A 573,647-nucleotide genomic window follows, 5' to 3' on the forward strand; every position below is an offset into this window, starting at 1 on the left:
CTCCTGGTTCTGGTTCTGATGGAGGTTTGTTCCTGGTTCTTGCTCTGATGGAGGTTTCCTCCTGGTTCTGGTTCTGATGTAGGTTTCTTCCTGGTTCTGGTTCTGATGTAGGTTTCTTCCTGGTTCTGGTTCTGATGGAGGTTTGTTCCTGGTTCTGGTTCTGATGTAGGTTTCTTCCTGGTTCTGGTTCTGATGTAGGTTTCTTCCTGGTTGTGGTTCTGGTTCTGATGGAGGTTTCTTCCTGGTTCTGGTTCTGATGGAAGTTTCCTCCTGGTTCTGGTTCTGATGGAGGTTTATTCCTGGTTCTGGTTCTGATGGAGGTTTCCTCCTGGTTCTGGCTCTGATGGAGGTTTCTTCCTTGTTCTGGTTCTGATGGAGGTTTCTTCCTGGTTCTGGTTGTGATGGAGGTTTCTTAGTGGTTCTGGTTGTGATGGAGGTTTCGTCCTGGTTCTGGCTCTGATGGAGGTTTCTTCCTGGTTCTGGTTCTGATGGAGGTTTCCTCCTGGTGCTGGTTCTGATGGAGGTTTCTTCCTGGTTCTGGTTCTGATGGAGGTTTCCTCCTGGTTCTGGCTCTGATGGAGGTTTCTTCCGGTTTCTGGCTCTGATGGAGGTTTCCTCCTGGTTCTGGTTCTGATGGAGGTTTCTTCCTGGTTCTGGTTCTGATGGAGGTTTCCTCCTGGTTCTGGCTCTGATGGAGGTTTCCTCCTGGTTCTGGTTCTGATGGAGGTTTGTTCCTTGTTCTGGCTCTGATGGAGGTTTGTTGCTGGTTCTTGCTCTGATGGAGGTTTGTTCCTGGTTCTTGCTCTGATGGAGGTTTGTTCCTGGTTCTGGTTCTGATGTAGGTTTCTTCCTGGTTCTGGTTCTGATGGAGGTTTGTTCCTGGTTCTGGTTCTGATGTAGGTTTCTTCCTGGTTCTGGTTCTGATGTAGGTTTCTTCCTGGTTGTGGTTCTGGTTCTGATGGAGGTTTCTTCCTGGTTCTGGTTCTGATGGAGGTTTCCTCCTGGTTCTGGCTCTGATGGAGGTTTCTTCCTGGTTCTGGTTCTGATGGAGGTTTCCTCCTGGTTCTGGCTCTGATGGAGGTTTCTTTCTGGTTCTGGTTCTGATGGAGGTTTCTTCCTGGTTCTGGTTGTGATGGAGGTTTCTTCCTGGTTCTGGTTCTGATGGAGGTTTCTTCCTGGTTCTGGCTCTGATGGAGGTTTCTTCCTGGTTGGTTCTGGTTCTGATGGAGGTTTCTTCCTGGTTCTGGTTCTGATGGAGGTTTCCTCCTGGTTCTAGCTCTGATGGAGGTTTCCTCCTGGTTCTGGTTCTGATGGAGGTTTGTTCCTTGTTCTGGCTCTGATGGAGGTTTGTTCCTGGTTCTTGCTCTGATGGAGGATTGTTCCTGGTTCTTGCTCTGATGGAGGTTTTTTCCTGGTTCTGGTTCTGATGTAGGTTTCTTCCTGGTTCTGGTTCTGATGGAGGTTTGTTCCTGGTTCTGGTTCTGATGTAGGTTTCTTCCTGGTTCTGGTTCTGATGTAGGTTTCTTCCTGGTTGTGGTTCTGGTTCTGATGGAGGTTTCTTCCTGGTTCTGGTTCTGATGGAGGTTTCCTCCTGGTTCTGGCTCTGATGGAGGTTTCTTCCTGGTTCTGGTTCTGATGGAGGTTTCCTCCTGGTTCTGGCTCTAATGGAGGTTTCCTCCTGGTTCTGGTTCTGATAGAGGTTTCTTCCTGGTTCTGGTTGTGATAGAGGTTTCTTCCTGGTTCTGGTTGGGATGGAGGTTTCGTCCTGGTTCTGGCTCTGATGGAGGTTTCTTCCTGGTTCTGGTTCTGATGGAGGTTTCCTCCTGGTGCTGGTTCTGATTGAGGTTTCTTCCTGGTTCTGGTTCTGATGGAGGTTTCCTCCTGGTTCTGGCTCTGATGGAGGTTTCCTCCTGGTTCTGGTTCTGATGAAGGTTTGTTCCTTGTTTTGGCTCTGATGGAGGTTTGTTCCTGGTTCTTGCTCGGATGGAGGTTTCCTCCTGGTTCTGGTTCTGATGTAGGTTTCTTCCTGGTTCTGGTTCTGATGTAGGTTTCTTCCTGGTTCTGGTTCTGATGGAGGTTTCTTCCTGGTTCTGGTTCTGATGTAGGTTTCTTCCTGGTTGTGGTTCTTATGTAGGTTTCTTCCTGGTTGTGGTTCTGGTTCTGATGGAGGTTTCTTCCTGGTTCTGGTTCTGATGGAGGTTTCCTCCTGGTTCTGGTTCTGATGGGGGTTTCTTCCTGGTTATGGTTCTGATGGAGGTTTCCTCCTGGTTCTGGCTCTGAATGAGGTTTCTTCCTCGTTCTGGTTCTGATGGAGGTTTCTTCCTGGTTCTGGTTGTGATGGAGGTTTCTTCCTGGTTCTGGTTGTGATGGAGGTTTCGTCCTGGTTCTGGCTCTGATGGAGGTTTCTTCCTGGTTCTGGTTCTAATGGAGGTTTCCTCCTGGTGCTGGTTCTGATGGAGGTTTCTTCCTGGTTCTGGTTCTGATGGATGTTTGTTCCTGGTTCTTGCTCTGATGGAGGTTTCTTCCTGGTTCTGGTTCTGATGGAGGTTTCCTCCTGGTTCTGGCTCTGATGGAGGTTTCGTCCTGGTTGGTTCTGGTTCTGATGGAGGTTTCTTCCTGGTTCTGGTTCTGATGGAGGTTTCCTCCTGGTTCTGGCTCTGATGGAGGTTTCCTCCTGGTTCTGGTTCTGATGCAGGTATGTTCCTTGTTCTGGCTCTGATGGAGGTTTGTTCCTGGTTCTTGCTCTGATGGAGGTTTCCTTCTGGTTCTGGTTCTTATGTAGGTTTCTTCCTGGTTCTGGTTCTGATGTAGGTTTCTTCCTGGTTCTGGTTTTGATGGAGGTTTGTTCCTGGTTCTGGTTCTGGTGAAGGTTTCTTCCTGGTTGTGGTTCTGATGTAGGTTTCTTCCTGGTTGTGGTTCTGGTTCTGATGGAGGTTTCTTCCTGGTTCTGGTTCTGATGGAGGTTTCTTCCTGGTTCTGGTTCTGATGGAGGTTTCCTCCTGGTTCTAGCTCTGATGGAGGTTTCCTCCTGGTTCTGGTTCTGATGGAGGTTTGTTCCTTGTTCTGGCTCTGATGGAGGTTTGTTCCTGGTTCTTTCTCTGATGGAGGTTTGTTCCTGGTTCTTGCTCTGATGGAGGTTTCTTCCTGGTTCTGGTTCTGATGGAGGTTTCTTCCTGGTTCTGGTTCTGATGGAGGTTTGTTCCTGGTTCTGGTTCTGATGTAGGTTTGTTCCTGGTTCTGGTTCTGATGTAGGTTTCTTCCTGGTTGTGGTTCTGATTCTGATGGAGGTTTCTTCCTGGTTCTGGTTCTGATGGAGGTTTCCTCCTGGTTCTGGTTCTGATGGAGATTTCTTCCTGGTTCTGGTTCTGATGGAGGTTTCCTCCTGGTTCTGGCTCTAATGGAGGTTTCTTCCTGGTTCTGGTTCTGATAGAGGTTTCTTCCTGGTTCTGGTTGTGATAGAGGTTTCTTCCTGGTTCTGGTTCTGATGTAGGTTTCTTCCTGGTTGTGGTTCTGGTTCTGATGGAGGTTTCTTCCTGGTTCTGGTTCTGATGGAGGTTTCCTCCTGGTTCTGGTTCTGATGTAGGTTTCCTCCTGGTTCTGGTTCTGATGGAGGTTTCTTCCTGGTTCTGGTTCTGATGGAGGTTTCCTCCTGGTTCTGGCTCTGATGGAAGTTTCCTCCTGGTTCTGGTTCTGATGGAGGTATGTTCCTTGTTCTGGCTCTGATGGAGGTTTGTTCCTGGTTCTTGCTCTGATGGAGGTTTCCTTCTGGTTCTGGTTCTTATGTAGGTTTCTTCCTGGTTCTGGTTCTGATGTAGGTTTCTTCCTGGTTCTGGTTCTGATGGAGGTTTCCTCCTGGTTCTGGTTCTGATGGAGGTTTCTTCCTGGTTCTGGTTCTGATGGAGGTTTCCTCCTGGTTCTGGCTCTGATGGAGGTTTCCTCCTGGTTCTGGTTCTGATGGAGGTTTGTTCCTTGTTCTGGCTCTGATGGAGGTTTGTTGCTGGTTCTTGCTCTGATGGAGGTTTGTTCCTGGTTCTTGCTCTGATGGAGGTTTGTTCCTGGTTCTGGTTCTGATGTAGGTTTCTTCCTGGTTCTGGTTCTGATGGAGGTTTGTTCCTGGTTCTGGTTCTGATGTAGGTTTCTTCCTGGTTCTGGTTCTGATGTAGGTTTCTTCCTGGTTGTGGTTCTGGTTCTGATGGAGGTTTCTTCCTGGTTCTGGTTCTGATGGAGGTTTCCTCCTGGTTCTGGCTCTGATGGAGGTTTCTTCCTGGTTCTGGTTCTGATGGAGGTTTCCTCCTGGTTCTGGCTCTGATGGAGGTTTCTTTCTGGTTCTGGTTCTGATGGAGGTTTCTTCCTGGTTCTGTTTGTGATGGAGGTTTCTTCCTGGTTCTGGTTCTGATGGAGGTTTCTTCCTGGTTCTGGCTCTGATGGAGGTTTCTTCCTGGTTGGTTCTGGTTCTGATGGAGGTTTCTTCCTGGTTCTGGTTCTGATGGAGGTTTCCTCCTGGTTCTAGCTCTGATGGAGGTTTCCTCCTGGTTCTGGTTCTGATGGAGGTTTGTTCCTTGTTCTGGCTCTGATGGAGGTTTGTTCCTGGTTCTTGCTCTGATGGAGGATTGTTCCTGGTTCTTGCTCTGATGGAGGTTTTTTCCTGGTTCTGGTTCTGATGTAGGTTTCTTCCTGGTTCTGGTTCTGATGGAGGTTTGTTCCTGGTTCTGGTTCTGATGTAGGTTTCTTCCTGGTTCTGGTTCTGATGTAGGTTTCTTCCTGGTTGTGGTTCTGGTTCTGATGGAGGTTTCTTCCTGGTTCTGGTTCTGATGGAGGTTTCCTCCTGGTTCTGGCTCTGATGGAGGTTTCTTCCTGGTTCTGGTTCTGATGGAGGTTTCCTCCTGGTTCTGGCTCTAATGGAGGTTTCCTCCTGGTTCTGGTTCTGATAGAGGTTTCTTCCTGGTTCTGGTTGTGATAGAGGTTTCTTCCTGGTTCTGGTTGGGATGGAGGTTTCGTCCTGGTTCTGGCTCTGATGGAGGTTTCTTCCTGGTTCTGGTTCTGATGGAGGTTTCCTCCTGGTGCTGGTTCTGATTGAGGTTTCTTCCTGGTTCTGGTTCTGATGGAGGTTTCCTCCTGGTTCTGGCTCTGATGGAGGTTTCCTCCTGGTTCTGGTTCTGATGAAGGTTTGTTCCTTGTTTTGGCTCTGATGGAGGTTTGTTCCTGGTTCTTGCTCGGATGGAGGTTTCCTCCTGGTTCTGGTTCTGATGTAGGTTTCTTCCTGGTTCTGGTTCTGATGTAGGTTTCTTCCTGGTTCTGGTTCTGATGGAGGTTTCTTCCTGGTTCTGGTTCTGATGTAGGTTTCTTCCTGGTTGTGGTTCTTATGTAGGTTTCTTCCTGGTTGTGGTTCTGGTTCTGATGGAGGTTTCTTCCTGGTTCTGGTTCTGATGGAGGTTTCCTCCTGGTTCTGGTTCTGATGGGGGTTTCTTCCTGGTTATGGTTCTGATGGAGGTTTCCTCCTGGTTCTGGCTCTGATGGAGGTTTCTTCCTCGTTCTGGTTCTGATGGAGGTTTCTTCCTGGTTCTGGTTGTGATGGAGGTTTCTTCCTGGTTCTGGTTGTGATGGAGGTTTCGTCCTGGTTCTGGCTCTGATGGAGGTTTCTTCCTGGTTCTGGTTCTAATGGAGGTTTCCTCCTGGTGCTGGTTCTGATGGAGGTTTCTTCCTGGTTCTGGTTCTGATGGATGTTTGTTCCTGGTTCTTGCTCTGATGGAGGTTTCTTCCTGGTTCTGGTTCTGATGGAGGTTTCCTCCTGGTTCTGGCTCTGATGGAGGTTTCGTCCTGGTTGGTTCTGGTTCTGATGGAGGTTTCTTCCTGGTTCTGGTTCTGATGGAGGTTTCCTCCTGGTTCTGGCTCTGATGGAGGTTTCCTCCTGGTTCTGGTTCTGATGCAGGTATGTTCCTTGTTCTGGCTCTGATGGAGGTTTGTTCCTGGTTCTTGCTCTGATGGAGGTTTCCTTCTGGTTCTGGTTCTTATGTAGGTTTCTTCCTGGTTCTGGTTCTGATGTAGGTTTCTTCCTGGTTCTGGTTTTGATGGAGGTTTGTTCCTGGTTCTGGTTCTGGTGAAGGTTTCTTCCTGGTTGTGGTTCTGATGTAGGTTTCTTCCTGGTTGTGGTTCTGGTTCTGATGGAGGTTTCTTCCTGGTTCTGGTTCTGATGGAGGTTTCTTCCTGGTTCTGGTTCTGATGGAGGTTTCCTCCTGGTTCTAGCTCTGATGGAGGTTTCCTCCTGGTTCTGGTTCTGATGGAGGTTTGTTCCTTGTTCTGGCTCTGATGGAGGTTTGTTCCTGGTTCTTTCTCTGATGGAGGTTTGTTCCTGGTTCTTGCTCTGATGGAGGTTTCTTCCTGGTTCTGGTTCTGATGGAGGTTTCTTCCTGGTTCTGGTTCTGATGGAGGTTTGTTCCTGGTTCTGGTTCTGATGTAGGTTTGTTCCTGGTTCTGGTTCTGATGTAGGTTTCTTCCTGGTTGTGGTTCTGATTCTGATGGAGGTTTCTTCCTGGTTCTGGTTCTGATGGAGGTTTCCTCCTGGTTCTGGTTCTGATGGAGATTTCTTCCTGGTTCTGGTTCTGATGGAGGTTTCCTCCTGGTTCTGGCTCTAATGGAGGTTTCTTCCTGGTTCTGGTTCTGATAGAGGTTTCTTCCTGGTTCTGGTTGTGATAGAGGTTTCTTCCTGGTTCTGGTTCTGATGTAGGTTTCTTCCTGGTTGTGGTTCTGGTTCTGATGGAGGTTTCTTCCTGGTTCTGGTTCTGATGGAGGTTTCCTCCTGGTTCTGGTTCTGATGTAGGTTTCCTCCTGGTTCTGGTTCTGATGGAGGTTTCTTCCTGGTTCTGGTTCTGATGGAGGTTTCCTCCTGGTTCTGGCTCTGATGGAAGTTTCCTCCTGGTTCTGGTTCTGATGGAGGTATGTTCCTTGTTCTGGCTCTGATGGAGGTTTGTTCCTGGTTCTTGCTCTGATGGAGGTTTCCTTCTGGTTCTGGTTCTTATGTAGGTTTCTTCCTGGTTCTGGTTCTGATGTAGGTTTCTTCCTGGTTCTGGTTCTGATGGAGGTTTGTTCCTGGTTCTGGTTCTGATGTAGGTTTCTTCCTGGTTCTGGTTCTGATGGAAGTTTCCTCCTGGTTCTGGTTCTGATGGAGGTTTCTTCCTGGTTCTGGTTCTGATGGAGGTTTCCTCCTGGTTCTGGTTCTGATGGAGGTTTCTTCCTGGTTCTGGTTCTGATGGAGGTTTCCTCCTGGTTCTGGCTCTAATGGAGGTTTCTTCCTGGTTCTGGTTCTGATAGAGGTTTCTTCCTGGTTCTGGTTGTGATAGAGGTTCCTTCCTGGTTCTGGTTGTGATGGAGGTTTCGTCCTGGTTCTGGCTCTGATGGAGGTTTCTTCCTGGTTCTGGTTCTGATGGAGGTTTCCTCCTGGTTCTGGCTCTGATGGAGGTTTCTTCCTGGTTCTGGTTCTGATGGAGGTTTCCTCCAGGTTCTGGTTCTGATGGAGGTTTCCTCCTGGTGCTGTTTCTGATGGAGGTTTCTTCCTGGTTCTGGTTCTGATGGAGGTTTCCTCCAGGTTCTGGCTCTGATGGAAGTTTCCTCCTGGTTCTGGTTCTGATGGAGGTATGTTCCTTGTTCTGGCTCTGATGGAGGTTTGTTCCTGGTTCTTGCTCTGATGGAGGTTTCCTTCTGGTTCTGGTTCTTATGTAGGTTTCTTCCTGGTTCTGGTTCTGATGGAAGTTTGTTCCTGGTTCTGGTTCTGATGTAGGTTTCTTCCTGGTTCTGGTTCTGATGTAGGTTTCTTCCTGGTTGTGGTTCTGGTTCTGATGGAGGTTTCTTCCTGGTTCTGGTTCTGATGGAAGTTTCCTCCTGGTTCTGGTTCTGATGGAGGTTTCTTCCTGGTTCTTGCTCTGATGGAGGTTTCCTCCTGGTTCTGGTTCTGATGTAGGTTTCTTCCTGGTTCTGGTTCTGATGTAGGTTTCTTCCTGGTTCTGGTTCTGATGTAGGTTTCTTCCTGGTTCTGGTTCTGATGTAGGTTTCTTCCTGGTTCTGGTTCTGATGGAGGTTTGTTCCTGGTTCTGGTTCTGATGTAGGTTTCTTCCTGGTTCTGGTTCTGATGTAGGTTTCTTCCTGGTTGTGGTTCCGGTTCTGATGGAGGTTTCTTCCTGGTTCTGGTTCTGATGGGGGTTTCTTCCTGGTTATGGTTCTGATGGAGGTTTCCTCCTGGTTCTGGCTCTGATGGAGGTTTCTTCCTCGTTCTGGTTCTAATGGAGGTTTCCTCCTGGTGCTGGTTCTGATGGAGGTTTCTTCCTGGTTCTGGTTCTGATGGATGTTTGTTCCTGGTTCTTGCTCTGATGGAGGTTTGTTCCTGTTTCTGGCTCTGATGGAGGTTTCCTCCTGGTTCTGGTTCTGATGGAGGTTTCTTCCTGGTTCTGGTTCTGATGGAGGTTTCCTCCTGGTTCTGGCTCTGATGGAGGTTTCGTCCTGGTTGGTTCTGGTTCTGATGGAGGTTTTTTCCTGGTTCTGGTTCTGATGGAGGTTTCCTCCTGGTTCTGGCTCTGATGGAGGTTTCCTCCTGGTTCTGGTTCTGATGGAGGTATGTTCCTTGTTCTGGCTCTGATGGAGGTTTGTTCCTGGTTCTTGCTCTGATGGAGGTTTCCTTCTGGTTCTGGTTCTTATGTAGGTTTCTTCCTGGTTCTGGTTCTGATGTAGGTTTCTTCCTGGTTCTGGTTTTGATGGAGGTTTGTTCCTGGTTCTGGTTCTGATGAAGGTTTCTTCCTGGTTGCGGTTCTGATGTAGGTTTCTTCCTGGTTGTGGTTCTGGTTCTGATGGAGGTTTCTTCCTGGTTCTGGTTCTGATGGAGGTTTCCTCCTGGTTCTGGTTCTGATGGAGGTTTCTTCCTGGTTCTGGTTCTGATGGAGGTTTCCTCCTGGTTCTGGCTCTGATGGAGTTTTCTTCCTGGTTCTGGTTCTGCTGGAGGTTTCTTCCTGGTTCTGGTTGTGATGGAGGTTTCGTCCTTGTTCTGGCTCTGATGGAGGTTTCTTCCTGGTTCTGGTTGTGATGGAGGTTTCTTCCTGGTTCTGGTTGTGATGGAGGTTTCGTCCTGGTTCTGGCTCTGATGGAGGTTTCTTCCTGGTTCTGGTTCTGATGGAGGTTTCCTCCTGGTGCTGGTTCTGATAGAGGTTTCCTCCTGGTTCTGGCTCTGATGGAGGTTTCCTCCTGGTTCTGGTTCTGATGGAGGTTTCCTCCTGGTTCTGGCTCTGATGGAGGTTTCTTCCTGGTTCTGGTTCTGATGGAGGTTTCTTCCTGGTTCTGGTTCTGATGGAGGTTTCCTCCTGGTTTTGGCTCTGATGGAGGTTTCTTCCTGGTTCTGGTGGAGGTTTCTTCCTGGTTCTGGTTGTGATGGAGGTTTCGTCCTGGTACTGGCTCTGATGGAGGTTTCTTCCTGGTTCTGGTTCTGATGGAGGTTTCCTCCTGGTGCTGGTTCTGATGGAGGATTCTTCTTGGTTCTGGTTCTGATGGAGGTTTCCTCCTGGTTCTGGCTCTGATGGAGGTTTCCTCCTGGTTCTGGTTCTGATGAAGGTTTGTTCCTTGTTCTGGCTCTGATGGAGGTTTGTTCCTGGTTCTTGCTCTGATGGAGGTTTCCTCCTGGTTCTGGTTCTGATGTAGGTTTCTTCCTGGTTCTGGTTCTGATATAGGTTTCTTCCTGGTTCTGGTTCTGGTTCTGATGGAGGTTTCTTCCTGGTTCTGGTTCTGATGGAAGTTTCCTCCTGGTTCTGGTTCTGATGGAGGTTTCTTCCTGGTTCTGGTTCTGATGGAGGTTTCCTCCTGGTTCTGGCTCTGATGGAGGTTTCATCCTTGTTCTGGTTCTGATGGAGGTTTCTTCCTGGTTCTGGTTGTGATGGAGGTTTCTTCCTGGTTGTGGTTCTGGTTGTGATGGAGGTTTCGTCCTGGTTCTGGCTCTGATGGAGGTTTCTTCATGGTTCTGGTTCTGATGGAGGTTTCTTCCTGGTTCTGGTTCTGATGGAGGTTTCCTCCTGGTTCTGGCTCTGATGGAGGTTTCTTTCTGGTTCTGGTTCTTATGGAGGTTTCGTCCTGGTTCTGGTTGTGATGGAGGTTTCTTCCTGGTTCTGGCTCTGATGGAGGTTTCTTCCTGGTTGGTTCTGGTTCTGATGGAGGTTTCTTCCTGGTTCTGGTTCTGATGGAGGTTTCCTCCTGGTTCCAGCTCTGATGGAGGTTTGTTCCTTGTTCTGGTTCTGATGGAGGTTTCTTCCTTGTTCTGGCTCTGATGGAGGTTTGTTCCTGGTTCTTGCTCTGATGGAGGTTTGTTCCTGGTTCTTGCTCTGATGGAGGTTTCTTCCTGGTTCTGGTTCTGATGTAGGTTTCTTCCTGGTTCTGGTTCTGATGGAGGTTTGTTCCTGGTTGTGGTTCTGATGTAGGTTTCTTCCTGGTTCTGGTTCTGATGTAGGTTTCTTCCTGGTTGTGGTTCTGGTTCTGATGGAGGTTTCTTCCTGGTTCTGGTTCTGATGGAGGTTTCCTCCTGGTTCTGGTTCTGATGGAGGTTTCTTCCTGGTTCTGGTTCTGATGGAGGTTTCCTCCTGGTTCTGGCTCTAATGGAGGTTTCTTCCTGGTTCTGGTTCTGATAGAGGTTTCTTCCTGGTTCTGGTTCTGATGGAGGTTTCCTCCTGGTTCTGGCTCTAATGGAGGTTTCTTCCTGGTTCTGGTTCTGATAGAGGTTTCTTCCTGGTTCTGGTTCTGATGTAGGTTTCTTCCTGGTTGTGGTTCTGGTTCTGATGGAGGTTTCTTCCTGGTTCTGGTTCTGATGGAGGTTTCCTCCTGGTTCTGGTTCTGATGGAGGTTTCTTCCTGGTTCTGGTTCTGATGGAGGTTTCCTCCTGGTTCTGGCTCTAATGGAGGTTTCTTCCTGGTTCTGGTTCTGATAGAGGTTTCTTCCTGGTTCTGGTTGTGATAGAGGTTTCTTCCTGTTTCTGGTTCTGATGGAGGTTTCCTCCTGGTTCTGGCTCCGATGGAGGTTTCCTCCTGGTTCTGGTTCTGATGGAGGATTCCTCCTGGTGCTGGTTCTGATGGAGGTTTCCTCCTGGTTCTGGCTCTGATGGAGGTTTCGTCCTGGTTGGTTCTGGTTCTGATGGAGGTTTCTTCCTGGTTCTGGTTCTGATGGAGGTTTCCTCCTGGTTCTGGCTCTGATGGAGGTTTCCTCCTGGTTCTGGTTCTGATGGAGGTTTGTTCCTTGTTCTGGCTCTGATGGAGGTTTGTTCCTGGTTCTTGCTCTGATGGAGGTTTCCTTCTGGTTCTTGTTCTTATGTAGGTTTCTTCCTGGTTCTGGTTCTGATGTAGGTTTCTTCCTGGTTCTGGTTCTGATGGAGGTTTGTTCCTGGTTCTGGTTCTGATGTAGGTTTCTTCCTGGTTGTGGTTCTGATGTAGGTTTCTTCCTGGTTGTGGTTCTGGTTCTGATGGAGGTTTCTTCCTGGTTCTGGTTCTGATGGAGGTTTCCTCCTGGTTCTGGCTCTGATGGAGGTTTCTTCCTGGTTCTGGTTCTGATGGAGGTTTCCTCCTGGTTCTGGTTCTGATGGAGGTTTTTTCCTGGTTCTGGTTCTGATGGAGGTTTCTTCCTGGTTCTGGTTCTGATGGAGGTTTCCTCCTGGTGCTGGTTCTGATGGAGGTTTCCTCCTGGTTCTGGCTCTAATGGAGGTTTCTTCCTGGTTCTGGTAAGATGGAGGTTTCCTCCTGGTTCTGGCTCTGATGGAGGTTTGTTCCTGGTTCTTGCTCTGATGGAGGTTTGTTCCTGGTTCTTGCTCTGATGGAGGTTTGTTCCTGGTTCTGGTTCTGATGTAGGTTTCTTCCTGGTTCTGGTTCTGATGGAGGTTTGTTCCTGGTTCTGGTTCTGATGTAGGTTTCTTCCTGGTTCTGGTTCTGATGTAGGTTTCTTCCTGGTTGTGGTTCTGGTTCTGATGGAGGTTTCTTCCTGGTTCTGGTTCTGATGGAGATTTCCTCCTGGTTCTGGTTCTGATGGAGGTTTCTTCCTGGTTCTGGTTCTGATGGAGGTTTCCTCCTGGTTCTGGCTCTGATGGAGGTTTCTTTCTGGTTCTGGTTCTGATGGAGGTTTCTTCCTGGTTCTGGTTGTGATGGAGGTTTCTTCCTGGTTCTGGCTCTGATGGAGGTTTCTTCCTGGTTGGTTCTGGTTCTGATGGAGGTTTCTTCCTGGTTCTGGTTCTGATGGAGGTTTCCTCCTGGTTCTAGCTCTGATGGAGGTTTCCTCCTGGTTCTGGTTCTGATGGAGGTTTGTTCCTTGTTCTGGCTCTGATGGAGGTTTGTTCCTGGTTCTTGCTCTGATGGAGGTTTGTTCCTGGTTCTTGCTCTGATGGAGGTTTCTTCCTGGTTCTGGTTCTGATGTAGGTTTCTTCCTGGTTCTGGTTCTGATGGAGGTTTGTTCCTGGTTGTGGTTCTGATGTAGGTTTCTTCCTGGTTCTGGTTCTGATGTAGGTTTCTTCCTGGTTGTGGTTCTGGTTCTGATGGAGGTTTCTTCCTGGTTCTGGTTCTGATGGAGGTTTCCTCCTGGTTCTGGTTCTGATGGAGGTTTCTTCCTGGTTCTGGTTCTGATGGAGGTTTCCTCCTGGTTCTGGCTCTAATGGAGGTTTCTTCCTGGTTCTGGTTCTGATAGAGGTTTCTTCCTGGTTCTGGTTGTGATAGAGGTTTCTTCCTGGTTCTGGTTCTGATGGAGGTTTCCTCCTGGTTCTGGCTCCGATGGAGGTTTCCTCCTGGTTCTGGTTCTGATGGAGGATTCCTCCTGGTGCTGGTTCTGATGGAGGTTTCTTCCTGGTTCTGGTTCTGATGGAGGTTTCCTCCTGGTTCTGGCTCTGATGGAGGTTTCCTCCTGGTTCTGGTTCTGATGAAGGTTTGTTCCTTGTTCTGGCTCTGATAGAGATTTGTTCCTGGTTCTTGCTCTGATGGAGGTTTCCTCCTGGTTCTGGTTCTGATGTAGGTTTCTTCCTGGTTCTGGTTCTGATGTAGGTTTCTTCCTGGTTCTGGTTCTGATGGAGGTTTGTTCCTTGTTCTGGTTCTGATGTAGGTTTCTTCCTGGTTGTGGTTCTGATGTAAGTTTCTTCCTGGTTGTGTTTCTGGTTCTGATGGAGGTTTCTTCCTGGTTCTGGTTCTGATGGAGGTTTCCTCCTGGTTCTGGTTCTGATGGATGTTTCTTCCTGGTTCTGGTTCTGATGGAGGTTTCCTCCTGGTTCTGGCTCTGATGGAGGTTTCTTCCTGGTTCTGGTTCTGATGGATGTTTCTTCCTGGTTCTGGTTGTGATGGAGGTTTCTTCCTGGTTCTGGTTCTAATGGAGGTTTCCTCCTGGTGCTGGTTCTGATGGAGGTTTCTTCCTGGTTCTGGTTCTGATGGAGGTTTGTTCCTGGTTCTTGCTCTGATGGAGGTTTTTTCCTGTTTCTGGCTCTGATGGAGGTTTCCTCCTGGTTCTGGTTCTGATGGAGGTTTCTTCCTGGTTCTGGTTCTGATGGAGGTTTGTTCCTGGTTCTGGCTCTGATGGAGGTTTCGTCCTGGTTGGTTCTGGTTCTGATGGAGGTTTCTTCCTGGTTCTGGTTCTGATGGAGGTTTCCTCCTGGTTCTGGCTATGATGGAGGTTTCCTCCTGGTTCTGGTTCTGATGGAGGTTTGTTCCTTGTTCTGGCTCTGATGGAGGTTTGTTCCTGGTTCTTGCTCTGATGGAGGTTTCCTTCTGGTTCTGGTTCTTATGTAGGTTTCTTCCTGGTTCTGGTTCTGATGTAGGTTTCTTCCTGGTTCTGGTTCTGATGGAGGTTTGTTCCTGGTTCTGGTTCTGATGTAGGTTTCTTCCTGGTTGTGGTTCTGATGTAGGTTTCTTCCTGGTTGTGGTTCTGGCTCTGATGGAAGTTTCCTCCTGGTTCTGGTTCTGATGGAGGTATGTTCCTTGTTCTGGCTCTGATGGAGGTTTGTTCCTGGTTCTTGCTCTGATGGAGGTTTCCTTCTGGTTCTGGTTCTTATGTAGGTTTCTTCCTGGTTCTGGTTCTGATGGAAGTTTGTTCCTGGTTCTGGTTCTGATGTAGGTTTCTTCCTGGTTCTGGTTCTGATGTAGGTTTCTTCCTGGTTGTGGTTCTGGTTCTGATGGAGGTTTCTTCCTGGTTCTGGTTCTGATGGAAGTTTCCTCCTGGTTCTGGTTCTGATGGAGGTTTCTTCCTGGTTCTTGCTCTGATGGAGGTTTCCTCCTGGTTCTGGTTCTGATGTAGGTTTCTTCCTGGTTCTGGTTCTGATGTAGGTTTCTTCCTGGTTCTGGTTCTGATGTAGGTTTCTTCCTGGTTCTGGTTCTGATGTAGGTTTCTTCCTGGTTCTGGTTCTGATGGAGGTTTGTTCCTGGTTCTGGTTCTGATGTAGGTTTCTTCCTGGTTCTGGTTCTGATGTAGGTTTCTTCCTGGTTGTGGTTCCGGTTCTGATGGAGGTTTCTTCCTGGTTCTGGTTCTGATGGGGGTTTCTTCCTGGTTATGGTTCTGATGGAGGTTTCCTCCTGGTTCTGGCTCTGATGGAGGTTTCTTCCTCGTTCTGGTTCTAATGGAGGTTTCCTCCTGGTGCTGGTTCTGATGGAGGTTTCTTCCTGGTTCTGGTTCTGATGGATGTTTGTTCCTGGTTCTTGCTCTGATGGAGGTTTGTTCCTGTTTCTGGCTCTGATGGAGGTTTCCTCCTGGTTCTGGTTCTGATGGAGGTTTCTTCCTGGTTCTGGTTCTGATGGAGGTTTCCTCCTGGTTCTGGCTCTGATGGAGGTTTCGTCCTGGTTGGTTCTGGTTCTGATGGAGGTTTTTTCCTGGTTCTGGTTCTGATGGAGGTTTCCTCCTGGTTCTGGCTCTGATGGAGGTTTCCTCCTGGTTCTGGTTCTGATGGAGGTATGTTCCTTGTTCTGGCTCTGATGGAGGTTTGTTCCTGGTTCTTGCTCTGATGGAGGTTTCCTTCTGGTTCTGGTTCTTATGTAGGTTTCTTCCTGGTTCTGGTTCTGATGTAGGTTTCTTCCTGGTTCTGGTTTTGATGGAGGTTTGTTCCTGGTTCTGGTTCTGATGAAGGTTTCTTCCTGGTTGCGGTTCTGATGTAGGTTTCTTCCTGGTTGTGGTTCTGGTTCTGATGGAGGTTTCTTCCTGGTTCTGGTTCTGATGGAGGTTTCCTCCTGGTTCTGGTTCTGATGGAGGTTTCTTCCTGGTTCTGGTTCTGATGGAGGTTTCCTCCTGGTTCTGGCTCTGATGGAGTTTTCTTCCTGGTTCTGGTTCTGCTGGAGGTTTCTTCCTGGTTCTGGTTGTGATGGAGGTTTCGTCCTTGTTCTGGCTCTGATGGAGGTTTCTTCCTGGTTCTGGTTGTGATGGAGGTTTCTTCCTGGTTCTGGTTGTGATGGAGGTTTCGTCCTGGTTCTGGCTCTGATGGAGGTTTCTTCCTGGTTCTGGTTCTGATGGAGGTTTCCTCCTGGTGCTGGTTCTGATAGAGGTTTCCTCCTGGTTCTGGCTCTGATGGAGGTTTCCTCCTGGTTCTGGTTCTGATGGAGGTTTCCTCCTGGTTCTGGCTCTGATGGAGGTTTCTTCCTGGTTCTGGTTCTGATGGAGGTTTCTTCCTGGTTCTGGTTCTGATGGAGGTTTCCTCCTGGTTTTGGCTCTGATGGAGGTTTCTTCCTGGTTCTGGTGGAGGTTTCTTCCTGGTTCTGGTTGTGATGGAGGTTTCTTCCTGGTTCTGGTTGTGATGGAGGTTTCGTCCTGGTACTGGCTCTGATGGAGGTTTCTTCCTGGTTCTGGTTCTGATGGAGGTTTCCTCCTGGTGCTGGTTCTGATGGAGGATTCTTCTTGGTTCTGGTTCTGATGGAGGTTTCCTCCTGGTTCTGGCTCTGATGGAGGTTTCCTCCTGGTTCTGGTTCTGATGAAGGTTTGTTCCTTGTTCTGGCTCTGATGGAGGTTTGTTCCTGGTTCTTGCTCTGATGGAGGTTTCCTCCTGGTTCTGGTTCTGATGTAGGTTTCTTCCTGGTTCTGGTTCTGATATAGGTTTCTTCCTGGTTCTGGTTCTGGTTCTGATGGAGGTTTCTTCCTGGTTCTGGTTCTGATGGAAGTTTCCTCCTGGTTCTGGTTCTGATGGAGGTTTCTTCCTGGTTCTGGTTCTGATGGAGGTTTCCTCCTGGTTCTGGCTCTGATGGAGGTTTCATCCTTGTTCTGGTTCTGATGGAGGTTTCTTCCTGGTTCTGGTTGTGATGGAGGTTTCTTCCTGGTTGTGGTTCTGGTTGTGATGGAGGTTTCGTCCTGGTTCTGGCTCTGATGGAGGTTTCTTCATGGTTCTGGTTCTGATGGAGGTTTCTTCCTGGTTCTGGTTCTGATGGAGGTTTCCTCCTGGTTCTGGCTCTGATGGAGGTTTCTTTCTGGTTCTGGTTCTTATGGAGGTTTCGTCCTGGTTCTGGTTGTGATGGAGGTTTCTTCCTGGTTCTGGCTCTGATGGAGGTTTCTTCCTGGTTGGTTCTGGTTCTGATGGAGGTTTCTTCCTGGTTCTGGTTCTGATGGAGGTTTCCTCCTGGTTCCAGCTCTGATGGAGGTTTGTTCCTTGTTCTGGTTCTGATGGAGGTTTCTTCCTTGTTCTGGCTCTGATGGAGGTTTGTTCCTGGTTCTTGCTCTGATGGAGGTTTGTTCCTGGTTCTTGCTCTGATGGAGGTTTCTTCCTGGTTCTGGTTCTGATGTAGGTTTCTTCCTGGTTCTGGTTCTGATGGAGGTTTGTTCCTGGTTGTGGTTCTGATGTAGGTTTCTTCCTGGTTCTGGTTCTGATGTAGGTTTCTTCCTGGTTGTGGTTCTGGTTCTGATGGAGGTTTCTTCCTGGTTCTGGTTCTGATGGAGGTTTCCTCCTGGTTCTGGTTCTGATGGAGGTTTCTTCCTGGTTCTGGTTCTGATGGAGGTTTCCTCCTGGTTCTGGCTCTAATGGAGGTTTCTTCCTGGTTCTGGTTCTGATAGAGGTTTCTTCCTGGTTCTGGTTCTGATGGAGGTTTCCTCCTGGTTCTGGCTCTAATGGAGGTTTCTTCCTGGTTCTGGTTCTGATAGAGGTTTCTTCCTGGTTCTGGTTCTGATGTAGGTTTCTTCCTGGTTGTGGTTCTGGTTCTGATGGAGGTTTCTTCCTGGTTCTGGTTCTGATGGAGGTTTCCTCCTGGTTCTGGTTCTGATGGAGGTTTCTTCCTGGTTCTGGTTCTGATGGAGGTTTCCTCCTGGTTCTGGCTCTAATGGAGGTTTCTTCCTGGTTCTGGTTCTGATAGAGGTTTCTTCCTGGTTCTGGTTGTGATAGAGGTTTCTTCCTGTTTCTGGTTCTGATGGAGGTTTCCTCCTGGTTCTGGCTCCGATGGAGGTTTCCTCCTGGTTCTGGTTCTGATGGAGGATTCCTCCTGGTGCTGGTTCTGATGGAGGTTTCCTCCTGGTTCTGGCTCTGATGGAGGTTTCGTCCTGGTTGGTTCTGGTTCTGATGGAGGTTTCTTCCTGGTTCTGGTTCTGATGGAGGTTTCCTCCTGGTTCTGGCTCTGATGGAGGTTTCCTCCTGGTTCTGGTTCTGATGGAGGTTTGTTCCTTGTTCTGGCTCTGATGGAGGTTTGTTCCTGGTTCTTGCTCTGATGGAGGTTTCCTTCTGGTTCTTGTTCTTATGTAGGTTTCTTCCTGGTTCTGGTTCTGATGTAGGTTTCTTCCTGGTTCTGGTTCTGATGGAGGTTTGTTCCTGGTTCTGGTTCTGATGTAGGTTTCTTCCTGGTTGTGGTTCTGATGTAGGTTTCTTCCTGGTTGTGGTTCTGGTTCTGATGGAGGTTTCTTCCTGGTTCTGGTTCTGATGGAGGTTTCCTCCTGGTTCTGGCTCTGATGGAGGTTTCTTCCTGGTTCTGGTTCTGATGGAGGTTTCCTCCTGGTTCTGGTTCTGATGGAGGTTTTTTCCTGGTTCTGGTTCTGATGGAGGTTTCTTCCTGGTTCTGGTTCTGATGGAGGTTTCCTCCTGGTTCTGGTTCTGATGTAGGTTTCTTCCTGGTTCTGGTTCTGATGTAGGTTTCTTCCTGGTTCTGGTTCTGATGTAGGTTTCTTCCTGGTTCTGGTTCTGATGGAGGTTTGTTCCTGGTTCTGGTTCTGATGTAGGTTTCTTCCTGGTTCTGGTTCTGATGTAGGTTTCTTCCTGGTTGTGGTTCCGGTTCTGATGGAGGTTTCTTCCTGGTTCTGGTTCTGATGGGGGTTTCTTCCTGGTTATGGTTCTGATGGAGGTTTCCTCCTGGTTCTGGCTCTGATGGAGGTTTCTTCCTCGTTCTGGTTCTAATGGAGGTTTCCTCCTGGTGCTGGTTCTGATGGAGGTTTCTTCCTGGTTCTGGTTCTGATGGATGTTTGTTCCTGGTTCTTGCTCTGATGGAGGTTTGTTCCTGTTTCTGGCTCTGATGGAGGTTTCCTCCTGGTTCTGGTTCTGATGGAGGTTTCTTCCTGGTTCTGGTTCTGATGGAGGTTTCCTCCTGGTTCTGGCTCTGATGGAGGTTTCGTCCTGGTTGGTTCTGGTTCTGATGGAGGTTTTTTCCTGGTTCTGGTTCTGATGGAGGTTTCCTCCTGGTTCTGGCTCTGATGGAGGTTTCCTCCTGGTTCTGGTTCTGATGGAGGTATGTTCCTTGTTCTGGCTCTGATGGAGGTTTGTTCCTGGTTCTTGCTCTGATGGAGGTTTCCTTCTGGTTCTGGTTCTTATGTAGGTTTCTTCCTGGTTCTGGTTCTGATGTAGGTTTCTTCCTGGTTCTGGTTTTGATGGAGGTTTGTTCCTGGTTCTGGTTCTGATGAAGGTTTCTTCCTGGTTGCGGTTCTGATGTAGGTTTCTTCCTGGTTGTGGTTCTGGTTCTGATGGAGGTTTCTTCCTGGTTCTGGTTCTGATGGAGGTTTCCTCCTGGTTCTGGTTCTGATGGAGGTTTCTTCCTGGTTCTGGTTCTGATGGAGGTTTCCTCCTGGTTCTGGCTCTGATGGAGTTTTCTTCCTGGTTCTGGTTCTGCTGGAGGTTTCTTCCTGGTTCTGGTTGTGATGGAGGTTTCGTCCTTGTTCTGGCTCTGATGGAGGTTTCTTCCTGGTTCTGGTTGTGATGGAGGTTTCTTCCTGGTTCTGGTTGTGATGGAGGTTTCGTCCTGGTTCTGGCTCTGATGGAGGTTTCTTCCTGGTTCTGGTTCTGATGGAGGTTTCCTCCTGGTGCTGGTTCTGATAGAGGTTTCCTCCTGGTTCTGGCTCTGATGGAGGTTTCCTCCTGGTTCTGGTTCTGATGGAGGTTTCCTCCTGGTTCTGGCTCTGATGGAGGTTTCTTCCTGGTTCTGGTTCTGATGGAGGTTTCTTCCTGGTTCTGGTTCTGATGGAGGTTTCCTCCTGGTTTTGGCTCTGATGGAGGTTTCTTCCTGGTTCTGGTGGAGGTTTCTTCCTGGTTCTGGTTGTGATGGAGGTTTCTTCCTGGTTCTGGTTGTGATGGAGGTTTCGTCCTGGTACTGGCTCTGATGGAGGTTTCTTCCTGGTTCTGGTTCTGATGGAGGTTTCCTCCTGGTGCTGGTTCTGATGGAGGATTCTTCTTGGTTCTGGTTCTGATGGAGGTTTCCTCCTGGTTCTGGCTCTGATGGAGGTTTCCTCCTGGTTCTGGTTCTGATGAAGGTTTGTTCCTTGTTCTGGCTCTGATGGAGGTTTGTTCCTGGTTCTTGCTCTGATGGAGGTTTCCTCCTGGTTCTGGTTCTGATGTAGGTTTCTTCCTGGTTCTGGTTCTGATATAGGTTTCTTCCTGGTTCTGGTTCTGGTTCTGATGGAGGTTTCTTCCTGGTTCTGGTTCTGATGGAAGTTTCCTCCTGGTTCTGGTTCTGATGGAGGTTTCTTCCTGGTTCTGGTTCTGATGGAGGTTTCCTCCTGGTTCTGGCTCTGATGGAGGTTTCATCCTTGTTCTGGTTCTGATGGAGGTTTCTTCCTGGTTCTGGTTGTGATGGAGGTTTCTTCCTGGTTGTGGTTCTGGTTGTGATGGAGGTTTCGTCCTGGTTCTGGCTCTGATGGAGGTTTCTTCATGGTTCTGGTTCTGATGGAGGTTTCTTCCTGGTTCTGGTTCTGATGGAGGTTTCCTCCTGGTTCTGGCTCTGATGGAGGTTTCTTTCTGGTTCTGGTTCTTATGGAGGTTTCGTCCTGGTTCTGGTTGTGATGGAGGTTTCTTCCTGGTTCTGGCTCTGATGGAGGTTTCTTCCTGGTTGGTTCTGGTTCTGATGGAGGTTTCTTCCTGGTTCTGGTTCTGATGGAGGTTTCCTCCTGGTTCCAGCTCTGATGGAGGTTTGTTCCTTGTTCTGGTTCTGATGGAGGTTTCTTCCTTGTTCTGGCTCTGATGGAGGTTTGTTCCTGGTTCTTGCTCTGATGGAGGTTTGTTCCTGGTTCTTGCTCTGATGGAGGTTTCTTCCTGGTTCTGGTTCTGATGTAGGTTTCTTCCTGGTTCTGGTTCTGATGGAGGTTTGTTCCTGGTTGTGGTTCTGATGTAGGTTTCTTCCTGGTTCTGGTTCTGATGTAGGTTTCTTCCTGGTTGTGGTTCTGGTTCTGATGGAGGTTTCTTCCTGGTTCTGGTTCTGATGGAGGTTTCCTCCTGGTTCTGGTTCTGATGGAGGTTTCTTCCTGGTTCTGGTTCTGATGGAGGTTTCCTCCTGGTTCTGGCTCTAATGGAGGTTTCTTCCTGGTTCTGGTTCTGATAGAGGTTTCTTCCTGGTTCTGGTTCTGATGGAGGTTTCCTCCTGGTTCTGGCTCTAATGGAGGTTTCTTCCTGGTTCTGGTTCTGATAGAGGTTTCTTCCTGGTTCTGGTTCTGATGTAGGTTTCTTCCTGGTTGTGGTTCTGGTTCTGATGGAGGTTTCTTCCTGGTTCTGGTTCTGATGGAGGTTTCCTCCTGGTTCTGGTTCTGATGGAGGTTTCTTCCTGGTTCTGGTTCTGATGGAGGTTTCCTCCTGGTTCTGGCTCTAATGGAGGTTTCTTCCTGGTTCTGGTTCTGATAGAGGTTTCTTCCTGGTTCTGGTTGTGATAGAGGTTTCTTCCTGTTTCTGGTTCTGATGGAGGTTTCCTCCTGGTTCTGGCTCCGATGGAGGTTTCCTCCTGGTTCTGGTTCTGATGGAGGATTCCTCCTGGTGCTGGTTCTGATGGAGGTTTCCTCCTGGTTCTGGCTCTGATGGAGGTTTCGTCCTGGTTGGTTCTGGTTCTGATGGAGGTTTCTTCCTGGTTCTGGTTCTGATGGAGGTTTCCTCCTGGTTCTGGCTCTGATGGAGGTTTCCTCCTGGTTCTGGTTCTGATGGAGGTTTGTTCCTTGTTCTGGCTCTGATGGAGGTTTGTTCCTGGTTCTTGCTCTGATGGAGGTTTCCTTCTGGTTCTTGTTCTTATGTAGGTTTCTTCCTGGTTCTGGTTCTGATGTAGGTTTCTTCCTGGTTCTGGTTCTGATGGAGGTTTGTTCCTGGTTCTGGTTCTGATGTAGGTTTCTTCCTGGTTGTTGGTCTGATGTAGGTTTCTTCCTGGTTGTGGTTCTGGTTCTGATGGAGGTTTCTTCCTGGTTCTGGTTCTGATGGAGGTTTCCTCCTGGTTCTGGCTCTGATGGAGGTTTCTTCCTGGTTCTGGTTCTGATGGAGGTTTCCTCCTGGTTCTGGTTCTGATGGAGGTTTTTTCCTGGTTCTGGTTCTGATGGAGGTTTCTTCCTGGTTCTGGTTCTGATGGAGGTTTCCTCCTGGTGCTGGTTCTGATGGAGGTTTCCTCCTGGTTCTGGCTCTAATGGAGGTTTCTTCCTGGTTCTGGTAAGATGGAGGTTTCCTCCTGGTTCTGGCTCTGATGGAGGTTTGTTCTTGGTTCTTGCTCTGATGGAGGTTTGTTCCTGGTTCTTGCTCTGATGGAGGTTTGTTCCTGGTTCTGGTTCTGATGTAGGTTTCTTCCTGGTTCTGGTTCTGATGGAGGTTTGTTCCTGGTTCTGGTTCTGATGTAGGTTTCTTCCTGGTTCTGGTTCTGATGTAGGTTTCTTCCTGGTTGTGGTTCTGGTTCTGATGGAGGTTTCTTCCTGGTTCTGGTTCTGATGGAGATTTCCTCCTGGTTCTGGTTCTGATGGAGGTTTCTTCCTGGTTCTGGTTCTGATGGAGGTTTCCTCCTGGTTCTGGCTCTGATGGAGGTTTCTTTCTGGTTCTGGTTCTGATGGAGGTTTCTTCCTGGTTCTGGTTGTGATGGAGGTTTCTTCCTGGTTCTGGCTCTGATGGAGGTTTCTTCCTGGTTGGTTCTGGTTCTGATGGAGGTTTCTTCCTGGTTCTGGTTCTGATGGAGGTTTCCTCCTGGTTCTAGCTCTGATGGAGGTTTCCTCCTGGTTCTGGTTCTGATGGAGGTTTGTTCCTTGTTCTGGCTCTGATGGAGGTTTGTTCCTGGTTCTTGCTCTGATGGAGGTTTGTTCCTGGTTCTTGCTCTGATGGAGGTTTCTTCCTGGTTCTGGTTCTGATGTAGGTTTCTTCCTGGTTCTGGTTCTGATGGAGGTTTGTTCCTGGTTGTGGTTCTGATGTAGGTTTCTTCCTGGTTCTGGTTCTGATGTAGGTTTCTTCCTGGTTGTGGTTCTGGTTCTGATGGAGGTTTCTTCCTGGTTCTGGTTCTGATGGAGGTTTCCTCCTGGTTCTGGTTCTGATGGAGGTTTCTTCCTGGTTCTGGTTCTGATGGAGGTTTCCTCCTGGTTCTGGCTCTAATGGAGGTTTCTTCCTGGTTCTGGTTCTGATAGAGGTTTCTTCCTGGTTCTGGTTGTGATAGAGGTTTCTTCCTGGTTCTGGTTCTGATGGAGGTTTCCTCCTGGTTCTGGCTCCGATGGAGGTTTCCTCCTGGTTCTGGTTCTGATGGAGGATTCCTCCTGGTGCTGGTTCTGATGGAGGTTTCTTCCTGGTTCTGGTTCTGATGGAGGTTTCCTCCTGGTTCTGGCTCTGATGGAGGTTTCCTCCTGGTTCTGGTTCTGATGAAGGTTTGTTCCTTGTTCTGGCTCTGATAGAGATTTGTTCCTGGTTCTTGCTCTGATGGAGGTTTCCTCCTGGTTCTGGTTCTGATGTAGGTTTCTTCCTGGTTCTGGTTCTGATGTAGGTTTCTTCCTGGTTCTGGTTCTGATGGAGGTTTGTTCCTTGTTCTGGTTCTGATGTAGGTTTCTTCCTGGTTGTGGTTCTGATGTAAGTTTCTTCCTGGTTGTGTTTCTGGTTCTGATGGAGGTTTCTTCCTGGTTCTGGTTCTGATGGAGGTTTCCTCCTGGTTCTGGTTCTGATGGATGTTTCTTCCTGGTTCTGGTTCTGATGGAGGTTTCCTCCTGGTTCTGGCTCTGATGGAGGTTTCTTCCTGGTTCTGGTTCTGATGGATGTTTCTTCCTGGTTCTGGTTGTGATGGAGGTTTCTTCCTGGTTCTGGTTCTAATGGAGGTTTCCTCCTGGTGCTGGTTCTGATGGAGGTTTCTTCCTGGTTCTGGTTCTGATGGAGGTTTGTTCCTGGTTCTTGCTCTGATGGAGGTTTTTTCCTGTTTCTGGCTCTGATGGAGGTTTCCTCCTGGTTCTGGTTCTGATGGAGGTTTCTTCCTGGTTCTGGTTCTGATGGAGGTTTGTTCCTGGTTCTGGCTCTGATGGAGGTTTCGTCCTGGTTGGTTCTGGTTCTGATGGAGGTTTCTTCCTGGTTCTGGTTCTGATGGAGGTTTCCTCCTGGTTCTGGCTATGATGGAGGTTTCCTCCTGGTTCTGGTTCTGATGGAGGTTTGTTCCTTGTTCTGGCTCTGATGGAGGTTTGTTCCTGGTTCTTGCTCTGATGGAGGTTTCCTTCTGGTTCTGGTTCTTATGTAGGTTTCTTCCTGGTTCTGGTTCTGATGTAGGTTTCTTCCTGGTTCTGGTTCTGATGGAGGTTTGTTCCTGGTTCTGGTTCTGATGTAGGTTTCTTCCTGGTTGTGGTTCTGATGTAGGTTTCTTCCTGGTTGTGGTTCTGGTTCTGATGGAGGTTTCTTCCTGGTTCTGGTTCTGATGGAGGTTTCCTCCTGGTTCTGGTTCTGATGGAGGTTTCTTCCTGGTTCTGGTTCTGATGGAGGTTTCTTCCTGGTTCTGGTTCTGATGGAGGTTTCCTCCTGGTGCTGGTTCTGATGGAGGTTTCTTCCTGGTTCTGGTTCTGATGGAGGTTTCCTCCTGATTCTGGTTGTGATGGAGGTTTCTTCCTGGTTCTGGTTGTGATGGAGGTTTCGTCCTGGTTCTGGCTCTGATGGAGGTTTCTTCCTGGTTCTGGTTCTGATGGAGGTTTCCTCCTGGTGCTGGTTCTAATGGAGGTTTCTTCCTGGTTCTGGTTCTGATGGAGGTTTCCTCCTGGTTCTGGCTCTGAAGGAGGTTTCTTCCTGTTTCTGGCTCTGATGTAGGTTTCCTCCTGGTTCTGGTTCTGATGGAGGTTTCTTCCTGGTTCTGGTTCTGATGGAGGTTTCCTCCTGGTTCTGGCTCTGATGGAGGTTTCCTCCTGGTTCTGGTTCTGATGGAGGTTTGTTCCTTGTTCTGGCTCTGATGGAGGTTTGTTCCTGGTTCTTGCTCTGATGGAGGTTTGTTCCTGGTTCTTGCTCTGATGGAGGTTTCTTCCTGGTTCTGGTTCTGATGTAGGTTTCTTCCTGGTTCTGGTTCTGATGGAGGTTTCTTCCTGGTTCTGGTTCTGATGTAGGTTTCTTCCTGGTTCTGGTTCTGATGTAGGTTTCTTCCTGGTTGTGGTTCTGGTTCTGATGGAGGTTTCCTCCTGGTTCTGGTTCTGATGGAGGTTTCTTCCTGGTTCTGGTTCTGATGGAGGTTTCCTCCTGGTTCTGGCTCTGATGGAGGTTTCTTTCTGGTTCTGGTTCTGATGGAGGTTTCTTCCTGGTTCTGGTTGTGATGGAGGTTTCTTCCTGGTTCTGGTTTTGATGGAGGTTTCTTCCTGGTTCTGGCTCTGATGGAGGTTTCTTCCTGGTTGGTTCTGGTTCTGATGGAGGTTTCTTCCTGGTTCTGGTTCTGATGGAGGTTTCCTCCTGGTTCTAGCTCTGATGGAGGTTTCCTCCTGGTTCTGGTTCTGATGGAGGTTTGTTCCTTGTTCTGGCTCTGATGGAGGTTTGTTCCTGGTTCTTGCTCTGATGGAGGTTTCTTCCTGGTTCTGGTTCTGATTTAGGTTTCTTCCTGGTTCTTTTTCTGATGGAGGTTTGTTCCTGGTTCTGGTTCTGATGTAGGTTTCTTCCTGGTTCTGGTTCTGATGTAGGTTTCTTCCTGGTTGTGGTTCTGGTTCTGATGGAGGTTTCTTCCTGGTTCTGGTTCTGATGGAGGTTTCCTCCTGGTTCTGGTTCTGATGGAGTTTTCTTCCTGGTTCTGGTTCTGATGGAGGTTTCCTCCTGGTTCTGGCTCTAATGGAGGTTTCTTCCTGGTTCTGGTTCTGATAGAGGTTTCTTCCTGGTTCTGGTTGTGATAGAGGTTTCTTCCTGGTTCTGGTTCTGATGGAGGTTTCCTCCTGGTTCTGGTTCTGATGGAGGTTTCGTCCTGGTTGGTTCTGGTTCTGATGGAGGTTTCTTCCTGGTTCTGGCTCTGATGGGGGTTTCTTCCTGGTTGGTTCTGGTTCTGTTGGAGGTTTCGTCCTGGTTGGTTCTGGTTCTGATGGAGGTTTCCTCCTGGTTCTGGTTCTGATGGAGGTTTGTTCCTGGTTCTGGCTCTGATGGAGGTTTCTTCATGGTTCTTGCTCTGATGGAGGTTTCCTCCTGGTTCTGGTTCTGGTGTAGGTTTCTTCCTGGTTTTGGTTCTGATGGAGGTTTCCTCCTGGTTCTGGTTTTGATGGAGGTTTGTTCCTGGTTCTGGCTCTGATGGAAGTTCCGTCCTGGTTCTGGTTCTGATGTAGGTTTGTTCCTGGTTCTGGTTCTGATGTAGGTTTCCTCCTGGTCCTGATTCTGATGGAGGTTTCTTCCTGGTTCTGATTCTGATGTAGGTTTCCTCCTGGTTCTGGCTCTGATGGGGGTTTCTTCCTGGTTGGTTCTGGTTCTGATGGAGGTTTCGTCCTGGTTGGTTCTGGTTCTGATCGAGGTTTCTTCCTGGTTCTGGTTCTGATGGAGGTTTCCTCCTGGTTCTGGCTCTGATGGAGGTTTCCTCCTGGTTCTGGTTCTGATGAAGGTTTGTTCCTTGTTCTGGCTCTGATGGAGGTTTGTTCCTGGTTTCTGCTCTGATGGAGGTTTCCTCCTGGTTCTGGTTCTGATGTAGGTTTCTTCCTGGTTCTGGTTCTGATGTAGGTTTCTTCCTGGTTCTGGTTCTGATGGAGGTTTGTTCCTGGTTCTGGTTCTGATGTAGGTTTGTTCCTGGTTCTGATGTAGTTTTCTTCCTGGTTGTGGTTGTGGTTCTGATGGAGGTTTCTTCCTGGTTCTGGTTCTGATGGAGGTTTCCTCCTGGTTCTGGTTCTGATGGAGTTTTCTTCCTGGTTCTGGTTCTGATGGAGGTTTCCTCCTGGTTCTGGTTCTGATGGAGGTTTCTTCCTGGTTCTGGTTCTGATGGAGGTTTCTTCCTGGTTCTGGTTCTGTTGGAGGTTTCCTCCTGGTGCTGGTTCTGATGGAGGTTTCCTCCTGGTTCTGGCTCTAATGGAGGTTTCTTCCTGGTTCTGGTAAGATGGAGGTTTCCTCCTGGTTCTAGTTGTGATGGAGGTTTCTTCCTGGTTCTGGTTGTGATGGAGGTTTCGTCCTGGTTCTGGCTCTGATGGAGGTTTCTTCCTGGTTCTGGTTCTGATGGAGGTTTCCTCCTGGTGCTGGTTCTGATGGAGGTTTCTTCCTGGTTCTGGTTCTGATGGAGGTTTCCTCCTGGTTCTGGCTCTGATGGAGGTTTCTTCCTGTTTCTGGCTCTGATGGAGGTTTCCTCCTGGTTCTGGTTCTGATGGAGGTTTCTTCCTGGTTCTGGTTCTGATGGAGGTTTCCTCCTGGTTCTGGCTCTGATGGAGGTTTCCTCCTGGTTCTGGTTCTGATGGAGGTTTGTTCCTTGTTCTGGCTCTGATGGAGGTTTGTTCCTGGTTCTTGCTCTGATGGAGGTTTGTTCCTGGTTCTTGCTCTGATGGAGGTTTGTTCCTGGTTCTGGTTCTGATGTAGGTTTGTTCCTGGTTCTGGTTCTGATGGAGGTTTGTTCCTGGTTCTGGTTCTGATGTAGGTTTCTTCCTGGTTCTGGTTCTGATGTAGGTTTCTTCCTGGTTGTGGTTCTGGTTCTGATGGAGGTTTCTTCCTGGTTCTGGTTCTGATGGAGGTTTCCTCCTGGTTCTGGTTCTGATGGAGGTTTCTTCCTGGTTCTGGTTCTGATGGAGGTTTCCTCCTGGTTCTGGCTCTGATGGAGGTTTCTTTCTGGTTCTGGTTCTGATGGAGGTTTCTTCCTGGTTCTGGTTGTGATGGAGGTTTCTTCCTGGTTCTGGTTGTGATGGAGGTTTCTTCCTGGTTCTGGCTCTGATGGAGGTTTCTTCCTGGTTGGTTCTGGTTCTGATGGAGGTTTCTTCCTGGTTCTGGTTCTGATGGAGGTTTCCTCCTGGTTCTAGCTCTGATGGAGGTTTCCTCCTGGTTCTGGTTCTGATGGAGGTTTGTTCCTTGTTCTGGCTCTGATGGAGGTTTGTTCCTGGTTCTTGCTCTGATGGAGGTTTCTTCCTGGTTCTGGTTCTGATGTAGGTTTCTTCCTGGTTCTGGTTCTGATGGAGGTTTGTTCCTGGTTCTGGTTCTGATGTAGGTTTCTTCCTGGTTCTGATGTAGGTTTCTTCCTGGTTGTGGTTCTGGTTCTGATGGAGGTTTCTTCCTGGTTCTGGTTCTGATGGAGGTTTCCTCATGGTTCTGGTTCTGATGGAGGTTTCTTCCTGGTTCTGGTTCTGATGGAGGTTTCCTCCTGGTTCTGGCTCTGATGGAGGTTTCTTTCTGGTTCTGGTTCTGATGGAGGTTTCTTCCTGGTTCTGGTTGTGATGGAGGTTTCTTCCTGGTTCTGGTTCTGATGGAGGTTTCTTCCTGGTTCTGGCTCTGATGGATGTTTCTTCCTGGTTGGTTCTGGTTCTGATGGAGGTTTCTTCCTGGTTCTGGTTCTGATGGAGGTTTCCTCCTGGTTCTAGCTCTGATGGAGGTTTCCTCCTGGTTCTGGTTCTGATGGAGGTTTGTTCCTTGTTCTGGCTCTGATGGAGGTTTGTTCCTGGTTCTTGCTCTGATGGAGGTTTGTTCCTGGTTCTGGTTCTGATGTAGGTTTCTTCCTGGTTCTGGTTCTGATGGAGGTTTGTTCCTGGTTCTGGTTCTGATGTAGGTTTCTTCCTGGTTCTGGTTCTGATGTAGGTTTCTTCCTGGTTGTGGTTCTGGTTCTGATGGCGGTTTCTTCCTGGTTCTGGTTCTGAGGGAGGTTTCCTCCTGGTTCTGGTTCTGATGGAGATTTCTTCCTGGTTCTGGTTCTGATGGAGGTTTCTTCCTGGTTCTGGCTCTAATGGAGGTTTCTTCCTGGTTCTGGTTCTGATAGAGGTTTCTTCCTGGTTCTGGTTGTGATCGAGGTTTCTTCCTGGTTCTGCTTGTGATGGAGGTTTCGTCCTCGTTCTAGCTCTGATGGAGGTTTCTTCCTGGTTCTGGTTTTGATGGAGGTTTCCTCCTGGTGCTGGTTCTGATGGAGGTTTGTTCCTGGTTCTGGTTCTGATGTAGGTTTCTTCCTGGTTCTGGTTCTGATGGAGGTTTGTTCCTGGTTCTGGTTCTGATGTAGGTTTCTTCCTGGTTCTGGTTCTGATGTAGGTTTCTTCCTGGTTGTGGTTCTGGTTCTGATGGTGGTTTCTTCATGGTTTTGGTTCTGATGGAGGTTTCCTCCTGGTTCTGGTTCTGATGGAGGTTTCTTCCTGGTTCTGGTTCTGATGGAGGTTTCCTCCTGGTTCTGGCTCTAATGGAGGTTTCTTCCTGGTTCTGGTTCTGATAGAGGTTTCTTCCTGGTTCTGGTTGTGATCGAGGTTTCTTCCTCGTTCTAGCTCTGATGGAGGTTTCTTCCTGGTTCTGGTTTTGATGGAGGTTTCGTCCTCGTTCTAGCTCTGATGGAGGTTTCTTCCTGGTTCTGGTTTTGATGGAGGTTTCCTCCTGGTGCTGGTTCTGATGGAGGTTTCTTCCTGGTTCTGGTTCTGATGGAGGTTTCCTCCTGGTTCTGGCTCTGATGGAGGTTTCCTCCTGGTTCTGGTTCTGATGAAGGTTTGTTCCTTGTTCTGGCTCTGATGGAGGTTTGTTCCTGGTTCTTGCTCTGATGGAGGTTTCCTCCTGGTTCTGGTTCTGATGTAGGTTTCTTCCTGGTTCTGGTTCTGATGTAGGTTTGTTCCTTGTTCTGGTTCTGATGTAGGTTTCTTCCTGGTTGTGGTTCTGATGTAAGTTTCTTCCTGGTTGTGTTTCTGGTTCTGATGGAGGTTTCTTCCTGGTTCTGGTTCTGATGGAGGTTTCCTCCTGGTTCTGGTTCTGATGGATGTTTCTTCCTGGTTCTGGTTCTGATGGAGGTTTCCTCCTGGTTCTGGTTCTGATGGAGGTTTCTTCCTGGTTCTGGTTGTGATGGAGGTTTCTTCCTGGTTCTGGTTCTAATGGAGGTTTCCTCCTGGTGCTGGTTCTGATGGAGGTTTCTTCCTGGTTCTGGTTCTGATGGAGGTTTGTTCCTGGTTCTTGCTCTGATGGAGGTTTGTTCCTGTTTCTGGCTCTGATGGAGGTTTCCTCCTGGTTCTGGTTCTGATGGAGGTTTCTTCCTGGTTCTGGTTCTGATGGAGGTTTCCTCCTGGTTCTGGCTCTGATGGAGGTTTCGTCCTGGTTGGTTCTGGTTCTGATGGAGGTTTCTTCCTGGTTCTGGTTCTGATGGAGGTTTCCTCCTGGTTCTGGCTATGATGGAGGTTTCCTCCTGGTTCTGGTTCTGATGGAGGTTTGTTCCTTGTTCTGGCTCTGATGGAGGTTTGTTCCTGGTTCTTGCTCTGATGGAGGTTTCCTTCTGGTTCTGGTTCTTATGTAGGTTTCTTCCTGGTTCTGGTTCTGATGTAGGTTTCTTCCTGGTTCTGGTTCTGAACGAGGTTTGTTCCTGGTTCTGGTTCTGATGTAGGTTTCTTCCTGGTTGTGGTTCTGATGTAGGTTTCTTCCTGGTTGTGGTTCTGGTTCTGATGGAGGTTTCTTCCTGGTTCTGGTTCTGATGGAGGTTTCCTCCTGGTTCTGGTTCTGATGGAGGTTTCTTCCTGGTTCTGGTTCTGATGGAGGTTTCTTCCTGGTTCTGGTTCTGATGGAGGTTTCCTCCTGGTGCTGGTTCTGATGGAGGTTTCTTCCTGGTTTTGGTTCTGATGGAGGTTTCCTCCTGGTTCTGGTTGTGATGGAGGTTTCTTCCTGGTTCTGGTTGTGATGGAGGTTTCGTCCTGGATCTGGCTCTGATGGAGGTTTCTTCCTGGTTCTGGTTCTGATGGAGGTTTCCTCCTGGTGCTGGTTCTGATGGAGGTTTCTTCCTGGTTCTGGTTCTGATGGAGGTTTCCTCCTGGTTCTGGCTCTGATGGAGGTTTCTTCCTGTTTCTGGCTCTGATGTAGGTTTCCTCCTGGTTCTGGTTCTGATGGTGGTTTCTTCCTAGTTCTGGTTCTGATGGAGGTTTCCTCCTGGTTCTGGCTCTGATGGAGGTTTCCTCCTGGTTCTGGTTCTGATGGAGGTTTGTTCCTTGTTCTGGCTCTGATGGAGGTTTGTTCCTGGTTCTTGCTCTGATGGAGGTTTGTTCCTGGTTCTGGTTCTGATGTAGGTTTCTTCCTGGTTCTGGATCTGATGGAGGTTTCTTCCTGGTTGTGGTTCTGGTTCTGATGGAGGTTTCTTCCTGGTTCTGGTTCTGATGGAGGTTTCCTCCTGGTTCTGGTTCTGATGGAGGTTTCTTCCTGGTTCTGGTTCTGATGGAGGTTTCCTCCTGGTTCTGGCTCTGATGGAGGTTTCTTTCTGGTTCTGGTTCTGATGGAGGTTTCTTCCTGGTTCTGGTTTTGATGGAGGTTTCTTCCTGGTTCTGGCTCTGATGGAGGTTTCTTCCTGGTTGGTTCTGGTTCTGATGGAGGTTTCTTCTTGTTCTGGTTCTGATGGAGGTTTCCTCCTGGTTCTAGCTCTGATGGAGGTTTCCTCCTGGTTCTGGTTCTGATGGAGGTTTGTTCCTTGTTCTGGCTCTGATGGAGGTTTGTTCCTGGTTCTTGCTCTGATGGAGGTTTCTTCCTGGTTCTGGTTCTGATGGAGGTTTCTTCCTGGTTCTGGTTCTGATGGAGGTTTGTTCCTGGTTCTGGTTCTGATGTAGGTTTCTTCCTGGTTCTGGTTCTGATGTAGGTTTCTTCCTGGTTGTGGTTCTGGTTCTGATGGAGGTTTCTTCCTGGTTCTGGTTCTGATGGAGGTTTCCTCTTGGTTCTGGTTCTGATGGAGGTTTCTTCCTGGTTCTGGTTCTGATGGAGGTTTCCTCCTGGTTCTGGCTCTAATGGAGGTTTCTTCCTGGTTCTGGTTCTGATAGAGGTTTCTTCCTGGTTCTGGTTGTGATAGAGGTTTCTTCCTGGTTCTGGCTCTGATGGAGGTTTGTTCCTGGTTCTTGCTCTGATGGAGGTTTCCTTCTGGTTCTGGTTCTTATGTAGGTTTCTTCCTGGTTCTGGTTCTGATGTAGGTTTCTTCCTGGTTCTGGTTCTGATGGAGGTTTGTTCCTGGTTCTGGTTCTGATGTAGGTTTCTTCCTGGTTGTGGTTCTGATGTAGGTTTCTTCCTGGTTGTGGTTCTGGTTCTGATGGAGGTTTCTTCCTGGTTCTGGTTCTGATGGAGGTTTCCTCCTGGTTCTGGTTCTGATGGAGGTTTCTTCCTGGTTCTGGTTCTGATGGAGGTTTCTTCCTGGTTCTGGTTCTGATGGAGGTTTCCTCCTGGTGCTGGTTCTGATGGAGGTTTCTTCCTGGTTTTGGTTCTGATGGAGATTTACTCCTGGTTCTGGTTGTGATGGAGGTTTCTTCCTGGTTCTGGTTGTGATGGAGGTTTCGTCCTGGTTCTGGCTCTGATGGAGGTTTCTTCCTGGTTCTGGTTCTGATGGAGGTTTCCTCCTGGTGCTGGTTCTGATGGAGGTTTCTTCCTGGTTTTGGTTCTGATGGAGGTTTCCTCCTGGTGCTGGTTCTGATGGAGGTTTCTTCCTGGTTCTGGTTCTGATGGAGGTTTCCTCCTGGTGCTGGTTCTGATGGAGGTTTCTTCCTGGTTCTGGTTCTGATGTAGGTTTCCTCCTGTTTCTGGTTCTGATGGAGGTTTCTTCCTGGTTCTGGTTCTGATGGAGGTTTCCTCCTGGTTCTGGCTCTGATGGAGGTTTCCTCCTGGTTCTGGTTCTGATGGAGGTTTGTTCCTTGTTCTGGCTCTGATGGAGGTTTGTTCCTGGTTCTTGCTCTGATGGAGGTTTCTTCCTGGTTCTGGTTCTGATGTAGGTTTCTTCCTGGTTCTGGTTCTGATGGAGGTTTCTTCCTGGTTCTGGTTCTGATGGAGGTTTCTTCCTGGTTCTGGTTCTGATGTAGGTTTCTTCCTGGTTGTGGTTCTGGTTCTGATGGAGGTTTCTTCCTGGTTCTGGTTCTGATGGAGGTTTCCTCCTGGTTCTGGTTCTGATGGAGGTTTCTTCCTGGTTCTGGTTCTGATGGAGGTTTCCTCCTGGTTCTGGCTCTGATGGAGGTTTCTTTCTGGTTCTGGTTCTGATGGAGGTTTCTTCCTGGTTCTGGTTGTGATGGAGGTTTCTTCCTGGTTCTGGTTTTGATGGAGGTTTCTTCCTGGTTCTGGCTCTGATGGAGGTTTCTTCCTGGTTGGTTCTGGTTCTGATGGAGGTTTCTTCCTGGTTCTGGTTCTGATGGAGGTTTCCTCCTGGTTCTAGCTCTGATGGAGGTTTCCTCCTGGTTCTGGTTCTGATGGAGGTTTGTTCCTTGTTCTGGCTCTGATGGAGGTTTGTTCCTGGTTCTTGCTCTGATGGAGGTTTCTTCCTGGTTCTGGTTCTGATGGAGGTTTCTTCCTGGTTCTGGTTCTGATGGAGGTTTGTTCCTGGTTCTGGTTCTGATGTAGGTTTCTTCCTGGTTCTGGTTCTGATGTAGGTTTCTTCCTGGTTGTGGTTCTGGTTCTGATGGAGGTTTCTTCCTGGTTCTGGTTCTGATGGAGGTTTCCTCCTGGTTCTGGTTCTGATGGAGGTTTCTTCCTGGTTCTGGTTCTGATGGAGGTTTCCTCCTGGTTCTGGCTCTAATGGAGGTTTCTTCCTGGTTCTGGTTCTGATAGAGGTTTCTTCCTGGTTCTGGTTGTGATAGAGGTTTCTTCCTGGGTCTGGTTCTGATGGAGGTTTCCTCCTGGTTCTGGTTCTGATGGAGGTTTCGTCCTGGTTGGTTCTGGTTCTGATGGAGGTTTCTTCCTGGTTCTGGCTCTGATGGGGGTTTCTTCCTGGTTGGTTCTGGTTCTGTTGGAGGTTTCGTCCTGGTTGGTTCTGGTTCTGATGGAGGTTTCTTCATGGTTCTTGCTCTGATGGAGGTTTCCTCCTGGTTCTGGTTCTGATGTAGGTTTCTTCCTGGTTTTGGTTCTGATGGAGGTTTCCTCCTGGTTCTGGTTTTGATGGAGGTTTGTTCTTGGTTCTGGCTCTGATGGAGGTTCCCTCCTGGTTCTGGTTCTGATGGAGGTTTGTTCCTGGTTCTGGTTCTGATGTAGGTTTCCTCCTGGTCCTGATTCTGATGGAGGTTTCTTCCTGGTTCTGATTCTGATGTAGGTTTCCTCCTGGTTCTGGCTCTGATGGGGGTTTCTTACTGGTTGGTTCTGGTTCTGATGGAGGTTTCGTCTTGGTTGGTTCTGGTTCTGATGGAGGTTTGTTCCTGGTTCTGGTTCTGATGGAGGTTTCCTCCTGGTTCTGGCTCTGATGGAGGTTTCCTCCTGGTTCTGGTTCTGATGAAGGTTTGTTCCTTGTTCTGGCTCTGATGGAGGTTTGTTCCTGGTTTCTGCTCTGATGGAGGTTTCCTCCTGGTTCTGGTTCTGATGTAGGTTTCTTCCTGGTTCTGGTTCTGATGTAGGTTTCTTCCTGGTTCTGGTTCTGATGGAGGTTTGTTCCTGGTTCTGGTTCTGATGGAGGTTTGTTCCTGGTTGTGGTTGTGGTTCTGATGGAGGTTTCCTCCTGGTTTTGGCTCTGATGGAGGTTTCTTCCTGGTTCTGGTGGAGGTTTCTTCCTAGTTCTGGTTGTGATGGAGGTTTCTTCCTGGTTCTGGTTGTGATGGAGGTTTCGTCCTGGTTCTGGCTCTGATGGAGGTTTCTTCCTGGTTCTGGTTCTGATGGAGGTTTCCTCCTGGTGCTGGTTCTGATGGAGGTTTCTTCTTGGTTGTGGTCCTGATGGAGGTTTCCTCCTGGTTCTGGCTCTGATGGAGGTTTCCTCCTGGTTCTGATTCTGATGAAGGTTTGTTCCTTGTTTTGGCTCTGATGGAGGTTTGTTCCTGGTTCTTGCTCTGATGGAGGTTTCCTCCTGGTTCTGGTTCTGATGTAGGTTTCTTCCTGGTTCTGGTTCTGATGTAGGTTTCTTCCTGGTTCTGGCTCTGATGGAGGTTTGTTCCTGGTTCTGGTTCTGATGTAGGTTTCTTCCTGGTTCTGGTTCTGATGTAGGTTTCTTCCTGGTTGTGGTTCTGGTTCTGATGGAGGTTTCTTCCTGGTTCTGGTTCTGATGGAAGTTTCCTCCTGGTTCTGGTTCTGATGGAGGTTTATTCCTGGTTCTGGTTCTGATGGAGGTTTCCTCCTGGTTCTGGCTCTGATGGAGGTTTCTTCCTTGTTCTGGTTCTGATGGAGGTTTCTTCCTGGTTCTGGTTGTGATGGAGGTTTCTTAGTGGTTCTGGTTGTGATGGAGGTTTCGTCCTGGTTCTGGCTCTGATGGAGGTTTCCTCCTGGTTCTGGTTCTGATGGAGGTTTCCTCCTGGTTCTGGTTCTGATGGAGGTTTCTTCCTGGTTCTGGTTCTGATGGAGGTTTCCTCCTGGTTCTGGCTCTGATGGAGGTTTCCTCCTGGTTCTGGTTCTGATGGAGGTTTGTTCCTTGTTCTGGCTCTGATGGAGGTTTGTTGCTGGTTCTTGCTCTGATGGAGGTTTGTTCCTGGTTCTTGCTCTGATGGAGGTTTGTTCCTGGTTCTGGTTCTGATGTAGGTTTCTTCCTGGTTCTGGTTCTGATGGAGGTTTGTTCCTGGTTCTGGTTCTGATGTAGGTTTCTTCCTGGTTCTGGTTCTGATGTAGGTTTCTTCCTGGTTGTGGTTGTGGTTCTGGTTCTGATGGAGGTTTCTTCCTGGTTCTGGTTCTGATGGAAGTTTCCTCCTGGTTATGGTTCTGATGGAGGTTTCTTTCTGGTTCTGGTTCTGATGGAGGTTTCCTCCTGGTTCTGGCTCTGATGGAGGTTTCTTCCTTGTTTAGGTTCTGATGGAGGTTTCTTCCTGGTTCTGGTTGTGATGGAGGTTTCTTCCTGGTTCTGGTTGTGATGGAGGTTTCATCCTGGTTCTGGCTCTGATGGAGGTTTCTTCCTGGTTCTGGTTCTGATGGAGGTTTCCTCCTGGTTCTGGTTCTGATGGAGGTTTCTTCCTGGTTCTGGTTCTGATGGAGGTTTCCTCCTGGTTCTGGTTCTGATGGAGGTTTCTTCCTGGTTCTGGTTCTGATGGAGGTTTCTTCCTGGTTCTGGTTCTGATGGAGGTTTCCTCCTGGTGCTGGTTCTGATGGAGGTTTCTTCCTGGTTCTGGTTCTGATGGAGGTTTCCTCCTGGTGCTGGTTCTGATGGAGGTTTCTTCCTGGTTCTGGTTCTGATGGAGGTTTCCTCCTGGTGCTGGTTCTGATGGAGGTTTCTTCCTGGTTCTGGTTCTGATGTAGGTTTCCTCCTGTTTCTGGTTCTGATGGAGGTTTCTTCCTGGTTCTGGTTCTGATGGAGGTTTCCTCCTGGTTCTGGCTCTGATGGAGGTTTCCTCCTGGTTCTGGTTCTGATGGAGGTTTGTTCCTTGTTCTGGCTCTGATGGAGGTTTGTTCCTGGTTCTTGCTCTGATGGAGGTTTCTTCCTGGTTCTGGTTCTGATGTAGGTTTCTTCCTGGTTCTGGTTCTGATGTAGGTTTCTTCCTGGTTCTGGTTCTGATGTAGGTTTCTTCCTGGTTCTGGTTCTGATGTAGGTTTCTTCCTGGTTGTGGTTCTGGTTCTGATGGAGGTTTCTTCCTGGTTCTGGTTCTGATGGAGGTTTCCTCCTGGTTCTGGTTCTGATGGAGGTTTCTTCCTGGTTCTGGTTCAGATGGAGGTTTCCTCCTGGTTCTGGCTCTGATGGAGGTTTCTTTCTGGTTCTGGTTCTGATGGAGGTTTCTTCCTGGTTCTGGTTGTGATGGAGGTTTCTTCCTGGTTCTGGTTTTGATGGAGGTTTCTTCCTGGTTCTGGCTCTGATGGAGGTTTCTTCCTGGTTGGTTCTGGTTCTGATGGAGGTTTCTTCCTGGTTCTGGTTCTGATGGAGGTTTCCTCCTGGTTCTAGCTCTGATGGAGGTTTCCTCCTGGTTCTGGTTCTGATGGAGGTTTGTTCCTTGTTCTGGCTCTGATGGAGGTTTGTTCCTGGTTCTTGCTCTGATGGAGGTTTCTTCCTGGTTCTGGTTCTGATGGAGGTTTCTTCCTGGTTCTGGTTCTGATGGAGGTTTGTTCCTGGTTCTGGTTCTGATGTAGGTTTCTTCCTGGTTGTGGTTCTGGTTCTGATGGAGGTTTCTTCCTGGTTCTGGTTCTGATGGAGGTTTCCTCCTGGTTCTGGTTCTGATGGAGGTTTCTTCCTGGTTCTGGTTCTGATGGAGGTTTCCTCCTGGTTCTGGCTCTAATGGAGGTTTCTTCCTGGTTCTGGTTCTGATAGAGGTTTCTTCCTGGTTCTGGTTGTGATAGAGGTTTCTTCCTGGTTCTGGTTCTGATGGAGGTTTCCTCCTGGTTCTGGTTCTGATGGAGGTTTCGTCCTGGTTGGTTCTGGTTCTGATGGAGGTTTCTTCCTGGTTCTGGCTCTGATGGGGGTTTCTTCCTGGTTGGTTCTGGTTCTGTTGGAGGTTTCGTCCTGGTTGGTTCTGGTGGAGGTTTGTTCCTGGTTCTGGCTCTGATGGAGGTTTCTTCATGGTTCTTGCTCTGATGGAGGTTTCCTCCTGGTTCTGGTTCTGATGTAGGTTTCTTCCTGGTTTTGGTTCTGATGGAGGTTTCCTCCTGGTTCTGGTTTTGATGGAGGTTTGTTCTTGGTTCTGGCTCTGATGGAGGTTCCCTCCTGGTTCTGGTTCTGATGGAGGTTTGTTCCTGGTTCTGGTTCTGATGTAGGTTTCCTCCTGGTCCTGATTCTGATGGAGGTTTCTTCCTGGTTCTGATTCTGATGTAGGTTTCCTCCTGGTTCTGGCTCTGATGGGGGTTTCTTACTGGTTGGTTCTGGTTCTGATGGAGGTTTCGTCTTGGTTGGTTCTGGTTCTGATGGAGGTTTGTTCCTGGTTCTGGTTCTGATGGAGGTTTCCTCCTGGTTCTGGCTCTGATGGAGGTTTCCTCCTGGTTCTGGTTCTGATGAAGGTTTGTTCCTTGTTCTGGCTCTGATGGAGGTTTGTTCCTGGTTTCTGCTCTGATGGAGGTTTCCTCCTGGTTCTGGTTCTGATGTAGGTTTCTTCCTGGTTCTGGTTCTGATGTAGGTTTCTTCCTGGTTCTGGTTCTGATGGAGGTTTGTTCCTAGTTCTGGTTCTGATGGAGGTTTGTTCCTGGTTGTGGTTGTGGTTCTGATGGAGGTTTCCTCCTGGTTCTGGTTCTGATGGAGGTTTCCTCCTGGTTTTGGCTCTGATGGAGGTTTCTTCCTGGTTCTGGTGGAGGTTTCTTCCTGGTTCTGGTTGTGATGGAGGTTTCTTCCTGGTTCTGGTTGTGATGGAGGTTTCGTCCTGGTTCTGGCTCTGATGGAGGTTTCTTCCTGGTTCTGGTTCTGATGGAGGTTTCCTCCTGGTGCTGGTTCTGATGGAGGTTTCTTCTTGGTTGTGGTCCTGATGGAGGTTTCCTCCTGGTTCTGGCTCTGATGGAGGTTTCCTCCTGGTTCTGATTCTGATGAAGGTTTGTTCCTTGTTCTGGCTCTGATGGAGGTTTGTTCCTGGTTCTTGCTCTGATGGAGGTTTCCTCCTGGTTCTGGTTGTGATGTAGGTTTCTTCCTGGTTCTGGTTCTGATGTAGGTTTCTTCCTGGTTCTGGTTCTGATGGAGGTTTGTTCCTGGTTCTGGTTCTGATGTAGGTTTCTTCCTGGTTCTGGTTCTGATGTAGGTTTCTTCCTGGTTGTGGTTCTGGTTCTGATGGAGGTTTCTTCCTGGTTCTGGTTCTGATGGAAGTTTCCTCCTGGTTCTGGTTCTGATGGAGGTTTATTCCTGGTTCTGGTTCTGATGGAGGTTTCCTCCTGGTTCTGGCTCTGATGGAGGTTTCTTCCTTGTTCTGGTTCTGATGGAGGTTTCTTCCTGGTTCTGGTTGTGATGGAGGTTTCTTAGTGGTTCTGGTTGTGATGGAGGTTTCGTCCTGGTTCTGGCTCTGATGGAGGTTTCTTCCTGGTTCTGGTTCTGATGGAGGTTTCCTCCTGGTGCTGGTTCTGATGGAGGTTTCTTCCTGGTTCTGGTTCTGATGGAGGTTTCCTCCTGGTTCTGGCTCTGATGGAGGTTTCTTCCGGTTTCTGGCTCTGATGGAGGTTTCCTCCTGGTTCTGGTTCTGATGGAGGTTTCTTCCTGGTTCTGGTTCTGATGGAGGTTTCCTCCTGGTTCTGGCTCTGATGGAGGTTTCCTCCTGGTTCTGGTTCTGATGGAGGTTTGTTCCTTGTTCTGGCTCTGATGGAGGTTTGTTGCTGGTTCTTGCTCTGATGGAGGTTTGTTCCTGGTTCTTGCTCTGATGGAGGTTTGTTCCTGGTTCTGGTTCTGATGTAGGTTTCTTCCTGGTTCTGGTTCTGATGGAGGTTTGTTCCTGGTTCTGGTTCTGATGTAGGTTTCTTCCTGGTTCTGGTTCTGATGTACGTTTCTTCCTGGTTGTGGTTCTGGTTCTGATGGAGGTTTCTTCCTGGTTCTGGTTCTGATGGAAGTTTCCTCCTGGTTATGGTTCTGATGGAGGTTTCTTTCTGGTTCTGGTTCTGATGGAGGTTTCCTCCTGGTTCTGGCTCTGATGGAGGTTTCTTCCTTGTTTAGGTTCTGATGGAGGTTTCTTCCTGGTTCTGGTTGTGATGGAGGTTTCTTCCTGGTTCTGGTTGTGATGGAGGTTTCATCCTGGTTCTGGCTCTGATGGAGGTTTCTTCCTGGTTCTGGTTCTGATGGAGGTTTCCTCCTGGTTCTGGTTCTGATGGAGGTTTCTTCCTGGTTCTGGTTCTGATGGAGGTTTCCTCCTGGTTCTGGTTCTGATGGAGGTTTCTTCCTGGTTCTGGTTCTGATGGAGGTTTCTTCCTGGTTCTGGTTCTGATGGAGGTTTCCTCCTGGTGCTGGTTCTGATGGAGGTTTCTTCCTGGTTTTGGTTCTGATGGAGGTTTACTCCTGGTTCTGGTTGTGATGGAGGTTTCTTCCTGGTTCTGGTTGTGATGGAGGTTTCGTCCTGGTTCTGGCTCTGATGGAGGTTTCTTCCTGGTTCTGGTTCTGATGGAGGTTTCCTCCTGGTGCTGGTTCTGATGGAGGTTTCTTCCTGGTTCTGGTTCTGATGGAGGTTTCCTCCTGGTGCTGGTTCTGATGGAGGTTTCTTCCTGGTTCTGGTTCTGATGGAGGTTTCCTCCTGGTGCTGGTTCTGATGGAGGTTTCTTCCTGGTTCTGGTTCTGATGTAGGTTTCCTCCTGTTTCTGGTTCTGATGGAGGTTTCTTCCTGGTTCTGGTTCTGATGGAGGTTTCCTCCTGGTTCTGGCTCTGATGGAGGTTTCCTCCTGGTTCTGGTTCTGATGGAGGTTTGTTCCTTGTTCTGGCTCTGATGGAGGTTTGTTCCTGGTTCTTGCTCTGATGGAGGTTTCTTCCTGGTTCTGGTTCTGATGTAGGTTTCTTCCTGGTTCTGGTTCTGATGGAGGTTTCTTCCTGGTTCTGGTTCTGATGTAGGTTTCTTCCTGGTTGTGGTTCTGATGTAGGTTTCTTCCTGGTTGTGGTTCTGGTTCTGATGGAGGTTTCTTCCTGGTTCTGGTTCTGATGGAGGTTTCCTCCTGGTTCTGGTTCTGATGGAGGTTTCTTCCTGGTTCTGGTTCAGATGGAGGTTTCCTCCTGGTTCTGGCTCTGATGGAGGTTTCTTTCTGGTTCTGGTTCTGATGGAGGTTTCTTCCTGGTTCTGGTTGTGATGGAGGTTTCTTCCTGGTTCTGGTTTTGATGGAGGTTTCTTCCTGGTTCTGGCTCTGATGGAGGTTTCTTCCTGGTTGGTTCTGGTTCTGATGGAGGTTTCTTCCTGGTTCTGGTTCTGATGGAGGTTTCCTCCTGGTTCTAGCTCTGATGGAGGTTTCCTCCTGGTTCTGGTTCTGATGGAGGTTTGTTCCTTGTTCTGGCTCTGATGGAGGTTTGTTCCTTGTTCTGGCTCTGATGGAGGTTTGTTCCTGGTTCTTGCTCTGATGGAGGTTTCTTCCTGGTTCTGGTTCTGATGGAGGTTTCTTCCTGGTTCTGGTTCTGATGGAGGTTTGTTCCTGGTTCTGGTTCTGATGTAGGTTTCTTCCTGGTTGTGGTTCTGGTTCTGATGGAGGTTTCTTCCTGGTTCTGGTTCTGATGGAGGTTTCCTCCTGGTTCTGGTTCTGATGGAGGTTTCTTCCTGGTTCTGGTTCTGATAGAGGTTTCTTCCTGGTTCTGGTTGTGATGGAGGTTTCTTCCTGGTTCTGGTTTTGATGGAGGTTTCTTCCTGGTTCTGGCTCTGATGGAGGTTTCTTCCTGGTTGGTTCTGGTTCTGATGGAGGTTTCTTCCTGGTTCTGGTTCTGATGGAGGTTTCCTCCTGGTTCTAGCTCTGATGGAGGTTTCCTCCTGGTTCTGGTTCTGATGGAGGTTTGTTCCTTGTTCTGGCTCTGATGGAGGTTTGTTCCTTGTTCTGGCTCTGATGGAGGTTTGTTCCTGGTTCTTGCTCTGATGGAGGTTTCTTCCTGGTTCTGGTTCTGATGGAGGTTTCTTCCTGGTTCTGGTTCTGATGGAGGTTTGTTCCTGGTTCTGGTTCTGATGTAGGTTTCTTCCTGGTTGTGGTTCTGGTTCTGATGGAGGTTTCTTCCTGGTTCTGGTTCTGATGGAGGTTTCCTCCTGGTTCTGGTTCTGATGGAGGTTTCTTCCTGGTTCTGGTTCTGATGGAGGTTTCCTCCTGGTTCTGGCTCTAATGGAGGTTTCTTCCTGGTTCTGGTTCTGATAGAGGTTTCTTCCTGGTTCTGGTTGTGATAGAGGTTTCTTCCTGGTTCTGGTTCTGATGGAGGTTTCCTCCTGGTTCTGGTTCTGATGGAGGTTTCGTCCTGGTTGGTTCTGGTTCTGATGGAGGTTTCTTCCTGGTTCTGGCTCTGATGGGGGTTTCTTCCTGGTTGGTTCTGGTTCTGTTGGAGGTTTCGTCCTGGTTGGTTCTGGTGGAGGTTTGTTCCTGGTTCTGGCTCTGATGGAGGTTTCTTCATGGTTCTTGCTCTGATGGAGGTTTCCTCCTGGTTCTGGTTCTGATGTAGGTTTCTTCCTGGTTTTGGTTCTGATGGAGGTTTCCTCCTGGTTCTGGTTTTGATGGAGGTTTGTTCTTGGTTCTGGCTCTGATGGAGGTTCCCTCCTGGTTCTGGTTCTGATGGAGGTTTGTTCCTGGTTCTGGATCTGATGTAGGTTTCCTCCTGGTCCTGATTCTGATGGAGGTTTCTTCCTGGTTCTGATTCTGATGTAGGTTTCCTCCTGGTTCTGGCTCTGATGGGGGTTTCTTACTGGTTGGTTCTGGTTCTGATGGAGGTTTCGTCTTGGTTGGTTCTGGTTCTGATGGAGGTTTGTTCCTGGTTCTGGTTCTGATGGAGGTTTCCTCCTGGTTCTGGCTCTGATGGAGGTTTCCTCCTGGTTCTGGTTCTGATGAAGGTTTGTTCCTTGTTCTGGCTCTGATGGAGGTTTGTTCCTGGTTTCTGCTCTGATGGAGGTTTCCTCCTGGTTCTGGTTCTGATGTAGGTTTCTTCCTGGTTCTGGTTCTGATGTAGGTTTCTTCCTGGTTCTGGTTCTGATGGAGGTTTGTTCCTGGTTCTGGTTCTGATGGAGGTTTGTTCCTGGTTGTGGTTGTGGTTCTGATGGAGGTTTCCTCCTGGTTCTGGTTCTGATGGAGGTTTCCTCCTGGTTTTGGCTCTGATGGAGGTTTCTTCCTGGTTCTGGTGGAGGTTTCTTCCTGGTTCTGGTTGTGATGGAGGTTTCGTCCTGGTTCTGGCTCTGATGGAGGTTTCTTCCTGGTTCTGGTTCTGATGGAGGTTTCCTCCTGGTGCTGGTTCTGATGGAGGTTTCTTCTTGGTTGTGGTCCTGATGGAGGTTTCCTCCTGGTTCTGGCTCTGATGGAGGTTTCCTCCTGGTTCTGATTCTGATGAAGGTTTGTTCCTTGTTCTGGCTCTGATGGAGGTTTGTTCCTGGTTCTTGCTCTGATGGAGGTTTCCTCCTGGTTCTGGTTCTGATGTAGGTTTCTTCCTGGTTCTGGTTCTGATGTAGGTTTCTTCCTGGTTCTGGTTCTGATGGAGGTTTGTTCCTGGTTCTGGTTCTGATGTAGGTTTCTTCCTGGTTCTGGTTCTGATGTAGGTTTCTTCCTGGTTGTGGTTCTGGTTCTGATGGAGGTTTCTTCTGGTTCTGGTTCTGATGGAAGTTTCCTCCTGGTTCTGGTTCTGATGGAGGTTTATCCTGGTTCTGGTTCTGATGGAGGTTTCCTCCTGGTTCTGGCTCTGATGGAGGTTTCTTCCTTGTTCTGGTTCTGATGGAGGTTTCTTCCTGGTTCTGGTTGTGATGGAGGTTTCTTAGTGGTTCTGGTTGTGATGGAGGTTTCGTCCTGGTTCTGGCTCTGATGGAGGTTTCTTCCTGGTTCTGGTTCTGATGGAGGTTTCCTCCTGGTGCTGGTTCTGATGGAGGTTTCTTCCTGGTTCTGGTTCTGATGGAGTTTCCTCCTGGTTCTGGCTCTGATGGAGGTTTCTTCCGGTTTCTGGCTCTGATGGAGGTTTCCTCCTGGTTCTGGTTCTGATGGAGGTTTCTTCCTGGTTCTGGTTCTGATGTAGGTTTCTTCCTGTTCTGGTTCTGATGGAGGTTTGTTGCTGGTTCTTGCTCTGATGGAGGTTTGTTCCTGGTTCTTGCTCTGATGGAGGTTTGTTCCTGGTTCTGGTACTGATGTAGGTTTCTTCCTGGTTCTGGTTCTGATGGAGGTTTGTTCCTGGTTCTGTTCTGATGTAGGTTTCTTCCTGGTTCTGGTTCTGATGTAGGTTTCTTCCTGGTTGTGGTTCTGGTTCTGATGGAGGTTTCTTCCTGGTTCTGGTTCTGATGGAAGTTTCCTCCTGGTTATGGTTCTGATGGAGGTTTCTTTCTGGTTCTGGTTCTGATGGAGGTTTCCTCCTGGTTCTGGCTCTGATGGAGGTTTCTTCCTTGTTTAGGTTCTGATGGAGGTTTTCTTCCTGGTTCTGGTTGTGATGGAGGTTTCTTCCTGGTTCTGGTTGTGATGGAGGTTTCATCCTGGTTCTGGCTCTGATGGAGGTTTCTTCCTGGTTCTGGTTCTGATGGAGGTTTCCTCCTGGTTCTGGTTCTGATGGAGTTTCTTCCTGGTTCTGGTTCTGATGGAGGTTTCCTCCTGGTTCTGGTTCTGATGGAGGTTTCTTCCCTGGTTCTGGTTCTGATGGAGGTTTCTTCCTGGTTCTGGTTCTGATGGAGGTTTCCTCCTGGTGCTGGTTCTGATGGAGGTTTCTTCCTGGTTTTGGTTCTGATGGAGGTTTACTCCTGGTTCTGGTTGTGATGGAGGTTTCTTCCTGGTTCTGGTTGTGATGGAGGTTTCGTCCTGGTTCTGGCTCTGATGGAGGTTTCTTCCTGGTTCTGGTTCTGATGGAGGTTTCCTCCTGGTGCTGGTTCTGATGGAGGTTTCTTCCTGGTTCTGGTTCTGATGGAGGTTTCCTCCTGGTGCTGGTTCTGATGGAGGTTTCTTCCTGGTTCTGGTTCTGATGGAGGTTTCCTCCTGGTGCTGGTTCTGATGGAGGTTTCTTCCTGGTTCTGGTTCTGATGTAGGTTTCCTCCTGTTTCTGGTTCTGATGGAGGTTTCTTCCTGGTTCTGGTTCTGATGGAGGTTTCCTCCTGGTTCTGGCTCTGATGGAGGTTTCCTCTGGGTTCTGGTTCTGATGGAGGTTTGTTCCTTGTTCTGGCTCTGATGGAGGTTTGTTCCTGGTTCTTGCTCTGATGGAGGTTTCTTCCTGGTTCTGGTTCTGATGGAGGTTTCTTCCTGGTTCTGGTTCTGATGGAGGTTTGTTCCTGGTTCTGGTTCTGATGTAGGTTTCTTCCTGGTTGTGGTTCTGGTTCTGATGGAGGTTTCTTCCTGGTTCTGGTTCTGATGGAGGTTTCCTCCTGGTTCTGGTTCTGATGGAGGTTTCTTCCTGGTTCTGGTTCTGATGGAGGTTTCCTCCTGGTTCTGGCTCTAATGGAGGTTTCTTCCTGGTTCTGGTTCTGATAGAGGTTTCTTCCTGGTTCTGGTTGTGATAGAGGTTTCTTCTGGTTCTGGTTCTGATGGAGGTTTCCTCCTGGTTCTGGTTCTGATGGAGGTTTCGTCCTGGTTGGTTCTGGTTCTGATGGAGGTTTCTTCCTGGTTCTGGCTCTGATGGGGGTTTCTTCCTGGTTGGTTCTGGTTCTGTTGGAGGTTTCGTCCTGGTTGGTTCTGGTGGAGGTTTGTTCCTGGTTCTGGCTCTGATGGAGGTTTCTTCATGGTTCTTGCTCTGATGGAGGTTTCCTCCTGGTTCTGGTTCTGATGTAGGTTTCTTCCTGGTTTTGGTTCTGATGGAGGTTTCCTCCTGGTTCTGGTTTTGATGGAGGTTTGTTCTTGGTTCTGGCTCTGATGGAGGTTCCCTCCTGGTTGTGGTTCTGATGGAGGTTCCCTCCTGGTTGTGGTTCTGATGTAGGTTTCCTCCTGGTCCTGATTCTGATGGAGGTTTCTTCCTGGTTCTGATTCTGATGTAGGTTTCCTCCTGGTTCTGGCTCTGATGGGGGTTTCGTCTTGGTTGGTTCTGGTTCTGATGGAGGTTTCGTCTTGGTTGGTTCTGGTTCTGATGGAGGTTTGTTCCTGGTTCTGGTTCTGATGGAGGTTTCCTCCTGGTTCTGGCTCTGATGGAGGTTTCCTCCTGGTTCTGGTTCTGATGAAGGTTTGTTCCTTGTTCTGGCTCTGATGGAGGTTTGTTCCTGGTTTCTGCTCTGATGGAGGTTTCCTCCTGGTTCTGGTTCTGATGTAGGTTTCTTCCTGGTTCTGGTTCTGATGTAGGTTTCTTCCTGGTTCTGGTTCTGATGGAGGTTTGTTCCTGGTTCTGGTTCTGATGTAGGTTTCTTCCTGGTTCTGGTTCTGATGGAGGTTTGTTCCTTGTTCTGGCTCTGATGGAGGTTTGTTCCTGGTTTCTGCTCTGATGGAGGTTTCCTCCTGGTTCTGGTTCTGATGTAGGTTTCTTCCTGGTTCTGGTTCTGATGTAGGTTTCCTCCTGGTTCTGGTTCTGATGGAGGTTTCCTCCTGGTTTTGGCTCTGATGGAGGTTTCTTCCTGGTTCTGGTGGAGGTTTCTTCCTGGTTCTGGTTGTGATGGAGGTTTCTTCCTGGTTCTGGTTGTGATGGAGGTTTCGTCCTGGTTCTGGCTCTGATGGAGGTTTCTTCCTGGTTCTGGTTCTGATGGAGGTTTCCTCCTGGTGCTGGTTCTGATGGAGGTTTCTTCTTGGTTGTGGTCCTGATGGAGGTTTCCTCCTGGTTCTGGCTCTGATGGAGGTTTCCTCCTGGTTCTGATTCTGATGAAGGTTTGTTCCTTGTTCTGGCTCTGATGGAGGTTTGTTCCTGGTTCTTGCTCTGATGGAGGTTTCCTCCTGGTTCTGGTTCTGATGTAGGTTTCTTCCTGGTTCTGGTTCTGATGTAGGTTTCTTCCTGGTTCTGGTTCTGATGGAGGTTTGTTCCTGGTTCTGGTTCTGATGTAGGTTTCTTCCTGGTTCTGGTTCTGATGTAGGTTTCTTCCTGGTTGTGGTTCTGGTTCTGATGGAGGTTTCTTCCTGGTTCTGGTTCTGATGGAAGTTTCCTCCTGGTTCTGGTTCTGATGGAGGTTTATTCCTGGTTCTGGTTCTGATGGAGGTTTCCTCCTGGTTCTGGCTCTGATGGAGGTTTCTTCCTTGTTCTGGTTCTGATGGAGGTTTCTTCCTGGTTCTGGTTGTGATGGAGGTTTCTTAGTGGTTCTGGTTGTGATGGAGGTTTCGTCCTGGTTCTGGCTCTGATGGAGGTTTCTTCCTGGTTCTGGTTCTGATGGAGGTTTCCTCCTGGTGCTGGTTCTGATGGAGGTTTCTTCCTGGTTCTGGTTCTGATGGAGGTTTCCTCCTGGTTCTGGCTCTGATGGAGGTTTCTTCCGGTTTCTGGCTCTGATGGAGGTTTCCTCCTGGTTCTGGTTCTGATGGAGGTTTCTTCCTGGTTCTGGTTCTGATGGAGGTTTCCTCCTGGTTCTGGCTCTGATGGAGGTTTCCTCCTGGTTCTGGTTCTGATGGAGGTTTGTTCCTTGTTCTGGCTCTGATGGAGGTTTGTTGCTGGTTCTTTCTCTGATGGAGGTTTGTTCCTGGTTCTTGCTCTGATGGAGGTTTGTTCCTGGTTCTGGTTCTGATGTAGGTTTCTTCCTGGTTCTGGTTCTGATGGAGGTTTGTTCCTGGTTCTGGTTCTGATGTAGGTTTCTTCCTGGTTCTGGTTCTGATGTAGGTTTCTTCCTGGTTCTGGTTCTGGTACTGATGGAGGTTTCTTCCTGGTTCTGGTTCTGATGGAGGTTTCCTCCTGGTTCTGGCTCTGATGGAGGTTTCTTCCTGGTTCTGGTTCTGATGGAGGTTTCCTCCTGGTTCTGGCTCTGATGGAGGTTTCTTTCTGGTTCTGGTTCTGATGGAGGTTTCTTCCTGGTTCTGGTTGTGATGGAGGTTTCTTCCTGGTTCTGGTTGTGATGGAGGTTTCGTCCTGGTTCTGGCTCTGATGGAGGTTTCTTCCTGGTTCTGGTTCTGATGGAGGTTTCCTCCTGGTGCTGGTTCTGATGGAGGTTTCTTCTTGGTTGTGGTCCTGATGGAGGTTTCCTCCTGGTTCTGGCTCTGATGGAGGTTTCCTCCTGGTTCTGATTCTGATGAAGGTTTGTTCCTTGTTCTGGCTCTGATGGAGGTTTGTTCCTGGTTCTTGCTCTGATGGAGGTTTCCTCCTGGTTCTGGTTCTGATGTAGGTTTCTTCCTGGTTCTGGTTCTGATGTAGGTTTCTTCCTGGTTCTGGTTCTGATGGAGGTTTGTTCCTGGTTCTGGTTCTGATGTAGGTTTCTTCCTGGTTCTGGTTCTGATGTAGGTTTCTTCCTGGTTGTGGTTCTGGTTCTGATGGAGGTTTCTTCCTGGTTCTGGTTCTGATGGAAGTTTCCTCCTGGTTCTGGTTCTGATGGAGGTTTATTCCTGGTTCTGGTTCTGATGGAGGTTTCCTCCTGGTTCTGGCTCTGATGGAGGTTTCTTCCTTGTTCTGGTTCTGATGGAGGTTTCTTCCTGGTTCTGGTTGTGATGGAGGTTTCTTAGTGGTTCTGGTTGTGATGGAGGTTTCGTCCTGGTTCTGGCTCTGATGGAGGTTTCTTCCTGGTTCTGGTTCTGATGGAGGTTTCCTCCTGGTGCTGGTTCTGATGGAGGTTTCTTCCTGGTTCTGGTTCTGATGGAGGTTTCCTCCTGGTTCTGGCTCTGATGGAGGTTTCTTCCGGTTTCTGGCTCTGATGGAGGTTTCCTCCTGGTTCTGGTTCTGATGGAGGTTTCTTCCTGGTTCTGGTTCTGATGGAGGTTTCCTCCTGGTTCTGGCTCTGATGGAGGTTTCCTCCTGGTTCTGGTTCTGATGGAGGTTTGTTCCTTGTTCTGGCTCTGATGGAGGTTTGTTGCTGGTTCTTTCTCTGATGGAGGTTTGTTCCTGGTTCTTGCTCTGATGGAGGTTTGTTCCTGGTTCTGGTTCTGATGTAGGTTTCTTCCTGGTTCTGGTTCTGATGGAGGTTTGTTCCTGGTTCTGGTTCTGATGTAGGTTTCTTCCTGGTTCTGGTTCTGATGTAGGTTTCTTCCTGGTTCTGGTTCTGGTACTGATGGAGGTTTCTTCCTGGTTCTGGTTCTGATGGAGGTTTCCTCCTGGTTCTGGCTCTGATGGAGGTTTCTTCCTGGTTCTGGTTCTGATGGAGGTTTCCTCCTGGTTCTGGCTCTGATGGAGGTTTCTTTCTGGTTCTGGTTCTGATGGAGGTTTCTTCCTGGTTCTGGTTGTGATGGAGGTTTCTTCCTGGTTCTGGTTCTGATGGAGGTTTCTTCCTGGTTCTGGCTCTGATGGAGGTTTCTTCCTGGTTGGTTCTGGTTCTGATGGAGGTTTCTTCCTGGTTCTGGTTCTGATGGAGGTTTCCTCCTGGTTCTAGCTCTGATGGAGGTTTCCTCCTGGTTCTGGTTCTGATGGAGGTTTGTTCCTTGTTCTGGCTCTGATGGAGGTTTGTTCCTGGTTCTTGCTCTGATGGAGGATTGTTCCTGGTTCTTGCTCTGATGGAGGTTTTTTCCTGGTTCTGGTTCTGATGTAGGTTTCTTCCTGGTTCTGGTTCTGATGGAGGTTTGTTCCTGGTTCTGGTTCTGATGTAGGTTTCTTCCTGGTTCTGGTTCTGATGTAGGTTTCTTCCTGGTTGTGGTTCTGGTTCTGATGGAGGTTTCTTCCTGGTTCTGGTTCTGATGGAGGTTTCCTCCTGGTTCTGGTTCTGATGGAGGTTTCTTCCTGGTTCTGGTTCTGATGGAGGTTTCCTCCTGGTTCTGGCTCTAATGGAGGTTTCCTCCTGGTTCTGGTTCTGATAGAGGTTTCTTCCTGGTTCTGGTTGTGATAGAGGTTTCTTCCTGGTTCTGGTTGGGATGGAGGTTTCGTCCTGGTTCTGGCTCTGATGGAGGTTTCTTCCTGGTTCTGGTTCTGATGGAGGTTTCCTCCTGGTGCTGGTTCTGATTGAGGTTTCTTCCTGGTTCTGGTTCTGATGGAGGTTTCCTCCTGGTTCTGGCTCTGATGGAGGTTTCCTCCTGGTTCTGGTTCTGATGAAGGTTTGTTCCTTGTTTTGGCTCTGATGGAGGTTTGTTCCTGGTTCTTGCTCTGATGGAGGTTTCCTCCTGGTTCTGGTTCTGATGTAGGTTTCTTCCTGGTTCTGGTTCTGATGTAGGTTTCTTCCTGGTTCTGGTTCTGATGGAGGTTTGTTCCTGGTTCTGGTTCTGATGTAGGTTTCTTCCTGGTTCTGGTTCTGATGTAGGTTTCTTCCTGGTTGTGGTTCTGGTTCTGATGGAGGTTTCTTCCTGGTTCTGGTTCTGATGGAGGTTTCCTCCTGGTTCTGGTTCTGATGGGGGTTTCTTCCTGGTTATGGTTCTGATGGAGGTTTCCTCCTGGTTCTGGCTCTGATGGAGGTTTCTTCCTTGTTCTGGTTCTGATGGAGGTTTCTTCCTGGTTCTGGTTGTGATGGAGGTTTCTTCCTGGTTCTGGTTGTGATGGAGGTTTCGTCCTGGTTCTGGCTCTGATGGAGGTTTCTTCCTGGTTCTGGTTCTAATGGAGGTTTCCTCCTGGTGCTGGTTCTGATGGAGGTTTCTTCCTGGTTCTGGTTCTGATGGATGTTTGTTCCTGGTTCTTGCTCTGATGGAGGTTTGTTCCTGTTTCTGGCTCTGATGGAGGTTTCCTCCTGGTTCTGGTTCTGATGGAGGTTTCTTCCTGGTTCTGGTTCTGATGGAGGTTTCCTCCTGGTTCTGGCTCTGATGGAGGTTTCGTCCTGGTTGGTTCTGGTTCTGATGGAGGTTTCTTCCTGGTTCTGGTTCTGATGGAGGTTTCCTCCTGGTTCTGGCTCTGATGGAGGTTTCCTCCTGGTTCTGGTTCTGATGGAGGTATGTTCCTTGTTCTGGCTCTGATGGAGGTTTGTTCCTGGTTCTTGCTCTGATGGAGGTTTCCTTCTGGTTCTGGTTCTTATGTAGGTTTCTTCCTGGTTCTGGTTCTGATGTAGGTTTCTTCCTGGTTCTGGTTTTGATGGAGGTTTGTTCCTGGTTCTGGTTCTGGTGAAGGTTTCTTCCTGGTTGTGGTTCTGATGTAGGTTTCTTCCTGGTTGTGGTTCTGGTTCTGATGGAGGTTTCTTCCTGGTTCTGGTTCTGATGGAGGTTTCTTCCTGGTTCTGGTTCTGATGGAGGTTTCCTCCTGGTTCTAGCTCTGATGGAGGTTTCCTCCTGGTTCTGGTTCTGATGGAGGTTTGTTCCTTGTTCTGGCTCTGATGGAGGTTTGTTCCTGGTTCTTTCTCTGATGGAGGTTTGTTCCTGGTTCTTGCTCTGATGGAGGTTTCTTCCTGGTTCTGGTTCTGATGGAGGTTTCTTCCTGGTTCTGGTTCTGATGGAGGTTTGTTCCTGGTTCTGGTTCTGATGTAGGTTTGTTCCTGGTTCTGGTTCTGATGTAGGTTTCTTCCTGGTTGTGGTTCTGATTCTGATGGAGGTTTCTTCCTGGTTCTGGTTCTGATGGAGGTTTCCTCCTGGTTCTGGTTCTGATGGAGATTTCTTCCTGGTTCTGGTTCTGATGGAGGTTTCCTCCTGGTTCTGGCTCTAATGGAGGTTTCTTCCTGGTTCTGGTTCTGATAGAGGTTTCTTCCTGGTTCTGGTTGTGATAGAGGTTTCTTCCTGGTTCTGGTTCTGATGTAGGTTTCTTCCTGGTTGTGGTTCTGGTTCTGATGGAGGTTTCTTCCTGGTTCTGGTTCTGATGGAGGTTTCCTCCTGGTTCTGGTTCTGATGTAGGTTTCCTCCTGGTTCTGGTTCTGATGGAGGTTTCTTCCTGGTTCTGGTTCTGATGGAGGTTTCCTCCTGGTTCTGGCTCTGATGGAAGTTTCCTCCTGGTTCTGGTTCTGATGGAGGTATGTTCCTTGTTCTGGCTCTGATGGAGGTTTGTTCCTGGTTCTTGCTCTGATGGAGGTTTCCTTCTGGTTCTGGTTCTTATGTAGGTTTCTTCCTGGTTCTGGTTCTGATGTAGGTTTCTTCCTGGTTCTGGTTCTGATGGAGGTTTGTTCCTGGTTCTGGTTCTGATGTAGGTTTCTTCCTGGTTCTGGTTCTGATGGAAGTTTCCTCCTGGTTCTGGTTCTGATGGAGGTTTCTTCCTGGTTCTGGTTCTGATGGAGGTTTGTTCCTGGTTCTGGTTCTGATGTAGGTTTCTTCCTGGTTGTGGTTCTGATGGAGGTTTCCTCCTGGTTCTGGTTCTTATGGAGGTTTCTTCCTGGTTCTGGTTCTGATGTAGGTTTCTTCCTGGTTCTGGTTCTGATGGAGGTTTTTTCCTGGTTCTGGTTCTGATGGAGGTTTGTTCCTTGTTCTGGCTCTGATGGAGGTTTGTTCCTGGTTCTTGCTCTGATGGAGGTTTGTTCCTGGTTCTTGCTCTGATGTAGGTTTCTTCCTGGTTCTGGTTCTGATGGAGGTTTGTTCCTGGTTCTGGTTCTGATGGAGGTTTCCTCCTGGTTCTGGCTCTGATGGAGGTTTCTTCCTGTTTCTGGCTCTGATGGAGGTTTCCTCCTGGTTCTGGTTCTTATGGAGGTTTCTTCCTGGTTCTGGTTCTGATGTAGGTTTCTTCCTGGTTCTGGTTCTGATGGAGGTTTTTTCCTGGTTCTGGTTCTGATGGAGGTTTGTTCCTTGTTCTGGCTCTGATGGAGGTTTGTTCCTGGTTCTTGCTCTGATGGAGGTTTGTTCCTGGTTCTTGCTCTGATGTAGGTTTCTTCCTGGTTCTGGTTCTGATGGAGGTTTCCTCCTGGTTCTGGTTCTGATGGAGGTTTCCTCCTGGTTCTGGCTCTGATGGAGGTTTCTTTCTGGTTCTGATGGCGGTTTCTTCCTGGTTCTGGTTGTGATGGAGCTTTCTTCCTGGTTCTGGTTGTGATGGAGGTTCCTTCCTGGTTCTGGCTCTGATGGAGGTTTCTTCCTGGTTGGTTCTGGTTCTGATGGAGGTTTCTTCCTGGTTCTGGTTCTGATGGAGGTTTCCTCCTGGTTCTAGCTCTGATGGAGGTTTCCTCCTGGTTCTGGTTCTGATGGAGGTTTGTTCCTTGTTCTGGCTCTGATGGAGGTTTCTTCCTGGTTCTGGTTCTGATGTAGGTTTCTTCCTGGTTGTGGTTCTGGTTCTGATGGAGGTTTCTTCCTGGTACTGGTTCTGATGGAGGTTTCCTCCTGGTTCTGGTTCTGATGGAGGTTTCTTCCATGTTCTGGTTCTGATGGAGGTTTCCTCCTGGTTCTGGCTTTAATGGAGGTTTCTTCCTGGTTCTGGTTCTGATGGAGGTTTCTTCCTGGTTCTGGTTGTGATAGAGGTTTCTTCCTGGTTCTGGTTGTGATGGAGGTTTCGTCCTGGTTCTGGCTCTGATTGAGGTTTCTTCCTGGTTCTGGTTCTGATGGAGGTTTCCTCCTGGTTCTGGCTCTGATGGAGGTTTCCTCCTGGTTCTGGTTCTGATGTAGGTTTCTTCCTGGTTCTGGTTCTGATGGAGGTTTGTTCCTGGTTCTGGTTCTGATGTAGGTTTCTTTCTGGTTCTGGTTCTGATGTAGGTTTCTTCCTGGTTGTGGTTCTGGTTCTGATGGAGGTTTCTTCCTGGTTCTGGTTCTGATGGAGGTTTCCTCCTGGTTCTGGTTCTGATGGAGGTTTCCTCCTGGTTCTGGTTCTGATGGAGGTTTCTTCCTGGTTCTGGTTCTGATGTAGGTTTCTTCCTGGTTCTGGTTCTGATGGAGGTTTGTTCCTGGTTCTGGTTCTGATGTAGGTTTCTTTCTGGTTCTGGTTCTGATGGAGGTTTCTTCCTGGTTGTGGTTCTGGTTCTGATGGAGGTTTCTTCCTGGTTCTGGTTCTGATGGAGGTTTCCTCCTGGTTCTGGTTGTGATGGAGGTTTCGTCCTGGTTCTGGCTCTGATGGAGGTTTCTTCCTGTTTCTGGCTCTGATGGAGGTTTCCTCCTGGTTCTGGTTCTGATGGAGGTTTCTTCCTGGTTCTGGTTCTGATGGAGGTTTCCTCCTGGTTCTGGCTCTGATGGAGGTTTTCTGCTGGTTCTGGTTCTGATGGAGGTTTCTTCCTGGTTCTGGTTCTGATGGAGGTTTCTTTCTGTTCAAAGGGAGTTTTTTCTCCCCACAGTCGCCTCGAGCAGCTCAGGACGGGAGATTGGAACAGAGAGAAGTTTCAGTGCAGTCTGCTGGTTTCCTGAGCTGGGAAAACTTTTAAAAAATTGGTTTTGAATGAATTGGACTCATTTGGAATATAATGAATTGTATTTAATGGGATTATCATTGTATTACAATGAATTGGATGGTATCTTTGAAGTGCCTTGAAATGACACTTGTTGTAATTCGGTGCTCTATAAATAAAACTGAATTGAACGTTGCCTGGAATACTGTAAACATTTCAAACTGAAGGACCAAAGTTGGTCCAGTGGAGCTGAAAATACCTTCAAATGTGTAACCTGTGAAATATCTGTAAAATATGGACACAACAAAATCTCTTGCAAATCTTTTAAACTCAATATTTAGTTGGAACAAGTATTAAGACACCATAAATGCTGTATTTAATTATGAAATCTTGTTACTTTATCTTTTGTTACATTTTAATTTGATGCCAGGAATGTGTTTGAAATATCTTGGTAGTATTTGGGGATATTTTGTTGAAGTTCCTTCAACTTTTCATTCAACAACTTCTAAAGAAATCAAGGTTTGTAGTTTTGAAAGTGAAATGTTTTCTCTTTCTTGCTTGATAAACGGTTTAATAGCTCAGAGCACAGTCTGTGGTTTTGCTCTTTGTATGATATCTTTCCTGTTATTCTGATAATGAATCGGTTTTCTCTGAATCTGACACTTCTTTAGCCGGTCACTCCCCTCATCACTTGCTTAGTCCTCGGCTCTCCTGTGTCTGTCATCGCTTGAGGCGCATTGTAAACTGACCTGAGGCTTTTTCTCACATATTACTGCAGCTTTGTTGTTTAAGCTGCAGCATGATTATTTTCATATCACCCGCGGCTCAAATGGCTGCTGATATTGGGAAAGGAATCATTTGTGCTGATGAATAATCCCAAAACTCAGCTCTTCTCCTCATCTCCGTGAAGAGTTTGAATGTTTCTCATCTCATTTGACTTTAATGTGTTTGTTTGCTCAGTCTCAGTGCTGTCATCAGCATTATTTCAAACTACTGCAGGCAAAAAAACCTTCAGCAACTCATTACATCACGTGTTCAGCAGCAAACCGCAGACCGACCCAGAAACGAGCATGTAGCAAAATCAGATTCAAATTCAAATTCAAAAATACTTTATTTATCCCAGAGGGAAATTAAATGTTGATGTAACTCAATTAAATCAAGGAGTTATTATAGATGCTGATGGCTGTGGGCAGGAATGATTTCCTGTAGCGGTCCGTTTTGCATCCAAACTGAAGAAGCCTTTGACTGAAGAGACTCTGTTTTCCGATAACAGTCTCATGGAGAGGATGTTCAGGATTGTCCATAATTCTCTTGATTTTATGCAAAATCCTTCTTTGCATTATTGTCTCCAGAGGTTCCACAGTCGTCCCCTGAACAGAACCAGCCTTCTTTATCAGGTTGTTGAGTCTTTTTAGGTCCCTGGTTCTGATACTGCTGCCCCAACAGATGACGCAAGAGGAAATGACGCTCTCAACAACAGACTTGTAGAATATCTGCAACATCTTGTTGCAAACCTTGAAGGACCATAGCTTCCTCAAGAAGTACAGTCTGCTCTGTCCTTTCTTGTAGATGGCTTCACTGTTGTGTCTCCAGTCCAGTCTGTTGTCCACATGAACACCAAGGTATTTATATTCCTCAACCACCTCCACTTCTTGTCCCATGATGGAAACAGGGTTTGATCTGACCCTGTTTCTCCTGAAATCTACAATCATCTCCTTTGTTTTGTTAACATTCAAGATGAGATGATTGTTCCCACACCATGCCACAAAGCGGTCCACCAGCTCTCTGTACTCAGCTTCTTGTCCATCTCTGATACACCCGACAACTGCAGAGTCATCTGAATATTTCTGTAGATGACAGGAGTCTGACTTGTACTGGAATTCTGAAGTGTACAGAGTGAAAAGGAATGGTGAGAGTACAGTCCCCTGTGGTGCTCCTGTGCTGCTGATCACCTGGTTAGAGACACAATTCTTCAGTCTGACAAACTGTGGTCTGTTTGTCAGGTAGTCATTAATCCAGGTGATTGTTGAGGCCTCCACCTGAGTCTTCTGGCGTTTCAGACGAAGCAGATCAGGCTGAATTGTGTTAAATGCACTGGAGAAATCAAAGAACATGATCCTCACAGTGCTGCCTGCTTTGTCCAGATGACAGTGGGTTTGTTGAAGCAGGTGTATGATAGCGTCTTCAACTCCAACTCCATGGCGATAAGCAAACTGCAGGGGGTCCTGATATGTGCTGGTTTGCTTACACAGGTGGGTCAACAGGAGTCTCTCCAGGACCTTCATGATGTGGGATGTCAGGGCAACAGGTCTGTAGTCATTGATGACTGAAGGATGAGTTTTCTTTGGTACCGGAACCAGACAGGATGTCTTCCACAACAGTGGTACCTTCTCTTGGGTCAAGCTAAGGTTGAAAAGGTGTTGCAGAATCCCACAGAGCTGCTCTGCACAGGCCTTCAGGACTCGGGGGCTGACACCATCTGGACCTGCAGCCTTGTTCCGGTTCAGTCTCTCCAACTGCCTCTTCACCTGACTTCTAGAAACAGAAAAGTGGGAGGGGGAGGCAAAGGGGACAGCAGCATCTCCTGATTGGGTTGAAGACAAACTAGTGGAAGCAGAAGAATCCATGACTGAGGTGGAGGTGGAGATGTTACAGGAAAGCTGTGGGTCAGAGGAGGGTGGGATGTCTCTTTGGCTGGGAACAGGATGGGAGGATGGTGAGCTTGTTCCTGAACTGAATCTGTTGAAGAATGTGTTCAGCTCATTTGCTCTGTCCAGACTTCCATCCATCCGATCCTCGCTCTGCTTGAGGCCTGTGATCTTCTTCATTCCTGACCACACATCTCTGATATTGTTCCTCTGCAGTTTACTCTCAAGCTTCTTTCTATACACCTCCTGGCTCTCTCTGATCTTGACTTTGAGCTGCTTCTGTATACTCCTCAGTAACTCCCTGTCTCGCTCCCTAAAGGCTCTTTTTTTCTTGTTCAATAGTTCCTTTAGCTCACTGGTGATCCAGGGTTTGTTATTAGGGAAGCATCTCACTGTTCTGGTGGGGATGGTGTTGTCCACACAGAAGTTTATATAGTCAGTCACACACACAGTCATGGCATTAATGTCCTCTCCATGTGGCTTACAAAGAGAAATCCAATCGGTTGCATCAAAACAACCCTGTAAGGCTTCTTCAGCTTCCTGTGACCACTTTCTAACAGTCTTTTTTGTGACAGGTAGTCTCTGGACAAGGGGTTTATATGCTGAACAGAGAAAAACAAGGTTGTGATCTGATTTACCCAGGGGAGGTCTTGATTTGGAAATGTATGAATCCTTGACATTTGTGTAAAACAAATCCAATGTCTTGTTTTCTCTGGTAGAGCAGCTGACAAACTGTTGAAAAGTTGGCAGTGTAGCAGAGAATGAGGCATGATTAAAATCACCAGATATTGCCACAAAAGAATTGGGGTGTTGTGTCTATATCTTAGCAACAACGGAACTGATGACATCACATGCAGTGTCGGCAACAGCTGAGGGTGGAATGTAAACAGCCACCAAAACAACACTGGTGAACTCTCTTGGCAAATAATATGGACGAAAACTTACTGCCAATAGTTCAATGTCAGGACTGCAGATACGACTCTTCACAGTAACATGTCCTGGGTGACACCATCTGTTGTTGACAAGCACTGCCAATCCACCCCCTTTCCTTTTCCTGCTACTCTTTAAATCTCGATCTGCTCGTACAGTCAGGAAGCCCGGCAGAGAGACGCTGGAGTCGGGGATATGATCCTGCAGCCATGTCTCAGTAAAACACATTATGCTACATTCCCGATATTCTTGCTGAGTCCTTGTCAAGGCTAGAAGTTCATCCAACTTGTTAGCTGTGGTATATTGAGCTTATGGGCTCTCCGTAGTTTTTCCTGTGTGTTCTAGGTGATATGCGAATGCCCAGACAGATGCACCGGAAACGCCAGCCACAGCTGGCATGTTGTAATGTTTGTTGGAGTACTTCAGTAAATGTGGTTAAATGCGTGCAAGCGTATTCGTCTTTAATACACCACATAATTGGCGACAAGATAAAAGTGACTGTAGTGAGCAGTGAAGATGGCCAACTATGTCAAACCGGACGAGTTCAATCCAGAAAATGAACAATGGACAGCTTACGTTGAGCGGATGGAACGTTTTTTCGAAGCACACGATGTCGAGGATGAAAAACAGGTAGCTACTCTGCTAAGCTCTGTTGGTGCTTCTACATACGGACTTCTACGGAATTTAGTTCAACCTCTCAAACCTAAGGATAAGACTTTTGATGAAATCGTGGAAGTTCTGTCAGATTACTATGAACCAAAACCGCTGGTCATAGCCGAGCGATTCAGATTCCGACGATGTGTTCAGAAGGATGATGCAACGGTAGCTCAGTTTTCTGCTGATCTGAAACAGCTAGCTGCAAGACGTGATTTCGGGGACAGGCTGGACGAGGCTCTGCGAGACGGGTTTGTAAGTGGGATTCTTGATGAAGCGTGCCAACGCAAGTTGCTTTCCACAGATGAGCTAACGTTTGTCAGAGCCAAGGAGATCGCTCTCAATATGGAAGCAGCCCACCGAGACACACGGCAGTTAAGACAAAGCGAAACACCGTCTACCTCTTCTGTGCACAAGGTAAATGAAAGACAAGAGCCTTCTCCATCAGCGCAGGCAGCGTGTTATAGATGTAAAGGGATGAATCATAGCCCAAGTGAATGCTACTTTAAAACTACCAAATGCCACAAATGTGATAAAGTTGGTCATATACAGAGAGCATGCAGAGGTAGCCAGCCTGGCGCGAGAGACAAAGGAAGGCAAAATAGGAACCAGCAAAGAGTGACACGTTATGTGATGGCAGAAGAGGAGGAGGACATGTACTGTGTAAATGAAACAGACAAACGTGCATTCAAAGCGAACTTCACCGTAAACCGGAGAAATGTTCGAATGGAAATAGACACGGGAGCTGCAGTCAGCATAATATCTGAGGAGATGTACAAAGAGTCATTCGCGGATGTGCCACTAGGCCACAGCAACGTCAGGCTGAAGACCTACACAGGCCAGGTCATTCCAGTAAGAGGGCAGTTTGTGGCTAAAGTTACCTATGGAGATCAGACTGCTGATTTACCATTGATTGTGGTGAAAGGCAATGGACCTGCACTTTGTGGGAGGAGCTGGCTTAAAAGCATCAAGTTGGACTGGAAAACAATTAAAATGGTCAGTGAAAATGCAAAACAGCCCTCAGCACCCAAGTCAATATCCGAGGCGTTAGAAAAATACAGTGAAGTTTTCAAAGAGGAATTGGGAACATTAAAGGAAATTAAAGCCACGATTTCTGTCAAGCCTGACGCCACGCCCAAGTTCCACAAAAGCCGCCCTTTGCCATTCGCGATGAAGGAACGAGTGGAAGACGAACTACAGCGACTGGAAAATGAAAACGTCATCAGTCCTGTGAAGCACAGTGAATGGGCTGCTCCTGTCGTTCCTGTGGTCAAAAGAGATGGCAAGATTCGCCTGTGCGGCGATTACAAGGTAACAGTGAACCAGGCAACTAACACAGACATATACCCACTGCCACGCATTGAAGAAGTCCTGGCAACGCTGAGCGGTGGCAAGTTGTTTTCAAAAATCGACCTAGCCTCAGCATACCAACAAGTGCTCCTTGACGAAGATTAAAAAAAATACACAACCATCAACACTCACAAGGGCTTGTTTGTGTATAATCGTCTTTGTTTTGGTATTAACTCTGCTGTTAGCATTTTCCAGAGAGTGATGGAGAGTCTGATGAAGGACCTGAACGTGGTTGTTTACCTTGACGATCTGCTCATAACGGGAAGAGATGAGGCAGAACATCTGAAGAACCTCGACAGAGTCCTGCAACGCTTGCAAGAGAACGGCCTGTGAGTGAAAAAGTCAAAGTGTGAGTTTGGAAAGACCCAAATCGAGTACCTAGGCTATGCCCTGGACGAAAAGGGGGCGTACCCATCCAAAGACAAGGTGAGAGCAATACATGATGCACCCACACCTGCTAATGTGAAAGAGCTGCGGGCTTTCCTTGGCTTAGTTAACTACTATGGCCGTTTCGTGCCACAGCAAAGTACTGTGCTAGCGCCGCTCTACAGTTTGCTGAAAGAGCAAGTTACATGGCAATAGAAGGAAGCTGAACAAGATGCATTCAACAAATGTAAAGAACTCTTGACAAGTGACAAAGTGCTAGTGCACTATGATCAGAACCTGCCGTTGACCCTTGCATGTGATGCTTCAACTTATGGCATTGGAGCTGTAATCCAGCACACAACACCAGATGGGAAAGAGCATCCAATTGCTTATGCTTCACGTACCCTCTCTCCAGCGGAGAAGAAGTATTCGCAGATTGAGAAAGAGGCCCTAAGCCTTGTGTATGGTGTTAAGAAGTTTCACCAATACCTCTGGGGACGTCAATTCAACCTGGTCACAGACCATAGGCCATTATTGACTTTGTTCGGAGAACATAAAGGGCTTCCCACAATGGCAGCAGCCCGGATTCAGAGGTGGGCCATCATACTGTTGGCATACAGCTACCACATTGTTTACCGCCAGTCAGAGAAGCATGGCAATGCTGACGGGTTGTCTCGTGTGCCGCTATCAGAGACCAAAGATGCGGGAACAGAGACAATATCAGCCTATGTCGATGCACTGATATGTGAGCACCTAGAGGGCGTGCCACTGACTGCAAAGCAGATTGCCAAGGTAACGAGAACTGACACAGAGCTTTCAAAGCTGCACAGATTCATCATGGAAGGGTGGCCTAAAGAAATTCCTGAAGAGCTGAAAGGATACCACAAAAGGCGTGATGAGCTCTCTGTGGAGCAGGGGTGTGTGCTGTGGGGCACGAGAGTGATTGCACCAGTGAAGCTCAGAGCTGCCGTGCTTAAAGAAATCCACAGTGGGCACCCTGGCATTGTGAAAATGAAGACAATTGCACGGCAATACGTCTGGTGGCCACATATCGACATGGATATTGAAAAAGTGTGCAAAGGATGTGAAACGTGTCAGTTAGAGCAGAGCATGCCGCGTCACGTGCCACTGCATCCTTGGGAATTTCCAGGAGATGTGTGGAAGAGACTTCATATTGACTTTGCAGGGCCATTCATGGGCCACATGTTCATGATTGTAGTTGACGCATTCTCAAAATGGCTGGAGGTTTACAAAATGGCACAAATAACATCCTCTGCAACCATCACCAGACTAAAGAGACTTTTTGCATCATTTGGAGTCCCTGAACAGATTGTCACAGACAATGCAACAACCTTTATGTCTGATGAGTTCCAACAGTTCGCGAGGAGAAATGGAATTTTACACACGACCGGTGCCCCGAGGCACCCAGCCACAAACGGCCTAGCCGAGAGATACGTCTCAACGTTCAAGGCTGGCATGAAAAAGCTTGCGAGAGAAGATTTGAGCATTGAAGACAAAGTCTCTCACTTCCTGCTGCGGTATCGCACAACTCCCAACAGCACAACAGGCGAGTCTCCTGCTGAGGTGTTTTTGAAAAGACATGTCAGAACCAGATTGGACTTTCTGAAACCAAACATCCAGGAAACAGTAAGGAGGAAGCAGTATCTGCAGAAGGAAGGACATGACAGAAAAGCGTTGGACAAACAGTTGGACATTGATGAGCAAGTCTACCTGCGAAACACTGCTGGCGACACACCAAGGTGGGTCCCAGGAGTCATCACCCAGCAGTCAGGGCCTGTGTCCTACAAGGTCCGCGGAGCAGCGACGGATCAAGAATACCGGCGCCACGGAGACCAGCTGAGACCTCGCTATTCTGCGGGGCTTCCAGATCTGCAGCCCGAGGGAGGAGCTGAGGAGGACGGGCCGATGGAGAGCAGTTTCGGAGCATCCCCAGCACCTGAACTGTCAGACCCAGCTGAGCCGCCTGATCCTGCTGCGGTGACCCTAAGGCGCTCCAAGCGTACCCCAAAAGCGCCTCAGCGTTACCAGGACGGAGGGTGGTGATAAGAGACTGAGTACTGATGCTTAGTTAAAGTTACAGTTTAAGCATTTGGTTTATTCAGTTAACTTTATTATGCAATATGGGTAATGTTGACATTTCTAATAGTAATGATATATTTAATATGATTGGGGATGTCTAAGTCTTTCTAAAGTTACCTTTAAAGTAAGGGGGAGGTGATGTGGTATATTGAGCTTATGGGCTCTCCGTAGTTTTTCCTGCGTGTTCTAGATGATATGCGCATGCCCAGACAGATGCACCGGAAACGCCAGCCACAGCTGGCATGTTGTAATGTTTGTTGGAGTACTTCAGTAAATGTGGTTAAATGCGTGCAAGCGTATTCGTCTTTAATACACCACATTAGCTAACGATCTTACATTGCCCATGATGACGGATGGCAGAGATGGTTTGAACTTCTTCTTTCTTTCTCTCCTCTTTGCTCCTGCTCTGCATCCACGACGCCTCCTTTTCAATTACAGTGGGATTTCTGGCTTAAGTTGTCGAATTATTTCTGCTTTTCCAATGTTAATCAGCTGCTCCCTGTTGTAAACCACCCTGTTGGTATGGTTATGCATCATAACAAAAGAGCAAAATATACAAAAGTATTGTGAAAAATCAATCCAGCTGCACAGCATCCAAGGCAGGAAGGAACAGTTGTCCAAAAAATGCAATTTCTTCCAAGAAAAAACAGGAATGAAATTTAGAAAAAAGAAAAAATCTCAATGTGAGGTACTGATGCTTCCTTCAAGGGTTTCAGGAGACCAAAACAGAGATTAAGGAGCCTGAACACCAAAGTTACATTACCCAGGGGGCCAGGAACATGGCTTAAAACGAATGTGAATATGAGCCAAGTCAGCTTTGCAAGGTATAAACAACCCAAACCAATGACTTTATTGTCTTTAATGCTACGGCTGCAGATAGCACGTTTCACGTACTCTAAGCCAGATGTATTAGGGGATGATCTGAGGCAGTTTTCAGCTCTCCGTCAGAACTGTAGATCGGCATGAACAAAGAGGATGACTCAGCAGACAAAAGAGCAGAATGAAAGCACCAACAACAAGCTGCAGCTCTGGCCTCTGTTGGGATGCGTTTGAGGGATTTATCCATATTTCTGAAACCATGAAACGTCTGTGTGAGTTCATGTTGTCAGAGTCTGAGGACGCCATTTTAAATAAAACCTTTCAAACACACATAACAGCAAAGTGTAGATGAAGGGAAATAAAGCAAGTTTAGATGATCTGTCACAGATTAGAGTTACTTCAACTGGAAACTCTCTTTCTGTGTGTGTTTAACCAGTTAAACCTCAGGCTGTTGGCAGCCTCTTCCTGTTTGTTTGTATATTTAGATATTGAAATATGTGTCTTATGTATGTGCAGGAAGTCTAACTATGCTAATTCACTTCCACTCCTTCTCTCTCATCCAATGCATTCACACTCACACACATCCCTCTGACACACCGACAGCCCGCCCTGCTCCTCTGTTGTGGCCTACTTCCTCTCTGATCATGTGACCAGCTGGCAGCAGCGTGATTGAGTGGGAGGGCTGCAGGTCCGGCCATGCTGGAGGGCACTGCAGGTCCCAGAATGCAAAGGGGCACCTCTCTGTTCCTTACCCCTTGAGAGTCTCTCAGTCAGTAATTAGCCAACGCCGCCTCTAGTGTGTGTGTGTTGGCAGTGCATTACTCATCTTGTGGGGACCTAAGTCTCTCCACCCAGCCCCAGTGCAGGGACGGGTCTTCCTTATGGGAACAGAAAACAGACTCCCATCAGGTAAATGATTCAAATCTGAGGTGAAGAAGCTTTTTCAGTGTTAGGAGAAGTTGAGGATTGGATTTCTCAAAGCAGATGAACCTTTGTCCTTTCATTTTATGGCATTTTGCAAACACTCTCATCCAAATTAAACGGAGGGGAAAGTGCACTTTGACGGTACTCACAACTTGTAAGCAGTTTAGTTCCTTTATGCAGGCTATCATCACGACAGCTGAGGCTATGCTGAGGCTATGCTGAGGCTATGCTGAGGCTATGCTGAGGCTATGCTGAGGCTATGCTTTCTTACTCACTGTGAAAACAGTCATCAATACGTGGTGGATTTGGGTTTTGATCACTTCCAGTTTCCTTTTGAAAAGTGTTGGTCTGGTGCATCTCTGTCAGCTTGTTTCCAGTCTTTGGCTGTGCTCAGATGGACACCTCACTCACTCATTCACCCACTTCATAGAGGATAAGAGCACTTCAGACCTGATCTGGATGTAACACAGTAAATATGCACCATCTGTTCAGAATGACCAATGTTACGAACACGAATGCCAGGATATGTCTCTCCACAACGTGGAGGTAAAAGTTTTGATGTGTGGACACACAACTCTCCAACATGTTTGCTGTTCTGCAGCCACCTAAACAAACTCGAAGCTCAAGTTGTAACTGTGCTATTACAGTTAAACACATTGGAATTGTAGAGTTTTCTTCAGGTTGCAGTCGCAACTCACATAAAAAAAAAAGCCTCTGTGTCTGTTTACAGCTTAGGATTTACAAATGAGAGTTCCAGCAGCACTGCAGAGCGGCTGGCTCACTTCACAGTAGAAGGCTGTGAACACCACTTTTGTTTGGTTTTCTGTCACTGCTGTGCTTTGGAAGCCAACCTCGGCTTACAGCGCCTGGGGTTCATCTACTGTTCATCTACACCGTCTCTGTGCTCTTTTCAAACAAGCTTTCTTCCCACGTTTGTAGTGTGTCCTAGTTTTGATTTTCCCTCGTGTTTTATTGTTTCATTGTGTTTTCATCTTACCTGTGCCTGCTCTCTTCTCATTGTGGATTCTTTGCTCTTTTCAGATCTTTCCTTTGTTCTGATGGCCTTGCCCGCTCTCTGCCCTGCGTTTGGGCCCTCTTCATCGCTGAATTGTAGAGGAGCACAATAAATGTGTATGACCCAACTGTGATATCACTAGCTAGGCATAACAAATTAAAACATTACTTTTATGTTACTGGACAAGTTTACCCTGTTAAAAACAACCTCTTAACAGACAAACATATATAATATATATCATAATATATTTATGAATGGTCAGGCTGACCAAACCCTGGATTTGTCCCAGATCAGGGGCCTCATTTATAAAAATATTTTCAGATTTGCACTCTAAGACATGCCGAGCATGAAAAACCTGCATGAGTGAGTTCTAAGTGCTTAATTGGTCACTTTAAAAAATCAGAATGAACCATTAAATTATGTGCAGAGCTAAAAAAAAAAAAGATAAAAATGTTGAAACATTTTGCACATGCGTTGAAATGAGGAAAGTAATTGCACCCAAAGCAACAGATTATCTATCTGCATGTCCGGCAGCTGCTGTTGGAAACCTCTGACCTCAGCTGGACCCAGCGGACGCTCCCTCCATCACTGTGAGGAGCTGGATGAACGGGAATCTGAAATGGGAATCATTAGACAATCTGCCACATGCTCAGCCATTTATTTCTGCTTAGAGGTGATCGTGTATTTAAATGCAAACGTTTTAAACACGTGTGACCGAGGTGTTAAAGCGGGGGGGTTTCTGCTGCTCGTCTTTGCTAACGTCGTGCCAACAGGAAGCACCTCTCCATATTAAGCATGCCCTTGATCCTGTCGTCCTGAATCACATTGGAAACACACACACGTCCACTGCAAACATAAGACCGCCTGCAAACTGACTCAGGAACAAACATTCACCCAGCTTTGGTTATATATTTATATATTTCACATTCACCCAAAGGTTGTATAATCTTCACCTTCATCAGTTCCCACTTCTTACGCCAATGGGCCCTGAGCGCTGGTTCTCTCTTTAGGACGGATCTGATAATCAGCAAAAAAACAGCCTTCATTATTCCCAGTACAAAAAGAGCCTGCTTCTCTTCTTCTTCACATGCTGCATTTAGGCAGAGCCCCTGAACAGAGCAAGTGATTGATGTCCCTCTCTGCCCCTCTTCAGCACCTTCTCCACAGCCGTCTTTCATGTCCGTGTACATCCGCGACACATGAAACGAGCAGGCGAATAATAAAGGAAAAGAGGTAATACTCAGCAAAGAGACCAGCTTCCCACAGTGACACCAACTTGCCCATTAAGTGTTCACTTGAAATCTTCCTTCCCACATGTCTCTCATCCTCCTGTTGCAGAATCAATAGTGTGTGAACGGTCACGCATGAATGCACACTGAAGAACATGAAGACACAGAATATATGTACTTATTTTTAGAGAATTAATGCATGAGAAACCCTTGACTTCTGGTCTGTGGTGTGTGTCACTGCTTTGTCTGAAGGGGACACGGGGCCTCTTTAATTCCACCTGCTGGCTTGTTTCTCTGGTCCTCTCTGCAGGACAGCTGGAGGTCTTTCTTAGAAAGCTGCAACACATGAGACAGACAGACGTCCTGGCCTCTGACTGGCTGTCTGCATGAAGGGGAGCTCGTCCCTGAACACACTGATCGTCTTTTAGTCTCCGTCATTGACTGCAGTGGAGAGATGTCAAGTACATACAGTGATTACATTCCCTTTCTCCTCTACTCACTGCTGCACACTGCTGAGTGGCTTCTGTGCTGCAGTAAATTGGGGTTATTATGCTGTGGTGGAAGTTTGTCTTACCTTCCTATTACATCTGATGAGAAATGAAATGGAGAGCTTTCTTTACCACGTGTTTATTTTCTTCTGCAGGAGAGGTCAATCTTACACCACTCAGCGGTTATGGTGGAGAAAGACTCAGGACAAAAGGAATCAAAACCATTTATACCTGAGGAAGGGGCGGGTTGGGGGGCTGGGCTGTGTCTCTCTGCTCTGAAACACAATTACTGTGTCTCGGCACATGATGATGTGGATCGGAAATCCTGTTGTGGGGCTTTCTAAAACAGTTCTAAGAGACAGAATTTACCACAACAAAACTCAACCTAAAATGAAATAATAAATTAGATAATGAAGATCATGTAGTCTGTTGAATCACTCAGTGGGGTCACATGGCACTGAAAGGATCGGATTATTGGCTAAATTACAATCAGACTGAGTTATTAAGTGCATGTAGACACCTTAATCTGACTAAGAATTGGATCGGATCGGATTCAGACTCCGAGATAACTGGGTTGAAAGTCACTCTAAACCTGCTCGTAGACGCTGAAGCACGTGGTGAATCAGACTTTGCGTTCTGCGCATGCTCCAGATGTTTTCCCGGGGTCGTGACCCGGAAGTCAAAGGAGACGATATTCCTGTTGTTGTCGCCATCAGAAAGAAACAAACCTATCATACCGGGGTATGACACGCTTTGTGCCTCTGATCCGAGTCATTCACCGCCATATATCCAAGGAGAATTACCCTCGCTCAGCTCAGTCTGATTGTAATTTGGCCAATAATCTGATCCTTTCAGAGCCATGTGGGATGGACAAAAAGATTATTTTATAATTTACTGCTAAGGTGAAACGTACAAAGAACTACTCTGAAATCTGGGTTAGGGTTAGTGTTAATGGTTAGGGTTAATGGTTAGGCTTAGGGTTAATGGTTAGGGTTAATGGTTAGGCTTAGGGTTAATTATTAGGGTTAATGGTTAGGCTTAGGGTTAATGGTTAGGGTTAATGGTTAGGGTTAATGGTTAGGCTTAGGGTTAATTATTAGGGTTAATGGTTAGGCTTAGGGTTAATGGTTAGGGTTAATGGTTAGGGTTAATGGTTAGGGTTAATGGGTAATGGTTAGGGTTAATGGGTAATGGTTAGGGTTAATGGTTAGGCTTAGGGTTAATTATTAGGGTTAATGGTTAGGCTTAGGGTTAATGGTTAGGGTTAATCGGTAATGGTTAGGGTTAATGGTTAGGCTTAGGGTTAATTATTAGGGTTAATGGTTAGGCTTAGGGTTAATGGTTAGGGTTAATGGTTAGGGTTAATCGGTAATGGTTAGGGTTAATGGGTAATGGTTAGGGTTAATGGTTAGGTTTAGGGTTAATTATTAGGGTTAATGGTTAGGCTTAGGGTTAATTATTAGGGTTAATGGTTAGGCTTAGGGTTAATCGTTAGGGTTAATGGGTAATGGTTAGGGTTGATGGTTAGGCTTAGGGTTAATGGTTAGGGTTAATCGTTAGGGTTAATCGGTGATGGTTAGGGTTAATGGTTAGGGTTAATCACTAGGGTTAATGGGTAATGGTTAGGGTTAATGGTTAGGGTCAATGGTTAGGGTTAATGGTTAGGGTTAGGGTTAAACTGTTTCTTTTTATATTTGATTTAATGTAAACTTTTGGTGAGACTTTTAGGACCATCTGTGTGTGTTTACATGCAGAAGGGATGGTCGCAGCAGTGCCTGTAAGCTTCTTCTTTACACCTTAATGACACATGGGGAGTTGTAGAAGATGGCTCAGTTCAACCATTTATTGGACTTAAGGAAACCACGGTCCACACATCTATCCAAATCGCTCTTCCTCATCATTTATTGATACATAATGAGCCATTGGTCACTGAGGATAGTTTTGTCTTGTAGAACAATGACCCACAAAAGTGGTTTTATGAAGGTTATATTAAAATATTTTATTCTGTGGCATTAAACAGGCAACAGATGGAGACCTATGGCCACTTGTCTGCTTCCAACAAGGACAAATCCTAATTTTCTGCTGTGTTTTTGTCCTTGGACTGGCCCCATATTCTCATCTGAATTTGTGCAGATTTGTGTGTGCGTGAGGTCACACCTGCATGATGCTGCAGGTGGGCTTTTTTTTAATTAGTATTAATGAATCCCATTCATTATCTCTCTTCTCCTTTCAGTTCAGCTCAGAGAGACAGTCAGACAGTAAACAGCATGAAGCAAAGCACATGACCCTAATGAAACGTAACAACCTCGTATTATGGGGGGGATTTCTGACATGTGGACAGCATTTAAGGCTCATGTGGGGTTCAGCTTTCTTTGATATCACATCAGCAGCTCACATGATCTCCTGACAGACTGTGAAACAGCTGCATTTGTTAAATTTAAATTTACATATAGAAGGTGTCTATCAGAGGATGCTGTAACCAGATTTAAAGAATTAATTCCATCATCCTTTTCTTCACTGCCATGTGCAGATATGACAGAGGACGACTACCTAAACTTTACTCCAGCAGCACTTGACTCTCTTGTTGACAGCACTATAGTTTCAATGCGTACAGCACTGGACAATGTTGCCACTCTGAAAAGGAAGGTAATCAGTCAGAAGAGGCTGGCTCCTTGGTATAATTCACAGCTGTGTGCTTTAAAGCAGACTGCAAGAAAGCTGGAGAGACAGTGGCGTTCCTCTAATTTAGAAGAGTCTCAGTTAGTCTGGAAAGATAGTTTAACAATGTATAAGAAAGCCCTTCGTAAAGCTAGAATTGCTTATTATTCATCATTGATAGAAGAGAATAAGAATAATCCCAGGTTTCTTTTCAGCACTGTAGCCAGTCTGACTAAGAGTCCGAGCTCTGCTGAGCCAGTTATTCCTTTAACTCTCAGCAGTGATGATTTCATGAGCTTCTTTATTAATAAAATTGTTTCTATCAGAGAGAAGATTGATGGAGTCCTTCCCACTATTATCAGTGATGTATCATCAAGTACAGCAGCTTTAGAAGTATCTTTAGAACCTGATTTGTATTTAGACGGCTTCTGTCCAGTTGATCTCTCTGAACTAACAACAGCAATAGTCTGCCAGAGATTTCTTCCTGTTAAAAGGGAGTCGTTTCTCTCCACAGTCGCCTCAGGCACGCTCAGGCCGGGAGATTGGACCGAAAAACAAAAAGTTTTCAGTGCAATCTGTTGGTTTTCTTAGCTAGGAAATTGTTTTTGAATTGGCTCTATATGAACGAATTGGATTATTTTATGAATTATGATTATTATTAATTAATTGAATTCCAATTGGCTTGAATTGGACTTACTATCTAAGTGCCTTGAGATGACATTTGTTGTATTTGGCGCTATATAAATAAAAATGAATTGAAAAAAAAAAAAAATAAATGAATTTGTCCAGAGGACAAAGCACTGCAGTTTCACCATGAAGGCTCGCACAGTCGGGATGTTTTCCTCTCTCTGTCGTCTGCAGAGATGCAGATTGGATGGATGTCTGCATGCACGTTCCTACACTGCGAAATCCAGTTTAAATGACTGATCATTTGGTCACAAACACTTATAAGGATGAAGGAAGGGATGGCAGGAAGTGCTAATCCACAGGCCTTCATGCAAGAGGTAACAGGTCCTGCATCCCAGTCAGCTGTTAGCCCAACAGACTCTGTCCTGAGGTTTTAACTGCATTAATCAGTGCTTTGTATTGGATCAACATCTAACCAGAAAGGGTACGCTTGTCGTGACAAAGCTGCGTAGAACTATCTCCAGTTTATCAAAACCTTTTAATATCCAACTGTTTCAGAAGCATCAATGAAGTCAATGAAACTGGAGAAACTGCAATTAATTTGTGAAAATCTCCGTCTGAGTCTGTAATCTGTGCCAGACACAAACAACAGAGTTTTAACTTCTGACAGGTGATACACTCTTCTTCTGGTGGTGAGAAGAAAACACTGTGTGCCCTCAGTGTTGTCTGATACTATTACAGCAGGCAGTATCCAAACCAGCCTTGTTGTTAACAGCTAATTACCATCAGAATCTCGCTGCTTCACAAAGAAAACATCTTGGCTACTTTATTTTTAGTATTCACTGCTTCATTCTCATCACTCACACGGTATTATTTCCAGCCTGCTGCTGTCTGACAGCAGGCTACTGGCCATCTGACGGAGGAGACTGTGGAAGCTAAAGTGTTTCCCACAGGAGCTGACAGAGACACCACCAGAGGAATAATTAATGCTGCACTGTCTTCATGTTTCTAACTAACATTAGCAGCTCGTTCCATGATATATCCGGCAGATTCATGCAATCCCACTATAATACTCTGTTAGAGATACATTTTAGTCTTTCTTTACTTTCAGCTATCTGCTATTTTTAGCATATTTTGTATGAATTTTTCCATTTACCTTTTAATATTTAAGTGTCAAGGAAATAGAAAGCCCCGGACCACCAATCCCACACCTTGGCAGCCCCTGTGCTGTAGTTACAAAATGTGAGCCTGTGTTGTGACAAAGCTGACCTCCTTTTCTATATCTCTGGGGAGAGTGCTGGCAGGAGGCGAGAAGAGAGGATGTGGCTGATGGGAAAGGAACCTGCTGACAACTAACGGGGGGAATTGGGTTGTGAATGGAGGTGAGATAACTCATATATAAGTAAGAAGCTCTGGAAGTGATGAGGAGAGTGAGACTTTCAGAAAGAAAAGGCAGGATGGGTTAAAGGGGGGTGGATAGATTGAGGTGAGTAGGACAGGTTACAGCCAATGGGAGGAGGAGCTCCATCACTTTCTCCTGTTTCAGCCTCCAGCATGAACTGATTTACCGCCCTGCACTCAGTGAAAAAGCCCTCCACAGACGTGTGCCTCCATCTCCGTTTCACTGGGTTAATACCTGAGGAAACACGGAGCTCCTTTCCACCTGCTGCATGTAGACTTTATGAGCCACATCTCTCACACTGAAACTGTAGATGGGAAAAAGTGTTATTATGACCATTCTGCAGAAAGAATCAGGCTGTTTTTCACTGTAACCCTTCATATGTACTGTAAAACAGCTGAGGATGTTTCATTTCTGAATGTGGCCCAAAGAACACGACTCAGAAAGCCAGTATGTTTCCATGGTGATTTCCATGGCAGCTAGGTTGAGGATTCCTGTCATATCCCCATGAATAAGTTCTTATTTCCAATACACCATCATGTTATACAGCTGTGATACAGCAGACACACAACCTGTGAAGTTATGGCCAGAAACTACTTTATAATATTTCATGGTCCTCCACCTAATGAAATATTGACTTGTACAACCCATTCTCACAGTACAACGTGAACCAGGCATGAAAAGTCACTGCTGCTGAAGGAGATTCATTATTTGGTTTTGACATACAGTATGATTTTCATTTAGAGGTTTCTTTGATTCCTCTATAACATTTGAGTCTTTTGCAGAGGATGGAACATGGAGTAGATGTTGTGAAAGGGTCTGATTTAATGCATTTTTCCTAATCCCAACCAATTCTGAATGCTTAAACTTGACCTGGTGGTTGAAGATATGACCCAATCTGAGTGGAAGTGGAAGTAAACAGGTACTAAATACAAAAGAAAAGACTGAAGTTAAAGTGTAGAACGTATGGGGGAAGGGAGGAAACAAACTGATTGGCTCGTGCATAACTCCCCCGCTGAACCCGAACCAACCCGCAGAATAAAAATGGTTCCTAACGATGACACTTTCAAAGAAGCAGATGTTTCTGTGTTGACAAAAAGAAAAGAGAGAAATGTTCTGCTGCAGAGCTGAATCATCAGTGAGGAACATAAAGGAGGACCCTGACTGACTGTTTTCCAGAACCATGGGACTCAGGACCACTTTGAACCGGATCACTCAGCAGCATCTCACACAGCCTGTTTGCTTTCTTTCTTTTGCCCGTCCTGACTTTGTCTTTGACTTTGGGGGCTTTTTTTCTGTATCTTACATTCATTGGATTTCCCAGCAAAGTGTTTTTTAGCTCTTGCTATTAGTTTACAGCTGTGTTGCCCCTCTGTTTCATCTGTTGATTCTAACCTCAGATCGCCATCACGTCGGCCCGTCTCGCTCACTCCTTTAGCCTGTTTGGGTTATTGTTCCCATTCCTGACTTTTAGTACCTTCTGGGAATTTTATTGAAGTCCTTATCCTCCTTACAATGCTGGTACTTTTTGCACCCAGATGGCCATTTAAACTCCTGGAGTTCATTTTACGATGTGCAAAGCTGCTGGAATTCCCATGCATAGTTAAGTCCTTGTGTTTGGCCCCTACAACAACAACAGAGCAGCCCCCCCCAGAGTGTTTACTCAAACCTGTTTCTGCTCGCTCTGTCCGCCCCTTCACTCCTTCCTTCCTTCACTGGCTCTCCTTACCCTAACCTTCTTCCTTTTCTCCCTCAGCTGACCGTCTCCACGACCTCTCTTTCACCTTAAATCCACACAAACTGAATTTCCCTTCTCCCTGTTCTCCTTCCCTTCCTCCTCTCTGCAAAGCCCTTCCTCCTCTTGTCCCCCTACTCCTCAGACATGTTTTATTTACTTTAATCTAATTGGATGTTATTCAATTTGGAGAGCCGTGACTTGTGATGGTTCAGCAGGGACTGTAGCTGTGTGCGTGTTTGTGGAAGGGCCCACGTGCGTGCACCTGGAGATGTGTTCTGTGCACATGCACAGATACCCCTCAGCACAGATGCCCCTCAGCAGAGCAGAGATGTTTGATTTCTTTTCGAAGAAAATAAAGTAGCTTAAACTAATGCCGAGATGATCATCATTTATTTACATGGTTGAGGAAGAGTTGGGAGACGGAGAGGTGCAATGAAAGGACGATGAGGGGTAATAATCAGGTGGATAGCTGGGAAGAAATGAAGGGTGCAAGATGAGAAATAAATGGGAAGAAGAGGGAAAGGGTGAGTTTAGATGACCTTGGGGAGGCCGTATAGACAGGGCTGTCGTGATTTATATAACTTGATGCATTATTGACGAGGAAATTATAAGCTGCGGGCAATAGTCCCTATATCCAATAACCTCCAGACTAATTTAACATGCTGTTGTAAAGACAGAACAGCTTTGCCCATTCTACTGCAGCCCAAAGGACCCAAACAAGGTGCAGACGGATCTGAAACTCCAGCATCAAGTGCACAACTGTGATGCACGGCTGTCTGATGCACGGCTGTCTGATGCACGGCTGTCTGATGCACGGCTGTCTGATGCACGGTTGTCTGTGATGCACGACTGTCTGTGATGCACGGCTGTCTGTGATGCACGACTGTCTGATGCACGGCTGTCTGTGATGCACGACTGTCTGTGATGCACGACTGTCTGTGATGCACGGCTGTCTGATGCGCGGCTGTCTGTGATGCACGACTGTCTGATGCACGGCTGTCTGTGATGCACGGCTGTCTGATGCGCGGCTGTCTGTGATGCACGGCTGTCTGTGATGCACGGCTGTCTGTGATGCACGACTGTCTGATGCACGGCTGTCTGTGATGCACGACTGTCTGTGATGCACGACTGTCTGTGATGCACGACTGTCTGTGATGCACGACTGTCTGTGATGCACGACTGTCTGTGATGCACGACTGTCTGATGCACGACTGTCTGATGCACGACTGTCTGTGATGCACGACTGTCTGATGCACGACTGTCTGATGCACGGCTGTCTGATGCACGGCTGTCTGATGCACGGCTGTCTGTGATGCACGGCTGTCTGATGCACGGCATCAATTTATCATCATAGCATCAGTATATTTCCAATAACCTCCAGACTAATTTAACATGCTGTTCTAAAGACAGAACAGCTTTGCCCATTCTACTGCAGCCCAAAGGACCCAAACAAGGTGCAGATGGATCTGAAACTCCAGCATCAAGTGCACAACTGTGATGCACGGCTGTCTGATGCACGGCTGTCTGTGATGCACGGCTGTCTGTGATGCACGGCTGTCTGTGATGCACGGCTGTCTGATGCACGACTGTCTGATGCACGGCTGTCTGTGATGCACGGCTGACTGTGATGCACGGCTGTCTGTGATGCACGGCTGTCTGTGATGCACGGCTGTCTGTGATGCACGGCTGTCTGTGATGCACGGCTGTCTGATGCACGGCTGTCTGATGCACGGCTGTCTGTGATGCACGGCTGTCTGTGATGCACGGCTGTCTGATGCACGGCTGTCTGATGCACGGCTGTCTGTGATGCACGGCTGTCTGATGCACGGCTGTCTCTGATGCACGGCTGTCTGATGCAAGGCTGTCTGATGCACGGCTGTCTGTGATGCACGGCTGTCTGTGATGCACGGCTGTCTGTGATGCACGACTGTCTGTGATGCACGGCTGTCTGTGATGCACGACTGTCTGTGATGCACGGCTGTCTGTGATGCACGGCTGTCTGTGATGCACGGCTGTCTGTGATGCACGGCTGTCTGATGCACGGCTGTCTGTGATGCACGGCTGTCTGTGATGCACGACTGTCTGTGATGCACGGCTGTCTGTGATGCACGGCTGTCTGATGCACGGCTGTCTGATGCACGGCTGTCTGTGATGCACGGCTGTCTGATGCACGGCTGTCTGTGATGCACGGCTGTCTGATGCACGGCTGTCTGTGATGCACGGCTGTCTGATGCACGGCTGTCTGTGATGCACGACTGTCTGATGCACGACTGTCTGATGCACGGCTGTCTGATGCACGGCTGTCTGTGATGCACGGCTGTCTGATGCACGGCTGTCTGATGCACGGCTGTCTGTGATGCACGGCTGTCTGTGATGCACGACTGTCTGATGCACGACTGTCTGATGCACGACTGTCTGATGCACGGCTGTCTGATGCACGGCTGTCTGATGCACGGCTGTCTGATGCACGGCTGTCTGTGATGCACAGCTGTCTATGATGCACGGCTGTCTGATGCACGGCTGTCTGATGCACGGCTGTCTGTGATGCACGGCTGTCTGATGCACGGCTGTCTGTGATGCACGGCTGTCTGATGCACGGCTGTCTGTGATGCACGGCTGTCTGTGATGCACGACTGTCTGTGATGCACGGCTGTCTGTGATGCACGGCTGTCTGATGCACGGCTGTCTGTGATGCACGGCTGTCTGATGCACGGCTGTCTGTGATGCACGGCTGTCTGTGATATACGACTGTCTGTGATGCACGGCTGTCTGATGCACGGCTGTCTGATGCACGGCTGTCTGTGATGCACGGCTGTCTGATACACGGCTGTCTGATGCACGGCTGTCTGTGATGCACGGCTGTCTGTGATGCACGGCTGTCTGTGATGCACGGCTGTCTGATGCACGGCTGTCTGTGATGCACGGCTGTCTGATGCACGGCTGTCTGTGATGCACGACTGTCTGATGCACGGCTGTCTGATGCACGGCTGTCTGATGCACGGCTGTCTGATGCACGGCTGTCTGATGCACGGCTGTCTGTGATGCACGGCTGGCTGTGATGCACAGCTGTCTGATGCACGGCTGTCTGATGCACGGCTGTCTGATGCACGGCTGTCTGATGCACGGCTGTCTGTGATGCACGGCTGTCTGTGATGCACGGCTGTCTGTGATGCACGGCTGTCTGATGCACGGCTGTCTGATGCACGGCTGTCTGATGCACGACTGTCTGTGATGCACGGCTGTCTGATGCACGGCTGTCTGTGATGCACGGCTGTCTGATGCACGGCTGTCTGATGCACGGCTGTCTGATGCACGACTGTCTGTGATGCACGGCTGTCTGATGCACGGCTGTCTGTGATGCACAGCTGTCTGATGCACGGCTGTCTGTGATGCACGACTCTCTGTGATGCACGACTGTCTGATGCACGGCTGTCTGTGATGCACGGCTGTCTGTGATGCACGGCTGTCTGTGATGCACGGCTGTCTGATGCACGGCTGTCTGTGATGCACGGCTGTCTGTGATGCACGGCTGTCTGATGCACAGCTGTCTGATGCACGGCTGTCTGATGCACGGCTGTCTGTGATCCACGACTGTCTGTGATGCACGGCTGTCTGATGCACGGCTGTCTGATGCACGGCTGTCTGATGCACGGCTGTCTGATGCACGGCTGTCTGTGATGCACGGCTGGCTGTGATGCACAGCTGTCTGATGCACGGCTGTCTGATGCACGGCTGTCTGATGCACGACTGTCTTATGCACGGCTGTCTGATGCACGGCTGTCTGATGCACGGCTGTCTGTGATGCACGGCTTTCTGTGATGCACGGCTGTCTGTGATGCACGACTGTCTGTGATGCACGACTGTCTGTGATGCACGACTGTCTGTGATGCACGACTGTCTTATGCACGACTGTCTTATGCACGGCTGTCTGATGCACGGCTGTCTGTGATGCACGACTGTCTGTGATGCACGACTGTCTGTGATGCACGACTGTCTGTGATGCACGACTGTCTGTGATGCACGACTGTCTTATGCACGACTGTCTTATGCACGGCTGTCTGATGCACGGCTGTCTGATGCACGGCTGTCTGTGATGCACGACTGTCTGTGATGCACAGCTGTCTGATGCACGGCTGTCTGTGATGCACGACTGTCTGTGATGCACGACTGTCTGTGATGCACGGTTGTCTGTGATGCACGACTGTCTGTGATGCACGACTGTCTGTGATGCACAGCTGTCTGATGCACGGCTGTCTGTGATGCACGACTGTCTGTGATGCACGGCTGTTTGTGATGCACGGCTGTCTGTGATGCACGGCTGTCTGATGAACGGCTGTCTGTGATCCACGACTGTCTGTGATGCACGGCTTTCTGATGCAAGGCTGTCTGATGCACGACTGTCAGTGATGCACGGCTGTCTGTGATGCACGGCTGTCTGATGCACGGCTGTCTGATGCACGGCTGTCTGTGATGCACGGCTGTCTGATGCACGGCTGTCTGATGCACGACTCTCTGTGATGCACGGCTGTCTGATGCAAGGCTGTCTGATGCACGACTGTCAGTGATGCACGGCTGTCTGTGATGCACGGCTGTCTGATGCACGGCTGTCTGATGCACGGCTGTCTGTGATGCACGGCTGTCTGATGCACGGCTGTCTGTGATGCACGACTGTCTGATGCACGGCTGTCTGTGATGCACGGCTGTCTGTGATGCAAGGCATCAGTTTATCATCATAGCATCAGTATATTTCCAATAACCTCCAGACTACTTTAACATGCTGTTCTAAAGACAGAACAGCTTTGCCCATTCTACTGCAGCCCAAAGGACCCAAACAAGGTGCAGATGGATCTTAAACTCCAGCATCAAGTGCACAACTGTGATGCACGGCTGTCTGTGATGCACGGCTTTCTGTGATGCACGGCTGTCTGTGATGCACGGGTGTCTGTGATGCACGGCTGTCTGTGATGCACGACTGTCTGTGATGCACGGCTGTCTGTGATGCACGGCTGTCTGATGCACGGCTGTCTGATGCACGGCTGTCTGTGATGCACGACTGTCTGTGATGCACGGCTGTCTGTGATACACGACTGTCTGTGATGCACGACTGTCTGATGCACGGCTGTCTGATGCACGGCTGTCTGTGATGCACGGCTGTCTGTGATGCAAGGCATCAGTTTATCATCATAGCATCAGTATATTTCCAATAACCTCCAGACTACTTTAACATGCTGTTCTAAAGACAGAACAGCTTTGCCCATTCTACTGCAGCCCAAAGGACCCAAACAAGGTGCAGATGGATCTTAAACTCCAGCATCAAGTGCACAACTGTGATGCACGGCTGTCTGATGCACGGCTGTCTGTGATGCACGGCTGTCTGATGCACGGCTGTCTGTGATGCACGGCTTTCTGTGATGCACGGCTGTCTGATGCACGGCTGTCTGTGATGCACGGCTGTCTGATGCACGGCTGTCTGTGATGCACAGCTGTCTGATGCACGGCTGTCTGTGATGCACGACTCTCTGTGATGCACGACTGTCTGATGCACGGCTGTCTGTGATGCACGGCTGTCTGTGATGCACGGCTGTCTGTGATGCACGGCTGTCTGATGCACAGCTGTCTGTGATCCACGACTGTCTGTGATGCACGGCTGTCTGATGCACGGCTGTCTGTGATGCACGGCTGTCTGTGATGCACGGCTGTCTGATGCACAGCTGTCTGTGATCCACGACTGTCTGTGATGCACGGCTGTCTGATGCACGGCTGTCTGATGCACGGCTGTCTGATGCACGGCTGTCTGATGCACGGCTGTCTGTGATGCACGGCTGGCTGTGATGCACAGCTGTCTGATGCACGGCTGTCTGATGCACGGCTGTCTGATGCACGACTGTCTTATGCACGGCTGTCTGATGCACGGCTGTCTGATGCACGGCTTTCTGTGATGCACGACTGTCTGTGATGCACGACTGTCTGTGATGCACGACTGTCTGTGATGCACGACTGTCTGTGATGCACGACTGTCTGTGATGCACGACTGTCTTATGCACGACTGTCTTATGCACGGCTGTCTGATGCACGGCTGTCTGATGCACGGCTGTCTGTGATGCACGACTGTCTGTGATGCACGGCTGTCTGATGCACGGCTGTCTGTGATGCACGACTGTCTGTGATGCACGACTGTCTGTGATGCACGGTTGTCTGTGATGCACGACTGTCTGTGATGCACGACTGTCTGTGATGCACAGCTGTCTGATGCACGGCTGTCTGTGATGCACGACTGTCTGTGATGCACGGCTGTTTGTGATGCACGGCTGTCTGTGATGCACGGCTGTCTGATGAACGGCTGTCTGTGATGCACGGCTGTCTGATGCAAGGCTGTCTGATGCACGACTGTCAGTGATGCACGGCTGTCTGTGATGCACGACTGTCTGATGCACGGCTGTCTGATGCACGGCTGTCTGTGATGCACGGCTGTCTGATGCACGGCTGTCTGATGCACGACTCTCTGTGATGCACGGCTGTCTGATGCAAGGCTGTCTGATGCACGACTGTCAGTGATGCACGGCTGTCTGTGATGCACGGCTGTCTGATGCACGGCTGTCTGATGCACGGCTGTCTGATGCACGGCTGTCTGATGCACGGCTGTCTGTGATGCACGGCTGTCTGATGTACGGCTGTCTGTGATGCACGACTGTCTGATGCACGGCTGTCTGTGATTTACGGCTGTCTGTGATGCAAGGCATCAGTTTATCATCATAGCATCAGTATATTTCCAATAACCTCCAGACTACTTTAACATGCTGTTCTAAAGACAGAACAGCTTTGCCCATTCTACTGCAGCCCAAAGGACCCAAACAAGGTGCAGATGGATCTTAAACTCCAGCATCAAGTGCACAACTGTGATGCACGGCTGTCTGATGCACGGCTGTCTGTGATGCACGGCTTTCTGTGAAGCACGGCTGTCTGTGATGCACGGGTGTCTGTGATGCACGGCTGTCTGTGATGCACGACTGTCTGTGATGCACGGCTGTCTGTGATGCACGGCTGTCTGATGCACGGCTGTCTGATGAACGGCTGTCTGATGCACGGCTGTCTGTGATGCACGACTGTCTGTGATGCACGGCTGTTTGATGCACGGCTGTCTGATGCACGGCTGTCTGATGCACGGCTGTCTGATGCACGGCTGTCTGTGATGCACGGCTGTCTGTGATGCACGACTGTCTGTGATGCACGGCTGTCTCTGATGCACGGCTGTCTGTGATGCACGGCTGTCTGATGCACGGCTGTCTGTGATGCACGACTGTCTGTGATGCACGGCTGTCTGTGATACACGACTGTCTGTGATGCACGACTGTCTGATGCACGGCTGTCTGATGCACGGCTGTCTGTGATGCACGGCTGTCTGTGATGCACGGCTGTCTGATGCACGGCTGTCTGTGATGCACGGTTGTCTGTGATGCACGGCTGTCTGTGATGCACGGCTGTCTGTGATGCACGGCTGTTTGATGCACGGCTGTCTGATGCACGGCTGTCTGATGCACGGCTGTCTGATGCACGGCTGTCTGATGCACGGCTGTCTGTGATGCACGGCTGTCTGTGATGCACGACTGTCTGTGATGCACGGCTGTCTGTGATGCACGGCTGTCTGTGATGCACGGCTGTCTGATGCACGGCTGTCTGTGATGCACGGCTGTCTGATGCACGGCTGTCTGATGCACGGCTGTCTGTGATGCACGGCTGTCTGTGATGCACAGCTGTCTGATGCACGGCTGTCTGATGCACGGCTGTCTGTGATGCACGGCTGTCTGTGATGCACGACTCTCTGTGATGCACGACTGTCTGATGCACGGCTGTCTGTGATGCACGGCTGTCTGTGATGCACGGCTGTCTGTGATGCACGGCTGTCTGATGCACAGCTGTCTGTGATCCACGACTGTCTGTGATGCACGGCTGTCTGATGCACGGCTGTCTGATGCACGGCTGTCTGATGCACGGCTGTCTGTGATGCACGGCTGGCTGTGATGCACAGCTGTCTGATGCACGGCTGTCTGATGCACGGCTGTCTGATGCACGACTGTCTTATGCACGGCTGTCTGATGCACGGCTGTCTGATGCACGGCTTTCTGTGATGCACGACTGTCTGTGATGCACGACTGTCTGTGATGCACGACTGTCTGTGATGCACGACTGTCTGTGATGCACGACTGTCTTATGCACGACTGTCTTATGCACGGCTGTCTGATGCACGGCTGTCTGATGCACGGCTGTCTGTGATGCACGACTGTCTGTGATGCACAGCTGTCTGATGCACGGCTGTCTGTGATGCACGACTGTCTGTGATGCACGACTGTCTGTGATGCACGGTTGTCTGTGATGCACGACTGTCTGTGATGCACGACTGTCTGTGATGCACAGCTGTCTGATGCACGGCTGTCTGTGATGCACGACTGTCTGTGATGCACGGCTGTTTGTGATGCACGGCTGTCTGTGATGCACGGCTGTCTGATGAACGGCTGTCTGTGATCCACGACTGTCTGTGATGCACGGCTGTCTGATGCACGACTGTCTGTGATGCACGGCTGTCTGATGCACGGCTGTCTTTGATGCACGGCTGTCTGTGATGCACGACTGTCTGATGCACGACTGTCTGATGCACGGCTGTCTGTTATGCACGGCTGTCTGATGCACGGCTGTCTGATGCACGGCTGTCTGTGATGCACGGCTGTCTGATGCACGACTCTCTGTGATGCACGGCTGTCTGATGCAAGGCTGTCTGATGCACGACTGTCAGTGATGCACGGCTGTCTGATGCACGGCTGTCTGATGCACGGCTGTCTGATGCACGGCTGTCTGATGCACGGCTGTCTGTGATGCACGGCTGTCTGATGTACGGCTGTCTGTGATGCACGGCTGTCTGATGCACGGCTGTCTGTGATGTACGGCTGTCTGTGATGCACGACTGTCTGATGCACGGCTGTCTGTGATTTACGGCTGTCTGTGATGCAAGGCATCAGTTTATCATCATAGCATCAGTATATTTCCAATAACCTCCAGACTACTTTAACATGCTGTTCTAAAGACAGAACAGCTTTGCCCATTCTACTGCAGCCCAAAGGACACAAACAAGGTGCAGATGGATCTTAAACTCCAGCATCAAGTGCACAACTGTGATGCACGGCTGTCTGATGCACGGCTGTCTGTGATGCACGGCTGTCTGTGATGCACGGCTTTCTGTGAAGCACGGCTGTCTGTGATGCACGGGTGTCTGTGATGCACGGCTGTCTGTGATGCACGACTGTCTGTGATGCACGGCTGTCTGTGATGCACGGCTGTCTGATGAACGGCTGTCTGATGCACGGCTGTCTGTGATGCACGACTGTCTGTGATGCACGGCTGTTTGATGCACGGCTGTCTGATGCACGGCTGTCTGATGCACGGCTGTCTGATGCACGGCTGTCTGTGATGCACGGCTGTCTGTGATGCACGACTGTCTGTGATGCACGGCTGTCTCTGATGCACGGCTGTCTGTGATGCACGGCTGTCTGATGCACGGCTGTCTGTGATGCACGACTGTCTGTGATGCACGGCTGTCTGTGATACACGACTGTCTGTGATGCACGACTGTCTGATGCACGGCTGTCTGATGCACGGCTGTCTGTGATGCACGGCTGTCTGATGCACGGCTGTCTGATGCACGGCTGTCTGTGATGCACGGCTGTCTGTGATGCACGGCTGTCTGATGCACGGCTGTCTGTGATGCACGGCTGTCTGTGATGCACGGCTGTCTGTGATGCACGGCTGTCTGTGATGCACGGCTGTTTGATGCACGGCTGTCTGATGCACGGCTGTCTGATGCACGGCTGTCTGATGCACGGCTGTCTGTGATGCACGGCTGTCTGTGATGCACGACTGTCTGTGATGCACGGCTGTCTGTGATGCACGGCTGTCTGTGATGCACGGCTGTCTGATGCACGGCTGTCTGTGATGCACGGCTGTCTGATGCACGGCTGTCTGATGCACGGCTGTCTGTGATGCACGGCTGTCTGTGATGCACAGCTGTCTGATGCACGGCTGTCTGATGCACGGCTGTCTGTGATGCACGGCTGTCTGTGATGCACGGCTGTCTGTGATGCACAGCTGTCTGATGCACGGCTGTCTGATGCACGGCTGTCTGTGATGCATGACTGTCTGATGCACGGCTGTCTGATGCACGGCTGTCTTTGATGCACGGCTGTCTGTGATGCACGACTGTCTGTGATGCACGGCTGTCTGATGCACGGCTGTCTTTGATGCACGGCTGTCTGTGATGCACGACTGTCTGTGATGCACGGCTGTCTGATGCACGGCTGTCTTTGATGCACGGCTGTCTGTGATGCACGACTGTCTGATGCACGACTGTCTGATGCACGGCTGTCTGTTATGCACGGCTGTCTGATGCACGGCTGTCTGATGCACGGCTGTCTGTGATGCACGGCTGTCTGATGCACGGCTGTCTGATGCACGACTGTCTGATGCACGGCTGTCTGTGATGCACGGCTGTCTGATGCACGGCTGTCTGTGATGCACGGCTGTCTGATGCACGGCTGTCTGATGCACGGCTGTCTCTGATGCACGGCTGTCTGTGATGCACGGCTGTCTGTGATGCACGGCTGTCTGTGATGCACGACTGTCTGATGCACGGCTGTCTGATGCACGGCTGTCTGTGATGCACGGCTGTCTGATGCACGGCTGTCTGATGCACGGCTGTCTGATGCACGGCTGTCTGTGATGCACGGCTGTCTGATGCACGACTGTCTGATGCACGGCTGTCTGTGATGCACGACTGTCTGTGATGCACGGCTGTCTGATGCACGGCTGTCTGATGCACGGCTGTCTGATGCACGGCTGTCTGTGATGCACGGCTGTCTGTGATGCACGGCTGTCTGTGATGCACGGCTGTCTGATGCACGGCTGTCTGATGCACGGCTGTCTGATGCACGGCTGTCTGTGAAGCACGACTGTCTGTGATGCACGGCTGTCTGATGCACGGCTGTCTGTGATGCACGGCTGTCTGTGATGCACGGCTGTCTGTGATGCACGGCTGTCTGTGATGCATGGCTGTCTGATGCACGGCTGTCTGTGATGCACGGCTGTCTGTGATGCACGGCTGTCTGATGCACGGCTGTCTGTGATGCACGGCTGTCTGTGATGCACGGCTGTCTGTGATGCACGACTGTCTGATGCACGGCTGTCTGTGATGCACGGCTGTCTGTGATGCACGGCTGTCTGATGCACGGCTGTCTGATGCACGGCTGTCTGATGCACGACTGTCTGTGATGCACGGCTGTCTGTGATGCACGGCTGTCTGATGCACGGCTGTCTGTGATGCACGGCTGTCTGTGATGCACGGCTGTCTGTGATGCACGGCTGTCTGTGATGCACGGCTGTCTGATGCACGGCTGTCTGATGCACGGCTGTCTGTGATGCACGGCTGTCTGATGCACGGCTGTCTGTGATGCACGACTGTCTGATGCACGGCTGTCTGATGCACGGCTGTCTGTGATGCACGGCTGTCTGATGCACGGCTGTCTGATGCACGGCTGTCTGTGATGCACGGCTGTCTGTGATGCACGGCTGTCTGTGATGCACGGCTGTCTGATGCACGGCTGTCTGTGATGCACGGCTGTCTGTGATGCACGGCTGTCTGTGATGCACGACTATCTGATGCACGGCTGTCTGATGCACGGCTGTCTGTGATGCACGGCTGTCTGTGATGCACGGCTGTCTGATGCACGGCTGTCTGTGATGCACGGCTGTCTGATGCACGGCTGTCTGTGATGCACGGCTGTCTGATGCACGGCTGTCTGATGCACGACTGTCTGTGATGCACGGCTGTCTGATGCACGGCTGTCTGTGATGCACGGCTGTCTGTGATGCACGGCTGTCTGTGATGCACGGCTGTCTGTGATGCACGGCTGTCTGTGATGCACGGCTGTCTGATGCACGGCTGTCTGTGATGCACGGCTGTCTGATGCACGGCTGTCTGTGATGCACGGCTGTCTGTGATGCACGGCTGTCTGTGATGCACGGCTGTCTGATGCATGGCTGTCTGTGATGCACGGCTGTCTGATGCATGGCTGTCTGTGATGCACGGCTGTCTGTGATGCACAGCTGTCTGATGCACGGCTGTCTGATGCAAGGCTGTCTAAAGCACGGCTGTCTGTGATGCACGGCTGTCTGTGATGCACGGCTGTCTGTGATGCACGGCTGTCTGTGATGCACGGCTGTCTGTGATGCACGGCTGTCTGATGCATGGCTGTCTGTGATGCACGACTGTCTGATGCACGGCTGTCTGATGCACGGCTGTCTGTGATGCACAGCTGTCTGATGCACGGCTGTCTGATGCAAGGCTGTCTAAAGCACGGCTGTCTGTGATGCACGGCTGTCTGTGATGCACGGCTGTCTGTGATGCACGACTGTCTGATGCACGGCTGTCTGATGCACGGCTGTCTGTGATGCACGGCTGTCTGATGCACGGCTGTCTGTGATGCACGGCTGTCTGTGATGCACGGCTGTCTGTGATGCACGGCTGTCTGATGCACGGCTGTCTGTGATGCACGACTGTCTGATGCACGGCTGTCTGATGCACAGCTGTCTGATGCACGACTGTCTGATGCACGGCTGTCTGTGATGCACGGCTGTCTGTGAAGCACGGCTGTCTGATTTCCATTGCTATGCTGATGATACTCAGCTGTACTTATCTATAAAACCAGATGAACCCAATAGGTTGGTCAGACTACAAGCATGTCTTAAAGACATAAAGACCTGGATGACTCAGAACTGTCTGCTGCTCAATTCAGACAAAACTGAAGTCGTTATCTTTGGACCTGAGCGTTTCAGGGAGAAATTGTCTAGCTATATAGTTATTCTAGATGGTATTTCCTTGGCTTCTAGTTCTACAGTGAGGAACCTTGGAGTTATTTTTGACCAGAACTTATCAGTTGACTCGCATATAAAACAGGTTTCTAGGACTGCCTTCTTTCACCTTCGTAATATTGTTAAAATCAGGAACATCTTGTCTCAGAGTGATGCAGAAAAACTAATTCATGCATTTGTTACTTCAAGATTGGACTACTGTAATTCTTTATTATTGGGCTGTCCCACATATTCTCTGAAAAGCCTTCAGTTGATCCAAAATGCTGCAGCCAGAGTTCTGATGAGAACTAACAGGAGAGATCATATTTCTCCAGTTTTAGCTTCTCTTCATTGGCTCCCTGTTAAATTCAGAATAGAATTTAAGATTCTTCTCCTTACATATAAAGCTCTTAATGACCGAGCTCCATCATATCTTAAAGATCTCATTGTAAGATATTTTCCTAACAGAGCACTTCGTTCCCAAACTGCAGGTTTACTTGAGGTTCCCAGAGTTTCTAAAAGTAGAATGGGAGGCAGAGCCTTCAGTTATCAGGCCCCTCTATTGTGGAATAAGCTGCCAGTAAATGTCCGGGAAGCAGACACCCTTTCCACTTTTAAGACCAGGCTTAAAACTTTCCTTTTTGATAAAGCTTATAGTTAGGGATGGCTCAGGTGATCCTGAAACATCCCATAGTTAAGCTGCTATAGGCCTAGACTGCTGGGGGGCCTCATCTGACACACCTTTCCTCACTTTACTCTCTTTATGTATATGTGATATTATTATGGTCATTAACTCGTGTTTCCCTGTTCCAACAGATATCCTTTGAATGGTGTTACAGTGCCGCCGCCGCGGTGGCCCCCCCCCCCCCTTTTCTGTCTTCTCAAACCCCAGCTGGTCGAGGCGGATGGCCACCCTTCCTGAGTCTGGTTCTGCCAGAGGTTTCTTCCTGTTAAAAGGGAGTCGTTTCTCTCCACAGTCGCCTCAGGCACACCGCTCAGGCCGGGAGATTGGACCGAAAAAAAAAAGTTTTCAGTGCAATCTGTTGGTTTTCTTAGCTAGGAAATTGTTTTTGAATTGGCTCTATATGAACGAATTGGATTATTTTATGAATTATGATTATTATTAATTAATTGAATTCCAATTGGCTTGAATTGGACTTACTATCTAAGTGCCTTAGATGACATTTGTTGTTTTTGGCGCTATATAAATATAAAATGAATTGAATTGAATTGAATTGATGCACGGCTGTCTGTGATGCACGACTGTCTGTGATGCACGGCTGTCTGTGATGCACGGCTGTGTGATGCAAGGCTGTCTGTGATGCACGGCCGTCTGTGATGCACGGCTGTCTGATGCACGGCTGTCTGATGCACGGCTGTCTGATGCACGACTGTCTGTGATGCACGGCTGTCTGATGCACGGCTGTCTGTGATGCACGACTGTTTGATGCACGGCTGTCTGATGCACGACTGTCTGATGCACGGCTGTCTGATGCACGGCTGTCTGATGCACGGCTGTCTGTGATGCACGACTGTCTGATGCACGGCTGTCTGATGCACGGCTGTCTGTGATGCACGACTGTCTGTGATGCACGACTGTCTGATGCACGGCTGTCTGATGCACGACTGTCTGATGCACGGCTGTCTGATGCACGGCTGTCTGTGATGCACGGCTGTCTGTGATGCACGACTGTCTGTGATGCACGGCTGTCTGTGATGCACTGCTGTCTGATGCACGGTTGTCTGTGATGCACGGCTGTCTGATGCACGGCTGTCTGATGCACGGCTGTCTGTGATGCACGGCTGTCTGATGCACGGCTGTCTGATGCACGGCTGTCTGATGCACGGCTGTCTGATGCACGGCTGTCTGATGCACGGCTGTCTGTGATGCACGGCTGTCTGATGCACGGCTGTCTGATGCACGGCTGTCTGATGCACGGCTGCCTGATGCACGGCTGTCTGATGCACGGCTGTCTGATGCACGGCTGCCTGATGCACGGCTGTCTGATGCACGGCTATCTGTGATGCACGGCTGCCTGATGCACGGCTGTCTGATGCACGGCTATCTGTGATGCACGACTGTCTGATGCACGGCTGTCTGTGATGCACGGCTGTCTGATGCACGGCTGTCTGATGCACGGCTGTCTGATGCACGTCTGTCTGATTCACGGCTGTCTGATGCACGGCTGTCTGTGATGCACGACTGTCTGATGCACGGCTGTCTGATGCACGACTGTCTGTGATGCACGGCTGTCTGATGCACGGCTGTCTGTGATGCACGGCTGTCTGTGATGCACGGCTGTCTGTGATGCACGACTGTCTGTGATGCACGACTGTCTGTGATGCACGGCTGTCTGATGCACGGCTGTCTGTGATGCACGGCTGTCTGTGATGCACGGCTGTCTGATGCACGGCTGTCTGATGCACGGCTGTCTGTGATGCACGGCTGTGTGATGCAAGGCTGTCTGTGATGCACGGCCGTCTGTGATGCACGGCTGTCTGATGCACGGCTGTCTGTGATGCACGGCTGTCTGATGCAAGGCTGTCTGATGCACGACTGTCAGTGATGCACGGCTGTCTGTGATGCACGGCTGTCTGATGCACGGCTGTCTGATGCACGGCTGTCTGTGATGCACGGCTGTCTGATGCACGGCTGTCTGATGCACGACTGTCTGTGATGCACGGCTGTCTGATGCAAGGCTGTCTGATGCACGACTGTCAGTGATGCACGGCTGTCTGATGCACGGCTGTCTGTGATGCACGGCTGTCTGTGATGCACGGCTGTCTGTGATGCACGGCTGTCTGATGCACGGCTGTCTGTGATGCACGACTGTCTGATGCACGGCTGTCTGATGCAAGGCTGTCTGATGCACGACTGTCAGTGATGCACGGCTGTCTGATGCACGGCTGTCTGATGCACGGCTGTCTGATGCACGGCTGTCTGATGCACGGCTGTCTGTGATGCACGGCTGTCTGATGCACGGCTGTCTGTGATGCACGGCTGTCTGTGATGCACGGCTGTCTGATGCACGGCTGTCTGTGATGCACGGCTGTCTGTGATGCACGGCTGTCTGTGATGCACGGCTGTCTGATGCAAGGCTGTCTGATGCACGACTGTCTGTGATGCACGGCTGTCTGATGCACGACTGTCAGTGATGCACGGCTGTCTGATGCACGGCTGTCTGAAGCACGGCTGTCTGATGCACGGCTGTCTGATGCACGGCTGTCTGATGCACGGCTGTCTGATGCACGGCTGTCTGTGATGCACGGCTGTCTGTGATGCACGGCTGTCTGTGATGCACGACTGTCTGTGATGCACGACTGTCTGTGATGCACGGCTGTCTGATGCACGGCTGTCTGTGATGCACGGCTGTCTGTGATGCACGGCTGTGTGATGCAAGGCTGTCTGTGATGCACGGCCGTCTGTGATGCACGGCTGTCTGATGCACGGCTGTCTGTGATCCACGACTGTCTGTGATGCACGGCTGTCTGATGCAAGGCTGTCTGATGCACGACTGTCAGTGATGCACGGCTGTCTGTGATGCACGGCTGTCTGATGCACGGCTGTCTGATGCAAGGCTGTCTGTGATGCACGGCTGTCTGATGCACGGCTGTCTGATGCACGACTGTCTGTGATGCACGGCTGTCTGATGCACGACTGTCAGTGATGCACGGCTGTCTGTGATGCAAGGCTGTCTGATGCACGACTGTCAGTGATGCACGGCTGTCTGATGCACGGCTGTCTGATGCACGGCTGTCTGTGATGCACGGCTGTCTGATGCACGGCTGTCTGTGATGCACGACTGTCTGATGCACGGCTGTCTGATGCAAGGCTGTCTGATGCACGACTGTCAGTGATGCACGGCTGTCTGATGCACGGCTGTCTGATGCACGGCTGTCTGTGATGCACGGCTGTCTGATGCACGGCTGTCTGTGATGCACGGCTGTCTGTGATGCACGGCTGTCTGATGCACGGCTGTCTGTGATGCACGGCTGTCTGATGCACGGCTGTCTGATGCACGGCTGTCTGTGATGCACGGCTGTCTGATGCAAGGCTGTCTGATGCACGGCTGTCTGTGATGCACGGCTGTCTGATGCACGGCTGTCTGATGCACGGCTGTCTGTGATGCACGGCTGTCTGATGCACGGCTGTCTGTGATGCACGGCTGTCTGATGCACGGCTGTCTGATGCACGACTGTCAGTGATGCACGGCTGTCTGATGCACGGCTGTCTGATGCACGGCTGTCTGTGATGCACGGCTGTCTGATGCACGGCTGTCTGATGCACGGCTGTCTGTGATGCACGGCTGTCTGATGCACGGCTGTCTGTGATGCACGGCTGTCTGATGCACGGCTGTCTGATGCACGGCTGTCTGTGATGCACGGCTGTCTGATGCACGGCTGTCTGTGATGCACGGCTGTCTGTGATGCAAGGCATCAGTTTATCATCATAGCATCAGTATATTTCCAATAACCTCCAGACTACTTTAACATGCTGTTCTAAAGACAGAACAGCTTTGCCCATTCTACTGCAGCCCAAAGGACCCAAACAAGGTGCAGATGGATCTGAAACTCCAGCATCAAGTGCACAACTGTGATGCACGGCTGTCTGATGCACAGCTGTCTGTGATGCACGGCTTTCTGTGATGCACGGCTGTCTGTGATGCACGGGTGTCTGTGATGCACGGCTGTCTGTGATGCACGACTGTCTGTGATGCACGGCTTTCTGTGATGCACGGCTGTCTGTGATGCACGGCTGTCTGTGATGCACAGCTGTCTGATGCACGGCTGTCTGTGATGCACGGCTGTCTGTGATGCACGGCTGTCTGTGATGCACGGCTGTCTGTGATGCACGGCTGTTTGATGCACGGCTGTCTGATGCACGGCTGTCTGATGCACGGGTGTCTGTGATGCACGGGTGTCTGTGATGCACGGCTGTCTGTGATGCACGACTGTCTGTGATGCACGGCTGTCTGTGATGCACGGCTGTCTGATGCACGGCTGTCTGATGCACGGCTGTCTGTGATGCACGGGTGTCTGTGATGCACGGCTGTCTGTGATGCACGACTGTCTGTGATGCACGGCTGTCTGTGATGCACGACTGTCTGTGATGCACGGCTGTCTGTGATGCACGGCTGTCTGATGCACGGCTGTCTGATGCACGGCTGTCTGTGATGCACGGCTGTCTGTGATGCACGGCTGTCTGTGATGCACGACTGTCTGATGCACGGCTGTCTGATGCACGGCTGTCTGTGATGCACGGCTGTCTGTGATGCACGGCTGTCTGTGATGCACGGCTGTTTGATGCACGGCTGTCTGATGCACGGCTGTCTGATGCACGGCTGTCTGTGATGCACGGCTGTCTGTGATGCACGGCTGTCTGTGATGCACGGCTGTCTGTGATGCACGGCTGTCTGTGATGCACGGCTGTTTGATGCACGGCTGTCTGATGCACGGCTGTCTGATGCACGGCTGTCTGTGATGCACGGCTGTCTGTGATGCACGACTGTCTGTGATGCACGACTGTCTGTGATGCACGGCTGTCTGTGATGCACGGCTGTCTGATGCACGGCTGTCTGTGATGCACGGCTGTCTGTGATGCACGACTGTCTGTGATGCATGGCTGTCTGATGCACGGCTGTCTGATGCACGGCTGTCTGATGCACGGCTGTCTGTGATGCACGGCTGTCTGATGCACGGCTGTCTGATGCACGGCTGTCTGATGCACGGCTGTCTGATGCACGGCTGTCTGTGATGCACGGCTGTCTGTGATGCACGGGTGTCTGTGATGCACGACTGTCTGTGATGCACGACTGTCTGTGATGCACGACTGTCTGTGATGCACGGCTGTCTGTGATGCACGGCTGTCTGATGCACGGCTGTCTGATGCACGGCTGTCTGTGATGCACGACTGTCTGTGATGCACGGCTGTCTGTGATATACGGCTGTCTGTGATGCACGGCTGTTTGATGCACGGCTGTCTGATGCACAGCTGTCTGATGCACGGCTGTCTGATGCACGGCTGTCTGTGATGCACGACTGTCTGTGATGCACGGCTGTCTGTGATGCACGGCTGTCTGTGATGCACGGCTGTCTGTGATGCACGGCTGTCTGATGCACGGCTGTCTGTGATGCACGGCTGTCTGATGCACGGCTGTCTGATGCACGGCTGTCTGTGATGTACGGCTGTCTGTGATGCACGGCTGTCTGTGATCCACGACTGTCTGTGATGCACGGCTGTCTGTGATGCACGGCTGTCTGATGCACAGCTGTCTGTGATGCACGGCTGTCTGTGATGCACGGCTGTCTGTGATGCACGGCTGTCTGTGATGCACGGCTCTCTGTGATGCACGACTGTCTGATGCACGGCTGTCTGATGCACGGCTGTCTGTGATGCACGGCTGTCTGATGCACGACTGTCTGATGCACGGCTGTCTGTGATGCACGGCTGTCTGTGATGCACGGCTGTCTGTGAAGCACGACTGTCTGTGATGCACGGCTGTCTGTGATGCACGGCTGTCTGATGCACGGCTGTCTGTGATGCACGGCTGTCTGTGATGCACGGCTTTCTGTGATGCACGGCTGTCTGTGATGCACGGCTGTCTGTGATGCACGGCTGTCTGATGCACGGCTGTCTGTGATGCACGACTGTCTGTGATGCACGGCTGTCTGATGCACGGCTGTCTGTGATGCACGGCTGTCTGATGCACGGCTGTCTGTGATGCACGACTGTCTGTGATGCACGGCTGTCTGATGCACGGCTTTCTGTGATGCACGGCTGTCTGTGATGCAGGGCTGTCTGATGCACGGCTGTCTGTGATGCACGGCTGTCTGATGCACGGCTGTCTGTGATGCACGACTGTCTGTGATGCACGGCTGTCTGATGCACGGCTGTCTGTGATGCACGGCTGTCTGATGCACGGCTGTCTGTGATGCACGGCTGTCTCTGATGCACGACTGTCTGTGATGCACGGCTGTCTGATGCACGGCTGTCTGTGATGCACGGATGTCTGATGCACGGCTGTCTGTGATGCACGGCTGTCTGTGATGCACGGCTGTCTGATGCACGGCTGTCTGATGCACGGCTGTCTGTGATGCACGGCTGTCTGTGATGCACGGCTGTCTGTGATGCACGGCTGTCTGTGATGCACGGCTGTCTGATGCACGGCTGTCTGTGATGCACGGCTGTCTGATGCACGGCTGTCTGTGATGCACGGCTGTCTGTGATGCACGGCTGTCTGTGATGCACGGCTGTCTGATGCACGGCTGTCTGATGCACGGCTGTCTGATGCACGACTGTCTGTGATGCACGGCTGTCTGATGCACGGCTGTCTGTGATGCACGGCTGTCTGATGCACGACTGTCTGATGCACGACTGTCTGTGATGCACGGCTGTCTGATGCACGGCTGTCTGTGATGCACGGCTGTCTGTGATGCACGGCTGTCTGATGCACAGCTGTCTGTGATCCACGACTGTCTGTGATGCACGACTGTCTGATGCACGGCTGTCTGTGATGCACGGCTGTCTGATGCACGGCTGTCTGATGCACGGCTGTCTGTGATGCACGGCTGTCTGTGATGCACGGCTGTCTGTGATGCACGACTGTCTGATGCACGGCTGTCTGATGCACGGCTGTCTGTGATGCACGGCTGTCTGTGATGCACGGCTGTCTGTGATGCACGGCTGTTTGATGCACGGCTGTCTGATGCACGGCTGTCTGATGCACGGCTGTCTGTGATGCACGGCTGTCTGTGATGCACGGCTGTCTGTGATGCACGGCTGTCTGTGATGCACGGCTGTCTGTGATGCACGGCTGTTTGATGCACGGCTGTCTGATGCACGGCTGTCTGATGCACGGCTGTCTGTGATGCACGGCTGTCTGTGATGCACGACTGTCTGTGATGCACGACTGTCTGTGATGCACGGCTGTCTGTGATGCACGGCTGTCTGATGCACGGCTGTCTGTGATGCACGGCTGTCTGTGATGCACGACTGTCTGTGATGCATGGCTGTCTGATGCACGGCTGTCTGATGCACGGCTGTCTGATGCACGGCTGTCTGTGATGCACGGCTGTCTGATGCACGGCTGTCTGATGCACGGCTGTCTGATGCACGGCTGTCTGATGCACGGCTGTCTGTGATGCACGGCTGTCTGTGATGCACGGGTGTCTGTGATGCACGACTGTCTGTGATGCACGACTGTCTGTGATGCACGACTGTCTGTGATGCACGGCTGTCTGTGATGCACGGCTGTCTGATGCACGGCTGTCTGATGCACGGCTGTCTGTGATGCACGACTGTCTGTGATGCACGGCTGTCTGTGATATACGGCTGTCTGTGATGCACGGCTGTTTGATGCACGGCTGTCTGATGCACAGCTGTCTGATGCACGGCTGTCTGATGCACGGCTGTCTGTGATGCACGACTGTCTGTGATGCACGGCTGTCTGTGATGCACGGCTGTCTGTGATGCACGGCTGTCTGTGATGCACGGCTGTCTGATGCACGGCTGTCTGTGATGCACGGCTGTCTGATGCACGGCTGTCTGATGCACGGCTGTCTGTGATGTACGGCTGTCTGTGATGCACGGCTGTCTGTGATCCACGACTGTCTGTGATGCACGGCTGTCTGTGATGCACGGCTGTCTGATGCACGGCTGTCTGTGATGCACGGCTGTCTGTGATGCACGGCTCTCTGTGATGCACGACTGTCTGATGCACGGCTGTCTGATGCACGGCTGTCTGTGATGCACGGCTGTCTGATGCACGACTGTCTGATGCACGGCTGTCTGTGATGCACGGCTGTCTGTGATGCACGGCTGTCTGTGAAGCACGACTGTCTGTGATGCACGGCTGTCTGTGATGCACGGCTGTCTGATGCACGGCTGTCTGTGATGCACGGCTGTCTGTGATGCACGGCTTTCTGTGATGCACGGCTGTCTGTGATGCACGGCTGTCTGTGATGCACGGCTGTCTGATGCACGGCTGTCTGTGATGCACGACTGTCTGTGATGCACGGCTGTCTGATGCACGGCTGTCTGTGATGCACGGCTGTCTGATGCACGGCTGTCTGTGATGCACGACTGTCTGTGATGCACGGCTGTCTGATGCACGGCTTTCTGTGATGCACGGCTGTCTGTGATGCAGGGCTGTCTGATGCACGGCTGTCTGTGATGCACGGCTGTCTGATGCACGGCTGTCTGTGATGCACGACTGTCTGTGATGCACGGCTGTCTGATGCACGGCTGTCTGTGATGCACGGCTGTCTGATGCACGGCTGTCTGTGATGCACGGCTGTCTCTGATGCACGACTGTCTGTGATGCACGGCTGTCTGATGCACGGCTGTCTGTGATGCACGGATGTCTGATGCACGGCTGTCTGTGATGCACGGCTGTCTGTGATGCACGGCTGTCTGATGCACGGCTGTCTGATGCACGGCTGTCTGTGATGCACGGCTGTCTGTGATGCACGGCTGTCTGTGATGCACGGCTGTCTGTGATGCACGGCTGTCTGATGCACGGCTGTCTGTGATGCACGGCTGTCTGATGCACGGCTGTCTGTGATGCACGGCTGTCTGTGATGCACGGCTGTCTGTGATGCACGGCTGTCTGATGCACGGCTGTCTGATGCACGGCTGTCTGATGCACGACTGTCTGTGATGCACGGCTGTCTGATGCACGGCTGTCTGTGATGCACGGCTGTCTGATGCACGACTGTCTGATGCACGACTGTCTGTGATGCACGGCTGTCTGATGCACGGCTGTCTGTGATGCACGGCTGTCTGTGATGCACGGCTGTCTGATGCACAGCTGTCTGTGATCCACGACTGTCTGTGATGCACGACTGTCTGATGCACGGCTGTCTGTGATGCACGGCTGTCTGTGATGCACGGCTGTCTGTGATGCACGGCTGTCTGATGCACGGCTGTCTGTGATGTACGGCTGTCTGTGATGCACGGCTGTCTGTGATGCACGGCTGTCTGTGATGCACGGCTGTCTGATGCACGGCTGTCTGATGCACGGCTGTCTGTGATGCACGGCTGTCTGTGATGCACGGCTGTCTGTGATGCACGGCTGTCTGTGATGCACGGCTGTCTGTGATGCACGGCTGTCTGTGATGCACGGCTGTCTGATGCACGGCTGTCTGTGATGCACGGCTGTCTGTGATGCACGACTGTCTGTGATGCACGGCTGTCTGATGCACGGCTGTCTGTGATGCACGGCTGTCTGTGATGCACGGCTGTCTGTGATGCACGGCTGTCTGTGATGCACGACTGTCTGATGCAAGGCTGTCTGTGATGCACGGCTGTCTGTGATGCACGGCTGTCTGATGCACGGCTGTCTGTGATGCACGGCTGTCTGATGCACGGCTGTCTGTGATGCACGGCTGTCTGATGCACGGCTGTCTGATGCACGGCTGTCTGTGATGCACGGCTGTCTGATGCACGGCTGTCTGTGATGCACGGCTGTCTGTGATGCACGGCTGTCTGTGATGCACGGCTGTCTGTGATGCACGGTTGTCTGTGATGCACGGCTGTCTGATGCACGGCTGTCTGTGATCCACGACAGTCTGATGCAGGGCTGTCTGATGCACAACTGTCTGGTGCACGGCTGTCTGTGATGCACGGCTGTCTGTGATGCACAGCTGTCTGATGCACGGCTGTCTGCGATGCACGGCTGTCTGTGATGCACGGCTCTCTGTGATGCACGGCTGTCTGTGATGCACGGCTGTCTGTGATGCACGGCTGCCTGATGCACGGCTGTCTGATGCACGGCTGTCTGTGATGCACGGCTGTCTGTGATGCACGGCTGTCTGATGCACGGCTGTCTGTGATGCACGACTGTCTGTGATGCACGGCTGTCTGATGCACGGCTGTCTGTGATGCACGGCTGTCTCTGATGCACGACTGTCTGTGATGCACGGCTGTCTGATGCACGGCTGTCTGTGATGCACGGATGTCTGATGCACGGCTGTCTGTGATGCACGGCTGTCTGTGATGCACGGCTGTCTGATGCACGGCTGTCTGATGCACGGCTGTCTGTGATGCACGGCTGTCTGTGATGCACGGCTGTCTGTGATGCACGGCTGTCTGTGATGCACGGCTGTCTGATGCACGGCTGTCTGTGATGCACGGCTGTCTGATGCACGGCTGTCTGTGATGCACGGCTGTCTGTGATGCACGGCTGTCTGATGCACGGCTGTCTGATGCACGGCTGTCTGATGCACGACTGTCTGTGATGCACGGCTGTCTGATGCACGGCTGTCTGATGCACGACTGTCTGATGCACGACTGTCTGTGATGCACGGCTGTCTGATGCACGACTGTCTGATGCACGACTGTCTGTGATGCACGGCTGTCTGATGCACGGCTGTCTGTGATGCACGGCTGTCTGATGCACGGCTGTCTGTGATGCACGGCTGTCTGTGATGCACGGCTGTCTGATGCACAGCTGTCTGTGATCCACGACTGTCTGTGATGCACGACTGTCTGATGCACGGCTGTCTGATGCACGACTGTCTGATGCACGGCTGTCTGATGCACGGCTGTCTGATGCACGGCTGTCTGTGATGCACGGCTGTCTGATGCACGGCTGTCTGTGATGTACGGCTGTCTGTGATGCACGGCTGTCTGTGATGCACGACTGTCTGATGCACGACTGTCTGAAGCACGGCTGTCTGTGATGCACGGCTGTCTGTGATGCACGGCTGTCTGTGATGCACGGCTGTCTGATGCACGGCTGTCTGATGCACGGCTGTCTGTGATGCACGGCTGTCTGTGATGCACGGCTGTCTGATGCACGGCTGTCTGTGATGCACGGCTGTCTGTGATGCACGGCTGTCTGTGATGCACGGCTGTCTGTGATGCACGGCTGTCTGATGCACGGCTGTCTGTGATGCACGGCTGTCTGTGATGCACGACTGTCTGTGATGCACGGCTGTCTGATGCACGGCTGTCTGTGATGCACGGCTGTCTGTGATGCACGGCTGTCTGTGATGCACGGCTGTCTGTGATGCACGACTGTCTGATGCAAGGCTGTCTGTGATGCACGGCTGTCTGTGATGCACGGCTGTCTGATGCACGGCTGTCTGTGATGCATGGCTGTCTGATGCACGGCTGTCTGTGATGCACGGCTGTCTGATGCACGGCTGTCTGATGCACGGCTGTCTGTGATGCACGGCTGTCTGTGATGCACGGCTGTCTGATGCACGGCTGTCTGTGATGCACGGCTGTCTGTGATGCACGGCTGTCTGTGATGCACGGTTGTCTGTGATGCACGGCTGTCTGTGATGCACGACTGTCTGTGATGCACGGCTGTCTGATGCACGGCTGTCTGTGATCCACGGCTGTCTGTGATGCACGGCTGTCTGTGATGCACGGCTGTCTGTGATGCACGGCTGTCTGATGCACAACTGTCTGGTGCACGGCTGTCTGTGATGCACGGCTGTCTGTGATGCACAGCTGTCTGATGCACGGCTGTCTGCGATGCACGGCTGTCTGTGATGCACGGCTGTCTGTGATGCACGGCTGTCTGTGATGCACGGCTGCCTGATGCACGGCTGTCTGATGCACGGCTGTCTGTGATGCACGGCTGTCTGTGATGCACGGCTGTCTGATGCACGGCTGTCTGATGCACGGCTGTCTGTGATGCACGGCTCTCTGTGATGCACGGCTGTCTGTGATGCACGGCTGTCTGTGATGCACGGCTGTCTGATGCACGGCTGTCTGATGCACGGCTGTCTGTGATGCACGGCTGTCTGTGAAGCACTTCTGTCTGATGCACGACTGTCTGATGCACGGCTGTCTGATGCACGGCTGTCTGTGATGCACGGCTGTCTGTGAAGCACTTCTGTCTGATGCACGGCTGTCTGTGATGCACGGCTGTCTGATGCACGGCTGTCTGATGCACGGCTGTCTGATGCACGGCTGTCTGTGATGCACGGCTGTCTGATGCAAGGCTGTCTTATGCACGACTGTCTTATGCACGGCTGTCTGATGCACGACTGTCTGATGCACGGCTGTCTGATGCACGGCTGTCTGATGCACGACTGTCTTATGCACGGCTGTCTGATGCACGGCTGTCTGATGCACGGCTGTCTGATGCACGGCTGTCTGATGCACGGCTGTCTGATGCACGGCTGTCTGATGCATGACTGTCTTATGCACGACTGTCTTATGCACGGCTGTCTGATGCAAGGCTGTCTGATGCACGGCTGTCTGATGCACGACTGTCTTATGCACGACTGTCTTATGCACGGCTGTCTGATGCACGGCTGTCTTATGCACGACTGTCTTATGCACGGCTGTCTGATGCACGGCTGTCTGTGATGCACGGCTGTCTGTGATGCACGGCTGTCTGTGATGCACGGCTGTCTGTGATGCTAGGCTGTCTGTGATGCACGGCTGTCTGTGATGCACGGCTGTCTGATGCACGGCTGTCTGATGCACGGCTGTCTGATGCACGGCTGTCTGTGATGCACGGCTGTCTGATGCACGGCTGTCTGATGCACGGCTTTCTGATGTACGGCTGTCTGTGATGCACGGCTGTCTGTGATGCACGGCTGTCTGATGCACGGCTGTCTGATGCACGGCTGTCTGTGATGCACGGCTGTCTGATGCACGGCTGTCTGTGATGCACGGCTGTCTGATGCACGGCTGTCTGATGCACGGCTGTCTGTGATGCACGGCTGTCTGATGCACGGCTGTCTGATGCACGGCTGTCTGTGATGCACGGCTGTCTGTGATGCACGGCTGTCTGATGCACGGCTGTCTGATGCACGGCTGTCTGATGCACGGCTGTCTCTGATGCACGGCTGTCTGTGATGCACGGCTGTTTGATGCACGGCTGTCTGTGATGCACGGCTGTCTGATGCACGGCTGTCTGTGATGCACGGCTGTCTGATGCACGGCTGTCTGTGATGCACGGCTGTCTGATGCACGGCTGTCTGTGATGCACGGCTGTCTGATGCACGGCTGTCTGATGCACGGCTGTCTGATGCACGGCTGTCTGTGATGCACGGCTGTCTGATGCACGGCTGTCTGATGCACGGCTGTCTGATGCACGGCTGTCTGATGCACGGCTGTCTGATGCACGGCTGTCTGATGCACGGCTGTCTGTGATGCACGACTGTCTGTGATGCACGGCTGTCTGATGCACGGCTGTCTGTGATGCACGGCTGTCTGTGATGCACGGCTGTCTGATGCACGGCTGTCTGATGCACGGCTGTCTGATGCACGGCTGTCTGATGCACGGCTGTCTGATGCACGGCTGTCTGATGCACGGCTGTCTGATGCACGGCTGTCTGATGCACGGCTGTCTCTGATGCACGACTGTCTGTGATGCACGGCTGTCTGATGCACGGCTGTCTGATGCACGACTGTCTGATGCACGACTGTCTGTGATGCACGACTGTCTGATGCACGACTGTCTGTGATGCACGGCTGTCTGATGCACGACTGTCTGATGCACGGCTGTCTGATGCAAGACTGTCTGATGCACGGCTGTCTGATGCACGGCTGTCTGATGCACGGCTGTCTGTGATGCACGGTTGTCTGTGATGCACGGCTGTCTGATGCACGGCTGTCTGATGCACGGCTGTCTGATGCACGGCTGTCTGATGCACGGCTGTCTCTGATGCACGACTGTCTGTGATGCACGGCTGTCTGATGCACGGCTGTCTGATGCACGGCTGTCTGATGCACGGCTGTCTGTGATGCACGGCTGTCTCTGATGCACGACTGTCTCTGATGCACGGCTGTCTGATGCACGGCTGTTTGATGCACGGCTGTCTGTGATGCACGGCTGTCTGTGATGCACGGCTGTCTGATGCACGGCTGTCTGATGCACGGCTGTCTCTGATGCACGGCTGTCTGATGCACGGCTGTCTGATGCACGGCTGTCTGTGATGCACGGCTGTCTGATGCACGGCTGTCTGATGCACGGCTGTCTCTGATGCACGACTGTCTCTGATGCACGGCTGTCTGATGCACGGCTGTCTGATGCACGGCTGTCTGTGATGCACGGCTGTCTGATGCACGACTGTCTGATGCACGACTGTCTGATGCACGACTGTCTGATGCACGGCTGTCTGATGCACGACTGTCTGATGCACGACTGTCTGATGCACGACTGTCTGATGCACGGCTGTCTGATGCACGGCTGTCTGATGCACGACTGTCTGATGCATGACTGTCTGTGATGCACGGCTGTCTGATGCACGACTGTCTGATGCACGACTGTCTGATGCACGACTGTCTGATGCATGGCTGTCTGTGATGCACGGCTGTCTGTGATGCACGGCTGTCTGATGCAAGACTGTCTGATGCACGGCTGTCTGATGCACGGCTGTCTGTGATGCACGGCTGTCTGATGCACGGCTGTCTGATGCACGGCTGTCTGATGCACGGCTGTCTGATGCACGGCTGTCTGTGATGCACGGCTGTCTGATGCACGGCTGTCTGTGATGCACGACTGTCTGATGCACGGCTGTCTGATGCACGGCTGTCTGATGCACGACTGTCTGTGATGCACGGCTGTCTGATGCACGACTGTTTGTGATGCACGGCTGTCTGTGATGCACGGCTGTCTGATGCACGGCTGTCTGATGCACGACTGTCTGATGCACGGCTGTCTGAAGCACGACTGTTTGTGATGCACGACTGTCTGATGCACGACTGTCTGTGATGCACGGCTGTCTGATGCACGACTGTTTGTGATGCACGACTGTCTGATGCACGGCTGTCTGTGATGCACGACTGTCTGATGCACGGCTGTCTGTGATGCACGGCTGTCTGATGCACGGCTGTCTGATGCACGACTGTCTGTGATGCATGACTGTCTGATGCACGGCTGTCTGATGCACGGCTGTCTTATGCACGACTGTCTGTGATGCACGGCTGTCTGATGCACGGCTGTCTGTGATGCACGACTGTCTGTGATGCACGGCTGTCTGATGCACGGCTGTCTGTGATGCACGGCTGTCTGATGCACGGCTGTCTGATGCACGGCTGTCTGATGCACGGCTGTCTGATGCACGGCTGTCTGATGCACGACTGTCTGATGCACGACTGTCTGTGATGCACAGCTGTCTGATGCACGGCTGTCTGTGATGCACGGCTGTCTGATGCACGGCTGTCTGATGCACGGCTGTCTGTGATGCACGGCTGTCTGTGATGCACGGCTGTCTGATGCACGGCTGTCTCTGATGCACGGCTGTCTGTGATGCACGGCTGTTTGATGCACGGCTGTCTGTGATGCACGGCTGTCTGTGATGCACGGCTTGTCTGATGCACGGCTGTCTGATGCACGGCTGTCTGATGCACGGCTGTCTGATGCACGGCTGTCTGATGCACGGCTGTCTGTGATGCACGGCTGTCTGATGCACGGCTGTCTCTGATGCACGGCTGTCTGATGCACGGCTGTTTGATGCACGGCTGTCTGTGATGCACGGCTGTCTGTGATGCACGGCTGTCTGATGCACGGCTGTCTGATGCACGGCTGTCTGATGCACGGCTGTCTCTGATGCACGACTGTCTGTGATGCACGGCTGTCTGATGCACGGCTGTCTGATGCACGGCTGTCTGATGCACGGCTGTCTGATGCACGGCTGTCTGTGATGCACGGCTGTCTGTGATGCACGGCTGTCTGATGCACGGCTGTCTGTGATGCACGGCTGTCTGATGCACGGCTGTCTGTGATGCACGGCTGTCTGATGCACGGCTGTCTGTGATGCACGGCTGTCTGATGCACGGCTGTCTGATGCACGACTGTCTGATGCACGGCTGTCTGTGATGCACGGCTGTCTGTGATGCACGGCTGTCTGATGCACGGCTGTCTGTGATGCACGGCTGTCTGTGATGCACGGCTGTCTGTGATGCACGGCTGTCTGATGCACGGCTGTCTGATGCACGGCTGTCTGATGCACGGCTGTCTCTGATGCACGGCTGTCTGTGATGCACGGCTGTTTGATGCACGGCTGTCTGTGATGCACGGTTGTCTGATGCACGGCTGTCTGATGCACGGCTGTCTGTGATGCACGGCTGTCTGATGCACGGCTGTCTGATGCACGGCTGTCTGATGCACGGCTGTCTCTGATGCACGACTGTCTGTGATGCACGGCTGTCTGATGCACGGCTGTCTGATGCACGGCTGTCTGATGCACGGCTGTCTGATGCACGGCTGTCTGATGCACGGCTGTCTGATGCACGGCTGTCTGTGATGCACGACTGTCTGTGATGCACGGCTGTCTGATGCACGGCTGTCTGTGATGCACGGCTGTCTGTGATGCACGGCTGTCTGATGCACGGCTGTCTGATGCACGGCTGTCTGATGCACGGCTGTCTGATGCACGGCTGTCTGATGCACGGCTGTCTGATGCACGGCTGTCTGATGCACGGCTGTCTGATGCACGACTGTCTGATGCACGACTGTCTGTGATGCACGACTGTCTGATGCACGACTGTCTGTGATGCACGGCTGTCTGTGATGCACGGTTGTCTGTGATGCACGGCTGTCTGATGCACGGCTGTCTGATGCACGGCTGTCTGATGCACGGCTGTCTGATGCACGGCTGTCTCTGATGCACGACTGTCTGTGATGCACGGCTGTCTGATGCACGGCTGTCTGATGCACGGCTGTCTGATGCACGGCTGTCTGTGATGCACGGCTGTCTCTGATGCACGACTGTCTCTGATGCACGGCTGTCTGATGCACGGCTGTTTGATGCACGGCTGTCTGTGATGCACGGCTGTCTGTGATGCACGGCTGTCTGATGCACGGCTGTCTGATGCACGGCTGTCTGTGATGCACGGCTGTCTGATGCACGGCTGTCTGATGCACGGCTGTCTCTGATGCACGACTGTCTCTGATGCACGGCTGTCTGATGCACGGCTGTCTCTGATGCACGACTGTCTCTGATGCACGGCTGTCTGTGATGCACGGCTGTCTGATGCACGGCTGTCTGATGCACGGCTGTCTCTGATGCACGACTGTCTCTGATGCACGGCTGTCTGTGATGCACGGCTGTCTGATGCACGACTGTCTGATGCACGACTGTCTGATGCACGACTGTCTGATGCACGGCTGTCTGATGCACGACTGTCTGATGCACGACTGTCTGATGCACGACTGTCTGATGCACGGCTGTCTGATGCAAGACTGTCTGATGCACGACTGTCTGATGCATGACTGTCTGTGATGCACGGCTGTCTGATGCAAGACTGTCTGATGCACGGCTGTCTGATGCACGGCTGTCTGTGATGCACGGCTGTCTGATGCACGGCTGTCTGATGCACGGCTGTCTGATGCACGGCTGTCTGATGCACGGCTGTCTGTGATGCACGGCTGTCTGTGATGCACGACTGTCTGATGCACGGCTGTCTGTGATGCACGACTGTCTGATGCACGGCTGTCTGATGCACGGCTGTCTGATGCACGACTGTCTGTGATGCACGGCTGTCTGATGCACGACTGTTTGTGATGCACGGCTGTCTGTGATGCACGGCTGTCTGATGCACGGCTGTCTGATGCACGACTGTCTGATGCACGACTGTCTGATGCACGGCTGTCTGTGATGCACGGCTGTCTGATGCACGACTGTTTGTGATGCACGACTGTCTGATGCACGGCTGTCTGTGATGCACGGCTGTCTGATGCACGACTGTTTGTGATGCACGACTGTCTGATGCACGGCTGTCTGATGCACGGCTGTCTGTGATGCACGGCTGTCTGATGCACGGCTGTCTGATGCACGACTGTCTGTGATGCATGACTGTCTGATGCACGGCTGTCTGATGCACGGCTGTCTTATGCACGACTGTCTGTGATGCACGGCTGTTTGATGCACGGCTGTCTGTGATGCACGACTGTCTGTGATGCACGGCTGTCTGATGCACGGCTGTCTGTTATGCACGGCTGTCTGATGCACGGCTGTCTGATGCACGGCTGTCTGATGCACGGCTGTCTGATGCACGGCTGTCTGTGATGCACGGCTGTCTGTGATGCACGGCTGTCTGATGCACGGCTGTCTGATGCACGGCTGTCTGTGATGCACGGCTGTCTGTGATGCACGGCTGTCTGATGCACGGCTGTCTGATGCACGACTGTCTGATGCACGACTGTCTGTGATGCACAGCTGTCTGATGCACGGCTGTCTGTGATGCACGGCTGTCTGATGCACGGCTGTCTGATGCACGGCTGTCTGTGATGCACGGCTGTCTGATGCACGGCTGTCTGATGCACGGCTGTCTGTGATGCACGGCTGTCTGTGATGCACGGCTGTCTGATGCACGGCTGTCTCTGATGCACGGCTGTCTGTGATGCACGGCTGTTTGATGCACGGCTGTCTGTGATGCACGGCTGTCTGTGATGCACGGCTTGTCTGATGCACGGCTGTCTGATGCACGGCTGTCTGATGCACGGCTGTCTGATGCACGGCTGTCTGATGCACGGCTGTCTGTGATGCACGGCTGTCTGATGCACGGCTGTCTCTGATGCACGGCTGTCTGATGCACGGCTGTTTGATGCACGGCTGTCTGTGATGCACGGCTGTCTGTGATGCACGGCTGTCTGATGCACGGCTGTCTGATGCACGGCTGTCTGATGCACGGCTGTCTCTGATGCACGACTGTCTGTGATGCACGGCTGTCTGATGCACGGCTGTCTGATGCACGGCTGTCTGATGCACGGCTGTCTGTGATGCACGGCTGTCTGTGATGCACGGCTGTCTGATGCACGGCTGTCTGTGATGCACGGCTGTCTGTGATGCACGGCTGTCTGATGCACGGCTGTCTGTGATGCACGGCTGTCTGTGATGCACGGCTGTCTGATGCACGGCTGTCTGTGATGCACGGCTGTCTGATGCACGGCTGTCTGTGATGCACGGCTGTCTGATGCACGGCTGTCTGATGCACGACTGTCTGATGCACGGCTGTCTGTGATGCACGGCTGTCTGTGATGCACGGCTGTCTGATGCACGGCTGTCTGATGCACGGCTGTCTGTGATGCACGGCTGTCTGTGATGCACGGCTGTCTGATGCACGGCTGTCTGTGATGCACGGCTGTCTGATGCACGACTGTCTGATGCACGACTGTCTGATGCACGGCTGTCTGATGCACGGCTGTCTGTGATGCACGGCTGTCTGTGATGCACGGCTGTCTGTGATGCACGGCTGTCTGTGATGCACGGCTGTCTGATGCACGGCTGTCTGTGATGCACGGCTGTCTGATGCACGACTGTCTGATGCACGACTGTCTGATGCACGGCTGTCTGATGCACGGCTGTCTGTGATGCACGGCTGTCTGATGCACGGCTGTCTTTGATGCACGGCTGTCTGATGCACGACTGTCTGATGCACGACTGTCTGATGCACGGCTGTCTGTGATGCACGGCTGTCTGTGATGCACGGCTGTCTGTGATGCACGGCTGTCTGTGATGCACGGCTTTCTGTGATGCACGGCTGTCTGTGATGCACGGCTGTCTGATGCACGGCTGTCTGTGATGCACGGCTGTCTGTGATGCACGGCTGTCTGATGCACGGCTGTCTGTGATGCACGGCTGTCTGATGCACGGCTGTCTGTGATGCACGGCTGTCTGATGCTTTTTCTGCACCAAGCGATCATCCGGTCTGGTTTGTAGGTTAGGGGCCCCGCAACGCTTTAGACCGAAAATGTGTGGAGAGCGGTGAGGAATGAAAGAGCCACCGGGACAGCACTCTGCACATCCGTGGCACTGCATGCAGGGACAGTCTGACCAGGCCTCGGTCGGACATCAAAGACCCCTCCCACCCACCCACCCCCTTCAGTCACGGAAGATTTTACTCTGATCCCCCAAAGGTAAGAGGTTCAACGGCACCAAAAGCAGCCACATTCCACAGCAGCTTCATCAACCGCGCTAAAAAATATCAGTGATGATTGTACTAACCCTGTTCGGATTCACTGATATTTTTACCGCGGATGATGAAGCGAGGCGATGGAAGTACGCTGTAAAGTTTAACAGCACCCCAAACTGCAGCTTCCTAAATAACTAGTCATTTGAATCGATCTTTTCAACTATTTCAGGTTCAAAAGTTCAAAGTTCAGTTTTATTGTCATTGCACAAATAGTATAAAAAATATACATTAGACAACGAAATTAAATTATCAGGAAAAGAATAAAGTGTTAGAACCCTCACAAGGTTTAACTGTGGAACATTGGCTTGGATGCTGGAATTATGAGGCTGTAGTCCATCACCGAGACCATTTAAAAAAAAAATATATATTTTTTTTTTTTCTGTCCTGATCATCTTCTTTCTGAGGTAAGACCAGTCTAACAGTTTGTGTGTAATTTCATTGCATTTCAAACTTTCCACATCATGTTACACTATTTTGAGTCCAGGTGTGGGATGGTCAGATATTAAGAACAACGGGGAAAAACTAGGATTCTTTTATCTTAGTCGACCCTCAACACGTAAATTAACTGATTTATTGTTGGCCTCTCCAGATAGCGAATTGATATTCTTTATTGGAAAGTCTCCCTATACCCAACTTCTGAAATTAATCTATCATCCCTTTGATTGCTGTTTTAGACTGCAATTGATAAACGTGCTAATTTGTATCCAGTCTAGTTTTTAAATTTGTTGAAAGGCATAGTTTTTCTTTGGTTATAAAATAATGGCAATGGTAATAAAAAGTAGAATAAGATTGAAACACTGGATATTGCTGCCATCATCTACAGTGGATGGATTTTTTATGCTGGTTGGATATACAATTTAGGATACATTTTCTGTGTCATGAAATGTTCGCACGAGTAGTAATTAAACCTTTACTTAATGACACCCGGTTACGCCAATCGGAGGTCACTAAAATTAATGTTGCATCGGTGTGTGATTTTGCCAAAACAATGTGGGACTCCGTAGTTTTCTCTGGACCCCTGCCAAATCTGACCAGTGATGACATGTTTAGCCGGATGTCGTCCTACAATCGCTGGTTGTCTAGATGGTGTCCAGCAAACAACGTGGGCTACAGAGATAATTGGCAATCTTTCTGGAGAAAACCTGGTCTGATGAGGAGAGACGGCATCCATCCCACTTTGGAAGGAGCAGCTCTCATTTCTAGAAATATGGATGAATTTATTTGCCACCCTAAAACATGACAACCCAGGGCTCAGACCAGGATGCAGAGTTGTAGTCTTACACACTTCTCTGCAGCTTCCCACCTGCTGCTACCCACCCAATCGATTAACACAAAAGGAGCAAATCCTCTTGTGCAAAAAGAAATTATTAAAACAAAAACTTTAACTGAACAAAAACATCAAACTATTAAATGTGGTTTGCTGAATATCAGATCTCTCCTTTCCAAGTCTCTGTTAGTGAATGAGTTGATGTGTGATCATCATATTGATATATTTTGTCTTACAGAAACCTGGCTGCAGCAGGAGGATCATGTTAGCATCATGTTAGCATCATGTTAGCATTAATGAAGCAACTCCCTGTGACTGTTTAAATGTTCACGTTCCTGGAACCACAGGCAGAGGAGGAGGAGTGGCAGCTATTTTCAGATCAGGGTTACTCATCAGTCCCAGACCCAAGATTAGTTTGAGCTCTTTTGAATCTCTGATTCTCAGTTTTTCCCACGCAAAGTGGAAATCCCAGAAACCTCTTGTGTTTGTTGTTGTGTATCGTCCACCTGGCCCTTATTCTGAGTTTCTGTCTGAATTCTCAGAGTTTTTATCCCAGTTAGTGCTGAGTACAGATAAAGTCATTGTAGTGGGTGACTTTAATATTCATGTAGATGTTGAAAATGACAGCCTGAATATGAACTTTAATTCTATATTGGACTCTATTGGATTTTCTCAGAGTGTTCACGGACCGACTCACTGCCTTAATCACACCCTTGATCTTGTGCTGACTTATGGCATTGAGAGTGAACAGTTAACAGTGTTCCCTCATAACCCTGTCTTATCTGACCATTTTCTGATAACCTTTGAGTTTACATTACTTGACTATACAGTTTCTGAGAAGAAATTTACGTATAGAAGGTGTCTATCAGAGGATGCTGTAACCAGATTTAAAGAGTTAATTCCATCATCCTTTTCTTCACTGCCATGTGCAGATATGACAGAGGACGACTACCTAAACTTTACTCCAGCAGCACTTGACTCTCTTGTTGACAGCACTATAGTTTCAATGCGTACAGCACTGGACAATGTTGCCCCTCTGAAAAGGAAGGTAATCAGTCAGAAGAGGCTGGCTCCTTGGTATAATTCACAGCTGCATGCTTTAAAGCAGACTGCAAGAAAGCTGGAGAGACAGTGGCGTTCCTCTAATTTAGAAGAGTCTCAGTTAGTCTGGAAAGATAGTTTAACAATGTATAAGAAAGCCCTTCGTAAAGCTAGAACTGCTTATTATTCATCATTGATAGATGAGAATAAGAATAATCCCAGGTTTCTTTTCAGCACTGTAGCCAGTCTGACTAAGAGTCTGAGCTCTGCTGAGCCAGGTATTCCTTTAACTCTCTGTCAAGACCAGAGAATGGAGGACGCAGATGCAGGAGGTTTAAATCCAAGACTTTTATTTAGAGGCGACAGATCGACCAGTTCCTCGTGAGAGAACCTAAAAAGGGCTATGAAATATTACTCTAAGATTATACTTTCCAAAAGTGGAGAAGTATATCTATATAAAAATGATCAAAACTCAAAATCGCTCCACTAGCGGAGGAGAAAACAAAAGACCATGAAACTTTACTATTAAACTAAATATCACTCCTACTGAGGAGGAAAAGAAAAACCTCTCCTAAAAATCGGAGGAAATATGCTGTAAACTTTTTAACAAACAAAAGGGCCACTCCACCCAGGAGGGAAAACAAAAGGCTATAAGCAAATTTAACTATGTACTTCTTACGGGATCTATATTATCAAACTTACTCTGGGAAAAAACAAAATCACTCTCACGAGGATAATTACCACTGGGAACCAGGAAACACGGGAATACGGGAACTCGGAAACGGGCTTTGGCAAAACGCTAGGATGATGCTCTATACGGGGACAGATACAACACACTGGCACAAGACAGGGGGAGACGCAGACTCTTAAGCACACAGGGGTAATGGGGAACAGGTGGAATCTTTCACACGACAATCAGACTGGAACACGAGAGGAAGGGCAAGTGACCTGGAACGAGAGGGGAGTTAGTCTTTCAAAATAAAACAGGAAATGACGAGACAAGACAAAAACCCAACTTAACCTCACCACGGTGTGACACTCTCAGCAGTGATGATTTCATGAGCTTCTTTATTAATAAAATTGTTTCTATCAGAGAGAAGATTGATGGAGTCCTTCCCACTATTATCAGTGATGTATCATCAAGTACAGCAGCTTTAGAAGTATCTTTAGAACCTGATTTGTATTCAGACGGCTTCTGCCCAGTTGATCTCTCTGAACTAACAACAGCAATAGTCTCTTCTAAACCATCAACTTGTGTTTTAGACCCAATCCCAACCAGACTGTTCAAGGAGGTTTTCCCATTAATTGACACTTCCATATTGGATTTGATCAATCTGTCTTTGTTGACAGGATATGTACCTCAGACTTTTAAGGTTGCTGTAATTAAACCTTTACTTAAAAAACCTACTCTTGATTCAGAAGTGTTGGCTCATTATAGACCTATATCCAATCTCCCTTTTATGTCTAAAGTTCTTGAAAAAATAGTTGCAGCTCAGCTTTGTGATCATTTACACAGAAATAATCTGTTTGAAGAGTTTCAGTCAGGATTCAGAGTGCATCATAGCACAGAAACTGCACTGCTGAAAGTTACCAATGATCTCCTCTTAGCCTCTGATAGCGGACTTGTGTCTGTGCTTGTCCTGTTGGATCTCAGTGCTGCATTTGATACGGTCGATCACAGTATCTTATTACACAGACTTGAACATGTTATTGGGATTAAAGGAACTGCATTAGGCTGGTTTAAGTCACATTTATCTGATAGATTTCAGTTTGTTCTTGTAAATGAAGAATCTTCCTCACACACCAGAGTAAGTCATGGACTTCCCCAGGGTTCTGTGCTTGGACCGATTCTTTTCACTTTATACATGCTTCCATTAGGTAACATTATTAGACAGCATGGCATAAATTTCCATTGCTATGCTGATGATACTCAGCTGTACTTATCTATAAAACCAGATGAACCCAATAGGTTGGTCAGACTACAAGCATGTGTTAAAGACATAAAGACCTGGATGACTCAGAACTTTCTGCTGCTAAATTCAGACAAAACTGAAGTCGTTATCTTTGGACCTGAGCGTTTCAGGGAGAAATTGTCTAGCTATATAGTTACTCTAGATGGTATTTCCTTGGCTTCTAGTTCTACAGTGAGGAACCTTGGAGTTATTTTTGACCAGAACTTATCATTTGACTCGCATATAAAACAGGTTTCTAGGACTGCCTTCTTTCACCTTCGTAATATTGTTAAAATCAGGAACATCCTGTCTCAGAGTGATGCAGAAAAACTAATTCATGCATTTGTTACTTCAAGATTGGACTACTGTAATTCTTTATTATTGGGCTGTCCCACATATTCTCTGAAAAGCCTTCAGTTGATCCAAAATGCTGCAGCCAGAGTTCTGATGAGAACTTAAGCCCCATACACACACGTCGCTGCTATTTACTCGCTCAGCGAGTGAAGTCAATAGAATGTCTATGTGTTCACGCTAGGCGAGGAGAGTACAAGCGAGTACAAGCGATGCGATGTGGGCGGATTCCGAGATGAACATATTTCAACTTCGAGCGACGCGAGTAAGCGAGTAAAAGCGAGTAGCCAATTAAAATGCAGAATACAGATTATTGACAAGTGACGTTCCCCCAGTGTTCTCCAAACAGTGGCCACCCAACTTCTACACACCAAGTCAGCAAAAGCACCCAAACGAGTGAGCGAGTAGCGAGTAAATAGCAGCGACGTGTGTGTATGGGGCTTAACAGCAGAGATCATATTTCTCCAGTTTTAGCTTCTCTTCATTGGCTCCCTGTTAAATTCAGAATAGAATTTAAGATTCTTCTCCTTACATATAAAGCTCTTAATGACCGAGCTCCATCATATCTTAAAGATCTCATTGTAAGATATTTTCCTAACAGAGCACTTCGTTCCCAAACTGCAGGTTTACTTGAGGTTCCCAGAGTTTCTAAAAGTAGAATGGGAGGCAGAGCCTTCAGTTATCAGGCCCCTCTATTGTGGAATAAGCTGCCAGTAAATGTCCGGGAAGCAGACACCCTTTCCACTTTTAAGACCAGGCTTAAAACTTTCCTTTTTTATAAAGCTTATAGTTAGGTCTGTTGAATCTGATAGTGTATCTGCTAGTGTGTCTTGTCCTGCCTCCACCTCTGGCACCCTCTATACTTTCATTACCCCCTACCCGAACCAGGGTTTGCATCCCCACCCCGCTGTGACTGGTGTGCAGTTGGTGAGAGGCTGAGGTAGCTTGTGGCTGTAAAAAGATGGTTGTTGTGGTGTGAGGAGCAGATCTATATAGGGAGTATAGGGAATTACTCACTGAGTCTGGTCCTTTATTTTATTATTTATTTTTTCGTTAGCACAAGTTTCTTGTGTTTACCTTGAATAGGGATGGCTCAGGTGATCCTGAAACATCCCATAGTTAAGCTGCTATAGGCCTAGACTGCTGGGGGGCCTCATCTGTCACACCTTTCCTCACTTTACTCTCTTTATGTATATGTGATATTATTGTGGTCATTAACTCGTGTTTCCCTGTTCCAACAGATATCCTTTGAATGGTGTTAGAGTGTCGCCGCCGCCGCCGCCGCCGCCGCCGCCGCCGCCGCCGCCGCCCCCTCCCCCCTCCCCCCTTTCTGTCTTCTCAAACCCCAGCTGGTCGAGGCGGATGGCCACCCTTCCTGAGTCTGGTTCTGCCAGAGGTTTCTTCCTGTTAAAAGGAGTCGTTTCTCTCCACAGTCGCCTCAGGCACGCTCAGGCCGGGAGATTGGACCGAAAAACAAAAAGTTTTCAGTGCAATCTGTTGGTTTTCTTAGCTAGGAAATTGTTTTTGAATTGGCTCTATATGAACGAATTGGATTATTTTATGAATTATGATTATTATTAATTAATTGAATTCCAATTGGCTTGAATTGGACTTTTTCTAAGTGCCTTGAGATGACATTTGTTGTATTTGGCGCTATATAAATAAAAATGAATTGAATTGAATTGAATTGAATTGATTCAAAGATGTGAGAAATTAATCATTAGATGCAGAATATTTAATATTGTGTGGTTAATTTAGCCCTCCTGCCCTCTTTTAGTTAAATGAAATAACGTTTCGCTTTTTAAATATCACCTTTACTGCAGTTGCATGATACACCTAGGCTACGTATATATTTCTGGTTTTCATTGTTTGCAAAATATTGATTTTACAGAGTCTTCAGTGGTCAGTGGTCAGTGAGGGAAGACAGATTTTCACTCCATTGGGGGGAAAGGTTTATGGTTGATACTTTCTGGGGAGATTAACTCTAGGGGGTTATAAAAAGACACCTTGAAATCTATCTTATCTTAGATATAGAACAGAGCAGCCTTATTTGTTCTTTGAAGATATAGCCCCCACCCCGATTGGAGTATAAACGAAATGTGTGTATTCATCCTGGTCTCTCTCTGTCTTGACTTCTTGCAGACAAGGGACTATTCAAATGCTATATTCTGCCTTTGAATAAATATAAGGAAAGACAAAATTAAGGCTGAATGAACTCAGGCCTTGTTTGCTGGTTAACATCTTAAGTACAGTTAGGTTATCTCCTAATACTACACTCAGACATTAAGTCGGATTCAGGTCCATTATTTTGGAATGTTGCAATATTAACATTATTTTATCAGGAATATATGTGAATTGGTTTATTGAAGCTTTTGAAGAGTAGAGTCTATTGTTATCCACTTTCACCTTTGACTTGGGACTATTCAAATGCTATATTCTGCCTTTGAATAAATATAAGGAAAGACAAAATCTGGATTTTGTCTTGTTATTATCTGAGTAGTCTTCTTGCTCACTTGATAAAAAAATCCACTACAGTAGCTATTCCAGACTAGAACCGATTGTGTGCCTGTATTCTGTTTAAGATAAATACGTAGTTGTCTTAAATAAACCTAGGTGGGGAAATGGGGTTAAAGAATCTGGCTAGCGCCTTCAGCTTAAGTTGATTTAAGATCTACAAATTGCTAGCACATAAGATCAAGAAAGTTGTTCATGTTCAAAATATTTTACAAATCAAGCTTAAGAATAATATTAGTGTTGGTTTTAAGGATACATTAATGTACAGGTGCTGGTCAACGAATTAGAATAATTTGAAATAGTGCAATCAATAAATTCTTTGAATGCATTTTTCGTGCAGAAAGCAAATCAGGTGTTCACCGCACCTGTCCTACTCGTTAGACTAATCACAGAACTCGTTACCTGTAAAAAATTTGCTCAGCTTATCTTTCCAAAAGGCCCATTTAGGCCATTTAACTGTGACACTGTTGTTTTATTGAATTAGAATAATGGAGAAACCGTTTCATTGAATTAGAATAATTTTTATTATAATTAGAATCATCACTTTCTCAGTATTTTGTGGCTGCCCCCTTGGCTTGTATGACTGCCTGAAGTCTCCGCGGCATCGATTTGACCAGCTTGTTGCAAGTTTCCGCACTCACAGCTTCCCAGGCAGTGGCGATGTTCTGCTTCAGTTGGTCCAGCGTAGTAAGCTTTCTGTCGCGAATTTTCCGCTTGACGATGGCCCAAAGGTTTTCAATGACATTGAGGTCAGGCGAGTTGGCCGGCCATGCCAAAACTTCAAGCTGTTTTTTAGTGAACCAATCTTTGGTCGACTTTGCCGCATGAGCCGGTGCAAGATGCTGTTGAAATATGAAGTCTTCTTCGCCGAACTGTTCCTCAACAGTCGGAATCAGGAACGTTTCCAGAACATCTTGGTATCAAGATGCGACAGAAAGCTTACTACGCTGGACCAACTGAAGCAGAACATCGCCACTGCCTGGGAAGCTGTGAGTGCGGAAACTTGCAACAAGCTGGTCAAATCGATGCCGCGGAGACTTCAGGCAGTCATACAAGCCAAGGGGGCAGCCACAAAATACTGAGAAAGTGATGATTCTAATTATAATAAAAATTATTCTAATTCAATGAAACGGTTTCTCCATTATTCTAATTCAATAAAACAACAGTGTCACAGTTAAATGGCCTAAATGGGCCTTTTGGAAAGATCAGCTGAGCAAATTTTTTACAGGTAACGAGTTCTGTGATTAGTCTAACGAGTAGGACAGGTGCGGTGAACACCTGATTTGCTTTCTGCACGAAAAATGCATTCAAAGAATTTATTGATTGCACTATTTCAAATTATTCTAATTCGTTGACCAGCACCTGTAAAATCTAAGAGCATAAAAGAGTTTGGTGGGCATAAAGTGTACATTTATAAGGTCTTTATGCAAAACTAAAGCATGGAGTTTTAATTTCAGCTTAATCAATTCTTTCGTGGGGCTTAAACTATCAGAAAAACAACACAAAACGGAGCTGAAGCAGTAACCAATGTTTTAAACAATTCAAGAAAGATTAGACTTTGATCATTTTTTATTATATTTAATTCTGAGTCTCCGGGAGATAAGTATATTTTCTTTGCATGCTCACTTGTTCCAGTATTTACTCATCAAATCGAACAACTCTCTATGTTTGAATCTTATCACAAAGCTGCCTCAGTTGAGGTTATCGTGTTTTGATTTCAAATGAAGGATGGATTAAGCAGAGTCTGAAGTCTTTAAGGCTGAATGAACTCAGGCCTTGTTTGCTGGTTAACATCTTAAGTACAGTTAGGTTATCTCCTAATACTACAATCAGACGTTAAGTCGGATTCAGGTCCATTATTTTGGAATGTTGCAATATTAACATTATTTTATCAGGAATATATGTGAACTGGTTTATTGAAGCTTTTGAAGAGCAGAGTCTAATGTTATCCACTTTCACCTTTGACTTATCGCGCTAAACATGTTTGTGCAGTGCAGCGTTATACTTGTAAAAATACTTTACACTGGTGCCGCTTAGGTGTAATTCACCATAAAGTTGGGTTATTTTCTACAGTTCCTGGTTGGACAATTGCATTGCACGCCTAAAAGGTTTTGTAGAAAGATAACTCTTGACTACTTTTCTGTGTGTGTGCGCGCTGGAGTCTTTTGCTGCCATGAAGATTTAGTTCATATTTGAGTTAACATTGTAACAGTAAATACAGGATATGACTTGTACATCTAACTATCTGTTACAGATATCTGATATAAATGTTTAACTGGAAATTCACAAGATCTCAGAATAAAAGGTAGAATCAGACATTGGTAGTTCTCAGGGTGACAGCTGAGAACCTGACCCTGCTAGAAGAGTGACTTACCGTTATCTCCAGATCATTTATTCTAAGCCTGTAGTTGCCAGATCACTTGGCTGTACCCTGTTCTCATGAGAACATACTTAGTGCCTCTGTGACTAAACTGTTCATTCATGCAGGTGATGGTGATCATTTCCTCTGTGTGGAAAATAAAATTCTGAAGTTTATTAAATGTTGACTTTAATTTTAATCACAAGGGAACATCTATCTCTTTACACCTCTGATCAGTTCTGATCACTTCGTGGGTAACTTGGTGCTCAGGTGCTTTAGGAACATTCTGCACTCTGTTTGAAAACTTTATTTTGACTGTAGTTTATTTCTCTGCATGTCGTTAGGAGGGTTTTTTCTTTCACATCTGCTTTTTTCAAAATTTAAATTTTTTTTTAAAATTTAAATCATTCTTAATATCAACTCTAAACATCCCTAGGAGATCTACTTCTGGGTTGTTGCACAACAGTCGTCGTAACTCACAAAAATTCCTACCGCAGCTGTTGAACTACAATGGATGAATAAGGTTTTTTTTTTTTTTTTTTTGTAAGCTTTATTCACCCCGGGTTAGTTAATAGGTGTGCAGACTCCTATTTAGAAGTAGCCTGCCTGAAGAAGGCTGACAAATCTGTCTGGTTTAGTATTTGAAGTTTCCCTGAGATTTAACAATTAGAAAACTGTCAACACTCCTGAAAACTTAGTTGTTTGTCTCTGGCTGTGTGTGTGTGTGTGATTACCTTTATTAATAATAAATTGCAATGAATACAGCAGATCATATTGAATATAGCTAATTAAATGTTGAGTAAATGTTCTTTACACTGCTCAACTGAAGATAAATAAATATTTTAGCAGCAAAGTAACATAAAGTATGAGGGGTAACATAAGCCAGTTTATAGAGTTATTCTTGTCTGGTGCGGATGCAGATATACTGTTGGTGTGAGATTACATTAACAGCTCTTGTGCTTATGAATCTGTTCCAGGGGTTTTCTTGAATAATCTTTTTTTCTTTTTTTTTTCAGGTTCCCGTGGACCCCTGCTGTGGAAACTCACACCTTGATTTGCCTCAATACAATTTGAAACGTCTGACAGTCTCGTGTAAACTTTAACATATTAGCATTTAAACTATCTACAGCCTGTCTACATACTTTTTGGAACAGTCAAGAATGCGATATTTTAAATCTTGACAGTTTACCTTCTTAAACTAAACCATTCCTATTAACCATTAAACCTTTTTATTTATAAAACACAGAGAAGCAGCATTTAGCTGTTATGCTGCAAACAAGTGGAACAAACTGCCAGTGGAGATTAAACTTTCACCAAATGGAGACATTTTTAAATCCAGGTTAAAAACATTTCTTTTCTCATGTGTCTATGTGTGGAATCTGCACGATATATTTTAATTTATCTGGACAGTTGCTTGTTTTTAAATTAATTTAAATTATTTTATTTGTGTCTCTTTATGTTCTTTTATATATTTTTATGCCTACCACCACTGCTGTTTGCACTACAACATACACAATATTGTATTTTTATCTTGGGTTTCTAGGTTAGTATAGGTCTTAGATTAGCATAGGCTATTATGTGTATTATATATTCAGTATAGCACTAGTAATTAACGTAAAATGTATATTTTATAGTATCTATATTACCTATTTATTGTTAGTGTACTTATGTCATGAATTTCAGTGCCCGACTCTGTTGTTCTGTGTATCTGACAACAAAAGACTTGACTTGATTTGCTTATTTTATGTGAAGTACTTTGAATTGTTTTGTACACGAAATGTGTTATACAAATAAATTTGATTTGATTGTCAATACTGTTACTACTTAAAACATATTGAACCCCTCCCTAACCCCCACCACAAGCCACTTGTTATCACTAACCCTTTGATGTGACCGGACATACGGAGGTCAAAAAGGTCACCTTTCAAATGACGTTTTATTACCCCCCTCATAAATCACACTTTATTACCCCCCATAAATCTTTTTGTGAGTAAAAGTGTTCCTTATATTCTCTACCATGAACCAAGAAAGATATCATGAGAATAACCAGGACCTGCCCTGCCCAAAGGCAGCCGGGCAGGATCCATACTGAGGAAGCTGATGAGTAACAGAGGACAGGAGCTGGTGAGTGAAGCCAAACTCAAGCTAACAGAAAACCTGAAATCTTAATGATGAAGTAAGAAACACAGAAGGTAAAACTTACAGAGCACGACAGCTGAAGTGCACTTTGGTGGCCAGAAAAAAAAAGAAGAAAATCCTAATGTATCCTGAATTATTTGTCTCCCTTTAGCATTAAGCTTTGAGCTCAGGTGAAATCCTTTGAGTTTAATCCTTCAGACGTCCTCAGAGCAGCAGCATTAGCATATCATGAGAAGTCATTTAATTGTGCTTTAATCAGAGCTCATCTGGGTCTGTTACCAACACAGTGTGTGTCTATAGGTGGATGCTCTGATTTATTCTAAGATGGCCCACCGGTCGCTCTGTTTGGATGTTCTTCTGGACTTTTTAAAGCAGCCCTTCAGTCTCTGGTGCTAATGAGACAGTTTCACCTCCCTCCACTCACTCAGGTATTCCATTTCATTTTCTCCTTTTTCCTTTTGCTGCTTGTTTCTTGCTTTGGCTTCGTACTCACCCTTCTGTCACTTCAGGTGTGGCTCTTTACTTTCTCTTATGTGCACACAGTTACAGAAAAACACAGAATAATCCCGAACTGAATGCATATTTCTCTGCTTTGTGGACTCCACCTGTGTAGAATCAGGCTGGACCAGACAGGATAAGAAGTGTTGGGGTTTCTGGAGAGATGATGGACTGGCAGCTGCCAGCTTAAACCTACCAAGGTGTGAGATTTATTCCTGCAGGGTGTGTGCGTGTGCGTGTGCGTGTGGTGTGTGTGTGTGTGTGTGTGTGTGTGTGTGTGTGTGTGTGTGTGTGTGTGTGCGTGTGTGTGTGTGTGTGTGTGCGTGCGTGCGTGCGTGCGTGCGTGCGTGCGTGCGTGTGTGTGTGTGTGTGTGTGTGTGCGTGCGTGCGTGCGTGCGTGCGTGCGTGCGTGTGTGTGTGTGTGCGTGCGTGCGTGCGTGTGTGTGTGTGTGTGTGTGTGTGTGTGCGTGTGTGAGTGTGTGTGTGTGTGTGTGTGTGTGTGTGTGTGTGTGTCTGCTCAGGTGCAGCTGAATTGGGATTTCTGGAGGGTGACTGATATTTTTGCACTGCAGGTTCCAAGAACTGGTACATTTGTGAATTACATTCAATCATTTCATGCCGAAAGTGACTTCTGTGTATCACCTTTTTATCATTCTTTTATTTCTTTGGTGGGAGAGACTTCTGAAAAGTCATTTAGGATAAAGTGACACTCCAAAACCTCTTCTGAAAGCCATTAAAAATAGAATAGTCCCAGGGTTTAGCGGCTCCTCTTTAATGCTTGGGGGGACTTTGGGTTAAAATTAGTTTTTAATTTACCAAAACATTGCTAAATAATTAAATGAGTGAATTAAATCTGCACAGAGCAGAATGAATGGCTCTTTAGATCAGAAGTAGCAGGATGATGATTTGAAATGGTGTTTCTTCCTGCACACGCATGCATGAGTGTTTTTAGTGTGCATCCATTTGTTCAGAGGAGACGATGAATCAGCCAGTGATCTGAATGGAAGTGGAGTTATACAGTACTTTCAGGTAGTCGCAGGGAAAACTGAATTGTTAGCAGTTCGAACAACTCTCCCTTTCCTGTCACTTTCTCTGAAGTGGGTAGTAAGTCCTAATTACAGCCACAAGCTGTTAAAGTTCCCGTGGCTGATGCCATTACAGGCTGTCAGACACAAATTACTTTAGATGTGCGGCTCCCAGCTGACAAAGGCGTGCGCAGGTAAAGCGTCATTGGCTTTCTCACGGCTACACTGCGTCCTACATGCGTATAAAATGGTGTTTTTATTCTGCGACTACAGCTCCTACATTGATGAAAAATGTTCACATCAGGTGTACTAAATAATTCAAACTTTTGTTATGTTTCTATCATTCAGTTTGCAAAGGAATGAAGGAGTGAATAATGGGAAAATGTGGGGAAAAATGAGGAAAGTGCAGCCAAAGTTTCTGGATTTAATGCACAGTGTACCATATTCTATTCTATCTGGATGCAAACACACTGACAAAATGTTTTGTTTATAATAAAGTAGCTTAATCCAACTCGTATACAGAAATAACAAGTAATTTCCCTTAGTGATAAACTGCAGCCATGCTCTTTATTGTCAGACATATAAAGATCTGGGACATGAACACGTGTCTGTTTTGTTTGTTTTGCATAAGAAATGTAGAACATTTCAGTTTGGCCAATCAGGATCACAACTTTGAGTTCTTATAACTTCTGTAGCAGCATAGAAACACACGGATGTGTATTTCTGGAATATGTAGTACTTCTGGAGAAACAGTATCTGAGCCCAGTCTCTCCACCAAACATGGAAAAGGTAACTTTGTCCACATTTCCAAAACATTTTGAGCTGTTTTAAATGTGCAGGACGGGTGCTGAACCTGAGGTGTATACCACTGAATCATGGCTCCCTGTTTCCCCTTCGTTCACCTCATCAGCATTTGACCAAATAAACAGCAGAAAGTGGACTCTGCAGGGAGCTGAGTAACAACACCTTAGGGTAAATCTTATGTTGGGCAGGAGACCCATAACAAGGCACCGGTCCATCATGGGGAGTGTGAGACTGCAGACTGACACAGGGAGGACACTGCAGGTCTGCTGAGAGGCGACACTTTCAAGGTTAAAGTCTGAAGAAGTTCATTATCCTGTTCAGTGTTTCAGAGTGACACGGACGAGCAGCTGGCCATCATCTCCCTGTGCCTGCACACACTGCTTCCATCATCTCCCTGTGCCTGCACACACTGCTTCCATCATCTCCCTGTGCCTGCACACACTCCTTCCATCATCTCCCTGTGCCTGCACACACTCCTTCCATCATCTCCCTGTGCCTGCACACACTCCTTCCATCATCTCCCTGTGCCTGCACACACTCCTTCCATCATCTCCCTGTGCCTGCACACACTGCTTCCATCATCTCCCTGTGCCTGCACACACTCCTTCCATCATCTCCCTGTGCCTGCACACACTCCTTCCATCATCTCCCTGTGCCTGCACACACTGCTTCCATCATCTCCCTGTGCCTGCACACACTCCTTCCATCATCTCCCTGTGCCTGCACACACTCCTTCCATCATCTCCCTGTGCCTGCACACACTCCTTCCATCATCTCCCTGTGCCTGCACACACTCCTTCCATCATCTCCCTGTGCCTGCACACACTCCTTCCATCATCTCCCTGTGCCTGCACACACTCCTTCCTCCAAAGGTCTGCGTGTTCCATCCAGCCTCCTTCCATTATTCATGCTGCTGAAGTAGCCTCCTTGGGAAGGGACCTGCATAACGTGTTCATATGTGTGTCTGAGCAACAGCTAGAAGTGTTCATGAGCATTCAGCATGTTGTTCGGCTGACTAACCTTTGATCTGTGGTGTTCTGGGTTGTGGGTTTATGCCAGGTCCACTTCCAGGACTCACTTCTGCACACAGACACCTGCAGGAAGCAGAGGAAGACACCGCATTGTTGTCTGATTTTGCATAACCTCTGGCTCACACTTCTGAAATGTGAATTACCTGCGAAGGGATTTTAGATTTAATTCTCCATGATGCCTACAGCGGGAAACTCTGGCTGACAGGATCCTGATTCTTCCCCATGGAAGGTCATCACTGCTCCAGGATTGGAAATTACCCGGACGTGGCTGTGGAGTGGAATGGATGAGGACAATATTTAAATGCTAATGAATGTTAGGTTGGATCTGGAGAGATGAAGCAGAGTTGTGATCTGACACTGCAGTCTGCTTTCTCAGGCTTCCACCTCAGGAGGGAAGAGGAAAAAAAATCAAGGTGCTGCTGCTCTGCCTGCTCCAGCTACTCAGAGTCGGTAGGATTGATGTAAAAAGTACTTGAAGTCACCCAGACATATGTACAGTGGAGCACTGCAGTCACAATTTATTTCACATGACCTTTATTCTAAGTTTATTTAATCACCAGACTCAAGTGAAATCACACACTCCGGTGGACTTGGAGATGTTCTTTTAGTACAACATGGAAGGAGGCCATTAAAACGGCTCATTTTCATCACGTTTCCTGTTTGTGGAGGAAATAAATTGTCGTATTTCAACTTGAACTTTGAAATGCAAATGTTCTTGTTCAGGTCACTCTGACCTCTGCAGAGACACTTTCAGTCCACATATTAATTCGGGAGCATTTGGCCTTCTGATCTGCCCCTGCAAACCGTTCCTTTCAGCTTTACTGAGGAGGATTTGATGCTGTTTGATGACTTACGTCCTGGTGGCACGTTCATGCTCAGCCCGCTGTAGACCTTTAAACTGCATGTCATCCTAAATCATTTCTGGGTGCTCTCCACTGCCAACAGTCGAATTAGATACCAGACAGAGTGTTAAGTCCATCTCAAAGGCTGTGCTTTAGTCTCAGTTATGATTAAAGTCCGGGATGAGTTTAAGTCTATATCTATTAGTGAGCAACACATGGTTTGGCAGAGCAAACATTAGAAAAAAGGTGAGAGACGCTTTCAAAGACAGACGTGCCTCCCTGTATTGATCTGTTGTAAGGTCGGAGTTGGCACACCCCTGTGGCTCTGTTGGATGGTTTGGACCTCCTCCTGCGACTCCTCTTTTTAGAGTTTTAGATTTGTGAAGCCTGAGATTTTGCCTATTGTCGGCTCGCTTGGTGGGATCCAGTTGTGAGAGTAAAATCCATGTAATACCCAGGGTGAAGTGTTTTATCCAGTCAGCAGGGAGCTGCAGCACAATGAATCAGGAAGCTGAAAACAAGTCAACTTCTCTGACTCACTGAGAGGTCTGCGTTGAAGGAAAAAGCTGACATTTTGTTATTGTGTGACGGAGTGATGTTTATTCCTGGAAATGAATTGCAGAATGACAAACCAAATGCAGTAAATTGGATTTCTCAGTACCTGAGAAAATTGAGCCCAACTCACCGTGAGACTGAGATGATCCGCTTGCCAGATATTCACCTCACAGCTGTGTCCTTTCTGAGGTAAAGAAAGAAAAAAAAGAACAAGAAACTGGACTGCATCCAGGAGAGGGTTGAGTTTTATAGTTTTCAATGATGACACAATTCTCCAGTTCATATTTCATGATGTACTGATTCAACAGATGTAAAAAGTCTTCCCATGAAACCCACCGATGTGTGAAAAATCAACTGTGAAGGAGTCACTGAATGGTTTGATGAGACTGAACAATATACCAGCGTATACTCACAGATTTAAGTCAAGCTTCATCATAGCACCAAGAGGGGAAGCAGATGAACAGAACACTCATCCTCCATTCAGTAAAAATAATCTGCATCAAGGAGCTCTGAAGCTGCTGTGATGGTGTGTGTGACAGAACATAATCATCTCAAACAACACACCAAAACACTGAAATGTTAAGTTTCTACAATGTATGGCCCATAAAGGCATGTAGGCCAGAACTTTGTTTAAGAAAACAGCTAATCATTTAATGAGCCACAGTGCCAGGTGAATGCAGATCAGGCAGCATTAAAATAATGCCATGACAATCAATTCAAACAGAAACGGCCCACACATACAACCAAAGAGATGAAAAAGACCCAGTTAAGCAGAAAAATGAATCCCAATCACCTCATCCTCCCCTCTCTAACATATAGAGAAATAAATCTTAATTAGTGATAAAGATGTTATTTTTCTTTTCAATTGTCTAAACTGTACTAACATGCACACCTACTGTCTCATTGGAATGAAAAGAAATGCACTAATGAAAGAATGGAAGATGATTGATTGTTTCCTTGGCTCATCTTGTTCTGCCTTCTGTCTGAAACTGATACACCTGTGTCCAGGCAGTATGGATACCTGCTTATTTTCTGTTTTTCCCTCAGCTTCAAGCCCTAATGGCGTCGGAAATGCTCCCCTTCCAGGCCTTTGCTGAAATGAACATATAGAAAGACTCTTTATCTCCCCTGAGTGTGATTTAATGTAGCCCTTAGTTTACACTTTTCCCTTGGTTTCACCGGATTATTCATATAGTTCAAGACTCAGTGCAAAACAGACAAATGTTTTTGAAAATTCACATAGTCAGAATGACATAGCGTTTTATTTTGACACAGAAAAATAATGACATTGTTAAGTTATAAGTGCTTTTGGATCCATATTTATGGATTTATTATGGAATTAGTGCAATCAGAAAATAATCTCTTTTTCTCTCAGGATGTCTCAGAAGAAGTTCAAATCTTATTTGAGCAACATAAATTACAGTCAGGCTATTTCCAAACTCTGACATGATCACATCGCTTCACCTTCACGTGCCCTTCCTCTGCAGGACTTCAGAACCACGGACAGCGCCACGGATCTGAACCCCAGAGCCACTTTGTTACGATATCTTTTAGAATTAAAATGTCAAATTCAGCCACTCTGTCGGCCAGATTAGTCCAGTGTTCACATCAGTCTCAAGTCAATCTGTTCTTAATCATCGTTAGACTCGTTAGAGATGCCCAAAGTGTTGGGTTGAGCCTAAGCTCCCGTTCCGGTGGCTCACCACAGTCTGTGGGGAACACGATGTGTTAACCCCTCAGAATCAGATTGGGTGATTGAACAAGGTGCTGTAACCATTTCCAGTTATAACAGAGTCAGACACAGTTTCAGCCTCAGGGCTCAGACAGCAACCTGCTGCCGTCCCAGAGAGGAGAATATGATGTAATTAGCACGCGGCTGTGAGTAGGGTGGTAGTGGGGTTTAAAGAGAGAAACTGAGCCTGGTCAGTAGGGGAGGGGAGGGGGGGAGGGGGGGGGGGGTGCTGATAAGTGTGGAGAATGTGTCTTCAATCCTGCATCCTTCAAGAAGATGAGGAAGAAGATGAGATTTGGGGTGGGCGGCGGGAGGTGGGAGGTGAGAGGAGGATGGGGGCAGCAGTGCATCATTTAAGTACTGCGGCTGATGTAATTTCCTAAGCACCATAATTGGACATCAATGACTCTTACAGCTGTGAAGAAGGGCTAAATGAAAACACACGCGCCCCCAGAGGAGAGGGTGCTGCTTCACTGGCCCCTGAAAGCTTAACGGCTCGGACCTCACAGCCCACACACACCTGAGAGGAGCTCCCACTGAGGGCCACGCTCACCTGCTGCCGCGGCCCCCACCTGGCCCCTCCCTCACCAGACAGCACCGATACATTAAATGAGTTCAGTCTGTACCCGGGAGCAGCGGGAGATCCCTTCCCATCCTTCCGCTGCCTGACCGCTCAGCGCGCTCAGCTCTCGCCGGGCATCAGCCCTCTTCCCCCTCGCCGGGCATCCAGTCCTCTTCCCCCTCGCCGGGCATCAGCCCTCTTCCCCCGCGTTGCTTCAGCAGAGCAGGCTGAATTAAAGCTGCGGAAGAAGCGGCGGCAGCAGCTCATCTCAGACCCAGACCCGTGGGCGGCTGCGGGCGGCGTTCGTCTGGGCGACCTGATAGGACGAGGATTTGGCACCAGCTGCCTCATCCCAACAACACCCTGAATTCTCCCGACATGGCGCTGAGGAGTGAGGTGTAGAAAAGCCACAGTAAGTCATTCACGTGGGTCTGGTCTGTGGCTTGAACGGACAACATCCCCACCTCCACCATCTTCCTCCCAGCTGATATTTCTAAGTGAGTAAAAAGTGTGGGGCACATGACACACTGGTGAAGGTCCAGCACTGAGCCTGAATGAGTCCAGCTGTCGGACGGACTCCGGAACACAGGACAGCCCCCACAGCCTCTCTGCCGCCGGGAACCAGCCGCCTCTCACACCGGGGGACCAGCCGACTCTCACACCGGGGGACCAGCCGCTTCACGGGCAGGTAAGCTGAACGAGTCACCTCTGGCTGCGCGTGGTAAAGGTGACAAAGGTGATTGCCACGCGCTCCTGCTGGTGGCCGCAGAGCCTCCCGAGCGGCTGCACCTGTTGTGATCTGCGTAAATGCAGGGAGCGTGCGTGTGCGTGTGCACGTGTTCATATAGACCACCTCAGTATGGTCCACGAGCTGTGCCGTTTCAATGGCTGATCAAAGCTAATGTATGGCTGCCTGTTTGACTATTTCCACCGTTTCTCAGAATCTTTCTCCTCCCAACTGATGCGGGTGCGCTCATTAGCGCGCGCTGCGTGGCTTTGATCGATGTGATTAGGTGATTATAGGTCCATCACACGCCATAAATGTAATTACGGTGTGATTGTGTGAGCACGCGGCGGGTGTAAAGCACTCCATCATGCACTGTATCTGCTCATTCAGCCTGTAGCAGCTCACATGTTGGTTCTGATAAATGGGGACCGGCTGCACTCTAAAACACAAGTGTATTCATTCTCAGTGCCATGATGCTCTGAAAGTCCTCAGTCATATAGCATGATGGCCACATCTGTTTCCCGCTTTGCACACTCTCATCATCTGAAACCTGGAGGGGATACACGTCCACCTGTGTGGGTGGAGGAGTGAAGGGTGGAGGCGTGTGTGTGAGAGAGAGAGAGAGAGAGAGAGAGAGAGAGAGAGAGTGGGGTGTTAAGTTGTTATTGATCTGTTATTTATATGTTATTTATATGTTATTGATATGTTATTCATATGTTATTGATCTGTTATTGATCTGTTATTCTGAGTTGTTGTTATTGTGCCGTGTTATTTTCCACATGTAACCGCGCCTTGGAGCGTCAGGCTGAGTTCCAGCTGCGCTCCGTCCGCTGCAGATGCGAGCAGTGTGGCAGACCTTCACACCATCACGGGTGTCCCTACAGGTGGGATTCTGTCCGTGTCTGTCAGACCACCCTTCTAAAGTCTGCATATGTGCACGTCTCCCCTGGCGGAGCTGGTGATGAAGCACGGCCGCGGTTGGTGGGGTCAGAATGAGCCATAACTTCGGCAGAGGCGGCTGGAGGCGGCACGGTGGACCGCCATGCAGCGCCTCTCTTCAGGAAGTGTTTTCAGCAAATGGGATTGATGGGTTGGAGAAAGACAGCTGAGATCATGGCTCTATTGTCTTTGCCCAAGGTGACTTCCGAAGGACGCTGACAATGTGCTATTGTGCATTGGCAGGACAACAAGAGCACAGTAACTAATCTCATTTTGGGTCTCAATTTGTTGTTGGTTTAAAGTCTGTAAATCTAATAAAAAGCCATTTTATTGTTGGTTCCTTATTGATGTAGCACAGGCCCTCCTTTGATCCTTGAAAATGTCCCCTCTCTATGAGAAGCTAGGCCTGGCCAGTTTGACTTTACTCTTCTCCAACAGTGCTGATGCCTCGGTGTGTTTGGCTTTAATTCTGAAACTGGAGAAGACATACAGAACAACCCAATGTTTTAGTGGCTTTGAGTAAAAGGATAATCAGTTTTTATTAATTAATCATTTTTATCTGTTATCTTGGGCCCTCTAAAGATCTCAAGCGCATCAAAGAGGCGCTGGAGGAAGTTAAATCACAGTCGTGCTGGTTTTGATGGTTAATTGGTGGCTGAGGGGGAACAGCATGTTTTTCCTTCTGAAGGTTTGATGCGGAGGGCTGCTTGTTTGGGTTTTTTTTTGGGGGGGGGGGTACTGTTACCCTATCCCTGCCATTGGGCTGATGCATTTTCCTCCATGGGGTCAAAGTGTGAAAGGTGAGGAAAAAAAATCTCTTTTTTACATCAGTTTTTGGTTAAATCTCAGTTGCTCCTTTCCCTTCATCTCAATCTTGGTTCAGATCGCTTTCTGCAGACTTGTTTCCGGGCTCCCTGCAGGTGACCCCCAGTTCAAACACTGACAGTCAGCCCACTTTCATCTCCTCCCACCATCCCACCCCACACCTGTCTGCTTTCACCCAGCGGAGCTTATCAGATGGAGGTGTTCTATGAAAGCCTGTCCCTGTCAGCGCTCATGTCCATCTCTGGGCCATCAGTCGCTGATGTTAGGAAAGAAATACAAGAAGATGTAGACACACACAATCCAAAAATATAATGGAGGATAATAGATTGTGACAGAAAAAAAGAAAGACTTATTTTGGTGTGCATGTGTGTCTGTTGGAATTGGCCATGGCTGAGTGGGTGTTTCTCTAAGGGAACAATTGTGAGCAGATGGACTGTTGAAATACATTATCATATTAATTTCATATCATATGTCTTATTAATTTGTCCCCTGATTAGATCATTTCTGCTTTCTGTTTCATTTCAGCAGTTGAAGATGTGGGAATTTCAGCTGGCTGTGGCCAATCAGCCATGATATCTCCATTAGTTTCTACTGACTTCCTTTCATTTTCCCAATGAGATTTAGACACATTCTCATAGACGAACAAGCTGTGGTATCCACACATCCATGTCAGAATTACAGGCTGTGCATGTTAGAAGCAAAGGATGATTCACTGGAAGGTGAAGCAAAAAGTTATCATGGAGACGGGCATAACACTGTGGATAATATTACACATCTTAAGCAGCACGATTGTGAAAGCTACCAATGACTTCACTGTGAAAGAAGTGGGAGAGGAGCACAAATGTTTTAGAAATCTAGTTTGGTTCACTAAAATGACCTTTTTACATAATGCACTGTGAAAAAAGAAAAATCAAACTGACAATGTATGTCATGGGGCTGCACATTAGTGTGGTGGTTATCAAAGTAAAAAGGTTGCCAGTTTCAATCTCAGCTGGAGCCTTTTTGTGAGGAATTTGTTCTTCTTGTGCATCCGTGGCTTCTCCGTGGGGACTCAAGCTTCTTCTCATAGTCTTACATGTTCCATGTTGACTGCAGGAGTAAGTATGTGCGGCCCTTTGTCTCATTAATCTGTGTTGGCCCTGTGATGGACTTGAAAGTTGTCCAGGGTGTATCCTGCCTCCTTCTGAAACATTAAAATCTACATCAAATTTTTTTCTTTTTATAACCCAAAATTGTTTGTACACAAAACTGAAGTTTTGAATCTGAATGCAAACGTAAAAGCAGTTCAACTACCATCAAGCTAACGCAAAGTCTTGTTCAAGTCATACGTGTATACGTGGTTCACAATTCCTTAAAACTAACGGTGGGATTGATCACACCTAAAACCTGCTTTCATTTAGGCCATTGACCTGAATTTGTCCTGAGGCCATTCTCCTGGCCTTGGGTGTGGGTGTGGTACTGGCGTTTAGCCATCTGGAGTCTCCCTCTTCATGTATGTATGCTGTGTGGGTGTGGTCTTCTCCGCTCTATGGCAGGTTCCTCTCAGATGTTCATCGTCACCTCATCACAGGATCTGCTTATCTACCCTGATTGGATTTCCACTCATGATCATTTAGTTCCACTCTGTGGTAAATGTTGGCCGAATACTTTGTCCCCAGTTCTTTGATTCTGTCCAAGGAAAAATCTTCAGCTTACCTCAGCTGGTCCCATTGGAGAAGCTATTCTCAGAAACCTCTGCACCTTACCACACCAAACCCACGGAAGCCCTGAAGGACTCACCTGTTGGCCTGGCTCCTTTATTTACCCTGGTGACCACTTGGTTCCCTGGACTGCACGTCAGACGGTTCGGCTTACCAAATTCCTTTGAGGTCCTTCAGTTTCCAGAAAGACTCCACGAGTGCCTGGTGGCTCTTCTTCCTGGAATCCTTGTCTCAATGTTTTCGCTGGAGTAACTTACCTGCCTGATGACTTGCAAGGACTCTCAATCTTTCAGACATTAACTGTAAATGTTGTAAATAAATCCTTTTGAACCGTTTTCTGGTGGCTCGTCTGCCTTTCTAGGTCCAAACTTGTGATGGGATGATCTGGCCTTCAACCTGGACCTGGCAGACCAGTATTCAAAAACCAAGCCTGGATATCTTCACCATGCGGTGGCTAGCCGAGGTAATCTTCTTAGTCAGCCTTCACAACTTTTACAATCACTTGGAGAAAATCAACACAGAATGAGAAAACGGATGGCAGAAATTGCCATCTACCCCTGCTACGCCAGTACCTAAACCCTTCTTCTTCTACTCCCAAAGTTAGTCTTGAAGATCACATGCCTAATCCCAAAACATTTTCTGGGCGAGTTGCGTAAATGTAGAGGTTTTTTTTTTCTCTTCCCCCAACAGTCTAGTTCCACAAGCCAGACAAGCTCCAAGGTCTGGTGAAAGTCTCTACTGTGGAAATTCTTTTCATATCTGCGTCAATGGTCCTGTGCAACCAAAAGACGGGGCCCATCTGTAAACCTTGGGGCACTGATGGGGTGGAGTTTCTCAGACTCATGTAAGCCACCTAATGTCACCAAGGACTCATTATCAAACCTTCGGCACTAATTGACTCAGGGACTGAGGTAAATTTTCTGGATATCAAGGCAGCTATGGACGCTGGAGTACCTCTTCAGGAGTTGAATCCCCCCACTAATGCTAATGCCTTGGATGGTTGCCTTTTGGCCAGAGTCACTTATTCTGTTGTCCCTCTGAAAATAACCACTTCAGGAAATCATTCTGAGACTATGGGCTTCTATTTGGTCCCTTCACCTGAGTCACTCCTCATCCTACGTCACCCTTGGCTCAGAACACACAATCCCCATATTAATTGGGAAATTGGCCAAAGCTGTGGATGGAATCCAGACTGTCATAAAATCTATCGAAGATCTGCTGTTCTACCATCTGACTATGTCCCAGTAGTCGATCAGGAGGAGAAACCAGACCTCACATCTGCTCCCTCTGTGCATCAAATACAGCTGAAGTTTTCAGTAAGACCAAAGCTCTTTCTCTGCCACCTCGTAGGACTTACGGTTGCACAATCAAGCTTTCCATATTACCTTTCTCAACCTGAACGACTTACCATGGGAAAATACAATAATGAATCCTTAGCTTTTGGTATAATTCGGCCACCTTCACCCCCTTAGTTGCAGGGTTTTTCTTTGGCTCCAGGACAGATGCGTCAGTTCCCCCTTGCATTGACTACAGAGGTTTAAATCTGATCTCTATTCAAATTAAAACCAGCTTCTTCTCATTGTGTCTACCTTTGGCTCCCTTCAACGTTCCACCATCTTCACCAAATTAGATTCCCGCAGTCTTTCAAAGAAAGGCCTCTACCCAGCCGCCCGGTGGGGCTCCTCCAGGTGCTCCCGATATCCAGTAGGCCTTGGTCATACATTGCACTGGATTTCATCACAGGTCTGCCTAACTTAACCCCTTAACGCCTATTGTCACATATATGCTACAAACCGTTTGACTCAATCAACCAGCTGAGATAGCATCTTTATTCCCCCAATGTCGGTTAGTCCATATTCACTACGGACCTAGGAACCTTGGGCCGGGGACAAGCAGCATGAATTCGTTGTTCATTATCTTCTGAATGTCCGTCGCAGTGGTCGGGGTCTCTAGTACCTGGCTGACAGGGAACGATGTAGTCCTGAGGAGAGGTCGTGGGTGTCCCGCCTCCTCCTCTTGCACTCCAACCTGGTAAATGAAATTCACCATGTCCATCCAGACAAGCCTGGTGGATCGCCTGGAGGCTCCTGGTGAAGGGGGGTACTGTCCTGAGGACATTCCTCTGTGTAGTTCTGGCTTTTGGCCAGTACAGAGGCCAGTTTGCCTCCTCATGCATGTGTGCTGTGTGAATCCAAGTATGATGGGGTCTTCTCTGCCCTCCTGCAGGTTCCTCTCAGCTGTTGCTTATCATCTTATCAGTTGCTTGGGACAGATTCATCATCACCTCATCACAGGATCTGCTTCTCTACCCTGATCGGATCAGATCGTTTGGTTTGCCTCTGTGGTAAACGTTGGCTGAACACCTAGTCCCTGGTTCTTTGACTCTATGCCCCTACCTAATCTTGTGTTCTCCGTGTTCCTCTCAGGAAAAATCTTCAGCTTACCTGAGCTGGTCTTGAGAAGCTATTCTCAGAAACCACTGCACCTTCCTGCACCAAACCCACAGAAGTCCTGAAGGACTCACCTGTTGGCCGGGCTCCTCCATTTACCCTGGTGACCAGGACTTCCCTGGACTGCACGTCAGACGGTTTGGCTTACACCATCTCTTCGAGGTCCTTCAGTTTCCAGAAAGACTCCATCAGTGCCTGGTGGCTCTGCTTCCTGGAATCCACATCTTAACATTTCCCCGAGAAGAACTTAGCTGCCTGTCCACTCACAGGCTCTCTGAGCCTTTCAGACATTGTTGTAGATGTTGTAAATTAATCAAAATAAATGAGTTTTCCAGTGACTCATCTGCCTGTCTGGGTCCAAACCCTTTGACCTTGAGTTTTTTTGATAAAAATGATGGAAGAATGACACACAAAGTGTGATAGAGAGTTATAAAAGCAGCACATGAAGTCATTTTGTGGTGCAAAGCAGTAATTGCCTGAAGTTGCCGATGTTAGCTATCCCAATCCACTCCTCATGCCAGACAAAGCAAAGTATTTCCTCTCAGAATAGTCAAATGGTGTGTATTGGACTTGCACTGCATGCTTGTTTTGATCACTTCAGTGAAATCATTTTCCTGGTTCTGGCTGATCACAGCAGGACTGCAGCACAGTGGTGCATTTTAATGTTTGTAAATGCTGCTTTCCATCTGTAAGATCCCTGCCTCTCAGTTCTAAGAAAACATTGACAGAAATAGGGAAAGTAAATTTGAAAAAGAGGATCCAGGAAGAACAATAATGAAATAAAGGTCAGCACATTTTTTGTGTTTCATTAGACAAATCATAATCATGCAATTTACCCCCCCTCCCCCCTGGTTTCTCACACCTCATCCTGCAGCGGCCTCATTTTGCCCACAGAATAAGAACACGAGTACAGGCTATTGTGCACGTTTGTATGATTGCATCTTGCTGGCTCAGTCTCATGTCTGCAGGATAGATACATGTTGCCGTGGTGATGTGAGTAGCTTTAATGTGCAGGTGAGATAAGAGTAGCACCAGGAACAGATGGACTGAGAAGTAAATCTTCTCAGAGCTCACAAACGTTGCACATGAACATCATTACACAGACATATATCTGTCTCACTCAGTTTTCCCCTGACAGATCATCAGAGCTGTTGTTTTTCACAGCCTCTGCATCCCTTTTCTTACTCTGCTCCGGTTCTATCTCCACTTCTATCCCTGTTGCTCTTGTCTGGCAGCTGCCGGCTCGCACTATACTCTTGGGATTTCTGTCCCTCCCACGCTCCCCATCTTCTTTTCTAACCCTCACCTCAGCTCAGCTCAGCTCAACGTGTTCCAGAGGCAGGAACATAACATGGAGCCTATCACCAAAATGTCAGATTTTACACACAATGAGAGCTCACAGTGGGACAACTCTTCTTCAAAGCAGAGGTGGCTCTGATCATGCAGCAGGGGCCATGGCGGATTGGTACCCTGTCAGGGCCTGGGCTCTCTTGTTGAGGTGTTTGGTGGCTGATGGTCTTCTGGGACAAGGAGTCAGCAAATCTGACAGACTAGGTTAGAGGAAACAGCAGCCGACATGGCTTTCTCCTCTGTGGACCAAACAAAGAGCAGGAGAAAGGCCCTGAGAGACGGGGTGCTGGCTGTACTCGGATGCTCTTATTCACAACAATAATAATGTTTTTTTGTGATCCATTGAATTTTAATGTGATTACATAATTTGTCGCTTTGATTGTGAAAAGAGGAGAACATCTTGCTCCGCTTGGAGTACTGATAATCACTTTATTTCGATCTATAACTTACACAATTTTGCATAGTTAAACTCTATAGCTTACCGTTCTGTTCTAACACACTCCTACAGATCTTTATTCTCACTTTTTAACGGTGTGTCTGGTTCTCTAGCGTAGCATGGCTACCGGTTCTCTTCCTCCTTCTCCTGCTTTCACCTGCTCCGTGTGTCAGATGTTTAGTTACTCCTCTGCCTCCTTTAGCGATAATGGTACATGTAACAAATGTAGTCTTTTTGTAGTTTTGGAGGCGAGGTTATCTGAATTGGAAGCTCGGCTCTGCACTGTTGAAAATCAACCGATAGCGAGCCAGGTCCCTTTTGCCAGTGTGGAGACACCTAGCGTAGCTAGCTCAATTAGCCTCCCCCTAGCAGAACCTGAGCAGCCAGGATTACAACGTGGCTGGGTGACTGTCAGGAAGAGGCATAGCTCTAAAGTCAAGCCCGTTGTTCACCATCGACCTGTCCACGCTTCTAACAGATTTTCCCCACTCAGCGACACACCCGCTGAGGACAAAACCCTGGTAATTGGCAGCTCCATAGTCAGAAACGTGGCATTAGAGACACCAGCGGCCATAGTCAAATGCATTCCAGGGGCCAGAGCGGGCGACATAGAATCCTATTTAAAACTGCTGGCTAAGGATAAACGTAAATATGGTAAAATAGTTATTCACGTCGGCGTTAATGACACCCGGTTACGCCAATCGGAGGTCACTAAAATTAATGTTGCATCGGTGTGTAATTTTGCCAAAACAATGTGGGACTCCGTAGTTTTCTCTGGACCCCTGCCAAATCTGACCAGTGATGACATGTTTAGCCGCATGTCGTCCTACAATCGCTGGTTGTCTAGATGGTGTCCAGCAAACAACGTGGGCTACAGAGATAATTGGCAATCTTTCTGGAGAAAACCTGGTCTGATGAGGAGAGACGGCATCCATCCCACTTTGGAAGGAGCAGCTCTCATTTCTAGAAATATGGATGAATTTATTTGCCACCCTAAAACATGACAACCCAGGGCTCAGACCAGGATGCAGAGTTGTAGTCTTACACACTTCTCTGCAGCTTCCCACCTGCTGCTACCCACCCAATCGATTAACACAAAAGGAGCAAATCCTCTTGTGCAAAAAGAAATTATTAAAACAAAAACTTTAACTGAACAAAAACATCAAACTATTAAATGTGGTTTGCTGAATATCAGATCTCTCCTTTCGAAGTCTCTGTTAGTGAATGAGTTGATTTGTGATCATCATATTGATATATTTTGTCTTACAGAAACCTGGCTGCAGCAGGAGGATCATGTTAGCATCATGTTAGCATCATGTTAGCATTAATGAATCAACTCCCTCTGACTGTTTAAATGTTCACATTCCTGGAACCACAGGCAGAGGAGGAGGAGTGGCAGCTATTTTCAGATCAGGGTTACTCATCAGTCCCAGACCCAAGATTAGTTTGAGCTCTTTTGAATCTCTGATTCTCAGTTTTTCCCACGCAAAGTGGAAATCCCAGAAACCTCTTGTGTTTGTTGTTGTGTATCGTCCACCTGGCCCTTATTCTGAGTTTCTGTCTGAATTCTCAGAGTTTTTATCCCAGTTAGTGCTGAGTACAGATAAAGTCATTGTAGTGGGTGACTTTAATATTCATGTAGATGTTGAAAATGACAGCCTGAATATGAACTTTAATTCTATATTAGACTCTATTGGATTTTCTCAGAGTGTTCACAGACCGACTCACTGCCTTAATCACACCCTTGATCTTGTGCTGACTTATGGCATTGAGAGTGAACAGTTAACAGTGTTCCCTCATAACCCTGTCTTATCTGACCATTTTCTGATAACCTTTGAGTTTACATTACTTGACTATACAGTTTCTGAGAAGAAGTTTACGTATAGAAGGTGTCTATCAGAGGATGCTGTAACCAGATTTAAAGAGTTAATTCCATCATCCTTTTCTTCACTGCCATGTGCAGATATGACAGAGGACGACTACCTAAACTTTACTCCAGCAGCACTTGACTCTCTTGTTGACAGCACTATAGTTTCAATGCGTACAGCACTGGACAATGTTGCCCCTCTGAAAAGGAAGGTAATCAGCCAGAAGAGGCTGGCTCCTTGGTATAATTCACAGCTGCGTGCTTTAAAGCAGACTGCAAGAAAGCTGGAGAGACAGTGGCGTTCCTCTAATTTAGAAGAGTCTCAGTTAGTCTGGAAAGATAGTTTAACAATGTATAAGAAAGCCCTTCGTAAAGCTAGAACTGCTTATTATTCATCATTGATAGAAGAGAATAAGAATAATCCCAGGTTTCTTTTCAGCACTGTAGCCAGTCTGACTAAGAGTCCGAGCTCTGCTGAGCCAGGTATTCCTTTAACTCTCAGCAGTGATGATTTCATGAGCTTCTTTATTAATAAAATTGTTTCTATCAGAGAGAAGATTGATGGAGTCCTTCCCACTATTATCAGTGATATATCATCAAGTACAGCAGCTTTAGAAGTATCTTTAGAACCTGATTTGTATTTAGACGGCTTCTGCCCAGTTGATCTCTCTGAACTAACAACAGCAATAGTCTCTTCTAAACCATCAACTTGTGTTTTAGACCCAATCCCAACCAGACTGTTCAAGGAGGTTTTCCCATTAATTGACACTTCCATATTGGATTTGATCAATCTGTCTTTGTTGACAGGATATGTACCTCAGACTTTTAAGGTTGCTGTAATTAACCTTTACTTAAAAAACCTACTCTTGATTCAGAAGTGTTGGCTCATTATAGACCTATATCCAATCTCCCTTTTATGTCTAAAGTTCTTGAAAAAATAGTTGCAGCTCAGCTTTGTGATCACTTACACAGAAATAATCTGTTTGAAGAGTTTCAGTCAGGATTCAGAGTGCATCATAGCACAGAAACTGCACTGCTGAAAGTTACCAATGATCTCCTCTTAGCCTCTGATAGCGGACTTGTGTCTGTGCTTGTCCTGTTGGATCTCAGTGCTGCATTTGATACGGTCGATCACAGTATCTTATTACACAGACTTGAACATGTTATTGGGATTAAAGGAACTGCATTAGGCTGGTTTAAGTCATATTTATCTGATAGATTTCAGTTTGTTCTTGTAAATGAAGAATCTTCCTCACACACCAGAGTAAGTCATGGAGTTCCCCAGGGTTCTGTGCTTGGACCGATTCTTTTCACTTTATACATGCTTCCATTAGGTAACATTATTAGACAGCATGGCATAAATTTCCATTGCTATGCTGATGATACTCAGCTGTACTTATCTATAAAACCAGATGAACCCAATAGGTTGGTCAGACTACAAGCATGTCTTAAAGACATAAAGACCTGGATGACTCAGAACTGTCTGCTTCTAAATTCAGACAAAACTGAAGTCGTTATCTTTGGACCTGAGCGCTTCAGGGAGAAATTGTCTAGCTATATAGTTACTCTAGATGGTATTTCCTTGGCTTCTAGTTCTACAGTGAGGAACCTTGGAGTTATTTTTGACCAGAACTTATCATTTGACTCGCATATAAAACAGGTTTCTAGGACTGCCTTCTTTCACCTTCGTAATATTGTTAAAATCAGGAACATCTTGTCTCAGAGTGATGCAGAAAAACTAATTCATGCATTTGTTACTTCAAGATTGGACTACTGTAATTCTTTTATTATTGGGCTGTCCCACATATTCTCTGAAAAGCCTTCAGTTGATCCAAAATGCTGCAGCCAGAGTTTTGATGAGAACTAACAGGAGAGATCATATTTCTCCAGTTTTAGCTTCTCTTCATTGGCTCCCTGTTAAATTCAGAATAGAATTTAAGATTCTTCTCCTTACATATAAAGCTCTTAATGACCGAGCTCCATCATATCTTAAAGATCTCATTGTAAGATATTTTCCTAACAGAGCACTTCGTTCCCAAACTGCAGGTTTACTTGAGGTTCCCAGAGTTTCTAAAAGTAGAATGGGAGGCAGAGCCTTCAGTTATCAGGCCCCTCTCTTGTGGAATAAGCTGCCAGTAAATGTCCGGGAAGCAGACACCCTTTCCACTTTTAAGACCAGGCTTAAAACTTTCCTTTTTTATAAAGCTTATAGTTAGGTCTGTTGAATCTGATAGTGTATCTGCTAGTGTGTCTTGTCCTGCCTCCACCTCTGGCACCCTCTATACTTTCATTACCCCCTACCCGAACCAGGGTTTGCATCCCCACCCCGCTGTGACTGGTGTGCAGTTGGTGAGAGGCTGAGGTAGCTTGTGGCTGTAAAAAGATGGTTGTTGTGGTGTGAGGAGCAGATCTATATAGGGAGTATAGGGAATTACTCACTGAGTCTGGTCCTTTATTTTATTATTCATTTTTTCGTTAGCACAAGTTTCTTGTGTTTACCTTGAACAGGGATGGCTCAGGTAATCCTGAAACATCCCATAGTTAAGCTGCTATAGGCCTAGACTGCTGGGGGGCCTCATCTGTCACACCTTTCCTCACTTTACTCTCTTTATGTATATGTGATATTATTGTGGTCATTAACTCGTGTTTCCCTGTTCCAACAGATATCCTTTGAATGGTGTTACAGTGCCGCCACCGCCGCTGCGGCCCTCCCCCCCTTTCTGTCTTCTCAAACCCCAGCTGGTCGAGGCGGATGGCCACCCTTCCTGAGTCTGGTTCTGCCAGAGGTTTCTTCCTGTTAAAAGGGAGTCGTTTCTCTCCACAGTCGCCTCAGGCACGCTCAGGCCGGGAGATTGGACCGAAAAACAAAAAGTTTTCAGTGCAATCTGTTGGTTTTCTTAGCTAGGAAATTGTTTTTGAATTGGCTCTATATGAACGAATTGGATTATTTTATGAATTATGATTATTATTAATTAATTGAATTCCAATTGGCTTGAATTGGACTTACTATCTAAGTGCCTTAGATGACATTTGTTGTATTTGGCGCTATATAAATAAAAATGAATTGAATTGAATTGAATTGAATATTAGCAGTGAGGATGGAACAATTCTCCCTCCACAGGAGCTCATGCCTGCGCTGACAGCCAGGGTTTGAATGCATCCTCTGAGCCTTCCTCCTGTCTGTTTGTTCCTGTCTGTGACTCACACACACACACTTACACACACACGTGCAATCTTTACAGACAGTGTGCATTTCCTCCGCAGGGAGAAGATGCCATTCCACCATGTGCGGGCGGGCCTGCTCTATCCAGACAACTACCTGAGCAGCTCCCTGACGGAGGGCAGCGAAGCCTTCCAGCTCACCAGCCTGTCCACAGAAGAGCTGAGAGGTGAGTGTGCTGACAGACACAGAGAGGCAGAGGTGTGTGTGTCTGGGGAGGCTGCAAAAGTATGAGCTACAAACGATTAATGCTCCACCGCTGGAACAATGCAGTGACAAGGTCCAGCTCTCCAGAGGCAAAGTCTTTCCATTTAATCATTTTGTCAGACCTTAAACCTAAAGCCTGAGACAACACCCATGTATTACTATTGGTATCTTAATTCAAGTTTTCATTTCACATTTTTATCTTGCAGGAAAATTGATCTTACCAGACCTCCCAAATATTGAGTTTTGAGGTTTCAAATATTCAGGGAAAGTGAAACTGCACATCAACAATATGAATGAAACTGGAGCAATGTGCTCCATACATGAAGAACCATAAATGGTTTTATCTCATAATTATCACTTTTCAGTCGTGATAATTAGTTTTTCTGTCATACTGACACAAAACTCAACAAGCCAATCCCTGAGTTACTGAGGAATGCAGCAACATGTGTAAAAATAGGTCAAACAGTGCAACAAGCACACAGCGGCTCACAGGCGAGCTGCGCACAAACCTCTGGGTTTGTCAGATTTGTTGGGAACAGAAGCTGAACAACAAAATGACATGAATCCGCTTAGATTCCAGCACCTGCAGCAGCTGATTGTAAGCGCAGCTTTCCACCTTATGAGCACTAAGCACGGTGCGTCATCAGAGGGGCTCACGTCAGCATTTTCTCCATAAAGTTACAGCTAATGTAACAAAGAAACCAAAAGCAACAAACTGCAGCTTTAACTGTCACAGAAAGGTTTGCTTCCATTACTGTTGATTCATGCTGAAATGCCTCGTGCACGCACTCTACTTCTGACCAAGGTTACTTTTAGTGGGAAAGAAACAGCCAATCCTGTCCCAGAGTGAGGGGCGAGCATTAAGTGTGTCTCTGACTCAGGCTGTTGGTTCTTTTACGAAACACATGTGGCCTATTGTAGTTTGCTCGATTGTGCTTTGCTATGAAGCACTTGGTAGAATAAATCTTTTAATCTGATGTCTCTTGTGCACAACTGGACTGGAACCAGTTCAGCTCTGTGTGCTGGAAGCGGAGCTTCTTCTCCCATCATCAGTCTCTGTCTGGCTTTGGTTCATCAAGGACAGTGAGAAGGTGGAAGTCATCTGGACATATCAGGAGCTGTTATATAGAAACTGAATTCAGACTCTCCTGACATTTTCAGTAAGTATCTATAGTTGCTGTCAGCCACAGTTTGACGTGCACAAAATATCCGCTGGTGTTTGAAAAACTTCTAATCCTAGTTCAGAGGGATGTTCAAGGTTCCTTTAGGTCCTAAAGTTTAGGATAATCAGTCAGAACAGATTCAAAGCTCGTTAATCATCCCTGTGTTGAATCGCCTCGATCCGTTGCATCGATCCCAGTGAAAACATGTCGGGCCTAAGATCATAATGCAGAATGCAGGGCTGCAGTTCTATGATGCACACACTCATTCCACAGCAAAGCCCCACAGAGCAGCTCACTGGTACCATGGTGAAAATGGAGGCTTCTCTTAACTGTGGAGCTGCATACAAATGCGTCTCACTCTGTTTCAGGAGGCTGCAGCAGTCCCAACAGCTTCTCACTTTATGGAGTGAGAGAGAAAAAGGGACTCAGCGGAAGCCTGGAGCTCCAGTTCTGAGCCGGGGGGGGGGGTTTACTGGCTTAGAAAGGGGCTGCACTGAATTTCAGCTTTTACACAACACACAGTGGAACCAGTCCCAGGACCAGTCCCAGCTCCCACCATGCTGGAGGCAGGGCACTGACAGGACCAGTCCCAGCTCCCACCAGGCTGGAGGCAGGGCACTGACAGGACCAGTCCCAGCTCCCACCAGGCTGGAGGCAGGGCAATGACAGGACCAGTCCCAGCTCCCACCAGGCTGGAGGCAGGGCACTGACAGGACCAGTCCCAGCTCCCATCAGGCTGGAGACAGGGCACTGAATGGACCAAGCCCAACTCCAGGCTGGAGGCAGGGCACTGACAGGACCAGTCCCAGCTCCCATCGGGCTGGAGGCAGGGCACTGACAGGACCATTCCCAGCTGCAGGCTGGAGGCAGGGCACTGACAGATCCAGTACCATTTCCCATCAGGCTGGAGGCAGGGCACTGACAGGACCAGTCCAAGCTCCAGGCTGGAGGCAGGGCACTGACAGGACTAGTTCCAGCTCCCATCAGGCTGGAGGCAGGGCACTGACAGGACCAGTCCCATTTCCCATCAGGCTGGAGGCAGGGCACTGACAGGACCAGTCCAAGCTCCTATCAGGCTGGAGGCAGGGCACTGACAGGACCAGTCCCAGCTCCAGGCTGGAGGCAGGGCACTGACATGACCAGTCCCAGCTCCCATCAGGCTGGAGGAAGGGCACTTACAGGACCAGTCCCAGCTCCCATCAGGCTGGAGGCAGGGCAATGACAGGACCAGTCACAGCTCCCATCAGGCTGGAGGCAGGGTAATCACAGGACCAGTCCAAGCTCCAGGCTGGAGTCAGGGCACTGACAGGACCAGTCCCAGCTCCCATCAGGCTGGAGGCAGGGCAATGACAGGACCAGTCCCAGCTCCCATCAGGCTGGAGGCAGGGCACTGACAGGACCAGTCACAGCTCCAGGCTGGAGGCAGAGCATTGACAGGACCAGTCACAGCTCCCATCAGGCTGGAGGCAGGGTAATGACAGGACCAGTCCAAGCTCCAGGCTGGAGGCAGGGCACTGACAGGACCAGTCCCAGCTCCCATCAGGCTGGAGGCAAGGCACTGACAGGACCAGTTCCAGCTCCAAGCTGGAGGCAGGGTAATGACAGGACCAGTCCAAGCTCCAGGCTGGAGGCAGAGCACTGACAGGACCAGTCCCAGCTCCAATCAGGCTGGAGGGATGGCACTGACAGGTCCAGTCCCAGCTCCCACCAGGCTGGAGACAGGGCACTGACAGGACCAGTCCCAGCTCCCATCGGGCTGGAGGCAGGGCACTGACAAGACCAGTCCCAGGTCCAGGCTGGAGGCAGGGCACTGACAGGACCAGTCCCAGCTCCCATCAGGCTGGAGGCAGGGCACTGACCGGACCAGTCCCAGCTCCAAGCTGGAGGCAGGGCACTGACCGGACCAGTCCCAGCTCCCATCAGGCTAGAGGCAGGGCAATGACAGGACCAGTCACAGCTCCCATCAGGCTGGAAGCAGGACAATGACAGGACCAGTCCCAGCTCCAGGCTGGAGGCAGGGCACTGACAGGTCCAGTCCCAGCTCCCATCAGGCTGGTGGCAGAGCAATGACAGGACCAGTCCAAGCTCCAGGCTGGAGGCAGGGCACTGACAGGACCAGTCCCAGCTCCAGGCTGGAGGTACGGCACTGACAGGACCAGTCCCAGCTCCCATCAGGCTGGAGGCAGGGCAATGACAGGACCAGTCACAGCTCCCATCAGGCTGGATGCAGGGTAATGACAGGACCAGTCCAAGCTCCAGGCTGGAGGCAGGGCACTGACAGGACCAGTCCCAGCTCCCATCAGGCTGGAGGGATGGCACTGACAGGTCCAGTCCCAGCTCCCACCAGGCTGGAGGCAGGGCACTGACAAGACCAGTCCCAGCTCCCATCGGGCTGGAGGCAGGGCACTGACAAGACCAGTCCCAGGTCCAGGCTGGAGGCAGGGCACTGACAGGACCAGTCCCAGCTCCCATCAGGCTGGAGGCAGGACACTGACAGGACCAGTCCCAGCTCCAAGCTGGAGGCAGGGCACTGACCGGACCAGTCCCAGCTCCCATCAGGCTAGAGGCAGGGCAATGACAGGACCAGTCACAGCTCCCATCAGGCTGGAAGCAGGACAATGACAGGACCAGTCCCAGCTCCAGGCTGGAGGCAGGGCACTGACAGGTCCAGTCCCAGCTCCCATCAGGCTGGTGGCAGAGCAATGACAGGACCAGTCCAAGCTCCAGGCTGGAGGCAGGGCACTGACAGGACCAGTCCCAGCTCCCATCAGGCTGGAGGCAGGGCACTGACAGGACCAGTCCCAGCTCCAGGCTGGAGGTACGGCACTGACAGGACCAGTCCCAGCTCCCATCAGGCTGGAGGCAGGGCAATGACAGGACCAGTCACAGCTCCCATCAGGCTGGATGCAGGGTAATGACAGGACCAGTCCAAGCTCCAGGCTGGAGGCAGGGCACTGACAGGACCAGTCCCAGCTCCCATCAGGCTGGAGGCAAGGCACTGACAGGACCAGTTCCAGCTCCAGGCTGGAGGCAGGGTAATGACAGGACCAGTCCAAGCTCCAGGCTGGAGGCAGGGCACTGACAGGACCAGTCCCAGCTCCCATCAGGCTGGAGGGATGGCACTGACAGGTCCAGTCCCAGCTCCCACCAGGCTGGAGGCAGGGCACTGACAAGACCAGTCCCAGCTCCCATCGGGCTGGAGGCAGGGCACTGACAAGACCAGTCCCAGGTCCAGGCTGGAGGCAGGGCACTGACAGGACCAGTCCCAGCTCCCATCAGGCTGGAGAAAGGGCACTGACAGGACCAGTCCCAGCTCCAAGCTGGAGGCAGGGCACTGACCGGACCAGTCCCAGCTCCCATCAGGCTGGAGGCAGGGCAATGACAGGACCAGTCACAGCTCCCATCAGGCTGGAAGCAGGACAATGACAGGACCAGTCCCAGCTCCAGGCTGGAGGCAGGGCACTGACAGGACCAGTCCCAGCTACCATAAGGCTGAAGGCAGGGCACTAACAGGACCAGTCCCAGCTCCAGGCTGGAGGCAGGGCACTGACAGGACCAGTTCCAGCTCCAGGCTGGAGGCAGGGCACTGACAGGACCAGTCCCAAGTCCCATCAGACTTGAGGCAGGGCACTGACAGGACCAGTCCCATCTCCCACCAGGCTGGAGGCAGGGCACTGACAGGACCAGTCCCAGCTCCCATCACGCTTGAGGCAGGGCACTGACAGGACCAGTCCAAGCTCCCATCAGGCTGGAGGCAGGGCACTGACAGGTCCAGTCCCAGATCCCACCAGGCTGGAGGCAGGGCACTGACAGGTCCAGTCCCAGCTCCCACCAGGCTGGAGGCAGGGCACTGACAGGACCAGTCCCAGCTCCCATCGGGCTGGAGTCAGGGCACTGACAAGACCAGTCCCAGGTCCAGGCTGGAGGCAGGGCACTGACAGGACCAGTCCCAGCTCCCATCAGGCTGGAGGCAGGGCACTGACAGGACCAGTCCCAGCTCCCATCAGGCTGGAGGCAGGGCACTGACAGGACCAGTCCAAAGCTCCCATCAGGCTGGATGCAGGGCACTGACAGGACCAGTCCCAGCTCCAGGCTGGAGGCAGGGAACTGACAGGACCAGTCCCAGCTCCCATCAGGCTGGAGGCAGGGCACTGAAAGGACCAGTCCCAGCTCCAATCAGGCTGGAGGCAGAGCACTGACAGGACCAGTCCCAGCTCCCATCGGGCTGGAGGCAGGGCACTGACAAGACCAGTCCCAGCTCCCATCGGGCTGGAGGCAGGGCACTGACAAGACCAGTCCCAGCTCCCATCGGGCTGGAGGCAGGGCACTAACAGGACCATTCCCAGCTGCAGGCTGGAGGCAGGGCACTGACAGGACCAGTCCAAGCTCCAGGCTGGAGGCAGGGCACTGACAGGACTAGTTCCAGCTCCCATCAGGCTGGAGGCAGGGCACTGACAGGACCAGTCCCATTTCCCATCAGGCTGGAGGCAGGGCACTGACAGGACCAGTCCCAGCTCCTATCAGGCTGGAGGCAGGGCACTGACAGGACCAGTTCCAGCTCCAGGCTGGAGGCAGGGCACTGACAGGACCAGTCCCAGCTCCCATCAGGCTGGAGGCAGGGCACTGACAGGACCAGTCCAAGCTCCAGGCTGGAGAAAGGGCACTGACAGGACCAGTCCCAGCTCCCATCAGGCTGGAGGCAGGGCACTGACAGGACCAGTCCCAGCTCCCATCAGGCTGGAGGCAAGGCACTGACAGGACCAGTTCCATCTCCGGGCTGGAGGCAGGGCACTGACAGGACCAGTCCCAGCTCCCATCAGGTTTGAGGCAGGGCACTGACAGGACCAGTCCAAGCTCCCATCAGGCTGGAGGCAGGGCACTGACAGGTCCAGTCCCAGCTCCCACCAGGCTGGAGGCAGGGCACTGACAAGACCAGTCCCAGCTCCCATCAGGCTGGAGGGATGGCACTGACAGGTCCAGTCCCAGCTCCCACCAAGCTGGAGGCAGGGCACTGACAGGACCAGTCCCAGCTCCCATCGGGCTGGAGGCAGGGCACTGAAAAGACCAGTCCCAGGTCCAGGCTGGAGGCAGGGCACTGACAAGACCAGTCCCAGCTCCCATCAGGCTTGAGGCAGGGCACTGACAGGACCAGTCCCAGCTTCCACCAGGCTGGAGGCAGGGCACTGACAGGTCCAGTCCCAGCTCCCACCAGAATGGAGGCAGGGCACTGACAGGACCAGTCCCAGCTCCCATCGGGCTGGAGTCAGGGCACTGACAAGACCAGTCCCAGGTCCAGGCTGGAGGCAGGGCACTGACAGGACCAGTCCCAACTCCCATCAGGCTGGAGGCAGGGCACTGACAGGACCAGTCCCAGCTCCCATCAGGCTGGAGGCAGGGCACTGACAGGACCAGTCCCAGCTCCCATCAGGCTTGAGGCAGGGCACTGACAGGACCAGTCCCAGCTCCCATCAGGCTGGAGGCAGGGCAATGACAGGACCAGTCACAGCTCCCATCAGGCTGGAGGCAGGGTAATGACAGGACCAGTCCAAGCTCCAGGCTGGAGGCAGGGCACTGACAGGACCAGTCCCAGCTCCCATCAGGCTGGAGGCAGGGAACTGACAGGACCAGTCCCAGCTCCCATCAGGCTGGTGGCAGAGAACTGACAGGACCAGTCCAAGCTCCAGGCTGGAGGTAGGGCACTGACAGGACCAGTCCCAGCTCCCATCAGGCTGGAGGCAGAGCACTGACAGGACCAGTCCCAGCTCCCATCAGGCTGGAGGCAGGGCTCTGACAGGACCAGTCCCAGCTCCCATCAGGCTGGAGGCAGGGCACTGACAGGACCAGTCCCAGCTCAAGGCTGGAGGCAGGGCACTGACAGGACCAGTCCCAGCTCCCATCAGGCTGGAGGCAGGGCAATGACAGGACCAGTCACAGCTCCCATCAGGCTGGAGGCAGGGTAATGACAGGACCAGTCCAAGCTCCAGGCTGGAGGCAGGGCACTGACAGGACCAGTCCCAGCTCCCATCAGGCTGGAGGCAAGGCACTGACAGGACCAGTTCCAGCTCCAGGCTGGAGGCAGGGTAATGACAGGACCAGTCCAAGCTCCAGGCTGGAGGCAGGGCACTGACAGGACCAGTCCAAGCTCCCATCAGGCTGGAGGGATGGCACTGACAGGTCCAGTCCCAGCTCCCACCAGGCTGGAGGCAGGGCACTGACAAGACCAGTCCCAGCTCCCATCGGGCTGGAGGCAGGGCACTGACAAGACCAGTCCCAGGTCCAGGCTGGAGGCAGGGCACTGACAGGACCAGTCCCAGCTCCCATCAGGCTGGAGGCAGGGCACTGACAGGACCAGTCCCAGCTCCAAGCTGGAGGCAGGGCACTGACCGGACCAGTCCCAGCTCCCATCAGGCTGGAGGCAGGGCAATGACAGGACCAGTCACAGCTCCCATCAGGCTGGAAGCAGGACAATGACAGGACCAGTCCCAGCTCCATGCTGGAGGCAGGGCACTGACAGGACCAGTCCCAGCTCCCATAAGGCTGAAGGCAGGGCACTAACAGGACCAGTCCCAGCTCCAGGCTGGAGGCAGGGCACTGACAGGACCAGTTCCAGCTCCAGGCTGGAGGCAGGGCACTGACAGGATCAGTCCCAGCTCCCATCAGACTTGAGGCAGGGCACTGACAGGTCCAGTCCCAGCTCCCACCAGGCTGGAGGCAGGGCACTGACAGGTCCAGTCCCAGCTCCCACCAGGCTGGAGGCAGGGCACTGACAGGACCAGTCCCAGCTCCCATCGGGCTGGAGTCAGGGCACTGACAAGACCAGTCCCAGGTCCAGGCTGGAGGCAGGGCACTGACAGGACCAGTCCCAGCTCCCATCAGGCTGGAGGCAGGGCACTGACAGGACCAGTCCCAGCTCCCATCAGGCTGGAGGCAGGGCACTGACAGGACCAGTCCAAGCTCCCATCAGGCTGGATGCAGGGCACTGACAGGACCAGTCCCAGCTCCAGGCTGGAGGCAGGGAACTGACAGGACCAGTCCCAGCTCCCATCAGGCTGGAGGCAGGGCAATGAAAGGACCAGTCCCAGCTCCCATCAGGCTGGAGGCAGAGCACTGACAGGACCAGTCCCAGCTCCCATCGGGCTGGAGGCAGGGCACTGACAAGACCAGTCCCAGCTCCCATCGGGCTGGAGGCAGGGCACTGACAAGACCAGTCCCAGCTCCCATCGGGCTGGAGGTAGGGCACTGACAGGACCATTCCCAGCTGCAGGCTGGAGGCAGGGCACTGACAGATCCAGTACCATTTCTCATCAGGCTGGAGGCAGGGCACTGACAGGACCAGTCCAAGCTCCAGGCTGGAGGCAGGGCACTGACAGGACTAGTTCCAGCTCCCATCAGGCTGGAGGCAGGGCACTGACAGGACCAGTCCCATTTCCCATCAGGCTGGAGGCAGGGCACTGACAGGACCAGTCCCAGCTCCTATCAGGCTGGAGGCAGGGCACTGACAGGACCAGTTCCAGCTCCAGGCTGGAGGCAGGGCACTGACAGGACCAGTCCCAGCTCCCATCAGGCTCGAGGCAGGGCACTGACAGGACCAGTCCAAGCTCCAGGCTGGAGGCAGGGCACTGACAGGACCAGTCCCAGCTCCCATCAGGCTGGAGGCAAGGCACTGACAGGACCAGTCCCAGGTCCAGGCTGGAGGCAGGGCACTGACAGGACCAGTCCCAGCTCCCATCAGGCTTGAGGCAGGGCACTGACAGGACCAGTCCCAGCTCCCATCAGGCTGGAGGCAGGGCAATGACAGGACCAGTCACAGCTCCCATCAGGCTGGAGGCAGGGTAATGACAGGACCAGTCCAAGCTCCAGGCTGAAGGCAGGGCACTGACAGGACCAGTCCCAGCTCCCATCAGGCTGGAGGCAGGGAACTGACAGGACCAGTCCCAGCTCCCATCAGGCTGGAGGCAGAGCACTGACAGGACCAGTCACAGCTCCCATCAGGCTGGAGGCAGGGCACTGACAGGACCAGTCCCAGCTCCCATCAGGCTGGAGGCAGGGCACTGACAGGACCAGTCCCAGCTCAAGGCTGGAGGCAGGGCACTGACAGGACCAGTCCCAGCTCCCATCAGGCTGGAGGCAGGGCAATGACAGGACCAGTCCCAACTCCCATCAGGCTGGAGGCAGGGCACTGACAGGACCAGTCCCAGCTCCAGGCTGGAGGTACGGCACTGACAGGACCAGTCCCAGCTCCCATCAGGCTGGAGGCAGGGCAATGACAGGACCAGTCACAGCTCCCATCAGGCTGGATGCAGGGTAATGACAGGACCAGTCCAAGCTCCAGGCTGGAGGCAGGGCACTGACAGGACCAGTCCCAGCTCCCATCAGGCTGGAGGCAAGGCACTGACAGGACCAGTTCCAGCTCCAGGCTGGAGGCAGGGTAATGACAGGACCAGTCCAAGCTCCAGGCTGGAGGCAGGGCACTGACAGGACCAGTCCCAGCTCCCATAAGGCTGGAGGGATGGCACTGACAGGTCCAGTCCCAGCTCCCACCAGGCTGGAGGCAGGGCACTGACAAGACAAGTCCCAGCTCCCATCGGGCTGGAGGCAGGGCACTGACAAGACCAGTCCCAGGTCCAGGCTGGAGGCAGGGCACTGACAGGACCAGTCCCAGCTCCCATCAGGCTGGAGGCAGGGCACTGACAGGACCAGTCACTGCTCCCATCAGGCTGGAGGCAGGGCACTGACAGGACCAGTCCCAGCTCCCATCAGGCTGGAGGCAGGGCACTGACAGGACCAGTCCCTGCTCCCATCAGGCTGGAGGCAGGGCAATGACAGGACCAATCCCTGCTCCCATCAGGCTGGAGGCAGGGCACTGACAGGACCAGTCCCAGCTCCAGGCTGGAGGCAGGGCACTGACAGGACCGGTCCCAGCTCCCACCAGGCTGGAGGCAGGGCACTGACAGGACCAGTCCCAGCTCCCATCAGGCTGGAGGCAGGACACTGACATTACCAGTCCAATCTCCAGGCTGGAGGCAGGGCACTGACAGGACCAGTCCGAGCTCCCATCAGGCTGGAGGCAGGGCACTGACAGGACCAGTCCCAGCTCCCATCAGGCTGGAGGCAGGGCACTGACAGGACCAGTCACTGCTCCCATCAGGCTGGAGGCAGGGCACTGACAGGACCAGTCCCAGCTCCCATCAGGCTGGAGGCAGGGCACTGACAGGACCAGTCCCTGCTCCCATCAGGCTGGAGGCAGGGCAATGACAGGACCAATCCCTGCTCCCATCAGGCTGGAGGCAGGGCACTGACAGGACCAGTCCCAGCTCCAGGCTGGAGGCAGGGCACTGACAGGACCGGTCCCAGCTCCCACCAGGCTGGAGGCAGGGCACTGACAGGACCAGTCCCAGCTCCCATCAGGCTGGAGGCAGGACACTGACATTACCAGTCCAATCTCCAGGCTGGAGGCAGGGCACTGACAGGACCAGTCCGAGCTCCCATCAGGCTTGAGGCAGGGCACTGACAGGTCCAGTCCCAGATCCCATCGGGCTGGAGGCAGGGCACTGACAAGACCAGTCCCAGCTCCAGGCTGGAGGCAGGGCACTGACAAGACCAGTCCCAGCTCCCATCAGGCTGAAGGCAGAGCACTGACAGGACCAGTCACAGCTCCCATCAGGCTTGAGGCAGGGCACTGACAGGTCCAGTCCCAGATCCCATCGGGCTGGAGGCAGGGCACTGACAAGACCAGTCCCAGCTCCAGGCTGGAGGCAGGGCACTGACAGGACCAGTCCCAGCTCCCATCAGGCTGAAGGCAGAGCACTGACAGGACCAGTCCCAGCTCCCATCAGGCTGGAGGCAGGGCAATGACAGGACCAGTCCCAGCTCCCATCAGGCTGGAGGCAGGGCACTGACAGGACCAGTCCAAGCTCCAGGCTGGAGGCAGGGCACTGACAGGACCATTCCCAGCTCCCATCAGGCTGGAGGCAGGGCACTGACAGGTTAAGTTGTTGTTAAGTTAATTTAAGTTGACATTTATTGATACCCGAAGGTAGATTGGTCCTCCGCTTTTAACCCATCCAGGTTGGCCCTGTTGACACACACACACACACACACACACACACACACACACACACAGAGAGACAGATGGCAACCTGGAGCAGTGGGTAGCCATGAAAGCGCCCGGGGAGCATGGGGGTACGGTGCCTTGCTCAAGGGCACCTCAGCTGTGACAAGGAGGTGGACTGACACCCCTCCAGCTATCAGTTCCACCAAGTGAGAGTGGGAATCGAACCGCCAACCTTCTGGTTATTGGACAACCGACTCTAACCACTGAGCCACAGCCGCCCCGGTCCAGTCACAGCTCCAGGCTTGAGGCAGGGCCCTGACAGGACCAGTCCCAGCTCCCATCAGGCTGGAGGCAGGGCACTGACAGGTCCAGTCCCAGCTCCTACCAGGCTTTAGTCAGGGCACTGACAGGACCAGTCCCAGCTCCCATCAGGCTGGAGGCATGGCACTGACAGGTCCAGTCCCAGCTCCCACCAGGCTGGAGGCAGAGCACTGACAGGACCAGTCCAAGCTCCAGGCTGGAGGCAGGGCACTGACAGGACCAGTTCCAGCTCCCATCAGGCTGGAGGCAAGGCACTGACAGGACGAGTTCCAGCTCCAGGCTGGAGGCAGGGCACTGACAAGACCAGTCCCAGCTCCATGCTGGAGGCAGGGCACTGACAGGACCAGTCCCAGCTCCCATCAGGCTGGAGGCAGGGCACTGACAGGACCAGTCCCAGCTCCAGGCTGGAGGCAGGGCACTGACAGGACAGGTCCCAGCTCCAGGCTGGAGGCAGGGCACTGACAGGACCAGTCCCAGCTCCCATCAGGCTGGAGGCAGGGCAATGACAGGACCAGTCCCAGCTCCCATCAGGCTGGAGGCAGGGCACTGACAGGACCAGTCCCAGCTCAAGGCTGGAGTTAGGGCACTGACAGGACCAGTCCCAGCTCCCATCAGGCTGGAGGCAGGGCAATGACAGGACCAGTCACTGCTCCCATCAGGCTTGAGGCAGGGTAATGACAGGACCAGTCCAAGCTCCAGGCTGGAGGCAGGGCAGTGACAGGACCAGTCCCAGCTCCCATCAGGCTGGAGGCAGGGCAATGACAGGTCCAGTCCCAGCTCCCATCAGGCTGGAGGCAGAGCACTGACAGGACCAGTCCCAGCTCCCATCAGGCTGGAGGCAGGGCACTGACAGGACCAGTCCCAGCTCCAGGCTGGAGGCAGGGCACTGACAGGACCAGTCCCAGCTCCCATCAGGCTGGAGGCAGGGCAATGACAGGACCAGTCACAGCTCCTATCAGGCTGGAGGCAGGGCACTGACAGGACCAGTCCCAGCTCCAGGCTGGAGGCAGGGCACTGACAGGACCAGTCCCAGCTCCCATCAGTCTGGAGGAAGGGCAATGACAGGACCAGTCACAGCTCCCATCAGGCTGGAGGCAGGGCAATGACAGGACCAGTCCCAGCTCCAAGCTGGAGGCAGGGCACTGACAGGTCCAGTCCCAGCTCCCATCAGGCTGGTGGCAGAGCACTGACAGGACCAGTCCAAGCTCCAGGCTGGAGGTAGGGCACTGACAGGACCAGTCCCAGCTCCCATCAGGCTGGAGGCAGAGCACTGACAGGACCAGTCCCAGCTCCCATCAGGCTGGAGGCAGGGCACTGACAGGTTGAGTCCCAGCTCCCATCAGGCTGGAGGCAGGGCACTGACAGGACCAGTCCCAGCTCAAGGCTGGAGGCAGGGCACTGACAGGACCAGTCCCAGCTCCCATCAGGCTGGAGGCAGGGCAATGACAGGACCAGTCCCAGCTCCCATCAGGCTGGAGGAAGGGCAATGACAGGACCAGTCACAGCTCCCATCAGGCTTGAGGCAGGGCAATGACAGGACCAGTCCCAGCTCCAGGCTGGAGGCAGGGCACTGACAGGTCCAGTCCCAGCTCCCATCAGGCTGGTGGCAGAGCACTGACAGAACCAGTCCAAGCTCCAAGCTGGAGGTAGGGCACTGACAGGACCAGTCCCAGCTCCCATCAGGCTGGAGGCAGAGCACTGACAGGACCAGTCCCAGCTCCCATCAGGCTGGAGGCAGGGCACTGACAGGATGAGTCCCAGCTCCCATCAGGCTGGAGGCAGGGCACTGACAGGACCAGTCCCAGCTCAACGCTGGAGGCAGGGCACTGACAGGACCAGTCCCAGCTCCCATCAGGCTGGAGGCAGGGCAATGACAGGACAAGTCACAGCTCCCATCAGGCTGGAGGCAGGGTAATGACAGGACCAGTCCAAGCTCCAGGCTGGAGGCAGGGCACTGACAGGACCAGTCCCAGCTCCCATCAGGCTGGAGGCAGGGCAATGACAGGACCAGTCACAGCTCCCATCAGGCTGGAGGCAGGGTAATGACAGGACCAGTCCAAGCTTCAGGCTGGAGGCAGGGCACTGACAGGACCAGTCCCAGCTCCAGGCTGGAGGCAGGGCACTGACAGGACCAGTCACAGCTCCCATCAGGCTGGAGGCAGGGCAATGACAGGACCAGTGCCAGCTCCAGGCTGGAGGCAGGGCACTGACAGGTCCAGTCCCAGCTCCCATCAGGCTGGTGGCAGAGCACTGACAGGACCAGTCCAATCTCCAGGCTGGAGGTAGGGCACTGACAGGACCAGTCCCAGCTCCCATCAGGCTGGAGGCAGGTCACTGACAGGACCAGTCCCAGATCAAGGCTGGAGGCAGGGCACTGACAGGACCAGTCCCAGCTCCCATCAGGCTGGAGGCAGGGCACTGACAGGACCAGTCACAGCTCCCATCAGGCTGGAGGCAGGGTAATGACAGGACCAGTCCAAGCTCCAGGCTGGAGGCAGGGCACTGACAGGTCCAGTCCCAGCTCCCATCGGGCTGGAGGCAGGGCACTGACAGGTCCAGTCCCAGCTCCCATCGGGCTGGAGGCAGGGCACTGACAGGACCAGTCCCAGCTCCAGGCTGGAGGCAGGGCACTGACAGGACCAGTACCAGCTCCCATCAGGCAGGAGTCAGAGCACTGACAGGACCAGTCCCAGCTCCCATCAGGCTGGAGGCAGGGCACTGACAGGACCAGTCCCAGCTCCCATCAGGCTGGAGGCAGGGCACTGACAGGACCAGTCACTGCTCCCATCAGGCTGGAGGCAGGGCACTGACAGGACCAGTCCCAGCTCCCATCAGGCTGGAGGCAGGGCACTGACAGGACCAGTCCCTGCTCCCATCAGGCTGGAGGCAGGGCACTGACAGGACCAATCCCAGCTCCCATCAGGCTGGAGGCAGGGCACTGACAGGACCAGTCCCAGCTCCAGGCTGGAGGCAGGGCACTGACAGGACCAGTCCCAGCTCCCACCAGGCTGGAGGCAGGGCACTGACAGGACCAGTCCCAGCTCCCATCAGGCTGGAGGCAGGACACTGACATTACCAGTCCAATCTCCAGGCTGGAGGCAGGGCACTGACAAGACCAGTCCCAGCTCCAGGCTGGAGGCAGGGCACTGACAGGACCAGTCCCAGCTCCCATCAGGCTGGTGGCAGAGCACTGACAGGACCAGTCCAATCTCCAGGCTGGAGGTAGGGCACTGACAGGACCAGTCCCAGCTCCCATCAGGCTGGAGGCAGGTCACTGACAGGACCAGTCCCAGATCAAGGCTGGAGGCAGGGCACTGACAGGACCAGTCCCAGCTCCCATCAGGCTGGAGGCAGGGCACTGACAGGACCAGTCACAGCTCCCATCAGGCTGGAGGCAGGGTAATGACAGGACCAGTCCAAGCTCCAGGCTGGAGGCAGGGCACTGACAGGTCCAGTCCCAGCTCCCATCGGGCTGGAGGCAGGGCACTGACAGGTCCAGTCCCAGCTCCCATCGGGCTGGAGGCAGGGCACTGACAGGACCAGTCCCAGCTCCAGGCTGGAGGCAGGGCACTGACAGGACCAGTACCAGCTCCCATCAGGCAGGAGTCAGAGCACTGACAGGACCAGTCCCAGCTCCCATCAGGCTGGAGGCAGGGCACTGACAGGACCAGTCCCAGCTCCCATCAGGCTGGAGGCAGGGCACTGACAGGACCAGTCACTGCTCCCATCAGGCTGGAGGCAGGGCACTGACAGGACCAGTCCCAGCTCCCATCAGGCTGGAGGCAGGGCACTGACAGGACCAGTCCCTGCTCCCATCAGGCTGGAGGCAGGGCACTGACAGGACCAATCCCAGCTCCCATCAGGCTGGAGGCAGGGCACTGACAGGACCAGTCCCAGCTCCAGGCTGGAGGCAGGGCACTGACAGGACCAGTCCCAGCTCCCACCAGGCTGGAGGCAGGGCACTGACAGGACCAGTCCCAGCTCCCATCAGGCTGGAGGCAGGACACTGACATTACCAGTCCAATCTCCAGGCTGGAGGCAGGGCACTGACAAGACCAGTCCCAGCTCCAGGCTGGAGGCAGGGCACTGACAGGACCAGTCCCAGCTCCCATCAGGCTGAAGGCAGAGCACTGACAGGACCAGTCACAGCTCCCATCAGGCTTGAGGCAGGGCACTGACAGGTCCAGTCCCAGATCCCATCGGGCTGGAGGCAGGGCACTGACAAGACCTGTCCCAGCTCCAGGCTGGAGGCAGGGCACTGACAGGACCAGTCCCAGCTCCCATCAGGCTGAAGGCAGAGCACTGACAGGACCAGTCCCAGCTCCCATCAGGCTGGAGGCAGGGCAATGACAGGACCAGTCCCAGCTCCCATCAGGCTGGAGGCAGGGCACTGACAGGACCATTCCCAGCTCCCATCAGGCTGGAGGCAGGGCAATGACAGGACCAGTCCCAGCTCCCATCAGGCTGGAGGCAGGGCACTGACAGATTAAGTTGTTGTTAAGTTAAGTTGACTTTTATTGATACCCGAAGGTATATTGGTCCTCCGCTTTTAACCCATCCAGGTTGGCCCTGTTGACACACACACACACACACACACACACACACACACACACACACACACACACACACACACACACACACACACACACACACACACACACACACACACACACACACACACACACACACACACACACACACACACACACACACACACACACACAGAGACAGATGGCAACCTGGAGCAGTGGGCAGCCATGAAAGCGCCCGGGGAGCATGGGGGTACGGTGCCTTGCTCAAGGGCACCTCAGCTGTGACAAGGAGGTGGACTGACACCCCTCCAGCTATCATTTCCACCAAGTGAGAGTGGGAATCGAACCGCCAACCTTCTGGTTATTGGACAACCGACTCTAACCACTGAGCCACAGCCGCCCCGGTCCAGTCACAGCTCCAGGCTGGAGGCAGGGCATTGACAGGACCAGTCTCAGCTCCCATCAGGCTGGAGTCAGGGCACTGACAGGACCAGACCCAGCTTGCACAGATCTTCGGAATAGATCAATAAATTACACAGAGTCACAGAGTTTGTAAAAAAAAAAAAAAAAGTTGAATCACGACTCTCCTGTCTCTGACATCTTTATCAAGTCAATAAATTTGACCAAGTCTCTTCAGATTCAAGCGATGCCTGCCCTGCAACATCACTGCCGAATGATTGACAGGTAATTTACTGCAGACTGACAAGGTCATTTCTTCTAACGTCCCTCAGTTTGAGTGTTTCTGCTGCAGAGACACACGCATGTCTGTGTTTTAAATGACATTTCAGTTAGAAGGAAGGCTTTTTACAGCTGGGAGCAGAGAGCTGGAGGAACTCTTGGCACTGATAATGGTGATTGTGCTCTGTGGAGACATCCAGGGTTTGGGTTTCAATTCAATTCAATTCAATTCAATTCATTTTTATTTATATAGCGCCAAATACAACAAATGTCATCTCAAGGCACTTAGATAGTAAGTCCAATTCAAGCCAATTGGAATTCAATTAATTAATAATAATCATAATTCATAAAATAATCCAATTCGTTCATATAGAGCCAATTCAAAAACAATTTCCTAGCTAAGAAAACCAACAGATTGCACTGAAAACTTTTTGTTTTTCGGTCCAATCTCCCGGCCTGAGCGTGCCTGAGGCGACTGTGGAGAGAAACGACTCCCTTTTAACAGGAAGAAACCTCTGGCAGAACCAGACTCAGGAAGGGTGGCCATCCGCCTCGACCAGCTGGGGTTTGAGAAGACAGAAAGGGGGGGGGAGGGGGAGGGGGGCAGGGGGCCACCGCGACGGCGGCACTCTAACACCATTCAAAGGATATCTGTTGGAACAGGGAAACACGAGTTAATGACCATAATAATATCACATATACATAAAGAGAGTAAAGTGAGGAAAGGTGTGTCAGATGAGGCCCCCCAGCAGTCTAGGCCTATAGCAGCTTAACTATGGGATGTTTCAGGATCACCTGAGCCATCCCTAACTATAAGCTTTATCAAAAAGGAAAGTTTTAAGCCTGGTCTTAAAAGTGGAAAGGGTGTCTGCTTCCCGGACATTTACTGGCAGCTTATTCCACAATAGAGGGGCCTGATAACTGAAGGCTCTGCCTCCCATTCTACTTTTAGAAACTCTGGGAACCTCAAGTAAACCTGCAGTTTGGGAACGAAGTGCTCTGTTAGGAAAATATCTTACAATGAGATCTTTAAGATATGATGGAGCTCGGTCATTAAGAGCTTTATATGTGAGGAGAAGAATCTTAAATTCTATTCTGAATTTAACAGGGAGCCAATGAAGAGAAGCTAAAACTGGAGAAATATGATCTCTCCTGTTAGTTCAATTCAATTCAATTCATTTTTATTTATATAGCGCCAAATACAACAAATGTCATCTCAAGGCACTTAGATAGTAAGTCCAATTCAAGCCAATTGGAATTCAATTAATTAATAATAATCATAGTTAATCATAGATAGTTCTCATCAAAACTCTGGCTGCAGCATTTTGGATCAACTGAAGGCTTTTCAGAGAATATGTGGGACAGCCCAATAATAAAGAATTACAGTAGTCCAATCTTGAAGTAACAAATGCATGAATTAGTTTTTCTGCATCACTCTGAGACAAGATGTTCCTGATTTTAACAATATTCCGAAGGTGAAAGAAGGCAGTCCTAGAAACCTGTTTTATATGCGAGTCAAATGATAAGTTCTGGTCAAAAATAACTCCAAGGTTCCTCACTGTAGAACTAGAAGCCAAGGAAATACCATCTAGAGTAACTATATAGCTAGACAATTTCTCCCTGAAACGCTCAGGTCCAAAGATAACGACTTCAGTTTTGTCTGAATTTAGCAGCAGACAGTTCTGAGTCATCCAGGTCTTTATGTCTTTAAGACATGCTTGTAGTCTGACCAACCTATTGGGTTCATCTGGTTTTATAGATAAGTACAGCTGAGTATCATCAGCATAGCAATGGAAATTTATGCCATGCTGTCTAATAATGTTACCTAATGGAAGCATGTATAAAGTGAAAAGAATCGGTCCAAGCACAGAACCCTGGGGAACTCCATGACTTACTCTGGTGTGTGAGGAAGATTCTTCATTTACAAGAACAAACTGAAATCTATCAGATAAATGTGATTTAAACCAGCCTAATGCAGTTCCTTTAATCCCAATAACATGTTCAAGTCTGTGTAATAAGATACTGTGATCGACCGTATCAAATGCAGCACTGAGATCCAACAGGACAAGCACAGACACAAGTCCGCTATCAGAGGCTAAGAGGAGATCATTGGTAACTTTCAGCAGTGCAGTTTCTGTGCTATGATGCACTCTGAATCCTGACTGAAACTCTTCAAACAGATTATTTCTGTGTAAATGATCACAAAGCTGAGTTGCAACTATTTTTTCAAGAACTTTAGACATAAAAGGGAGATTGGATATAGGTCTATAATGAGCCAACACTTCTGAATCAAGAGTAGGTTTTTTAAGTAAAGGTTTAATTACAGCAACCTTAAAAGTCTGAGGTACATATCCTGTCAACAAAGACAGATTGATCAAATCCAATATGGAAGTGTCAATTAATGGGAAAACCTCCTTGAACAGTCTGGTTGGGATTGGGTCTAAAACACAAGTTGATGGTTTAGAAGAGACTATTGCTGTTGTTAGTTCAGAGAGATCAACTGGGCAGAAGCCGTCTAAATACAAATCAGGTTCTAAAGATACTTCTAAAGCTGCTGTACTTGATGATACATCACTGATAATAGTGGGAAGGACTCCATCAATCTTCTCTCTGATAGAAACAATTTTATTAATAAAGAAGCTCATGAAATCATCACTGCTGAGAGTTAAAGGAATAACTGGCTCAGCAGAGCTCGGACTCTTAGTCAGACTGGCTACAGTGCTGAAAAGAAACCTGGGATTATTCTTATTCTCTTCTATCAATGATGAATAATAAGCAGTTCTAGCTTTACGAAGGGCTTTCTTATACATTGTTAAACTATCTTTCCAGACTAACTGAGACTCTTCTAAATTAGAGGAACGCCACTGTCTCTCCAGCTTTCTTGCAGTCTGCTTTAAAGCACGCAGCTGTGAATTATACCAAGGAGCCAACCTCTTCTGACTGATTACCTTCCTTTTCAGAGGGGCAACATTGTCCAGTGCTGTACGCATTGAAACTATAGTGCTGTCAACAAGAGAGTCAAGTGCTGCTGGAGTAAAGTTTAGGTAGTCGTCCTCTGTCATATCTGCACATGGCAGTGAAGAAAAGGATGATGGAATTAATTCTTTAAATCTGGTTACAGCATCCTCTGATAAACACCTTCTATACGTAAATTTCTTCTCAGAAACTGTATAGTCAAGTAATGTAAACTCAAAGGTTATCAGAAAATGGTCAGATAAGACAGGGTTATGAGGGAACACTGTTAACTGTTCACTCTCAATGCCATAAGTCAGCACAAGATCAAGGGTGTGATTAAGGCAGTGAGTCGGTCCGTGAACACTCTGAGAAAATCCAATAGAGTCCAATATAGAATTAAAGTTCATATTCAGGCTGTCATTTTCAACATCTACATGAATATTAAAGTCACCCACTACAATGACTTTATCTGTACTCAGCACTAACTGGGATAAAAACTCTGAGAATTCAGACAGAAACTCAGAATAAGGGCCAGGTGGACGATACACAACAACAAACACAAGAGGTTTCTGGGATTTCCACTTTGCGTGGGAAAAACTGAGAATCAGAGATTCAAAAGAGCTCAAACTAATCTTGGGTCTGGGACTGATGAGTAACCCTGATCTGAAAATAGCTGCCACTCCTCCTCCTCTGCCTGTGGTTCCAGGAACGTGAACATTTAAACAGTCACAGGGAGTTGCTTCATTAATGCTAACATGATGCTAACATGATGCTAACATGATCCTCCTGCTGCAGCCAGGTTTCTGTAAGACAAAATATATCAATATGATGATCACACATCAACTCATTCACAAACAGAGACTTGGAAAGGAGAGATCTGATATTCAGCAAACCACATTTAATAGTTTGTTTTTGTTCAGTTAAAGTTTTTGTTTTAATAATTTCTCTTTGCACAAGAGGATTTGCTCCTTTTGTGTTAATCGATTGGGTGGGTGGCAGCAGGTGGGAAGCTGCAGAGAAGTGTGTAAGACTACAACTCTGCATCCTGGTCTGAGCCCTGGGTTGTCATGTTTTAGGGTGGCAAATAAATTCATCCATATTTCTAGAAATGAGAGCTGCTCCTTCCAAAGTGGGATGGATGCCGTCTCTCCTCATCAGACCAGGTTTTCTCCAGAAAGATTGCCAATTATCTCTGTAGCCCACGTTGTTTGCTGGACACCATCTAGACAACCAGCGATTGTAGGACGACATGCGGTTAAACATGTCATCGCTGGTCAGATTTGGCAGGGGTCCAGAGAAAACTACGGAGTCCGACATTGTTTTGGCAAAATTACACACCGATGCAACATTAATTTTAGTGACCTCCGATTGGCGTAACCGGGTGTCATTAACGCCGACGTGAATAACTATTTTACCATATTTACGTTTATCCTTAGCCAGTGGTTTTAAATAGGATTCTATGTCGCCCGCTCTGGCCCCTGGAATGCATTTGACTATGGCCGCTGGTGTCTCTAATGCCACGTTTCTGACTATAGAGCTGCCAATTACCAGGGTTTTGTCCTCAGCGGGTGTGTCGCTGAGTGGGGAAAATCTGTTTGAAGCGTGGACAGGTCGATGGTGAACAACGGGCTTGACTTTAGAGCTATGCCTCTTCCTGACAGTCACCCAGCCACGATGTAATCCTGGCTGCTCAGGTTCTGCTAGGGGGAGGCTAATGGAGCTAGCTACGCTAGGTGGCTCCACACTGGCAAAAGGGGCCTGGCTCGCTATCGGTTGATTTTCAACAGTGCAGAGCCGAGCTTCCAATTCAGATAACCTCGCCTCCAAAACTACAAAAAGACTACATTTGTTACATGTACCATTATCGCTAAAGGAGGCAGAGGAGTAACTAAACATCTGACACACGGAGCAGGTGAAAGCAGGAGAAGGAGGAAGAGAACCGGTAGCCATGCTACGCTAGAGAACCAGACACACCGCTAAAGAGTGAGAATAAAGATTAAAGATCTGTAGGAGTGTGTTAGAACAGAACGGTAAGCTATAGAGTTTAACTATGCAAAATTGTGTAAGTTATAGATCGAAATAAAGTGATTATCAGTACTCCAAGCGGAGCAAGAAATTCCACAGTGCACAAGCAAGGTAACAGGAAGTGATGCAACACGTCTTACCGCAAAGCGTCACAGCGTCAGCAAAGTGTCACAGCGTCAGTCAGGGTTTGTGAAATACAAGTTTCCATAGATGCAGGAGAGACTAAAGAAGGGAAGGAAAGGAGGTGGAGAGGGAGGGTTATTTTCAGAGAGAAAGGCTGCAGCAGCTCCAGTTAACGGGGAATCACCTTTCAGATCTGTTAATCATTACTTCTGTCTTTACTCTCACACACTGATACCATCTGATGACTCACGCTTATATTTTTGGATTAAGCTTTCGGAAGCTATACAAGAACAATGGAAAATCCTGTCTTTCAGAAACGTGTGCTCTTGCAGCTGAACTGCATGTTAGCAGTTTCTAATCAAATACCAGTATTTACTGATATGGGGTCTTTGTTGTCGGGGGAACATTGTTATGAGTGACTCGTATCATTTGACCCGGTGCTGCTGTTGTTGAGGGTCAGCACCAGCTGGACACTCGGTTACAGGATTGTTTTTGGACAATCCAAGCATTCTTCTTTTTTTAATGATTTGATGATGATGATGAAAACTCAGACACATGAAACATGCTTGGACTCAGCTGGACTCAAACTGGCCGTGGTGTTCTGCACATTCTCCACAGTTCCTGTCAACTCAACAACATAGAACAACACAAGGGACCATGTGCATCTTATTTTAGAAACATTGAACTGTAAGTGTATATTATTTCAGCCAAATTCCCAGTTTGGACTGCGGGATGAGGTCACTTAAGGCATTTCCAAACTGTAGCTCTGCTCCAATAAATCCAGATTTTAGAACCAAAAAATCACCAATCAATAACTTTCACTGCAGCGAATTCAAGTTTAATGATCTTCCACAGAGAAAATGAGAAGAATATCTTGAATGTTTTCTCATAAAGGGTATCATATTGTGGCATCAGACATACTTTGGTCGATAAATCAATTTCCCCTCTGTGCACGTATACTGGGAGAAAGGAGAGGAGTCCAATGAACTGGCCCAGGCTTGACTATCTGTGCATGGAAACACCATTCAGCAGTGACATTCATTATCTACCTTCGTAGACACTGCGTGCACCACATTGTCTGAATCAGACCTTCTGTGTTAGACAAAATACACAAATCAGCTGAATCTGGGGTTTCAAAAAAAAAAAAAATTCAAAAATACTTTATTTATCCCAGAGGGAAATTAAATGTTGATGTAGCAAAATTAAATCAAGGAGTTATTATAGATGCTGATGGCTGTGGGCAGGAAAGATTTCCTGTAGCGGTCCGTTTTGCATCCAAACTGAAGAAGCCTTTGACTGAAGAGACTCTGTTTTCCGATAACAGTCTCATGGAGAGGACGTTCAGGGTTGTCCATAATTCTCTTGATTTTATGCAAAATCCTTCTTTGCATTATTGTCTCCAGAGGTTCCACAGTCGTCCCCAGAACAGAACCAGCCTTCCTTATCAGGTTGTTGAGTCTTTTTAGGTCCCTGGTTCTGATGCTGCTGCCCCAACAGATGACGCAAGAGGAAATGACACTCAACAACAGACTTGTAGAAGATCTGCAACATCTTGTTGCAAACCTTGAAGGACCTTAGCTTCCTCAAGAAGTACAGTCTGCTCTGTCCTTTCTTGTAGATTGCTTCACTGTTGTGTCTCCAGTCCAGTCTGTTGTCCACATGAACACCAAGGTATTTATATTCCTCAACCACCTCCACTTCTTCTCCCATGATGGAAACAGGGTTTGATCTGACCCTGTTTCTCCTGAAATCTACAATCATCTCCTTTGTTTTGTTAACATTCAAGATGAGATGATTGTTCCCACACCATGCCACAAAGCGGTCCACCAGCTCTCTGTACTCAGCTTCTTGTCCATCTCTGATACACCCGACAACTGCAGAGTCATCTGAATATTTCTGTAGATGACAGGAGTCTGACTTGTACTGGAAGTCTGAAGTGTACAGAGTGAAAAGGAATGGTGAAAGTACAGTCCCCTGTGGTGCTCCTGTGCTGCTGATCACCTGGTTAGACACACAATTCTTCAGTCTGACAAACTGTGGTCTGTTTGTCAGGTAGTCATTAATCCAGGTGATTGTTGAGGCCTCCACCTGAGTCTTCTGGAGTTTCAGACGAAGCAGATCAGGCTGAATTGTGTTAAATGCACTGGAGAAATCAAAGAACATGATCCTCACAGTGCTGCCTGCTTTGTCCAGATGACAGTGGGTTTGTTGAAGCAGGTGTATGATAGCGTCTTCAACTCCAACTCCATGGCGATAAGCAAACTGCAGGGGGTCCTGATATGTGCTGGTTTGCTTACACAGGTGGGTCAACAGGAGTCTCTCCAGGACCTTCATGATGTGGGATGTCAGGGCAACAGGTCTGTAGTCATTGATGACTGAAGGGTGAGTTTTCTTTGGTACCGGAACCAGACAGGATGTCTTCCACAACAGTGGTACCTTCTCTTGGGTCAAGCTAAGGTTGAAAAGGTGTTGCAGAATCCCACAGAGCTGCTCTGCACAGGCCTTCAGGACTCGGGGGCTGACACCATCTGGACCTGCAGCCTTGTTCCGGTTCAGTCTCTCCAACTGCCTCTTCACCTGACTTCTAGAAACAGAAAAGTGGGAGGGGGAGGCAAAGGGGACAGCAGCATCTCCTGATTGGGTTGAAGACAAACTAGTGGAAGCGGAAGAATCCATGACTGAGGTGGAGGTGGAGATGTTACAGGAAAGCTGTGGGTCAGAGGAGGGTGGGATGTCTCTTTGGCTGGGAACAGGAGGGGAGGATGGTGAGCTTGTTCCTGAACTGAACCTGTTGAAGAATGTGTTCAGCTCATTTGCTCTGTCCAGACTTCCATCCATCCGATCCTCCCTCTGCTTGAGGCCTGTGATCTTCTTCATTCCTGACCACACATCTCTGATATTGTTCCTCTGCAGTTTACTCTCAAGCTTCTTTCTATACACCTCCTTGCTCTCTCTGATCTTGACTTTGAGCTGCTTCTGTATACTCCTCAGTAACTCCCTGTCTCGCTCCCTAAAGGCTCTTTTTTTCTTGTTCAATAGTTCCTTTAGCTCACTGGTGATCCAGGGTTTGTTATTAGGGAAGCATCTCACTGTTCTGGTGGGGATGGTGTTATCCACACAGAAGTTTATATAGTCAGTCACACACTCAGTCATGGCATTAATGTCCTCTCCATGTGGCTTACAAAGAGAAATCCAATCGGTTGTATCAAAACAACCCTGTAAGGCTTCTTCAGCTTCCTGTGACCACTTTCTAACAGTCTTTTTTGTGACAGGTAGTCTCTGGACAAGGGGTTTATATGCTGAACAGAGAAAAACAAGGTTGTGATCTGATTTACCCAGGGGAGGTCTTGATTTGGAAATGTATGAATCCTTGACATTTGTGTAAAACAAATCCAATGTCTTGTTTTCTCTGGTAGAGCAGCTGACAAACTGTTGAAAAGTTGGCAGTGTAGCAGAGAGTGAGGCATGATTAAAATCACCAGATATTGCCACAAAAGAATTGGGGTGTTGTGTCTGTATCTTAGCAACAACGGAACTGATGACATCACATGCAGTGTCGGCAACAGCTGAGGGTGGAATGTAAACAGCCACCAAAATAACACTGGTGAACTCTCTTGGCAAATAATATGGACGAAAACTTACTGCCAATAGTTCAATGTCAGGACTGCAGACACGACTCTTCACAGTAACATGTCCTGGGTGACACCATCTGTTGTTGACAAGCACTGCCAATCCACCCCCTTTCCTTTTCCTGCTACTCTTTAAATCTCGATCTGCTCGTACAGTCAGGAAGCCCGGCAGAGAGACGCTGGAGTCGGGGATATGATCCTGTAGCCATGTCTCAGTAAAACACATAATTCTACATTCCCGATATTCTTGCTGAGTCCTTGTCAAGGCTAGAAGTTCATCCAACTTGTTAGCTAATGATCTTACATTGCCCATGATGACGGATGGCAGAGATGGTTTGAACTTCTTCTTTCTCTCTCTCCTCTTTGCTCCTGCTCTGCATCCACGACGCCTCCTTTTCAATTCCAGTGTGTCAGGATCTGGGATTTAAGTTGTGTCTTGTACTTGGTTTTGTGTCTTTATTCAGTATTCAGTTATGTTTTATATTTGTGTATTCCCTTAGTGTGCTCTCTCTCGGCCCCTGTGTTCTGCCATCTCTCTCTCTCCTCAGTCTCTCTCCTGCTCTCATTCACTCACCTGCAACCCGTTTCCAATCAACCACCAGTTCCTACTCCAGTAATGACCTCCCCAGTATATATGTCTGTCTAGTTCAACCACTCCTTGCCGGATCCTCGTCATTACTTTCCCTACCTTGGTCTTCGATACTTTTGTCTTGAGTCTTGTTATGTCCCCTGGTCTAGTCTTGTTTCCCCGGTCCCTGGTTTTTCCTAGTCTGTCCTTTTGCTAATGTTTTGTTGTTTTCTAGTTTTATGTCCAGTTTAATTTTTTGATATTCCAGCTTTGCTGCGCTTTTTGTTTATATCATTTTGTCAATAAACCCGTTTACTTTATTTTTGCCTCCCGTCGTGTCTGCACCTGGGTCCTCCCTAAAAACAACATGACAGAAGGCCCAGCAGCAGGGTGAGTTGGCTCCAAGGGAATTATATGGGGGACATTGAAATCCTGCCCTCTCCACTGCTGCTGGAGGAATTGGGGCTTCCTGCTGACCTGGACGCTATGCGTCAAAGGGAGTTCACTCCATCCTCCTCACCCAGCCGACGCAGACGCCGCTGTCGCCGCTGTCGCCGCTGTCGCCGCTGTCGCCGCTGTCGCCGCTGTCGCCGCCAACGTAACCACAAGGTGACACCTCTGGCGAGTTGGACCGACGCCTTCTCAGCCTTCACGGTGGGTCGTTCTGCTGACGCCACCGCCTCAGCCTTCCCGGTGGGTCGTTCTGCCACCGCCTCAGCCTTCCCGGTGGGTCGTCCTGCCACCGCCTCAGCCGTCCCGGTGGGTCGTTCTGCCAACGCCACCGCCTCAGCCTTCACGGTGGGTCGTTCTGCCGACGCCACCGCCTCAGCCTTCACGGTGGGCCGTTCTGCCGACGCCACCGCCTCAGCCTTCCCGGGGGGTCCTAGAGCTTACTTTGAGGTACTGTTTAAGCAGTTCAGAAATGACACTTCTCCTCTGCAAACTTTCTTCGAACAATGGGACTCTTTGGTCCAGAGGAGACGAGCCCGTTGACACCAGACCTCCAAGCCAGCTAGCGCTTCGGTGGCCGAGCCAGCTGGCATCCCTGTTGCCGAGCCAGCTAGCATCCTTGTTGCCGAACCAGCTAGCATCTCTGTTGCCGAGCCAGCTAGCATCCCTGTTGCCGAACCAGCTAGCATCCCTGTTGCCGAACCAGCTAGCATTCCTGTTGCCAAACCAGCTAGCATTCTTGTTGCCGAACCAGCTAGCATCTCTGTTGCCGAGCCAGCTAGCATCCCTGTTGCCGAGCCAGCTAGCACCCCTGCAGCCGAGCCAGCTAGCACCCCTGTTGCCGAGCCAGCTAGCACCCCTGTGGCCGAGCCAGCTAGCACCCCTGCGGCCGAGCCAGTTAGCACCCCTGCGGCCGAGCCAGTTAGCACCCCTGCGGCCGAGCCAGCTAGCACCCCTGCGGCCGAGCCAGTTAGCACCCCTGCGGCCGAGCCAGTTAGCATCCCTGTGGCCGAGCCAGCTAGCTTCCCCGCGGCTGAGTCAGCTAGCATCCCCGCGGCCGAGCCAGCTAGCACCCCTGTGGCCGAGACAGCTAGCTTCCCCGCGACCGAGCCAGTTAGCGTTCCCTCGCCCAAGAGTTAGCTTCCAGAGAAGCTCCCAGAGAGCAAAAGTTAGCTCCCAGAGACCCAGAGCTAGTCCCCAGAGACCCAGAGCCTGATAGCCTGCCTGAGTCTGATAGCCTGCCTGAGCCTGATAGCCTGCCTGAGTCTGATAGCCTGCCCGAGTCTGATAGCCTGCCCGAGTCTCTTAGCCTGCCCGAGTCTCTTAGCCTGCCTGAGTCTCTTAGCCTGCCCGAGTCTGATAGCCTGTCCGAGTCTCTTAGCCTGTCTGAGTCTCTTAGCCTGTCCGAGTCTCTTAGCCTGTCTGAGTCTCTTAGCCTGTCCGAGTCTCTTAGCCTGTCCGAGTCTCTTAGCCTGTCTGAGTCTCTTAGCCTGTCCGAGTCTCTTAGCCTGTCCGAGTCTCTTAGCCTGTCCGAGTCTCTTATCTTGTCCGAGTCTGTTAGCCTATCCAAGTCTCATGGCCTTCCTGAGTTTCCCGGTGACAACCTGGTTGCCCCAGCTCTCCCGGCACCTGCTCAGGTATCACTCACGCACATTGTCACACTCATATCTCCCAGTTTCTGTTCTGCAATACAGACACCTGCCACATAACACCCTGTTCCTGAGGTGGCCCAGCTAGGCTCACCCCTTCTCTGGTCTTCTGGCCGCCCGCCTGAGCATCTCCGCCTGCGGCTCCTACACCGCTGGTCTTCTGGCCGCCCGCCTGACCGTCTCCGCCTGCGGCTCCTACACCGCTGGTCGTCGGGCTGCCCGTCTGACCGTCTCCGCCTGCGGCCTCTACACCGCTGGTCTTCTGGCCGTCCGCCTGAGCATCTCCGCCTGCGGCTCCTACACCGCTGGTCTTCTGGCCGACCGCCTGACCGTCTCCGCCTGCGGCTCCTACACCGCTGGTCGTCGGGCTGCCCGTCTGACCGTCTCCGCCTGCGGCCTCTACACCGCTGGTCTTCTGGCCGTCCGCCTGAGCATCTCCGCCTGCAGCTCCTACACCGCTGGTCTTCTGGCCGACCGCCTGACCGTCTCCGCCTGCGGCTTCTGCACCGCTGGTCTTCTGGCCGTCCGCCTGACCGTCTCTGCCTGCGGCTTCTACGTCTCCTTGGTCCCTTGGTCCCTTCGGCTCCTGGCTTCTACGTCTCCTTGGTCCCTTCGTCTCCTGGCTTCTCTGATTCTTGGCCCCGTCAACCACGGACTCAAAAGCGTCTCTGTGCTTGGCCCACAGATTTTTTTTCCTGCCCTCCTTCCGAGGCCCCCTCCGCCCACCCTGGTTGGGTTTTTTGTTTTGGACTGGTGGGCGTCTGGTATCCGCCCTTGAGGGGGGGGTTCTGTCAGGATCTGGAATTTAAGTTGTGTCTTGAACTTGGTTTGGTGTCTTTACTCTGTACTTTGTGTTTTCGGTATTTAGATTTAGTCTTTGTTTCATTATAGTTCTGTTTATTCAGTATTCAGTTATGTTTTATTTTCTCCTTGTGTATTCCCTTAGTGTGCTCTCTCTCGCCCCTGTGTTCTGCCATCTCTCTCTCTCTCTCTCCTCAGTCTCTCTCCTGCTCTCATTCACTCACCTGCAACCCGTTTCCAATCAACCACCAGTTCCTACTCCAGTAATCACCTCCCCAGTATATATGTCTGTCTAGTTCAACCACTCCTTGCCGGATCCTCTTCATTACCTTCCCTACCTTGGTCTTCGATACTTTTGTCTTGAGTCTTGTTATGTCCCCTGGTCTAGTCTTGTTTCCCCGGTCCCTGGTTGTTCCTAGTCTGTCCTTTTGCTAATGTTTTGTTGTTTTCTAATTTTATGTCCAGTTTAGTTTTTTGATATTCCAGCTTTGCTGCGCTTTTTGTTATATTCATTTGTCAATAAACCCGTTAACTTTATTTTGCCTCCCCGTCGTGTCTGCACCTGGGTCCTCCCTTAAAAACAACATGACACAGTGGGATTTCTGTCTTCAGTTGTCGAATTATTTCTGCTTTTCCAATGTTAATCAGCTGCTCCCTGTTGTAAACCACCTTGTTGCTATGGTTATGCATCATAACAAAAGAGTAAAATATACAAAAGTATTGGGAAAAATTAATCCAGCTGCACAGCATCCAAGGCAGGAAGGAACAGTTGTCCAAAAAATGCAATTTCTTCCAAGAAATAACAGGAATGAAATTTAGAAAAAAGAAAAATCTCAATGTGAGGTACAGAGCTACTCCAACGTGCTGCCACCCTCAGCAGCGCATTCTAGAATGTTTCATGATACTTTTTGCTTTAATTTGACAAAATGTTTGCTCATGCAAGGCTTCAGTTCCTGAGAGGAATGTGCAAACCTGTTAAAGTCAGAAAGTTGTCTTCTCTGAGGCTCCAAAGATCAGCGGTTCCCATCCTTCAGGGGTTCCTGCAGCACTTTACCCGGATCTTCTCAGTCAGGCCAACAGATACGTGCAGTCTACTCATGCTTGTGGCTTTGTTTTAGCTTTGTTTTGGTGGCTACCAGCTCCAACCCCCATGAGAACCTGTCCTCCTCTGATGTTTTCCACCTTGGCTCATTTGCCTGGTTCCTTATGGGAGCTTTATCACTGAAAAGCTGCTGCATCTCAGAACAGCTCCTGAGAGCAGAGAGACTGAACCTGAACCCTGAAGAATCCAAATGGGCTGAAACTCCGCTGATATTGATCTGAGTGAGAAAATGTAACGCATATATGACACACAAGCACTAATTAGCTGTGATAGAAAAAACCTTTTAGGGTGAGAGAAAGCAGTGATGAAGGGACATAAGGTGTCAGAAAGGCTGGAGAAGTGATACCAGACATCCGAGGCTTGGCTGGGAGAGCGGCCACATCCCAGCAGGGAAATCCCCGCTCTGCCCACATATCCAAGCATCCTTGGACCTCACATTTCGCCCAGTATGTTCATGCCACTGTACAGGCAAACGTGCTGCATACTCTATGCAGAGAGTATATATCTGATAGAAAGGGCTGTGCAGATGGACGTATAACGAGTCGATGTAGAAAAAAGGGATATATAGGTGTGAAATGTTTATGTCATGCAGCAACATATCGATGAGATGAAAAATATATCAGGAGGGAAATTGAATTAAATTAAATTAAATAACTTTAGAAGAAAAGTTTGGACTGCAGTTGGACGGTAAAAAAAAAGAAAGTATTCTTTGGAATAACAAAGATTTGGAGAATTACTCACCAAATCTCCTAAGAAAACATTTCATGAAATTAGCTCATTAACACACACACACACACACACACACAGGAAAGATTACTCAGTCGGTTATTTCCTGGTTCTTAACGAGGGGAGAAAACCAAAGAATATTTCAATCTGCGGTGGAGAGTCATCTCCTGGTGAGACGCATAGAAAACAAGGAGAGGAGACTAAGAGGTGACAGAGTTCACAGACACTTTCCCAACTTCCCCAAACTCCTTGCAGCCCTCACATCGACACCAACAGGACCATCAAACTCTTTATTTCTGGAGCTGTTCGAACTCTGAAATACCAACGCTGTCTCCCTTCAGAATGTGTCAGAACTATGGTCCACAGCAAAGACACAGTCTTTAACAGTCTTATTTTCCCATCACTGGCAGTGAAAACAGACAGTAACACACAGGGAAATATCATGTGCTTGTTGTGCAGAGATCCGTGAGGCGTTCCGTGTTCTGGACCGGGATGGGAACGGTTTCATCTCCAAACAGGAGCTGGGCATGGCCATGCGCTCCCTGGGTTACATGCCCAGCGAAGTGGAGTTGGCCATCATCATGCAGAGACTGGACATGGACGGTGAGAATCTGCAGAAGGACACACACTGGGTGCATGCACACAGCAGGCACGCAGCAGGCACGCAGCAGGCACGCAGCAGGCACAGAGCATGCACGCAGCATGCACGCAGCATACGCGCAGCATGCACAGAGCAGGCACGCAGCATGCACACAGCATGCACAGAGCAGGCACGCAGCATGCACACAGCATGCACGCAGCATGCACGCAGCATGCACAGAGCATGCACGCAGCATGCACGCAGCATACACAGAGCATGCACGCAGCATGCACGCAGCATGCACGCAGCATACACGCAGCATGCACAGAGCAGGCACGCAGCAGGCACGCAGCAGGCACGCAGCAGGCACACAGCATGCAAATCAAAGCAAACCTGTGTAACATGTGAATCTGACAGATCTCAGACCGTTGGTGTGAATGATTCAGTATGTGGAGTTTTATTGTGATGGAAATGAAAAACAGTTAAAAACAGTTGTACACTAAACCGAATGCCTCGCTGGTTCGCCTCAGGCTAATATAGGAGTTTTAGTTAAAAATGATAGCCTTAAACAGTTTCTGAACAGCCTTAATGGGAGCAGGTGGTGGGCTGTCAGAAAAGAAGTCCCTGCAGTCGGTGAGGAGCAGGCCGATCGGCTCGTTACTTAAACTCTGGCTCTGCCTGTGATTCTAAGCAGATTGCAGTTACTCCTATGCAGCCCTTGCATCAGAAACAATCTCCTGAGGTGTTTCAGCTGGTTCCTTATCAGCCTGGTCCTGGTTCTTGATTCCACAGCTTGCAGTAAGAATCAAAGGTCAAAGCTAAAAGCTTTTTGCTTTTTGCTTCCATGGGCAGCCAACCACCTGAAAGCATGGCTGCCATTTGTTCTGAGGTGCATCTCTCTCAGAATCCTCCATAACTCTGGTTTCCATAATGACAACATGCACAGTCTTTCAGAGTATTTTATAACATTAAGCACGTGCTCAAACATGAATTAACCACTGATGTCTGTGATTATCCATCTTTTAAGCCTTTAATATTCTTTATTAGGATTTAGTTATGTTAATTCAGAGCTATAGTTTTGAGGAAGTAATCAGGTTGAGAAGGAATTGATGTTCTTTGATGCTATAATAGATAATACACACAGACAGGTCTTCCTCATTTCTAAGATGGTCATTGTCACAGTTGAGGGGGGATTTAATTTCACGTCATATGAATATTAGTTTTCTGTCCTTTAATGACACTGAGACTGAATTTTAGCCTGTCCAAAGACAGATTTGATATTTTTGCTCTGAACCACACAGCAATGAATAAGAAACTATTCTTATTTTTCTAAAGTGTTTTTTAAAAACTTAAATACCAAACCAGAAGTTTCCTGACACATGAAATGTACAGTTATAGCTCCTTATCATCACACACTCTGACCTGAACATTAGATGATAGCCTGCCCGATCTTGCAGTGAAATCAGCAGTGTATGGAGCTGCAGTTTGTGCTGTTTTCCAGGTGCTATCCTGATGATGTCCAGGCTGTGTAAAGGTGTCACTAACTCTGTGCTGAACCAGAATACAGAGTGATGCAAACTCCTACCAGTTGTGTCCTTTGAATTCTAATTGGCCAAATGTTTCCTGACTTGTTGCAGCAACATTTCCACCACATGAGCATGAGAGATGCACACACCTTATTTCAGAAAGTGGATTAATGCTCAGGATGTGTGTCATGGATGAGAGTAAATCTATTGATCTGTCTTCTTTTCAGTAAACACAGATGATTTAGCTCTTTTCTGCCAGGCTTCCTGTCTGATTGTCTTCTCCTGCCTGTTCTGCCTCTCTGTGAAATGTTCTGTGTCCCTGCAGGGGACGGCCAGGTGGACTTTGAGGAATTCATGACGATACTGGGGCCTAAGCTGCTGTCGTCCGACAACAGAGAAGGATTCCTGGGTACCACCATCGACAACATCTTCTGGCAGGTGAGAGACGCAGCTTCCTCCTCCCAGCAGGCAAACAGTCTGTTTCTCATCACTTTGACTTCCCGTCATTTATCAACTCCATCTTTTTCAATTCAATTCATTTTTATTTATATAGCGCCAAATACAACAAATGTCATCTAAGGCACTTAGATAGTAAGTCCAATTCAAGCCAATTGGAATTCAATTAATTAATAATAATCATAATTCATAAAATAATCCAATTCGTTCATATAGAGCCAATTCAAAAACAATTTCCTAGCTAAGAAAACCAACAGATTGCACTGAAAACTTTTTGTTTTTCGGTCCAATCTCCCGGCCTGAGCGTGCCTGAGGCGACTGTGGAGAGAAACGACTCCCTTTTAACAGGAAGAAACCTCTGGCAGAACCAGACTCAGGAAGGGTGGCCATCCGCCTCGACCAGCTGGGGTTTGAGAAGACAGAAAGGGGGGAGGGGGAGGGGTGGTGTGGGGGGGGGGGGCCGCCGCGGCGGCGACACTGTAACACCATTCAAAGGATATCTGTTGGAACAGGGAAACACGAGTTAATGACCACAATAATATCACATATACATAAAGAGAGTAAAGTGAGGAAAGGTGTGACAGATGAGGCCCCCCAGCAGTCTAGGCCTATAGCAGCTTAACTATGGGATGTTTCAGGATCACCTGAGCCATCCCTAACTATAAGCTTTATCAAAAAGGAAAGTTTTAAGCCTGGTCTTAAAAGTGGAAAGGGTGTCTGCTTCCCGGACATTTACTGGCAGCTTATTCCACAATAGAGGGGCCTGATAACTGAAGGCTCTGCCTCCCATTCTACTTTTAGAAACTCTGGGAACCTCAAGTAAACCTGCAGTTTGGGAACGAAGTGCTCTGTTAGGAAAATATCTTATAATGAGATCTTTAAGATATGATGGAGCTCGGTCATTAAGAGCTTTATATGTAAGGAGAAGAATCTTAAATTCTATTCTGAATTTAACAGGGAGCCAATGAAGAGAAGCTAAAACTGGAGAGATATGATCTCTCCTGTTAGTTCTCGTCAAAACTCTGGCTGCAGCATTTTGGATCAACTGAAGGCTTTTCAGAGAATATGTGGGACAGCCCAATAATAAAGAATTACAGTAGTCCAATCTTGAAGTAACAAATGCATGAATTAGTTTTTCTGCATCACTCTGAGACAAGATGTTCCTGATTTTAACAATATTACGAAGGTGAAAGAAGGCAGTCCTAGAAACCTGTTTTATATGCGAGTCAAATGATAAGTTCTGGTCAAAAATAACTCCAAGGTTCCTCACTGTAGAACTAGAAGCCAAGGAAATACCATCTAGAGTAACTATATAGCTAGACAATTTCTCCCTGAAACGCTCAGGTCCAAAGATAACGACTTCAGTTTTGTCTGAATTTAGAAGCAGACAGTTCTGAGTCATCCAGGTCTTTATGTCTTTAAGACATGCTTGTAGTCTGACCAACCTATTGGGTTCATCTGGTTTTATAGATAAGTACAGCTGAGTATCATCAGCATAGCAATGGAAATTTATGCCATGCTGTCTAATAATGTTACCTAATGGAAGCATGTATAAAGTGAAAAGAATCGGTCCAAGCACAGAACCCTGAGGAACTCCATGGCTTACTCTGGTGTGTGAGGAAGATTCTTCATTTACAAGAACAAACTGAAATCTATCAGATAAATATGATTTAAACCAGCCTAATGCAGTTCCTTTAATCCCAATAACATGTTCAAGTCTGTGTAATAAGATACTGTGATCGACCGTATCAAATGCAGCACTGAGATCCAACAGGACAAGCACAGACACAAGTCCGCTATCAGAGGCTAAGAGGAGATCATTGGTAACTTTCAGCAGTGCAGTTTCTGTGCTATGATGCACTCTGAATCCTGACTGAAACTCTTCAAACAGATTATTTCTGTGTAAGTGATCACAAAGCTGAGCTGCAACTATTTTTTCAAGAACTTTAGACATAAAAGGGAGATTGGATATAGGTCTATAATGAGCCAACACTTCTGAATCAAGAGTAGGTTTTTTAAGTAAAGGTTTAATTACAGCAACCTTAAAAGTCTGAGGTACATATCCTGTCAACAAAGACAGATTGATCAAATCCAATATGGAAGTGTCAATTAATGGGAAAACCTCCTTGAACAGTCTGGTTGGGATTGGGTCTAAAACACAAGTTGATGGTTTAGAAGAGACTATTGCTGTTGTTAGTTCAGAGAGATCAACTGGACAGAAGCCGTCTAAATACAAATCAGGTTCTAAAGATACTTCTAAAGCTGCTGTACTTGATGATACATCACTGATAATAGTGGGAAGGACTCCATCAATCTTCTCTCTGATAGAAACAATTTTATTGATGAAGAAGCTCATGAAATCATCACTGCTGAAAGTTAAAGGACTAACTGGCTCAGCAGAGCTCGGACTCTTAGTCAGACTGGCTACAGTGCTGAAAAGAAACCTGGGATTATTCTTATTCTCTTCTATCAATGATGAATAATAAGCAGTTCTAGCTTTACGAAGGGCTTTCTTATACATTGTTAAACTATCTTTCCAGACTAACTGAGACTCTTCTAAATTAGAGGAACGCCACTGTCTCTCCAGCTTTCTTGCAGTCTGCTTTAAAGCACGCAGCTGTGAATTATACCAAGGAGCCAGCCTCTTCTGACTGATTACCTTCCTTTTCAGAGGGGCAACATTGTCCAGTGCTGTACGCATTGAAACTATAGTGCTGTCAACAAGAGAGTCAAGTGCTGCTGGAGTAAAGTTTAGGTAGTCGTCCTCTGTCACATCTGCACATGGCAGTGAAGAAAAGGATGATGGAATTAATTCTTTAAATCTGGTTACAGCATCCTCTGATAGACACCTTTTCTCGCCTCATCCAGCTCACCTCTCGCTGTGTATTTCAGCATTCAGAGCAAGTTTCTGCAGGAACTCTGCACAGGCTACACTACTCTCCCGGCTGTTAACCTGCTCCTTTCTTCTTCTTCTTTTTGAGTTAGGGTCTTGAAGGAAAAGAGACCGTTATGCTTGGGTTTGTTTGGGCATAATGTGACCTCGGTAAAGATTTCAGGGATACACCACGATGTGAGGAATATCTGAGGCTGTGGCTCATCTACAGGCTTAAAAAATGCTGTTCTCTGAGTCATTATTTGCCTCTTAGGTTAGGCATGCAACATTATAGAAAAGTGTAGAAGTATGAGGTGTTTGTGTTTGCATGCAAAGACAGCTGGTTGAGCGGGGCGACAGCACTCAGAAAGCTGTTCTCTGCTTCCTCGGATCAAACGAGAGGAGAAAAATTTACAGGGTGACTCACTGAAACCAGGACGAAGTTTCAAACACATACTGGAACACATTTACATAGACGCTCCTCATCCCAGATTTCATTGTGCTTATCTCTTTAGAGAAAAAAATAATTGAAGAAACAATTAACTATGCCATTCACGGATCAGAAAACCAACTCAAATGCTGATTCTGACCTCAGAATATATTCTATAAATGGGATCCACAGCTTCTGGGATGGAAAGGAGGACCAAGATGGACTGCAGGGTGCCACCGACCCAGAGAGGCGAGCCTGACAGTATGGTGATGGGGGGGTGCCCCACATAAAGATACAGGAATATAAAGAAAAAACACAAAGGAGAAGAGAAAATGAAAGAAGTGTCTGTGACTCATGAAGGTGGAAGACAGCGTGCATCTCAGGGGGAATTTAAAACATTCAACTCCCACAAAGAGAAAGACCGACAGAAAAATGGACCGATGGATGGAGTGGGAAAGGATGGAAGGATGGATGGATGGAGCAGGAAAGGATGGATGGAGCGGGAAAGGATGGATGGAGCAGGAAAGGATGGAAGGAGCAGGAAAGGATGGATGAGCGGGAAAGGATGGAAGGAGTGGGAAAGGATGGAAGGAGCGGGAAAGGATGGATGGAGCAGGAAAGGATGGAAGGAGTGGGAAAGGATGGAAGGAGCGGGAAAGGATGGATGGAGCGGGAAAGGATGGAAGGAGCGGGGAAGGATGGATGGATGGAGCGGGAAAGGATGGAAGGAGCGGGAAAGGATGGATGGAGCAGGAAAGGATGGATCGATGGAAGGATGGAGCGGGAAAGGATGGATGGAGAAGGAAAAGGATGGATGGATGGATGGATGGAGCGGGAAAGGATGGATGGATGGATGGATGGATGGATGGAGCGGGAAAGGATGGATGGATGTATGGAGCAGGAAAGGATGGATGGAGCGGGAAAGGATGGATGGAGCGGGAAAGGATGGAAGGAGCGGGAAAGGATGGATGGAGCGGGAAAGGATGGATGGATGTATGGAGCAGGAAAGGATGTATGGAGCAGGAAAGGATGGATGGAGCGGGAAAGGATGGAAGGAGCGGGAAAGGATGGATGGATGGATGGATGGAGCAGGAAAGGATGGATGGAGCAGGAGAGGAATGATGGATGGATAGATGGAGCAGGAAAGGATGGATGGAGCGGGAAAGGATGGATGGAGCGGGAAAGGATGGATGGAGCGGAAAAGGATGGAAGGAGAGGGAAAGGATGGATGGAGCGGGAAAGGATGGATGGATGGATGGATGGAGCTGGAAATGATGGATGGAGCAGGAAAGGATGGATGGAGCGGGAAAGGATGGATGGAGCGTGAAATGATGGATGAAGCAGGAAAGGATGGATGGATGGATGGAAGGATGGAGCGAGAAAGGATGGATGGATGGATGGATGGAGCTGGAAATGATGGATGGAGCAGGAAAGGATGGATGGAGCGGGAAAGGATGGATGGAGCGTGAAATGATGGATGAAGCAGGAAAGGATGGATGGATGGATGGAAGGATGGAGCGGGAAAGGATGGATGGATGGATGGATGGAGCTGGAAAGGATGGATGGAGCGGGAAAGGATGGAAGGAGCGGAAAAGGATGGATGGAGCGGGAAAGGATGGATGGAGCGGGAAATGATGGATGAAGCAGGAAAGGATGGATGGATGGATGGATGGATGGATGGATGGAAGGATGGAGCGGGAAAGGATGGATGGAGCGGGAAAGGATGGAAGGAGCAGGAAAAGATGGATGGAGCGGGATAGGATGGATGGATGGATGGATGGATGGAGCGGGAAAGGATGGATGGAGCGGGAAAGGATAGAAGGAGCGGGTAAGGATGGAAGGAGCGGGAAAGGATGGATGGAGCAGGAAAGGATGGAAGGAGCGGGAAAGGATGGATGGAGAAGGAAAGGATGGATGGAGCAGGAAAGGATGGAAGGAGCGGGAAAGGATGGAAGGAGCGGGAAAGGATGGAAGGAGCGGGAAAGGATGGATGGAGTGGGAAAGGATGGAAGCAGCGGGAAAGGATGGATGGAGCGGGAAAGGATGGAAGGAGCGGGAAAGGATGGATGGATGGATGGATGGATGGATGGAAGGATGGAGCGGGAAAGGATGGAAGGAGCAGGAAAGGATGGATGGATGGATGGAAGGATGGAGCGGGAAAGGATGGATGGAGAAGGAAAAGGATGGATGGATGGAAGGAGCGGGAAAGGATGGATGGAGCGGGAAAGGATGGATGGAGCAGGAAAGGATGGAAGGAGCGGGAAAGGATGGATGAAGCAGGAAAGGATGGATGGATGGATGGATGGAGTAGGAAAGGATGGATGGAGCAGGAGAGGAATGATGGATGGATGGATGGAGCGGGAAAGGATGGATGGATGGATGGAAGGATGGAGCGGGAAATGATGGATGGAGCAGGAAAGGATGAATGGAGCGGCAAAGGATGGATGGAGCGGGAAAGGATGGATGAAGCAGGAAAGGATGGATGGAGCGAGAAAGGATGGATGGAGCAGGAAAGGATGGAAGGAGCGGGAAATGATGGAAGGAGCGGGAAAGGATGGATGGAGCGGAAAAGGATGGAAGGAGCGGGAAAGGATGGATGGAGCGGGAAAGGATGGAAGGAGCGGGAAAGGATGGATGGATGGATGGATGGAGCTGGAAATGATGGATGGAGCAGGAAAGGATGGATGGAGCGGGAAAGGATGGATGGATGGAAGGATGGAGCGGGAAAGGATGGATGGATGGATGGATGGATGGATGGATGGAGCGGGAAAGGATGGATGTATGGATGGAGCAGGAAAGGATGGATGGATGGATGGATGGATGGATGGATGGATGGAGCGGGAAAGGATGGATGTATGGATGGAGCAGGAAAGGATGGATGGAGCGGGAAAGGATGGAAAGAGCGGAAAAGGATGGAAGGAGCAGGAAAAGGATGGATGGAGCAGGAAAGGATCGATGGAGAAGGAAAGGATGGAAGGAGCAGGAAAGGATGGATGGAGCGGGAAATGATGGATGGAGCAGGAAAGGATGGATGGAGCAGGAAAGGATGGATGGAGCGGGAAAGGATGGAAGGAGCAGGAATGGATGGAGTGATGGATGGCGCGGGAAAGGAAGGAAGGAAAAGGAAAGGATGGAAGGAGCGGGAAAGGATTGATGGATGGATGGATGGATGGATGGAGAAGGAAAGGATGGATGGAGAAGGAAAGGATGGAAGGAGTAGAAAAGGATCGATGTAGCGGAAAAGGATGGATGGATGGAGCAGGAAAGGATGGAAGGAGCGGGAAAGGATGGATGGAGCAGGAAAGGATGGATGGAGCGGGAAAGGATGGAAGGAGCGGGAAAGGATGGATGGATGGATGGAGCGGGAAAGGATGGATGGAGAAGGAAAGGATGGAAGGAGCGGGAAAGGATGGAAGGAGAAGGAAAGGATGGAAGGAGCAGGAAAGGATGGATGGATGGATGGAGCGGGAAAGGATGGATGGAGCAGGAAAGGATGGATGGATGGATGGATGGATGGATGGATAGATGGATGGATGGATGGAGCAGGAAAGGATGAATGGAGCGGGAAAGGATGGATGGATGGATGGAGCAGGAAAGGATGGATGGATGGATGGAGCGGGAAAGGATGGATGGAGCAGGAAAGGATGGATGGATGGATGGATGGATGGATGGATAGATGGATGGATGGATGGAGCAGGAAAGGATGGATGGAGCGGGAAAGGATGGATGGATGGATGGAGCAGGAAAGGATGGATGGATGGATGGATGGATGGATGGATAGATGGATGGATGGATGGAGCAGGAAAGGATGAATGGAGCGGGAAAGGATGGATGGAGAAGGAAAGGATGGAAGGAGCGGTAAAGGATGGATGGATGGATGGAGCAGGAAAGGATGGATGGAGCGGGAAAGGATGGAAGGAGCGGGAAAGGATGGATGGAGCGTGAAAGGATGGAAGGAGAAGTAAAGGATGGAAGGAGCGGGAAAGGATGGATGGAGCGGGAAAGGATGGATGGAGAAGGAAAGGATGGAAGGAGCGGGAAAGGATGGAAGGAGAAGGAAAGGATGGAAGGAGCGGGAAAGGATGGATCGATGGATGGAGCAGGAAAGGATGGATGGATGGATGAATGGAGCGGGAAAGGATGGAAGGAGCGGGAAAGGATGGATGGATGGATGGATGGACCAGGAAAGGATGGATGGAACAGGAAAGGATGGATGGAGAAGGAAAGGATGGATGGATGGAGCAGGAAAGGATGGATGGAGAAGGAAAGGATGGATGGAGAATGAAAGGATTGATGGATGGATGGATGGATGGATGGATGGATGGATGGATGGATGGAGCAGGAAAGGATGGATTGAGAAGGAAAGGATGGATGGAGAAGGAAAGGATGGATGGATGGAGCAGGAAAGGATGGATGGATGGATGGATGGATGGATGGATGGATGGATGGATGGATGGATGGATGGATGGAGCAGGAAAGGATGGAATGAGCAGGAAAGGATTGATGGAGCGGGAAAGGATGGATGGATGGATGGATGGAGCAGGAAAGGATGGATGGATGGATTGATGGAGCTGGAAAGGATGGATGGAGTGGGAAAGGATGGATTGAGCGGGAAAGGATGGATGGATTGATGGATGGATGGATGGAGCAGGAAAGGATGGATGGATGGATGGAGAAGGATAGGATGAATGGAGCAGGAAAGGATGGATGGAGCAGGAAAGGATGGAAGGAGCAGGAAAGTATGGATGGAGCGGGAAAGGATGGATGGATGGATGGATGGATGGATGGATGGAGCGGGAAAGGATGGATGGAGCAGGAAAGGATGGATGGAGCGGGAAAGGATGGAAGGAGCGGGAAAGGATGGATGGATGGATGGATGGACGGATGAATGGAGCGGGAAAGGATGGAAGGAGCGGGAAAGGATGGATTGAGCAGGAAAGGATGGATGGATGGATGGAGCGGGAAAGGATGGATGGAGCAGGAAAGGATGGATGGAGCGGGAAAGGATGGATGGATGGATGGATGGATGGATGGATGGATGGATGGAAGGATGGAGCGGGAAAGGATGGATGGATGGATGGATGGATGGATGGAGCGGGAAAGGATGGATGGATGGATGGAGCAGGAAAGGATGGATGGAGCGGGAAAGGATGGATGGAGCAGGAAAGGATGGAAGGAGCGGGAAAGGATGGATGTATGGATGGAGCAGGAAAGGATGGATGGATGGATGGATGGATGGATGGATGGAGCGGGAAAGGATGGATGTATGGATGGAGCAGGAAAGGATGGATGGAGCGGGAAAGGATGGAAAGAGCGGAAAAGGATGGAAGGAGCGGGAAATGATGGATGGAGAAGGAAAGGATGGATGGAGCAGGAAAGGATGGATGGAGCAGGAAAGGATGGAAGGAGCGGGAAAGGATGGAAGGAGCGGGAAAGGATGGAAGGAGCGGGAAAGGATGGATGGAGCGGGAAAGGATGGAAGCAGCGGGAAAGGATGGATGGAGCGGGAAAGGATGGAAGGAGCGGGAAAGGATGGATGGATGAAGCGGGAAAGGATGGAAGGAGCAGGAAAGGATGGATGGATGGATGGATGGATGGATGGAAGGATGGAGCGGGAAAGGATGGATGGAGAAGGAAAAGGATGGATGGATGGATGGAGCGGGAAAGGATGGAAGGAGCGGGAAAGGATGGATGGAGCGGGAAAGGATGGATGGAGCAGGAAAGGATGGAAGGAGCGGGAAAGGATGGATGAAGCAGGAAAGGATGGATGGATGGATGGATGGAGTAGGAAAGGATGGATGGAGCAGGAGAGGAATGATGGATGGATGGATGGAGCGGGAAAGGATGGATGGATGGATGGAAGGATGGAGCGGGAAATGATGGATGGAGCAGGAAAGGATGGATGGAGCGGGAAAGGATGGATGGAGCGGGAAAGGATGGATGAAGCAGGAAAGGATGGATGGAGCGAGAAAGGATGGATGGAGCAGGAAAGGATGGAAGGAGCGGGAAATGATGGAAGGAGCGGGAAAGGATGGATGGAGCGGAAAAGGATGGAAGGAGCGGGAAAGGATGGATGGAGCGGGAAAGGATGGAAGGAGCGGGAAAGGATGGATGGATGGATGGATGGAGCTGGAAATGATGGATGGAGCAGGAAAGGATGGATGGAGCGGGAAAGGATGGATGGATGGAAGGATGGAGCGGGAAAGGATGGATGGATGGATGGATGGATGGATGGAGCGGGAAAGGATGGATGGAGCGGGAAAGGATGGATGGAGCAGGAAAGGATGGAAGGATGGATGGATGGATGGATGGATGGAGCGGGAAAGGATGGATGTATGGATGGAGCAGGAAAGGATGGATGGATGGATGGATGGATGGATGGATGGATGGAGCGGGAAAGGATGGATGTATGGATGGAGCAGGAAAGGATGGATGGAGCGGGAAAGGATGGAAAGAGCGGAAAAGGATGGATGGAGCAGGAAAGGATCGATGGAGAAGGAAAGGATGGAAGGAGCAGGAAAGGATGGATGGAGCGGGAAATGATGGATGGAGCAGGAAAGGATGGATGGAGCGGGAAAGGATGGAAGGAGCAGGAATGGATGGAGTGATGGATGGCGCGGGAAAGGAAGGAAGGAGAAGGAAAGGATGGAAGGAGCGGGAAAGGATTGATGGATGGATGGATGGATGGATGGATGGAGAAGGAAAGGATGGATGGAGAAGGAAAGGATGGAAGGAGTAGAAAAGGATCGATGTAGCGGAAAAGGATGGATGGATGGAGCAGGAAAGGATGGAAGGAGCGGGAAAGGATGGATGGAGCAGGAAAGGATGGATGGAGCGGGAAAGGATGGAAGGAGCGGGAAAGGATGGATGGATGGATGGAGCGGGAAAGGATGGATGGAGAAGGAAAGGATGGAAGGAGCGGGAAAGGATGGAAGGAGAAGGAAAGGATGGAAGGAGCAGGAAAGGATGGATGGATGGATGGATGGAGCGGGAAAGGATGGATGGAGCAGGAAAGGATGGATGGATGGATGGATGGATGGATGGATAGATGGATGGATGGATGGAGCAGGAAAGGATGGATGGAGCAGGAAAGGATGGATGGAGCGGGAAAGGATGGATGGATGGATGGAGCAGGAAAGGATGGATGGATGGATGGATGGATGGATGGATAGATGGATGGATGGATGGAGCAGGAAAGGATGAATGGAGCGGGAAAGGATGGATGGAGCGGGAAAGGATGGATGGAGAAGGAAAGGATGGAAGGAGCGGTAAAGGATGGATGGATGGATGGAGCAGGAAAGGATGGATGGAGCGGGAAAGGATGGAAGGAGCGGGAAAGGATGGATGGAGCGTGAAAGGATGGAAGGAGAAGTAAAGGATGGAAGGAGCGGGAAAGGATGGATGGAGAAGGAAAGGATGGAAGGAGCGGGAAAGGATGGAAGGAGAAGGAAAGGATGGAAGGAGCGGGAAAGGATGGATCGATGGATGGAGCAGGAAAGGATGGATGGATGGATGAATGGAGCGGGAAAGGATGGAAGGAGCGGGAAAGGATGGATGGATGGATGGACCAGGAAAGGATGGATGGAGCAGGAAAGGATGGATGGAGAAGGAAAGGATGGATGGATGGAGCAGGAAAGGATGGATGGAGAAGGAAAGGATGGATGGAGAATGAAAGGATTGATGGATGGATGGATGGATGGATGGATGGATGGATGGATGGATGGATGGAGCAGGAAAGGATGGATTGAGAAGGAAAGGATGGATGGAGAAGGAAAGGATGGATGGATGGATGGATGGATGGATGGATGGATGGATGGATGGATGGAGCAGGAAAGGATGGAATGAGCAGGAAAGGATTGATGGAGCGGGAAAGGATGGATGGATGGATGGATGGAGCAGGAAAGGATGGATGGATGGATTGATGGAGCTGGAAAGGATGGATGGAGTGGGAAAGGATGGATTGAGCGGGAAAGGATGGATGGATTGATGGATGGATGGATGGAGCAGGAAAGGATGGATGGATGGATGGAGAAGGAAAGGATGAATGGAGCAGGAAAGGATGGATGGAGCAGGAAAGGATGGAAGGAGCAGGAAAGTATGGATGGAGCGGGAAAGGATGGATGGATGGATGGATGGATGGATGGATGGATGGAGCGGGAAAGGATGGATGGAGCAGGAAAGGATGGATGGAGCGGGAAAGGATGGAAGGAGCGGGAAAGGATGGATGGAGCAGGAAAGGATGGATGGATGGATGGAGCGGGAAAGGATGGATGGAGCAGGAAAGGATGGATGGAGCGGGAAAGGATGGATGGATGGATGGATGGATGGATGGATGGATGGAAGGATGGAGCGGGAAAGGATGGATGGATGGATGGATGGATGGATGGATGGATGGATAGATGGATGGATGGATGGAGCAGGAAAGGATGAATGGAGCGGGAAAGGATGGATGGAGCGGGAAAGGATGGATGGAGAAGGAAAGGATGGAAGGAGCGGTAAAGGATGGATGGATGGATGGAGCAGGAAAGGATGGATGGAGCGGGAAAGGATGGATGGAGCAGGAAAGGATGGAAGGAGCGGGAAAGGATGGATGTATGGATGGAGCAGGAAAGGATGGATGGATGGATGGATGGATGGATGGATGGATGGAGCGGGAAAGGATGGATGTATGGATGGAGCAGGAAAGGATGGATGGAGCGGGAAAGGATGGAAAGAGCGGAAAAGGATGGAAGGAGCAGGAAAAGGATGGATGGAGCAGGAAAGGATCGATGGAGAAGGAAAGGATGGAAGGAGCAGGAAAGGATGGATGGAGCGGGAAATGATGGATGGAGCAGGAAAGGATGGATGGAGCAGGAAAGGATGGATGGAGCGGGAAAGGATGGAAGGAGCAGGAAAGGATGGAGTGATGGAAGGAGCGGGAAAGGATGGATGGATGGATGGAGCGGGAAAGGATGGATGGAGAAGGAAAGGATGGAAGGAGCGGGAAAGGATGGAAGGAGAAGGAAAGGATGGAAGGAGCAGGAAAGGATGGATGGATGGATGGAGCGGGAAAGGATGGATGGAGCAGGAAAGGATGGATGTATGGATGGATGGATGGATGGATAGATGGATGGATGGATGGAGCAGGAAAGGATGGATGGAGCAGGAAAGGATGGATGGATGGATGGAGCAGGAAAGGATGGATGGATGGATGGATGGATGGATGGATGGATGGATGGATAGATGGATGGATGGATGGAGCAGGAAAGGATGAATGGAGCGGGAAAGGATGGATGGAGCGGGAAAGGATGGATGGAGAAGGAAAGGATGGAAGGAGCGGTAAAGGATGGATGGATGGATGGAGCAGGAAAGGATGGATGGAGCGGGAAAGGATGGATGGAGCGTGAAAGGATGGAAGGAGCGGGAAAGGATGGATGGAGCGGGAAAGGATGGAAGGAGAAGTAAAGGATGGAAGGAGCGGGAAAGGATGGATGGAGCGGGAAAGGATGGATGGAGAAGGAAAGGATGGAAGGAGCGGGAAAGGATGGAAGGAGAAGGAAAGGATGGAAGGAGCGGGAAAGGATTGATCGATGGATGGAGCAGGAAAGGATGGATGGATGGATGAATGGAGCGGGAAAGGATGGAAGGAGCGGGAAAGGATGGATGGATGGATGGATGGACCAGGAAAGGATGGATGGAGCAGGAAAGGATGGATGGAGAAGGAAAGGATGGAAGGAGCGGAAAAGGATGGATGGAGCGGGAAAGGATGGATGGAGCGGGAAATGATGGATGAAGCAGGAAAGGATGGATGGATGGATGGATGGATGGATGGATGGAAGGATGGAGCGGGAAAGGATGGATGGAGCGGGAAAGGATGGAAGGAGCGGGAAAGGATGGATGGATGGATGGATGGATGGAGCGGGAAAGGATGGATGGAGCGGGAAAGGATGGAAGGAGCAGGAAAAGATGGATGGAGCGGGATAGGATGGATGGATGGATGGATGGATGGAGCGGGAAAGGATGGATGGAGCGGGAAAGGATGGAAGGAGCGGGTAAGGATGGAAGGAGCGGGAAAGGATGGATGGAGCAGGAAAGGATGGAAGGAGCGGGAAAGGATGGATGGAGAAGGAAAGGATGGATGGAGCAGGAAAGGATGGAAGGAGCGGGAAAGGATGGAAGGAGCGGGAAAGGATGGAAGGAGCGGGAAAGGATGGATGGAGCGGGAAAGGATGGAAGCAGCGGGAAAGGATGGATGGAGCGGGAAAGGATGGAAGGAGCGGGAAAGGATGGATGGATGGATGGATGGATGGATGGAAGGATGGAGCGGGAAAGGATGGAAGGAGCAGGAAAGGATGGATGGATGGATGGATGGATGGATGGAAGGATGGAGCGGGAAAGGATGGATGGAGAAGGAAAAGGATGGATGGATGGAAGGAGCGGGAAAGGATGGATGGAGCGGGAAAGGATGGATGGAGCAGGAAAGGATGGAAGGAGCGGGAAAGGATGGATGAAGCAGGAAAGGATGGATGGATGGATGGATGGAGTAGGAAAGGATGGATGGAGCAGGAGAGGAATGATGGATGGATGGATGGAGCGGGAAAGGATGGATGGATGGATGGAAGGATGGAGCGGGAAATGATGGATGGAGCAGGAAAGGATGAATGGAGCGGCAAAGGATGGATGGAGCGGGAAAGGATGGATGAAGCAGGAAAGGATGGATGGAGCGAGAAAGGATGGATGGAGCAGGAAAGGATGGAAGGAGCGGGAAATGATGGAAGGAGCGGGAAAGGATGGATGGAGCGGAAAAGGATGGAAGGAGCGGGAAAGGATGGATGGAGCGGGAAAGGATGGAAGGAGCGGGAAAGGATGGATGGATGGATGGATGGAGCTGGAAATGATGGATGGAGCAGGAAAGGATGGATGGAGCGGGAAAGGATGGATGGATGGAAGGATGGAGCGGGAAAGGATGGATGGATGGATGGATGGATGGATGGATGGAGCGGGAAAGGATGGATGTATGGATGGAGCAGGAAAGGATGGATGGATGGATGGATGGATGGATGGATGGATGGATGGAGCGGGAAAGGATGGATGTATGGATGGAGCAGGAAAGGATGGATGGAGCGGGAAAGGATGGAAAGAGCGGAAAAGGATGGAAGGAGCAGGAAAAGGATGGATGGAGCAGGAAAGGATCGATGGAGAAGGAAAGGATGGAAGGAGCAGGAAAGGATGGATGGAGCGGGAAATGATGGATGGAGCAGGAAAGGATGGATGGAGCAGGAAAGGATGGATGGAGCGGGAAAGGATGGAAGGAGCAGGAATGGATGGAGTGATGGATGGCGCGGGAAAGGAAGGAAGGAGAAGGAAAGGATGGAAGGAGCGGGAAAGGATTGATGGATGGATGGATGGATGGATGGATGGAGAAGGAAAGGATGGATGGAGAAGGAAAGGATGGAAGGAGTAGAAAAGGATCGATGTAGCGGAAAAGGATGGATGGATGGACCAGGAAAGGATGGAAGGAGCGGGAAAGGATGGATGGAGCAGGAAAGGATGGATGGAGCGGGAAAGGATGGAAGGAGCGGGAAAGGATGGATGGATGGATGGAGCGGGAAAGGATGGATGGAGAAGGAAAGGATGGAAGGAGCGGGAAAGGATGGAAGGAGAAGGAAAGGATGGAAGGAGCAGGAAAGGATGGATGGATGGATGGAGCGGGAAAGGATGGATGGAGCAGGAAAGGATGGATGGATGGATGGATGGATGGATGGATAGATGGATGGATGGATGGAGCAGGAAAGGATGGATGGAGCGGGAAAGGATGGATGGATGGATGGAGCAGGAAAGGATGGATGGATGGATGGAGCGGGAAAGGATGGATGGAGCAGGAAAGGATGGATGGATGGATGGATGGATGGATGGATAGATGGATGGATGGATGGAGCAGGAAAGGATGGATGGAGCGGGAAAGGATGGATGGATGGATGGAGCAGGAAAGGATGGATGGATGGATGGATGGATGGATGGATAGATGGATGGATGGATGGAGCAGGAAAGGATGAATGGAGCGGGAAAGGATGGATGGAGCGGGAAAGGATGGATGGAGAAGGAAAGGATGGAAGGAGCGGTAAAGGATGGATGGATGGATGGAGCAGGAAAGGATGGATGGAGCGGGAAAGGATGGAAGGAGCGGGAAAGGATGGATGGAGCGTGAAAGGATGGAAGGAGAAGTAAAGGATGGAAGGAGCGGGAAAGGATGGATGGAGCGGGAAAGGATGGATGGAGAAGGAAAGGATGGAAGGAGCGGGAAAGGATGGAAGGAGAAGGAAAGGATGGAAGGAGCGGGAAAGGATGGATCGATGGATGGAGCAGGAAAGGATGGATGGATGGATGAATGGAGCGGGAAAGGATGGAAGGAGCGGGAAAGGATGGATGGATGGATGGATGGACCAGGAAAGGATGGATGGAACAGGAAAGGATGGATGGAGAAGGAAAGGATGGATGGATGGAGCAGGAAAGGATGGATGGAGAAGGAAAGGATGGATGGAGAATGAAAGGATTGATGGATGGATGGATGGATGGATGGATGGATGGATGGATGGATGGAGCAGGAAAGGATGGATTGAGAAGGAAAGGATGGATGGAGAAGGAAAGGATGGATGGATGGAGCAGGAAAGGATGGATGGATGGATGGATGGATGGATGGATGGATGGATGGATGGATGGATGGATGGAGCAGGAAAGGATGGAATGAGCAGGAAAGGATTGATGGAGCGGGAAAGGATGGATGGATGGATGGATGGAGCAGGAAAGGATGGATGGATGGATTGATGGAGCTGGAAAGGATGGATGGAGTGGGAAAGGATGGATTGAGCGGGAAAGGATGGATGGATTGATGGATGGATGGATGGAGCAGGAAAGGATGGATGGATGGATGGAGAAGGAAAGGATGAATGGAGCAGGAAAGGATGGATGGAGCAGGAAAGGATGGAAGGAGCAGGAAAGTATGGATGGAGCGGGAAAGGATGGATGGATGGATGGATGGATGGATGGATGGAGCGGGAAAGGATGGATGGAGCAGGAAAGGATGGATGGAGCGGGAAAGGATGGAAGGAGCGGGAAAGGATGGATGGATGGATGGATGGATGGATGAATGGAGCGGGAAAGGATGGAAGGAGCGGGAAAGGATGGATTGAGCAGGAAAGGATGGATGGATGGATGGAGCGGGAAAGGATGGATGGAGCAGGAAAGGATGGATGGAGCGGGAAAGGATGGATGGATGGATGGATGGATGGATGGATGGATGGATGGAAGGATGGAGCGGGAAAGGATGGATGGATGGATGGATGGATGGATGGAGCGGGAAAGGATGGATGGATGGATGGAGCAGGAAAGGATGGATGGAGCGGGAAAGGATGGATGGAGCAGGAAAGGATGGAAGGAGCGGGAAAGGATGGATGTATGGATGGAGCAGGAAAGGATGGATGGATGGATGGATGGATGGATGGAGCGGGAAAGGATGGATGTATGGATGGAGCAGGAAAGGATGGATGGAGCGGGAAAGGATGGAAAGAGCGGAAAAGGATGGAAGGAGCGGGAAAGGATGGATGGAGAAGGAAAGGATGGATGGAGCAGGAAAGGATGGATGGAGCAGGAAAGGATGGAAGGAGCGGGAAAGGATGGAAGTAGCGGGAAAGGATGGAAGGAGCGGGAAAGGATGGATGGAGCGGGAAAGGATGGAAGCAGCGGGAAAGGATGGATGGAGCGGGAAAGGATGGAAGGAGCGGGAAAGGATGGATGGATGAAGCGGGAAAGGATGGAAGGAGCAGGAAAGGATGGATGGATGGATGGATGGATGGATGGAAGGATGGAGCGGGAAAGGATGGATGGAGAAGGAAAAGGATGGATGGATGGATGGAGCGGGAAAGGATGGAAGGAGCGGGAAAGGATGGATGGAGCGGGAAAGGATGGATGGAGCAGGAAAGGATGGAAGGAGCGGGAAAGGATGGATGAAGCAGGAAAGGATGGATGGATGGATGGATGGAGTAGGAAAGGATGGATGGAGCAGGAGAGGAATGATGGATGGATGGATGGAGCGGGAAAGGATGGATGGATGGATGGAAGGATGGAGCGGGAAATGATGGATGGAGCAGGAAAGGATGGATGGAGCGGGAAAGGATGGATGGAGCGGGAAAGGATGGATGAAGCAGGAAAGGATGGATGGAGCGAGAAAGGATGGATGGAGCAGGAAAGGATGGATGGATGGATGGATGGATGGATGGATGGATGGATGGATGGATGGAGCAGGAAAGGATGGAATGAGCAGGAAAGGATTGATGGAGCGGGAAAGGATGGATGGATGGATGGATGGAGCAGGAAAGGATGGATGGATGGATTGATGGAGCTGGAAAGGATGGATGGAGTGGGAAAGGATGGATTGAGCGGGAAAGGATGGATGGATTGATGGATGGATGGATGGAGCAGGAAAGGATGGATGGATGGATGGAGAAGGAAAGGATGGAAGGAGCAGGAAAGGATGGAAGGAGCAGGAAAGTATGGATGGAGCGGGAAAGGATGGATGGATGGATGGATGGATGGATGGATGGATGGAGCGGGAAAGGATGGATGGAGCAGGAAAGGATGGATGGAGCGGGAAAGGATGGAAGGAGCGGGAAAGGATGGATGGATGGATGGATGGATGGATGAATGGAGCGGGAAAGGATGGAAGGAGCGGGAAAGGATGGATTGAGCAGGAAAGGATGGATGGATGGATGGAGCGGGAAAGGATGGATGGAGCAGGAAAGGATGGATGGAGCGGGAAAGGATGGATGGATGGATGGATGGATGGATGGAAGGATGGAGCGGGAAAGGATGGATGGATGGATGGATGGATGGATGGAGCGGGAAAGGATGGATGGATGGATGGAGCAGGAAAGGATGGATGGAGCGGGAAAGGATGGATGGAGCAGGAAAGGATGGAAGGAGCGGGAAAGGATGGATGTATGGATGGAGCAGGAAAGGATGGATGGATGGATGGATGGATGGATGGATGGAGCGGGAAAGGATGGATGTATGGATGGAGCAGGAAAGGATGGATGGAGCGGGAAAGGATGGAAAGAGCGGAAAAGGATGGAAGGAGCGGGAAAGGATGGATGGAGAAGGAAAGGATGGATGGAGCAGGAAAGGATGGATGGAGCAGGAAAGGATGGAAGGAGCGGGAAAGGATGGAAGGAGCGGGAAAGGATGGAAGGAGCGGGAAAGGATGGATGGAGCGGGAAAGGATGGAAGCAGCGGGAAAGGATGGATGGAGCGGGAAAGGATGGAAGGAGCGGGAAAGGATGGATGGATGAAGCGGGAAAGGATGGAAGGAGCAGGAAAGGATGGATGGATGGATGGATGGATGGATGGAAGGATGGAGCGGGAAAGGATGGATGGAGAAGGAAAAGGATGGATGGATGGATGGAGCGGGAAAGGATGGAAGGAGCGGGAAAGGATGGATGGAGCGGGAAAGGATGGATGGAGCAGGAAAGGATGGAAGGAGCGGGAAAGGATGGATGAAGCAGGAAAGGATGGATGGATGGATGGATGGAGTAGGAAAGGATGGATGGAGCAGGAGAGGAATGATGGATGGATGGATGGAGCGGGAAAGGATGGATGGATGGATGGAAGGATGGAGCGGGAAATGATGGATGGAGCAGGAAAGGATGGATGGAGCGGGAAAGGATGGATGGAGCGGGAAAGGATGGATGAAGCAGGAAAGGATGGATGGAGCGAGAAAGGATGGATGGAGCAGGAAAGGATGGAAGGAGCGGGAAATGATGGAAGGAGCGGGAAAGGATGGATGGAGCGGAAAAGGATGGAAGGAGCGGGAAAGGATGGATGGAGCGGGAAAGGATGGAAGGAGCGGGAAAGGATGGATGGATGGATGGATGGAGCTGGAAATGATGGATGGAGCAGGAAAGGATGGATGGAGCGGGAAAGGATGGATGGATGGAAGGATGGAGCGGGAAAGGATGGATGGATGGATGGATGGATGGATGGAGCGGGAAAGGATGGATGGAGCGGGAAAGGATGGATGGAGCAGGAAAGGATGGAAGGATGGATGGATGGATGGATGGATGGAGCGGGAAAGGATGGATGTATGGATGGAGCAGGAAAGGATGGATGGATGGATGGATGGATGGATGGATGGATGGAGCGGGAAAGGATGGATGTATGGATGGAGCAGGAAAGGATGGATGGAGCGGGAAAGGATGGAAAGAGCGGAAAAGGATGGATGGAGCAGGAAAGGATCGATGGAGAAGGAAAGGATGGAAGGAGCAGGAAAGGATGGATGGAGCGGGAAATGATGGATGGAGCAGGAAAGGATGGATGGAGCGGGAAAGGATGGAAGGAGCAGGAATGGATGGAGTGATGGATGGCGCGGGAAAGGAAGGAAGGAGAAGGAAAGGATGGAAGGAGCGGGAAAGGATTGATGGATGGATGGATGGATGGATGGATGGAGAAGGAAAGGATGGATGGAGAAGGAAAGGATGGATGGAGAAGGAAAGGATGGAAGGAGTAGAAAAGGATCGATGTAGCGGAAAAGGATGGATGGATGGAGCAGGAAAGGATGGAAGGAGAAGGAAAGGATGGAAGGAGTAGAAAAGGATCGATGTAGCGGAAAAGGATGGATGGATGGAGCAGGAAAGGATGGAAGGAGCGGGAAAGGATGGATGGATGGATGGATGGATGGATGGATGGAGAAGGAAAGGATGGATGGAGAAGGAAAGGATGGAAGGAGTAGAAAAGGATCGATGTAGCGGAAAAGGATGGATGGATGGAGCAGGAAAGGATGGAAGGAGCGGGAAAGGATGGATGGAGCAGGAAAGGATGGATGGAGCGGGAAAGGATGGAAGGAGCGGGAAAGGATGGATGGATGGATGGAGCGGGAAAGGATGGATGGAGAAGGAAAGGATGGAAGGAGCGGGAAAGGATGGAAGGAGAAGGAAAGGATGGAAGGAGCAGGAAAGGATGGATGGATGGATGGATGGAGCGGGAAAGGATGGATGGAGCAGGAAAGGATGGATGGATGGATGGATGGATGGATGGATAGATGGATGGATGGATGGAGCAGGAAAGGATGGATGGAGCAGGAAAGGATGGATGGAGCGGGAAAGGATGGATGGATGGATGGAGCAGGAAAGGATGGATGGATGGATGGATGGATGGATGGATAGATGGATGGATGGATGGAGCAGGAAAGGATGAATGGAGCGGGAAAGGATGGATGGAGCGGGAAAGGATGGATGGATGGATGGATGGATGGATGAATGGAGCGGGAAAGGATGGAAGGAGCGGGAAAGGATGGATTGAGCAGGAAAGGATGGATGGATGGATGGAGCGGGAAAGGATGGATGGAGCAGGAAAGGATGGATGGAGCGGGAAAGGATGGATGGATGGATGGATGGATGGATGGATGGAAGGATGGAGCGGGAAAGGATGGATGGATGGATGGATGGATGGATGGAGCGGGAAAGGATGGATGGATGGATGGAGCAGGAAAGGATGGATGGAGCGGGAAAGGATGGATGGAGCAGGAAAGGATGGAAGGAGCGGGAAAGGATGGATGTATGGATGGAGCAGGAAAGGATGGATGGATGGATGGATGGATGGATGGATGGAGCGGGAAAGGATGGATGTATGGATGGAGCAGGAAAGGATGGATGGAGCGGGAAAGGATGGAAAGAGCGGAAAAGGATGGAAGGAGCGGGAAAGGATGGATGGAGAAGGAAAGGATGGATGGAGCAGGAAAGGATGGATGGAGCAGGAAAGGATGGAAGGAGCGGGAAAGGATGGAAGGAGCGGGAAAGGATGGAAGGAGCGGGAAAGGATGGATGGAGCGGGAAAGGATGGAAGCAGCGGGAAAGGATGGATGGAGCGGGAAAGGATGGAAGCAGCGGGAAAGGATGGATGGATGAAGCGGGAAAGGATGGAAGGAGCAGGAAAGGATGGATGGATGGATGGATGGATGGATGGAAGGATGGAGCGGGAAAGGATGGATGGAGAAGGAAAAGGATGGATGGATGGATGGAGCGGGAAAGGATGGAAGGAGCGGGAAAGGATGGATGGAGCGGGAAAGGATGGATGGAGCAGGAAAGGATGGAAGGAGCGGGAAAGGATGGATGAAGCAGGAAAGGATGGATGGATGGATGGATGGAGTAGGAAAGGATGGATGGAGCAGGAGAGGAATGATGGATGGATGGATGGAGCGGGAAAGGATGGATGGATGGATGGAAGGATGGAGCGGGAAATGATGGATGGAGCAGGAAAGGATGGATGGAGCGGGAAAGGATGGATGGAGCGGGAAAGGATGGATGAAGCAGGAAAGGATGGATGGAGCGAGAAAGGATGGATGGAGCAGGAAAGGATGGAAGGAGCGGGAAATGATGGAAGGAGCGGGAAAGGATGGATGGAGCGGAAAAGGATGGAAGGAGCGGGAAAGGATGGATGGAGCGGGAAAGGATGGAAGGAGCGGGAAAGGATGGATGGATGGATGGATGGAGCTGGAAATGATGGATGGAGCAGGAAAGGATGGATGGAGCGGGAAAGGATGGATGGATGGAAGGATGGAGCGGGAAAGGATGGATGGATGGATGGATGGATGGATGGAGCGGGAAAGGATGGATGGAGCGGGAAAGGATGGATGGAGCAGGAAAGGATGGAAGGATGGATGGATGGATGGATGGATGGAGCGGGAAAGGATGGATGTATGGATGGAGCAGGAAAGGATGGATGGATGGATGGATGGATGGATGGAGCGGGAAAGGATGGATGTATGGATGGAGCAGGAAAGGATGGATGGAGCGGGAAAGGATGGAAAGAGCGGAAAAGGATGGATGGAGCAGGAAAGGATCGATGGAGAAGGAAAGGATGGAAGGAGCAGGAAAGGATGGATGGAGCGGGAAATGATGGATGGAGCAGGAAAGGATGGATGGAGCGGGAAAGGATGGAAGGAGCAGGAATGGATGGAGTGATGGATGGCGCGGGAAAGGAAGGAAGGAGAAGGAAAGGATGGAAGGAGCGGGAAAGGATTGATGGATGGATGGATGGATGGATGGATGGAGAAGGAAAGGATGGATGGAGAAGGAAAGGATGGAAGGAGTAGAAAAGGATCGATGTAGCGGAAAAGGATGGATGGATGGAGCAGGAAAGGATGGAAGGAGCGGGAAAGGATGGATGGAGCAGGAAAGGATGGATGGAGCGGGAAAGGATGGAAGGAGCGGGAAAGGATGGATGGATGGATGGAGCGGGAAAGGATGGATGGAGAAGGAAAGGATGGAAGGAGCGGGAAAGGATGGAAGGAGAAGGAAAGGATGGAAGGAGCAGGAAAGGATGGATGGATGGATGGATGGAGCGGGAAAGGATGGATGGAGCAGGAAAGGATGGATGGATGGATGGATGGATGGATGGATAGATGGATGGATGGATGGAGCAGGAAAGGATGGATGGAGCAGGAAAGGATGGATGGAGCGGGAAAGGATGGATGGATGGATGGAGCAGGAAAGGATGGATGGATGGATGGATAGATGGATGGATGGATGGAGCAGGAAAGGATGGATGGAGCAGGAAAGGATGGATGGAGCGGGAAAGGATGGATGGATGGATGGAGCAGGAAAGGATGGATGGATGGATGGATGGATGGATGGATAGATGGATGGATGGATGGAGCAGGAAAGGATGAATGGAGCGGGAAAGGATGGATGGAGCGGGAAAGGATGGATGGATGGATGGATGGATGGATGAATGGAGCGGGAAAGGATGGAAGGAGCGGGAAAGGATGGATTGAGCAGGAAAGGATGGATGGATGGATGGAGCGGGAAAGGATGGATGGAGCAGGAAAGGATGGATGGAGCGGGAAAGGATGGATGGATGGATGGATGGATGGATGGATGGAAGGATGGAGCGGGAAAGGATGGATGGATGGATGGATGGATGGATGGAGCGGGAAAGGATGGATGGATGGATGGAGCAGGAAAGGATGGATGGAGCGGGAAAGGATGGATGGAGCAGGAAAGGATGGAAGGAGCGGGAAAGGATGGATGTATGGATGGAGCAGGAAAGGATGGATGGATGGATGGATGGATGGATGGATGGAGCGGGAAAGGATGGATGTATGGATGGAGCAGGAAAGGATGGATGGAGCGGGAAAGGATGGAAAGAGCGGAAAAGGATGGAAGGAGCGGGAAAGGATGGATGGAGAAGGAAAGGATGGATGGAGCAGGAAAGGATGGATGGAGCAGGAAAGGATGGAAGGAGCGGGAAAGGATGGAAGGAGCGGGAAAGGATGGAAGGAGCGGGAAAGGATGGATGGAGCGGGAAAGGATGGAAGCAGCGGGAAAGGATGGATGGAGCGGGAAAGGATGGAAGCAGCGGGAAAGGATGGATGGATGAAGCGGGAAAGGATGGAAGGAGCAGGAAAGGATGGATGGATGGATGGATGGATGGATGGAAGGATGGAGCGGGAAAGGATGGATGGAGAAGGAAAAGGATGGATGGATGGATGGAGCGGGAAAGGATGGAAGGAGCGGGAAAGGATGGATGGAGCGGGAAAGGATGGATGGAGCAGGAAAGGATGGAAGGAGCGGGAAAGGATGGATGAAGCAGGAAAGGATGGATGGATGGATGGATGGAGTAGGAAAGGATGGATGGAGCAGGAGAGGAATGATGGATGGATGGATGGAGCGGGAAAGGATGGATGGATGGATGGAAGGATGGAGCGGGAAATGATGGATGGAGCAGGAAAGGATGGATGGAGCGGGAAAGGATGGATGGAGCGGGAAAGGATGGATGAAGCAGGAAAGGATGGATGGAGCGAGAAAGGATGGATGGAGCAGGAAAGGATGGAAGGAGCGGGAAATGATGGAAGGAGCGGGAAAGGATGGATGGAGCGGAAAAGGATGGAAGGAGCGGGAAAGGATGGATGGAGCGGGAAAGGATGGAAGGAGCGGGAAAGGATGGATGGATGGATGGATGGAGCTGGAAATGATGGATGGAGCAGGAAAGGATGGATGGAGCGGGAAAGGATGGATGGATGGAAGGATGGAGCGGGAAAGGATGGATGGATGGATGGATGGATGGATGGAGCGGGAAAGGATGGATGGAGCGGGAAAGGATGGATGGAGCAGGAAAGGATGGAAGGATGGATGGATGGATGGATGGATGGAGCGGGAAAGGATGGATGTATGGATGGAGCAGGAAAGGATGGATGGATGGATGGATGGATGGATGGATGGATGGAGCGGGAAAGGATGGATGTATGGATGGAGCAGGAAAGGATGGATGGAGCGGGAAAGGATGGAAAGAGCGGAAAAGGATGGATGGAGCAGGAAAGGATCGATGGAGAAGGAAAGGATGGAAGGAGCAGGAAAGGATGGATGGAGCGGGAAATGATGGATGGAGCAGGAAAGGATGGATGGAGCGGGAAAGGATGGAAGGAGCAGGAATGGATGGAGTGATGGATGGCGCGGGAAAGGAAGGAAGGAGAAGGAAAGGATGGAAGGAGCGGGAAAGGATTGATGGATGGATGGATGGATGGATGGATGGAGAAGGAAAGGATGGATGGAGAAGGAAAGGATGGAAGGAGTAGAAAAGGATCGATGTAGCGGAAAAGGATGGATGGATGGAGCAGGAAAGGATGGAAGGAGCGGGAAAGGATGGATGGAGCAGGAAAGGATGGATGGAGCGGGAAAGGATGGAAGGAGCGGGAAAGGATGGATGGATGGATGGAGCGGGAAAGGATGGATGGAGAAGGAAAGGATGGAAGGAGCGGGAAAGGATGGAAGGAGAAGGAAAGGATGGAAGGAGCAGGAAAGGATGGATGGATGGATGGATGGAGCGGGAAAGGATGGATGGAGCAGGAAAGGATGGATGGATGGATGGATGGATGGATGGATAGATGGATGGATGGATGGAGCAGGAAAGGATGGATGGAGCAGGAAAGGATGGATGGAGCGGGAAAGGATGGATGGATGGATGGAGCAGGAAAGGATGGATGGATGGATGGATGGATGGATGGATAGATGGATGGATGGATGGAGCAGGAAAGGATGAATGGAGCGGGAAAGGATGGATGGAGCGGGAAAGGATGGATGGATGGATGGATGGATGGATGAATGGAGCGGGAAAGGATGGAAGGAGCGGGAAAGGATGGATTGAGCAGGAAAGGATGGATGGATGGATGGAGCGGGAAAGGATGGATGGAGCAGGAAAGGATGGATGGAGCGGGAAAGGATGGATGGATGGATGGATGGATGGATGGATGGAAGGATGGAGCGGGAAAGGATGGATGGATGGATGGATGGATGGATGGATGGATGGAGCGGGAAAGGATGGATGGAGCAGGAAAGGATGGATGGAGCGGGAAAGGATGGAAGGAGCGGGAAAGGATGGATTGAGCAGGAAAGGATGGATGGATGGATGGAGCGGGAAAGGATGGATGGAGCAGGAAAGGATGGATGGAGCGGGAAAGGATGGATGGATGGATGGATGGATGGAAGGATGGAGCGGGAAAGGATGGATGGATGGATGGATGGATGGATGGATGGATGGATAGATGGATGGATGGATGGAGCAGGAAAGGATGAATGGAGCGGGAAAGGATGGATGGAGCGGGAAAGGATGGATGGAGAAGGAAAGGATGGAAGGAGCGGTAAAGGATGGATGGATGGATGGAGCAGGAAAGGATGGATGGAGCGGGAAAGGATGGATGGAGCAGGAAAGGATGGAAGGAGCGGGAAAGGATGGATGTATGGATGGAGCAGGAAAGGATGGATGGATGGATGGATGGATGGATGGATGGAGCGGGAAAGGATGGATGTATGGATGGAGCAGGAAAGGATGGATGGAGCGGGAAAGGATGGAAAGAGCGGAAAAGGATGGAAGGAGCAGGAAAAGGATGGATGGAGCAGGAAAGGATCGATGGAGAAGGAAAGGATGGAAGGAGCAGGAAAGGATGGATGGAGCGGGAAATGATGGATGGAGCAGGAAAGGATGGATGGAGCAGGAAAGGATGGATGGAGCGGGAAAGGATGGAAGGAGCAGGAAAGGATGGAGTGATGGAAGGAGCGGGAAAGGATGGATGGATGGATGGAGCGGGAAAGGATGGATGGAGAAGGAAAGGATGGAAGGAGCGGGAAAGGATGGAAGGAGAAGGAAAGGATGGAAGGAGCAGGAAAGGATGGATGGATGGATGGAGCGGGAAAGGATGGATGGAGCAGGAAAGGATGGATGTATGGATGGATGGATGGATGGATGGATAGATGGATGGATGGATGGAGCAGGAAAGGATGGATGGAGCAGGAAAGGATGGATGGATGGATGGAGCAGGAAAGGATGGATGGATGGATGGATGGATGGATGGATGGATGGATGGATAGATGGATGGATGGATGGAGCAGGAAAGGATGAATGGAGCGGGAAAGGATGGATGGAGCGGGAAAGGATGGATGGAGAAGGAAAGGATGGAAGGAGCGGTAAAGGATGGATGGATGGATGGAGCAGGAAAGGATGGATGGAGCGGGAAAGGATGGATGGAGCGTGAAAGGATGGAAGGAGCGGGAAAGGATGGATGGAGCGGGAAAGGATGGAAGGAGAAGTAAAGGATGGAAGGAGCGGGAAAGGATGGATGGAGCGGGAAAGGATGGATGGAGAAGGAAAGGATGGAAGGAGCGGGAAAGGATGGAAGGAGAAGGAAAGGATGGAAGGAGCGGGAAAGGATTGATCGATGGATGGAGCAGGAAAGGATGGATGGATGGATGAATGGAGCGGGAAAGGATGGAAGGAGCGGGAAAGGATGGATGGATGGATGGATGGACCAGGAAAGGATGGATGGAGCAGGAAAGGATGGATGGAGAAGGAAAGGATGGATGGATGGAGCAGGAAAGGATGGATGGAGAAGGAAAGGATGGATGGAGAATGAAAGGATTGATGGATGGATGGATGGATGGATGGATGGATGGATGGATGGAGGGAGCAGGAAAGGATGGATTGAGAAGGAAAGGATGGAAGGAGCGGAAAAGGATGGAAGGAGCAGGAAAGGATGGATGGATGGATGGATGAGCAGGAAAGGATGGATGGAGCAGGAAAGGATGGATGGAGAAGGAAAGGATGGATGGATGGAGCAGGAAAGGATGGATGGAGAAGGAAAGGATGGATGGATGGATGGATGGATGGATGGATGGATGGATGGATGGAGCAGGAAAGGATGGAATGAGCAGGAAAGGATTGATGGAGCGGGAAAGGATGGATGGATGGATGGATGGAGCAGGAAAGGATGGATGGAGAATGAAAGGATGGATGGATGGATGGATGGATGGATGGATGGATGGATGGAGCAGGAAAGGATGGAATGAGCAGGAAAGGATTGATGGAGCGGGAAAGGATGGATGGATGGATGGATGGAGCAGGAAAGGATGGATGGATGGATGGATGGAGCTGGAAAGGATGGATGGAGTGGGAAAGGATGGATTCAGCGGGAAAGGATGGATGGATTGATGGATGGATGGATGGAGCAGGAAAGGATGAATGGATGGATGGAGAAGGAAAGGATGAATGGAGCAGGAAAGGATGGATGGAGCAGGAAAGGATGGAAGGAGCAGGAAAGTATGGATGGAGCAGGAAAGGATGGATGGATGGATGGATGGATGGATGAATGGAGCGGGAAAGGATGGATGGAGCGGAAAAGGATCGATGGAGCGGAAAAGGATGGATGGAGCGGGAAAGGATGGAAGGAGCGGGACATTATGGATGGAGCGGGAAAGGATGGATGGAGCAGGAAAGGATGGATGGAGCGGGAAAGGATGGAAGGAGCAGGAAAGGATGGATGGATGGATGAATGGAGCGGGAAAGGATGGAAGGAGCGGGAAAGGATGGATTGAGCAGGAAAGGATGGATGGATGGATGGAGCGGGAAAGGATGGATGGAGCAGGAAAGGATGGAAGGAGAAGGAAAGGATGGATGGAGCGGGAAAGGATGGATGGAGCAGGAAAGGATGGATGGAGCGGGAAAGGATGGAAGGAGCGGGAAAGGATGGATGGATGGATGGATGGATGGATGAATGGAGCGGGAAAGGATGGAAGGAGCGGGAAAGGATGGATTGAGCAGGAAAGGATGGATGGATGGATGGAGCGGGAAAGGATGGATGGAGCAGGAAAGGATGGATGGAGCAGGAAAGGATGGATGGAGCAGGAAAGGATGGATGGATGGATGGATGGATGGATGGATGGATGGATGGAAGGATGGAGCGGGAAAGGATGGATGGATGGATGGATGGATGGATGGATGGAGCGGGAAAGGATGGATGGATGGATGGAGCAGGAAAGGATGGATGGAGCGGGAAAGGATGGATGGAGCAGGAAAGGATGGAAGGAGCGGGAAAGGATGGATGTATGGATGGAGCAGGAAAGGATGGATGGATGGATGGATGGATGGATGGATGGAGCGGGAAAGGATGGATGTATGGATGGAGCAGGAAAGGATGGATGGAGCGGGAAAGGATGGAAAGAGCGGAAAAGGATGGAAGGAGCAGGAAAAGGATGGATGGAGCAGGAAAGGATCGATGGAGAAGGAAAGGATGGATGGAGCAGGAAAGGATGGATGGAGCGGGAAAGGATGGAAAGAGCGGAAAAGGATGGAAGGAGCAGGAAAAGGATGGATGGAGCAGGAAAGGATGGAAGGAGCAGGAAAGGATGGATGGAGCGGGAAATGATGGATGGAGCAGGAAAGGATGGATGGAGCAGGAAAGGATGGATGGAGCGGGAAAGGATGGAAGGAGCAGGAAAGGATGGAGTGATGGAAGGAGCGGGAAAGGATTGATGGATGGATGGATGGATGGATGGATGGAGAAGGAAAGGATGGATGGAGAAGGAAAGGATGGAAGGAGTAGAAAAGGATCGATGTAGCGGAAAAGGATGGATGGATGGAGCAGGAAAGGATGGAAGGAGCGGGAAAGGATGGATGGAGCAGGAAAGGATGGATGGAGCGGGAAAGGATGGAAGGAGCGGGAAAGGATGGATGGATGGATGGAGCGGGAAAGGATGGATGGAGAAGGAAAGGATGGAAGGAGCGGGAAAGGATGGAAGGAGAAGGAAAGGATGGAAGGAGCAGGAAAGGATGGATGGATGGATGGAGTGGGAAAGGATGGATGGAGCAGGAAAGGATGGATGTATGGATGGATGGATGGATGGATAGATGGATGGATGGATGGAGCAGGAAAGGATGGATGGAGCAGGAAAGGATGGATGGAGCGGGAAAGGATGGATGGATGGATGGAGCAGGAAAGGATGGATGGATGGATGGATGGATGGATGGATGGATGGATGGATGGATAGATGGATGGATGGAAGGAGCAGGAAAGGATGAATGGAGCGGGAAAGGATGGATGGAGCGGGAAAGGATGGATGGAGAAGGAAAGGATGGAAGGAGCGGTAAAGGATGGATGGATGGATGGAGCAGGAAAGGATGGATGGAGCGGGAAAGGATGGATGGAGCGTGAAAGGATGGAAGGAGCGGGAAAGGATGGATGGAGCGGGAAAGGATGGAAGGAGAAGTAAAGGATGGAAGGAGCGGGAAAGGATGGATGGAGCGGGAAAGGATGGATGGAGAAGGAAAGGATGGAAGGAGCGGGAAAGGATGGAAGGAGAAGGAAAGGATGGAAGGAGCGGGAAAGGATTGATCGATGGATGGAGCAGGAAAGGATGGATGGATGGATGAATGGAGCGGGAAAGGATGGAAGGAGCGGGAAAGGATGGATGGATGGATGGATGGACCAGGAAAGGATGGATGGAGCAGGAAAGGATGGATGGAGAAGGAAAGGATGGATGGATGGAGAAGGAAAGGATGGATGGAGAAGGAAAGGATGGATGGAGAATGAAAGGATTGATGGATGGATGGATGGATGGATGGATGGATGGATGGAGGGAGCAGGAAAGGATGGATTGAGAAGGAAAGGATGGAAGGAGCGGAAAAGGATGGAAGGAGCAGGAAAGGATGGATGGATGGATGGATGAGCAGGAAAGGATGGATGGAGCAGGAAAGGATGGATGGAGCGGGAAAGGATGGATGGAGAAGGAAAGGATGGATGGATGGAGCAGGAAAGGATGGATGGAGAAGGAAAGGATGGATGGATGGATGGATGGATGGATGGATGGATGGATGGATGGATGGATGGATGGATGGATGGATGGATGGATGAGCAGGAAAGGATGGAATGAGCAGGAAAGGATTGATGGAGCGGGAAAGGATGGATGGATGGATGGATGGAGCAGGAAAGGATGGATGGAGAATGAAAGGATGGATGGATGGATGGATGGATGGATGGAGCAGGAAAGGATGGAATGAGCAGGAAAGGATTGATGGAGCGGGAAAGGATGGATGGATGGATGGATGGAGCAGGAAAGGATGGATGGATGGATGGATGGAGCTGGAAAGGATGGATGGAGTGGGAAAGGATGGATTCAGCGGGAAAGGATGGATGGATTGATGGATGGATGGATGGAGCAGGAAAGGATGGATGGATGGAGGGAGAAGGAAAGGATGAATGGAGCAGGAAAGGATGGATGGAGCAGGAAAGGATGGAAGGAGCAGGAAAGTATGGATGGAGCGGGAAAGGATGGATGGATGGATGGATGGATGGATGAATGGAGCGGGAAAGGATGGATGGAGCGGAAAAGGATCGATGGAGCGGAAAAGGATGGATGGAGCGGGAAAGGATGGATGGAGCAGGAAAGGATGGATGGAGAAGGAAAGGATGGATGGATGGAGCAGGAAAGGATGGATGGAGAAGGAAAGGATGGATGGATGGAAGGATGGATGGATGGATGGATGGATGGATGGATGGAGCAGGAAAGGATGGAATGAGCAGGAAAGGATTGATGGAGCGGGAAAGGATGGATGGATGGATGGATGGAGCAGGAAAGGATGGATGGAGCAGGAAAGGATGGATGGAGAAGGAAAGGATGGATGGATGGAGCAGGAAAGGATGGATGGAGAAGGAAAGGATGGATGGATGGATGGATGGATTGATGGATGGATGGATGGATGGATGGATGGAGCAGGAAAGGATGGAATGAGCAGGAAAGGATTGATGGAGCGGGAAAGGATGGATGGATGGATGGATGGAGCAGGAAAGGATGGATGGAGAATGAAAGGATGGATGGATGGATGGATGGATGGATGGATGGATGGAGCAGGAAAGGATGGAATGAGCAGGAAAGGATTGATGGAGCGGGAAAGGATGGATGGATGGATGGAGCAGGAAAGGATGGATGGATGGATGGATGGAGCTGGAAAGGATGGATGGAGTGGGAAAGGATGGATTCAGCGGGAAAGGATGGATGGATTGATGGATGGATGGATGGAGCAGGAAAGGATGAATGGATGGATGGAGAAGGAAAGGATGAATGGAGCAGGAAAGGATGGATGGAGCAGGAAAGGATGGAAGGAGCAGGAAAGTATGGATGGAGCAGGAAAGGATGGATGGATGGATGGATGGATGGATGAATGGAGCGGGAAAGGATGGATGGAGCGGAAAAGGATGGATGGAGCGGGAAAGGATGGAAGGAGCAGGAAAGGATGGATGGAGCGGGAAAGGATGGAAGGAGCAGGAAAGGATGGATGGATGGATGAATGGAGCGGGAAAGGATGGAAGGAGCGGGAAAGGATGGATTGAGCAGGAAAGGATGGATGGATGGATGGAGCGGGAAAGGATGGATGGAGCAGGAAAGGATGGAAGGAGAAGGAAAGGATGGATGGAGCGGGAAAGGATGGATGGAGCAGGAAAGGATGGATGGAGCGGGAAAGGATGGAAGGAGCGGGAAAGGATGGATGGATGGATTGATGGATGGATGAATGGAGCGGGAAAGGATGGAAGGAGCGGGAAAGGATGGATTGAGCAGGAAAGGATGGATGGAGCAGGAAAGGATGGAGTGATGGAAGGAGCGGGAAAGGATTGATGGATGGATGGATGGATGGATGGATGGAGAAGGAAAGGATCGATGGAGAAGGAAAGGATGGAAGGAGCAGGAAAGGATGGATGGAGCGGGAAAGGATGGAAAGAGCGGAAAAGGATGGAAGGAGCAGGAAAAGGATGGATGGAGCAGGAAAGGATCGATGGAGAAGGAAAGGATGGAAGGAGCAGGAAAGGATGGATGGAGCGGGAAATGATGGATGGAGCAGGAAAGGATGGATGGAGCAGGAAAGGATGGATGGAGCGGGAAAGGATGGAAGGAGCAGGAAAGGATGGAGTGATGGAAGGAGCGGGAAAGGATTGATGGATGGATGGATGGATGGATGGATGGAGAAGGAAAGGATGGATGGAGAAGGAAAGGATGGAAGGAGTAGAAAAGGATCGATGTAGCGGAAAAGGATGGATGGATGGAGCAGGAAAGGATGGAAGGAGCGGGAAAGGATGGATGGAGCAGGAAAGGATGGATGGAGCGGGAAAGGATGGAAGGAGCGGGAAAGGATGGATGGATGGATGGAGCGGGAAAGGATGGATGGAGAAGGAAAGGATGGAAGGAGCGGGAAAGGATGGAAGGAGAAGGAAAGGATGGAAGGAGCAGGAAAGGATGGATGGATGGATGGAGCGGGAAAGGATGGATGGAGCAGGAAAGGATGGATGTATGGATGGATGGATGGATGGATAGATGGATGGATGGATGGAGCAGGAAAGGATGGATGGAGCAGGAAAGGATGGATGGAGCGGGGAAGGATGGATGGATGGATGGAGCAGGAAAGGATGGATGGATGGATGGATGGATGGATGGATGGATGGATGGATGGATAGATGGATGGATGGATGGAGCAGGAAAGGATGAATGGAGCGGGAAAGGATGGATGGAGCGGGAAAGGATGGATGGAGAAGGAAAGGATGGAAGGAGCGGTAAAGGATGGATGGATGGATGGAGCAGGAAAGGATGGATGGAGCGGGAAAGGATGGATGGAGCGTGAAAGGATGGAAGGAGCGGGAAAGGATGGATGGAGCGGGAAAGGATGGAAGGAGAAGTAAAGGATGGAAGGAGCGGGAAAGGATGGATGGAGCGGGAAAGGATGGATGGAGAAGGAAAGGATGGAAGGAGCGGGAAAGGATGGAAGGAGAAGGAAAGGATGGAAGGAGCGGGAAAGGATTGATCGATGGATGGAGCAGGAAAGGATGGATGGATGGATGAATGGAGCGGGAAAGGATGGAAGGAGCGGGAAAGGATGGATGGATGGATGGATGGACCAGGAAAGGATGGATGGAGCAGGAAAGGATGGATGGAGAAGGAAAGGATGGATGGATGGAGCAGGAAAGGATGGATGGAGAAGGAAAGGATGGATGGAGAATGAAAGGATTGATGGATGGATGGATGGATGGATGGATGGATGGATGGAGGGAGCAGGAAAGGATGGATTGAGAAGGAAAGGATGGAAGGAGCGGAAAAGGATGGAAGGAGCAGGAAAGGATGGATGGATGGATGGATGAGCAGGAAAGGATGGATGGAGCAGGAAAGGATGGATGGAGCGGGAAAGGATGGATGGAGAAGGAAAGGATGGATGGATGGAGCAGGAAAGGATGGATGGAGAAGGAAAGGATGGATGGATGGATGGATGGATGGATGGATGGATGGATGGATGGATGGATGGATGGATGGATGAGCAGGAAAGGATGGAATGAACAGGAAAGGATTGATGGAGCGGGAAAGGATGGATGAATGGATGGATGGAGCAGGAAAGGATGGATGGAGAATGAAAGGATGGATGGATGGATGGATGGATGGATGGAGCAGGAAAGGATGGAATGAGCAGGAAAGGATTGATGGAGCGGGAAAGGATGGATGGATGGATGGATGGAGCAGGAAAGGATGGATGGATGGATGGATGGAGCTGGAAAGGATGGATGGAGTGGGAAAGGATGGATTCAGCGGGAAAGGATGGAATGAGCAGGAAAGGATGGATGGAGCAGGAAAGGATTGATGGATGGATGGATGGAGCAGGAAAGGATGGATGGATGGATGGAGAAGGAAAGGATGAATGGAGCAGGAAAGGATGGATGGAGCAGGAAAGGATGGAAGGAGCAGGAAAGTATGGATGGAGCGGGAAAGGATGGATGGAGCGGAAAAGGATCGATGGAGCGGAAAAGGATGGATGGAGCGGGAAAGGATGGAAGGAGCGGGACATTATGGATGGAGCGGGAAAGGATGGATGGAGCAGGAAAGGATGGATGGAGCGGGAAAGGATGGAAGGAGCAGGAAAGGATGGATGGATGGATGAATGGAGCGGGAAAGGATGGAAGGAGCGGGAAAGGATGGATTGAGCAGGAAAGGATGGATGGATGGATGGAGCGGGAAAGGATGGATGGAGCAGGAAAGGATGGAAGGAGAAGGAAAGGATGGATGGAGCGGGAAAGGATGGATGGAGCAGGAAAGGATGGAAGGAGAAGGAAAGGATGGATGGAGCGGGAAAGGATGGATGGAGCAGGAAAGGATGGAAGGAGAAGGAAAGGATGGATGGAGCGGGAAAGGATGGATGGAGCAGGAAAGGATGGAAGGAGAAGCAAAGGATGGATGGAGCGGGAACGGATGGATGGAGCAGGAAAGGATGGAAGGAGAAGGAAAGGATGGATGGAGCGGGAACGGATGGATGGAGCAGGAAAGGATGGAAGGAGAAGGAAAGGATGGATGGAGCGGGAAAGGATGGATGGAGCGGGAAAGGATGGATGGAGCGGGAAAGGATGGATGGAGCAGGAAAGGATGGATGGAGCGAGAAATGAAAGCAGAAAACAAAAGGAAGGGAGAGGAGGGGAATGAAATTGCTTTAGGAGGTGTGTCTCAGAGGAGTGTGAGCGCGGCGGTTTGTGAGTCTGTTTCTATTATGTATATTATATATATATATATATATATATATATATATATATATATATTATTTATATATTGTATTTCACAGACTTCAGAGGCAGGAGAGTCGTTGTGTTAAAAAGGAGAAGATGTTAGAGGGCTATGACTTCTCCACCGATGGGAGCCTTAATGATTCACCTCAGCACATTGAGATAATATCCATGCATATGGAGAATTATTAGTTTTATTTAGAAACAGGAGTCAAATGATTTGAACTGTGAGCTTTATGTAAAGTGTTACTGGACACTTAAATGAACCAATCGAGTCTTTTTAACGTTACTGAACAACAACAACACAAAGCATTCATAAATGCTCCCTTTATGTTTGGTTGCAGAGCCTTCAACAGCTGATGCCAACCTCTGCATCTTTTTTACGTGGGAAGCTTCCTGTAGTTTCTGCCACCTTTATAGTCCACATTTCCCTCTCTGCCTTCTGTTGTGCAGCTGAATGTGTGATTCAGGCCGTTGTTCTGCAGTGAAACCATCATTCATTGATTCATGCTCATCACAAAGACTCTCCAGAATATGTTTGTATCTTCCTTTTGATGAAAATCCTTTATTTTGCTGCTGTTCGATAAATCTGGACTTTTCATTCAAATATTCTGATGATACAAAACGTTTCTATGCTTACAGTTCATTTTTCTCCATTCTCATTAGTTTTTGTTAGCCTGGCTGACGCGTCCACAATCTCGATGAGATGGTGGTCTGGGAACTAGGTGTGCATTTTCTCGTATTTGAGGCGTGGTTTACGAATGCCTAGAGCCGATTATTGGGTGCTACGAATGTCTATCAAATGACGTCAGGTTCTTCCCATGCTGCTTTGCGCGCGATTCATAGCCAATTGTATCACTTATACCAGATGACGACAGAAATTCGACGAGGAAGAAGAAAAAAATGGAAAATAAAAGTAAACTTGCGCTCTAAGCTACTTAAATTGACAACAAAGTAGGCCTATATGCTATATTCTACATGAATTTTTATGTTGTAGAGTTGTGAATTTATTTTAATAATGGAGAAATTGAGCAGCCTTGCTTTGTTGTCTACAGTAGTAGATCAACCCTCATCTTACTTTGAAGCTCCCAGCTCCCAGAAGTGACGTCAACGTAGCTTTAGCAGCAGAAAAGCTATCAGGCTTGTGTTGATGATAATAATAAACTCCTGGACTATGTACAAACTTCCAAATGCATCGTTTTGTGAGTACAGACCATATTTGTACAACTGTAGAAGTTTGGTGTCATGACGTGATTTTAGTGTGGTAATTTTGGAGATACTGCCAGGGTCCGTTAGCGCTTGTACTAAGCTATTCGGGATAACTCGGTAACTCAGCTGATGTTCAGCCAATATCGGAAAAACTTCGGGTGGGCTACTTGGCTGGATGTCACGGTTCAAATGACCCTAGGGTGAATCTACTCCGAAAAACTTTCTAAGGCTGCATTGAACGGTAACGTTGTGTCCGCTGTCATGTTGGATTAACGCTCTACAAGCTTCGGTGTAGCGCATAGACGTCGTCATCGTCTTGCTGCCCCCCCCCCCCCGTTCTGTGATTGGTTCCCAAACTCTAACAAAAATAAGGGTGGTGGTTTCCAGGCTGACTTTGCAGTGAGAATGAAATCGAGCGCAAAGCAGCATGGGAATTCCCAGGCTAAGTTTTTGTGTGCATGTTAAATAAAACATGTACATTTGAGATGCCTTATATTCAACTCTCAGACTCAGATGCATGCCTGGAGCCCTTCTGCACACAACACGATTTACAAGGATTCAGCTTCCAAACCTTCACCTCTGCTAAAAGTGTGATGTTGAATGCAGATATCTGTGTGTTGGACACTGACAGTGGAAACAATTCAAACAGTTCATCCACCGTGTGTACTCTCTTACACACACCACTTGTGTTTTTTCCTTCCTAAATTCTCTGAGAGGTATTTGCCTTTATTGACGGGACTGTTACAGACAGAAGAGGTCTGAACCTTTGAATAGATTCAGGATTTCAGCTTCTTTAAGGGATGCAAACTCTATCAGAGAACAATGGAGGAGCCCCAAGAAGTTACTCACTGCACCTGTCAACAAACCATTCACCATGTGTTCTGCTGGGAAATCACAGGTCCTGGCAGCTGCAGGGCCAGAGGGGAGCAGCCACCCCGCGCAGGAAACTGCAAGAAATGCTCAGAAGCAGCTTAAAAAGCCATTTTCCATCCAGATACAAACCCAAGCATTAGAGCAAGCCACCCCAGCAACCACAGCCTGGACGTCTCAGGGCAGAACACCACAGGTTAGGCTAACCCTGACCCTGAGTACCTGAGATGGATGTTTGCATGAAGAAACATTTGTAAACACTGTATCTGTTGAAGGACCCGGAAGCAGATGACAAGAGAAGGTAGGAGGATGAGGGGCAAACTCTCAAAGAACCAAAGTAGGCCTAAAGGAAACTTCTCAGAGAGAACCTTCTCAGAGAGAAACTTCTCAGAGAGAAACTTCTCAGAGAGAAACTTCTCAGAGGGAAACTTCTCAGAGGGAAACTTCTCAGAGGAAATTTCTCAGAGGGAAACTTCTCAGATGGAAACTTCTCAGAGGGAAACTTCTCAGAGGGAAACTTCTCAGAGAGAACCTTCTCAGAGAGAACCTTCTCAGAGAGAAACTTCTCAGAGGGAAACTTCTCAGAGGGAAACTTCTCAGATGGAAACTTCTCAGAGGGAAACTTCTCAGAGGGAAACTTCTCAGAGGGAAACTTCTCAGAGGGAAACTTCTCATAGGAAACTTCTCAGATGGAAACTTCTCAGAGGAAACTTCTCAGATGGAAACTTCTCAGAGGGAAACTTCTCAGATGGAAACTTCTCAGAGGGAAACTTCTCAGAGAGAAACTTCTCAGAGAGAAACTTCTCAGAGAGAAACTTCTCAGAGGGAAACTTCTCAGATGGAAACTTCTCAGAGGAAACTTCTCAGAGAGAAACTTCTCAGAGGGAAACTTCTCAGAGGAAACTTCTCAGATGGAAACTTCTCAGAGGGAAACTTCTCAGAGAGAAACTTCTCAGAGGGAAACTTCTCAGATGGAAACTTCTCAGAGGAAACTTCTCAGATGGAAACTTCTCAGAGGGAAACTTCTCAGATGGAAACTTCTCAGAGGGAAACTTCACAGATGGAAACTTCTCAGATGGAAACTTCTCAGAGAGAAACTTCTCAGATGGAAACTTCTCAGAGAGAAACTTCTCAGAGGAAACTTCTCAGAGGGAAACTTCTCAGATGGAAACTTCTCAGATGGAAACTTCTCAGATGGAAACTTCTCAGAGGGAAACTTCTCAGATGGAAACTTCTCAGAGAGAAACTTCTCAGAGGAAACTTCTCAGAGGGAAACTTCTCAGATGGAAACTTCTCAGAGAGAAACTTCTCAGAGGGAAACTTCTCAGTGGGAAACTTCTCAGAGGAAACTTCTCAGATGGACACTTCTCAGAGGGAAACTTCTCAGAAGGAAACTTCTCAGATGGAAACTTCTCAGATGGAAACTTCTCAGAGGGAAACTTCTCAGAGGGAAACTTCTCAAAGAGAAACTTCTCAGATGGAAACTTCTCAGAGGGAAACTTCTCAGAGAGAAACTTCTCAGAGGGAAACTTCTCAGAGGGAAACTTCTCAGAGGGAAACTTCTCAGAGAGAAATTTCTCAGATGGAAACTTCTCAGAGGGAAACTTCTCAGATGGAAACTTCTCAGAGAGAAACTTCTCAGAGGAAACTTCTCAGAGGGAAACTTCTCAGAGGGAAACTTCTCAGAGGGAAACTTCTCAGATGGAAACTTCTCAGAGAGAAACTTCTCAGAGGAAACTTCTCAGAGGGAAACTTCTCAGAGGGAAACTTCTCAGATGGAAACTTCTCAGAGGGAAACTTCTCAGAGAGAAACTTCTCAGAGAGAAACTTCTCAGAGGGAAACTTCTCAGAGTGAAACTTCTCAGAGGGAAACTTCTCAGAGAGAAACTTCTCAGAGGGAAACTTCTCAGAGGGAAACTTCTCAGAGGGAAACTTCTGATGGAAACTTCTCAGAGAGAAACTTTTAAGAGAGAAACTTCAAAGAGAGAAACTTCTCAGAGAAAAACTTCTCAGAGGGAAACTTCTCAGAGAGAAACTTCTCAGAGGGAAACTTCTCAGAGGGAAACTTCTCAGAGAGAAACTTCTCAGAGGAAACTTCTCAGAGGGAAACTGCTCAGATGGAAACTTCTCAGAGAGAAACTTCTCAGAGGAAACTTCTCAGATGGAAACTTCTCAGAGGAAACTTCTCAGATTGAAACTTCTCAGAGGGAAATTCCTCAGAGAGAAACTTCTCAGATGGAAACTTCTCAGAGGGAAACTTCTCAGAGAGAAACTTCTCAGATGGCAACTTCTCAGAGGGAAACTTCTCAGAGGGAAACTTCTCAGAGGGAAACTTCTCAGAGGGAAATTTCTCAGAGGGAAACTTCTCAGAGAGAAACTTCTCAGTGGGAAACTTCTCAGATGGAAACTTCTCAGAGGGAAACTTCTCAGAGAGAAACTTTTCAGATGGAAACTTCTCAGAGAGAAACTTCTCAGAGGAAACTTCTCAGAGGAAGCTTCTCAGAGAGAAACTTCTCAGATGGAAACTTTTCAGAAGGAAACTTCTCAGAGAGAAACTTCTCAGATGGAAACTTTTCGGATGGAAACTTCTCAGAGAGAAACTTCTCAGGGAGAAACTTTTCAGAGGGAAACTTCTCAGAGGAAACTTCTCAGAGAGAAACTTCTCAGAGGGAAACTTCTCAGAGGAAACTTCTCAGAGAGAAACTTCTCAGATGGAAACTTTTCAGAAGGAAACTTCTCAGAGAGAAATTTCTCAGATGGAAACTTCTCAGAGAGAAACTTCTCAGAGGAAACATCTCAGAGAGAAACTTCTCAGAGGGAAACTTCTCAGATGGAAACCTCTCAGAGAGAAACTTCTCAGAGAGAAACTTCTCAGAGGAAACTTCTAAGATGGAAACTTCTAAGATGGAAACTTCTCAGAGAGAAACTTCTCAGATGGAAACTTCTCAGAGGGAAACTTCTCAGATGGAAACTTCTCAGAGAGAAACTTCTCAGAGGGAAACTTCTCAGAGAGAAACTTCTCAGATGGAAACTTCTCAGATGGAAACTTCTCAGAGGGAAACTTCTCAGAGGGAAACTTCTCAGAGGGAAACTTCTCAGATGGAAACTTCTCAGAGAGAAACTTCTCAGATGGAAACTTCTCAGATGGAAACTTCTCAGAGAGAAACTTCTCAGAGGGAAACTTCTCAGATGGAAACTTCTCAGAGAGAAACCTCTCAGAGGGAAACTTCTCAGAGAGAAACTTCTCAGAGGAAACTTCTCAGAGAGAAACTTCTCAGAGGGAAACTTCTCAGAGAGAAACTTCTCAGAGGAAACTTCTCAGAGAGAAACTTCTCAGAGGAAACTTCTCAGATGGAAACTTCTCAGAGGGAAACTTCTCAGATGGAAACTTCTCAGAGGGAAACTTCTCAGAGAGAAACTTCTCAGATGGAAACTTCTCAGAGGGAAACCTTTCAGATGGAAACTTCTCAGAGAGAAACTTCTCGGAGGGAAACTTCTCAGAGGGAAACTTCTCAGATGGAAACCTTTCAGATGGAAACTTCTCAGAGGGAAACTTCTCAAAGGGAAACTTCTCAGAGGAAACTTCTCAGAGAGAAACTTCTCAGAGGGAAACTTCTCAGAGGGAAACTTCTCAGAGGAAACTTCTCAGAGAGAAACTTCTCAGATGGAAACTTCTCAGAGGGAAACTTCTCAGATGGAAACTTCTCAGAGAGAAACTTCTCAGAGGGAAACTTCTCAGAGAGAAACTTCTCAGATGGAAACTTCTCAGAGGAAACTTCTCAGATGGAAACTTCTCAGAGAGAAACTTCTCAGATGGAAACTTCTCAGATGGAAACTTCTCAGAGAGAAACTTCTCAGAGGGAAACTTCTCAGATGGAAACTTCTCAGAGAGAAACCTCTCAGAGGGAAACTTCTCAGAGAGAAACTTCTCAGAGGAAACTTCTCAGAGAGAAACTTCTCAGAGGGAAACTTCTCAGAGAGAAACTTCTCAGAGGAAACTTCTCAGAGAGAAACTTCTCAGAGGAAACTTCTCAGATGGAAACTTCTCAGAGGGAAACTTCTCAGATGGAAACTTCTCAGAGGGAAACTTCTCAGAGAGAAACTTCTCAGATGGAAACTTCTCAGAGGGAAACCTTTCAGATGGAAACTTCTCAGAGAGAAACTTCTCGGAGGGAAACTTCTCAGAGGGAAACTTCTCAGATGGAAACCTTTCAGATGGAAACTTCTCAGAGGGAAACTTCTCAAAGGGAAACTTCTCAGAGGAAACTTCTCAGAGAGAAACTTCTCAGAGGGAAACTTCTCAGAGGGAAACTTCTCAGAGGAAACTTCTCAGAGAGAAACTTCTCAGAGAGAAACTTCTCATAGGAAACTTCTAAGAGGGAAACTTCTCAGAGGGAAACTTCTCAGAGGGAAACTTCTCAGAGGGAAACTTCTCAGAGGAAACTTCTCAGAGAGAAACTTCTCAGAGAGAAACTTCTCATAGGAAACTTCTAAGAGGGAAACTTCTCAGAGGGAAACTTCTCAGAGGGAAACTTCTCAGAGGGAAACTTCTCAGAGGGAAACTTCTCAGAGGGAAATTTCTCAGAGGGAACCTTCTCAGATGGAAACTTCTCAGAGGGAAACTTCTCAGATGGAAACTTCTCAGATGGAAACTTCTCAGAGAGAAACTTCTCAGAGAGAAACTTCTCAGAGAGAAACTTCTCAGAGGAAACTTCTCAGAGAGAAACTTCTCAGAGAGAAACTTCTCATAGGAAACTTCTAAGAGGGAAACTTCTCAGAGGGAAACTTCTCAGAGGGAAACTTCTGAGATGGAAACTTCTCAGAGAGAAACTTCTCAGAGGAAACTTCTCAGATGGAAACTTCTCAGAGGGAAACTTCTCAGAGGGAAACTTCTCAGAGGGAAACTTCTCAGATGGAAACTTCTCAGAGAGAAACTTCTAAGAGGGAAACTTCTCAGAGGGAAACTTCTCAGATGGAAACTTCTCAGAGGGAAACTTCTGAGGGAAACTTCTCAGAGGGAAACTTCTCAGATGGAAACTTCTCAGAGAGAAACTTCTCAGAGGGAAACTTCTCAGATGGAAACTTCTCAGAGAGAAACTTCTCAGAGGGAAACTTCTCAGATGGAAACTTCTCAGAGGGAAACTTCTCAGATGGAAACTTCTCAGAGAGAAACCTCTCAGAGGGAAACTTCTCAGAGAGAAACTTCTCAGAGGAAACTTCTCAGAGAGAAACTTCTCAGAGGGAAACTTCTCAGAGGGAAACTTCTCAGAGAGAAACTTCTCAGAGGAAACTTATCAGATGGAAACTTCTCAAAGGGAAACTTCTCAGATGGAAACTTCTCAGAGGGAAACCTTTCAGATGGAAACTTCTCAGAGAGAAACTTCTCGGAGGGAAACTTCTCAGAGGAAACTTCTCAGAGAGAAACTTCTCAGATGGAAACCTTTCAGATGGAAACTTCTCAGAGAGAAACTTCTCAGATGGAAACTTTTCGGATGGAAACTTCTCAGATGGAAACTTCTCAGAGGGAAACTTCTCAGAGGGAAACTTCTCAGAGAGAAACTTCTCAGAGGGAAATTTCTCAGAGGGAAACTTCTCAGATGGAAACTTCTCAGAGGGAAACTTCTCAGAGGGAAACTTCTCAGATGGAAACTTCTCAGAGGGAAACGTCTCAGATGGAAACTTCTCAGAGAGAAACTTCTCAGAGAGAACCTTCTCAGAGGGAAACTTCTCAGATGGAAACTTCTCAGAGAGAAACTTCTCAGAGAGAAACTTCTCAGAGGAAACTTCTAAGAGGGAAACTTCTCAGAGGGAAACTTCTCAGAGGGAAACTTCTGAGATGGAAACTTCTCAGAGAGAAACTTCTCAGAGGAAACTTCTCAGATGGAAACTTCTCAGAGGGAAACTTCTCAGAGGGAAACTTCTCAGAGGGAAACTTCTCAGATGGAAACTTCTCAGAGAGAAACTTCTCAGAGGGAAACTTCTCAGAGAGAAACTTCTCAGATGGAAACTTCTCAGATGGAAACTTCTCAGAGGGAAACTTCTCAGAGGGAAACTTCTCAGATGGAAACTTCTCAGATGGAAACTTCTCAGAGGGAAACTTCTCAGAGGGAAACTTCTCAGAGAGAAACTTCTCAGATGGAAACTTCTCAGATGGAAACTTCTCAGATGGAAACTTCTCAGAGGGAAACTTCTCAGATGGAAACTTCTCAGAGGGAAACTTCTCAGCGGGAAACTTCTCAGAGGGAAACTTCTCAGATGGAAACTTCTCAGAGGGAAACTTCTCAGAGGGAAACTTCTCAGAGAGAAACTTCTCAGAGGAAACTTCTCAGAGGGAAACATCTCAGAGGAACCTTCTCAGATGGAAACTTCTCAGAGGGAAATTTCTCAGAGGGAAACTTCTCAGAGAGAAACTTCTCAGATGGAAACTTCTCAGAGGGAAATTTCTCAGAGGGAAACTTCTCAGAGAGAAACTTCTCAGATGGAAACTTTTCAGAGGGAAACTTCTCAGATGGAAACTTCTCAGAGAGAAACTTCTCAGATGGAAACTTCTCAGAGGGAAACTTCTCAGAGGGATACTTCTCAGAGGGAAACTTCTGAGGGAAACTTCTCAGAGGGAAACTTCTCAGATGGAAACTTCTCAGAGGAAACTTCTCAGAGGGAAACTTCTCAGAGGGAAACTTCTGAGGGAAACTTCTCAGAGGGAAACTTCTCAGATGGAAACTTCTCAGAGAGAAACTTCACAGAGGGAAACTTCTCAGATGGAAACTTCTCAGAGAAAAACTTCTCAGGGGGAAACTTCTCAGAGGGAAACTTCTGATGGAAACTTCTCAGAGAGAAACTTTTAAGAGAGAAACTTCAAAGAGAGAAACTTCTCAGAGAAAAACTTCTCAGAGAGAAACTTCTCAGATGGAAACTTCTCAGAGAGAAACTTCTCAGATGGAAACTTCTCAGAGAGAAACTTCTCAGAGAGAAACTTCTCAGATGGAAACTTCTCAGAGAGAAACTTCTCAGATGGAAACTTCTCAGAGGGAAACTTCTCAGAGGGAAACTTCTCAGAGGGAAACTTCTCAGAGAGAAACTTCTCAGAGGGAAACTTCTCAGAGGGAAACTTCTCAGAGAGAAACTTCTCAGATGGAAACTTCTCAGAGAGAAACTTCTCAGAGGGAAACTTCTCAGAGGGAAACTTCTCAGAGGGAAACTTCTCAGAGGGAAACTTCTCAGAGGGAAACTTCTCAGAGGAAACTTCTCAGAAGGAAACTTCTCAGAGGGAAACTTCTCAGAGGAAACTTCTCAGAGGGAAACTTCTCAGAGGAAACTTCTCAGATGGAAACTTCTCAGAGGAAACTTCTCAGAGAGAAACTTCTCAGAGAGAAACTTCTCAGATGGAAACTTCTCAGAGGGAAACTTCTCAGAGGGAAACTTCTCAGATGGAAACTTCTCAGAGGGAAATTTCTCAGAGGGAAACTTCTCAGAGAGAAACTTCTCAGATGGAAACTTTTCAGAGGGAAACTTCTCAGATGGAAACTTCTCAGAGAGAAACTTCTCAGATGGAAACTTCTCAGAGGGAAACTTCTCAGAGGGATACTTCTCAGAGGGAAACTTCTGAGGGAAACTTCTCAGAGGGAAACTTCTCAGATGGAAACTTCTCAGAGGAAACTTCTCAGAGGGAAACTTCTCAGAGGGAAACTTCTGAGGGAAACTTCTCAGAGGGAAACTTCTCAGATGGAAACTTCTCAGAGAGAAACTTCACAGAGGGAAACTTCTCAGATGGAAACTTCTCAGAGAAAAACTTCTCAGGGGGAAACTTCTCAGAGGGAAACTTCTGATGGAAACTTCTCAGAGAGAAACTTTTAAGAGAGAAACTTCAAAGAGAGAAACTTCTCAGAGAAAAACTTCTCAGAGAGAAACTTCTCAGATGGAAACTTCTCAGAGAGAAACTTCTCAGATGGAAACTTCTCAGAGAGAAACTTCTCAGAGAGAAACTTCTCAGATGGAAACTTCTCAGAGAGAAACTTCTCAGATGGAAACTTCTCAGAGAGAAACTTCTCAGAGGGAAACTTCTCAGAGGGAAACTTCTCAGAGAGAAACTTCTCAGATGGAAACTTCTCAGAGAGAAACTTCTCAGAGGGAAACTTCTCAGAGGGAAACTTCTCAGAGGGAAACTTCTCAGAGGGAAACTTCTCAGAGGGAAACTTCTCAGAGGAAACTTCTCAGAAGGAAACTTCTCAGAGGGAAACTTCTCAGAGGAAACTTCTCAGAGGGAAACTTCTCAGAGGAAACTTCTCAGATGGAAACTTCTCAGAGGAAACTTCTCAGATTGAAACTTCTCAGAGGGAAATTCCTCAGAGAGAAACTTCTCAGATGGAAACTTCTCAGAGGGAAACTTCTCAGAGAGAAACTTCTCAGATGGCAACTTCTCAGAGGGAAACTTCTCAGAGGGAAACTTCTCAGAGGGAAACTTCTCAGAGGGAAATTTCTCAGAGGGAAACTTCTCAGTGGGAAACTTCTCAGAGAGAAACTTCTCAGATGGAAACTTCTCAGATGGAAACTTCTCAGAGGGAAACTTCTCAGAGGGAAACTTCTCAGAAGGGAAACTTCTCAGAGGGAAACTTCTCAGATGGAAACTTCTCAGAGGAAACTTCTCAGAGGGAAACTTCTCAGAGGGAAACTTCTCAGATGGAAACTTCTCAGAGGGAAACTTCTCAGATGGAAACTTCTCAGAGGGAAACTTCTGAGGGAAACTTCTCAGAGGGAAACTTCTCAGATGGAAACTTCTCAGAGAGAAACTTCTCAGAGGGAAACTTCTCAGATGGAAACTTCTCAGAGAGAAACTTCTCAGAGGGAAACTTCTCAGATGGAAACTTCTCAGAGGGAAACTTCTCAGATGGAAACTTCTCAGAGAGAAACCTCTCAGAGGGAAACTTCTCCGAGAGAAACTTCTCAGAGGAAACTTCTCAGAGAGAAACTTCTCAGAGGGAAACTTCTCAGAGGGAAACTTCTCAGAGAGAAACTTCTCAGAGGAAACTTCTCAGATGGAAACTTCTCAAAGGGAAACTTCTCAGATGGAAACTTCTCAGAGGGAAACCTTTCAGATGGAAACTTCTCAGAGGGAAACTTCTCGGAGGGAAACTTCTCAGAGGAAACTTCTCAGAGAGAAACTTCTCAGATGGAAACCTTTCAGATGGAAACTTCTCAGAGAGAAACTTCTCAGATGGAAACTTTTCGGATGGAAACTTCTCAGAGAGAAACTTTTCAGAGGGAAACTTCTCAGAGGGAAACTTCTCAGAGAGAAACTTCTCAGAGGGAAATTTCTCAGAGGGAAACTTCTCAGATGGAAACTTCTCAGAGGGAAACTTCTCAGAGAGGAACTTCTCAGAGGAAACTTCTAAGAGGGAAACTTCTCAGAGGGAAACTTCTCAGAGGGAAACTTCTGAGATGGAAACTTCTCAGAGAGAAACTTCTCAGAGGAAACTTCTCAGATGGAAACTTCTCAGAGGGAAACTTCTCAGAGGGAAACTTCTCAGATGGAAACTTCTCAGAGGGAAACTTCTCAGAGAGAAACTTCTCAGATGGCAACTTCTCAGAGGGAAACTTCTCAGAGGGAAATTTCTCAGAGGGAAACTTCTCAGAGAGAAACTTCTCAGAGGGAAACTTCTCAGAGAGAAACTTCTCAGTGGGAAACTTCTCAGATGGAAACTTCTCAGAGAGAAACTTCTCAGAGGGAAACTTCTCAGAGGGAAATTTCTCAGATGGAAACTTCTCAGAGGGAAACTTCTCAGAGAGAAACTTTTCAGATGGAAACTTCTCAGAGAGAAACTTCTCAGAGGAAACTTCTCAGAGGAAGCTTCTCAGAGAGAAACTTCTCAGATGGAAACTTTTCAGAAGGAAACTTCTCAGAGGAAACTTCTCAGAGAGAAACTTCTCAGAGGGAAACTTCTCAGAGGAAACTTCTCAGAGAGAAACTTCTCAGATGGAAACTTTTCAGAAGGAAACTTCTCAGAGAGAAATTTCTCAGATGGAAACTTTTCGGATGGAAACTTCTCAGAGAGAAACTTCTCAGAGAGAAACCTCTCAGAGGAAACTTCTAAGACGGAAACTTCTAAGATGGAAACTTCTCAGAGGAAACTTCTCAGAGAGAAACTTCTCAGATGGAAACTTCTCAGAGGGAAACTTCTCAGAGGGAAACTTCTCAGAGAGAAACTTCTCAGAGGGAAACTTCTCAGAGAGAAACTTCTCAGATGGAAACTTCTCAGATGGAAACTTCTCAGATGGAAACTTCTCAGAGGGAAACTTCTCAGATGGAAACTTCTCAGATGGAAACTTCTCAGAGGGAAACTTCTCAGAGGGAAACTTCTCAGAGGGAAACTTCTCAGATGGAAACTTCTCAGAGAGAAACTTCTCAGAGGGAAACTTCTCAGATGGAAACTTCTCAGAGAGAAACTTCTCAGAGGGAAACTTCTCATATGGAAACTTCTCAGAGAGAAACCTCTCAGAGGGAAACTTCTCAGAGAGAAACTTCTCAGAGGAAACTTCTCAGAGAGAAACTTCTCAGAGGGAAACTTCTCAGAGGGAAACTTCTCAGAGAGAAACTTCTCAGATGGAAACTTCTCAGAGAGAAACTTCTCAGATGGAAACTTCTCAGAGAGAAACTTCTCGGAGGGAAACTTCTCAGATGGAAACCTTTCAGATGGAAACTTCTCAGAGAGAAACTTCTCAAAGGGAAACTTCTCAGAGGAAACTTCTCAGAGAGAAACTTCTCAGAGAGAAACTTCTCAGAGGGAAACTTCTCAGAGGGAAACTTCTCAGAGAGAAACTTCTCAGAGGGAAATTTCTCAGAGGGAAACTTCTCAGATGGAAACTTCTCAGATGGAAACTTCTCAGAGGGAAACGTCTCAGATGGAAACTTCTCAGAGAGAAACTTCTCAGAGAGAAACTTCTCAGAGAGAAACTTCTCAGAGGAAACTTCTAAGAGGGAAACTTCTCAGAGGGAAACTTCTCAGAGGGAAACTTCTGAGATGGAAACTTCTCAGAGAGAAACTTCTCAGAGGAAACTTCTCAGATGGAAACTTCTCAGAGGGAAACTTCTCAGAGGGAAACTTCTCAGAGGGAAACTTCTCAGATGGAAACTTCTCAGAGAGAAACTTCTCAGAGGGAAACTTCTCAGAGGGAAACTTCTCAGATGGAAACTTCTCAGATGGAAACTTCAAAGAGGGAAACTTCTCAGATGGAAACTTCTCAGATGGAAACTTCTCAGATGGAAACTTCTCAGAGGGAAACTTCTCAGATGGAAACTTCTCAGAGGGAAACTTCTCAGATGGAAACTTCTCAGAGGGAAACTTCTCAGCGGGAAACTTCTCAGAGGGAAACTTCTCAGAGGGAAACTTCTCAGAGGGAAACTTCTCAGATGGAAACTTCTCAGAGGGAAACTTCTCAAGGGAAACTTCTCAGAGAGAAACTTCTCAGAGGAAACTTCTCAGAGGGAAACTTCTCAGAGGAAACTTCTCAGATGGAAACTTCTCAGAAGGAAACCTTTCAGATGGAAACTTCTCAGAGAGAAACTTCTCGGAGGGAAACATCTCAGAGGAAACTTCTCAGAGAGAAACTTCTCAGATGGAAACCTTTCAGATGGAAACTTCTCAGAGAGAAACTTCTCAGAGGAAACTTCTCAGATGGAAACTTCTCAAAGGGAAACTTCTCAGATGGAAACTTCTCAGAAGGAAACCTTTCAGATGGAAACTTCTCAGAGAGAAACTTCTCGGAGGGAAACTTCTCAGAGGAAACTTCTCAGAGAGAAACTTCTCAGATGGAAACCTTTCAGATGGAAACTTCTCAGAGAGAAACGTCTCAGATGGAAACTTTTCGGATGGAAACTTCTCAGAGAGAAACTTCTCAGAGGGAAACTTCTCAGAGGGAAACTTCTCAGAGAGAAACTTCTCAGAGGGAAATTTCTCAGAGGGAAACTTCTCAGATGGAAACTTCTCAGAGGGAAACTTCTCAGAGGGAAACTTCTCAGATGGAAACTTCTCAGAGGGAAACGTCTCAGATGGAAACTTCTCAGAGAGAAACTTCTCAGAGAGAAACTTCTCAGAGAGAAACTTCTCAGAGGAAACTTCTAAGAGGGAAACTTCTCAGAGGGAAACTTCTCAGAGGGAAACTTCTGAGATGGAAACTTCTCAGAGAGAAACTTCTCAGAGGAAACTTCTCAGATGGAAACTTCTCAGAGGGAAACTTCTCAGAGGGAAACTTCTCAGATGGAAACTTCTCAGAGAGAAACTTCTCAGGGGGAAACTTCTCAGAGGGAAACTTCTGATGGAAACTTCTCAGAGAGAAACTTTTAAGAGAGAAACTTCAAAGAGAGAAACTTCTCAGAGAAAAACTTCTCAGAGGGAAACTTCTCAGAGGGAAACTTCTCAGAGAGAAACTTCTCAGATGGAAACTTCTCAGAGAGAAACTTCTCAGAGGGAAACTTCTCAGAGGGAAACTTCTCAGAGGGAAACTTCTCAGAGGGAAACTTCTCAGAGGGAAACTTCTCAGAGGAAACTTCTCAGAAGGAAACTTCTCAGAGGGAAACTTCTCAGAGGAAACTTCTCAGAGGGAAACTTCTCAGATGGAAACTTCTCAGAGGAAACTTCTCAGATTGAAACTTCTCAGAGGGAAATTCCTCAGAGAGAAACTTCTCAGATGGAAACTTCTCAGAGGGAAACTTCTCAGAGAGAAACTTCTCAGATGGCAACTTCTCAGAGGGAAACTTCTCAGAGGGAAACTTCTCAGAGGGAAACTTCTCAGAGGGAAACTTCTCAGAGGGAAATTTCTCAGAGGGAAACTTCTCAGAGAGAAACTTCTCAGAGGGAAACTTCTCAGAGAGAAACTTCTCAGTGGGAAACTTCTCAGAGAGAAACTTCTCAGATGGAAACTTCTCAGATGGAAACTTCTCAGAGGGAAACTTCTCAGAGGGAAACTTCTCAGAAGGGAAACTTCTCAGAGGGAAACTTCTCAGATGGAAACTTCTCAGAGGAAACTTCTCAGAGGGAAACTTCTCAGAGGGAAACTTCTCAGATGAAAACTTCTCAGAGGGAAACTTCTGAGGGAAACTTCTCAGAGGGAAACTTCTCAGATGGAAACTTCTCAGAGAGAAACTTCTCAGATGGAAACTTCTCAGAGAGAAACTTCTCAGAGGGAAACTTCTCAGATGGAAACTTCTCAGAGAGAAACCTCTCAGAGGGAAACTTCTCAGAGAGAAACTTCTCAGAGGAAACTTCTCAGAGAGAAACTTCTCAGAGGGAAACTTCTCAGACGGAAACTTCTCAGAGAGAAACTTCTCAGAGGAAACTTCTCAGATGGAAACTTCTCAAAGGGAAACTTCTCAGATGAAACTTCTCAGAGGGAAACCTTTCAGATGGAAACTTCTCAGAGAGAAACTTCTCGGAGGGAAACTTCTCAGAGGAAACTTCTCAGAGAGAAACTTCTCAGATGGAAACCTTTCAGATGGAAACTTCTCAGAGAGAAACTTCTCAGATGGAAACTTTTCGGATGGAAACTTCTCAGAGAGAAACTTTTCAGAGGGAAACTTCTCAGAGGGAAACTTCTCAGAGAGAAACTTCTCAGAGGGAAATTTCTCAGAGGGAAACTTCTCAGATGGAAACTTCTCAGAGGGAAACTTCTCAGAGGGAAACTTCTCAGATGGAAACTTCTCAGAGGGAAACGTCTCAGATGGAAACTTTTCGGATGGAAACTTCTCAGAGAGAAACTTCTCAGAGAGAAACTTTTCAGAGGGAAACTTCTCAGAGGAAACTTCTCAGAGAGAAACTTCTCAGAGGGAAACTTCTCAGAGGAAACTTCTCAGAGAGAAACTTCTCAGATGGAAACTTTTCAGAAGGAAACTTCTCAGAGAGAAATTTCTCAGATGGAAACTTTTCGGATGGAAACTTCTCAGAGAGAAACTTCTCAGAGAGAAACCTCTCAGAGGAAACTTCTAAGACGGAAACTTCTAAGATGGAAACTTCTCAGAGGAAACTTCTCAGAGAGAAACTTCTCAGATGGAAACTTCTCAGAGGGAAACTTCTCAGAGGGAAACTTCTCAGAGAGAAACTTCTCAGAGGTAAACTTCTCAGAGAGAAACTTCTCAGATGGAAACTTCTCAGATGGAAACTTCTCAGATGGAAACTTCTCAGAGGGAAACTTCTCAGATGGAAACTTCTCAGATGGAAACTTCTCAGAGGGAAACTTCTCAGAGGGAAACTTCTCAGAGGGAAACTTCTCAGATGGAAACTTCTCAGAGAGAAACTTCTCAGAGGGAAACTTCTCAGATGGAAACTTCTCAGAGAGAAACTTCTCAGAGGGAAACTTCTCAGATGGAAACTTCTCAGAGAGAAACCTCTCAGAGGGAAACTTCTCAGAGAGAAACTTCTCAGAGGAAACTTCTCAGAGAGAAACTTCTCAGAGGGAAACTTCTCAGAGGGAAACTTCTCAGAGAGAAACTTCTCAGAGGAAACTTCTCAGAGAGAAACTTCTCAGAGGGAAACTTCTCAGAGAGAAACTTCTCAGATGGAAACTTCTCAGAGAGAAACTTCTCAGATGGAAACTTCTCAGAGAGAAACTTCTCGGAGGGAAACTTCTCAGATGGAAACCTTTCAGATGGAAACTTCTCAGAGAGAAATTTCTCAAAGGGAAACTTCTCAGAGGAAACTTCTCAGAGAGAAACTTCTCAGAGAGAAACTTCTCAGAGGGAAACTTCTCAGAGGGAAACTTCTCAGAGAGAAACTTCTCAGAGGGAAATTTCTCAGAGGGAAACTTCTCAGATGGAAACTTCTCAGATGGAAACTTCTCAGAGGGAAACGTCTCAGATGGAAACTTCTCAGAGAGAAACTTCTCAGAGAGAAACTTCTCAGAGAGAAACTTCTCAGAGGAAACTTCTAAGAGGGAAACTTCTCAGAGGGAAACTTCTCAGAGGGAAACTTCTGAGATGGAAACTTCTCAGAGAGAAACTTCTCAGAGGAAACTTCTCAGATGGAAACTTCTCAGAGGGAAACTTCTCAGAGGGAAACTTCTCAGAGGGAAACTTCTCAGATGGAAACTTCTCAGAGAGAAACTTCTCAGAGGGAAACTTCTCAGAGGGAAACTTCTCAGATGGAAACTTCTCAGATGGAAACTTCAAAGAGGGAAACTTCTCAGATGGAAACTTCTCAGATGGAAACTTCTCAGATGGAAACTTCTCAGAGGGAAACTTCTCAGATGGAAACTTCTCAGAGGGAAACTTCTCAGATGGAAACTTCTCAGAGGGAAACTTCTCAGCGGGAAACTTCTCAGAGGGAAACTTCTCAGAGGGAAACTTCTCAGAGGGAAACTTCTCAGATGGAAACTTCTCAGAGGGAAACTTCTCAAGGGAAATTTCTCAGAGGGAAACTTCTCAGAGGAAACTTCTCAGATGGAAACTTCTCAGAAGGAAACCTTTCAGATGGAAACTTCTCAGAGAGAAACTTCTCAGAGGAAACTTCTCAGATGGAAACTTCTCAAAGGGAAACTTCTCAGATGGAAACTTCTCAGAAGGAAACTTCTCAGAGAGAAACTTCTCAGATGGAAACTTTTCGGATGGAAACTTCTCAGAGAGAAACTTCTCAGAGGGAAACTTCTCAGAGGGAAACTTCTCAGAGAGAAACTTCTCAGAGGGAAATTTCTCAGAGGGAAACTTCTCAGATGGAAACTTCTCAAAGGGAAACTTCTCAGATGGAAACTTCTCAGAAGGAAACTTCTCAGAGGGAAACTTCTCAGATGGAAACTTCTCAGAGGGAAACGTCTCAGATGGAAACTTCTCAGAGAGAAACTTCTCAGAGAGAAACTTCTCAGAGAGAAACTTCTCAGAGAGAAACTTCTCAGAGGAAACTTCTAAGAGGGAAACTTCTCAGAGGGAAACTTCTCAGAGGGAAACTTCTGAGATGGAAACTTCTCAGAGAGAAACTTCTCAGAGGAAACTTCTCAGATGGAAACTTCTCAGAGGGAAACTTCTCAGAGGGAAACTTCTCAGATGGAAACTTCTCAGAGAGAAACTTCTCAGGGGGAAACTTCTCAGAGGGAAACTTCTGATGGAAACTTCTCAGAGAGAAACTTTTAAGAGAGAAACTTCAAAGAGAGAAACTTCTCAGAGAAAAACTTCTCAGAGGGAAACTTCTCAGAGGGAAACTTCTCAGAGAGAAACTTCTCAGATGGAAACTTCTCAGAGAGAAACTTCTCAGAGGGAAACTTCTCAGAGGGAAACTTCTCAGAGGGAAACTTCTCAGAGGGAAACTTCTCAGAGGGAAACTTCTCAGAGGAAACTTCTCAGAAGGAAACTTCTCAGAGGGAAACTTCTCAGAGGAAACTTCTCAGAGGGAAACTTCTCAGATGGAAACTTCTCAGAGAGAAACTTCTCAGAGGAAACTTCTCAGATGGAAACTTCTCAGAGGAAACTTCTCAGATTGAAACTTCTCAGAGGGAAATTCCTCAGAGAGAAACTTCTCAGATGGAAACTTCTCAGAGGGAAACTTCTCAGAGAGAAACTTCTCAGATGGCAACTTCTCAGAGGGAAACTTCTCAGAGGGAAACTTCTCAGAGGGAAACTTCTCAGAGGGAAATTTCTCAGAGGGAAACTTCTCAGAGAGAAACTTCTCAGAGGGAAACTTCTCAGAGAGAAACTTCTCAGTGGGAAACTTCTCAGAGAGAAACTTCTCAGATGGAAACTTCTCAGATGGAAACTTCTCAGAGGGAAACTTCTCAGAGGGAAACTTCTCAGAAGGGAAACTTCTCAGAGGGAAACTTCTCAGATGGAAACTTCTCAGAGGAAACTTCTCAGATGGAAACTTCTCAGAGGGAAACGTCTCAGATGGAAACTTCTCAGAGAGAAACTTCTCAGAGAGAAACTTCTCAGAGAGAAACTTCTCAGAGAGAAACTTCTCAGAGGAAACTTCTAAGAGGGAAACTTCTCAGAGGGAAACTTCTCAGAGGGAAACTTCTGAGATGGAAACTTCTCAGAGAGAAACTTCTCAGAGGAAACTTCTCAGATGGAAACTTCTCAGAGGGAAACTTCTCAGAGGGAAACTTCTCAGATGGAAACTTCTCAGAGAGAAACTTCTCAGGGGGAAACTTCTCAGAGGGAAACTTCTGATGGAAACTTCTCAGAGAGAAACTTTTAAGAGAGAAACTTCAAAGAGAGAAACTTCTCAGAGAAAAACTTCTCAGAGGGAAACTTCTCAGAGGGAAACTTCTCAGAGAGAAACTTCTCAGATGGAAACTTCTCAGAGAGAAACTTCTCAGAGGGAAACTTCTCAGAGGGAAACTTCTCAGAGGGAAACTTCTCAGAGGGAAACTTCTCAGAGGGAAACTTCTCAGAGGAAACTTCTCAGAAGGAAACTTCTCAGAGGGAAACTTCTCAGAGGAAACTTCTCAGAGGGAAACTTCTCAGATGGAAACTTCTCAGAGAGAAACTTCTCAGAGGAAACTTCTCAGATGGAAACTTCTCAGAGGAAACTTCTCAGATTGAAACTTCTCAGAGGGAAATTCCTCAGAGAGAAACTTCTCAGATGGAAACTTCTCAGAGGGAAACTTCTCAGAGAGAAACTTCTCAGATGGCAACTTCTCAGAGGGAAACTTCTCAGAGGGAAACTTCTCAGAGGGAAACTTCTCAGAGGGAAATTTCTCAGAGGGAAACTTCTCAGAGAGAAACTTCTCAGAGGGAAACTTCTCAGAGAGAAACTTCTCAGTGGGAAACTTCTCAGAGAGAAACTTCTCAGATGGAAACTTCTCAGATGGAAACTTCTCAGAGGGAAACTTCTCAGAGGGAAACTTCTCAGAAGGGAAACTTCTCAGAGGGAAACTTCTCAGATGGAAACTTCTCAGAGGAAACTTCTCAGAGGGAAACTTCTCAGAGGGAAACTTCTCAGATGAAAACTTCTCAGAGGGAAACTTCTGAGGGAAACTTCTCAGAGGGAAACTTCTCAGATGGAAACTTCTCAGAGAGAAACTTCTCAGATGGAAACTTCTCAGAGAGAAACTTCTCAGAGGGAAACTTCTCAGATGGAAACTTCTCAGAGAGAAACCTCTCAGAGGGAAACTTCTCAGAGAGAAACTTCTCAGAGGAAACTTCTCAGAGAGAAACTTCTCAGAGGGAAACTTCTCAGACGGAAACTTCTCAGAGAGAAACTTCTCAGAGGAAACTTCTCAGATGGAAACTTCTCAAAGGGAAACTTCTCAGATGAAACTTCTCAGAGGGAAACCTTTCAGATGGAAACTTCTCAGAGAGAAACTTCTCGGAGGGAAACTTCTCAGAGGAAACTTCTCAGAGAGAAACTTCTCAGATGGAAACCTTTCAGATGGAAACTTCTCAGAGAGAAACTTCTCAGATGGAAACTTTTCGGATGGAAACTTCTCAGAGAGAAACTTTTCAGAGGGAAACTTCTCAGAGGGAAACTTCTCAGAGAGAAACTTCTCAGAGGGAAATTTCTCAGAGGGAAACTTCTCAGATGGAAACTTCTCAGAGGGAAACTTCTCAGAGGGAAACTTCTCAGATGGAAACTTCTCAGAGGGAAACGTCTCAGATGGAAACTTTTCGGATGGAAACTTCTCAGAGAGAAACTTCTCAGAGAGAAACTTTTCAGAGGGAAACTTCTCAGAGGAAACTTCTCAGAGAGAAACTTCTCAGAGGGAAACTTCTCAGAGGAAACTTCTCAGAGAGAAACTTCTCAGATGGAAACTTTTCAGAAGGAAACTTCTCAGAGAGAAATTTCTCAGATGGAAACTTTTCGGATGGAAACTTCTCAGAGAGAAACTTCTCAGAGAGAAACCTCTCAGAGGAAACTTCTAAGACGGAAACTTCTAAGATGGAAACTTCTCAGAGGAAACTTCTCAGAGAGAAACTTCTCAGATGGAAACTTCTCAGAGGGAAACTTCTCAGAGGGAAACTTCTCAGAGAGAAACTTCTCAGAGGTAAACTTCTCAGAGAGAAACTTCTCAGATGGAAACTTCTCAGATGGAAACTTCTCAGATGGAAACTTCTCAGAGGGAAACTTCTCAGATGGAAACTTCTCAGATGGAAACTTCTCAGAGGGAAACTTCTCAGAGGGAAACTTCTCAGAGGGAAACTTCTCAGATGGAAACTTCTCAGAGAGAAACTTCTCAGAGGGAAACTTCTCAGATGGAAACTTCTCAGAGAGAAACTTCTCAGAGGGAAACTTCTCAGATGGAAACTTCTCAGAGAGAAACCTCTCAGAGGGAAACTTCTCAGAGAGAAACTTCTCAGAGGAAACTTCTCAGAGAGAAACTTCTCAGAGGGAAACTTCTCAGAGGGAAACTTCTCAGAGAGAAACTTCTCAGAGGAAACTTCTCAGAGAGAAACTTCTCAGAGGGAAACTTCTCAGAGAGAAACTTCTCAGATGGAAACTTCTCAGAGAGAAACTTCTCAGATGGAAACTTCTCAGAGAGAAACTTCTCGGAGGGAAACTTCTCAGATGGAAACCTTTCAGATGGAAACTTCTCAGAGAGAAATTTCTCAAAGGGAAACTTCTCAGAGGAAACTTCTCAGAGAGAAACTTCTCAGAGAGAAACTTCTCAGAGGGAAACTTCTCAGAGGGAAACTTCTCAGAGAGAAACTTCTCAGAGGGAAATTTCTCAGAGGGAAACTTCTCAGATGGAAACTTCTCAGATGGAAACTTCTCAGAGGGAAACGTCTCAGATGGAAACTTCTCAGAGAGAAACTTCTCAGAGAGAAACTTCTCAGAGAGAAACTTCTCAGAGGAAACTTCTAAGAGGGAAACTTCTCAGAGGGAAACTTCTCAGAGGGAAACTTCTGAGATGGAAACTTCTCAGAGAGAAACTTCTCAGAGGAAACTTCTCAGATGGAAACTTCTCAGAGGGAAACTTCTCAGAGGGAAACTTCTCAGAGGGAAACTTCTCAGATGGAAACTTCTCAGAGAGAAACTTCTCAGAGGGAAACTTCTCAGAGGGAAACTTCTCAGATGGAAACTTCTCAGATGGAAACTTCAAAGAGGGAAACTTCTCAGATGGAAACTTCTCAGATGGAAACTTCTCAGATGGAAACTTCTCAGAGGGAAACTTCTCAGATGGAAACTTCTCAGAGGGAAACTTCTCAGATGGAAACTTCTCAGAGGGAAACTTCTCAGCGGGAAACTTCTCAGAGGGAAACTTCTCAGAGGGAAACTTCTCAGAGGGAAACTTCTCAGATGGAAACTTCTCAGAGGGAAACTTCTCAAGGGAAATTTCTCAGAGGGAAACTTCTCAGAGGAAACTTCTCAGATGGAAACTTCTCAGAAGGAAACCTTTCAGATGGAAACTTCTCAGAGAGAAACTTCTCGGAGGGAAACTTCTCAGAGGAAACTTCTCAGAGAGAAACTTCTCAGATGGAAACCTTTCAGATGGAAACTTCTCAGAGAGAAACTTCTCAGAGGAAACTTCTCAGATGGAAACTTCTCAAAGGGAAACTTCTCAGATGGAAACTTCTCAGAAGGAAACTTCTCAGAGAGAAACTTCTCAGATGGAAACTTTTCGGATGGAAACTTCTCAGAGAGAAACTTCTCAGAGGGAAACTTCTCAGAGGGAAACTTCTCAGAGAGAAACTTCTCAGAGGGAAATTTCTCAGAGGGAAACTTCTCAGATGGAAACTTCTCAAAGGGAAACTTCTCAGATGGAAACTTCTCAGAAGGAAACTTCTCAGAGGGAAACTTCTCAGATGGAAACTTCTCAGAGGGAAACGTCTCAGATGGAAACTTCTCAGAGAGAAACTTCTCAGAGAGAAACTTCTCAGAGAGAAACTTCTCAGAGAGAAACTTCTCAGAGGAAACTTCTAAGAGGGAAACTTCTCAGAGGGAAACTTCTCAGAGGGAAACTTCTGAGATGGAAACTTCTCAGAGAGAAACTTCTCAGAGGAAACTTCTCAGATGGAAACTTCTCAGAGGGAAACTTCTCAGAGGGAAACTTCTCAGATGGAAACTTCTCAGAGAGAAACTTCTCAGGGGGAAACTTCTCAGAGGGAAACTTCTGATGGAAACTTCTCAGAGAGAAACTTTTAAGAGAGAAACTTCAAAGAGAGAAACTTCTCAGAGAAAAACTTCTCAGAGGGAAACTTCTCAGAGGGAAACTTCTCAGAGAGAAACTTCTCAGATGGAAACTTCTCAGAGAGAAACTTCTCAGAGGGAAACTTCTCAGAGGGAAACTTCTCAGAGGGAAACTTCTCAGAGGGAAACTTCTCAGAGGGAAACTTCTCAGAGGAAACTTCTCAGAAGGAAACTTCTCAGAGGGAAACTTCTCAGAGGAAACTTCTCAGAGGGAAACTTCTCAGATGGAAACTTCTCAGAGAGAAACTTCTCAGAGGAAACTTCTCAGATGGAAACTTCTCAGAGGAAACTTCTCAGATTGAAACTTCTCAGAGGGAAATTCCTCAGAGAGAAACTTCTCAGATGGAAACTTCTCAGAGGGAAACTTCTCAGAGAGAAACTTCTCAGATGGCAACTTCTCAGAGGGAAACTTCTCAGAGGGAAACTTCTCAGAGGGAAACTTCTCAGAGGGAAATTTCTCAGAGGGAAACTTCTCAGAGAGAAACTTCTCAGAGGGAAACTTCTCAGAGAGAAACTTCTCAGTGGGAAACTTCTCAGAGAGAAACTTTTCAGATGGAAACTTCTCAGAGGGAAACTTCTCAGAGGGAAACTTCTCAGAAGGGAAACTTCTCAGAGGGAAACTTCTCAGATGGAAACTTCTCAGAGGAAACTTCTCAGAGGGAAACTTCTCAGAGGGAAACTTCTCAGATGGAAACTTCTCAGAGGGAAACTTCTGAGGGAAACTTCTCAGAGGGAAACTTCTCAGATGGAAACTTCTCAGAGAGAAACTTCTCAGAGGGAAACTTCTCAGATGGAAACTTCTCAGAGAGAAACTTCTCAGAGGGAAACTTCTCAGATGGAAACTTCTCAGAGGGAAACTTCTCAGATGGAAACTTCTCAGAGAGAAACTTCTCAGAGGAAACTTCTCAGAGAGAAACTTCTCAGAGGGAAACTTCTCAGAGGGAAACTTCTCAGAGAGAAACTTCTCAGAGGAAACTTCTCAGATGGAAACTTCTCAAAGGGAAACTTCTCAGATGGAAACTTCTCAGAGGGAAACCTTTCAGATGGAAACTTCTCAGAGAGAAACTTCTCGGAGGGAAACTTCTCAGAGGAAACTTCTCAGAGAGAAACTTCTCAGATGGAAACCTTTCAGATGGAAACTTCTCAGAGAGAAACTTCTCAGATGGAAACTTTTCGGATGGAAACTTCTCAGAGAGAAACTTTTCAGAGGGAAACTTCTCAGAGGGAAACTTCTCAGAGAGAAACTTCTCAGAGGGAAATTTCTCAGAGGGAAACTTCTCAGATGGAAACTTCTCAGAGGGAAACTTCTCAGAGGGAAACTTCTCAGATGGAAACTTCTCAGAGGGAAACGTCTCAGATGGAAACTTCTCAGAGAGAAACTTCTCAGAGAGAAACTTCTCAGAGAGAAACTTCTCAGAGAGAAACTTCTCAGAGAGAAACTTCTCAGAGGAAACTTCTAAGAGGGAAACTTCTCAGAGGGAAACTTCTCAGAGGGAAACTTCTGAGATGGAAACTTCTCAGAGAGAAACTTCTCAGAGGAAACTTCTCAGATGGAAACTTCTCAGAGGGAAACTTCTCAGAGGGAAACTTCTCAGATGGAAACTTCTCAGAGGGAAACTTCTCAGATGGCAACTTCTCAGAGGGAAACTTCTCAGAGGGAAATTTCTCAGAGGGAAACTTCTCAGAGAGAAACTTCTCAGAGGGAAACTTCTCAGAGAGAAACTTCTCAGTGGGAAACTTCTCAGAGAGAAACTTCTCAGAGGAAACTTCTCAGATGGAAACTTCTCAAAGGGAAACTTCTCAGATGGAAACTTCTCAGAGGGAAACCTTTCAGATGGAAACTTCTCAGAGAGAAACTTCTCGGAGGGAAACTTCTCAGAGGAAACTTCTCAGAGAGAAACTTCTCAGATGGAAACTTTTCGGATGGAAACTTCTCAGAGAGAAACTTTTCAGAGGGAAACTTCTCAGAGGGAAACTTCTCAGAGAGAAACTTCTCAGAGGGAAATTTCTCAGAGGGAAACTTCTCAGATGGAAACTTCTCAGAGGGAAACTTCTCAGAGGGAAACTTCTCAGATGGAAACTTCTCAGAGGGAAACGTCTCAGATGGAAACTTCTCAGAGAGAAACTTCTCAGAGAGAAACTTCTCAGAGAGAAACTTATCAGAGAGAAACTTCTCAGAGAGAAACTTCTCAGAGGAAACTTCTAAGAGGGAAACTTCTCAGAGGGAAACTTCTCAGAGGGAAACTTCTGAGATGGAAACTTCTCAGAGAGGAACTTCTCAGAGGAAACTTCTCAGATGGAAACTTCTCAGAGGGAAACTTCTCAGAGGGAAACTTCTCAGATGGAAACTTCTCAGAGGGAAACTTCTCAGAGAGAAACTTCTCAGAAGGCAACTTCTCAGAGGGAAACTTCTCAGAGGGAAATTTCTCAGAGGGAAACTTCTCAGAGAGAAACTTCTCAGAGGGAAACTTCTCAGAGAGAAACTTCTCAGTGGGAAACTTCTCAGATGGAAACTTCTCAGAGAGAAACTTCTCAGAGGGAAACTTCTCAGAGGGAAATTTCTCAGATGGAAACTTCTCAGAGGGAAACTTCTCAGAGGGAAATTTCTCAGATGGAAACTTCTCAGAGAGAAACTTCTCAGAGGAAACTTCTCAGAGGAAGCTTCTCAGAGAGAAACTTCTCAGATGGAAACTTTTCAGAAGGAAACTTCTCAGAGAGAAACTTCTCAGATGGAAACTTTTCGGATGGAAACTTCTCAGAGAGAAACTTCTCAGAGAGAAACTTTTCAGAGGGAAACTTCTCAGAGGAAACTTCTCAGAGAGAAACTTCTCAGAGGGAAACTTCTCAGAGGAAACTTCTCAGAGAGAAACTTCTCAGATGGAAACTTTTCAGAAGGAAACTTCTCAGAGAGAAATTTCTCAGATGGAAACTTTTCGGATGGAAACTTCTCAGAGAGAAACTTCTCAGAGAGAAACCTCTCAGAGGAAACTTCTAAGACGGAAACTTCTAAGATGGAAACTTCTCAGAGGAAACTTCTCAGAGAGAAACTTCTCAGATGGAAACTTCTCAGATGGAAACTTCTCAGAGGGAAACTTCTCAGAGGGAAACTTCTCAGATGGAAACTTCTCAGAGAGAAACTTCTCAGAGGGAAACTTCTCATAGAGAAACTTCTCAGATGGAAACTTCTCAGATGGAAACTTCTCAGAGGGAAACTTCTCAGATGGAAACTTCTCAGATGGAAACTTCTCAGAGGGAAACTTCTCAGAGGGAAACTTCTCAGAGGGAAACTTCTCAGAGGGAAACTTCTCAGATGGAAACTTCTCAGAGAGAAACTTCTCAGAGGGAAACTTCTCAGATGGAAACTTCTCAGAGAGAAACTTCTCAGAGGGAAACTTCTCAGATGGAAACTTCTCGGAGAGAAACCTCTCAGAGGGAAACTTCTCAGAGAGAAACTTCTCAGAGGAAACTTCTCAGAGAGAAACTTCTCAGAGGGAAACTTCTCAGAGGGAAACTTCTCAGAGAGAAACTTCTCAGAGGAAACTTCTCAGAGAGAAACTTCTCAGAGGGAAACTTCTCAGAGAGAAACTTCTCAGATGGAAACTTCTCAGAGAGAAACTTCTCAGATGGAAACTTCTCAGAGAGAAACTTCTCGGAGGGAAACTTCTCAGATGGAAACCTTTCAGATGGAAACTTCTCAGAGAGAAACTTCTCAAAGGGAAACTTCTCAGAGGAAACTTCTCAGAGAGAAACTTCTCAGAGAGAAACTTCTCAGAGGGAAACTTCTCAGAGGGAAACTTCTCAGAGAGAAACTTCTCAGAGAGAAACTTCTCAGAGGGAAATTTCTCAGAGGGAAACTTCTCAGATGGAAACTTCTCAGATGGAAACTTCTCAGAGGGAAACGTCTCAGATGGAAACTTCTCAGAGAGAAACTTCTCAGAGAGAAACTTCTCAGAGAGAAACTTCTCAGAGGAAACTTCTAAGAGGGAAACTTCTCAGAGGGAAACTTCTCAGAGGGAAACTTCTGAGATGGAAACTTCTCAGAGAGAAACTTCTCAGAGGAAACTTCTCAGATGGAAACTTCTCAGAGGGAAACTTCTCAGAGGGAAACTTCTCAGAGGGAAACTTCTCAGATGGAAACTTCTCAGAGAGAAACTTCTCAGAGGGAAACTTCTCAGAGGGAAACTTCTCAGATGGAAACTTCTCAGATGGAAACTTCAAAGAGGGAAACTTCTCAGATGGAAACTTCTCAGATGGAAACTTCTCAGATGGAAACTTCTCAGATGGAAACTTCTCAGATGGAAACTTCTCAGAGGGAAACTTCTCAGATGGAAACTTCTCAGAGGGAAACTTCTCAGATGGAAACTTCTCAGAGGGAAATTTCTCAGAGGGAAACTTCTCAGATGGATACTTCTCAGAGGGAAACTTCTCAGAGGGAAACTTCTCAGAGAGAAACTTCTCAGAGGAAACTTCTCAGAGGGAAACATCTCAGAGGAAACTTCTCAGATGGAAACTTCTCAGAGGGAAATTTCTCAGAGGGAAACTTCTCAGAGAGAAACTTCTCAGAGAGAAACTTCTCAGATGGAAACTTTTCAGAGGGAAACTTCTCAGATGGAAACTTCTCAGAGAGAAACTTCTCAGATGGAAACTTCTCAGAGGGAAACTTCTCAGATGGAAACTTCTCAGAGAGAAACTTCTCAGAGGGAAACTTCTCAGATGGAAACTTCTCAGAGAGAAACCTCTCAGAGGGAAACTTCTCAGAGAGAAACTTCTCAGAGGAAACTTCTCAGAGAGAAACTTCTCAGAGGGAAACTTCTCAGAGGGAAACTTCTCAGAGAGAAACTTCTCAGAGGAAACTTCTCAGATGGAAACTTCTCAAAGGGAAACCTTTCAGATGGAAACTTCTCAGAGAGAAACTTCTCGGAGGGAAACTTCTCAGAGGAAACTTCTCAGTGAGAAACTTCTCAGATGGAAACCTTTCAGATGGAAACTTCTCAGAGAGAAACTTCTCAGATGGAAACTTTTCGGATGGAAACTTCTCAGAGAGAAACTTCTCAGAGGGAAACTTCTCAGATGGAAACCTTTCAGATGGAAACTTCTCAGAGAGAAACTTCTCAGATGGAAACTTTTCGGATGGAAACTTCTCAGAGAGAAACTTCTCAGAGGGAAACTTCTCAGAGGGAAACTTCTCAGAGAGAAACTTCTCAGAGGGAAATTTCTCAGAGGGAAACTTCTCAGAGGGAAACTTCTCAGATGGAAACTTCTCAGAGGGAAACGTCTCAGATGGAAACTTCTCAGAGAGAAACTTCTCAGAGGGAAACTTCTCAGAGGGAAACTTCTGAGATGGAAACTTCTCAGAGAGAAACTTCTCAGAGGAAACTTCTCAGATGGAAACTTCTCAGAGGAAACTTCTCAGATGGAAACTTCTCAGAGGGAAACTTCTCAGAGGGAAACTTCTCAGATGGAAACTTCTCAGAGAGAAACTTCTCAGAGGGAAACTTCTCAGAGAGAAACTTCTAAGAGGGAAATTTCTCAGAGGGAAACTTCTCAGAGAGAAACTTCTCAGAGAGAAACTTCTCAGATGGAAACTTTTCAGAGGGAAACTTCTCAGATGGAAACTTCTCAGAGAGAAACTTCTCAGATGGAAACTTCTCAGATGGAAACTTCTCAGAGGGAAACTTCTCAGAGGGAAACTTCTCAGAAGGGAAACTTCTCAGAGGGAAACTTCTCAGATGGAAACTTCTCAGAGGAAACTTCTCAGAGGGAAACTTCTCAGAGGAAACTTCTCAGATGGAAACTTCTCAGAGGGAAACTTCTGAGGGAAACTTCTCAGAGGGAAACTTCTCAGATGGAAACTTCTCAGAGAGAAACTTCTCAGAGGGAAACTTCTCAGATGGAAACTTCTCAGAGAGAAACTTCTCAGAGGGAAACTTCTCAGATGGAAACTTCTCAGAGAGAAACCTCTCAGAGGGAAACTTCTCAGAGAGAAACTTCTCAGAGGAAACTTCTCAGAGAGAAACTTCTCAGAGGGAAACTTCTCAGAGGGAAACTTCTCAGAGAGAAACTTCTCAGAGGAAACTTCTCAGATGGAAACTTCTCAAAGGGAAACTTCTTAGATGGAAACTTCTCAGAGGGAAACCTTTCAGATGGAAACTTCTCAGAGAGAAACTTCTCGGAGGGAAACTTCTCAGAGGAAACTTCTCAGTGAGAAACTTCTCAGATGGAAACCTTTCAGATGGAAACTTCTCAGAGAGAAACTTCTCAGATGGAAACTTTTCGGATGGAAACTTCTCAGAGAGAAACTTCTCAGAGGGAAACTTCTCAGAGGGAAACTTCTCAGAGAGAAACTTCTCAGAGGGAAATTTCTCAGAGGGAAACTTCTCAGAGGGAAACTTCTCAGATGGAAACTTCTCAGAGGGAAACGTCTCAGATGGAAACTTCTCAGAGAGAAACTTCTCAGAGGGAAACTTCTCAGAGGGAAACTTCTGAGATGGAAACTTCTCAGAGAGAAACTTCTCAGAGGAAACTTCTCAGATGGAAACTTCTCAGAGGGAAACTTCTCAGAGGGAAACTTCTCAGATGGAAACTTCTCAGAGAGAAACTTCTCAGAGGGAAACTTCTCAGAGAGAAACTTCTCAGATGGAAACTTCTCAGATGGAAACTTCTCAGAGGGAAACTTCTCAGAGGGAAACTTCTCAGATGGAAACTTCTCAGATGGAAACTTCTCAGAGGGAAACTTCTCAGAGGGAAACTTCTCAGAGAGAAACTTCTCAAATGGAAACTTCTCAGATGGAAACTTCTCAGATGGAAATTTCTCAGAGGGTAACTTCTCAGATGGAAACTTCTCAGAGGGAAACTTCTCAGATGGAAACTTCTCAGAGGGAAACTTCTCAGTGGGAAACTTCTCAGAGAGAAACTTCTCAGATGGAAACTTCTCAGAGGGAAACTTCTCAGAGGGAAACTTCTCAGAGAGAAACTTCTCAGAGGAAACTTCTCAGAGGAAACTTCTAAGAGGAAACTTCTCAGATGGAAACTTCTCAGAGGGAAATTTCTCAGAGAGAAACTTCTCAGAGAGAAACTTCTCAGATGGAAACTTTTCAGAGGGAAACTTTTCAGATGGAAACTTCTCAGAGAGAAACTTCTCAGATGGAAACTTCTCATATGAAAACTTCTCAGAGAGAACCATCTCAGAGGGAAACTTCTCAGATGGAAACTTCTCAGATTGAAACTTCTCAGATGGAAATTTCTCAGAGGGAAACTTATCAGAGAGAAACTTCTCAGAGAGAAACTTCTCAGATGGAAACTTCTCAGAGGGAAACTTCTCAGATGGAAATTTCTAAGAGGGAAACTTCTCAGAGAGAAACTTCTCAGAAGGAAACTTCTCAGAGGGAAACTTCTCAGATGGAAACTTCTCAGATGGAAACTTCTCAGAGGAAAACGTCTCAGATGGAAACTTCTCAGAGGGAAACTTCTCAGAGGGAAACTTCTCAGATGGATATTTCTCAGATGGAAACTTCTCAGAGGGAAACATCTCAGAGGGAAACTTCTCAGAGGGAAACTTCTCAGATGGAAACTTCTCAGTGGGAAACTTCTCAGAGGGAAACTTCTCAGAGAGAAACTTCTCAGATGGAAACTTCTCAGATGGAAACTTCTCAGAGAGAAACTTCTCAGAGGGATATTTCTCAGATGGAAACTTCTCAGAGGAAACTTCTCAGAGGGAAACTTCTCAGATGGAAATTTCTCAGAGGAAAAATCTCAGATGGAAACTTCTCAGAGGGAAATTTCTCAGATTGAAACTTCTCAGAGAGAAACTTCTCAGATGGAAACTTCTCAGAGGGAAACTTCTCAGATGGAAACTTCTCAGATGGAAACTTCTCAGAGGGAAACTTTTCAGAAGGAAACTTGTCAGAGAGAAACTTCTCAGAGAGAAACTTCTCAGATGGAAACTTTTCAGATGGAAACTTCTCAGAGAGAAACTTCTCAGATGGAAACTTCTCAGATGGAAACTTCTCAGAGAGAAACTTCTCAGAGGGAAACTTCTCAGATGGAAACTTCTCAGATGGAAACTTCTCAGAGGGAAACTTCTCAGAGGGAAATTTCTCAGGGGGAAACTTCTCAGATGGAAACTTCTCAGAGGGAAACTTCTCAGATGGAAACTTCTCAGATGGAAACTTCTCAGAGAGAACCTTCTCAGAGGGAAACTTCTCAGATGGAAACTTCTCAGAGGGAAACTTCTCAGAGAGAAACTTCTCAGATTGAAACTTCTCAGATGGAAACTTCTCAGATGGAAACTTCTTAGATGGAAACTTCTCAGAGAGAACCATCTCAGAGGGAAACTTCTCAGATGGAAACATCTCAGATGGAAACTTCTCAGATGGAAACTTCTCAGATGGAAACTTCTAAGATGGAAACTTCTCAGAGAGAAACTTCTCAGATGGAAACTTCTCAGATGGAAACTTCTCAGAGAGAACCTTCTCATAGGGAAACTTCTCAGATGGAAACTTCTCAGAGGGAAACTTCTCAGAGAGAAACTTCTCAGATTGAAACTTCTCAGATGGAAACTTCTCAGATGGAAACTTCTTAGATGGAAACTTCTCAGAGAGAACCATCTCAGAGGGAAACTTCTCAGATGGAAACATCTCAGATGGAAACTTCTCAGATGGAAACTTCTCAGATGGAAACTTCTCAGAGGGAAACTTCTCAGAGAGAATCTTCTCAGAGAGAAACTTCTCAGATGGAAACTTCTCAGAGGGAAACTTCTCAGATGGAAATTTCTAAGAAGGAAACTTCTCAGAGAGAAACTTCTCAGAAGGAAACTTCTCAGATGGAAACTTCTCAGATGGAAACTTCTCAGAGGGAAACTTCTCAGAGGGAAACTTCTCAGATGGAAACTTCTCAGAGAGAAACTTCTCAGAGGAAACTTCTCAGAGAGAAACATCTCAGAGGAAACTTCTCAGATGGAAACTTCTCAGAGGGAAACTTCTTAGAAGGAAAATTCTCAGATGGAAACTTCTCAGATGGAAACTTCTCAGAGGGAAACTTCTCAGAGAGAAACTTCTCAGATGGAAACTCCTCAGATGGAAACTTCTCAGAGAGAAACTTCTCAGATTGAAACTTCTAAGATGGAAACTTCTCAGATGGAAACTTCTTAGATGGAAACTTCTCAGAGAGAACCATCTCAGAGGGAAACTTCTCAGATGGAAACTTCTCAGATGGAAACTTCTCAGATGGAAACTTCTCAGAGGGAAACTTCTCAGAGAGAATCTTCTCAGAGAGAAACTTCTCAGATGGAAACTTCTCAGATGGATATTTCTAAGAAGGAAACTTCTCAGAGGGAAACTTCTCAGAGGGAAACTTCTCAGATGGAAACTTCTCAGATGGAAACTTCTCAGAGAGAAACTTCTCAGATGGAAACTTCTCAGAGGAAACTTCTCAGAGGGAAACTTCTCAGAGGGAAACTTCTCAGAGAGAAACTTCTCAGATGGAAACTTCTCAGAGAGAACCATCTCAGAGGGAAACTTCTCACATGGAAACTTCTCAGATTGAAACTTCTCAGAGAGAAACTTCTCAGAGAGAAACTTCTCAGATGGAAACTTCTCAGAGGAAAACGTCTCAGATGGAAACTTCTCAGAGGAAAACGTCTCAGATGGAAACTTCTCAGAGGGAAACTTCTCAGAGAGAAACTTCTCAGAGGGAAACTTCTCAGAGGGAAACTTCTCAGAGAGAAACTTCTCAGATGGAAACTTCTCAGAGGGAAACTTCTCAGAGGGAAACTTCTCAGAGGGAAACTTCTCAGAAGGAAACTTCTCAGAGGGAAACTTCTCAGATGGAAACTTCTCAGAGAGAAACTTCTCAGAGGAAACTTCTCAGAGGGAAACTTCTCAGATGGAAACTTCTCAGAGGAAACTTCTCAGAGAGAAACTTCTCAGAGGAAACTTCCCAGATGGAAACTTCTCAGAGGGAAACTTCCCAGATGGAAACTTCTCAGAGGGAAACTTCTCAGATGGAAACTTCTCAGATGGAAACTTCTCAGATGGAAACTTACAGATGGAAACTTCTCAGAGGGAAACTTCTCAGATGGAAACTTTTCAGAGGGAAACTTCTCAGAGGGAAACTTCTCAGAGGGAAACTTCTCAGAGGGAAACTTCTCAGAGGGAAACTTCTCAGATGGAAACTTCTCAGAGGGAAACTTCTCAGAGGGAAACTTCTCAGAGAGAAACTTCTCAGATGGAAACTTCTCAGATGGAAACTTCTCAGAGGGATATTTCTCAGATGGAAACTTCTCAGAGGAAACTTCTCAGAGGGAAACTTCTCAGATGGAAATTTCTCAGAGGAAAAATCTCAGATGGAAACTTCTCAGAGGGAAATTTCTCAGATTGAAACTTCTCAGAGAGAAACTTCTCAGATGGAAACTTCTCAGAGGGAAACTTCTCAGATGGAAACTTCTCAGATGGAAACTTCTCAGATGGAAACTTCTCAGAGAGAAACTTCTCAGATGGAAACTTCTCAGATGGAAACTTCTCAGAGGGAAACTTCTCAGAGGGAAACTTCTCAGAGGGAAACTTCTCAGAAGGAAACTTCTCAGAGGGAAACTTCTCAGATGGAAACTTCTCAGAGAGAAACTTCTCAGAGGAAACTTCTCAGAGGGAAACTTCTCAGATGGAAACTTCTCAGAGGAAACTTCTCAGAGAGAAACTTCTCAGAGAGAAACCTCTCAGAGGGAAACTTCTCAGAGAGAAACTTCTCAGAGGAAACTTCTCAGAGAGAAACTTCTCAGAGGTTAACTTCTCAGAGGGAAACTTCTCAGAGAGAAACTTCTCAGAGGAAACTTCTCAGAGAGAAACTTCTCAGAGGGAAACTTCTCAGAGAGAAACTTCTCAGATGGAAACTTCTCAGAGGGAAACTTCTCAGAGAGAAACTTCTCAGATGGAAACTTCTCAGTGGGAAACTTCTCAGAGGGAAACTTCTCAGAGAGAAACTTCTCAGATGGAAACTTCTCAGATGGAAACTTCTCAGAGAGAAACTTCTCAGAGGGATATTTCTCAGATGGAAACTTCTCAGAGGAAACTTCTCAGAGGGAAACTTCTCAGATGGAAATTTCTCAGAGGAAAAATCTCAGATGGAAACTTCTCAGAGGGAAATTTCTCAGATTGAAACTTCTCAGAGAGAAACTTCTCAGATGGAAACTTCTCAGAGGGAAACTTCTCAGATGGAAACTTCTCAGATGGAAACTTCTCAGAGGGAAACTTTTCAGAAGGAAACTTGTCAGAGAGAAACTTCTCAGAGAGAAACTTCTCAGATGGAAACTTTTCAGATGGAAACTTCTCAGAGAGAAACTTCTCAGATGGAAACTTCTCAGATGGAAACTTCTCAGAGAGAAACTTCTCAGAGGGAAACTTCTCAGATGGAAACTTCTCAGATGGAAACTTCTCAGAGGGAAACTTCTCAGAGGGAAATTTCTCAGGGGGAAACTTCTCAGATGGAAACTTCTCAGAGGGAAACTTCTCAGATGGAAACTTCTCAGATGGAAACTTCTCAGAGAGAACCTTCTCAGAGGGAAACTTCTCAGATGGAAACTTCTCAGAGGGAAACTTCTCAGAGAGAAACTTCTCAGATTGAAACTTCTCAGATGGAAACTTCTCAGATGGAAACTTCTTAGATGGAAACTTCTCAGAGAGAACCATCTCAGAGGGAAACTTCTCAGATGGAAACATCTCAGATGGAAACTTCTCAGATGGAAACTTCTCAGATGGAAACTTCTAAGATGGAAACTTCTCAGAGAGAAACTTCTCAGATGGAAACTTCTCAGATGGAAACTTCTCAGAGAGAACCTTCTCATAGGGAAACTTCTCAGATGGAAACTTCTCAGAGGGAAACTTCTCAGAGAGAAACTTCTCAGATTGAAACTTCTCAGATGGAAACTTCTCAGATGGAAACTTCTTAGATGGAAACTTCTCAGAGAGAACCATCTCAGAGGGAAACTTCTCAGATGGAAACATCTCAGATGGAAACTTCTCAGATGGAAACTTCTCAGATGGAAACTTCTCAGAGGGAAACTTCTCAGAGAGAATCTTCTCAGAGAGAAACTTCTCAGATGGAAACTTCTCAGAGGGAAACTTCTCAGATGGAAATTTCTAAGAAGGAAACTTCTCAGAGAGAAACTTCTCAGAAGGAAACTTCTCAGATGGAAACTTCTCAGATGGAAACTTCTCAGAGGGAAACTTCTCAGAGGGAAACTTCTCAGATGGAAACTTCTCAGAGAGAAACTTCTCAGAGGAAACTTCTCAGAGAGAAACATCTCAGAGGAAACTTCTCAGATGGAAACTTCTCAGAGGGAAACTTCTTAGAAGGAAAATTCTCAGATGGAAACTTCTCAGATGGAAACTTCTCAGAGGGAAACTTCTCAGAGAGAAACTTCTCAGATGGAAACTCCTCAGATGGAAACTTCTCAGAGAGAAACTTCTCAGATTGAAACTTCTAAGATGGAAACTTCTCAGATGGAAACTTCTTAGATGGAAACTTCTCAGAGAGAACCATCTCAGAGGGAAACTTCTCAGATGGAAACTTCTCAGATGGAAACTTCTCAGATGGAAACTTCTCAGAGGGAAACTTCTCAGAGAGAATCTTCTCAGAGAGAAACTTCTCAGATGGAAACTTCTCAGATGGATATTTCTAAGAAGGAAACTTCTCAGAGGGAAACTTCTCAGAGGGAAACTTCTCAGATGGAAACTTCTCAGATGGAAACTTCTCAGAGAGAAACTTCTCAGATGGAAACTTCTCAGAGGAAACTTCTCAGAGGGAAACTTCTCAGAGGGAAACTTCTCAGAGAGAAACTTCTCAGATGGAAACTTCTCAGAGAGAACCATCTCAGAGGGAAACTTCTCACATGGAAACTTCTCAGATTGAAACTTCTCAGAGAGAAACTTCTCAGAGAGAAACTTCTCAGATGGAAACTTCTCAGAGGAAAACGTCTCAGATGGAAACTTCTCAGAGGAAAACGTCTCAGATGGAAACTTCTCAGAGGGAAACTTCTCAGAGAGAAACTTCTCAGAGGGAAACTTCTCAGAGGGAAACTTCTCAGAGAGAAACTTCTCAGATGGAAACTTCTCAGAGGGAAACTTCTCAGAGGGAAACTTCTCAGAGGGAAACTTCTCAGAAGGAAACTTCTCAGAGGGAAACTTCTCAGATGGAAACTTCTCAGAGAGAAACTTCTCAGAGGAAACTTCTCAGAGGGAAACTTCTCAGATGGAAACTTCTCAGAGGAAACTTCTCAGAGAGAAACTTCTCAGAGGAAACTTCCCAGATGGAAACTTCTCAGAGGGAAACTTCCCAGATGGAAACTTCTCAGAGGGAAACTTCTCAGATGGAAACTTCTCAGATGGAAACTTCTCAGATGGAAACTTACAGATGGAAACTTCTCAGAGGGAAACTTCTCAGATGGAAACTTTTCAGAGGGAAACTTCTCAGAGGGAAACTTCTCAGAGGGAAACTTCTCAGAGGGAAACTTCTCAGAGGGAAACTTCTCAGATGGAAACTTCTCAGAGGGAAACTTCTCAGAGGGAAACTTCTCAGAGAGAAACTTCTCAGATGGAAACTTCTCAGATGGAAACTTCTCAGAGGGATATTTCTCAGATGGAAACTTCTCAGAGGAAACTTCTCAGAGGGAAACTTCTCAGATGGAAATTTCTCAGAGGAAAAATCTCAGATGGAAACTTCTCAGAGGGAAATTTCTCAGATTGAAACTTCTCAGAGAGAAACTTCTCAGATGGAAACTTCTCAGAGGGAAACTTCTCAGATGGAAACTTCTCAGATGGAAACTTCTCAGATGGAAACTTCTCAGAGAGAAACTTCTCAGATGGAAACTTCTCAGATGGAAACTTCTCAGAGGGAAACTTCTCAGAGGGAAACTTCTCAGAGGGAAACTTCTCAGAAGGAAACTTCTCAGAGGGAAACTTCTCAGATGGAAACTTCTCAGAGAGAAACTTCTCAGAGGAAACTTCTCAGAGGGAAACTTCTCAGATGGAAACTTCTCAGAGGAAACTTCTCAGAGAGAAACTTCTCAGAGAGAAACCTCTCAGAGGGAAACTTCTCAGAGAGAAACTTCTCAGAGGAAACTTCTCAGAGAGAAACTTCTCAGAGGTTAACTTCTCAGAGGGAAACTTCTCAGAGAGAAACTTCTCAGAGGAAACTTCTCAGAGAGAAACTTCTCAGAGGGAAACTTCTCAGAGAGAAACTTCTCAGATGGAAACTTCTCAGAGGGAAACTTCTCAGAGAGAAACTTCTCAGATGGAAACTTCTCAGAGGGAAACCTTTCAGATGGAAACTTCTCAGAGAGAAACTTCTCGGAGGGAAACTTCTCAGATGGAAACCTTTCAGATGGAAACTTCTCAGAGAGAAACTTCTCAAAGGGAAACTTCTCAGAGGAAACTTCTCAGAGAGAAACTTCTCAGAGAGAAACTTCTCAGAGGGAAACTTCTCAGAGGGAAACTTCTCAGAGAGAAACTTCTCAGAGGGAAATTTCTCAGAGGGAAACTTCTCAGATGGAAACTTCTCAGATGGAAACTTCTCAGAGGGAAACGTCTCAGATGGAAACTTCTCAGAGAGAAACTTCTCAGAGAGAAACTTCTCAGAGGAAACTTCTAAGAGGGAAACTTCTCAGAGGGAAACTTCTCAGAGGGAAACTTCTGAGATGGAAACTTCTCAGAGAGAAACTTCTCAGAGGAAACTTCTCAGATGGAAACTTCTCAGAGGGAAACTTCTCAGAGGGAAACTTCTCAGAGGGAAACTTCTCAGATGGAAACTTCTCAGAGAGAAACTTCTCAGAGGGAAACTTCTCAGAGGGAAACTTCTCAGATGGAAACTTCTCAGATGGAAACTTCAAAGAGGGAAACTTCTCAGATGGAAACTTCTCAGATGGAAACTTCTCAGATGGAAACTTCTCAGAGTGAAACTTCTCAGATGGAAACTTCTCAGAGGGAAACTTCTCAGATGGAAACTTCTCAGAGGGAAACTTCTCAGCGGGAAACTTCTCAGAGGGAAACTTCTCAGAGGGAAACTTCTCAGATGGAAACTTCTCAGAGGGAAACTTCTCAGAGGGAAACTTCTCAGAGAGAAACTTCTCAGAGGAAACTTCTCAGATGGAAACTTCTCAGAGGGAAATTTCTCAGAGGGAAACTTCTCAGAGAGAAACTTCTCAGAGAGAAACTTCTCAGATGGAAACTTTTCAGAGGGAAACTTCTCAGATGGAAACTTCTCAGAGAGAAACTTCTCAGATGGAAACTTCTCAGATGGAAACTTCTCAGAGGGAAACTTCTCAGAGGGAAACTTCTCAGAAGGGAAACTTCTCAGAGGGAAACTTCTCAGATGGAAACTTCTCAGAGGAAACTTCTCAGAGGGAAACTTCTCAGAGGAAACTTCTCAGATGGAAACTTCTCAGAGAGAAACTTCTCAGAGGGAAACTTCTCAGATGGAAACTTCTCAGAGAGAAACCTCTCAGAGGGAAACTTCTCAGAGAGAAACTTCTCAGAGGAAACTTCTCAGAGAGAAACTTCTCAGAGGGAAACTTCTCAGAGGGAAACTTCTCAGAGAGAAACTTCTCAGAGGAAACTTCTCAGATGGAAACTTCTCAAAGGGAAACTTCTTAGATGGAAACTTCTCAGAGGGAAACCTTTCAGATGGAAACTTCTCAGAGAGAAACTTCTCGGAAGGAAACTTCTCAGAGGAAACTTCTCAGTGAGAAACTTCTCAGATGGAAACCTTTCAGATGGAAACTTCTCAGAGAGAAACTTCTCAGATGGAAACTTTTCGGATGGAAACTTCTCAGAGAGAAACTTCTCAGAGGGAAACTTCTGAGATGGAAACTTCTCAGAGAGAAACTTCTCAGAGGAAACTTCTCAGATGGAAACTTCTCAGAGGGAAACTTCTCAGAGGGAAACTTCTCAGATGGAAACTTCTCAGAGAGAAACTTCTCAGAGGGAAACTTCTCAGAGAGAAACTTCTCAGATGGAAACTTCTCAGATGGAAACTTCTCAGAGGGAAACTTCTCAGAGGGAAACTTCTCAGATGGAAACTTCTCAGATGGAAACTTCTCAGAGGGAAACTTCTCAGAGGGAAACTTCTCAGAGGGAAACTTCTCAGAGAGAAACTTCTCAGAGGGAAACTTCTCAGAGGGAAACTTCTCAGAGAGAAACTTCTCAGAGGAAACTTCTCAGATGGAAACTTCTCAAAGGGAAACTTCTTAGATGGAAACTTCTCAGAGGGAAACCTTTCAGATGGAAACTTGTCAGAGAGAAACTTCTCGGAGGGAAACTTCTCAGAGGAAACTTCTCAGTGAGAAACTTCTCAGATGGAAACCTTTCAGATGGAAACTTCTCAGAGAGAAACTTCTCAGATGGAAACTTTTCGGATGGAAACTTCTCAGAGAGAAACTTCTCAGAGGGAAACTTCTGAGATGGAAACTTCTCAGAGAGAAACTTCTCAGAGGAAACTTCTCAGATGGAAACTTCTCAGAGGGAAACTTCTCAGAGGGAAACTTCTCAGATGGAAACTTCTCAGAGAGAAACTTCTCAGAGGGAAACTTCTCAGAGAGAAACTTCTCAGATGGAAACTTCTCAGATGGAAACTTCTCAGATGGAAACTTCTCAGAGGGAAACTTCTCAGAGGGAAACTTCTCAGATGGAAACTTCTCAGATGGAAACTTCTCAGAGGGAAACTTCTCAGAGGGAAACTTCTCAGAGAGAAACTTCTCAGAGGGAAATTTCTCAGAGGGAAACTTCTCAGATGGAAACTTCTCAGATGGAAACTTCTCAGAGGGAAACGTCTCAGATGGAAACTTCTCAGAGAGAAACTTCTCAGAGAGAAACTTCTCAGAGAGAAACTTCTCAGAGGAAACTTCTAAGAGGGAAACTTCTCAGATGGAAAATTCTCAGATGGAAACATCTCAGAGGGAAACTTCTCAGAGGGAAACTTCTCAGATGGAAACTTCTCAGATGGAAACTTCTCAGAGGGAAACTTCTCAGAGGGAAACTTCTCAGAGAGAAACTTCTCAGATGGAAACTTCTCAGATGGAAACTTCTCAGAGGGAAACTTCTCAGAGGGAAACTTCTCAGAAGGGAAACTTCTCAGAGGGAAACTTCTCAGATGGAAACTTTTCAGAGGAAACTTCTCAGAGGGAAACTTCTCAGAGGAAACTTCTCAGATGGAAACTTCTCAGAGGGAAACTTCTGAGGGAAACTTCTCAGAGGGAAACTTCTCAGATGGAAACTTCTCAGAGAGAAACTTCTCAGAGGGAAACTTCTCAGATGGAAACTTCTCAGAGAGAAACTTCTCAGAGGGAAACTTCTCAGATGGAAACTTCTCAGAGAGAAACCTCTCAGAGGGAAACTTCTCAGAGAGAAACTTCTCAGAGGAAACTTCTCAGAGAGAAACTTCTCAGAGGGAAACTTCTCAGAGGGAAACTTCTCAGAGAGAAACTTCTCAGAGGAAACTTCTCAGATGGAAACTTCTCAAAGGGAAACTTCTTAGATGGAAACTTCTCAGAGGGAAACCTTTCAGATGGAAACTTGTCAGAGAGAAACTTCTCGGAGGGAAACTTCTCAGAGGAAACTTCTCAGTGAGAAACTTCTCAGATGGAAACCTTTCAGATGGAAACTTCTCAGAGAGAAACTTCTCAGATGGAAACTTTTCGGATGGAAACTTCTCAGAGAGAAACTTCTCAGAGGGAAACTTCTGAGATGGAAACTTCTCAGAGAGAAACTTCTCAGAGGAAACTTCTCAGATGGAAACTTCTCAGAGGGAAACTTCTCAGAGGGAAACTTCTCAGAGAGAAACTTCTCAGAGGGAAATTTCTCAGAGGGAAACTTCTCAGATGGAAACTTCTCAGATGGAAACTTCTCAGAGAGAAACTTCTCAGAGAGAAACTTCTCAGAGAGAAACTTCTCAGAGGAAACTTCTAAGAGGGAAACTTCTCAGAGGGAAACTTCTCAGAGGGAAACTTCTGAGATGGAAACTTCTCAGAGAGAAACTTCTCAGAGGAAACTTCTCAGATGGAAACTTCTCAGAGGGAAACTTCTCAGAGGGAAACTTCTCAGAGGGAAACTTCTCAGATGGAAACTTCTCAGAGAGAAACTTCTCAGAGGGAAACTTCTCAGAGGGAAACTTCTGAGGGAAACTTCTCAGAGGGATATTTCTCAGATGGAAACTTCTCAGAGGAAACTTCTCAGAGGGAAACTTCTCAGATGGAAATTTCTCAGAGGAAAAATCTCAGATGGAAACTTCTCAGAGGGAAATTTCTCAGATTGAAACTTCTCAGAGAGAAACTTCTCAGATGGAAACTTCTCAGAGGGAAACTTCTCAGATGGAAACTTTTCAGATGGAAACTTCTCAGATGGAAACTTCTCAGGGGGAAACTTCTCAGATGGAAACTTCTCAGATGGAAACTTCTCAGAGGAAACTTCTCAGAGGGAAACTTCTCAGATGGAAATTTCTCAGAGGAAAAATCTCAGATGGAAACTTCTCAGAGGGAAATTTCTCAGATTGAAACTTCTCAGAGAGAAACTTCTCAGATGGAAACTTCTCAGAGGGAAACCTTTCAGATGGAAACTTGTCAGAGAGAAACTTCTCGGAGGGAAACTTCTCAGAGGAAACTTCTCAGTGAGAAACTTCTCAGATGGAAACCTTTCAGATGGAAACTTCTCAGAGAGAAACTTCTCAGATGGAAACTTTTCGGATGGAAACTTCTCAGAGAGAAACTTCTCAGAGGGAAACTTCTGAGATGGAAACTTCTCAGAGAGAAACTTCTCAGAGGAAACTTCTCAGATGGAAACTTCTCAGAGGGAAACTTCTCAGAGGGAAACTTCTCAGAGAGAAACTTCTCAGAGGGAAATTTCTCAGAGGGAAACTTCTCAGATGGAAACTTCTCAGATGGAAACTTCTCAGAGAGAAACTTCTCAGAGAGAAACTTCTCAGAGAGAAACTTCTCAGAGGAAACTTCTAAGAGGGAAACTTCTCAGAGGGAAACTTCTCAGAGGGAAACTTCTGAGATGGAAACTTCTCAGAGAGAAACTTCTCAGAGGAAACTTCTCAGATGGAAACTTCTCAGAGGGAAACTTCTCAGAGGGAAACTTCTCAGAGGGAAACTTCTCAGATGGAAACTTCTCAGAGAGAAACTTCTCAGAGGGAAACTTCTCAGAGGGAAACTTCTGAGGGAAACTTCTCAGAGGGATATTTCTCAGATGGAAACTTCTCAGAGGAAACTTCTCAGAGGGAAACTTCTCAGATGGAAATTTCTCAGAGGAAAAATCTCAGATGGAAACTTCTCAGAGGGAAATTTCTCAGATTGAAACTTCTCAGAGAGAAACTTCTCAGATGGAAACTTCTCAGAGGGAAACTTCTCAGATGGAAACTTTTCAGATGGAAACTTCTCAGATGGAAACTTCTCAGGGGGAAACTTCTCAGATGGAAACTTCTCAGATGGAAACTTCTCAGAGGAAACTTCTCAGAGGGAAACTTCTCAGATGGAAATTTCTCAGAGGAAAAATCTCAGATGGAAACTTCTCAGAGGGAAATTTCTCAGATTGAAACTTCTCAGAGAGAAACTTCTCAGATGGAAACTTCTCAGAGGGAAACCTTTCAGATGGAAACTTGTCAGAGAGAAACTTCTCGGAGGGAAACTTCTCAGAGGAAACTTCTCAGTGAGAAACTTCTCAGATGGAAACCTTTCAGATGGAAACTTCTCAGAGAGAAACTTCTCAGATGGAAACTTTTCGGATGGAAACTTCTCAGAGAGAAACTTCTCAGAGGGAAACTTCTGAGATGGAAACTTCTCAGAGAGAAACTTCTCAGAGGAAACTTCTCAGATGGAAACTTCTCAGAGGGAAACTTCTCAGAGGGAAACTTCTCAGAGAGAAACTTCTCAGAGGGAAATTTCTCAGAGGGAAACTTCTCAGATGGAAACTTCTCAGATGGAAACTTCTCAGAGAGAAACTTCTCAGAGAGAAACTTCTCAGAGAGAAACTTCTCAGAGGAAACTTCTAAGAGGGAAACTTCTCAGAGGGAAACTTCTCAGAGGGAAACTTCTGAGATGGAAACTTCTCAGAGAGAAACTTCTCAGAGGAAACTTCTCAGATGGAAACTTCTCAGAGGGAAACTTCTCAGAGGGAAACTTCTCAGAGGGAAACTTCTCAGATGGAAACTTCTCAGAGAGAAACTTCTCAGAGGGAAACTTCTCAGAGGGAAACTTCTGAGGGAAACTTCTCAGAGGGATATTTCTCAGATGGAAACTTCTCAGAGGAAACTTCTCAGAGGGAAACTTCTCAGATGGAAATTTCTCAGAGGAAAAATCTCAGATGGAAACTTCTCAGAGGGAAATTTCTCAGATTGAAACTTCTCAGAGAGAAACTTCTCAGATGGAAACTTCTCAGAGGGAAACTTCTCAGATGGAAACTTTTCAGATGGAAACTTCTCAGATGGAAACTTCTCAGGGGGAAACTTCTCAGATGGAAACTTCTCAGATGGAAACTTCTCAGAGGAAACTTCTCAGAGGGAAACTTCTCAGATGGAAATTTCTCAGAGGAAAAATCTCAGATGGAAACTTCTCAGAGGGAAATTTCTCAGATTGAAACTTCTCAGAGAGAAACTTCTCAGATGGAAACTTCTCAGATGGAAACTTCTCAGATGGAAACTTCTCAGATGGAAACTTCTCAGAGGGAAACTTTTCAGAAGGAAACTTCTCAGAGAGAAACTTCTCAGAGAGAAACTTCTCAGATGGAAACTTTTCAGATGGAAACTTCTCAGAGAGAAACTTCTCAGATGGAAACTTCTCAGATGGAAACTTCTCAGAGAGAAACTTCTCAGAGGGAAACTTCTCAGATGGAAACTTCTCAGATGGAAACTTCTCAGAGGGAAACTTCTCAGAGGGAAATTTCTCAGGGGGAAACTTCTCAGATGGAAACTTCTCAGATGGAAACTTCTCAGATGGAAACTTCTCAGAGAGAACCTTCTCAGAGGGAAACTTCTCAGATGGAAACTTCTCAGAGGGAAACTTCTCAGAGAGAAACTTCTCAGATTGAAACTTCTCAGATGGAAACTTCTCAGATGGAAACTTCTTAGATGGAAACTTCTCAGAGAGAACCATCTCAGAGGGAAACTTCTCAGATGGAAACATCTCAGATGGAAACTTCTCAGATGGAAACTTCTCAGATGGAAACTTCTAAGATGGAAACTTCTCAGAGAGAAACTTCTCAGATGGAAACTTCTCAGATGGAAACTTCTCAGAGAGAACCTTCTCATAGGGAAACTTCTCAGATGGAAACTTCTCAGAGGGAAACTTCTCAGAGAGAAACTTCTCAGATTGAAACTTCTCAGATGGAAACTTCTCAGATGGAAACTTCTTAGATGGAAACTTCTCAGAGAGAACCATCTCAGAGGGAAACTTCTCAGATGGAAACATCTCAGATGGAAACTTCTCAGATGGAAACTTCTCAGATGGAAACTTCTCAGAGGGAAACTTCTCAGAGAGAATCTTCTCAGAGAGAAACTTCTCAGATGGAAACTTCTCAGAGGGAAACTTCTCAGATGGAAATTTCTAAGAAGGAAACTTCTCAGAGAGAAACTTCTCAGAAGGAAACTTCTCAGATGGAAACTTCTCAGATGGAAACTTCTCAGAGGGAAACTTCTCAGAGGGAAACTTCTCAGATGGAAACTTCTCAGAGAGAAACTTCTCAGAGGAAACTTCTCAGAGAGAAACATCTCAGAGGAAACTTCTCAGATGGAAACTTCTCAGAGGGAAACTTCTTAGAAGGAAAATTCTCAGATGGAAACTTCTCAGATGGAAACTTCTCAGAGGGAAACTTCTCAGAGAGAAACTTCTCAGATGGAAACTCCTCAGATGGAAACTTCTCAGAGAGAAACTTCTCAGATTGAAACTTCTAAGATGGAAACTTCTCAGATGGAAACTTCTTAGATGGAAACTTCTCAGAGAGAACCATCTCAGAGGGAAACTTCTCAGATGGAAACTTCTCAGATGGAAACTTCTCAGATGGAAACTTCTCAGAGGGAAACTTCTCAGAGAGAATCTTCTCAGAGAGAAACTTCTCAGATGGAAACTTCTCAGATGGATATTTCTAAGAAGGAAACTTCTCAGAGGGAAACTTCTCAGAGGGAAACTTCTCAGATGGAAACTTCTCAGATGGAAACTTCTCAGAGAGAAACTTCTCAGATGGAAACTTCTCAGAGGAAACTTCTCAGAGGGAAACTTCTCAGAGGGAAACTTCTCAGAGAGAAACTTCTCAGATGGAAACTTCTCAGAGAGAACCATCTCAGAGGGAAACTTCTCACATGGAAACTTCTCAGATTGAAACTTCTCAGAGAGAAACTTCTCAGATGGAAACTTCTCAGAGGAAAACGTCTCAGATGGAAACTTCTCAGAGGAAAACGTCTCAGATGGAAACTTCTCAGAGGGAAACTTCTCAGAGAGAAACTTCTCAGAGGGAAACTTCTCAGAGGGAAACTTCTCAGAGAGAAACTTCTCAGATGGAAACTTCTCAGAGGGAAACTTCTCAGAGGGAAACTTCTCAGAGGGAAACTTCTCAGAAGGAAACTTCTCAGAGGGAAACTTCTCAGATGGAAACTTCTCAGAGAGAAACTTCTCAGAGGAAACTTCTCAGAGGGAAACTTCTCAGATGGAAACTTCTCAGAGGAAACTTCTCAGAGAGAAACTTCTCAGAGGAAACTTCCCAGATGGAAACTTCTCAGAGGGAAACTTCCCAGATGGAAACTTCTCAGAGGGAAACTTCTCAGATGGAAACTTCTCAGATGGAAACTTCTCAGATGGAAACTTACAGATGGAAACTTCTCAGAGGGAAACTTCTCAGATGGAAACTTTTCAGAGGGAAACTTCTCAGAGGGAAACTTCTCAGAGGGAAACTTCTCAGAGGGAAACTTCTCAGATGGAAACTTCTCAGAGGGAAACTTCTCAGAGGGAAACTTCTCAGAGAGAAACTTCTCAGATGGAAACTTCTCAGATGGAAACTTCTCAGATGGAAACTTCTCAGATGGAAACTTCTAAGATGGAAACTTCTCAGAGAGAAACTTCTCAGATGGAAACTTCTCAGATGGAAACTTCTCAGAGAGAACCTTCTCATAGGGAAACTTCTCAGATGGAAACTTCTCAGAGGGAAACTTCTCAGAGAGAAACTTCTCAGATTGAAACTTCTCAGATGGAAACTTCTCAGATGGAAACTTCTTAGATGGAAACTTCTCAGAGAGAACCATCTCAGAGGGAAACTTCTCAGATGGAAACATCTCAGATGGAAACTTCTCAGATGGAAACTTCTCAGATGGAAACTTCTCAGAGGGAAACTTCTCAGAGAGAATCTTCTCAGAGAGAAACTTCTCAGATGGAAACTTCTCAGAGGGAAACTTCTCAGATGGAAATTTCTAAGAAGGAAACTTCTCAGAGAGAAACTTCTCAGAAGGAAACTTCTCAGATGGAAACTTCTCAGATGGAAACTTCTCAGAGGGAAACTTCTCAGAGGGAAACTTCTCAGATGGAAACTTCTCAGAGAGAAACTTCTCAGAGGAAACTTCTCAGAGAGAAACATCTCAGAGGAAACTTCTCAGATGGAAACTTCTCAGAGGGAAACTTCTTAGAAGGAAAATTCTCAGATGGAAACTTCTCAGATGGAAACTTCTCAGAGGGAAACTTCTCAGAGAGAAACTTCTCAGATGGAAACTCCTCAGATGGAAACTTCTCAGAGAGAAACTTCTCAGATTGAAACTTCTAAGATGGAAACTTCTCAGATGGAAACTTCTTAGATGGAAACTTCTCAGAGAGAACCATCTCAGAGGGAAACTTCTCAGATGGAAACTTCTCAGATGGAAACTTCTCAGATGGAAACTTCTCAGAGGGAAACTTCTCAGAGAGAATCTTCTCAGAGAGAAACTTCTCAGATGGAAACTTCTCAGATGGATATTTCTAAGAAGGAAACTTCTCAGATGGAAACTTCTCAGAGAGAAACTTCTCAGATGGAAACTTCTCAGAGGAAACTTCTCAGAGGGAAACTTCTCAGAGGGAAACTTCTCAGAGAGAAACTTCTCAGATGGAAACTTCTCAGAGAGAACCATCTCAGAGGGAAACTTCTCAGAGGAAAACGTCTCAGATGGAAACTTCTCAGAGGAAAACGTCTCAGATGGAAACTTCTCAGAGGGAAACTTCTCAGAGAGAAACTTCTCAGAGGGAAACTTCTCAGAGGGAAACTTCTCAGAGAGAAACTTCTCAGATGGAAACTTCTCAGAGGGAAACTTCTCAGAGGGAAACTTCTCAGAGGGAAACTTCTCAGAAGGAAACTTCTCAGAGGGAAACTTCTCAGATGGAAACTTCTCAGAGAGAAACTTCTCAGAGGAAACTTCTCAGAGGGAAACTTCTCAGATGGAAACTTCTCAGAGGAAACTTCTCAGAGAGAAACTTCTCAGAGGAAACTTCCCAGATGGAAACTTCTCAGAGGGAAACTTCCCAGATGGAAACTTCTCAGAGGGAAACTTCTCAGATGGAAACTTCTCAGATGGAAACTTCTCAGATGGAAACTTACAGATGGAAACTTCTCAGAGGGAAACTTCTCAGATGGAAACTTTTCAGAGGGAAACTTCTCAGAGGGAAACTTCTCAGAGGGAAACTTCTCAGAGGGAAACTTCTCAGATGGAAACTTCTCAGAGGGAAACTTCTCAGAGGGAAACTTCTCAGAGAGAAACTTCTCAGATGGAAACTTCTCAGATGGAAACTTCTCAGAGGGATATTTCTCAGATGGAAACTTCTCAGAGGAAACTTCTCAGAGGGAAACTTCTCAGATGGAAATTTCTCAGAGGAAAAATCTCAGATGGAAACTTCTCAGAGGGAAATTTCTCAGATTGAAACTTCTCAGAGAGAAACTTCTCAGATGGAAACTTCTCAGAGGGAAACTTCTCAGATGGAAACTTCTCAGATGGAAACTTCTCAGATGGAAACTTCTCAGAGAGAAACTTCTCAGATGGAAACTTCTCAGATGGAAACTTCTCAGAGGGAAACTTCTCAGATGGAAACTTCTCAGATGGAAACTTCTCAGAGGGAAACTTCTCAGAGGGAAACTTCTCAGAGGGAAACTTCTCAGATGGAAACTTCTCAGAGAGAAACTTCTCAGAGGGAAACTTCTCAGATGGAAACTTCTCAGAGAGAAACTTCTCAGAGAGAAACTTCTCAGAGGAAACTTCTCAGAGAGAAACTTCTCAGAGAGAAACCTCTCAGAGGGAAACTTCTCAGAGAGAAACTTCTCAGAGGAAACTTCTCAGAGAGAAACTTCTCAGAGGTTAACTTCTCAGAGGGAAACTTCTCAGAGAGAAACTTCTCAGAGGAAACTTCTCAGAGAGAAACTTCTCAGAGGGAAACTTCTCAGAGAGAAACTTCTCAGATGGAAACTTCTCAGAAGGAAACTTCTCAGAGGAAACTTCTCAGAGAGAAACTTCTCAGATGGAAACTTCTCAGAGGGAAACCTTTCAGATGGAAACTTCTCAGAGAGAAACTTCTCGGAGGGAAACTTCTCAGATGGAAACCTTTCAGATGGAAACTTCTCAGAGAGAAACTTCTCAAAGGGAAACTTCTCAGAGGAAACTTCTCAGAGAGAAACTTCTCAGAGAGAAACTTCTCAGAGGGAAACTTCTCAGAGGGAAACTTCTCAGAGAGAAACTTCTCAGAGGGAAATTTCTCAGAGGGAAACTTCTCAGATGGAAACTTCTCAGATGGAAACTTCTCAGAGGGAAACGTCTCAGATGGAAACTTCTCAGAGAGAAACTTCTCAGAGAGAAACTTCTCAGAGGAAACTTCTAAGAGGGAAACTTCTCAGAGGGAAACTTCTCAGAGAGAAACTTCTCAGAGGAAACTTCTCAGATGGAAACTTCTCAGAGGGAAACTTCTCAGAGGGAAACTTCTCAGAGGGAAACTTCTCAGATGGAAACTTCTCAGAGAGAAACTTCTCAGAGGGAAACTTCTCAGAGGGAAACTTCTCAGATGGAAACTTCTCAGATGGAAACTTCAAAGAGGGAAACTTCTCAGATGGAAACTTCTCAGATGGAAACTTCTCAGATGGAAACTTCTCAGAGGGAAACTTCTCAGATGGAAACTTCTCAGAGGGAAACTTCTCAGATGGAAACTTCTCAGAGGGAAACTTCTCAGCGGGAAACTTCTCAGAGGGAAACTTCTCAGAGGGAAACTTCTCAGATGGAAACTTCTCAGAGGGAAACTTCTCAGAGGGAAACTTCTCAGAGAGAAACTTCTCAGAGGAAACTTCTCAGATGGAAACTTCTCAGAGGGAAATTTCTCAGAGGGAAACTTCTCAGAGAGAAACTTCTCAGAGAGAAACTTCTCAGATGGAAACTTTTCAGAGGGAAACTTCTCAGATGGAAACTTCTCAGAGAGAAACTTCTCAGATGGAAACTTCTCAGATGGAAACTTCTCAGAGGGAAACTTCTCAGAGGGAAACTTCTCAGAAGGGAAACTTCTCAGAGGGAAACTTCTCAGATGGAAACTTCTCAGAGGAAACTTCTCAGAGGGAAACTTCTCAGAGGAAACTTCTCAGATGGAAACTTCTCAGAGAGAAACTTCTCAGAGGGAAACTTCTCAGATGGAAACTTCTCAGAGAGAAACCTCTCAGAGGGAAACTTCTCAGAGAGAAACTTCTCAGAGGAAACTTCTCAGAGAGAAACTTCTCAGAGGGAAACTTCTCAGAGGGAAACTTCTCAGAGAGAAACTTCTCAGAGGAAACTTCTCAGATGGAAACTTCTCAAAGGGAAACTTCTTAGATGGAAACTTCTCAGAGGGAAACCTTTCAGATGGAAACTTCTCAGAGAGAAACTTCTCGGAGGGAAACTTCTCAGAGGAAACTTCTCAGTGAGAAACTTCTCAGATGGAAACCTTTCAGATGGAAACTTCTCAGAGAGAAACTTCTCAGATGGAAACTTTTCGGATGGAAACTTCTCAGAGAGAAACTTCTCAGAGGGAAACTTCTGAGATGGAAACTTCTCAGAGAGAAACTTCTCAGAGGAAACTTCTCAGATGGAAACTTCTCAGAGGGAAACTTCTCAGAGGGAAACTTCTCAGATGGAAACTTCTCAGAGAGAAACTTCTCAGAGGGAAACTTCTCAGAGAGAAACTTCTCAGATGGAAACTTCTCAGATGGAAACTTCTCAGAGGGAAACTTCTCAGAGGGAAACTTCTCAGATGGAAACTTCTCAGATGGAAACTTCTCAGAGGGAAACTTCTCAGAGGGAAACTTCTCAGAGAGAAACTTCTCAGAGGGAAACTTCTCAGAGAGAAACTTCTCAGAGGAAACTTCTCAGATGGAAACTTCTCAAAGGGAAACTTCTTAGATGGAAACTTCTCAGAGGGAAACCTTTCAGATGGAAACTTGTCAGAGAGAAACTTCTCGGAGGGAAACTTCTCAGAGGAAACTTCTCAGTGAGAAACTTCTCAGATGGAAACCTTTCAGATGGAAACTTCTCAGAGAGAAACTTCTCAGATGGAAACTTTTCGGATGGAAACTTCTCAGAGAGAAACTTCTCAGAGGAAACTTCTCAGATGGAAACTTCTCAGAGGGAAACTTCTCAGAGGGAAACTTCTCAGATGGAAACTTCTCAGAGAGAAACTTCTCAGAGGGAAACTTCTCAGAGAGAAACTTCTCAGATGGAAACTTCTCAGATGGAAACTTCTCAGAGGGAAATTTCTCAGAGGGAAACTTCTCAGATGGAAACTTCTCAGATGGAAACTTCTCAGAGGGAAACGTCTCAGATGGAAACTTCTCAGAGAGAAACTTCTCAGAGAGAAACTTCTCAGAGAGAAACTTCTCAGAGGAAACTTCTAAGAGGGAAACTTCTCAGATGGAAAATTCTCAGATGGAAACATCTCAGAGGGAAACTTCTCAGAGGGAAACTTCTCAGATGGAAACTTCTCAGATGGAAACTTCTCAGAGGGAAACTTCTCAGAGGGAAACTTCTCAGAGAGAAACTTCTCAGATGGAAACTTCTCAGATGGAAACTTCTCAGAGGGAAACTTCTCAGAGGGAAACTTCTCAGAAGGGAAACTTCTCAGAGGGAAACTTCTCAGATGGAAACTTTTCAGAGGAAACTTCTCAGAGGGAAACTTCTCAGAGGAAACTTCTCAGATGGAAACTTCTCAGAGGGAAACTTCTGAGGGAAACTTCTCAGAGGGAAACTTCTCAGATGGAAACTTCTCAGAGAGAAACTTCTCAGAGGGAAACTTCTCAGATGGAAACTTCTCAGAGAGAAACTTCTCAGAGGGAAACTTCTCAGATGGAAACTTCTCAGAGAGAAACCTCTCAGAGGGAAACTTCTCAGAGAGAAACTTCTCAGAGGAAACTTCTCAGAGAGAAACCTCTCAGAGGGAAACTTCTCAGAGGGAAACTTCTCAGAGAGAAACTTCTCAGAGGAAACTTCTCAGATGGAAACTTCTCAAAGGGAAACTTCTTAGATGGAAACTTCTCAGAGGGAAACCTTTCAGATGGAAACTTGTCAGAGAGAAACTTCTCGGAGGGAAACTTCTCAGAGGAAACTTCTCAGTGAGAAACTTCTCAGATGGAAACCTTTCAGATGGAAACTTCTCAGAGAGAAACTTCTCAGATGGAAACTTTTCGGATGGAAACTTCTCAGAGAGAAACTTCTCAGAGGGAAACTTCTGAGATGGAAACTTCTCAGAGAGAAACTTCTCAGAGGAAACTTCTCAGATGGAAACTTCTCAGAGGGAAACTTCTCAGAGGGAAACTTCTCAGAGAGAAACTTCTCAGAGGGAAATTTCTCAGAGGGAAACTTCTCAGATGGAAACTTCTCAGATGGAAACTTCTCAGAGGGAAACGTCTCAGATGGAAACTTCTCAGAGAGAAACTTCTCAGAGAGAAACTTCTCAGAGAGAAACTTCTCAGAGGAAACTTCTAAGAGGGAAACTTCTCAGAGGGAAACTTCTCAGAGGGAAACTTCTGAGATGGAAACTTCTCAGAGAGAAACTTCTCAGAGGAAACTTCTCAGATGGAAACTTCTCAGAGGGAAACTTCTCAGAGGGAAACTTCTCAGAGGGAAACTTCTCAGATGGAAACTTCTCAGAGAGAAACTTCTCAGAGGGAAACTTCTCAGAGGGAAACTTCTCAGATGGAAACTTCTCAGATGGAAACTTCAAAGAGGGAAACTTCTCAGAGGGAAACTTCTCAGAGGGAAATTTCTCAGAGGGAAACTTCTCAGATGGAAACTTCTCAGATGGAAACTTCTCAGAGGGAAACGTCTCAGATGGAAACTTCTCAGAGAGAAACTTCTCAGAGAGAAACTTCTCAGAGAGAAACTTCTCAGAGGAAACTTCTAAGAGGGAAACTTCTCAGATGGAAAATTCTCAGATGGAAACATCTCAGAGGGAAACTTCTCAGAGGGAAACTTCTCAGATGGAAACTTCTCAGATGGAAACTTCTCAGAGGGAAACTTCTCAGAGGGAAACTTCTCAGAGAGAAACTTCTCAGATGGAAACTTCTCAGATGGAAACTTCTCAGAGGGAAACTTCTCAGAGGGAAACTTCTCAGAAGGGAAACTTCTCAGAGGGAAACTTCTCAGATGGAAACTTTTCAGAGGAAACTTCTCAGAGGGAAACTTCTCAGAGGAAACTTCTCAGATGGAAACTTCTCAGAGGGAAACTTCTGAGGGAAACTTCTCAGAGGGAAACTTCTCAGATGGAAACTTCTCAGAGAGAAACTTCTCAGAGGGAAACTTCTCAGATGGAAACTTCTCAGAGAGAAACTTCTCAGAGGGAAACTTCTCAGATGGAAACTTCTCAGAGAGAAACCTCTCAGAGGGAAACTTCTCAGAGAGAAACTTCTCAGAGGAAACTTCTCAGAGAGAAACTTCTCAGAGGGAAACTTCTCAGAGGGAAACTTCTCAGAGAGAAACTTCTCAGAGGAAACTTCTCAGATGGAAACTTCTCAAAGGGAAACTTCTTAGATGGAAACTTCTCAGAGGGAAACCTTTCAGATGGAAACTTGTCAGAGAGAAACTTCTCGGAGGGAAACTTCTCAGAGGAAACTTCTCAGTGAGAAACTTCTCAGATGGAAACCTTTCAGATGGAAACTTCTCAGAGAGAAACTTCTCAGATGGAAACTTTTCGGATGGAAACTTCTCAGAGAGAAACTTCTCAGAGGGAAACTTCTGAGATGGAAACTTCTCAGAGAGAAACTTCTCAGAGGAAACTTCTCAGATGGAAACTTCTCAGAAGGAAACTTCTCAGAGGGAAACTTCTCAGAGAGAAACTTCTCAGAGGGAAATTTCTCAGAGGGAAACTTCTCAGATGGAAACTTCTCAGATGGAAACTTCTCAGAGGGAAACGTCTCAGATGGAAACTTCTCAGAGAGAAACTTCTCAGAGAGAAACTTCTCAGAGAGAAACTTCTCAGAGGAAACTTCTAAGAGGGAAACTTCTCAGAGGGAAACTTCTCAGAGGGAAACTTCTGAGATGGAAACTTCTCAGAGAGAAACTTCTCAGAGGAAACTTCTCAGATGGAAACTTCTCAGAGGGAAACTTCTCAGAGGGAAACTTCTCAGAGGGAAACTTCTCAGATGGAAACTTCTCAGAGAGAAACTTCTCAGAGGGAAACTTCTCAGAGGGAAACTTCTCAGATGGAAACTTCTCAGATGGAAACTTCAAAGAGGGAAACTTCTCAGAGGGAAACTTCTCAGAGGAAACTTCTCAGATGGAAACTTCTCAGAGGAAACTTCTCAGATGGAAACTTCTCAGAGGGAAACTTCTGAGGGAAACTTCTCAGAGGGAAACTTCTCAGATGGAAACTTCTCAGAGAGAAACTTCTCAGAGGGAAACTTCTCAGATGGAAACTTCTCAGAGAGAAACTTCTCAGAGGGAAACTTCTCAGATGGAAACTTCTCAGAGAGAAACCTCTCAGAGGGAAACTTCTCAGAGAGAAACTTCTCAGAGGAAACTTCTCAGAGAGAAACTTCTCAGAGGGAAACTTCTCAGAGGGAAACTTCTCAGAGAGAAACTTCTCAGAGGAAACTTCTCAGATGGAAACTTCTCAAAGGGAAACTTCTTAGATGGAAACTTCTCAGAGGGAAACCTTTCAGATGGAAACTTCTCAGAGAGAAACTTCTCGGAGGGAAACTTCTCAGAGGAAACTTCTCAGTGAGAAACTTCTCAGATGGAAACCTTTCAGATGGAAACTTCTCAGAGAGAAACTTCTCAGATGGAAACTTTTCGGATGGAAACTTCTCAGAGAGAAACTTCTCAGAGGGAAACTTCTGAGATGGAAACTTCTCAGAGAGAAACTTCTCAGAGGAAACTTCTCAGAGGGAAACTTCTCAGATGGAAACTTCTCAGAGAGAAACTTCTCAGAGGGAAACTTCTCAGAGAGAAACTTCTCAGAGGAAACTTCTCAGAGGAAACTTCTCAGAGGAAACTTCTCAGATGGAAACTTCTCAGAGGGAAATTTCTCAGAGAGAAACTTCTCAGAGAGAAACTTCTCAGATGGAAACTTTTCAGAGGGAAACTTTTCAGATGGAAACTTCTCAGAGAGAAACTTCTCAGATGGAAACTTCTCATATGAAAACTTCTCAGAGAGAACCATCTCAGAGGGAAACTTCTCAGATGGAAACCTCTCAGATTGAAACTTCTCAGATAGAAATTTCTCAGAGGGAAACTTATCAGAGAGAAACTTCTCAGAGAGAAACTTCTCAGAGGGAAACTTCTCAGATGGAAACTTATCAGAGGGAAACTTCTCAGAGGGAAACTTCTCAGATGGAAACTTCTCAGATGGAAACTTCTCAGAGGAAAACGTCTCAGAGGGAAACTTCTCAGAGAGAAACTTCTCAGATGGAAACTTCTCAGAGGGAAACTTCTCAGATGGAAACTTCTCAGAGGGAAACTTCTCAGAGGGAAACTTCTCAGATGGATACTTCTCAGATGGAAACTTCTCAGAGGGAAACATCTCAGAGGGAAACTTCTCAGAGGGAAACTTCTCAGATGGAAACTTCTCAGTGGGAAACTTCTCAGAGGGAAACTTCTCAGAGAGAAACTTCTCAGATGGAAACTTCTCAGATGGAAACTTCTCAGAGAGAAACTTCTCAGAGGGATATTTCTCAGATGGAAACTTCTCAGAGGAAACTTCTCAGAGGGAAACTTCTCAGATGGAAATTTCTCAAAGGAAAAATCTCAGATGGAAACTTCTCAGAGGGAAATTTCTCAGATTGAAACTTCTCAGAGAGAAACTTCTCAGATGGAAACTTCTCAGAGGGAAACTTCTCAGATGGAAACTTCTCAGATGGAAACTTCTCAGAGGGAAACTTTTCAGAAGGAAACTTCTCAGAGAGAAACTTCTCAGAGAGAAACTTCTCAGATGGAAACTTTTCAGATGGAAACTTCTCAGAGAGAAACTTCTCAGATGGAAACTTCTCAGAGAGAAACTTCTCAGATGGAAACTTCTCAGAGGGAAACTTCTCAGAGGGAAATTTCTCAGGGGGAAACTTCTCAGATGGAAACTTCTCAGAGGGAAACTTCTCAGATGGAAACTTCTCAGAGGGAAACTTCTCAGAGGAAACTTCTCAGAGGGAAACCTCTGAGGGAAACTTCTCAGAGGGAAACTTCTCAGAGGGAAACTTCTCAGAGGGAAACTTCTTAGAGGAAACTTCTCAGAGGGAAACTTCTCAGAGGAAACTTCTCAGATGAAACTTCTCAGAGGGAAACTTCTCAGATGGAAACTTCTCAGAGAGAAACTTCTCAGATGGAAACTTCTCAGAGGGAAACTTTTCAGAGGTAAACTTCTCAGAGGGATACTTCTCAGATGGAAACTTCTCAGAGAGAAACTTCTCAGATGGAAACTTCTCAGAGAGAAACTTTTCAGAGGGAAACTTCTCAGAGAGAAACTTCTCAGAGGGAAACTTCTCAGATGGAAACTTCTCAGATGGAAACTTCTCAGAGGGAAACATCTCAGAGGAAACTTCTCAGAGGGAAACTTCTCAGATGGAAACTTCTCAGATGGAAACTTCTCAGAGAGAAACTTCTCAGAGAGAAACTTCTCAGATGGAAACTTCTCAGAGAAAAACTTCTAAGAGGGAAACTTCTCAGAGGGAAACTTCTCAGAGGAAACTTCTCAGAGGGAAACTTCTCAGATGGAAACTTCTCAGAGGAAACTTCTCAGATGGAATCTTCTCAGAGGAAACTTCTCAGATGGAAACGTCTCAGAGGGAAAATTCTCAGAGAGAAACTTCTCAGAGAGAAACTTCTCAGATGGAAACTTCTCAGATGGAAACTTCTCAGAGAGAAACTTCTCAGATGGAAACTTCTCAGAGAGAAACTTCTCAGAGAGAAACTTCTCAGAGGGAAACGCCTCAGAGGGAAACTTCTCAGAGGAAACTTCTCAGAGGGAAACGTCTCAGATGGAAACTTCTCAGAGGAAACTTCTCAGAGGGAAACTTCTCAGAGGGAAACTTCTCATAGGGAAACTTCTCAGAGGGAAACTTTTCAGATTGAAACTTCTCAGAGAGAAACTTCTCAGATGGAAACATCTCAGAGGAAACTTCTCAGAGGGAAACTTCTCAGATGGAAATTTCTCAGGTGGAAACTTCTTAGAGAGAAACTTCTCAGAGAGAAACTTCTCAGATAGAAACTTCTCAGAGAGAAACTTCTCAGAGGGAAACTTCTCAAATGGAAACTTCTCAGAGGAAACTTTTCAGAGGGAAACTTCTCAGATGGAATCTTCTCAGAGGAAACTTCTCAGATGGAATCTTCTCAGAGGAAACTTCTCAGATGGAAACTTCTCAGAGGGAAACTTCTCAGATGGAAACATCTCAGAGAGAAACTTCTCAGATGGAAACTTCTCAGAGAGAAACTTTCGAGAGAGAAACTTCTCAGAGGGAAACTTCTCAGAGAGAAACTTCTCAGATGGAAACTTCTCAGAGGGAAACTTCTCAGATGGAAACTTCTCAGAGGGAAACTTCTCAGATGGAAACATCTCAGAGAGAAACTTCTCAGATGGAAACTTCTCAGAGAGAAACTTTCGAGAGAGAAACTTCTCAGAGGGAAACTTCTCAGAGAGAAACTTCTCAGATGGAAACTTCTCAGAGGGAAACTTCTCAGATGGAAACTTCTCAGAGGGAAACTTCTCAGATGGAAACTTCTCAGAGGGAAACTTCTCAGATGGAAACTTCTCAGAGAGAAACTTCTCAGATGGAAACTTCTCAGAGAGTAACTTCTCAGTTGGAAACTTCTCAGAGAGTAACTTCTCAGTTGGAAACTTTTCAGAGGGAAACTTCTCAGATGGAAACTTTTCAGAGGGAAACTTCTCAGAGGGAAACTTCTCAGAGGGAAACTTCTCAGAGGGAAACTTCTCAGATGGAAACTTCTCAGAGAGAAACTTCTCAGATGGAAACTTCTCAGAGAGAAACTTCTCAGATGGAAACTTCTCAGAGGGAAACTTCTCAGAGAGAAACTTCTCAGAGGGAAACTTCTCAGATGGAAACTTCTCAGATGGAAACTTCTCAGAGGGAAACATCTCAGAGGAAACTTCTCAGAGGGAAACTTCTCAGATGGAAACTTCACAGATGGAAACTTCTCAGAGAGAAACTTCTCAGAGAGAAACTTCTCAGATGGAAACTTCTCAGAGGGAAACTTCTCAGAGGGAAACTTCTCAGAGGGAAACTTCTCAGAGGAAACTTCTCAGATGGAAACTTCTCAGATGGAAACTTTTCAGAGGGAAACTTCTCAGATGGAAACTTCTCAGATGGAAACTTCTCAGAGGGAAACTTTTCAGAGGGAAACTTCTCAGAGGAAACTTCTCAGAGGGAAACCTCTCAGAGAGAAACTTCTCAGAGGGAAACTTCTCAGAGGGAAACTTCTCAGAGGGAAACTTCTTAGAGGAAACTTCTCAGAGGGAAACTTCTTAGAGGAAACTTCTCAGAGGGAAACTTCTCAGAGGAAACTTCTCAGAGGAAACTTCTCAGAGGGAAACTTCTCAGATGGAAACTTTTAAGAGAGAAACTTCTCAGATGGAAACTTCTCAGAGGGAAACTTTTCAGAGGTAAACTTCTCAGAGGAAACTTCTCAGAGGAAACTTCTCAGAGGGAAACTTCTCAGATGGAAACTTTTCAGAGAGAAACTTCTCAGATTGAAACTTCTCAGAGGGAAACTTTTCAGAGGTAAACTTCTCAGAGGGATACTTCTCAGAGGGAAACTTTTCAGAGGGAAACTTCTCAGATGGAAACCTCTCAGAGAGAAACTTCTCAGATGGAAACTTCTCAGAGAGAAACTTTTCAGAGGGAAACTTCTCAGAGAGAAACTTCTCAGAGGGAAACTTCTCAGATGGAAACTTCTCAGATGGAATCTTCTCAGAGGAAACTTCTCAGATGGAAACGTCTCAGAGGGAAAATTCTCAGAGAGAAACTTCTCAGAGAGAAACTTCTCAGATGGAAACTTCTCAGAGGGAAACTTTTCAGAGGGAAACTTCTCAGAGGAATCTTCTCAGAGGGAAACCTCTCAGAGAGAAACTTCTCAGAGGGAAACTTCTCAGAGGGAAACTTCTCAGAGGGAAACTTCTTAGAGGAAACTTCTCAGAGGGAAACTTCTTAGAGGAAACTTCTCAGAGGGAAACTTCTCAGAGGAAACTTCTCAGAGGAAACTTCTCAGAGGGAAACTTCTCAGATGGAAACTTTTAAGAGAGAAACTTCTCAGATGGAAACTTCTCAGAGGGAAACTTTTCAGAGGTAAACTTCTCAGAGGAAACTTCTCAGAGGAAACTTCTCAGAGGGAAACTTCTCAGATGGAAACTTTTCAGAGAGAAACTTCTCAGATTGAAACTTCTCAGAGGGAAACTTCTCAGAGGTAAACTTCTCAGAGGGATACTTCTCAGAGGGAAACTTCTCAGAGGGAAACTTCTCAGATGGAAACCTCTCAGAGAGAAACTTCTCAGATGGAAACTTCTCAGAGAGAAACTTTTCAGAGGGAAACTTCTCAGAGAGAAACTTCTCAGAGGGAAACTTCTCAGATGGAAACGTCTCAGAGGGAAAATTCTCAGAGAGAAACTTCTCAGAGAGAAACTTCTCAGATGGAAACTTCTCAGATGGAAACTTCTCAGAGAGAAACTTCTCAGAGAGAAACTTCTCAGAGGGAAACGTCTCAGAGGGAAACTTCTCAGAGGAAACTTCTCAGAGGGAAACTTCTCATAGGGAAACTTCTCAGAGGGAAACTTCTCAGATGGAAACTTCTCAGAGCGAAACTTCTCAGATTGAAACTTCTCAGAGAGAAACTTTTCAGATGGAATCTTCTCAGAGAGAAACTTCTCAGAGGAAACTTTTCAGAGGGAAACTTCTCAGATGGAAACTTCTCAGAGGGAAACTTCTCAGAGGGAAACTTCTCAGAGGGAAACTTCTCAGAGGGAAACTTCTCAGATGGAAACGTCTCAGAGGGAAAATTCTCAGAGAGAAACTTCTCAGAGAGAAACTTCTCAGATGGAAACTTCTCAGATGGAAACTTCTCAGAGAGAAACTTCTCAGATGGAAACTTCTCAGAGAGAAACTTCTCAGAGAGAAACTTCTCAGAGGGAAACTTCTCAGAGGGAAACTTCTCAGAGGAACCTTCTCAGAGGGAAACGTCTCAGATGGAAACTTCTCAGAGGAAACTTCTCAGAGGGAACCTTCTCAGAGAGAAACTTCTCAGAGGGAAACTTCTCAGATGGAAACTTCTCAGAGGAAACTTCTCAGATGGAATCTTCTCAGAGGAAACTTCTCAGATGGAAACGTCTCAGAGGGAAAATTCTCAGAGAGAAACTTCTCAGAGAGAAACTTCTCAGATGGAAACTTCTCAGATGGAATCTTCTCAGAGGAAACTTCTCAGATGGAATCTTCTCAGAGGAAACTTCTCAGAGAGAAACTTCTCAGAGGGAAACTTCTCAGATGGAAACTTCTCAGATGGAAACTTCTCAGAGGGAAACTTCTCAGATGGAAACTTCACAGATGGAAACTTCTCAGAGAGAAACTTCTCAGAGAGAAACTTCTCAGATGGAAACTTCTCAGAGGGAAACTTCTCAGAGAGATAATTCTCAGAGGGAAACTTCTCAGATGGAAACTTTTCAGAGGGAAACTTTTCAGATGGAAACTTCTCAGATGGAAACTTCTCAGAGGGAAACTTTTCAGAGGGAAACTTCTCAGAGGAAACTTCTCAGAGGGAAACCTCTCAGAGGGAAACTTCTCAGAGGGAAACTTCTCAGAGGGAAAATTCTTAGAGGAAACTTCTCAGAGGGAAACTTCTCAGAGGGAAACTTTTCAGATGGAAACTTCTCAGAGAGAAACTTCTCAGATGGAAACTTCTCAGAGGGAAACTTTTCAGAGGTAAACTTCTCAGAGGGATACTTCTCAGATGGAAACTTCTCAGAGAGAAACTTCTCAGATGGAAACTTCTCAGAGAGAAACTTTTCAGAGGGAAACGTCTCATAGAGAAACTTCTCAGAGGGAAACTTCTCAGATGGAAACTTCTCAGATGGAAACTTCTCAGAGGGAAACATCTCAGAGGAAACTTCTCAGAGGGAAACTTCTCAGATGGAAACTTCTCAGATGGAAACTTCTCAGAGAGAAACTTCTCAGAGAGAAACTTCTCAGATGGAAACTTCTCAGAGAAAAACTTCTAAGAGGGAAACTTCTCAGAGGGAAACTTCTCAGAGGAAACTTCTCAGATGGAATCTTCTCAGAGGAAACTTCTCAGATGGAAACGTCTCAGAGGGAAAATTCTCAGAGAGAAACTTCTCAGAGAGAAACTTCTCAGATGGAAACTTCTCAGATGGAAACTTCTCAGAGAGAAACTTCTCAGATGGAAACTTCTCAGAGAGAAACTTCTCAGAGAGAAACTCCTCAGAGGGAAACGTCTCAGAGGGAAACTTCTCAGAGGAAACTTCTCAGAGAGAAACGTCTCAGATGGAAACCTCTCAGAGAGAAACTTCTCAGAGGAAAACTTCTCAGAGGAAACTTCTCAGAGGGAAACCTCTCAGAGAGAAACTTCTCAGAGGGAAACTTCTCAGAGGGAAACTTCTCAGAGGGAAACTTCTCAGAGGGAAACTTCTTAGAGGAAACTTCTCAGAGGGAAACTTCTCAGAGGAAACTTCTCAGAGGAAACTTCTCAGAGGGAAACTTCTCAGATGGAAACTTCTCAGAGAGAAACTTCTCAGATGGAAACTTCTCAGAGGGAAACTTTTCAGAGGTAAACTTCTCAGAGGGAAACTTCTCAGATGGAAACTTCTCAGAGAGAAACTTCTCAGATGGAAACTTCTCAGAGAGAAACTTCTCAGAGGGAAACTTCTCAGAGGGAAACTTCTCAGATGGAAACTTCTCAGAGAGAAACTTCTCAGATGGAAACTTCTCAGAGAGAAACTTCTCAGAGGGAAACTTCTCAGAGAGAAACTTCTCAGATGGAAACTTCTCAGAGGGAAACATCTCAGAGGAACCTTCTCAGAGGGAAACTTCTCAGATGGAAACTTCTCAGATGGAAACTTCTCAGAGAGAAACTTCTCAGAGAGAAACTTCTCAGATGGAAACTTCTCAGAGGGAAACTTCTCAGAGAGAAACTTCTAAGAGGGAAACTTCTCAGAGGGAAACTTCTCAGAGGAAACTTCTCAGAGGGAAACTTCTCAGATGGAATCTTCTCAGAGGAAACTTCTCAGATGGAAACGTCTCAGATGGAAACTTCTCAGAGAGAAACTTCTCAGAGAGAAACTTCTCAGAGGGAAACGTCTCAGAGAGAAACTTCTCAGAGAGAAACTTCTCAGATGGAAACGTCTCAGATGGAAACTTCTCAGAGAGAAACTTCTCAGAGAGAAACTTCTCAGAGGGAAACGTCTCAGAGGGAAACTTCTCAGAGGAAACTTCTCAGAGGGAAACGTCTCAGATGGAAACTTCTCAGAGGAAACTTCTCAGAGGGAAACTTCTCAGAGGGAAACTTCTCAGAGGGAAACTTCTCATAGGGAAACTTCTCAGAGGGAAACTTTTCAGATGGAAACTTCTCAGAGCGAAACTTCTCAGATTGAAACTTCTCAGAGAGAAACTTCTCAGATGGAATCTTCTCAGAGAGAAACTTCTCAGAGGAAACTTTTCAGAGGGAAACTTCTCAGATGGAAACTTCTCAGAGGGAAACTTCTCAGAGGGAAACTTCTCAGAGGAAACTTCTCAGAGAGAAACTTCTCAGATGGAAACTTCTCAGAGAGAAACTTCTCAGAGGGAAACTTCTCAGAGAGAAACTTCTCAGAGAGAAACTTCTCAGATAGAAACTTCTCAGAGGGAAACTTCTCAGAGAGAAACTTCTAAGAGGGAAACTTCTCAGAGGGAAACTTCTCAGAGAGAAACTTCTCAGAGGAAACTTCTCAGATGGAAACTTCTCAGATGGAAACTTCTCAGAGAGAAACTTCTCAGATGGAAACTTCTCAGAGAGAAACTTCTCAGAGAGAAACTTCTCAGAGGGAAACTTCTCAGAGGGAAACTTCTCAGAGGAACCTTCTCAGAGGGAAACGTCTCAGATGGAAACTTCTCAGAGGAAACTTCTCAGAGGGAACCTTCTCAGAGGGAAACTTCTCAGAGGGAAACTTCTCAGATGGAAACTTCTCAGAGAGAAACTTCTCAGATGGAAACTTCTCAGAGAGAAACTTCTCAGAGGGAAACTTCTCAGAGAGAAACTTCTCAGAGGAAACCTTTCAGAGGGAAACTTCTCAGATGGAAACTTCTCAGAGGGAAACTTCTCAGATGGAAACTTCTCAGAGAGAAACTTCTCAGAGGAAACTTTTCAGAGGGAAACTTCTCAGATGGAAACTTCTCAGAGAGAAACTTCTCAGAGGAAACTTCTCAGATGGAAACTTCTCAGATGGAAACTTCTCAGAGAGAAACTTCTCAGAGAGAAACTTCTCAGAGAGAAACTTCTCAGATGGAAACTTCTCAGAGGGAAACTTCTCAGAGAGAAACTTCTCAGATGGAAACTTCTCAGAGGGAAACTTCTCAGAGGAAACTTCTCAGAGGGAAACTTCTCAGAGAGAAACTTCTCAGAGAGAAACTTCTCAGATGGAAACTTCTCAGATGGAAACTTCTCAGATGGAAACTTCTCAGAGGGAAACTTCTCAGAGGGAAACTTCTCAGAGAGAAACTTCTCAGAGGGAAACTTCTCAGAGGGAAACTTCTCAGAGGGAAACTTCTCAGAGAGAAACTTCTCAGAGGGAAACTTCTGAGGGAAACTTCTCAGAGGGAAACTTCTCAGAGGGAAACTTCTCAGAGGGAAACTTCTCAGATGGAAACTTCTCAGAGAGAAACTTCTCAGAGGAAACTTCTCAGAGGGAAACTTCTCAGAGAGAAATTTCTCAGATGGAAACTTCTCAGAGGGAAAATTCTCAGAGAGAAACTTGTCAGAGGGAAAATTCTCAGAGAGAAACTTGTCAGAGAGAAACTTTTCAGAGAGAAACTTCTCAGATGGAAACTTCTCAGAGGGAAACTTCTCAGAGGGAAACTTCTCAGAGGGAAACTTCTCAGAGAGAAACTTCTCAGAGGGAAACTTCTGAGGGATACTTCTCAGAGGGAAACTTCTCAGAGCGAAACTTCTCAGAGAGAAACTTCTCAGAGGGAAACGTCTCAGAGAGAAACTTCTCAGATGGAAACTTCTCAGATGGAAACTTCTCAGAGAGAAACTTCTCAGATGGAAACTTCTCAGAGAGAAACTTCTCAGAGGAAACTTCTCAGATGGAAACTTCTCAGAGAGAAACTTCTCAGATGGAAACTTCTCAGAGAGAAACTTCTCAGAGAGAAACTTCTCAGAGGGAAACTTCTCAGATTGAAAATTCTCAGATGGAAACTTCTCAGAGGAAACGTCTCAGATGGAAACTCCTCAGAGAGAAACTTCTCAGATGGAAACTTCTCAGATGGAAACTTCTCAGAGAGAAACTTCTCAGAGGGAAACTTCTCAGAGGGAAACTTCTCAGAGGGAAACTTCTCAGACGAAACTTCTCAGAGGGAAACTTCTCAGATGGAAACTTCTCAGAGAGAAACTTCTCAGATGGAAACTTCTCAGAGAGAAACTTCTCAGAGGAAACTTTTCAGAGGGAAACTTCTCAGATGGAAACTTCTCAGAGAGAAACTTCTCAGATGGAAACTTCTCAGAGAGAAACTTCTCAGAGGAAACTTCTCAGAGCGAAACTTCTCAGATGGAAACTTCTCAGAGGGAAACATCTCAGAGGAAACATCTCAGAGGGAAACTTCTCAGATGGAAACTTCTCAGATGGAAACTTCTCAGAGGAAACTTCTCAGATGGAAACTTCTCAGAGGAAACTTCTCAGAGGGAAACTTCTCAGAGGGAAACTTCTCAGAGAGAAACTTCTCAGATGGAAACTTCTCAGAGAGAAACTTCTCAGAGGAAACTTCTCAGATGGAAACTTCTCAGAGAGAAACTTCTCAGATGGAAACTTCTCAGAGAGAAACTTCTCAGAGAGAAACTTCTCAGATGGAAACTTCTCAGAGAAAAACTTCTCAGAGGAAACTTCTCAGAGGGAAACTTCTCAGAGAGAAATTTCTCAGATGGAAACTTCTCAGAGGGAAACTTCTCAGATGGAAACTTCTCAGAGGGAAACTTCTCAGAGGGAAACTTCTCAGAGGGAAACTTCTCAGATGGAAACTTCTCAGATGGAAACTTCTCAGAGGGAAACTTCTCAGATGGAAACTTCTCAGATGGTAACTTCTCAGAGAGAAACTTCTCAGATGGAAACTTCTCAGATTGTAACTTCTCAGAGAGAAACTTCTCAGATGGAAACTTCTCAGAGAGAAACTACTCAGAGAGAAACTTCTCAGATGGAAACTTCTCAGAGAGAAACTTCTCAGATGGAAACTTCTCAGATGGAAACTTCTCAGAGGGAAACTTCTCAGAGAGAAACTTCTCAGATGGAAACTTCTCAGAGAGAAACTTCTCAGAGAGAAACTTCTCAGATGGAAACTTCTCAGATGGAAACTTCTCAGAGAGAAACTTCTCAGATGGAAACTTCTCAGAGGAAACTTCTCAGAGGGAAACCTCTCAGAGAGAAACTTCTCAGAGGGAAACTTCTCAGAGGGAAACTTCTCAGAGGGAAACTTCTCAGAGGGAAACTTCTCAGAGGGAAACTTCTTAGAGGAAACTTCTCAGAGGGAAACTTCTCAGAGGAAACTTCTCAGAGGAAACTTCTCAGAGGGAAACTTCTCAGATGGAAACTTCTCAGAGAGAAACTTCTCAGATGGAAACTTCTCAGAGGGAAACTTTTCAGAGGTAAACTTCTCAGAGGGAAACTTCTCAGAGGGAAACTTCTCAGAGGAAACTTCTCAGAGAGAAACTTCTCAGATGGAAACTTCTCAGAGAGAAACTTCTCAGATGGAAACTTCTCAGAGAGAAACTTCTCAGAGGGAAACTTCTCAGAGGGAAACTTCTCAGATGGAAACTTCTCAGAGAGAAACTTCTCAGATGGAAACTTCTCAGAGAGAAACTTCTCAGAGGGAAACTTCTCAGAGAGAAACTTCTCAGATGGAAACTTCTCAGAGGGAAACATCTCAGAGGAACCTTCTCAGAGGGAAACTTCTCAGATGGAAACTTCTCAGATGGAAACTTCTCAGAGAGAAACTTCTCAGAGAGAAACTTCTCAGATGGAAACTTCTCAGAGGGAAACTTCTCAGAGAGAAACTTCTAAGAGGGAAACTTCTCAGAGGGAAACTTCTCAGAGGAAACTTCTCAGAGGGAAACTTCTCAGATGGAATCTTCTCAGAGGAAACTTCTCAGATGGAAACGTCTCAGATGGAAACTTCTCAGAGAGAAACTTCTCAGAGAGAAACTTCTCAGAGGGAAACGTCTCAGAGAGAAACTTCTCAGAGAGAAACTTCTCAGATGGAAACGTCTCAGATGGAAACTTCTCAGAGAGAAACTTCTCAGAGAGAAACTTCTCAGAGAGAAACTTCTCAGAGGGAAACGTCTCAGAGGGAAACTTCTCAGAGGAAACTTCTCAGAGGGAAACGTCTCAGATGGAAACTTCTCAGAGGAAACTTCTCAGAGGGAAACTTCTCAGAGGGAAACTTCTCATAGGGAAACTTCTCAGAGGGAAACTTTTCAGATGGAAACTTCTCAGAGCGAAACTTCTCAGATTGAAACTTCTCAGAGAGAAACTTCTCAGATGGAATCTTCTCAGAGAGAAACTTCTCAGAGGAAACTTTTCAGAGGGAAACTTCTCAGATGGAAACTTCTCAGAGGGAAACTTCTCAGAGGGAAACTTCTCAGAGAGAAACTTCTCAGAGGGAAACTTCTCAGAGAGAAACTTCTCAGAGAGAAACTTCTCAGATAGAAACTTCTCAGAGGGAAACTTCTCAGAGAGAAACTTCTAAGAGGGACACTTCTCAGAGGGAAACTTCTCAGAGAGAAACTTCTCAGAGGAAACTTCTCAGATGGAAACTTCTCAGATGGAAACTTCTCAGAGAGAAACTTCTCAGATGGAAACTTCTCAGAGAGAAACTTCTCAGAGAGAAACTTCTCAGAGGGAAACTTCTCAGAGGGAAACTTCTCAGAGGAACCTTCTCAGAGGGAAACGTCTCAGATGGAAACTTCTCAGAGGAAACTTCTCAGAGGGAACCTTCTCAGAGGGAAACTTCTCAGAGGGAAACTTCTCAGATGGAAACTTCTCAGAGAGAAACTTCTCAGATGGAAACTTCTCAGAGAGAAACTTCTCAGAGGGAAACTTCTCAGAGAGAAACTTCTCAGAGGAAACCTTTCAGAGGGAAACTTCTCAGATGGAAACTTCTCAGAGGGAAACTTCTCAGATGGAAACTTCTCAGAGAGAAACTTCTCAGAGGAAACTTTTCAGAGGGAAACTTCTCAGATGGAAACTTCTCAGAGAGAAACTTCTCAGAGGAAACTTCTCAGATGGAAACTTCTCAGATGGAAACTTCTCAGAGAGAAACTTCTCAGAGAGAAACTTCTCAGAGAGAAACTTCTCAGATGGAAACTTCTCAGAGGGAAACTTCTCAGAGAGAAACTTCTCAGATGGAAACTTCTCAGAGGGAAACTTCTCAGAGGAAACTTCTCAGAGGGAAACTTCTCAGAGAGAAACTTCTCAGAGAGAAACTTCTCAGATGGAAACTTCTCAGATGGAAACTTCTCAGATGGAAACTTCTCAGAGGGAAACTTCTCAGAGGGAAACTTCTCAGAGAGAAACTTCTCAGAGGGAAACTTCTCAGAGGGAAACTTCTCAGAGGGAAACTTCTCAGAGAGAAACTTCTCAGAGGGAAACTTCTGAGGGAAACTTCTCAGAGGGAAACTTCTCAGAGGGAAACTTCTCAGAGGGAAACTTCTCAGATGGAAACTTCTCAGAGAGAAACTTCTCAGAGGAAACTTCTCAGAGGGAAACTTCTCAGAGAGAAATTTCTCAGATGGAAACTTCTCAGAGGGAAAATTCTCAGAGAGAAACTTGTCAGAGGGAAAATTCTCAGAGAGAAACTTGTCAGAGAGAAACTTTTCAGAGAGAAACTTCTCAGATGGAAACTTCTCAGAGGGAAACTTCTCAGAGGGAAACTTCTCAGAGGGAAACTTCTCAGAGAGAAACTTCTCAGAGGGAAACTTCTGAGGGATACTTCTCAGAGGGAAACTTCTCAGAGCGAAACTTCTCAGAGAGAAACTTCTCAGATGGAAACTTCTCAGATGGAAACTTCTCAGAGAGAAACTTCTCAGATGGAAACTTCTCAGAGAGAAACTTCTCAGAGGAAACTTCTCAGATGGAAACTTCTCAGAGAGAAACTTCTCAGATGGAAACTTCTCAGAGAGAAACTTCTCAGAGAGAAACTTCTCAGAGGGAAACTTCTCAGATTGAAAATTCTCAGATGGAAACTTCTCAGAGGAAACGTCTCAGATGGAAACTCCTCAGAGAGAAACTTCTCAGATGGAAACTTCTCAGATGGAAACTTCTCAGAGAGAAACTTCTCAGAGGGAAACTTCTCAGAGGGAAACTTCTCAGAGGGAAACTTCTCAGACGAAACTTCTCAGAGGGAAACTTCTCAGATGGAAACTTCTCAGAGAGAAACTTCTCAGATGGAAACTTCTCAGAGAGAAACTTCTCAGAGGAAACTTTTCAGAGGGAAACTTCTCAGATGGAAACTTCTCAGAGAGAAACTTCTCAGATGGAAACTTCTCAGAGAGAAACTTCTCAGAGGAAACTTCTCAGAGCGAAACTTCTCAGATGGAAACTTCTCAGAGGGAAACATCTCAGAGGAAACATCTCAGAGGGAAACTTCTCAGATGGAAACTTCTCAGATGGAAACTTCTCAGAGGAAACTTCTCAGATGGAAACTTCTCAGAGGAAACTTCTCAGAGGGAAACTTCTCAGAGGGAAACTTCTCAGAGAGAAACTTCTCAGATGGAAACTTCTCAGAGAGAAACTTCTCAGATGGAAACTTCTCAGAGGAAACTTCTCAGATGGAACCTTCTCAGAGAGAAACTTCTCAGATGGAAACTTCTCAGAGAGAAACTTCTCAGAGAGAAACTTCTCAGATGGAAACTTCTCAGAGAAAAACTTCTCAGAGGAAACTTCTCAGAGGGAAACTTCTCAGAGAGAAATTTCTCAGATGGAAACTTCTCAGAGGGAAACTTCTCAGATGGAAACTTCTCAGAGGGAAACTTCTCAGAGGGAAACTTCTCAGAGGGAAACTTCTCAGATGGAAACTTCTCAGATGGAAACTTCTCAGAGGGAAACATCAGAGGGAAACTTCTCAGAGAGAAACTTCTCAGATGGAAACTTCTCAGATGGTAACTTCTCAGAGAGAAACTTCTCAGATGGAAACTTCTCAGAGAGAAACTACTCAGAGAGAAACTTCTCAGATGGAAACTTCTCAGAGAGAAACTTCTCAGATGGAAACTTCTCAGATGGAAACTTCTCAGAGGGAAACTTCTCAGAGAGAAACTTCTCAGATGGAAACTTCTCAGAGAGAAACTTCTCAGAGAGAAACTTCTCAGATGGAAACTTCTCAGATGGAAACTTCTCAGAGAGAAACTTCTCAGATGGAAACTTCTCAGAGGGAAACTTCTCATATGGAAACTTCTCAGAGGGAAACTTCTCAGAGGGAAACATCTCAGAGGAAACTTCTCAGAGGGAAACTTCTCATATGGAAACTTCTCAGAGGGAAACTTCTCAGAGGGAAACTTCTCAGAGGAAACTTCTCAGAGGGAAACTTCTCAGATGGAAAATTCTCAGATGGAAACTTCTCAGAGGAAACTTCTCAGATGGAAACTTCTCAGAGGGAAACTTCTCATATGGAAACTTCTCAGAGGGAAACTTCTCAGAGGGAAACTTCTCAGAGGAAACTTCTCAGAGGGAAACTTCTCAGATGGAAACTTCTCAGAGAGAAACTTCTCAGATGGAATCTTCTCAGAGAGAAACTTCTCAGAGGAAACTTTTCAGAGGGAAACTTCTCAGATGGAAACTTCTCAGAGAGAAACTACTCAGATGGAAACTTCTCAGAGAGAAACTTCTCAGAGGAAACTTCTCAGAGCGAAACTTCTCAGATGGAAACTTCTCAGATGGAAACTTCTCAGATGGAAACTTCTCAGAGGGAAACTTCTCAGAGGGAAACTTCTCAGAGAGAAACTTCTCAGAGGAAACTTCTCAGAGCGAAACTTCTCAGATGGAAACTTCTCAGATGGAAACTTCTCAGAGGGAAACTTCTCAGAGGGAAACTTCTCAGAGAGAAACTTCTCAGAGAGAAACTTCTCAGAGGGTTACTTCTCAGATGGAAACTTCTCAGATGGAAACTTCTCAGAGGGAAACATCTCAGAGGAAACATCTCAGAGGGAAACTTCTCAGATGGAAACTTCTCAGATGGAAACTTCTCAGAGGAAACTTCTCAGATGGAAACTTCTCAGAGGAAACTTCTCAGAGGGAAACTTCTCAGAGGGAAACTTCTCAGAGAGAAACTTCTCAGATGGAAACTTCTCAGAGAGAAACTTCTCAGAGGAAACTTCTCAGATGGAAACTTCTCAGAGAGAAACTTCTCAGATGGAAACTTCTCAGAGAGAAACTTCTCAGAGAGAAACTTCTCAGATGGAAACTTCTCAGAGAAAAACTTCTCAGAGGAAACTTCTCAGAGGGAAACTTCTCAGAGAGAAATTTCTCAGATGGAAACTTCTCAGAGGGAAACTTCTCAGATGGAAACTTCTCAGAGGGAAACTTCTCAGAGGGAAACTTCTCAGAGGGAAACTTCTCAGATGGAAACTTCTCAGATGGAAACTTCTCAGAGGGAAACATCAGAGGGAAACTTCTCAGAGAGAAACTTCTCAGATGGAAACTTCTCAGATGGTAACTTCTCAGAGAGAAACTTCTCAGATGGAAACTTCTCAGAGAGAAACTACTCAGAGAGAAACTTCTCAGATGGAAACTTCTCAGAGAGAAACTTCTCAGATGGAAACTTCTCAGATGGAAACTTCTCAGAGGGAAACTTCTCAGAGAGAAACTTCTCAGATGGAAACTTCTCAGAGAGAAACTTCTCAGAGGAAACTTCTCAGAGGGAAACTTCTCAGAGGGAAACTTCTCAGAGGAAACTTCTCAGAGGGAAACTTCTCAGATGGAAAATTCTCAGATGGAAACTTCTCAGAGGAAACTTCTCAGATGGAAACTTCTCAGAGGGAAACTTCTCATATGGAAACTTCTCAGAGGGAAACTTCTCAGAGGGAAACTTCTCAGAGGAAACTTCTCAGAGGGAAACTTCTCAGATGGAAACTTCTCAGAGAGAAACTTCTCAGATGGAATCTTCTCAGAGAGAAACTTCTCAGAGGAAACTTTTCAGAGGGAAACTTCTCAGATGGAAACTTCTCAGAGAGAAACTACTCAGATGGAAACTTCTCAGAGAGAAACTTCTCAGAGGAAACTTCTCAGAGCGAAACTTCTCAGATGGAAACTTCTCAGATGGAAACTTCTCAGATGGAAACTTCTCAGAGGGAAACTTCTCAGAGGGAAACTTCTCAGAGAGAAACTTCTCAGATGGAAACTTCTCAGAGGGAAACTTCTCAGATGGAAACTTCTCAGAGGGAAACTTCTCAGATGGAAACTTCTCAGATGGAAACTTCTCAGAGGGAAACTTCTCAGAGGGAAACTTCTCAGAGGGAAACTTCTCAGATGGAAACTTCTCAGATGGAAACTTCTCAGAGAGAAACTTCTCAGAGAGAAACTTCTCAGAGGGAAACTTCTCAGAGGGAAACTTCTCAGATGGAAACTTCTCAGATGGAAACTTCTCAGAGGGAAACATCTCAGAGGAAACTTCTCAGAGGGAAACTTCTCAGATGGAAACTTCTCAGATGGAAACTTCTCAGAGGGAAACTTCTCAGATGGATACGTCTCAGAGGGAAAATTCTCAGAGAGAAACTTGTCAGAGAGAAACTTCTCAGAGAGAAACTTCTCAGATGGAAACTTCTCAGAGGGAAACTTCTCAGAGGGAAACTTCTCAGAGGGAAACTTCTCAGAGAGAAACTTCTCAGAGGGAAACTTCTCAGAGGGAAACTTCTCAGAGGAAACTTCTCAGATGGAAACTTCTCAGATGGAAACTTCTCAGAGGGAAACATCAGAGGGAAACTTCTCAGAGAGAAACTTCTCAGATGGAAACTTCTCAGATGGTAACTTCTCAGAGAGAAACTTCTCAGATGGAAACTTCTCAGAGAGAAACTACTCAGAGAGAAACTTCTCAGATGGAAACTTCTCAGAGAGAAACTTCTCAGATGGAAACTTCTCAGATGGAAACTTCTCAGAGGGAAACTTCTCAGAGAGAAACTTCTCAGATGGAAACTTCTCAGAGAGAAACTTCTCAGAGAGAAACTTCTCAGATGGAAACTTCTCAGATGGAAACTTCTCAGAGAGAAACTTCTCAGATGGAAACTTCTCAGAGGGAAACTTCTCAGAGGGAAACTTCTCAGAGGGAAACTTCTCAGAGGGAAACTTCTCAGAGGGAAACTTCTCAGAGGAAACTTCTCAGAGGGAAACTTCTCATATGGAAACTTCTCAGAGGGAAACTTCTCAGAGGGAAACTTCTCAGAGGAAACTTCTCAGAGGGAAACTTCTCAGATGGAAAATTCTCAGATGGAAACTTCTCAGAGGAAACTTCTCAGATGGAAACTTCTCAGAGGGAAACTTCTCATATGGAAACTTCTCAGAGGGAAACTTCTCAGAGGGAAACTTCTCAGAGGAAACTTCTCAGAGGGAAACTTCTCAGATGGAAACTTCTCAGAGAGAAACTTCTCAGATGGAATCTTCTCAGAGAGAAACTTCTCAGAGGAAACTTTTCAGAGGGAAACTTCTCTGATGGAAACTTCTCAGAGAGAAACTACTCAGATGGAAACTTCTCAGAGAGAAACTTCTCAGAGGAAACTTCTCAGAGCGAAACTTCTCAGATGGAAACTTCTCAGATGGAAACTTCTCAGATGGAAACTTCTCAGAGGGAAACTTCTCAGAGGGAAACTTCTCAGAGAGAAACTTCTCAGATGGAAACTTCTCAGAGGGAAACTTCTCAGATGGAAACTTCTCAGAGGGAAACTTCTCAGATGGAAACTTCTCAGATGGAAACTTCTCAGAGGGAAACATCTCAGAGGAAACTTCTCAGAGGGAAACTTCTCAGATGGAAACTTCTCAGATGGAAACTTCTCAGAGAGAAACTTCTCAGAGAGAAACTTCTCAGAGGGAAACTTCTCAGAGGGAAACTTCTCAGATGGAAACTTCTCAGATGGAAACTTCTCAGAGGGAAACATCTCAGAGGAAACTTCTCAGAGGGAAACTTCTCAGATGGAAACTTCTCAGATGGAAACTTCTCAGAGGGAAACTTCTCAGATGGAAAATTCTCAGAGAGAAACTTGTCAGAGAGAAACTTCTCAGAGAGAAACTTCTCAGATGGAAACTTCTCAGAGGGAAACTTCTCAGAGGGAAACTTCTCAGAGGGAAACTTCTCAGAGAGAAACTTCTCAGAGGGAAACTTCTCAGAGGGAAACTTCTCAGAGGAAACTTCTCAGATGGAAACTTCTCAGAGGAAACTTCTCAGAGGGAAACTTCTCAGATGGAAACTTCTCAGAGGAAACTTCTCAGATGGAAACGTCTCAGAGGGAAAATTCTCAGAGAGAAACTTCTCAGAGAGAAACTTCTCAGAGAGAAATTTCTCAGATGGAAACTTCTCAGAGGAAACTTCTCAGAGGGAAACTTCTCAGAGGGAAACTTCTCAGAGGGAAACTTCTCAGAGGGAAACTTCTCAGAGAGAAACTTCTCAGATGGAAACTTCTCAGAGGGAAACTTCTCAGAGGGAAACTTCTCAGAGGGAAACTTCTCAGAGAGAAACTTCTCAGAGGGAAACTTCTCAGAGGGAAACTTCTCAGAGGAAACTTCTCAGAGGGAAACTTCTCAGAGGAAACTTCTCAGATGGAAACTTCTCAGAGGAAACTTCTCAGAGGGAAACTTCTCAGATGGAAACTTCTCAGAGGAAACTTCTCAGATGGAAACGTCTCAGAGGTAAAATTCTCAGAGAGAAACTTCTCAGAGAGAACCTTCTCAGAGAGAAACTTCTCAGAGAGAAACTTCTCAGATGGAAACTTCTCAGAGGGAAACTTCTCAGATGGATACGTCTCAGAGGGAAAATTCTCAGAGAGAAACTTGTCAGAGAGAAACTTCTCAGAGAGAAACTTCTCAGAGGGAAACTTCTCAGAGGGAAACTTCTCAGATGGAAACTTCTCAGAGAGAAACTTCTCAGATGGAAACTTCTCAGAGGGAAACTTCTCAGAGGGAAACTTCTCAGAGGGAAACTTCTCAGAGGGAAACTTCTCAGAGGGAAACTTCTCAGAGGGAAACCTCTCAGAGGGAAACTTCTCAGAGAGAAACTTCTCAGAGGGAAACTTCTCAGAGGGAAACTTCTCAGATGGAAACTTCTCAGAGAGAAACTTCTCAGATGGAAACTTCTCAGAGGGAAACTTCTCAGAGAGAAACTTCTCAGAGGAAACGTCTCAGATGGAAACTTCTCAGAGAGAAACTTCTCAGAGGAAACTTCTCAGAGGGAAACAAACTTCTCTTGCACTAGGAAACCTCTTCCAACACTTAAACTAAAAGTAAAGCCAAAGAAGATGCAGAATGGGCGGGGTCACACTGAGACCCATAATCCCTGACACAAAGAACATGAAAGCAGCAGAAGTCAGAGATGATTCAGCTTTGTTGGGATGTCCCAGTTTATCTGTGACAACTGTAAGAAATGAACGCGACAGATGGTTTAAATCTGCTGAAACAGTCTGGAATGTTCATCTGAATGAACACTGATATCAGATGCATCTTTTTTAAATGTGTTGCTTCTCTGTTGCACAAGAACGACCATTTGGTGCAACACCACGAGTCCAATTACTCAGTCTGGTGTTTTTGTTCTTAGACTGTATTACGGGTTGTGCTCGGGGCTGATGAAACGCTTTCAGAAGCGCTCTGTCATTGTATCACATTCAACTGGGACTGATTCTGTTCTTCTAACAATTAGCTTTGCTTGCCCACTTTGTCTCCATGTGTCACTGTGCAGATGTCTTTGGGTTAAAGGCAGCAGCATCATTTTGGCTCTTGCCTGAGATATTAAGCAGGTAAAGTAAGAGGACAGAATAAAGGAAGCTGCAGGCGGTCACTGTGGGTAACATTTCAGAGACGGGTCATAAGATAGAGCAGGTGGAGGCTTGTGCTGCAGAGGGATCAGACAGGAGGGGCCGCACCTGCTCCTCTGACTGCTGTGTCCGGGCTCCCTCTGGATGTCACTGTTGACAGGCCCACTCACATGCACTCACATGCACTCACAAGCACTCACATGCACTCAAATGCACTCACATGCACTCATTTCACATCTTTCACTCAGAAAACAGACAAAAATCTGTCATATCTTCGTCTGTCCTGTTCATGACTCTGCGTGTACTTCAGAAAGTGGTGCAGCTGGTTAGTGACAGGAAGCTGCTGCTGGTTAGAGACAGGAAGCTGCTGCTGGTTAGTAACAGGAAGCTGCTGCTGGTTAGTTACAGGTTAGTAACAGGAAGCTGCTGCTGGTTAGTGACAGGTTAGTGACAGGTTAGTGACAGGAAGCTGCTGCTGGTTAGTAAAAGGTTAGTAACAGGTTAGTAACAGGAAGCTGCTGCTGGTTAGTAACAGCTTAGTAACAGGAAGCTGTTGCTGGTTAGTTACAGGTTAGTAAAAGGAAGCTGCTGCTGGTTAGTGACAGGTTAGTAACAGGAAGCTGCTGCTGGTTAGTGACAGGAAGCTGCTGCTGGTTAGTAAAAGGTTAGTAACAGGTTAGTAACAGGAAGCTGCTGCTGGTTAGTAACAGCTTAGTAACAGGAAGCTGCAGCTGGTTAGTGACAGGTTAGTGACAGGAAGCTGCTGCTGGTTAGTGACAGGTTAGTAACAGGTTAGTAAAAGGAAGCTGCTGTTGGTTATTGACAGGTTAGTAATAGGTTAGTAACAGGAAGCTGCTGCTGGTTAGTGACAGGTTAGTGACAGGAAGCTGCTGCTGGTTAGTGACAGGTTAGTGACAGGAAGCTGCAGCTGGTTAGTGACAGGTTAGTGACAGGAAGCTGCTGCTGGTTAGTAACAGGTTACTGACAGGAAGCTGCTGCTCGTTAGTAACAGGTTATTGACAGGAAGCTGCTGCTGGTTAGTGACAGGTTAGTTACAGGAAGCTGCAGCTGGTTAGTGACAGGTTAGTGACAGGAAGCTATTGCTGGTTAGTGACAGGTTAGTGACAGGAAGCTGCTGCTGCTGGTTAGTAACAGGTTAGTGACAGGAAGCTGCTGCTGGTTAGTGACAGGTTAGTAACAGGAAGCTACTGCTGGTTAGTTACAGGTTAGTGACAGGAAGCTGCTGCTGGTTAGTGACAGGTTAGTGACAGGAAGCTGCTGCTGGTTAGTAAAAGGTTAGTGACAGGAAGCTGCTGCTTGTTAGTGACAGGAAGCTGATGCTGGTTAGTAACAGGAAGCTGCTGCTGGTTAGTGACAACAAGCTGTTGGTTAGTAACAGGAAGCTGCTGCTGGTTAGGGACAAGAAGCTGCTGCTGGTTAGTAACAGGAAGCTGCTGCTGGTTAGTGACAGGAAGCTGCTGGTTAGTAACAGGAAGCTGCTGCTGGTTAGTGACAGGAAGCTGCTGGTTAGTAACAGGAAGCTGCTGCTGGTTAGTGACAGGAAGCTGCTGGTTAGTAACAGGAAGCTGCTACTGGTTAGTGAAAGGAAGCTGCTGGTTAGTAACAGGAAGCTCCTGCTGGTTACTAACAGGAAGCTGCTGCTGGTTAGTAACATGAAGCTGCTGCTGGTTAGTGATAGGAAGCTGCTGCTGGTGAGTAACAGGAAGCTGCTGCTGGTTAGTAACAGGTTAGTAACAGGAAGCTGCTGCTGGTTAGTAACCGGTTAGTGACTGGAAGCTGCTGCTGTTTAGTGACAGGTTAGTAACAGGTTAGTAACAGGAAGATGCTGCTGTTAGTAACAGGTTAGTGACAGGAAGCTGTTGCTGGTTAGTGACAGGTTAGTTACAGGAAGCTGCTGCTGGTTAGTGACAGGTTAGTAACAGGAAGCTGCTGCTGGTTAGAGACAAGTTAGTGACAGGAAGCTAGTGTTGGTTAGTGACAAGTTAGTGACAGGAAGCTGCTGTTGGTTAGTGACAGGTTAGTAACAGGAAGCTGCTGCTGGTTAGAGACAGGTTAGTGAGAGGAAGCTGCTGTTGGTTAGTGACAGGTTAGTGACAGGACGCTGCTGCTGGTTAGTTACAGGTTAGTGACTGGAAGCTGCTGCTGGTTAGTGACAGGTTAGTAACAGGTTAGTAACAGGAAGATGCTGCTGGTTAGTAACAGGCTAGTGACAGAAAGCTGCTGCTGGTTAGTGACAGGTTAGTGACAGGAAGCTGCTACTGGTTAGTGACAGGTTAGTGACAGGAAGCTGCTGCTGGTTAGTAACAGGTTAGTAACAGGAAGCTGCTGCTGGTTAGTAACAGGTTAGTGACAGGAAGCTGCTGCTGGTTAGTGACAGGTAAGTAACAGGAAGCTGCTGCTTGTTAGTGACAGGTTAGTAACAGGAAGATGCTAGTGGTTAGTGACAGGAAGCTACTGCTGGTTAGTAAAAGGTTAGTGACAGGTTAGTAACAGGAAGCTGCTGCTGGTTAGTAACAGGTTAGTAACAGGAAGCTGCTGCTGGTTAGTAACAGGTTAGTAACAGGAAGCTGCTACTGGTTAGTGACAGGTTAGTGACAGGAAGCTGCTGCTGGTTAGTAACAGGTTAGTAACAGGAAGCTGCTGCTGGTTAGTTACAGGTTAGTGACTGGAAGCTGCTGCTGGTTAGTGACAGGTTAGTAACAGGTTAGTAACAGGAAGATGCTACTGGTTAGTAACAGGCTAGTGACAGAAAGCTGCTGCTGGTTAGTGACAGGTTAGTGACAGGAAGCTGCTGCTGGTTAGTTTCAGGTTAGTGACAGGAAGCTGCTGCTGGTTAGTGACAGGTTAGTAACAGGAAGCTGCTGCTGGTTAGTAACAGGTTAGTGACCGGAAGCTGCTGCTGGTTAGTGACAGGTTAGTGACAGGAAGCTGCTGCTGGTTAGTTACAGGTTAGTGACAGGAAGCTGCTGCTGGTTAGTAACAGGTTATTGACAGGAAGCTGCTGCTGGTTAGTGACAGGTTAGTTACAGGAAGCTGCAGCTGGTTAGTGACAGGTTAGTGACAGGAAGCTGCTGCTGGTTAGTGACAGGTTAGTGACACGAAGCTGCTGCTGGTTAGTAACAGGTTAGTGACAGGAAGCTGCTGCTGGTTAGTGACAGGTTAGTAACAGGAAGCTGCTGTTGGTTAGTAACAGGTTAGTGACAGGAAGCTGCTGCTGGTTAGTGACAGGTTAGTGACAGGACGCTGCTGCTGGTTAGTAACAGGTTAGTGACAGGAAGCTGCTGCTGGTTAGTAACAGGTTATTGACAGGAAGCTGCTGCTGGTTAGTGACAGGAAGCTGCTGCTGGTTAGTAACAGGAAGCTGCTGCTGGTTAGTGACAGCAAGCTGTTGGTAAGTAACAGGAAGCTGCTGCTGGTTAGTGACAGGAAGCTGCTGGTTTGTAACAGGAAGCTGCTGCTGGTTAGTGACAGGAAGCTGCTGGTTAGTAAAAGAAAGCTGCTGCTGGTTAGTAACAGGAAGCTCCTGCTGGTTACTAACAGGAAACTGCTGCTGGTTAGTAACATGAAGCTGCTGCTGGTTAGTGATAGGAAGCTGCTGCTGGTTAGTAACAGGAAGCTGCTGCTGGTTAGTAACAGGTTAGTAACAGGAAGCTGCTGCTGGTTAGTAACCGGTTAGTGACTGGAAGCTGCTGCTGGTTGTTGACAGGTTAGTAACAGGTTAGTAACAGGAAGATGCTGCTGTTAGTAACAGGTTAATGACAGGAAGCTGTAGCTGGTTAGTGACAGGTTAGGAACAGGAAGCTGCTCCTGGTTAGTGACAGGTTAGTAACAGGAAGCTGCAGCTGGTTAGAGGCAGGTTAGTGACAGGAAGCTGCTGTTGGTTAATGACAGGTTAGTGAAAGGAAGCTGCTGTTGGTTAGTGACAGGTTAGTGACAGGAAGCTGCTGCTGGTTAGTGACAGGTTAGTGACAGGAAGCTGTTGCTGGTTAGTTACAGGTTAGTAAAAGGAAGCTGCTGCTGGTTAGTGACAGGTTAGTAACAGGATGCTGCTGCTGGTTAGTGACAGGAAGCTGCTGCTGGTTAGTAAAAGGTTAGTAACAGGTTAGTAACAGGAAGCTGCTGCTGGTTAGTAACAGCTTAGTAACAGGAAGCTGTTGCTGGTTAGTTACAGGTTAGTAAAAGGAAGCTGCTGCTGGTTTGTGACAGGTTAGTAACAGGAAGCTGCTGCTGGTTAGTGACAGGAAGCTGCTGCTGGTTAGTAAAAGGTTAGTAACAGGTTAGTAACAGGAAGCTGCTGCTGGTTAGTGACAGGTTAGTAACAGGTTAGTAAAAGGAAGCTGCTGTTGGTTATTGACAGGTTAGTAACAGGTTAGTAACAGGAAGCTGCTGCTGGTTAGTGACAGGAAGCTGCTGCTGGTTAGTGACAGGTTAGTGACAGGAAGCTGCAGCTGGTTAGTGACAGGTTAGTGACAGGAAGCTGCTGCTGGTTAGTAACATGAAGCTGCTGCTGGTTAGTGATAGGAAGCTGCTGCTGGTTAGTAACAGGAAGCTGCTGCTGGTTAGTAACAGGTTAGTAACAGGAAGCTGCTGCTGGTTAGTAACCGGTTAGTGACTGGAAGCTGCTGCTGGTTGTTGACAGGTTAGTAACAGGTTAGTAACAGGAAGATGCTGCTGTTAGTAACAGGTTAATGACAGGAAGCTGTAGCTGGTTAGTGACAGGTTAGGAACAGGAAGCTGCTCCTGGTTAGTGACAGGTTAGTAACAGGAAGCTGCAGCTGGTTAGAGGCAGGTTAGTGACAGGAAGCTGCTGTTGGTTAATGACAGGTTAGTGACAGGAAGCTGCTGTTGGTTAGTGACAGGTTAGTGACAGGAAGCTGCTGCTGGTTAGTGACATGTTAGTAACATGTTAGTAAAAGGAAGCTGCTGCTGGTTATTGACAGGTTAGTAACAGGTTAGTAACAGGAAGCTGCTGCTGGTTAGTGACATGTTAGTGACAGGAAGCTGCTGCTGGTTAGTAACAGGTTAATTACAGGAAGCTGCTGCTGGTTAGTGACAGGTTAGTAACAGGAAGCTGTTGCTGGTTAGTAACAGGTTAGCGACCGGAAGCTGCTGCTGGTTAGTAACAGGTTAGTGACAGGAAGCTGCTGCTGGTTAGTAACAAGTTAGTAACAGGAAGCTGCTGCTTGTTATTGACAGGTTAGTAACAGGAAGCTGCTGCTGTTTAGTGACAGGTTAGTGACAGGAAGCTGCTGCTGGTTAGTAACAGGTTAGTGACAGGAAGCTGCTGCTGTTTATTGACAGGTTAGTAACAGGGAGCTGCTGCTGGTTAGTGACAGGTTAGTGACAGGAAGCTGCTGCTTGTTAGTGACAGGTTAATTTCAGGAAGCTGCAGCTGGTTAGTGACAGGTTAGTGACAGGAAGCTGCTGCTGGTTAGTAACAGGTTCGTGACAGGAAGCTGCTGCTGGTTAGTGACAGGTTAGTAACAGGAAGCTGCTTCATGTTAGTAACAGGTTAATGACCGGAAGCTGCTGCTGGTTAGTGACAGGTTAGTGACAGTAAGCTGCTGCTGGTTAGTAACAGGTTAGTGACAGCAAGCTGCTGCTGGTTAGTGACAGGAAGCTGCTGCTGGTTAGGGACAGGAAGCTGCTGCTGGTTAGTAACAGGTTAGTGACAGGAAGCTGCTGCTGGTTAGTAACAGGTTATTGACAGGAAGCTGCTGCTGGTTAGTGACAGGTTAGTTACAGGAAGCTGCTGCTGGTTAGTGACAGGTTAGTTACAGGTTAGTAAAAGGAAGCTGCTGCTGTTTATTGACAGGTTAGTAACAGGGAGCTGCTGCTGGTTAGTGACAGGTTAGTGACAGGAAGCTGCTGCTTGTCAGTGACAGGTTAGTTGCAGGAAGCTGCAGCTGGTTAGTGACAGGTTAGTGACAGGAAGCTGCTGCTGGTTAGTAACAGGTTAGTGACAGGAAGCTGCTGCTGGTTAGTAACAGGTTAGTAACAGGAAGCTGCTGCTGGTTAGTTACAGGTCAGTAACGGGATGCTGCTGCTGGTTAGTGACAGGTTAGTGACAGAAAGCTGCTGCTGGTTAGTAACAGGTTAGTGACAGGAAGCTGCTGCTGGTTAGTGACAGGTTAGTAACAGGTTAGTAACAGGAAGCTGCTGCTGGTTAGTGACAGGTTAGTGACAGGAAGCTGCTGCTGGTTAGTGACAGGTTAGTTACAGGAAGCTGCAGCTGGTTAGTGACATGTTAGTGACAGGAAGCTGCTGCTGATTAGTGACAGGTTAGTAACAGGTTAGTAAAAGGAAGCTGCTGCTGGTTATTGACAGGTTAGTAACATGTTAGTAACAGGAAGCTGCTGCTGCTTAGTGACAGGTTAGTGACAGGAAGCTGCTGCTGGTTAGTGACAGGTTAGTTACAGGAAGCTGCAGCTGGTTAGTGACAGGTTAGTTACAGGAAGCTGCAGCTGGTTAGTGACAGGTTAGTAACCGGAAACTACTGCTGGTTAGTGACAGGTTAGTGACAGGAAGCTGCTGCTGGTTAGTGACAGGTTAGTAACAGGAAGCTGCTGCTGGTTAGTGACAGGTTAGTAACAGGAAGCTGCTGCTGGTTAGTGACAGGTTAGTGACAGGAAGATGCTGCTGGTTAGTATCCGGTTAGTGACAGGAAGCTGCTGCTGGTTAGTGACAGGTTAGTAACAGGAAGCTGCTGCTGGTTAGTAGCTGGTTAGTAACAGGAAGCTGCTGCTGGTTAGTAGCTGGTTAGTAACAGGAAGCTGCAGCTGGTTATTGACAGGTGAGTAACAGGAAGCTGCTGCTGGTTAGTGACAGGTCAGTAACAGGATGCTGCTGCTGGTTAGTGACAGGTTAGTTACAGGTTAGTAAAAGGAAGCTGCTGCTGGTTATTGACAGGTTAGTGACAGGTTAGTAACAGGAAGCTGCTGGTGGTTAGTGACAGGTTAGTGACAGGAAGCTGTTGCTGGTTAGTGACAGGTTAGTTACAGGAAGCTGCAGCTGGTTAGTGACAGGTTAGTGACAGGAAGCTGCTGCTGGTTAGTGACAGGTTAGTAACAGGTTAGTAAAAGGAAGCTGCTGCTGGTTATTGACAGGTTATTAACAGGTTAGTAACAGGAAGCTGCTACTGGTTAGTGACAGGTCAGTTACAGGAAGCTGCTGCTGGTTAGTAACAGGAAGCTGCTGCTGGTTAGTAACCGGTTAGTGACAGGAAGCTGCTGCTGGTTAGTGACAGGTTAGTGACAGGAAGCTGCTGCTGGTTAGTAACAGGTTAGTGACAGGAAGCTGCTGCTGGTTAGTAACAGGTTAGTAACAGGAAGCTGCTGCTGGTTAGTTACAGGTCAGTAACGGGATGCTGCTGCTGGTTAGTGACAGGTTAGTGACAGAAAGCTGCTGCTGGTTAGTAACAGGTTAGTGACAGGAAGCTGCTGCTGGTTAGTGACAGGTTAGTAACAGGTTAGTAACAGGAAGCTGCTGCTGGTTAGTGACAGGTTAGTGACAGGAAGCTGCTGCTGGTTAGTGACAGGTTAGTTACAGGAAGCTGCAGCTGGTTAGTGACATGTTAGTGACAGGAAGCTGCTGCTGGTTAGTGACAGGTTAGTAACAGGTTAGTAAAAGGAAGCTGCTGCTGGTTATTGACAGGTTAGTAACATGTTAGTAACAGGAAGCTGCTGCTGCTTAGTGACAGGTTAGTGACAGGAAGCTGCTGCTGGTTAGTGACAGGTTAGTAACAGGTTAGTAAAAGGAAGCTGCTGCTGTTTATTGACAGGTTAGTAACAGGGAGCTGCTGCTGGTTAGTGACAGGTTAGTAACAGGAAGCTGCTGCTGGTTAGTTACAGGTCAGTAACGGGATGCTGCTGCTGGTTAGTGACAGGTTAGTGACAGAAAGCTGCTGCTGGTTAGTAACAGGTTAGTGACAGGAAGCTGCTGCTGGTTAGTGACAGGTTAGTAACAGGTTAGTAACAGGAAGCTGCTGCTGGTTAGTGACAGGTTAGTGACAGGAAGCTGCTGCTGGTTAGTGACAGGTTAGTTACAGGAAGCTGCAGCTGGTTAGTGACATGTTAGTGACAGGAAGCTGCTGCTGGTTAGTGACAGGTTAGTAACAGGTTAGTAAAAGGAAGCTGCTGCTGGTTATTGACAGGTTAGTAACATGTTAGTAACAGGAAGCTGCTGCTGCTTAGTGACAGGTTAGTGACAGGAAGCTGCTGCTGGTTAGTGACAGGTTAGTTACAGGAAGCTGCAGCTGGTTAGTGACAGGTTAGTTACAGAAAGCTGCAGCTGGTTAGTGACAGGTTAGTAACCGGAAACTACTGCTGGTTAGTGACAGGTTAGTGACAGGAAGCTGCTGCTGGTTAGTGACAGGTTAGTAACAGGAAGCTGCTGCTGGTTAGTGACAGGTTAGTAACAGGAAGCTGCTGCTGGTTAGTGACAGGTTAGTGACAGGAAGATGCTGCTGGTTAGTATCCGGTTAGTGACAGGAAGCTGCTGCTGGTTAGTGACAGGTTAGTAACAGGAAGCTGCTGCTGGTTAGTAGCTGGTTAGTAACAGGAAGCTGCTGCTGGTTAGTAGCTGGTTAGTAACAGGAAGCTGCTGCTGGTTATTGACAGGTGAGTAACAGGAAGCTGCTGCTGGTTAGTGACAGGTCAGTAACAGGATGCTGCTGCTGGTTAGTGACAGGTTAGTTACAGGTTAGTAAAAGGAAGCTGCTGCTGGTTATTGACAGGTTAGTGACAGGTTAGTAACAGGAAGCTGCTGGTGGTTAGTGACAGGTTAGTGACAGGAAGCTGTTGCTGGTTAGTGACAGGTTAGTTACAGGAAGCTGCAGCTGGTTAGTGACAGGTTAGTGACAGGAAGCTGCTGCTGGTTAGTGACAGGTTAGTAACAGGTTAGTAAAAGGAAGCTGCTGCTGGTTATTGACAGGTTATTAACAGGTTAGTAACAGGAAGCTGCTACTGGTTAGTGACAGGTCAGTTACAGGAAGCTGCTGCTGGTTAGTAACAGGAAGCTGCTGCTGGTTAGTAACCGGTTAGTGACTGGAAGCTGCTGCTGGTTAGTGACAGGTTAGTGACAGGTTAGTGACAGGAAGTTGCTGTTGGTTAGTGACAGGTTAGTGACAGGAAGCTTCTGCTGGTTAGTAACAGGTTAGTGACAGGAAGCTGCTGCTGGTTAGTGACAGGTTAGTGACAGTAAGCTGCTGCTGGTTAGTAACAGGTTAGTGACAGGAAGCTGCTGCTGGTTAGTAACAGGTTAGTGACAGGAAGCTGCTGCTGGTTAGTAACAAGTTATTGACAGGAAGCTGCTGCTGGTTAGTGACAGGTTAGTAACAGGTTAGTAAAAGGAAGCTGCTGCTGGTTATTGACAGTTTAGTAACAGGTTAGTAACAGGAAGCTGCTGCTGCTTAGTGACAGGTTAGTGACAGGAAGCTGCTGCTGGTTAGTGACAGGTTAGTTACAGGAAGCTGCAGCTGGTTAGTGACAGGTTAGTGACAGGAAGCTGCTGCTGGTTAGTAACAGGTCAGTGACAGGAAGCTGCTGCTGGTTAGTGACAGGTTAGTAACCGGAAACTACTGCTGGTTAGTGACAGGTTAGTGACAGGAAGCTGCTGCTGGTTAGTGACAGGTTAGTAACAGGAAGCTGCTGCTGGTTAGTGACAGGTTAGTAACAGGAAGCTGCTGCTGGTTAGTGACAGGTTAGTGACAGGAAGATGCTGCTGGTTAGTATCCGGTTAGTGACAGGAAGCTGCTGCTGGTTAGTAACAAGTTAGTAACAGGAAGCTGCTGCTTGTTATTGACAGGTTAGTAACAGGTTAGTAACAGGAAGCTGCTGCTGTTTAGTGAGAGGTTAGTGACAGGAAGCTGCTGCTGGTTAGTAACAGGTTAGTGACAGGAAGCTGCTGCTGGTTAGTGACAGGTTAGTAACAGGGAGCTGCTGCTGGTTAGTGACAGGTTAGTGACAGGAAGCTGCTGCTTGTTAGTGACAGGTTAGTTGCAGGAAGCTGCAGCTGGTTAGTGACAGGTTAGTGACAGGAAGCTGCTGCTGGTTAGTAACAGGTTATTGACCGGAAGCTGCTGCTGGTTAGTGACAGGTTAGTGACAGTAAGCTGCTGCTGGTTAGTAACAGGTTAGTGACAGCAAGCTGCTGCTGGTTAGTGACAGGAAGCTGCTGCTGGTTAGGGACAGGAAGCTGCTGCTGGTTAGTAACAGGAAGCTGCTGCTAGTTAGTGACAGGAAGCTGCTGGTTAGTAACAGGAAGCTGCTGCTAGTTAGTGACAGGAAGCTGCTGGTTAGTAACAGGAAGCTGCTGCTGGTTAGTAACAGGTTAGTAACAGGAAGCTGCTGCTGGTTAGTGACAGGTTAGTAACAGGAAGCTGCTGCTGGTTAGTGACAGGTTAGTAACAGGAAGCTGCTGCTGGTTAGTGACAGGTTAGTGACAGGAAGATGCTGCTGGTTAGTATCCGGTTAGTGACAGGAAGCTGCTGCTGGTTAGTGACAGGTTAGTAACAGCAAGCTGCTGCTGGTTAGTAGCTGGTTAGTAACAGGAAGCTGCTGCTGGTTAATAGCTGGTTAGTAACAGGAAGCTGCTGCTGGTTATTGACAGGTGAGTAACAGGAAGCTGCTGCTGGTTAGTGACACGTCAGTAACAGGATGCTGCTGCTGGTTAGTGACAGGTTAGTTACAGGTTAGTAAAAGGAAGCTGCTGCTGGTTATTGACAGGTTAGTGACAGGTTAGTAACAGGAAGCTGCTGGTGGTTAGTGACAGGTTAGTGACAGGAAGCTGTTGCTGGTTAGTGACAGGTTAGTTACAGGAAGCTGCAGCTGGATAGTGACAGGTTAGTGACAGGAAGCTGCTGCTGGTTAGTGACAGGTTAGTAACAGGTTAGTAAAAGGAAGCTGCTGCTGGTTATTGACAGGTTATTAACAGGTTAGTAACAGGAAGCTGCTACTGGTTAGTGACAGGTCAGTTACAGGAAGCTGCTGCTGGTTAGTAACAGGAAGCTGCTGCTGGTTAGTAACCGGTTAGTGACTGGAAGCTGCTGCTGGTTAGTGACAGGTTAGTGACAGGTTAGTGACAGGAAGTTGCTGTTGGTTAGTGACAGGTTAGTGACAGGAAGCTTCTGCTGGTTAGTAACAGGTTAGTGACAGGAAGCTGCTGCTGGTTAGTGACAGGTTAGTGACAGTAAGCTGCTGCTGGTTAGTAACAGGTTAGTGACAGGAAGCTGCTGCTGGTTAGTAACAGGTTAGTGACAGGAAGCTGCTGCTGGTTAGTAAAAAGTTATTGACAGGAAGCTGCTGCTGGTTAGTGACAGGTTAGTAACAGGTTAGTAAAAGGAAGCTGCTGCTGGTTATTGACAGTTTAGTAACAGGTTAGTAACAGGAAGCTGCTGCTGCTTAGTGACAGGTTAGTGACAGGAAGCTGCTGCTGGTTAGTGACAGGTTAGTTACAGGAAGCTGCAGCTGGTTAGTGACAGGTTAGTGACAGGAAGCTGCTGCTGGTTAGTAACAGGTCAGTGACAGGAAGCTGCTGCTGGTTAGTGACAGGTTAGTAACCGGAAACTACTGCTGGTTAGTGACAGGTTAGTGACAGGAAGCTGCTGCTGGTTAGTGACAGGTTAGTAACAGGAAGCTGCTGCTGGTTAGTGACAGGTTAGTAACAGGAAGCTGCTGCTGGTTAGTGACAGGTTAGTGACAGGAAGATGCTGCTGGTTAGTATCCGGTTAGTGACAGGAAGCTGCTGCTGGTTAGTAACAAGTTAGTAACAGGAAGCTGCTGCTTGTTATTGACAGGTTAGTAACAGGTTAGTAACAGGAAGCTGCTGCTGTTTAGTGACAGGTTAGTGACAGGAAGCTGCTGCTGGTTAGTAACAGGTTAGTGACAGGAAGCTGCTGCTGGTTAGTGACAGGTTAGTAACAGGGAGCTGCTGCTGGTTAGTGACAGGTTAGTGACAGGAAGCTGCTGCTTGTTAGTGACAGGTTAGTTGCAGGAAGCTGCAGCTGGTTAGTGACAGGTTAGTGACAGGAAGCTGCTGCTGGTTAGTAACAGGTTAATGACCGGAAGCTGCTGCTGGTTAGTGACAGGTTAGTGACAGTAAGCTGCTGCTGGTTAGTAACAGGTTAGTGACAGCAAGCTGCTGCTGGTTAGTGACAGGAAGCTGCTGCTGGTTAGGGACAGGAAGCTGCTGCTGGTTAGTAACAGGAAGCTGCTGCTAGTTAGTGACAGGAAGCTGCTGGTTAGTAACAGGAAGCTGCTGCTAGTTAGTGACAGGAAGCTGCTGGTTAGTAACAGGAAGCTGCTGCTGGTTAGTAACAGGTTAGTAACAGGAAGCTGCTGCTGGTTAGTAACAGGTTAGTGACAGGAAGCTGCTGATGGTTAGTAACAGGTTATTGACAGGAAGCTGCTGCTGGTTAGTGACAGGAAGCTGCTGCTGGTTAGTAACAGGAAGCTGCTGCTGGTTAATGACAGCAAGCTGTTGGTAAGTAACAGGAAGCTGCTGCTGGTTAGTAACAGGAAGCTGCTGCTGGTTAGTGACAGGAAGCTGCTGGTTAGTAACAGGAAGCTGCTGCTGGTTAGTGACAGGAAGCTGCTGGTTAGTAAAAGAAAGCTGCTGCTGGTTACTAACAGGAAGCTGCTGCTGGTTAGTAACATGAAGCTGCTGCTGGTTAGTGATAGGAAGCTGCTGCTGGTTAGTAACAGGAAGCTGCTGCTGGTTAGTAACAGGTTAGTAACAGGAAGCTGCTGCTTGTTAGTGACAGGTTAGTAACAGGAAGCTGCTGCTGGTTAGTGACAGGTTAGTGACAGGAAGCTGCTGCTGGTTAGTGACAGGTTAGTAACAGGTTAGTAACAGGAAGATGCTGCTGGTTAGTGACAGGTTAGTAACAGGAAGCTGCTGCTGGTTAGTGACAGGTTAGTGACAGGAAGCTGCTGCTGGTTAGTGACAGGTTAGTTACAGGAAGCTGCAGCTGGTTAGTGACAGGTTAGTGACAGGAAGCTGCTGCTGGTTAGTAACAGGTTAGTGACAAGAAGCTGCTGCTGGTTAGTGACAGGTTAGTAACAGGAAGCTGCTGCTGGTTAGTAACAGGTTAGTGACAGTAAGCTGCCAATGGTTAGTAACAGGTTAGTGACAGGAAGCTGCTGCTGGTTAGTGACAGAAAGCTGCTGCTGGCTAGGGACAGGAAGCTGCTGCTGGTTAGTGACAGGTTAGTGACACGAAGCTGCTTTTTGTTAGTGACAGGTTAGTAACAGTAAGCTGCTGCTGGTTAGTGACAGGTTAGTAACAGGAAGCTGTTGCTGGTTAGTAACAGGTTAGTGACCTGAAGCTGCTGCTGGTTAGTGACATGTTAGTAACATGTTAGTAAAAGGAAGCTGCTGCTGGTTATTGACAGGTTAGTAACAGGTTAGTAACAGGAAGCTGCTGCTGGTTAGTGACATGTTAGTGACAGGAAGCTGCTGCTGGTTAGTAACAGGTTAATTACAGGAAGCTGCTGCTGGTTAGTGACAGGTTAGTAACAGGAAGCTGCTGCTGGTTAGTAACAGGTTAGCGACCGGAAGCTGCTGCTGGTTAGTAACAGGTTAGTGACAGGAAGCTGCTGCTGGTTAGTAACAAGTTAGTAACAGGAAGCTGCTGCTTGTTATTGACAGGTTAGTAACAGGAAGCTGCTGCTGTTTAGTGACAGGTTAGTGACAGGAAGCTGCTGCTGGTTAGTAACAGGTTAGTGACAGGAAGCTGCTGCTGTTTATTGACAGGTTAGTAACAGGGAGCTGCTGCTGGTTAGTGACAGGTTAGTGACAGGAAGCTGCTGCTTGTTAGTGACAGGTTAATTTCAGGAAGCTGCAGCTGGTTAGTGACAGGTTAGTGACAGGAAGCTGCTGCTGGTTAGTAACAGGTTCGTGACAGGAAGCTGCTGCTGGTTAGTGACAGGTTAGTAACAGGAAGCTGCTTCATGTTAGTAACAGGTTAATGACCGGAAGCTGCTGCTGGTTAGTGACAGGTTAGTGACAGTAAGCTGCTGCTGGTTAGTAACAGGTTAGTGACAGCAAGCTGCTGCTGGTTAGTGACAGGAAGCTGCTGCTGGTTAGGGACAGGAAGCTGCTGCTGGTTAGTAACAGGTTAGTGACAGGAAGCTGCTGCTGGTTAGTAACAGGTTATTGACAGGAAGCTGCTGCTGGTTAGTGACAGGTTAGTTACAGGAAGCTGCTGCTGGTTAGTGACAGGTTAATGACAGGAAGCTGCTGCTGGTTAGTGACAGGTTATTGACAGCAAGCTGCTGCTGGTTAGCGACAGGTTAGTAACAGGTTAGTAACAGGAAGATGCTGCTGGTTAGTAATAGGTTAGTGACAGGAAGCTGCTGCTGGTTAGTGACAGGTTAGTAACAGGATGCTGCTGCTGGTTAGTGACATGTTAGTAACAGGAAGCTGCTGCTGGTTAGTGACAGGTTAGTAAGAGGTTAGTAACAGGAAGATGCTGCTGGTTAGTAACAGGTTAGTGAAAGGAAGCTGCTGCTGGTTAGTGACAGGTTAGTAACAGGAAGCAGCTGCTGGTTAGTGAGAGGTTAGTGACAGGAAGCTGCTGCTGGTTAGTGACAGGTTAGTAACAGGAAGATGCTGCTGGTTAGTATCCGGTTAGTGACAGGAAGCTGCTGCTGGTTAGTGACAGGTTAGTAACAGGAAGCTGCTGCTGGTTAGTAGCTGGTTAGTAACAGGAAGCTGCTGCTGGTTATTGACAGGTTAGTAACAGGAAGCTGCTGCTGGTTAGTTACAGGTCAGTAACGGGATGCTGCAGCTGGTTAGTGACAGGTTAGTGACAGGAAGCTGCTGCTGGTTAGTAACAGGTTAGTGACAGGAAGCTGCTGCTGGTTAGTGACAGGTTAGTTACAGGAAGCTGCAGCTGGTTAGTGACATGTTAGTGACAGGAAGCTGCTGCTGGTTAGTGACAGGTTAGTAACAGGTTATTAAAAGGAAGCTGCTGCTGGTTATTGACAGGTTAGTAACATGTTAGTAACAGGAAGCTGCTGCTGGTTAGTGACATGTTAGTGACAGGAAGCTGCTGCTGGTTAGTGACAGGTTAGTTACAGGAAGCTGCAGCTGGTTAGTGACATGTTAGTGACAGGAAGCTGCTGCTGGTTAGTGACAGGTTAGTTACAGGAAGCTGCAGCTGGTTAGTGACAGGTTAGTGACAGGAAGCTACTGCTGGTTAGTGACAGGTTAGTGACAGGAAGCTGCTGCTGGTTAGTGACAGGTTAGTAACAGGAAGCTGCTGCTGGTTAGTGACAGGTTAGTAACAGGAAGCTGCTGCTGGTTAGTGACAGGTTAGTGACAGGAAGATGCTGCTGGTTAGTATCCGGTTAGTGACAGGAAGCTGCTGCTGGTTAGTGACAGGTTAGTAACAGGAAGCTGCTGCTGGTTTGTAGCTGGTTAGTAACAGGAAGCTACTGCTGGTTATTGACAAGTGAGTAAAAGGAAGCTGCTGCTGGTTAGTGACAGGTCAGTAACACGATGCTGCTGCTGGTTAGTGACAGGTTAGTGACAGGAAGCTGCTGCTGGTTAGTAACAGGTTAGTGACATGAATCTGCTGCTGGTTAGTGACAGGTTAGTAACAGGTTAGTAAAAGGAAGCTGCTGCTGGTTATTGACAGGTTAGTAACAGGTTAGTAAATGGAAACTGCTGGTGGTTAGTGACAGGTTAGTGACAGGAAGCTGTTGCTGGTTAGTGACAGGTTAGTTACAGGAAGCTGTAGCTGGTTAATGACAGGTTAGTGACAGGAAGGTGCTGCTGGTTAGTGACAGGTTAGTGACAGGAAGCTGCTGCTGGTTAGTGACAGGTTAGTAACAGGAAGCTGCTGCTGGTTAGTGACAGGTTAGTAACAGGAAGCTGCTGCTGGTTAGTGACAGGTTAGTGACAGGAAGATGCTGCTGGTTAGTATCCGGTTAGTGACAGGAAGCTGCTGCTGGTTAGTGACAGGTTAGTAACAGGAAGCTGCTGCTGGTTTGTAGCTGGTTAGTAACAGGAAGCTACTGCTGGTTATTGACAAGTGAGTAAAAGGAAGCTGCTGCTGGTTAGTGACAGGTCAGTAACACGATGCTGCTGCTGGTTAGTGACAGGTTAGTGACAGGAAGCTGCTGCTGGTTAGTAACAGGTTAGTGACATGAAGCTGCTGCTGGTTAGTGACAGGTTAGTAACAGGTTAGTAAAAGGAAGCTGCTGCTGGTTATTGACAGGTTAGTAACAGGTTAGTAAATGGAAACTGCTGGTGGTTAGTGACAGGTTAGTGACAGGAAGCTGTTGCTGGTTAGTGACAGGTTAGTTACAGGAAGCTGCAGCTGGTTAATGACAGGTTAGTGACAGGAAGGTGCTGCTGGTTAGTGACAGGTTAGTAACAGGTTAGTAAAAGGAAGCTGCAGCTGGTTAATGACAGGTTAGTGACTGGAAGCTGCTGCTGGTTAGTGACTGGTTAGTAACAGGTTAGTAACAGGAAGATGCTGCTGGTTGGTAACAGGCTAGTGACAGAAAGCTGCTGCTGGTTAGTGACAGGTTAGTGACAGGAAGCTGCTGCTGGTTAGTGACAGGTTAGTTAAAGGAAGCTGCTGCTGGTTATTGACAGGTTAGTAACAGGTTAGTGACAGGAAGCTGCTGCTGGTTAGTGACAGGCTAGTGACAGGAAGCTGCTGCTGGTTAGTGACAGGTTAGTTACAGGATGCTGCAGCTGCTTAGTGACAGGTTAGTGACAGGAAGCTGCTGCTGGTTAGTAACAGGTCAGTGACAGGAAGCTGCTGCTGGTTAGTGACAGGTTAGTGACAGGAAGTTGCTGCTGGTTAGTAACAGGTTAGTGACAGGAAGCTGCTGCTGGTTAGTGACAGGTTAGTAACAGGTTGGTAACAGGAAGCTGCTGCTGGTTAGTAAAAGGTTAATGACAGGAAGCTGCTGCTGGTTAGTAACAGGTTAGTGACAGGAAGCTGCTGCTGGTTAGTAACAGGTTAGCGACAGGAAGCTGCTGCTGGTTAGTAACAGGTTAGTAACAGGAAGCTGCTGCTTGTTATTGACAGGTTAGTAACAGGTTAGTAACAGGAAGCTGCTGCTGGTTAGTGACAGGTTAGTGACAGGAAGCTGCTGCTGGTTAGTAACAGGTTAGTCACAGGAAGCTGCTGCTGGTTAGTGACAGGTTAGTAACAGGTTAGTAAAAGGAAGCTGCTGCTGGTTATTGACAGGTTAGTAACAGGAAGCTGCTGCTGCTTAGTGACAGGTTAGTGACTGGAAGCTGCTGCTGGTTAGTGACAGGTTAGTTACAGGAAGCTGCAGCTGGTTAGTGACAGGTTAGTGACAGGAAGCTGCTGCTGGTTAGTAACAGGTTAGTGACAGGAAGCTGCTGCTGGTTAGTGACAGGTTAGTAACAGGAAGCTGCTGCTGGTTAGTAACAGGTTAATGACCGGAAGCTGCTGCTGGTTAGTGACAGGTTAGTGACAGTAAGCTGCTGCTGGTTAGTAACAGGTCAGTGACAGGAAGCTGCTGCTGGTTAGTGACAGGTTAGTAACCGGAAGCTACTGCTGGTTAGTGACAGGTTAGTGACAGGAAGCTGCTGCTGGTTAGTGACAGGTTAGTAACAGGAAGCTGCTGCTGGTTAGTGACAGGTTAGTAACAGGAAGCTGCTGCTGGTTAGTGACAGGTTAGTGACAGGAAGATGCTGCTGGTTAGTATCCGGTTAGTGACAGGAAGCTGCTGCTGGTTAGTGACAGGTTAGTAACAGGAAGCTGCTGCTGGTTAGTAGCTGGTTAGTAACAGGAAGCTGCTGCTGGTTATTGACAGGTGAGTAACAGGAAGCTGCTGCTGGTTAGTGACAGGTCAGTGACAGGATGCTGTTGCTGGTTAGTGACAGGTTAGTGACAGGAAGCTGCTGCTGGTTAGTAACAGGTTAGTGACAGAAAGCTGCTGCTGGTTAGCGACAGGTTAGTAACAGGTTAGTAACAGGAAGATGCTGCTGGTTAGTAACAGGTTAGTAACAGGAAGCTACTGCTGGTTAGTGACAGGTTAGTGACAGGAAGCTGCTGCTGGTTAGTGACAGGTTAATAAAAGGTTAGTAACAGGAAGATGCTGCTGGTTAGTATCCGGTTAGTGATAGGAAGCTGCTGCTGTTTAGTGACAGGTTAGTAACAGGAAGCTGCTGCTGGTTAGTGACAGGTTAGTAACAGGAAGCTGCTGCTTATTATTGATAGGTTAGTAACAGTTTAGTAACAGGAAGCTGCTGCTGGTTAGTGACAGGTTAGTGACAGGAAGCTGCTGCTGGTTAGTGACAGGTTAGTAACAGGTTGGTAACAGGAAGCTGCTGCTGGTTAGTAACAGGTTAATGACAGGAAGCTGCTGCTGGTTAATGACAGGTTAGTAACAGGAAGCTGCTGCTGGTTAGTAACAGGTTAGTGACCGGAAGCTGCTGCTGGTTAGTAACAGGTTAGTGACAGGAAGCTGCTGCTGGTTAGTAACAGGTTAGCGACAGGAAGCTGCTGCTGGTTAGTAACAGGTTAGTAACAGGAAGCTGCTGCTTGTTATTGACAGGTTAGTAACAGGTTAGTAACAGGAAGCTGCTGCTGGTTAGTGACAGGTTACTGACAGGAAGCTGCTGCTGGTTAGTAACAGGTTAGTGACAGGAAGCTGCTGCTGGTTAGTGACAGGTTAGTAACAGGTTAGTAAAAGGAAGCTGCTGCTGGTTATTGACAGGTTAGTAACAGGAAGCTGCTGCTGGTTAGTGACAGGTTAGTGACTGGAAGCTGCTGCTGGTTAGTGACAGGTTAGTTACAGGAAGCTGCAGCTGGTTAGTGACAGGTTAGTGACAGGAAGCTGCTGCTGGTTAGTAACAGGTTAGTGACAGGAAGCTGCTGCTGGTTAGTGACAGGTTAGTAACAGGAAGCTGCTGCTGGTTAGTAACAGGTTAATGACCGGAAGCTGCTGCTGGTTAGTGACAGGTTAGTGACAGTAAGCTGCTGCTGGTTAGTAACAGGTTAGTAACAGGTTAGTAACAGGAAGATGCTGCTGGTTAGGGACAGGATGCTGCTGCTGGTTAGTAAAAGGAAGCTGCTGCTGGTTAGTGACAGGAAGCTGCTGGTTAGTAACAGGAAACTGCTGCTAGTTAGTGACAGGAAGCTGCTGGTTAGTAACAGGAAGCTGCTGCTGGTTAGTAACAGGTTAGTAACAGGAAGCTGCTGCTGGTTAGTAACCGGTTAGTGACTGGAAGCTGCTGGTTAGTGACAGGTTAGTGACAGGAAGCTGCTGCTGGTTAGTGACAGGTTAGTGACAGGAAGCTGCTGTTGGTTAGTGACAGGTTAGTGACAGGAAGCTGCTGCTGGTTAGTGACAGGTTAGTGACAGCAAGCTGCTGCTGGTTAGCGACAGGTTAGTAACAGGTTAGTAACAGGAAGATGCTGTTGTTTAGTAATAGGTTAGTGACAGGAAGCTGCTGCTGGTTAGTGACAGGTTAGTAACAGGAAGCTGCTGCTGGTTAGTGACAAGTTAGTAACAGGAAGCTGCTGCTGGTTAGTGACAGGTTAGTAACAGGAAGCTGCTGCTGGTTATTGACAAGTTAGTAACAGGAAGATGCTGCTGGTTAGTAACAGGTTAGTGACAGGAAGCTGCTGCTGGTTAGTGACAGGTTAGTAACAGGAAGCATCTGCTGGTTAGTGACAGGTTAGTGACAGGAAGTTGCTGCTGGTTAGTGACAGGTTAGTAACAGGTTAGTAACAGGAAGATGCTGCTGGTTAGTAACAGGTTAGTGACAGGAAGCTGCTGCTGGTTAGTGACAGGTTAGTAACAGGAAGCTGCTGCTGGTTAGTGACAGGTTAGTGACAGGAAGCTGCTGCTGGTTACTGACAGGTTAGTGACAGGAAGCTGCTGCTGGTTAGTGACAGGTTAGTAACAGGTTATTAACAGGAAGATGCTGCTGGTTAGTATCCGGTTAGTGACAGGAAGCTGCTGCTGGTTAGTGACAGGTTAGTAACAGGAAGCTGCTGCCTGTTAGTAGCTGGTTAGTAACAGGAAGCTGCTGCTGGTTATTGACAGGTTAGTAACAGGAAGCTGCTGCTGGTTAGTGACAGGTCAGTAACAGGATGCTGCTGCTGGTTAGTGACAGGTTAGTGACAGGAAGCTGCTGCTGGTTAGTAACAGGTTAGTGACAGGAAGTTTCTGCTGGTTAGTGACAGTTTAGTGACAGGAAGCTGCTGCAGGCTAGCGACAGGTTAGTAACAGGAAGATGCTGCTGGTTAGTAACAGGTTAGTGACAGGAAGCTGCTGCTGGTTATTGACATGTTAGTAACAGGTTAGTAACAGGAAGCTGCTGCTGGTTAGTTACAGGTTAGTAACAGGAGGCTGCTGCTGGTTAGTGAAAGGTTAGTGACAGGAAGCTGCTGCTGGTTAGTGACAGGTTAGTAACAGGAAGCTGCTGCTTGTTAGTTACAGGTTAGTAACAGGAAGATGCTGCTGGTTAGTATCCGGTTAGTGACAGGAAGCTGTTGCTGGTTAGTTACAGGTTAGTAACAGGAAGCTGCTGCTGGTTAGTTACAGGTTAGTGACTGGAAGCTGCTGCTGGTTAGTGACAGGTTAGTGACAGGTTAGTAACAGGTTAGTAACAGGAAGATGCTGCTGGTTAGTATCAGGCTAGTGACAGAAAGCTGCTGCTGGTTAGTGACAGGTTAGTGTCAGGAAGCTGCTACTGGTTAGTGACAGGTTAGTAACAGGTTAGTAACAGGAAGATGCTGCTGGTTAGTAACAGGTTAGTGACAGGAAGCTGCTGCTGGTTAGTGACAGGTTAGTGACAGGAAGCTGCTGCTGGTTAGTGACAGGTTAGTGACAGGAAGCTGCTGCTGGTTAGTGACAGGTTAGTAACAAGTTAGTAAAAGGAAGATGATGCTGGTTAGTATCCGGTTAGTGACAGGAAGCTGCAGCTGGTCAGTGACAGGTTAGTAACAGGAAGCTGCTGCTGGTTAGTAGCTGGTTAGTAACAGGAAGCTGCTGCTGGTTATTGACAGGTTAGTAACAGGTTAATGACAGGAAGCTGCTGCTGGTTAGTGACAGGTTAGTAACAGGTTAGTAAAAGGAAGCTGCTGCTGGTTATTGACAGGTTAGTAACAGGTTAGTAACAGGAAGCTGCTGCTGGTTAGTGACAGGTTAGTGACAGGAAGCTGCTGCTTGTTAGTGACAGGTTAGTTACAGGAAGCTGCAGCTGGTTAGTGACAGGTTAGTGACAGGAAGCTGCTGCTGGTTAGTAACAGGTTAGTGACAAGAAGCTGCTGCTGGTTAGTGACAGGTTAGTAACAGGAAGCTGCTGCTGGTTAGTAACAGGTTAATGACAGGAAGCTGCTGCTGTTTAGTGACAGGTTAGTGACAGTAAGCTGCTGCTGGTTAGTAACAGGTTAGTGACAGGAAGCTGCTGCTGGTTAGTGACAGGAAGCTGCTGCTGGTTGGGGACAGGAAGCTGCTGCTGGTTAGTAACAGGAAGCTGCTGCTGGTTAGTGACAGGAAGCTGCTGGTTAGTAACAGGAAGCTGCTGCTAGTTAGTGACAGGAAGCTGCTGGTTAGTAACAGGAAACTGCTGCTGGTTAGTAACAGGAAGCTGCTGCTGGTTAGTAACAGGAAGCTGCTGTTGGTTAGTAACCGGTTAGTGACTGGAAGCTGCTGCTGGTTAATGACAGGTTAGTAACAGCTTAGTAACAGGAAGATGCTGCTGGTTAGTAACAGGCTAGTGACAGAAAGCTGCTGCTGGTTAGTGACAGGTTAGTGACAGGAAGCTGCTGCTGGTTAGTGACAGGTTAGTGACAGGAAACTGCTGCTGGTTAGTGACAGGAAGCTGCTGCTGGTTAGTAACAGGTTAGTGACAGGAAGCTGCTGCTGGTTAGTAACAGGTTATTGACAGGAAGCTGCTGCTGGTTAGTGACAGGTTAGTTACAGGAAGCTGCTGCTGGTTAGTGACAGGTTAGTGACAGCAAGCTGCTGCTGGTTAGCGACAGGTTAGTAACAGGTTAGCAACAGGAAGATGCTGCTGGTTAGTAATAGGTTAGTGACAGGAAGCTGCTGCTGGTTAGTGACAGGTTAGTAACAGGATGCTGCTGCTGGTTAGTGACAGGTTAGTAACAGGAAGCTGCTGCTGGTTAGTGACAGGTTAGTGACAGGAAGCTCCTGCTGGTTAGTGACAGGTTAGTAACAGGTTAGTAACAGGAAGATGCTGCTGGTTAGTAACAGGTTAGTGACAGGAAGCTGCTGCTGGTTAGTGACAGGTTAGTAACAGGAAGCTGCTACTGGTTAGTGACAGGTTAGTGACAGGAATCTGCTGCTGGTTAGTGAGAGGTTAGTAACAGGTTAGTAACCGGAAGCTACTGCTGGTTAGTGACAGGTTAGTGACTGGAAGCTGCTGTTAGTTAGTGACAGGTTAGTAACAGGTTAGTAACCGGAAGCTACTGCTGGTTAGTGACAGGTTAGTGACAGGAAGCTGCTGCTGGTTGGTGACAGGTTAGTAACAGGAAGCTGCTGCTGGTTAGTGACAGGTTAGTAACAGGAAGCTGCTGCTGGTTAGTGACAGGTTAGTGACAGGAAGCTGCTGCTGGTTAGTATCCGGTTAGTGACAGGAAGCTGCTGCTGGTTAGTGACAGGTTAGTATCAGGAAGCTGCTGCTGGTTAGTGACAGGTCAGTAACAGGATGCTGCTGCTGGTTAGTGAAAGGTTAGTGACAGGAAGCTGCTGCTGGTTAGTAACAGGTTAGTGACAGGAAGCTGCTGCTGGTTAGTGACAGGTTAGTAACAGTTTAGTAAAAGGAAGCTGCTGCTGGTTATTGACTGGTTAGTAACAGGTTAGTAACAGGAAGCTGCTGGTGGTTAGTGACAGGTTAGTGACAGGAAGCTGTTGCTGGTTAGTGACAGGTTAGTTACAGGAAGCTGCAGCTGGTTAGTGACAGGTTAGTGACAGGAAGCTGCTGCTGGTTAGTGACAGGTTAGTAACAGGTTAGTAAAAGGAAGCTGCTGCTGGTTATTGACAGGTTATTAACAGGTTAGTAACAGGAAGCTGCTGCTGGTTAGTGACAGGTTAGTGACAGGAAGCTGCTGCTGGTAAGTGAGAGGTTAGTTACAGGAAGCTGCAGCTGGTTAGTGACAGGTTAGTGACAGGAAGCTGCTGCTGGTTATTGACAGGTTAGTAACAGGAAGCTGCTGCTGGTTAGTGACAGGTCAGTTACAGGAAGCTACTGCTGGTTAGTAACCGGTTAGTGACTGGAAGCTGCTGCTGGTTAGTGACTGGTTAGTAACAGGTTAGTAACAGGAAGATGCTGCTGGTTGGTAACAGGCTAGTGACAGAAAGCTGCTGCTGGTTAGTGACAGGTTCGTGACAGGAAGCTGCTGCTGGTTAGTGACAGGTTAGTAAAAGGAAGCTGCTGCTGGTTATTGACAGGTTAGTAACAGGTTAGTGACAGGAAGCTGCTGCTGGTTAGTGACAGGCTTGTGACAGGAAGCTGCTGCTGGTTAGTGACAGGTTAGTTACAGGAAGCTGCAGCTGCTTAGTGACAGGTTAGTGACAGGAAGCTGCTGCTGGTTAGTAACAGGTCAGTGACAGGAAGCTGCTGCTGGTTAGTGACAGGTTAGTAACCGGAAGCTACTGCTGGTTAGTGACAGGTTAGTGACAGGAAGCTGCTGCTGGTTAGTGACAGGTTAGTAACAGGAAGCTGCTGCTGGTTAGTGACAGGTTAGTAACAGGAAGCTGCTGCTGGTTAGTGACAGGTTAGTGACAGGAAGATGCTGCTGGTTAGTGACAGGTTAGTAACAGGAAGCTGCTGCTGGTTAGTAGCTGGTTAGTAACAGGAAGCTGCTGCTGGTTATTGACAGGTGAGTAACAGGAAGCTGCTGCTGGTTAGTGACAGGTCAGTAACAGGATGCTGTTGCTGGTTAGTGACAGGTTAGTGACAGGAAGCTGCTGCTGGTTAGTAACAGGTTAGTGACAGAAAGCTGCTGCTGGTTAGCGACAGGTTAGTAACAGGTTAGTAACAGGAAGATGCTGCTGGTTAGTAACAGGTTAGTAACAGGAAGCTGCTGCTGGTTAGTGACAGGTTAGTGACAGGAAGCTGCTGCTGGTTAGTGACAGGTTAATAAAAGTTTAGTAACAGGAAGATGCTGCTGGTTAGTATCCGGTTAGTGATAGGAAGCTGCTGCTGTTTAGTGACATGTTAGTAACAGGAAGCTGCTGCTGGTTAGTGACAGATTAGTAACAGGAAGCTGCTGCTTGTTATTGATAGGTTAGTAACAGTTTAGTAACAGGAAGCTGCTGCTGGTTAGTGACAGGTTAGTGACAGGAAGTTGCTGCTGGTTAGTAACAGGTTAGTGACAGGAAGCTGCTGCTGGTTAGTGACAGGTTAGTAACAGGTTGGTAACAGGAAGCTGCTGCTGGTTAGTAACAGGTTAATGACAGGAAGCTGCTGCTGGTTAATGACAGGTTAGTAACAGGAAGCTGCTGCTGGTTAGTAACAGGTTAGTGACCGGAAGCTTCTGCTGGTTAGTAACTGGTTAGTGACAGGAAGCTGCTGCTGGTTAGTAACAGGTTAGCGACAGGAAGCTGCTGCTGGTTAGTAACAGGTTAGTAACAGGAAGCTGCTGCTTGTTATTGACACGTTAGTAACAGGTTAGTAACAGGAAGCTGCTGCTGGTTATTGACAGGTTAGTAACAGGAAGCTGCTGCTGGTTAGTGACAGGTTAGTGACTGGAAGCTGCTGCTGGTTAGTGACAGGTTAGTTACAGGAAGCTGCAGCTGGTTAGTGACAGGTTAGTGACAGGAAGCTGCTGCTGATAGTGACAGATTAGTAACAGGAAGCTGCTGCTGGTTAGTAACAGGTTAGTGACAGGAAGCTGCTGCTGGTTAGGGACAGGATGCTGCTGCTGGTTAGTAACAGGAAGCTGCTGCTGGTTAGTGACAGGAAGCTGCTGGTTAGTAACAGGAAACTGCTGCTAGTTATTGACAGGAAGCTGCTGGTTAGTAACAGGAAGCTGCTGCTGGTTAGTAACAGGTTAGTAACAGGAAGCTGCTGCTGGTTAGTGACAGGTTAGTGACAGGAAGCTGCTGCTGGTTAGTGACAGGTTAGTGACAGCAAGCTGCTGCTGGTTAGCGACAGGTTAGTAACAGGTTAGTAACAGGAAGATGCTGTTGTTTAGTAATAGGTTAGTGACAGGAAGCTGCTGCTGGTTAGTGACACGTTAGTAACAGGAAACTGCTGCTAGTTAGTGACAGGAAGCTGCTGGTTAGTAACAGGAAGCTGCTGCTGGTTAGTAACAGGTTAGTAACAGGAAGCTGCTGTTGGTTAGTGACAGGTTAGTGACAGGAAGCTGCTGCTGGTTAGTGACAGGTTAGTGACAGCAAGCTGCTGCTGGTTAGCGACAGGTTAGTAACAGGTTAGTAACAGGAAGATGCTGTTGTTTAGTAATAGGTTAGTGACAGGAAGCTGCTGCTGGTTAGTGACACGTTAGTAACAGGAAGCTGCTGCTGGTTAGTGACAGGTTAGTAACAGGAAGCTGCTGCTGGTTAGTGACAGGTTAGTAACAGGAAGCTGCTGCTGGTTATTGACAGGTTAGTAACAGGAAGATTCTGCTGGTTAGTAACAGGTTAGTGACAGGAAGCTGCTGCTGGTTAGTGACAGGTTAGTAACAGGAAGCATCTGCTGGTTAGTGACAGGTTAGTGACAGGAAGTTGCTGCTGGTTAGTGACAGGTTAGTAACAGGTTAGTAACAGGAAGATGCTGCTGGTTAGTATCCGGTTAGTGACAGGAAGCTGCTGCTGGTTAGTGACAGGTTAGTAACAGGAAGCTGCTGCTGGTTAGTAGCTGGTTAGTAACAGGAAGGTGCTGCTGGTTAGTAACAGGTTAATGACAGGAAGCTGCTGCTGGTTAGTGACAGGTTAGTGACAGTAAGCTGCTGCTGGTTAGTAACAGGTTAGTGACAGGAAGCTGCTGCTGGTTAGTGACAGGAAGCTGCTGCTGGTTGGGGACAGGAAGCTGCTGCTGGTTAGTGACAGGAAGCTGCTGCTGGTTAGTGACAGGAAGCTGCTGCTTGTTAGTGACAGGTTAGTTACAGGAAGCTGCAGCTGGTTAGTGACAGGTTAGTGACAGGAAGCTGCTGCTGGTTAGTAACAGGTTAGTGACAAGAAGCTGCTGCTGGTTAGTGACAGGTTAGTAACAGGAAGCTGCTGCTGGTTAGTAACAGGTTAATGACAGGAAGCTGCTGCTGGTTAGTGACAGGTTAGTGACAGTAAGCTGCTGCTGGTTAGTAACAGGTTAGTGACAGGAAGCTGCTGCTGGTTAGTGACAGGAAGCTGCTGCTGGTTGGGGACAGGAAGCTGCTGCTGGTTAGTAACAGGAAGCTGCTGCTGGTTAGTGACAGGAAGCTGCTGGTTAGTAACAGGAAGCTGCTGCTAGTTAGTGACAGGAAGCTGCTGGTTAGTAACAGGAAACTGCTGCTGGTTAGTAACAGGAAGCTGCTGCTGGTTAGTAACAGGAAGCTGCTGTTGGTTAGTAACCGGTTAGTGACTGGAAGCTGCTGCTGGTTAATGACAGGTTAGTAACAGCTTAGTAACAGGAAGCTGCTGCTGGTTAGTAACAGGCTAGTGACAGAAAGCTGCTGCTGGTTAGTGACAGGTTAGTGACAGGAAGCTGCTGCTGGTTAGTGACAGGTTACTGACAGGAAACTGCTGCTGGTTAGTGACAGGAAGCTGCTGCTGGTTAGTAACAGGTTAGTGACAGGAAGCTGCTGCTGGTTAGTAACAGGTTATTGACAGGAAGCTGCTGCTGGTTAGTGACAGGTTAGTTACAGGAAGCTGCTGCTGGTTAGTGACAGGTTAATGACAGGAAGCTGCTGCTTGTTAGTGACAGGTTAGTGACAGCAAGCTGCTGCTGGTTAGCGACAGGTTAGTAACAGGTTAGCAACAGGAAGATGCTGCTGGTTAGTAATAGGTTAGTGACAGGAAGCTGCTGCTGGTTAGTGACAGGTTAGTAACAGGATGCTGCTGCTGGTTAGTGACAGGTTAGTAACAGGAAGCTGCTGCTGGTTAGTGACAGGTTAGTGACAGGAAGCTCCTGCTGGTTAGTGACAGGTTAGTAACAGGTTAGTAACAGGAAGATGCTGCTGGTTAGTAACAGGTTAGTGACAGGAAGCTGCTGCTGGTTAGTGACAGGTTAGTAACAGGAAGCTGCTGCTGGTTAGTGACAGGTTAGTGACAGGAATCTGCTGCTGGTTAGTGAGAGGTTAGTAACAGGTTAGTAACCGGAAGCTACTGCTGGTTAGTGACAGGTTAGTGACTGGAAGCTGCTGTTAGTTAGTGACAGGTTAGTAACAGGTTAGTAACCGGAAGCTACTGCTGGTTAGTGACAGGTTAGTGACAGGAAGCTGCTGCTGGTTGGTGACAGGTTAGTAACAGGAAGCTGCTGCTGGTTAGTGACAGGTTAGTAACAGGAAGCTGCTGCTGGTTAGTGACAGGTTAGTGACAGGAAGATGCTGCTGGTTAGTATCCGGTTAGTGACAGGAAGCTGCTGCTGGTTAGTGACAGGTTAGTATCAGGAAGCTGCTGCTGGTTAGTGACAGGTCAGTAACAGGATGCTGCTGCTGGTTAGTGAAAGGTTAGTGACAGGAAGCTGCTGCTGGTTAGTAACAGGTTAGTGACAGGAAGCTGCTGCTGGTTAGTGACAGGTTAGTAACAGTTTAGTAAAAGGAAGCTGCTGCTGGTTATTGACTGGTTAGTAACAGGTTAGTAACAGGAAGCTGCTGGTGGTTAGTGACAGGTTAGTGACAGGAAGCTGTTGCTGGTTAGTGACAGGTTAGTTACAGGAAGCTGCAGCTGGTTAGTGACAGGTTAGTGACAGGAAGCTGCTGCTGGTTAGTGACAGGTTAGTAACAGGTTAGTAAAAGGAAGCTGCTGCTGGTTATTGACAGGTTATTAACAGGTTAGTAACAGGAAGCTGCTGCTGGTTAGTGACAGGTTAGTGACAGGAAGCTCCTGCTGGTAAGTGACAGGTTAGTTACAGGAAGCTGCAGCTGGTTAGTGACAGGTTAGTGACAGGAAGCTGCTGCTGGTTATTGACAGGTTAGTAACAGGAAGCTGCTGCTGGTTAGTGACAGGTCAGTTACAGGAAGCTACTGCTGGTTAGTAACCGGTTAGTGACTGGAAGCTGCTGCTGGTTAGTGACTGGTTAGTAACAGGTTAGTAACAGGAAGATGCTGCTGGTTGGTAACAGGCTAGTGACAGAAAGCTGCTGCTGGTTAGTGACAGGTTAGTGACAGGAAGCTGCTGCTGGTTAGTGACAGGTTAGTAAAAGGAAGCTGCTGCTGGTTATTGACAGGTTAGTAACAGGTTAGTGACAGGAAGCTGCTGCTGGTTAGTGACAGGCTTGTGACAGGAAGCTGCTGCTGGTTAGTGACAGGTTAGTTACAGGAAGCTGCAGCTGCTTAGTGACAGGTTAGTGACAGGAAGCTGCTGCTGGTTAGTAACAGGTCAGTGACAGGAAGCTGCTGCTGGTTAGTGACAGGTTAGTAACCGGAAGCTACTGCTGGTTAGTGACAGGTTAGTGACAGGAAGCTGCTGCTGGTTAGTGACAGGTTAGTAACAGGAAGCTGCTGCTGGTTAGTGACAGGTTAGTAACAGGAAGCTGCTGCTGGTTAGTGACAGGTTAGTGACAGGAAGATGCTGCTGGTTAGTGACAGGTTAGTAACAGGAAGCTGCTGCTGGTTAGTAGCTGGTTAGTAACAGGAAGCTGCTGCTGGTTATTGACAGGTGAGTAACAGGAAGCTGCTGCTGGTTAGTGACAGGTCAGTAACAGGATGCTGTTGCTGGTTAGTGACAGGTTAGTGACAGGAAGCTGCTGCTGGTTAGTAACAGGTTAGTGACAGAAAGCTGCTGCTGGTTAGCGACAGGTTAGTAACAGGTTAGTAACAGGAAGATGCTGCTGGTTAGTAACAGGTTAGTAACAGGAAGCTGCTGCTGGTTAGTGACAGGTTAGTGACAGGAAGCTGCTGCTGGTTAGTGACAGGTTAATAAAAGTTTAGTAACAGGAAGATGCTGCTGGTTAGTATCCGGTTAGTGATAGGAAGCTGCTGCTGTTTAGTGACATGTTAGTAACAGGAAGCTGCTGCTGGTTAGTGACAGATTAGTAACAGGAAGCTGCTGCTTGTTATTGATAGGTTAGTAACAGTTTAGTAACAGGAAGCTGCTGCTGGTTAGTGACAGGTTAGTGACAGGAAGTTGCTGCTGGTTAGTAACAGGTTAGTGACAGGAAGCTGCTGCTGGTTAGTGACAGGTTAGTAACAGGTTGGTAACAGGAAGCTGCTGCTGGTTAGTAACAGGTTAATGACAGGAAGCTGCTGCTGGTTAATGACAGGTTAGTAACAGGAAGCTGCTGCTGGTTAGTAACAGGTTAGTGACCGGAAGCTGCTGCTGGTTAGTAACTGGTTAGTGACAGGAAGCTGCTGCTGGTTAGTAACAGGTTAGCGACAGGAAGCTGCTGCTGGTTAGTAACAGGTTAGTAACAGGAAGCTGCTGCTTGTTATTGACACGTTAGTAACAGGTTAGTAACAGGAAGCTGCTGCTGGTTAGTGACAGGTTAGTGACAGGAAGCTGCTGCTGGTTAGTAACAGGTTAGTGACAGGAAGCTGATGCTGGTTAGTGACAGGTTAGTAACAGGTTAGTAAAAGGAAGCTGCTGCTGGTTATTGACAGGTTAGTAACAGGAAGCTGCTGCTGGTTAGTGACAGGTTAGTGACTGGAAGCTGCTGCTGGTTAGTGACAGGTTAGTTACAGGAAGCTGCAGCTGGTTAGTGACAGGTTAGTGACAGGAAGCTGCTGCTGGTTAGTGACAGATTAGTAACAGGAAGCTGCTGCTGGTTAGTAACAGGTTAGTGACAGGAAGCTGCTGCTGGTTAGGGACAGGATGCTGCTGCTGGTTAGTAACAGGAAGCTGCTGCTGGTTAGTGACAGGAAGCTGCTGGTTAGTAACAGGAAACTGCTGCTAGTTATTGACAGGAAGCTGCTGGTTAGCAACAGGAAGCTGCTGCTGGTTAGTAACAGGTTAGTAACAGGAAGCTGCTGCTGGTTAGTGACAGGTTAGTGACAGGAAGCTGCTGCTGGTTAGTGACAGGTTAGTGACAGCAAGCTGCTGCTGGTTAGCGACAGGTTAGTAACAGGTTAGTAACAGGAAGATGCTGTTGTTTAGTAATAGGTTAGTGACAGGAAGCTGCTGCTGGTTAGTGACACGTTAGTAACAGGAAACTGCTGCTAGTTAGTGACAGGAAGCTGCTGGTTAGTAACAGGAAGCTGCTGCTGGTTAGTAACAGGTTAGTAACAGGAAGCTGCTGTTGGTTAGTGACAGGTTAGTGACAGGAAGCTGCTGCTGGTTAGTGACAGGTTAGTGACAGCAAGCTGCTGCTGGTTAGCGACAGGTTAGTAACAGGTTAGTAACAGGAAGATGCTGTTGTTTAGTAATAGGTTAGTGACAGGAAGCTGCTGCTGGTTAGTGACAGGTTAGTAACAGGAAGCTGCTGCTGGTTAGTGACAGGTTAGTAACAGGAAGCTGCTGCTGGTTAGTGACAGGTTAGTAACAGGAAGCTGCTGCTGGTTATTGACAGGTTAGTAACAGGAAGATGCTGCTGGTTAGTAACAGGTTAGTGACAGGAAGCTGCTGCTGGTTAGTGACAGGTTAGTAACAGGAAGCATCTGCTGGTTAGTGACAGGTTAGTGACAGGAAGTTGCTGCTGGTTAGTGACAGGTTAGTAACAGGTTAGTAACAGGAAGATGCTGCTGGTTAGTATCCGGTTAGTGACAGGAAGCTGCTGCTGGTTACTGACAGGTTAGTAACAGGAAGCTGCTGCTGGTTAGTAGCTGGTTAGTAACAGGAAGGTGCTGCTTGTTATTGACAGGTTAGTAACAGGAAGCTGCTGCTGGTTAGTGACAGGTTAGTGACAGGAAGCTGCTGCTGGTTAGTAACAGGTTAGTGACAGGAAGCTGCTGCTGGTTAGTGACAGATTAGTAACAGGAAGCTGCTGCTGGTTAGTAACAGGTTAATGACCGGAAGCTGCTGCTGGTTAGTTACAGGTTAGTGACGGTAAGCTGCTGCTGGTTAGTAACAGGTTAGTGACAGGAAGCTGCTGCTGGTTAGGGACAGGATGCTGCTGCTGGTTAGTAACAGGAAGCTGCTGCTGGTTAGTGACAGGAAGCTGCTGGTTAGTAACAGGAAACTGCTGCTAGTTAGTGACAGGAAGCTGCTGGTTAGTAACAGGAAGCTGCTGCTGGTTAGTAACAGGTTAGTAACAGGAAGCTGCTGCTGGTTAGTGACAGGTTAGTGACAGGAAGCTGCTGTTGGTTAGTGTCAGGTTAGTGACAGGAAGCTGCTGCTGGTTAGTGACAGGTTAGTGACAGCAAGCTGCTGCTGGTTAGCGACAGGTTAGTAACAGGTTAGTAACAGGAAGATGCTGTTGTTTAGTAATATATTAGTGACAGGAAGCTGCTGCTGGTTAGTGACACGTTAGTAACAGGAAGCTGCTGCTGGTTAGTGACAGGTTAGTAACAGGAAGCTGCTGCTGGTTAGTGACAGGTTAGTAACAGGAAGCTGCTGCTGGTTATTGACAGGTTAGAAACAGGAAGATGCTGCTGGTTAGTAACAGGTTAGTGACAGGAAGCTGCTGCTGGTTAGTGACAGGTTAGTAACAGGAAGCATCTGCTGGTTAGTGACAGGTTAGTGACAGGAAGTTGCTGCTGGTTAGTGACAGGTTAGTAACAGGTTAGTAACAGGAAGATGCTGCTGGTTAGTATCCGGTTAGTGACAGGAAGCTGCTGCTGGTTAGTGACAGGTTAGTAACAGGAAGCTGCTGCTGGTTAGTAGCTGGTTAGTAACAGGAAGGTGCTGCTGGTTATTGACAGGTTAGTAACAGGAAGCTGCTGCTGGTTAGTGACAGGTCAGTAACAGGATGCTGCTGCTGGTTAGTGACAGGTTAGTGACAGGAAGCTGCTGCTGGTTAGTAACAGGTTAGTGACAGGAAGCTGCTGCTAGTTAGTAACCGGTTAGTGACTGGAAGCTGCTGCTGGTTAGTGACAGGTTAGTGACAGGAAGCTCCTGCTGGTTAGTGACAGGAAGCTGCTGGTTAGTAACAGGAAACTGCTGCTAGTTATTGACAGGAAGCTGCTGGTTAGCAACAGGAAGCTGCTGCTGGTTAGTAACAGGTTAGTAACAGGAAGCTGCTGCTGGTTAGTGACAGGTTAGTGACAGGAAGCTGCTGCTGGTTAGTGACAGGTTAGTGACAGCAAGCTGCTGCTGGTTAGCGACAGGTTAGTAACAGGTTAGTAACAGGAAGATGCTGTTGTTTAGTAATAGGTTAGTGACAGGAAGCTGCTGCTGGTTAGTGACACGTTAGTAACAGGAAACTGCTGCTAGTTAGTGACAGGAAGCTGCTGGTTAGTAACAGGAAGCTGCTGCTGGTTAGTAACAGGTTAGTAACAGGAAGCTGCTGTTGGTTAGTGACAGGTTAGTGACAGGAAGCTGCTGCTGGTTAGTGACAGGTTAGTGACAGCAAGCTGCTGCTGGTTAGCGACAGGTTAGTAACAGGTTAGTAACAGGAAGATGCTGTTGTTTAGTAATAGGTTAGTGACAGGAAGCTGCTGCTGGTTAGTGACAGGTTAGTAACAGGAAGCTGCTGCTGGTTAGTGACAGGTTAGTAACAGGAAGCTGCTGCTGGTTAGTGACAGGTTAGTAACAGGAAGCTGCTGCTGGTTATTGACAGGTTAGTAACAGGAAGATGCTGCTGGTTAGTAACAGGTTAGTGACAGGAAGCTGCTGCTGGTTAGTGACAGGTTAGTAACAGGAAGCATCTGCTGGTTAGTGACAGGTTAGTGACAGGAAGTTGCTGCTGGTTAGTGACAGGTTAGTAACAGGTTAGTAACAGGAAGATGCTGCTGGTTAGTATCCGGTTAGTGACAGGAAGCTGCTGCTGGTTACTGACAGGTTAGTAACAGGAAGCTGCTGCTGGTTAGTAGCTGGTTAGTAACAGGAAGGTGCTGCTGGTTATTGACAGGTTAGTAACAGGAAGCTGCTGCTGGTTAGTGACAGGTTAGTGACAGGAAGCTGCTGCTGGTTAGTAACAGGTTAGTGACAGGAAGCTGCTGCTGGTTAGTGACAGATTAGTAACAGGAAGCTGCTGCTGGTTAGTAACAGGTTAATGACCGGAAGCTGCTGCTGGTTAGTTACAGGTTAGTGACGGTAAGCTGCTGCTGGTTAGTAACAGGTTAGTGACAGGAAGCTGCTGCTGGTTAGGGACAGGATGCTGCTGCTGGTTAGTAACAGGAAGCTGCTGCTGGTTAGTGACAGGAAGCTGCTGGTTAGTAACAGGAAACTGCTGCTAGTTAGTGACAGGAAGCTGCTGGTTAGTAACAGGAAGCTGCTGCTGGTTAGTAACAGGTTAGTAACAGGAAGCTGCTGCTGGTTAGTGACAGGTTAGTGACAGGAAGATGCTGCTGGTTAGTATCCGGTTAGTGACAGGAAGCTGCTGCTGGTTAGTGACAGGTTAGTAACAGGAAGCTGCTGCCTGTTAGTAGCTGGTTAGTAACAGGAAGCTGCTGCTGGTTATTGACAGGTTAGTAACAGGAAGCTGCTGCTGGTTAGTGACAGGTCAGTAACAGGATGCTGCTGCTGGTTAGTGACAGGTTAGTGACAGGAAGCTGCTGCTGGTTAGTAACAGGTTAGTGACAGGAAGTTTCTGCTGGTTAGTGACAGTTTAGTGACAGGAAGCTGCTGCAGGCTAGCGACAGGTTAGTAACAGGAAGATGCTGCTGGTTAGTAACAGGTTAGTGACAGGAAGCTGCTGCTGGTTATTGACATGTTAGTAACAGGTTAGTAACAGGAAGCTGCTGCTGGTTAGTTACAGGTTAGTAACAGGAGGCTGCTGCTGGTTAGTGAAAGGTTAGTGACAGGAAGCTGCTGCTGGTTAGTGACAGGTTAGTAACAGGAAGCTGCTGCTTGTTAGTTACAGGTTAGTAACAGGAAGATGCTGCTGGTTAGTATCCGGTTAGTGACAGGAAGCTGTTGCTGGTTAGTTACAGGTTAGTAACAGGAAGCTGCTGCTGGTTAGTTACAGGTTAGTGACTGGAAGCTGCTGCTGGTTAGTGACAGGTTAGTGACAGGTTAGTAACAGGTTAGTAACAGGAAGATGCTGCTGGTTAGTATCAGGCTAGTGACAGAAAGCTGCTGCTGGTTAGTGACAGGTTAGTGTCAGGAAGCTGCTACTGGTTAGTGACAGGTTAGTAACAGGTTAGTAACAGGAAGATGCTGCTGGTTAGTAACAGGTTAGTGACAGGAAGCTGCTGCTGGTTAGTGACAGGTTAGTGACAGGAAGCTGCTGCTGGTTAGTGACAGGTTAGTGACAGGAAGCTGCTGCTGGTTAGTGACAGGTTAGTAACAAGTTAGTAAAAGGAAGATGATGCTGGTTAGTATCCGGTTAGTGACAGGAAGCTGCAGCTGGTCAGTGACAGGTTAGTAACAGGAAGCTGCTGCTGGTTAGTAGCTGGTTAGTAACAGGAAGCTGCTGCTGGTTATTGACAGGTTAGTAACAGGTTAATGACAGGAAGCTGCTGCTGGTTAGTGACAGGTTAGTAACAGGTTAGTAAAAGGAAGCTGCTGCTGGTTATTGACAGGTTAGTAACAGGTTAGTAACAGGAAGCTGCTGCTGGTTAGTGACAGGTTAGTGACAGGAAGCTGCTGCTTGTTAGTGACAGGTTAGTTACAGGAAGCTGCAGCTGGTTAGTGACAGGTTAGTGACAGGAAGCTGCTGCTGGTTAGTAACAGGTTAGTGACAAGAAGCTGCTGCTGGTTAGTGACAGGTTAGTAACAGGAAGCTGCTGCTGGTTAGTAACAGGTTAATGACAGGAAGCTGCTGCTGTTTAGTGACAGGTTAGTGACAGTAAGCTGCTGCTGGTTAGTAACAGGTTAGTGACAGGAAGCTGCTGCTGGTTAGTGACAGGAAGCTGCTGCTGGTTGGGGACAGGAAGCTGCTGCTGGTTAGTAACAGGAAGCTGCTGCTGGTTAGTGACAGGAAGCTGCTGGTTAGTAACAGGAAGCTGCTGCTAGTTAGTGACAGGAAGCTGCTGGTTAGTAAGAGGAAACTGCTGCTGGTTAGTAACAGGAAGCTGCTGCTGGTTAGTAACAGGAAGCTGCTGTTGGTTAGTAACCGGTTAGTGACTGGAAGCTGCTGCTGGTTAATGACAGGTTAGTAACAGCTTAGTAACAGGAAGATGCTGCTGGTTAGTAACAGGCTAGTGACAGAAAGCTGCTGCTGGTTAGTGACAGGTTAGTGACAGGAAGCTGCTGCTGGTTAGTGACAGGTTAGTGACAGGAAACTGCTGCTGGTTAGTGACAGGAAGCTGCTGCTGGTTAGTAACAGGTTAGTGACAGGAAGCTGCTGCTGGTTAGTAACAGGTTATTGACAGGAAGCTGCTGCTGGTTAGTGACAGGTTAGTTACAGGAAGCTGCTGCTGGTTAGTGACAGGTTAGTGACAGCAAGCTGCTGCTGGTTAGCGACAGGTTAGTAACAGGTTAGCAACAGGAAGATGCTGCTGGTTAGTAATAGGTTAGTGACAGGAAGCTGCTGCTGGTTAGTGACAGGTTAGTAACAGGATGCTGCTGCTGGTTAGTGACAGGTTAGTAACAGGAAGCTGCTGCTGGTTAGTGACAGGTTAGTGACAGGAAGCTCCTGCTGGTTAGTGACAGGTTAGTAACAGGTTAGTAACAGGAAGATGCTGCTGGTTAGTAACAGGTTAGTGACAGGAAGCTGCTGCTGGTTAGTGACAGGTTAGTAACAGGAAGCTGCTACTGGTTAGTGACAGGTTAGTGACAGGAATCTGCTGCTGGTTAGTGAGAGGTTAGTAACAGGTTAGTAACCGGAAGCTACTGCTGGTTAGTGACAGGTTAGTGACTGGAAGCTGCTGTTAGTTAGTGACAGGTTAGTAACAGGTTAGTAACCGGAAGCTACTGCTGGTTAGTGACAGGTTAGTGACAGGAAGCTGCTGCTGGTTGGTGACAGGTTAGTAACAGGAAGCTGCTGCTGGTTAGTGACAGGTTAGTAACAGGAAGCTGCTGCTGGTTAGTGACAGGTTAGTGACAGGAAGCTGCTGCTGGTTAGTATCCGGTTAGTGACAGGAAGCTGCTGCTGGTTAGTGACAGGTTAGTATCAGGAAGCTGCTGCTGGTTAGTGACAGGTCAGTAACAGGATGCTGCTGCTGGTTAGTGAAAGGTTAGTGACAGGAAGCTGCTGCTGGTTAGTAACAGGTTAGTGACAGGAAGCTGCTGCTGGTTAGTGACAGGTTAGTAACAGTTTAGTAAAAGGAAGCTGCTGCTGGTTATTGACTGGTTAGTAACAGGTTAGTAACAGGAAGCTGCTGGTGGTTAGTGACAGGTTAGTGACAGGAAGCTGTTGCTGGTTAGTGACAGGTTAGTTACAGGAAGCTGCAGCTGGTTAGTGACAGGTTAGTGACAGGAAGCTGCTGCTGGTTAGTGACAGGTTAGTAACAGGTTAGTAAAAGGAAGCTGCTGCTGGTTATTGACAGGTTATTAACAGGTTAGTAACAGGAAGCTGCTGCTGGTTAGTGACAGGTTAGTGACAGGAAGCTGCTGCTGGTAAGTGAGAGGTTAGTTACAGGAAGCTGCAGCTGGTTAGTGACAGGTTAGTGACAGGAAGCTGCTGCTGGTTATTGACAGGTTAGTAACAGGAAGCTGCTGCTGGTTAGTGACAGGTCAGTTACAGGAAGCTACTGCTGGTTAGTAACCGGTTAGTGACTGGAAGCTGCTGCTGGTTAGTGACTGGTTAGTAACAGGTTAGTAACAGGAAGATGCTGCTGGTTGGTAACAGGCTAGTGACAGAAAGCTGCTGCTGGTTAGTGACAGGTTCGTGACAGGAAGCTGCTGCTGGTTAGTGACAGGTTAGTAAAAGGAAGCTGCTGCTGGTTATTGACAGGTTAGTAACAGGTTAGTGACAGGAAGCTGCTGCTGGTTAGTGACAGGCTTGTGACAGGAAGCTGCTGCTGGTTAGTGACAGGTTAGTTACAGGAAGCTGCAGCTGCTTAGTGACAGGTTAGTGACAGGAAGCTGCTGCTGGTTAGTAACAGGTCAGTGACAGGAAGCTGCTGCTGGTTAGTGACAGGTTAGTAACCGGAAGCTACTGCTGGTTAGTGACAGGTTAGTGACAGGAAGCTGCTGCTGGTTAGTGACAGGTTAGTAACAGGAAGCTGCTGCTGGTTAGTGACAGGTTAGTAACAGGAAGCTGCTGCTGGTTAGTGACAGGTTAGTGACAGGAAGATGCTGCTGGTTAGTGACAGGTTAGTAACAGGAAGCTGCTGCTGGTTAGTAGCTGGTTAGTAACAGGAAGCTGCTGCTGGTTATTGACAGGTGAGTAACAGGAAGCTGCTGCTGGTTAGTGACAGGTCAGTAACAGGATGCTGTTGCTGGTTAGTGACAGGTTAGTGACAGGAAGCTGCTGCTGGTTAGTAACAGGTTAGTGACAGAAAGCTGCTGCTGGTTAGCGACAGGTTAGTAACAGGTTAGTAACAGGAAGATGCTGCTGGTTAGTAACAGGTTAGTAACAGGAAGCTGCTGCTGGTTAGTGACAGGTTAGTGACAGGAAGCTGCTGCTGGTTAGTGACAGGTTAATAAAAGTTTAGTAACAGGAAGATGCTGCTGGTTAGTATCCGGTTAGTGATAGGAAGCTGCTGCTGTTTAGTGACATGTTAGTAACAGGAAGCTGCTGCTGGTTAGTGACAGATTAGTAACAGGAAGCTGCTGCTTGTTATTGATAGGTTAGTAACAGTTTAGTAACAGGAAGCTGCTGCTGGTTAGTGACAGGTTAGTGACAGGAAGTTGCTGCTGGTTAGTAACAGGTTAGTGACAGGAAGCTGCTGCTGGTTAGTGACAGGTTAGTAACAGGTTGGTAACAGGAAGCTGCTGCTGGTTAGTAACAGGTTAATGACAGGAAGCTGCTGCTGGTTAATGACAGGTTAGTAACAGGAAGCTGCTGCTGGTTAGTAACAGGTTAGTGACCGGAAGCTTCTGCTGGTTAGTAACTGGTTAGTGACAGGAAGCTGCTGCTGGTTAGTAACAGGTTAGCGACAGGAAGCTGCTGCTGGTTAGTAACAGGTTAGTAACAGGAAGCTGCTGCTTGTTATTGACACGTTAGTAACAGGTTAGTAACAGGAAGCTGCTGCTGGTTATTGACAGGTTAGTAACAGGAAGCTGCTGCTGGTTAGTGACAGGTTAGTGACTGGAAGCTGCTGCTGGTTAGTGACAGGTTAGTTACAGGAAGCTGCAGCTGGTTAGTGACAGGTTAGTGACAGGAAGCTGCTGCTGATAGTGACAGATTAGTAACAGGAAGCTGCTGCTGGTTAGTAACAGGTTAGTGACAGGAAGCTGCTGCTGGTTAGGGACAGGATGCTGCTGCTGGTTAGTAACAGGAAGCTGCTGCTGGTTAGTGACAGGAAGCTGCTGGTTAGTAACAGGAAACTGCTGCTAGTTATTGACAGGAAGCTGCTGGTTAGTAACAGGAAGCTGCTGCTGGTTAGTAACAGGTTAGTAACAGGAAGCTGCTGCTGGTTAGTGACAGGTTAGTGACAGGAAGCTGCTGCTGGTTAGTGACAGGTTAGTGACAGCAAGCTGCTGCTGGTTAGCGACAGGTTAGTAACAGGTTAGTAACAGGAAGATGCTGTTGTTTAGTAATAGGTTAGTGACAGGAAGCTGCTGCTGGTTAGTGACACGTTAGTAACAGGAAACTGCTGCTAGTTAGTGACAGGAAGCTGCTGGTTAGTAACAGGAAGCTGCTGCTGGTTAGTAACAGGTTAGTAACAGGAAGCTGCTGTTGGTTAGTGACAGGTTAGTGACAGGAAGCTGCTGCTGGTTAGTGACAGGTTAGTGACAGCAAGCTGCTGCTGGTTAGCGACAGGTTAGTAACAGGTTAGTAACAGGAAGATGCTGTTGTTTAGTAATAGGTTAGTGACAGGAAGCTGCTGCTGGTTAGTGACACGTTAGTAACAGGAAGCTGCTGCTGGTTAGTGACAGGTTAGTAACAGGAAGCTGCTGCTGGTTAGTGACAGGTTAGTAACAGGAAGCTGCTGCTGGTTATTGACAGGTTAGTAACAGGAAGATTCTGCTGGTTAGTAACAGGTTAGTGACAGGAAGCTGCTGCTGGTTAGTGACAGGTTAGTAACAGGAAGCATCTGCTGGTTAGTGACAGGTTAGTGACAGGAAGTTGCTGCTGGTTAGTGACAGGTTAGTAACAGGTTAGTAACAGGAAGATGCTGCTGGTTAGTATCCGGTTAGTGACAGGAAGCTGCTGCTGGTTAGTGACAGGTTAGTAACAGGAAGCTGCTGCTGGTTAGTAGCTGGTTAGTAACAGGAAGGTGCTGCTGGTTAGTAACAGGTTAATGACAGGAAGCTGCTGCTGGTTAGTGACAGGTTAGTGACAGTAAGCTGCTGCTGGTTAGTAACAGGTTAGTGACAGGAAGCTGCTGCTGGTTAGTGACAGGAAGCTGCTGCTGGTTGGGGACAGGAAGCTGCTGCTGGTTAGTGACAGGAAGCTGCTGCTGGTTAGTGACAGGAAGCTGCTGCTTGTTAGTGACAGGTTAGTTACAGGAAGCTGCAGCTGGTTAGTGACAGGTTAGTGACAGGAAGCTGCTGCTGGTTAGTAACAGGTTAGTGACAAGAAGCTGCTGCTGGTTAGTGACAGGTTAGTAACAGGAAGCTGCTGCTGGTTAGTAACAGGTTAATGACAGGAAGCTGCTGCTGGTTAGTGACAGGTTAGTGACAGTAAGCTGCTGCTGGTTAGTAACAGGTTAGTGACAGGAAGCTGCTGCTGGTTAGTGACAGGAAGCTGCTGCTGGTTGGGGACAGGAAGCTGCTGCTGGTTAGTAACAGGAAGCTGCTGCTGGTTAGTGACAGGAAGCTGCTGGTTAGTAACAGGAAGCTGCTGCTAGTTAGTGACAGGAAGCTGCTGGTTAGTAACAGGAAACTGCTGCTGGTTAGTAACAGGAAGCTGCTGCTGGTTAGTAACAGGAAGCTGCTGTTGGTTAGTAACCGGTTAGTGACTGGAAGCTGCTGCTGGTTAATGACAGGTTAGTAACAGCTTAGTAACAGGAAGCTGCTGCTGGTTAGTAACAGGCTAGTGACAGAAAGCTGCTGCTGGTTAGTGACAGGTTAGTGACAGGAAGCTGCTGCTGGTTAGTGACAGGTTACTGACAGGAAACTGCTGCTGGTTAGTGACAGGAAGCTGCTGCTGGTTAGTAACAGGTTAGTGACAGGAAGCTGCTGCTGGTTAGTAACAGGTTATTGACAGGAAGCTGCTGCTGGTTAGTGACAGGTTAGTTACAGGAAGCTGCTGCTGGTTAGTGACAGGTTAATGACAGGAAGCTGCTGCTTGTTAGTGACAGGTTAGTGACAGCAAGCTGCTGCTGGTTAGCGACAGGTTAGTAACAGGTTAGCAACAGGAAGATGCTGCTGGTTAGTAATAGGTTAGTGACAGGAAGCTGCTGCTGGTTAGTGACAGGTTAGTAACAGGATGCTGCTGCTGGTTAGTGACAGGTTAGTAACAGGAAGCTGCTGCTGGTTAGTGACAGGTTAGTGACAGGAAGCTCCTGCTGGTTAGTGACAGGTTAGTAACAGGTTAGTAACAGGAAGATGCTGCTGGTTAGTAACAGGTTAGTGACAGGAAGCTGCTGCTGGTTAGTGACAGGTTAGTAACAGGAAGCTGCTGCTGGTTAGTGACAGGTTAGTGACAGGAATCTGCTGCTGGTTAGTGAGAGGTTAGTAACAGGTTAGTAACCGGAAGCTACTGCTGGTTAGTGACAGGTTAGTGACTGGAAGCTGCTGTTAGTTAGTGACAGGTTAGTAACAGGTTAGTAACCGGAAGCTACTGCTGGTTAGTGACAGGTTAGTGACAGGAAGCTGCTGCTGGTTGGTGACAGGTTAGTAACAGGAAGCTGCTGCTGGTTAGTGACAGGTTAGTAACAGGAAGCTGCTGCTGGTTAGTGACAGGTTAGTGACAGGAAGATGCTGCTGGTTAGTATCCGGTTAGTGACAGGAAGCTGCTGCTGGTTAGTGACAGGTTAGTATCAGGAAGCTGCTGCTGGTTAGTGACAGGTCAGTAACAGGATGCTGCTGCTGGTTAGTGAAAGGTTAGTGACAGGAAGCTGCTGCTGGTTAGTAACAGGTTAGTGACAGGAAGCTGCTGCTGGTTAGTGACAGGTTAGTAACAGTTTAGTAAAAGGAAGCTGCTGCTGGTTATTGACTGGTTAGTAACAGGTTAGTAACAGGAAGCTGCTGGTGGTTAGTGACAGGTTAGTGACAGGAAGCTGTTGCTGGTTAGTGACAGGTTAGTTACAGGAAGCTGCAGCTGGTTAGTGACAGGTTAGTGACAGGAAGCTGCTGCTGGTTAGTGACAGGTTAGTAACAGGTTAGTAAAAGGAAGCTGCTGCTGGTTATTGACAGGTTATTAACAGGTTAGTAACAGGAAGCTGCTGCTGGTTAGTGACAGGTTAGTGACAGGAAGCTCCTGCTGGTAAGTGACAGGTTAGTTACAGGAAGCTGCAGCTGGTTAGTGACAGGTTAGTGACAGGAAGCTGCTGCTGGTTATTGACAGGTTAGTAACAGGAAGCTGCTGCTGGTTAGTGACAGGTCAGTTACAGGAAGCTACTGCTGGTTAGTAACCGGTTAGTGACTGGAAGCTGCTGCTGGTTAGTGACTGGTTAGTAACAGGTTAGTAACAGGAAGATGCTGCTGGTTGGTAACAGGCTAGTGACAGAAAGCTGCTGCTGGTTAGTGACAGGTTAGTGACAGGAAGCTGCTGCTGGTTAGTGACAGGTTAGTAAAAGGAAGCTGCTGCTGGTTATTGACAGGTTAGTAACAGGTTAGTGACAGGAAGCTGCTGCTGGTTAGTGACAGGCTTGTGACAGGAAGCTGCTGCTGGTTAGTGACAGGTTAGTTACAGGAAGCTGCAGCTGCTTAGTGACAGGTTAGTGACAGGAAGCTGCTGCTGGTTAGTAACAGGTCAGTGACAGGAAGCTGCTGCTGGTTAGTGACAGGTTAGTAACCGGAAGCTACTGCTGGTTAGTGACAGGTTAGTGACAGGAAGCTGCTGCTGGTTAGTGACAGGTTAGTAACAGGAAGCTGCTGCTGGTTAGTGACAGGTTAGTAACAGGAAGCTGCTGCTGGTTAGTGACAGGTTAGTGACAGGAAGATGCTGCTGGTTAGTGACAGGTTAGTAACAGGAAGCTGCTGCTGGTTAGTAGCTGGTTAGTAACAGGAAGCTGCTGCTGGTTATTGACAGGTGAGTAACAGGAAGCTGCTGCTGGTTAGTGACAGGTCAGTAACAGGATGCTGTTGCTGGTTAGTGACAGGTTAGTGACAGGAAGCTGCTGCTGGTTAGTAACAGGTTAGTGACAGAAAGCTGCTGCTGGTTAGCGACAGGTTAGTAACAGGTTAGTAACAGGAAGATGCTGCTGGTTAGTAACAGGTTAGTAACAGGAAGCTGCTGCTGGTTAGTGACAGGTTAGTGACAGGAAGCTGCTGCTGGTTAGTGACAGGTTAATAAAAGTTTAGTAACAGGAAGATGCTGCTGGTTAGTATCCGGTTAGTGATAGGAAGCTGCTGCTGTTTAGTGACATGTTAGTAACAGGAAGCTGCTGCTGGTTAGTGACAGATTAGTAACAGGAAGCTGCTGCTTGTTATTGATAGGTTAGTAACAGTTTAGTAACAGGAAGCTGCTGCTGGTTAGTGACAGGTTAGTGACAGGAAGTTGCTGCTGGTTAGTAACAGGTTAGTGACAGGAAGCTGCTGCTGGTTAGTGACAGGTTAGTAACAGGTTGGTAACAGGAAGCTGCTGCTGGTTAGTAACAGGTTAATGACAGGAAGCTGCTGCTGGTTAATGACAGGTTAGTAACAGGAAGCTGCTGCTGGTTAGTAACAGGTTAGTGACCGGAAGCTGCTGCTGGTTAGTAACTGGTTATTGACAGGAAGCTGCTGCTGGTTAGTAACAGGTTAGCGACAGGAAGCTGCTGCTGGTTAGTAACAGGTTAGTAACAGGAAGCTGCTGCTTGTTATTGACACGTTAGTAACAGGTTAGTAACAGGAAGCTGCTGCTGGTTAGTGACAGGTTAGTGACAGGAAGCTGCTGCTGGTTAGTAACAGGTTAGTGACAGGAAGCTGATGCTGGTTAGTGACAGGTTAGTAACAGGTTAGTAAAAGGAAGCTGCTGCTGGTTATTGACAGGTTAGTAACAGGAAGCTGCTGCTGGTTAGTGACAGGTTAGTGACTGGAAGCTGCTGCTGGTTAGTGACAGGTTAGTTACAGGAAGCTGCAGCTGGTTAGTGACAGGTTAGTGACAGGAAGCTGCTGCTGGTTAGTGACAGATTAGTAACAGGAAGCTGCTGCTGGTTAGTAACAGGTTAGTGACAGGAAGCTGCTGCTGGTTAGGGACAGGATGCTGCTGCTGGTTAGTAACAGGAAGCTGCTGCTGGTTAGTGACAGGAAGCTGCTGGTTAGTAACAGGAAACTGCTGCTAGTTATTGACAGGAAGCTGCTGGTTAGCAACAGGAAGCTGCTGCTGGTTAGTAACAGGTTAGTAACAGGAAGCTGCTGCTGGTTAGTGACAGGTTAGTGACAGGAAGCTGCTGCTGGTTAGTGACAGGTTAGTGACAGCAAGCTGCTGCTGGTTAGCGACAGGTTAGTAACAGGTTAGTAACAGGAAGATGCTGTTGTTTAGTAATAGGTTAGTGACAGGAAGCTGCTGCTGGTTAGTGACACGTTAGTAACAGGAAACTGCTGCTAGTTAGTGACAGGAAGCTGCTGGTTAGTAACAGGAAGCTGCTGCTGGTTAGTAACAGGTTAGTAACAGGAAGCTGCTGTTGGTTAGTGACAGGTTAGTGACAGGAAGCTGCTGCTGGTTAGTGACAGGTTAGTGACAGCAAGCTGCTGCTGGTTAGCGACAGGTTAGTAACAGGTTAGTAACAGGAAGATGCTGTTGTTTAGTAATAGGTTAGTGACAGGAAGCTGCTGCTGGTTAGTGACAGGTTAGTAACAGGAAGCTGCTGCTGGTTAGTGACAGGTTAGTAACAGGAAGCTGCTGCTGGTTAGTGACAGGTTAGTAACAGGAAGCTGCTGCTGGTTATTGACAGGTTAGTAACAGGAAGATGCTGCTGGTTAGTAACAGGTTAGTGACAGGAAGCTGCTGCTGGTTAGTGACAGGTTAGTAACAGGAAGCATCTGCTGGTTAGTGACAGGTTAGTGACAGGAAGTTGCTGCTGGTTAGTGACAGGTTAGTAACAGGTTAGTAACAGGAAGATGCTGCTGGTTAGTATCCGGTTAGTGACAGGAAGCTGCTGCTGGTTACTGACAGGTTAGTAACAGGAAGCTGCTGCTGGTTAGTAGCTGGTTAGTAACAGGAAGGTGCTGCTTGTTATTGACAGGTTAGTAACAGGAAGCTGCTGCTGGTTAGTGACAGGTTAGTGACAGGAAGCTGCTGCTGGTTAGTAACAGGTTAGTGACAGGAAGCTGCTGCTGGTTAGTGACAGATTAGTAACAGGAAGCTGCTGCTGGTTAGTAACAGGTTAATGACCGGAAGCTGCTGCTGGTTAGTTACAGGTTAGTGACGGTAAGCTGCTGCTGGTTAGTAACAGGTTAGTGACAGGAAGCTGCTGCTGGTTAGGGACAGGATGCTGCTGCTGGTTAGTAACAGGAAGCTGCTGCTGGTTAGTGACAGGAAGCTGCTGGTTAGTAACAGGAAACTGCTGCTAGTTAGTGACAGGAAGCTGCTGGTTAGTAACAGGAAGCTGCTGCTGGTTAGTAACAGGTTAGTAACAGGAAGCTGCTGCTGGTTAGTGACAGGTTAGTGACAGGAAGCTGCTGTTGGTTAGTGTCAGGTTAGTGACAGGAAGCTGCTGCTGGTTAGTGACAGGTTAGTGACAGCAAGCTGCTGCTGGTTAGCGACAGGTTAGTAACAGGTTAGTAACAGGAAGATGCTGTTGTTTAGTAATATATTAGTGACAGGAAGCTGCTGCTGGTTAGTGACACGTTAGTAACAGGAAGCTGCTGCTGGTTAGTGACAGGTTAGTAACAGGAAGCTGCTGCTGGTTAGTGACAGGTTAGTAACAGGAAGCTGCTGCTGGTTATTGACAGGTTAGTAACAGGAAGATGCTGCTGGTTAGTAACAGGTTAGTGACAGGAAGCTGCTGCTGGTTAGTGACAGGTTAGTAACAGGAAGCATCTGCTGGTTAGTGACAGGTTAGTGACAGGAAGTTGCTGCTGGTTAGTGACAGGTTAGTAACAGGTTAGTAACAGGAAGATGCTGCTGGTTAGTATCCGGTTAGTGACAGGAAGCTGCTGCTGGTTAGTGACAGGTTAGTAACAGGAAGCTGCTGCTGGTTAGTAGCTGGTTAGTAACAGGAAGGTGCTGCTGGTTATTGACAGGTTAGTAACAGGAAGCTGCTGCTGGTTAGTGACAGGTCAGTAACAGGATGCTGCTGCTGGTTAGTGACAGGTTAGTGACAGGAAGCTGCTGCTGGTTAGTAACAGGTTAGTGACAGGAAGCTGCTGCTAGTTAGTAACCGGTTAGTGACTGGAAGCTGCTGCTGGTTAGTGACAGGTTAGTGACAGGAAGCTCCTGCTGGTTAGTGACAGGAAGCTGCTGGTTAGTAACAGGAAACTGCTGCTAGTTATTGACAGGAAGCTGCTGGTTAGCAACAGGAAGCTGCTGCTGGTTAGTAACAGGTTAGTAACAGGAAGCTGCTGCTGGTTAGTGACAGGTTAGTGACAGGAAGCTGCTGCTGGTTAGTGACAGGTTAGTGACAGCAAGCTGCTGCTGGTTAGCGACAGGTTAGTAACAGGTTAGTAACAGGAAGATGCTGTTGTTTAGTAATAGGTTAGTGACAGGAAGCTGCTGCTGGTTAGTGACACGTTAGTAACAGGAAACTGCTGCTAGTTAGTGACAGGAAGCTGCTGGTTAGTAACAGGAAGCTGCTGCTGGTTAGTAACAGGTTAGTAACAGGAAGCTGCTGTTGGTTAGTGACAGGTTAGTGACAGGAAGCTGCTGCTGGTTAGTGACAGGTTAGTGACAGCAAGCTGCTGCTGGTTAGCGACAGGTTAGTAACAGGTTAGTAACAGGAAGATGCTGTTGTTTAGTAATAGGTTAGTGACAGGAAGCTGCTGCTGGTTAGTGACAGGTTAGTAACAGGAAGCTGCTGCTGGTTAGTGACAGGTTAGTAACAGGAAGCTGCTGCTGGTTAGTGACAGGTTAGTAACAGGAAGCTGCTGCTGGTTATTGACAGGTTAGTAACAGGAAGATGCTGCTGGTTAGTAACAGGTTAGTGACAGGAAGCTGCTGCTGGTTAGTGACAGGTTAGTAACAGGAAGCATCTGCTGGTTAGTGACAGGTTAGTGACAGGAAGTTGCTGCTGGTTAGTGACAGGTTAGTAACAGGTTAGTAACAGGAAGATGCTGCTGGTTAGTATCCGGTTAGTGACAGGAAGCTGCTGCTGGTTACTGACAGGTTAGTAACAGGAAGCTGCTGCTGGTTAGTAGCTGGTTAGTAACAGGAAGGTGCTGCTGGTTATTGACAGGTTAGTAACAGGAAGCTGCTGCTGGTTAGTGACAGGTTAGTGACAGGAAGCTGCTGCTGGTTAGTAACAGGTTAGTGACAGGAAGCTGCTGCTGGTTAGTGACAGATTAGTAACAGGAAGCTGCTGCTGGTTAGTAACAGGTTAATGACCGGAAGCTGCTGCTGGTTAGTTACAGGTTAGTGACGGTAAGCTGCTGCTGGTTAGTAACAGGTTAGTGACAGGAAGCTGCTGCTGGTTAGGGACAGGATGCTGCTGCTGGTTAGTAACAGGAAGCTGCTGCTGGTTAGTGACAGGAAGCTGCTGGTTAGTAACAGGAAACTGCTGCTAGTTAGTGACAGGAAGCTGCTGGTTAGTAACAGGAAGCTGCTGCTGGTTAGTAACAGGTTAGTAACAGGAAGCTGCTGCTGGTTAGTGACAGGTTAGTGACAGGAAGCTGCTGTTGGTTAGTGTCAGGTTAGTGACAGGAAGCTGCTGCTGGTTAGTGACAGGTTAGTGACAGCAAGCTGCTGCTGGTTAGCGACAGGTTAGTAACAGGTTAGTAACAGGAAGATGCTGTTGTTTAGTAATATATTAGTGACAGGAAGCTGCTGCTGGTTAGTGACACGTTAGTAACAGGAAGCTGCTGCTGGTTAGTGACAGGTTAGTAACAGGAAGCTGCTGCTGGTTAGTGACAGGTTAGTAACAGGAAGCTGCTGCTGGTTATTGACAGGTTAGTAACAGGAAGATGCTGCTGGTTAGTAACAGGTTAGTGACAGGAAGCTGCTGCTGGTTAGTGACAGGTTAGTAACAGGAAGCATCTGCTGGTTAGTGACAGGTTAGTGACAGGAAGTTGCTGCTGGTTAGTGACAGGTTAGTAACAGGTTAGTAACAGGAAGATGCTGCTGGTTAGTATCCGGTTAGTGACAGGAAGCTGCTGCTGGTTAGTGACAGGTTAGTAACAGGAAGCTGCTGCTGGTTAGTAGCTGGTTAGTAACAGGAAGGTGCTGCTGGTTATTGACAGGTTAGTAACAGGAAGCTGCTGCTGGTTAGTGACAGGTCAGTAACAGGATGCTGCTGCTGGTTAGTGACAGGTTAGTGACAGGAAGCTGCTGCTGGTTAGTAACAGGTTAGTGACAGGAAGCTGCTGCTAGTTAGTAACCGGTTAGTGACTGGAAGCTGCTGCTGGTTAGTGACAGGTTAGTGACAGGAAGCTCCTGTTGGTTAGTGACAGGTTAGTAACAGGTTAGTAACAGGAAGATGCTGCTGGTTAGTAACAGGTTAGTGACAGGAAGCTGCTGCTGGTTAGTGACAGGTTAGTAACAGAAAGCTGCTGCTGGTTAGTGACAGGTTAGTGACAGGAAGCTGCTGCTGGTTACTGACAGGTTAGTGACAGGAAGCTGCTGCTGGTTAGTGACAGGTTAGTAACAGGTTAGTAACAGGAAGATGCTGCTGGTTAGTATCCGGTTAGTGACAGGAAGCTGCTGCTGGTTAGTGACAGGTTGGTAACAGGAAGCTGCTGCCTGTTAGTAGCTGGTTAGTAACAGGAAGCTGCTACTGGTTATTGACAGGTTAGTAACAGGAAGCTGCTGCTGGTTAGTGACAGGTCAGTAACAGGATGCTGCTGCTGGTTAGTGACAGGTTAGTGACAGGAAGCTGCTGCTGGTTAGTAACAGGTTAGTGACAGGAAGTTTCTGCTGGTTAGTGACAGTTTAGTGACAGGAAGCTGCTGCAGGCTAGCGACAGGTTAGTAACAGGAAGATGCTGCTGGTTAGTAACAGGTTAGTGACAGGAAGCTGCTGCTGGTTATTGACATGTTAGTAACAGGTTAGTAACAGGAAGCTGCTTCTGGTTAGTTACAGGTTAGTAACAGGAAGCTGCTGCTGGTTAGTGAAAGGTTAGTGACAGGAAGCTGCTGCTGGTTAGTGACAGGTTAGTAACAGGAAGCTGCTGCTTGTTAGTGACAGGTTAGTAACAGGAAGATGCTGCTGGTTAGTATCCGGTTAGTGACAGGAAGCTGTTGCTGGTTAGTTACAGGTTAGTAACAGGAAGCTGCTGCTGGTTAGTTACAGGTTAGTGACTGGAAGCTGCTGCTGGTTAGTGACAGGTTGGTAACAGGAAGATGCTCCTGGTTAGTAACAGGTTAGTGACAGAAAGCTGCTGCTGGTTAGTAACAGGCTAGTGACAGAAAGCTGCTGCTGGTTAGTGATAGGTTAGTGACAGGAAGCTGCTGCTGGTTACTAACAGGTTAGTGACAGGAAGCTGCTGCTGGTTAGTTACAGGTTAGTAACAGGAAGCTGCTGCTTGTTATTGATAGGTTAGTGACAGGTTAGTAACTGGAATCTGCTGCTGGTTAGTGAAAGGTTAGTGACAGGAAGCTGCTGCTGGTTAGTGACAGGTTGGTAACAGGAAGATGCTGCTGGTTAGTAACAGGTTAGTGAAAGAAAGCTGCTGCTGGTTAGTGACAGGTTAGTAACAGGGAGCTGCTGCTGGCTAGTAATAGGTTATTGACAGGAAGCTGCTGCTGGTTAGTGACAGGTTAGTGATAGGAAGCTGCTGTTGGTTAGTGACAGGTTAGTGACAGGAAGGTGCTGCTTGTTAGTAACAGGTTAGTGACAGGAAGCTGCTGCTGGTTAGTAGCTGGTTAGTAACAGGAAGCTGCTGCTGGTTAGTGACAGGTTAGTAACAGGTTAGTAACAGGAAGATGCTGCTGGTTAGTAACAGGCTAGTGACAGAAAGCTGCTGCTGGTTAGTGACAGGTTAGTAACAGGAAGCTGCTGCTGGTTAGAGACAGGAAGCTGCTGCTGGTTAGTCACAGGTTAGTGACAGGAAGCTGCTGCTGGTTAGTAAAAGGTTAGCAACAGGAAGCTGCTGCTGGTTAGTAACCGGTTAGTGACTGGAAGCTGCTGCTGGTTAGTAACAGGTTAGTAACAGGAAGATGCTGCTGGTTAGTAACAGGCTAGTGACAGAAAACTGCTGCTGGTTAGTTACAGGTTAGTGACAGGAAGCTGCTGCTGGTTAGTGACAGGTTGGTAACAGGAAGATGCTGCTGGTTAGTAACAGGTTAGTGACAGAAAGCTGCTGCTGGTTAGTGACAGGTTAGTAACAGGGAGGTGCTGCTGGCTAGTAACAGGTTATTGACAGGAAGCTGCTGCTGGTTAGTGACAGGTTAGTGATAGGAAGCTGCTGTTGGTTAGTGACAGGTTATTGACAGGAAGCTGCTGCTGGTTAGTGACAGGTTAGTGATAGGAAGCTGCTGTTGGTTAGTGGCAGGTTAGTGACAGGAAGCTGCTGCTTGTTTTTAACAGGTTAGTGACAGGAAGCTGCTGCTGGTTAGTAGCTGGTTAGTAACAGGAAGCTGCTGCTGGTTAGTGACAGGTTAGTAACAGGTTAGTAACAGGAAGATGCTGCTGGTTAGTAACAGGCTAGTGACAGAAAGCTGCTGCTGGTTAGTGACAGGTTAGTAACAGGAAGCTGCTGCTGGTTAGAGACAGGAAGCTGCTGCTGGTTAGTCACAGGTTAGTGACAGGAAGCTGCTGCTGGTTAGTAACAGGTTAGCAACAGGAAGCTGCTGCTGGTTAGTAACCGGTTAGTGACTGGAAGCTGCTGCTGGTTAGTAACAGGTTAGTAACAGGAAGATGCTGCTGGTTAGTAACAGGCTAGTGACAGAAAACTGCTGCTGGTTAGTTACAGGTTAGTGACAGGAAGCTGCTGCTGGTTAGTGACAGGTTGGTAACAGGAAGATGCTGCTGGTTAGTAACAGGTTAGTGACAGAAAGCTGCTGCTGGTTAGTGACAGGTTAGTAACAGGGAGCTGCTGCTGGCTAGTAACAGGTTATTGACAGGAAGCTGCTGCTGGTTAGTGACAGGTTAGTGATAGGAAGCTGTTGTTGGTTAGTGACAGGTTAGTGACAGGAAGCTGCTGCTTGTTAGTAACAGGTTAGTGACAGGAAGCTGCTGCTGGTTAGTAGCTGGTTAGTAACAGGAAGCTGCTGCTGGTTAGTGACAGGTTAGTAACAGGTTAGTAACAGGTTAGTAACAGGAAGATGCTGCTGGTTAGTAACAGGCTAGTGACAGAAAGCTGCTGCTGGTTAGTGACAGGTTAGTGACAGGAAGCTGCTGCTGGTTAGTGACAGGTTAGTGACAGGAAGCTGCTGCTGGTTAGTGACAGGAAGCTGCTGCTGGTTAGTAACTGGTTAGTGACTGGAAGCTGCTGGTTAGTGACAGGTTAGTGACAGGTTAGTAACAGGAAGATGCTGCTGGTTAGTAACAGGCTAGTGACAGGAAGCTGCTGCTGGTTAGTGACAGGTTAGTGATAGTAAGCTGCTGTAGGTTAGTGACAGGTTAGTGACAGGAAGCTGCTGCTTGTTAGTAACAGGTTAGTGACAGGAAGCTGCTGCTGGTTAGTAACAGGTTAGTAACAGGAAGCTGCTGCTGGTTAGTAACAGGTTAGTAACAGGAAGCTGCTGCTGGTTAGTGACAGGTTAGTGACAGGAAGTTGCTGCTGGTTAGTGACAGGTTAGTAACAGGTTAGTAACAGGAAGATGCTGCTGGTTAGTATCCGGTTAGTGACAGGAAGCTGCTGCTGGTTAGTGACAGGTTAGTAACAGGAAGCTGCTGCTGGTTAGTAGCTGGTTAGTAACAGGAAGGTGCTGCTGGTTAGTAACAGGTTAATGACAGGAAGCTGCTGCTGGTTAGTGACAGGTTAGTGACAGTAAGCTGCTGCTGGTTAGTAACAGGTTAGTGACAGGAAGCTGCTGCTGGTTAGTGACAGGAAGCTGCTGCTGGTTGGGGACAGGAAGCTGCTGCTGGTTAGTGACAGGAAGCTGCTGCTGGTTAGTGACAGGAAGCTGCTGCTTGTTAGTGACAGGTTAGTTACAGGAAGCTGCAGCTGGTTAGTGACAGGTTAGTGACAGGAAGCTGCTGCTGGTTAGTAACAGGTTAGTGACAAGAAGCTGCTGCTGGTTAGTGACAGGTTAGTAACAGGAAGCTGCTGCTGGTTAGTAACAGGTTAATGACAGGAAGCTGCTGCTGGTTAGTGACAGGTTAGTGACAGTAAGCTGCTGCTGGTTAGTAACAGGTTAGTGACAGGAAGCTGCTGCTGGTTAGTGACAGGAAGCTGCTGCTGGTTGGGGACAGGAAGCTGCTGCTGGTTAGTAACAGGAAGCTGCTGCTGGTTAGTGACAGGAAGCTGCTGGTTAGTAACAGGAAGCTGCTGCTAGTTAGTGACAGGAAGCTGCTGGTTAGTAACAGGAAACTGCTGCTGGTTAGTAACAGGAAGCTGCTGCTGGTTAGTAACAGGAAGCTGCTGTTGGTTAGTAACCGGTTAGTGACTGGAAGCTGCTGCTGGTTAATGACAGGTTAGTAACAGCTTAGTAACAGGAAGATGCTGCTGGTTAGTAACAGGCTAGTGACAGAAAGCTGCTGCTGGTTAGTGACAGGTTAGTGACAGGAAGCTGCTGCTGGTTAGTGACAGGTTAGTGACAGGAAACTGCTGCTGGTTAGTGACAGGTTAGTAACAGGATGCTGCTGCTGGTTAGTGACAGGTTAGTAACAGGAAGCTGCTGCTGGTTAGTGACAGGTTAGTGACAGGAAGCTCCTGCTGGTTAGTGACAGGTTAGTAACAGGTTAGTAACAGGAAGATGCTGCTGGTTAGTAACAGGTTAGTGACAGGAAGCTGCTGCTGGTTAGTGACAGGTTAGTAACAGGAAGCTGCTGCTGGTTAGTGACAGGTTAGTGACAGGAATCTGCTGCTGGTTAGTGAGAGGTTAGTAACAGGTTAGTAACCGGAAGCTACTGCTGGTTAGTGACAGGTTAGTGACTGGAAGCTGCTGTTAGTTAGTGACAGGTTAGTAACAGGTTAGTAACCGGAAGCTACTGCTGGTTAGTGACAGGTTAGTGACAGGAAGCTGCTGCTGGTTGGTGACAGGTTAGTAACAGGAAGCTGCTGCTGGTTAGTGACAGGTTAGTAACAGGAAGCTGCTGCTGGTTAGTGACAGGTTAGTGACAGGAAGATGCTGCTGGTTAGTATCTGGTTAGTGACAGGAAGCTGCTGCTGGTTAGTGACAGGTTAGTATCAGGAAGCTGCTGCTGGTTAGTGACAGGTCTGTAACAGGATGCTGCTGCTTGTTAGTGAAAGGTTAGTGACAGGAAGCTGCTGCTGGTTAGTAACAGGTTAGTGACAGGAAGCTGCTGCTGGTTAGTGACAGGTTAGTAACAGTTTAGTAAAAGGAAGCTGCTGCTGGTTATTGACTGGTTAGTAACAGGTTAGTAACAGGAATTTGCTGGTGGTTAGTGACAGGTTAGTGACAGGAAGCTGTTGCTGGTTAGTGACAGGTTAGTTACAGGAAGCTGCAGCTGGTTAGTGACAGGTTAGTGACAGGAAGCTGCTGCTGGTTAGTGACAGGTTAGTAACAGGTTAGTAAAAGGAAGCTGCTGCTGGTTATTGACAGGTTATTAACAGGTTAGTAACAGGAAGCTGCTGCTGGTTAGTGACAGGTTAGTGACAGGAAGCTGCTGCTGGTAAGTGACAGGTTAGTTACAGGAAGCTGCAGCTGGTTAGTGACAGGTTAGTGACAGGAAGCTGCTGCTGGTTATTGACAGGTTAGTAACAGGAAGCTGCTGCTGGTTAGTGACAGGTCAGTTACAGGAAGATGCTGCTGGTTGGTAACAGGCTAGTGACAGAAAGCTGCTGCTGGTTAGTGACAGGTTAGTGACAGGAAGCTGCTGCTGTTTAGTGACAGGTTAGTAAAAGGAAGCTGCTGCTGGTTATTGACAGGTTAGTAACAGGTTAGTGACAGGAAGCTGCTGCTGGTTAGTGACAGGCTTTTGACAGGAAGCTGCTGCTGGTTAGTGACAGGTTAGTTACAGGAAGCTGCAGCTGCTTAGTGACAGGTTAGTGACAGGAAGCTGCTGCTGGTTAGTAACAGGTCAGTGACAGGAAGCTGCTGCTGGTTAGTGACAGGTTAGTAACCGGAAGCTACTGCTGGTTAGTGACAGGTTAGTGACAGGAAGCTGCTGCTGGTTAGTGACAGGTTAGTAACCGGAAGCTACTGCTGGTTAGTGACAGGTTAGTGACAGGAAGCTGCTGCTGGTTAGTGACAGGTTAGTAACAGGAAGCTGCTGCTGGTTAGTGACAGGTTAGTAACAGGAAGCTGCTGCTGGTTAGTGACAGGTTAGTGACAGGAAGATGCTGCTGGTTAGTGACAGGTTAGTAACAGGAAGCTGCTGCTGGTTAGTAGCTGGTTAGTAACAGGAAGCTGCTGCTGGTTATTGACAGGTGAGTAACAGGAAGCTGCTGCTGGTTAGTGACAGGTCAGTAACAGGATGCTGTTGCTGGTTAGTGACAGGTTAGTGACAGGAAGCTGCTGCTGGTTAGTAACAGGTTAGTGACAGAAAGCTGCTTCTGGTTAGCGACAGGTTAGTAACAGGTTAGTAACAGGAAGATGCTGCTGGTTAGTAACAGGTTAGTAACAGGAAGCTGCTGCTGGTTAGTGACAGGTTAGTGACAGGAAGCTGCTGCTGGTTAGTGACAGGTTAATAAAAGTTTAGTAACAGGAAGATGCTGCTGGTTAGTATCCGGTTAGTGATAGGAAGCTGCTGCTGTTTAGTGACATGTTAGTAACAGGAAGCTGCTGCTGGTTAGTGACAGATTAGTAACAGGAAGCTGCTGCTTGTTATTGATAGGTTAGTAACAGTTTAGTAACAGGAAGCTGCTGCTGGTTAGTGACAGGTTAGTGACAGGAAGTTGCTGCTGGTTAGTAACAGGTTAGTGACAGGAAGCTGCTGCTGGTTAGTGACAGGTTAGTAACAGGTTGGTAACAGGAAGCTGCTGCTGGTTAGTAACAGGTTAATGACAGGAAGCTGCTGCTGGTTAATGACAGGTTAGTAACAGGAAGCTGCTGCTGGTTAGTAACAGGTTAGTGACCGGAAGCTGCTGCTGGTTAGTAACTGGTTAGTGACAGGAAGCTGCTGCTGGTTAGTAACAGGTTAGCGACAGGAAGCTGCTGCTGGTTAGTAACAGGTTAGTAACAGGAAGCTGCTGCTTGTTATTGACACGTTAGTAACAGGTTAGTAACAGGAAGCTGCTGCTGGTTAGTGACAGGTTAGTGACAGGAAGCTGCTGCTGGTTAGTAACAGGTTAGTGACAGGAAGCTGCTGCTGGTTAGGGACAGGATGCTGCTGCTGGTTAGTAACAGGAAGCTGCTGCTGGTTAGTGACAGGTTAGTGACTGGAAGCTGCTGCTGGTTAGTGACAGGTTAGTTACAGGAAGCTGCAGCTGGTTAGTGACAGGTTAGTGACAGGAAGCTGCTGCTGGTTAGTGACAGATTAGTAACAGGAAGCTGCTGCTGGTTAGTAACAGGTTAGTGACAGGAAGCTGCTGCTGGTTAGGGACAGGATGCTGCTGCTGGTTAGTAACAGGAAGCTGCTGCTGGTTAGTGACAGGAAGCTGCTGGTTAGTAACAGGAAACTGCTGCTAGTTATTGACAGGAAGCTGCTGGTTAGTAACAGGAAGCTGCTGCTGGTTAGTAACAGGTTAGTAACAGGAAGCTGCTGCTGGTTAGTGACAGGTTAGTGACAGGAAGCTGCTGCTGGTTAGTGACAGGTTAGTGACAGCAAGCTGCTGCTGGTTAGCGACAGGTTAGTAACAGGTTAGTAACAGGAAGATGCTGTTGTTTAGTAATAGGTTAGTGACAGGAAGCTGCTGCTGGTTAGTGACACGTTAGTAACAGGAAACTGCTGCTAGTTAGTGACAGGAAGCTGCTGGTTAGTAACAGGAAGCTGCTGCTGGTTAGTAACAGGTTAGTAACAGGAAGCTGCTGTTGGTTAGTGACAGGTTAGTGACAGGAAGCTGCTGCTGGTTAGTGACAGGTTAGTGACAGCAAGCTGCTGCTGATTAGCGACAGGTTAGTAACAGGTTAGTAACAGGAAGATGCTGTTGTTTAGTAATAGGTTAGTGACAGGAAGCTGCTGCTGGTTAGTGACACGTTAGTAACAGGAAGCTGCTGCTGGTTAGTGACAGGTTAGTAACAGGAAGCTGCTGCTGGTTAGTGACAGGTTAGTAACAGGAAGCTGCTGCTGGTTATTGACAGGTTAGTAACAGGAAGATGCTGCTGGTTAGTAACAGGAAGCTGCTGCTGGTTAGTGACAGGTTAGTGACAGGAAGCTGCTGCTGGTTAGTGACAGGTTAGTGACAGCAAGCTGCTGCTGGTTAGCGACAGGTTAGTAACAGGTTAGTAACAGGAAGATGCTGTTGTTTAGTAATAGGTTAGTGACAGGAAGCTGCTGCTGGTTAGTGACACGTTAGTAACAGGAAACTGCTGCTAGTTAGTGACAGGAAGCTGCTGGTTAGTAACAGGAAGCTGCTGCTGGTTAGTAACAGGTTAGTAACAGGAAGCTGCTGTTGGTTAGTGACAGGTTAGTGACAGGAAGCTGCTGCTGGTTAGTGACAGGTTAGTGACAGCAAGCTGCTGCTGGTTAGCGACAGGTTAGTAACAGGTTAGTAACAGGAAGATGCTGTTGTTTAGTAATAGGTTAGTGACAGGAAGCTGCTGCTGGTTAGTGACACGTTAGTAACAGGAAGCTGCTGCTGGTTAGTGACAGGTTAGTAACAGGAAGCTGCTGCTGGTTAGTGACAGGTTAGTAACAGGAAGCTGCTGCTGGTTATTGACAGGTTAGTAACAGGAAGATGCTGCTGGTTAGTAACAGGTTAGTGACAGGAAGCTGCTGCTGGTTAGTGACAGGTTAGTAACAGGAAGCATCTGCTGGTTAGTGACAGGTTAGTGACAGGAAGTTGCTGCTGGTTAGTGACAGGTTAGTAACAGGTTAGTAACAGGAAGATGCTGCTGGTTAGTATCCGGTTAGTGACAGGAAGCTGCTGCTGGTTACTGACAGGTTAGTAACAGGAAGCTGCTGCTGGTTAGTAGCTGGTTAGTAACAGGAAGGTGCTGCTGGTTATTGACAGGTTAGTAACAGGAAGCTGCTGCTGGTTAGTGACAGGTTAGTGACAGGAAGCTGCTGCTGGTTAGTAACAGGTTAGTGACAGGAAGCTGCTGCTGGTTAGTGACAGATTAGTAACAGGAAGCTGCTGCTGGTTAGTAACAGGTTAATGACCGGAAGCTGCTGCTGGTTAGTTACAGGTTAGTGACGGTAAGCTGCTGCTGGTTAGTAACAGGTTAGTGACAGGAAGCTGCTGCTGGTTAGGGACAGGATGCTGCTGCTGGTTAGTAACAGGAAGCTGCTGCTGGTTAGTGACAGGAAGCTGCTGGTTAGTAACAGGAAACTGCTGCTAGTTAGTGACAGGAAGCTGCTGGTTAGTAACAGGAAGCTGCTGCTGGTTAGTAACAGGTTAGTAACAGGAAGCTGCTGCTGGTTAGTGACAGGTTAGGGACAGGATGCTGCTGCTGGTTAGTAACAGGAAGCTGCTGCTGGTTAGTGACAGGAAGCTGCTGGTTAGTAACAGGAAACTGCTGCTAGTTAGTGACAGGAAGCTGCTGGTTAGTAACAGGAAGCTGCTGCTGGTTAGTGACAGGTTAGTGACAGCAAGCTGCTGCTGGTTAGCGACAGGTTAGTAACAGGTTAGTAACAGGAAGATGCTGTTGTTTAGTAATATATTAGTGACAGGAAGCTGCTGCTGGTTAGTGACACGTTAGTAACAGGAAGCTGCTGCTGGTTAGTGACAGGTTAGTAACAGGAAGCTGCTGCTGGTTAGTGACAGATTAGTAACAGGAAGCTGCTGCTGGTTATTGACAGGTTAGTAACAGGAAGATGCTGCTGGTTAGTAACAGGTTAGTGACAGGAAGCTGCTGCTGGTTAGTGACAGGTTAGTAACAGGAAGCATCTGCTGGTTAGTGACAGGTTAGTGACAGGAAGTTGCTGCTGGTTAGTGACAGGTTAGTAACAGGTTAGTAACAGGAAGATGCTGCTGGTTAGTATCCGGTTAGTGACAGGAAGCTGCTGCTGGTTAGTGACAGGTTAGTAACAGGAAGCTGCTGCTGGTTAGTAGCTGGTTAGTAACAGGAAGGTGCTGCTGGTTATTGACAGGTTAGTAACAGGAAGCTGCTGCTGGTTAGTGACAGGTCAGTAACAGGATGCTGCTGCTGGTTAGTGACAGGTTAGTGACAGGAAGCTGCTGCTGGTTAGTAACAGGTTAGTGACAGGAAGCTGCTGCTAGTTAGTAACCGGTTAGTGACTGGAAGCTGCTGCTGGTTAGTGACAGGTTAGTGACAGGAAGCTCCTGTTGGTTAGTGACAGGTTAGTAACAGGTTAGTAACAGGAAGATGCTGCTGGTTAGTAACAGGTTAGTGACAGGAAGCTGCTGCTGGTTAGTGACAGGTTAGTAACAGAAAGCTGCTGCTGGTTAGTGACAGGTTAGTGACAGGAAGCTGCTGCTGGTTACTGACAGGTTAGTGACAGGAAGCTGCTGCTGGTTAGTGACAGGTTAGTAACAGGTTAGTAACAGGAAGATGCTGCTGGTTAGTATCCGGTTAGTGACAGGAAGCTGCTGCTGGTTAGTGACAGGTTGGTAACAGGAAGCTGCTGCCTGTTAGTAGCTGGTTAGTAACAGGAAGCTGCTGCTGGTTATTGACAGGTTAGTAACAGGAAGCTGCTGCTGGTTAGTGACAGGTCAGTAACAGGATGCTGCTGCTGGTTAGTGACAGGTTAGTGACAGGAAGCTGCTGCTGGTTAGTAACAGGTTAGTGACAGGAAGTTTCTGCTGGTTAGTGACAGTTTAGTGACAGGAAGCTGCTGCAGGCTAGCGACAGGTTAGTAACAGGAAGATGCTGCTGGTTAGTAACAGGTTAGTGACAGGAAGCTGCTGCTGGTTATTGACATGTTAGTAACAGGTTAGTAACAGGAAGCTGCTTCTGGTTAGTTACAGGTTAGTAACAGGAAGCTGCTGCTGGTTAGTGAAAGGTTAGTGACAGGAAGCTGCTGCTGGTTAGTGACAGGTTAGTAACAGGAAGCTGCTGCTTGTTAGTGACAGGTTAGTAACAGGAAGATGCTGCTGGTTAGTATCCGGTTAGTGACAGGAAGCTGTTGCTGGTTAGTTACAGGTTAGTAACAGGAAGCTGCTGCTGGTTAGTTACAGGTTAGTGACTGGAAGCTGCTGCTGGTTAGTGACAGGTTGGTAACAGGAAGATGCTCCTGGTTAGTAACAGGTTAGTGACAGAAAGCTGCTGCTGGTTAGTAACAGGCTAGTGACAGAAAGCTGCTGCTGGTTAGTGATAGGTTAGTGACAGGAAGCTGCTGCTGGTTACTAACAGGTTAGTGACAGGAAGCTGCTGCTGGTTAGTTACAGGTTAGTAACAGGAAGCTGCTGCTTGTTATTGATAGGTTAGTGACAGGTTAGTAACTGGAATCTGCTGCTGGTTAGTGACAGGTTGGTAACAGGAAGATGCTGCTGGTTAGTAACAGGTTAGTGAAAGAAAGCTGCTGCTGGTTAGTGACAGGTTAGTAACAGGGAGCTGCTGCTGGCTAGTAACAGGTTATTGACAGGAAGCTGCTGCTGGTTAGTGACAGGTTAGTGATAGGAAGCTGCTGTTGGTTAGTGACAGGTTAGTGACAGGAAGCTGCTGCTTGTTAGTAACAGGTTAGTGACAGGAAGCTGCTGCTGGTTAGTAGCTGGTTAGTAACAGGAAGCTGCTGCTGGTTAGTGACAGGTTAGTAACAGGTTAGTAACAGGAAGATGCTGCTGGTTAGTAACAGGCTAGTGACAGAAAGCTGCTGCTGGTTAGTGACAGGTTAGTAACAGGAAGCTGCTGCTGGTTAGAGACAGGAAGCTGCTGCTGGTTAGTCACAGGTTAGTGACAGGAAGCTGCTGCTGGTTAGTAACAGGTTAGCAACAGGAAGCTGCTGCTGGTTAGTAACCGGTTAGTGACTGGAAGCTGCTGCTGGTTAGTAACAGGTTAGTAACAGGAAGATGCTGCTGGTTAGTAACAGGCTAGTGACAGAAAATTGCTGCTGGTTAGTTACAGGTTAGTGACAGGAAGCTGCTGCTGGTTAGTGACAGGTTGGTAACAGGAAGATGCTGCTGGTTAGTAACAGGTTAGTGACAGAAAGCTGCTGCTGGTTAGTGACAGGTTAGTAACAGGGAGCTGCTGCTGGCTAGTAACAGGTTATTGACAGGAAGCTGCTGCTGGTTAGTGACAGGTTAGTGATAGGAAGCTGCTGTTGGTTAGTGACAGGTTATTGACAGGAAGCTGCTGCTGGTTAGTGACAGGTTAGTGATAGGAAGCTGCTGTTGGTTAGTGGCAGGTTAGTGACAGGAAGCTGCTGCTTGTTTTTAACAGGTTAGTGACAGGAAGCTGCTGCTGGTTAGTAGCTGGTTAGTAACAGGAAGCTGCTGCTGGTTAGTGACAGGTTAGTAACAGGTTAGTAACAGGAAGATGCTGCTGGTTAGTAACAGGCTAGTGACAGAAAGCTGCTGCTGGTTAGTGACAGGTTAGTAACAGGAAGCTGCTGCTGGTTAGAGACAGGAAGCTGCTGCTGGTTAGTCACAGGTTAGTGACAGGAAGCTGCTGCTGGTTAGTAACAGGTTAGCAACAGGAAGCTGCTGCTGGTTAGTAACCGGTTAGTGACTGGAAGCTGCTGCTGGTTAGTAACAGGTTAGTAACAGGAAGATGCTGCTGGTTAGTAACAGGCTAGTGACAGAAAACTGCTGCTGGTTAGTTACAGGTTAGTGACAGGAAGCTGCTGCTGGTTAGTGACAGGTTGGTAACAGGAAGATGCTGCTGGTTAGTAACAGGTTAGTGACAGAAAGCTGCTGCTGGTTAGTGACAGGTTAGTAACAGGGAGCTGCTGCTGGCTAGTAACAGGTTATTGACAGGAAGCTGCTGCTGGTTAGTGACAGGTTAGTGATAGGAAGCTGCTGTTGGTTAGTGACAGGTTAGTGACAGGAAGCTGCTGCTTGTTAGTAACAGGTTAGTGACAGGAAGCTGCTGCTGGTTAGTAGCTGGTTAGTAACAGGAAGCTGCTGCTTGTTAGTGACAGGTTAGTAACAGGTTAGTAACAGGTTAGTAACAGGAAGATGCTGCTGGTTAGTAACAGGCTAGTGACAGAAAGCTGCTGCTGGTTAGTGACAGGTTAGTGACAGGAAGCTGCTGCTGGTTAGTGACAGGTTAGTGACAGGAAGCTGCTGCTGGTTAGTGACAGGAAGCTGCTGCTGGTTAGTAACTGGTTAGTGACTGGAAGCTGCTGGTTAGTGACAGGTTAGTGACAGGTTAGTAACAGGAAGATGCTGCTGGTTAGTAACAGGCTAGTGACAGGAAGCTGCTGCTGGTTAGTGACAGGTTAGTGATAGTAAGCTGCTGTAGGTTAGTGACAGGTTAGTGACAGGAAGCTGCTGCTTGTTAGTAACAGGTTAGTGACAGGAAGCTGCTGCTGGTTAGTAACAGGTTAGTAACAGGAAGCTGCTGCTGGTTAGTAACAGGTTAGTAACAGGAAGCTGCTGCTGGTTAGTGACAGGTTAGTGACTGGAAGCTGCTGCTGGTTAGTGACAGGTTAGTGACTGGAAGCTGCTGCTGGTTAGTGACAGGTTAGTAACAGGTTAGTAACAGGAAGATGCTGCTGGTTAGTAACAGGCTAGTGACAGAAAAGTGCTGCTGGTTAGTGACAGGTTAGTGACAGGAAGCTGCTGCTTGTTAGTGACAGGTTAGTGACAGGAAGCTGCTGCTGGTTAGTGACAAGAAGCTGCTGCTGGTTAGTAACAGGAAGCTGCTGCTGGTTAGTGACAGGAAGCTGCTGCTGGTTAGTAACAGGAAGCTGCTGCTGGTTAGTAACAGGAAGCTGCTGCTTGTTAGTGACAGGAAGATGCTGCTGGTTAGTAACAGGAAGCTGCTGCTGGTTAGTGACGGGAAGCTGCTGGTTAGTGACAGTAAGCTGCTGCTGGTTAGTGACAGGAAGCTGCTGTTTAGTGACAGGAAGCTGCTGCTGGTTAGTAACAGGAAGCTGCTGCTGGTTAGTGACAGGAAGCTGCTGCTGGTTAGTAACAGGAAGCTGCTGGTTAGTAACAGGAAGCTGCTGCTGGTTACGGACAGGAAGCTGCTGCTGGTTAGTGACAGGTTAGTAACAGGTTAGTAACAGGAAGATGCTGCTGGTTAGTAACAGGCTAGTGACAGGAATTTGCTGCTGGTTAGTGACAGGTTAGTGATAGTAAGCTGCTGTTGGTTAGTGACAGGTTAGTGACAGGAAGCTGCTGCTTGTTAGTAACAGGTTAGTGACAGGAAGCTGCTGTTGGTTAGTAACAGGTTAGTAACAGGAAGCTGCTGCTGGTTAGTAACAGGTTAGTAACAGGAAGCTGCTGCTGGTTAGTGACAGGTTAGTGACTGGAAGCTGCTGCTGGTTAGTGACAGGTTAGTAACAGGTTAGTAACAGGAAGATGCTGCTGGTTAGTAACAGGCTAGTGACAGAAAGCTGCTGCTAGTTAGTGACAGGTTAGTGACAGGAAGCTGCTGCTTGTTAGTGACAGGTTAGTGACAGGAAGCTGCTGCTGGTTAGTGACAGGAAGCTGCTGCTGGTTAGTAACAGGAAGCTGCTGCTGGTTAGTAACAGGAAGCTGCTGCTGGTTAGTAACAGGAAGCTGCTGCTGGTTAGTGACAGGAAGATGCTGCTGGTTAGTAGCAGGAAGCTGCTGCTGGTTAGTGATGGGAAGCTGCTGGTTAGTGACAGTAAGCTGCTGCTGGTTAGTGACAGGAAGCTGCTGTTTAGTGACAGGAAGCTGCTGCTGGTTAGTAACAGGAAGCTGCTGCTGGTTAGTGACAGGAAGCTGCTGCTGGTTAGTGGCAGGAAGCTGCTGCTGGTTAGTTGCAGGAAGCTGCTGCTGGTTAGTGGCAGGAAGCTGCTGCTGGTTAGTAACAGGAAGCTGCTGGTTAGTAACAGGAAGCTGCTGCTGTTTACGGACAGGAAGCTGCTGCTGGTTAGTAACAGGAAGCTGCTCCTGGTTAGTGACAGGAAGCTGCTGCTGGTTAGTAACAGGAAGCTGCTGCTGGTTAGTGACAGGAAGCTGCTGCTGGTTAGTAACAGGAAGCTGCTGCTGGTTAGTAACAGGTTAGTAACAGGAAGCTGCTGCTAGTTAGTAACCGGTTAGTGACTGGAAGCTGCTGCTGGTTAGTGACAGGTTAGTGACAGGTTAGTAACAGGAAGATGCTGCTGGTTAGTAACAGGTTAGTGATAGGAAGCTGCTGTTGGTTAGTGACAGGTTAGCGACAGGAAGCTGCTGCTTGTTAGTAACAGGTTAGTGACAGGAAGCTGCTGTTGGTTAGTGATAGGTTAGTGACAGGAAGCTGCTGCTTGTTAGTAACAGGTTAGTGACAGGAAGCTGCTGCTGGTTAGTAACAGGAAGCTGCTGCTTGTTAGTGACAGGAAGCTGCTCTCCTCTCAGAGCACACACAGGAACGTTGTACATTCTCCTGCCCTCAGCTGTCATGTTGTCTGTTCTGCGGCTGCAGTTCAAAGACATTTTGCTCGTTTCGCTGCATGCATACTTGGCCCAGGCAGCGATGGAAAGAATGACAGCGGAACGCCTTGCTTATGTTCCCTGGAGCGTCACATAAGGTTGTGGGATATTTTTGTTTGACCAGGTCTACGAATTATCAAGCATCTCCTAAAAAAAGCTCATTCATTCTTTGACATGGGGAATATGCGGACCACAGCAAGAGCCCAGCTTTGAAACTCCCCAGATCCCAATTGGATTGGACATCCATTAGATGGGCAAGGCCTAACCAGCTCCACAGAAACCCCCCCCCCCCCCCCCCCCCCCAGCGCCCCACCCGGAGCCCCTGATGATGTGCCGGTGCAGGACACATTATCAGATGACAGATGTCCCTTCAGTCCATGCCCTGACGAGTCAGAGCGGTTTTGGCAGACCGAGGCAGACCTACATGATATTAGACAGATGGTTTCAGGGACCCCCTATGATGCTCACTTACAGATAATTATATTTTCCAGGTCCACCAGAAAAAAAAGGCTTTATGGCTCCATGTTTTATCGCTCATCCAGTACAATCCCTGCCAAAAGAATTTGGCCATTTATTCAGTAAAAAACAAAAAAGAGGGGAAAACCTTCCCAGCTCAGACATAACAGCATGCAGTACGTGAATGAATTAATACAACTGATGTAGCTCTGCTGGCTTTTATCATGTGAGGCATGGAGCTCTCTGAGGAAAAACAACATTCTCCATCAGTCAGGCTCCTGCTTTCAGCAGTCGACAGAGCAGCTCATCAGGACTGAGCCTGGTTTTCTACCATTTCTGTCAATCTTTAGTCACATTGAGATTCAGACTATTTGCTGCACGTCATTGAGTTTTCTTCTTTCCCGAAGAAAAGTACAAACAATCTTTGGAAGAGATCCATGCCATCTATGCTGGTCCTTTACCTGACACCAACCCCATATCGTCTATAATTATTTAATTTTTCCCAGGCGTTCGTTTATATGTTTCATTGAAATTGTACCATTTTTCATCAGATCAAGGGGATGGTGGAGCCCTTCTGACAGTTTGATCAAAAGGATACACGTACACTTGATTTGATTATTTCTCTCAGGTTGAAAAATGTTCCTGCTGCCAGTAAGAGGGGTTAATGGCAGCTAAAGAAAACTGGTGTTTGATGGACACATCTGTCTCCCAGCAGTCTCTGCCTCAGACCTTTAAACACAGGCTGCTGCTGAACTGAGCTGAAAAGATTCACTTCAATCCTCTCCCTGTTACTCAACAGCAGAAACAGCTATGTGTGCTAAAAGAAGCAGCAAAAATCCTAAAATGTTGATGTGTTTCCCTCATGCTTCCCTTTTATAACTAAATGCACGGAATTTAATCAATGAAGTTGAGAAAACAAGTGAATTTCCTTTTCTTTTGGCATATTTTCCCAAGATTAGTTGGCAGTCCCACTTTTTATATGTTGAAAAAGTCTCATTTTGATCAGTTCTATGAAGCTTCTCTGATCTCTTTATCTGATGCCCCTTTAAAAACGTTTGAATCCACAATCAGGAGGATTTTATTTACAGGCTAATTATTTTTCCTTGTAAACATAGCTGTTTTTGTGTATGCCCAAAGTTAAGATATGTTGCTCTGAGTCTTCTTTGCTGACACTTTGACACCTGCTCGGTTGATCTGTATCAAAGCTGACATCTTGTGTCAGATTTTGAGTTGAGGTAGTTTTATCATCCTTTCCTCTGTCTGCAGTGACAGCTCTCTTGTTGGGGCCATGTCCTGTCAATCCCCCGGCTGCAACAGCTCATTAAGCCCTGCGAGCTCCCTTTAACTGCAGATTCTTCGGCACATTTAAACTGGTGCAGGTATTCGTTTTAGAGAAAGAAATCTTATTGTTGTGTTTTCCAAAGCCATGAGGTCCAGCTGTTGAATGAAGGAGTTTTCTCAGAGTTTTCTGAGTAAATATCCTCCCAGACGGGTGACTCCATCCTTTCTGCCAAAGGTCACTACAGTTCGTTGTTTTCAACACTTTGTCTGAGCTCCTGTGTCTTTGAGTGTAGATGTGATGTCATATCTGAGCCAGAAGACAAGTCCAGTCAAGTCCTTCTTTTTTTTTTATACGAGTCATTATCACATATTTGCCTGATGGGGCTTCACAGTCTCTGCAGAGCACAGCTGTCTCATGCAGCACTTCACCTTAGAGAACGAGAAGGAAAAGTGAAGGAGAACATCTGAGGAGTGGTTCCTCCTCCAGGATGGGCCGTTATGAAGCAGTGGCACCCAGAAAAACCAATAAAGGGTTACATAATCCATGAAGACGTGGAGTAACTGCCAGGTTTGGTCACACAGAGGAGCCAATATGAGAACAGACCATAACCCTAAAATATGATCATTCATCATGTGAGATCAAGCTGCTGGTATTAATCCATCTATCAGATATAAAGTGACAGGCTCAACGTCCCAGAGTTGGAGGTGGCTTAGCACTCTCTTCAGGTCGCTGCTGAACTCTGGCTGAGGGTTTACACTTTATACGCCGGCTGGACTCAGTTTGCTCAGTCTTTGTCTTCTCTTTCAGTCTGATGGTTGCTGTGTGCTGGGAATAAATATGATCTTCTGAGTTATTCTCTTACATACCGTAGTCAAAGCATCTGCTTGGAGCCCACTGTACTCGTGGGGGTCCGATGCTTTTTTAGGGGCTCCATGTGTTTAAATGGCGTTTTAGGCTGAAAGCTTGGTGTCGAGCTTCTGGTTATGAGAAAGAGAGAAGAAGAGACTACAGCAGGAAGCAGGGGGTTTATCCCATCATTCTTCTCTGGTATGGCATCCCAGGTTTGTTCTTCACATTCCCAGGGTTTGTTTCTGCTTTAAAGCCTGTGTGTGGTATGTGGGAGGATTCATCCAAATGTATGTTTCCGTAATTATGGAAATGAATGGGAAATCAATAGACATGTGTAGAGAGGATCTCGCTCAGTTACATAAAATGTGCCTCACTCTGTCAACACGTGTGAATATAATATCCCTCTCTTTAATAAATGTATTAATATCTCGGTAATTGTCCGCTGATGACACTGATGACGCTTCAGTTAGAAGTTGGATGCTCCTCTCATGCCCCTCTGCTAAATATGAAGCTACAGCTGAATGTGAAACTTTCTATGAGGACAGAAAACAGCCTGCTTCTGCCATCTTCTTCTCCCTTTGGTCGGGGGAATTTAGATGTTTCCCCCAGTTTGAGTCTGAAGTGAAAACCATCTGGTGTCTGTGATTTAATGGACAGGTATGATACTGCAGATCAACTAAACATTTAAACATTGAGTCCCATCATAGAAACAACTGCAGTCTAAGTGAGATGAAATGTCTTAATTCCACGCAGCTTATTTCTGGCACCAGGTGTTGGATCGGGCACTTTGGTCTTTAACCACCCTAAGAACACATTCTACCATCACCAGCTCGTAAGTCTGGAACCAAAGCGACAAAAAGCTGATTGATGAACAGTGAGCAGAACACAGTGGGAACAGCTCTTAAATGCAGTGCTTGAAACAGGACGCACGTGCTTGTTCTGACTTTGGTCTCTTTAGTTTTCAGATATTTGTGGAGTTTCTGAAACTAGAAGATTTGATGTCTTGTCAGGTCAAATTTCATAGTTCAGTTTATTTCAACAGTATGCAAAGTGTGAGCAGGATGATGAAATGAGCATCTTCTCTGGTGTACAGCTCTACCACCACAGTTTACTCCATCTGTCTCCCACTACTTCATTCATCTGCCTCTCCTTGAGCCTCATCACACTCTCCCCCCCCCCCCCCCCCACCAACCCCTTCTCTCCCTCTTTGCCACGCCTGCTTCACTGTGTCCATCTGCTGTGCTAAACCAAGCGACTGATTGTGTTTGAGGACGTCAGGCATGTAAATAATGTCGACATGCGGGCGGGTTAGGAGGATGTTGCGTGCATACGTATGTGTGGACTTAGTGGAGGATCTGCTGTGAGGTTCGGGAGGATGTGGACTTCTTTGGAAGGTCATAAAGGGAATAAGATGGAGACTGGTGGCAGCCTCCTGAACCATTTTATACACCAACATGTACACCACCCACCCACAGGCATGGAAATGTACCAGCGTTTTAATTGCATTGGGCCGGCATACATTAATCCACCTATATCAATGCACACAATTACATACAGTACAGTCAGGATGGCATGATTCAGACTCCCAGAAATAGCATCAGCGCTGCTTCACATTACAAAGAGCATACACATGTAAGACTGTGCATGAGCCAACATACGGCCTCATGGCATCATTTCAAACTCTTGTGTTCTATGTGTCTCTCCCCTGATAAAGCTGATTCCCATGTCTCTGCCCTGATAAAGCTGATTCCCATGTCTCTGCCCTGATAAAGCTGATTCCCATGTCTCTGCCCTGATAAAGCTGATTCCCGTTTCTCTGCCCTGATAAAGCTGATTCCCGTGTCTCTGCCCTGATAAAGCTGATTCCCGTGTCTCTGCCCTGATAAAGCTGATTCCCATGTCTCTGCCCTGATAAAGCTGATTCCCGTGTCTCTGCCCTGATAAAGCTGATTCCCGTGTCTCTCCCCTGATAAAGCTGATTCCCGTGTCTCTGCCCTGATAAAGCTGATTCCCGTGTCTCTGCCCTGATAAAGCTGATTCCTGTGTCTCTCCCCTGATAAAGCTGATTCCTGTGCCCCTGCAGTTCGACATGCAGCAGCTGTCTCTGGATGAGCTCAAGCAGGTGCTGTTCCACGCTTTCCGGGACCACCTGACAATGAAGGACATAGAGAACATCATCATCACCGAGGAGGAGAGCCTCAATGAAACCTCAGGGAACTGTCCTGAGTACGAGGGAGGTGAGGAAACTTTGCTGTCATCTTACAAAAGGATCTTAATGGGAGGACTGTGCTGATATGCTGCTTTATTTACAGCAGCACAGGCTGTGGTTATCAAGGTGAACACAAAAAACAGAACAGAAAGCTTTCTGATCTTTTGCAGAGGGCTTGATGGGGAAATCAATACTGCTCACACATCTGCGTGGTACTGGAGCTAAAAGCTAAGGAACAATTTGCACGAATACAGGAAACAGCAAGAGACTGACCTGCTTCCAGATCTCTGAGGAATCCCTGGAGACGATCAGAGTTCAGTGAGGAAACATAAGAGACACAATCTCACATCGATAAAAGATGAACACCACATGCAAAGAAAAGAAAATATTGTAAGATAAAATAGTGTCATCTGAATCAGAAATGTGAGGATTTGTTGGTTATACTCAGCTGATGTGACTCCTGGTCAACGCAACCGATCCTGCAAAGTGCAGAAGAAGAAAGCGACTGTTAAGCAGAGATGTTTCCTGAATTATTTTCACATTAGAGAAGACAGAGCTGACTGAGTCAGTTAGGAGTACTTCTGAACCACCGTAGAGGTTTTATCTGGAATGTAAATGTACTTTATTTCTACAGCCCTTTAGACAATCCTTATGGTGTACCAAAGTACAGCAGGTAAGAAATAAAGAGAAGAAGAAGTAAAAACAAATAAAAACAATGAAAGAACAGTGAAAGCAACAAAATACAACAAAATCAAATAAGATAAAAGTGTCATCATACTACTGGGTATTAAAAGCCATCCTAAATAAGCAGGTTTTTAGCCCAGATGTGAAGAGGCCCAGGTGTCGAATAGATAATACAAATCCCCAATCCCACAGCCAGGAATGAGGCTGAGGGTTAGCCAACACCTGACTGTGCCAGCAAGATGTGGAGGATGTTTTTTAAGTCCCTGGATAAAGTTGTGTTGCGTTTGGAAGAATATAGAAACAAAAGCAGAATCCTGACCCCATGTTGGCTGCTGTGAAACGTCCTTCAGGACAGACTGGGAGAATGGTAAAGACAGATCAAATGAAAACTTGTGAAAGTCTTAATGAATCCACTGGGTACCGGCCCACAGGCTCAGTGAGACCTATAAAGAGTGTGCAGGTGGGAAATGGAGGAGAAGGGAGCGTAAAGGAGGAGATAAGAGGCTAAAGAAGGGATCAGGGAACTGCTGGCGAGACACAAAGTTTTTGGTGTTTAGGGTGGTGCATACCATGGAGTCAGGGAGGGTAGGGGCAAGTGAAGAGATTAAAACAGTGAAATAAAAGATGGTTGCAGGGGGAGGATTAAAAAAAGCAGATGAATAGGAACACAGCCATCCTGACAGACAGCAGCTGTCTGTCTCACACATCCTCAGCTTCCTTTCATTATGCCGGCTTCTTCCCAACCTCTGCCTGTCAACTGGGACCTCACTTCTATTCCCAGTTCCTCTCAGATCCACCAGTCAGAGCTCCAGTCTGATTTATTGACGCAGAGCGGGATTCTAACAGCCTGGGACAAGAAGTGACAGAGAGGAAACTTTAGGCTGCGACTCAGGTTGGAGAACAGGTCTGCCTCTGCTCGTCACCAAGAAGCTGTCTGTGGGGCAGGACGTCCTCTCAGCCCCAACAGAACAGGTCTGCCTCTGCTCGTCTGCCTCGTCCCATCAGCATGAAGCTGTCTGTGGGGCAGGACGTCCTCTCAGCTGTCAGGTTTTGGGATTGAGGGTGAAGGTGGGGAAGGTAGGACACAGATTTTCAAAGATAACTGAATTTAATCTCACAAAAACAAAAATAACAAAGTTCAAACTAAAAGCGCGGCTGAGCTGGATTCAAAAACATAACTGGGAAAAAACAAACAAAAGATTTTCATGGCATGGAATAATTAAATACTTAGCTTAAAATGAGGAACAAGGGTACAACGGATAACAAGGCGGTCAGGTTGGGACAACAGACAGGTAATGAATCACTAACAAAGAACCAACAAACAGACAGGGGAGACAAGAGACTAAATAGAGGGCTGGGAGTGATTGGAGAGTGAGTGCAGCTGGAGACAGACAGGTGAGGGGAATGAACTAATTACCTGAGTGAGGGAAGTGAGGGGAAAAACAATGGCAAAACTAAAAACTCAAAACCAAGACATGAACTGAACACAAAACATGATATTAAAAACATAAGTCCATGGGCGGGACAGAGCCCCAACAGACTGGCAGCAGAGCCAAAGTTCCAACCTGTCTTTGTTTCTGCTGCAGCAGAGCTCGTAGCCACTCTGAGCCCATTCATCTTTTTAAATACCAGACACTTCCGCTTCCAAATCTGGGTCACAGAAATAAGCTGCGAAACAAGGCAGCTGGAAATCTTTCACATATATTTGTTTCAGTCGGAGGACATTTGTGTCCCGTGAGAACCTGAATTTAGAGGAGAGGCCTGATGTTCTGCAGAGCATCATTATAACAGGTTTTTACTCACATTAGCATGAGGTGTGACAGCGGCAGAGCCTGTTTGGGCTGCACTCCTCAGTGAGCTCTGTGGTGGAGCCGCTCAAAGATTCATTAACCGCAGAGAACTTTCGATATTTCTACATGAATATAATCTAAAATCAGCAGGTTTTTCAAACCACATTGAATAACTGACTCAAATATATCACCCGTGAACTCTTATCATGGGAAATGAACCTGTTACAACCCCAGAAACATCTGGATGCTGTGTAAGATGTGAATAAAAGCAGAATGATTTCAACCAGTAATTATCTACAACAGAACACAGAGCACATCAAATGTTGAGACGTTTCACTATTTCATCTTCATTCTGATGTCATCAACGTGTCTGAAAAGTGTTGGGATGGGGCCAAGTTCACCACTGTGCAGCATCCGCTCTTCCTGTACCCACATCTGTAAACATCTGGGGGCTGAGGAGAGAGCAATGTTGTCCCGGCTGATGAGGGATTGGAGCTGCTCAACATTCTCGGGTTTTCTTTGTTGTATTTTGCTCTGAAGACTCGCCAAAGGTTTTTAATTAGTGGAAGGTCTGTACTGCGGGCAGGACGTTCCAGCAGCTGGAGAGAGGAGCAGGAATAACATCTGTCTGTCTGTCTGTCTGTCTGTCTGTCCGTCCATCCATCCATCCATCCGTCCATCCATCCGTCTGTCTGTCTGTCCATCCATCCATCCATCCATCCATCCATCCGTCCGTCCGTCCGTCTGTCTGTCTGTCTGTCCATCCATCCATCCATCCATCCATCCATCCATCCATCCATCCGTCCGTCTGTCCGTCCATCCATCCATCCATCCATCCATCCGTCCGTCCGTCTGTCTGTCCATCCATCCATCCATCCATCCATCCGTCTGTCTGTCTGTCCGTCTGTCCGTCCATCCATCCATCCATCCATCCGTCCGTCTGTCTGTCCGTCCGTCCATCCATCCATCCATCCATCCATCCATCCGTCTGTCTGTCTGTCCGTCCATCCATCCATCCATCTGTCTGTCTGTCTGTCTGTCTGTCTGTCCATCCATCCATCCATCCATCCATCCATCCATCCATCCGTCCGTCCGTCTGTCTGTCTGTCTGTCCATCCATCCATCCATCCATCCATCCATCCATCCATCCGTCTGTCTGTCCATCCATCCATCCATCCATCCATCCATCCATCCGTCCGTCTGTCTGTCCATCCATCCATCCATCCATCCATCCGTCCATCCATGCATCCATCCATCCGTCCGTCTGTCTGTCTGTCTGTCCATCCATCCATCCATCCATCCATCCATCCATCCGTCTGTCTGTCCGTCCATCCATCCATCCATCCATCCATCCATCCATCCGTCCGTCTGTCCGTCCATCCATCCATCCATCCATCCATCCATCCATCCGTCCGTCTGTCTGTCCATCCATCCATCCATCCATCCATCCGTCCGTCTGTCCGTCCATCCATCCATCCATCCATCCATCCATCCATTCAATTCAATTCAATTCATTTTTATTTATATAGCGCCAAATACAACAAATGTCATCTCAAGGCACTTAGATAGTAAGTCCAATTCAAGCCAATTGGAATTCAATTAATTAATAATAATCATAATTCATAAAATAATCCAATTCGTTCATATAGAGCCAATTCAAAAACAATTTCCTAGCTAAGAAAACCAACAGATTGCACTGAAAACTTTTTGTTTTTCGGTCCAATCTCCCGGCCTGAGCGGCGTGCCTGAGGCGACTGTGGAGAGAAACGACTCCCTTTTAACAGGAAGAAACCTCTGGCAGAACCAGACTCAGGAAGGGTGGCCATCCGCCTCGACCAGCTGGGGTTTGAGAAGACAGAAAGGGGGGAGGGGGGAGGGGGGAGGGGGGAGGGGGCCGCAGTGGCGGTGGCACTGTAACACCATTCAAAGGATATCTGTTGGAACAGGGAAACACGAGTTAATGACCACACTAATATCACATATACATAAAGAGAGTAAAGTGAGGAAAGGTGTGACAGATGAGGCCCCCCAGCAGTCTAGGCCTATAGCAGCTTAACTATGGGATGTTTCAGGATTACCTGAGCCATCTCTATTCAAGGTAAACACAAGAAACTTGTGCTAACGAAAAAATAAATAAATAAATAAATAAAGGACCAGACTCAGTGAGTAATTCCCTATACTCCCTATATAGATCTGCTCCTCACACCACAACAACCATCTTTTTACAGCCACAAGCTACCTCAGCCTCTCACCAACTGCACACCAGTCACAGCGGGGTGGGGATTCAAACCCTGGTTCGGGTAGGGGGAGAAATAAAAGAGGTTAGATAAGCGGGAATGGGATTCAAACCCTGGTTCGGGTAGGGGGTAATGAAAGTATAGAGGGTGCCAGAGGTGGAGGCAGAACAAGACACACTATCAGATTCAACAGACCTAACTATAAGCTTTATAAAAAAGGAAAGTTTTAAGCCTGGTCTTAAAAGTGGAAAGGGTGTCTGCTTCCCGGACATTTACTGGCAGCTTATTCCACAAGAGAGGGGCCTGATAACTGAAGGCTCTGCCTCCCATTCTACTTTTAGAAACTCTGGGAACCTCAAGTAAACCTGCAGTTTGGGAATGAAGTGCTCTGTTAGGAAAATATCTTATAATGAGATCTTTCAGATATGATGGAGCTCGGTCATTAAGAGCTTTATATGTAAGGAGAAGAATCTTAAATTCTATTCTGAATTTAACAGGGAGCCAATGAAGAGAAGCTAAAACTGGAGAAATATGATCTCTCCTGTTAGTTCTCATCAAAACTCTGGCTGCAGCATTTTGGATCAGCTGGAGGCTTTTCAGAGAATATGTGGGACAGCCCAATAATAAAGAATTACAGTAGTCCAATCTTGAAGTAACAAATGCATGGACTAGTTTTTCTGCATCACTCTGAGACAGGATGTTCCTGATTTTAACAATATTACGAAGGTGAAAGAAGGCAGTCCTAGAAACCTGTTTTATATGCGAGTCAAATGATAAGTTCTGGTCAAAAATAACTCCAAGGTTCCTCACTGTAGAACTAGAAGCCAAGGAAATACCATCTAGAGTAACTATATAGCTAGACAATTTCTCCCTGAAACGCTCAGGTCCAAAGATAACGACTTCAGTTTTGTCTGAATTTAGAAGCAGACAGTTCTGAGTCATCCAGGTCTTTATGTCTTTAAGACATGCTTGTAGTCTGACCAACCTATTGGGTTCATCTGGTTTCATAGATAAGTACAGCTGAGTATCATCAGCATAGCAATGGAAATTTATGCCATGCTGTCTAATAATGTTACCTAATGGAAGCATGTATAAAGTGAAAAGAATCGGTCTAAGCACAGAACCCTGAGGAACTCCATGACTTACTCTGGTGTGTGAGGAAGATTCTTCATTTACAAGAACAAACTGAAATCTATCAGATAAATATGACTTAAACCAGCCTAATGCAGTTCCTTTAATCCCAACAACATGTTCAAGTCTGTGTAATAAGATACTGTGATCGACCGTATCAAATGCAGCACTGAGATCCAACAGGACAAGCACAGACACAAGTCCGCTATCAGAGGCTAAGAGGAGATTCAATTCAATTCATTTTCAATTCATTTTTATTTATATAGCGCCAAATACAACAAATGTCATCTCAAGGCACTTATATAGTAAGTCCAATTCAAGCCAATTGGAATTCAATTAATTAATAATAATCATAATTCATAAAATAATCCAATTCGTTCATATAGAGCCAATTCAAAAACAATTTCCTAGCTAAGAAAACCAACAGATTGCACTGAAAACTTTTTGTTTTTCGGTCCAATCTCCCGGCCTGAGCGTGCCTGAGGCGACTGTGGAGAGAAACGACTCCCTTTTAACAGGAAGAAACCTCTGGCAGAACCAGACTCAGGAAGGGTGGCCATCCGCCTCGACCAGCTGGGGTTTGAGAAGACAGAAAGGGGGGGGGGGGGGGGAGGGGGAGGGGGGAGGGGGCCGCAGCGGCGGCGGCACTGTAACACCATTCAAAGGATATCTGTTGGAACAGGGAAACACGAGTTAATGACCACAATAATATCACATATACATAAAGAGAGTAAAGTGAGGAAAGGTGTGTCAGATGAGGCCCCCCAGCAGTCTAGGCCTATAGCAGCTTAACTATGGGATGTTTCAGGATCACCTGAGCCATCCCTAACTATAAGCTTTATCAAAAAGGAAAGTTTTAAGCTTGGTCTTAAAAGTGGAAAGGGTGTCTGCTTCCCGGACATTTACTGGCAGCTTATTCCACAATAGAGGGGCCTGATAACTGAAGGCTCTGCCTCCCATTCTACTTTTAGAAACTCTGGGAACCTCAAGTAAACCTGCAGTTTGGGAACGAAGTGCTCTGTTAGGAAAATATCTTACAATGAGATCTTTAAGATATGATGGAGCTCGGTCATTAAGAGCTTTATATGTAAGGAGAAGAATCTTAAATTCTATTCTGAATTTAACAGGGAGCCAATGAAGAGAAGCTAAAACTGGAGAAATATGATCTCTCCTGTTAGTTCTCATCAGAACTCTGGCTGCAGCATTTTGGATCAACTGAAGGCTTTTCAGAGAATATGTGGGACAGCCCAATAATAAAGAATTACAGTAGTCCAATCTTGAAGTAACAAATGCATGAATTAGTTTTTCTGCATCACTCTGAGACAGGATGTTCCTGATTTTAACAATATTACGAAGGTGAAAGAAGGCAGTCCTAGAAACCTGTTTTATATGCGAGTCAAATGATAAGTTCTGGTCAAAAATAACTCCAAGGTTCCTCACAGTAGAACTAGAAGCCAAGGAAATACCATCTAGAGTAACTATATAGCTAGACAATTTCTCCCTGAAACGCTCAGGTCCAAAGATAACGACTTCAGTTTTGTCTGAATTTAGCAGCAGACAGTTCTGAGTCATCCAGGTCTTTATGTCTTTAAGACATGCTTGTAGTCTGACCAACCTATTGGGTTCATCTGGTTTTATAGATAAGTACAGCTGAGTATCATCAGCATAGCAATGGAAATTTATGCCATGCTGTCTAATAATGTTACCTAATGGAAGCATGTATAAAGTAAAAAGAATCGGTCCAAGCACAGAACCCTGGGGAACTCCATGACTTACTCTGGTGTGTGAGGAAGATTCTTCATTTACAAGAACAAACTGAAATCTATCAGATAAATATGACTTAAACCAGCCTAATGCAGTTCCTTTAATCCCAATAACATGTTCAAGTCTGTGTAATAAGATACTGTGATCGACCGTATCAAATGCAGCACTGAGATCCAACAGGACAAGCACAGACACAAGTCCGCTATCAGAGGCTAAGAGGAGATCATTGGTAACTTTCAGCAGTGCAGTTTCTGTGCTATGATGCACTCTGAATCCTGACTGAAACTCTTCAAACAGATTATTTCTGTGTAAATGATCACAAAGCTGAGCTGCAACTATTTTTTCAAGAACTTTAGACATAAAAGGGAGATTGGATATAGGTCTATAATGAGCCAACACTTCTGAATCAAGAGTAGGTTTTTTAAGTAAAGGTTTAATTACAGCAACCTTAAAAGTCTGAGGTACATATCCTGTCAACAAAGACAGATTGATCAAATCCAATATGGAAGTGTCAATTAATGGGAAAACCTCCTTGAACAGTCTGGTTGGGATTGGGTCTAAAACACAAGTTGATGGTTTAGAAGAGACTATTGCTGTTGTTAGTTCAGAGAGATCAACTGGGCAGAAGCCGTCTAAATACAAATCAGGTTCTAAAGATACTTCTAAAGCTGCTGTACTTGATGATACATCACTAATAATAGTGGGAAGGACTCCATCAATCTTCTCTCTGATAGAAACAATTTTATTAATAAAGAAGCTCATGAAATCATCACTGCTGAGAGTTAAAGGAATAACTGGCTCAGCAGAGCTCGGACTCTTAGTCAGACTGGCTACAGTGCTGAAAAGAAACCTGGGATTATTCTTATTCTCTTCTATCAATGATGAATAATAAGCAGTTCTAGCTTTACGAAGGGCTTTCTTATACATTGTTAAACTATCTTTCCAGACTAACTGAGACTCTTCTAAATTAGAGGAACGCCACTGTCTCTCCAGCTTTCTTGCGGTCTGCTTTAAAGCACGCAGCTGTGAATTATACCAAGGAGCCAGCCTCTTCTGACTGATTACCTTCCTTTTCAGAGGGGCAACATTGTCCAGTGCTGTACGCATTGAAACTATAGTGCTGTCAACAAGAGAGTCAAGTGCTGCTGGAGTAAAGTTTATGTAGTCGTCCTCTGTCATATCTGCACATGGCAGTGAAGAAAAGGATGATGGAATTAACTCTTTAAATCTGGTTACAGCATCCTCTGATAGACACCTTCTATATGTAAATTTCTTCTCAGAAACTGTATAGTCAAGTAATGTAAACTCAAAGGTTATCAGAAAATGGTCAGATAAGACAGAGTTATGAGGGAACACTGTTAACTGTTCACTCTCAATGCCATAAGTCAGCACAAGATCAAGGGTGTGATTAAGGCAGTGAGTCGGTCTGTGTACACTCTGAGAAAATCCAATAGAGTCCAATATAGAATTAAAGTTCATATTCAGGCTGTCATTTTCAACATCTACATGAATATTAAAGTCACCCACTACAATGACTTTATCTGTACTCAGCACTAACTGGGATAAAAACTCTGAGAATTCAGACAGGAACTCAGAATAAGGGCCAGGTGGACGATACACAACAACAAACACAAGAGGTTTCTGGGATTTCCACTTTGCGTGGGAAAAACTGAGAATCAGATATTCAAAAGAGCTCAAACTAATCTTGGGTCTGGGACTGATGAGTAACCCTGATCTGAAAATAGCTGCCACTCCTCCTCCTCTGCCTGTAGTTCCAGGAACGTGAACATTTAAACAGTCACAGGGAGTTGCTTCATTAATGCTAACATGATGCTAACATGATGCTAACATGATCCTCCTGCTGCAGCCAGGTTTCTGTAAGACAAAATATATCAATATGATGATCACAAATCAACTCATTCACTAACAGAGACTTCGAAAGGAGAGATCTGATATTCAGCAGACCACATTTAATAGTTTTGATGTTTGATCCATCCATCCATGCGTCCGTCCATCCATGCATCTGTCTGTCTGTCTGTCTGTCTGTCCATCCATCCATCCATCCATCCGTCCATCCATCCGTCCATCCATGCATCCATCCATCCGTCTGTCTGTCTGTCCATCCATCCATCCGTCCGTCCGTCCGTCCGTCCGTCCGTCCGTCTGTCTGTCCGTCCATCCATGCATCCATCCATCCGTCTGTCTGTCCATCCATCCATCCATCCATCCATGCATCCATCCATCCGTCTGTCTGTCCATCCATCCATCCATCCATCCATCCATCCATCCATCCATCCATCCATCCTACGCCCACTTTACCCACTCTCAGAAACGGAGGGGCAGACATTTTGCTGCTCTGAAAAATAAAACAGGGGACATACTCACAGCTGATTGTTGTGTTTGAAAACACTTTAATTCTAATTTCTAATTAGCTGTTAATTCCACTGTATCACAAACTTTTTTCATATTTAAATCCCATAATACTGAATAATACAAATCAACAGCTGTGTTCTGTGTCTACTTTTAGGTTAATCTTCTGATATTTCAGGTCCTATTTATGCTGACATACAGACCAATCTAAAGGGTTCAGAAGCTTTAAAGCTCCAATCATGACATGTAGAAGTCTATGTTAGTGAAATGATACTCTTATTACTCATTTCCCCTCTCTTTCTCTCCTCTCAGTCCATCCTAAGAAGAAGAATCGGCAGACGTGTGTCAGGAAAAGCCTGATTTGCGCCTTTGCCATGGCTTTCATCATCAGTGTGATGCTTATCGCAGCCAACCAGATGCTGCGGAACGGCATGGAGTAAACCTACTGCACTGTGAGCATGGGGAGTGGACCGAGCAGCCATGACCTCACACCCAGCCACAACCCCAGCACTTTTTCTTTACCTTATCAGACGGACAGTGGGGGCCAGATGTGGGGAGGTGTGTTTGCTGTGCAGTGAAGATGTCACCATGTAGAGTTACTGCACTTCCTGCTCATAAGGAACCTGAGCTGTGAAACAACTATGGTTTTATACAAGTCCTGGCAGTAAAGAGAGGGTTTGATTTAGCTGTTTTTCAGACCAAAACCACCCTTTAAACTTGATTTTATAATTACCTAAAGAATCAGGTGCTTTGAGCCATTCCTAGTTTTCGAAAACAAATATTGATTATCGCGGATTAACTGCATATTTACCCTCCAGAAGCTGCATTCAGTGTGAGCTGAGCCAATGTGAGCCCTGAATATTGGCCACAACATCTAAATGCAATGTCAGTTCTTCACTTGTCGTGTAGCCATGCATCAGTGTCAGTCTGTCTTTATGTGTATTTACAGGAAGCACAACTCAACCCTTCACATGGTGTGGGGTGTAAAAGATGACCAGACTGGGATCAGTCCTTTTTTTAGTTCTCTGCAGAAAGGAGAGGCTTCAGAGTTTCACTGTAATACTGCCCAACTGTGGAACTAACTGCACAGCAGCATGCCAGGATATACACTGTCATTTACTCCAGTTCCCCATAGATGTCGCTGTATATATTGTACTACTTAGTGTGTGTGATATATTACTCCTCTCAACAAGAGAATGTATGAAAAAGATAGAAACTAGTGAGATATATCAGGGATCTGCAGCAGAGGAAAAGGCTGCTCTCTGGTGGTCAGAGAACTGCAGAGACGTACGAGCGCCACTGAATCTGAGCCTTCATGTGTGTCGTCATCACTCACTGCTTTTAATGCTAAACCCAAGACCTTTTGTTTTTCTCCACAACCCAACTGGATTGGATGGAATACTTTAAAACGACACATTTGGGCCTAATCTTGTTCACTTTCTGCACTCATCGTCCAGTTAAAGCTCCAGCGAGTGTTGTGTGGCGCAGACGTGTTCGGTAGGGCTTAGAGGCATGTTAGGTGTGGAGGTGGAGGAGTTCAGGCAGCCACGCTCACCATGAGTCATTTACAGTCAGGTAAATACGGGCCACAGTACCTGTGGTACCTGTGGTACCCGCTGAAGGTCACCGCGGGTCAGACCTGAAAGCAGTGCCTCTCATAAGGCTTCCAAGGCTGAGAGGCTGGGGAAAGACTGTGGGAGGTCACCGCTCAGCTCGTCTTCTGAGATGAAGCCCCTTACTGAGGGTGGGACCCCACAGATGGAAGGTGGGTGTGGGGCGGGGCGATAATAGTGTAGGGCAGGGCGATAATAGTGTGGGGCAGGGCGGGGCGATAATAGTGTGGGGCAGGGCAGGGCAATAATAGTGTGGGGCAGGGCAGGGCGATAATAGTGTGGGGCAGGGCGATAATAGTGTTGGGCAGGGCGATAATAGTGTGGGGCAGGGCAATAATAGTGTGGGGCAGGGCGGGGCGATAATAGTGTGGGGCAGGGCGATAATAGTGCGGGGCAGGGCAATAATAGTGTGGGGCAGGGTGGGGCGATAATAGTGTGGGGCAGGGCGATAATAGTGTGGGGCAGGGCGATAATAGTTTGTGGGGCATGGCGATAATAGTGTGTGGGGCAGGGCGATAATAGTGTGGGGCAGGGCGATAATAGCGTGGGGCAGGGCGATAATAGCGTGGGGCAGGGCGGGGCGAGAATTGTGTGGGGCAGGGCGATAATAGCGTGGGCCAGGGCGATAATAGCGTGGGGCAGGGCGGGGCGAGAATAGTGTGGGGCAGGGCGATAATAGCGTGGGGCAGGGCGGTTGAAGAGGCTGTCCAAAAGTCTGTTGGATTCTTAGCAAATGATTATTGAGTAGCAAGTAAAATGAAAATATGACAACAAGTACTGTTTGAATGAACTTCTATGTGATAATTGTGTGAAATCAATATATATATCTTATAAATATTCTCATTTCAACCAAACCGCCCAGCCCTCTGTAAATGTAGCTGTTTCTGTTCATCGCTGCTGACTGTGACATATTCCCTGAGCAGAAGTGAGTCATACGGTGCTCCCTGAGACGGCCATGAGCAGGCTTTGTTAAAACATGAACATGGAAAGAGGATGGAGGGCTTTCTTTTAAAAGAAAACCGCTTTCTAAAATCACCATAAAAATGTACAATGCTGTAAATCAGTGTGCATGTCGTTTTGGTTTCCATGTCTATAAGAAACAGGGACTCCTGTTACTTTTCCCTGTGGAGGCAAAGCCTCGGTTTAAATATCAGCATATCGTCTCTTGACTTTCTAATTTCTACTGTAATAACCATTTTTATAGTTTCAACCAGCTATGAATCAAACCGAAGCGCAGAAGAGGGCATTTTCATAAATATGCAAATCCAAGGTCAGGTGGTCACCGCCTCCTCTCCCACCATCTGAGGTAGAGTCAGTCTCTGTGGATGGCTGCACACGTCCAGTCCAGGTTGAGTCCCTTCAGGCTGCCTCATATCTCCGTAGAAACCCCGTATATATGATGTCTGCTACATGTTTGTCTTTGATATTCTCAGCACATCAACGTGGACCATGTTTCTACTTCTGTCTGTGAACACCGTGGCCCGTTTGAAACCAGCATAGCTGATTTTATCCTAACAGAGCTCTAATATCTGTGCCATCCACACATCCCTGCATGCCTCTGGAAGGCAAAGACCTTCCATCACCCTTTTAAGGTTTACATTATTATACTGTACATCTGGATCAGTGCATTTGTTTTTACCAAAAGGTGTTTTTACCAGTTGTAAACTGTAGAAAGATGAAACTAAACCCAGATTACATGTGTTACAACCTCGGCCTGCTGCCTGGAGAAGAAGAAAGATAACAGCAATAGTTACCAACTGAATGGATATGAAAAATGCAAAGTTGAATCTGTTTAATCTAAAAATATATATCCATACATGTTTATGCAATAAAAACTTGTTTTGATAGAAATGCACTGCAGCTGTTTATTTGTAACGGATGCTTCTCCTTCAGGTTTCAAAGCTCATGGTGGCTGCTGGTCACCGGCCATCATCACGGCGTCGCCCTTTAAACACCGACCTCACAGATGAACCCGGCGAGCGTCTCCCCATGCACAAACCAACTGCTCTGAGAGCTGCTGGCATCGGCCCTCGTTGTAAATCTTGATAATTAAGAAACACAAGTCAAGAGAACGACCTCTTAGCAGTTGCAGCCGATCCCCGTTTACTGCCAGACAATGAACCAAAGCGTCCCACTAAGTGGACAAACAAGACATTAGGCTCAGCGGAATGGTCCACCCGACACTGCCAGCTGCTTTTACCTGCAAATCCTTCAGTCCATTTCCACTTTTACGGGCGAAATTAGGGGATTCATATGCCGATTCCAATCTTCCTGAGATCCAATAAAGAAGTCACACTGATAATGGGAGGCATAAAAACCATTTAATGAGGTACTAATGGTCACTGTGACGCCCACACATTTCTATGCACACACAGGATGGATGTAAAACCCCCAACTCTCCCCAAACCCTTAGAAACTGATCCCAGACTAACACCAAAGAGTAGAACACACCCCTCCACCAGCAGCATCACGTCAGTTATTCAAAGCGACTTTGAGGAAAAACTTCATCTTCTACAGGAACAGTACTTCATTGCTGCTTGTTATTTTGTGTGTTTGCCTTAAAAATACCATAAAAAAAAGAAACATGTACGAGGCGTTGTCATGGAAACTCCAACAACTTTTACAGGAGGACAAAGGCACAAGCATACAGTGGCCTGCAAAAAGTATGTACCCCCTCTTTTTTTCCTTTTTCGTTGTCTTACAACCCTTAAAAAAAAAAAGATAAAAAATGTCCCTGCTGATGAAAACTTCCCACAGCATGATGCTGCCGCCACCGTGCATCGCTGTGGGGAAGATGTTGTGGGGATGGTCAGAGGTGAAGCCCAGCTTTGTGCAGTGGCTTAGTGGTTGCACCAGTAACACCTTGGGGGGTCACTGTCGGTCTCTTTGCCTCTCTGGGTCATACCATCCTCGCCCAGTCTGTGAGCGTTGGGAGACGCCCTCCTGAGGCAGGCTTGTTGTGGCAAATAATCGTCCCATTTCTGTAATGATGGATTTAATGGTGCACGATGGGATGAGTTTCAGATATTTTCCTTTAACAAACCCAACTCATCTTTGTACTTCTGCACAACTTTGTCCCTGAGCTTTTTGGAGAGCATCTTGGACTTCATGGTGTCGCCTACTTGGCGTCGCCTCCCAATTGGTGGCGTCGCAGACTCTGGGGCCTCTCAGAACAGTGCCGGGGGTCTCAAACTTTGGTCCTGGAGGGCCGCTGTCCTGCAGGTTTTAGACTGCTTCAACACACCTGATTCAGATTAAATGGATCTCTTCAGAAGCTTGTTAAATTCTGACACAAACCAGCTTATGAAGCATGGATCTGACTCAGATCTGCTGAAGCAGGGAAACATCTAGAAACATCTAAAACCTGTAGCACGGCCCTCCAGGACCCCTGACATCATGTGACTTTAGATTGCACCCAGCTGGACCTTTTTTAACTACATTTATGACATATGAGACACATTTGTAGAGAAGATCTTATTTAGGGCCTTCGAGGTGAACACATATGCACGCACCACTTCTTTTCCCATTTCACTTCACCAGATGGGACCATCTGAATATTTCCATTTAAATTGGAGGATGTAAGGCAAGAAAAAATGTAAAAAATTAAAAACACAAGGGGGGATATTTTTACGAGCCACTGTTAACAAGGTCTTTTCAGCCCAGTGAAGCACAACACTCACTCTGTGACAGTATGGGTTAGGGTTGGAGCTGCAGTGTGGTGATAAATAACAGCTGAGAAGAAGCCACGTGTCGGACATAAACTGGAGCAAAGAAGATTTTAATACCTCGTGTCTTTTTAGAATAAGGTTTACATGTTCTGAATCATCGAGTGGAGCTCGCTGCATATTTTCCATGTGAATGTCCACAAATTAAAGATCCTCGCCGGAGGGAAAGTGGCGGCTTGTGAAGATGTGATCAGAGACAGAGGTGTGGGGGGGGGGGGGGGGGGCAGAAGCAGAGAAGAAAGGGAAGCTCAGAACTCTGTGTGGGCGTGGCTGTAGTCCCGGCTGCTCGCTGGGCTCTCGCTGGGCTTCATGAAGATGCCCTCCATGGCCTTCCACAGGCTGTGCTGACTGGAGCTGGGCATGGCGTGGACTTCCATCTGACCGTGGATGGGCCGCCCGTACTGCTCGCCCGTCACCGACAGCAGCGCGTCGGTGGCCTTGTGACGGAAGCGGATGGCCTCCTCGCGCTTCCACACGGACCCCCCACACTGAACCGTCCACTCGTCCAGGTTGTCCCCTTCTCCTTCCTCGCCAAACGCGCTCACCTCCTGAGGACACAAAGACCTTACAGCTCAGTGGTGGGAGCTGGACAAACTGCTTAAAAAGCGCTTTGTTTTTTACTCTAATCTCACAGGGTCATCCCATGCCTCGCAGTTTTCCTGTTCTTCTAACTTATTTAGGATTGCTTTTAATACCCAGTAGCATGATGACACTTTTATCTTGTTTTATCTTATTTGATTTTGTTGTATTTTATTGCTTTCACTGTTCTTTATTTGTTTTTACTTCTTCTTCTCTTTATTTATTACCTGCTGTAAAGCACTTTGGTACACCGTAAGGATTGTCTGTAAAGGGCTGTAGAAATAAAGAACATTTAACAGAGCTGTACTACCAAAACTCGAGACTGAGACTGTTGACGCTGTGACGCTTTGCGGTAAGACGTGTTGCATCACTTCCTGTTACCTTGCTTGTACACTGTGGAATTTCTTGCTCCGCTTGGAGTACTGATAATCACTTTATTTCTATCTATAACTTACACAATTTTGCATAGTTAAACTCTATAGCTTAGCGTTCTGTTCTAACACACTCCTACAGATCTTTATTCTCACTTTTTAACGGTGTGACTGACACCAGCGGCCATAGTCAAATGCATTCCAGGGGCCAGAGCGGGCGACATAGAATCCTATTTAAAACTGCTGGCTAAGGATAAACGTAAATATGGTAAAATAGTTATTCACGTCGGCGTTAATGACACCCGGTTACGCCAATCGGAGGTCACTAAAATTATGTTTGTTATGATTAAAATTATGATGTTGCATCGGTGTGTAATTTTGCCAAAACAATGTCGGACTCCGTAGTTTTCTCTGGACCCCTGCCAAATCTGACCAGTGATGACATGTTTAGCCGGATGTCGTCCTACAATCGCTGGTTGTCTAGATGGTGTCCAGCAAACAACGTGGGCTACATAGATAATTGGCAATCTTTCTGGAGAAAACCTGGTCTGATGAGGAGAGACGGCATCCATCCCACTTTGGAAGGAGCAGCTCTCATTTCTAGAAATATGGATGAATTTATTTGCCACCCTAAAACATGACAACCCAGGGCTCAGACCAGGATGCAGAGTTGTAGTCTTACACACTTCTCTGCAGCTTCCCACCTGCTGCTACCCACCCAATCAATTAACACAAAAGGAGCAAATCCTCTTGTGCAAAAAGAAATTATTAAAACAAAAACTTTAACTGAACAAAAACATCAAACTATTAAATGTGGTTTGCTGAATATCAGATCTCTCCTTTCCAAGTCTCTGTTAGTGAATGAGTTGATGTGTGATCATCATATTGATATATTTTGTCTTACAGAAACCTGGCTGCAGCAGGAGGATCATGTTAGCATCATGTTAGCATCATGTTAGCATTAATGAAGCAACTCCCTCTGACTGTTTAAATGTTCACGTTCCTGGAACCACAGGCAGAGGAGGAGGAGTGGCAGCTATTTTCAGATCAGGGTTACTAATCAGTCCCAGACCCAAGATTAGTTTGAGCTCTTTTGAATCTCTGATTCTCAGTTTTTCCCACGCAAAGTGGAAATCCCAGAAACCTCTTGTGTTTGTTGTTGTGTATCGTCCACCTGGCCCTTATTCTGAGTTTCTGTCTGAATTCTCAGAGTTTTTATCCCAGTTAGTGCTGAGTACAGATAAAGTCATTGTAGTGGGTGACTTTAATATTCATGTAGATGTTGAAAATGACAGCCTGAATATGAACTTTAATTCTATATTAGACTCTATTGGATTTTCTCAGAGTGTTCACGGACCGACTCACTGCCTTAATCACACCCTTGATCTTGTGCTGACTTATGGCATTGAGAGTGAACAGTTAACAGTGTTCCCTCATAACCCTGTCTTATCTGACCATTTGCTGATAACCTTTGAGTTTACATTACTTGACTATACAGTTTCTGAGAAGAAATTTACATATAGAAGGTGTCTATCAGAGGATGCTGTAACCAGATTTAAAGAGTTAATTCCATCATCCTTTTCTTCACTGCCATGTGCAGACAGAAGCGGTCTTTGCATAGAGGCATAGCTAGGCAACTGCCTTGGGCCCCTCCACTGTAGGGGCCCCCTGACTAGCTGCAAACTTCCCATAGGCCTACAGCTGGTAATTGGGGCCCTTAGGACAGTAATTCACAGATAGTGCGTTCATAAATGGTGATTTTTGTATGTTTAAATTGGAAACAAAAACAACACAATAAATTACAAAGACATACAGATTACGTGCACACCCCCTCTTATTCGCGTTAAAATGGAATATTCCATCCATGCCATGTGCGCTAGACCAGAGTGGTGTAAAAAGAGTTCCAAACAAGAGACGCAGCTCCGTTAACCTCAATTACTCGTCAAGAACAATTACTGGTAAGTTAATAAAATAACAGCATTTTAAACGTTTTTTACATTTTCAAACATTATCTATCAGAAGTATACTCTTAGACATCGTTATCTTTACATTTGGTTTGCATGAAAGGTCGATGTTGTTAAAAATGGAATGGATTTAGAGACCTAACTGAAAGCTTAGTAACGGAGGCTAACGTGAGGTAATTAACGTGATCATTTCACTAAAGTCCGTTAACTTTTTATTGTCAGGTGACATTATGTAAAGTTGTTTTGATTGTTAGGTTTTTAAACATTACCAAAATACTATATAGGCCTATAGTAATAATACATTTAATACATTTTTGGTATTTCTGACGTATTTTCTCCGGTAAATTGATTAAATTACAACATTTTTGGCATTGCGAGGCATTAGCTGACTGGTCTTTAATTAAGTAAGTTTTTTTCAGCATGACTTTGCAGCTGTGATAATGAATTTATTCATTTCTCTGTTGTTGTCAGGGAGGTCAGCAGATGTGCTGGTCGCTGCTGTCATGGATCAACCCTCATTAGGGCTTCAGCCGATTTCTACGATGTCCAAACGCTTAAATTTGATCAAATACAGTTCATTGTTGCAGATTAATCTACCCAACAGTATAAATAGCAGTAAAATAACTTCTTTATTAAGGCTTGTTTTACATTTTCCATGATGACATTTTATAATAAAATGTTTAGTTTAAATCTGTTTTGTTTATTTTTTTCACAACTGACACATTTATTTTGTCATTAATATGGTTTTAACCAGAAAAAAGTTAAATTCATATTTTAATCCATCCATCCATCCATTATACCCGCTGAATCCGTCGGTCGGGTCGCGGGGGGGCTCATTGTCCATCTGACACCAGAGAGAACAGACAGACTGAATGACATCTTCTACAGACGGAGTGTTTGGGACAACAGGAGTAGATCCTGGGAACAGACAGTAACATCAGGCTCTGTTGGAGGATGTAGATCTGAAGGTAAGCTGGACCACGGGCATGATTCAGTATAAAGGAGGACAAGGTAGCTGCCGCCTGCTGGCATGCAGGGGTACCCTCTACGATTTAAAATGGTGATAAATGTGTGTCTGCGCTTCAAAAAAGAAAAACGTTGATAAAATACATCGTCAGTGAAGTGATCAATGCACATTATGGGTCAATATTTACCGAAAATTGCGTCGTAAATGTTAAAGTTATCATTTTTGTGCTCCGTCCCACTAAGACCCGTTCAAACTGACTGACAGCGCTGTGATGTTTGGAACTCCGGAGGCTCACATCAACCACGTGACAGCCCTAGCGGCGACTTCAAAGCGTGTCGCAACTCTGTATTACTCTATAGCTCTGCGCTAGACGACAGTTCCATATATAGTAAACTTATTTCTCGCATATTAATGTTGATGGGCCCCCTAGCTAAATTCGCCTTGAGCCCCCAAATTGCTAAGTCCGCCCCTGTGTGCAGATATGACAGAGGACGACTACCTAAACTTTACTCCAGCAGCACTTGACTCTCTTGTTGACAGCACTATAGTTTCAATGCGTACAGCACTGGACAATGTTGCCCCTCTGAAAAGGAAGGTAATCAGTCAGAAGAGGCTGGCTCCTTGGTATAATTCACAGCTGCGTGCTTTAAAGCAGACTGCAAGAAAGCTGGAGAGACAGTGGCGTTCCTCTAATTTAGAAGAGTCTCAGTTAGTCTGGAAAGATAGTTTAATAACGTATAAGAAAGCCCTTCGTAAAGCTAGAACTGCTTATTATTCATCATTGATAGAAGAGAATAAGAATAATCCCAGGTTTCTTTTCAGCACTGTAGCCAGTCTGACTAAGAGTCCGAGCTCTGCTGAGCCAGTTATTCCTTTAACTCTCAGCAGTGATGATTTCATGAGCTTCTTCATCAATAAAATTGTTTCTATCAGAGAGAAGATTGATGGAGTCCTTCCCACTATTATCAGTGATGTATCATCAAGTACAGCAGCTTTAGAAGTATCTTTAGAACCTGATTTGTATTTAGACGGCTTCTGCCCAGTTGATCTCTCTGAACTAACAACAGCAATAGTCTCTTCTAAACCATCAACTTGTGTTTTAGACCCAATCCCAACCAGACTGTTCAAGGAGGTTTTCCCATTAATTGACACTTCCATATTGGATTTGATCAATCTGTCTTTGTTGACAGGATATGTACCTCAGACTTTTAAGGTTGCTGTAATTAAACCTTTACTTAAAAAACCTACTCTTGATTCAGAAGTGTTGGCTCATTATAGACCTATATCCAATCTCCCTTTTATGTCTAAAGTTCTTGAAAAAATAGTTGCAGCTCAGCTTTGTGATCACTTACACAGAAATAATCTGTTTGAAGAGTTTCAGTCAGGATTCAGAGTGCATCATAGCACAGAAACTGCACTGCTGAAAGTTACCAATGATCTCCTCTTAGCCTCTGATAGCAGACTTGTGTCTGTGCTTGTCCTGTTGGATCTCAGTGCTGCATTTGATACGGTCGATCACAGTATCTTATTACACAGACTTAAACATGTTATCGGGATTAAAGGAACTGCATTAGGCTGGTTTAAGTCATATTTATCTGATAGATTTCAGTTTGTTCTTGTAAATGAAGAATCTTCCTCACACACCAGAGTAAGTCATGGAGTTCCCCAGGGTTCTGTGCTTGGACCGATTCTTTTTACTTTATACATGCTTCCATTAGGTAACATTATTAGACAGCATGGCATAAATTTCCATTGCTATGCTGATGATACTCAGCTGTACTTATCTATAAAACCAGATGAACCCAATAGGTTGGTCAGACTACAAGCATGTCTTAAAGACATAAAGACCTGGATGACTCAGAACTGTCTGCTGCTAAATTCAGACAAAACTGAAGTCGTTATCTTTGGACCTGAGCGTTTCAGGGAGAAATTGTCTAGCTATATAGTTACTCTAGATGGTATTTCCTTGGCTTCTAGTTCTACTGTGAGGAACCTTGGAGTTATTTTTGACCAGAACTTATCATTTGACTCGCATATAAAACAGGTTTCTAGGACTGCCTTCTTTCACCTTCGTAATATTGTTAAAATCAGGAACATCTTGTCTCAGAGTGATGCAGAAAAACTAATTCATGCATTTGTTACTTCAAGATTGGACTGCTGTAATTCTTTATTATTGGGCTGTCCCACATATTCTCTGAAAAGCCTTCAGTTGATCCAAAATGCTGCAGCCAGAGTTTTGATGAGAACTAACAGGAGAGATCATATTTCTCCAGTTTTAGCTTCTCTTCATTGGCTCCCTGTTAAATTCAGAATAGAATTTAAGATTCTTCTCCTTACATATAAAGCTCTTAATGACCGAGCTCCATCATATCTTCAAGATCTCATTGTAAGATATTTTCCTAACAGAGCACTTCGTTCCCAAACTGCAGGTTTACTTGAGGTTCCCAGAGTTTCTAAAAGTAGAATGGGAGGCAGAGCCTTCAGTTATCAGGCCCCTCTATTGTGGAATAAGCTGCCAGTAAATGTCCGGGAAGCAGACACCCTTTCCACTTTTAAGACCAGGCTTAAAACTTTCCTTTTTTATAAAGCTTATAGTTAGGGATGGCTCAGGTAATCCTGAAACATCCCATAGTTAAGCTGCTATAGGCCTAGACTGCTGGGGGGCCTCATCTGACACACCTTTCCTCACTTTACTCTCTTTATGTATATGTGATATTATTGTGGTCATTAACTCGTGTTTCCCTGTTCCAACAGATATCCTTTGAATGCCCCCCCCCCTAGCTGCTGACAGAAGCCTGGATGACTTGGTGATGAATGTTGGGTTCTGAGGCATTCAGCTTTTCTGAATGAGGCAGCGTCTCCTGCTCTGAGCAGGGAGCTCTGGGTTCCTCCTCCCTGACACCAAACTCTTCCTGCTCCCACCCACCTGGTTAGAGGACAGCGGCGAGGAGAAGTGGTGGCTGTGCAGGTTGCGGCCCGTGTTGACATGAGTGAGGCGAATGGTCTGCCCACATTTGACCGGAGTCCCTCGATGACACAAAGCGTCGCCTGTACCCCGAACCCTCCAGTAGCTGTTGCTGTCCTCCACCGCAGTGACCCCGGTCACAGACTGCTGCCCGCTGCCTGTGGACACACACAGCCAGAAGAAAAGCAGAAATAACTCATTCAGTGCATTCAGAATGATTCACATGCTTCATTTATGTTTTTGTGTATTTTATTTTTTATAAAAAGTGATCCACAAGTCCTGGAGTCAAATGTCATTTCCATCACACCTCAGGTCTGGACCTGCCTTTGAGCCCAAGACCTGGTGTTTGCAAAGAGAAGTTTCAACAGTGTGGGAGGTTCATCTGAAGGCTGAACACACAGGAGGTCAGGTCAACACATTCAGACACATTCAGACACATTCAGACACATTCAGAGCTGTAGAGTAAATACACTTTTTACACCACTCTGAGCACACCTACAGAGCACCTGAGTCTGCCTTTGGAAGGCTGGGATGAGCTTTACACCACAGCTGGTGGTGTAAAGCTCCAGCTGCTACATCCAGCTGCTACATCCAGCAGCTCGCTCCAGATGTTGTACCCTAGCCCTTACACTGGGTCAAGTCTATTTTCAGCAAACCTCTATGCACTGCCTTTATCTATTTTTTATTTTTTTATTTATCAATTTGAATTTCCCCCATTGGCGGATGAATAAAGTAGTTTTCAATTCTATTCTATCAATAGCCGGAAGTAACTCAGCTAAATCACGTGATGGTTTTGGGATTCAGCTAGCCTGGCTGACGCGTCCACAATCTCGATGAGATGGTGGTCTGGGAACTAGGTGTGCATTTTCTCGTATTTGAGGCGTGGTTTACGAATGCCTAGAGCCGTTTATTGGGCGCTACGAATGTCTATCAAATGACGTCAGGTTCTTCCCATGCTGCTTTGCGCGCGATTCATAGCCAATTGTATCACTTATACCAGATGACGACAGAAATTCGACGAGGAAGAAGAAAAAAATGGAAAATAAAAGTAAACTTGCGCTCTAAGCTACTTAAATTGACAACAAAGTAGGCCTATATGCTATATTCTACATGAATTTTTATGTTGTAGAGTTGTGAATTTATTTTAATAATGGAGAAATTGAGCAGCCTTGCTTTGTTGTCTACAGTAGTAGATCAACCCTCATCTTACTTTGAAGCTCCCAGCTCCCAGAAGTGACGTCAACGAAGCTTTAGCAGCAGAAAAGCTATCAGGCTTGTGTTGATGATAATAATAAACTCCTGGACTATGTACAAACTTCCAAATGCATCGTTTTGTGAGTACAGACCATATTTGTACAACTGTAGAAGTTTGGTGTCATGACGTGATTTTAGTGTGGTAATTTTGGAGATACTGCCAGGGTCCGTTAGCGCTTGTACTAAACTATTCGGGATAACTCGGTAACTCAGCTGATGTTCAGCCAATATCGGAAAAACTTCGGGTGGGCTACTTGGCTGGATGTCACGGTTCAAATGACCCTAGGGTGAATCTACTCCGAAACACTTTCTAAGGCTGCATTGAACGGTAACATTATGTCCGCTGTCATGTTGGATTAACGCTCTACAAGCTTCGGTGTAGCGCATAGACGTCGTCATCGTCTTGCTGCCGCCCCCCCCGTTCTGTGATTGGTTCCCAAACTCTGGCAAAAATAAGGGCGGTGGTTTCCAGGCTGACTTTGCAGTGAGAATGAAATCGAGCGCAAAGCAGCATGGGAATTCCCAGGCTAGGATTCAGCCCACTGAACTGCAGCAATCTGAGCAGGAATCGTTCCCTAAAATAATCCAAACCACCCTTCTCCTGCTTCGGGTTGAATCCCAGAGAAAAGCTGATTAATAGCTGATTAATTCGGTGTCATATGGAGCTGCAGCACTATGACAGCCCCCATTATGTCACACTGACCACACAAAATGCACATTTCATATTTACACTGCTCAATAAATAACCAATTGCACTGGATGTGGATTTTCGGTTTGTTTATGAATGTTTAGCCATTACAGAAATGAAAAGATGAATGATGGCAGACTCACCGGATCCGTAGCGCACATCGTGAGAGTGAAGCCTGACGCTGTGCTTCACATTCAGCAGTTTAAGGACCGAGCCGCAGGTAACGAAGCTCAGCTCCGTTCCCAGAGACAGCCCCAGCACACAGGAGAGCACCAAGAGGAGGCTTGGGAGATATCTTTGCTCCACACTATAGATTAAGCCACCCATCCTTTAACTACAGCTCCAGCAGCCGCCGGTGCTACAGGATTTCTATCATTTCTTAACGCTACGTCATTACAGTTGTAAATGGTCCCAAAGTGAAGTTAAAGAGCGCCCCTAGCAACTCGGAATGGTAACGACACAGATCTTTGGGGGGCTTTCAGTTTATTTCAGGCTACTTTAGGCAACCCTTTTTAATTAATCCCTTGATAAACTGTACGTTCAAACGGCTACACCCCCACCCAATTTCACCGTTGCTACAATTTTCCGACCGACGTCTTTGTGTCGTTTTGTGCACACTCGACGGTTAACCAGCAGGGGGCGGTGTGTTGATGCCTTTTGGAAGTGTCCTTTCTACATCCAGGTGTTGCGTGAAAATCTGTGACCTGTTAGATTCAGGAACTCCATCACGACAGGAGGTTGTATTACATGTGAATTCTGACCGATAGTTTAGAGCTGATATAAGATAATGATGTGACCAAACAAACACTAACGAATATAAGGGGGGAAAGATCTGGGAATAAAGTATTTTTCTATTATATTCTATTTCTATCTACAGGTTCAAAGCCAGCATGAATGATAACAAAACTGAAAGGCATCCAAAGATATGATATGGAGAGAAAATATGATTAATCTTAAACTTGAGAAATACTTTTTTAAATTGTTTTTCAAAATATATAAGTACCCAACCGGATATATGCTCACTTCACTTTATCAGATTGTACTACTTTATTGTAGAGAATACAATAACTGAGCGATATAATCCTCTTTAAGGAAAGCAAAAACAAGCTAAAGTTTTTTATCACGTAACATTTCTAAAACGGTTAAAGATTCTTAAACTATTTCAGCTAAAATAATCCCTTTTCATCTTCCATCTGTCTGATCCCCTGCTCCTCACTTTACACCAGTTGATGGCGGTAATGAATCTGCCAGGCTTTACGAGCACGGAGGTGGAAGAAGAATTCCGAGGTTAGAGAACTGGGGGAGACCAGGCTCTCTCTTGAGGGACTACTTTCCTTTTCTGTGCCCTCAGCTTGGAGATTTGTGTTTAATTTCTTAAAGACTACAGGACTTTTTTAAGGATTTTGTTTATTTTTTATTTAGTGAATTGTTCATTTATTTGTCTATTTATTTATTTATTTATTTATTTATTTTATTTTTTTGATTTTGTCACTCCTTCGTCGACGCTCCAACCCGCAGTTACATAATTGTACCGTTGCTGGCGGTAATGCAACATTACGGATGCTTAACCGCCAATAAATTACAAGAAGAAGAAGAATTCCATGGGTAACAGAAATTGACGGTACACCGGAATTGTCATCACGCCGCTTGTTCTCGGCCATTTTTTACAAGTGCAAGCTCCGAAACACAAAACACAAAACATAGCAGTTATTACTCCTAATTATTTTGTTCGGACTTTATCGCCATATTAAGACGTGTAAGTCCAACTTGATCGTGGTCTTTTTTTCGCCATGTCTACATTGTGCTGTGAAGCTAACCGTCGCTCAAGCTGATGCTGGTTGTTGTCGTACAGGCTAACTCAGTGCTATGCTAAAGCGTTAGCTCGTACAGGCTAACTCAGTGCTATGCTAAAGCATTAGCCAGCTAATGTTAGACTTGGAGTGGGTTCAGAGGCCTTGCTTTGATTTCTGCAGTGGTTGGCTTGCTCAGGCAATACGTTCTTTGCTATTTTAGATGTCGCTGAGAACAAACGAGTTTTAAAGAACTATAAAATGAATAATGAGCTACTTGTTGAAATGCGGTTCACTAGCTAACTTGCTAATATTGATTAGCATCGTCAGTGGTTGCTAGCTGATGAGGATAACATTAGCTAGAGGCAAACATTTCTATTTTAAATCGATTTAATGGGCAGTTGGTTCACGACTTAACGTTAATGTGTCTTCTGGATAATGTCAGCCACCGTTGGATTAAAGCAGACTGCCTGTGTGTTGGTCATCTCCGCAGATGTTGTCTGTGCGCATTGCGACATTCAGATGGGATTTTTCTTTTCTACCTCCAAACTTGTATCTTTCTGGGGGTTTTTATTTTGTAACTTGGATATTTCAACACAGTTGTAGAGCGATACACCCTGCCAAATTGACTGCAAACATTTGTAGTATTAATGAGTATTACTTGTCGTTTGAAAGGACATTAAAACATGTAAATGTGCCAGAAGGCATTGATGTACAGTGGGACTTCCACTCCTGTGATGTATGCGCTTATGAATTGTTTTTAACTAATTGTGTAAAAGTGAATTTAAAAAAATACAGATGTGTATATACAGTCCTGACGGCACTGTAAGATCAAACTTGTATTAACAAGATTCCTCTGTTTGAGTTGCAGTAAATATATATTTACATGTATGCACATGATAAACAGGCACAATAAACCAGGAGGATTGAATCTACAGTATTTTCAGACGCTTTTAAAATGCAAATTTCCCAATCTTTAGACGACATAAAGGTTGTTTTTTTAAAGAAAGCCGGATATTTCAGTGTGAAACTGTTGTGTCATGAATAGCGTTCGTGCACATTTGGTTTTTATATCTGTGCCAGGCGTAGGAGATGACTCTAACGTTTGGTGATGCGAATATCATCTTGTCTGCTTTCACCAGGATCGGCGGCCATGTCAGACTTTATAGAGAGCGAGGCAGAGGAATCGGAGGAGGAGTTTGAGGAGAAGGATCTTAAGCCGAAGAAGACTCAGAGATTTTTAGAGGAAGATGGTAAGATCTGAAGGCTTTTAGCTTTGGAGATGTGTCTAATAACCGGACTTCCATGTGGACAACTTTTCTGTCTTTTTTACAACAGATGAAGAGGAAGATGTTGTCAACCCAGAGGAACAAGATGAGCATGGAAATTTGCGGGGTTTGATTGATGATGGAGATGAGGATGGAGAGGAGGATGAGGAACCCGGAAGAAGTGGAAGTGGGAGAGGGAGCGACTCGGAGGAGGAAGTGAGGCATCGACGTAAAAAGCGCAGTAAGTTCATAAAGATTTCTTTAAGAAGCTCGTAGCTGTCCCATCGTCAATGGTTGCAGGTTCAGACCTTTGAAGACGTTATGAATTAAAATGCCTCTAAACTAATCGCTTGAAGGTTTCTTGCCAAATACGTTGAAAAATTCTTTTTTTCTCGAGGCTCTGAGTGCTCAGTAGTGACGCCTGCTGATCAGAAGAGCTCCTGGGAATCCCTGACCAATCACAGCTACTGTCCGTAGACTCTCTGGTAGCCTCTGGTGCTGAGGAATGTTGTTTGGGTTTGATGAGTCAAAAAAAAGACGCCTCTGAAGTTCTCTGCCTGAAAGTCACATGTGAGATGGCCTGCTGTCGTCACCTCTGACGCGTTCAGTTTGTGTCGGTCAGTAACTGAGAAGCTCTGAAGTTGCATTGCTGTTGCATTGCTGTGATGCTGCTCCCTCTCTCTCAGAAGGATTCAGGCACTGCTGCCCTCACACTTTGTACACTTTTTATGGAGGCGTTGCATTTGAGATTGTCCACAGCATTTAGTCGGGTTTTATTGTTGAGTTTTCTTTGCCAGCTACTGAGTCATGTGGTCTGAAAAATGACAGAGTGAGAAAATCAGCTCAGTAGGTAGTATCACAATGGTTTCTGCTTCATATTCATTTCTTATGACTTCAAATACATTTGATTTGTCTTAGATTAAAAACCATCATTTTAAACAAACTCTTTACAGATTTTAGATTACCTTGGAGGAAACAATAAAAGTGATCTGATTGGTGTTCTTTCAGGTATCTGTGTGAATTCTCTGTATGATACTGAACTGGTTAACAAGGTAACTGCTGAATTTACGTGGTCATTGGTTGATTTTTAACGAGTCATCTTTACTCTCCTTTTGTACTGGAATGAGTTGATCCGTAGATTTTAAAATGATAGAGAATATGTTCCTGAAGAAGGATTATGAAGCAAATTTCTAACATCTGTTGAGCAGGCAATGCGACTGACCCTTCTACACATTAGTTCCACTGTTCTGGTTAAATGTTGCCTGATGTTAGTTCTCTGTTGATAAGTCTCTTTTCTTTATATTTTTTCTGTCATGATCCAAGAAAGTCCATTTTGATACGAAACATTATTAGCTTGCTGCAGTTATACAGATTAGTGGTATGAGTACTGAGTTATTCTGGTATAAATATGCCAAAAAAAACAATATTTAGATCTAAAGTTTCCATTTTTGTACTTAATTTGAGGTAAGTGCACCGTATCTCGAGGCTGCTTCCTCTCATAGAGACTTTTTGTCTCTGTAGATTATGACGACTACCTGGATGACGATGATCTCGACCTGATTGAGGAAAATTTGGGTGTGAAAGTAAAAAGAAGGGTGAGTACTGTTTCAGGTAAATATTTCTCCTGGGTAATTCAAGAAAGAATTTCCAGCGTTAGCCTCACATTATCCTGGACGTTTGATGGATGGACGGACGGATGGGTGGGTGGGTGGGTGGATGGAGGGAGGGATGGATGGATGGGTGGATGGAGGGAGGGATGGATGGAGGGATGGGTGGATGGATGGAGGGATGGATGGATGGATGGGTGGGTGGGTGGATGGATGGATGGAGGGATGGATGGATGGATGGAGGGATGGATGGGTGGGTGGATGGAGGGATGGAGGGATGGAGGGATGGGTGGATGGATGGATGGGTGGGTGGATGGATGGATGGAGGGATGGATGGGTGGATGGGTGGGTGGGTGGATGGATGGATGGATGGAGGGAGGGATGGATGGGTGGGTGGATGGAGGGATGGGTGGATGGATGGGTGGGTGGATGGATGGGTGGATGGGTGGATGGATGGATGGAGGGAGGGATGGATGGATGGGTGGGTGGGTGGATGGATGGATGGATGGGTGGATGGATGGATGGAGGGAGGGATGGATGGGTGGGTGGATAATTTTTTTCAGATGGCACAGGCCAGACATGTTTACTGATGCTGTGCCTGTCTTGTGTCACAGAAGAAGAAATATGACCGCGTAAAAACACTGGACGATGATGAAGAAGACGACGACGAGAAGGACTTGATTGCAGATGAGATCTTTCATGGAGATGGAGACGGTGAGCTGGAGGAAGGGGAGGCTGTCGAGGAGCCCCTCCAACATGCAGATGATGACGAGGAAGGAGAGGATGAAGAGTCAGGTTGGCAGAAATCTCAATAAATCTGTTTAAAAGAAATACTAAATGACGATGAACTAAACATGGTAACACTGTTTGACATGGATGCTGTTTAAAAGGAATTAGTTTTAAATCTGTGCTTCTGTTCCACAGATATAGATGATTTTATTGTGGATGATGATGGCCAACCCATCACCAAAAAGAGGGGCAAGAAGTTCTCAGGATACACAGATGCGTGAGTGTGTTTGTTTGTGTAAATGTGGTCATATTTATACCTTTACAGACAGAGACTCCTTCTCTCTGTACACTGATGTCGGTTGGTGTCGGAGAAACGTTGAGAAAGGAAGTGTTGAATGAGTGCAACTCTTTCTGCATCGTTCCACAGAGCCCTCCAGGAAGCTCAGGAGATTTTTGGTGGCGACTTCGACTTTGCGGATTTTGACGCAGACGCTTATGACCAAGGGGAAGAGGAGGAAGAGGATCAAGATGAAGAGGGATGGGACCGACCCAAGAAACAGACCAAGAGGAGGCTGGGGAGAAAGAGCATCTTTGAAATCTATGAGCCCAGTGAGCTGGAGAGCAGTCACATGACTGACCAGGACAATGAGATCCGGTCTACAGACATGCCCGAGAGGTTCCAGGTGCGTGGTCATGGGTCCGTGACTCGTCGGCGTGTTTGTTTTGCGTTCGTCGGATGCCGTCGCTGAGTCTGGTGCTTTTGTGTTTTGTAGCTACGATCCATCCCCGTTAAACCTGCTGAAGATGATGAGCTGGAAGAGGAAGCAGAGTGGATCTTCAGACATGGGTTCTCTACTCTGACCATCTCCATGCAGGTACAACATATTTGGACTGTTCCCTGCAAACAGCTGTGTCATTTCAGTCTTCTGTTTGGTTTGAGATTTCCTATGCGAGTTAGATCGGCTGTAGACTTGTCCCTCTTTGGAACTAAAATAAATCTTCCTTTCTGTCTACGTCATCAACAGGAAAGCACGGATTATCTTGACAGAGGAACAACCACAAACTTCAGCAGAAAAGGACCCAGCACAATTGCCAAGATCAAAGAGGCCCTTAACTTCATGAGGAATCAACAGTTTGAGGTACAGCTTCAAATCTGCAGTCTGTAGTCTGTCAGTCTGTCAGTCTGTAGTCTGTCAGTCTGTCAGTCTGTAGTCTGTCAGTCTGTCAGTCTGTAGTCTGTCAGTCTGTAGTCTGTCAGTCTGTAGTCTGTAGTCTGTCAATCTGTCAGTCTGTAGTCTGTCAGTCTGTCAGTCTGTAGTCTGTAGTCTGTCAGTCTGTCAGTCTGTAGTCTGTAGTCTGTCAGTCTGTAGTCTGTAGTCTGTCAGTCTGTCAGTCTGTAGTCTGTCAGTCTGTCAGTCTGTAGTCTGTAGTCTGTCAGTCTGTAGTCTGTAGTCTGTCAGTCTGTCAGTCTGTAGTCTGTCAGTCTGTAGTCTGTAGTCTGTCAGTCTGTCAGTCTGTAGTCTGTAGTCTGTCAGTCTGTCAGTCTGTAGTCTGTCAGTCTGTAGTCTGTCAGTCTGTCAGTCTGTCAGTCTGTCAGTCTGTCAGTCTGTAGTCTGTCAGTCTGTCAGTCTGTCAGTCTGTCAGTCTGTAGTCTGTCAGTCTGTCAGTCTGTAGTCTGTCAGTCTGTAGTCTGTAGTCTGTCAGTCTGTAGTCTCAGTCTGTCAGTCTGTCAGTCTGTAGTCTGTAGTCTGTAGTCTGTCAGTCTGTCAGTCTGTAGTCTGTCAGTCTGTCAGTCTGTAGTCTGTCAGTCTGTAGTCTGTCAGTCTGTCAGTCTGTCAGTCTGTAGTCTGTCAGTCTGTAGTCTGTCAGTCTGTCAGTCTGTAGTCTGTAGTCTGTCAGTCTGTCAGTCTGTAGTCTGTAGTCTGTCAGTCTGTCAGTCTGTAGTCTGTAGTCTGTCAGTCTGTAGTCTGTCAGTCTGTCAGTCTGTAGTCTGTCAGTCTGTAGTCTGTCAGTCTGTAGTCTGTCAGTCTGTCAGTCTGTAGTCTGTCAGTCTGTAGTCTGTCAGTCTGTAGTCTGTCAGTCTGTCAGTCTGTCAGTCTGTAGTCTGTCAGTCTGTAGTCTGTCAGTCTGTCAGTCTGTAGTCTGTAGTCTGTCAGTCTGTAGTCTCAGTCTGTCAGTCTGTCAGTCTGTAGTCTGTAGTCTGTAGTCTGTCAGTCTGTCAGTCTGTAGTCTGTCAGTCTGTAGTCTGTCAGTCTGTCAGTCTGTCAGTCTGTAGTCTGTCAGTCTGTAGTCTGTCAGTCTGTCAGTCTGTAGTCTGTCAGTCTGTCAGTCTGTCAGTCTGTAGTCTGTCAGTCTGTAGTCTGTCAGTCTGTAGTCTGTAGTCTGTCAGTCTGTCAGTCTGTAGTCTGTAGTCTGTCAGTCTGTAGTCTGTCAGTCTGTCAGTCTGTCAGTCTGTCAGTCTGTAGTCTGTCAGTCTGTAGTCTGTAGTCTGTCAGTCTGTCAGTCTGTCAGTCTGTCAGTCTGTAGTCTGTCAGTCTGTAGTCTGTAGTCTGTCAGTCTGTCAGTCTGTAGTCTGTCAGTCTGTCAGTCTGTCAGTCTGTAGTCTGTCAGTCTGTAGTCTGTCAGTCTGTCAGTCTGTAGTCTGTCAGTCTGTAGTCTGTCAGTCTGTAGTCTGTAGTCTGTCAGTCTGTAGTCTGTCAGTCTGTCAGTCTGTCAGTCTGTCAGTCTGTAGTCTGTAGTCTGTAGTCTGTCAGTCTGTCAGTCTGTAGTCTGTCAGTCTGTCAGTCTGTAGTCTGTCAGTCTGTAGTCTGTCAGTCTGTCAGTCTGTCAGTCTGTAGTCTGTCAGTCTGTCAGTCTGTAGTCTGTCAGTCTGTAGTCTGTCAGTCTGTCAGTCTGTAGTCTGTAGTCTGTCAGTCTGTAGTCTGTCAGTCTGTAGTCTGTCAGTCTGTCAGTCTGTAGTCTGTAGTCTGTCAGTCTGTAGTCTGTCAGTCTGTCAGTCTGTAGTCTGTCAGTCTGTAGTCTGTCAGTCTGTAGTCTGTCAGTCTGTCAGTCTGTCAGTCTGTAGTCTGTCAGTCTGTCAGTCTGTCAGTCTGTAGTCTGTCAGTCTGTAGTCTGTCAGTCTGTAGTCTGTCAGTCTGTCAGTCTGTCAGTCTGTAGTCTGTCAGTCTGTAGTCTGTCAGTCTGTCAGTCTGTAGTCTGTAGTCTGTCAGTCTGTAGTCTCAGTCTGTCAGTCTGTCAGTCTGTAGTCTGTAGTCTGTAGTCTGTCAGTCTGTCAGTCTGTAGTCTGTCAGTCTGTAGTCTGTCAGTCTGTCAGTCTGTAGTCTGTCAGTCTGTCAGTCTGTAGTCTGTCAGTCTGTCAGTCTGTAGTCTGTCAGTCTGTCAGTCTGTCAGTCTGTAGTCTGTCAGTCTGTCAGTCTGTAGTCTGTCAGTCTGTAGTCTGTCAGTCTGTAGTCTGTAGTCTGTCAGTCTGTCAGTCTGTAGTCTGTAGTCTGTCAGTCTGTCAGTCTGTCAGTCTGTCAGTCTGTAGTCTGTCAGTCTGTAGTCTGTAGTCTGTCAGTCTGTCAGTCTGTCAGTCTGTAGTCTGTCAGTCTGTAGTCTGTAGTCTGTCAGTCTGTAGTCTGTAGTCTGTCAGTCTGTAGTCTGTCAGTCTGTAGTCTGTCAGTCTGTCAGTCTGTAGTCTGTCAGTCTGTAGTCTGTCAGTCTGTAGTCTGTAGTCTGTCAGTCTGTAGTCTGTCAGTCTGTCAGTCTGTAGTCTGTCAGTCTGTAGTCTGTAGTCTGTAGTCTGTCAGTCTGTCAGTCTGTAGTCTGTCAGTCTGTCAGTCTGTAGTCTGTCAGTCTGTAGTCTGTCAGTCTGTCAGTCTGTCAGTCTGTAGTCTGTCAGTCTGTAGTCTGTCAGTCTGTCAGTCTGTAGTCTGTCAGTCTGTCAGTCTGTAGTCTGTAGTCTGTCAGTCTGTAGTCTGTCAGTCTGTAGTCTGTCAGTCTGTCAGTCTGTAGTCTGTAGTCTGTCAGTCTGTAGTCTGTCAGTCTGTAGTCTGTAGTCTGTCAGTCTGTCAGTCTGTAGTCTGTCAGTCTGCAGTCTGTAGTCTGTCAGTCTGTAGTCTGTAGTCTGTCAGTCTGTAGTCTGTAGTCTGTCAGTCTGTAGTCTGTCAGTCTGTCAGTCTGTAGTCTGTCAGTCTGTAGTCTGTCAGTCTGTAGTCTGTCAGTCTGTCAGTCTGTCAGTCTGTAGTCTGTCAGTCTGTAGTCTGTAGTCTGTCAGTCTGTAGTCTGTAGTCTGTCAGTCTGTCAGTCTGTAGTCTGTCAGTCTGTCAGTCTGTAGTCTGTCAGTCTGTCAGTCTGTAGTCTGTCAGTCTGTAGTCTGTAGGCTGTCAGTCTGTAGTCTGTAGTCTGTCAGTCTGTAGTCTGTAGTCTGTCAGTCTGTCAGTCTGTAGTCTGTCAGTCTGTCAGTCTGTAGTCTGTCAGTCTGTAGTCTGTCAGTCTGTCAGTCTGTCAGTCTGTAGTCTGTAGTCTGTCAGTCTGTCAGTCTGTCAGTCTGTCAGTCTGTAGTCTGTCAGTCTGTAGTCTGTCAGTCTGTAGTCTGTAGTCTGTCAGTCTGTCAGTCTGTAGTCTGTCAGTCTGTCAGTCTGTAGTCTGTCAGTCTGTCAGTCTGTCAGTCTGTAGTCTGTCAGTCTGTCAGTCTGTCAGTCTGTAGTCTGTCAGTCTGTCAGTCTGTCAGTCTGTAGTCTGTCAGTCTGTAGTCTGTCAGTCTGTAGTCTGTCAGTCTGTCAGTCTGTAGTCTGTCAGTCTGTCAGTCTGTAGTCTGTCAGTCTGTAGTCTGTCAGTCTGTCAGTCTGTAGTCTGTCAGTCTGTCTTCAGGAGACCAAAATGTAACTTTTTTTTTTTTTTTTTTTTTTTGAAGGTCCCGTTCATAGCTTTCTACAGAAAAGAATATGTGGAGCCAGAGCTCAACATCAATGACCTGTGGAAGGTGTGGCAGTGGGATGAAAAGGTACCGTGTTCTATGAAATGGTTCAGACTCAGTGATGACTTCTGCAGTTGGTTTCTAAAACATCATATTATTGTGTGTCTCTGTCCCCCCCCCACCAGTGGACTCAGCTGAAGACGCGGAAGCAGAACCTGACCCGTCTTTTTCAGAAGATGCAGTCCTACCAGTTTGAGCAGATCTCTGCTGACCCTGACAAACCTTTGGCTGATGGCATCCGTCCTTTGGACACCTCTGACATGGAGAGGTACAGTCAAGATGAACCCGCATGTTCTGTCTTTGGTTTAGATTGCACTAAACAAGCAGCAGTTAGATGAAACAAGAACATTGTATTGACTTCTCACCGTCCTTTTTCTCTTTGATTGAAACACCTTTTATTATGCTTTAAAGGCTGAAAGATGTGCAGACTCTGGAGGAACTGGGCGATGTGTACAATCACTTTTTGCTCTACTATGGCCGAGACATCCCAAAAATGCAGAACGCTGCCAAAGTCAGCAAGAAGAGACTGAAGAAGATCAAAGAGGTGTCTGAAGATGGTAAGATGGGTCAGTAGAAGGTCATGGATGGAAACTAAAGGATGTTTTGTCCTGTATTTAAATAAACCGCCTGTCAATTTTAGGTGAGGAGGAAGAACTGGAGGTGGAAGAAGAAGAGGAACCGAAAGGACCTGATCTGAAGTTGGCATCTCGTAGGGACATGTACAGCATCTGTCAGAGCGTGGGACTCGGTTAGTTTTCTGCTATGGACACCACTATCTCACAGAGTGAACATCCCAAATACAGTCCCTTCTTTTTCTGTGGCTTCTTTACTACAGATGGCCTGGCTAAAAAGTTTGGATTGACTCCAGAGCAGTTTGGAGAGAATCTGAGAGACAGTTACCAGCGTCACGAGACGGAGCAGTTCCCTGCTGAGCCTCTGGAGCTGGCCAAAGACTACGTCTGCAGCCAGTTCGCTACTCCTGAGGCCGTGCTGGAAGGAACCAGGTATATGGTCGCCATGCAGATCGCTCGAGAACCTCTGGTCAGACACGTTCTCCGTCAGACCTTCCAGGAGAGGGCCAAGATCAACAGCAAACCCACAAAGAAGGGCAAAAAGGTGCGTTTGAGGGCAGATGTGTGAAAGTGAAACGAATCAGACATCCTGGGCAGAAGTTAGTTCATCTCTCCATCTGGTTGCTTTCCAACAGGAGGTTGATGAGGCTCATTTCGCCTACTCCTTCAAGTATCTGAAGAACAAGCCTGTGAAGGAGCTGAATGGGGATCAGTTCTTGAAGATGTGCCTGGCAGAGGATGAAGGACTTCTCTCCATTGATATCTGTATAGATTTAATAGGGGTCAAGGGGTAAGTAGATATGGATGGAAATGGATCCTAAATGCTCAAAGCTTCATTCCTGTTGGTTGTGTTGTTCCTACACACCGTAGTTTATATTTATAACATCTGCTGAAGAACCTCAAACCTTTCCTAAAATAGGAAGGATGAGCTGATAAGTTTAAAAGGTTCCCCTGGGCTGCAGCTGGATCTCTTATCCATCTTATCCATCACCCCTGCAGGTCAAAGGGCTTTCACTGGAGCATTAAGGCTCTTCTTTTTGTGTCCTTTGTTCAGGTATGCTGGGGATCAGACATACTTTGATGAGATCAAGCAGTTCTACTACAGGGATGAGTTCAGCCACCAGGTGCAGGAGTGGAACAGGCAGCGAACTTTAGCCATCGAAAGAGCTCTCAATCAGTTCCTCTACCCTCAGATGGCCAAAGAACTCAAGAGCAAGCTCATCGCTGAGGCCAAAGAGAGCATCGTAAAGGTAAATGGTCACCAGCTGGATTTACATCATCGCCTCAACACTGCTCTGTAAAGCTAACCATCACAGCACAGTCCTCATGTTGTTTGTTTTATTTTGTTTTAATCTCAACCCACATGATGATGTTCTTTTTTTCCTCTTTAAGTCCTGCTGTCGCCGGTTGTATAACTGGCTTAAGGTGGCCCCGTACAGACCTGATCAGCAGGTGGAGGAGGACGATGACCTGATGGATGAGAGTCAGGGGAAAGGCATCAGGGTGCTGGGTGTTGCCTATGCGCCCAGCAGGTGTGCCTCCAGCCTTTTTCTCCCTTTATATGCACAGCTTGAGTTGTTTGTGCTGACAGTTAAATGTTTGCTAAAAGTCAGAGATAAAATGCATGTTCCCTGTGTGACTGATGCAGCAGTAGAGGCAGTTTCTAACATGGATCTGACCCTCACTCTGACAGAGACACACCAGTTTTCTGTGCGCTGTTAAACGGGGAAGGAGAGGTCGTGGACTTCCTCCGTCTGCCTTACTTCATGAAGAGGAGGAATGCCTTTCGGGAGGATGAGAGAGAGAAGAAGGTACATTTTTCCACCTTGTGGGAGCTCTTTGTTTCAACACTTTGAACATGTCAGTGAGTTCTTTTCATCCTTTCATCTGCAGGCCCACGATATTGAAACTCTGAAAAAGTTTCTGTCCAGCAAGAAACCTCATGTTGTAGCAGTAGCTGGAGAAAATCGGTAAGACTTTAGACTTTGTTTTATGTATAACTGTATCCCCCATTATTTTAATATTTGGGTTCATTAACAGCTGAAAAAGTTATTTTACATTTTTCTACTATTGAAATAGTAAAGTCTTCTCTTCCTGTCGATCTAAACACATTACATCTCCCTGAATACAAACACATTGATATCTGAACCATGCACAGCCAGGGAGGCTCATTGGGTTCCACTAATGCCAGCAGGACGTGTTGGTGTGCTGCCCCAACTCCCTGAAGCCTCAGAGAGGCGCTCTGAATGAATGCAGGTTCAGCTCTGAATAACTACAACATGCTATTTGTGCAGAGATGCCCAAATGATCATGGAAGACATAAAGAGGACGATCAGTGAGCTGGAGCAGGAGTCCTCTTTGCCTGCTGTTGGAGTGGAACTGATTGACAATGAACTGGCCACATTGTACATGAACAGCAAGAAGTCAGAGGTAAACACCTTCCTCATCTTCCTCATCATGCAGACCCACATGTATCAGTGGTGACATTGTTAGCCTGTGGTAGTGACTCACAGCCAGTTCACTCACAGGCCCAATCCTCCTCTTCCTGTTTCTTTCTTTCCCCTGAGCAGACGGACTTCAGGGATTATCCTCACCTGCTGCGACAGGCTGTCTCCATAGCCAGAAAGATTCAGGATCCCCTGGTGGAGTACGCTCAGGTGTGCAGCTCGGACGAGGATATCCTCTGCCTTAAGCTGCACCCACTACAGGTGAGGGGTCGAGAGGCGGGTTCATCTGCTCTGATGGCTCTGTGGGTGTCTGTGGCTGTACACTGTACATATATATATATATATATATAATTATTATAATATAATAATTATATAGTATACAGTATATAATATTCTGCAGCATGCTGATGTACTGCAGGATTATTCTGCCCAACATCACACCCTCCAGGGACATGAGCGTCTGCTTCTCCCAACTGAGCCTCAGAAAAACCTTTAAATGAATTAGAGCAGACTTGGTTCTATACTTGGTTCTGTACTTGGACGCAATAAATCAGGGAGTAAAACTCTGGTTGTTTCAGGAACACGTGGTGAAGGAGGATTTGCTTTGCGCTCTCTACTGTGAGTTCATCAACCGGGTCAATGAGGTGGGAGTAGACGTGAACCGGGCCATCGCCCACCCTCACACTCAGAGCCTGGTCCAGTACGTGTGCGGCCTGGGACCCAGGAAGGGCTCCCACCTGCTGAAGGTAGGCTGTGTGCCTGTATGGGGAGCTTCTGTGCTGCTACAGCTGGCTCTATAGTCCCTGATCTGCACTGTGCTCCTCTTTCTCTGAAGATTCTGAAGCAGAACAACACTCGTCTGGAAAACAGAACCCAGCTGGTCACCATGTGTCACATGGGGCCCAAGGTGTTCATCAACTGTGCTGGTTTCATAAAGATTGACACCGCATCACTGGGGGACAGGTTGGTGTTATATTTTCTGATCCTGCAGATATTTCCCATAATGTACCGTTGTTAGACATTTCTGTTCCTCTCACATCTACCCGGCAGCACCGACTCCTACATAGAGGTTCTGGACGGTTCTCGCGTCCACCCTGAGACGTACGAGTGGGCTCGTAAGATGGCTGTGGATGCCCTGGAGTACGACGAGTCTGCAGAAGATGCAAACCCAGCTGGTGCTCTGGAGGAGATTCTGGAGAACCCAGAACGCCTGAAAGATCTGGATCTGGATGCCTTTGCTGAGGAGCTTGAGAGACAGGTGTGATGTTGCTTTGCCTGTTCAGGGAAACGAGGGTCAGCAGAGCCAGGAACTCTATATAAACCTATTATTCTGGAACTCTATATAAACCTATTATTCTGGAACTCTATATAAACCTATTATTCTGGAACTCTATATAAACCTATTATTCTGGAACTCTATATAAACCTATTATTCTGGAACTCTATATAAACCTATTATTCTGGAACTCTATATAAACCTATTATTCTGGATCTCTATATAAACCTATTATTCTGGATCTCTATATAAACCTATTATTCTGGAACTCTATATAAACCTATTATTCTGGAACTATATAAACCTATTATTCTGGAACTCTATATAAACCTATTATTCTGGATCTCTATATAAACCTATTATTCTGGATCTCTATATAAACCTATTATTCTGGAACTCTATATAAACCTATTATTCTGGAACTATATAAACCTATTATTCTGGAACTCTATATAAACCTATTATTCTGGATCTCTATATAAACCTATTGTTCTGGATCTCTATATAAACCTATTATTCTGGATCTCTATATAAACCTATTATTCTGGAACTCTATATAAACCTATTATTCTGGATCTCTATATAAACCTATTATTCTGGATCTCTATATAAACCTATTATTCTGGATCTCTATATAAACCTATTATTCTGGATCTCTATATAAACCTATTATTATAGATCTCTATATAAACCTATTATTCTGGAACTCTATATAAACGTATTATTCTGGAACTCTATAAACCTATTATTCTGGAACTCTATATAAACGTATTATTCTGGAACTCTATATAAACCTATTATTCTGGAACTCTATATAAACCTATTATTCTGGAACTCTATATAAACCTATTATTCTGGATCTCTATATAAACCTATTATTCTGGAACTCTATATAAACCTATTATTCTGGATCTCTATATAAACCTATTATTCTGGAACTCTATATAAACCTATTATTCTGGAACTCTATATAAACCTATTATTCTGGATCTCTATATAAACCTATTATTCTGGAACTCTATATAAACCTATTATTCTGGATCTCTATATAAACCTATTATTCTGGAACTCTATATAAACCTATTATTCTGGATCTCTATATAAACCTATTATTCTGGAACTCTATATAAACCTATTATTCTGGAACTCTATATAAACCTATTATTCTGGATCTCTATATAAACCTATTATTCTGGAACTCTATATAAACCTATTATTCTGGAACTCTATATAAACCTATTATTCTGGATCTCTATATAAACCTATTATTCTGGATCTCTATATAAACCTATTATTCTGGATCTCTATATAAACCTATTATTCTGGCTCATTTCTTGGTTTTCTATCTGAAATCCGGACACACCAGCAGAATCTGAAGTTCTATCAACCGTCCTTTTCTTGTTTTCCTGTTCAGGGTTATGGCAACAAGGGGATCACACTGTATGACATCCGAGCTGAGCTGAGCTGCAGGTACAAAGACCTCCGAGTCGTCTACAGGGTCCCCAACACTGAGGAGGTCTTCAATATGCTCACCAAGGAGACTCCAGAGACCTTTTATATCGGTACACTCATATACATTCCTTTTTTCCCAGGATTAACCCTTTAGGTTTGGTGTATGTAAGTGGGCTGCTAACTATTACCAGTCAGTCTTATGGAGATGGCTCAGTTGTTAAACCTATTCTGACCCGGAGCAGCTTTGGCATCGTTTCACCCTTTAAGCTTGAAGCGACACACAAAGATATTGATTAAAAATGAAGATGAGGTCAGTCATTTACAGTAAGAGCTGAAGGTGTCACTTCTCAAATGTTTCTTGTTCCTTTTGAGGCTGAGAAAGGTTTCCGCTTGTTTCACCATGTTTTCTTCAGGAAAGCTGATCACCAGCATCGTGACCGGCATCGCTCACCGCCGTCCTCAGGGAGAGAGCTACGACCAGGCCATCCGTAACGACGCCACGGGCCTGTGGCAGTGTCCCTTCTGCCAGCAGGACAACTTCCCTGAGCTCAGTGAGGTACGCCATCAGCTCTTTACCACCTTCAGGGGATGATTCTCAGAGCAAAGCTCTCCTTTCATGGTTCTCTTTGCCTCTGCTGCAGGTGTGGAACCACTTTGACAGCGGCTCATGTCCAGGTCAGGCCATTGGCGTCCGGTCCCGCTTAGACAACGGTGTCCAGGGATTCATTCCCACCAAGTTTCTGAGTGATAAGGTGGTCAAACACCCCGAGGAGAGAGTCAAGGTAAAGTATTGGTTTGACTTCTGCTTGGGAACTGAGATAAAACCTCTACAATAAGATGATCTCTGTTAGCTGGTCCTGCTACATCTCTAATCACTGGTCTCATTTCCTTCCTGCCTCATGGCCTTCTCCCTCAGGTGGGCATGACGGTTCACTGCCGCATCATGAAAATTGACATTGAGAAATTCAGTGTTGACCTCACGTGCCGCACCTCGGATCTGATGGACAAGGCCAACGAATGGAAGCTTCCAAAGGATACCTACTATGACTTTGACACTGAGTCTGAGGATCAGAAACAGGACGAAGAGCTCAAGAAGAAGCAGCAGCGAACGCGTGAGTATAAACACAAACTCTTTAATGTGCTGTACTCACCTGAGAACCTTCACATCCCGGAGTTATTTATCTATAATAAATAATAACATATAACGAGTTATTTATCTATTCATCTCCTGTCTCCTCAGCGTATATAAAGCGTGTGATTGCCCACCCCAACTTCCACAACATCAGTTTCAACCAGGCAGAGAAGATGATGGAGACCCTGGACCAGGGAGACCTGATCATCAGACCCAGCAGCAAGGGAGAGAACCACCTCACAGTCACCTGGAAAGTAAGAGAAGCAGCAGGAAATGAGCAGTTTGGCTGGGATGAAATGGGACAAAAGGCAGTCAAATCCCCTGTTAATGGATCCACAGCCTGTCTGGTGTTGATGTGATCTTCCAACATCTTCTTTTCTGGTTGTGTCTGTTCCCAGGTGGCTGATGGCATCTACCAGCATGTGGATGTGAGGGAAGAAGGCAAAGAGAATGCCTTCAGCTTAGGGCACACTCTCTGGATCAATAATGAAGTAGGCTTCAACATGTTGAACTGCCTCATCTACCAAGTGTGCTCTCTGCCTCTTTGTTCACAAGTTGTGGTTCTGTGCAGGAGTTTGAGGATCTGGATGAGATCACTGCTCGGTACATTCAGCCCATGGCCTCATTCGCACGAGATCTGCTTTCCCATAAATACTTCCAGGACTGCAACGGGGGCAGCAAGGAGGTATGTGGCTGTATATCAGGCTGGAGCTGGAACCGTGAGCTTTATATTCTGCTGTCTGTCATCATGACTTTGATTTGTTCTCCCTGACAGAAAATGGAGGAGGTGTTGGTCAGGATAAAGAGGGAGAAGCCTACTTTCATCCCTTACTTTATCTCAGCTTGTAAAGAGCTGCCAGGGAAGTTCATCCTGGGCTACCAGCCTCGTGGAAAACCTCGGTGAGCAGATGATGTTCTGATTCCTGGCTGTAAAGATGACTCCGCTCACACATAAATGTAAATGATGAACAGAAATGTTCAACTTTCCCCTCGCAGAAGCTCAGCATACATATTCACAGCGACTGCATTCAAGGCTTTAAACACCCACAGAGTCACAGAGGCTCCTTCTCTTTGGGCCACACAGAACCCAAAACACTGAAAGTCCCGCCTCCTCAGAGTTCCACCATCTTCAGCTCAGGAGTATGAGCCTCCAAGCACCTTTGAGTCTGTTCAGATATGATCATCCACCTGCTTTAATACAGTTAAAGTACAGTTTCTGACCAATCCAGACCCCGTGTGGCCATCAGCTCTGTCAGAACGAGCTGATTGTTTTAAGCTTTTAATCTTCTTCATCCTAACGAGGGGCAGAGGAGAAGGTAGGCTGGGAGCCGGGATCGGTTCTGTCGGCCCGGTTATTTAACCGCCTGCAGCTGCGTTTCTTTGGCTTCAGGTCAGAGCGACAGCCTGGAAATGCTTTCATTGTCCTTGACTTGCTCGTCTCAGTGAGCTTCTTTTCAGTCGTCTCACTGAACAGCAGCCGTATTAATAATGTACATTCCCACGTGAGGGAATGGTAACACCATTCAAAGGATATCTGTTGGAACAGGGAAACACGAGTTAATGACCACAATAATGTCACATATACATAATGTCATTTGAGAAATAAAAGGGGGGAAAAAGAGAGTAAAGTGAGGAAAGGTGTGACAGATGAGTCCCCCCAGCAGTCTGGGCCTATAGCAGCTTAACTATGGGATGTTTCAGGATCACCTGAGCCATCCCTAACTATAAGCTTTATCAAAAGGGTTTAAAGGGTTAGGAAAATGAAGGTTTGTCCGCTCCTCCGAAGAGGAAACGGAAGTGCACTCTCACACCCTGCCTTTCGCTACAATGTCCCCTTAAACACAAAATTGGGTTGGTATATTGGACATGAAAATGATCCTTTCTCTTTCCCTTACTTTCCAAAAATTAGGTTCTTAGTTAGCAATAGTTAGCTTAGTATATTTGTTTTTTTTCACACTTCTTTCACAACGTTTCGACTTTAGTTTTGTCTTCTTCAGGTGTTAAGTGTGATCTGTTCCCCGTGTACTTTCGTCTAAGCCTTTTGTTGGATCTTTAAATATACTTAATTTAGTTTAGGCACCCCCTTAGCTTTTCTTTATCCTTCTTTATCCTTCTGTGTCCTTTAAGGTTAAGGTTTGGGTGGTGGGAGGGGCTTCCTTAGGGTTAGGGAGAGGGTTAGGGGGTTAGGGTAAGGGTAATCCTAACCCCAAAGAGAAGGTTTCTGCTGCTCTTGAACATCACCATTCCCCCTCTCTCCCCGTAGGATTGAGTATGTGACCATCACCCCGGACGGCTTCCGCTACCGTTCCCAGATATTTCCCACAGTGAACGGGCTTTTCCGCTGGTTTAAGGACCATTACCAGGAGCCTGTTCCAGGTACTGAAACCCTTCAGACTGATTATAAAACTGCTGAAACATACTGCAGATGACTGACACTTTCTCCTCCCTCAAAGGCATCACTCCAACCAACAGCAGCCGAACGAGGACTCCTGCGTCCCTGAACGCCACCCCAGCCAACATCAACATTGCAGGTGAGCTCCGCCCCTTCCCCACTCAGAAGCCCCTTTCACACTGAGACCCGCTACCTTAGCGGGTCCAAATTGCACCTTCGACCCGCGTCGAGCAATGTGAACGCTTGGCGTGTTAGGTGACCCGTGTCGCCTGAAGCCGAGTTCCGGGGGCGTGGCCTAGTGGCAGAGCGTCACATGAAACACATAAAATGCTGGGCGTGTACAATGACGTAGGCACAAGCCATGCGTCGGAGGTAGGGTTAAATACAGAGTGGCTTCCTCCCCAGATGGCGTGGCACATATGGCCAGTCCAATCGCCCTCTGCCACTCCTGCCGTTGTGGTCATTAACAGCATGGAACTTTTTCCTCATGGCCTTTAGTTTGTTGGTCACCTGCGTCTTGCTGCGTGGGAAACCGCGCTCTCCCATCTTTCTCGCCAGCCCTTCCAGCAGAGGTCCATCTTTCACCGTCCCCGAAATGTGGTGGTAAATAACGTCCTCTGCTCGGAGGCTGAGGAGCTCGCGGACCTCATTGTCTCCCCAGTTGGCCATCTTCAAAAATGTCTCGAACTTGATGTAAAACAGAGTGAAACTTGTCCTCACCTGTCGCTGTTGTTCTGAATCAGCTGTCCATTCTGTCTTTTAAACTCCCCACGTCACGCCACGCCCACATCCGACCCGCAATTGCTTTCACATCAAACTCGGCTCTGCAAAAAGACTAGGGTCCGACGTGGGTCGAAAGTCGAGTTGACACGGCAGCCCGGGTCGTCAGTGTGAACGCAACAGCGGACACACTAAATTCGCGGATTAAACGCGGGTTTATTCCTCAGTGTGAAAGGGGCTAGAGAAACTTCCAGAATGAGTTAAACTTCCAGAACGAGTTAAACTCACAGAATGAGTTAAACTCACAGAATGAGTTAAACTCACAGAACGAGTTAAACTCACAGAATGAGTTAAACTCACAGAACGAGTTAAACTCACAGAATGAGTTAAACTCACAGAACGAGTTAAACTCACAGAACGAGTTAAACTCACAGAATGAGTTAAACTCACAGAATGAGTTAAACTCACAGAATGAGTTAAACTCACAGAATGAGTTAAACTTACAGAATGAGTTAAATTCACAGAATGAGTTAAACTTCCAGAACGAGTTAAACTCACAGAATGAGTTAAACTCACAGAATGAGTTAAACTTCCAGAACGAGTTAAACTTCCAGAACGAGTTAAACTCACAGAATGAGTTAAACTTCCAGAACGAGTTAAACTTCCAGAACGAGTTAAACTCACAGAATGAGTTAAACTCACAGAACGAGTTAAACTCACAGAACGAGTTAAACTCACAGAATGAGTTAAACTCACAGAACGAGTTAAACTCACAGAACGAGTTAAACTCACAGAACGAGTTAAACTCACAGAACGAGTTAAACTCACAGAACGAGTTAAACTCACAGAATGAGTTAAACTCACAGAATGAGTTAAACTCACAGAATGAGTTAAACTCACAGAATGAGTTAAACTTACAGAATGAGTTAAATTCACAGAATGAGTTAAACTTCCAGAACGAGTTAAACTTCCAGAACGAGTTAAACTCACAGAATGAGTTAAACTTACAGAATGAGTTAAATTCACAGAATGAGTTAAACTTCCAGAACGAGTTAAACTTCCAGAACGAGTTAAACTCACAGAATGAGTTAAACTCACAGAATGAGTTAAACTTCCAGAACGAGTTAAACTCACAGAATGAGTTAAACTCACAGAATGAGTTAAACTCACAGAATGAGTTAAATTCACAGAACGAGTTAAACTCACAGAACGAGTTAAACTCACAGAATGAGTTAAACTCACAGAACGAGTTAAACTCACAGAACGAGTTAAACTCACAGAACGAGTTAAACTCACAGAATGAGTTAAACTCACAGAACGAGTTAAACTCACAGAACGAGTTAAACTCACAGAATGAGTTAAACTCACAGAATGAGTTAAACTCACAGAATGAGTTAAACTCACAGAACGAGTTAAACTTACAGAATGAGTTAAATTCACAGAATGAGTTAAACTTCCAGAACGAGTTAAACTTCCAGAACGAGTTAAACTTCCAGAACGAGTTAAACTCACAGAATGAGTTAAACTCACAGAATGAGTTAAACTTCCAGAACGAGTTAAACTTCCAGAACGAGTTAAACTCACAGAATGAGTTAAACTCACAGAATGAGTTAAATTCACAGAATGAGTTAAACTCACAGAATGAGTTAAACTCACAGAATGAGTTAAACTCACAGAACGAGTTAAACTCACAGAACGAGTTAAACTCACAGAACGAGTTAAACTCACAGAACGAGTTAAACTCACAGAACGAGTTAAACTCACAGAACGAGTTAAACTCACAGAACGAGTTAAACTCACAGAACGAGTTAAACTCACAGAATGAGTTAAACTCACAGAATGAGTTAAACTCACAGAACGAGTTAAACTTACAGAATGAGTTAAATTCACAGAATGAGTTAAACTTCCAGAACGAGTTAAACTTCCAGAACGAGTTAAACTTCCAGAACGAGTTAAACTCACAGAATGAGTTAAACTTCCAGAACGAGTTAAACTTCCAGAACGAGTTAAACTCACAGAATGAGTTAAACTCACAGAACGAGTTAAACTCACAGAACGAGTTAAACTCACAGAATGAGTTAAACTCACAGAACGAGTTAAACTCACAGAACGAGTTAAACTCACAGAACGAGTTAAACTCACAGAACGAGTTAAACTCACAGAATGAGTTAAACTCACAGAATGAGTTAAACTTACAGAATGAGTTAAATTCACAGAATGAGTTAAACTTCCAGAACGAGTTAAACTTCCAGAACGAGTTAAACTCACAGAATGAGTTAAACTTACAGAATGAGTTAAATTCACAGAATGAGTTAAACTTCCAGAACGAGTTAAACTTCCAGAACGAGTTAAACTCACAGAATGAGTTAAACTCACAGAATGAGTTAAACTTCCAGAACGAGTTAAACTCACAGAATGAGTTAAACTCACAGAATGAGTTAAACTCACAGAATGAGTTAAATTCACAGAACGAGTTAAACTCACAGAATGAGTTAAACTCACAGAACGAGTTAAACTCACAGAACGAGTTAAACTCACAGAACGAGTTAAACTCACAGAATGAGTTAAACTCACAGAACGAGTTAAACTCACAGAACGAGTTAAACTCACAGAATGAGTTAAACTCACAGAATGAGTTAAACTCACAGAATGAGTTAAACTCACAGAACGAGTTAAACTTACAGAATGAGTTAAATTCACAGAATGAGTTAAACTTCCAGAACGAGTTAAACTTCCAGAACGAGTTAAACTTCCAGAACAAGTTAAACTCACAGAATGAGTTAAACTCACAGAATGAGTTAAACTTCCAGAACGAGTTAAACTTCCAGAACGAGTTAAACTCACAGAATGAGTTAAACTCACAGAATGAGTTAAACTCACAGAATGAGTTAAACTCACAGAATGAGTTAAACTCACAGAACGAGTTAAACTCACAGAACGAGTTAAACTCACAGAACGAGTTAAACTCACAGAACGAGTTAAACTCACAGAACGAGTTAAACTCACAGAACGAGTTAAACTCACAGAACGAGTTAAACTCACAGAACGAGTTAAACTTACAGAATGAGTTAAATTCACAGAATGAGTTAAACTTCCAGAACGAGTTAAACTTCCAGAACGAGTTAAACTTCCAGAACGAGTTAAACTCACAGAATGAGTTAAACTCACAGAACGAGTTAAACTTCCAGAACGAGTTAAACTTCCAGAACGAGTTAAACTCACAGAATGAGTTAAACTCACAGAATGAGTTAAATTCACAGAATGAGTTAAACTCACAGAATGAGTTAAACTCACAGAATGAGTTAAACTCACAGAACGAGTTAAACTCACAGAACGAGTTAAACTCACAGAACGAGTTAAACTCACAGAACGAGTTAAACTCACAGAACGAGTTAAACTCACAGAATGAGTTAAACTTCCAGAATGAGTTCTCATGGGTTCCCTCCTTCCTCCCCAGACCTGACGCGAGCTGTCAACGCCCTCCCTCGGAACATGACTTCTCAGATGTTCAGCGCCATCGCCGCAGTCACGGGCCAGGGCCAGAACCCCAACACCACCCCCGCACAGTGGGGCTCCAGCCAGTACGGCTACGGTGGCAGCACAGGAGGCGGAGGGGGCAGTTCCTCTGCTTATCATGTAAGGGCAGCCGGAGTTTAGGGCAGGTTCTGGTAGAATGCAGGAGTCCACCTCCTGGGGTAACTAAAGCAGAATGAATGGAGTTGATGAGCTCCTGGGGTAACTAAAGCAGAATGAATGGAGTTGATGAGCTCCTGGGGTAACTGTAAAGCAGAGGCTTGGTGAAGGGGCAGTTATGATGACCTGCTCTTAGCTTCTTCAGCTTCTCCTCACTAACAGCCTTCCACAGCTCACAGTGTGAAAGATGAGACCAAATGATTTAAAGCGTTCAAGTTTGAAACGGAAAAAGTTTCAACCTTTTTAAACCTTTTTAAACTTCCTGAATCCTTCTGAGGTTATTCTAACCGGACTTTTAATCCTTCTGAGGTTATTCTAACCGGACTTTTAATCCTTCTGAGGTTATTCTAACCGGACTTTTAATCCTTCTGAGGTTATTCTAACCGGACTTTTAATCCTGAATCCTTCTGAGGTTATTCTAACGGGACTTGTTTCCTCTGATACTAAGTGCCCCACCAGCCTGAGCTCTGCTGTGTCCTCTGCAGGTCTTTGCCACACCTCAGCAGCCCATGGCCACGCCCATGATGACGCCCAGCTACTCCTACACCACGCCCAGCCAGCAGGCCCTGGGCACGCCGCAGTACCCTGGCTCCACCCCCCAGTCCTCACACTCTCATGCCCACGCCCACTCACACCTGCCCCATCACAGCCATCACAGCAGCCATCACGGGCACTCGTCGGGCACGCCCTCGCCCTCCACCTCATCCCGAGGACGCACGCCGCAGCAGCAGCCGCCGCCGCAGCAGCAGCCGCCGCCGCAGCAGCAGCAGCCGCCGCAGCAGCAGCCGCCGCAGCAGCAGCCGCAGCTGCAGCCGCAGCTGCAGCCAAAGTAAGCTCCGGGGCTCATGTGTGTTTCCTGAATGTGAAACATGTCCGAGGCTCCCCGCCTCCAGACTAAATGTTTCAATGATTATCTAGTTTTAACCACTAGGTGGTGCTAACCCTCCAGTCTGAAACAGCAGCCCACCGTATCTCAGATTTTCTCCTTCTCTGCCCCCCCCTTGCAGGCCGAGCAGCAGCAGCAGCAGCACCAGCTCCACCGCCGTCGACTGGGGCAAGATGGCCGAACAGTGGCTGAAGGAGAAGGAAGCCGAGGGGCGGAAGAAGGCCCAGAGGATGACGCCCCGCCCGTCGCCCAGCCCCATGATCGAGAGCACTCCCATGTCTCTGGCTGGAGACGCCACGCCCCTGCTGGATGAAATGGACCGATAGGACACCGAGGGGCAGTGCTACACCCCCCCAACCCCCCCACCTTCATCCATGTACTGCCTCACTCAGATAACCTTTGGCCCTGTTTCCCTCCCTTTGCATCCTGCTGCCCACCAGCTGAAGCCCGTCTCTGTAGCTGTAGTCAGCAGCCTGGTGTCACAGCTCATGCCCCCCCCGGCTCCACAGTAACAGGCAGTACGAGGACAGGAGATACTGTAATGATCAGTGCAGACAGGATATGGACCTACAGACGCTGACAGCTGTCCTGCTCTCTGTGTGTTTTTGGGTTCTGACAGATGGAACAGTCCTTCCTCTCCTCCGTTATGAGTTGGTGGAGTTTGGAAAGCAGTTGCCAAAAGAACGCTTTGCCAAGCCAATCAGGAAATTTAATTTTTGTATGGAATGCACCAGAATGAATAAAGACTTGTTTCTTTTCTGTTTGTACTTAAGACTCCCGCTTCTCACGTCTGACAAAGCAAACGCAGCGGGGGGGGGGGGGGGGGGGGGGTCTGCTAAGTGTTTCCACCACATGTTGTATTATGATCAGCTGCCTGCAGCAGACTCTAATGTATTATTGACTCCTGGGCCCACGTGAGGGTGGTGGTCCGGTGGTCGGACATGCGAGGCGGTGCAGAAGATGCTAGCTGTTATTTTAAAACTTGATTTTAGGAAGCGCGTCCTCACAGATGCATATATGAGATCTGTGGGGGGGGGTTTATCCAGGCGGGGTCCTAAGTGTTGGGCGATCCTGGGTTCTGTGGCTCATCTGCAGCATGTGATCCCGCAGCCCTGCCAGAACTCCACAGTACCGCTTTCACGCTGTAAATCCTCCGATCATTCACAGGTGCCAGGGGAAAGAAGCTGCTGTCCCTCTGTCTCTGTGCGCCTTACCCTGTTTAACTTTCAGTTTAACTTTCAGTTCTTTTAGTGGAATGAGTATGTTGTTAAAGACATTCTGTGAGCGTCGTCGGGCAGTCTGAAGCTGCTCTGCTCCCACAGGACTCTGCGCTGTGTCTCTGTGCCGCAGCTCTGGTGTTTAACGGTGTGCAGAAATATCATGGCCCCTTGAAATGCATATTTGACATGATTATTGTTTCCAGTGCAGGTACTGGGTTTCACTTCTCCTGCACCTGTCTCAGAGGCTGTGATTGGCTGTCAGCAGTAGCTGGTGATGATGGCAAAGTGATGTCTCTGGCACTGCTGATGACCTTTTCTATCTGTGATCCCTTTAATAAAAGTGTTCATAGTAAACTCTGTTGTGTATATGCTCATTTAAGGAGGTTTTTAATAACAACAGGAAATGACTGACGCGGTTAGAACAGCAGTTTATTCACAGTTCAAAGTGGGAAGCATTTAAACCCGTTAGCACATTTATCAGTCTCACATTCAGGAACAGAACTTCAGGAAAAAGGGTTTTAAACCCAAAAACTTTGAAAGTCCTCCACAAGGATGCACAAAGGTCACAACAGGCTGCGTTTAAATACGTTATTTAAGCAGAACCACAGGGAAGCGTGGCGGCGGCGCGTCTCATAACTGAAGACTCGGACAGAAAGACTGAAGGAAACTGAAGGAGGGAAACTACTTTTCAACGGAATAAAGAACACATCCAGATGTGCAGAGACCTAAAGCTGTCATTTCAAAGCATTCATTCAGTTTGACGAGGATAAAAACAACACTTCTTGGTGATGATGGGTTACTGAGGGACGAATCGAATGGATTCCCGGGTGTTCAGAAAGGGTTTGGATTCTTGGTGAAGGAGGTGTTATCTGTGCTGACGGAGGCTGATGGAGGCATTCCTCTCTCTGACTCACAGGAAATCAGTTGGCCATAGATGCCACTCCGCCAAACAATCCCTCCATTTTCAGGATCATGTGAACCCTTGTGTCAGAGCAGAGAGCCTCTTTATGGGCATGACGGTGGTCATTGGATCCGGCATATGCATCAAATTAGCAGCACGGAAACACATGACGGGAGGCCAGGGAAGAAAGGGAGAGAGAGGTTTTCAGCAGAAAAAGGTTGCTTCAGACACAGGGAGCTGATGAGGAAGGCATGGAGCAGATCCACAGAACAGGCTTCTTCTTTTAGAAAGCTTTATGTAAGCAGGGACACCACAAAGCCGGACTTGTTGCAGAGCTGATAAGCAGTAAACATTCCTGAGAGCACCTTACTGAAGGCTGACACACGGCTTACAGACTCAGAACTCAGGCTGTTTGCAGAATGCTACCAGTACAACATCATCAGCTGGGATTGCTTCTCAGGGCTCTGATTGGGCTCATCTTCCTGTTCAGTGTTCTGCTGTGCGCTGCTGTTGCCGGGTAAATTCCAGGCGCTCCCGTGTTCAGCCTCAGCAACAGTTGGACTTCCTCTTGGGTTTGTGATCGGCCTCGGTGCTGTCTGTGATCCCTGCAAGCAGCACAAACATGCCTTTAAGCTGTGGCCACTCAGATAAACAACACGCCCCATGAAACCATCAGAACCTGCAATCACAAACCCTCATGAGATGGAATTCTACTCTTTTTGTTTGGTTTGTGTCACGTGACGCAGCCGCTGGCCCGCGTCACATGACTGTGAGAAGCAGAGCAGCCGTAGACTCTCAGACTTCCTGGTTAAACAGAAGATGGAGGCAGACAGCGAGCAGCTGGGGCAGGTGTGGGATCATTTACAGACTGGACCTGATGAAATGTTCCAGCTGCTGTGCACATTACGCATTTTATCAGCATGTAAAAGCCCTTCAGTATGTGTTATTTAAGTTGACTTTAATTTATTGGCTATTTTTTCTCTCATGATAAACATTTAATGTAATAAATGACTAATATCTTTAACATGTTGACATGAAGTATTGTTATCTTATCAAAACATAAAAAGCTTGATATGAACCCTCCAACAGGCTCAGTCTGCCTTTTAGGGTTATTTTCTGGTACTTACGTTCCTTTTTCCTTACTGTTCAACTGGTTTTAGGGAACAGAAGCACTTGGGAAACAATCATGTCTTAAAGACTCTCTGAGTCCGAGTCAGAGACCGAGACCGAGTCAGAGACCGAGTCCGAGTCCAAAACCGAGTCCGAGACCGAGACCGAGTCAGAGACCGAGTCCGAGTCCAAAACCGAGTCCGAGACCGAGTCCGAGTCCGAGTACTAGACCGAGACCGAGTCCGAGACCGAGTACTAGACCGAGTCCAAGACCGAGTCCTAGAACGAGACCGAGTCCGAGTACTAGACCAAGTCCGAGACCGAGACCGAGTCCGAGACCGAGTCAGAGACCGAGACCGAGTCAGAGACCGAGACCGAGACCGAGACCGAGTCCGAGTCCAAAACCGAGTCCGAGACCGAGTCCAAGTCCGAGTACTAGACCGAGACCGAGTCCGAGACCGAGTACTAGACCGAGTCCAAGACCGAGTCCTAGAACGAGACCGAGTCCGAGTACTAGACCGAGTCCGAGACCGAGACCGAGTCCGAGACCGAGTCAGAGACCGAGACAAAGTCCTAGAACGAGACCGAGACCGAGTCCGAGACGGAGACCGAGTCAGAGACCGAGTCCGAAACCGAGTCCGAGACCGAGTCCGAGACCGAGTCCGAGACCGAGACCGAGTCAGAGACCGAGACCGAGTCCGGGACCGAGACCGAGACCGAGTCCGAGACCGAGTCAGAGACCGAGACCGAGACCGAGTCAGAGACCGAGACCGAGTCCGAGTCCGAGACCGAGACCGAGTCCGAGTCCGAGACCGAGACCGAGACCGAGACCGAGACCGAGTCCGAGTCCGAGACCGAGACCGAGACCGAGTCCGAGTCCGAGTCCGAGTCCGAGACCGAGTCTGAGTCCGAGTCCGAGACAAAGTCCGAGACCGAGACCGAGACCGAGACCGAGTCCCACTGAATCTGGACCAAAGTAACTCACTGATAATGTCTCTGATGTGGCGCGAGCCGCTTTTCTCCAGCTCAGCCAGGACGTTGGCCTCAAAAGTCAAAGAAGCCACGCGTGAGAAGAAGTCTCTGATTCCTTCTCCTGGAACAGAAAACACGGTTTAAAAGTGGAAATGAGCGCCTGGGGGGCTGAGGGCTGGACCGGGTTCATCTCTCACCAGACTTTGCGGACACGGCCCAGTACTCAGCTTTGATTTCCTCAGAGAGTCTGATGGCTTCCTGCTCGATCTGAGCCAGCTGATCAGGAGACTGAGGAGGAAAAGGCACGTCAGAGAAAATTACATTCAGAGCAGCAAAAACTCTTTACTTTGTGTCATAGGTTTCCTTGCACACTAATTAATAGATTACATTGAATGAAATGGTTCAATCTAAAGATAAACACATTCATTTGAATCTTTCATGAATTTCACCCACGCTGAGGTCCTTCTTGGTACCAACGAGGAAAAGTAAAACACTGGACGGGTCATTTTCCTTCATGGCATCCTCCAGCCACTGCCTGCACACGCACACACAGACACCATCATCAAACATCAAAAATGACTTTTTAACGGAATAACCAGCAAATATAACGGCTTCTTACGCACCTGGCATGAACTAATGAGTTCTCACTGCTCAGGTCAAACACCACGATGATGGCTGGGGAGTCAGGAGGTGTCAGAGAGAGAAAAGGAAGGTTTGAAGCAGTCTGTAGTGGAATAAAGGAAGCGTGTGGAGGCTGGGCGGAGCTCACCTTGTGCTCCTCTGTAATATGTGGACGCGATGCACTTGAAGCGCTCCTGACCGGCCGTGTCCCACCTGAAACCCATCAGACGCACCTTAAACCGGAGGGGCTGAAGGGAGCTGGCCTCTCCCACTGCTCAGAGCAGCTAATTTCCAGTAAGATTCAGGAGCTACTGAGTCGTACTTTAATTCACAACCACCTCAGTAAAGGAAACGCTTTCAGTTTCCTCTCAGAGACACAAGATTATACACACAACAGGATTCAGAGATTTTCTCCAGGATGTTTTACAGCCTCACAATCAATCGAATTCAGACATAATTCCATTAGCACAATGATTAGAATCTGTTTAAAGCCCAACGTGAAGCAGGAGTCTCTCAGAGGCGCAGCAACATGCTTACAGCTGCAAACTGAAGGGAACACCGATCACTTCAAATCGCTCCATCTCGAAATCCACCCCGATGGTTGCTTTGTAGTTCTTACTGAAGGCACCTTTGCAGAACCTCGAGAGAAAAAAGAGTGAGAAAAATCTTCTATTTTTCATTCATAAAAGATCATTAATCTAGGTTTGTCCCTTTTTAACTCTTCAGTGTCTGAAAACAGAAATATTTTATATTTATTATCATGTGTAACTTAACTAAACTGTGCTTCAATTACACCAACAAAATAACTGAACAACTTCTAAAGTTAAAATCAGTCTCACCTGCTGATCAGACACGTTTTTCCCACCGCGACATCCCCCACCACTATCACCTTAGCGATGTTGAAGCTGGCGACAGAGAGCTGTGATTGGTCAAGTCATAAACAACAAGCTGCAGCAGGACTGAGAACACGCAGGACTCAGAACACGCAGGACTAAGAACACGCAGGACTGAGAACACGCAGGACTGAGAACACGCAGGACTGAGAACACGAAGGACTGAAAACACGAAGGACTGAGAACACGCAGGACTAAGAACACGCAGGACTGAGAACACGCAGGACTCAGAACACGCAGGACTGAGAACACGCAGGACTCAGAACAAGCAAGACTCAAAACACGCAGGACTCAGAACACGCAGGACTAAGAACACGCAGGACTGAGAACACGCAGGACTGAGAACACGCAGGACTGAGAACACGCAGGACTGAGAACACGCAGGACTAAGAACACGCAGGACTGAGAACACGAAGGACTGAAAACACGAAGGACTGAGAACACGCAGGACTAAGAACACGCAGGACTCAGAACACGCAGGACTGAGAACACGCAGGACTCAGAACAAGCAAGACTCAAAACACGCAGGACTCAGAACACGCAGGACTAAGAACACGCAGGACTGAGAACACGCAGGACTCAGAACACGCAGGACTGAGAACACGCAGGACTCAGAACAAGCAAGACTCAGAACACGCAGGACTCAGAACACGCAGGACTAAGAACACGCAGGACTGAGAACACGCAGGACTGAGAACACGCAGGACTCAGAACACGCAGGACTCAGAACACGCAGGACTCAGAACACGCAGGACTGAGAACACGCAGGACTGAGAACACGCAGGACTAAGAACACGCAGGACTGAGAACACGCAGGACTGAGAACACGCAGGACTGAGAACACGCAGGACTGAGAACACGCAGGACTAAGAACACGCAGGACTGAGAACACGCAGGACTGAGAACACGCAGGACTGAAAACACGCAGGACTGAGAACACGCAGGACTAAGAACACGCAGGACTCAGAACACGCAGGACTCAGAAAACGCAGGACTAAGAACACGCAGGACTGAGAACACGCAGGACTCAGAACACGCAGGACTGAGAACACGCAGGACTCAGAACACGCAGGACTCAGAACACGCAGGACTCAGAACACGCAGGACTGAGAACACGCAGGACTGAGAACACGCAGGACTGAGAACACGCAGGACTCAGAACACGCAGGACTGAGAACACGCAGGACTGAGAACACGCAGGACTGAGAACACGCAGGACTGAGAACAAGCAGGACTCAGAACACGCAGGACTAAGAACACGCAGGACTGAGAACACGCAGGACTAAGAACAAGCAGGACTAAGAACACGCAGAACTTGGAACACGCAGGACTACGAACACGCAGAACTCGGAACACGCAGGACTAAGAACACGCAGGACTCAGAACACGCAGGACTGAGAACACGCAGGACTCAGAACACGCAGGACTGAGAACACGCAGGACTCAGAACACGCAGGACTGAGAACACGCAGGACTCAGAACACGCAGGACTGAGAACACGCAGGACTCAGAACACGCAGGACTAAGAACACGCAGGACTGAGAACACGCAGGACTGAGAACAAGCAGGACTCAGAACACGCAGGACTAAGAACACGCAGGACTGAGAACACGCAGGACTAAGAACACGCAGGACTAAGAACACGCAGAACTTGGAACACGCAGGACTGAGAACACGCAGGACTAAGAACACGCAGGACTAAGAACACGCAGAACTTGGAACACGCAGGACTACGAACACGCAGAACTCGGAACACGCAGGACTGAGAACACGCAGGACTAAGAACACGCAGGACTAAGAACACGCAGAACTTGGAACACGCAGGACTACGAACACGCAGAACTCGGAACACGCAGGACTAAGAACACGCAGGACTAAGAACACGCAGGACTAAGAAAACGCAGGACTAAGAACACGCAGGACTCAGAACACGCAGGACTGAGAACACGCAGGACTCAGAACACGCAGGACTAAGAACACGCAGGACTAAGAACACGCAGGACTGAGAACACGCAGGACTGAGAACACGCAGGACTGAAAACACGCAGGACTGAGAACAAGCAGGACTAAGAACACGCAGGACTGAGAACACGCAGGACTCAGAACACGCAGGACTCAAAACACGCAGGACTCAGAACACGCAGGACTCAGAACACGCAGGACTAAGATCACGCAGGACTAAGAACACGCAGGACTAAGAACACGCAGGACTAAGAACACGCAGGACTAAGAACAGACAGGAGTAAGAACACGCAGGACTAAGAACACGCAGGACTAAGAACACGCAGGACTGAGAACACGCAGGACTCAGAACACGCAGGACTCAGAACACGCAGCACTCAGAACACGCAGGACTGAGAACACGCAGGACTGAGAACACGCAGCACTCAGAACACGCAGGACTGAGAACACGCAGGACTGAGAACACGCAGGACTGAGAACACGCAGGACTCAGAACACGCAGGACTGAGAACACGCAGGACTGAGAACACGCAGGATTGAGAACACGCAGGACTCAGAACACGCAGGACTAAGAACACGCAGGACTGAGAACACGCAGGACTGAGAACACGCAGGACTCAGAACACGCAGGACTAAGAACACGCAGGACTAAGAACACGCAGGACTCAAAACACGCAGGACTGAGAACACGCAGGACTAAGAACACGCAGGACTAAGAACACGCAGGACTGAGAACACGCAGGACTGAGAACACGCAGGACTCAGAACACGCAGGACTGAGAACACGCAGGACTCAAAACACGCAGGACTCAGAACACGCAGGACTCAGAACACGCAGGACTAAGAACACGCAGGACGAAGAACACGCAGGACTGAGAACACGCAGGACTAAGAACACGCAGGACTAAGAACACGCAGGACTAAGAACACGCAGGACTGAGAACACGCAGGACTAAGAACACGCAGGACTCAGAACACGCAGGACTGAGAACACGCAGGACTGAGAACACGCAGGACTCAGAACACGCAGGACTGAGAACACGCAGGACTCAGAACACGCAGGACTGAGAACACGCAGGACTCAGAACACGCAGGACTCAGAACACGCAGGACTAAGAACACGCAGGACTAAGAACACGCAGGACTAAGAACACGCAGGACTAAGAACACGCAGGACTAAGAACACGCAGGACTGAGAACACGCAGGACTCAGAACACGCAGGACTCAGAACACGCAGGACTAAGAACACGCAGGACGTAGAACACGCAGGACTAAGAACACGCAGGACTAAGAACACGCAGGACTAAGAACACGCAGGACGAAGAACACGCAGGACTGAGAACACGCAGGACTAAGAACACGCAGGACTAAGAACACGCAGGACTGAGAACACGCAGGACACAGAACACGCAGGACTCAGAACACGCAGGACTCAGAACACGCAGGACTCAGAACACGCAGGACTGAGAACACGCAGGACTCAGAACACGCAGGACTCAGAACACGCAGGACTCAGAACACGCAAGACTCAGAACACGCAGGACTAAGAACACGCAGGACTGAGAACACGCAGGACTAAGAACACACAGGACTAAGAACACGCAGGACTAAGAACACGCAGGACTCAGAACAAGCAGGAGTGAGAACACTTAGGACTGAGAACACGCAGGACTAAGAACACGCAGGACTAAGAACACGCAGGACTCAGAACACGCAGGACTGAGAACATGCAGGACTAAGAACACGCAGGACTGAGAACACGCAGGACTCAGAATACGCAGGATTCAGAACACGCAGGACTCAGAACACGCAGGACTCAGAACACGCAGGACTGAGAACACGCAGGACTCAGAACACGCAGGACTGAGAACACGCAGGACTGAGAACACGCAGGACTAAGAACACGCAGGACTCAGAACACGCAGGACTCAGAACACGCAGTACTAAGAACACGCAGGACTAAGAACACGCAGGACTCAGAACACGCAGGACTCAGAACACGCAGGACTGAGAACACGCAGGACTGAGAACACGCAGGACTGAGAACACGCAGGACTGAGAACACGCAGGACTCAGAACACGCAGGACTCAGAACACGCAGGACTAAGAACACGCAGGACTAAGAACACGCAGGACTCAGAACACGCAGGACTGAGAACACGCAGGACTAAGAACACACAGGACTGAGAACACGCAGGACTGAGAACACGCAGGACTGAGAACACGCAGGACTAAGAACACGCAGGACTAAGAACACGCAGGACTCAGAACACGCAGGACTAAGAACACGCAGGACTAAGAACACGCAGGACTCAGAACACGCAGGACTGAGAACACGCAGGACTCAGAACACGCAGGACTGAGAACACGCAGGACTGAGAACACGCAGGACTGAGAACACGCAGGACTAAGAACACGCAGGACTCAGAACACGCAGGACTCAGAACACGTAGGACTCAGAACACGCAGGACTGAGAACACGCAGGACTCAGAACACGCAGGACTAAGAACACGCAGGACTCAGAACACGCAGGACTGAGAACACGCAGGACTCAGAACACGCAGGACTCAGAACACGCAGGACTGAGAACACGCAGGACTCAGAACACGCAGGACTAAGAACACGCAGGACTAAGAACACGCAGGACTCAAAACACGCAGGACTGAGAACACGCAGGACTAAGAACACGCAGGACTAAGAACACGCAGGACTGAGAACACGCAGGACTGAGAACACGCAGGACTCAGAACACGCAGGACTGAGAACACGCAGGACTCAAAACACGCAGGACTCAGAACACGCAGGACTCAGAACACGCAGGACTAAGAACACGCAGGACGAAGAACACGCAGGACTGAGAACACGCAGGACTAAGAACACGCAGGACTAAGAACACGCAGGACTAAGAACACGCAGGACTAAGAACACGCAGGACTGAGAACACGCAGGACTAAGAACACGCAGGACTCAGAACACGCAGGACTGAGAACACGCAGGACTGAGAACACGCAGGACTCAGAACACGCAGGACTGAGAACACGCAGGACTCAGAACACGCAGGACTGAGAACACGCAGGACTCAGAACACGCAGGACTCAGAACACGCAGGACTAAGAACACGCAGGACTAAGAACACGCAGGACTAAGAACACGCAGGACTAAGAACACGCAGGACTAAGAACACGCAGGACTGAGAACACGCAGGACTCAGAACACGCAGGACTCAGAACACGCAGGACTAAGAACACGCAGGACGTAGAACACGCAGGACTAAGAACACGCAGGACTAAGAACACGCAGGACTAAGAACACGCAGGACGAAGAACACGCAGGACTGAGAACACGCAGGACTAAGAACACGCAGGACTAAGAACACGCAGGACTGAGAACACGCAGGACTAAGAACACGCAGGACTAAGAACACGCAGGACTCAGAACACGCAGGACTAAGAACACGCAGGACTGAGAACACGCAGGACTAAGAACACACAGGACTAAGAACACGCAGGACTAAGAACACGCAGGACTCAGAACAAGCAGGAGTGAGAACACTTAGGACTGAGAACACGCAGGACTAAGAACACGCAGGACTCAGAACACGCAGGACTGAGAACACGCAGGACTAAGAACACGCAGGACTGAGAACACGCAGGACTCAGAACACGCAGGATTCAGAACACGCAGGACTCAGAACACGCAGGACTCAGAACACGCAGGACTCAGAACACGCAGGATTCAGAACACGCAGGACTGAGAACACGCAGGACTGAGAACACGCAGGACTAAGAACACGCAGGACTCAGAACACGCAGGACTCAGAACACGCAGTACTAAGAACACGCAGGACTAAGAACACGCAGGACTCAGAACACGCAGGACTCAGAACACGCAGGACTGAGAACACGCAGGACTGAGAACACGCAGGACTGAGAACACGCAGGACTGAGAACACGCAGGACTGAGAACACGCAGGACTCAGAACACGCAGGACTCAGAACACGCAGGACTAAGAACACGCAGGACTAAGAACACGCAGGACTCAGAACACGCAGGACTGAGAACACGCAGGACTAAGAACACACAGGACTCAGAACACGCAGGACTGAGAACACGCAGGACTGAGAACACGCAGGACTAAGAACACGCAGGACTCAGAACACGCAGGACTCAGAACACGTAGGACTCAGAACACGCAGGACTGAGAACATGCAGGACTCAGAACACGCAGGACTAAGAACACGCAGGACTCAGAACACGCAGGACTGAGAACACGCAGGACTCAGAACACGCAGGACTCAGAACACGCAGGACTCAGAACACGCAGGACTGAGAACACGCAGGACTCAGAACACGCAGGACTCAGAACACGCAGGACTGAGAACACGCAGGACTCAGAACACGCAGTACTCAGAACACGCAGGACTCAGAACACGCAGGACTGAGAACACGCAGGACTCAGAACACGCAGGACTCTGAACACGCAGGACTAAGAAGACGCAGGACTCAGAACACGCAGGACTAAGAACACGCAGGACTGAGAACACGCAGGACTCAGAACACGCAGGACTGAGAACACGCAAGACTCAGAACACGCAGGACTGAGAACACGCAGGACTCAGAACACGCAGGACTCAGAACACGCAGGACTAAGAAGACGCAGGACTCAGAACACGCAGGACTAAGAACACGCAGGACTAAGAACACGCAGGACTAAGAACACGCAGGACTCAGAACACGCAGGACTCAGAACACGCAGGACTGAGAACACGCAGGACTGAGAACACGCAGGACTGAGAACACGCAGGACTGAGAACACGCAGGACTCAGAACACGCAGGACTCAGAACACGCAGGACTAAGAACACGCAGGACTAAGAACACGCAGGACTCAGAACACGCAGGACTGAGAACACGCAGGACTGAGAACACGCAGGACTCAGAACACGCAGGACTGAGAACACGCAGGACTGAGAACACGCAGGACTAAGAACACGCAGGACTCAGAACACGCAGGACTCAGAACACGTAGGACTCAGAACACGCAGGACTCAGAACACGCAGGACGAAGAACACGCAGGACGAAGAACACGCAGGACTAAGAACACGCAGGACTAAGAACACGCAGGACTAAGAACACGCAGGACTCAGAACACGCAGGACTCAGAACACGCAGGACTGAGAACACGCAGGACTGAGAACACGCAGGACTGAGAACACGCAGGACTCAGAACACGCAGGACTCAGAACACGCAGGACTAAGAACACGCAGGACTAAGAACACGCAGGACTCAGAACACGCAGGACTGAGAACACGCAGGACTGAGAACACGCAGGACTGAGAACACGCAGGACTCAGAACACGCAGGACTGAGAACACGCAGGACTGAGAACACGCAGGACTAAGAACACGCAGGACTCAGAACACGCAGGACTCAGAACACGTAGGACTCAGAACACGCAGGACTCAGAACACGCAGGACGAAGAACACGCAGGACGAAGAACACGCAGGACGAAGAACACGCAGGACGAAGAACACGCATGACTCAGAACACGCAGGACTCAGAACACGCAGGACTAAGAACACGCAGGACTCAGAACACGCAGGACTGAGAACACGCAGGACTGAGAACACGCAGGACTCAGAACACGCAGGACTGAGAACACGCAGGACTGAGAACACGCAGGACTAAGAACACGCAGGACTAAGAACACGCAGGACTAAGAACACGCAGAACTTGGAACACGCAGGACTACGAACACGCAGAACTCGGAACACGCAGGACTAAGAACACGCAGGACTAAGAACACGCAGGACTAAGAAAACGCAGGACTAAGAACACGCAGGACTCAGAACACGCAGGACTGAGAACACGCAGGACTCAGAACACGCAGGACTAAGAACACGCAGGACTAAGAACACGCAGGACTGAGAACACGCAGGACTGAGAACACGCAGGACTGAAAACACGCAGGACTGAGAACAAGCAGGACTAAGAACACGCAGGACTGAGAACACGCAGGACTCAGAACACGCAGGACTGAGAACACGCAGGACTCAGAACACGCAGGACTCAGAACACGCAGGACTCAGAACACGCAGGACTAAGAACACGCAGGACTGAGAACACGCAGGACTGAGAACACGCAGGACTCAGAACACGCAGGACTGAGAACACGCAGGACTGAGAACACGCAGGACTGAGAACACGCAGGACTGAGAACAAGCAGGACTCAGAACACGCAGGACTAAGAACACGCAGGACTGAGAACACGCAGGACTAAGAACACGCAGGACTAAGAACACGCAGAACTTGGAACACGCAGGACTACGAACACGCAGAACTCGGAACACGCAGGACTAAGAACACGCAGGACTAAGAACACGCAGGACTCAGAACACGCAGGACTGAGAACACGCAGGACTCAGAACACGCAGGACTGAGAACACGCAGGACTCAGAACACGCAGGACTAAGAACACGCAGGACTGAGAACACGCAGGACTGAGAACAAGCAGGACTCAGAACACGCAGGACTAAGAACACGCAGGACTGAGAACACGCAGGACTAAGAACACGCAGGACTAAGAACACGCAGAACTTGGAACACGCAGGACTACGAACACGCAGAACTCGGAACACGCAGGACTAAGAACACGCAGGACTAAGAACACGCAGGACTAAGAAAACGCAGGACTAAGAACACGCAGGACTCAGAACACGCAGGACTGAGAACACGCAGGACTCAGAACACGCAGGACTAAGAACACGCAGGACTAAGAACACGCAGGACTGAGAACACGCAGGACTGAGAACACGCAGGACTGAGAACACGCAGGACGTAGAACACGCAGGACTGAAAACACGCAGGACTGAGAACAAGCAGGACTAAGAACACGCAGGACTGAGAACACGCAGGACTCAGAACACGCAGGACTCAAAACACGCAGGACTCAGAACACGCAGGACTCAGAACACGCAGGACTAAGATCACGCAGGACTAAGAACACGCAGGACTAAGAACACGCAGGACTAAGAACACGCAGGACTAAGAACAGACAGGAGTAAGAACACGCAGGACTAAGAACACGCAGGACTAAGAACACGCAGGACTGAGAACACGCAGGACTCAGAACACGCAGGACTCAGAACACGCAGCACTCAGAACACGCAGGACTGAGAACACGCAGGACTGAGAACACGCAGCACTCAGAACACGCAGGACTGAGAACACGCAGGACTGAGAACACGCAGGACTGAGAACACGCAGGACTCAGAACACGCAGGACTGAGAACACGCAGGACTGAGAACACGCAGGACTGAGAACACGCAGGACTAAGAACACGCAGGACTGAGAACACGCAGGACTGAGAACACGCAGGACTGAGAACACGCAGGACTCAGAACACGCAGGACTAAGAACACGCAGGACTAAGAACACGCAGGACTCAAAACACGCAGGACTGAGAACACGCAGGACTAAGAACATGCAGGACTAAGAACACGCAGGACTGAGAACACGCAGGACTGAGAACACGCAGGACTCAGAACACGCAGGACTGAGAACACGCAGGACTCAAAACACGCAGGACTCAGAACACGCAGGACTCAGAACACGCAGGACTAAGAACACGCAGGACGAAGAACACGCAGGACTGAGAACACGCAGGACTAAGAACACGCAGGACTAAGAACACGCAGGACTAAGAACACGCAGGACTAAGAACACGCAGGACTGAGAACACGCAGGACTAAGAACACGCAGGACTCAGAACACGCAGGACTGAGAACACGCAGGACTGAGAACACGCAGGACTCAGAACACGCAGGACTGAGAACACGCAGGACTCAGAACACGCAGGACTGAGAACACGCAGGACTCAGAACACGCAGGACTCAGAACACGCAGGACTAAGAACACGCAGGACTAAGAACACGCAGGACTAAGAACACGCAGGACTAAGAACACGCAGGACTAAGAACACGCAGGACTGAGAACACGCAGGACTCAGAACACGCAGGACTCAGAACACGCAGGACTGAGAACACGCAGGACGTAGAACACGCAGGACTAAGAACACGCAGGACTAAGAACACGCAGGACTAAGAACACGCAGGACGAAGAACACGCAGGACTGAGAACACGCAGGACTAAGAACACGCAGGACTAAGAACACGCAGGACTGAGAACACGCAGGACACAGAACACGCAGGACTCAGAACACGCAGGACTCAGAACACGCAGGACTCAGAACACGCAGGACTGAGAACACGCAGGACTCAGAACACGCAGGACTCAGAACACGCAGGACTCAGAACACGCAAGACTCAGAACACGCAGGACTAAGAACACGCAGGACTGAGAACACGCAGGACTAAGAACACACAGGACTAAGAACACGCAGGACTAAGAACACGCAGGACTCAGAACAAGCAGGAGTGAGAACACTTAGGACTGAGAACACGCAGGACTAAGAACACGCAGGACTCAGAACACGCAGGACTGAGAACACGCAGGACTGAGAACACGCAGGACTGAGAACACGCAGGACTCAGAACACGCAGGATTCAGAACACGCAGGACTCAGAACACGCAGGACTCAGAACACGCAGGACTGAGAACACGCAGGACTCAGAACACGCAGGACTCAGAACACGCAGGACGAAGAACACGCAGGACGAAGAACACGCAGGACTAAGAACACGCAGGACTAAGAACACGCAGGACTAAGAACACGCAGGACTAAGAACACGCAGGACTCAGAACACGCAGGACTCAGAACACGCAGGACTGAGAACACGCAGGACTGAGAACACGCAGGACTGAGAACACGCAGGACTCAGAACACGCAGGACTCAGAACACGCAGGACTAAGAACACGCAGGACTAAGAACACGCAGGACTCAGAACACGCAGGACTGAGAACACGCAGGACTGAGAACACGCAGGACTGAGAACACGCAGGACTCAGAACACGCAGGACTGAGAACACGCAGGACTGAGAACACGCAGGACTAAGAACACGCAGGACTCAGAACACGCAGGACTCAGAACACGTAGGACTCAGAACACGCAGCACTCAGAACACGCAGGACGAAGAACACGCAGGACGAAGAACACGCAGGACGAAGAACACGCAGGACGAAGAACACGCAGGACGAAGAACACGCATGACTCAGAACACGCAGGACTCAGAACACGCAGGACTAAGAACACGCAGGACTCAGAACACGCAGGACTGAGAACACGCATGACTCAGAACACGCAGGACTCAGAACACGCAGGACTAAGAACACGCAGGACTCAGAACACGCAGGACTGAGAACACGCAGGACTGAGAACACGCAGGACTCAGAACACGCAGGACTAAGAACACGCAGGACTGAGAACACGCAGGACTAAGAACACGCAGGACTAAGAACACGCAGGACTAAGAACACGCAGAACTTGGAACACGCAGGACTACGAACACGCAGAACTCGGAACACGCAGGACTAAGAACACGCAGGACTAAGAACACGCAGGACTAAGAAAACGCAGGACTAAGAACACGCAGGACTCAGAACACGCAGGACTGAGAACACGCAGGACTCAGAACACGCAGGACTAAGAACACGCAGGACTAAGAACACGCAGGACTGAGAACACGCAGGACTGAGAACACGCAGGACTGAAAACACGCAGGACTGAGAACAAGCAGGACTAAGAACACGCAGGACTGAGAACACGCAGGACTCAGAACACGCAGGACTGAGAACACGCAGGACTCAGAACACGCAGGACTCAGAACACGCAGGACTCAGAACACGCAGGACTGAGAACACGCAGGACTGAGAACACGCAGGACTGAGAACACGCAGGACTCAGAACACGCAGGACTGAGAACACGCAGGACTGAGAACACGCAGGACTGAGAACACGCAGGACTGAGAACAAGCAGGACTCAGAACACGCAGGACTAAGAACACGCAGGACTGAGAACACGCAGGACTAAGAACACGCAGGACTAAGAACACGCAGAACTTGGAACACGCAGGACTACGAACACGCAGAACTCGGAACACGCAGGACTAAGAACACGCAGGACTAAGAACACGCAGGACTCAGAACACGCAGGACTGAGAACACGCAGGACTCAGAACACGCAGGACTGAGAACACGCAGGACTCAGAACACGCAGGACTAAGAACACGCAGGACTGAGAACACGCAGGACTGAGAACAAGCAGGACTCAGAACACGCAGGACTAAGAACACGCAGGACTGAGAACACGCAGGACTAAGAACACGCAGGACTAAGAACACGCAGAACTTGGAACACGCAGGACTACGAACACGCAGAACTCGGAACACGCAGGACTAAGAACACGCAGGACTAAGAACACGCAGGACTAAGAAAACGCAGGACTAAGAACACGCAGGACTCAGAACACGCAGGACTGAGAACACGCAGGACTCAGAACACGCAGGACTAAGAACACGCAGGACTAAGAACACGCAGGACTGAGAACACGCAGGACTGAGAACACGCAGGACTGAAAACACGCAGGACTGAGAACAAGCAGGACTAAGAACACGCAGGACTGAGAACACGCAGGACTCAGAACACGCAGGACTCAAAACACGCAGGACTCAGAACACGCAGGACTCAGAACACGCAGGACTAAGATCACGCAGGACTAAGAACACGCAGGACTAAGAACACGCAGGACTAAGAACACGCAGGACTAAGAACAGACAGGAGTAAGAACACGCAGGACTAAGAACACGCAGGACTAAGAACACGCAGGACTGAGAACACGCAGGACTCAGAACACGCAGGACTCAGAACACGCAGCACTCAGAACACGCAGGACTGAGAACACGCAGGACTGAGAACACGCAGCACTCAGAACACGCAGGACTGAGAACACGCAGGACTGAGAACACGCAGGACTGAGAACACGCAGGACTCAGAACACGCAGGACTGAGAACACGCAGGACTGAGAACACGCAGGACTGAGAACACGCAGGACTCAGAACACGCAGGACTAAGAACACGCAGGACTGAGAACACGCAGGACTGAGAACACGCAGGACTGAGAACACGCAGGACTCAGAACACGCAGGACTAAGAACACGCAGGACTAAGAACACGCAGGACTCAAAACACGCAGGACTGAGAACACGCAGGACTAAGAACACGCAGGACTAAGAACACGCAGGACTGAGAACACGCAGGACTGAGAACACGCAGGACTCAGAACACGCAGGACTGAGAACACGCAGGACTCAAAACACGCAGGACTCAGAACACGCAGGACTCAGAACACGCAGGACTCAGAACACGCAGGACTGAGAACACGCAGGACTAAGAACACGCAGGACTAAGAACACGCAGGACTAAGAACACGCAGGACTAAGAACACGCAGGACTAAGAACACGCAGGACTGAGAACACGCAGGACTAAGAACACGCAGGACTCAGAACACGCAGGACTGAGAACACGCAGGACTGAGAACACGCAGGACTCAGAACACGCAGGACTGAGAACACGCAGGACTCAGAACACGCAGGACTGAGAACACGCAGGACTCAGAACACGCAGGACTAAGAACACGCAGGACTAAGAACACGCAGGACTAAGAACACGCAGGACTAAGAACACGCAGGACTAAGAACACGCAGGACTGAGAACACGCAGGACTCAGAACACGCAGGACTCAGAACACGCAGGACTAAGAACACGCAGGACGTAGAACACGCAGGACTAAGAACACGCAGGACTGAGAACACGCAGGACTGAGAACACGCAGGACGAAGAACACGCAGGACTGAGAACACGCAGGACTAAGAACACGCAGGACTAAGAACACGCAGGACTGAGACCACGCAGGACACAGAACACGCAGGACGAAGAACACGCAGGACGAAGAACACGCAGGACGAAGAACACGCAGGACGAAGAACACGCAGGACTAAGAACACGCAGGACTGAGAACACGCAGGACTCAGAACACGCAGGACTCAGAACACGCAGGACTCAGAACACGCAGGACTCAGAACACGCAGGACTCAGAACACGCAAGACTCAGAACACGCAGGACTAAGAACACGCAGGACTGAGAACACGCAGGACTAAGAACACACAGGACTAAGAACACGCAGGACTAAGAACACGCAGGACTCAGAACAAGCAGGAGTGAGAACACTTAGGACTGAGAACACGCAGGACTAAGAACACGCAGGACTAAGAACACGCAGGACTCAGAACACGCAGGACTGAGAACACGCAGGACTCAGAACACGCAGGACTCAGAACACGCAGGACTGAGAACACGCAGGACTGAGAACACGCAGGACTCAGAACACGCAGGACTCAGAACACGCAGGACTCAGAACACGCAGGACGAAGAACACGCAGGACGAAGAACACGCAGGACGAAGAACACGCAGGACGAAGAACACGCAGGACGAAGAACACGCAGAACTCAGAACACGCAGGACGAAGAACACGCAGGACTCAGAACACGCAGGACTAAGAACACGCAGGACTAAGAACACGCAGGACTCAGAACACGCAGGACTCAGAACACGCAGGACTGAGAACACGCAGGACTGAGAACACGCAGGACTGAGAACACGCAGGACTGAGAACACGCAGGACACAGAACACGCAGGACTCAGAACACGCAGGACTAAGAACACGCAGGACTGAGAACACGCAGGACTCAGAACACGCAGGACTGAGAACACGCAGGACTAAGAACACGCAGGACTGAGAACACGCAGGACTGAGAACACGCAGGACTAAGAACACGCAGGACTAAGAACACGCAGGACTCAGAACACGCAGGACTAAGAACACGCAGGACTAAGAACACGCAGGACTCAGAACACGCAGGACTGAGAACACGCAGGACTCAGAACACGCAGGACGAAGAACACGCAGGACTCAGAACACGCAGGACGAAGAACACGCAGGACTCAGAACACGCAGGACGAAGAACACGCAGGACGAAGAACACGCAGGACGAAGAACACGCAGGACTCAGAACACGCAGGACTCAGAACACGCAGGACTGAGAACACGCAGGACTGAGAACACGCAGGACTGAGAACACGCAGGACTGAGAACACGCAGGACTCAGAACACGCAGGACTAAGAACACGCAGGACTAAGAACACGCAGGACTCAGAACACGCAGGACTCAGAACACGCAGGACTAAGAACACGCAGGACTGAGAACACGCAGGACTCAGAACACGCAGGACTCAGAACACGCAGGACTCAGAACACGCAGGACTGAGAACACGCAGGACTCAGAACACGCAGGACTCAGAACACGCAGGACTAAGAAGACGCAGGACTCAGAACACGCAGGACTAAGAACACGCAGGACTAAGAACACGCAGGACTAAGAACACGCAGGACTGAGAACACGCAGGACTCAGAACACGCAGGACTCAGAACACGCAGGACTCAGAACACGCAGGACTGAGAACACGCAGGACTCAGAACACGCAGGACTCAGAACACGCAGGACTAAGAAGACGCAGGACTCAGAACACGCAGGACTAAGAACACGCAGGACTAAGAACACGCAGGACTAAGAACACGCAGGACTAAGAACACGCAGGACTCAGAACACGCAGGACTCAGAACACGCAGGACTGAGAACAAGCAGGACTGAGAACACGCAGGACTGAGAACACGCAGGACTGAGAACACGCAGGACTCAGAACACGCAGGACTCAGAACACGCAGGACTAAGAACACGCAGGACTAAGAACACGCAGGACTCAGAACACGCAGGACTGAGAACACGCAGGACTGAGAACACGCAGGACTGAGAACACGCAGGACTCAGAACACGCAGGACTCAGAACACGCAGGACTCAGAACACGCAGGACTAAGAACACGCAGGACTGAGAACACGCAGGACTGAGAACACGCAGGACTGAGAACACGCAGGACTCAGAACACGCAGGACTGAGAACACGCAGGACTGAGAACACGCAGGACTAAGAACACGCAGGACTCAGAACACGCAGGACTCAGAACACGTAGGACTCAGAACACGCAGGACTCAGAACACGCAGGACGAAGAACACGCAGGACGAAGAACACGCAGGACGAAGAACACGCAGGACGAAGAACACGCAGGACGAAGAACACGCAGGACGAAGAACACGCATGACTCAGAACACGCAGGACTCAGAACACGCAGGACTAAGAACACGCAGGACTCAGAACACGCAGGACTGAGAACACGCATGACTCAGAACACGCAGGACTCAGAACACGCAGGACTAAGAACACGCAGGACTCAGAACACGCAGGACTGAGAACACGCAGGACTGAGAACACGCAGGACTCAGAACACGCAGGACTAAGAACACGCAGGACTGAGAACACGCAGGACTAAGAACACGCAGGACTAAGAACACGCAGGACTAAGAACACGCAGAACTTGGAACACGCAGGACTACGAACACGCAGAACTCGGAACACGCAGGACTAAGAACACGCAGGACTAAGAACACGCAGGACTAAGAAAACGCAGGACTAAGAACACGCAGGACTCAGAACACGCAGGACTAAGAACACGCAGGACTAAGAACACGCAGGACTGAGAACACGCAGGACTGAGAACACGCAGGACTGAAAACACGCAGGACTGAGAACAAGCAGGACTAAGAACACGCAGGACTGAGAACACGCAGGACTCAGAACACGCAGGACTGAGAACACGCAGGACTCAGAACACGCAGGACTCAGAACACGCAGGACTCAGAACACGCAGGACTGAGAACACGCAGGACTGAGAACACGCAGGACTGAGAACACGCAGGACTCAGAACACGCAGGACTGAGAACACGCAGGACTGAGAACACGCAGGACTGAGAACACGCAGGACTGAGAACAAGCAGGACTCAGAACACGCAGGACTAAGAACACGCAGGACTGAGAACACGCAGGACTAAGAACACGCAGGACTAAGAACACGCAGAACTTGGAACACGCAGGACTACGAACACGCAGAACTCGGAACACGCAGGACTAAGAACACGCAGGACTAAGAACACGCAGGACTCAGAACACGCAGGACTGAGAACACGCAGGACTCAGAACACGCAGGACTGAGAACACGCAGGACTCAGAACACGCAGGACTAAGAACACGCAGGACTGAGAACACGCAGGACTGAGAACAAGCAGGACTCAGAACACGCAGGACTAAGAACACGCAGGACTGAGAACACGCAGGACTAAGAACACGCAGGACTAAGAACACGCAGAACTTGGAACACGCAGGACTACGAACACGCAGAACTCGGAACACGCAGGACTAAGAACACGCAGGACTAAGAACACGCAGGACTAAGAAAACGCAGGACTAAGAACACGCAGGACTCAGAACACGCAGGACTGAGAACACGCAGGACTCAGAACACGCAGGACTAAGAACACGCAGGACTAAGAACACGCAGGACTGAGAACACGCAGGACTGAGAACACGCAGGACTGAAAACACGCAGGACTGAGAACAAGCAGGACTAAGAACACGCAGGACTGAGAACACGCAGGACTCAGAACACGCAGGACTCAAAACACGCAGGACTCAGAACACGCAGGACTCAGAACACGCAGGACTAAGATCACGCAGGACTAAGAACACGCAGGACTAAGAACACGCAGGACTAAGAACACGCAGGACTAAGAACAGACAGGAGTAAGAACACGCAGGACTAAGAACACGCAGGACTAAGAACACGCAGGACTGAGAACACGCAGGACTCAGAACACGCAGGACTCAGAACACGCAGCACTCAGAACACGCAGGACTGAGAACACGCAGGACTGAGAACACGCAGCACTCAGAACACGCAGGACTGAGAACACGCAGGACTGAGAACACGCAGGACTGAGAACACGCAGGACTCAGAACACGCAGGACTGAGAACACGCAGGACTGAGAACACGCAGGACTGAGAACACGCAGGACTCAGAACACGCAGGACTAAGAACACGCAGGACTGAGAACACGCAGGACTGAGAACACGCAGGACTGAGAACACGCAGGACTCAGAACACGCAGGACTAAGAACACGCAGGACTAAGAACACGCAGGACTCAAAACACGCAGGACTGAGAACACGCAGGACTAAGAACACGCAGGACTAAGAACACGCAGGACTGAGAACACGCAGGACTGAGAACACGCAGGACTCAGAACACGCAGGACTGAGAACACGCAGGACTCAAAACACGCAGGACTCAGAACACGCAGGACTCAGAACACGCAGGACTAAGAACACGCAGGACTGAGAACACGCAGGACTAAGAACACGCAGGACTAAGAACACGCAGGACTAAGAACACGCAGGACTAAGAACACGCAGGACTAAGAACACGCAGGACTGAGAACACACAGAACTAAGAACACGCAGGACTCAGAACACGCAGGACTGAGAACACGCAGGACTGAGAACACGCAGGACTCAGAACACGCAGGACTGAGAACACGCAGGACTCAGAACACGCAGGACTGAGAACACGCAGGACTCAGAACACGCAGGACTCAGAACACGCAGGACTAAGAACACGCAGGACTAAGAACACGCAGGACTAAGAACACGCAGGACTAAGAACACGCAGGACTAAGAACACGCAGGACTGAGAACACGCAGGACTCAGAACACGCAGGACTCAGAACACGCAGGACTAAGAACACGCAGGACGTAGAACACGCAGGACTAAGAACACGCAGGACTGAGAACACGCAGGACTGAGAACACGCAGGACGAAGAACACGCAGGACTGAGAACACGCAGGACTAAGAACACGCAGGACTAAGAACACGCAGGACTGAGACCACGCAGGACACAGAACACGCAGGACGAAGAACACGCAGGACGAAGAACACACAGGACGAAGAACACGCAGGACGAAGAACACGCAGGACTAAGAACACGCAGGACTGAGAACACGCAGGACTCAGAACACGCAGGACTCAGAACACGCAGGACTCAGAACACGCAGGACTCAGAACACGCAGGACTCAGAACACGCAGGACTCAGAACACGCAAGACTCAGAACACGCAGGACTAAGAACACGCAGGACTGAGAACACGCAGGACTAAGAACACACAGGACTAAGAACACGCAGGACTAAGAACACGCAGGACTCAGAACAAGCAGGAGTGAGAACACTTAGGACTGAGAACACGCAGGACTAAGAACACGCAGGACTAAGAACACGCAGGACTCAGAACACGCAGGACTGAGAACACGCAGGACTCAGAACACGCAGGACTCAGAACACGCAGGACTGAGAACACGCAGGACTGAGAACACGCAGGACTCAGAACACGCAGGACTCAGAACACGCAGGACTCAGAACACGCAGGACTCAGAACACGCAGGACGAAGAACACGCAGGACGAAGAACACGCAGGACGAAGAACACGCAGGACGAAGAACACGCAGGACGAAGAACACGCAGAACTCAGAACACGCAGGACGAAGAACACGCAGGACTCAGAACACGCAGGACTAAGAACACGCAGGACTAAGAACACGCAGGACTCAGAACACGCAGGACTCAGAACACGCAGGACTGAGAACACGCAGGACTGAGAACACGCAGGACTGAGAACACGCAGGACACAGAACACGCAGGACTCAGAACACGCAGGACTAAGAACACGCAGGACTGAGAACACGCAGGACTCAGAACACGCAGGACTGAGAACACGCAGGACTAAGAACACGCAGGACTGAGAACACGCAGGACTGAGAACACGCAGGACTAAGAACACGCAGGACTAAGAACACGCAGGACTCAGAACACGCAGGACTAAGAACACGCAGGACTAAGAACACGCAGGACTCAGAACACGCAGGACTGAGAACACGCAGGACTCAGAACACGCAGGACGAAGAACACGCAGGACTCAGAACACGCAGGACGAAGAACACGCAGGACTCAGAACACGCAGGACGAAGAACACGCAGGACGAAGAACACGCAGGACGAAGAACACGCAGGACTCAGAACACGCAGGACTCAGAACACGCAGGACTGAGAACACGCAGGACTGAGAACACGCAGGACTGAGAACACGCAGGACTGAGAACACGCAGGACTCAGAACACGCAGGACTAAGAACACGCAGGACTAAGAACACGCAGGACTCAGAACACGCAGGACTCAGAACACGCAGGACTAAGAACACGCAGGACTGAGAACACGCAGGACTCAGAACACGCAGGACTCAGAACACGCAGGACTCAGAACACGCAGGACTGAGAACACGCAGGACTCAGAACACGCAGGACTCAGAACACGCAGGACTAAGAAGACGCAGGACTCAGAACACGCAGGACTAAGAACACGCAGGACTAAGAACACGCAGGACTAAGAACACGCAGGACTGAGAACACGCAGGACTCAGAACACGCAGGACTCAGAACACGCAGGACTCAGAACACGCAGGACTGAGAACACGCAGGACTCAGAACACGCAGGACTCAGAACACGCAGGACTAAGAAGACGCAGGACTCAGAACACGCAGGACTAAGAACACGCAGGACTAAGAACACGCAGGACTAAGAACACGCAGGACTAAGAACACGCAGGACTCAGAACACGCAGGACTGAGAACACGCAGGACTGAGAACACGCAGGACTCAGAACACGCAGGACTCAGAACACGCAGGACTAAGAACACGCAGGACTAAGAACACGCAGGACTCAGAACACGCAGGACTGAGAACACGCAGGACTGAGAACACGCAGGACTGAGAACACGCAGGACTCAGAACACGCAGGACTCAGAACACGCAGGACTCAGAACACGCAGGACTCAGAACACGCAGGACTCAGAACACGCAGGACGAAGAACACGCAGGACTCAGAACACGCAGGACTCAGAACACGCAGGACTCAGAACACGCAGGACTAAGAACACGCAGGACTCAGAACACGCAGGACTGAGATCACGCAGGACTGAGAACACGCAGGACTCAGAACACGCAGGACTCAGAACACGCAGGACTCAGAACACGCAGGACTAAGAACACGCAGGACTAAGAACACGCAGGACTCAGAACACGCAGGACTCAGAACACGCAGGACTAAGAACACGCAGGACTGAGAACACGCAGGACTGAGAACACGCAGGACTGAGAACACGCAGGACTGAGAACACGCAGGACTGAGAACACGCAGGACTCAGAACACGCAGGACTGAGAACACGCAGGACTAAGAACACGCAGGACTGAGAACAAGCAGGACTCAGAACACGCAGGACTCAGAACACGCAGGACTGAGAACACGCAGGACTCAGAACACGCAGGACTCAGAACACGCAGGACTGAGAACACGCAGGACTAAGAACACGCAGGACTCAGAACACGCAGGACTCAGAACACGCAGGACTCAGAACACGCAGGACTGAGAACACGCAGGACTGAGAACACGCAGGACTGAGAACACGCAGGACTCAGAACACGCAGGACTGAGAACACGCAGGACTAAGAACACGCAGGACTAAGAACACGCAGGACTCAGAACACGCAGGACTCAGAACACGCAGGACTAAGAACACGCAGGACTAAGAACACGCAGGACTAAGAACACGCAGGACTGAGAACACGCAGGACTCAGAACACGCAGGACTCAGAACACGCAGGACTGAGAACACGCAGGACTCAGAACACGCAGGACTCAGAACACGCAGGACTAAGAAGACGCAGGACTCAGAACACGCAGGACTAAGAACACGCAGGACTAAGAACACGCAGGACTAAGAACACGCAGGACTCAGAACACGCAGGACTCAGAACACGCAGGACTGAGAACAAGCAGGACTGAGAACACGCAGGACTGAGAACACGCAGGACTGAGAACACGCAGGACTCAGAACACGTAGGACTCAGAACACGCAGGACTAAGAACACGCAGGACTAAGAACACGCAGGACTCAGAACACGCAGGACTCAGAACACGTAGGACTCAGAACACGCAGGACTCAGAACACGCAGGACTCAGAACACGCAGGACTCAGAACACGCAGGACGAAGAACACGCAGGACTCAGAACACGCAGGACTCAGAACACGCAGGACTCAGAACACGCAGGACTCAGAACACGCAGGACTCAGAACACGCAGGACTCAGAACACGCAGGACTCAGAACACGCAGGACTAAGAACACGCAGGACTCAGAACACGCAGGACTGAGATCACGCAGGACTGAGAACACGCAGGACTCAGAACACGCAGGACTCAGAACACGCAGGACTCAGAACACGCAGGACTAAGAACACGCAGGACTAAGAACACGCAGGACTCAGAACACGCAGGACTCAGAACACGCAGGACTAAGAACACGCAGGACTGAGAACACGCAGGACTGAGAACACGCAGGACTGAGAACACGCAGGACTGAGAACACGCAGGACTGAGAACACGCAGGACTAAGAACACGCAGGACTGAGAACACGCAGGACTCAGAACACGCAGGACTGAGAACACGCAGGACTAAGAACACGCAGGACTGAGAACACGCAGGACTCAGAACACGCAGGACTCAGAACACGCAGGACTCAGAACACGCAGGACTCAGAACACGCAGGACTGAGAACACGCAGGACTCAGAACACGCAGGACTCAGAACACGCAGGACTGAGAACACGCAGGACTAAGAACACGCAGGACTCAGAACACGCAGGACTCAGAACACGCAGGACTCAGAACACGCAGGACTGAGAACACGCAGGACTGAGAACACGCAGGACTGAGAACACGCAGGACTCAGAACACGCAGGACTGAGAACACGCAGGACTAAGAACACGCAGGACTAAGAACACGCAGGACTCAGAACACGCAGGACTCAGAACACGCAGGACTCAGAACACGCAGGACTCAGAACACGCAGGACTAAGAACACGCAGGACTCAGAACACGCAGGACTGAGAACACGCAGGACTCAGAACACGCAGGACTCAGAACACGCAGGACTCAGAACACGCAGGACTCAGAACACGCAGGACTCAGAACACGCAGGACTCAGAACACGCAGGACTCAGAACACGCAGGACTAAGAACACGCAGGACTCAGAACACGCAGGACTCAGAACACGCAGGACTCAGAACACGCAGGACTCAGAACACGCAGGACTGAGAACACGCAGGACTGAGAACACGCAGGACTCAGAACACGCAGGACTCAGAACACGCAGGACTCAGAACACGCAGGACTGAGAACACGCAGGACTGAGAACACGCAGGACTCAGAACACGCAGGACTCAGAACACGCAGGACTAAGAACACGCAGGACTAAGAACACGCAGGACTCAGAACACGCAGGACTCAGAACACGCAGGACTGAGAACACGCAGGACTGAGAACACGCAGGACTCAGAACAAGCAGGACTCAGAACACGCAGGACTCAGAACACGCAGGACTGAGAACACGCAGGACTCAGAACACGCAGGACTCAGAACACGCAGGACTAAGAAGACGCAGGACTCAGAACACGCAGGACTAAGAACACGCAGGACTCAGAACACGCAGGACTCAGAACACGCAGGACTCAGAACACGCAGGACTCAGAACACGCAGGACTAAGAACACGCAGGACTCAGAACACGCAGGACTCAGAACACGCAGGACTCAGAACACGCAGGACTCAGAACACGCAGGACTGAGAACACGCAGGACTGAGAACACGCAGGACTCAGAACACGCAGGACTCAGAACACGCAGGACTCAGAACACGCAGGACTGAGAACACGCAGGACTGAGAACACGCAGGACTGAGAACACGCAGGACTCAGAACACGCAGGACTAAGAACACGCAGGACTAAGAACACGCAGGACTCAGAACACGCAGGACTCAGAACACGCAGGACTAAGAACACGCAGGACTGAGAACACGCAGGACTCAGAACAAGCAGGACTCAGAACACGCAGGACTGAGAACACGCAGGACTCAGAACACGCAGGACTCAGAACACGCAGGACTGAGAACACGCAGGACTCAGAACACGCAGGACTCAGAACACGCAGGACTAAGAAGACGCAGGACTCAGAACACGCAGGACTAAGAACACGCAGGACTCAGAACACGCAGGACTGAGAACACGCAGGACTCAGAACACGCAGGACTCAGAACACGCAGGACTAAGAAGACGCAGGACTCAGAACACGCAGGACTAAGAACACGCAGGACTAAGAACACGCAGGACTAAGAACACGCAGGACTGAGAACACGCAGGACTCAGAACACGCAGGACTCAGAACACGCAGGACTCAGAACACGCAGGACTGAGAACACGCAGGACTCAGAACACGCAGGACTCAGAACACGCAGGACTAAGAAGACGCAGGACTCAGAACACGCAGGACTAAGAACACGCAGGACTAAGAACACGCAGGACTAAGAACACGCAGGACTCAGAACACGCAGGACTCAGAACACGCAGGACTGAGAACATGCAGGACTGAGAACACGCAGGACTGAGAACACGCAGGACTGAGAACACGCAGGACTCAGAACACGCAGGACTCAGAACACGCAGGACTAAGAACACGCAGGACTAAGAACACGCAGGACTCAGAACACGCAGGACTGAGAACACGCAGGACTGAGAACATGCAGGACTGAGAACACGCAGGACTCAGAACACGCAGGACTCAGAACACGCAGGACTGAGAACACGCAGGACTGAGAACACGCAGGACTGAGAACACGCAGGACTGAGAACACGCAGGACTCAGAACACGCAGGACTGAGAACACGCAGGACTAAGAACACGCAGGACTAAGAACACGCAGGACTCAGAACACGCAGGACTCAGAACACGCAGGACTCAGAACACGCAGGACTCAGAACACGCAGGACTAAGAACACGCAGGACTCAGAACACGCAGGACTCAGAACACGCAGGACTGAGAACACGCAGGACTCAGAACACGCAGGACTCAGAACACGCAGGACTAAGAAGACGCAGGACTCAGAACACGCAGGACTAAGAACACGCAGGACTAAGAACACGCAGGACTAAGAACACGCAGGACTCAGAACACGCAGGACTCAGAACACGCAGGACTGAGAACATGCAGGACTGAGAACACGCAGGACTGAGAACACGCAGGACTGAGAACACGCAGGACTCAGAACACGCAGGACTCAGAACACGCAGGACTAAGAACACGCAGGACTAAGAACACGCAGGACTCAGAACACGCAGGACTGAGAACACGCAGGACTGAGAACATGCAGGACTGAGAACACGCAGGACTCAGAACACGCAGGACTCAGAACACGCAGGACTCAGAACACGCAGGACTAAGAACACGCAGGACTCAGAACACGCAGGACTCAGAACACGTAGGACTCAGAACACGCAGGACGAAGAACACGCAGGACGAAGAACACGCAGGACGAAGAACACGCAGGACTCAGAACACGCAGGACGAAGAACACGCAGGACTAAGAACACGCAGGACTCAGAACACGCAGGACTGAGATCACGCAGGACTGAGAACACGCAGGACTGAGAACACGCAGGACTCAGAACACGCAGGACTCAGAACACGCAGGACTAAGAACACGCAGGACTAAGAACACGCAGGACTCAGAACACGCAGGACTCAGAACACGCAGGACTAAGAACACGCAGGACTGAGAACACGCAGGACTCAGAACACGCAGGACTGAGAACACGCAGGACTGAGAACACGCAGGACTCAGAACACGCAGGACTCAGAACACGCAGGACTCAGAACACGCAGGACTGAGAACACGCAGGACTGAGAACACGCAGGACTGAGAACACGCAGGACTAAGAACACGCAGGACTGAGAACACGCAGGACTTAGAACACGCAGGACTAAGAACACGCAGGACTGAGAACACGCAGGACTCAGAACACGCAGGACTCAGAACACGCAGGACTCAGAACACGCAGGACTCAGAACACGCAGGACTGAGAACACGCAGGACTCAGAACACGCAGGACTGAGAACACGCAGGACTAAGAACACGCAGGACTCAGAACACGCAGGACTGAGAACACGCAGGACTCAGAACACGCAGGACTGAGAACAAGCAGGACTGAGAACACGCAGGACTGAGAACACGCAGGACTGAGAACACGCAGGACTGAGAACACGCAGGACTCAGAACACGCAGGACTCAGAACACGCAGGACTGAGAACACGCAGGACTCAGAACACGCAGGACTGAGAACACGCAGGACTAAGAACACGCAGGACTCAGAACACGCAGGACTCAGAACACGCAGGACTAAGAACACGCAGGACTCAGAACACGCAGGACTCAGAACACGCAGGACTCAGAACACGCAGGACTGAGAACACGCAGGACTGAGAACACGCAGGACTGAGAACACGCAGGACTCAGAACACGCAGGACTGAGAACACGCAGGACTAAGAACACGCAGGACTCAGAACACGCAGGACTCAGAACACGCAGGACTCAGAACACGCAGGACTCAGAACACGCAGGACTAAGAACACGCAGGACTCAGAACACGCAGGACTGAGAACACGCAGGACTCAGAACACGCAGGACTCAGAACACGCAGGACTCAGAACACGCAGGACTTAGAACACGCAGGACTCAGAACACGCAGGACTCAGAACACGCAGGACTCAGAACACGCAGGACTCAGAACACGCAGGACTAAGAACACGCAGGACTCAGAACACGCAGGACTCAGAACACGCAGGACTCAGAACACGCAGGACTGAGAACACGCAGGACTGAGAACACGCAGGACTCAGAACACGCAGGACTCAGAACACGCAGGACTCAGAACACGCAGGACTGAGAACACGCAGGACTGAGAACACGCAGGACTGAGAACATGCAGGACTCAGAACACGCAGGACTAAGAACACGCAGGACTAAGAACAAGCAGGACTCAGAACACGCAGGACTCAGAACACGCAGGACTAAGAACACGCAGGACTGAGAACACGCAGGACTCAGAACAAGCAGGACTCAGAACACGCAGGACTCAGAACACGCAGGACTGAGAACACGCAGGACTCAGAACACGCAGGACTCAGAACACGCAGGACTAAGAAGACGCAGGACTCAGAACACGCAGGACTAAGAACACGCAGGACTAAGAACACGCAGGACTAAGAACACGCAGGACTGAGAACACGCAGGACTCAGAACACGCAGGACTCAGAACACGCAGGACTCAGAACACGCAGGACTGAGAACACGCAGGACTCAGAACACGCAGGACTCAGAACACGCAGGACTCAGAACACGCAGGACTCAGAACACGCAGGACTAAGAACACGCAGGACTCAGAACACGCAGGACTGAGAACACGCAGGACTCAGAACACGCAGGACTCAGAACACGCAGGACTCAGAACACGCAGGACTTAGAACACGCAGGACTCAGAACACGCAGGACTCAGAACACGCAGGACTCAGAACACGCAGGACTCAGAACACGCAGGACTAAGAACACGCAGGACTCAGAACACGCAGGACTCAGAACACGCAGGACTCAGAACACGCAGGACTCAGAACACGCAGGACTGAGAACACGCAGGACTGAGAACACGCAGGACTCAGAACACGCAGGACTCAGAACACGCAGGACTCAGAACACGCAGGACTGAGAACACGCAGGACTCAGAACACGCAGGACTGAGAACATGCAGGACTCAGAACACGCAGGACTAAGAACACGCAGGACTAAGAACACGCAGGACTCAGAACACGCAGGACTCAGAACACGCAGGACTAAGAACACGCAGGACTGAGAACACGCAGGACTCAGAACAAGCAGGACTCAGAACACGCAGGACTCAGAACACGCAGGACTGAGAACACGCAGGACTCAGAACACGCAGGACTCAGAACACGCAGGACTAAGAAGACGCAGGACTCAGAACACGCAGGACTAAGAACACGCAGGACTAAGAACACGCAGGACTAAGAACACGCAGGACTGAGAACACGCAGGACTCAGAACACGCAGGACTCAGAACACGCAGGACTCAGAACACGCAGGACTGAGAACACGCAGGACTCAGAACACGCAGGACTCAGAACACGCAGGACTAAGAAGACGCAGGACTCAGAACACGCAGGACTAAGAACACGCAGGACTAAGAACACGCAGGACTAAGAACACGCAGGACTCAGAACACGCAGGACTCAGAACACGCAGGACTGAGAACACGCAGGACTGAGAACACGCAGGACTGAGAACACGCAGGACTGAGAACACGCAGGACTCAGAACACGCAGGACTCAGAACACGCAGGACTAAGAACACGCAGGACTAAGAACACGCAGGACTCAGAACACGCAGGACTGAGAACACGCAGGACTGAGAACATGCAGGACTGAGAACACGCAGGACTCAGAACACGCAGGACTCAGAACACGCAGGACTCAGAACACGCAGGACTAAGAACACGCAGGACTCAGAACACGCAGGACTCAGAACACGTAGGACTCAGAACACGCAGGACGAAGAACACGCAGGACGAAGAACACGCAGGACGAAGAACACGCAGGACTCAGAACACGCAGGACGAAGAACACGCAGGACTAAGAACACGCAGGACTCAGAACACGCAGGACTGAGATCACGCAGGACTGAGAACACGCAGGACTGAGAACACGCAGGACTCAGAACACGCAGGACTCAGAACACGCAGGACTAAGAACACGCAGGACTAAGAACACGCAGGACTCAGAACACGCAGGACTCAGAACACGCAGGACTGAGAACACGCAGGACTGAGAACACGCAGGACTCAGAACACGCAGGACTGAGAACACGCAGGACTGAGAACACGCAGGACTCAAAACACGCAGGACTCAGAACACGCAGGACTCAGAACACGCAGGACTGAGAACACGCAGGACTGAGAACACGCAGGACTGAGAACACGCAGGACTAAGAACACGCAGGACTGAGAACACGCAGGACTTAGAACACGCAGGACTAAGAACACGCAGGACTGAGAACACGCAGGACTCAGAACACGCAGGACTCAGAACACGCAGGACTCAGAACACGCAGGACTCAGAACACGCAGGACTCAGAACACGCAGGACTGAGAACACGCAGGACTCAGAACACGCAGGACTGAGAACACGCAGGACTAAGAACACGCAGGACTCAGAACACGCAGGACTCAGAACACGCAGGACTGAGAACACGCAGGACTGAGAACACGCAGGACTGAGAACACGCAGGACTGAGAACAAGCAGGACTCAGAACACGCAGGACTAAGAACACGCAGGACTGAGAACACGCAGGACTAAGAACACGCAGGACTAAGAACACGCAGAACTTGGAACACGCAGGACTACGAACACGCAGAACTCGGAACACGCAGGACTAAGAACACGCAGGACTAAGAACACGCAGGACTCAGAACACGCAGGACTGAGAACACGCAGGACTCAGAACACGCAGGACTGAGAACACGCAGGACTCAGAACACGCAGGACTAAGAACACGCAGGACTGAGAACACGCAGGACTGAGAACAAGCAGGACTAAGAACACGCAGGACTAAGAACACGCAGGACTGAGAACACGCAGGACTGAGAACACGCAGGACTGAAAACACGCAGGACTGAGAACAAGCAGGACTAAGAACACGCAGGACTGAGAACACGCAGGACTCAGAACACGCAGGACTCAAAACACGCAGGACTCAGAACACGCAGGACTCAGAACACGCAGGACTAAGATCACGCAGGACTAAGAACACGCAGGACTAAGAACACGCAGGACTAAGAACAGACAGGAGTAAGAACACGCAGGACTAAGAACACGCAGGACTAAGAACACGCAGGACTGAGAACACGCAGGACTCAGAACACGCAGGACTCAGAACACGCAGGACTCAGAACACGCAGGACTCAGAACACGCAGGACTCAGAACACGCAGGACTGAGAACACGCAGGACTCAGAACACGCAGGACTGAGAACACGCAGGACTAAGAACACGCAGGACTCAGAACACGCAGGACTCAGAACACGCAGGACTGAGAACACGCAGGACTGAGAACACGCAGGACTGAGAACACGCAGGACTGAGAACAAGCAGGACTCAGAACACGCAGGACTAAGAACACGCAGGACTGAGAACACGCAGGACTAAGAACACGCAGGACTAAGAACACGCAGAACTTGGAACACGCAGGACTACGAACACGCAGAACTCGGAACACGCAGGACTAAGAACACGCAGGACTAAGAACACGCAGGACTCAGAACACGCAGGACTGAGAACACGCAGGACTCAGAACACGCAGGACTAAGAACACGCAGGACTGAGAACACGCAGGACTGAGAACAAGCAGGACTAAGAACACGCAGGACTAAGAACACGCAGGACTGAGAACACGCAGGACTGAGAACACGCAGGACTGAAAACACGCAGGACTGAGAACAAGCAGGACTAAGAACACGCAGGACTGAGAACACGCAGGACTCAGAACACGCAGGACTCAAAACACGCAGGACTCAGAACACGCAGGACTCAGAACACGCAGGACTAAGATCACGCAGGACTAAGAACACGCAGGACTAAGAACAGACAGGAGTAAGAACACGCAGGACTAAGAACACGCAGGACTAAGAACACGCAGGACTGAGAACACGCAGGACTCAGAACACGCAGGACTCAGAACACGCAGCACTCAGAACACGCAGGACTGAGAACACGCAGGACTGAGAACACGCAGCACTCAGAACACGCAGGACTGAGAACACGCAGGACTGAGAACACGCAGGACTGAGAACACGCAGGACTCAGAACACGCAGGACTGAGAACACGCAGGACTGAGAACACGCAGGACTGAGAACACGCAGGACTCAGAACACGCAGGACTAAGAACACGCAGGACTGAGAACACGCAGGACTGAGAACACGCAGGACTGAGAACACGCAGGACTCAGAACACGCAGGACTAAGAACACGCAGGACTAAGAACACGCAGGACTCAAAACACGCAGGACTGAGAACACGCAGGACTAAGAACACGCAGGACTAAGAACACGCAGGACTGAGAACACGCAGGACTGAGAACACGCAGGACTGAGAACACGCAGGACTCAAAACACGCAGGACTCAGAACACGCAGGACTCAGAACACGCAGGACTAAGAACACGCAGGACTGAGAACACGCAGGACTAAGAACACGCAGGACTAAGAACACGCAGGACTAAGAACACGCAGGACTAAGAACACGCAGGACTGAGAACACGCAGGACTAAGAACACGCAGGACTCAGAACACGCAGGACTGAGAACACGCAGGACTGAGAACACGCAGGACTCAGAACACGCAGGACTCAGAACACGCAGGACTGAGAACACGCAGGACTGAGAACATGCAGGACTGAGAACACGCAGGACTCAGAACACGCAGGACTCAGAACACGCAGGACTCAGAACACGCAGGACTAAGAACACGCAGGACTAAGAACACGCAGGACGAAGAACACGCAGGACGAAGAACACGCAGGACTCAGAACACGCAGGACGAAGAACACGCAGGACTAAGAACACGCAGGACTCAGAACACGCAGGACTCAGAACACGCAGGACTCAGAACACGTAGGACTCAGAACACGCAGGACGAAGAACACGCAGGACGAAGAACACGCAGGACGAAGAACACGCAGGACTCAGAACACGCAGGACTCAGAACACGCAGGACTAAGAACACGCAGGACTCAGAACACGCAGGACTGAGATCACGCAGGACTGAGAACACGCAGGACTGAGAACACGCAGGACTCAGAACACGCAGGACTCAGAACACGCAGGACTAAGAACACGCAGGACTAAGAACACGCAGGACTCAGAACACGCAGGACTCAGAACACGCAGGACTAAGAACACGCAGGACTGAGAACACGCAGGACTGAGAACACGCAGGACTGAGAACACGCAGGACTGAGAACACGCAGGACTAAGAACACGCAGGACTGAGAACACGCAGGACTAAGAACACGCAGGACTAAGAACACGCAGGACTGAGAACACGCAGGACTCAGAACACGCAGGACTCAGAACACGCAGGACTCAGAACACGCAGGACTCAGAACACGCAGGACTGAGAACACGCAGGACTCAGAACACGCAGGACTGAGAACACGCAGGACTGAGAACACGCAGGACTCAGAACACGCAGGACTCAGAACACGCAGGACTAAGAACACGCAGGACTCAGAACACGCAGGACTCAGAACACGCAGGACTCAGAACACGCAGGACTCAGAACACGCAGGACTGAGAACACGCAGGACTGAGAACACGCAGGACTCAGAACACGCAGGACTGAGAACACGCAGGACTGAGAACACGCAGGACTAAGAACACGCAGGACTCAGAACACGCAGGACTCAGAACACGCAGGACTCAGAACACGCAGGACTCAGAACACGCAGGACTAAGAACACGCAGGACTCAGAACACGCAGGACTCAGAACACGCAGGACTGAGAACACGCAGGACTCAGAACACGCAGGACTCAGAACACGCAGGACTCAGAACACGCAGGACTTAGAACACGCAGGACTCAGAACACGCAGGACTCAGAACACGCAGGACTCAGAACACGCAGGACTCAGAACACGCAGGACTAAGAACACGCAGGACTCAGAACACGCAGGACTAAGAACACGCAGGACTAAGAACACGCAGGACTCAGAACACGCAGGACTCAGAACACGCAGGACTAAGAACACGCAGGACTAACAACACGCAGGACTAACAACACGCAGGACTCAGAACACGCAGGACTCAGAACACGCAGGACTCAGAACACGCAGGACTAAGAACACGCAGGACTAAGAACACGCAGGACTCAGAACACGCAGGACTCAGAACACGCAGGACTGAGAACACGCAGGACTGAGAACACGCAGGACTGAGAACACGCAGGACTGAGAACACGCAGCTTTTGGGAGTTGGATTTCCTTAATGGGATAGTTCGCCTCTTTTGACATGAAGCTGTATGTGATACGAAGGGAGAGAAAATAGCGCCAAGCGATGTGAGGTCTGACTTTTTCCTGGAGAACCATTTTGTGATGCAAATGTATTACTCTTTTGAACGCATATTGTTTTGAGAAGCAAAACGCTTTATTCTTGTGTTCCCAGCCAACTAGCCGGACTACCTTCATCAACACCAAAACGAGGCTGGAACTCTGCTCACAGGACGCAGCAGAGGGTAAGAAGATGTTCATAAATGATATTGCTGATATGGGATGTCATACAGCTTCATGTCAAAAGAGGCGAATTGTCCCTTTAATATAGTGCAACGATAGAGATGAATCAAACGACTGTATTTGGTGTTTGTGGGACTCGACACTGAATCTTGACAAATAACATGCGACAGCTCGGTCATCATGTGGTGATCAAACCATTCTGAAATGTTACTCCCCGCCTAAATCTAGTCCCTGACCCTAATCCCTGAGTGGGCCTCTTTTCAAACTGAAACTATATATTTGTGACAAGATTTTCAACAGGAATTCAGACAAAGTTGTTTGTTTTTAGTTCTTTTTCATGTGATTTGCAAGAATATCATCCGTCTTATCTTTGAATAGATCAGCGGAATAATGTGGTCAGATGTGGTGGGTTTGCAAGATGTATATCAGCTGACTGAGCAGACATAGCTTGAAATAAAGGTCCCCGTCAGAACTAACTCGTTTAGCTCAAACACTTATCTCAGTGTGCAGCCACAGCCAGATGGGAGGCTGAATACTCCTCGTGCTTTCTCACCTCATAGCATCGGTCTTCTGGGCCTGGCACACGGCCTTCACCTGTGGGTGAAAGCCTTCTTTGGTGTGCAGAGCTGCATTTGGACTGAAGCACTGAGAGAAAGCAGGGAAACACAGTCAGAATCCCACAGAACTGCAGTTTGGTTTGCTTTTTTCCTGCTGAAAGAAGAAGCAACAATGATCTGCAAGTTGGTGAAACTTTCTCAGCTCGGTCCAGTTTAAAATAGCCTTAACATCAATAGTAACATTGTTAGCTGTAATTGCATTAGAGTGCATGCGTCTGTGAGCGCACATTTACAGCAACAGTTGTGCTTGAAAGCCTGTGAGATTCCTCTAGATGTTTTGCTTAAATAAGACTGAAGACGTAAACAAAACTAGAAAGAGTGAAGTTAAACAAAAGAGACAAATATTATATTCAGTGAATAATTTGCTGAGAAAAAGAATTCTTCTTCTTGAAGAGGCTTAACTTTGGGTGGTTTTTGTCCCAGTAACTTCATTCCACAGCATTTTTATTGGATTAAAGTCAGTACTTTGACCTGGCCTTGCTAAAACTTTAACTTAATTCTTCTTTAACCATTGTGTGGCTAAAACTCATTTGTGCTCAGAGTTCTTCTCTTCTTGTTTTTCCCATTTTTCCTTTAGAATTTTCTTTTGTAAAAGAGAACAAATTGATATTATTATCATCATCTGGCTTTTCATTGCCATTCGTGATTTAGAAGATGTTAATAAGAGAAGCAGAATGGAACCTGTACCAGTTTGGGAAGAAGTCTGGACTTTATAATAGACACTGGGAGAAATGATGAACAGCTTTGGGAATCTTAGCTGACTTCACCATCCTAACCCAGAGTCACAGCATGATACTACCACCACCTTGTGTCAGTTACTTTTGTTTTGGTTTGTTTGTCAAATAGAAATAAATAAATAAATATTACCCCAAAAAAAAGTGGAATAAGATTATCTTTGTTTTCTTTGACTACTTTTGGGACTTGGTTCTGATGGTTTTGATCACGGATGGAAGCAGACGGTCCCTAACACCTGGAGTGTGTCCACAGTCACTAACCTTTGGCAGCTGAGTAATGACCCGGTCCTTCTTCACAGGAGGCAACATGCTGCTGCAGTGGTTTGATATCACATGGACAGACACGCATTCAAGTTCTCAGTCAAGATGACGCTCACTTTCTTTCTTTCTTATCACTCATCCCACAAAGCCGAGAAAGGAAACAATCAATGTCTTCCAAGTTTGCCTGAAACAGATCAAAAGTCCAGCAGCTAAAGTCTTTTATATGTAACATTGTCTTTTAACATTTCTTTTCCATGTGACGAACAGATTTTCAACATTGTGGAGCCGCTCAACAGTCTCACAAAGATGTAGTGCACCATTCAGATGATTAATAAAACTGGTGGTTTATTCTCTTTTTTCTCAACATTTTCTCAGAGGACAGTTGGTCCAGGGTGATACAGAGTGTGGTGTGATCAGTTAAATGGCAAATAAATAGTTAAATGGAACATTTACAGAGCTGGCAGAATGATCTTTACCATGAAAACAGTTATTATAATAATACAAAAGAGGTGAACAACTGTACCTGGAGCAGATTAAAGACGCGGGTCGGGAGCTCTGTCCTCAGACAACATCCACACAGAACAGCTGGCTGACAAACTGCCAGTTCATGGACTCCCAGGGATTTAAGTGAAGAGAAACAGCCAGCCACCTGCCAAACAGCGCCACCCTGCGGTCAGAGAGCTTTCTAAAATCTTACATTTTTAATATTTAAAATATTTATCAAGAGGTGGTCATATGCCTTTTTTTGGTTATTCTTCAGAGAGCTGAAGCAGCGCGTGGTAGGTCTGACTGCAGGCACTGCTTTAAAATGCTCCTTTTATCTGATCTTAGACTTTCTTTATTGTCATTGCACAAAAGAACACAGGTGAGTCTTGTCGTTACTTGGCTTCCGGTCAACAGCACTAAAAATTTGAATGCTATACAGTACTATACAATAAAAATAAATAGGTGTGGAAGTGCTATGTGCCAGCACTCGGAATAATAATATATATATATATATATATATATATTGCACTAATCTGTGTTCAGTTCAATGGAAAAAAATACTCATCTCTTATAATTTGGATAGAAAATACCTTTGAACAAGAAGCCAGGGTTGGGTAAAAATACTGAACTAATCCATAATTGCGTTGCCAAGGTTACGATAATAATGATAATATTTTATATTATTTAGTAGGTCCAACAATAAACTATTGTACCTAAAGAATTGGATCACTTTTCTCTGTAAAAATCTAAAACCTTTTTTTTAAAGGAAATTACTCCCGTTTTACAAGTTAATCATCAACAAACAAGCAAATCAAAATACGCCCAACATCCCATAACCTACTGGGACCTACGACACGTGCTCAATCAAATCCAGGTTTTTATATCCCCGCAGATTTGACTAAAAGTTTTCTCTTGAATCATTTCTCATTCATGTAGAAATAGATTTGAATTTTTTTATCACGTTTTTTTTAAGATACTATCAGGGCTGATTACAGCTATCTGCTGTTTCTAATCTAATTTTTTACAAGTAGTTGACCAAGTATATTCACTTAAACTTATTTCCGGTATGATTTCAGTCCAAACTCTTTCCCAAATGGAATTATTCTGACGTGTCTGAAAGCTTTAAAAATATGTTTTGATTTTCTTTATTATTATTATTATTATTATTGGTTTTAGTGCCTTCAGGTAAAAGCATTGTTCGAGGTTTACAAAAAAAAACTAAAAGTTTAGTAAAAGTAAATCGTTCGAGTCGTTCCCGCGTTTTTATGTGAGACAACTGGGATGAAGTCACGACGGTCTCATTCTCAGCCAATGTCTGTCTTCAACGTCGATGTTACGCGCCAGGAGGAGTGCTGATGACGTCTTATGTCCGCGACGGTCAGAGTATAAAACGGAGCCCATCCTGCTCGTCGGCCCTTTCAGCTTCATTCCTGCTGTCTGCCCTGTGGTCTGACTGGTGTCGATTCCAGTTCGTAAGGAGAATTTAGCAAACATGAAGCCTCAGCTTACTTTTAAAGCAGAACGTGCACGTTCATTTGTCGTTTTAAGTGAATTAAATTTAAACATCTGATAGCTGCAGCTTAGATGGTAAAGATGGGCCTCATTCAGCCACGTGGAGAGGACGGTGGAGTCTGGTATCTATTGACTTGAGTTTTACCTCAAATACTAAAAGGTTGTCCTATTTTCATTGTCCTTCTCTTTTTTTATATATTGTTTTTTAAACTGAATTTTTAAGTTTTGTCGCTCAAACTAACTGCTTTTAACCAGATTTGGTGCTGATGTAGCAGTTTAGTGGCAAACGCTAACTTAGTTTGTGGCTGATTTATCTGTATTTAAAATGGATTAGATCTAAACTGAGCCATCAAATGATTAGATGAACATCCACGGTGAACCTTACTGAATCCCGGTTTTAAATGCCTGCTCTGTATTTCTCCCTTCAGGTGTGAATACCTCACATGGCGATCACGTCACGGACGGGTCTCCTGGTGTTTGTGGAGGTGAGTAAATGTGAAGTGATCTGTTTCTGATGCAGTTGTGTCGGTGATGAAAACTGTGAATAGGAAGTGCCGTCTGATGCGATAACTGACGATGTTTATCTCTCACTGTTCTGAGCCTTAAACTAACTGAATGTGGGGTAATCTTTGCAAAAAGCACAAACATTTTAATCAATGAACGTGTTCTCCTGCAGCTCCTGAAAGCTGCCAGAGGATGAGGCCGGGATGAGCTGCTCCTGGCAGGTGAGTGTGGATCTCATCATTAGAATAGAAACTGGCGTCTTCTGTTGTGATGAAACTTAAACTGATAATGCTGGAATTACCGGCAGATTGTTCAGTGGTGATCATTGGTTTTCTGAGCTCAAACTGGAAGTAACTTGTCCAGAATTGATTTGTTCTGCTCGGGTTCCTCTTGAACGTTTGCTCTGATTATTCCAGGTGTCCAGCGATGGCGGCTTGAATGGAAAGTTGCCAGCTGGCCTTTTAAAGGGCTCCTTGTAAGTCCACTTGAAGTCTTTTCTTATGGCTGTCATTCACTGTTGTGATGAGGACCAAACTGAAAACGCTGGAATTACCGGCAGATTGTTCAGTGGTGACTCACGGTTTTCTGAACAGAAAATGGCAGCATGATAAATTGGTCGTAATGCCACGACTTGCAGCTTAACCTTTGTCTTGTCCTTCAGGTTGGATCCAGAGCTGCATCTCCATCCAGTCAGAGTTCAGGATGCAGCAGACAGACTACTCACTAGTTTTTGATTTTTAAGATTTTGCTGATCATGTTAAATGTCAAAGTGTACCTGAAGGCTGCAGCTGAAATGTTCAGTTACTGGGAACATGAGTTTATTTGTGCAGCTAAACTTTACATCAAGTCTAACTTTGTAAATGATCTGAGAATCCTTTGTTTTGTCAGCAGAATGTTTTTAGGAGAAGTTTACATTTTTAAACTGTGAAAAACTGAATTAATGCTTGTAATAAAACGTGTGTTTGAATCTAAAGACGCTATTATTCCACGTAGGACAACTTCAGCTACAGGCGATCCCAAGTTTAGAGCCAGCTTAGTTTATTTCTGTTCTGTCCTTTGCTGCGATTCTTAAAGTGATACTCCGGAGTAGATTCAACCTGGGGTCATTTGAACCGTGACATCCAGCCAAGTAGCCCACCCGCAGTTTTTTCGATATTGGCTGAACATCAGCGAGTTACTGAATTATCCCGAATAGCTTCGTACAAGGGTTAATGGATCCTGGCAGTATCTCCAAAATGACCACACTAAAATCACATGCCATGACACCAAACTTCTACAGTAGTACAAATATGGTCTGTACTCACAAAAGATGCATTTGGAAGTTTGAAAATAGTCCAGGAGTTTATTATCATCAACACAAGCCTGATAGCTTTTCTGCTGCTAAAGCTGCGTTGACGTCACTTCTGGGAGCTGGGAGCTTCAAAGTAAGATGAGGGTTGATCTACTACTGTAGACAACAAAGCAAGGCTGCTCAATTTCTCCATTGATAAAATAATTTCACAACTCTACAACAAACATTCATAAAAAAAAAACCATGTAGAATATAGCATATACTTTGTTGTCTACAGTAGCAGATCAACCCTCATCTTACTTTGAAGCTCCCAGAGCAAGGAAGTGACGTCGACGCAGCTTTAGCAGCAGAGAAGCTATCAGGCTTGTGTTGATAATAAACTCCTGGACTATGTACAAACTTCCAAATGCATCGTTTTGTGAGTACAGACCATATTTGTACTACTGTAGAAGTTTGGTGTCATGGCATGTGATTTTAGTGTGGTAATTTTGGAGATACGGACCAGGATCCATTAACCCTTGTACGAAGCTATTCGGGATAACTCAGCTGATGTTCAGCCAATATCGAAAAAACTGCGGGTGGGCTACTTGGCTGGATATCACGGTTCAAATGACCCCAGGGTGAATCTACTCCGGACTATCACTTTAAGTTGGAAGATTTACATTCATGAGATGCTCCATTTCTTTAATGTCATGGACTCGGGTCAGACTTGGCTCATCTTGTTCTGGTAAGATGGCCGGACTGAAAACGTCAGCTGGGTAGCACTCATGTCCAGTGGCTCATTAAATGTGCAAAATATGAATTCTAGTCCATTGTTTCACTTAAAGCTGCTTTCTTTAGCCCCCCTTAATCATTGCTTTCAATAAGGAATGATAACTTTTAACTTGATACTGATGTGAAACCCTGAAAAAAGGCTGTTCTACAAAAGCAAATCAAACGGGGAAACATTCAAATGTGATACTGAGCAAATAATCAACAAATTATCTTGTTATATATGGTGTGGACGATGAATTAAAGACGATCTACTTTGAAACCACTGCCACATTCTGCACATTTCCTTTAAATAATTTTTGCTTGCATTAAGATATTTGCTACGCTCTGGTTTTCTTCAGGTTCTATTTAAGTAATCATGGCACCAAAAAAGCAATTAATTTAGGAATGGAAGAAAAATGACAAACATTCCAGCTGCAGTGAGCCTTTGGCCCACCGGTGCTCGGGCCTGAAACTTGTAGCTCTAAGCAGTGAAGGCCCCAGACTTTCCCATGGCACTGGAAGAATGCAGATATCACTTCATCAGCCATCCGGTGATAATGTGAACACAACTTAATGCTTACATGCAAACATGATCAGGTCGGCACTGTTAGCAATCATGCTAACTATAAGTTGTGCAGCTCTGAGTAACATGACGTTTCTGTGCCGTGGTGAAGCACTCATTAAACAGGAAGAATCCTAAATGCAGAACGGGGCATATTTTCTACTTCCAAACTACTGACCAAAGTTGGAAATGATGTTTTGGGGGGGCTTTATAATTGATATAGTTCCTGGGGCTTTGGTGATGAAATGGTTCAGTATGGGACGGTGATGCAGACTGGATGGGTTGATATACACATGAAATCCAACAGCATTTTAACACAACCATAAACACGTGGCCCACAATATCAGGCGAGGTTGAACAGGGTTCTAAGCGTGATAACTGCGACTGATTTTTCATCACAGACATACAGTATGTCCTCATGGAAACTATAAGTTATCCTTTATGCCCACATAATCATTTCTGCTTCTGTGTAACTGCTTAGTCCAACTCATGGTGCGAATATTGTACCTGTGTAACCATCGCCTGTGAATAACTCATTTAACAGGAAGAATCCTAACTAAATACAAAATGTCGATGAGTGTTGATGAGTTAGCAGAACGAGCTTCTTATGAAGAGACAGAGGACCGATAGTTGATTCTGAGGGACACTGAAGATGTGCTCAGTGCTGGGGACTCAAACGAAAGGAGCCAAATTAAATAGCAAAGGCATCTATGAATGAGAAAAGTCCTTTTTAAATTTATTTGAATTTCTAAATCTTTAATTTAAAGATTAAATGTCTTTTGGATCTCCCCATGAGAACCCACCTTGGGTCCTCCCATTTTGATAAGGTGGGATGGCTGAAGGTGGAGGATAGAGTGGCTTTGATTCAGTTGTGCATGGTTCACAGGATTGTGTATGGGAAGGTTCCAAAGTATTTTAAAAACTATTTTAGTAAAGTAAATGAAGTTCATCATTACTCCACTAGGGGGAGCACAACAGATTTTGTCCCTCCCATAGTTAAGACAAACATGGGCAAAGAGTGTTTTTCTTATGTTGGTTCTGTACTGTGGAATAGGTTACCTGGCCCACTCAAAGCAATAAGTAGTTTAGACAGTTTCAAGCGAAACTTGAAAAAATGGTTTCAACAACGATACTAGACTGAGTGCCAATATTATGTGTCAGGTGTATTCAGAACCATTTCAATGTATTTCTTTTTCTATGTGTTTTGAATGTATGTAGGTATGTATGAATGTAAGAATGCTGCCATACTTGCCCTTGTTTTCCTACCATCCAGGGACCACAATGGAAATAAGCCTTAGGGCTTTTTTGTGTTATCCCTGACTATTTAGTTCTTTTAATGTATGGTTCAGTTGCTGTACCATGTTTTTACAAAATAATAGTCAAATAAATTCATTCATTCATTCATTCATTCATTCATTCATTCATTCATTCATTCATTCATTCAGCGGTGGCCATGGCTTCACCCTTCTGCGAGGGGTAACGCTCTTGATAACTTTTAATGACGGGGGTTGATGCTGATACTGACCGAGTGTCAGAGCGATATGTAAAATATGTTGCAGAAGTTTGTTAAGATGTCAGTCCTAAAAAAAGGCCAAAGCAGCAGCTAAAACTGGACTTTCATTCAAAATGGCTGACTTCCTGTTTGATTCGGAATGTGGCTCCAGGAGGCTCTTTGGTAGGTTACAGGTTACATGTGTGTACCAGAGGGCGCTAGAGAGGTGTTTTAGTGCACCATTAGTTCAGTGTGTGTCCGTCTCTGACATGCAAAGTCTGGTGAGGACTGATATTGGATTGTAGTCAGATGTAAGGATTCCTGTTTCATGGCAAAACATCAAATCGTTCATGTGAAAATCCTCAATTTACCAAAGTGTCACCATGAAAGGCTTTAAGTGTGAGGGATAAATCATTGAGAATTTGCAAGTCATGAACTAACCATCACTTCCTGTTGTCAGTGGGCGGGGCTACGGTGTGGGCAGGGCTCCAGTGTGGGCTCAGTGTTTGTAATACTGTAGAAGGCGTTCTTCAGCCATTTTGGTGGCTCTGTGGCTCTGAGACTCTGACAAACTGCCAGCTAAGCTAACCCATATCTGATGCTTACCTATAAACTAAACCTTTTTACTTTGGGTTTGTTCTGATTGGCTGCTTGTGTAAGCGAGGTTTGGCATCACTGTTGGATATGATGCAGCTGATACCTCGACGCTCTGAAGGCTGTCAGCCTCAGAGACACATTTGGAGAATGAGGAACTGAAAAGTGACGGTAAGAAGTAAGAGGAAGTGAGCAACACTTAAATATGGTTTAACCATTTTTACCTAACCCTAACCCCAGAGAGGAGACAGTCATAGACAATGTGTTCTTTCACATGTGTACATAAGCAGAAATACAGGCAGGCGTGAGCCCAAACACACAGCAAAGATTTACCTCTGACACTTCTCTTCTTTGCTGTACGGGTCTGGCTTGCTAGGCTAGTAATATCCTGGATGACAAAAGGACTTTGTCAGGAGAAGGATTTCCCGAAGATGTTTGGTGCTCTTCTGAAACTTGGAATCAGTCACAAAGGATGGAGTTTGCAGTTGCTTCAGATCACCTCAGGTTGCCCATCACTGTTCTACGAGGAAGCGAGGTGCTGCTGAGAAGGTGTGACAGACTGGAAGTGTGTCTGTTCAACGTTGGCAGGGTCTCAGAATATTGTTTCTGACATATTATATAAAACAGATATTTCCCAGTAAAAACCTTATGGTTGAGAAAATCCATAAGAATATACAACTGAACTATTGAACTCTTCTTTTAGCCTGGCAGTTTCCTCTTTTTGTCATGACTCAGACCGTTTTGATGTGACTTCCATGTCCTGTTAGTTCTGCTTCACCACACAGTCACATACTGCAGCATGATGGCTGCCACTGGAAGAGCTGCTTTTATTACAGTGTCTTTACTTCTATGGATAATGCATCTATGATCAGAATACAAAGCCAGCATTAATACGTAAAAATGTAAATGTACTTTATTTCTACAGCCCTTAGACAATCCTTACGGTGTACCAAAGGGCTTTAGAGCAGGTAATAAATAAAGAGAAGAAGTATGAACAAATAAAAACAATAAAAGAACAGTGAAAGTAATAAAATACAACAAAATCAAATAAGATAAAATCAGATAAAAGTGTCATCATACTACTGGGTATTAAAGCCATTCTAAATAAGCAGGTATTTAGCCCAGATGGGAAGAGGCCCAGGTCAGAAATAAGACGCAGCTGGACGGGGGGCTTATTCCAGAGCCTGGGGGCAGCTTTGGGAAAAGGCTCGCTCACCGCAGGGTTTGTATTCTGACCTGGGCACTTCCAGCAGAAACTGATCTGCTGACCTCAGAGCTCTACCAGGACTGTTAAAAGCTCAGATAAATATGATGGGGCGAGGCCGTTAAGAGCTTTAAAAACAAACATTAAAAGTTTAAAATCAGTTCTCTAAAGGACAGGAAGCCAAAGGAGGGAGTTAAGAACAGGAGTGATGTGCACACGTCTGTTGGTGTTGGTTAAAATACGGGCAGCAGCGTTCTGCACCAGCTGAAGGCGACTGAGAGAAGACTGGGAGACGCCCACATAAAGAGCATTAAAATAGTCTGACTTACGTGTTTGCTTTGAGGCATCACATAAAAGAGCGAGCGGAATCTCTCCTCGTCTTTTATGCAGTGCAAGTTCCCCTTTGCTCCCACATGTGAAGCTTCATGCTCTTCATCCGTCTTACTCTGAAGGATTGTGTGAGATGGACAAACAGCATGGAAATGTGTCCACCAAGACCAACTCACAGACACACAGGCACCAAAAACTGCCCCATTTCCCACCCAGCAGTAACTACATGACAACAGGAGAAAGCTGACAGAAATCAGAGCCGTCAGAGGTGTGAAAACCATTCAGCAGACCAAGTAGACAGGAACAGGAAGAGAGAAAAAACCATCTGAGAATAAGAAGGCAGAAGTGCGAGTGGTTGGTGTTCGTGTCATGAGAGCGGGCGATGAAGGTGCTCATGAGTGAGGTTTGATGTCACAGGCAGCAGATGTGAAGGCTGACTGTTAGAAAGCAGGTCAGATACTGGATTGGACTGCAGCTGGACATGGGGTGAGTCCGTTTATAGTGACAATAATGATGTTTGTGTCAAATTGTGTTTGATTTCATCAGATTCTGCCTCGACTCTACTAAAGAAATCATTTCTTTCTGAGTCAACTGAGTTTGTTTATATGAGGATAATTCAGAGGATAGGTCTTCTTTACAAAGAGAGAACAATTCATTTCCTGCTGTTTGCAGCTTCTGCAGCTCACAGCAGGTGTTCCACTCTTACACTAAAGGAAACCATCAACAGCATCTCTGCTTTTAATGCCCGCAGAACTTATTCTTTTTATTATCACTGACAGCTGTGGAAGTTAGGACATGTTAGACTAAGTGAACAGATACAGTCCATATAAGGAAACATTGTGCTGAGCCCAGGAAGTGGTCAAAACTCAAAAACCTTGTTGACAGGAAGTAAAGATTTCCCACAGACTGAAGAGGTTTCAGAAACTACTGCACTGAGAATAACCCAGTGTACAACCCATATGCAGCACCTTTATTCTCCTTCCTTTTACATTTACATTTTAATGAGGTTATTTGGCAGTGACAAACAATCAGATAATGAGACAGCACCATAGAGAAGCAGAGGCTCCTTCAGAATAATGTTCCTCAACATGAAACTGATCACAAAATATCAGGGAAAACTCTGGAGACAGCTTTATATTAAAGGGACATTGCTGAAAATCAATGGGTGACACGTGTAGTCTGCACACCAGTCAGAGCCGTTCCACCAGCACACTTCCAGAAAGGTGGAAAAAAAACTACTGAAGGCAATAATTTACATCAGAGGGTAGAAAACATCTCAAATGTTGTTTTAAATGGGATGGGGCAACAAGAGGCTGGAGAGTAAGTGGTACAACAAGAATACAGCTGACTGAACATGCTGCTAACTAACTAATCAGGTCAGTAACATCAGTGGGTATGAAAAGAGCACCCGAGAGAGGCAGAAACTCTCAGATGAAAAGATGCATAGAGGTTCAGCAATCTGCAAAACAAATTGAATCTATAAATGTTTCATCACTTTCAGAATAAGACTTTGAATATTCCATTGTATACAGTACATAAGATCATGAAAATATTCAAATCATCTGGAGACAGCCGTGTGCGCATGAGACATGGCTGAAAGCCAATTTGGGATATTCATGATATTCAGGCTCTGCATCAGGTTAGAGCTCCATCAGGTTAGAGCTCCATCAGGTTAGAGCTCCATCAGGTTAGAGCTCCATCAGGTTAGAGCTCCATCAGGTTAGAGCTGCATCAGGTTAGAGCTCCATCAGGTTAGAGCTCCATCAGGTTAGAGCTCCATCAGGTTAGAGCTCCATCAGGTTAGAGCTGCATCAGGTTAGAGCTGCATCAGGTTAGAGCTCCATCAGGTTAGAGCTGCATCAGGTTAGAGCTCCATCAGGTTAGAGCTCCATCAGGTTAGAGCTCCATCAGGTTAGAGCTGCATCAAGTTAGAGCTGCATCAGGTTAGAGCTGCATCAGGTTAGAGCTGCATCAGGTTAGAGCTCCATCAGGTTAGAGCTCCATCAGGTTAGAGCTGCATCAGGTTAGAGCTGCATCAGGTTAGAGCTCCATCAGGTTAGAGCTGCATCAGGTTAGAGCTCCATCAGGTTAGAGCTGCATCAGGTTAGAGCTGCATCAGGTTAGAGCTGCATCAGGTTAGAGCTGCATCAGGTTAGAGCTGCATCAGGTTAGAGCTCCATCAGGTTAGAGCTGCATCAGGTTACAGCTCCATCAGGTTAGAGCTCCATCAGGTTAGAGCTGCATCAGGTTAGAGCTCCATCAGGTTAGAGCTCCATCAGGTTAGAGCTCCATCAGGTTAGAGCTGCATCAGGTTAGAGCTGCATCAAGTTAGAGCTGCATCAGGTTAGAGCTGCATCAGGTTAGAGCTGCATCAGGTTACAGCTCCATCAGGTTAGAGCTCCATCAGGTTAGAGCTGCATCAGGTTAGAGCTGCATCAGGTTAGAGCTGCATCAGGTTACAGCTCCATCAGGTTAGAGCTCCATCAGGTTAGAGCTGCATCAGGTTAGAGCTCCATCAGGTTAGAGCTGCATCAGGTTAGAGCTCCATCAGGTTAGAGCTCCATCAGGTTAGAGCTGCATCAGGTTAGAGCTGCATCAGGTTAGAGCTGCATCAGGTTACAGCTCCATCAGGTTAGAGCTCCATCAGGTTAGAGCTGCATCAGGTTAGAGCTGCATCAGGTTAGAGCTCCATCAGGTTAGAGCTGCATCAGGTTAGAGCTCCATCAGGTTAGAGCTGCATCAGGTTAGAGCTCCATCAGGTTAGAGCTGCATCAGGTTAGAGCTCCATCAGGTTAGAGCTGCATCAGGTTAGAGCTCCATCAGGTTAGAGCTCCATCAGGTTAGAGCTGCATCAGGTTAGAGCTCCATCAGGTTAGAGCTGCATCAGGTTAGAGCTCCATCAGGTTAGAGCTGCATCAGGTTAGAGCTCCATCAGGTTAGAGCTCCATCAGGTTAGAGCTGCATCAGGTTAGAGTTGCATCAGGTTAGAGCTCCATCAGGTTAGAGCTGCATCAGGTTAGAGCTCCATCAGGTTAGAGCTGCATCAGGTTAGAGCTCCATCAGGTTAGAGCTGCATCAGGTTAGAGCTGCATCAGGTTAGAGCTCCATCAGGTTAGAGCTGCATCAGGTTAGAGCTCCATCAGGTTAGAGCTGCATCAGGTTAGAGCTCCATCAGGTTAGAGCTGCATCAGGTTAGAGCTCCATCAGGTTAGAGCTGCATCAGGTTAGAGCTGCATCAGGTTAGAGCTCCATCAGGTTAGAGCTGCATCAGGTTAGAGCTCCATCAGGTTAGAGCTGCATCAGGTTAGAGCTGCATCAGGTTAGAGCTCCATCAGGTTAGAGCTGCATCAGGTTAGAGCTGCATCAGGTTAGAGCTCCATCAGGTTAGAGCTGCATCAGGTTAGAGCTCCATCAGGTTAGAGCTGCATCAGGTTAGAGCTCCATCAGGTTAGAGCTGCATCAGGTTAGAGCTCCATCAGGTTAGAGCTGCATCAGGTTAGAGCTGCATCAAGTTAGATGGTAACATGTGAAGATGATCAGAAACATCTTTGTGCTAAAGATGATCTAAAATGGAGGCAGAGGGGGAAACTGCTCTATGGTCAGATGGATCAAATTAAAAATCCTTTTTGGAAATGATAACCTGTGGTCCTCTGGACTAAAGAGGAGAGGGACCATGTGGCCTGTTGTCAGTGATCTGCTGTAAAGCCTGCCTCCCTTATGGTGTGAGGGGGCATGAGGGGGCAGTAGAGTCTATGAAACGGACCACTTGCACACCTGGAAGGAACCGTAAGTTATCAAAAGGGCAATGGATCCCATCCAGGGGACATTTTTCAGGGGCCTTTGACCTATTTAACATTTACCTATTTACCATTCCATTCTGTTCACATTCAGTTCCTGGCACAGGAGAGAGGAAGCACAGCCTTATATGGTATCATTTTGGGCGTGGAGTATGCAAATCTACTATCCTCGTGCACGTGCACTTAAATACGCACGGGTGCCATTCATCATTGACGCAGGTCGAGACCTTCGTACGACAAAAATGGGAGAAATTTAGAATAAAAATACGAAATGTTCTTGCATGAGGACCTAAGTCTTTTACCTGATGTGGTGGAACCTTTAGTAAGGCACAGAGTCAGTTATTTTCTGAGGAAGACAAGATGCTTTTAAAAATATCTCGTAAGATAGAACAGCACAGTAGAAAGTACAGAGCTGCTCTGACCACTGAGGCATAAAGTATTCTGTTATAATGCACATTGGCCTGTGGTCTGTGGTCTCTGTGCATGCCCTGAATAAGTTCACGTGTTTGTATTCACTCCTCATTACTCCCTCTCACAGGGAGTCAAGCATCTGTCAGGTGAAAGCATCGGTCATGCTGTACGATGACAGCAGCAAGCGCTGGGTGCCGGTAGGATCTGAGGTCCCTCACATGAGTCGTGTTCAGATCTATCACAACCCTGCAGCGAACACCTTCAGAGTGGTGGGCCGCAGGCTGCAGACCGACCAGCAGGTACCAGGCAACACAAGTTAACAACCAGCACTTATACAAGCTTTCTTCTGCTGAAATTACTCACCATTGAATAGATTTTACTTAATTTATGACCCAGTCTTAATGTGTGACATCATGTGACCTCACCTCCATCACAGGACTGAGAGGTTCAGGAGGTCCATAAGGCTTTTTAACACTGACTGCTGAGTTCTTCTCACATTATTTATTTATTTATTTATTGAGCGACATGACTATTTGAATAAAGAATTTTTCTTTTCTATTCAGCATAGTAACCTGTGTTAGAACCCCTTTACAATTCACCCCTTGGCCCTACCCCTTACCCCTTCCCCTCCGTTTTGCGCGTTCACGTGTAGGGGTAGGGGTGTCCCAATACCCTTCCCCTTAGCCCTACCCCTCCGTTGTAGCCCTTGAAACGGAGGGCTTCGGCCAGGCAGACTCCGTTTGAAGGGGTATGATATATTTCCCAGAGTACAACGCGACTACCGGGAGATCGCGAGTCTTTTTAAAAATGGCAGAAGCAAGAGCACCACACAAATGTAAGTTCTTCTATCTTTTTGCCATAATTTAACTGTTTTAACCGTTTTAGGTTGTGATAACTGGTGTATTGTGTGAGTTTAACATGGTGGCAATGTGTAGTTATTTTCTGTTATAAACGCACATGGGAAAAGTCTCTATTAGCCTACTATGGAGTAATCGGTCAATGCATGTGCTGCGACAGTCGCAAAACAACAAAGTTGTCGTTTTTGAAATTGTAACTCGAGTATTTACAAGCAATGTAGTTGGTTAACCATAGAGAAGTTCCTTTTAAGTGACGTGAGCGTCATTTCGCTACCTATTATCACAAGTATTCATATACGTGACTGTGATTCACAGGGACTCAAGCACAAAAAATGAGCCTGATCACGAAGGCGAAGATCTGTTTCTAAAGTCATCCCCATCCCCAAAAAGAAGTAGGAAGTCCGATCCCATAATGGATTACCTGATACAGGAGAGCCTGAAGGAGCAGAAGCGCCACGAGCAGAAAACAGAGCGCTTTTTAGCTCGGTTTGAGCGCATGATAGACAATTTTACGGTGAGTTGATGCGCCATGCACCTATTGTACACACAGCCACCACTACCGCATTCTGAAACACCTTTTTTTAATTTTTTACAATGGATGAAGGTGCATGCTATAATGTCATGTCGTGTCTTGTTCCCCCAGAACATCACTGAGCCCATGCAGCACCTCCGATGTGCCATGCACCTTCGCTGTTCCTGCTCCGGTCATCTCGTTCTTGATGATTGCACTGTTGCCTGTTTATATTCATATTGTTTATATTCATACTGTTTATTGTCCATATTTGCACCACACACTTTAAGCTGTTATTTCTGAAAATAAGCTGCCTTACCAGTCTGTAATGTGAGCCTAATAAAAGAAATTAAGGACAAAAGGTTTGTGAGCATGATTATCACATCAACATCATATGAACGACTGGAACGGATATTGGTATGAAGAGATTTATTATACAAGGGATAACAAAAAAATTGGGGTACATGTTGTGGTCCAATGTAGCCTGGCTGACGCGTCCACAATCTCGATGAGATGGTGGTCTGGGAACTAGGTGTGCATTTTCTCGTATTTGAGGCGTGGTTTACGAATGCCTAGAGCCGTTTATTGGGCGCTACGAATGTCTATCAAATGACGTCAGGTTCTTCCCATGCTGCTTTGCGCGCGATTCATAGCCAATTGTATCACTTATACCAGATGACGACAGAAATTCGACGAGGAAGAAGAAAAAAATGGGAAATAAAAGTAAACTTGCGCTCTAAGCTACTTAAATTGACAACAAAGTAGGCCTATATGCTATATTCTACATGAATTTTTATGTTGTAGAGTTGTGAATTTATTTTAATAATGGAGAAATTGAGCAGCCTTGCTTTGTTGTCTACAGTAGTAGATCAACCCTCATCTTACTTTGAAGCTCCCAGCTCCCAGAAGTGACGTCAACGAAGCTTTAGCAGCAGAAAAGCTATCAGGCTTGTGTTGATGATAATAATAAACTCCTGGACTATGTACAAACTTCCAAATGCATCGTTTTGTGAGTACAGACCATATTTGTACAACTGTAGAAGTTTGGTGTCATGACATGTGATTTTAGTGTGGTAATTTTGGAGATACTGCCAGGGTCCGTTAGCGCTTGTACTAAGCTATTCGGGATAACTCGGTAACTCAGCTGATGTTCAGCCAATATCGGAAAAACTTCGGGTGGGCTACTTGGCTGGATGTCACGGTTCAAATGACCCTAGGGTGAATCTACTCCGAAACACTTTCTAAGGCTGCATTGAACGGTAACGTTGTGTCCGCTGTCATGTTGGATTAACGCTCTACAAGCTTCGGTGTAGCGCATAGACGTCGTCATCGTCTTGCTGCCCCCCCCCCCCGTTCTGTGATTGGTTCCCAAACTCTAGCAAAAATAAGGGCGGTGGTTTCCAGGCTGACTTTGCAGTGAGAATGAAATCGAGCGCAAAGCAGCATGGGAATTCCCAGGCTAGGTCCAATGGGCAATAATTTGTAGGATGACCCGTCTGCTGGAAAGAAAAACATGGAAAGATCAGGCTTTCATCCTCCCAAACCAACACATTGATAGCACACACAATGCAGTGCATTTATTTAAGTCATCAAATCTGAACCAGGTACAAAGAAAACCGCTTCAAAAACGCATGAGCTGCATGTTTATTCCAAACGGAACGAGGCGAGTAACAAAGGCTAAACGTTAGCTTATGCTTTCAGCTAGGTTAGCCAGGTTAGGATACTACTCCAATCAATAAATCAGCAAATCCAACGAGACAAGCAAATTGTTTCTATATTACACGATATCACAAATGTACAGTTAGAAGCACTTTCAAACACACACACACATTATCATATTCACACGCCAGCTCTGGAAGCTACCAGCTGCTCACTCACACGCGTTATTTGCATTAATTTCTCATTCTACATACCGTAACAAGATCCAGCAATGCTCCCAGATGTCGAAGACGCCTTCGCCTGATGGCACTCCGTCGATTCGACGCAGATATTTCTAAAAATATCCGAATAGCCCAGGACAGCGCGAACACCACAGCAGCAGGCGTTTGTTTACGTCTGGCTAAAGCTGTCGCTTTTGGTTACTTAACAACTGACGGCGCGGACTTATTACGTTCGTGAGTGTGAAGTGCTGTCCCAATTCGAAGGGGTAGGGCTAAGGGGTAGAAAATAGAATTGGGATTGGGCCATAATCTCATATAGCTCAGGCAATAACAGTGTGAACTGCAGATGACCATGGAACTGATGTTACAAAATGTTTCGCTTTGTACAGGGATTCATTTGATTGTAAACTATTCCTCCCTTGTCCCGTGCTTCTCGCTTCAGGTGGTGATCAACTGTCCCATTATCAAAGGGATGAAATATAATCAAGCCACAGCAACTTTCCATCAGTGGCGCGATGCCAAACAGGTGTGGGGGCTGAACTTTGGAAGTAAAGAGGATGCTGCTCTCTTTGCTGTCTCCATGACGCAGGCGTTGGAGGCTCTCAGTGCGTCAGCAGGCTCAGGTAACCACAGCTGTGCACATTACACTAACCCATTACACATTACACATTACACATTACCCTGACCCATCCAGTTCAGGCAGAGCGAAGGGTTATTGTATTGTTCATGTGCCAAATCTCAGACTGTGAGTAGGAGTTCTTTGATAGAATTTAAAATACTTTTCATGTATTCTTAGTTGGATAAATGACTGAAGCTGTTTCATGGCCACTATAATTGCTCTTGTGCTTGATGAGCTGCCATGATTTGTGCTATGCTTCGGCCTTTTCTTGCTACCGATAGGACTTTTCGATATCAGCTACTTCTCCAATGCGTTGGTGGTACATGCAGCGCAGAGGCTTACCCCTCTAACACGGGTCCTCCCCTTCACTACATTTCAGCTGTCTGAAACATTAGTTCATGTCTGCCATTCAACACTGGGGGCCATCTCTCTGATGTCTTCCTGAGTCTTTGCTGGTAGTTGAACGGAATCAGGCCCTACTGGGGATCCTTCGTGATCCGGTATGTCCTACCTTGGGTCAGCCAGTCAGTGCGGTGCTGGAGACTGCAGGACAAAGACTCACAGCTCTGACTACCTGGGTACACCAGAGAAGATGAAGCCAAGAAAATAAATAGGATGTTCATTTGCACACCATCCAATGGCCCTCATTTATCAAGCCGTCGTAGAAAGCATCGCATATATGAGCGGAGAACTCGTCGTACGCAGAGGCTCAAGTGAGATTTACAGAACATGCGTACCACACCAATCCCATCGTAAAACCGAGCGGCTGTTGATAAATTCGGTGGCTGAAATCCATCGTAATGATCCTAACCACGCCTTCTACAAAAGGCCGCACCTCTAGAATTTGCGACATGGATAGACGAAAGGCGGCAAAGAAACGCTGTCACCAGCGTTGGCGATGTAAATCGCAGACCGGACGAGGTATGTATTTTTCCCTACTGTGATGGTCAATAAAATGTGATAAACTCCAGATTAAATGAAATCTAAAATTGAACGATGTTTTACTTTTTCTCCAATAAGATCAGGAAGAAGTGGTCCGATATGAAATTGGCCAAAAAAAGAAGGTCGCAGCTGTCCGACGCAGTATGTGGTGGGGGGGGTACGATCCAGGTTTGGATTTGAGTGCCTTGGAGGAGAGGGTGGCTGGTCTGATCGGAGCTACGTCCTCATCGGGCGTGCCGGGGAAACTTGACAATGATGCGCCCATGTCAGAGCTCGAGAATGGTAAGAATGACTGCACACCCAAGACGTTTAAATAAAACAGTTGCTTTAATTTTCAACACAAATGAGTTTCCTAATCAAACTAATATTTTTCATTCACAGATGAATCCGAAGTGGCATCCGGGCAACCTGACCCGCGCGACGAATACGCGGCCCCGTCAACATCCGAAGCCTCTGCCTCTGCCCCCCGGTCTGCAGCGTCACACCGGCCAGCCGTGTTAACCACAGAGGTCCTAGAAAGACAAACAGAGATCGTGAAGTGGATGATGGCTTTAACACACACCATGCAATCTATCGACAGTACATTGAAAGACATAAATGAAACACTGAAGTCACAGAATAAATGCTGAAAGAAATCCTTGTTCTCCTTTCTTTTTTCCTTGAATAACAGAATGCTTACCGAAAGTCAGAATCGCTGAATAAGTTCCTCTCTCCTCCTGAGCGCTCTTGGCTGTGCAGGCTGGTGGTAGGGATCTCTGGGTACGGGGTCCTCTGGATGTACATCTGGAAATGGCACTCTTTTGGGCAATGTTATGGAGATCCCCGCATGCAATAATAATATTGCATACCTTTTCGGGCGTATAGGGTTCCCCCCGCAACCTAGAGACAGATCCAGCTTTAAGAGCCCTGTACACCTCTCCACAGTGGCTCGCGTGCGCGTATGCGCAGTGTTAAAGCGCCTCTCCTGTTCGGTGTGAGGGTGCACGGTTGAATAATGAGCCATCACTCTTCCAATTACGGAGTTGTACTTGTTTAATTTATTTAATTTGCGTTTATGTTTATATTTATGTTGAAGTCAAATAAAACATGGGCCTTCTTTGAAGTGATAAGTCTGTAATTTTAACCTAGGGATTTGTTGCGACTCCTGAGGCACGCACTAGTGACGCTGCTGTGTTGCAGTCACCGCAAGTCAAAATGGAAAAGTGCGTACACCGGCCTCAGACCTGTCGTGGCGATTTCATCTTTCCTGCGCTCACGATGGATTTGATAAATGCCAACCTTTGCGCAGAAAAGAACGTACACACGACCTACGCACGTTTTTCGTCTTACGCAAGTTTGATAAATGAGGGCCAATGTGTTCTGAGTGGCAGGGCAATGAGGTGAGGATTTACCCACCCAGTGCAGAGACTGACCAATACAGGAAGCACATATGGGAGAAAGAGGGATCACGTAACACTAGTGTTCCAGGGTTAGTGGATTTGAGAGCTGACCACAGCAATCTCAGAACAAGAATCATTGACCATCACCACGGCATCTAGGAAAAAGGCTTTTCCTCCTCAGGATTTACAGCAAGGAAATCTGAATGTCAGTTGGACTAGATAAAAATGGCTGAATTGTTTCAAAGAGACACTCAGGGGCTTTACCTTTCAGAGGGCACCATAGCACATGTTGAGGACAGATAAATTCCTTGAGGTCCCACAGGAAGTCAGCCACAACCACCAACAAAGACTGAGGCAGGTCCTGAAGAGTTGAATGGGAGGAACAAAATCTGAGCCTATCAACAATCAGTTACCCCACTAGTATAATGACCTAGGCGAAGGAGGAGATGAAACCCCTGATATCAAGACAAGAAAGCCCCTCAGAATGCATTGAGGGTTTCACCCCAAGTCCAGCAGCCTGAGAATATATATAAACTGGAATGAGTGAGGTTGGGGGCTAATAAGCATCAGAGCCCCAATCCAGAACAAAACAACAATCTGAATTCATCAGATGGTCATCAAAGGGACCATCGGGGAAGGATATGCTTCAGCATGGTATGTACCACGGCTGATATGGAGAAGTCCTCTCGGTGGTTGGAAAAAGCTGGTCTGAAAGACCGTATGGAGCTACTAATCATGGCAGCTCAAGAACAGGCCCTGAGCACAAGAGCAATAAAAGGCAGGGTCTTCCACAGCAGATAGGACCCCAGGTGCAGGCTGAGCAAAGGGGCCTTCGAGAGGGGCCGTCACCTGGTGTCAGGGGGTAGGAAGCAGGCAGGAACATCTGTTCAGGAACATGTGTTTTTTTTATTTTATTTTTTTTATTTAGTTTATTTAGTCAGGGACCATGTGCAAAGTACATTAATGACAAAAGTAAAGAGATGACCTGCACTAGATTGTAGCTTAGCCATCTGCAGTCCCTGGGCAGGTTAGAAACATAAAATACAATAAAATAGAAGCAGTCACTCAGGCAAAGACCACACACACACACACACACACATACACACACAACATAAAAAGATTATCATATGCAAATGCTCAGCAAAATGTCAAAACAGTCATGTGCAAATCTATTAGTGGTGACAAGACTGATTACATAAAAGCCATTGCTTCACTTCACGTAAAAAGGTATAAAAATTTGCAATGTTTTTTATGTGGGTGGGAAGGGTATTCCATTGCTTAGTTGCTCTAAAAGAAAAGGCAGATTGTGCAAATGCAGTGCGCCGACTTGGGAGGCTACAGTTTCCCCTGCTGGTAGATCTAGTTGCTCTGCTTGTGCGTTCAGAGCAAGGATGGATGAAGGTTTTCAGAGGTGGTGGAGCGGTATTGTGGATAATTTTGTGCATGAGGCGTATATCAGAATATTGGATGAGGTTGTCAAAGCTGAGCAAGTTATACTTGTCCAGTATGACACAGTGGTGAAATTGAGAGGGACGTCTGTCCAAAACTTTAAGAGCTTGTTTGTAAAGTGATGCAATTGATTTCATGGCAGTCTTGGTAGCCTGAGACCAGCTTGACATACAGTAGTGTAAATGAGACATTATCATGGCATTTACATAGGTCTTTGCAGCATCAACAGTTAGGGAATTGCGAATATGTCTCAAATTTGCTATGCTGTATTTCACAGTGTTGCCCAGTTTTTTAATGTGTTTCTTAAAAGTAAGTGTGGAGTCTAAAGTCACTCCCAAATATTTAAACTCATCAACATTTTTTAACGGTTCTCCACTTACATATATATTTGGTACAGACTTTAGTTTACATCTGTTTTTAAAAAACATGGTGACAGTTTTATCAGTATTAAGTGTAAGACAAGAATTGGTCAACTACTTGGTAACCTTAGTGAGAGTTTGTGTCAGTGTGTTTGCAACTTGTTCTGAGTCTTTGCCATGTGTGAACAATACTGTATCATCAGCATACATCAATATTTCCACACCATCACATACTGATGGGAGGTCATTGATGTATGCGCTGAACAGAAGTGGCCCCAAAATGGAACCTTGCGGTACCCCCATAGAGCATGCTCTGAGGGATGATGTTTTATCCTTTATCCTGACACACTGGGAACGATTTAAAAGATAAGACTCAATCCAATACAATACACTTGGAGACAACTGAAAGCTAGCTAATTTCAATTCAGGAACATCTGTATACACATACACACTCATATATTAAGTGTATACTTATATTTACATTGTTCGGGGGGGTTAGGGGGCAGCACTTGGTATCTCACACAATGCTGGTTTCCACAGAGCCACCTCAAAGTAAACCACCTGCACCACAGCTGGATCAACAGAGAAGGTACGATTCTTTTCCCAATGATTCAAAGACTAATATTTGTATTCACCCCTGATCCTTGTCATTGGACTTTTTAAAGGCAGCAATCAGAACCTGCAGGATTTTTACAACTGAGAGACAAATTATTTGTAGTTTCTGTAGTTTCTGGTCACAGTTCCATCTTTTATTCATGTCAGATTGTTTGTTTTGTCTAAACCGTGGTTCTGTTCAGACTGGAGCCACAGACTCAGGACCTTCCTACAGCCACTGCCCCACCAGCTGCTCCACCTGCCCCTCCACCACCCCCAGGCCCACCCCCGGCTGCCTCTGGGATGTGCCCACCTGCTCCTCCTCCCCCTCCTGCCCCTGCTTCCGGTGGCCTAGCTCCACCCGCACCACCTCCACCCCCTGCGGGAGGAAGTGGAAATGATCTCGCTGCTGCCCTTGCAGGAGCCAAACTGCGTAAAACCCAGAAGGTGAGGCCTGTGCAGCAGGACTGGAGCTTATAAAGGGGGCCACATGAAATCAGGACCTCAGGGACCACAGATAAAAGATCTGACACCCAGCTCCAGCGTCTGCTTTCTCTCAGTTAACTTGATGCTCACCTAACTGTAGAAGCGCTGTTCTAATAGAGCATGAATGGAATAAGCTGATCGGAGGTGTTTTTGTGTTCCAAGGATGAGGGAGGGGCACCGGCACCCAAACCAGCACCCTCATCTGGGGGAGGAGGGGACCTGATGGGAGAAATGAGCGCCATGCTGGCAAGGAGGCGAGTGACTGCTAAAGATATGTGATGAGTGTGAGATAATGATGCTGCTTGGCCTCCTCATGACTGAACTGAAATGTCTTTGAAACAGGAGGAAAGTTACCGATAAGCCTGCTGTGAAAAAGGAGGAACCTTCCAAGGTAAGGTCCCTCAGTCCTTTCAAAATGATTCTGCTCCCTCTCATTATTCTGTAGTAATTGTAGAATAAAGATATTTAGCTGAATAATAACTGCAGTTTATCTGTACATGACTGCAGGAAGAATGCAACTCTGCAAGCTCAAACTTATCAGGACCTGCAGGTGCGTAAGCTCTGTGAAATGATAGATAGATACCACAGTTTGGACCAGCATGGAAGGAAGAGACATTTGGTATTAAGTGATGATACATAAAACTAATAATAGGAAATATTTCAACAGAAAACAACCAGCCAAAGGAAAAATGTGCCACCATGCCAAGGTAAGAACCTGATCCATCTCATGGTTACATAATAAAAACATACACACACTTTTCCAGCAACCCAACAAACATCTTTACAGCATCTGCATGTTCTTGCTTTAGGGCCAAACCCTTAACCAGCACTCAGAGTCCCGGCTCCAGCCCGTCTGTCTCCACCACGGCTCCTGCATCCAGGTACCAGCACGCCCTCTGACCTGTCCTGCTCCCCTTTACACGCTGTTTACACGCTGTTTACACGCTGTTTACATGCTGTTTACACGCTGTTTACATGCTGTTTACACGCTGTTTACATGCTGTTTACATGCTGTTTACATGCTGTTTACACGCTGTTTACATGCTGTTTACACGCTGTTTACACGCTGTTTACATGCTGTTTACACACTGTTTACACGCTGTTTACACACTGTTTACACGCTGTTTACATGCTGTTTACATGCTGTTTACACACTGTTTACACGCTGTTTACACACTGTTTACACGCTGTTTACACACTGTTTACACGCTGTTTACACACTGTTTACACGCTGTTTACATGCTGTTTACATGCTGTTTACACACTGTTTACACGCTGTTTACATGCTGTTTACATGCTGTTTACACACTGTTTACACGCTGTTTACACGCTGTTTACACACTGTTTACACGCTGTTTACATGCTGTTTACACACTGTTTACACGCTGTTTACAGGCTGTTTACATGCTGTTTACACGCTGTTTACATGCTGTTTACACGCTGTTTACATGCTGTTTACACGCTGTTTACATGCTGTTTACACGGTGTTTACACGCTGTTTACACGCTGTTTACACACTGTTTACACACTGTTTACACACTGTTTACACGCTGTTTACACGCTGTTTACACGCTGTTTACATGCTGTTTACACGCTGTTTACATGCTGTTTACACGCTGTTGACACGCTGTTTACATGCTGTTTACATGCTGTTTACACGCTGTTTACACGCTGTTTACACGCTGTTTACATGCTGTTTACACGCTGTTTACACACTGTTTACACGCTGTTTACACGCTGTTTACATGCTGTTTACACACTGTTTACATGCTGTTGACACGCTGTTTACAAGCTGTTTACATGCTGTTTACATGCTGTTTACACGCTGTTTACATGCTGTTTACATGCTGTTTACACGCTTTTTACACGCTTTTTACACGCTGTTTACATGCTGTTTACATGCTGTTTACACGCTGTTTACATGCTGTTTACATGCTGTTTACACGCTGTTTATACGCTGTTTACATGCTGTTTACACGCTGTTTACATGCTGTTTACACGCTGTTTACATGCTGTTTACACGCTTTTTATACGCTGTTTACATGCTGTTTACACGCTGTTTACATGCTGTTTACATGCTGTTTACACGCTGTTTACATGCTGTTTACATGCTGTTTACACGCTGTTTATACGCTGTTTACATGCTGTTTACACGCTGTTTACATGCTGTTTACATGCTGTTTACAAGCTGTTTACACGCTGTTTACATGCTGTTTACACGCTGTTTACAAGCTGTTTACATGCTGTTTACATGCTGTTTACACGCTGTTTACATGCTGTTTACACGCTTTTTACACGCTGTTTACACGCTGTTTACATGCTGTTTACACGCTGTTTACACGCTTTTTACACGCTGTTTACATGCTGTTTACATGCTGTTTACATGCTTAGAGAGTGAGCTGGGAGACATCGCTCTGTGCTCAATCCTCACACTGCAACCCTCACCTGTGTGCTTCTCGATTCATTAATTAAGCTCTCTACAACTGGGTCTTAGTTCAGAGTTCTAGCGAGAGACTGAAGCCAGTTTCTAAGCTAATCTAATGCACATGTTGAGCTAAACGTTGGAGAAAATTAAATGATACTAGAGACAGAAACATGCAGACTCCTTTCTTGCTGCTTCTCCTGTGCAGCCTACTCTTTGGCTGAGGGTAAATGTAGATGTTTCTCGTCCAGGCTTAAAGCGGTGAAGAAGAATGCAGACAGAGCAGAAGATCCTACAGATCTGGAATGTATTAAACAGGTTAGATCTTCAATCTTTATTTGGATGTACAAGAGTAAACTGGTTTGTAAGCTAAGTTATAAAGCAAAGAAACACGACTATGGCGTAATGGTACTGCTGTGTGGTTGAAGGAAATCATTGAAGAAGTGAAAAAGGAGCTCCACAAAATGAAGGAGGAGATCATCACCGGTGAGTTTTAAAGAGGACATCCTCATCGTTAAGTCAAATTTCAAAGCTGCATGGTGAATGATGGTCATTGGTCTCTTCCAGCACTGATCCAGGAGCTGCACACTGCACAGCCCCAGGGTGAAGACTGCTGAAAGACTGCTGAAAGACTGCTGAAAGACGGAGGAGTTTAATGATGACATGTTACTGCTGTACTGCAGCTCAGGCCTTCGTTTCACTGTGATGCCATTTTTCTGTCTGCGCAGTTCTCTGTATTTATGCACCTTCTGTCTCCTTCATCAGAACCCCACTGATCACACCAATGCTGATAAAAAGAGTTATAAAGCTCATAAAGATATTTGGATCTGTTTATTCCTCACATAATGTAGAAATAAGGCATCTCTCCTGTTTCTGTCGCACTTGTAGAATTCAGCCAGAACTCGGTTCTGACCCTTAAAACTCTGCAGAAACACGATACTCGCCACCTGGTGAGTATCGTGGGTATCAGGTGGCGCACACACTTCCATTTAGGGCTGGAAAGTGCTCGCTCAGCTGAATGAATAGTAACCAATCTGCAGTTCACTGTGTGACCACCAGGGTGCGCAGTAAACATGGGTTAGCATAGGTCCCCTATGCCAGCACATGTTCTAAATACATTGTAGAAAAGAAATATAATAATTTACAACTACATACTGTAACTCAGTTAAGTTTACTTATATGGTAACAAAAGTCATCTCAGAACAATTTACAGAAAAAGAAAGTCCATGAATCCCAAATTATGATACAATTCAGTCCATTTTATCATGAATGTATTCATAAAAGTGTAATTCATAAAAAGTGGCTTCACTCAACTGTATGAATATCTTTGAGCTCAAAGACTGCTGCTGCTGCCACCGTCTCGTGTTCAAACTCATCAGCAATGAATTTGGAAAAGTGTTGGAAATTTATGGTGATTATCAACCAATGTTTAACCAACAGTGAAAAGACGTGAATCATGGAGTAACTTACTAACATGCTGGGGCCACTGTGTGAAAACCAAAACTAATCTAGAAGCCATAAAGGCTGGATATTCACAGCAGAGGTTAGGTCGTATGTCTGGGTTAGGGTCTAACCCTAACCTAAGCCTAACCTAAGCCTAACCTAAGCCTAACCTAAGCCTAACCTAAGCCTAACCCCAACCCCAACCCTAACACTAACCCTCTGGGTTAAGGTCTAACCCTAACTCGTATGCAAAGAAGGAGACGGCCCAGAACTAAAGTTCCTCCTGCAGGTCAGAAAAGCTTAATCCTTCGGTTGTGGTGAGAAGCAGCAAAATGTTTCACAAACTCTTCCATGTTGATGGCGCGCGCCCTCCCGGACTCCACACTGAGAGTTTTAAGGTGGCCCGACCTGCCATCAGCCATGTTGCCCTGAGGTGAGTCTGCTTTAAAGCAGAGAAGCTTCTCTCACAGGGAGCCGTGCTGACTGGCGTAACTGCAGCAATCTTACAAAGTCTGAAGACCTGATGGAAAACCTCTTTGTAAGGTTCCAGAAACACAATAAAAGCCAGCAGAGTGGATGTTCTGTCTGATCCACTTTTCACTCTCCTTTCCAGAAGTGGCTTGGTTTGGTGAACCTGGTGTTTGAGGTCATACAGATCTGACTCAAAGGCCTGTGCAAAGGCAAAGAGAGGCTCCTCTTTTAGGAGAGTTGCACTCTTTGGGTTCAGAGACTGCACTCCCTGCAGATCTCACAGCTTTTCTGTGAGAAACGCCTCCTCAGCTCAGTTAGGAGACAGCCAATCACCTGATAAAAGAGGGATCTGGGGAAGCCCTCACAGTTTCTCTGTCCTACACTGCTGATCACCAGTGAGCTTATTCTGGGATGTTTTTCACACCCATGTGTTTTGCACTGCTCAGCGAGCTCCTCAACCTCTTTCCATAGTTCACCAAAGGAACTCTCACTTCTGTAGTCCTGCAAAGTGTCTGTAAGGGAACCTACTAGATGCACAGCCCTGGCCAGATCAGGAGGGCTGGCCTGGAGCGTATCAGAGAGACATTTGGCATCACCAAGCACTTTACAAAACCAAAAACCAAAAGTCCTCTGAACTGTACATCTATCTGAGAAACAAGCCCCCTGGCCTCCACCGATCCTTCGCCGTGTCTTTCAGGTGAAAGATCCTGCAACAGTCTCAGGACGGCTGGAAGTCTCTCAGATGCCGGCATGCTGTGTATCTGCAGCTTGTGTCTGTAGGAGCCTGCAGCTCCCTGGGCTGCTGCTGCGGGTAGAGCTCTTTCTGAACTAAAAGCCACTTCAGGTGCACAGAAGAGCCAGAGACAAACCTACAAAGCTGCTGCAGAAGTGCAGCAAAGTCAGCAACCTCAGGCACGGCTTTCATAGCATCAACCAGAGCTGAATCCAAGCAAAGTGAAGGTAAAATGCAAACCTGGCGGGGTGGTAGGTGGCGTAGTGGGTTAAGCAGCCGCCCCATGTACAGAGGCTTAGTCCTCGATGCAGCGGGCCCCGGTTCGACTCCCGCACCGAGCGGCCCTTTGCTGCGTGTCTTCCCCATCTCTCTGCCCCCTGCTTCCTGTCTCTCTCACACTGTCCTATCATTAAAGGCATAAAAGCCCAAAAAAATACTTAAAAAAAAAAAAAAAAAATGCAAACCTGGCATCGCTCTGAATCCCTGCAGACACACCAGAAAGTGTCCCGCTCATGAAGGATGCTCCATCAGGTTGTTTCTGTAGTCCAGACCGTGTCTCTCCAAAGAACCGACAATGGTTTTACTGAGAGCTGCTGCATCCAGCTGCAGCATCCAGCTGCTGCTTCCAGCTGCAGCATCCAGCTGCTGCTTCCAGCTGCTGCTTCCAGCTGCTGCATCCAGCTGCTGCTTCCAGCTGCTGCTTCCAGCTGCTGCATCCAGCTGCTGCTTCCAGCTGCTGCTTCCAGCTGCTGCATCCAGGCTTCCAGCAGAGGAAGCTTTCATGGACGGCTCCACTGTGATAATATCGTACAACCAAAGACTTATGGTTTGTTTCACCTGTAATCACACTGAACATATTCTTTCACCTCTTCTATTATTTCCTTCTGCACCATCTCAGCTAAGCCCTGAAGAATTTCCTTTTGGATTTGGTGACTTGTGTATTTTGCATTGCCCCCTGCACCCAGCCTTTTTATTTCATGTAACATGGCCTCACAGTACCCTTATCCTGGGAATCCTCAGACTCTCCGTGTGCTGTATTTTGGGTTGCAGTCAAAAGAAGAACATTTGCTATTGTTTTCAAATGATGTTGATTTTCTTCCGCTGTCTTTTGTCGATCCGTGTTCACAGAGTTTAACCGGTTGTGTTCCTCTCAGTGCCCCTTTTATACCGACTCCACGCATACTCTGCTCTGAATGACCTCTTCCTGGTTCCACGCTGTGTTCTGAACAGGACCCTCTTCTTTTGATCTGGAAATATCTGGAATACAAATAAAATGGTCATGGAACCACAGTTAAGGGATCCAGGAGATTATGAGATGATAACTGCAGCTAACGAGCAGGTTTTCAGGTAAGTAGACCTACCGCCGGGTCCTCCTTGGAGAGCAAAAGCAGAGCTGGACACGGCTGGCTCTCCATCATCCTCGTCAGAAGCAGAGGTCTCCGTGTCCGCCCTCGATGGCACTGCAACGTATAAAAATACAAGTGTAGTCCAAATAAAAACTGTTAAAAACAACATACATTAACCAACATGCCAAAACATCTCAAACTTAAAATGAGTGAAGTGAGCATGTGACTGCCTCTGCAGATGCTCTGAGCTGGTGATGATGGGCTGGCTTCTGCCTCAAATTCACTCTGCTGACGAGTCCCAGGATGGAAGCTGCCAGGACTGCTGGGGCCACAAAATAAGCCAGTCCTGTTACTGCTGGCATCACTTACAATCACACAAGCTATTAAATCTCCACTTCCAGTCTAAAAACTGTCAGGGCAAACAGACCACTGTAGATGCAAAGTTTAATGTTCAAACTTTTCAGCGTCTTCATGTTACGTTTCATTTAGGCCAACAAAGCATGAAAAAGATGGCTGATTGCCTGATAGTTTAATTCCTCTAAAATCATTGAAGACACACGGAAATATAAGCAGCAACCCGAGTTAAAGGTAGAAAGTTTGGTGAAAGTCTGCGTCCTTCGGACATATTTAGATCACTGCAGATTAATAAGGCATTATCTATAAGGCATAATGTCAGCTCAGAGCTGCCATGTTGTTGTTGTTATTGGGGGCTGATGGGGGGGCTTTATGACATCATTGCCGCGCGCTGCTGCAGCACAGCTCATTCACTCCGTGCTCGGCTAACTTTATACAGCGCTTGCTGCTGCTAGTTTTGTGCGACATGGAATTTGGAAATATGCAATAAGGAACCATGTTAGCAGCAGCAGCATTCTGTGTAAAGATGCTGCTGCGGCTGCGCGGGTCATCCCACTAGACGCGTGTGTAGAAAGCCCCCCAGATAGCCCCCAATAACAACAACACGGCAGCTCTGAGCTAACAGTGCAATAGTACGCGTTCATTCATTCATTGGTCTTAAAGTATCGGTGAAATAAAGACAGATAATGCCTTATTCAGAGGCTGTACTGTCTCTGCCCTGTTCTCTCTGTTATATGGATATACGCCGATCTCCAGTGATCTAAATATCTTATGAAGGACGCCGACTTTCACCAAACTGTTATCGGTGAGTAGATGAAGGTCTTTTATGGCAGAAAAAAGGTCCAGCTTTAAAATAACCAAACTTCCCCTTTAACGACAGATGGTCACTTTTAACGTTAGGTTGATACCGTAAATATCTGCAAAATGCAAAATGACCATAATGTAATGTAGATATCTGAAGACAAAAGTGATTTTAAACAGTCTCAGAATGAGGATTCCACTGTCCATGAAGGCGTTTTTTATTCTCCTCCTCCTCCTTTGTTGGTCTGGTGTTCAGGTTCAAATCAAGTATCACATCCAGCAAAAACAGCCGTGTTTGACTGGAGTTTAAATCTTTCAGGGGGTCCAGATAAGCCACTCGCTGCTGTCTCCCACTCAGAGCACTGCTCACATTTCAATTCAATTCATTTTTATTTATATAGCGCCAAATACAACAAATGTCATCTCAAGGCACTTAGATAGTAAGTCCAATTCAAGCCAATTGGAATTCAATTAATTAATAATAATCATAATTCATAAAATAATCCAATTCGTTCATATAGAGCCAATTCAAAAACAATTTCCTAGCTAAGAAAACCAACAGATTGCACTGAAAACTCCAATCTCCCGGCCTGAGCGTGCCTGAGGCGACTGTGGAGAGAAACGACTCCCTTTTAACAGGAAGAAACCTCTGGCAGAACCAGACTCAGGAAGGGTGGCCATCCGCCTCCACCAGCTGGGGTTTGAGAAGACAGAAAGGGGGGGGGGGGAGGGCGCCGCGACTGCGGCGGCACTGTAACACCATTCAAAGGATATCTGTTGGAACAGGGAAACACGAGTTAATGACCACAATAATATCACATATACATAAAGAGAGTAAAGTGAGGAAAGGTGTGACAGATGAGGCCCCCCAGCAGTCTAGGCCTATAGCAGCTTAACTATGGGATGTTTCAGGATTACCTGAGCCATCCCTATTCAAGGTAAACACAAGAAACTTGTGCTAACGAAAAAATAAATAAATAAAGGACCAGACTCAGTGAGTAATTCCCTATACTCCCTATATAGATCTGCTCCTCACACCACAACAACCATCTTTTTACAGCCACAAGCTACCTCAGCCTCTCACCAACTGCACACCAGTCACAGCGGGGTGGGGATGCAAACCCTGGTTCGGGTAGGGGGAGAAATAAAAGAGGTAAGATAAGCGGGAATGGGATTCAAACCCTGGTTCGGGTAGGGGGTAATGAAAGTATAGAGGGTGCCAGAGGTGGAGGCAGAACAAGACACACTATCAGATTCAACAGACCTAACTATAAGCTTTATAAAAAAGGAAAGTTTTAAGCCTGGTCTTAAAAGTGGAAAGGGTGTCTGCTTCCCGGACATTTACTGGCAGCTTATTCCACAAGAGAGGGGCCTGATAACTGAAGGCTCTGCCTCCCATTCTACTTTTAGAAACTCTGGGAACCTCAAGTAAACCTGCAGTTTGGGAACGAAGTGCTCTGTTAGGAAAATATCTTACAATGAGATCTTTAAGATATGATGGAGCTCGGTCATTAAGAGCTTTATATGTAAGGAGAAGAATCTTAAATTCTATTCTGAATTTAACAGGGAGCCAATGAAGAGAAGCTAAAACTGGAGAAATATGATCTCTCCTGTTAGTTCTCATCAAAACTCTGGCTGCAGCATTTTGGATCAACTGAAGGCTTTTCAGAGAATATGTGGGACAGCCCAATAATAAAGAATTACAGTAGTCCAATCTTGAAGTAACAAATGCATGGACTAGTTTTTCTGCATCACTCTGAGACAAGATGTTCCTGATTTTAACAATATTACGAAGGTGAAAGAAGGCAGTCCTAGAAACCTGTTTTATATGCGAGTCAAATGATAAGTTCTGGTCAAAAATAACTCCAAGGTTCCTCACTGTAGAACTAGAAGCCAAGGAAATACCATCTAGAGTAACTATATAGCTAGACAATTTCTCCCTGAAACGCTCAGGTCCAAAGATAACGACTTCAGTTTTGTCTGAATTTAGAAGCAGACAGTTCTGAGTCATCCAGGTCTTTATGTCTTTAAGACATGCTTGTAGTCTGACCAACCTATTGGGTTCATCTGGTTTTATAGATAAGTACAGCTGAGTATCATCAGCATAGCAATGGAAATTTATGCCATGCTGTCTAATAATGTTACCTAATGGAAGCATGTATAAAGTGAAAAGAATCGGTCCAAGCACAGAACCCTGGGGAACTCCATGACTTACTCTGGTGTGTGAGGAAGATTCTTCATTTACAAGAACAAACTGAAATCTATCAGATAAATATGACTTAAACCAGCCTAATGCAGTTCCTTTAATCCCAATAACATGTTCAAGTCTGTGTAATAAGATACTGTGATCGACCGTATCAAATGCAGCACTGAGATCCAACAGGACAAGCACAGACACAAGTCCGCTATCAGAGGCTAAGAGGAGATCATTGGTAACTTTCAGCAGTGCTGTTTCTGTGCTATGATGCACTCTGAATCCTGACTGAAACTCTTCAAACAGATTATTTCTGTGTAAGTGATCACAAAGCTGAGCTGCAACTATTTTTTCAAGAACTTTAGACATAAAAGGGAGATTGGATATAGGTCTATAATGAGCCAACACTTCTGAATCAAGAGTAGGTTTTTTAAATAAAGGTTTAATTACAGCAACCTTAAAAGTCTGAGGTACATATCCTGTCAACAAAGACAGATTGATCAAATCCAATATGGAAGTGTCAATTAATGGGAAAACCTCCTTGAACAGTCTGGTTGGGATTGGGTCTAAAACACAAGTTGATGGTTTAGAAGAGACTATTGCTGTTGTTAGTTCAGAGAGATCAACTGGACAGAAGCCGTCTAAATACAAATCAGGTTCTAAAGATACTTCTAAAGCTGCTGTACTTGATGATACATCACTGATAATAGTGGGAAGGACTCCATCAATCTTCTCTCTGATAGAAACAATTTTATTAATAAAGAAGCTCATGAAATCATCACTGCTGAGAGTTAAAGGAATACCTGGCTCAGCAGAGCTCGGACTCTTAGTCAGACTGGCTACAGTGCTGAAAAGAAACCTGGGATTATTCTTATTCTCATCTATCAATGATGAATAATAAGCAGTTCTAGCTTTACGAAGGGCTTTCTTATACATTGTTAAACTATCTTTCCAGACTAACTGAGACTCTTCTAAATTAGAGGAACGCCACTGTCTCTCCAGCTTTCTTGCAGTCTGCTTTAAAGCACGCAGCTGTGAATTATACCAAGGAGCCAGCCTCTTCTGACTGATTACCTTCCTTTTCAGAGGGGCAACATTGTCCAGTGCTGTACGCATTGAAACTATAGTGCTGTCAACAAGAGAGTCAAGTGCTGCTGGAGTAAAGTTTAGGTAGTCTTCCTCTGTCATATCTGCACATGGCAGTGAAGAAAAGGATGATGGAATTAATTCTTTAAATCTGGTTACAGCATCCTCTGATAGACACCTTCTATACGTAAATTTCTTCTCAGAAACTGTATAGTCAAGTAATGTAAACTCAAAGGTTATCAGAAAATGGTCAGATAAGACAGGGTTATGAGGGAACACTGTTAACTGTTCACTCTCAATGCCATAAGTCAGCACAAGATCAAGGGTGTGATTAAGGCAGTGAGTCGGTCCGTGAACACTCTGAGAAAATCCAATAGAGTCCAATATAGAATTAAAGTTCATATTCAGGCTGTCATTTTCAACATCTACATGAATATTAAAGTCACCCACTACAATGACTTTATCTGTACTCAGCACTAACTGGGATAAAAACTCTGAGAATTCAGACAGAAACTCAGAATAAGGGCCAGGTGGACGATACACAACAACAAACACAAGAGGTTTCTGGGATTTCCACTTTGCGTGGGAAAAACTGAGAATCAGAGATTCAAAAGAGCTCAAACTAATCTTGGGTCTGGGACTGATTAGTAACCCTGATCTGAAAATAGCTGCCACTCCTCCTCCTCTGCCTGTAGTTCCAGGAACGTGAACATTTAAACAGTCACAGGGAGTTGATTCATTAATGCTAACATGATGCTAACATGATGCTAACATGATCCTCCTGCTGCAGCCAGGTTTCTGTAAGACAAAATATATCAATATGATGATCACAAATCAACTCATTCACTAACAGAGACTTGGAAAGGAGAGATCTGATATTCAGCAAACCACATTTAATAGTTTGATGTTTTTGTTCAGTTAAAGTTTTTGTTTTAATAATTTCTTTTTGCACAAGAGGATTTGCTCCTTTTGTGTTAATCGATTGGGTGGGTAGCAGCAGGTGGGAAGCTGCAGAGAAGTGTGTAAGACTACAACTCTGCATCCTGGTCTGAGCCCTGGGTTGTCATGTTTTAGGGTGGCAAATAAATTCATCCATATTTCTAGAAATGAGAGCTGCTCCTTCCAAAGTGGGATGGATGCCGTCTCTCCTCATCAGACCAGGTTTTCTCCAGAAAGATTGCCAATTATCTCTGTAGCCCACGTTGTTTGCTGGACACCATCTAGACAACCAGCGATTGTAGGACGACATGCGGCTAAACATGTCATCACTGGTCAGATTTGGCAGGGGTCCAGAGAAAACTACGGAGTCCGACATTGTTTTGGCAAAATTACATTTGAAGTGTGTTTGCGGCCTCCTGCCTACAGGTGGCGCAGTGAGTCCAGAGGAGAGAGAATCAACTCTGGAGCCACACAAAGAAGAGAGCACGGCTCTTTCCTGAGTGGACGGCCTACTCTGGATCAAACCTGTCACAACAACGTTGGGACGACAGAAACGTGGAAGAAAGTCCGTGAAATGTGCGTGAAACCGGCCTCTTTCATAACTATGTGCGGGAAATCTGCAGTTTAGTTTCAGAAACTTGTGTTGGTTAAACTTTAGTTCTTTAAGCACCTTTAATCTTTAAGCTGTTCTTCAGGGTGTATCTGTGTTCCACGCGACACATGATCGCTAATGTGAGATATTGTTTACTGATGATGAACTTTCGTAACTAATGCAGGGTCAGCGTGCTCAGAGGACCGAGGGGAGACGGGACGTTATGTAGGCAGCACCCGTGTGTTGTTGGTCTCTGTAAACCCTGGACTCGGTGTGTAATAGAAATGGAAATAACAATAATTCCTAAAGTTACCACAGAGGATGTGGAACATTATTTGAACCTCAGTTATTCTCAGCATGTTTGAACTTTTTCTAGTTGACCAAAAAGCGACCTCACAGTATCTAACAGATGTCTTACTCCTCTTAGACGAGTTTAAACCGCTTCACCGTCACAGAAAACATAAAAACTGAAGTCCTTTGGTCCCATCCTGCAGAGGGATGAGGTGGCTTCTTCTTCCACTCCTCACTATGAAGCTCCGTTACTGCTGAGCTGTGGCCCCTGAGCTGTGCCATCTGAGCTGTGGCCCCTGAGCTGTGGCCCCTGAGCTGTGGCCCCTGAGCTGTGGCCCCTGAGCTGTGGCACCTGAGCTGTGGCCCCTGAGCTGTGGCCCCTGAGCTGTGGCATCTGAGCTGTGGCATCTGAGCTGTGCCACCTGAGCTGTGCCACCTGAGCTGTGGCATCTGAGCTGTGGCACCTGAGTTGTGGCACCTGAGTGATGCCACCTGAGCTGTGGCCCCTGAGCTGTGCCCCCTGAGCTGTGGCACCTTAGCTGTGGCATCTGAGCTGTGGCACCTGAGCTGTGGCACCTGAGCTGGGGCATCTGAGCTGTGCCACCTGAGCTGTGCCACCTGAGCTGTGGCACCTGAGCTGTGCCACCTGAGCTGTGGCACCTGAGCTGTGGCACCTGAGCTGTGGCACCTGAGCTGTGGCCCCTGAGCTGTGCCACCTGAGCTGTGGCCCCTGAGCTGTGGCCCCTGAGCTGTGCCACCTGAGCTGTGGCCCCTGAGCTGTGCCACCTGAGCTGTGCCACCTGAGCTGTGCCAACTGAGCTGTGACACCTGAGCTGTGCCACCTGAGCTGTGGCCCCTGAGCTGTGCCACCTGAGCTGTGGCCCCTGAGCTGTGGCACCTGAGCTGTGCCACCTGAGCTGTGCCACCTGAGCTGTGGCCCCTGAGCTGTGGCACCTTAGCTGTGCCACCTGAGCTGTGGCACCTGAGCTGTGGCATCTGAGCTGTGCCACCTGAGCTGTGCCACCTGAGCTGTGCCACCTGAGCTTTGCCACCTGAGCTTTGCCACCTGAGCTGGGGCACCTGAGCTGTGGCACCTGAGCTGTGCCACCTGAGCTGTGGCATCTGAGCTGTGCCACCTGAGCTGTGGCACCTGAGCTGTGGCACCTGAGCTGTGGCCCCTGAGCTGTGGCCCCTGAGCTGCCACAGCTCAGCAGTAACGGAGCTTCATAAGCCGCTTTCGGACTGTAGGAACCTTTGGCAGTTCTAATAACCTTTTAATCCGCGGGGCCGTTTTCTCCCGTGTTCGGACATACAGGAACTCGGGGCTTTCTCCCTTAGTTCCTATAACTATTTAGCTCCTTCTCCGAGGTCGGGTCTTTTCATAGTTCTTATAGAACGAATCTAACGAAGGTGTGTGGTGGTCGGTAGCTACGCCCCATGTCATGCTATCACGGCTGAAATGTTTCCTCATAGACACAGACACAACCAGCGGGTGTTCAATCAGTTAAACTTACACTGGTCTCATTTGTCTGCAGCGCTCTGCTCTCCTTTCTTCCTTCATGAAATGAAAAAGTATCTCCTGACTCTCTCTGTGAGCTTTTCCAGCCTCGATATTAGACGCCTGATGTGATTGTCCATGATTAATATCACCATCATGCAGACCATGAACACGGTGGCCTCCCCGCTCTCCATATTAGCTTCTTGGTGGTGTTTTTTCTACTCTCCTTACTTTTACCGTTTTGTTTTGTGTTTGAATGTAGCGCTAAACGGCTAACGGCTAACACGTCACTGAAGCAGACGGCTGCGCGCAGCGCATCAGTCCCTATCAGGTCCCGACTCATGTGCGAATGCAGACTGAAACAGTTCCGCTGGGGAAGGATAGTTATCAGAACGGAATTCGAGGAGGGTAGTTCTGATAACTACTTTCTTAGAACGGTCTGTCCGAAAGCGGCTATTGTGAGGAGTGGAAGAAGAAGCCACCTCATCCCTCTGCAGGATGGGACCAAAGGACTTCAGTTTTTATGTTTTCTGTGACGGTGAAGCGGTTTAAACTTTTCTAAGAGGAGTAAGACATCTGTTAGATACTGAGCTGTGGCGTCTGACCTGTGCCACCTGAGCTGTGGCCCCTGAGCTGTGCCACCTGAGCTGTGGCACCTGAGTGATGCCACCTGAGTGATGCCACCTGAGCTGTGGCCCCTGAGCTGTGGCCCCTGAGCTGTGGCCCCTGAGCTGTGGCACCTCATTGCCACCTCAGTGTTCATCTGGGCTCAGTGCACATCTGTACTCGGTGTACATCTGGGCTCGGTGTACATCTGGGTTCAGTGTACATCTGGATTCAGTGTACATCTGGATTCGGTTTACATCTGGACTCAGTGTACATCTGGATTCGGTGTACATCTGGACTCAGTGTACATCTGGATTCGGTGTACATCTGGACTCAGTGCACATCTGGACTCGGTGCACATCTGGACTCAGTGTACATAGATTCATAAAAGTGTTTTTTCCCATTGCTTGTTTAACTTGGCGTGTTCTGTTCAGATTTTCTCACTGAGATTTGAACGGATCGAGGGAGAAGCCGCTGTTCCCCTTCCTGTCTTCCTGTACCTGACCCTCTCTTAAGTGCATCTCCAACCATGGCTGAAGTAACTATAGTCAGAGAGGGCTGGCTCCACAAAAGGGGTAATTAGTACCAGAACTGATATTTACCAGAGTTAAATGACTCATTAAACTGTCAAACCATTGACTTAAAGAACTTCTGAGATCATGTTCAACTGAATTGAAGTATCTCCCTCCATCCCAGGTGAATATATCAAAACATGGAGACCAAGGTATTTCATCTTGAAGAGTGACGGTTCCTTTATTGGCTACAAAGAAAAGCCTGATCTACATGACCAGACCTCCTCACCACTCAACAACTTTTCTGTGGCAGGTTAGACTCTGATTGGAGATATTTTATTTTTTGACACCCAACATGACCTTTTCTCTGAAAGAAGTTCTGTGAGCTTTGATGAGCTGGTTTTCGTTCAGTTACGACCCCAAAGTTAAAGTGAAATGAGTTAAAGTGAAATGAGTTAAAGTGAAACGAGTTAAAGTGAAGCGAGTTAAAGTTAAACGAGTTAAAGTGAAGCGAGTTAAAGTGAAGCGAGTTGAAACGAGTTAAAGTGAAGCGAGTTGAAACGAGTTAAAGTGAAGCGAGTTAAAGTGAAGCGAGTTAAAGTGAAGCGAGTTAAAGCGAAACGAGTTAAAGTGAAGCGAGTTAAAGTTAAAGTGAGTTAAAGTGAAGCGAGTTAAAGTGAAGCGAGTTAAAGTGAAGCGAGTTAAAGTGTAATGAGTTAAAGTGAGTTAAAGTGAAGCGAGTTAAAGCGATTTAAAGTGAAGCGAGTTAAAGCGAGTTAAAGTGAGTTAAAGTGAAGCGAGTTAAAGTAAAGCGAGTTAAAGTGAAGCGAGTTAAAGCGAATTAAAGTGAGTTAAAGCGAGTTAAAGTGAAGCGAGTTAAAGTGAGTTAAAGTGAAGCGAGTTAAAGTGAGTTAAAGTTAGTTAAAGTGAAGCGAGTTAAAGTGAGTTAAAGTGAAGCGAGTTAAAGCGAGTTAAAGTGAAGCAAGTTAAAGTGAAGCGAGTTAAAGCGAGTTAAAGCGAGTTAAAGTGAAGCGAGTTAAAGTGAAGCGAGTTAAAGCGAGTTAAAGTGAAGCGAGTTAAAGTTAGTTAAAGTGAAGCGAGTTAAAGTGAAGCGAGTTAAAGTGAGTTAAAGTTAGTTAAAGTGAAGCGAGTTAAAGTTAGTTAAAGTGAAGCGAGTTAAAGCGAGCCCCCTGTAAATGCTGTTTGCAGAGTGCCAGCTAATGAAGACTGAAAGACCCCGGCCCAACACGTTTGTCATTCGTTGCCTTCAGTGGACTACTGTCATTGAACGTACTTTTCATGTGGAAAGCAACCAGGAGAGGTACAGAAACACGAACATCATATCGAACAAGCTTTCCATTATTTGATCTGATGAGCATTTAAACTTGGATGTGGCTGCTCGAATACTGTGATGGCGAAGGGATGTAAATTTGTGACCGTTTGTGGTGCTTTCTCAGAAAGGAGTGGATGAGTGCAATCCAGTCGGTGGCAAATAGTCTGAAGATGCGGGAACAGAAGGAGGAGGAGGAGGAGGAACCCATGGATGTGTTGAGTGTTCCCTGCCAGAACAGCCTGGAAGAGATGGAACTGGCCATATCCAAGAGCCATAACAAAGTGGTGAGAGGATTATTTGATACATACATACATACATACATATATATATCTATTGATCAGGACTGTCTGCCCCTGGGTTACCCAGTCTGGGTGGGTCCCATCCATCATCAGCAGCTGGTTCATCTGTGCTGGAAGGCGTTCATGGAGGACTGTTGGTTTCTTAGCCAGGAGGTGTGCATCAGGGCCTCGTGCAGTCCAGCTCTTCATATCTGGGACTCTTGAATGTGATGCTTACTGCTTCTTCTGACTGTGTGTGTTTTGACTTGTTGGCCTCTGCTGCATGTCCTCCTCCTCTTAGCTGTCTCCGCTGTACTGTGCGCTCTGATGCCCAAAGAAACATGGTTCATGTTTTTATTCTGTCCTATTCTCTTTCACACTATAAGTCCAACGTTTAATACACTCTTTGTGTCTTTTACAGACGATGAGTGATTTCGAATACCTTAAGCTCCTTGGGAAGGGTACCTTTGGAAAGGTGATTCTAGTCAAAGAGAAGTCCACTGGAGTACATTATGCCATGAAAATACTACGCAAAATGGTCATAATAGCCAAGGTAAGTAAGGCTTGGAACTCCAGGCTTTATGCATTCTGTCACATTTTATATAGCATCATGAATTTCTTTCAGAGTATTTAAACAACAAAGATTTGGGTGAGGGTTAGAGCCCGAGGCTTTAGGGAGACCAGACGCAGCACAGGAAGTGGTTGTGTGTTTCTACTGAGATGGAGCTCGATCATCCACTCAGCAATGCTGATGATGGGTGACATGAAAACAAAAGAAAACAGACTCATTACTGATGTAGCCGAAAGCTACATGTGCTGCTAGCTTTCAGACTGGTGTGTCTGACATGATGATCACTGAACGCTTAATGTTAGCTCGCGCTGTCTTCACACCTTCGGTGGTTTTTTGACCATTGCACCTGGACATCTTCATATTGTGCCCTCTTTCCACATGCTGATATATTTTTATGGGTCTAAATAACATGGAGACAGTACAGCAACTCTCCCCTTTGACTCACACCTCTTATCAAGTTAATTAGCTGAATTAATCATCAACACCTCACAGTCCAATGCAATCTGTTTGCATCTGTTTGCATCTGTTTGAATGTTTGCATCTGTTTGCATCTGTTTGCATCTGTGCACTTTTGCTCTTGTTCTTGGGGATTGAAGGAGATTAAAGTAAGGAGGATATTCTGTGGCTCCTAACTTTCAGTGGTCACTGCAGAGCTGTGCTCGTTTGTTCTGAAACTGTTTCAGTGTTTTCAGCGTTTGGCTCTTGTCTGTTTGTTGGCAGGATGAGGTGGCCCACACGGTGACAGAGAGCAGAGTGTTACAGAACACCAGGCACCCCTTTCTTACGGTGAGACACATTAGTTTTTCATTTATTGTGTGTTGTGTTGCTTTCAAACTAAATAAGGTGTTTGTTTAATGACTGCTATCATCCTACTGCTGTTTGTTAGGAGATAATTAGCTCTTTAAAACCATAATAGGCTATGTGCAGCAAAGAATGATCTAGAATAGGACTTGTATTCCTCTACTTGTGATTTTAAATGCTGATCTAAGCATTTTTAGGGTTTCTGGGACATCCCCGGTCTGGAATAGTGTCCCCACAAGGTTTGACAGCTGTTGTATTTCCTGTTGTTCAGTGCGTGGCCTCCCGAACTGTTGTGCTGTTCCTTCTTCAATGTTTCCTCCTTTTTCTGTGCACCGGGATCATCTGTGACACCCTATATTCGTGAAGACGTTAGAGGGTATAAAAATGCAGGAAACCAGTCAAATCACAGCAGTTTGTCACTGAATCACAGTGTTAGCAACATTAGCAGAATAAGTCATAGGTGACATTTTCCCGTCTTAGGTGGATTAAAACATACTTCATGCTTGGGAGGGGTGTGGCGGATGGTTACTAAAGTCGACTCATTCACTAACAGAGATCTGATATTCAGCATTCACATTTAATAGTTTGATGTTTTTGTTCAGTTATTTAGGTTTTCTGGATTTTCTCCTCTTATGTTTATTGATTTATTTCATTTGGGTGGTGTGGGAGCGGACTCAGTCATTATGGGGTTTTGGGGGGTAGTAGCAGGTAGGAGGCTGCAGAGAAGTGTGTAAGACTACAACTCTGCATCCTGCTCTGAGCCCTGGGTTGTCATGTTTTAGGGTGACTGATAAATTCGTCCATATTTCTAGAAATGAGAGCTGCTCCTTCCAACGTGGGATCAGACCAGGTTTTCTCCAGAAAGATTGCCAATTATCTCTGTAGCCCACGTTGTTTGCTGGACACCATCTAGACAACCAGCGATTGTAGGACGACATGCGGCTAAACATGTCATCACTGGTCAGATTTGGCAGGGGTCCAGAGAAAACTACGGAGTCCCACATTGTTCTGGCTAAATTACACACCGATGCAACATTAATTTTAGTGACCTCCGATTGGCGTAACCGGGTGTCATTAACGCCGACGTGAACAACTATTTTACAGTAGAATAGAATATCCTTTATTTTCCCACAAGTGAGAAAAATGCACGTTCCAGAGCTCGGTAATGAAGGAATAGACACAAAAAGAGGTAAATAAATCCATGAAGGTGTGTACGGGATGTGAAATAGTCTGAACAGCATGAACATGATAAGATGGAGGTGAAACAGTAAGGAGCAGTGATGATGGATGATGAGGTGTTATGGAGTCTGATGGTGGGAATGAGCTGCAGCAGCGCTCCTTCCTCCACTGCGGGAGTTAAAGTCTGTTGCTGAAGGAGCTGCTCATAGCCTGTACCATCACATGCGGGGGGTGGGAGGTGCTGTTAGCTGGGATAGCAGCCTCTCCTCACCTACCTGCTCCACGGGGTCCAGAGGGCCCAGGACAGAGCTGGCTGTCTCAGGCATTGAGTTTCATCCTGTCCCTTTCTGCCGCTGCTCCAGCACGCCACACCATAAAAGCTCTCAGACGCTACCACAGTGTCACAGAAAGTACTGTATTCTACCGTATTCTACTGTATTTACACTTCTGTACGCTCTGCACCCACAACTGCACCCCCACCCACCTGAGCAATGCCATCAATCCATTGGTGGATGACACAACCCTGGTGGTCTCATTACAGAAGGAGGTGAGGAGGTCCAGCAGTTGTCTGGATGTGGTGCAGAGAATAATTCGATCTTTTACACCTCAAAGGCCAACGAACTGATCATAAGCTGGAGAGCCAGCCAATCAGCATGAACTACGTAGAGAGGGTCTCAGACTTCAGCTTTCCTGGGTACCCACATCAGGGAGGACCTGACTGCAAACCCCACCGCACCCCTGAAAAAAGCTCAGAGATTTGACCTCCTGGGGGTCATAAGAAAGGCTGCTGGAGTTATTCTGCCACTGAGCCAGTGGGATGCTGCTGAGAAGAAAGGGTTACCTAACCCCACCCCACCCTGGGGCTGCACAATAACCCCATAATTATAACCCCAAGAAACTCACTGGGTGCCCTTTAATCTACCGGTAGTTCTTATTTCATATTTACCTCTCGATCTTTCATAGTGCCAAATCTGAGAGTTACCTCCATTTAGTTTAAAGATATTCTGATTCTGGGTTAACACCATCTAAAAAGGACTAAGTCAGGACTCAGGGAGTGATGGAATATCCCAAAGCAGACGTGTTCCGACCCGGCTCTGCCAGGGAGAGCAGGAGGTAACATAAAACATGCCCAGATTGAAATCATTTCTTTTCTTTTTGCTGAGGCACAGACATCAGCGAAGCCAAAGCCCACAGTGCCAGTGTTCTCATCATAGTCTGCTCTAAACATCAGAAATGTTTTCAGTCCTCCTTTTGTTTAAGATTAGAGTTTCCATGTTTGTTCTTTACTCCTCAGTTTGAGAAAGCCTCTGAGTGTAAGATGAATATTAATTGAAGGCTGACATTGAAGGCTTCTTCAGAGGTGACTCGACACACCTAATGGGCAGCTTTTCTGACTCCTGATCTCAGCAGCTTTCTTCTCCCTAATGTCAGGATGGCAGAGGTTTTTCATTGTGATGTTTTGGTTGCAGACACTGAAATATGCCTTTCAAACCCACGACCGGCTCTGTTTTGTGATGGAATATGCTAATGGAGGGGAGGTGAGACTTGACATGCACACATCAGAGTTCTCTCTTTCACATCTTCTGCAGTGACAGGGCCGTGTTTGACTCAGCTGCTCTCGTCCTGCAGCTTTTCTTCCACCTGTCACGAGAGCGAGTGTTCACAGAGGAGCGAGCACGCTTCTATGGTGCAGAGATCGTGTCAGCGCTGGAGTACCTGCACTCACGGGATGTGGTCTACCGGGATCTGAAGGTGATCTGAGTGCACAGTACACTGATGCAGCACATATATGTCATCATGGCTCACTTTGGTTGTTAAAAAACAGAATCCAGATGAGTTGAACTGAGAGAAATGTGAAATTTAATGTTCAATTTTTCATTTTCCATCTTAACTGAACAGAGTACACACTGAATTCAACAGTTAGCAACGGTGCTATACTAAGTAAGGAGTGAAATGATCCAAAAAGCTCCCGCTGGCATCACATTTCAGCAGTTTCAGAGCACTTCACTGCTGTATATTTTCAATTAACGGCTACTGTTCACAACATCTCAGCTCCATGACATTGTTAACAAACCATGTGTTTTTTTTTCTTAATGTTCAGGAAGTTTATAAGGTGTTTGGAGAGACCTGATTTGTTGGGTTCTTTCCCTCTGTCACAGCTAGAAAATCTGATGCTGGACAAAGATGGACACGTCAAAATCACAGATTTTGGTCTTTGTAAGGAGGGCATTACTCCAGATGCAACCATGAAAACCTTCTGCGGAACTCCTGAATATTTGGCTCCTGAGGTAAGGCTTAGAGAGGGCTGATAACTTTGGATATTTAGCAGTAACTCACTTGTGCTGCGGATATTTTATTATTTTTTACAGTAAGGAGATGAGGGTGAGGCTGGCACAGCTGCTTGATTTTGGTTCCATACTTTTACTTTAATTACTTCTAGTAATTTTGGAAAATTCAATTCAGTTTTATGTATTTAGCACCATGTCACAACAAATGTCATCTCAAGTACTTCAAAGCTACACTTCATATCCAGCCAATTACAATCCAATTCTTTGTTATAGGCTCTGCCTCCCATTCTACTTTTAGAAACTCTGGGAACCTCAAGTAAACCTGCAGTTTGGGAACAAAGTGCTCTGTTAGGAAAATATCTTACAATGAGATCTTTAAGATATGATGGAGCTCGGTCATTAAGAGCTTTATATGTAAGGAGAAGAATCTTAAATTCTATTCTGAATTTAACAGGGAGCCAATGAAGAGAAGCTAAAACTGGAGAAATATGATCTCTGCTGTTAGTTCTCATCAGAACTCTGGCTGCAGCATTTTGGATCAACTGAAGGCTTTTCAGAGAATATGTGGGACAGCCCAATAATAAAGAATTACAGTAGTCCAATCTTGAAGTAACAAATGCATGGACTAGTTTTTCTGCATCACTCTGAGACAAGATGTTCCTGATTTTAACAATATTACGAAGGTGAAAGAAGGCAGTCCTAGAAACCTGTTTTATATGCGAGTCAGTATGCTGTCTAATAATGTTACCTAATGGAAGCATGTATAAAGTGAAAAGAATCGGTCCAAGCACAGAACCCTGGAGAACTCCATGACTTACTCTGGTGTGTGAGGAAGATTCTTCATTTACAAGAAAAAACTGAAATCTATCAGATAAATATGACTTAAACCAGCCTAATGCAGTTCCTTTAATCCCAATAACATGTTCAAGTCTCTGTAATAAGATACTGTGATCGACCGTATCAAATGCAGCACTGAGATCCAACAGGACAAGCACAGACACAAGTCCGCTATCAGAGGCTAAGAGGAGATCATTGGTAACTTTCAGCAGTGCAGTTTCTGTGCTATGATGCACTCTGAATCCTGACTGAAACTCTTCAAACAGATTATTTCTGTGTAAGTGATCACAAAGCTGAGCTGCAACTAATTTTTCAAGAACTTTAGACATAAAAGGGAGATTGGATATAGGTCTATAATGAGCCAACACTTCTGAATGAAGAGAATCCAGGAATGGGGACACTAACACTGGAATCATGTCCGGAATGGTTTTATATACAGGTCGTTGACAGGAAACACCTTCTTGAACAGTCTGGTTGGTTAAGAACAGGAGAAAGTTCTGTTTGAGAACAGGTGCAACAAATTGATGTTGTGGACAGGTAAGGAAGAGGGAGTGGGGGGTCTCATGAGTTAAAACAAGCTGTCACAGTTAAAAGCATTACTCCAGAGAATCAAAGGTGTGGGCCTAATCTTTCATTTATTCTTACATTTTGCATAGATAAATGTCCTGTTGTGTGCAGAAAACATGGAGGTTTGTACACAGGCTATTCTTTATTCATCATATATCCAGCTACATTGATGTGCATGTCTTTGAGCAAAGTGCTCAGGTCACATTTCAGTTGTCCTGGGTATTTTTGTCCTTCGGGGCCCCCAAAGTATCAGGCCCCAAAAAGGTTGCCAGATCAGAGGAGAAGGTGTAGAGACAGTGGTTGAAAAAGTAGAATTCATCAGTGACTACCTTTTGTCAAAAGGTAGTCAAACCTCTGCTGTGAGGCGACAGCCCTGACTGCCACACCACCATGCAGCCCTGAAAATGTGCATATAACAAATCCAACTTTATTTTCCTCGTGGAAGTGAAGCAGAGAGAGAGACGGCGAACGCATTGAGACGTTGTTTGTAGCTTCGGTGAGTCCTACACCCTCACCAGAATAACCCAACGCTCAGTAGATGATATGAATGGAAACTCAGAGCTGATTGAGTACAAATCTTCTCCTTCCAGGTATCATGTCCAGGATTACACCATCTGCTGTAGTTTAATAGTTTATTAAATCATTGTGCTAACTCTGATAAGCTACATTGTGCTACTTTAAAGGAGACATTCTTTGTGATCACTGTGCTTGTGCTTTCTCACGATGAAATCCCTTCAAAGTTTGGATCGGAACAGATAGTAATTCATGGACATTAATTAAAGCATGAGCTCACTGGCTCACTAATTTTAACCATTCGCCTTGAATGATGATGATGTTGTTAAAACTCAGTCATATATGATCCAATCAGGCCCAAACTAAAAATGTATAATTCGTCTCTGCCCGGGCACATCTGCATGCCGATATGGATGAAATGCCACCCTCAAACCTTGTGGTAACAATCAGTGACATTTTCACACTTTGAGCCACCTTCATTCTGCTGAACTCATCTACTACAAACTTGGCCTGTGAATTGTCAAGGCAATTATGATGCCTCAAAGTTGTTTTTTTTTGTCAGAGCCATGGCAGCATCACAAACATTGTTATCCCACCATGACAAGGAAGATGTGATAATTCGTACATTTAAATCCTGTATGAAGCAATCTTAGCCTGAACACTTTCAGTAACCAAAATTCACTTTTAGCATCATTTCGTTGTTGCATATTGTCCTCAAAGTTAGACAAATGTCATCCAATTTCCATGGCAAAGGGAACAGTGGGAGACAAAGACACGAGGTAACGCTGAGAAAAGGCTTTCTCTGGAGATTTAGAAGGGAGCCGGATCTCACTCAGGAAGTGAGATATCCTTAAAAAGGGTGTTCTGACGAGGGTAGATGACGAACAGGTGTGACGGCAGGAGTGATCCAGCCTCTGCCCCAGAGTCCCGGGAAACCTGCCCCGCCCTCACCTAAGACTCAGAAACCCAACAGCAACAACAGCCAAGCATGATGGTGACAAACCCTTTGTGGGGAAACAGGTTGGTTTGTTGCTATTTAATGGTCACATATGACGAGCGTCCAAGCAGATAGACGTTCACTGAATTAAAGAGATGCATAAGAAAGGGAGAACATTGTACCTCAGCTCAGTTTCTTGGCTGCAGCCTGTTGGCTAACAGAATGCAGAAACGGCTCTTTAAAACCACCATAAAAAGCAGTTCCCCTCCAGCTGCCTCCTGCATGTTTGCTCTTTGGGAACCTCTCCACTGTTTCACTGTTCTGATGAGGATCTTCAAATACTCTGGAGAATACTATGAAATTAAAGTAAAGCCCTTCTCTCTCATTAAACCATTTATACATCTGACTTTTGTCATTGACATCATCAGAACTTTGTCCTTTTCATAATCTCTTGGCACCTCCACAAAGTCTTGGCTGCCTTCAGATGGTTCAAAGTGTAATCTGGTTCTGTTGGAAACATGGAAATGTCTCTGCTCAACAGGTTCTAGAAGACAATGACTACGGCCGGGCGGTGGACTGGTGGGGTCTCGGTGTAGTCATGTATGAGATGATGTGCGGCCGCCTGCCTTTTTACAACCAGGACCATGAGCGTCTGTTTGAGCTCATTCTGATGGAGGAGATCCGCTTCCCCAGGAACCTGACGCCCGAGGCCAAGGCCCTGCTGGCCGGCCTGCTGAAGAAGGACCCCAAACAGAGGTACAGCCCCCGAGTGAAACTGCTCCTGCACTGATTTCACCTGTCAATGCTTCAGTCTCACAGAGTTCTGTTTGGACTGACAGATTAGGGGGGGGTCCCAATGATGCCAAAGAAGTAATGAGTCACAAATTTTTCATTTCTATCAACTGGCAGGATGTGGAACACAGAAAGGTAAGACATCCTGTGGCTGAGGTAGGTGAAATTAAGGTCAACAAGGTTCACAGCTTCAACAGTAGTTTTAGAATTGGACAGTTGTGTTGATAAAATGCTCGCATGTTTAACCGTGCTAATGAAACAGGAAAGCAAAATAAAACCAGATAAAGCTTTTTCTTCAAATTACATTACATTACATTACGGTTATTCTGCAGACGCTTTTATCCAAAGCGACTTACAATCAGTGTGTTCCACATCGGGAGGCAAAAGAACTTCAGGTCACAAGAAATCAGAAGTGCATTTCCTTCCAAAACCAAACAGCTGAGAACAGAACTAGTGCTAGAGTAAGTGCGGTAAGTTAGGTACCGAGACAGATGGGAAGACAATTTAGAAAACACATAAGTGCTGAAGTCTGAAAAGTAGTTACGGAAGGACCAGCAGCTGAATAAAAGCAGAAATATTCTTGGAAAAGAGACAAATACTTGAAAATGTGAACAAATAAACACAAAACCAGTGGCTGAAGTCTTAGCAGAAGTCACAATTTAATACTGTGACAAAAGATATTAAAGTTATCAATGAACTTAATCCCATGGGCGATGCATGCATTTGACAACCATGTGTTTAGGCCAAGAAGTCCAAGAAGTTCAATTCCTTTACCCACAGTAGGAATGGGGCCTGAAATGGAGACCCGGTGTGCTCCATAGTGACACAGACTCTCCAACAGCAGAGAAAAATCCTTCTTCAGGATCTCAGAGCCAGTCTTCCTTCTCAGAATATCAAAAGACCCTGTGTGGACAATGATCCTCGTGCCATCTGGATGAGTAGACAGAATGGTCGGCAAAATATCTATCACTTCCCTGACTGATGTATCAGAAAAAGTTATATTTTCCGTCTTTGCCATTCTGACATGCTGCGTTATAGAATCCCCGATTAGAATGGTGTCTATTCCTTTTTGTGTGGAGGTGTCGATCGCTTCTGTAGTCCTCACCTTGGTTGTGGGATTTGGGCTTCTCCTGATGATCTGGTTAGCCCTTGGCTGAAGTTTGGGGCCATTTCTCTTGTTTGTCTCCATGTTTGGGTTACATTCATCATCACACACTCTATTTTGAGTCAACGGATCGTATCTATTGTGCAATAGAACTTCAGGTGGCGGAGTGAGTGCTGGAGGTTTAGGTTTGGTGCTGGGTTTACCTCTGCGACAGACAACATGAGACCAGATCCTGGCTGGGGTTGATGATTTGGGTTTGGCACCAACACTGTCCCAGTGGGAGATGTCAGTCGGACCGTCCGGTTTGGAAGCTACACCAGATATTCCAGTGTCATTTGGACAAATCCAGGGAAGTGTGTCAGCCAGGTCTGCAGTGTGAGATTCCACATTAGCTGTGATCCCGTGTAGAAAGATCTGAGTTGAAGGCTCCACAGCCTGCGCAGGAGCTATAATAGAGTCAATAAATTCCTCGTCGTTACGAATGTCTTGCAGCGTTTCAATCCTCTTCTCGAGCTGTGCTACCTTCGCAAAGAGTAGCTCACACTGTGTGCAGCTCACTGATACTGCAGGGTTAGGAGTCATTGTTCTGTCCGATTTTCTTTGTAAACAGGAGGGCTAATTCCGTTTACAAATATACAATTGAAAGAAAAAGAATAAAAGAATGAAATTATATCCAAGACTTGTGGAAAGAAGTAGAATGATTTAAAAGCGAATAAAGCAATAAGCAGCAGGAGGAAGCAGAGACACGTCTGCACTCTTCAGAAGCAGGAAGTAATGCAGAAGCATTTGAAGGCTGAAAAGCTGCAGTGGAAGTATGTGAAACTGAACAAAAGCAATGGAAAGGGTTCACAAAGCTGAAGGTTTGGTGAAAATGGCTGAAAACAATTGTTTAGGTCTGGGCTGAAGAGGCTGAAGGATTGAAAACAGAGCCGGAAGGATTTCAGGCTGAAATGTAATGGAAAAGCTTCAATGGAATGTTGAACTGAATTGTACACCAAACAATTCAGTTCTAAACATCTAAAGACAGATGTGCTGCCTGAACCTTAGGGCATAAAGGGGACCTGGTGTCTTTGTTCCAGGCTCTGATGATGCGAGCTGAATGACCCGGTGTTCACCGTATTAAAGAATATTCCTCATTAGAGACTCTGGCTTCCAGCCTCTGGAAGCTTTGACTCCAGGAAACCGTCCTTACAACACTGTTAGGGAAAAGAAGAAGAAAGCTGTCTGTTTATTATCTGCAGCAGGGCAACATTTCCATCCAGAGGCTGTGATGTTCAAAGGTGCAGAGTTCTCAGAGTTCTCAGTTTATAGGGCAGAGAAGACATCAGACATTTCCTTCTGTCCTGCTGGGAGCAGGTGGGGGTGTTGGGACCGCCCGGCCCCCGGACACTCATGCTGCGTGTACACCAAGGGCGACCTACGCTACCTGGTAGCGGAGGTAGCTGGAGAAGCTTCGCTTGAGAATTTGCTTTGGTAGCTTTGGTAGCTCGTGACGTCACATTTAGAATGTTCAATTTTTAAAGGCCCCGCGGCGGTGCAGCACCCCCGCGGAAAAGAACAAAGGAGGAAAGAGAGGGCAGGGACACGAATAAACGTGTTCAATTCAATTCAATTCAATTCAATTAATTTTTATTTATATAGCGCCAAATACAACAAATGTCATCTCAAGGCACTTAGATAGTAAGTCCAATTCAAGCCAATTGGAATTCAATTAAATAATAATAATCATAATTCATAAAATAATCCAATTCGTTCATATAGAGCCAATTCAAAAACAATTTCCTAGCTAAGAAAACCAACAGATTGCACTGAAAACTTTTTGTTTTTCGGTCCAATCTCCCGGCCTGAGCGTGCCTGAGGCGACTGTGGAGAGAAACGACTCCCTTTTAACAGGAAGAAACCTCTGGCAGAACCAGACTCAGGAAGGGTGGCCATCCGCCTCCACCAGCTGGGGTTTGAGAAGACAGAAAGGGGGGGGAGGGGGCCGCGGCTGTGGCGGCACTGTAACACCATTCAAAGGATATCTGTTGGAACAGGGAAACACGAGTTAATGACCACAATAATATCACATATACATAAAGAGAGTAAAGTGAGGAAAGGTGTGACAGATGAGGCCCCCCAGCAGTCTAGGCCTATAGCAGCTTAACTATGGGATGTTTCAGGATTACCTGAGCCATCCCTATTCAAGGTAAACACAAGAAACTTGTGCTAACGAAAAAATAAATAAATAAATAAACTAGAAAGCTGCAAGCAGCTGTGAGCGGGACCGAGGTGTGCGTACGTTGGGATGTGCGTACGTTGGGGAATGCGCTGGACGCTGGAGACTCCCAAAAATTTAAAGTTTAGATTCTTTCATGTCGTCGACTGGCAGGTGGCGCTCGTAAAATTTCCTGAGTTTTCGCATACCTTTTGCAAAGAATAAGAATAACGGAGGAGAAAAATAATAATAAACCTTACAGATACTATAGGGTCCTTGCAGTTTCACTGCTTGCAGTTTCCCATGTCCTAAGAGCAACCTGGCCAAGTCTGAAGGTTTTTGCATTAAATATGTAGGAGGAGTTTGATCAAATGCGAGGTGTGAAAAAAGACAGATGTTTCCGACCACCAGCAGGTGGCGCTATAGGTGGATGATACTATGATAATATGTACGCGTTCAGGCTGGGTCTAGCCATCACCGTATGGAGTTTGGGACAGATTGGATAATGTATGTGGAAGTTATAAGCGACTTAATTTTTCATGGCGAGTCATAAATTTGAGGCTTCGCCACGGCCACGCCCTTTGAGGTTTGAAAAAGTTTCTCCATGAATTGTTCCCCCAATGTCTTAAGAGTAACCTGGGCAAGTTTGAAGGTTTTTGCATTAAATATGTAGGAGGAGTTTGATCAAATGCGAGGTATGGAAAAAAAAAGATGTTTCCAACCACCAGCAGGTGGCGCTATAGGTGGATGTCAATATGATAATATGTACGTGTTCAGGCTGGGTCCAGCATTCACCGTATGAGGTTTGGGACAGATTGGATAATGTATGTGGGAGTTATAAGCGACTTAATTTTTTGTGGCGAGTGATGGCGAGTCATCAAACTTTGAGGCGTCGCCACGGCCACGCCCTTTAAGTTTTGAAAAAGTTGGCCAATGATTTTTCCCCCCCATGTCTTAAGAGTAACCTGGCCAAGTTTGAAGTCTGTAGCATTAAATCTGTAGGACGAGTTCGATCTTATGCAAGGCGTGGAATCGGTCAAAAATGGCACGAAAACGCACTTTCCATCCAAAATGGCCGCCTTCCTGTGGACGTGGCACATTGGCGGCATGAGACTTTTTTGTGCGTCTGGGAATGATGAATGAGTGTACCGAATTTCGTTGTCCCACGCGAAACTAACCCCATTGCGGGCACCATTTTTAAGCATTGTAGGGGGCGCTAAAGAGTCAATGAGCGACTCCCAAAAATATAAAGTTTAGATTCTTTCATGTCGTCGACTGGCAGGTGGCGCTCGCAAAATTTCAAGAGTTTTTGCATACCTTTTGCAAAGAATAAGAATAACGGAGGAGAAAAAAAAAAAAAAAAAACTAGAAAGCTGCAAGAAGCTGTAGGCGGGACCGAGATGGCGTACGTTGGGATGTGCGTACGTTGGGGCATGCGCTGGACGCTGGAGCTGCAGCTCTGCCCACACGCACGATACCCTCTGCGTACGTACGAGCACATAATAACCCCAATGCGGAGGGGTTTTTGAAAATTTCTAGGGGGCGCCACTGAGCCATTTTGATCCACACACACACAATACCCTTTACATACGTACGAGGTCGTCAGGGTGGACGTGTGTGCCAAGTTTCATGATGTTGCAATGATGAAAAGGCTTTAAAATCACAAACGCCATCACACGATTTTCACCGCCTGGCCACGCCCACACCTTTCAGAGTTTGGAAAAGTTTCTCAAGAGTTTTCTTCCCCCCTAGCTTAAGAGTAACCTGGCCAAGTTTGGAGCTGTTTCCATTAAATCTGTAGGAGGAGTTAGATCAAATGCGAGTTGTGGAAAAAAAAAGACGTTTCTGACCACCAGCAGGTGGCGCTGTTGGTGGATGTCACTATTTTATCTATGCGCGTTCAGGCTGGGTCCAGATATCACCGTATGAAGTTTGGCACAGATTGGATAATGTATGTGGAAGTTATAAGCGACTTAATTTTTCATGGCGAGTCATAACTTTGAGGCGTCGCTACGGCCACGCCCTTTGAGTTTTGACAAAGTCTCTCCATGATTCTTTCCCCCCATGTCTTAAGAGTAACCTGGCCAAGTTTGGAGCTGTTACCATTAAATCTGTAGGAGGAGTTTGATCAAATGCAAGGAGTGGAAAAAAAAAGATGTTTCCAAGCACCAGCAGGTGGCGCTATAGGTGGATGTCACTATTTTGTACATGCGCGTTCAGGCTGGGTCCAGCATTCACCGTATGAAGTTTGGGACAGATTGGATGATGTATGTGGGAGTTATAAGTGACTTAATTTTTTGTGGCGAGTGATGGCGAGTCATCAAACTTTGAGGCGTCGCCATGCCCACGCCCTTTAAGTTATGAAAAAGTTTACCCATGAATTTTCCCCCCCATGTCTTAAGAGTAACCTGGCCAAGTTTGAAGTCTGTAGCATGAAATCTGTAGGACAAGTTCGATCTTATGCAAGGCGTGGAATCGGTCAAAAATGGCACGTAAACGCAGTTTCCATCCAAAATGGCCGCCTTCCTGTAGACCTGGCACATTGGCGGCCTGAGACTTTTTTGTGCGTCTGGGCATGATGAATGAGTGTACCGACTTTCGTTGTCCCACGCGAAACTAATCCTATTAAGTGGATCATTTTTATGCATCGTAGGGGGCGCTACAGAGCCAATGAGCGACTCACAAAGATATCATGTTTAGATTCTTTCATGTCGTCGACTAGCACGTGGCGCTCGCAAAATTTCCTGAGTTTTCGCATACCTTTTGCAAAGAATAAGAAGAAAGAATAATAATAATCCTTACAGATACAATAGGGTCCTTGCAGTTTCACTGCTCGGTCCCTAATAATAACTAGAAAGCTGCAAGCAGCTGTGAGCGGGACCGAGGTGTGCGTACGTTGGGATGTGCGCAAGATGTGGCATGCGCTGGACGCCGTAGTCGCGCAGCTCTGCCCTAACACACGATACCCTCTGCGTACGTACAAGCACATAAAAACCCCAATGTGGAGGGGTTTTTGAAAATTTCTAGGGGGCGCCACTGAGCCATTTTGCTCCGCCCACACACGATACCCTTTACATACATACAAGGTCGAGAGGGTGGACGTGTGTGCCAAGTTTCATGACTTTGCGATGATTATAAGGCTTTCAAACCACAAACGCCATCACACGATTTTCACTGCCTTGCTACGGCCACGCCCTTTGAGATTTGAAAAAGTTTCTCCATGAATTTTTTCCCCCCATGTCTTAAGAGTAACCTGGCCAAGTTTGAAGTCTGTAGCATCAAATCTGTAGGACAAGTTCGATCAAATGCGAGGTGTGGGGAAAAAAAAGATATTTCCAACCACCAGCAGGTGGCGCTGTAGGTGGATGTCTCTATTTTATATGTACACATTCAGGCTGGGTCCAGCATTCACCGTATGAAGTTTGGGACAGATTGGATAATGTATGTGGGAGTTATAAGCGACTTAATTTTTTATGGCAAGTCATAAATTTGAGGCGTCGCCACCGCCACGCCCTTTGAGGTTTGAAAAAGTTGGCCAACGATTTTTTCCCCCCATGTCTTAAGAGTAACCTGGCCAAGTTTGAAGCTTGTAGCATGAAATCTGTAGGAGGAGTTTGATCAAATGCGAGGTGTGAAAAAAAAAAGATATTTCCAACCACCAGCAGGTGGCGCTGTAGGTGGATGTCTCTATTTTATATGTACACATTCAGGCTGGGTCCAGCATTCACCGTATGAAGTTTGGGACAAATTGGATAATGTTTGTGGGAGTTATAAGCGACTTGATTTTTTATGGCGAGTCATAAATTTGAGGCGTCGCCACGGCCACGCCCTTTAAGTTTTGAAAAAGTTGGCCAATGATTTTTTCGGCCCATGTCTTAAGAGCAACCTGGCCAAGTTTGAAGGTTTTTGCATTAAATATGTAGGAGGAGTTCGATCAAATGCGAGGTGTGGAAAAAAAAAGACATTTCCAACCACTAGCAGGTGGCGCTATAGGTGGATGTCACTATTTTATATGTGAGCTTTCAGTCTGGGTCCAGCATTCACCGTATGAAGTTTGGGACAGATTGGATAATGTATGTGGGAGTTATAAGCGACTTCATTTTTCGTGGCGAGTGATGGCGAGTCATCAAATTTTGAGGCGTCGCCACGGCCACGCCCTTTAAGTTTTGAAAAAGTTGGCCAATGAATTTTTCCCTCCATGTCTTAAGAGTAACCTGGCCAAGTTTGCAGTCTGTAGCATTAAATCTGTAGGACAAGTTCGATCTTATACAAGGTGTGGAATCGGTCAAAAATGGCACGAAAACGCACTTTCCATCCAAAATGGCCGACTTCCTGTGGACGTGGGACCATGGCGGCCTGAGACTTTTTTGTGCGTCTGGGCATGATGAATGAGTGTACCGAATTTCGTCGTCCCACGCGAAACTAATCCTATTGCGGGGACCATTTTTAAGCATCGTAGGGGGCGCTACAGAGCCAATGAGCGACTCCCAAAAATATAAAGTTTAGATTCTTTCATGTCGTCGACCGGCACGTGGCGCTCGCAAAATTTCCTGAGTTTTCGCATACCTTTTGCAAAGAATAAGAAAGAATAATAATAATAACTAGAAAGCTGCAAGCAGCTGTGAGCGGGACCGAGGTGTGCGTACGTTGGATGTGCGCACGTTGGGGCATGCGCTGGATGCCGTAGTCGCGCAGCTCTGCCCACACGCACGATACCCTCTGCGTACGTACAAGCATATAATAACCCCAATGCGGAGAGGTTTTTGAAAATTTCTAGGGGGCGCCACTGAGCCATTTATCTCCGCCCACACACGATACCCTTTACTAACGTACGAAGTCGAGAGGATGGACGTGTGTGCTAAGTTTCATGACCTTGAGATCATGATAAGGCTTTCAAATCATAAACGCCATCACACGATTTTCACCGCCTGGCCACGCCCACACCGTTCAGAGTTTGAAAAAGTTTCTCCATGATTCTTTCCCCCCTTGTCTTAAGAGTAACCTGGCCACGTTTGGAGCTGTTACCATTAAATCTGTAGGAGGAGTTCAATAAAATGCGAGTTGTGAAAAAAAAAGACGTTTCCGACCACCATTAGGTGGAGCTGTAGGTGGATGTCACTATGTTATATGTGCACGTTCATATTGGGTCCAGCATTCACCGTATGAAGTTTGGGACAGATTGGATAATGTGTGTGGGAGTTATAAGCTACTTCATTTTTTGTGGCGAGTGATGGCGAGTCATCAAACTTTGAAGCGTCGCCACACCCACGCCCTTTAAGTTTTGAAAAAGTTTCTCCATGATTTTTTCCCCCGATGTCTTAAGAGTAGCCTGGCCAAGTTTGAAGTCTGTAGCATTAAATCTGTAGGACAAGTTCGATCATATGCAAGGCGTGGAATGGGTCAAATGGCACCAAAATGCACTTTCCATCCAAAATGGCCACCTTCTTGTGGATGTGGGACCATGTCGGCAAGAGACTTTTTTGTGCGTCTGGGCATGATGAATGAGTGTACCGAATTTTGTCGTCCCACTTCAAAATAAACCCATTTCGGGGACCATTTTTAAATATTGTAGGGGGCGCCACTGAGCCATTTTAATCCGCCCACACACGATACCCTTTTTATACGTGTGAGGTGGACAGTGTGGACGTGTGTGCCAAGTTTCATGAGCTTGTGATGATGATAAGGCTTTCAAATCACAAACGCCATCACACGATTTTCACCGCCTGGCCACGCCCACACTGTTCAGAGTTTGGAAAAGTTTCTCCATGATTCTTTCCCTCCATGTCTTAAGAGTAACCAGGCCAAGTTTGAAGCTTGTAGCATGAAATCTGTAGGAGGAGTTTGATCAAATGCGAGTTGTGGAAAAAAAGAGACGTTTCCAACAACCAGCAGGTGGCGCTATAGGTGGATGTCACTATGATAATATGTACGCGTTCAGGCTGGGTCCAGCATTCACCGTATGAAGTTTGGGACAGATTGGATAATGTATGTGGGAGTTATAAGCGACTTAATTTTTTGAGGCGAGTGATGGCGAGTCATCAAACTTTGAAGCGTCGTCACGGCCACGCCCTTTAAGTTTTGAAAGAGTTTCCCCATGAATTTTTCCCCCCATGTCTTAAGAGTAACCTGGCCAAGTTTGAAGTCTGTAGCATTAAATCTGTAGGACAAGTTCGATCTTATGCAAGGCGTGGAATCGGTCAAAAATGGCACGAAAACACACTTTCCATCCAAAATGGCCGCCTTCCTGTGTACGTGGGACCATGGCGGCATGAGACTTTTTTGTGCGTCTGGGCATGATGAATAAGTGTACCGAATTTCATTGTCCTACGCGAAACAACCCCATTGCGGGCACCATTTTTAAGCATCGTAGGGGGCGCTACAGAGCCAATGAGCAACTCCCAAAGATATAATGTTTAGATTCTTTCATGTCGTCGACTAGCACGTGGCGCTCGCAAAATTTCCTGAGTTTTCGCATACCTTTTGCAAAGAATAAGAAGAATAATAATAATAACTAGAAAGCTGCAAGCAGCTGTGAGCGGGACCGAGTGTGCGTACGTTGGGATGTGCGCACGTTGGGCATGCGCTGGACGCCGTAGTCGCGCAGCTCTGCCCACACGCACGATTTCCATTGCGTACGTACGAGCACGCAATAACCCCAATGCATAGGGTTTTTTGAAAATTTCTAGGGGGCGCCACTGAGCCATTTTGCTCCGCCCACACACAATACCCTTTACATACGCACAAGGTCGTCAGGGTGGACGTGTGTACCAAGTTTCATGACTTTACGATGATGATAAGGCTTTCATATTACAAACGCCATCACACGATTTTCACCTCTGGCCACGCCCACACCGTTCAGAGTTTGGAAAAGTTTCTCCATGAAGTTTTGCCCTCATGTCTTAAGAGTAACCTGGCCAAGTTTGAAGATTTTAGCATGAAATATGTAGGAGGAGTTTGATCAAATAAGAGGTGTGGAAAAAAATGAAGTTTCCGACCACCATTAGGTGGCGCTGTAGGTGGATATCACTTTTTTGTATGTGCACGTTCAGTCTGGGTCCAGCATTCACCATATGAAGTTTGGGACAGATTGGATAATGTATGTGGGAGTTATAAGCGACTTAATTTTTTATGGCGCGTCATAAATTTGAGGTGTCGCCACGGCCACGCCCTTTAAGTTTTGAAAAAGTTGGCCAATGATTTTTTCGGCCCATGTCTTAAGAGCAACCTGGCCAAGTTTGAAGGTTTTTGCATTAAATATGTAGGAGGAGTTCGATCAAATGCGAGGTGTGGAAAAAAAAAGACATTTCCAACCACCAGCAGGTGGCGCTATAGGTGGATGTCACTATTTTATATGTGAGCTTTCAGTCTGGGTCCAGCATTCACCGTATGAAGTTTGGGACAGATTGGATAATGTATGTGGGAGTTATAAGCGACTTCATTTTTCGTGGCGAGTGATGGCGAGTCATCAAACTTTGAGGCGTCGCCACGGCCACGCCCTTTAAGTTTTGAAAAAGTTGGCCAATGAATTTTTCCCTCCATGTCTTAAGAGTAACCTGGCCAAGTTTGAAGTCTGTAGCATTAAATCTGTAGGACAAGTTCGATCTTAAGCAAGGCGTGGAATCGGTCAAAAATGGCACGAAAACGCACTTTCCATCCAAAATGGCCGACTTCCTGTGGACGTGGGACCATGGCGGCATGAGACTTTTTTGTGCGTCTTGGCATGATGAATGAGTGTACCGAATTTCATCGTCCCACGCGAAACTAATCCTATTGCGGGGACAATTTTTAAGCATCGTAGGGGGCGCTACAGAGCCAATGAGCGACTCCCAAAAATATAAAGTTTAGATTCTTTCATGTCGTCGACTGGCAGGTGGTGCTCGCAAAATTTCCTGAGTTTTCGCATACCTTTTGCAAAGAATAAGAAAGAATAATAATAACTAGAAAGCTGCAAGCAGCTGTGAGCGGGACCGAGGTGTGCGTACGTTGGATGTGCGCACGTTGTGGCATGCGCTGGACTCCGTAGTCGCGCAGCTCCGCCCACCCGCACGATACCCTCTGCGTACGTACGAGCACATAATAACCCCAATGCGGAGGGGTTTTTGGAAATTTTTAGGGGGCGCCACTGAACCATTTTGCTCCGCCCACAAACGAAACCCTTTACATACACACGAGGTGGTCAGGGTGGACGTGTGTGCCAAGTTTCATGATCTTGCAATGGTGATAAGGCTTTCAAATCACAAACGCCATCACACGATTTTCACCGCCTGGCCACGCCCACACCGTTCAGAGTTTTAAAAAGTTTCTCCATGATTAATTTCCTCCATGTCTTAAGAATAACCTGGCCAAGTTTGAAGCTTGTAGCATTCAATATGTAGGAGGAGTTCGATAAAATATGAGTTGTGGAAAAAAAGAGACGTTTCCAACGACCAGCAGGTGGCGCTATATGTGGTTGTCACTATTTTATGTGTGCACGTTCAGGCTGGGTCCAGAAATCAACGTATGAAGTTTGGGACAGATTGGATAATGTTTGTGGGAGTTATAAGCGACTTAATTCTTCATGGCAAGTCATAACTTTGAGGCGTCGCCACGGCCACGCCCTTTAAGGTTTGAAATAGTTTCTCCATGAATTCCCCCCCCCCATGTCTTAAGAGTAATCTGGCCAAGTTTGAAGCTTTTAGCATTAAATCTGTAGGAGTAGTTCGATCAAATGCGAGGTGTGGAAAAAAAAAGACATTTCCGACCACCAGCAGGTGGCGCTATAGGTGGATGTCAATATGATAATATGTACGCGTTCAGGCTGGGTCCAGCATTCACCGTAAGAAGTTTCGGACAGACTGGATAATGTATGTGGGAGTTATAAGCGACTTCATTTTTTGTGGCGAGTGATGGCGAGTCATCGAACTTTGAGGCGTTGCCACGCCCACGCCCTTTAAGTTTTGAAAAAGTTTCTCCATGAATTTTTCCCCCCATCTCTTAAGAGTAACCTGGCCAAGTTTCAAGTCTGTAGCATTAAATCTGTAGGACAAGTTCGATCTTAAGCAAGGCGTGGAATCGGTCAAAAATGGCACGAAAACGCACTTTCCATCCAAAATGGCCGCCTTCCTGTGTACGTGGGACCATGGCGGCAAGAGACTTTTTTTTGCGTCTGGGCATGATGAATGAGTGTACCGAATTTTGTCGTCCCACGCGAAACTAATCCTATTGCGGGGACCATTTTTAAGCATTGTAGGGGGCGCTACAGAGTCAATGAGCGACTACCAAAAATATAAAGTTTAGATTCTTTCATGTCGTCGACCGGCATGTGGCGCTCGCAAAATTTCCTGAGTTTTCGCATACCTTTTGCAAAGAATAAGAAAGAAAGAAAGAAAGAATAATAATAACTAGAAAGCTGCAAGCAGCTGTGAGCGGGACCGAGTGTGCGTACGTTGGGATGTGCGCACGTTGGGCATGCGCTGGACGCCGTAGTCGCGCAGCTCTGCCCACACGCACGATTCCCATTGCGTACATACGAGCACACAATAACCCCAATGCATAGGGGTTTTTGAAAATTTCTAGGGGGCGCCACTGAGCCATTTTACTCCGCCCACACACAATACCCTTTACATACGTACGAGGTCGTCAGGGTGGACGTGTGTACCAAGTTTCATGACTTTGCGATGATGATAAGGCTTTCATATTACAAACGGCATCACGCGATTTTCACCTCTGGCCACGCCCACACCGTTCAGAGTTTGGAAAAGTTTCTCCATGAAGTTTTGCCCCCATGTCTTAAAAGTAACCTGGCCAAGTTTGAAGATTTTAGCATGAAATATGTAGTAGGAGTTTGATCAAATAAGAGGTGTGGAAAAAAATGAAGTTTCCAACCACCATTAGTTGGCGCTGTAGGTGGATATCACTTTTTTATATGTGCATGTTCAGGCTGGGTCCAGCATTCACCGTATGAAGTTTGGGACAGATTGGATAATGTAGGTGGAAGTTATAAGCGACTTAATTTTTTATGGCGAGTCATAAATTTGAGGCGTCGCCACGGCCACGCCCTTTAAGTTTTGAAAAAGTTGGCCAATGATTTTTTCGGCCCATGTCTTAAGAGCAACCTGGCCAAGTTCCAAGGTTTTTGCATTAAATATGTAGGAGGAGTTCGATCAAATGCGATGTGTGGAAAAAAAAAGACATTTCCATCCACCAGCAGGTGGCGCTATAGGTGTTTATCACTATGATAATATGTACGCGTTCAGGCTGGGTCCAGCAATAACCATATGAAGTTTGGGACAGATTGGATAATGTATGTGGAAGTTATAAGCGACTTAATTTTTAATGGCGAGTCATAAATTTGAGGCGTCGCCACGGCCACGCCCTTTGAGGTTTGAAAAAGTTTCTCCATGAATTTTTTCCCCCATGTCTTAAGAGTAACCTGGCCAAGTTTGAAATCTGTAGCATCAAATCTGTAGGACAAGTTCGATCAAATGCGAGGTGTAGGAAAAAAAAGAAGTTTCCGACTACCAGCAGGTGGCGCTGTAGGTGGATGTCGTTATGATAATATGTACGCGTTCAAGCTGGGTCCAGCATTCACCGTATGAAGTTTGGGACAGATTGGATAATGTATGTGGAAGTTATAAGCGACTTTAATTTTTGTGGCGAGTGATGGCGAGTCATCGAACTTTGAGGCGTCGCCACGGCCACGCCCTTTAAGTTTTGAAAAAGTTTCCCCATGAATCTCTCCCCCCATGTCTTAAGAGTAACCTGGCCAAGTTTCAAGTCTGTAGCATGAAATCTGTGGGACAAGTTCGATCTTATGCAAGGCGTGGAATCGGTCAAAAATGGCACGAAAACGCACTTTCCATCCAAAATGGCCGCCTTCCTGTGTACGTGGGACCATGGCGGCGATAGACTTTTTTGTGCGTCTGGGCAAGATGAATAAGTGTACCGAATTTCGTTGTCCTACGCAAAACTAATCCTATTAAGGGGACCATTTTTAAGCATTGTAGGGGGCGCTACAGAGTCAATGAGCGACTCCCAAAAATATAAAGTTTAGATTTTTTCATGTCGTCGACTAGCAGGTGGCGCTCGCAAAATTTCCTGAGTTTTCGCATACCTTTTGCAAAGAATAAGAAAGAAAGAAAGAATAATAATAATAATAACTAGAAAGCTGCAAGCAGCTGTGAGCGGGACCGAGGTGGCGTACGTTGGGATGTGCGTACGTTGGGGCATACGCTGGACGCTGGAGCTGCAGCTCTGCCCAGACGCACGATACCCTCTGCGTACATACGAGCACATAATAACCCCAATACATAGGGGTTTTTGAAAATTTCTAGGGGGCGCCACTGAGCCATTTTGGTCCGCCCACACACAATACCCTTTACATACGTACGAGGTCGTCAGGGTGGACGTGTGTGCCAAGTTTCATGACTTTACGATGATGATAAGGCTTTCATATTACAAACGCCATCACACGATTTTCACCTCTGGCCACGCCCACACCGTTCAGAGTTTGGAAAAGTTTCTCCATGAAGTTTTGCCCTCATGTCTTAAGAGTAACCTGGCCAAGTTTGAAGATTTTAGCATGAAATATGTAGGAGGAGTTTGATCAAATAAGAGGCCTGGAAAAAAATGAAGTTTCCAACCACCATTAGGTGGCGCTGTAGGTGGATATCACTTTTTTGTATGTGCACGTTCAGGCTGGGTCCAGCATTCACCGTATGAAGTTTGGGACAGATTGGATAATGTATGTGGGAGTTATAAGCGACTTAATTTTTTATGGCGCGTCATAAATTTGAGGTGTCGCCACGGCCACGCCCTTTAAGTTTTGAAAAAGTTGGCCAATGATTTTTTCGACCCATGTCTTAAGAGCAACCTGGCCAAGTTTGAAGGTTTTTGCATTAAATATGTAGGAGGAGTTCGATCAAATGCGAGGTGTGGAAAAAAAAAAGACATTTCCATCCACCAGCAGGTGGCGCTATAGGTGGATGTCACTATTTTATATGTGAGCTTTCAGTCTGGGTCCAGCATTCACCGTATGAAGTTTGGGACAGATTGGATAATGTATGTGGGAGTTATAAGCGACTTCATTTTTCGTGGCGAGTGATGGCGAGTCATCAAAATTTGAGGCGTCGCCACGGCCACGCCCTTTAAGTTTTGAAAAAGTTGGCCAATGAATTTTTCCCTCCATGTCTTAAGAGTAACCTGGCCAAGTTTGAAGTCTGTAGCATTAAATCTGTAGGACAAGTTCGATCTTAAGCAAGGCGTGGAATCGGTCAAAAATGGCACGAAAACGCACTTTCCATCCAAAATGGCCGCCTTCCTGTGTACGTGGCACATTGGCGGCAAGAGACTTTTTTGTGCGTCTGGGCATGATGGATGAGTGTACCGAATTTCGTCGTCCCACGCGAAACTAAACCTATTAAGGGGACCATTTTTAAGCATCGTAGGGGGCGCTACAGAGCCAATGAGCGACTCCCAAAGATATAATGTTGAGATTCTTTCATGTCGTCGACTAGCACGTGGCGCTCGCAAAATTTCCTGAGTTTTCGCATACCTTTTGCAAAGAATAAGAAAGAAAGAATAATAATAAACCTTACAGATACAATAGGGTCCTTGCAGTTTCACTGCTCGGTCCCTAATAAACCTTACAGATACAATAGGGTCCTTGCAGTTTCACTGCTCGGTCCCTAATAATAATAATAAACCTTACAGATACAATAGGGTCCTTGCAGTTTCACTGCTCGGTCTCTAATAAACCTTACAGATACAATAGGGTCCTTGCAGTTTCACTGCTCGGTCCCTAACTAGAAAGCTGCAAGCAGCTGTGAGCAGGACCGAGGTGTGCGTACGTTGGGATGTGCGCACGTTGGGGCATGCGCTGGACGCTGGAGCCGCAGCTCTGCCCACACACACGATACCCTCTGCGTACGTACGAGCACATAATAACTCCAATGCGGAGGGGTTTTTGAAAATTTCTAGGGGGCGCCACTGAGCCATTTTGCTCCGCCCACACACGATACCCTTTACTTACGTACGAGGTCATCAGGGTGGACGTGTGTGCCAAGCTTCATGACTTTGCGATGATGATAAGGCTTTCAAATCAGAAACGCCATTACAAGATTTTCACCGCCTTGCTACGGCCACGCCCTTTGAGATTTGAAAAAGTTTCTGCTTGAATTTTTCCCCCCATGTCTTAAGAGTAACCTGGCCAAGTTTCAAGTCTGTAGCATTAAATCTGTAGGACGAGTTCGATCAAATGCGAGGTGTGGAAAAAAAGAGATGTTTCCAACCCCCAGCAGGTGGCGCTATAGGTGGATGTCGCTATGATAATATGTACACATTCAGGCTGGTTCCAGCATTCACCGAATGAAGTTTGGGACAGATTAAATAATGTATGTGGGAGTTATAAGCGACTTCATTTTTTGTGGCGAGTGATGGCGAGTCATCGAACTTTGAGGCGTCGCCACGGCCACGCCCTTTGAGGTTTGAAAAAGTTTCTCCATGAATCTTTCCCCCCATGTCTTAAGAGTAACCTGGCCAAGTTTGAAGTCTGTAGCATGAAATCTGTAGGACAAGTTCGATCTTATGCAAGGCGTGGAATCGGCCAAAAATGGCACGAAAACGCACTTTCCATCCAAAATGGCCGCCTTCCTGTGGACGTGGCACCGTGATGGCATGAGACTTTTTGGTGCGTCTGGGCATGATGAATGAGTGTACCGAATTTCGTCGTCCCACGCAAAACTAACCCCAATGTGTGGACCATTTTTAAGTACCCTAGGGAGCGCCACTGAGCCACTTTGCTCCGCCCACACACGATACCCTTCACATACGTACGAGGTTGTCAGGATGGACGTGTGTGCCAAGTTTCATGACGTTGTGATGATGATAAGGCTTTCAAATCACAAACACCATCACACGATTTTCACCGCCTGGCCACGCCCACATTGTTCAGAGTTTGGAAAAGTTTCTCCATGAATTTTTGCCCCCATGTCTTAAGAGTAACCTGGCTAAGTTTGAAGCTTGTAGCATTAAATCTGTAGGAGGAGTTTTATAAAATGTGAGGTGTGGCAAAAAAAGACGTTTCCGACCACCAGCAGGTGGCGCAATAGGAGGATGTCACTATGATAATATGTACGCGTTCAGGCCGGGTCCAGCATTCACCGTTTGAAGTTTGGGACAGATTGGATAATGAGTGTGGAAGATATAAGCGACTTAATTCTTCATGGCGAGTCATAAATTTGAGGCGTCGCCACGGCCACGCCCTTTGAGGTTTGAAAAAGTTTCTCCATGACTCTTTCCCCCCATGTCTTAAGAGTAATCTGGCCAAGTTTGAAGCTTGTAGCATGAAATCTGTAGGACGAGTTCGATCAAATGCGAGATGTGGAAAAAAAGAGATGTTTCCAACCCCCAGCAGGTGGCGCTATAGGTGGATGTCGTTATGATAATATGTACGCGTTCAGGCTGGGTCCAGCATTCACCGTATGAAGTTTGGGACAGATTGGATAATGTATGTGGGAGTTATAAGCGACTTAATTTTTTTTGGCGTGTGATGGCGAGTCATCAAACTTTGAGGCGTTGCCACGGCCACGCCCTTTAAGTTTTGAAAAAGTTTCTCCATGAATTTCCCCCCCCATGTCTTAAGAGTAACCTGGCCAAGTTTGAAGTCTGTAGCATTAAATCTGTAGGACAAGTTCGATCTTAAGCAAGGCGTGGAATCGGTCAAAAATGGCACGAAAACGCACTTTCCATTCAAAATGGCCGCCATGCTGTAGGCGTGGGACCATAGCGGCAAGAGACTTTTTTGTGCGTCTGGGCATGATGAATGAGTGTACCGAATTTCATTGTCCTACGCGAAACTAATCCTATTAAGGGGACCATTTTTAAGCATCATAGGGGGCGCTACAGAGTCAATGAGCAACTCCCAAAAATATAAAGTTTAGATTCTTTCATGTCGTCGACTGGCAGGTGGCGCTCGCAAAATTTCCTGAGTTTTCGCATACCTTTTGCAAAGAATAAGAATAACGGAGAAAAATAATAATCCTTACAGATACAATAGGGTCCTTGCAGTTTCACTGCTCGGTGCCTAATAAACCTTACAGATACAATAGGGTCCTTGCAGTTTCACTGCTCGGTCCCTAATAAACCTTACAGATACAATAGGGTCCTTGCAGTTTCACTGCTCGGTCCCTAATAAACCTTACAGATACAATAGGGTCCTTGCAGTTTCACTGCTCGGTCCCTAATAATAATAATAAACCTTACAGATACAATAGGGTCCTTGCAGTTTCACTGCTCGGTCCCTAATAATAAACCTTACAGATACAATAGGGTCCTTGCAGTTCCTGCTCGGTCCCTAATAAAGGACCAGACTCAGTGAGTAATTCCCTATACTCCCTATATAGATCTGCTCCTCACACCACAACAACCATCTTTTTACAGCCACAAGCTACCTCAGCCTCTCACCAACTGCACACCAGTCACAGCGGGGTGGGGATTCAAACCCTGGTTCGGGTAGGGGGAGAAATAAAAGAGGTAAGATAAGCGGGAATGGGATTCAAACCCTGGTTCGGGTAGGGGGTAATGAAAGTATAGAGGGTGCCAGAGGTGGAGGCAGAACAAGACACACTAGCAGACACACTATCATATTCAACAGACCTAACTATAAGCTTTATAAAAAAGGAAAGTTTTAAGCCTGGTCTTAAAAGTGGAAAGGGTGTCTGCTTCCCGGACATTTACTGGCAGCTTATTCCACAATAGAGGGGTCTGATAACTGAAGGCTCTGCCTCCCATTCTACTTTTAGAAACTCTGGGAACCTCAAGTAAACCTGCAGTTTGGGAACGAAGTGCTCTGTTAGGAAAATATCTTACAATGAGATCTTTAAGATATGATGGAGCTCGGTCATTAAGAGCTTTATATGTAAGGAGAAGAATCTTAAATTCTATTCTGAATTTAACAGGGAGCCAATGAAGAGAAGCTAAAACTGGAGAAATATGATCTCTGCTGTTAGTTCTCATCAAAACTCTGGCTGCAGCATTTTGGATCAACTGAAGGCTTTTCAGAGAATATGTGGGACAGCCCAATAATAAAGAATTACAGTAGTCCAATCTTGAAGTAACAAATGCATGAATTAGTTTTTCTGCATCACTCTGAGACAAGATGTTCCTGATTTTAACAATATTACGAAGATGAAAGAAGGCAGTCCTAGAAACCTGTTTTATATGCGAGTCAAATGATAAGTTCTGGTCAAAAATAACTCCAAGGTTCCTCACTGTAGAACTAGAAGCCAAGGAAATACCATCTAGAGTAACTATATAGCTAGACAATTTCTCCCTGAAACGCTCAGGTCCAAAGATAACGACTTCAGTTTTGTCTGAATTTAGAAGCAGACAGTTCTGAGTCATCCAGGTCTTTATGTCTTTAAGACATGCTTGTAGTCTGACCAACCTATTGGTTTCATCTGGTTTTATAGATAAGTACAGCTGAGTATCATCAGCATAGCAATGGAAATTTATGCCATGCTGTCTAATAATGTTACCTAATGGAAGCATGTATAAAGTGAAAAGAATCGGTCCAAGCACAGAACCCTGGGGAACTCCATGACTTACTCTGGTGTGTGAGGAAGATTCTTCATTTACAAGAACAAACTGAAATCTATCAGATAAATATGACTTAAACCAGCCTAATGCAGTTCCTTTAATCCCAATAACATGTTCAAGTCTGTGTAATAAGATACTGTGATCGACCGTATCAAATGCAGCACTGAGATCCAACAGGACAAGCACAGACACAAGTCCGCTATCAGAGGCTAAGAGGAGATCATTGGTAACTTTCAGCAGTGCAGTTTCTGTGCTATGATGCACTCTGAATCCTGACTGAAACTCTTCAAACAGATTATTTCTGTGTAAGTGATCACAAAGCTGAGCTGCAACTATTTTTTCAAGAACTTTAGACATAAAAGGGAGATTGGATATAGGTCTATAATGAGCCAACACTTCTGAATCAAGAGTAGGTTTTTTAAGTAAAGGTTTAATTACAGCAACCTTAAAAGTCTGAGGTACATATCCTGTCAACAAAGACAAATTGATCAAATCCAATATGGAAGTGTCAATTAATGGGAAAACCTCCTTGAACAGTCTGGTTGGGATTGGGTCTAAAACACAAGTTGATGGTTTAGAAGAGACTATTGCTGTTGTTAGCTCAGAGAGATCAACTGGACAGAAGCCGTCTAAATACAAATCAGGTTCTAAAGATACTTCTAAAGCTGCTGTACTTGATAATACATCAGTGATAATAGTGGGAAGGACTCCATCAATCTTCTCTCTGATAGAAACAATTTTATTAATAAAGAAGCTCATGAAATCATCACTGCTGAGAGTTAAAGGAATAACTGGCTCAGCAGAGCTCGGACTCTTAGTCAGACTGGCTACAGTGCTGAAAAGAAACCTGGGATTATTCTTATTCTCTTCTATCAATGATGAATAATAAGCAGTTCTAGCCTTACGAAGGGCTTTCTTATACATTGTTATTTACAATTTGTTATACAAGATATACATCACGTTACAAATTATGTAAAACTACATTAGGTACATCTGAGAAGAGCAGGAATAGCAGAGGCAGCTGTGAAAAATAAACTAAATTCGAAATAAATCCAAAATAAAACTTAATTGCAGTGAGAAAGGTATGCGTGGGGTTACTACACTATTGTATTGAAGCACTCGACACGGCAATTGCAACTGTCTCAGGATTAAACGACTATTGTTTGGATAGGAACCAAAGTTTACACGTCTGTTTCCGCGAACCCCGCGGATTGTCGGACCCCTACAATCTGTGGATTGTCATTGGTTTTTGCCGAACCGCGTCATAGCTCATTACCATAATGTTAGCTTGAGTTTAATCGCTGGAATCCACTCTGGTAGCTCAGTTCTCTTCGCCCCTGGCGAATCCGCTCTGGTCGCCCAGTTAGCTCACCCTCCATAGAGAAATAATGATTTCTGGCGCTCAGGTAGCGTAGGTCGCTCTTGGTGTACACGCAGCATTAGGCAGCGGGAACCTCCCGAGTGCAGCCATTCATCTCAGGCAACACAGGCAGAAATGATCATGTGGGCATAGAGGAAGAGAATGTTTTTATCCCACACAGAAGGAAAACATAGAAGATTCAGTTCAACGCAGTTAATTTAGCAGTTCAATAAAAACTGGGCTGGTGGCAGCGCTGAAGCTGAAACACGTGAAAATAAAATGGAAATCGCACATAAAGCTGAACAGTGCTCTATGACAGATGTCAAAGGTTGTAAAAGGGTATTAAAAAGATAAATCTGGAGCCACAGGCCATCCTCACAAACTGAAGAAAGCTCTTTTCTAACTGAAGCTGAAGGATTGTTGGAAGGAAGTTTAGCTTGTTATAACTTCATTAAGCAGCCCATGAAGAAGAGTTGAAGTGAATCACAACATTTGATCTGCGGGCATGTTCCGTGTGAATGTGCAGCTCATGAATCTTCTTCTCCCGTCTCAGCTGACTCCACCGTTCAGACCTCACGTGACATCAGAGACGGACACGCGGTACTTTGACGAGGAGTTCACAGCCCAGACCATCACACTCACTCCTCCAGATAAGTGTGAGTATCTGAGTGTGGGCTGAGCTGCCAGCACTGGGACTGTGACCTCTGACCTCTGACCTGTGCTGCTTTGTTCTTTCAGATAACAGTCTGGAGTGTGACGACCCCAGCCAGGATGCACATTTCCCTCAGTTCTCATATTCTGCCAGCATAAGAGAGTGATGCCATCCCGGAGAAGAAGGAACAGGAGAACCTCACATCCTCCTTCAGACGCCACATAACCAAAACCTCCCTTATCATGAGGGCTTGCTTCAGGGAGGGTCCAAGTGCCTTGGTTGGCAGCAGCTTTGTTCTGTTGAATCCTGTTTGTCTAAATTATGAAAAAAAAAAAGCCTGACAGTGGCTCTAATCTGTCAAACTGGACATGTTCTCACATCTGCTCATCAGCGTGGTCAGAACCGTCTCTGTAGTGCAATCAGTAGCCCATAGACAACAGCAGCTGTTTTTACCTCTGAAAAGCCCCACAGTCCCTCCAGATGTTTGCATATTATCCTCTATGGACAGGCTTCTGTGTGTGAGTGTGTGCATGTATATGTAGATACACTGTATATCTAGATACACTGTATATCTATAGATACATGCACGAGATGTTCTCACTTCACCGTTTTATCTCTGTTAAAACTATCAAGTTTTATTTATATATCACAACAATGTCACCTCAAAGATACAGTCCAATTAGAATCAAATTCCTTCCAATACTCTTTATCCAATCAAGTTAATTCGATTCCAAATTGGTCCAGTTCATTCAAAGCCAATTAAAAATGGCCTCTTCAATAAAAAACATCTCTTTAGTCCATTCCCCCATCCTGAGCGTGCATGAGAGAACCAGGACGGGTCTCTGTGGATCAGCAGTATTTAAGATGTTTTCTGATGCTCATCAAGCATTTACTGAAGTTGTTCATTTCTCACTCCAACACTGAGAACAGAGCTGGAATCATCCTGAACTGTGAGAAACCTTGTGAAACTCAGTTCTACTGTAAAGAAAAAGCACTAAACATTGTGTAGCTGCTGCTAGAGTCATTGATAATGAATAAAGAGCCGGTGCAGAGAACCCTCCAAGCATTCTGTACACACTGTTTCTAAATCATTTCTGTTGTTCGAATTCTTCTTTTCCATTGGTTTTAATCCTACCATCCTTCCTGGAGAACAGTTTCACCACATTCGGGGAGTCAGAATGAATATCAATAATGTTTGAGTTCTCTGGCATTGGGTTCAATTTCTTAATTTCTACTCACTGAATGTAACTCTGAAACAAAGTGATACAATACAATCAGTACGGAGCCCGTAAGGGACACTGAGGGAAAAAAATGACATTGCTTTCTCACGACAAAGTATTTGGCGCTGGGGCGGTCGGTGGCGTAGTGGGTTAAGCAGCCGCCCCATGTACAGAGGCTACAGTCCTCGCTGCAGCTGGCCCCGGTTCGAGGCCTGCACCGAGCGGCCCTGTGCTGCGTGTCTTTCTCCTCTCTCTGCCCCCTGCTTCCTGTCTCTCTCCAACTGTCCTAACATTAAAGGCATAAAAAGTCCCAAAAAAATATGAAAAAAAAAAAAAAAGTATTTGGCGCTCACGACAAAGTTGTTGTTACTCTCCGTAACATGTTTATATTAAGAAAATTTGAGCTGTTCCCACTTTGCAGCCCTTAGTGCACCACCCTAATAAAGTGTGTGCACCAGGATGTTGCTTTCCCCTATAGGACCAGCGCCAAAACACATGTGACAACTACAGTGTTGTTTTTGATGCTCGTCCGAATGCTGATTTAATGCTTTCACATTGCACTAAAAGCCACATCTGAACCAGGTTTTGTTTTTTTTCACACCAGTGTAAACGGAGCGCCTGGCATGTATTCCCAGATTTCTCCTGCAGGGATCAATACCTCCTTAAGCAAGCCTGAGATCCCATGCTTAGGACATCCCCCTCTCTAGCCCCCCCCCCCCCCCCCCCCCCCCCCCCCCCTCCTGACTTGATGCATCCAAAGAAGTGCTTTGGTGCTCCGTGGTGGTCAGTTTGGTGTATTCGTTTGAGAGTGAAACAGGTCAAATGTGCATGTGACATTTGGTGCTTGCCCAGTGACAGAGTCCCACCCTTTTCAAGTTACTGGGGTGGATTTTTCAGGGCAATTGTATGTCAAGGCAGGTTCTGACCCCAAGAAGGCAGACATAGCCCTGAGCAGTGCATTTAAAGTTGGTCTCAGGCCTCAGCACTGAAAGCTTTAGCCTATAGCAGGTTTATAGGAAGCGTGGATTGTGTAGCGTTATTTACTCAGACGATGCCAAGATCTTCAGAAGAGCAGACCAAGGCCTCAGAAAACTGCAAATCTTTGAAGGAAGCAGAGCTCACAAGGGGGTAACATGGAGGTATGTAGCGGAGCGAGCTGCTTGGTGGGGGGGCTTCTGGGAGAGACTTGTTGGATCTGTTTAAAAAGGGTCCAAGGCAAAGCTTTACTAAGCTTTGAGGAAATCCCAACCATTCTGGCAGAGGTGGAGGCTGCACTGAACCATAGACCTCTCTCCTAGGTGACATCAGAACCTCACACCCTCTCACTTCCTGGTTGGTGGAAGGCTGACCTCTCACCTCTCTCCCATCACCAATGCAAGCAGGAGGCAGATGGATTTGGAATACCTGGAAAAGGGACAGTTTGATGAGAACTCCTGACTGGAGACAACATGGAAAATGGGCAGGAACTGTTTCCAGGGGCAGATGGACTCCTGTGGCTCCTGTACTCTGACAGCTTCCATCTATAAATAACTCTTCTTTTGTCATGGTAACTCATCAGAACACATGTTGAACAGTAAGATACACACAATGTGATCAGAGCTACTGGAACCTGCTGCCAGAATAAAACAGCGCGTCTTATCCTGTGTTGGTCTAATTCAATTCACAAAGAGCAGTCTGATGTTTGTTTCTGGAAATATTTTTCATGTTTTTATTGAGCAGTTAAGATTTTATATGCTGTCCTGGTATTTTTGGCTTTTGAGTAATAAAATGCAGATATTTTCGTCCACGTTAGTTCATTAATCCTTAAATTCATTGTTCAGTTCAAGCAAATCCAGGTTATAATCTTTCAGATCCACTTTTTTAAGTTCGTTGTGTGTGAAACGTAGCCTGGCTGACGCGTCCACAATCTCGATGAGATGGTGGTCTGGGAACTAGGTGTGCATTTTCTCGTATTTGAGGCGTGGTTTACGAATGCCTAGAGCCGTTTATTGGGCGCTACGAATGTCTATCAAATGACGTCAGGTTCTTCCCATGCTGCTTTGCGCGCGATTCATAGCCAATTGTATCACTTATACCAGATGACGACAGAAATTCGACGAGGAAGAAGAAAAAAATGGAAAATAAAAGTAAACTTGCGCTCTAAGCTACTTAAATTGACAACAAAGTAGGCCTATATGCTATATTCTACATGAATTTTTATGTTGTAGAGTTGTGAATTTATTTTAATAATGGAGAAATTGAGCAGCCTTGCTTTGTTGTCTACAGTAGTAGCTCAACCCTCATCTTACTTTGAAGCTCCCAGAAGTGACGTCGACGTAGCTTTAGCAGCAGAAAAGCTATCAGGCTTGTGTTGATGATAATAATAAACTCCTGGACTATGTACAAACTTCCAAATGCATCGTTTTGTGAGTACAGACCATATTTGTACAACTGTAGAAGTTTGGTGTCATGACGTGATTTTAGTGTGGTAATTTTGGAGATACTGCCAGGGTCCGTTAGCGCTTGTACTAAGCTATTCGGGATAACTCGGTAACTCAGCTGATGTTCAGCCAATATCGGAAAAACTTCGGGTGGGCTACTTGGCTGGATGTCACGGTTCAAATGACCCCAGGGTGAATCTACTCCGAAACACTTTCTAAGGCTGCATTGAACGGTAACGTTGTGTCCGCTGTCATGTTGGATTAACGCTCTACAAGCTTCGGTGTAGCGCATAGACGACGTCATCGTCTTGCTGCCGCCCCCCCCCCCGTTCTGTGATTGGTTCCCAAACTCTGGCAAAAATAAGGGCGGTGGTTTCCAGGCTGACTTTGCAGTGAGAATGAAATCGAGCGCAAAGCAGCATGGGAATTCCCAGGCTATGTGAAACGTGTAATTTGGGTTCGGGTTAAATGAATGCATATTTCCATAGATGGAGAACCAAGCTTACTTCTGTAGGCTATGCAGACCATAAATGTTTACATGTAGATATATAAAACTCTATATGTAGAAGATTCATATTATGTTGAAATATATGTGTATGAATATCAAATTTATGTTTTTATTTTTAGATTTAAAACTTCTGAAGGGGGATGTGTCTGAACAGGTTCTCCTTCATGCAGAACTATGAGGTTATATATATATATGGCAGATGTTTAGATGCTTTATTAATCCAGAGGGAAATTCAAAGTATTCATCATTGACACATTTTTGTGTCTTTTCCGTTCTTATTTTGGAGGCGAGGTTATCTGAATTGGAAGCTCGGCACTGCACTGTTGAAAATCACCCATAGCGAGCCCCCTTTAGCCGGTGTGGAGCCACCTAGCGTAGCTAGCTCAATTAGCCGCCCCCAGGCAGAACCTGAGCAGCCAGGATTACAGGGTGGCTGGGTGACTGTCAGGAAGAGGCATAGCTCTAAAGTCAAGCCCGTTGTTCACCATCGACCTGTCCACGCTTCAAACAGATTTTCCCCACTCAGCGACACACCCGCTGAGGACAAAACCCTGGTAACTGGCAGCTCTATAGTCAGAAACGTGGCATTAGAGACACCAGCGGCCATAGTCAAATGCATTCCAGGGGCCAGAGCGGGCGACATAGAATCCTATTTAAAACTGCTGGCTAAGGATAAACGTAAATATGGTAAAATAGTTATTCACGTCGGCGTTAATGACACCCGGTTACGCCAATCGGAGGTCACTAAAATTAATGTTGCATCGGTGTGTAATTTTGCCAAAACAATGTGGGACTCCGTAGTTTTCTCTGGACCCCTGCCAAATCTGACCAGTGATGACATGTTTAGCCGCATGTCGTCATACAATCGCTGGTTGTCTAGATGGTGTCCAGCAAACAACCTGGGCTACAGGAGGAGGAGTGGCAGCTATCTTCAGATCAGGGTTGGGTTACTCATCAGTCCCAGAGGCAGTTAGTTTTCTGCATATTTTCTGCAGCTTCCTACAGAACAGTACAGGCTGATCTGTTTTAAAAGCACTGGGGAAATCAGAGTTCATGATCCTCACAAAGCTGCAAACGAAGTGGTGGAAGTCTTGATCAAGATAGCAACAAGCTAACACAATACAACCAACATTTTTACATAAAATACTGAAAGGTGAAAAAATTTGTATAAAAATGTATAATTCATAGTATCTACTTCTTCTAAGTAACATAAAGTTGCTTTGAAATCATTCAATGAGATCAACTTATGTAAATTCAGACAGATTTAAAGGTATAAATTGGTGTTTTTCATTCGTTTCCCTTGGTTAATGCAGCTGTCTGTGTGGGAGGAGCAGAGCTTTGGCATTATTTAGGCTCTGTAAGGACCAGGGACCTCGGACTCAAATTACACCACAGACTAAATGAAAAGTCTTAACAATTTTATTTCTAGCAAGGGATGATTAGCAGGCTGGTTTCCTGGGTCGCGTCCTCTGGCTGGGCGGTAAGACCACAGCTGTGGGTGTAACTCCTGAGGCAATGACATCCTGAGGAGTCCAGCAGAGGCTGAGGTGGGATTCAGAAGAGTGGACGAGCTGTGAGGCTGCTGGTTTATCCGGATGCACGCTGGGCCAGTTGTGTGCCGGAGAGGTCGGTCCTGACTTAAAGATGGTTTCATTGTGCCCAACAATGTTTTGGGTTCTCAGTACAACATTATTTGTATGTTTGAGCTAACTGTCTTCAAAAGCCCAACTAAAGCCTGAAATAAGATTCCAAATCCAGATGTGTTAAAGAGAAGATGTCTAAGATGCAGACCCAGAACTAAATGGATAAAAAGGAGAAAGAAGTTTAAGCTATTTCTTTCCTGAATCATAGGAAGTGTGAAATCACTAGCTGATCAAATGGATGAGCTGAACCCCTGATGAACGCAGAAGGAATATTAGGAAGGCAATAATATTTCAATTTTATTTCCAAGGAACAACTCTAACACCTTTCTGCAGACAGAGACCGCAGACAGAGCGCTAACAGGAAAGGAGGAGGATCACAGAGCTGGTTAACAACAGATGCTGTAATCCTGGACCTGGCTGCAGGAACAGCTCTAACAGCTCTCTGCTCAGCTCTAAGACTATCTAGCTAAAGCTAGCTAAAACAACACCCCAACCCACTACTGGCAATCTCTGAAGATTAATGTTTGCTAGCTGTTTTTTTTTTTTTTGTTTGTTTGTTTTTAGTTTGTTGTCTGTAGCATTAGCATATATTTAATAACAATCTATACATCAGGAATAGGATTTCCTTTTAGGGATTAATTACTGTAAATAGAAGAATATTATTGATCTGAAAGGAAAAGATGTTCCACTGATGTTATGCTCAGTGAATTCAGCGAGGCGCAGGTGGACTGCAGTTAAGTTGTACACTACAAGTATATATAATTGTATATATATTATAAGTAAGATCCAGTGGAGCTCAGTCAGCCAGTTTTGTAAGTGCTCATGTAAATGTAAACTAAAAACCTAGTTTTAGCCATTTTTGAGTATTCCCGAGAGGAGAAAACTTGAGTGAGAGCCTGAGTCTGCTCACATGGAATTATTCAGCGCTTACATACATCAGCAGAGCTGCAGAAAACCCAACATGAACCCCGCCCTTATCAGCGGAGACCAGACCCCTGAGCGTGACTTTCCAGAACCCAAAACCCATCACCGTCCAATCATTTGTGCTCTTTCTGTGTGCCACAGCTATCTGACGACCACATCTGTCGGTCAGCAGACGTTTGCAAGGGAAAGATATCCAAAGGTCTGAAGATAAGAGCAGACAGCGAGCCTCATCATCACAGAAGGACCACCGACATCACAGAAGGACCACCGAAGCAGAGCGGTGACTCAGGTGACTTCTTATGTACTTTATCTGGTTTTTAAATAAAGCTGAGGGTATAAAATTCATAAATGATAAAGGCCTCCAGGATTGAAAACATATTGACTCATTTGTATAAATATATCTGATTACTTGGCATTTTGAGCTTTGGGTGTGGAATGTTCTTGAGCTCCATCTGAAGTGTGTTTTGTTTGTTTGGATGTTTTTCTGCTCAGGTCTGTGATCTCAGGGGAAAGTCTCGTAAAGAGTTTGTAACCTGGAAACATGGACCAATCAGGAGACCAGGGTGAGTTCATAATTATTCACAACAACAAACACAACTGTTTAGCTTATTCATACATGCCTTAACTTAGAGTTCTGTTTTCAATACTTAATAGAAGAAAAAACCTTCAGTTTCATTTAACATGTAAAATCCTGTGGGACTGAAAACTGACATTTGACCCTGAAGTAGTTTAAATGTCTCATAGTTACCACTGAGTAGACATCTCTGCTCACTACTGTGAGTTAATCCCTGTTGGACCTCTATAAGAGCAGTAAGCACCCAGTTCATGTGCAGCAGGAAGCTCTCTGGAGAAGCTCAGGAGATCAGCCGGAGCCGTCACGGACCCCCGGAGGGTCCCGACACCCCTGGAGCAGATGAGGGACCTGCTCTATGCTTTGGAAAGAGAAATATCTCAGTGTGAGGAGAGGTTCCTCCAGATGCGTTCAGAGCAGGCACCGAAGCTTCTAAAGGAATCCGGTAAGCTGAAACCTCCTGACATGGTCTGCTACAAAGTCTTAGACTCTGCGAGCTCTTTATAAAAACAGGTGAAACAAACGTCCTGGAAGGCCTGAGTCAACAGATACTGAACTTGTTCTGCATTTCTTCAGATCATATTAATGTCAAAACAAAAGAAGCCTTCTATTATATATCTATATCTATATATAGCCCCAAAATTCAGACATGTGAAAAGTACAAATATATATATAAACCTCTGGAACAAAGGACTAACAACTTGGAACAGTAGTATAAATACATATATATGTGTATACAGTGGCGGATCTAGGATATTTATGAGTAAGGGGCCATTAAGGGGCCACAGTGTTCATAGAGGGGCCAAGTATTTGTCCAACACCCTTGCACACAATTCCCTGTTTTGGTAAGGTACTGTATATACATTTCACCAGTCACACCATGTTCAAACACTTAATTAAACACGTAATTTAAAAAAAAAACAAACTCCCAACCAATTTTACATGCATTTTTTACTGTACATAGACAAAATGCTCTCAACACACACAGCATGTGAGAAAATCCAGCATTTTATTTCATTTTTTAAAACCTTTTTACTTTTTCACAAATACTGTTAGTTCAAAACATCTCTCTCACAAACATACACACAAGTTGCATGTGGGTGACTACTGTACATTTCACTCCTCTAAAACAGCATTATTCTTCGGTTTTTGTGACGGGAACTGAACCGGACAAAAGACAGATGAGTGACAGGACAGGGGCACGTCAGGGGGCCAATCAGATTTCAGCTGGGGCCAATGCCCCTGTGGCCCCGCCCCTAGAACCGCCCCTGTGTGTATACCAGCCGCGGCTATTCAGAGACAACACGGGAAGCCGGGCAGCCTCTCCCATTCTCTGGCGAAATTGCTACATCTTCAATGTTAAATTGACGATAAAACAGTTATTCACAAAACACAAGATATGCCCAATACTGCATTTACTTTCATAACTCCAACATGTTGTCCTGTAGCTTAATGAAGTGATTTGTTCTGAAATCGCCGCCGTTCACTGAGGAAATGTTATGAAGCCGCCACTAACAGCCAGGCTTCCGAGCCGAGGGCTGCCCGGCTTCAGGAGGGGGGGAGAGAGGAGAGTTTTTTTCTACAATTCCAGGTCATCATTGGCTAAACCGACAAAAACTCATCAATTCCGAGGCTGCCCGGCGTCTCTGGGGGTAGATTAGACGTGGGCGTGTCAATATGAGGGGCTGTGTCGTGATGATTGGAGTTAGTGTTTGTCCATCATGAGAGATGTTGTGGCAGCCGAATTTTTAAGCGAGGAGAAGCACGCTGGAACTTCAGTCCCAAAGTGGGTACGAAAGAGACTGGTTGTCTGTGAAAGTGCTGTCGGAGTTTCACTCATTTCCCATCGTTTCCATTTCCATCCTCACACACATACACTTTTGTAAATATTACACTGTAAATAAGAAACACATCCTTGTTGTTTAGAAGTTTTCTCAATCATATTCCTGTTGCGCATTTGTTTGTCGTGTTAGCTAGTAGTTTTGTCACAATGGCGGCTATGCTCGCAGCTAAGCAGTTAGCAACACCAAATGTAGTTGACATGCTTTTAGCCAAGCGTTTTGATAGTCTGTCATACGATGAACGTGTGAGAATCAAAGTAACATGGGCTTCCCCTGTTTTAAAAGTCAGCAGCCGCCACTAGTGTATATATATATATATATATATATATATATATATATGTGTATATATATATATATATATATATATAAGTGTGTATATATATGTGTGTATATATATGTATTTATACTACTGTTCCAAGTTGTTAGTCCTTTGTTCCAGAGGTTCGATTTTCCGATCTCTTTGACAAATTTTAGCCTTCAGCTCATTGGCTCCTCTTTTCCAGCCGTGAGGTTAACTTACTTATTTTGTTTTTACTACTTTGCAGATTCTTTAGACAAAAAAATGAGATTTTTCTCTGCCAGATAGTAAAAACAAAACAAGAATTAATAAATAAACCTAGAACAGAAAGATACTTTATTCATCTCTGTGGGGGGGATTCAGAACATTTACAGAACTGATGATTTATCTGTTGGCATGTGGGTCAGAAGCTGAAGAATGGTTTGAATTCAAATGCAGAATTGTTGCAGCATTTTTAAAAGAATATAGGAAGAAACATTGCTAAACATCAGCTGTGATAAGATCTTTCAAACTCAAGTTTCACAAAAAGATCTCACATGAAAAACGTTAGATAAAGTAAATTAGGTTTTCCTCAATGAATTCAACTGCTGCCACAAGGGATTTAAAATAGCATTTCTGCTGTTTTTCACTGAGCAGTCAGAGCTTTCCTTAGTGCCGGCGGCCATTTTCACTGGAACTGTAAGGCCTCTTTAACATGAGGCAAAAGAAGATGTCCTAACCCACCGCTGTGCACACATCACGCCGGCACATCATAGCAGGATCCACTGAGTGCCAACGGCACGTCAGAGCGGTTAGCTCCACGATGCTGGCTGGATTTCTGGAAGAACACTTCAGTTTCACCTGTTTCTCACCTTCTTTGTGTGTCAGACATGAATCAGGAGTGGATAAACTTCCAGCCTTGTTCCGCCTCTCTACTTTCAGACATTTCATGAAGAATCAGTCTGAAAAGAAATATGGGAAATAGGCAAAGATATGTCATAGCTGTATGCTGCCATGTTTAGGAGATGATAGAAAGAGTTAAAAGCTCGTCCATCCAAGGGTCTTCAAACCCATCCATCCATCCATCCATTATCTTCCGCTGCTCCGGGGATCGGGTCGCGGGGGCAGCAGCTTGAGCAAAGAGACCCAGACGTCCCCGTCCCCGGCCACTTCCTCCAGCTCTTCTGGGGGGACCCCGAGGCGTTCCGAGGCCAGCCGAGAGACATAATCTCTCCAACGTGTCCTGGGTCTTCCCCGGGGCCTCTTCCCAGTGGGACGGGCCCGGAACACCTCACCGGGGAGGCGTCCAGGAGGCATTCTCACCAGATGCCCGAGCCACCTCATCTGACTCCTCTCGATGCGGATGAGCAGCGGTTCTACTCCGAGCCCCTCCCGGATGACCGAGCTTCTCACCCTATCTCTAAGGGAGAGCCCAGACACCCTGCGGAGGAAACTCATTTCGGCCGCTTGTATTCGCGATCTCGTTCTTTGGGTCACTACCCACAGCTCGTGACCATAGGTGAGGATAGGAACATAGATTGAGCGGTAAACCGAGAGCTTCGCCTTCTGGCTCAGCTCCTTCTTCACCACGACGGGCCGGTGCAGAGCCCGCATCACTGCAGACGCCGCACCGATCCGTCTGTCAATCTCCTGCTCCATTCGTCCCTCACTCGCGAACAAGACCCCGAGATACTTGAACTCCTCCACTTGGGGAAGGATCTCATTCCCGACCCGGAAAGAGCATTCCACCCTTTTCCGGCCGAGGACCATGGTCTCAGATTTGGAGGTGCTGATTCTCATCCCAGCCGCTTGACACTCGGCTGCGAACCGCTCCAGTGAGAGCTGAAGGTCACGGCCCGACGACGCCAACAGAACCACATCGTCCGCAAAAAGCAGAGACCCGATTCTGAGGTCGACAAACCGGACCCCCTCAACGCCCTGGCTGCGCCTAGAAATTCTGTCCATAAAAATTATGAACAGAATCGGTGACAAAGGGCAGCCCTGACGGAGTCCAACCCTCACAGGAAACATGTCCGACTTACTGCCGGCAATGCGGACCAAACTCTGACACCGGTCACACAGAGACCGAACAGCCCATATCAAGGAGTCCGGCACTCCATACTCCCGGAGCACCCCCCACAAGAGTCCCAGAGGGACACGGTCGAACGCCTTCTCCAAGTCCACAAAACACATGTAGACCGGTTGGGCGAACTCCCATGCACCCTCCAGGATCCTGCGGAGGGTATAGAGCTGGTCCACTGTTCCACGGCCAGGACGAAAACCACACTGCACCTCCTGAATCCGAGATTCGATTATCCGGCGGATCCTCCTCTCCAGTACCCCCGAAAAGACCTTACCAGGGAGGCTGAGGAGTGTGATCCCCCTATAGTTGGAACACACCCCCCGGTCCCCCTTTTTAAAGAGGGGGACCACCACCCCGATCTGCCAGTCCAGAGGCACTGCCCCCGATGTCCACGCGATGCTGCAGAGGCGTGTCAACCAAGACACCCCCACAACATCCAGAGCCTTGAGGAACTCAGGACGGACCTCATCCACCCCCGGGGCCACCGAGGAGTTTTTTGACCACCTCGGCAACCTCAGCCCCAGAAATGGGAGGCCCCACGTCCGAGCTCCCCAACTCTGCTTCCTCATCGGAAGGCGTGTCGGTAGGATTGAGGAGGCCCTCGAAGTATTCCCCCCTCCGACTCACGACGTCCCTAGTTGAGGTCAGCAGAGCCCCGCCCTCACCATACACGGTGTTGACGGTGCACCGCTTTCCCCCCCTGAGCCGCCGGATGGTGGACCAGAAACTCCTCGAGGCCGTCCGGAAATCATTCTCCATGGCCTCCCCGAACTCCTCCCAAGCCCGAGTTTTTGCCTCAGCAACCGCCGAGGCTGCGTTCCGCTTGGCCTGTTGGTACCCATCAGCTGCTTCCAGAGTCCCACTGGCCAAAAAGGCCCGATAGGACTCCTTCTTCAGCTTGAGGGCTTCCCTCACCACTGGGGTCCACCAGCGGGTTCGGGGATTGCCACCACGACAGGCACCGACCACCTTACGGCCACAGCTCCGGTCGGCCGCCTCAACAATGGAGGCACGGAACATGGCCCTTTCGGGCTCAATGTCCCCCACCTCCCCCGGGACATGGTTGAAGCTCTGCCGGAGGTGGGAGTTGAAACTCCTCCTTACAAGGGATTCCGCCAGCCGTTCCCAACAGACCCTCACAATACGTTTGGGCCTGCCAGGTCTGACCGGCTTCCTCCCCCACCAGCGGAGCCAACTCACCACCAGGTGGTGATCAGTTGGCAGCTCCGCACCTCTCTTCACCCGAGTGTCCAGGACATACGGCCGCAAGTCCGACGATACAACCACAAAGTCGATCATCGAGCTGCGGCCTAGGGTGTCCTGGTGCCAAGTGCACATATGGACACCCTTATGCCTGAACATGTTGTTCATTATGGACAGTCCGTGACGAGCACAGAAGTCCAACAACAAAACACCACTCTGATTCAGATCGGGGGGGCCGTTCCTCCCAATCACGCCCCTCCAGGTCTCACTGTCATTGCCCACGTGAGCATTGAAGTCCCCCAGCAGGACGAGGGAGTCTCCCGGAGGAGCACTCTCCAGTGCCTCCTCCAGGGACTCCAAAAAGGGTGGGTACTCTGAACTGCTGTTCGGTGCATAAGCACAAACAACAGTCAGGACCCGTCCCCCCACCCTAAGGCGGAGGGAGGCTACCCTCTCGTCTACCGGGGTGAACCCCAATGTACAGGCGCACAGCCGGGGGGCAATAAGTATGCCCACACCTGCTCTACGCCTCTCACCGCGGGCAACTCCAGAGTGGAAGAGAGTCCAACCCCTCTCGAGGAGGCTGGTTCCGGAGCCCAAGCCATGCGTCGAGGTGAGTCCGACTGTATCTAGCCGGAACCGCTCACCCTCGCGCACCAGCTCAGGCTCCCGACCCCCATGGCCCCTCCCACGGGTAGTGAGCCCGTCAGAAGGGGGACCTGTGTAATTTCTTTGGGCTGTGCCCGACCGAGCCCCACGGGCACAGACCCGGCCACCAGGCACTCGCCGGCGGGCCCCACCCCTGGGCCTGGCTCCAGGGGGAGGCCCCGGTGACCCGCGTCCAGGCAAGGGAACACGGTGTCCATTTTTCTTCATCATCATAGGGGTTTTATGAGCTGTTCTTTCTCTGGTCCCTCATCTAGGATCTGTTTGTCATGGGTGACCCTACCAGGGGCTTAAAGCCCCAGACAACATAGCTCCCAGACTCATTGGAGCACACAAACCCCCCCACCACGGTAAGGTGACAGCACCACACCACAGAACTCAGAGGGACTGGTCTGGACCAAAGGAACCACACCACAGAACTCCCAGGAACTTTCTGGACCAAAAGAACCACACCACAGAACTCCCAGGAACTGGTCTGGACCAAAGGAACCACACCACAGAACTCCCAGGAACTGGTCTGGACCAAAGGAACCACACCACAGAACTCCCAGAAACTGGTCTGGACCAAAGGAACCACACCACAAAACTCCCAGGAACTGGTCTGGACCAAAGGAACCACACCGCAGAACTTCCAGGAACTGGTCTGGACCAAAGGAACCACACCACAGAACTCCCAGGAACTGGTCCGCACCTTCGGAACCACACCACAGAACTCCCAGGAACTGGTCTGGATCAAAGGAACCACACCACAAAACTCCCAGGAACTGGTCTGGACCAAAGGAACCACACCACAGAACTCCCAGGAACTGGTCCGCACCTTCGGAACCACACCACAGAACTCCCAGGAACTGGTCTGGACCAAAGGAACCACACCGCAGAACTCCCAGGAACTGGTCTGGACCAAAGGAACCACACCACATAACTCCCAGTAACTGGTCTGGACCAAAGGAATCACACCACAGAACTATGAGGAATTGGTCTGGACCAAAGGAACCACACCACAGAACTCCCAGGAACTGGTCTGGACCAAAGGAACCACACCACAGAACTCCCAGGAACTGGTCTGGACCACAGGAACCACACCACAGAACTCCCAGGAACTGGTCTGGACCAAATGAATCACACCACAGAACTATGAGGAACTGGTCTGGACCAAAGGAACCACACCACAGAACTCCCAGGAACTGGTCTGGACCAAAGGAGCCACACCACAGAACTCCCAGGAACTGGTCTGGACCAAAGGAACCACACCACAGAACTCCCAGGAACTTTTCTGGACCAAAAGAACCACACCGCAGAACTCAGAGGAACTGGTCTGGACCAAAGGAACCACACCACAGAACTATGAGGAACTGGCCTGGACCAAAGGAACCACACCACATAACTCCCAGGAACTGGTCTGGACCAAAGGAACCACACCACAGAACTCCCAGGAACTGGTCTGGACCAAAGGAACCACACCACAGAACTATGAGGAACTGATCTGGACCAGAGGAACCACACCACAGAACTCCCAGGAACTGGTCTGCACCTTCGGAACCACACAACAGAACTCTGAGGAACTGGTCTGGACCAAAGGAACCACACCACAGAACTCCCAGGAACTGGTCTGCACCTTCGTAACCACACCACAGAACTCCCAGGAACTGGTCTGGGGCCAAAGGAACCACACCACAGAACTCCCAGGAACTGGTCTGGACCAAAGGAACCACACCACAGAACTCCCAGGAACTGGTCTGCACCTTCGGAACCACACCACAGAACTCCCAGGAACTGGTCTGGACCAAAGGAACCACACCACAGAACTCCCAGGAACTGGTCTGGACCAAAGGAACCACACCACAGAACTCTGAGGAACTGGTCTGGACCAAAGGAATCACACCACAGAACTATGAGGAACTGGTCTGGACCAAAGGAACCACACCACAGAACTCCCAGGAACTGGTCTGGACCAAAGGAACCACACCACAGAACTCCCAGGAACTGGTCTGGACCAAAGGAACCACACCACAGAACTCCCAGGAACTAGTCTGGACCAAAGGAATCACACCACAGAACTATGAGGAACTGGTCTGGACCAAAGGAACCACACCACAGAACTCCCAGGAACTGGTCTGGACCAAAGGAATCACACCACAGAACTATGAGGAACTGGTCTGGACCAAAGGAACCACACCACAGAACTCCCAGGAACTGGTCTGGACCAAAGGAACCACACCACAGAACTCCCAGGAACTGGTCTGGACCAAAGGAACCACACCACAGAACTATGAGGAACTGGTCTGGACCAAAGGAACCACACCACAGAATTCAATTCAATTCAATTCATTTTTATTTATATAGCGCCAAATACAACAAATGTCATCTCAAGGCACTTAGATAGTAAGTCCAATTCAAGCCAATTGGAATTCAATTAATTAATAATAATCATAATTCATAAAATAATCCAATTCGTTCATATAGAGCCAATTCAAAAACAATTTCCTAGCTAAGAAAACCAACAGATTGCACTGAAAACTCTTTGTTTTTCGGTCCAATCTCCCGGCCTGAGCGTGCCTGAGGCGACTGTGGAGAGAAACGACTCCCTTTTAACAGGAAGAAACCTCTGGCAGAACCAGACTCAGGAAGGGTGGCCATCCGCCTCGACCAGCTGGGGTTTGAGAAGACAGAAAGGGGGGGAGGGGGGAGGGGGGGAGGGGGCCGCGGCGGCGGCGGCACTGTAACACCATTCAAAGGATATCTGTTGGAACAGGGAAACACGAGTTAATGACCACAATAATATCACATATACATAAAGAGAGTAAAGTGAGGAAAGGTGTGACAGATGAGGCCCCCCAGCAGTCTAGGCCTATAGCAGCTTAACTATGGGATGTTTCAGGATCACCTGAGCCATCCCTAACTATAAGCTTTATCAAAAAGGAAAGTTTTAAGCCTGGTCTTAAAAGTGGAAAGGGTGTCTGCTTCCCGGACATTTACTGGCAGCTTATTCCACAATAGAGGGGCCTGATAACTGAAGGCTCTGCCTCCCATTCTACTTTTAGAAACTCTGGGAACCTCAAGTAAACCTGCAGTTTGGGAACGAATTGCTCTGTTAGGAAAATATCTTATAATGAGATCTTTAAGATATGATGGAGCTCGGTCATTAAGAGCTTTATATGTAAGGAGAAGAATCTTAAATTCTATTCTGAATTTAACAGGGAGCCAATGAAGAGAAGCTAAAACTGGAGAGATATGATCTCTCCTGTTAGTTCTCATCAAAACTCTGGCTGCAGCATTTTGGATCAACTGAAGGCTTTTCAGAGAATATGTGGGACAGCCCAATAATAAAGAATTACAGTAGTCCAATCTTGAAGTAACAAATGCATGAATTAGTTTTTCTGCATCACTCTGAGACAAGATGTTCCTGATTTTAACAATATTACGAAGGTGAAAGAAGGCAGTCCTAGAAACCTGTTTTATATGCGAGTCAAATGATAAGTTCTGGTCAAAAATAACTCCAAGGTTCCTCACTGTAGAACTAGAAGCCAAGGAAATACCATCTAGAGTAACTATATAGCTAGACAATTTCTCCCTGAAGCGCTCAGGTCCAAAGATAACGACTTCAGTTTTGTCTGAATTTAGAAGCAGACAGTTCTGAGTCATCCAGGTCTTTATGTCTTTAAGACATGCTTGTAGTCTGACCAACCTATTGGGTTCATCTGGTTTTATAGATAAGTACAGCTGAGTATCATCAGCATAGCAATGGAAATTTATGCCATGCTGTCTAATAATGTTACCTAATGGAAGCATGTATAAAGTGAAAAGAATCGGTCCAAGCACAGAACCCTGGGGAACTCCATGGCTTACTCTGGTGTGTGAGGAAGATTCTTCATTTAGAAGAACAAACTGAAATCTATCAGATAAATATGACTTAAACCAGCCTAATGCAGTTCCTTTAATCCCGATAACATGTTCAAGTCTGTGTAATAAGATACTGTGATCGACCGTATCAAATGCAGCACTGAGATCCAACAGGACAAGCACAGACACAAGTCCGCTATCAGAGGCTAAGAGGAGATCATTGGTAACTTTCAGCAGTGCAGTTTCTGTGCTATGATGCACTCTGAATCCTGACTGAAACTCTTCAAACAGATTATTTCTGTGTAAGTGATCACAAAGCTGAGCTGCAACTATTTTTTCAAGAACTTTAGACATAAAAGGGAGATTGGATATAGGTCTATAATGAGCCAACACTTCTGAATCAAGAGTAGGTTTTTTAAATAAAGGTTTAATTACAGCAACCTTAAAACTCTGAGGTACATATCCTGTCAACAAAGACAGATTGATCAAATCCAATATGGAAGTGTCAATTAATGGGAAAACCTCCTTGAACAGTCTGGTTGGGATTGGGTCTAAAACACAAGTTGATGGTTTAGAAGAGACTATTGCTGTTGTTAGTTCAGAGAGATCAACTGGACAGAAGCCGTCTAAATACAAATCAGGTTCTAAAGATACTTCTAAAGCTGCTGTACTTGATAATACATCACTGATAATAGTGGGAAGGACTCCATCAATCTTCTCTCTGATAGAAACAATTTTATTGATAAAGAAGCTCATGAAATCATCACTGCTGAGAGTTAAAGGAATACCTGGCTCAGCAGAGCTCAGACTCTTAGTCAGACTGGCTACAGTGCTGAAAAGAAACCTGGGATTATTCTTATTCTCTTCTATCAATGATGAATAATAAGCAGTTCTAGCTTTACGAAGGGCTTTCTTATACATTGTTAAACTATCTTTCCAGACTAACTGAGACTCTTCTAAATTAGAGGAACGCCACTGTCTCTCCAGCTTTCTTGCGGTCTGCTTTAAAGCACGCAGCTGTGAATTATACCAAGGAGCCAGCCTCTTCTGACTGATTACCTTCCTTTTCAGAGGGGCAACATTGTCCAGTGCTGTACGCATTGAAACTATAGTGCTGTCAACAAGAGAGTCAAGTGCTGCTGGAGTAAAGTTTATGTAGTCGTCCTCTGTCATATCTGCACATGGCAGTGAAGAAAAGGATGATGGAATTAACTCTTTAAATCTGGTTACAGCATCCTCTGATAGACACCTATATGTAAATTTCTTCTCAGAAACTGTATAGTCAAGTAATGTAAACTCAAAGGTTATCAGAAAATGGTCAGATAAGACAGGGTTATGAGGGAACACTGTTAACTGTTCACTCTTAATGCCATAAGTCAGCACAAGATCAAGGGTGTGATTAAGGCAGTGAGTCGGTCTGTGTACACTCTGAGAAAATTCAATAGAGTCCAATATAGAATTAAAGTTCATGTTTAGGCTGTCATTTTCAACATCTACATGAATATTAAAGTCACCCACTACAATGACTTTATCTGTACTCAGCACTAACTGGGATAAAAACTCTGAGAATTCAGACAGGAACTCAGAATAAGGGCCAGGTGGACGATACACAACAACAAACACAAGAGGTTTCTGGGATTTCCACTTTGCGTGGGAAAAACTGAGAATCAGAGATTCAAAAGAGCTCAAACTAATCTTGGGTCTGGGACTGATGAGTAACCCTGATCTGAAAATAGCTGCCACTCCTCCTCCTCTGCCTGTGGTTCCAGGAACGTGAACATTTAAACAGTCAGAGGGAGTTGCTTCATTAATGCTAACATGATGCTAACATGATGCTAACATGATCCTCCTGCTGCAGCCAGGTTTCTGTAAGACAAAATATATCAATATGATGATCACAAATCAACTCATTCACTAACAGAGACTTGGAAAGGAGAGATCTGATATTCAGCAAACCACATTTAATAGTTTGATGTTTTTGTTCAGTTAAAGTTTTTGTTTTAATAATTTCTTTTTGCACAAGAGGATTTGCTCCTTTTGTGTTAATCGATTGGGTGGGTAGCAGCAGGTGGGAAGCTGCAGAGAAGTGTGTAAGACTACAACTCTGCATCCTGGTCTGAGCCCTGGGTTGTCATGTTTTAGGGTGGCAAATAAATTCATCCATATTTCTAGAAATGAGAGCTGCTCCTTCCAAAGTGGGATGGATGCCGTCTCTCCTCATCAGACCAGGTTTTCTCCAGAAAGATTGCCAATTATCTCTGTAGCCCACGTTGTTTGCTGGACACCATCTAGACAACCAGCGATTGTAGGACGACATGCGGCTAAACATGTCATCGCTGGTCAGATTTGGCAGGGGTCCAGAGAAAACTACGGAGAACTATGAGGAACTCGTCTGGACCAAAGGAACCACACCACAGAACTCCCAGGAACTGGTCTGGACCAAAGGAACCACACCACAGAACTCCCAGGAACTGGTCTGGACCAAATGAATGAGAAACTGGTCTAAACTGCACAAATGCTGCACTTTGGGTCAACTCCGTTGTTCTAAATGTGCTTTATGAATAAAGTTGGATTGGACTGAGCTGGATTAAGGAACTGGTCGGGACCACCGGACCCGCGCTCAGTAGACGGGCTACAACCCTCCTCTCACACACTCCAGAAGCAGGAATTTTCTCACAATGTATGAGACTCATTTGCTGGATGAGATTCATACATTTGACTCTTGAGACTCGATTGAGATTCCACTCTTGCCGTGGAATTTGCTCATCTTTGCTTGGAGGTTCAGTGACTGAGGAAGAGGTGCAGAGTACCTGGAGCAGGCTGGCACCAGATCTTCAGATCATTTCACGTTTGAGGCACATCCTAAGTCTCATGGACAGTGCAGAGCTTCTGAGCTGGATTATGAAACAACCTGCATCTTAACGGGTCTGTGTGCACCCCTCAGGTCCTACTTCCACTGCATCGGTTGCATTACTTTGTATTGATTGAATCATTTTGTTCGCAGTCTTTAGCCTTTTACAGAAAGACATGAACATAAAATGGAGACATGGCATAAAACCTGGTGGTGCACAGGGGGCTGTGGATATTATTATTATTATATTATTATATTACTGTATATTTGGTTGGATGCTGAATGTTTTATACAGGTGGGAGTTACTCTGTCCATTTCTTTTTCCAACAGAACAAAGGCAGCAGAGTGGCGAGATGATGGAAAACAGAAATGAATTAGAAAGTGAGATGAAAACCAAAAGGGAAAGCATGGAAACACAAAGACAAGTGCTGAGTCGAGCAGTTCAAGATGCTGAACAGTTATGGGAAGATGCAGAAAGAGAGAGAAGTCAGCTGGACTTTCTGAAGACGAACACAAAGCAGCTGCAGGAGGACACCGACAGACTGACACCTGAAACTCTGCATCCTGTGAAGATCAAACTGAAAAGTATCCAGGAAAACATGGGGCAGCTTCTGGAGGAGCTGGAAGAAAAGTCCATGCACGTCCACTCTGAGAGAGCTCAGGTAGAAAGAATCAAACTGGAGATAGAGACTGAGAGAGAACACATGCAAAGAGAGAGGCAACTGGTTCAAACAGAAAGGGATTTTATAAAGAATATGAGGCAGAGCACCGACAGCAAAATGCAGGAACTGGACAGCAAGCTGCAGAGGATACGGACAGAGATCACAGAAATGGAAGTGATCAGTGCCGAGGTGGAGGTAAAGAAAAGAGATCTTGTAAAAATGATGAGAAGTAGCAGGAGAAAAAGGGAAGAAAGCAGCAGGGAAACACCAAGAAAGGGTGAGCTGCAGAGGTCAGAGCTGCTTCTGGAGTCCAGGGATGATGGATGTGATGAACCTGAGCTTCCCCAGGCGGACAAAAGCAGAGAAATAACCGAGGAAGAGGTGAGCAGCAGCATTCAGTCAGTGAATCTGGAGGCAGAGGAAACCGGAGAGGACTTCCATACGATGACAGATGGTAGAAAGCAGTGCAGAAAGGACTGTAGGGAAGAAAGGAGCCAAATAAAATGGATGAATTATCAAGTGAAGAAAAAGAGACAGGAACTCAACCGCCGGCTGGAGAAGACCATGAAAGAGAGGGATGAGTTAGAGATGCTGAAGATGAGAATAACCCAACAAAGACAGGAAGTGGAGAAGAAGATGAAAGCTCTAACTGCCACAGTGGTTACTGTGGCTGAGCTCAGAGCTCAGATGGAGAGATGTGCAGCAGAGATGGAGGGCAGCAGGGAGGAGATGCTCCAGAGCCAGAGAGAGTCTGGAGGAAGCAGGGCAGAATGTGTGGTGAGTCTGTTTTCTTTCTGTTTAATAACGGCTTACACACACATGTGAACCCTGAGCCTGTACTAGGAATTATTCATCAGGGGTAATTAGGTCTCATTGTGTGAGGATTGAATGTTATATTTTTATTAATTAAAAAAAAACAAAAAAACTCCTGCCCCTCCCATAACCCCAGATGTCCAAAGCAGGGCAGATTTAAATGGAATCAGATTTGTGCCAGCAGAGAAAAAAACCATCAGTGTCTCTTTCAGCCAACAAACACATTCAACAGCTGCTGACAGACTTTTTCTGGAGTTTATCACATTCTGAACCATCTTAAACTCATTTCTTAAACTGAAAGCTACATGGATTCTTGTGACCCACCAAAAGTTGTGTGTTCATATCTCGGCAGAAATTGGGTTTCCTGCTCGGAATGAGCACATAGCCTGAAAGTATGCACATCTGAATGCTTGGTCAGTGAAAGGAAGTAGACAAAGATTGTACAGGTTATGGACAGGTTAGTACAGGTTATGGACAGGTTAGTACAGCTTATGGACAGGTTAGTACAGCTTATGGACAGGTTATGGATAGGTTAGTACAGGTTATGGACAGGTTAGTGCCGGTTATGGATAGGTTAGTACAGCTTATGGACAGGTTAGTGCAGGTTATGGATAGGTTAGTACAGGTTATGGACAGGTTAGTGCAGGTTATGGATAGGTTAGTGCAGGTTATGGATAGGTTAGTACAGGTTATGGACAGGTTAGTACAGCTTATGGACAGGTTAGTGCAGGTTATGGATAGGTTAGTACAGGTTATGGACAGGTTAGTGCGGCTTATGGACAGGTTAGTAAAGGTTATGGACAGGTTAGTACGGCTTATGGACAGGTTAGTACAGGTTATGGATAGGTTATGGACAGGTTAGTACAGCTTACGGACAGGTTAGTACAGCTTATGGACAGGTTAGTGCAGGTTATGGATAGGTTAGTACAGGTTATGGACAGGTTAGTGCGGCTTATGGACAGGTTAGTAAAGGTTATGGACAGGTTAGTACGGCTTATGGACAGGTTAGTACAGGTTATGGATAGGTTATGGACAGGTTAGTACAGCTTACGGACAGGTTAGTACAGCTTATGGACAGGTTAGTACAGGTTATGGACAGGTTAGTACAGGTTATGGACAGGTTAGTGCAGGTTATGGATAGGTTAGTACAGGTTATGGACAGGTTAGTACAGGTTATGGACAGGTTAGTGCAGGTCATGGATAGGTTAGTACAGGTTATGGACAGGTTAGTACAGGTCATGGACAGGTTAATACAGGTTATGGACAGGTTAGTGCAGGTTATGGACAGGTTAGTGCAGGTTATGGATAGGTTAGTACAGGTTATGGACAGGTTAGTACAGGTTAGTACAGTTTATGGACAGGTTAGTACAGGTTAGTACAGTTTAGGTTAGTACAGTATGGACAGGTTAGTACAGACTTTGGACAGGTTAGTACAGTTTATGGACAGATTATGGACAGGTTAGTACAGTTTATGGACAGGTTAGTACAAGTTATGGACAGGTTAGTACAGGTTAGTACAGGTTAGTACAGTTTATGGACAGGTTAGTAAAGGTTAGTACAGTTTATGGACAGGTTAGTACAGGTTATGGACAGGTTAGTACAGGTTATGGACAGGTTAGTACAGTTTATGGGCAGTTTATGGGCAGGTTATGGACAGGTTAGTACAGGTTAGTACTGTTTATGGACAGGTTAGTACAGGTTAGTACAGTTTATGGACAGGTTAGTAAAGGTTAGTACAGTTTAGGTTAGTACAGTTTATGGACAGGTTAGTACAGGTTATGGACAGGTTAGTACAGGTTATGGACAGGTTAGTACAGTTTATGGGCAGTTTATGGGCAGGTTATGGACAGGTTAGTACAGGTTAGTACTGTTTATGGACAGGTTAGTACAGACTATGGACAGGTTAGTACAGACTATGGATAGGTTAGTACAGTTTATGGACAGTTTAAAACAGCTCTGCTTGTGTACAAGTCTCTTCATGGTCAAGCGCCAAAGTACATCTCTGACATGTTAGAGCCATATGAACCAACTCGGGTTCTGAGAACCTCAGGGAGGGGTCTCCTGCTGGGGCCCAGAGTCAGGACAAAACAAGGTGAGGCTGCGTTTCAGTTTTATGCTCCTAAAATCTGGAACAGTCTTCCAGAAGATGTGAGACAGGCCTCAACTCTGACAATGTTTAAATCCAGGCTGAAAACAGTTCTGTTTAGCTGTGCATATGACACCTGAAAGTATTTTATCTGCACTTAATTAATTAATGATTATTTTAATGGATTTTTAATTTTTTTTTTTTAAATTAAATTTTTTTATTTTTTATTTCTTTTTAATGATTTTGTTGCCTTCTTGTGATTTTATGTAGCTGTGAAGCACTTTGAATTGCCCTGTGTATGAATTGTGCTCTATAAATAAAATTGCCTTGCCTTGCCTTGCCATGGACAGGTTATGGACAGGTTAGTACAGTTTATGGACAGGTTAGTAAAGTTTAGGTTAGTACAGTTAGTACAGGTTATGGACAGGTTAGTACAGGTTAGTACAGGCTATGGACAGGTTAGTACAGGTTATGGACAGGTTAGTACAGGTTAGTACAGGCTATGGACAGGTTAGTACAGTTTATGGACAGGTTAGTACAGGTTATGGACAGGTTAGTACAGTTTATGAGATGAGATGGATGAAATTCAAATTCATTGTCATTACACATATACAAGTATAGCATAACAAAAAGTAAGTTCCAGTGCACCCATCCAGACAGACATAACATAACATAAAAAACAAACAAGGGAGATGGGTGACTGTGGCCATGCAGTGATAAGCGCTGCCAGATAGGAGAAAATACCACATTAGGTGAGAGGAGGAGAAAAATCATATTTCACACTTTACCCTTACCAGGATACAGTTTGAGATTGCAAAAAAACCTCAGCACAAAAAAGAAAAAGCAACACATACACACAACATCAAGCATTGGGACCGGTGAGGAGGTGTGGGAGTTGCGTATGTTAATCATTGAGCATGTGTGTGAGTGCGTGTGAGTGTGTGCAAGTAAGTCCATGAAGCACTGTCTCAGGCCATTGTCCTTGATAATGCGATGGAAAGTTTATCAGCCAGCCTAAACAGTTTCCACAGGAGTCCTCAGGAAGGGGAGGGAGCACATGGGGCAGAGCGTCTTATTTACATAACATCCAGGAGAAGTTGCAGCTGGCAGCCAAGGCCAGCACAGGGGAGCCAGATTGAGATAACAAAATTGTTTGGGTCAGGCAGACTCTTAATTTTTCCGCCTGCCTTGAAGTCTTTGCTGGTGCGTCTCAATGGCGAATCCAAACAGCCAAATTGTGGAATGTATAGCCAAATTCCAGGACTTTTCCGCCCGGTCCGAGCGATCAACTTTCTCCCAGAATTATTCCATTTCTCTTCTGAATCCGATTCTGCTCACGGAACATCTCAGTCTGAGTGTTGATTGCTCTGCCGACCCCCTCAAACGCTGCCCACGTTTTCTTAATTTCTTGATATGCCAGGTATCCTCCAACTCCAAACAGCAGGAAACCAGTAATCATAAATCCAAATGTGTATAAATCTTAGTATCTAAAGGTTAGTACAGTTTAGGTTAGTACAGTTTATGGACAGGTTAGTACAGTTTAGGTTAGTACAGTTTATGCACAGGTTAGTACAGTTTTTGGTTTTATTCACACGTTGGACTGAAAGTTGTTTGATAGATTTACATCACAGCTGAAACATTAGATCAGGCAGCTTAGCAGTGTCATTCAGCCATCTTTCAAAATGTAAATAAACTTAATTTGAACATATTTGAAGCAAACTTTAATGTTTAATAAAGTACTAATTGAATTTCATAATTTAGTTACATATAATCCATATCCCACATTTCAGACCATGAGGAGCATTGTTACATGTGACTTGGTTTTCATTTGTTTTTTTTGTCCTCAAATGCCACCAACACAGACTAGATATAATATGGAAGATGCTAAATAGCTTAGCTAGGTTTTTTTAAAATATTGTTTTAAGTATCGTTTTAACCTATCCTTCTTTTTACTCTTTGAAGTCTGTAAATAAAACACTAAGATTTTTTCCTGAAGCTGTTAAAGTAGCTCCTCGTTGTTAAATAGTTTTCTGTGTTTTAAGCAGCTTTAACAGTTAGTGGCAATTAAGCTAGCTGTCTTTTTGTAACCGGGCGTAACCTGACAGCATGAAACATTCTTCAAAGATTTTATCAGTGTCAATACTTTATCTGAAGTTGATGAGCATTTAGAGATATTCCACTGAGAGAAAAATTATTTTATTATTTATTTAGAAAAAAGTTTTTCTTAATCTGAACATCGCGAAAGTCAAACTATTAGAGATGGCCATGCAGTTCTGGTGTAACCGCAAGGCGTGCACGTTCTTGAGTCACTGAAATCCTCTACCCCATAGAGCCCCCAGGAATACAATTCAGTTTTATTTATATAACGCTAAATTACAAGAAAATATCCTCTCAAGGCATACTGGCAGCTGGTTCCACAGAGAGGGGCCTGATAACTGAAGGCTCTGCCTCCCAAACTGGCAGCTGGTTCCAAAGAGAGGGGCCTGATAACTGAAGGCTCTGCCTCCCAAACTGGCAGCTGGTTCCACAGAGAGGGGCCTGATAACTGAAGGCTCTGCCTCCAAAACTGACAGCTGGTTCCACAGAGAGGGGCCTGATAACTGAAGGCTCTGCCTCCCAAACTGGCAGCTGGTTCCACAGAGAGGGGCCTGATAACTGAAGGCTCTGCCTCCCAAACTGGCAGCTGGTTCCTCAGAGAGGGGCCTGATAACTGAAGGCTCTGCCTCCCAAACTGGCAGCTGGCTCCACAGAGAGGGGCCTGATAACTGAAGGCTCTGCCTCCAAAACTGACAGCTGGTTCCACAGAGAGGGGCCTGATAACTGAAGGCTCTGGCTCCCAAACTGGCAGCTGGTTCCACAGACAGGGGCCTGATAACTGAAGGCTCTGCCTCCCAAACTGGCAGCTGGTTCCACAGAGAGGGGCCTGATAACTGAAGGCTCTGCCTCCCAAACTGGCAGCTGGTTCCTCAGAGAGGGGCCTGATAACTGAAGGCTCTGCCTCTCAAACTGGCAGCTGGTTCCACAGAGAGGGGCCTGATAACTGAAGGCTCTGCCTCCCAAACTGGCTGCTGGTTCCACAGAGAGGGGCCTGATAACTGAAGGCTCTGCCTCTCAAACTGGCAGCTGGTTCCACAGAGAGGGGCCTGATAACTGAAGGCTCTGCCTCCCAAACTGGCAGCTGGTTCCACCGAGAGGGGCCTGATAACTGAAGGCTCTGCCTCCCAAACTGGCAGCTGGTTCCACAGAGAGGGGCCTGATAACTGAAGGCTCTGCCTCCCAAACTGGCAGCTGGTTCCACAGAGAGGGGCCTGATAACTGAAGGCTCTGCCTCCCAAACTGGCAGCTGGTTCCACAGAGAGGGGCCTGATAACTGAAGGCTCTGCCTCCCATTCTACTTTTAGAAACTCTGGGAACCTCAAGTAAACCAGCAGTTTGGGAACGAAGTGCTCTGTTGGGAAAATATCTTATAATGAGATCTTTAAGATATGATGGAGCTCGGTCATTAAGAGCTTTATATGTGAGGAGAAGAATCTTAAATTCTATTCTGAATTTAACAGGGAGCCAATGAAGAGAAGCTAAAACTGGAGAAATATGATCTCTGCTGTTAGATCTCATCAGAACTCTGGCTGCAGCATTTTGGATCAACTGAAGGCTTTTCAGAGAATATGTGGGACAGCCCAATAATAAAGAATTACCGTAGTCCAATCCTGAAGTAACAAATGCATGGAGCAGTTTTTCTGCATGTTTTTCCAAGCACAGAAGACACCCAGGTGACCTGAGGGGTCTGGAAGGTTCATACTGGGTCAGGAGGTCACTGATGTGTTCTGGTCCTGGACCATTCAGAGCTTTATAGACCAGCATCAGAACTTTAAAGTCTATCCTCTGATGGACAGGCAGCCGGTGTAAAGACCTCAGAGCTGGACTGATGGAGTCCACTTCTTTGGTCTCAGTGAGGACTCGAGCAGCAGAGTTCTGAATGAGCTGCAGGTGTCTAACAGACTTTTTAGGTAGACCTGTAAAGATGCTGTTACAGTAATCAAGCCGACTAAAGATGGATGCAGGGACTAGTTTTTCCAGGTCCTGCTGACACATCAGATCCTTTAACCTTGATATATTCTTAAGGTGATAATAGGCTGACTTTGTTATTGCCTTAATGTGTTTTTCCAAATTTAGGTCTGAGTCCATCACTACACCCAGATTTCTGACCTGGTTGGTAGTTTCTAGGTGTATAGATTGAAGTTCTGTGGTGACCTGTAATCGTTTCTCTTTGGCTCCAAAGACAATTACCTCAGTGTTGTTTTTGTTTAGCTGGAGAAAGTTGTGGCACATCCAGTCATTAATCTCCTCAATGCATTTACCAAGAGCCTGTACAGGGCCTCGGTCTCCTGGTGACATTGTAATATATATCTGCGTGTCATCTGCATAGCTATGGTAGTTTATTCTGTTGTTTTTTATAATCTGTGCCAGTGGGAGCATGTAGATGTTAAACAGAAGAGGTCCCAGGATGGAACCTTGGGGAACTCCACATGTGACTCTTGTGTGCTCAGATGTAAAGTTACCTATTAACACAAAGTATTTCCTGTTCTCTAAGTATGTTTTGAACCAGTTTAGTACAGTTCCGGAAAGACCCGCCCAGTTTTCCAGTCGTTTGAGTAATATATTGTGGTCAACTGTATCAAATGCAGCACTGAGATCTAGTAAAATTAAGGGTTTCTTACAAGTTCTACTTGTAAGGGGATCACAAGTTCTACTTTTTTTTTTTTTATACATTTTTTGCTTAATTTTAACTTATTTCACATTTTTCTTCATTTTTTATTTCTTACTATTGGCACAAATCTGATTCTATAGTTTCCAAGAGTAACATAATGGTACGCATGCCTAAAAAGTACACTTATATACTGCTTTTGTTTTCTGTTGAAGATGGTTATTAAGCTTGCTGGTTCCCCCACTAAGCTGCTCATCATGTTAACAAATGACAATTCTTTTTTTGTGAAGGACAAGCTGGCATCAGTGAAAAACTGTGTGAGCAGATGGATACTGACACAGTCTGCAATCAATAGGACTTATATGTACACATGTAATACGTGTAAACTTCAAGAACTTCAGAAAGAAAATCCCAAAGACGACCAGAGAGATCAAACATCCGGGACTTCAACTGACAAATACAAAACAGAAGAACAAATTACAGAAGAGTCGGTGCCTTTGCAACATCCTGTGACATCAGCAGGTCTGAATCAAAGTGAGGAGATCCAAGAACATGAGCACAAATACTCTGAGATCCGTCGTGTTGATGCAAAGGAAGAATGGAATGTGTACTCACACAGGCAGATGGATGTCAGGGAAGCCTACGAGGGATCAAATCTGCTGTTAGATGCAGAGAAGGTTGAGGTGGAGAATCAAATAGCTAAACTCAAGGAGCAAGAAGGTGAACTAAAGGGACAAATAAAGCGTGATGCGAAACATATGAAGGCAAAAAGTCAAGCGATGAAAAGGCTCATCACAGAAATATATGAGCTGCAACGTCAGAGACCAGACACTGAAGTGGCAGTCAGGGAAGGAGGAAACGTGGCCGAGAGAACGGTGAAACAGGTGAAAGTAACAGGTATGTTTTACAGTACAATGATGCAATATGAGAGGAGTTCTCTGGCTGAACAAGAGCCTGACTGTTTAAGATCAGATGCCGAGAAAGAAAAGCTGAAGCATGAGAAAGATGAAGCTTCTGATGCTGTCAAACTGGAAAGCACTGACTTACAAAGACTGAGGTCAGACAGAACTCAAGAAATCCTGGGAATCCAAGCTGAAAACGAAATGCTGACAGAGCGGTTTGCGGCACAGACAGAGGATGCCAGAACAACAACACAGCAAGCTAAAGCTAAAGCTCATCCAGACCATGAAAGAGAGAATATCAAAGCACAGAAAGGGAAGTTTGATGAAAGCAGACAACTAACTAAAAGGGAAATTGGAGAAATGGAGATACTGATGTCTGAGCTACAAATACAGAGAAAAGAAAGTGAACATATATTTAGAAAAATCATGAGACAAAAGAAGGAAAGTGAAATGTTTTTAAATGAAATAAAGGAGAAAAGGGCATCTCTGAGGAGAGAAACCAAAAAGACAAGAAGAGAACTGGCCCAAAGACTGGAGACCACCTTGAGAGAGAGGGATGCTTTAGAAGCGTTGAAGTTAAAAATGAAACGACAGAAGGAAGAGCATGGCATGAAAGAACTAAATAAATTAACTGTTGGAATAAACATTCAAAAGGAGCAAGCTGAGATAAAAGGAGAAAGGGATGACCTGAAGAGACAAACGCAGAGAAAAAAGAAGGAACTCGACCACCGACTGGAGAGAATAATCAGAGAGAGGGATGAACTGGAAATCATGAAGCTCAAGATGAAAAAAGAAATGGAAGAGATCAGAGGTGGAATGCTCAAGTCCAACATGTCAGCCATGACACAAAATCCTGAGCAAATTCAGAAGCACTGGGGACTGATTCAGATGTGTACTGAAAAATACAAGAGTTTAAATACACTCTGGGAAGTTATCAGTGGAGTGATCGAGGGCCTAAAACACCACGTCAAGGTCCAAGCAAAAATCATCCAACAGGCAAGGAGAGAGACGATTAATATCAAGTGGGAAATAAAAAGAAAACAGGAATTTATTATAAGGGCATTGAAGAGGATTCAAGAGAAGAAAATGTTCTGGAAACACGAGGAGAAGAATGAAGAAGAAGAAGAAGATGAAGAACAAAAACTAAAGTACACAGAACGACGTCAGGTTGGTACGTACACAAATACAGAGGAAAAAATGGAATTAAAGGGGAAAAGAAAACTGGAACTAGAGTGTAAAGACTTGTATCAAAAGAATATGAAACAGAAAAAATACATGGAAAATGAAGACTGGAATGGAGCTGAAACACTGAAAGACACAGAAAAAATAGTTGATGTAAATGAGGAAAGTCATCAGGTGAAAATTGATAAAAAAGAAGAAAAGGAAAGACGAATTAGAAAAACTGAGAAAAGTGTGCAAATCAGTGGAGATATAAATGATAAGGAGAAAAGTGAAAGTAAACTTGAAAAAAGAGAGAAAAAAGGAAGGAAAGCATTAAAGAAAGAAAAGAGGAATTTAGAAAAAATTAAAAACACAGAAAAGAATTGGTCTGACTTTGAAAAACATGATCCAGGAACACTGAAAGAAGGCCTGAAAAGCAAAAAAGGAGAATTTGAAAAGGTCACTAAGTTGATGAACACAGACAAACTGGACTTGGAGCGGATGAGGTCGGACATCCAGAAACAATCTGACATATTACGACAAGCAAAGAAAGGTATGAAAGAGCAAAAGGACCAGTTGGAAATAACCAAGTCTGAATTACAAAAGAAGAGAGAAGACGCTAGCAGTCTGTTTGATGGGATAATCAGAGAGAAAAGTCAACTCAAAGATCTCATCCTTCAGTTCCAGACTCAAAGAGGCAGACTTGAAGGTGTTGTTGACACGTTTGTGTTGAAGCAAAAAGAAAGAGAAAGCAAAGACAAAGAATTCAAAAGAATGACAGAAGATCTAGAAAAAATAATGAAAAAAGTTCAAGAAGAGCGAGAAGAGTTGGACGGTCAAATAAAGATGACCAAAGAAAAGGCTGAAACCGAAATGAACAACATCCGAGGAGAAAAAGAGCAGGTCAATCAGAAGAAGATGGAAAATGACAAAGAAAGACATTTGATTTTAAGTGAGAAGCAAAGACTGGAAGAGGAACGATCTGAGCTGAATACAAGAGAACAGCGACTCTTGAATGAAATCAAGTCAACAGAGACTCTCAGAATGAAACTCCAACAACTCAAAGAAAGAATGAGTGAAGATATCCAACAGAAAATGGTCCGACTGCAACAAAACAATGACAATGCTGGAAAGGTGTACACACTGTTGGAGCAAAAGCTTGTAGCCTTTGATGAAGAGAAAGAAAACATGGCTTCTTACAGTGAAATTTTAGAGAGAGAAAAAGAAGCCCTAAAAACTATTCTGTCAGACACCATCACCTGGAGAGAAGCCATGGAAAATAAAGAGAAGCAATGGGCTGACTTGGGAAAACAAGAATTGGATGAACTTAAAGCAGAGGAGAAACAGTACAGACAGCGTATGGACAGAATGACTGAGATGATGAACACAGACAAACTGGACTTGGAGCGGATGAGGTCGGACATCCAGAAACAATCTGACATATTACGACAAGCAAAGAAAGGTATGAAAGAGCAAAAGGACCAGTTGGAAATAACCAAGTCTGAATTACAAAAGAAGAGAGAAGACGCTAGCGGTCTGTTCGATGGGATAATCAGAGAGAAAAGTCAACTCAAAGATCTCATCCTTCAGTTCCAGACTCAAAGAGGCAGACTTGAAGGTATTGTTGACACGTTTGTGTTGAAGCAAAAAGAAAGAGAAAGCAAAGACAAAGAATTCAAAAGAATGACAGAAGATCTAGAAAATAGAATGAAAAAAGTTCAGGAAGAGCGAGAAGAGTTGGACGATCAAATAAAGATGACCAAAGAAAAGGCTGAAACAGAAATGAAAGACATCCGAGGAGAAAAAGAGCAGGTCAATCAGAAGAAGATGGAAAATGACAAAGAAAGACATCTGATTTTAAGTGAGAAGCAAAGACTGGAAGAGGAACGATCTGAGCTGAATACAAGAGAACAGCGACTCTTGAATGAAATCAAGTCAACAGAGACTCTCAGAATCAAACTCCAAACACTCAAAGATCTCATCCTTCAGTTCCAGACTCAAAGAGGCAGACTTGAAGGTGTTGTTGACACGTTTGTGTTGAAGCAAAAAGAAAGAGAAAGCAAAGACAAAGAATTCAAAAGAATGACAGAAGATCTAGAAAAAATAATGAAAAAAGTTCAGGAAAAGCGAGAAGAATTGGACGGTCAAATAAAGATGACCAAAGAAAAGGTTGAAACAGAAATGAACAACATCCGAGGAGAAAAAGAGCAGGTCAATCAGAAGAAGATGGATAATGACAAAGAAAGACATTTGATTTTAAGTGAGAAGCAAAGACTGGAAGAGGAACGATCTGAGCTGAATACAAGAGAACAGCGACTCTTGAATGAAATCAAGTCAACAGAGACTCTCGGAATCAAACTCCAAACACTCAAAGATCTCATCCTTCAGTTCCAGACTCAAAGAGGCAGACTTGAAGGTGTTGTTGACACGTTTGTGTTGAAGCAAAAAGAAAGAGAAAGCAAAGACAAAGAATTCAAAAGAATGACAGAAGATCTAGAAAAAATAATGAAAAAAGTTCAAGAAGAGCGAGAAGAGTTGGACGGTCAAATAAAGATGACCAAAGAAAAGGTTGAAACAGAAATGAACAACATCCGTGGAGAAAAAGAGCAGGTAAATCAGAAGAAGATGGAAAATGACAAAGAAAGACATTTGATTTTAAGTGAGAAGCAAAGACTGGAAGAGGAACGATCTGAGCTGAATACAAGAGAACAGCGACTCTTGAATGAAATCAAGTCAACAGAGACTCTCGGAATCAAACTCCAAACACTCAAAGAAAGAATGAGTGAAGATATCCAACAGAAAATGGTCCGACTGCAACAAAACAATGACAATACTGGAAAGATGTACACGCTGTTGGAGCAAAAGCTTGTAGCCTTTGATGAAGAGAAAGAAAACATGGCTTCTTACAGTGAAATTTTAGAGAGAGAAAAAGAAGCCCTAAAAACTATTCTGTCAGACACCATCACCTGGAGAGAAGCCATGGAAAATAAAGAGAAGCAATGGGCTGACTTGGGAAAACAAGAATTGGATGAACTTAAAGCAGAGGAGAAACAGTACAGACAGCGTATGGACAGAATGACTGAGATGATGAACACAGACAAACTGGACTTGGAGCGGATGAGGTCGGACATCCAGAAACAATCTGACATATTACGACAAGCAAAGAAAGGTATGAAAGAGCAAAAGGACCAGTTGGAAATAACCAAGTCTGAATTACAAAAGAAGAGAGAAGACGCTAGCAGTCTGTTTGATGGGATAATCAGAGAGAAAAGTCAACTCAAAGATCTCATCCTTCAGTTCCAGACTCAAAGAGGCAGACTCGAAGGTATTGTTGACACGTTTGTGTTGAAGCAAAAAGAAAGAGAAAGCAAAGACAAAGAATTCAAAAGAATGACAGAAGATCTAGAAAAAATAATGAAAAAAGTTCAAGAAGAGCGAGAAGAATTGGACGGTCAAATAAAAATGACCAAAGAAAAGGCTGAAACCGAAATGAACAACATCCGTGGAGAAAAAGAGCAGGTCAATCAGATGAAGATTGAAAATGACAAAGAAAGACATTTGATTTTAAGTGAGAAGCAAAGACTGGAAGAGGAACGATCTGAGCTGAATACAAGAGAACAGCGACTCTTGAATGAAATCAAGTCAACAGAGACTCTCAGAATCAAACTCCAACAACTCAAAGAAAGAATGAGTGAAGATATCCAACAGAAAATGGTCCGACTGCAACAAAACAATGACAATGCTGGAAAGGTGTACACACTGTTGGAGCAAAAGCTTGTAGCCTTTGATGAAGAGAAAGAAAACATGGCTTCTTACAGTGAAATTTTAGAGAGAGAAAAAGAAGCCCTAAAAACTATTCTGTCAGACACCATCACCTGGAGAGAAGCCATGGAAAATAAAGAGAAGCAATGGGCTGACTTGGGAAAACAAGAATTGGATGAACTTAAAGCAGAGGAGAAACAGTACAGACAGCGTATGGACAGAATGACTGAGATGATGAACACAGACAAACTGGACTTGGAGCGGATGAGGTCGGACATCCAGAAACAATCTGACATATTACGACAAGCAAAGAAAGGTATGAAAGAGCAAAAGGACCAGTTGGAAATAACCAAGTCTGAATTACAAAAGAAGAGAGAAGACGCTAGCAGTCTGTTTGATGGGATAATCAGAGAGAAAAGTCAACTCAAAGATCTCATCCTTCAGTTCCAGACTCAAAGAGGCAGACTTGAAGGTATTGTTGACACGTTTGTGTTGAAGCAAAAAGAAAGAGAAAGCAAAGACAAAGAATTCAAAAGAATGAAAGAAGATCTAGAAAAAATAATGAAAAAAGTTCAGGAAGAGCGAGAAGAATTGGACGGCCAAATAAAGATGACCAAAGAAAAGGCTGAAACCGAAATGAACAACATCCGAGGAGAAAAAGAGCAGGTCAATCATATGAAGATGGATAATGACAAAGAAAGACATTTGATTTTAAGTGAGAAGCAAAGACTGGAAGAGGAACGATCTGAGCTGAATACGAGAGAACAGCGACTCTTGAATGAAATCAAGTCAACAGAGACTCTCAGAATCAAACTCCAAACACTCAAAGATCTCATCCTTCAGTTCCAGACTCAAAGAGGCAGACTTGAAGGTGTTGTTGACACGTTTGTGTTGAAGCAAAAAGAAAGAGAAAGCAAAGACAAAGAATTCAAAAGAATGACAGTAGATCTAGAAAAAATAATGAAAAAAGTTCAGGAAGAGCGAGAAGAGTTGGACGGTCAAATAAAGATGACCAAAGAAAAGGTTGAAACAGAAATGAACAACATCCGTGTAGAAAAAGAGCAGGTCAATCAGATGAAGATGGAAAATGACAAAGAAAGACATTTGATTTTAAGTGAGAAGCAAAGACTGGAAGAGGAACGATCTGAGCTGAATACAAGAGAACAGCGACTCTTGAATGAAATCAAGTCAACAGAGACTCTCAGAATCAAACTCCAACAACTCAAAGAAAGAATGAGTGAAGATATCCAACAGAAAATGGTCCGACTGCAACAAAACAATGACAATGCTGGAAAGGTGTACACACTGTTGGAGCAAAAGCTTGTAGCCTTTGATGAAGAGAAAGAAAACATGGCTTCTTACAGTGAAATTTTAGAGAGAGAAAAAGAAACCCTAAAAACTATTCTGTCAGACACCATCACCTGGAGAGAAGCCATGGAAAATAAAGAGAAGCAATGGGCTGACTTGGGAAAACAAGAATTGGATGAACTTAAAGCAGAGGAGAAACAGTACAGACAGCGTATGGACAGAATGACTGAGATGATGAACACAGACAAACTGGACTTGGAGCGGATGAGGTCGGACATCCAGAAACAATCTGACATATTACGACAAGCAAAGAAAGGTATGAAAGAGCAAAAGGACCAGTTGGAAATAACCAAGTCTGAATTACAAAAGAAGAGAGAAGACGCTAGCAGTCTGTTTGATGGGATAATCAGAGAGAAAAGTCAACTCAAAGATCTCATCCTTCAGTTCCAGACTCAAAGAGGCAGACTTGAAGGTGTTGTTGACACGTTTGTGTTGAAGCAAAAAGAAAGAGAAAGCAAAGACAAAGAATTCAAAAGAATGACAGAAGATCTAGAAAATAGAATGAAAAAAGTTCAGGAAGAGCGAGAAGAGTTGGACGGTCAAATAAAGATGACCAAAGAAAAGGCTGAAACAGAAATGAACAACATCCGAGGAGAAAAAGAGCAGGTCAATCAGATGAAGATGGAAAATGACAAAGAAAGACATTTGATTTTAAGTGAGAAGCAAAGACTGGAAGAGGAACGATCTGAGCTGAATACAAGAGAACAGCGACTCTTGAATGAAATCAAGTCAACAGAGACTCTCAGAATCAAACTCCAACAACTCAAAGAAAGAATGAGTGAAGATATCCAACAGAAAATGGTCCGACTGCAACAAAACAATGACAATGCTGGAAAGATGTACACACTGTTGGAGCAAAAGCTTGTAGCCTTTGATGAAGAGAAAGAAAACATGGCTTCTTACAGTGAAATTTTAGAGAGAGAAAAAGAAGCCCTAAAAACTATTCTGTCAGACACCATCACCTGGAGAGAAGCCATGGAAAATAAAGAGAAGCAATGGGCTGACTTGGGAAAACAAGAATTGGATGAACTTAAAGCAGAGGAGAAACAGTACAGACAGCGTATGGACAGAATGACTGAGATGATGAACACAGACAAACTGGACTTGGAGCGGATGAGGTCGGACATCCAGAAACAATCTGACATATTACGACAAGCAAAGAAAGGTATGAAAGAGCAAAAGGACCAGTTGGAAATAACCAAGTCTGAATTACAAAAGAAGAGAGAAGACGCTAGCAGTCTGTTTGATGGGATAATCAGAGAGAAAAGTCAACTCAAAGATCTCATCCTTCAGTTCCAGACTCAAAGAGGCAGACTTGAAGGTGTTGTTGACACGTTTGTGTTGAAGCAAAAAGAAAGAGAAAGCAAAGACAAAGAATTCAAAAGAATGAAAGAAGATCTAGAAAAAATAATGAAAAAAGTTCAGGAAGAGCGAGAAGAATTGGACGGCCAAATAAAAATGACCAAAGAAAAGGCTGAAACCGAAATGAACAACATCCGAGGAGAAAAAGAGCAGGTCAATCAGATGAAGATGGATAATGACAAAGAAAGACATTTGATTTTAAGTGAGAAGCAAAGACTGGAAGAGGAACGATCTGAGCTGAATACGAGAGAACAGCGACTCTTGAATGAAATCAAGTCAACAGAGACTCTCAGAATCAAACTCCAAACACTCAAAGATCTCATCCTTCAGTTCCAGACTCAAAGAGGCAGACTTGAAGGTGTTGTTGACACGTTTTTGTTGAAGCAAAAAGAAAGAGAAAGCAAAGACAAAGAATTCAAAAGAATGACAGTAGATCTAGAAAATAGAATGAAAAAAGTTCAGGAAGAGCGAGAAGAGTTGGACGGTCAAATAAAGATGACCAAAGAAAAGGCTGAAACAGAAATGAACAACATCCGTGTAGAAAAAGAGCAGGTCAATCAGATGAAGATGGAAAATGACAAAGAAAGACATTTGATTTTAAGTGAGAAGCAAAGACTGGAAGAGGAACGATCTGAGCTGAATACAAGAGAACAGCGACTCTTGAATGAAATCAAGTCAACAGAGACTCTCAGAATCAAACTCCAACAACTCAAAGAAAGAATGAGTGAAGATATCCAACAGAAAATGGTCCGACTGCAACAAAACAATGACAATGCTGGAAAGGTGTACACACTGTTGGAGCAAAAGCTTGTAGCCTTTGATGAAGAGAAAGAAAACATGGCTTCTTACAGTGAAATTTTAGAGAGAGAAAAAGAAGCCCTAAAAACTATTCTGTCAGACACCATCACCTGGAGAGAAGCCATGGAAAATAAAGAGAAGCAATGGGCTGACTTGGGAAAACAAGAATTGGATGAACTTAAAGCAGAGGAGAAACAGTACAGACAGCGTATGGACAGAATCACTGAGATGATGAACACAGACAAACTGGACTTGGAGCGGATGAGGTCGGACATCCAGAAACAATCTGACATATTACGACAAGCAAAGAAAGGTATGAAAGAGCAAAAGGACCAGTTGGAAATAACCAAGTCTGAATTACAAAAGAAGAGAGAAGACGCTAGCAGTCTGTTTGATGGGATAATCAGAGAGAAAAGTCAACTCAAAGATCTCATCCTTCAGTTCCAGACTCAAAGAGGCAGACTTGAAGGTGTTGTTGACACGTTTGTGTTGAAGCAAAAAGAAAGAGAAAGCAAAGACAAAGAATTCAAAAGAATGACAGAAGATCTAGAAAATAGAATGAAAAAAGTTCAGGAAGAGCGAGAAGAGTTGGACGGTCAAATAAAGATGACCAAAGAAAAGGTTGAAACAGAAATGAACAACATCCGAGGAGAAAAAGAGCAGGTCAATCAGATGAAGATGGAAAATGACAAAGAAAGACATTTGATTTTAAGTGAGAAGCAAAGACTGGAAGAGGAACGATCTGAGCTGAATACAAGAGAACAGCGACTCTTGAATGAAATCAAGTCAACAGAGACTCTCAGAATCAAACTCCAACAACTCAAAGAAAGAATGAGTGAAGATATCCAACAGAAAATGGTCCGACTGCAACAAAACAATGACAATGCTGGAAAGGTGTACACACTGTTGGAGCAAAAGCTTGTAGCCTTTGATGAAGAGAAAGAAAACATGGCTTCTTACAGTGAAATTTTAGAGAGAGAAAAAGAAGCCCTAAAAACTATTCTGTCAGACACCATCACCTGGAGAGAAGCCATGGAAAATAAAGAGAAGCAATGGGCTGACTTGGGAAAACAAGAATTGGATGAACTTAAAGCAGAGGAGAAACAGTACAGACAGCGTATGGACAGAATGACTGAGATGATGAACACAGACAAACTGGACTTGGAGCGGATGAGGTCGGACATCCAGAAACAATCTGACATATTACGACAAGCAAAGAAAGGTATGAAAGAGCAAAAGGACCAGTTGGAAATAACCAAGTCTGAATTACAAAAGAAGAGAGAAGACGCTAGCAGTCTGTTTGATGGGATAATCAGAGAGAAAAGTCAACTCAAAGATCTCATCCTTCAGTTCCAGACTCAAAGAGGCAGACTTGAAGGTGTTGTTGACACGTTTGTGTTGAAGCAAAAAGAAAGAGAAAGCAAAGACAAAGAATTCAAAAGAATGACAGAAGATCTAGAAAATAGAATGAAAAAAGTTCAAGAAGAGCGAGAAGAGTTTGACGGCCAAATAAAGATGACCAAAGAAAAGTTTGAAACAGAAATGAACAGCATCCGAGGAGAAAAAGAGCAGGTCAATCAGAAGAAGATGGATAATGACAAAGAAAGACATTTGATTTTAAGTGAGAAGCAAAGACTGGAAGAGGAACGATCTGAGCTGAATACAAGAGAACAGCGACTCTTGAATGAAATCAAGTCAACAGAGACTCTCAGAATCAAACTCCAAACACTCAAAGATCTCATCCTTCAGTTCCAGACTCAAAGAGGCAGACTTGAAGGTGTTGTTGACACGTTTGTGTTGAAGCAAAAAGAAAGAGAAAGCAAAGACAAAGAATTCAAAAGAATGACAGAAGATCTAGAAAAATTAATGAAAAAAGTTCAGGAAGAGCGAGAAGAATTGGACGGTCAAATAAAGATGACCAAAGAAAAGGTTGAAACAGAAATGAACAACATCCGAGGAGAAAAAGAGCAGGTCAATCAGAAGAAGATGGATAATGACAAAGAAAGACATTTGATTTTAAGTGAGAAGCAAAGACTGGAAGAGGAACGATCTGAGCTGAATACAAGAGAACAGCGACTCTTGAATGAAATCAAGTCAACAGAGACTCTCGGAATCAAACTCCAAACACTCAAAGAAAGAATGAGTGAAGATATCCAACAGAAAATGGTCCGACTGCAACAAAACAATGACAATACTGGAAAGATGTACACGCTGTTGGAGCAAAAGCTTGTAGCCTTTGATGAAGAGAAAGAAAACATGGCTTCTTACAGTGAAATTTTAGAGAGAGAAAAAGAAGCCCTAAAAACTATTCTGTCAGACACCATCACCTGGAGAGAAGCCATGGAAAATAAAGAGAAGCAATGGGCTGACTTGGGAAAACAAGAATTGGATGAACTTAAAGCAGAGGAGAAACAGTACAGACAGCGTATGGACAGAATGACTGAGATGATGAACACAGACAAACTGGACTTGGAGCGGATGAGGTCGGACATCCAGAAACAATCTGACATATTACGACAAGCAAAGAAAGGTATGAAAGAGCAAAAGGACCAGTTGGAAATAACCAAGTCTGAATTACAAAAGAAGAGAGAAGACGCTAGCAGTCTGTTTGATGGGATAATCAGAGAGAAAAGTCAACTCAAAGATCTCATCCTTCAGTTCCAGACTCAAAGAGGCAGACTTGAAGGTGTTGTTGACACGTTTGTGTTGAAGCAAAAAGAAAGAGAAAGCAAAGACAAAGAATTCAAAAGAATGACAGAAGATCTAGAAAAAATAATGAAAAAAGTTCAGGAAGAGCGAGAAGAATTGGACGGCCAAATAAAGATGACCAAAGAAAAGGCTGAAACCGAAATGAACAACATCCGAGGAGAAAAAGAGCAGGTCAATCAGATGAATATGGATAATGACAAAGAAAGACATTTGATTTTAAGTGAGAAGCAAAGACTGGAAGAGGAACGATCTGAGCTGAATACGAGAGAACAGCGACTCTTGAATGAAATCAAGTCAACAGAGACTCTCAGAATCAAACTCCAAACACTCAAAGATCTCATCCTTCAGTTCCAGACTCAAAGAGGCAGACTTGAAGGTGTTGTTGACACGTTTGTGTTGAAGCAAAAAGAAAGAGAAAGCAAAGACAAAGAATTCAAAAGAATGACAGAAGATCTAGAAAATAGAATGAAAAAAGTTCAAGAAGAGCGAGAAGAGTTTGACGGCCAAATAAAGATGACCAAAGAAAAGTTTGAAACAGAAATGAACAACATCCGTGGAGAAAAAGAGCAGGTCAATCAGAAGAAGATGGAAAATGACAAAGAAAGACATTTGATTTTAAGTGAGAAGCAAAGACTGGAAGAGGAACGATCTGAGCTGAATACAAGAGAACAGCGACTCTTGAATGAAATCAAGTCAACAGAGACTCTCAGAATCAAACTCCAACAACTCAAAGATCTCATCCTTCAGTTCCAGACTCAAAGAGGCAGACTTGAAGGTGTTGTTGACACGTTTGTGTTGAAGCAAAAAGAAAGAGAAAGCAAAGACAAAGAATTCAAAAGAATGACAGAAGATCTAGAAAAATTAATGAAAAAAGTTCAGGAAGAGCGAGAAGAATTGGACGGTCAAATAAAGATGACCAAAGAAAAGGTTGAAACAGAAATGAACAACATCCGAGGAGAAAAAGAGCAGGTCAATCAGAAGAAGATGGATAATGACAAAGAAAGACATTTGATTTTAAGTGAGAAGCAAAGACTGGAAGAGGAACGATCTGAGCTGAATACAAGAGAACAGCGACTCTTGAATGAAATCAAGTCAACAGAGACTCTCGGAATCAAACTCCAAACACTCAAAGAAAGAATGAGTGAAGATATCCAACAGAAAATGGTCCGACTGCAACAAAACAATGACAATACTGGAAAGATGTACACGCTGTTGGAGCAAAAGCTTGTAGCCTTTGATGAAGAGAAAGAAAACATGGCTTCTTACAGTGAAATTTTAGAGAGAGAAAAAGAAGCCCTAAAAACTATTCTGTCAGACACCATCACCTGGAGAGAAGCCATGGAAAATAAAGAGAAGCAATGGGCTGACTTGGGAAAACAAGAATTGGATGAACTTAAAGCAGAGGAGAAACAGTACAGACAGCGTATGGACAGAATGACTGAGATGATGAACACAGACAAACTGGACTTGGAGCGGATGAGGTCGGACATCCAGAAACAATCTGACATATTACGACAAGCAAAGAAAGGTATGAAGGAGCAAAAGGACCAGTTGGAAATAACTAAGTCTGAATTACAAAAGAAGAGAGAAGACGCTAGCAGTCTGTTTGATGGGATAATCAGAGAGAAAAGTCAACTCAAAGATCTCATCCTTCAGTTCCAGACTCAAAGAGGCAGACTTGAAGGTGTTGTTGACACGTTTGTGTTGAAGCAAAAAGAAAGAGAAAGCAAAGACAAAGAATTCAAAAGAATGACAGAAGATCTAGAAAATAGAATGAAAAAAGTTCAGGAAGAGCGAGAAGAGTTGGACGGTCAAATAAAAATGACCAAAGAAAAGGTTGAAACAGAAATGAACAACATCCGTGGAGAAAAAGAGCAGGTCAATCAGATGAAGATGGATAATGACAAAGAAAGACATTTGATTTTAAGTGAGAAGCAAAGACTGGAAGAGGAACGATCTGAGCTGAATACAAGAGAACAGCGACTCTTGAATGAAATCAAGTCAACAGAGACTCTCAGAATCAAACTCCAACAACTCAAAGAAAGAATGAGTGAAGATATCCAACAGAAAATGGTCCGACTGCAACAAAACAATGACAATGCTGGAAAGATGTACACGCTGTTGGAGCAAAAGCTTGTAGCCTTTGATGAAGAGAAAGAAAACATGGCTTCTTACAGTGAAATTTTAGAGAGAGAAAAAGAAGCCCTAAAAACTATTCTGTCAGACACCATCACCTGGAGAGAAGCCATGGAAAATAAAGAGAAGCAATGGGCTGACTTGGGAAAACAAGAATTGGATGAACTTAAAGCAGAGGAGAACCAGTACAGACAGCGTATGGACAGAATGACTGAGATGATGAACACAGACAAACTGGACTTGGAGCGGATGAGGTCGGACATCCAGAAACAATCTGACATATTACGACAAGCAAAGAAAGGTATGAAAGAGCAAAAGGACCAGTTGGAAATAACCAAGTCTGAATTACAAAAGAAGAGAGAAGACGCTAGCAGTCTGTTTGATGGGATAATCAGAGAGAAAAGTCAACTCAAAGATCTCATCCTTCAGTTCCAGACTCAAAGAGGCAGACTTGAAGGTGTTGTTGACACGTTTGTGTTGAAGCAAAAAGAAAGAGAAAGCAAAGACAAAGAATTCAAAAGAATGAAAGAAGATCTAGAAAAAATAATGAAAAAAGTTCAGGAAGAGCGAGAAGAATTGGACGGCCAAATAAAGATGACCAAAGAAAAGGCTGAAACCGAAATGAACAACATCCGTGGAGAAAAAGAGCAGGTCAATCAGATGAAGATGGAAAATGACAAAGAAAGACATTTGATTTTAAGTGAGAAGCAAAGACTGGAAGAGGAACGATCTGAGCTGAATACGAGAGAACAGCGACTCTTGAATGAAATCAAGTCAACAGAGACTCTCAGAATCAAACTCCAAACACTCAAAGATCTCATCCTTCAGTTCCAGACTCAAAGAGGCAGACTTGAAGGTGTTGTTGACACGTTTGTGTTGAAGCAAAAAGAAAGAGAAAGCAAAGACAAAGAATTCAAAAGAATGACAGAAGATCTAGAAAATAGAATGAAAAAAGTTCAAGAAGAGCGAGAAGAGTTTGACGGCCAAATAAAGATGACCAAAGAAAAGTTTGAAACAGAAATGAACAGCATCCGAGGAGAAAAAGAGCAGGTCAATCAGATGAAGATGGATAATGACAAAGAAAGACATTTGATTTTAAGTGAGAAGCAAAGACTGGAAGAGGAACGATCTGAGCTGAATACAAGAGAACAGCGACTCTTGAATGAAATCAAGTCAACAGAGACTCTCAGAATCAAACTCCAAACACTCAAAGATCTCATCCTTCAGTTCCAGACTCAAAGAGGCAGACTTGAAGGTGTTGTTGACACGTTTGTGTTGAAGCAAAAAGAAAGAGAAAGCAAAGACAAAGAATTCAAAAGAATGACAGAAGATCTAGAAAAATTAATGAAAAAAGTTCAGGAAGAGCGAGAAGAATTGGACGGTCAAATAAAGATGACCAAAGAAAAGGTTGAAACAGAAATGAACAACATCCGAGGAGAAAAAGAGCAGGTCAATCAGAAGAAGATGGATAATGACAAAGAAAGACATTTGATTTTAAGTGAGAAGCAAAGACTGGAAGAGGAACGATCTGAGCTGAATACAAGAGAACAGCGACTCTTGAATGAAATCAAGTCAACAGAGACTCTCGGAATCAAACTCCAAACACTCAAAGAAAGAATGAGTGAAGATATCCAACAGAAAATGGTCCGACTGCAACAAAACAATGACAATACTGGAAAGATGTACACGCTGTTGGAGCAAAAGCTTGTAGCCTTTGATGAAGAGAAAGAAAACATGGCTTCTTACAGTGAAATTTTAGAGAGAGAAAAAGAAGCCCTAAAAACTATTCTGTCAGACACCATCACCTGGAGAGAAGCCATGGAAAATAAAGAGAAGCAATGGGCTGACTTGGGAAAACAAGAATTGGATGAACTTAAAGCAGAGGAGAAACAGTACAGACAGCGTATGGACAGAATGACTGAGATGATGAACACAGACAAACTGGACTTGGAGCGGATGAGGTCGGACATCCAGAAACAATCTGACATATTACGACAAGCAAAGAAAGGTATGAAAGAGCAAAAGGACCAGTTGGAAATAACCAAGTCTGAATTACAAAAGAAGAGAGAAGACGCTAGCAGTCTGTTTGATGGGATAATCAGAGAGAAAAGTCAACTCAAAGATCTCATCCTTCAGTTCCAGACTCAAAGAGGCAGACTTGAAGGTGTTGTTGACACGTTTGTGTTGAAGCAAAAAGAAAGAGAAAGCAAAGACAAAGAATTCAAAAGAATGACAGAAGATCTAGAAAATAGAATGAAAAAAGTTCAGGAAGAGCGAGAAGAGTTGGACGGTCAAATAAAAATGACCAAAGAAAAGGTTGAAACAGAAATGAACAACATCCGTGGAGAAAAAGAGCAGGTCAATCAGATGAAGATGGATAATGACAAAGAAAGACATTTGATTTTAAGTGAGAAGCAAAGACTGGAAGAGGAACGATCTGAGCTGAATACGAGAGAACAGCGACTCTTGAATGAAATCAAGTCAACAGAGACTCTCAGAATCAAACTCCAACAACTCAAAGAAAGAATGAGTGAAGATATCCAACAGAAAATGGTCCGACTGCAACAAAACAATGACAATGCTGGAAAGATGTACACGCTGTTGGAGCAAAAGCTTGTAGCCTTTGATGAAGAGAAAGAAAACATGGCTTCTTACAGTGAAATTTTAGAGAGAGAAAAAGAAGCCCTAAAAACTATTCTGTCAGACACCATCACCTGGAGAGAAGCCATGGAAAATAAAGAGAAGCAATGGGCTGACTTGGGAAAACAAGAATTGGATGAACTTAAAGCAGAGGAGAACCAGTACAGACAGCGTATGGACAGAATGACTGAGATGATGAACACAGACAAACTGGACTTGGAGCGGATGAGGTCGGACATCCAGAAACAATCTGACATATTACGACAAGCAAAGAAAGGTATGAAAGAGCAAAAGGACCAGTTGGAAATAACCAAGTCTGAATTACAAAAGAAGAGAGAAGACGCTAGCAGTCTGTTTGATGGGATAATCAGAGAGAAAAGTCAACTCAAAGATCTCATCCTTCAGTTCCAGACTCAAAGAGGCAGACTTGAAGGTGTTGTTGACACGTTTGTGTTGAAGCAAAAAGAAAGAGAAAGCAAAGACAAAGAATTCAAAAGAATGAAAGAAGATCTAGAAAAAATAATGAAAAAAGTTCAGGAAGAGCGAGAAGAATTGGACGGCCAAATAAAGATGACCAAAGAAAAGGCTGAAACCGAAATGAACAACATCCGTGGAGAAAAAGAGCAGGTCAATCAGATGAAGATGGAAAATGACAAAGAAAGACATTTGATTTTAAGTGAGAAGCAAAGACTGGAAGAGGAACGATCTGAGCTGAATACGAGAGAACAGCGACTCTTGAATGAAATCAAGTCAACAGAGACTCTCAGAATCAAACTCCAAACACTCAAAGATCTCATCCTTCAGTTCCAGACTCAAAGAGGCAGACTTGAAGGTGTTGTTGACACGTTTGTGTTGAAGCAAAAAGAAAGAGAAAGCAAAGACAAAGAATTCAAAAGAATGACAGTAGATCTAGAAAATAGAATGAAAAAAGTTCAGGAAGAGCGAGAAGAGTTGGACGGTCAAATAAAGATGACCAAAGAAAAGGTTGAAACAGAAATGAACAACATCCGTGGAGAAAAAGAGCAGGTCAATCAGATGAAGATGGAAAATGACAAAGAAAGACATTTGATTTTAAGTGAGAAGCAAAGACTGGAAGAGGAACGATCTGAGCTGAATACAAGAGAACAGCGACTCTTGAATGAAATCAAGTCAACAGAGACTCTCAGAATCAAACTCCAACAACTCAAAGAAAGAATGAGTGAAGATATCCAACAGAAAATGGTCCGACTGCAACAAAACAATGACAATACTGGAAAGATGTACACGCTGTTGGAGCAAAAGCTTGTAGCCTTTGATGAAGAGAAAGAAAACATGGCTTCTTACAGTGAAATTTTAGAGAGAGAAAAAGAAGCCCTAAAAACTATTCTGTCAGACACCATCACCTGGAGAGAAGCCATGGAAAATAAAGAGAAGCAATGGGCTGACTTGGGAAAACAAGAATTGGATGAACTTAAAGCAGAGGAGAAACAGTACAGACAGCGTATGGACAGAATGACTGAGATGATGAACACAGACAAACTGGACTTGGAGCGGATGAGGTCGGACATCCAGAAACAATCTGACATATTACGACAAGCAAAGAAAGGTATGAAAGAGCAAAAGGACCAGTTGGAAATAACCAAGTCTGAATTACAAAAGAAGAGAGAAGACGCTAGCAGTCTGTTTGATGGGATAATCAGAGAGAAAAGTCAACTCAAAGATCTCATCCTTCAGTTCCAGACTCAAAGAGGCAGACTTGAAGGTATTGTTGACACGTTTGTGTTGAAGCAAAAAGAAAGAGAAAGCAAAGACAAAGAATTCAAAAGAATGACAGAAGATCTAGAAAATAGAATGAAAAAAGTTCAGGAAGAGCGAGAAGAATTGGACGGCCAAATAAAGATGACCAAAGAAAAGGCTGAAACCGAAATGAACAACATCCGAGGAGAAAAAGAGCAGGTCAATCAGATGAAGATGGATAATGACAAAGAAAGACATTTGATTTTAAGTGAAAAGCAAAGACTGGAAGAGGAACGATCTGAGCTGAATACGAGAGAACAGCGACTCTTGAATGAAATCAAGTCAACAGAGACCCTCAGAATCAAACTCCAAACACTCAAAGATCTCATCCTTCAGTTCCAGACTCAAAGAGGCAGACTTGAAGGTGTTGTTGACACGTTTGTGTTGAAGCAAAAAGAAAGAGAAAGCAAAGACAAAGAATTCAAAAGAATGACAGTAGATCTAGAAAATAGAATGAAAAAAGTTCAGGAAGAGCGAGAAGAGTTGGACGGTCAAATAAAGATGACCAAAGAAAAGGTTGAAACAGAAATGAACAACATCCGTGGAGAAAAAGAGCAGGTCAATCAGATGAAGATGGAAAATGACAAAGAAAGACATTTGATTTTAAGTGAGAAGCAAAGACTGGAAGAGGAACGATCTGAGCTGAATACAAGAGAACAGCGACTCTTGAATGAAATCAAGTCAACAGAGACTCTCAGAATCAAACTCCAACAACTCAAAGAAAGAATGAGTGAAGATATCCAACAGAAAATGGTCCGACTGCAACAAAACAATGACAATGCTGGAAAGGTGTACACACTGTTGGAGCAAAAGCTTGTAGCCTTTGATGAAGAGAAAGAAAACATGGCTTCTTACAGTGAAATTTTAGAGAGAGAAAAAGAAGCCCTAAAAACTATTCTGTCAGACACCATCACCTGGAGAGAAGCCATGGAAAATAAAGAGAAGCAATGGGCTGACTTGGGAAAACAAGAATTGGATGAACTTAAAGCAGAGGAGAAACAGTACAGACAGCGTATGGACAGAATGACTGAGATGATGAACACAGACAAACTGGACTTGGAGCGGATGAGGTCGGACATCCAGAAACAATCTGACATATTACGACAAGCAAAGAAAGGTATGAAAGAGCAAAAGGACCAGTTGGAAATAACCAAGTCTGAATTACAAAGGAAGAGAGAAGACGCTAGCAGTCTGTTTGATGGGATAATAAGAGAGAAAAGTCAACTCAAAGATCTCATCCTTCAGTTCCAGACTCAAAGAGGCAGACTTGAAGGTGTTGTTGACACGTTTGTGTTGAAGCAAAAAGAAAGAGAAAGCAAAGACAAAGAATTCAAAAGAATGACAGAAGATCTAGAAAAAATAATGAAAAAAGTTCAGGAAGAGCGAGAAGAATTGGACGGCCAAATAAAGATGACCAAAGAAAAGGCTGAAACCGAAATGAACAACATCCGAGGAGAAAAAGAGCAGGTCAATCAGATGAAGATGGATAATGACAAAGAAAGACATTTGATTTTAAGTGAGAAGCAAAGACTGGAAGAGGAACGATCTGAGCTGAATACAAGAGAACAGCGACTCTTGAATGAAATCAAGTCAACAGAGACTCTCAGAATCAAACTCCAAACACTCAAAGATCTCATCCTTCAGTTCCAGACTCAAAGAGGCAGACTTGAAGGTGTTGTTGACACGTTTGTGTTGAAGCAAAAAGAAAGAGAAAGCAAAGACAAAGAATTCAAAAGAATGACAGTAGATCTAGAAAATAGAATGAAAAAAGTTCAGGAAGAGCGAGAAGAGTTGGACGGTCAAATAAAGATGACCAAAGAAAAGGTTGAAACAGAAATGAACAACATCCGTGGAGAAAAAGAGCAGGTCAATCAGATGAAGATGGAAAATGACAAAGAAAGACTTTTGATTTTAAGTGAGAAGCAAAGACTGGAAGAGGAACGATCTGAGCTGAATACAAGAGAACAGCGACTCTTGAATGAAATAAAGTCAACAGAGACTCTCAGAATCAAACTCCAACAACTCAAAGAAAGAATGAGTGAAGATATCCAACAGAAAATGGTCCGACTGCAACAAAACAATGACAATGCTGGAAAGGTGTACACACTGTTGGAGCAAAAGCTTGTAGCCTTTGATGAAGAGAAAGAAAACATGGCTTCTTACAGTGAAATTTTAGAGAGAGAAAAAGAAGCCCTAAAAACTATTCTGTCAGACACCATCACCTGGAGAGAAGCCATGGAAAATAAAGAGAAGCAATGGGCTGACTTGGGAAAACAAGAATTGGATGAACTTAAAGCAGAGGAGAAACAGTACAGACAGCGTATGGACAGAATGACTGAGATGATGAACACAGACAAACTGGACTTGGAGCGGATGAGGTCGGACATCCAGAAACAATCTGACATATTACGACAAGCAAAGAAAGGTATGAAAGAGCAAAAGGACCAGTTGGAAATAACCAGGTCTGAATTACAAAAGAAGAGAGAAGACGCTAGCAGTCTGTTTGATGGGATAATCAGAGAGAAAAGTCAACTCAAAGATCTCATCCTTCAGTTCCAGACTCAAAGAGGCAGACTTGAAGGTATTGTTGACACGTTTGTGTTGAAGCAAAAAGAAAGAGAAAGCAAAGACAAAGAATTCAAAAGAATGACAGAAGATCTAGAAAAAATAATGAAAAAAGTTCAGGAAGAGCGAGAAGAATTGGACGGCCAAATAAAGATGACCAAAGAAAAGGCTGAAACCGAAATGAACAACATCCGAGGAGAAAAAGAGCAGGTCAATCAGATGAAGATGGATAATGACAAAGAAAGACATTTGATTTTAAGTGAAAAGCAAAGACTGGAAGAGGAACGATCTGAGCTGAATACGAGAGAACAGCGACTCTTGAATGAAATCAAGTCAACAGAGACCCTCAGAATCAAACTCCAAACACTCAAAGATCTCATCCTTCAGTTCCAGACTCAAAGAGGCAGACTTGAAGGTGTTGTTGACACGTTTGTGTTGAAGCAAAAAGAAAGAGAAAGCAAAGACAAAGAATTCAAAAGAATGACAGTAGATCTAGAAAATAGAATGAAAAAAGTTCAGGAAGAGCGAGAAGAGTTGGACGGTCAAATAAAGATGACCAAAGAAAAGGTTGAAACAGAAATGAACAACATCCGTGGAGAAAAAGAGCAGGTCAATCAGATGAAGATGGAAAATGACAAAGAAAGACATTTGATTTTAAGTGAGAAGCAAAGACTGGAAGAGGAACGATCTGAGCTGAATACAAGAGAACAGCGACTCTTGAATGAAATCAAGTCAACAGAGACTCTCAGAATCAAACTCCAACAACTCAAAGAAAGAATGAGTGAAGATATCCAACAGAAAATGGTCCGACTGCAACAAAACAATGACAATGCTGGAAAGGTGTACACACTGTTGGAGCAAAAGCTTGTAGCCTTTGATGAAGAGAAAGAAAACATGGCTTCTTACAGTGAAATTTTAGAGAGAGAAAAAGAAGCCCTAAAAACTATTCTGTCAGACACCATCACCTGGAGAGAAGCCATGGAAAATAAAGAGAAGCAATGGGCTGACTTGGGAAAACAAGAATTGGATGAACTTAAAGCAGAGGAGAAACAGTACAGACAGCGTATGGACAGAATGACTGAGATGATGAACACAGACAAACTGGACTTGGAGCGGATGAGGTCGGACATCCAGAAACAATCTGACATATTACGACAAGCAAAGAAAGGTATGAAAGAGCAAAAGGACCAGTTGGAAATAACCAAGTCTGAATTACAAAGGAAGAGAGAAGACGCTAGCAGTCTGTTTGATGGGATAATAAGAGAGAAAAGTCAACTCAAAGATCTCATCCTTCAGTTCCAGACTCAAAGAGGCAGACTTGAAGGTGTTGTTGACACGTTTGTGTTGAAGCAAAAAGAAAGAGAAAGCAAAGACAAAGAATTCAAAAGAATGACAGAAGATCTAGAAAAAATAATGAAAAAAGTTCAGGAAGAGCGAGAAGAATTGGACGGCCAAATAAAGATGACCAAAGAAAAGGCTGAAACCGAAATGAACAACATCCGAGGAGAAAAAGAGCAGGTCAATCAGATGAAGATGGATAATGACAAAGAAAGACATTTGATTTTAAGTGAGAAGCAAAGACTGGAAGAGGAACGATCTGAGCTGAATACAAGAGAACAGCGACTCTTGAATGAAATCAAGTCAACAGAGACTCTCAGAATCAAACTCCAAACACTCAAAGATCTCATCCTTCAGTTCCAGACTCAAAGAGGCAGACTTGAAGGTATTGTTGACACGTTTGTGTTGAAGCAAAAAGAAAGAGAAAGCAAAGACAAAGAATTCAAAAGAATGACAGAAGATCTAGAAAATAGAATGAAAAAAGTTCAAGAAGAGCGAGAAGAGTTGGACAGTCAAATAAAGATGACCAAAGAAAAGGCTGAAACAGAAATGAACAACATCCGTGGAGAAAAAGAGCAGGTCAATCAGATGAAGATTGAAAATGACAAAGAAAGACATTTGATTTTAAGTGAGAAGCAAAGACTGGAAGAGGAACGATCTGAGCTGAATACAAGAGAACAGCGACTCTTGAATGAAATCAAGTCAACAGAGACTCTCAGAATCAAACTCCAACAACTCAAAGAAAGAATGATTGAAGATATCCAACAGAAAATGGTCCGACTGCAACAAAACAATGACAATGCTGGAAAGGTGTACACGCTGTTGGAGCAAAAGCTTGTAGCCTTTGATGAAGAGAAAGAAAACATGGCTTCTTACAATGAAATTTTAGAGAGAGAAAAAGAAGCCCTAAAAACTATTCTGTCAGACACCATCACCTGGAGAGAAGCCATGGAAAATAAAGAGAAGCAATGGGCTGACTTGGGAAAACAAGAATTGGATGAACTTAAAGCAGAGGAGAAACAGTACAGACAGCGTATGGACAGAATGACTGAGATGATGAACACAGACAAACTGGACTTGGAGCGGATGAGGTCGGACATCCAGAAACAATCTGACATATTACGACAAGCAAAGAAAGGTATGAAAGAGCAAAAGGACCAGTTGGAAATAACCAAGTCTGAATTACAAAAGAAGAGAGAAGACGCTAGCAGTCTGTTTGATGGGATAATCAGAGAGAAAAGTCAACTCAAAGATCTCATCCTTCAGTTCCAGACTCAAAGAGGCAGACTTGAAGGTATTGTTGACACGTTTGTGTTGAAGCAAAAAGAAAGAGAAAGCAAAGACAAAGAATTCAAAAGAATGACAGAAGATCTAGAAAAAATAATGAAAAAAGTTCAGGAAGAGCGAGAAGAATTGGACGGCCAAATAAAGATGACCAAAGAAAAGGCTGAAACAGAAATGAACAACATCCGAGGAGAAAAAGAGCAGGTCAATCAGATGAAGATGGATAATGACAAAGAAAGACATTTGATTTTAAGTGAGAAGCAAAGACTGGAAGAGGAACGATCTGAGCTGAATACAAGAGAACAGCGACTCTTGAATGAAATCAAGTCAACAGAGACTCTCAGAATCAAACTCCAAACACTCAAAGATCTCATCCTTCAGTTCCAGACTCAAAGAGGCAGACTTGAAGGTATTGTTGACACGTTTGTGTTGAAGCAAAAAGAAAGAGAAAGCAAAGACAAAGAATTCAAAAGAATGACAGAAGATCTAGAAAATAGAATGAAAATAGTTCAAGAAGAGCGAGAAGAGTTGGACAGTCAAATAAAGATGACCAAAGAAAAGGCTGAAACAGAAATGAACAACATCCGTGGAGAAAAAGAGCAGGTCAATCAGATGAAGATGGATAATGACAAAGAAAGACTTTTGATTTTAAGTGAGAAGCAAAGACTGGAAGAGGAACGATCTGAGCTGAATACAAGAGAACAGCGACTCTTGAATGAAATCAAGTCAACAGAGACTCTCAGAATCAAACTCCAACAACTCAAAGAAAGAATGAGTGAAGATATCCAACAGAAAATGGTCCGACTGCAACAAAACAATGACAATGCTGGAAAGGTGTACACGCTGTTGGAGCAAAAGCTTGTAGCCTTTGATGAAGAGAAAGAAAACATGGCTTCTTACAGTGAAATTTTAGAGAGAGAAAAAGAAGCCCTAAAAACTATTCTGTCAGACACCATCACCTGGAGAGAAGCCATGGAAAATAAAGAGAAGCAATGGGCTGACTTGGGAAAACAAGATTTGGATGAACTTAAAGCAGAGGAGAAACAGTACAGACAGCGTATGGACAGAATGACTGAGATGATGAACACAGACAAACTGGACTTGGAGCGGATGAGGTCGGACATCCAGAAACAATCTGACATATTACGACAAGCAAAGAAAGGTATGAAAGAGCAAAAGGACCAGTTGGAAATAACCAAGTCTGAATTACAAAAGAAGAGAGAAGACGCTAGCAGTCTGTTTGATGGGATAATCAGAGAGAAAAGTCAACTCAAAGATCTCATCCTTCAGTTCCAGACTCAAAGAGGCAGACTTGAAGGTGTTGTTGACACGTTTGTGTTGAAGCAAAAAGAAAGAGAAAGCAAAGACAAAGAATTCAAAAGAATGACAGAAGATCTAGAAAAAATAATGAAAAAAGTTCAGGAAGAGCGAGAAGAATTGGACGGCCAAATAAAGATGACCAAAGAAAAGGCTGAAACCGAAATGAACAACATCCGAGGAGAAAAAGAGCAGGTCAATCAGATGAAGATGGATAATGACAAAGAAAGACATTTGATTTTAAGTGAGAAGCAAAGACTGGAAGAGGAACGATCTGAGCTGAATACAAGAGAACAGCGACTCTTGAATGAAATCAAGTCAACAGAGACTCTCAGAATCAAACTCCAAACACTCAAAGATCTCATCCTTCAGTTCCAGACTCAAAGAGGCAGACTTGAAGGTGTTGTTGACACGTTTGTGTTGAAGCAAAAAGAAAGAGAAAGCAAAGACAAAGAATTCAAAAGAATGACAGAAGATCTAGAAAAAATAATGAAAAAAGTTCAGGAAGAGCGAGAAGAGTTGGACGGTCAAATAAAAATGACCAAAGAAAAGGTTGAAACAGAAATGAACAACATCCGTGGAGAAAAAGAGCAGGTCAATCAGATGAAGATGGATAATGACAAAGAAAGACATTTGATTTTAAGTGAGAAGCAAAGACTGGAAGAGGAACGATCTGAGCTGAATACAAGAGAACAGCGACTCTTGAATGAAATCAAGTCAACAGAGACTCTCAGAATCAAACTCCAACAACTCAAAGAAAGAATGAGTGAAGATATCCAACAGAAAATGGTCCGACTGCAACAATACAATGACAATGCTGGAAAGATGTACACGCTGTTGGAGCAAAAGCTTGTAGCCTTTGATGAAGAGAAAGAAAACATGGCTTCTTACAGTGAAATTTTAGAGAGAGAAAAAGAAGCCCTAAAAACTATTCTGTCAGACACCATCACCTGGAGAGAAGCCATGGAAAATAAAGAGAAGCAATGGGCTGACTTGGGAAAACAAGAATTGGATGAACTTAAAGCAGAGGAGAAACAGTACAGACAGCGTATGGACAGAATGACTGAGATGATGAACACAGACAAACTGGACTTGGAGCGGATGAGGTCGGACATCCAGAAACAATCTGACATATTACGACAAGCAAAGAAAGGTATGAAAGAGCAAAAGGACCAGTTGGAAATAACCAAGTCTGAATTACAAAAGAAGAGAGAAGACGCTAGCAGTCTGTTTGATGGGATAATCAGAGAGAAAAGTCAACTCAAAGATCTCATCCTTCAGTTCCAGACTCAAAGAGGCAGACTTGAAGGTATTGTTGACACGTTTGTGTTGAAGCAAAAAGAAAGAGAAAGCAAAGACAAAGAATTCAAAAGAATGACAGAAGATCTAGAAAATAGAATGAAAAAAGTTCAGGAAGAGCGAGAAGAATTGGACGGCCAAATAAAGATGACCAAAGAAAAGGCTGAAACCGAAATGAACAACATCCGAGGAGAAAAAGAGCAGGTCAATCAGATGAAGATGGATAATGACAAAGAAAGACATTTGATTTTAAGTGAAAAGCAAAGACTGGAAGAGGAACGATCTGAGCTGAATACGAGAGAACAGCGACTCTTGAATGAAATCAAGTCAACAGAGACCCTCAGAATCAAACTCCAAACACTCAAAGATCTCATCCTTCAGTTCCAGACTCAAAGAGGCAGACTTGAAGGTGTTGTTGACACGTTTGTGTTGAAGCAAAAAGAAAGAGAAAGCAAAGACAAAGAATTCAAAAGAATGACAGTAGATCTAGAAAATAGAATGAAAAAAGTTCAGGAAGAGCGAGAAGAGTTGGACGGTCAAATAAAGATGACCAAAGAAAAGGTTGAAACAGAAATGAACAACATCCGTGGAGAAAAAGAGCAGGTCAATCAGATGAAGATGGAAAATGACAAAGAAAGACATTTGATTTTAAGTGAGAAGCAAAGACTGGAAGAGGAACGATCTGAGCTGAATACAAGAGAACAGCGACTCTTGAATGAAATCAAGTCAACAGAGACTCTCAGAATCAAACTCCAACAACTCAAAGAAAGAATGAGTGAAGATATCCAACAGAAAATGGTCCGACTGCAACAAAACAATGACAATGCTGGAAAGGTGTACACACTGTTGGAGCAAAAGCTTGTAGCCTTTGATGAAGAGAAAGAAAACATGGCTTCTTACAGTGAAATTTTAGAGAGAGAAAAAGAAGCCCTAAAAACTATTCTGTCAGACACCATCACCTGGAGAGAAGCCATGGAAAATAAAGAGAAGCAATGGGCTGACTTGGGAAAACAAGAATTGGATGAACTTAAAGCAGAGGAGAAACAGTACAGACAGCGTATGGACAGAATGACTGAGATGATGAACACAGACAAACTGGACTTGGAGCGGATGAGGTCGGACATCCAGAAACAATCTGACATATTACGACAAGCAAAGAAAGGTATGAAAGAGCAAAAGGACCAGTTGGAAATAACCAAGTCTGAATTACAAAAGAAGAGAGAAGACGCTAGCAGTCTGTTTGATGGGATAATCAGAGAGAAAAGTCAACTCAAAGATCTCATCCTTCAGTTCCAGACTCAAAGAGGCAGACTTGAAGGTATTGTTGACACGTTTGTGTTGAAGCAAAAAGAAAGAGAAAGCAAAGACAAAGAATTCAAAAGAATGACAGAAGATCTAGAAAATAGAATGAAAAAAGTTCAGGAAGAGCGAGAAGAATTGGACGGCCAAATAAAGATGACCAAAGAAAAGGCTGAAACCGAAATGAACAACATCCGAGGAGAAAAAGAGCAGGTCAATCAGATGAAGATGGATAATGACAAAGAAAGACATTTGATTTTAAGTGAAAAGCAAAGACTGGAAGAGGAACGATCTGAGCTGAATACGAGAGAACAGCGACTCTTGAATGAAATCAAGTCAACAGAGACTCTCAGAATCAAACTCCAAACACTCAAAGATCTCATCCTTCAGTTCCAGACTCAAAGAGGCAGACTTGAAGGTGTTGTTGACACGTTTGTGTTGAAGCAAAAAGAAAGAGAAAGCAAAGACAAAGAATTCAAAAGAATGACAGTAGATCTAGAAAATAGAATGAAAAAAGTTCAGGAAGAGCGAGAAGAGTTGGACGGTCAAATAAAGATGACCAAAGAAAAGGTTGAAACAGAAATGAACAACATCCGTGGAGAAAAAGAGCAGGTCAATCAGATGAAGATGGAAAATGACAAAGAAAGACATTTGATTTTAAGTGAGAAGCAAAGACTGGAAGAGGAACGATCTGAGCTGAATACAAGAGAACAGCGACTCTTGAATGAAATCAAGTCAACAGAGACTCTCAGAATCAAACTCCAACAACTCAAAGAAAGAATGAGTGAAGATATCCAACAGAAAATGGTCCGACTGCAACAAAACAATGACAATGCTGGAAAGGTGTACACACTGTTGGAGCAAAAGCTTGTAGCCTTTGATGAAGAGAAAGAAAACATGGCTTCTTACAGTGAAATTTTAGAGAGAGAAAAAGAAGCCCTAAAAACTATTCTGTCAGACACCATCACCTGGAGAGAAGCCATGGAAAATAAAGAGAAGCAATGGGCTGACTTGGGAAAACAAGAATTGGATGAACTTAAAGCAGAGGAGAACCAGTACAGACAGCGTATGGACAGAATGACTGAGATGATGAACACAGACAAACTGGACTTGGAGCGGATGAGGTCGGACATCCAGAAACAATCTGACATATTACGACAAGCAAAGAAAGGTATGAAAGAGCAAAAGGACCAGTTGGAAATAACCAAGTCTGAATTACAAAGGAAGAGAGAAGACGCTAGCAGTCTGTTTGATGGGATAATAAGAGAGAAAAGTCAACTCAAAGATCTCATCCTTCAGTTCCAGACTCAAAGAGGCAGACTTGAAGGTGTTGTTGACACGTTTGTGTTGAAGCAAAAAGAAAGAGAAAGCAAAGACAAAGAATTCAAAAGAATGACAGAAGATCTAGAAAAAATAATGAAAAAAGTTCAGGAAGAGCGAGAAGAATTGGACGGCCAAATAAAGATGACCAAAGAAAAGGCTGAAACCGAAATGAACAACATCCGAGGAGAAAAAGAGCAGGTCAATCAGATGAAGATGGATAATGACAAAGAAAGACATTTGATTTTAAGTGAGAAGCAAAGACTGGAAGAGGAACGATCTGAGCTGAATACAAGAGAACAGCGACTCTTGAATGAAATCAAGTCAACAGAGACTCTCAGAATCAAACTCCAAACACTCAAAGATCTCATCCTTCAGTTCCAGACTCAAAGAGGCAGACTTGAAGGTATTGTTGACACGTTTGTGTTGAAGCAAAAAGAAAGAGAAAGCAAAGACAAAGAATTCAAAAGAATGACAGAAGATCTAGAAAATAGAATGAAAAAAGTTCAAGAAGAGCGAGAAGAGTTGGACAGTCAAATAAAGATGACCAAAGAAAAGGCTGAAACAGAAATGAACAACATCCGTGGAGAAAAAGAGCAGGTCAATCAGATGAAGATGGATAATGACAAAGAAAGACTTTTGATTTTAAGTGAGAAGCAAAGACTGGAAGAGGAACGATCTGAGCTGAATACAAGAGAACAGCGACTCTTGAATGAAATCAAGTCAACAGAGACTCTCAGAATCAAACTCCAACAACTCAAAGAAAGAATGAGTGAAGATATCCAACAGAAAATGGTCCGACTGCAACAAAACAATGACAATGCTGGAAAGGTGTACACGCTGTTGGAGCAAAAGCTTGTAGCCTTTGATGAAGAGAAAGAAAACATGGCTTCTTACAGTGAAATTTTAGAGAGAGAAAAAGAAGCCCTAAAAACTATTCTGTCAGACACCATCACCTGGAGAGAAGCCATGGAAAATAAAGAGAAGCAATGGGCTGACTTGGGAAAACAAGATTTGGATGAACTTAAAGCAGAGGAGAAACAGTACAGACAGCGTATGGACAGAATGACTGAGATGATGAACACAGACAAACTGGACTTGGAGCGGATGAGGTCGGACATCCAGAAACAATCTGACATATTACGACAAGCAAAGAAAGGTATGAAAGAGCAAAAGGACCAGTTGGAAATAACCAAGTCTGAATTACAAAAGAAGAGAGAAGACGCTAGCAGTCTGTTTGATGGGATAATCAGAGAGAAAAGTCAACTCAAAGATCTCATCCTTCAGTTCCAGACTCAAAGAGGCAGACTTGAAGGTGTTGTTGACACGTTTGTGTTGAAGCAAAAAGAAAGAGAAAGCAAAGACAAAGAATTCAAAAGAATGACAGAAGATCTAGAAAAAATAATGAAAAAAGTTCAGGAAGAGCGAGAAGAATTGGACGGCCAAATAAAGATGACCAAAGAAAAGGCTGAAACCGAAATGAACAACATCCGAGGAGAAAAAGAGCAGGTCAATCAGATGAAGATGGATAATGACAAAGAAAGACATTTGATTTTAAGTGAGAAGCAAAGACTGGAAGAGGAACGATCTGAGCTGAATACAAGAGAACAGCGACTCTTGAATGAAATCAAGTCAACAGAGACTCTCAGAATCAAACTCCAAACACTCAAAGATCTCATCCTTCAGTTCCAGACTCAAAGAGGCAGACTTGAAGGTATTGTTGACACGTTTGTGTTGAAGCAAAAAGAAAGAGAAAGCAAAGACAAAGAATTCAAAAGAATGACAGAAGATCTAGAAAAAATAATGAAAAAAGTTCAAGAAGAGCGAGAAGAATTGGACGGCCAAATAAAAATGACCAAAGAAAAGGTTGAAACAGAAATGAACAACATCCGTGGAGAAAAAGAGCAGGTCAATCAGATGAAGATTGAAAATGACAAAGAAAGACATTTGATTTTAAGTGAGAAGCAAAGACTGGAAGAGGAACGATCTGAGCTGAATACAAGAGAACAGCGACTCTTGAATGAAATCAAGTCAACAGAGACTCTCAGAATCAAACTCCAACAACTCAAAGAAAGAATGATTGAAGATATCCAACAGAAAATGGTCCGACTGCAACAAAACAATGACAATGCTGGAAAGGTGTACACGCTGTTGGAGCAAAAGCTTGTAGCCTTTGATGAAGAGAAAGAAAACATGGCTTCTTACAATGAAATTTTAGAGAGAGAAAAAGAAGCCCTAAAAACTATTCTGTCAGACACCATCACCTGGAGAGAAGCCATGGAAAATAAAGAGAAGCAATGGGCTGACTTGGGAAAACAAGAATTGGATGAACTTAAAGCAGAGGAGAAACAGTACAGACAGCGTATGGACAGAATGACTGAGATGATGAACACAGACAAACTGGACTTGGAGCGGATGAGGTCGGACATCCAGAAACAATCTGACATATTACGACAAGCAAAGAAAGGTATGAAAGAGCAAAAGGACCAGTTGGAAATAACCAAGTCTGAATTACAAAGGAAGAGAGAAGACGCTAGCAGTCTGTTTGATGGGATAATCAGAGAGAAAAGTCAACTCAAAGATCTCATCCTTCAGTTCCAGACTCAAAGAGGCAGACTTGAAGGTGTTGTTGACACGTTTGTGTTGAAGCAAAAAGAAAGAGAAAGCAAAGACAAAGAATTCAAAAGAATGACAGAAGATCTAGAAAAAATAATGAAAAAAGTTCAGGAAGAGCGAGAAGAATTGGACGGCCAAATAAAGATGACCAAAGAAAAGGCTGAAACCGAAATGAACAACATCCGAGGAGAAAAAGAGCAGGTCAATCAGATGAAGATGGAAAATGACAAAGAAAGACATCTGATTTTAAGTGAGAAGCAAAGACTGGAAGAGGAACGATCTGAGCTGAATACAAGAGAACAGCGACTCTTGAATGAAATCAAGTCAACAGAGACTCTCAGAATCAAACTCCAAACACTCAAAGATCTCATCGTTCAGTTCCAGACTCAAAGAGGCAGACTTGAAGGTGTTCTTGACACGTTTGTGTTGAAGCAAAAAGAAAGAGAAAGCAAAGACAAAGAATTCAAAAGAATGACAGTAGATCTAGAAAATAGAATGAAAAAAGTTCAGGAAGAGCGAGAAGAATTGGGCGGTCAAATAAAGATGACCAAAGAAAAGGCTGAAACAGAAATGAACAACATCCGTGGAGAAAAAGAGCAGGTCAATCAGATGAAGATGGATAATGACAAAGAAAGACATCTGATTTTAAGTGAGAAGCAAAGACTGGAAGAGGAACGATCTGAGCTGAATACAAGAGAACAGCGACTCTTGAATGAAATCAAGTCAACAGAGACTCTCAGAATGAAACTCCAACAACTCAAAGAAAGAATGAGTGAAGATATCCAACAGAAAATGGTCCGACTGCAACAATACAATGACAATACTGGAAAGATGTACACGCTGTTGGAGCAAAAGCTTGTAGCCTTTGATGAAGAGAAAGAAAACATGGCTTCTTACACTGAAATTTTAGAGAGAGAAAAAGAAGCCCTAAAAACTATTCTGTCAGACACCATCACCTGGAGAGAAGCCATGGAAAATAAAGAGAAGCAATGGGCTGACTTGGGAAAACAAGAATTGGATGAACTTAAAGCAGAGGAGAAACAATACAGACAGCGTATGGACAGAATGACTGAGATGATGAACACAGACAAACTGGACTTGGAGCGGATGAGGTTGGACATCCAGAAACAATCTGACATATTACGACAAGCAAAGAAAGGTATGAAAGAGCAAAAGGACCAGTTGGAAATAACCAAGTCTGAATTACAAAAGAAGAGAGAAGACGCTAGCAGTCTGTTTGATGGGATAATCAGAGAGAAAAGTCAACTCAAAGATCTCATCGTTCAGTTCCAGACTCAAAGAGTCAGACTTGAAGGTATTGTTGACACGTTTGTGTTGAAGCAAAAAGAAAGAGAAAGCAAAGACAAAGAATTCAAAAGAATGACAGAAGATCTAGAAAATAGAATGAAAAAAGTTCAAGAAGAGCGAGAAGAGTTTGACGGCCAAATAAAGATGACCAAAGAAAAGTTTGAAACAGAAATGAACAACATCCGAGGAGAAAAAGAGCAGGTCAATCAGAAGAAGATGGATAATGACAAAGAAAGACATTTGATTTTAAGTGAGAAGCAAAGACTGGAAGAGGAACGATCTGAGCTGAATACAAGAGAACAGCGACTCTTGAATGAAATCAAGTCAACAGAGACTCTCAGAATGAAACTCCAACAACTCAAAGAAAGAATGAGTGAAGATATCCAACAGAAAATGGTCCGACTGCAACAAAACAATGACAATGCTGGAAAGATGTACACGCTGTTGGAGCAAAAGCTTGTAGCCTTTGATGAAGAGAAGGAAAACATGGCTTCTTACAGTGAAATTTTAGAGAGAGAAAAAGAAGCCCTAAAAACTATTCTGTCAGACACCATCACCTGGAGAGAAGCCATGGAAAATAAAGAGAAGCAATGGGCTGACTTGGGAAAACAAGAATTGGATGAACTTAAAGCAGAGGAGAAACAGTACAGACAGCGTATGGACAGAATGACTGAGATGATGAACACAGACAAACTGGACTTGGAGCGGATGAGGTCGGACATCCAGAAACAATCTGACATATTACGACAAGCAAAGAAAGGTATGAAAGAGCAAAAGGACCAGTTGGAAATAACCAAGTCTGAATTACAAAAGAAGAGAGAAGACGCTAGCAGTCTGTTTGATGGGATAATCAGAGAGAAAAGTCAACTCAAAGATCTCATCCTTCAGTTCCAGACTCAAAGAGGCAGACTTGAAGGTATTGTTGACACGTTTGTGTTGAAGCAAAAAGAAAGAGAAAGCAAAGACAAAGAATTCAAAAGAATGAAAGAAGATCTAGAAAAAATAATGAAAAAAGTTCAGGAAGAGCGAGAAGAATTGGACGGTCAAATAAAGATGACCAAAGAAAAGGCTGAAACCGAAATGAACAACATCCGAGGAGAAAAAGAGCAGGTCAATCAGAAGAAGATGGAAAATGACAAAGAAAGACATTTGATTTTAAGTGAGAAGCAAAGACTGGAAGAGGAACGATCTGAGCTGAATACAAGAGAACAGCGACTCTTGAATGAAATCAAGTCAACAGAGACTCTCAGAATGAAACTCCAACAACTCAAAGAAAGAATGAGTGAAGATATCCAACAGAAAATGGTCCGACTGCAACAAAACAATGACAATGCTGGAAAGGTGTACACGCTGTTGGAGCAAAAGCTTGTAGCCTTTGATGAAGAGAAAGAAAACATGGCTTCTTACAGTGAAATTTTAGAGAGAGAAAAAGAAGCCCTAAAAACTATTCTGTCAGACACCATCACCTGGAGAGAAGCCATGGAAAATAAAGAGAAGCAATGGGCTGACTTGGGAAAACAAGAATTGGATGAACTTAAAGCAGAGGAGAAACAGTACAGACAGCGTATGGACAGAATGACTGAGATGATGAACACAGACAAACTGGACTTGGAGCGGATGAGGTCGGACATCCAGAAACAATCTGACATATTACGACAAGCAAAGAAAGGTATGAAAGAGCAAAAGGACCAGTTGGAAATAACCAAGTCTGAATTACAAAAGAAGAGAGAAGACGCTAGCGGTCTGTTTGATGGGATAATCAGAGAGAAAAGTCAACTCAAAGATCTCATCCTTCAGTTCCAGACTCAAAGAGGCAGACTTGAAGGTGTTGTTGACACGTTTGTGTTGAAGCAAAAAGAAAGAGAAAGCAAAGACAAAGAATTCAAAAGAATGACAGTAGATCTAGAAAATAGAATGAAAAAAGTTCAGGAAGAGCGAGAAGAATTGGGCGGTCAAATAAAGATGACCAAAGAAAAGGCTGAAACAGAAATGAACAACATCCGAGGAGAAAAAGAGCAGGTCAATCAGATGAAGATGGAAAATGACAAAGAAAGACATTTGATTTTAAGTGAGAAGCAAAGACTGGAAGAGGAACGATCTGAGCTGAATACAAGAGAACAGCGACTCTTGAATGAAATCAAGTCAACAGAGACTCTCAGAATGAAACTCCAACAACTCAAAGAAAGAATGAGTGAAGATATCCAACAGAAAATGGTCCGACTGCAACAATACAATGACAATACTGGAAAGATGTACACGCTGTTGGAGCAAAAGCTTGTAGCCTTTGATGAAGAGAAAGAAAACATGGCTTCTTACACTGAAAATTTAGAGATAGAAAAAGAAGCCCTAAAAACTATTCTGTCAGACACCATCACCTGGAGAGAAGCCATGGAAAATAAAGAGAAGCAATGGGCTGACTTGGGAAAACAAGAATTGGATGAACTTAAAGCAGAGGAGAAACAATACAGACAGCGTATGGACAGAATGACTGAGATGATGAACACAGACAAACTGGACTTGGAGTGGATGAGGTCGGACATCCAGAAACAATCTGACATATTACGACAAGCAAAGAAAGGTATGAAAGAGCAAAAGGACCAGTTGGAAATAACCAATTCTGAATTACAACCTAATGAAATATCTCCCCATTATCTATCAAAGATGGAAATTATGCCAACTAATCAACCAATAAACATTGAGAGAGGAATATTTTCAGGTGATAAGACAGGCCATCTTACCAGAAATGTTAAACTGACCGTCAGTGAGGAACAGCTCAGCGGTGGACTCAAGTCATTTGAAATCTTCGTCGTGAAATTGAAATGGTTGAATCGAATGACAAATGAGTATTTTGGAGAAAAGATGTTCAATTTAGAGCAAAAAATCAAAGACATACTCCAACTGATATCTACATTTGAAAACAATTTTGAATTTAATTGGCAAAGAAATAAGATTTTTAGTCGCTTCAAGTGGATTCAACAAGAACTTAAATATTTGTACAGACAGAAGTGTGACAAGGCATCGCAAACCGAATGGCTTCACGAGCACGAGACAGAGAAACATTATTCTCACCAAGTCAACAAATTCCAAAGTGAGATGGAGGTTCTGAAGTTTTCAACTGGCAAAGTCAAGGATTGTCTGACAAGACAAAGCAGATATCTTAAAGTCCAGGGGGAAGAAGAGGGAAATATCCAGAGTCAGCCTGCTACCCTGCTGGAGTCGTCAACACAGCAACACGACTCCATAAATCAGGGGAAAAGAGATTACCTGCGAAAGATCTGGAAGGACACCAGGATGGAACGGAAGGAGATCAATCAAATGAAGCACAGGGGTCATGAAATGCAGATCACTTTTGAGAAAAAACTGAAAGTGGTCAATCATTTCATTAGGAGAACCTTGTTACAAAGAGAAAAAACTCCACCAGAGGATTCAATGAGCAGACCAGCACAAAGTCAGCCTACATTCAATCAAAGCAAATCTGACGTCGAGCTCCAGCAGCTTAAAGTTCAGATGCTCAGTGAGCTGGAGAGTCTTCAGTCCAAGGAAAAGGTTGTAAAGACTCTGACAACTGGTGACAAAGCTGGTCAGAAAGCTCAGTTTGATGCAATCACATGGGCTGAAAGGAAGCAGACTCCCCAACAAGCCTTCAGCAAAGACCATGAAGAAATCACAAGAGTGGAGACCACAGTAGAGACATCGGGTGGACTCCTCCGTCAGTTCTGCTGGAGCTGCTGCTGCCACTGCTGCCACTGCTGCCACTGCTGTGCAGAACAATGAGAGGCCCTGCTGTCAAGTTTGCTTTTTTTTTTACCTTTTATTTAACACATTTGAACACTTTTAAGTAATCAGATGTGTATCCCCTGGTATGGAAATGGTTCTGTTTGC

The 573,647-nt window shown here is 46.6% G+C and overlaps 9 protein-coding genes, 1 long non-coding RNA gene and 3 other non-coding genes across 15 annotated transcripts; 11 read left to right on the forward strand and 2 right to left on the reverse strand.

Moving 5' to 3' along the window:
• The first annotated feature begins 124,545 nt into the window (after positions 1-124,545).
• On the forward strand, positions 124,546-361,378 carry caln2 (calneuron 2). Of its 2 annotated transcripts, none has more exons than XM_075487040.1 (6): positions 124,546-125,360; positions 138,231-138,355; positions 169,629-169,772; positions 171,601-171,713; positions 349,502-349,655; positions 359,916-361,378. In XM_075487040.1, exons 1-6 carry the CDS (start codon positions 125,227-125,229, stop codon positions 360,041-360,043), a joined length of 798 nt encoding a protein of 265 aa, XP_075343155.1. In that variant the 5' UTR covers positions 124,546-125,226; the 3' UTR covers positions 360,044-361,378. The 2 variants fall into 2 exon arrangements, with proteins under 2 accessions (XP_075343155.1, XP_075343156.1); XM_075487041.1 differs by lacking the exon at positions 124,546-125,360 and adding an exon at positions 126,182-126,283.
• Positions 361,379-363,512: 2,134 nt separating this feature from the next.
• sdf2 (stromal cell-derived factor 2) lies at positions 363,513-374,145 on the reverse strand. The gene is made up of 3 exons (XM_075487047.1): positions 373,873-374,145; positions 371,749-371,945; positions 363,513-365,489 (listed from the first exon to the last, which is right to left on the reverse strand). Exons 1-3 carry the CDS (start codon positions 374,054-374,056, stop codon positions 365,190-365,192), a joined length of 681 nt encoding a protein of 226 aa, XP_075343162.1. The 5' UTR covers positions 374,057-374,145; the 3' UTR covers positions 363,513-365,189.
• Positions 374,146-375,319: 1,174 nt separating this feature from the next.
• Positions 375,320-399,409, forward strand: supt6h (SPT6 homolog, histone chaperone and transcription elongation factor). The gene is made up of 37 exons (XM_075487045.1): positions 375,320-375,485; positions 376,662-376,772; positions 376,858-377,028; positions 378,309-378,382; positions 379,009-379,189; positions 379,319-379,400; positions 379,551-379,806; positions 379,897-379,998; positions 380,149-380,262; positions 384,018-384,107; positions 384,206-384,348; positions 384,492-384,637; positions 384,721-384,828; positions 384,916-385,196; positions 385,288-385,442; positions 385,707-385,902; positions 386,045-386,184; positions 386,346-386,463; positions 386,546-386,622; positions 386,947-387,082; positions 387,223-387,360; positions 387,678-387,845; positions 387,935-388,062; positions 388,150-388,357; positions 389,790-389,937; positions 390,241-390,383; positions 390,469-390,609; positions 390,744-390,939; positions 391,068-391,213; positions 391,358-391,450; positions 391,531-391,644; positions 391,735-391,859; positions 393,223-393,335; positions 393,413-393,490; positions 397,529-397,707; positions 398,250-398,593; positions 398,772-399,409. Exons 2-37 carry the CDS (start codon positions 376,673-376,675, stop codon positions 398,974-398,976), a joined length of 5,337 nt encoding a protein of 1,778 aa, XP_075343160.1. The 5' UTR covers positions 375,320-375,485; positions 376,662-376,672; the 3' UTR covers positions 398,977-399,409.
• An 878-nt stretch (positions 399,410-400,287) lies between these two features.
• rab34b (RAB34, member RAS oncogene family b) lies at positions 400,288-439,846 on the reverse strand. Its single transcript, XM_075487046.1, has 11 exons — positions 439,731-439,846; positions 439,208-439,391; positions 438,149-438,240; positions 404,314-404,379; positions 404,012-404,113; positions 403,623-403,687; positions 403,477-403,528; positions 403,307-403,388; positions 403,051-403,141; positions 402,867-402,974; positions 400,288-401,376 (listed from the first exon to the last, which is right to left on the reverse strand). The coding sequence occupies exons 2-11, from the start codon at positions 439,253-439,255 to the stop codon at positions 401,318-401,320; spliced, it is 765 nt and encodes a 254-aa protein (XP_075343161.1). The 5' UTR covers positions 439,256-439,391; positions 439,731-439,846; the 3' UTR covers positions 400,288-401,317.
• A 1,239-nt stretch (positions 439,847-441,085) lies between these two features.
• LOC142402045 (uncharacterized) lies at positions 441,086-442,682 on the forward strand. The gene is made up of 5 exons (XR_012773273.1): positions 441,086-441,365; positions 441,634-441,690; positions 441,882-441,930; positions 442,126-442,184; positions 442,371-442,682. It is a non-coding gene; the product is annotated as an uncharacterized LOC142402045 (long non-coding RNA).
• Positions 441,730-441,801, forward strand: LOC142402355 (small nucleolar RNA SNORD49). Its single transcript, XR_012773357.1, has one exon. It is a non-coding gene; the product is annotated as a small nucleolar RNA SNORD49 (small nucleolar RNA).
• Positions 441,975-442,048, forward strand: LOC142402351 (small nucleolar RNA SNORD65). The gene has a single exon (XR_012773354.1). It is a non-coding gene; the product is annotated as a small nucleolar RNA SNORD65 (small nucleolar RNA).
• On the forward strand, positions 442,227-442,300 carry LOC142402350 (small nucleolar RNA SNORD65). The gene has a single exon (XR_012773353.1). It is a non-coding gene; the product is annotated as a small nucleolar RNA SNORD65 (small nucleolar RNA).
• A 3,692-nt stretch (positions 442,683-446,374) lies between the features above and the next one.
• LOC142401574 (vasodilator-stimulated phosphoprotein-like) lies at positions 446,375-464,459 on the forward strand. Of its 2 annotated transcripts, none has more exons than XM_075487043.1 (13): positions 446,375-446,572; positions 452,271-452,442; positions 455,834-456,014; positions 460,680-460,728; positions 460,937-461,180; positions 461,382-461,473; positions 461,562-461,610; positions 461,727-461,769; positions 461,887-461,926; positions 462,029-462,100; positions 463,893-463,959; positions 464,070-464,127; positions 464,209-464,459. In XM_075487043.1, the coding sequence occupies exons 2-13, from the start codon at positions 452,305-452,307 to the stop codon at positions 464,256-464,258; spliced, it is 1,083 nt and encodes a 360-aa protein (XP_075343158.1). In that variant the 5' UTR covers positions 446,375-446,572; positions 452,271-452,304; the 3' UTR covers positions 464,259-464,459. The 2 variants fall into 2 exon arrangements, with proteins under 2 accessions (XP_075343158.1, XP_075343157.1); XM_075487042.1 differs by lacking the exon at positions 446,375-446,572 and adding an exon at positions 448,061-448,421.
• A 9,026-nt stretch (positions 464,460-473,485) lies between these two features.
• LOC142401575 (RAC-beta serine/threonine-protein kinase-like) lies at positions 473,486-509,583 on the forward strand. Its single transcript, XM_075487044.1, has 14 exons — positions 473,486-473,584; positions 476,430-476,570; positions 476,692-476,820; positions 477,717-477,828; positions 477,965-478,124; positions 478,540-478,671; positions 479,410-479,475; positions 482,139-482,207; positions 482,299-482,421; positions 482,829-482,957; positions 486,353-486,567; positions 486,651-486,738; positions 508,394-508,496; positions 508,579-509,583. The coding sequence occupies exons 2-14, from the start codon at positions 476,525-476,527 to the stop codon at positions 508,656-508,658; spliced, it is 1,452 nt and encodes a 483-aa protein (XP_075343159.1). The 5' UTR covers positions 473,486-473,584; positions 476,430-476,524; the 3' UTR covers positions 508,659-509,583.
• A 5,839-nt stretch (positions 509,584-515,422) lies between these two features.
• On the forward strand, positions 515,423-540,909 carry LOC142401408 (uncharacterized). Its single transcript, XM_075486800.1, has 6 exons — positions 515,423-515,496; positions 515,700-515,770; positions 516,044-516,223; positions 528,870-529,978; positions 537,096-540,802; positions 540,858-540,909. The coding sequence occupies exons 2-6, from the start codon at positions 515,749-515,751 to the stop codon at positions 540,907-540,909; spliced, it is 5,070 nt and encodes a 1,689-aa protein (XP_075342915.1). The 5' UTR covers positions 515,423-515,496; positions 515,700-515,748.
• A 3,834-nt stretch (positions 540,910-544,743) lies between these two features.
• Positions 544,744-549,711, forward strand: LOC142401409 (uncharacterized). The gene is made up of 4 exons (XM_075486801.1): positions 544,744-546,821; positions 547,854-549,038; positions 549,438-549,559; positions 549,669-549,711. The coding sequence occupies exons 1-4, from the start codon at positions 544,773-544,775 to the stop codon at positions 549,709-549,711; spliced, it is 3,399 nt and encodes a 1,132-aa protein (XP_075342916.1). The 5' UTR covers positions 544,744-544,772.
• A 17,981-nt stretch (positions 549,712-567,692) lies between these two features.
• On the forward strand, positions 567,693-573,539 carry LOC142401410 (uncharacterized). The gene is made up of 2 exons (XM_075486802.1): positions 567,693-571,603; positions 572,765-573,539. Exons 1-2 carry the CDS (start codon positions 567,693-567,695, stop codon positions 573,537-573,539), a joined length of 4,686 nt encoding a protein of 1,561 aa, XP_075342917.1.
• Positions 573,540-573,647: the final 108 nt, after the last annotated feature.

The sequence above is a fragment of the Odontesthes bonariensis genome, chromosome 16 (assembly GCF_027942865.1).
Source record: "Odontesthes bonariensis isolate fOdoBon6 chromosome 16, fOdoBon6.hap1, whole genome shotgun sequence".
Lineage (NCBI taxonomy): Eukaryota > Metazoa > Chordata > Actinopteri > Atheriniformes > Atherinopsidae > Odontesthes > Odontesthes bonariensis.

Coding starts and splice junctions, on each gene's coding strand:
- caln2 (XM_075487040.1), top strand. CDS start 125,227: ATGAGTCCAGCTGTCGGACGGACTCCGGAACACAGGACAGCCCCCACA. Junction 171,714..349,501: donor TCGACAACATCTTCTGGCAG/GTGAGAGACGCA, acceptor GTGCCCCTGCAG/TTCGACATGCAGCAGCTGTC. Junction 349,656..359,915: donor CTGTCCTGAGTACGAGGGAG/GTGAGGAAACTT, acceptor CTCTCCTCTCAG/TCCATCCTAAGAAGAAGAAT.
- sdf2 (XM_075487047.1), bottom strand. CDS start 374,056: ATGGGTGGCTTAATCTATAGTGTGGAGCAAAGATATCTCCCAAGCCTC. Junction 371,946..373,872: donor CGATGTGCGCTACGGATCCG/GTGAGTCTGCCA, acceptor GTGTGTCCACAG/GCAGCGGGCAGCAGTCTGTG. Junction 365,490..371,748: donor CGCCGCTGTCCTCTAACCAG/GTGGGTGGGAGC, acceptor TTGTGTCCTCAG/GAGGTGAGCGCGTTTGGCGA.
- supt6h (XM_075487045.1), top strand. CDS start 376,673: ATGTCAGACTTTATAGAGAGCGAGGCAGAGGAATCGGAGGAGGAGTTT. Junction 388,063..388,149: donor ACCGCATCACTGGGGGACAG/GTTGGTGTTATA, acceptor TCTACCCGGCAG/CACCGACTCCTACATAGAGG. Junction 388,358..389,789: donor CTGAGGAGCTTGAGAGACAG/GTGTGATGTTGC, acceptor TTTCCTGTTCAG/GGTTATGGCAACAAGGGGAT.
- rab34b (XM_075487046.1), bottom strand. CDS start 439,255: ATGTTGCCTCCTGTGAAGAAGGACCGGGTCATTACTCAGCTGCCAAAG. Junction 404,380..438,148: donor CAGAAGACCGATGCTATGAG/GTGAGAAAGCAC, acceptor CTCTGTCGCCAG/CTTCAACATCGCTAAGGTGA. Junction 403,529..403,622: donor ATATTACAGAGGAGCACAAG/GTGAGCTCCGCC, acceptor CTGACTCCCCAG/CCATCATCGTGGTGTTTGAC.
- LOC142401574 (XM_075487042.1), top strand. Junction 452,443..455,833: donor GGCTGCAGACCGACCAGCAG/GTACCAGGCAAC, acceptor TTCTCGCTTCAG/GTGGTGATCAACTGTCCCAT. Junction 463,960..464,069: donor ATCTGGAATGTATTAAACAG/GTTAGATCTTCA, acceptor GTGTGGTTGAAG/GAAATCATTGAAGAAGTGAA.
- LOC142401575 (XM_075487044.1), top strand. CDS start 476,525: ATGGCTGAAGTAACTATAGTCAGAGAGGGCTGGCTCCACAAAAGGG. Junction 479,476..482,138: donor CCAGGCACCCCTTTCTTACG/GTGAGACACATT, acceptor TTTTGGTTGCAG/ACACTGAAATATGCCTTTCA. Junction 482,208..482,298: donor AATATGCTAATGGAGGGGAG/GTGAGACTTGAC, acceptor CTCGTCCTGCAG/CTTTTCTTCCACCTGTCACG.
- LOC142401408 (XM_075486800.1), top strand. CDS start 515,749: ATGGACCAATCAGGAGACCAGG. Junction 515,771..516,043: donor GGACCAATCAGGAGACCAGG/GTGAGTTCATAA, acceptor CATGTGCAGCAG/GAAGCTCTCTGGAGAAGCTC. Junction 516,224..528,869: donor GAAGCTTCTAAAGGAATCCG/GTAAGCTGAAAC, acceptor TTTTTCCAACAG/AACAAAGGCAGCAGAGTGGC.
- LOC142401409 (XM_075486801.1), top strand. CDS start 544,773: ATGAGTGAAGATATCCAACAGAAAATGGTCCGACTGCAACAAAACAAT. Junction 549,039..549,437: donor TCCGAGGAGAAAAAGAGCAG/GTCAATCAGATG, acceptor GAAAAAGAGCAG/GTCAATCAGAAGAAGATGGA. Junction 549,560..549,668: donor CGACTCTTGAATGAAATCAA/GTCAACAGAGAC, acceptor TTTGTGTTGAAG/CAAAAAGAAAGAGAAAGCAA.
- LOC142401410 (XM_075486802.1), top strand. CDS start 567,693: ATGACCAAAGAAAAGGTTGAAACAGAAATGAACAACATCCGTGGAGAA. Junction 571,604..572,764: donor CTTGAAGGTGTTGTTGACAC/GTTTGTGTTGAA, acceptor ATATTTGTACAG/ACAGAAGTGTGACAAGGCAT.